The sequence below is a fragment of the Lepidochelys kempii genome, chromosome 2 (assembly GCF_965140285.1).
Source record: "Lepidochelys kempii isolate rLepKem1 chromosome 2, rLepKem1.hap1, whole genome shotgun sequence".
Lineage (NCBI taxonomy): Eukaryota > Metazoa > Chordata > Testudines > Cheloniidae > Lepidochelys > Lepidochelys kempii.
In genome coordinates, this window is record NC_136381.1 from 166,918,825 (window position 1) to 167,436,085 (window position 517,261).

The window sequence follows — 517,261 nt, forward strand, 5'->3', positions numbered from 1 at the left end:
ATACCAGGGCAAGTAGAAGAGCACAGGTAGGCACGCTATGCATCACAGAGGCTTTGAAAACCAGTTTCATGATTGGCCAGGCTACAGTGTGACAGTTGTGTGTGTTTCTCTCTTTGTTGATTTTAATTCCCTGTAAGCTAACCACCCTCCCCCCTTTGATCACAGCTGGCAAAGGAAATAAAGTCACTATTGTTTTTAAACCATGCATTCTTTCTTGATTAATTTAAAAGGGAGATAACTGATAAGGTAGCCTGCCTGGGGTGGGGGAGGAGGGAAGGACAAGGGCACATTGCTGATTGTAGCCACATTACAAATCAAAACTGTTTGAATGACAGCCTTCTGTTGCTTGGGCCATCCTCTGCAGTGGAGTGGCTGGGTGCCCGGAGCCTCCCCCCTGCGTTCTTGGGAGTATGGGTGAGGAGGATATGGAACTTGGGGAGGAGAGCAAACAGTTGTACAGAGGATGCAGTGGTGGTCTGTGCTCTTGTTGGCTTTCCTGCAGCTCCACCAGACACCTGAGCATGTCCGTTTGCTCCCCCATTAGCCTCAGCATTGCATCCTGCCTCTTCTCATCGTGCTCACTTAATCCTTTCCTGGACTCTGCCACTGAATGCCTCCATGCATTCAGCTGTGCCCTATCAGTGCGGAGGACTGCATGAGCTCAGAAAACATGTCATCACAAGTGCATTTTTTCCTCCTTCTAATCTGCAATAACCTCAGGGACGGAGATGATAGGGGGAGCATAGAAACATTTGCACCTACAGGGGGATAAAAAGGGAGAGTAAAATTTAAGATGATACATTTCTGAAAACAAAAGGGACACTCTTTCACAGGGAATCAAGCAATTCACAGCAGACAGCACATGTGCTTTAGGTACAAGATTGCATTTTGCCTTTTATATTGAGCGCCTGCCGGTATGGTGACACATCACACACAGCTGGGCAACAGAATTCGGTTTCCAGGTAAGCCAAATGGTACGTGGGGTTGGCTTCTTCCGCCTTCATAACATGTGGGAATGTTTTCAAACTGCAGAGTCCTCCTTTCCCCTAGCAAGCACTGCTGGTTGGGTTTGCCATTTAAAAGGAGGGGCTTTGGTTTTCGGGTCAATGTGCAGCACACACCTCCTCATACCCCTCCACATGGCTATTTGGGATGATTGATTCACCCCTCCCCCTGCCGCGTGGCTATGGGATGATCCCTTTTTAGCCAAGCGCAAACAGCCCAGCATAAACGGGGTCCTTTTACTGTTCCCTTACAAAAATTCCCCTATTTCAACCAGGTGACCATGAATGATATCACTCTCCTGAAGCTAACACAGAAGGATAAAGACTGAATGTTGCTTGAATGCAACCAAAACCCAGGACCATTTGTTGCCATGCTTTGTGCTGCAATGATTCCAGACCACTTGCTACTGGCTTGGCATGGTAAAGTGTCCTACCATGGAGGACAAAATAAGGCAGCCCTCCCCAGAAACCTTCTGCAAAGGCTTTCAGAGCACCTCCAAGAGAGCTTCATGGAGATGTCCCTGGAGGATTCCTGCTCCATCCCCAGACATGTTAACAGACCTTTCCAGTAGCTGTAATGGTCGCAAATGCATCCCAAGTCTTCAGGGCAAATCAAACATTAAACACTATTGCTTTTAAACCCTGTACTGTAGTTACAAATGTGCACTCACCAGAGGTGCCTTCTCCGCCTTCAGGGTTGGAGATCCTGCCTTGGGAGGGTATTGGCTCCAGGGTGATGAAAAGGTCCTGTCTGCTGGGGAGAACGGATTCACCACTTGCCTGCTGCGCATTCTCCACCTCCTCTTCCTCTTCTTCCTCCTCCACAAAATCCTCCTCCATGTTGCATGAGACTCCCCCCTTGCAGGTGTCCATGGACAGTGGTGGGGTAGTGGTCCCCCCTAGAACACCATGCAGCCACTCATAGAAGCGGCATGTATGGGGCTCTGACCCAGAGCAACCATTTGCCTCCTTTGTCTTTTGGTAGGCTTGCCTGAGTTGCTTGATTTTACGCGGCACTGCTGTGTGTCCCTGTTGTAGCTTCTGTCCATCATGCCCTGTGCAATTTTGGCATATATATTAGCATTTCTTCTTTTTCATTGGAGTTCTGCCTGCATGGATTCTTCTCCCCATACAGCAATCAGATCCAGTGTCTCCCATTCACTCCATGCTGGAGCTCATTTGCGATTCTGTGGGGACTACATGGTCACCTGTGCTGATCAGCTCACCATAGTACCACACAGGAAATGAAATTCAAAAGTTCCTGGGGCTTTTCCTGTGTACCTGGCTCGTGCATTAGAGTTGAAAGCGCTGTCCAGAGTGGTCACATTGGAGCACTCTGGGATAGCTCCCAGAGGCCAATAACATCGATTTGCATCTGCACTACCCCAAATTCGATCCAGCAAGGTCAATTTTAGCGCTATTCCCCTTGCCAGGGAGGAATGTAGAAGTCAACTTTAAGAGCCCTTTAGGTCGATGGAACAGGCTTGCTTGTGTAGACGCATTCATTACCAAATCGAACCAACGTGGCTAAATTCGACTTAACCCTGTAGTGTAGACCAGGGTTAAATGTCTAGAAAACGTGGATTAAAATAACAGTAGCAATATGAAAAAGTATCACCACTGAGATTAAGAGCTGTTCTCTCTTCCTCCTGCTGCATCTGCAAACATCTGCTCACCAAATCGTCTTGCATTCTTTCACTTATAAAACGTGTATGCACATTTCTCCTTGCTTCTCAATGAAGAGATGGAGAATTTGTCAAAGGCATTTCTGTAAGAGTATAAATGTACTAAAAACGACCATATAGGAGTTCAGAGCTGCATCAGGACTGCTGCTCCAAAGCACTTCAAACTTCAATTTTAATAGCTCATAACTCTTATTGGGGATTGCAATACTATGAAAAAAATCCATATAATTTTTGTCACTTTGGTATGATATGCTTGCTTAAATCCAGTGGGTTAGAAAAGACATGCAAAAATCCTCACATCAAGTTTAATTCTCTCTTAATGTTTATTGAGGACATTAAATCATTCTTGACTCTTCACTGAAAGACTTCCATCTGAAGTGCTATGCACTAAAGAACTGGAAAATGAAATAGGAAAAGATAGCTTTTGCTTTTTTCCATCTAAGTATATTCAGAAGAAAAGAAACTTTTGATTATTAAGATGAATCTGTCATTAATACAGACACTTCTATTTCCCCCCTCAAGGCTGCCTGCTTTATGGATGTAATTAGATTACTTAGTGAATAGTGTGTACACAGAAAGACAATAGTAAGGCTTTGAAGGACAGACATGATAATGAAAATTACACAGGGTCATCAAGAGTAGCTATCTGAAATGACATCCAGGTATTCCATTGATGAGGTACATGGATACACAGAACCATTTGTATTTAGAGTGAGCAAAGTCTTCTGGAAGTGATTATAAGGCCCAGTACTGCACACGAGAGTTTCCGTGTTTTATGAACCCTGGCTGCTTGGCTCTTCATGGACTCTGTAGTTATAGAATCACTCTGCACCTAAGGGTAAACATCTTCCTCTGAGAAGACAGTCTACATGATATGGTGTTGCCCATCTCCTTCTTCTCAGGGGTGAGTCCAGAGCCCAGCTCAGTTGGCATATGAAGGATTTATGGAGCTCTGGAACACACCTAGGGAGACACGACAGGGAGATAATGACTTCAGGGCAATCAGTACTAAAGACAAGAGGAGACAGCCCTGCAACTTCCTGGCTCGTTGTACCCTGTAGATCTTATTTTCTAACTTGAATACAATTTGAGTATTGTTATTTTCAAATGATTTTAGAACATATTAACAAATCATTGCCCTGGGCAACAGAAAACCCTGATACAACCTTAGTGCTCCACTGTAATGAAAAGGAGACCTATCCTGATCAGGAGAGCAGAGGTTTTGAGATATAAGTAGGGGCTGTGCAGAGCCAGACAGTTCCTTTAACATGAGTTTCTCACCCTCAAGTGGCTCTGCAAGGCTATCCCTTTCAAGAACTATGATTACTGCATGGAGTGTATAGTGCATTTCCCCCTCCATACCAACCCCCATAAACCAGGCTAACATTTCCTAAAAAGGTTGATATGATAGGCAACTGGCTTTTGGCAGCTTTTTGTAGCTTATGTGCCTCAGAATGCCATGTAACCTGTGATCAAGGCTAGACTGACAGTCCCTTTGGATCTTTTTAAGGGCTTGATTCTGCAAGGTTTTGAATGCCCCCTGGGAGGTAGTGAATGTTCTCAAATCCCAGTGAAATGTAGGGCACTTTGTGATAATTGAGATCAGCCACTAGATCAGTAGCAATAATGTTAACTGCAGTTATGTCCTTTCCATGAAAATACAGTCCTAAATTTGAATTATCATTAGCCCTTTCCTTCTTTGCTGAATCTTGAAGGGGCATCACAGTGACAAGTCTGCTGGGTGAAGACTTTAAACAAAAAATTAGAATTCTAAGCAGATGATCATTTTATTTCTGTCTGATCTTGAAAACTCATTTCCAGCAATACTGTCACTCATAGAACAATTCAATAATTTTTCAGGGCGCAAGATAAACTAGGATAAATCAGTTTATTTCTCAGATACTGTTATTCAAAATTATCCCCTCCTTGAGGGACATGTTTCACTCGTCTTCATAAAGCTTTCTATCTTATCTGTATATGTGTGTGTGTGTGTGTATATATATATATGTCTGTCTGTCTCTCTCTGTGCATGTATGGGTATGTGTATGTGTGTGTGTGTGTGTAATATATATATATATATATATATATATATATATATATATATATATATATATATAACACACAGAGAGACAGACATTAGAGATAAGCCAGAAATCCAGACCTGTATCAAACTTCCTTCCACAAATTTTGTGGGGAAGGTTCAAATTCTGGATTTGACACTGGCTCTGACAAACTGTGCTCAGACTAACCTCCAGTACCTTTCTACTTCAGTTACATAGATTTGATTGTTTTCCCTTTTTCTACATCCTTTAATGGAGGCTAAAGTAGGCAGATCTATTAATGGTACCTCCTTCTTCGTTTAGTGTAAATTAGTTAGCCTTTTTAAGCTTCATGGCCAAGCTTTTCAAAAATAACTAGTGATTTACAGTTCTTCAACTTTTCGAGAGCTCAACTCAAGACCCCTTAAAGGGGCCTGATTTTTAGGTCACTGGTGATCAGCACTTTCTGAAAAACAGGACTCTTCAAGGCTTCTAAAGTTGAGTATTAAAAATCACGAGTTGCTTCTTAAAACTTGGTCCATGTCACCGATGTCCATTTTCTGAAATCCAGCAGACTTCTCTTTCTCCACTGTAGTGTGAAATGCTGGTTTATTTCCCCACATAAATACTCTTCCTTCCCATTGCTCTGTGCCTCTATATGATTTGGATCCTCCTTGAACATATTCATTCCTTTATCACTATATGTCTGGGCTATCACTCAGAATCACTGTGCATAGTTGCCCTGATCTGGATATCAAACCACCCTTGTGATGGAGCTGCTATGGCTGCCTGTGAGACAGTGGTAGCTCCAAAACTCCCGTCATGGGGACACAATCTGATAATTTTGTCTAAATTCCATTAATTCAGTTTGATATTGATCTGAGAGGACCAGTTTCTGATACACTCTTCTGTAACAGCCTCATGCAAGATCCAGAGAGAAGAAAACTGATTTACAAAGAAGACATAATACTACTAATTAAATATAGTATGCATTCGTCACTGGTTAGCCCACTTTAACTGTAAAATATTTCCCAGTAGGATGTAATTATCTCCTGAATGCTTACAATTCAGGTTAAATCAATAAAGAAGGCAAATATTCAAGACTCCAACAATATTTATTAGGATTTATATTTATCATCCATAGATAAGAATGAGGTAAGGATGCATTTATCACCTTTTATAGTAGGTTCAAAAGGTAGAATGCATTATTTATAATAATTCATTTGCACTTTTGGGGCTGTACTCATGCCTGATGTTACTTTGACTTCATGAGGTAACAGCAAGAATAAAGCTCTCCCACTCTGTATAGAGCCTTCCTTCTCAGAACAATTACATATAAACATTACCTGAATTAGTCTTGCAAAAATCTTGTGAGGTTTGAAATAATTATACCCTTTGCAGATGAGTATATTGAAATTTGGAATATTCTTATGCTCGGTGCCTTCCCCACCACCCACGTAATCAAGGCTGAAATCCTTGATCCTATTGATTTCAATGAGGAAAAATCCCATGGACCTCAATAGGGCCAGGATTTCACCCCAAGAGTTTTTTTTTAAAAAGAGAGAATCCTCCTTTTGTTAATTTTTACAGAACTAAAATATCTTATCTGAGGTCCTTCACTTTTGGCAAAAGAAAAGAATTTCCCACCACAAGGGAACTTCAAGTGAGAAATTTTCATGAAGATTCAATTTAGTTTGTGGAATTGTAGGGCAGGGGTCGAAATACGATTTATAATTAAATGCAAGTTACTGCTTTAGTTATGGAGAGATAGCTTGCTCTCCAAAATAATGTAAGGTTGTCCTCCTACCTCTTTTTTTAAAGAAATTACTGGGGTTGGTATGTTTGCTCTTTAAATACATTCAGATATGCCAACTGAATTTAAGGTAATATCATTTTACTGGAACTGTAATTTGCTTATTAAAATTTTGAAGTCAGTTCTATAATAATGTTTTCTTAAATTAATCACTGTCCAGAATCATAGAATATCAGGGTTGGAAGGGACCTCAGGAGGTCATCTAGTCCAACCCCCTGCTCAGAGCAGGACCGATCCCCGACTAAATCATCCCAGACAGGGCTTTGTCAAGCCTGACCTTAAAAATTCTAGGGAGAGGAGATTCTACCACCTCCCTAGGGAACGCATTCCAGTGTTTCACCACCCTCATAGTGAAAAAATTTTTCCTAATATCCAACCTAAATCTCCCCCACTGCAACTTGAGACCATTACTCCTTGTTCTGTCATCTGCTACCACTGAGAACAGTCTAGATCCATCCTCTTTGGAACCCCTTTCAGGTAGTTAAAAGCAGCTATCAAATCCCCCCTCATTCTTCTCTTCCATAGACTAAACATTCCCAGTTCCCTCAGCCTCTCCTCATAAGTCATGTGTTCCAGTCCCCTAATCATTTTTGTTGCCCTCCGCTGGACTCTTTCCAATTTTTCCACATCCTTCTTGTAGTGTGGGGCCCAAAACTGGACACAGTACTCCAGATGAGGCCTCACCAATGTCAAATAGAGGGGAACAATCACGTCCCTCGATCTGCTGGCAATGCCCCTACTTATACATCCCAAAATGCCATTGGCCTTCTTGGCAACAAGGGCACACTGTTGACTCATATCCAGCTTCTCGTACACTGTAACCCCTAGGTCCTTCTCTGCAGAACTGCTGCCGAGCCATTAGGCCCCTAGTCTGTAGCGGTGCATTGGATTCTTCCGTCTTAAGTGCAGGACTCTGCACTTGTCCTTGTTGAACCTCATCAGATTTCTTTTGGCCCAATCCTCCAATTTGTCAAAGTCCCTCTGTATCCTATCCCTAACCTCCTGCGTATCTACCACTCCTCGCAGTTTAGTGTCATCTGCAAACTTGCTGAGGGTGCAAATGGGGGTATAGTCTTGAATACTTATATTTAAAATTTATATTGGAATAAGACAGACATATGCAGCACACAATTAACCTTCATAATGTTAAAAGCTCACAAGGCAAAAGTTTGGAATTAAGAAGTGATGAAAACCAATTTACCTAAAATTTATAATGGTGAAATGATTGCATAGAAAAAATACCATTTGGTAATATGAAATACTAGAACAATCACAAACTCCTAAATAATGTATAAATACACTTGGAAAAATGGTGAATAGCTTTAACAACCCATTTAAAATAACTTAATAAATGAGACAGGTGAAAAGAAGTACAGTTTATTTCCCCCTCAAAAACTGCAGGATTATGTTGTCATGAAGGAGAAGTTTTTGTCATGAAGGAGAAGTGTTTGAAGTCATTCCAAAAGGCTCTGCTGATTGAGAAAACACAGGCCCTGGCTTAAGTATGTACCAGTCTTGATAGTAGGATGGGATGGGAAACGATTTTGCCATCCCACAGAAAATTTTCAGATTTCAAAACTTTTCATGTCCCAGATTGGGACACAAAGTCATAATCTTAAAATATTTTGAGAACCATCAAACTGAGAGGGGGCAGGGGGCAGACAACATTTCATGTGGGTCAATTGAAACTTTGTTTTGATTTTGACCTTTTAAAATCTTTTTTTAGTGTAAATTTACTAAAATTTCAAAACAAACAATTGTTTCAACCCATAAAACCAAAACTTCCCTGTTCAAAAATGTCATAACAAGACATTTTGACAATTAAAAAAAAAATTCAAGAAGTGTTTGAGGAGATTTGTTGAATCCAATCCAGTTTCACAAACAGTTTCAGTTATTGGCTGTTGGGGGTTTAAAACAAACAAACAAAAAAACAGTTCATCAGAAAATTCCCACCTAGGTCTACTTGATTGTTTGACTTACCTCAGCTTCCCTAGAATTTCTGACCTTTCCAATGCTTTCAAAGGTGTCCTGGCTCAGCTTCTCCATTTACAGGCAACTGGCTACTCAGCATATGCTTATTACTCATCTCTGAGATTGTTTTGTTTCTGCTTCTATCAGCCCTACTGTCTGGGATGGCCACACCACTGCCTATCACTAACAAAAATAAAGGCACTAGGATTCTGATAGCAGAAAGTTAACCAGCGGGGGAAGTTGTGACAGCGGAAAGTAGTAAACAAATAGGAGTCAACACAGCCTGAAAACTGAGCAGCACTGGAGGAAGAAATATCAGTACAATTTTGGGGACTATGTGCTGAATCAGTACATTGTACTGCAGCATCTGCTGACAGGGTTCCTGGGGTTCGATGATGGAAGTTTAAAGCTGGCTCCCCTGGCTTTAAGGCGCAATGAGTTCATTAGGTCCTCACGCTCAAAGAATTTACGTGTAAAACACAATGCATAAATATGGGAACCTAATAAAATAATAGAGTAGTGAAATGATAGTGGGTTAATCACATTGTACCCACTGAGCAGCCTGAAAATGTGTCATTTTGGTTTCATCCATCATACAAATTGAGGAATTCCACCATTGATTACAATTGGCAATTTTTAGCTGCTTGCTTTTTGTTTTGAGGGGTGGAGGGGTGTTGATATCACTCAACTTTTTGTTCTGTTAGATGCAATGTTTTGTGTGTTTAGGGCTCAGCAGACATGTGTTATAGCTTGAATTGTTTACTGTAGAATTGAAAATATGTAAGGGGAAAGGTTCACTGGATAAACTGCTTACCCTTCATAGAATGCACTCTCCCATATTCCACAAATGTTCCCTCCAGAAATACACCAATTGCCCACCCCTACCCGAGCACACAAAAATATAATGCAATTGCCTTCTTCTCAGATGAACAGAACTCTCACTTCTGGATAAAGGATAGAGATATGTTGAAATATGTCCTTGAGGTAATAAATGTCATCCTCTCTGAAAAGTAATCTTACCTCAGGATAACTAAATCTTTTTTCCATTTATAAAATATCAGAACGATAACTATCCTTGCTCACTATTTAAATTCCTTCACAGAAATTGAATTCTCAGTTCATGAATAATGATTGTGGCCATTTTTTCTCTCAAATGGTAAGCGCTCAGGTTTAAACAAAAGTAGCTTGGAGCTGCGGAGCTGGATAGTGCAAGATATGAAGTTGAGGGGTTCAGCTGGTGTGTTCACATTCTAAAGACAAAGATGGACCTTAGTCATAAAGTTCAGAGCTGGATTTGAATCCAGACTTATGTTTTAATCTGGGATGCTGGTTTTGCCCACTATTTGAGTTAACAAAGTTTGAAACCCATTCTGAATTTCACTAAAGTCCAAGGATAGTCTGATTTAGGGTATTGGGACAGACTCATTTCATCTAGAGTCTGCATTTTCATGTTGAAAGTGGTTCAGATTTGTTGACACCTCCCCTCCCAATTTCAAAATTGTGTTTTTCATAGAAATTTATCCATCATCATAAAGAAAATACAGAAGGTTTGATTTTTCTATCATTCACACCAGTGCAAATCTAAAGTAACTCCACTAAAATCAATGGAATTACTGAGCCCAATGGGAATTCTGCCTGACTACGGACAAGCCAGTAGGATCCCTCGTCTTATTCCTGAGACAGCTGTTCATAGAGAAAACAGTAAAGGAGTATCTCTAAATTCTTCTGGCATAAATGTGAAAATTATTTAAAAAATATGAAAATTATAAAAAATATACCTTCATTGTCAGACGTGTCAGAGTCTACTTCAGAGTTTTGTGTTCAAAACAAATTTTATTCAACTTATGACAGAGGGAGATATACATTAAATTGAAATAAAAATAGCACATTATACAGTTTCATATTCAGAATAAGCAGACCAGAGGATTATTGTTATAGGTCTTCCATCAGCTCCTGACTATATTTGAATGGCTTTGACAGATTAATGGCCACCAATGTGGTTTTCCCAATAACAATTTAAATAATTTATATAAGCAAAGGATAAAATGTTCAAATAAAACTGACTCTTTTCCTTTTTTGTTTTGTTTTCATTTTCATGATGTTTTAAATCCAAACATTTTATTGAACATTATTGAAACTGTTACTAGAGTGGGTTGCTGAAAACCTAGGTTATGATAGGTTTCATTTTTTTAAAAATCACACACACAAAAATGAAAAACAGGTCCATTTCAAATGCTACAGAACAGAAACCACGGCAACACTGCTGGCATGTGCATTTTTATTTTCAGTAAGCTAGATTGGAGTAATCCTCTGGAGCAGCTACGGTGGGGAAGGAGAGGGACTGTCATCCAGAATCCTTAATGACCACTGAAGGCAGTGGCAGCTGCAAAGGGGCCCCTTTGCAGGGGCCCCGCCCCCTTCTCCCTTCAAGGGGGGAAGGGAAGGACGTTAACCCTGTTGGGCCATTATTTTCTAAATGACTCACAATTCTCTTTCAGAGCTGTCAGTTGGGAAGTGTTTTCAGTCTACTTGGCCCACGTCATCTCTCCCAGGTGGGTCAACGTTTGTCAAGGATGGAGGATGTTAGTAAATGAAATAAACTACCCATAACCCTTTTGACTCTTTGCAGATGAACCAAAGTTCTTATGTTTATTATCCTTTGTATTTAAATGGAACCGAAGCTGAAATGTAGCTGACCCCAGTGCTTTGTGTGAAACCAGTGATCAGGAAAATCAATCAATAGGACTGTACTTAACCATTTTGTTTTTACTCTGACATAGCCCAAATTCCCAAATGTAACTGATCCAGAGCAGGTGTTTTCTGTGATGAATAAGATCAAAAGATGCTTTCATTTATCAATTATGTAAACCAGATAATGTAGAAAGAGCTTCATGGTCAATAGGTCATCTTTTTCTTGGTCTGTCTTCTGTTAACCTCCCATAGTATATAAAGGGATGCCTATTATTATAGATGTGTGTTGTAATGGACAAAATTATGTACTTGACAAACGCACTATAATTAGGGTGACCGGATGTCCCATTTTTATAGGGACAGTCCCTTTGGGGGGACTTTTTCTTATATAGGCACCTATTACCCCCTACCTCCTGTCCCGTTTTTTCACAGTTGTTATCTGGTCACCCTAACTATAATTGATAAAATTAGTTACTGAGAAAATGGACAAGAAATAGCATAGTATAGCAGCTGTGCTGTGTAATCAATGTAACAGCAGACCATTAAGTGATGTGTTGATCAATGTCTAAGTCATTAAGAGCTGAATATTTTTACAGATGTAATTAGCTTATTGATTAGGTTACACTAAGAATATTCAAAGTAAGCAAAATGTCAGTAAATTCAACCCTGGAAAAAAGCATGGGAGAGGACTTTCTCTGTTCTAAACTGGTATACAAAGTGTGGATTTGGGGATGATAGAAGTGAACTGAAGTAAAGTTGCCATCGCTTCTCCAGTTATAGAGAGCTAGTATGTATGTTTCCTTTCTGTATTCTTTAAAGCACTATATTCAGTATTGCTTAATTCTTACTCAAATAAAACTTCCACTGAGTTAGTTATTTGACATCATGTTTTATTAGATACAAACACACCACAAGGGGAAGCACTGTCTCTCCTGAAGTTAGATAGCATTTAGCTTTCTGTATGTTTCTGAACCACCCTATGAGATTTTCTATTCAATTCAATGAGATTGTTTGGAAGAAAAAATCTATCATGAGGTTTCCATAAAAATCTCTAGTGAATGTTTCCATAAGGGATAATCATAGAATATCAGGGTTGGAAGGGACCTCTGGAGGTCATCAGTCCAACCCTCTGCTTAAAGCAGGATCAGTCCCCAACTAAATCATCTCAGACAGGGCTTTGTCAAGCCTGACCTTAAAAACCTCTAAGGAAGGAGATTCCACCACCTCCCTATATAACCCATTCCAGTGCTTCACCATCCTCCTAGTGAAAAAGTTTTCCCTAATATCCAACCTAAACCTCCCCCACTGCAACTTGAGACCATTACTCCTTGTTCTGTCATCTGCTACCACTGAGAACAGTCTAGATCCATCCTCTTTGGAACCCCCTTTCAGGTAGTTGAAAGCAACTATCAAATCCCCACTCATTCTTCTCTTCTGCAGACTAAGTAATCCCAGTTCCCTCAGCCTCTCCTCATAAGTCATGTGTTCCAGTCCCCTAATCATTTTTGTTGCCCTCTGCTGGACTCTTTCCAATTTTTCCACATCCTTCTTGTAGTGTGGGGCCCAAAACTGGACACAGTACTCCAGATGAGGCCTCACCAATGTCGAATAGAGGAGAACGATCACGTCCCTCAATCTGCTGGCAATGCCCCCTATGTATACATCCCAAAATGCCATTGACCTTCTTGGCAACAAGGGTACACTGTTGACTCATATCCAGCTTCTCGTCCACTGTAACCCCTCAGTCCTTTTCTGCAGAACTGCTGCCGAGCCATTCGGTTCCTAGTCTGTAGCAGTGCGTGGGATTCTTCCGTCCTAAGTGCAGGACGCTGCACTTGTCCTTGTTGAACCTCATCAGATTTCTTTTGGCCCAATCCTCTAATTTGTCTAGGTCCCTCTGTATCCTATCCCTACCCTCCAGCATATCTACCTCTCCTCCCAGTTTAGTGTCATAACTTTATCATAACTAGCCATTTTCATACATTCCTAATTTTTCAGAACGTTCATATATATTTGGTGTGACAGGTTTCAGAGTAACAGCCGTGTTAGTCTGTATTCGCAAAAAGAAAAGGAGTACTTGTGGCACCTTAGAGACTAACCAATTTATTTGAGCATAAGCTTTCATGAGCTACAGCTTACTTCATCGGATGCATACTGTGGAAAGTATAGAAGATCTTTTTATACACACAAAGCATGAAAAAATGGGTATTTATCACTACAAAAGGTTTTCTCTCCCCCCACCCCACTCTCCTGCTGGTAATAGCTTATCTAAAGTGATCACTCTCCTTACAATGTGTATGATAATCAAGGTGGGCCATTTCCAGCACAAATCCAGGGTTTAACAAGAACGTCTGAGGAAGGGGTTGGGGGTAGGAAAAAACAAGGGGAAATAGGTTACCTTGCATAATGACTTAGCCACTCCCAGTCTCTATTCAAGCCTAAGTTAATTGTGTCCAATTTGCAAATGAATTCCAATTCAACAGTCTCTCGCTGGAGTCTGGTTTTGAAGTCTTTTTGTTATAATATCGCAACCTTCATGTCTGTAATCGCGTGACCAGAGAGATTGAAGTGTTCTCCGACTGGTTTATGGATGTTATAATTCTTGACATCTGATTTGTGTCCATTTATTCTTTTACGTAGAGACTGTCCAGTTTGACCAATGTACATGGCAGAGGGGCATTGCTGGCACATGATGGCATATATCACATTGGTGGATGTGCAGGTGAACGAGCCTCTGATAGTGTGGCTGATGTTATTAGGCCCTGTGATGGTGTCCCCTGAATAGATATGTGGGCACAATTGGCAACGGGCTTTGTTGCAAGGATAGGTTCCTGGGTTAGTGGTTCTGTTGTGTGGTATGTGGTTGCTGGTGAGTATTTGCTTCAGGTTGGGGGGCTGTCCGAAGGCAAGGACTGGCCTGTCTCCCAAGATTTGTGAGAGTGTTGAGTCATCCTTCAGGATAGGTTGTAGATCCTTAATAATGCATTGGAGGAGTTTTAGTTGGCGGCTGAAGGTGACGGTAAGTGGTGTTCTGTTATTTTCTTTGTTAGGCCTGTCCTGTAGTAGGTGACTTCTGGGAACTCTTCTGGCTCTATCAATCTGTTTCTTCACTTCTGCAGGTGGGTACTGTAGTTGTAAGAATGCTTGATAGAGATCTTGTAGGTGTTTGTCTGAGGGGTTGGAGCAAATGTGGTTGTATCGCAGAGCTTGGCTGTAGACAATGGATCGTGTGGTGTGGTCAGGGTGAAAGCTGGAGGCATGTAGGTAGGAATAGCAGTCAGTAGGTTTCCGGTATAGGGTGGTGTTTATGTGACCATCGTTTATTAGCACTGTAGTGTCCAGGAAGTGGATCTCTTGTGTGGACTGGACCAGGCTGAGATTGTTGGCCCTGCTTTGAGCAGGGGGTTGGACTAGATGACCTCCTGTGGTCCCTTCCAACCCGGATAGTCTGTGATTCTATGATGGTGGGATGGAAATTGTTGAAATCATGGTGGAATTCCTCAAGGGCTTCTTTTCCATGGGTCCAGATGATGAAGATGTCATCAATATAGTGCAAGTAGAGTAGGGGCATTAGGGGACGAGAGCTGAGGAAGCGTTGTTCTAAGTCGGCCATAAAAATGTTGGCATACTGTGGGGCCATGCGGGTACCCGTAGCAGTGCCGCTGATTTGAAGGTATACATTGTCCCCAAATGTAAAATAGTTATGGGTAAGGACAAAGTCACAAAGTTCAGCCACCAGGTTCGTCGTGACATTATCGGGGATAGTGTTCTTGACGGCTTGTAGTCCATCTTTGTGAGGAATGTTGGTGTAGAGGGCTTCTACATCCATAGTGGCCAGGATGGTGTTATCAGGAAGATCACCGATGGATTGTAGTTTCCTCAGGAAGTCAGTGGTGTCTTGAAGGTAGCTGGGAGTGCTGGTAGCGTAGGGCCTGAGGAGGGAGTCTACATAGCCAGACAATCCTGCTGTCAGGGTGCCAATGCCTGAGATGATGGGGAGCCCAGGATTTCCAGGTTTATGGATCTTGGGTAGTAGATAGAATATCCCAGGTCGGGGTTCCAGGGCTGTGTCTGTGAGGATTTGATCTTGTGCTTTTTCAGGGAGTTTCTTGAGCAAATGCTGTAGTTTGTTTTGGTAACTCTCAGTGGGATCAGAGGGTAATGGCTTGTAGAAAGTGGTGTTGGAGAGCTGCCGAGCAGCCTCTTGTTCATATTCCAACCTATTCATAATGACAACAGCATCTCCTTTGTCAGCCTTTTTGATTATGATGTCAAGTTGTTTCTGAGGCTGTGGATGGCATTGTGTTCTGCACGGCTGAGGTTGTGGGGCAAGTGATGCTGCTTTTCCACAATTTCAGCCCGTGCACATCGGCGGAAGCACTCTATGTAGAAGTCCAGTCTGCTGTCTCGACCTTCAGGAGGAGTCCACCTAGAAGCCTTCTTTTTGTAGTGTTGGTAGGAAGGTCTCTGTGGATTAGTATGTTGTTCAGAGGTGTGTTGGAAATATTCCTTGAGTTGGAGACGTCGAAAATAGGATTCTAGGTCACCACAGAACTCTATCATGTTCGTGGGGGTGGAGGGGCAGAAGGAGAGGCCCCGAGATAGGACAGCTGCTTCTGCTGGGCTAAGAGTATAGTTGGATAGGTTAACAATAAGTTTTTCCATCTCCGGTCAATGCCCAAGGAAGATTGCTTTAAAAATGTTTGGACATTTTGAGCAAAATTCCTCAACTATTTTTGATTTATCTGAAAGAATCTATATTCTAATCTCATTAATTCATTGCAAATGACTGACTGACAATTTTTGCAAATTGTCAAGTAAACAAACAAAGATAATACACTGTAAAATGTACCACACTTCATTAATTTATTTTGACAACTGTAATTTGCTTCTGATTATTTATGATCATACCTCACAGCATCCATGTAAAGGTACTGTAGGATAATGTGTAAAACTAATGAAGCCTTAGAAATGGGATATGTCACTACTCCTTTGAAGTTAAATCTTTGCTGAGTGACAGCCAGCCTTTTATGCAGATTAAGTGTGTGGACCAATGGAATGTTTATCCTCCCTCCACTGTATATATTTTTCCCACTGGAAACACAATTAGATCAAAACAGATAAAGTTTGAAATATGAAAATTTGGATGTGCAGCACCCTTCCTGAGAGACAGTGCCTTGTTTTGAAGGGAAACATTAAAAAATAAATAGGTATAAGCAATTGAAAAGCAAATGAAAATTGAAAAGCATGCTCAGTGAACATAGAATTTGTTTTTTACATCAGTCTGTACCTTGTCCCTGCCTAGCCTGACAGGCACAGGAATTGCTGTTTGTGGACAGCTGTTGGGACACTTTGCATAAGGGGGACTCGAAGTGACTCAGCGAAACACATGTAGCAAAATTCTCCTCCATCAAAATCCACCCACAAACAAACAAACCCATGCCTCAGCAGTAGGGTTAATCAGGAGAGAATATCAGGCATGGTGGGGGGAGGAGGGGACACAGATCCCATAATTTGAAGGACTCCTTGCAATGTTTTCTGTATTCATAAAGTGTAATCCACACCCCATTTTAAGGAGGTCAAACTCCCTTTCATTTCAGTACAGCCAGGATTTTTAAGGACAGAAGGAATAACTATGATTTAGTCTGATCTTCTGCATAATGCATTCTTCAAGTGATAGGATTTTATTATTATGTAAACAATTCTTTCTATACAGATACACTACTTATTAATCCAGTTTGGCCATAACATTTTCAAACAAACAAAAATAACAGCTGCAGCCAAGGTTATAGTCCATCTAAAATGGTATGACTGTCACATCCTAATTGGGCCCATTTAAATGATAGTAGTATTATGTAGAAGCAATATATTTTCATTTTAAAATCAAATGTTATTGATTTTATTTTATTGACATTTACATGACATATCCAGATATTTCCTAGTACCCTCATATTTGAATGGTTAGTGAGGGTAGCATTGTATGTTTTCCCTTTTATTCATTTGTATAAAGAACATGAAGTGCAAAAAGCTAAATTATTTCAGCATTAAGCTTGTGCATTTTAAATTATTCAAAGTTGAGTTTCTAGTAGCAAAATCCAATAGAATAACTCTGATGCACTGGAGAGACAAGATGAATATCTTTACATATCTTTTGTTTTATTTGAATAACTCCGCGTAAATGCAAAAGCATGTCTCTGTCACCAACAGAAGTTTGTCCAATAAAAGATGCTATCCCACCCACCTTGTCTCTCTAGTATCCTGGGTCCAAAATGGCTACATTGTACATTTGCAGAATTTTTCTAGTTAAATATGTAGCTCAGCATTTTATCTGCACTCAAACTTATGCCATAACACATTTCAATTATACCATGTGGTTCAGCTAGTCTTTTTGTTGAAACTTTAATATTTTTAGCTGTATACATTAGTGCTGCGTTAATATTTTTTGCATTCACTTTTATATAATCTTAACATTTTAAAATTATTTCTCTGGGCTCATTTGACTCTCATCAAAATGACTATTTAATCATTGCTGTTTAGTTCATTATTTTCATATCGCTGTGACGTCTCCTTAAGTATGTAGACATCGGTCAGATGTTCACTCTTCTAATGCATATCTGTGTAATATTAGAAACATTAATTTCAAGATAGAACAAATATATTTAATCTCAATGTTCTGCTCTGTAAGCACAAGACTGAATCTAAAGTTCCTGCATCACTATAGCTAATTGCTGTTATATGTAAGCAGCTCTATTGCTCCATCACAGGGCAGTAGTGCACACACACCCACACCCACATACCTTCTTATTTATTATCTCTTCTGCTCATATGTTTCAAACCAGGAAGGCCCCAGACAGGCTTCCAGGTGCATCTTACAGGCGCTAAGAGTGAGAGTGCTCACCTACATCAAGCCCAATTTTGATGTTCTGCTGGGTGACCTTGGGCAAGTTACTTCTCTCTGAGACTCAGCTTCCCCATCTGTAAAATGGGGATAATGACACTGACCTGCTTTGTGAAGTGCTTTGAGATCTACCAAGGAAAAGTGCTAAATGAGAGCTGGGTATTATGATTATTATTTATTTATTTTATTTTGCGGGACAAAAAAAGTCACACAGGAAACTAAAAATTATGAGGAATTTATTCCTCTGTGTAAATATCTCTGTATAACCTTATTTTCATTATACCTCTACTTCTGATATTTATATGATTCAACACTAAAAGGAAGGGTGGAATGTAGAAAACTTTGGGACTAAAATGAGTGTTGCTGGAAATCAGCAACATTTTCAGAGCTCTGTTTCCTCTACCTAATTGTGTGTTTAAGGATGCAGAGAAATGAAGTGACAATGAAATGAAATCTCTAGCAGAACTCTTGAACATATAGTACAAATATCCAAGACCAATATTTCTAACAGTTAGTCTTCCTATCCCATATATTGGATATTATAATAAATGTATTGTAAAAGAAGAAACTGTTAAGAGTGATCTCAGTAATTCCAATTGTAGGAAGATCAATCTACTAAAAGGAAAGAATTCAAGAAATGTGGGATTGAGGTATTGTGCTATTAGTTCATTATCCAGTGGCCTCAATCTGGTATTGCACAGCAAGAAATAATTGACCCTCTTTCTATTTGGAGGCCAGTATCAGGTCCAAATGGAGCAATATTGAGGGTCATAACCAAAGTAAGGAAAGGGTATGTGTGATGATAAAATGTAGTATTTGCATAACAGTTTATGTACTCAGAATGGTGTACTGTAATTAAATGCTGAATTCTTAAAACATCCCTATGATCTACTGTAACTATGTCAATATGCTTATACCGAAGACGACCGAAGAAGATACTGAGCTAGGAGGAGAACTCCAGGGAGAGTTCTGTGTTCAGTCTAGTAGGTCATGCTTCTTCCAGTGTATGTTATGAGGCAGTGCAGTAGGGATTGTTGGCTGTGAGGTGGCCATGTTTAGTTGTCTATCCCTCATCATATGAGGCAGTTGGGAGAGGATTTGTGGTGAATTTTCTTGGAAGAAGCAAGAAAACTGTAGTAAGATGACCTGGGCTTCTGTCATCAGTTTCACATCACATGTTACTAGAGCCCTACAATTATGCCCAGAAGGACCATGCAGCCTCCTCCCTCCCTTCCTTACTGAAGAGGTTGAACCGCTCACCTGCATTTGTGCTCAGATGTGGTTCTAATGATATGCAGAAGATACGCAGAATATGTGAACTGTCCTGGACCAGCTCTGCACTTGATATAGGTAACACTATTAAGCCTTCCACCTACACTGAAACAAGCTCTATTCCCCTGCTGTGTGAATTATTGCCAAAGGCTGGCAAGGCAATGGGCTCTGTGATAAAGAATGCCATAAGACACTCTTCTTCAGGTTATACAAGTCCCTCTCTCCTCCAGCTCAGGATATAGGTGTAAGAAAGCCACCACTCATGGCTTCTCTCTCCCCATGGATAGGAGAGGCCTCCCCCTGCCCTTCTCTCCCACAATGTGGGAGAGGCTGAAGAAAAGGCTACCTATGATGACAAGGAAGCAGGGGCTTTTAAAAAAGCCCACCTCTTAGCTGTACTCTTCTCCTTTCCTCACAAGGAGGACTTAAACAGAGAAAGAGACCTCTCATATGGAGGGGTGAGCAAGAGATCTCCCTGCTGGTTCTCCTTTCCTCATAGATGACAGAGGGTGGAGAGTGGATTTCAGACAGGGTAGAAGAATGAGAAATTGGAGCTACAGCAGCAGAACCCATGTTATGAGGGGGTGGGTGGGGGTGTTTTCTAGCGCTGGGTCTCTAGGTGCTTCATGGGAGCTGTGGGAAGCAGCCAGGCCACCGCTTTCTGTAGCTTCCATTGGCCGGGAATGGCAAACAGCAGCCACTGGGAGCTGCGAGCGGCCATACCTACGGATGCTCAGGTAAACAAAGCGTCTCGTGGCCCGCCAGGGCTTATGCTGAACAAGCCACAAACCAAGTTTGGGAACCCCTGCTGCTAGTTCAAAATCTCCAAGGGAAAGAATCCCAGGGACCTCTGTTTCTATTTGTTGTTTTTCCCCATCAATTCACAGCGGGGGTAAATCACCAGTACTCCATTTAAATCAGTTACACCAGCTAGAACCCTGGCCTGGTTTTTCCATCTTAGTCAAGTCTAAAGAGGGTGTGGGTGTGTGTGTGTGTGTGTGTGTGTGAGAGAGAGAGAGAGAGAGAGAGAGAGAGAGAGAGACAGAGTGAATGGGGGTGGAGCACTGGGAATACGTACCTGGTTTTCCCCCCAGTTCCACTGGATATTATTACACAGGGACACACTTTTCTTCTTGGCTGGCAAAAGGACCTGAGTTTTGACTAGTGTAGATAAGAAAATTTTCAGAAGCGCCTATGTCCCAGTTTCAACAGAGTCTTTGGAGCTGAAGCCCCTTTCACTTTCAATAAGAGTTAGGGCTTGTCTATATTTACAGAGCTACAGCTGCACCACTGGAGTGCTTACTGAAGATGGTATAGGTACTCCACTGCCCCAAGAGGTAGTAGCTATATTGACAGGAGAAGCCCTGTCTTGCCCTGTCCTGTCAACATAAGTGCTGTCTACACCATGGATTAGGTAGATATAACTGTGTCACTAAGGGGTGTGGATTTTCCTCACCCCTCAGTGACATAGTTATACTGATGTAAGTTTGTACTGTAGACCAGAGCTTAGGCTTCTAAATGGCTATGCCCCTTTTGAAAATGGGATGTAGGTGCTGAAGTGACTTAGGTACTTTGGAAAATTTTACAAGAGATAAACACCTGGATCGCTGTGTGTTTATATTTAATCTGACCTTTTTAACGCTTGCCCATCATTGGGTTTGATCAAGTATTTTATTTATGGAATTATGTCACTTTAACAATCACATTTGCCCAACCCCGTTCCCTGCAAAAATGGATAATTGAAAAAATATTTAGCATTTACTGTTGTGATACTACAGCTTCTTCACTAGCACAGTGTGAGCTTGAACATGATGGCAAAGCTAGTTCATCTAGTTGATAAGAGAATGGAGGGGAAACTCAGGTTTTTTTCATTTCCGGGCCCCAACGGACTAAGTCATTTGTTGAGTGGAGTTTTCTCTTGTGTTCTGACAATTAGTTTTACTCAAATATTATCATTGTTTGAATCTGCACTGAGGGAAACATGCTATCTACATTAGCAGAGGAATAATGCAGTGTTGGCAGATAAACTAATCTCATTAGCGGTGCACCTCATATTTCACGGATTTTTTTTAATAGCAAAACAATGCACTCAATCTCAAGTAATCAAGCTCAGTAAAAGTAGATTAATTAGATCCAAGACAAAGTTCAAAATTATAACTCCTTTAGGGAACGTCTGTTCAGAAAATGACAGGTTTCAGAGTAACAGCCGTGTTAGTCTGTATTCGCAAAAAGAAAAGGAGTACTTGTGGCACCTTAGAGACTAACCAATTTATTTGAGCATGAGCTTTCGTGAGCTACAGCTCACTTCATCAGATGCATATCGTGGAAACTGCAGCAGACTTTATATATACACAGAGAATATGAACCAATACCTCCTCCCACCCCACTGTCCTGCTGGTAATAGCTTATCTAAAGTGATCATCAGGTGGGCCATTTCCAGCACAAATCCAGGTTTTCTCACCCTCCACCCCCCCACACAATTTCACTCTCCTGCTGGTGATAGCCCATCCAAAGTGACAACTCTTTACACAATGTGCATGACAATCAAGTTGGGCTATTTCCTGCACAAATCCAGGTTTTCTCACATCCCCCCCCACCCCCATACACACACAAACTCACTCTCCTGCTGGTAATAGCTCATCCAAACTGACCACTCTTCAAGTTTAAATCCAAGTTAAACCAGAACATCTGGGGGGGGGGGGTAGGAAAAAACAAGAGGAAACAGGCTACCTTGCATAATGACTTAGCCACTCCAAGTCTCTATTTAAGCCTAAATTAGTAGTATCCAATTTGCAAATGAATTCCAATTCAGCAGTTTCTCGCTGGAGTCTGGATTTGAAGTTTTTTTTGTTTTAAGATAGCGACCTTCATGTCTGTGATTGCGTGACCAGAGAGATTGAAGTGTTCTCCGACTGGTTTATGAATGTTATAATTCTTGACATCTGATTTGTGTCCATTTATTCTTTTACGTAGAGACTGTCCAGTTTGACCAATGTACATGGCAGAGGGGCATTGCTGGCACATGATGGCATATATCACATTGGTGGATGTGCAGGTGAACGAGCCTCTGATAGTGTGGCTGATGTTATTAGGCCCTGTGATGGTGTCCCCTGAATAGATATGTGGGCACAATTGGCAACGGGCTTTGTTGCAAGGATAAGTTCCTGGGTTAGTGGTTCTGTTGTGTGGTATGTGGTTGTTGGTGAGTATTTGCTTCAGGTTGCGGGGCTGTCTGTAGGCAAGGACTGGCCTGTCTCCCAAGATTTGTGAGAGTGTTGGGTCATCCTTTAGGATAGGTTGTAGATCCTTAATAATGTGTTGGAGGGGTTTTAGTTGGGGGCTGAAGGTGACGGCTACTGGCGTTCTGTTATTTTCTTTGTTAGGCCTGTCCTGTAGTAGGTAACTTCTGGGAACTCTTCTGGCTCTATCAATCTGTTTCTTTACTTCTGCAGGTGGGTATTGTAGTTGTAAGAAAGCTTGACAGAGATCTTGTAGGTGTTTGTCTCTGTCTGAGGTGGGATGGAAATTGTTGAAATCATGGTGGAATTCCTCAAGGGCTTCTTTTCCATGGGTCCAGATGATGAAGATGTCATCAATATAGCGCAAGTAGAGTAGAGGCTTTAGGGGACGAGAGCTGAGGAAGCGTTGTTCTAAATCAGCCATAAAAATGTTGGCATACTGTGGGGCCATGCGGGTACCCATAGCAGTGCCGCTGATCTGAAGGTATACATTGTCCCCAAATGTGAAGTAGTTATGGGTAAGGACAAAGTCACAAAGTTCAGCCACCGGGTTAGCCGTGACATTATCGGGGATAGTGTTCTTGATGGCTTCTAGTCCCACCACCAACCTCAGCCTGGTCCAGTCCACACAAGAGATCCACTTCCTGGACACTACAGTGCTAATAAACAATGGTCACATAAACACCACCCTATACCGGAAACCTACTGACCGCTATTCCTACCTGCATGCCTCCAGCTTTCACCCTGACCACACCACACGATCCATCGTCTACAGCCAAGCTCTGCGATACAACCGCATTTGCTCAAACCCCTCAGACAGAGACAAACACCTACAAAATCTCTGTCAAGCTTTCTTACAACTACAATACCCACCTGCAGAAGTAAAGAAACAGATTGATAGAGCCAGAAGAGTTCCCAGAAGTCACCTACTACAGGACAGGCCTAACAAAGAAAATAACAGAACGCCAGTAGCCGTCACCTTCAGCCCCCAACTAAAACCCCTCCAACGCATTATTAAGGATCTACAACCTATCCTAAAGGATGACCCAACACTCTCACAAATCTTGGGAGACAGGCCAGTCCTTGCCTACAGACAGCCCCGCAACCTGAAGCAAATACTCACCAACAACCACATACCACACAACAGAACCACTAACCCAGGAACTTATCCTTGCAACAAAGCCCGTTGCCAATTGTGCCCACATATCTATTCAGGGGACACCATCACAGGGCCTAATAACATCAGTCACACTATCAGAGGCTCGTTCACCTGCACATCCACCAATGTGATATATGCCATCATGTGCCAGCAATGCCCCTCTGCCATGTACATTGGTCAAACTGGACAGTCTCTACGTAAAAGAATAAATGGACACAAATCAGATGTCAAGAATTATAACATTCATAAACCAGTTGGAGAACACTTCAATCTCTCTGGTCATGCAATCACAGACATGAAGGTCGCTATCTTAAAACAAAAAAACTTCAAATCCAGACTCCAGCGAGAAACTGCTGAATTGGAATTCATTTGCAAATTGGATACTACTAATTTAGGCTTAAATAGAGACTTGGAGTGGCTAAGTCATTATGCAAGGTAGCCTGTTTCCTCTTGTTTTTTCCTACCCCCCCCCCCCAGATGTTCTGGTTTAACTTGGATTTAAACTTGAAGAGTGGTCAGTTTGGATGAGCTATTACCAGCAGGAGAGTGAGTTTGTGTGTGTATGGGGGTGGGGGGGGGGATGTGAGAAAACCTGGATTTGTGCAGGAAATAGCCCAACTTGATTGTCATGCACATTGTGTAAAGAGTTGTCACTTTGGATGGGCTATCACCAGCAGGAGAGTGAATTTTTGTGTGGGGGTGGAGGGTGAGAAAACCTGGATTTGTGCTGGAAATGGCCCACCTGATGATCACTTTAGATAAGCTATTACCAGCAGGACAGTGGGGTGGGAGGAGGTATTGGTTCATATTCTCTGTGTATATATAAAGTCTGCTGCAGTTTCCACGATATGCATCTGATGAAGTGAGCTGTAGCTCACGAAAGCTTATGCTCTAATAAATTGGTTAGTCTCTAAGGTGCCACAAGTACTCCTTTTCTTTTTGTTCAGAAAATGATGCTCTGTTTCAGCATTTCTAACCATAAGAGATTGGAATAAAAGAGTTTGAATAAAGGTTGGACTTAACTTGTCTCTTAGTTCAGTAAGAATTTAAACTTCAGAAAAACATTCTACTATCTCTAATTGGAATCCTGCTCTAAAAGACTGCACCACATTGGGATTAGAAAAATGGATAGGAAGGATTAGTGGTACAGCAAGATAGTGACATTACCTTCATTTCTGGAGATACGGTTTTATGAGCCATATCAACCATAAGTTTGATAGTTGCTCTTGGGAAGTTATGTATATCCTAAAATCATTACAACTGCACTCAGGCACAAATTTTAACAAGAAGGGAGTGTGACAGGGAGTACTTGGCCCTTTGCAGTCCCCTGCTGGAGGCCTCATGACCCTACTACACCCTACATCAGGAGAGCAGCAGCAAATGTGGGTTCTCCAGGCCTTTCTAGAGGCTGCATAAGAAGCAACCAATCAGATCCCAGTAGGCTTAGTGAAAAGGAGCTGCTGGGGCTTTATAGGTCAGTTCCTGGCTGGGATCTGAGTGATGAAGAAGGATGCTCTGCTCTGGCCACAGGAGCCTGAGAGATAACTACAAGTTGAGTTCTGGCTGCATTTTGCTTTCTGCAAGGAGACAGTGGGCATGAGAACTGTAACCCTAAGGTAACAGGTAGAAGGAAAGGAACCGGGTGGGAAGAAGCTCAGGGAAAACAGTAGCAGCTAATTGAAGAAGTTAAAGGGAGCAGTGTGTGACTTCTGTTCATAGACACCTGGGTCTCCCCAACAGTCAGTGCTGGAGTGGCTTAAGCCCTGCAAAGGGGACACAGATAGTTTAAAACCCAAGAAAAGGGATAAGATTTAAAAGGGCCCAGAGACAGGGCTGAAGTCCTGGTGAGGGTGCACCGACCATTCCAGTAGGACTCTATAGTAAGCCCTGAGACCGGGATATGTTTCCTTTAGAAGCCTGAACAAAGGGCTGAATTTAATGGAGCCCAAGAGGGGCTGAAGAGAGAAGGTGCCCTCAAGAGTAGGGGGCTGAGTTCATGTTGAGCCAGGGACTGGAAAACTGGTTTGGATTTGAATACCACAGAAGGGATTGTTCATCCATTTTAGACTATATGACTTGGCCAGAGGACTGAGCCACAAAAGACCTACCTACTAAGGTCAACAACCTATATGGGGCACCAGGAGCTGAAGAAATTGCAGCACCAAACCCATGCAACAGGAGTCACTGATGAGAGATGAGTGTCCCCCACCACAGGGAGATTGTTCCAGTTGTTAATCTACCAAGGGTGGATTCTCAGACCTTTGCTGTCTTCAGATCAAGACTGGATGCCTTTCTGGAGGATATGCTTCAGCCAAACACAAGTTAATGGTTTCAATGCAGGGGTAACTGTGAAATTTAAGGGCCTATGATTTACAGGTCAAACGAGATAACATAATGGTCCCTTCTAGCTTTAAACTCTATGAATCAGGCACCAGTAAAGAGAAACTGTAAATAGGTTATCCTTCATTTTTATTATTTGCTAGGTACTCTACAGACAATAAATATGCATATAAGCCCAATCCAGCAAAGCACTTAACCTGTTCTTAACTTTTAGCTTGTGCAAGTGCTTTGAATAGGGATGGATTTCAGTACATCCTCAGGCTAACCTGTGCTTAAGTGCTTTGCTGAACTGGGGTCACCGTTTACACATCCCTTTATTACTTTTACTTATGTTAAGTAACAACCCTGAACCATAATTGTACCAGTGATTTCTGGGACATATTACTCCTAGGGAAATTCTGTGCCAAAAAATAAAATCTGCACACAATATTCTAAAATTCTGCATATTTTATTTGTCAAAATAACATTATATAATCATGCCAGTTTGAATTATTTATGGTAATTTATTTCAAAATACCTATCAGCAACTATGTAACAGTACAGACACACACACAAATTCCTCCAGGAGTAGAGAGTTAAGGAAAGCGCTATTACAACCTGTGATGGTGCCCCCCATAAGGCTTTATGGAAATATATGACATATGCCATATAACATCTCTGTAAAGGTTATGAACAACTGAATCTATTATTCCTATTTGTATGCATGTATCATTTTTGTATTCAAAGTTATGAATATTGGCTGTGTACTAGCTTGATTTCTAAATAACCTTAGTGTAGAGTATTTGGTCAATTCCTTGAGAAAGGAATGTGCAAATTAGGTACCCAATCAAGAAACACTTAAAGGACAATGGATCTTGGAATGCTCCAGTCCACATAAGAAGTCTACCTGAGGACATTCAAGGAAGCATGTGAACTATGGATTCTACCAGTAAGTTCTGAGTCATGCATAGACATGTGACTCCAGAACTCCATCTTGGAGCTGGACTTTTCATAGGAGAGAGGAGGAGGGTCTCCACCCACAAGAGAAAGTCTATTTAAGCCCATGGGAGACCCCTCCATTTTGTCCTCAGCTGGCTAAGGAGATAGCCTCTCCACTCCAAGGATACCTGAAAGAAACTGGAACAAAGGACAGTAACTACAGGAGGTGTGAGTGACTGATGGACCCAGACTAGAAGGAGACTAGTCTGTAAAAGGAAACTTACTGGGTGAAGTTTTTATCTGTATTCAGTTTTCTTAGATATAGACGTGCATGTTCTATTTTATTTTGCTTGGTAATTCACTTTGTTTTGTCTGTTACTTGGAACCACTTAAATCCTGCTTTCTGTATTTAATAAAATCACTTTTTACTTATTAATTAACCCAGAGTATGTATTAATACGGGGGAGGGGAGCAAACAGCTGTGTTTCTCTCTATCAGTGTTATAGAGGGTGAACAATTTATGAGTTTATCCTGTATAAGCTTTATACAGGGTAAAACAGATTTATTTGGGGTTTGGACCCCATTGGGAGTTGGGCATCTGAGTGTTAAAGACAGGAACACTTCTTAAGCTGCTTTCAGTTAAGCCTGCAGTTTTGGGGCACATGGTTCAGACCCTGGGTCTGTGATGGAGCAGACTGGCGTGTCTGGCTCAGCAAGACAGGGTGCTGGAGTCCCAAGCTGGCAGGGAAAACAGGGGCAGAAGTAGTCTTGGCACATCAGTTGGCAGCCCCAAGTGGGTTTCTGTGATCTAATCTGTCACACAACCCAGTTCCTGTTTCTCTGCCTCCATTTCCAACCCCCCGGCCCAGCCCAGACACTCACGTGCACCGCCTCCCCACCAGAGCCCAGCTGCATGCCCACCCCCAGTCCAGACACTCACAGCCCCTCCGCACCAGAGCCCAGCTGTGGGCCACTCACACCCCAGACACTCGCACCCCCAGGGATCCAGAGCGTGAAACAGCCTGATGCTGGGGCTTGTGTGGAGATTCCTGCACACCACCTTCAGCACCTGCTGAGAACTGCAGCTCCAGCAGGGAACCCTCCAGCTCCCTCCTCCTCCTCCCACAAGCAGTGTCTTCTACTTGCAAGCTGTGTTCTGCCAGATCCAGCAGCCCCAAGTGGTGGCAAGCAGCTCTGCATCCCATTTCTGTGAAGGGAAAGAAAATTTTGCACAAAAACCTGTTAATTTCTGCACACATTCTCCATGTGCAGTGGCACAGAATTCTGATGGGGTAACATATGTACTTTTCAGGCATTCATAGGGCCAAGCTAGTAGAGGGAGTAATGTATTTTGCAGAGGTGTATGAAAAATTCCAAATTCAGAAACCTCAGATTTGTGTCCAATTTCATGTAAACCCTACCATATTTTGCTCAGAACACTTGCTCTGAGTGGTCCATATTTGTTATTCATATTAAAGTGGGGCCTCTGAGTACTCGTTGCGATTGGTGCTGCAAAGCTGCCGTGTCCTAGAAAGTTTATAATCTAATCTGAAACAAAATGCAACACGAGTGTAACAACAGAAGGGGAAATGGAATGAGGGAGAGATTATGCTATTGCACAACTTAATGGTTTTAAAGAATCCAAAAGCTTTTTCCTAAGATAAACAAATAAATAAAATCAGCTATCTGAGTGCCACACAATGAGTCATTTGGATGCCTCTCTCTGATTCAGGTAGGCAAGAGAAGGGAAGAGAGGAGCAGGTGCTCACAGCTGCTTAAGGAAGATTGTTTTCATCTGCCCCTATCAACCACTTGCTGCTTCCTGTTTTGGTGTATATAAAACTGTGTTAAAATTATAAGGTATCACTTTAAATGTTCAGGAGGTTTCCTAGTCCTCTTTGCAGGCTGGTGGGCTCTGAAGGGAAGCATGTGATCTGGGTCCAACAGCATTATTAGCATATCCTTCATCTAAACCCAGGATTTTCAAAAATAGGATCCTAAAGTTACGCTCATAAATCCATATTTAGGCACCCAAATGACTAGCCTGATTTTTCAAAAGTGCTAAACACCCACTGAGATCTTAGGAGAGCTACAGGGTGCTCAGCCCTTTTGGCTCATTCTAACTTTATGTGCCTGTTTGAAAATCTTGGTCCAAAGCATTTTATGAAGCTAAGTAACTATCCCTGTCTCTATCTCACAGATGGAGGAACCTTAAGTATGGATGTTGAAGGTGAAATCCTGGCTCTATTGAAGTCAATGGCAAAACTCCCATGCACTCGAACAGGGCCAGGATTTTACCCATAGGTCAAACTCAAGATCATACAGCAAGTTTTTAACAACACCAAGAATAGAATCCAGATCTCCTGCCTCCCAATTCTGGGCCAAAGTACTATGTTGTGTTTCAACTGTGTGTTCAAACGTTTTGACGGAGGTGTTGGACTGGCGAAATAATTGTAAATTTATTTTTATATAAAAAAAGTACGTAATCATTGGGAAATCTGGCTAACTCCTATTTTTAATCTATAATCTCCTTTGAACAAACTAGTTGGATGCTTTAAAAAAATGACTAACTTGGTGATTGAAAAACCTTCTTTGCATCTTGAAAATGAGATTTAGACATCATTTGGTAGATTGGTGCTCCACTGCCCTTCCAAAGTTTGCAATGTATTCCTCAAACTCAAAAGCGCTTATAAAATGAGCTAGCAAACAGTATTAGAGAGGCAGTAAATTTTAGTACTAACTCCTACACAACACAATGTTACTTTTTTTTTTGGCGGGGGGGGGGGGAACTGTACTCATGCTTGGGGCGGTGGAAGGAAATTTTTTTTTATTTATATATTGTGACAGGGCAAGGCCAGATGGCTATAGTAAAGTAATGGGAGACAAATATATTAGCCACAGGCTAAACAAATACCTGTTACCAGAATAAGCAAATGGCAGCTGCTCCAGGTCAATTAAGACACCTGGGACCAATTAAGATCTTTCCAGAAGGCAGGGAGGACAGCTAGATTGATTGGGATAGCTGAAGCCAATCATGGGCTGGCTGAAACTAGTTAAAAGCCTCCCAGTTAGTCAGGTGGGCGGGCATTTCAGGAGCTGTAGGAGGAAGTTGCACCGTTGGAGAGACTGAGCAGTACACACCATATCAGGCACAAGGAAGGAGGCCCTGAGGTAAGGGTGAAGTGGAACTTGAGGAAGTGGGGGCTGCTGTGGGGAAATAGCCCAGGGAATTGTACGTATCCTGTTTCTAAAAATTCAGCTACCATAGCTGATACTATTAAGGTCCCTGGGCTGGAGCCCGGAGTAGAGGGCAGGCTCGGGCTCCCCACTTTGCCCTCTGATGAATCACTGAGACTGGGAGTCAACAGAGATGGTGCAAGGGAGGATAACCTCTCCTTACCTCCCTCGCTGGCTTATGATGAAAATGGCTCAGTAGGCTGTGACCCTTGCCTCTAGAGAGAGAAGGGCTACGTGGAGGGTCTCTAAGGTGCCACAAGTACTCCTTTTCTTTTAGTGAGCCTCTGAGGCTATCGAAATCCGTCAGGAAACAAGGGACCCACGAAGACAAGGACAGACCTTTCTCACTATACATACACACACTCTAGAATTAAAACTGATGAAGGTCTATTCATATGAGGGCAGCGTTTGTAACCCTTATTCATATAGTGTAGCATTTGCTCACACTTGAGTAGGACTACTTGCATGACTAACTTCCATTCAATATGAGTGAGGGCTGCAGAATTTCACCTGTGGTATTTTTAGCTCTCATATACATGCTGTGATATCATCCTCTTTAAGAGGGTTCATTTCAGTGCTGAGACAAGTAGATAAAGTACATCTGCATCTTCAAAAGAACTCAAAAATATCTATTTTCAGGCATGCTTTTTGATACAAACAAGAGTAATTGTGATTCTTAGCTGGCCTATTCCCAGCATGTATGCAGGGTGCACAGTTGCAAAAGCCAGTAACTAAAGGGGAAGAAGTTTTGTAGCTTTTCCAGACCAATATCCAAGATACTGAACCTCAAAATGGTTCGTGCAGCTTGTCCTCATTGGAGGACAACAAACAAATTCATACTCAGAAGTGAAGGAACAGCAACACCTACCCATAGTAGAAACCCTCTTCCTGGAAAGGCCTGTACAGGAGTGTCAACTGGCAATTAATCACAGATCCCTTTATTCACAGAGCACCTAACACCAGAGGGCCAAAAGTGTAGTCACTTTCAGGGCTGTTGCTTCAGTGAAGGGGTTCAAAGCATCTATAGGACAACTGTATAATTGGTATTCACCTTGTTGTGTCATTAGGTCTGTAACCATGCTTCTCTAGCTATAAGAGGAGTATTGGTAGATGCTGGCAGCCAATGAACTTCCTGTGATTGGTTAGCTATATTTCACTTTCACAGGGAGTTTGCCATTCCCACCAGTTATAAAACTCTACCCTCACATTTTTAACTCATTAAACCTATATACTGCCTCCTTTGAAGGCTATGGGCTCTAGAGAATCTTCCTTTCTGAAGTGTGAAGCCTCAACTTGAGCACAATCAAATAACTTCTTGTAGTAGATATTGAAGCAAAACTAATGCAAGTAACTTTTCACCAAGGATGTCCATAGTAACTGCACCACTGAATGAAAGAATAGAAATATTGGACTAGATCCTCAGCTGATGAGTGGAGTGCCCCAAGGGTCGGTCCTGGGGCCGGTTTTATTCAATATCTTCATAAATGATCTGGAGGATGGTGTGGATTGCACTCTCAGCAAATTTGCGGATGATACTAAACTGGGAGGAGTGGTAGATACGCTGGAGGGGAGGGATAGGATACAGAAGGACCTAGACCAATTGGAAGATTGGGCCAAAAGGAATCTGATGAGGTTCAATAAGGATAAGTGCAGGGTCCTGCACTTAGGACGGAAGAACCCAATGCACAGCTACAGACTAGGGACCGAATGGCTAGGCAGCAGTTCTGCGGAAAAGGACCTAGGGGTGACAGTGGACGAGAAGCTGGATATGAGTCAGCAGTGTGCCCTTGTTGCCAAGAAGGCCAATGGCATTTTGGGATGTATAAGTAGGGGCATAGCGAGCAGATCGAGGGACGTGATCGTTCCCCTCTATTCGACATTGGTGAGGCCTCATCTGGAGTACTGTGTCCAGTTTTGGGCCCCACACTTCAAGAAGGATGTGGATAAATTGGAGAGAGTCCAGCGAAGGGCAACAAAAATGATTAGGGGACTGGAACACATGAGTTATGAGGAGAGGCTGAGGGAGCTGGGATTGTTTAGCCTGCAGAAGAGAAGAATGAGGGGGGATTTGATAGCTGCTTTCAACTACCTGAAAGGGGGTTCCAAAGAGGATGGCTCTAGACTGTTCTCAATGGTAGCAGATGACAGAACGAGGAGTAATGGTCTCAAGTTGCAGTGGGGGAGGTTTAGATTGGATATTAGGAAAAACTTTTTCACTAAGAGGGTGGTGAAACACTGGAATGCGTTACCTAGGGAGGTGGTAGAATCTCCTTCCTTAGAGGTTTTTAAGGTCAGGCTTGACAAAGCCCTGGCTGGGATTATTTAACTGGGAATTGGTCCTGCTTTGAGCAGGGGGTTGGACTAGATGACCTTCTGGGGTCCCTTCCAACCCTGATATTCTATGATTCTATGATTCTATGATGTAAACTGGCATGACTCCATTGACTTCAATGGAGGCTCTTGTCTATTGTCTACATGTGTATACACACTCTGTATGGCATATTTAGGTGGTGTGAATAGGGTCAAATCTTGTTTGTTTTCCTCACATGAATAATACCTTTGACTTCAAAGGGATTACTCACTTAAGAAAGGTTTCAGAGTAGCAGCCATGTTAGTCTGTATGCTCAAAAAGAAAAGCTAGTCTCTAAGGTGCCACAAGTACTCCTTTTCTTTTCACTTAAGAAAGGCATGCAGGGTTGGGCCTACCATTTCATCATGATTTTCTGTATGCTCATTTAAGTCCTCTAAAACAATTAATAAGTATTTCATTCTACTTAATCCTAGCATGGTACAAGATATCAGGTCAGAAATCTTAAAGAAAAATTTCCACAAATCAATGTCTTTGTTCTATTAGGTTTATCTATAGTTAATAATCAAAACCCATAGGTAACTGTATGTTTTGATTAATGATACTATTTTGTTCATTCTCTAAAATCAGCCTGAAGCTCTCCGTCTAACGTTAATTGTTCTGTTACATTTTCTTCATTAGTTTCTTCATGTTCACTAATGTCTTGATCCAATAAAACACTCTGTTCCCTTAACACTCTGATTCAGTATCTGATTCAGTTTTCAGTATTTGATCTGTAGAGGAAGTATCAGGGTATGTCTACACTACAAAATTAGGTCAAATTTATAGAAGTCGGTTTTTTAGAAATCGGTTTTCTATATTCAAGTGTGTGTGTCCCCACAGAAAATGCTCTAAGTGCATTAACTCGGCAGACTGCTTCCACAGTACCGAGGCTAGAGTCGACTTCCGGAGCGTTGCACTGTGGGTAGCTATCCCACAGTTCCCACAGTCTCCGCTGCCCATTGGAATTCTGGGTTGAGATACCAATGCCTGATGGGGCTAAAACATTGTCTGGGTGGTTCTGGGTACATATCGTCAGGCCCCCGTTCCCTCCCTCCCTCTGTGAAAGCAAGGGCAGACAATCGTTTCGCGCCTTTTTTCCTGAGTTACCTGTGCAGATGCCATACCACGGCAAGCATGGAGCCCGCTCAGCTCACTGTCACCGTATGTCTTCTGGGTGCTGGCAGACGTGGTACTGCATTGCTACACAGCAGCAGCAACCCATTGCCTTGTGGCAGCAGACGGTGCAATAGGACTGGTAGCCGTCATCGTCAGGTCCGAAGTGCTCCTGGTCGCCTCTGTGAGGTCGATCAGGAGCGCCTGGGCAGACATGGGCACAGGAACTAAATTTGGAGTGACTTGATCAGGTCATTCTCTTTAGTCCTGCAGTCAGTCCTATTGAACCATCTTATGGTAAGCAGGCAGGTGATACGGATTGCTAGCAGTCCTATTGTACCATCTTCTGCTGAGCAGCCATGAGATGTGGATGGCATGCAGTCCTTCTGCACCGTCTGCTGCCAGCCAAAGATGTAAAAGATAGATGGAGTGGATCAAAACAAGAAATAGACCAGATTTGTTTTGTACTCATTTGCAAACCCCCCCACCCCCCCATCCCCCCGTCTAGGGGACTCATTCCTCTAGGTCACACTGCAGTCACTCACAGAGAAGGTGCAGCGAGGTAAATCTAGCCATGTATCAATCAGAGGCCAGGCTAACCTCCTTGTTCCAATAAGAACAATAACTTAGGTGCACCATTTCTTATTGGAACCCTCCGTGAAGTCCTGCCTGAAATACTCCTTGATGTAAAGCCCCCCCTTTGTTGGTTTTAGCTCCCTGTAAGCCAGTCCTGTAAGCCGTGTCATCAGTCGCCCCTCCCTGCATCAGAGCAATGGCAAACAATCGTGCATCTGAGTTGAGAGTGCTGTCCAGAGCAGTCACAATGGAGCACTCTGGGATAGCTCCCGGAGGCCAATACCATCGAATTGTGTCCACATTACCCCAAATTCGACCTGGCAAGGCCGATTTAAGCGCTAATCCACTTGTCATGGGTGGAGTAAGGAAATCGATTTTAAGAGCCCTTTAAGTCGAAATAAAGGACTTCATTGTGTGGACGGGTGCAGGTTTACATTGATTTAACACTGCTAAATTTGACCTAAAGTCCTAGTATAGACCAGGGCTCAGAATCATTCCCAGTTCTTTGAACAAGGGCTGGCAGCTCTACTTCTGGTACAGGTTAGCTACTTGCTTCTTTTTTACCGGATGACTTCATATTTGAATTAAGCAAGAAGTTGCTTGATGTGTAATTGTTTCCTCTTGCTGAATAATACAGATTAACTGTTAGATCGTGTCGTTTCTAATAACTTTTTGGAATGCCCAATGTTGACACTGATTTTATAAGTAAAAAAACTAATTGTAGCCATCTTTAAAAATATTCTTGTTGTTAGCTGAGAGGTAACACATTGTGTCTGCTCTGTGTTTACTGATTTCACCTTAATCACCTTGATTGATTGGTCCTTCAGCCCCTATATAGATTGCGCTGATCACAGCACGTCTTCCATTCTTCTTGTATCCTGGCCTTCCTTCTCCATGTGCAGCCATGTCTTTTCACAATAAAATCTTCTCATTTCCTTGGAGGTTGGCCGAGTGGTCATTTCAGTTCCCGTGGGTACCACTTGGCGACAGCTGTAGTCCATCTATCGTCAGTGAGCCTCGCTATTTGCCCGGCCCATCACTTTTTACTATGCCTGCTCTCAACGATGGCATCCTGATCTCCACTCTGCTGTCTGATCACTTCATTGGGAACTTGGTCATGGATTGAAATTCCCAGAATTCTTCTTTCCATTGCCCTCTGTGTGACAGACAGTTGCTGCTCCTCTGTCTTCATCAGTGCCCATGTTTCGCTGCTGTACAACATTACTGGCAACACTGTTGAGTTGAAGAGGCTGGCATGTGTTGTCTTGTTGATTTTTTTTTTCTTAGAGGACATCCTTGATGGAATTGAATGCACACCAACCTGCTTTCTTTCTTCGTGAGAGTTCACCTTCCTGATCATGGTGCATGTTAATTTCTTGGCCCAAATAGAAGAAGTTGAGCAATATGTCTATTTGTTCTCCCTTGATTATTATTTGGGCTTTTGGCAAGGTGTCAGACCATATAAATTTTGTTTTTGGAGCTGCAAAATCCTACCTCAATGCCTCCAAGTGGTGCATCGGTGACTGTGGCTTGTCTGACAGTGAGAATAGAGGAGTGTATTTTTCAGTAGGTTCAACCATACTATTAAGGTGTCAGACTACCAACCCAGGGAGAGGACAGCCATCCTCCTCCTTGAGGTGCTAGCTAACTTGAGGAGGTAAATGCGCCACTGACAGCATAACCAGAGGGTGGATGAAGAAATGGCTAAAACAACACAAATAAATGGGCCCCAACTCCTTGTTTGCTACTCAATCCATTCTATGATGGTGGTGGAGAGCTCAACTGATGAGAGGCTATTAAGAATCTCAGGGGCCAGAAAAAGGACTGCCCTCTCAGTGTGCACCTATAACTGGAGGACACTGATGAGAGACAATTTGATCAACCATCTAATGGAGGAGAAGGCAAGAGCAGCCTGCAACATCCTTGGTCTCTGTGAAACACAATGAAAAAAGGAGATGGAAGTGAAGCTTATTGATTTACATTTATTAAAATTCTCTTTTGTGGTAAACTTAACTTTTTTATTTGAAGAACGAACCAATCAAATTAGAAAACCCAGTGCTTGCTTTTCGGTGTGGCTAGCAGTAACATGAAAACTGGATTCTCTATCAGTCACAGCTGGCTTTATCACTCCTGTCACTTTGGATTCTTCCAATAGTAAGTTGACAGCAGTTGGATGATTTCTGCAGTGTCAAACATTTGTTTTCCTGGCATTTTTGCTTCATTGTTTTGTGTGGGAAAAACATACAAGACTGGACCCTAAATGAACTAAGGGTTAGACTGTGAGACCCCTAATCATATTAGTAGCATGTTACTCTTCAAATAGTCCCATTGGGCCAAATCCTTAACTGGTGGAAAATGTTATGTTTCTAATGATGTCAAAGGCTCTATGCCCATTTACACCAGCCAAGGACCTGATTCATTGACTTCTGTGGGACTTTATATGGAATGAACTAAGGTAGTACTCAATGGCTAGAGCGTCAGTGGCCAGGTCTACCCCTCCCTGTTGGAATATATTTTCTTATCAGGGTTTATTCATGCCTCACAGAGTTTCTGTTTCAGGTTGCAGAAAGTTAGACTGTCTCTTTTTAGTGCAGCTGTCTTTCCAAAAACAAATCCCCTAATAGTCTGTTAGCAACAACAATCACAACAAATGACTCTTGTAGGCTAAAAACAAGATAGGTACACAACATAACCATCATATCACTACCTTTATGCAAGTAAAAAGTTACACTGTCAGCACACTATATAATCAACTATTGGGCAATTCCAAAGCAGAAATTATGTAGGCAGTCTCTTAGGGAAACGCCCCCTCCGCGCCCCCCCCAACCATGCAGCCCTTTTTACTATTTGAATTGTCCCAGTGCACAGGCATGGATGCTCCATATCTTTTTCAACATTGAATACAAATTGCTCCCTCCCTGAGTGGATGTATATCAGCTTCCATTAGTGCAGAAACTCACTGGTCCCTGGTCTTGTACAGTGTGAGTAAATCTTTCTTGCAACCCTTATCTCTGCCCCCTTATGCAGGGACATTCAAGCCCATAGTTATCTGATGGCCTTCAGATTAGCCTGACTCACCTGTGCTCCTGTACAGTGTAGCTTCTTCCAACAGCAAATCTGTAAGGGCTTAGGGGGGAAAAATTACACTCAAAAGAGAAAAGTGGTTTCTCTCTCTCATTAGAAAGCTGCATTGGTAAACTGGATTCAGGAAATGAAGGTTTAAAGTAAATTAAAATAACCTGAATCCCAATTCAACATCTGCTGCTTCCTCTGAAATTAAAAGGTGGGTATTTTAGAAGGTTGTGGGGTTTTATTTGACTTTTTTTGTTTGTTTGTGTCAAGGTTCCTTCCCCACTCTGAACTCTGGGGTACAGATGTGGGGACCCGCATGAAAGACCCTCTAAGCTTATTTCTACCAGCTTAGGTTAAAACTTCCCCAAGGCACAAAATCTTTGCCCTTGGACTAGGGTATGCTGCCACCACCAAACGCTTTAACAAAGAACCAGGGAAAAGGACCACTTGGAGTTCCTCTTCCCCCAGCTATCTCCCCAAGCCCTTACACCCCCTTTCCTCGGGAGGCTTGAGAATAAACAAGTTGAGCACAAACCAGCTTGGGTTTCTTAGGACCCTAAAAACCCAATCAGATTCTTAAAAAAACAGAACTTTATTAGAAGAAGAAAACAAAAATAAAAGAAACACTCTAAGATTAGAATGGAAGATAATCTCACAGGCAGTCAGATCCAAAACACAGAGAATCCCTCTAGGCAAAACCTTAAGTTACAAAAAGACACAAAAACAGGAATACACATTCCCTCCAGCACAGCGAATTTACAAGCCAAAACAAAGAAAACCTAACGCATTTTCTAGCTAGATTACTTACTAACTTTACAGGAGTTGGAAGCTTGCATCCATGATGTGTTCCCAGCAAAGGTATCACACAGACAGACAAAAACCTTTTTCCACCCCCCTCCAGATTTGAAAGTATCTTGTCCCCTTATTAGTCATTTTGGGTCAGGTGCCAGTGAGGTTACCTTAGTTTCTTAACCCTTTACAGGTGAAAGGATTTTGCCTCTGGCCAGGAGGGATTTTATAGCACTATATAAAGAAAGGTGGTTACCCTTCCCTTTATATTTGACTGTTTGTTTGTTTTGCAGGAGTGGATGAGAGTAGAAAGATTGGAGAAGGTTTTTATGTAATTTTCTATTGCTTTCTAATGTCATTGAAATTTAGCAGATTAGGATGGTATAGTGGCTAGACACTCTATCACAGCTCCATAAAATAATGGGACACAGCTGCCTATGCTCTGTGAAGGCAAGGCATGGAAAATAATACTATGTGATGAAAGCACATTGAGCTGTTTATCATTTTCTAATATTCAGTGTACAGAAATATTCTTCTAATATCTGAAATTAGACAGAAAAGGCAGAAGAAGGTTTATTTCTGAATAGCTATGTGATAACAGTGGCCATCAACTTCTTTAGCATAGAAATTGGTGCTCTTCAATTTGCAATGGGAAACGTAGCCAGTCTTTGCCCTTCCAGTACATCCATGAAATCCATAATTTCCATTAATGTTCCCAGATGAGCAAGGCCCAAATGTTTCAGAGGATAATGAATCAGATGCACCAGGATATTCAATGATGACACTGATAACTTGGAGAGATATAAAGTAACATTTGAGAGGTGAAACAAATGTTCTGAAAAGGCTGCAAAAATGACTATAGAGATAAAATCAAAACCCGTTTTTCTTCCAGAATCAAGATGCTTTCTGGGGATATGATACAGATCCAAAGGATATCTTTAAAGACCGAGGATAGATCCTTGGAGTGACTGTAGCTCACCCTGAAATGTTTAAGCTGAGGTCTTTTCCACCACTGTTACATTTTAGAGTGGATCCTCCATAATAGTTTATCAACATTAATCAACCCAGTGTCTGCATTGAGAAAGAAAGAATGTGAAATGGGTTTGGACAGAGAGAGAGAACAAAGCTTTGAGGAAGCTATCTCAAAACATAGTCATTCCAATGGACTGGTATATTTGAAAGCAGCATTTCCCCGACTGTTGGCCTACAAACTCATTCCAGAAAGGGTGGGAGCTCTGATAGATGACCATCAGGTGAGAGGAAGCAATGTTCATGGTACTTGTTCAGTGCTTCATGATAAAACTCATTCAGGATGTCAGGTTACTAGGGGAAAAAAATTCTCCACTGTGAGAAATATGTACATGTTGCTTTTGAGTCACCAACTCCACCACTGGTTTTTAATGATGTACTTTTGGTTTTTGCATTACTAATTCATGACTCTTCAAAAAAAAATCACCACAAACGGACCTTGGTGTTTTGATTCTGAAAACTTGTTCACCTGAAATGTAAAGTTTGAATCAAAACCCTGCATACCCAAACAAATTTGGGGAAGGGGAATTCCAGTTCAAACTTGATAGCATCTCTTGTCTGAGAGTAGTAGTGCATTTCATCAGATTATTAAACCCTTTTAGGAGCTAACTCAGGATCTAGTCAAACAGCTTGCTACCATCACCTAATTCCCATTATTGGTAAATTACATCTGTCATGTTATCGACTCTAGGGATGAATGGGTGGACCAGATGAATCCCAATGCTTTGTACCTTTTCTCTTACTGCAGTTTCAGGCGTCTGCTTCACTTGGCCTTTCAGCATGGGAGAGTTCTACAGAATTGAATAGAAAATGACAATTTTTCTATATTTTATTATATAATAAATTTACATATGCACACTGAAAAATATTCAAATATATTTGTAATATACTGTTGGAAATTCAGATTGTATTGGTCAGTTACCAAGCTAATCTAATAAAGGCATCATAAAAAAATCACATGAATTACATGACTAACTAGCCCAGTTCATATTGCATATTTGACTTGTATTTAAGATTTTCAGTTGCAAGCCATAACTCATGATTTGTGGATGATCATGTCTGACTTATGAAAATAGACAACAGACCACCTGTTGTGAATTTTCTCAAATGCATAATCCAAAATTTGATTTTGACAAATTCTTGAGCATTAAAGTTTGATTTGAAAAATTAAATATTTGTGGAAAATGAGTGTGGAAGTGTAATACAGTCAAATTTAAAACTAGTATTGAATTTAAATGTATATTCTCAGACAATTCTCCTATATGGTTCTCTATATATGAGCTCTGACATATGATATGGAAGACAAAAATTTATATAAATTAATTTTCATAGAAATCTATGTAACTGATCCCCACCACCACCAACACAAAAGTCATTCTGAGCTAAGTGGAGGGCAAATGCCCATGATCAGTGTTGCTGGCCCTTATTCTAAGGAATTGGACCAGAACTTCTCTAGGTTTCACCAGTAATTGCCTCCAAAGTTGAATGTGCCCTGGACATTCATTCCCAATAATATTTGTCAGAGATATTTCTCTAATGCTACTAAATGGTATGTGAGTCAGAGATACAGTGTGTAAGAACTATATCTAGTAATTTAATAAGTATTGTAAATGCATACAATTAGATGAAAGGCATTTATGGTATGCATTTCTTTGTCTGTTATAACATTTCAAAACTGCTTGGAAAAATTATCACCATCAGCATGAAAGGAAAACAATTCTTGAGAAGCCTGTAGACCTATATTTTCCTGTGTTCCCCTTTCCGGAGCGTAACTTTGCACTTCCACATTTCATGTTTCTTTCCATCTCTGAGTTTTCCACCTAGTAAAACTGATTCCAATGCTTCTGTCCACACCAGATGACTGATTTGAAGACCCTCATGAGACCTTCAGAAGCCTTATCACCTAAATTCAGTTTGAGTCACAAACAGTTTTCATTTTCTCTTCTGAAATAGTTTGCAACAGTGACTGGTGTTATGTGCTGCTGTTAAGCTGTGATTCAAAATGATTTGGTGCCACTGGAGGTCTCAGCAAGGAAACAAACCATTGTTTTTGAGTGTGCATGAGAATTTACCGTGGAAGATGAGCCAGGATATCTCCTACGGTGTAATGCAAGAAACTGAAGTCAAAGGTGTTGTTTATACTTAGTGCAGAAATCTTTAAATAACTTCTTATTTATTTATTTATTTATTTGTTTATTTTTGTGTGCCATCTTTGGTCTTTAATAGGCTGAAAGATATACTTCTATTCTTACTGCCCCATTTCTTTTTTCTTTGTGAGCATAGACTGATTCCAATTCCTAGGATTGCTTTGCCAACAGAAACTTAAAGTAACTATCACCTGGGAGAGAGTGTTTGATTTTTTTTTTTAAGTCTGTGTCCATTTACTGTTGTTCCACATGAAAAATTAAGTCTAGTTTTACTCCTAAAAAACATGGCTATGCAGAATAGTTTCCTTCTTACTAAGCAGAGCAGATCTGCCCCTTGTATGTAAGTTCACTGCATGAGGCCACTCTCTATTCACTGTGTGGGAACCTGTTCCTGTTCTACCCCATGTTTAATATCTATTGGGAAAGATAGCATAGGATCCACTCTTCCTTTCAAGGTACATGTACCACTGCATTTGGACATTTTGTATTCAAGCAGTTCTTTATGACATTAACATAGTGATACTTTGTTACTATACCAGAGGATGTCTGTATGATTTTTAATTTTATATAGTTTTAAGATCCCAAAGTAATGTTAATTAGAAGGCCTTTCCTTTTTCCTTTCTCTGTGAGCAGTATGCAAGGCCAAACTGCTCAGCACACCCTAGGACAGAGAGTCTGTTCTCAGAAGAGATAAGACTTTGCAAAAACAACTGTTCCTCAGAGCAGCAGACAGAGATTCCCACCCTTCTCGCATTCTTTATCTTGCTTGTTATGTATGTTATATGGTAAGGAGGTTAAGCAGTTTCATTACACCCTTAGAGTTGTTAAAGTCAGAAGAGATAAATGTTGAAATAAAGCTTGAGAATGCATGTGAATGAAAGTTGTGTGTAAATGGAAGATGAATGGTTAGGAGTACCAGCTTAAGAGTTACCACTTCAGTATCGATTGGCCGAAGATTGCACTAAGTGGTGATAACTGGATGACCCCCAAGGGCAGACTGGAATCCATCCAACAGCCTCAAGGATGGGAGAGCCAAAGAACAAGATAACATCTGGCAGCACGGAGCCACCAGAGATGTGCCATCTGCTGATTGATTCAGGAACAGCATGATGAAGCCATCTCCATAGACTGGCATAGGAATAAACTCCTATAAAAACAGACCCTAAAGGCTAAGGACTTTGAATCTGGTTCTGCAACCACCTTCCAGGAGCATCGGATGTGCATCTGACAAAGACTCGGCTCCACCCTCATGCCCAGGTTACCTGGCCAGTAACTTGGCACGAGCAACCTCTAGGCTGGTAACTATAACAACTTTGCAGAACTTGTATGTGTATGTGTGTGGGAGTGAATGGAATGTAACTATGACTGTTCACTTGCTTTGCCTCTTTTGATATTTTGTGTGAGTACCTGGGATAGAATGTTTATGACTACCTATTTACTGTGCCTCTTTTTGTATTCACAATAAACGTGGCATTTTTCTTATCCCCTTTCAAAAGATCCTGTTGGGTTTTATTTTATTGGTATAACACCTTCAGGACGGTGCAGTAGCAAATCCAGGTTTTGAGCAGTGCCAGAGCCATGGAGTCACTGGTAGTGCCACCTTCAGTTATACCTGTTGGCTTGAAAAGGTGCCATGCATACACCTAAAGGCCACTGTGGAGGCTGTCCTCTCTCCTGCACCCATTACCTCTGCTGCTGATGCAGATTTCAAACAGATCCCAGGAGAAAGACTTGCCCTAAGTAACTGTTTGTTAGAAAACACTTGCCATGAACTATGAAAAATTGCAGGCAGTTAATACAAACCAAAAAGAACGCACCATTTCAGCACCATGTCAAGGTGAACAGGACCCACGAAACCAAACCTGTGTATTTTTCAGGGACTGTTCAAAACGTTAATGGACATTAATCCAGAATTTGATCGAGAAGTTCAAGCCAGCCAAACAAAACTCTGCTAGACCAGGTCCAAGCGGGCCTTGTAGATAGAGCAGAGTGAACAGTTGTGCACTGGAAATGTATTTGCAATTTAGCCCCTTTTTTGAGAATTGATTGTGAACAGACTACAATTTTATGATGATTTTTCATTATTCAAAGTTATTCAGCTAATGTTTTGTGCAAACTTCAACCTAAGGATTGCCCAGAATCTCTCCTCTGAGCATTCCTTCAAGTATGGGGTATGCATGATTCCATATATGAACTGCGTGATTGGTCACTGTAGTCACATGACATTAATCCTATTCTGGGTGAACTATCCTTTATAAATCACTTCCACTTTTGCCCAAAACAAATTTTAATTTCATCACCAAATGAATTTTGGTGCATGTTTGTTAAATGAAACTCAGTTACCCAAAATTAAGTTTCCACAAACATGCATAATAAAGAAAACTTTGTTCACACAATTGTTCACAAAAAGTCAATAAAATGGGCAGCGGGTTATACACGGTTGAAGCAAATTTCTGTTTAAAAGACCCCAAAACATTTGGGAATAATTTTGCTAGCTATTCACTCAGCTGTCAACGGTTGAAGTTAAAAATTACAGGGGAAAAATAAAAAAAGAAAAGGAGTACTTGTGGCACCTTAGAGACTAACAAATTTATTATATATATATATATATATATATATATATATATATATATATATATATATATATATATATGTGGGGGGGGGGGTATATATTAGTCTCTAAGGTGCCACAAGAACTCCTTTTCTTTTTGTGGATACAGACTAACACGGCTGCTACTCTGAAACCTGTCATTATCCAGGGGGAAAATAAAGTACTTTGTTGGGGGAGATTTTCTGCCCCTCCTATACTTGAAATTCACTGGTGACTTAGTGGGTGCACAGCCCCACACCCAGAGTAAAGTTTTAATTAAATAGTTAGGGATTTTTTAAATTTCCTAATTCATTAAATAGGAGGACCTTGTATTGTTTTGTCTCACACATCAAAGTTGCATCTCATACCTTCAGTTCCTTTGGCCAGTGCATCTGCCTAAGACAAAGTATACTATACTTCCCAGGCAGATATGAATGGAATGAATTTTTTTTACAAAATACGTTGCACATGACCATTATTATAGGTGGCACAGGTAGTGATGCCTAAGTTAAGGCTGACCAACATCTCCCATTATAAAACTCTCTGTTTTCAGTTGCTTATACATTTGCTGAACTTAAAATATTTGATCTGAAATTTTCCATGCTGGGTCTCTGCCTCAGGCTTAATTCAGTCCTCTGATGCATCTGCATTTATTTACATAATCACATACTGTGTTTACCACGGGGTGCCTGCCCTCATGAAGTGCACAAGATGGACTGTGTTGTAGGATAAATCAGGGCTGTGTACTGAACGAGGCTGTTGTCTGTAGGACCCATGCTCCATTTGCAGAAGTTAGGAGGGTGTGTGATGAATGAGGCAGAAAGTTTCAGGAAGGATGGTCTCATGGGTAAGGCACTTGAGTGCTTCCCTAGAGAATTGGATTCTATCCTTGTCTCTGCCACAGAATTCCTATGTGTGATAGGCAAGTCATTTAAACCAAATTTTCACAGGTGGCCACTGTGAGTTCCTCATTTTCTGGGTGCCCAGCTTGAAAGTCTAGGGTCTGATTTGTAGGAGTGCTGAACACTCAGAGATCCAACTGAAGTCAGTGGGAGCTTTGGACACAAGGGCTATAAAATGCCAAGTATTCTGCAAAATCAGGCCCCAGCTTCTCAGATTGGACACCCAAAATTAGTTGATACTTTTGCCTTTAATTTCTGTGCCTTAGTCTTCCAAGTGCAAAATGGAGATACCACCTATTTTTATAGGAAAGTTATGAAGAATAATTCATTAATCATTGTAAAGTGCTAAGTTACCACAATGAGAGCACCATGGAAAAGCCCATGAGGAGATTTTATAATTCTGCATTCAGTGCAAGGTTTGGATGGGTATGCAGTAAGTAATGCATGGGACTACCCACTGAATGATGACAGAAACAAATATTGACTATCTCCCCATGCAGGGTCAAATTAATATTGCACAGGCAACCTTAAGTCTGCCATGTCCTAACTTTTTAGTGTTTGACTTTGCAATCTTGACTTTCTTTTAACATAGGTTTGTTGTTTTGGTTCTGTTTTGTTATGTAATTATATACTTAATAAACATCCAAAGGAAAACTATTCTCAGTGTTGGACTTCCAGACAGCTGTCATTTCTATATTTGTATTGGATAGTGCCTGGAGCTAAGAGAGCAGTAAAAGCATCATGGTTCACTGAGCTGCATTTCATGACAACTCTGCTTATTAATTCCATGACAAAAAACGTGGAGAGCATGATAAAAAGAGGCACATGGAGGGGCACAGGTAGCACTGCAGTAGGCATTGTGTCCATCACACTGAAGCCAGGCTGACAACATCCTTTGTAAGGCAGCCTTTTCCAGAACACTGGGAGACGGGCCTGAACCATAAAATTGGTATCTCTAGATTTAAAATTGCCCAAAGTTCTCAGACGTTTGGAGCTGTGGTTTATATTTTTCCCATTTGGAGGTGTGAGCTGACTCTGAAATTTAGGTCCAAGATTCTGGTTTAGATATATTTTGAGCACGAAAATGTCATCCATGAGCTGGGAGCAAGCAGTGTTTATGCAAATGAATGGATTCATAGTCAAGCTTTGCCCCTTACTCTGGATAGAGGAATCAAGACCATACCAGTAAGCACTGGCTGTATGAAGCAGCTGGTAAGATGACATGAGTAACAACAAGGATTGTTCGGCCAGCTCTGGGAGAAAATAAAACAGCATTTCTGAAAGTTTGTGGGAAATAAATCTTTGTGGAAACTTTGTATCTGCAAGAAAGTGGGGGTGGGGTTGTCTGTTAAGGAGAGGACAAGCATTGTCACAGCAGAAACGGTTAAAAATTTTCACTGATGAAATCCATGCTCCTGTTAAAGTCAATGGGAGTGTAGCCAAGAATAAAAGCTATCAAGTATAATTAGGATATAGAGGTGAAATAAAAGTTAGTTAATGTTGTAACATAGGGTCTATGAGCTTCAGGCCTGAAAGATATTTATCTAAGTCAAATTAGGCCTTAGGTATTAGAATAAGTTAGTTATATTATAATAAATTTGCTAAGCGTGTGTCTGTTTGTGATGTACTGATGTTTTGAAAATAACTGCTGAATTTGGATAGTAATGTCTACAAGAGACCAGTGGGTATCCATGTAACTCATTATAAAAGCTATATCCTGGCCTAGGTGCCTTGCTGGGGAGACCGCCAGGGTGATGACGATTGATGGTGAGAATGAGGAAGATGATGACTAACACTTTGGGTTTTCAGCAAGGCATGGTGTGAGTAGTGAAAATACTATGTGTACCGTATTGGTCTCCCACTCCTTTAGCAGAGTGCAGTGTGTGTATACTTGTTTGGTTGGCTAATAAAAGTAATTATTATAGAAAAAGGACTATGTAGCCTCTGTTGTGCACCATGGAGTCCTCCTTCCATTGATAACCTCTCTATTGTGGTGGATCTTGGGGGCTGAACTCCTACAGATTAAAGTACATGTAAACTTCCACCTTAGGGTGGGCAACTGGTTAAAGTAATCCATAAATATAGATAAGGCTACAGGAGCCATTGACATCAATGGGGCCAAGATTTCACTTTTTTACTTCTGACAGAATTTTTTTCCCGCACAAAAATAGGGGAACTTTTTCCACAACTTTCCCCCTTCCCCTGTCCCTCGTTGTGTAACAGATTTAGATCTTCTAAATAATTTTTTTTAAAAAATGGGTCCATCTTCCAATTCCCATTGATGGGTCAGTATGAGGGTTTGTTCTCTATCTGAATTACAGTAGAATCTCAAAGTTATGAACTGACCAGCCAACCATACACCTCATTTGGAACCTGAAGTATGCAATCAAGCAAAGGCAGAGACCAAAAAAAAAAGTGAATACAGTACAGTACCGTGTTAAAAATAATTACATTTTTTTTAAAAAAGGGAAAGCAGCATTTTTCTTCTGCATAGTAAAGTTTCAAAGCTGTTTTAAGTCAATTTTCAGATGTAAACTTTTGAAAGAACCACCATAACATTTTTTTCAGAGTTACAAACATTTCAGAGTTATGAACAACCTCCATTCCCAAAATGTTCATAGCTCTGAGGTTCTGCTGTATCTGTATCCAGCAGATTTATACCATGTGAGCACATTTTGTGATCTTGATAAAGTTCATCCCCTTTATATTTCTTCACTCAGCCAGGTCCCTTCCAGTCCCTCTGAGTTATTTGCTAAATTTATTGTATTCATTGTCATTTGACATCTTCAGGAAAGGTAGGCTTGCATTTTAATAGATATTATGTTAGCTTAGGATATAAAATAGTGATCATTAGAATTAGCAAACTTTAATTTTTTACACTATGTTATCACATATTGGACTGTGTAGGAGTAGATAATTTATAGACTCTTTCCATGAAAAGCTAAAGGATATGATGCTGTTCTATGGAAATCAAAGGCAAAACTTCAATTGACTCCACTGGAAGCAGAAGAAAGTACCAGATTGTGTGTGTCTGTCTGTCTAACATTTAGCCCTGAATCTCATTTACACTTAGGCCCCTTTTATACTCCACTAGTAGTGTGAAAGAGCATTAAAATTGACATAAATTAAATCTACAGTCATTAAAAGCCCTTTTACAATGCAAGAGGGGTATAAAGGAGTCAAAGTGTAAATGAGCATCAGATCCACTGTGTTTACTTTAATGGCCACCAATGTGTCTTACATTTAGAAAATACATAGATAAACACAGGACCTCCATTCTGTATCATTGAAATTGCTGCGAGTTTTGCCACAGACTTCAATGGTAGCAGTTTTGAGACTGTACTTTATTTCCTGAACCACAGTGTCCAGTTATCACACATTTCTTAGGGAGTTGGAAGAAAAAAAAATAATCCAACAAAACAATAAATTACTTTAGTATAAATATCACTTTTATGTCATTAAACACAGTCCAAAATATAATATAATATAATATAATACAATATAAAATAAAATAATATATCTAGGATCATATATTAAAAGTAGTTCTGGTTTGGAAAATGTTTGGATTTTTTCCCCCACACAGACCATACTGATGTGAAGTGGGAGTGAATCCCTTGAAATCTTCCACAGAAAATTTGACCTTTCTGGAAAAAACAAAAACCAAATATTTTCAACTGAAAACTGAACTATTTTGATTAGGAAATGCCTTCATGATATCTCATGGAAGTTGTCTTATACCCCATTCTCTTTTATAGGCTGGGTTCCCTGATTGGACTACAGCTTCCCATCACGCACGATGGTCTCACCTTTTGGTGACGGAAGACAGTGCACCATGGGAGTGGGCCAAAATATATTGAGCTATGAAGTCCTGCTGGGGAGCCCAGTCCACAGAGAAGAATGGGGACCCTAGAGAAGCAACTGAACTAAATCTCCTAGAAAGCATTGGGTTGGTATTTCCAAATCAAAATATTTCAATTTTCTGGTAGACACTTTTTGCAATAAAATTCAGTGAGTTGAAAACTCAATTTTCCATTTAAAAAGTTTTTTTAATGGAATGTTTTTTGACCACGACTAAACAAAAGTCTTATTTAATACACTGAAAATATTTGCAATTATCACAGACATAAAAAAATTCTATCCAATAAATATGCAAAATATGTTCAAAATTAGCAGGAAGGAAAGACTATTAATAAACTACCCCTACAGAACCAATGTTAGTTTTTAAAAGGACCTACAAAATATTTTCAATAGAGAAAATAAGAATTATGTTAAAAATGTATCTGGTGAAAAGTGCAATAATGGTCTCTTGTGATTAGGTCTGGAGACAATAGTTATTTCCTGACTCTGCCATTGAATTATGGTCTGACCTGAAGCAAGTCATTGTGGGTTTGAGCCAATATCAACTGAAGGTCCACGTGTAACACCGACAGACCCCAGTTGTCAGCAGGTGCAGTCTGGAGTTCTAGGATCGAACCTGGGACCTCGGGAGCATAGTGCATGAGCCTCTACAGCATGAGCTAAAAGCGAAGTGGCTGTTAGTGAAGGCTGTAGAGCAGACTCATTTAGCTGTGTCTTTAAGTGGTCTTGGTGTCACTAGATGGAACAGAACACCACATCCAGGTGGTGCGTGGGTTACACATGGAATGACACCTGCTGATTTTTATGACTGCTCGATCAAATACTTAATCTTCATGCCTCATCATAGCACTTCTCTACCTCATAGGGTTGGTTTACACATACAACAGTGTTGTGGGCCATATAAGGAGCTACACTCAGTCCCAATCTTCCGGAGCTAGTCACTGATGAGGAGTATAATTAATATTGTTCTCTAATCATACCATTGCAAATGTTGGCTTTTTTCTCATCAAATAATTATTTGGAAATAAAATGTTTCATTTTTTTTTTTGGCCAGCTCTCCATACTAATAAGGATACACTGAAGATGTAAATATGCATGATCTAAACTTCCTTGGTCCTGTGAGCACAGACTATGCTTATAATTATCTTGGCCTTGTCCATCTACAGCATCATCTGATCATGTAAGCCTGTCGTGCAGCTCACTTTAGGTTTTTTTCTTCCACTTCGCTTATTCCTATCTCTCCCCTCTAAAGGTGTTCAGATGGAGAATGAATGACCACAGCCATAAACTATATAGGAAGAATAAAACATAAAGCTTTGAACTGCTGCAGTCCAGAGTTCTGCTTTATCTTTCTATCACTCCACAACATCAGCCTAATAATATACCATACAAACTCACAGCCATTAGCACCGTATCCCGCTGTCATTCCAGGTAGAGACACCACAGATACATATCCTTTACAACTTCATTGCTGTTCGGGGAACCAGATGTGATTTTCTGTATTATTCTGTGGGTTTTTTTTTTGGGGGGGAGAGTATTTTTTCCTTCTTCCCCCCCTTAATTTTATGTAACATATTGTATTGAAACATATGTCACTGGGGATATAAAAAATACTCTTACCACCTACTTAAATAAATTTGCAGTTTCAAGTTCTAATGGGGAAGATCAGCTCATGCATTTATACTGCTCTGCCAAGCTAATTGAAAGTGTGTTGTCAGTTTTATAAAATTAAAACTTCATGAATATGTAAAGAAATGATGCTGGGCATTTGTCAAGTGGGGTTTTCCCAGGGTGGCTGAGAGGTTCCCAAACTCCGGACTGCACCTGGGACTGTCCCCTTTGTCCCTAGTTGAGCCCCAGCCCCTCTCAGAGAGGCAGGAATTAATCCCAAAACCAGAAGCTGTTCTCAACATAAAGCAATGCTTATTTAAGCTAGGGAAGCCCTTAGTCAATATCAGGGGCAGTTCCAGGAGGAGACTCTTATAGGGATTACACATACATGTCCCCAGCAGTAGTAAAATATGCCTAATCCCCCAACATCTAAATGTACAGATTAATGCTTTCTAAACTGATTGAGTCCAAGCAGCTCAACACAGCCTTCTATCCCATTCTGGATCCCAAACAACCTTATACTGAAGTCATGCATATTGGAATGTGTTTTACAATTGGGGTGCTGAATCTTGTTCCTTGGACTTCCCAAGTGGCTCTTGCTGCCCCTAGGTCTGACCCCTCACAACAGCTTTTAGCTGCCCCCTTTTCTGCTGTCTTTTTCTCCCAGCCTACAATAAAACTTCCCATTACCCTGTCCTATGCAACCTGTGTCCTTGTGACAGATGATTGGCTCAGAGCCAATCAGGTGACCCACAGCCAATTCTCTTTCTCTCTTTCACCCCTAGAGTGACATTCCTTCCTTCCAATAGGAACCATGTGGAGCTGACGTGAATTGCTTGTCTTTGTTCTGGAGTGATAATCCATCCCCTCAAACTGACTGATCCCTATTGATCTCCTGCAACTGGTCTGCTCAAATGGAAAATGTGTGGTGCTGGGCAGCAAGGAGTGCATCACCCCACCTTTGTGGAGACTCTCCACAGCTCTGCAGCATTTGAGTTGGTTTAGTTGTAACATGAACTACTGGTAGGCCAGAGGTTCTTGTGCCATGATACTGAATTCCAAAAATGCAGTTTTTAGCTGTTTATTTGGTTAGTTTAGTTTACTTTAGTTTTGTTTTTGCTCTATTGTATGGGACCTATCATACCATGGATTATTAAGCAGAACACTAATTCCAATGGGAATTGCTGTTTAATAATCTCTGTTTGTTTTATTTCTGACTGCGACCTCAGTGTATCACCACCCTTTGACTTTCAAGCCACTGGACCAGCACATCAAATTCTTCAGCTTAATGTCAAGGGCCTGTCAGCAGCTAAGCACAGCATCATTAGTGCCTTAGAGTCTCATCCCAATATTGACTCAATCCTTTTGCAAGAAACACAAGTTGTAATTAATGTAGCAGGACGTTACAGCACTGACAGCTTTGATCTCATTTCACACACCACTGATGCTAAATATGGCCATGCAATATGCATGTATTCCAATACATCTGATGTTATTCCACTCCCCTTCTCCAGTTTTTGTGAAGTGATCCAGGTTGGCGGCCTTAGGATTGCCAACGTATATAAGACTCTCAGGGTGCACTGTGACCAGTAGGTCCTCCCAACGCTTGACCATCTAGAAATCTTTGTTGGAGATGCAGGCGCTGACTCCATGGCTGCTCTGGGGCTCTCACATGAGGCTCATGGATGTTGAGCTTAACAAAGCTGTGTATTGTTACTGGGACTTTACATGCAACTCCATTGCCAATACTTTAGTAACATAGCACTGCCTCATATTCACCATGAGGAGGTTTCCATCACATTGCTGGCCAAGATCCATGAGAACAGTGACCTGCTTTTGTACACAGATCTCTTCAACCACTCGCCAGCTCGTCCATTTACTAGACGCCCTATATGGTCATTTATGTCGCCATGGGACGTAACAGTGGAATCTGGTTAGCACAATGAGTGGTCAGAGAAGACTGTCATTAATCACTCTCTTGTCACCTACCCAACCATCTGTCCACCAGAGTTTGATCTGCCAAAGCACCTGCGATCATCTTTGAACTAGCTTTGAATAGGCCAGGCCAGTTGTATAGCTAATCTCTTCAAATGGGATTCTTCTAACAACCCATGATGCAGCTGCGGTCAACTTGCCTCATATCCTTCATGAATGCCTGCTGGCTTATTTTGACGGCAGGCTGCCAATTTTCCATCTGGCTGAGGATGACACCATCAAATGGCTGGGTACATTGCTAAGAGAGAAATTTCGTCTTCAGTTTCTGCTCTTATGTGGCATATATTTAGGCATAGCAGGACAATGTACCTCTGTTAGACCTTTCCCTTCATCAGAGAGAGAGAAATAAATCCAAAGTTTATTTCACTTCCTTCACAGTTTTACCTCTGCACAAAGCCATGGGACCATATTATATCTCCTGCCTCTGAAACTCAGTCTACATGGATGGATCCATCTGCCTATATGGAGCCCCACTGAGTTCTGTACAGACCACATGGGCAGATGAACTGTCTGAGCAGATCCAAGTGCAGCCTTTTACCAAATTAAACCCATGGAGCCAAATTCTGGAGTCGCTTACACCTCATGTAATCCAAATGCAATAAGTCAGCACTGATTGTTTTGCCCTGTCAACTAAAGGTTGAATTTAGACTGAAACTACCTGCTGGACCAGAGGCAGTGCAGAGTACACGCTGTCAAGTTAAACATAAGTCTTCATAGTCTCCAACAGACTCAGACCCTTTCATGTCCTCAATCTAAGCTTGCCATTAAGAAGATATTACTCTCCACTGAGCTAAGTGCACAGAGACATCATGCCTTTTTCTTTTTAGAATTCATCTGCCTCTCGTTCTGGATTTCTGTGACTGACTTCATGTTCACCTCCCAGGACTTATTCTCTGCAGGCAGGTCTGCTTTGTCAGACCATTCATCAATATACCTCATTTGTCCCTAGTGCGCAGTCTGGCCTTCCTGACTTTAACCTGCAGTGTGTCACCTTTGATAAAAGAACACCAAGAAGCTCCTGAAATACCATTGTGTTCCATAAATGTCATCAGCAATCTTCCATGGATTCAACAACCTGCAATGACATTACACCTGCTGCCTGACAAATAATTGATGTATAGCTGATACAGGAAATGGGACAGCTGGATTTCTGTTGCTTTGCTTTGCTGGGTGCTGCTTTTTTACTTGGCTTTTGGCAATGCTTCACTGGTTAAGGAGTGTGATTGCACTACAAGTTCAATCAAGCCATACACTCTCCATACGAAAGAATAATTGTGTCCAAAAATTACACGACATAAAGGCCTAATAAAACAGCACAAGTCATATGGTTTAGAACAGCCTAGAGTCTATAAAAACTTCAGTGGCACGTTTGATTCTTACAAACATTCACCCAGGCTTTTCTTTTCATTAACTATAATGAATAAATAATAATAAAATAAATACATAATAAAATAATAGTTGCAAGAATTAGCATGTAAAATTAGAAACATCAGTTTGGAAGCCACATGAATATATTTGTATTCTTCATCCAGTAACAAAGGTAAAGTTAGTTCCTTCTTCCATTGTTTCCAAATACTTTTCTTGTGAAATTGGGAGACCCAATGGAATACGGCATCAACACAGGCTTAGTAGTGATTCCTCCTTCAAAGATCCTGCTATTGCTATTTCTTACATAGAAGATTTAAAAGGCGCTACAGTGGCAGTAGTCTTATGCAGTTTCACACAGTTTCTCTTATTTCCTCTTTTTTTAAGAATATGCTGTCCAAATGAAAACCTACAATGTAGTAAATGTTATATACAGTACAATGCAGTGTTATTGTGGCCCTGCTGGTCCCAGGATATTAGAGAGACAAGGTGAGTGAGATGATATCTTTTATTGGACCAGCTTCTGCTGGTGAGAGACAAGCTTTTGAGTTTACACAGAAAAGCTGTCTATTAAAAGATACTACCTCACTGTATTGTCTCGCTAATACACAACATCTTTATTTCAATGCATGGAAATCCCACACGCATCACTATTGGAATATTCAGAGACCAAAAGTTAAACAGGGTGAAAAAACTTTAAATGGTCTGTGTATCAAAAATTAAAACAATAAGTGTTTGTGTGTATAGAAAGGGTTATAATCTGGTAAAAGCGCAGGACCAAGAATCTGAATAGTTGGGTTGTATTCCCAGCTTTGTCCCCCTTGCCATGCGACCTTGGCCGAGTTATTGACCCTTACTGTGCTTTTCCCTCCCCATCATTATATAATTATGATAATCATAATCATAAACTTCCCAACCACAAAGAGGATGTTGAGACTTAATATTTGAAGCACTTTGAGATCCTCAAACTGAAGGTGCCCGACTGATGCTGCAGGTCACTCTCTTAGCACTGACCCCCCCCGCTGAAATATTAGCTTGAGCGGTCCCCTTGGCTCCCTGGCCTGTGGGGGGGTCACATTGTCCAAACTAAGGCAAATGTATCCGTGAACAATACCTTCACTGAGCTGCAGACAAGGGCAACTATTAAAAAGAGCTTTGTAAACATTAATTGAGATCTAGATGGGCCAAATCCTGAGGTCCTTTTCCCATTTTTACATCCTTTTCATTCTGTCTCAGTCTTTCCTCAGGTAAACTCCCCATCAACAGAAGTAAGCACATCAGGATGCGTCCCTGTAGACTTTAAAACCATGGCCAAATTCATTTCTTGGTTACTCTGGATTTACACAGATGTAACTCAAAATTAAAAGACAGTTTAACAAGGCAAATCAGAGAGTCTGGATTTACACTAGTGTGGCTGGGGGATAAATGTATCCAAAACTATTAAGCAGAGCTAAACCCTGTAGTCCTTACTCAAACTCCCATTGATGATCAGTGGAAATCATTAAGACAGATATCTGTCTGAACAAAGTAACAAGATAATTATATATCCATAATTAATTCCTTCCCTTCTTGGTACATTATAGCCTCACTAGTCTTTCATGTAGGCCCTAATCCTGCAGTCACATTCTTATCTTTACAAAGATGAGTAGCCCTATTAAGTCAAATATACAAATTAAGATGAATGCTATGATGGCAAATTTCATATGTCATCCAATCAAGTAACAATACCATGTGACTTATAGAATTAAACAAGGTAAATTTTGATTTGTACATCTGAAATTCATGCTGTATTGATCATTTGTGTTTATGTAGTATTGTTTTTCTCCAATGAACTGATTACTTATATAATAACTGAGGCAGAACAAATTTTGAACTGCAAATGATAAAATCAATATACTAAGGTTTAAAAAAAAGCTATTATAGCAGGGCCAGAACTTCAGTTGATGTAAATCATTGTATCTCTATTAAGATGAGGATGTGGCTTTTAGAATTAAAATTTGTGTTTACTATTTAGACATTCATCCAGTCTTAAAATTCACTATCCCACTGTATTTGCACTAATAAAGGTCAAGGATATGAATATTCTCAAAAAGCGAACAGCAAAAAGTTGCAACCGTGGTTGAATCAAAATTTGCTTTAGAATTTGAACTACCATTCGTGTCAAATCTTTTCTGCTGTTCATTCATCTTTAGCAGATAGATATACATAGTTCTCTGATAAAGTGGTAGGCAGTAGGTATTCTCCTGCATTGCCTGGTATGTATAAACTTTATCCAGAATTTGTACAGAGATAATGCAGATGTTTAAGGAACATAACTATACTTGAAAGACAAAGTGTTTCTTATATTATCTTTAAGTATCTTGCATTAGAGATCCATAGGGTCAGAGTATGGGAAATCCAGAAAAGGCTGACACTTGTGTAAGTTTGAGGAGCTCTGGTCCTTTATTTTTTTATCATCTTAGAGAATATATATACAAAAATCTTCAAATAGTTTAACCAGCGAAATCTTTATATATTTACTGAGAGTGCTAAACTGCCCTTTTCTCTGTGTAGATATGAAAAGATATGGTTTTGCTGCTGGTGATATTTGCTCTGCAGGAGAGAAGCTGAAATAACATTCTAAACACAAATAGACTACAGATGACTCAGGCCTTTGCAAAATAATTCTCTCTGTATTGATTCACTTCAGGGATAAAAGCCTATTGGAGTGATTGAAAGCCGGCCCTAAGCACACACAGACGAGCCACAGTAGAGTTCTGCACAAGTGGCATGAGGATTCTAATAAATGTCAGCTGTGGATGGCAGGTAACGAGAATTACCCAGTGGCGATGTATTCCCCAATTTTGTTCCAGCCTCTGAAAAGACATTCAATTTAGTTTAAATACACCTGCTTCCATTCACAGCTGAGGAATTTGAAAAGGAGGATGAAATCATTATTTAATAAAGCAGTGGCCATCCTACCAAGATGAAAAGAGAGAGATCCCAAGCAAAGCAACAAAACTTTTACTAGTGCTGCAGGATGGACACAGTTTCTGCATTTCTACTTCTCCACTGAGTGGGGGGGAAGGGGTTCGAACTAAGATGCTTGCTGAAGTCGAAGTATCTTAGTTCGACTTACCTGGCCATCCTCACAGCGGTGAGTCAACCGCGGCGGCTCCCCCGTTCACTCCGCTTACTCCTCCTGCCAAAGTGGAGTACAGGCATAGATTCAGATCGATTTATCGTGTCTAGACGAGATGCGATAAATCGATCCCTGATAGATCGATTTCTACCTGCCATCTAGTGGATAGTGAAGACTCAGATGCAGCCAATCAATTGTATGTTTTTGGTTCTTTACACACATTTCCAGTAGATGACAGATAAAAATATCTGAGTTGAAATCTAATTATAACATCTAGCACTTAAAGGGAGCACTGTAAGGCTTTAAAGCTTTTTGTAAACACCATTTCATCTTTGCAACACACTATGAAGTACAAGAGGTAAATATTAGTATCCTAAGTTTACACATGTAAAAGCTGGGGCACAAAGGTATAAGTGATTTGCCCATAGAGTGAGTCCTTGACTGAGCTGGTCTTAGATTTGGGAGCTCTTGGCTGGCTGTGTTCAGATTACCATGTGCTTCTCTCCCACATGCAGCATTTATGGTTAAGTATGGTTTAATGCAGAAAAACATGCACATTAGTACAATGAAATACTTTTTAAAAGTTTGCAATAACAAATAGAAGCAGACGAAAAAAACTTGAATATGAAATCCACAGTTTCATGAAGGCACTTTCCCTTCGAAATTTTAGTCAACTGCAATTGCAACTGATTCACACTTTAAAAATGTTGAATGTATGTCATACTATATTTTTCTAAAAGTAGTAGGGCATCACATGTTCCCTCTTCAATGCACTGTGCTAATAATCCACCCAAAACCACTGATATTATCATTCACATTTCACAGATGCAGAAACTGAGATCCAGAGTGTATCAAAGTCTCATGATTTTCATCACCTTATCAAATGATTGAGTGCAAGAGCCAAGATAAGGACTTGAGAGTTCCTGGCTTCTAGTTTGGTGCTCAGTCTTATAGACCACACTGTTTCAATGACTTAAACAAACAACACCACTTTAATTCTCTAAGCAGAATTCAGCATGATGTCATGTATCATAGTAATGGGGCTCTGGGGACTCCCCCTGCTCATCCTGCTGCTGGGCATCCAGGAAACTCAGCACCAAGCTGAGCCCCTCAAGCCCTAGCTACCCATGTACGCCTCTCAAACCCTTCCCATCCACAGTGTCTCCCAGGGCAACGGAGGAACCGGTGCTTTGGGGAGGAGCATGAGCCTCATGGGAGCCAATTGGCGAGGGACACAGGGGAGAGGGAAATTCTTAAGTGCCAGAGCATCCTCCTTCCTGCGTTTCAGGTGCCCAAGCAATGCTCTGGATCACTCTGTGAGCACTGCTGGAAAGTGGTCAGGCCCTGGCTCGGGTGGCCTTCTTGGCTGCACGGCCTATCAATAACATTGTCCAAACTAAGCCAAATCCTTCAAACATATTATTTTGAAAACAATGCCCCAGAGTTCAACCAAAAGTTAACTAAGGCAGCTGGAGAATCTAAAAAAACTGAGATGGTTTTCTTGGTGCATGCAATGCATGCACACCAGAAAATCATCTTTGTATCCAAGAAGGCAACGCTTCCACTAAAATACCACCCTGAATTGGTTCAAAGTCAGTTCTGTCAGTGCTGCTTGTTCCCACCCATCTGTGTCCTTGTGACCCATCTGACTTATCTCCAAAAGCTTTGTGCTCTGAAGCTGTAGGCTGGTCTCCCTCAAACTCACAGCATAGTTCGATCCACTGCCCAGCCCCATTCTTAAAGGGACAGCTCGATCCTTACACAATAAATACCTCTTCTATCACATATACAAAGAACACAACAACAAAGAAATATTCAAACTGTTCCAAATCATTTCGGAATTCATAGTTTTAATGATATAAAATCATTTCTATAACATACACTTCTGCATTGTTGTAGCATACAGGCACAACAATCTGAGGCAGTTTGTACTATTGCTTCCTCTTTTACATTTAGTCATGGGGTGAGAGACAAAATATTGTCATGGATCAAAAACTGTCTGGGAGACAGACAAGAGTAGGAATAAATGGACAGTTTTTGTTATAGCAAAAGGTAAACAGCAGGGTGCCTCAAAGATCTGTATTAGGTGCCATGTTGTTTAATATATTTATTAGCTATTTGGACCCTGGGTTAAGCAGTGACACAGCAAAATCTGCACCTGAAACAAAGGTTAGTCAAGTCCAGAAAATCCTGTGAGGAACTTCAGAGACACTTAAGCATGCTAGGTGATTGGGCAAAACAATGGCAGATTATGTACAAATGTTGTTAAATGCAAAGAAAAATTTGTAACTACTCATACACCATACAGTATTTTAAATAAACTATTTCAACTTAAGAAAGGGACCTAAGTGTCATTGTAGGCCACACTGTGAAGACCTCTTCTCAGAGTGCAGATGCAGGTCAAAAAAGCAAACAAAATGTTAAGTTGCATAAGGAATGGGATGAAAAATAATATGCAAAAGAAATCATAATGACATTATATAAATCAATGGGGCAGCCTTATCTGGAATATGTCTGTAGTACTGGTCACCCCATCTAAAAAGATATTACAGAATGGGAGGGGTTCAGAGAAGAGCTATGGCAATGATTAAGAGCATGAAAAAAACTCTCATACTTAAGAGAGTTTGAAAAAAAAAGGGATAGTTCATCAAGGAGCTGAATAAGAGTAGATGTTAAAATCTGTAAAATAATGAATTGTATATGAGAGCTAGATCAAAAGTTTCTGTTCTCCCAGTCTCACAGCACAGGAAGTCAAAAGGAAATTCAAAACTGATCCAAAGAAATACTGTTTCCACTCAACGCATGACTAGACTGTGAAACCCTTTGCCACAGGGTGTTGTTGAAGCCAGTAACTCCACCAGATTCAAAGAGGGAATGGTTGTTTGCATGGACCTCAAGAATATTGAGAGTAGTAATAGCTATTTCTTTTTTAAAAAAAAGTATTAGAAGGGTCATAAAGCCTCATGTTTCAGATTTTAATCAAATCTCTAATAACTTCTAGGAATTAGGATGAGACTATCATGCTGTGTAGATTATGTCACATCTCCCTACGGTCGGGTTTCTTATACCTTAGAAGCATCAGATGCTGGCCACTGCTGGTGATATGATACTGGATTAGATGGGCCACAGGTCTGATATGGTATGGTAATTCCTATGTTCCTGTGGATTTACAGAGGACTCATTCAGCATCTCTTATGAGCAGTAAATAAAGGTAAAAAATAAATCACATGCACACATGCTTTATTAGAAAGATCCACCTTGCACTGTGCCCTGAAGGTTGGCAAATACAGGGCAGATGGACCTTGAGAGCAAGCAATATCCAAGTGAGTCAGCATCATTATTTGTCAGGTTCAAAAGAGATGCAAATAGACTAGAGCATAACCCACGTTTCAGGTGAAGGGTTATATATGAAAGGTCCTACTGAAAGGTGAACTGTCAAGTTGGAGGGAGGTTACCAGTGGAGTTCCTCAAGGATCAGTTTTGGGACCAATCTTATTTAATCTTTTTATTACTGACCTGGGCACAAAAAGTGGGAGTGTGCTAATAAAGTTTGCAGATGATACAAAGCTGGGAGGTATTGCTAATTTAGAGAAGGACAGGGATACCCTACAGGAGGATCTGGATGACCTTGTAAACTGGAGTAATAGGAATAGGATGAAATTTAATAGTGAGACGTGTAAGGTCATGCATTTAGGGATTAATAACAAGAATTTTAGTTATAAGCTAGGGATGCATCAACTAGAAGTAACGGAGGAGGAAAAGGACCTTGGAGTATTGGTTGATCATAGGATGACTATGAGCTGCCAATGTGATATGGCTGTGAAAAAAGCTAATGTCGTCTTGGGATGCATCAGGAGAGGTATTTCCAGTAGGGATAAGGAGGTTTTAGTACCGTTATATAAGGCACTGGTGAGACCTCACCTGGAATACTGTGTGCAGTTCTGGTCTCCCATGTTTAAGAAGGATGAATTCAAACTGGAACAGGTACAGAGAAGGGCTACTAGAATGATCCGAGGAATGGAAAACTTGTCTTATGAAAGGAGACTCAGGGAGCTTGGCTTGTTTAGCCTAACTAAAAGAAGGTTGAGGGGAGATATGATTGCTCTCTATAAATATATCAGAGGGATAAATACCAGAGAGGGAGAGGAATTATTTAAACTCAGTACCAATGTGGACACAAGAACAAATGGATATAAACTGGCCACTAGGAAATTTAGATTAGAAATTAGACGAAGGTTTCTAACCATCAGAGGAGTGAAGTTTTGGAATAGCCTTCCGAGGGAAGTAGTGGGGGCAAAAGATCTATCTTGCTTTAAGATTAAACTCGATAAGTTTATGGAGGAGATGGTATGATGGGATAACATGGTTTTGGTAATTAAATATTCATGGTAAATAGGCCCAATGGCCTGTGATGGGTTTTTAGATGGGGTAAGATCCAAGTTACCCGGGAAAGAATTTTCTGTAGTATCTGGCTGATGAATCTTGCCCATATGCTCAGGGTTTAGCTGATCGCCATATTTGGGGTCGGGAAGGAATTTTCCTCCAGGGCAGATTGGAAGGCCCTGGAGGTTTTTCGCCTTCCTCTGTAGCATGGGGCACGGGTCACTTGCTGGAGGATTCTCTGCTCCTTGAGGTCTTCAAACTACAATTTGAGGACTTCAATAGCACAGATATAGGTGTGAGGTCTTTTTTAGGAGTGGTGGGTGAAATTCTGTGGCCTGCATTGTGCAGGAGGTCAGACTAGATGATCATAATGGTCCCTTCTGACCTAAATATCTATGAATCTATATTCCAGCCTCTCTCTTGCATTTGAGAAAAGAATCATCATCCATGCATTATTTGTTGTGTCATTTTTGGCAAAAAAACATTTAGGATTATGTTTGTAATAATTCAGTGAGTGTGTGACATTTATTTTTTTACAAGAAATCTTAAAAGAGCCCGCAGAGACGTTTTTTTTCCTGACAAGCTCTGACAATATAAATTAAATACCTTCTGATCTATGGCATTTTACAATTATAACAAGGATGAGTTGCTCTTGTACAATTTCCTCTTCCCGTTATTGGTTTTGTCAGAAAAAATGAGGAATCCACATTTGGATACTGGTATGTTCTGTGAAAGATAATGGTAAATAGCACAAATATTTTTCTGATGTTCTCATATTTGAGTCCCAGAAAATTGCTACCTGAGGACCCATTAAAAAGGATGGATGTGCAGAAAGTATTGCACACCCATCTTCTAAAAATTAGGCCCCTGTAAGGCATCTTAAATGTAACACCCCAAAATTGAGACATCTACAACATTAGATTCTTTTGAAAATTTTGGTTTGGCCGTTTTCTTAGTGTCAAGCCTTCTGTCTACTTTCTCACCTGCCTTGTCTATTCCACAACTAGCCCCTCTCACCAGGCACAGCCATCAGCCTCCACATTTGCATTTTTTAAAATATGAAATTGCCACAATGAAGACTGCAGTTATTTAGGTCAAAATTTGCTCATGTGCGGGTTCCTCACAACGCAAACATTAAAAAACAAGTCGAACACAAGTGGTGACACCATTCATGGTCCACATGGCAGGTGGGATTTTCACAAGTGTTCCACAATTGCATAAAACTGCTCCTATTACCACTGATTACAAAAGGAACAGAACTAGGTCAATGCTGAAAGCTTTTGAAAAATCCCAGCCAAAATCTGTCCCTGTCAGGGGTGAAACAGGCTAATGGTCAATTAATTATGGCACAGGTTCAGTAGATGTACCCAGTTAGTTGTTTCTCATCCAAAGGACTGGGAAGCATCAGGTGATAACTTAATGGACACCTGAGCCCCATGAAACATGAGCGGGGTCAGTCTGAGGCGGGGAATCACAGTAAGGGACTTGTGTGAAGGGGCCTGTGCCAGAGTCTGCAAGCAAGCAGAGACTTCTGAGAGATTCATTCTGAGGGTCTAGTGCCTAGTGCTGAAGGAGGGAAGAGGACTCCAGTGTAGTTTAAGAAGGAAATTAAAAATGGAGCCCAGAGAATGGTAGATCTGTTGAGAGAAACTGATTGCAAGTTGTAGCTTTTGTTACCCTCAGCCAGAGGACTGAATTGCTCACAGAGAAAGATGACCTGCAGGTGGTGCTAGAGATGTAGTTCTCTGCAACATCAGACCCTGAGACAAGTGGGGGCTCTAATGGTGAGTGCGCACCAGAACACGCCACTGAGTTTGAAACATCCAACCACACTACTTCACGAACACTCTTGCACATTTTTGAAACTCACTGTCAGTGCACACATCAAAGAACTGAAATCTACTTGGCAACACTACCTTCAATTCTCCAATTCTACATTATCTAATAATTTGACAACTGTCATTTTAAAATTACAACCTTGGCATCTTCAGACACTCAGAAAGAGAAAAAAATGCACAGTTGATTGATAAAGTGAGTAATGTTGAGCATGAAAAAACCCCAAAATTCTACATACTTACATTATGATATTCAAGAGAGATCAGATCAAGAATACAATGCACACTATTAAACAAAGACATATATAGTATTTTATGTGGAAGTCAATGTGTGTGCCAAGCACTCTTTCAGACTCAGAGGGAAAAGGAATTAAGCCTCTTTAGATAGTAGAGACAGCTACCAACAATGTAGAGACTGCCTCAGGCACGTGGCAGGTCAAAGCTGTGGCGTGTGGACCAATGGGTTTCCCTCACTGTAAACACAGAGGCTAGGATATTGATTTTTGCAGCCCTTGTGTCTTAGAGAGGAAAACATGGACATGCAGTTGTGAGGGTGTTCCTGGGAAGAAGCAGAGAAACAAAGCTTCTTGGGCACAGAACTCACTGGAATGACAGGCTTGGAGATCTCTGAGCAAGGGAAAGTCCACCTGTTCATTTCTACTTTGTTTGGGAAAACAGCACTGTTGTATTTTTTGTAAATATGCAAGATTACACCAAAGCATATACCTGACTCATATAATCAATTTCTAATATAAATAACACTGCAATGCCCTGAGTAGGGATTAATCACTTGGGCCCAAATGGGCAATAATATGATTGAAACTTACACAATTCACAGTTTCATATGAATAGTCATAGTGGGGCCGACTGACGTTCTTTTATTTACAGAAAGTAGCACCTAACTCCATAAGAAGTCCCATTGCATGGTTATCACCGAATAAGGCACTGCCAAATGGGAGTAAGCATACTACAGCCTGGCCCAAGATGTTATACTGAAATAATGAATGAAGAATGTAGAATTAAAGTGATACATTGCAGTGTGACTTTTTCAGTGGTTATTTGGTGGCATTTTATAACCACGTTGCACATGTGTAAGTTACTAAACAAGGTAAAGGGCACAGGAGAATCAGGTTCCAATGTATGCTGGCAGCATCTTGTGTTCCCTAATGTGGAAGAAACCATTCAAAAACACCTGAAACTAATTGATGAGTCTGGAACATTATCCATTTGTAAAAGAAAGGTAATAAATCTGAAATTCTCCCAATATAGAAATTCTAAAGCCAGAAGGGACTACTGTGATAATCTCGTCTGACCTCCTGTATAGCACAGGCCATAAAACTTCCCCAAAATAATTCCTAGCACATCATTCCTAGATTTTCGAAAAGCATCCAATCCAGTCTGAATTTATCTAGCTTCAACTTCCAGCCGTTGGATAGTGTCATATCTTTCTCTGGTTGATCGAAGAGCCCATTTTCAAAGATTTGTTCCCCATGTAGGGGACCGTAATCAAGTCACCCCTTACACTTTTCTTTGTTCAGCTACATAGATTGAGCTTCTTGAGTCTATCATTATATGGCATGTTTCCTAATCCTTTAATCATTCTTGTGGCTCTTCCCTGAACCCTCTCCAATTTATCAGTCTCCTTCTTGAACTGCAGACACCAGAACTGGATGTGGAATTGCAGCAGTGGTTGCAGCAATGCCACTTATAGAGGTAAAATAACCTCTCTACTCTTAGTTGAGTTTAGACATCCCAGGATCGCATTCGCTCTTTTGGCCACAGTGTTGCATTGAGAACTCATGTTAAGCTGCTTATGCACCATGACCCCTGAATCTTTTTCAGAGTCACTGCTGCCCAGGATAGAGTCTCCTCCCCCCATCCTGTAAGTATGGCCTTCATTTTTTGTTGCTAACTGTATATATTTACATATGACCATATTGAAATGTTTGCTTGTGCCCAGTTTACAAAGTGATCCAGGTCACTAGGAATCAGTGACCTTCCTCTTTATTATTTACCACTTCCCCAATTTTTGTCATCTGCAAACTTTATCACTGGTAATTTTGTTATCCTCCAGATCAGTAATAAAGAGGTTAAATAGTGTAGAGCCAAGAACCCGATCCCTGTGGGACCCCACTGGAAAAGGACTCACCCAATGATACCCCATTTAGAGTTACATTTTGAGACTTATCAGTTAGCCAGTTTCTAATCCATTAAATGTGTGCCACATTAATCATATATGGGTCTAGTTTTTTAAACAAAATACCATTCAGTACCAAGTCAAATACCTTACAGAAGTCTAAGTATGTTACGGGAACACAATTACTTTTATCAACTAAACTGGTAATCTCATCAAAAAAGATATCAAGCTAGACTGACAGGATCTATTTTCCATAAACCCATGCTGATTCACATTAATTACATTAGCTTCCTTTAGCTCTTAATCGAGTCTCATATCTGCTGCTCCATTATCTTGCCAGGGATCAATGTCAGACTGACAGGCCTATGATTGCCTAGGTTATGCTGTTTACCCTTTTTAAAAATTGGCACAGATTGGCTTCCTTCCAGTGTCCTGGAACTTCTTCAGTGCTCCAAGACTTGTTGAAAACATTGATGGTCCAGTGAGCTCCTCAAACAGCTCTTTACAATTCTTAGATGCAAATTATCTGGATCTGTTAAGTTATCTGGACCTGCTGATTTAACATATCTAACTTTAGTAACTTCTGTTAAACGTTCTCCAGAGATACTAGTGGAATGGAGAGAGCGTTATCATATGATAAGACTATATCACAGGAGTGACCAAACCATGGCTCCCAAGCTGCATGCAGCATTTTTACAGTTAGAGTGCAGCTCACAGAGCTTCCACCCCACCCCCATTCTCTGCATACCAGACTGGAAACTGAGGTTTGGGGCTTATGCCCTGTGGTGGGGCTAGGGGCTTCTGCCCAGTGGGGACATGGGCCTCTGGGCTTCATGCCTCCCAGCTCTCAAACTTTTAGTTCTGTGATCAGTTCCTCTTTATCTGATAGGCCAAGTCTCATATAGAATTCCCGTGTGTCGGCTGCAACAGTTTTTGAGTCAGGAAATCATCATCTATAATGTTTAGAAATTCCAAGGATGTTTTAGTATTGATAGCGTGAGACCTTCAGCACGTTTCTCAGATTGAAGTTCCCCATGATCACAAACAGGTTTTTTACCGACACATTATAGTTGGGTGCATAATGAGGCAGTTGTCCTGTTCCCTAGGGTGATTTGGTGGTCTTTAACAGACACCAACTAATACCCTATCCTGTGCTTTATCTATTAGGACATTAATCCATATAACAGATGCTAATTTGAAGATTGGAATTGAAAATGGGTCCTGGAACAAGATTTAATTATGTTAAAAGAAATCAAATTAACTACAGATTCACTGTAAATAAAATCAAAGTTGAGCTTGGAAGAATAGAACAATTAATTTTTTTTCCTGTGGGAGGCAAAACAAAATTCACTAGCAAAACTATATTTACAATGTAACGATAAAGAATCAGAGCAAGTGTCGCTTTCTTCTGACACTGACCAAAGAACACTACTAGGACAAGGAACATCTTTATTCTTATCCTTCCATAGTCTTCAGTGGGCTTGGGTGTTCAGAGCCTGATCCAAAGCTAATGGCAGTAAAGGGAAAGATTTCCATTGACTTGAATGGACTTTGGAACAGGTCCTTAATGAGTAATTTCATTGTAACTAGCTCTCTTTTCTGTATATTTATCAAATGAACATTTTGCTTATGTTCATCATGTTGTAAGTTATGAAATAAAAAGGTAAATAAAATAATACATAATTTCCATGTATGTTTCTAAGGTTTTTAACAGAAGCTAATCCTCAGGCTGGTCTGACAGAACAACTCAAAATCATTAGTTTGTTTTTAAAGTCTTTAATATTTTTTTTGCATACCAGAATGAAATACTATACAGAGTTTTGGGGCCAGGTTCACCGCTGCATTACAGCAACTTTGTGTATTGAAATCCAATGGATTTGTATTTATTTATTTATTTATTTCAGTTGAGTTCTACCAACATAAAACTGGTGTAATGTAGGGGTGGGTGAGGCTGAGAGAACATTGGGACTGTTTAAGCCACCACCAAAATGCATCAGTTTCTGAGGAATGATGTGGCAATTGTTATGATGGCACAGTCATGCTGCCCAACATATTTTAGAACAGACAACAAGGAAAAATACTTTAGGGAGTTGAAGAGACAAAGGAATTTAAGCCATAATCTTGTATGTAAATTTGAGCATGTGCATAAATGTTTGCAGGACTGGGGCCCTAAATTGTAAAGATGCAATTACTGCAATTGGGATTTCGCCAGGATAACTGGGTTGATATTCTTATTTTTCCAAGAAATTCCATGAGATCATAAGACCATAAGAATGGCCAAACTGGGTCAGACCAAATGTCCATCCAGCCCAGTATCCTGTCTTCTGACAGTGGCCAATGCCAGGTGCCCCAGAGGGAGTGAACCTAACAGGTAATGGTAGTGATCTCTCTCCTGCCATCCACCTCTACTCTCTGACAAACAGAGGCTAGGGATACCATTCCTTACCCATCCTGGCTAATAGCCATTCATGGACGTAAACTCCATGAATTTATCCAGTTCTCTTTTAAACCCTGTTATAGTCCTAGCCTTCACAACCTCCTCAGGCAAGGAGTTCCACAGGTTGACTGTGCGCTGAGCAAAGAAGAATTTCCTTTTATTTGTTTTAAACCTGCTTCCCATTAATTTCATTTGATGGCCCCTAGTTCTTATATTATGGGAACAAGCAAATACCTTTTCCTTATTCACTTTCTCCACACCACTCACGATTTTATATACCTCTATCATATCCCTCCTTAGTCTCCTCTTTTCCAAGATGAAAAGTCCTAGTCTCTTTAATCTTTCCTCACATGGTACCCATTCCAAACCCCTAATCATTTTAGTTGCCCTTCTCTGAAACTTTTCTAATGTCCGTATATCTTTTTTGAGATGAGGGGACCACATCTGTACGCAGTATTCAAGATGTGGGCGTACCGTAGATTTATATAAGGGCAATAAGATATTCTCTGTCTTAGTCTCTATTCCTTTTTTAATGATTCGTAACATCCTGTTTGCTTTTTTGACTGCCACTGCACACTGCGTGGACGTCTTCAGAGAACTATCCACGATGACTCCAAGATCTTTCTCCTGATTAGTTGTAGCTAAATTAGCCCCAACATATTGTATATATAGTTGGGGTTATTTTTTCCAATGTGCATTACTTTACATTTATCCATATTAAATTTCATTTGCCATTTTGTTGTGCAATCACTTAGTTTTGTGAGATCTTTTTGAAGTTCTTCACAGTCTGCTTTGGTCTTAACTATCTTGAGCAGTTTAGTATCATCTGCAAACTTTGCCACCTCGCTGTTTACCCCTTTCTCCAGATCATTTATGAACAGGATTGGTCGTAGGACTGACCCTTGGGGAACACCACTAGTTACCCCTCTCTATTCTGAAAATTTAATATTTATTCCTACCCTTTGTTCCCTGTCTTTTAACCAGTTATCATTCCATGAAAGGATCTTCCCTCTTATCTCATGACAACTTAATTTACATGAGAGCCTTTGGTGAGGTACCTTGTCAAAGGCTTTCTGAAATCCTAAGTACACTATGTCCACTGGATCCCCCTTGTCCACATGTTTGTTGACCCCTTCAAAGAATTCTAATAGATTAGTAAAACATGATCTCCCTTTACAGAAACCATGTTGACTTTTGCTCAACAACATATGTTCTTCTATGTGTCTGACAATTTTCTTCTTTGCTATTGTTTCAACTAATTTGCCTGGTACTGACATTAAACTTACTGGTCTGTAATTGCCAGGATCACCTCTAGAGCCCTTCTTAAATATTGGCGTTACGTTAGCTATCTTCCAGTCATTGGGTACAGTAGCTGATTTAAAGGACAGGTTACAAACCATAGTTAATAGTTCTGCAATTTCACATTTGAGTTCTTTCAGAACTCTTGGGTGAATGCCATCTGTTCCTGGTGATTTGTTACTGTTAAGTTTATCAATTAATTCCAAAACCTCCTCTGGTGACACTTCAATCTATGACAATTCTTCAGATTTGTCACCTACAAAAGACGGTTCAGGTTTGGGAATCTCCCTAAGATCCTGAGCCATGAAGACTGAAGCAAAGAATTCATTTAGTTTCTCCGCAATGACTTTATTGTCTTTGAGTGCTCCTTTTGTATCTCGATCGTCCAGGGGCTCCACTGGTTGTTTAGCAGGCTTCTTGCTTTTGATGTACTTAAAAAAACATTTTGTTATTCCCTTTGATTTTTGAGGGGCTTACCAGTTGTGCTCATTAGGTTTCTTCATATCTTCCAAAAGTGGCACATCCCACAGCCAAATTCCCTTTTAACATGCTGACATCACCAACATAATTTGTGCATCTCAATTCTGTGTTTATACAGTTTTCCTAATTCCTAGCCATTCACATGTTTGAGGTTCCTGATCCATTTTTCCAGTGACTTCAATGGGCACAGGATCAGGCCCAAAATATATTACTGTATATATAATATTACGTTATTGTATGTTCCATAATTATTTTCGTGAGTATGTTGATTAACTATGAGAATGCAAACATTCATGTTCAGAACAAAACAATTCAACTTCAGTTCTGATAAAATGGAACCTACCAACTTCACTTGAGCAGGAAAGTGTTTGTTCTTCAAGAATGTTCATTAATCAAATGCTGATTGATTCCCAGTTAGTTTCCTATAGTGCTTCTATGATCGCTCTTTGCATTATTACAGACTGTGAAAATACTTAGCGGAGAGAGCGACAATATATTTAATAAGAGGAAAAAATCAAACATCAGAGTCAGACCACCTCATAAAATAGTGCATTTCCTACTCAGACATTGTACAGATTGGCAGCAGTTCCAGACAGAGCTCCTTCTTCAGCAATGAACTTAAGCACATGTTTAAATGTTTTGCCAGTTCAGGGCCCTACTGAATGGCACTTATTTCAATGAGAAGTATTTTTATGTAAGTATCCAAAATTAAGTGATATTTTCATAGCCTAGTACACCACCAAATTAATTACTTAAGTCTTAGTGAGCTAACTCACGAGTCTGTGACTTCCTGTATTTGGGGGAGGCTAAGAGATACCTATGTGTAGAGATGGGCCTCAGCTGTAAAGTCTGAATCTGATCTGGATCTGAAATTCACCATATTAAATTTTTCATGTTCACATAGGGCAATGATATACTTTCAATGAGAATAACTTTTATTTTAGATGAAGAGAGACAAAAGAGAGCAGGTCTTCATGTGAGAGCTGTCTGTTTGTCTCTGTCTGTCTGTCCACTGTACTGGCTACATCTGAACATGGAATGGCTTAGCAGCAGAGATGAGTTTATTTAGCACTTACAGATCTAGTCCATGGGGAAACAAATTGAAAGAGACACAAGCTACAGCAATCACACCACAAAGTTTGCAAAAAGAAAAGGAGTACTTGTGGCACCTTAGAGACTAACCAATTTATTTGAGCATGAGCTTTCGTGAGCTACAGCTCACTTCATCGGATGCATACCGTGGAAACTGCAGCAGACTTTATATATACACAGAGAATATGAAACAATACCTCCTCCCACCCCACTGTCCTCCTGGTAATAGCTTATCTAAAGTGATCATCAGGTGGGCCATTTCCAGCACAAATCCAGGTTTTCTCACCCTCCACCCCCCACACACAAATTCACTCTCCTGCTGGTGATAGCCCATCTAAAGTGACAACTCTTTACACAATGTGCATGATAATCAAGTTGGGCTATTTCCTGCACAAATCCAGGTTTTCTCACATCCCCCCCACCCCCATATGTGAGAAAACCTGGATTTGTGCAGGAAATAGCCCAACTTGATTATCATGCACATTGTGTAAAGAGTTGTCACTTTGGATGGGCTATCACCAGCAGGAGAGTGAATTTGTGTGTGGGGGGGTGGAGGGTGAGAAAACCTGGATTTGTGCTGGAAATGGCCCACCTGATGATCACTTTAGATAAGCTATTACCAGGAGGACAGTGGGGTGGGAGGAGGTATTGTTTCATATTCTCTATGTATATATAAAGTCTGCTGCAGTTTCCATGGTATGCATCCGATGAAGTGAGCTGTAGCTCACGAAAGCTCATGCTCAAATAAATTGGTTAGTCTCTAAGGTGCCACAAGTACTCCTTTTCTTTTTGCGAATACAGACTAACACGGCTGTTACTCTGAAACCACAAAGTTTGGGAGTGTTCCAACACATGGTTTTGCTCCAGATGCATCTCTACTATGCATTTATAGTGCTTTTTCTTCCTCCGCTAAAATAACCTTTCCACAGAAGGGCAAGTCTTGCTTTTTTCACTCAAGCAAGCAATTCCATTGAAGCCAATTGGACCAATATATTAGTAAGGTAAATAGGAGTGGACCCATAATGTTTTTTCCTTTCATCCTGTAATGAATTAGGCAGTGTAATCTATCATAACAAGACTAGCCAGGTCATTCAAACATAACTCCAAAGAGTCAATACTTTCACAAATGACAGCTGGAATAAAAGATTCTGTAACACAGCATCCATTCTCTTCACCCCATACACAGAATTTTGAGCTACTATATGGAAAATATTAGCTCTGCCATGGTAGAGTTCAACATTTGTTGAAATAAGCACTATAATTTGACTTTGCATGTCCATTGTAGCTCTTTCCTCCCGCCCCCTAAGGATACTGATGTGCTGCCATTTTCACTTGAACCTGCCAGAACTTGAGATTTATATGCAGACATTTCTTTACGTGAGGCCCCAAATGACAAACTAAAGTCATTTTTTTTTCTTAAATGACACACAATGCTATTCCAACTTTATTTATTTATTGTTTCCCCTGAAGCAAAGCAGTCTCGCTCAAATTTTGACTTGCTTTCCTTTCCTTTTTTTATTCCAGTAAAAAAAGCTGAAGACCATGAGATAATTGTGACAGCACCACATTCCCATGTTACTACAATGCCTCCAAACTTAACCTTTTCCTTCTTAACTTTAATTTCCTTATAGCACTATCATTGCACTGCATATATGGTGGCTGTGTTGAAACTTCTATTGGGACTACTTGGTGATGGGAAGGAACGTACATGTGCCTGGGACCTGATGCTCCTCTAAAGTAGCAGTCAGAAAATTAGCTTTTATTTTTCACTTAAAAGAAATCCATTATGTTACATAAAAATAGGGGGCCAGATTCAGACCCGGTTATCACATAGCTGCACCACTGAGTGCTGCTCAGTTGAGCATGGAGACTGCTGAACAAAATATATCCCCTGGGTGCCCTAAACATGTCCTTTCCCTGAATGGATCCTCCTGATGGAGAGGGGTAGAGAATCATGCAAAATGAACAGGGGAGGGAGGTGATGGAAAATTCCCACAATTTATTTGAAGGGAAAAAAATCAATCATTTCTTCATGTCCTAATTTGTAAAATGTCTGGGAAGTGGCTCAGGAATCAGATTACTAAACAGTCAGTGACTGATCGTTCTGATATAGTGTTTTCCATGCTCGCTGTAAGGTCTATGAGGTGGGATTGCTTTCTATGTTGGTTGGCTGGCATTCTGAGAAGTTGAGCTGATCTCTAGGGTTCGGAGTTGCAGCTCTGCTGCTTGTGCAGTTTGAAGCGATCTCTCTCCCTAAAAAGTTGTTCATTTTCTAACATGCCCCCATCCTCCTCAATATTATTACTCCACTCAAGGGAATATATTGAAAACAGTAGCATTTTAAATGGTTTAAACCAAAATTAAGGAGTAATTATTATTGCCTTATGTAATTCTCATTCATTATTATGAAGGGGCAATGATAAGTAATTACAAAAAAATGTAAAGATTGGTTATGTATTTGCATCCACGTGCAAAAGGAATGGAAAACTGCAATGATAAATTTTAGCAACTTTGACAGCTAAATAAATATTTGTGTATAGGAGTATGTAGAACTATACAGAATATAGATAATATCCATTAATTTTCAGAACAGTTATATATATTATACTTGTCATTGACTAATTTGGAGTCTGATCCAAAGCCCATTGAAGTCAGTGGAAAGATTCACAGTGGATTCGGTGGTCTTTGGATCAGGCTGTAAACAATAAGCCAGCAGGGTCAGACCTTCAGTTGACAATTGTGGTGTAGATGCTCAGGCTGCAAGGTGGGAGGGTCCCAGAGCTTGGGCTGCAGCTCAAGCCCAAATGTCTGCATCTCATTTACACAGCCTCTTAGCCCAAGCCCTGCGAGCCTGAGTCAGCTGACACAGGCCAGCCATGGGTGTCTAACTACATTGTAGACGTACCCAAAGAGTCAGTCTTGACAGCCTATTGGAGGGGATGTAGTCCTTCTAAAAGGGTTGCAAGAGAACAATCAGTGTTATATAGTCTAAGTGGGGACCATTACAGCCCATGATTGTATGCATTACTTTCATTTGACATCTGATTTTCTTAGTACATTGTCTGAAGAACCTACTGAGTTCGTATCACAATACATCACCAGCATTGTTTAATTGGAACAAACAAACTGGCCATTATAAAAAGAATGTTACTTAAAAAAAATAGCAACAGGCCTTAGTCCACAGTAAAATTCAATTTTCATATGGACTCAGTTCAGCTTCTGCAATACAGAAACTCAGGCCATGTACAGCCTGAAAAACCCTTTGTAAGTTACATGCTGACTTCCTGAACCTAATAGCCAGGTTTGGGTCTGGCTTTTGGAATGAATCTATTCCTGTGATGGCACATGTAAAGGCTGACAGAGAAAGGGCTAAGCCTCTCTCGCTCCCAGTTGCTTGCCTTGCCTTGCCTTGTCTTCGATGCAAAGATTTGCAGGTACAGTGGGGCTAGACCATCTGTGGTGTATTAATTTGCCACACCAGCACACTTCACAAAGCATGTGTCTTTGGGATATGGAACTGAGTCAAGCAGTGACACTCAGGAAGGAGATTTCTCTAGAAAAGGGAGCTCAGAGGAGAGCTGGGAAGGGTGGGTAACCTTCCTCTTCAAAATGTGGGTGAAGAAAGCCTCACTTTAGGCCTCTGCACTAGGTGGGGCTAAATCCAGCTAGACCTAGTACTAGAGAGCTCTCCAATCTGATAGGCAAAATCATGAAAAGATCCAGTGCCTGGAAAATGAAGTCAGGAAACCTAAAAGTTGGAAAAAGACACCATTTTTAACAGTGAGATTAATTAACCACTGTAATAAATTTCCAAGGAATGTAGTAAATACTTCATCACTTGGAATCTTTAAATTAAGACTGGATGTCTTTCTAAAAGATATATTCTAGTTCAACCACTAGTTGTTGGGCTAGATAAAGGAATTACTGGGTAAGTATCTATGGTCTGTATTATGCAGGAGGTCATTTCAGATGTTTATAATCATCCTTTCTGGTCACAGAATCTACAAAAACCTCTACTTTAGCTGAGGGTAGCCTTGTATTTGTGTTTGGTCCATTAAAGGTCAGGAATTCTTCACATTTATTTGTACACTTTTACAATAAAGCTCATTACTGAGGTGTTTAAACTCCATCTAGGTACTCAGAATCCTTTACTACTCTGATCAGGGCTTAATCCATTAAGTTAATCAAAAAGTTCCCGTTTATTTCAAAGTGAGCTTTGGATCAGGCTGTACGAGCCTGTAAAGTGTCTTCACAATGTTAAACCATGATTAAGTTATGGCTGAATCTACCAAACCATATTTGACAATTGCATGGTACAATACTGTTAAAAACAAGGGCAAAGTTATTTAAACAATATTGCAGGGAGAGAACCACATTTCTGGTTCACACCACTTTTAGCTCAGAATGTTCTTGTTTACTTGTAATGGATTTTGAATACACAAGAGTAAACACTAGAGTCATCCATTTATTTTGCCGAGAAAATGATGGAACTGTAATCCCTTTGCAATATAATATCTGTAAGTGAAAGCAGGCAGCCTGCAGCAAGTGTCTTCTTGGCAGCATTCCCTTGTGCCACTGATGGAAGGACATGTTGCACTGGAGAAATGCATCACTCAAATTACAAATTCAGGAAGGAGTCTTGTTTTTAAGATTCATAATCACAATACAGTTCAAATGCCATTCCTAATAACAAGCAGAGAGATTAAGAAAACAGGAGATGTTACTTATCTCCCAGTGCCAATAGAATTTCTGGGAGTTGTGACAAGATCCGTGGGGGATGAAAATTATGAGGTTGAGCTCAGCTTTCATTTTAACACTTTCTAGTCCTTTTCATTGTGGAAATTGCCTTGAAAATGTAAACTGATTGGTAGGATTCAAAAGCATATCCTAGATTTTACCTAATGATCACAGGTTATCCACAGTCATCCAACAGCCTCCCAGGACTGAGATTTTTGGGTACATCAAATCCAAGGCTGCAAGTCAGAGTTTGTTGCTGAGAAGGTCAGCTGACCGCTCAGCAAATGATAACAATGATTTCTGCCATATGGAAAAGCAACTTAATAACAAGAGGCATCATGTTTTAGTGGACTAACAAAGGACTGAGACGAAGGGACTCTTGAAGCTAATCTCAGCTCTAACACTGATTCCCTCTGTGATGTTAATCAAATCACCTAGGGCCAAATTTTCAGAAAAGCCTGCAGTTTTGAGTACCCAGCTTTCAAACACCTATAACATCCTAAATAATGCTTCTTCTCTTTCCCCATCAGTTCTAAAACTAACCCAGAAAATCTGGGAATTATGGGACCAATCCTTCAAGGTTCTGAGCATGCTGACTTGACCCAGCTAAACACTTAAGCATGTGCTTAACTTTAACTGGAAGGAAATATCCAGGAATGTATAATGTGTGTATGCTTTACAGTAAAAGCTAAGTATCAAAGATAGAGGAGACCTGAAGTAACGTTTTGATATTCAGAGGCATAAATGCTCGTTGTAGAAAGGACCCTAATAATTGTCACTTCTGTTTTCCTGTTGGGCATAACTATCAATTTTTAGTAATGATAGTGTTCTGCATTTGACTAGTGTCTTTCCTATGAGGATCTCAAAGCAGTTTACAAAATTAATTGTCTTTAAAACATCAACACCCCTGTGAACAAGGTAGGATTATTGTATGCAGCATTGTTGCAGTCATGGTGGTCCCAGGCTATTAGAGAGACCAGGTGGGTGAGGAAATATCTTTTACAGAACCAACTTTTATTGGTGAGAGAATCAAGCTTTTGAGCTTACACAAAGCTCCTCTTCAGGTCTGGAGACCTTCTTCAGATGCCAAGGAAAAGCTCTGTGTAAACTCAAATTTACCTCACTCACCTTGTCTCTCGGACAGGATTATTGGCATTTTAAAGATGGAAAAACTGAGTGACAGAGAAGTTAGTCTTGTCTACACTACGAAAGGTATCTATTGATCACAGGCCTAGTGGCCTCAATCAGGGATTGGGCCCCACTGTGCTAAGGACTGTATAAACATAAAATTAGTCTCTGTCCCAGAGAATTTACAGACAGAAACAACAATCCTCATCTTCTACATCTGTGCCTTGACAACTAGGCTACATTCTCTCTTCGCCTTCCCATCCTGCTCTGTCCTAGGGCTGCAGAGATCTAATCTACTTTTTTCTTTTATCGCTGTTAGATCCATAATTTCTTGAGCCACTTTTGCAACCTCTCTTGTCATGCTGCTTTGATATAGCCTGCTGGAGATAAAGGCACAAGCAAGGAGCTAAAGATAAAAGGTAAGAACTCACACTGTGTTCATGGATTTTTTGTAGTTTTTTCTGTATCAAATGTAGGAATTAAGAAATAAAATCCTACTCTGGCATAGATCATAGTGCAACTAAAGATCTCATTCTTGGGATAAATCCAACAGAGAGAATGAATTCAGAGAAGGCTTTTGGAGTGGATTTCCACACAGCCAGAACCATCAAATTACTGAAATTTGTCACTAGACTAGCAGACTGTAGCTAGGAAACTGTTAATTAACTGTCCAGAGTGAGAAAGGACTTGGGCGGGGGCGGAAAGGGTGAAAGCAATAGAAGTGGGGGGAAGGAGAGAGTTCAGAAGTCACATACCGTTGAATCTTAAAAGATATTTCTGTTTCCCCTTTGTGTCTTTTAATTTCCCTCTTGCTCTGTTTATGGCCTCATTTCTGACTACTTTAGTTTCTTCACCATGTCCTTGCACCACTTTTCTCTCATGTATTCTGTCCACTGTCTTGTATTCTTTCACAGTGTAAAATTGTTTGCACAAAAAATACTAACAAGCTAGTTATATTTTCAATCTTCCTTTTGTTGATTGGACTGTTTTCCCACACATTATGATCTATAATCTTTTTAGCGTGATTGAATCTTAATGAAGATTGGAACCTGCCTATAAGCAAAATCTCCCCATGCCGGTGGACCCATTGAAGTTAATAGAAAAAAATCCACTGATTTCAGTAGGAGCTGGATTCGGGCCTACAAGCAAAATGAAAAATCAGTGGAGCAATCTGGTACTTCCATGTCACTTCAACATGAGCTTGATCCTTAAAAGTGCTGAGCTAATGAGCATGCAACAATCTCAGCTCCCAATGACCTTAATGAGAGTTGAAGGCACTCAATACTTCATAGGATTGGACCTTATCACAGGAGTTCCAGTGTTTTATTGTATAGGCATTTCCTCTTGTTTCTCTGGTAGCCTTGTGACTAAGATATTGGACTGGGACACAAGAGGATTCAGTTCCCAGCTTTGCTACTGACTTCCTCTGTGATCTTGATCAAATCACTTGATCCCTTTGGGCTTCAATTCTCTATCTGCATTATGGAGCTATAACTTCTTTTGTCCATCTTACCTGCACAGCAAGTTACTGCACAGCAAGCCAGGGGTGGATCTATAGTGTACCAGCTTGCCGTGCAGTAATGTCCTATGTGGATCCTGCTACAGTATGCAGGTTGGGACTTTTTCAGTGCGCTGTAGCAGGATCCATAAAGGACGTTACTGCATGGCAAGTTGGTGCACTGTAGATTTACACCCGGCTTGCTGCACAATAACTTGCCATGTAGACAAGCCTTTCGACTAAGGTCTTCAGGGAAGGGATTGTCTCTTACTACATGAACACACAGTACCTAGAACAGAAGGCCTAGTATCTCAGTTGGGCACTACTGTAGTATGAATAATAATTACACACAAAAAATATATTAGAAGAATGTTGTTTAGGTCAAGCATTCAAAAGCTGGGAAATGTTAGATTTACATTTTCCAGTGCAACCTTAATTCTTCCCAGCCTAGTTCTCTCGCCCCTTCTCCCCCAATTCTGCAGCTATGCCAGCAGCTCCCAGGCCCTCCCTGTGCAATGTGGTCTGCTGGTTTGGAAGTGGTGTGGGCCCAACTCTTTAGGCTATTCCTGCACAATTATTGTTTTGCTACGCTGCCAACATTTTCCTGAGCTGCTCAAGCAAGAGACGAGAAATGGTGATTCTCAACAGTTTATAACATGACTAAACCTGAATAGAAGTTCATGGGACAAGCAACAAGTGTGTCTCTAGCCCCAGAGCTTTGTCTCTTCCAAATTTCAAAGGTGTGTTGGAAACAATGGCGATGTTTAAATTTCTCATAAAAAGTTTGCAAGAATCCTTCATAATGCAAATTTTAGGAGCCCTAGAAGTTGAGGTGGCTATGAGTTTTGCCTATAATAAATTCCATGAAATTCATAATCTTTAGCATATTATTTCACTTATTAATGGCTATCCACTAATAATCCAACACTAGGATAACGAGCCACGGTATTATGCCACAAATTATGAAACATTCCTTTTACACCTAATACACGCTCACTGCAAAAGAGAACACCACTAGGTATGAATGAAACTGCCTGATATTTCTGAGGTACTAACAAAATTCTAGTTCATGCATAGGAAACAGAGAACAGGAAGAAGAGACAAAGATAAAAGATTTGAAAGAATAAATTATTCTGTGTAGCTGTGCTTAGCACACAACAATGCCAGGGAGACATTTAAAAGAACATGGAGAAAAGTGAATTTATTTTGTTCTGCCCTTCTTTTAGAAGACACCTAATTCTTTCAATTAATTGATTTGAATGACAGTTGTAGACAACTAATGAGCTACAGATGTCCAACTCTATAAGCTGCAGTCAGGAAAACATGGCTTATTTATCAGTTCTTTACAAGAAAAAACCATCTTTTTATCTGGTCTGTTTATTTGTGGCTAACATCTGCTATCTTTGCAAAAATCTTTAGCTCCATCTTCAGAGCAATAAAATGTATGCACCTTCAGAGCAAGACGGGTATGTTACATATACCACAGAGCATAGAAGCTGAAACCCTGGAAAAGTACTTGCAAACTAAGTGGGATTATTAGCTCTACAATGCATACGAAGGTGACTCCACATCAATGCTTTGGTGCTACTTGTGTGAATGTCCAGAAATATACTTCAAAGGCCAGGAGAAGTAAAGCTTAGCACAATACAGAAAAGGTCAAAGAGAAAAATGCACACATCATGGCCCTGATACAGGAAGGTACTTAGACCCATGGACCAATGTAAGTAGATTTCAAGGAGAGTACATATGTGTTTGGAAGTATGCTTAAATATCTCCCTGAATGGGTGCTTATATTAACAATATGCATGTGCAAATGCAGTACAGAGCTGTACATGGCATGTTACAGAAAAAGTACAGTGAAAAATTGTGTTGAGTTTCATCTACTAAATCACTGGGTACTGAGCTTGGAGGCTCAAAATTCCTTATGATGGTTGACACACAGCTGTTGATACCAAAGGTGGAATATTTTGGAGCCTACAGTGTTCATAAATGGGAAAGCTATCATTTGGCAGAGTTAAAGGGTGTGTTATCAGTTGTGTGAGACAGCTGGGTTATAGACTGGTAAGGCTAAGGATGTCAGAGTATGGAATAAACTAATTCTCAGCTGAGGGCTCTGGTTGTCTCTAGTGTCAGTACTTCCGAGGCATTTCATCACTTCACTGTGCATGCCAAGTTTGCTTATAGATATGTCAACTTTTTCCTTTCAGCTGGTGCAGCTTCTGTTTGAGATCAGATACAGAAATGACTTGTGGTTTTGAGGCTGCTATCTCCCTGGATAATGTGAGGAACAAAAGTGATATTTTATAGCTCTTTTTGATATTTCACGTATTTTCAGAGTACATCAACTCAATGGTCAGTTTGTGATTTAGGTTTGCCCTAACATCCTGGGAACTGGGAAATATTCATAACAGTCCTCACGGGCTTGATCCAAAGACTCCAACTGGGTTCAGTAGCCTGTGGATCAGGCCCAAATAAATATTTTTACTCACTTTTCAGATTCTGTGTAGACCTACATGCTGTCATTAATGAGCCTCAGAGGCTTATTTTTCCCAGCCACTGATCATGGGTGGTGGGTGAACTCCCGCTTTGGGGAGGCTAGCTCATGCGGCCCCACCCCTTCTGCCCAAGACCCCACCCCCTTCTCGCCGGAGCCCTGAGCTCACCCCACACCCAAGCACAAGCCAGCCCGCCCCAGCCGCACTGGCTTGCCCACTCCAGCTGCTGCAGCCCAAGTACTGGGCCTCTAGCTTGATTCCAGGGCTGGCCTAAGCCGCTGGCCCAACCCCCGAGCTGGTCCAAGTCACTCCTGGCTGTCCCAGCTGCTGGCTGCTGACCTGAGCCCTGAGCCGGCTTCAGGAAAGAGGGTGGGGCTTACCCTCCCCTGGCCTTCGATACCCACTGCCACTGATATTTAAAATCAAGAAAGCTAATTTTGCATAGGTTTTTTCACTAAAAGCTAATTAAAGCAATTTTAAAATTTTATGATAGTTGGGAGAAGATTGGTTAAGACAATTCAAATGATTGCCGGTTGTCCCCGTGTTTGGAAATGAAATTATTCCAGATATACAGTGCCTTGCAGCCTGCTTTAGCATCTCTGCATCTCTCCATGAAATAGTCTGTAAAAATAATAGTCATGATAATAATGAACCTACTCCTACTTCCATTGTTGTCAAGTTTGTTTGCCATTGCCTTCCGTGGAAGCAGGATGAGATCAATTTAAATGTATGCAACAATTTAATCTCCGACCCTGAAAACACTTGGTCCACATTTATTCAGTGAGGCTACTTACAGTTGTGAGGAAAGTCACACACCCGTGACAACATTTGCAGGAGCAGACACTAAAGACCAGATTCAGCATGCTCTTAACTTGAAGCATGTGCATGCTTCAAGTGAAGTTCTTCGGTGCTTAGCTGGATATGGATGACATTATTCACCTGCTTTATGTTACGTGCTTTACCGAATCAGCACCCTAAATGTTTATCCTCAGATTTAGGTGATGCACAGGATCTTGTGTGCATCTGCATAGGACTCAATTTCACCTTTATATTTATTTATGTATATCTCCCCTTTGCTATGATTAACAACAAATGCTAATCAAGACAAAGTTCGTCCAAGAATGGCAATACAGAGTGAGAGAGAGAGAGAGAGATCTTAATCCATAGTGGTTGAACAAACCATTTAGTTAACATAAAAGGTAAAATGGTATTGGTAGAGTGCCCCAAAAGAATATTAACAGCAGCTCTAGCCGCCCTGGTCCTATTCACTCTGGGTGTTTGATTGTACCTGACTCTGATGTGAGTATACTGGCACTGCGGCAGGTAGTAAATTGTACCCCACGAAGTGATGTAGTAGCAGGAGCATGCATGGGAGCCCTGGAAGGCATCCCACAAAGCAGAAGGCCTCTCAGTGCTTCTTTCAGAACAGAGCATCCTCCCTAGCGCCCACGTCCCAAAATGAAAGGCTCAACATAGTCTTAAGCAGGGATTCCTCAAAGTATTGAAGGTCAGATTCTTTCACAGAAAACAGCTGCTCTCCCAGCTCTGCCTTCTCCTGAATCGCAAAGCCAGGGGTGAAAGTAACTTAAAGGATTTACCGGTACACCGGTAAGCCAGAGTCCTGAGTGGGGGCGTGGCTGCAACAGGAAGAGGCGATTTAAAGGCCCCGTGGCTCTGGCTGGGAGTCCTGGGGCCTTTAAGTCACCCCGCTGCGGAGGCAGCTGAGAGCCCTGGGGCTCAGGGGTGAATTAAAGGGCCCAGGGCTCCGGCCGCCACAGAGCTCCAGGCATTTTAAATCCCTGCTGGAGCCCAGCTGCCAGAGCCGGGCTCAGGCGGGGATTTAAAGGGCTCGGTCCTCCAGCCACTGCAGGGAGCCCCTGCCCGAGCCCCGCTGCCGGAGCTCTGGCAGCTCTTTAAAGGGCCTTGGGCTCCCCGCAGTGGCAGGAGCACCGGGCCCTTTAAACCCCCTCCTGAGCCCAGCTCCAGGAGCCGGGCTCTGGCGGTGCTTTAAAACGCCATCCAAGCCCTGCTGCCGGAGCTCCAGAGGTGATTTAAAGAGCCCGGGGCTCCCCGCAGTGGCAGGAGCAATGGGCCCTTTAAATCACCGCCAGGGAAGGCGGTCCGGTCCCGTCTGGCACGGTGTACTGACTCTTGCCGGCACGCCATACCGAACCATACCGGCTTACTTTCACCTCTGCACAAAGCCCAGTCCGCAGGGTGGAACTTTGGAGCCGTTTCCACAAAATCAGATAGAGCAAGGAATTAGAATTCTTTCTTCTTGTTCTTCCCAAGCCAGACGCCAAAATCAACCAATCAGGGTTCTCAGAAGGGAGCCAAATCAGTCCCTAGAAAATTAGCTATAAGCATTCTCCTCTCTTACTGAGTTTCTCTGTACTGTGCTTTAAAACTTATTACAGAAGCCAGTGTGATGATATCAGCTCTTCTGAAAGGAATTAAACACCACAAATTAAAAAAAAAAAAAAAAAAAGATGCACTTATGGAAGAAAGGGAGTGAGAAGACCAGTACCGCAATTAGCTGGGTGTAGTCAAGCTTTCCTTGCATGCTATTTTAAATTTTTAAAAACATTTTTCACTTTTAAGTGAAATGTTTGCCCTAGTTCTTCAGTCATTGCTGGAACTCTTCCCCCCTTCACACGAAAAGAGTCTGGGTATTCTCAGAGTCTTAACTCTGGTTTTAATTTGCTTCACCTCTTTCTGCTAATTGTTGTGAGCAAGCAAACTGATCTTGTCAGTGTAAAGAGTGGTGGATACAAAAATCAGGTCAGCAAACTTGGTGACTAACGAATGCTAATACATGTGCTTAAAGGTATGTGTAAGTCACATTGCTGTGTATAGATGATGTATAGTTGGCCCTGTATTATCAGTACATTTCAAGTACTGTTCCAAAAGCTACCAGTCGAATGTGATATCATGGACTTTAGATGGATTTTTGTGAAACAAGGCAGATTTAGGGGCAAATACTCTTTGAGTCTGGCAGTATTGATGTCATACGTATGCCAAATATGCAAGTCCTGCTTACTTTGGCAAACTTTGAGTGGAATAAATGCAAAATATTCAAGAGAAATAAGAAAGAAGGACTTGGGGCTCAATCACTAATGTAAACAGCATGAGACTGTGAAGATCAGTAAAAGCAGCATGCAAATTTGTGCTCAGCTAAACAAAAGGGGACAAATTCTTCTCTCAGTTATAACACTGCCACTGAGTGCAGAATTAGGCCCAAAGACTCCGAGTTAACCCAGGTAAAACAAACCTATATCAATTATCTGAAGTTTCTAACTGGCCATGAATTTACTGCCAGAAACCCTTTGTAGGATGTGTGGTATTATAAGGCTCCATAGGATTAACCTCATGACTGAGCATATTTACAGTCTAAACACAATGTAACTAATAAGAGTTGGATCTAAAACCACATAAAATATGAAACAAGAGACAATAATCATAATTACTATAGCCTTGTAGCTTAGCAGGTATTATCCTTGACTCTTGAGAGCTTTCCTTAAAAGGAAGATACCTACTGCAAAAGGCATGTAAGGAAAACATAATACAATCGCTAGCCGTGTTATATTTTCTTTGGAATCTCTGTGGGGGTGGAGGGCCAACAATATGTCACCTTGGCTGTGTCTCTTAGCCCACCTACTACTGCCCCATGACCACTCAGTGCGGTCTCTGGCCCCATCTGACCTCCTTAGACCAGCAGCAAGTCCTACACTGGATCTGGGAAAGGAAGATAAGGTAGTCGAGTCCCTGCTTTTCGCTTGGGAAAGTGGGAAATTCACACACTGAGGATCTCTTCTGTGCATGGACCTGGTGGAAGCCAACATCCCACCCCTGGATCATTATCCTTTGAAACGAATAAAACATCTAAACCCAAGCATTCTGAAATTCATCAGGGTGCTGCAGAGCTATACCTAAATCCAGAAGTAAACTGTGGTTTGTTGGGGTAAAGGGCCAAGCCAAATATTTCAGCAGATTTCTTGAACCCTCAAGGGCTTCCAAACTTCTATAAAATTAGTCACTTTCCTAATTACAGATCCCACTTTCTGGTTGTAGCTGTAAAAATGGGCCTTTTGCAAATCTACATGTCAGCACCACATGGTTAATGTGCATCCAACAGCTAGCCCTGTATCTGGGGCTAGATTTAAGTGGTTTTTTTATATTAAAACCATATTTCTCAGTTTATTCATGCTTAGAGGTGAAACTGAAATTTCAGACTACTGCTGTAAGAGCCACAGGAACTATTTTACTTCATCTATATGATGAACGTGCATGAGTAATATCGGAGCAACTGACAACAAAGGGAGAAGGATTGGGCCCTATCTCAGTCATGGAGAAACTACCTCGGTGCATTTGTGTCTCCTTACAATGTATTCATTGCTTTATGCACTCAAAAGCTGCTTTGGAGTTTGTTGATAAATTGTATAGTCAATTGCTTGACCACACTTTGGGTCATTATTTTTTTAGGAAATATATTCAAGGGACCAAATAACTAGTGTGAGTTGGGTATATTAATATGGTAAAGGAAAGAGGTTCTGTACGGTACCAATCAACGAAGAGCAGTACAGTGCAGCGATGTTACGTCCACCTTTGCAGATGGTATGCTCCCCAAGTTACACATTTCAGCTGCTATTATTTATATGATTTTATAAGTTACATATTTCTTTACACATCACTAAAATCCAATCTATCAGTTTTTCAGTTCCCTAATTTGTTGTTCTCTGAGTAGTATTCCCATGGTGCTCCACTCTAGCTGCACTTGCACCCCCTGCGTCTTTGATCAGAGATTTCACATAGCAGTGTCCATTCAGCCCATGAGTGTGTGTTAATCAGTCAATAGTAGTCTTTAGCTTCCTAATTTAAACAAAAAATATATAGATATTTAGTTAGATACTTAGATAAAATAATTTTAGTTCACTGGGAGGTTACGCCCAGTTCTTCCAGTTTCAAACATCGTCTGCCATGCCGGGAGGCAATCCTGGTGATCAATGGACACTCCTGGTACATCCATTGCTACAGGGAATCTGACGTTGCTCAGAAGTGTAACATCTATCTGGCATTGAAATCTAGAGCCAGAAAAAGCAGGGAAATCAAACTTCATCTCCTTATGGTGAAGATCTTTCTGCGCCCAGCTTCTGACCCAGGCCAGGGGACCCACACACACACACACACACTCTGGTTTCCAAGTAAATCTGCTGCTTCCACTGTTTCTGAGCCACATTCCTTGAGAGCATCTAAAAGGAAGACTTCCATCAATTGCCATACAAGTTCTCCAGGTAGAGAATCTACCTCAAAGAAATTGCAGTCTCTGATGACTTCAGTGATTTAGGCACCATCTGCTCTCAAAACTGGTACCCATGAGGCTGCTGGTTCCTCATTTACTAAGAGCACTGCTAAACCAAAAGACTGCAAAGTCTCTGGCCTGGAGAGATCATCAGTACTGTCAGAGGACCAAGGAGGCAAGAAGAGTTCTTCCTCTGCCCACTCAATACTGAAGAAGCCTGCTTGGGGCTCCAACCATGCTTTCCTTGGACCACCCAAGACTCATGGTACCATCTGCTCCCTCAGCCACTATCACTTTCATGCAGGCCATGGATTAGTACAACAGCATGCTTGGTACTGGAGGAGTTTTGTTTTCACTGAGACCTAGCTGTATCTGAAATGCCTGATTCACCACTGCTCAGTTCCAACATATTTTCAGTACTGAGCACGTTGAGATCTCTGGAACTTCACCCTGTACAGATGGTTTCACCTCAGATATCTCTTGATGCTCTACTGTTTCACAGTGATTTGAAGGAAGAGGATTTAGATGAAGACTTTGCCTTGGTCTCCCAAATATCCATAAAGGGCTCTCCTCCTCATTCCTATAAAGGTCCCTTTCCAGAAGTGTCTGAAGAAGCTCTTACCACTCATGACACACAGTCTCAGCCAGCAATTCACTTATTCACCTATAGGTGCCCTCTCATATGCCTTATGCAAGACCTCCTTGGCCATTCTAAGACCCTTGGGCAGCCTATCACCAGCAATTCCCCAGGGCTTCAAGCACCATTCATCTCAGAGGTAGACCAGCCTTCATCCCTCTCCCTCTCTAGGAGGCCCAATCCATAGGATCAATCCTTTGAGGAACAAGAACCTAGAGTTGATGAAGAGTTCTCTCTGCAGGTCAAAATCTCCTCTTCATCTCCAGATGAAGCCGTTATCCCCCCTCTGCAGTCCTTAGTGGATGATTTTAAACAGGTTCCAGGTCTGGTCAAGAGAATTGCTGACTCCTTGCAGATCTCTCTCAAGGTTAAAGAATCACATCATGAACTGCTTGACATCCTGCCTACAGCTTCATCTGCCTGCATAGCCTTGCCTGTCAATGAGGCCCTTCTGGACCCTGCAAAGGTTATTTAGCACACCCCAGCTATCACCAGCAATTCTGCCTACGTGCAAGAGAGCAGATAAGAAATATTCTGTTCTAGTGAAAGACTCAGAGTTTCTATTCTCTCATCCCTCTCCTAGTTCCTTGGTGGTCTATGCAGCTAATGAACATGAAAGGCAGCACCCTGCTAATCTACGCCCCATGACAAAGATCATAAGTGTATAGACCTAACTGGCAGAAGATCTTATTTGTCACCATCTTTGTAATTCAGAATCAATAACAACCAGTGTTAATGACGAAAAACAATCATAAAAATTACACCAAACTGAATTATTTTGTGGAGCAACTATTGGCTGAGCACAGACAGCAATTCTAGGCAATTATTATGGAAGGCCAGCTGCTCACCAGAATATTGCTGCAAGCCTCCCTCAACACTGCTGATACTGTAGCCCGTTCAATCTCTACAGCAGTAGTTATGAGGAGGACGTCCTGGCTCCAGTTTTCGGGTTTTTCTAAGGAGGTACAAGATATAGTTCAGGACCTCTACTTTGATGGTTCTAAACTGTCTAAGTTCTAAACTGTCTGACAGTACAGACAAATCTTTGTGCACCTTAAAGGACTCCAGGGCTACTTTTCGTTCTCTTCAGATCTATATATCTGCCCATAAGAGAAGTTTAGCAAATCCCAGATGGCTCAGAGATCCTGTCCCGCCCAACTCCCAACCACTCAGAGATCATATGAACCACAACACAAAAGACAGATTTTCCAGGGATGGAAACCCCCAAACTCTCAGCCTTCGACCTCAAAGCCTTTCACCTCCAAGCACCAATTCTGATAAGGTGATTGAGACTCTGATTTACCATCTACATCCTTACCAGTTGCACTAATTCAACTTTCTCCCTTCAGTGACCACCTTTACCACTTCAGGCAAACTTGGCTGTCAATAACTATTACAGGGTTTTGAGATTGTCTCCATAGGGTACTCCATCCATTTTACTTCTTTTCCACCAACCAACTCCCCTTCTCCATCCCTCTTCAAGAACCCCTCTCATAAGAGTTTTTTTCATCAAGAAATAGAGTCTCTCCTTCAAGTGGGTGCTATAGAACCATGCAGCACAAAGGAAAAGGATTTTATTCTATGTATTTCCTGGTGCCAAAAAAAGAATGGTGGTTGGAGACCCATCCTAGATTTGAGGCTACTCAACTCACATGTGAAGGCCACAAATGTTTAAAATGGTAACACTTGCAGCAATAATTCCATCACTGGATCTAGCGGATTGATTCTCAGCCCACAACCTTCAGGATGCATATTTTCACACTGCGAATCATCCATCCTACAAACAATTCCTGTTTTACTGTGGGCCAGGACCACTTTCAGTACAGGGTGCTCCCCTTTGGCCTGCCATCTGCCCCACCGGTCTTTTCAAAGATCATGTCAGTAGTAGCCATGCAAATCCACAGGAAAAGAATTTGAGGTTCCCTTACCTGGATGATTGGCTGCTGAAAGGTTGCTGCCTGGAACTAACTTCAGGGGAAACCTTCATAGCCATAGCTCTCTTCCTCAAAATGGGCTTACAATTAAACATTCAAAAATCCACTTTGATCCCTGTGCAAAAGTTGCAATATATAGGATCTCATCTCATTTCAGTAACAGCAAGAGTTTATCTCCCACTGCACATGTTCATGGCCCTTTCTAATTTATCCAATACAATACAATTCAGCCCACAAGCCCTGGTCAAGAACTGTCTCCAGTTGTTGGAGCACATGGCAGCTGGTACTTACATAATCGACTACACAAGAATCCAAATGCACTACCTTCAGGGGTGGCTCAGGACTGTTTATTCACCAAACAGGCACAGTTTAAATACATTACTGTCCAAAATCCCTCAATTGGTGGAAAGACCATTGCAATGTTTGCGCAGGACTTCCTTTTGCACGTCCTTCCCCAATGGTTGTAATAATGACAGATACATCCCTGCTAAGGTGCGGAGCACATCTGGACACTCACACAGCTCAGAGCACACTGTTTATCAACCTCCTGGAACTCAGATACACCTGTTTTCAGTTTCTACCACTAATCTGGGGCAAACAGCTAAAGGTCGTGATGGACAACCTGTCATGCATGTTCTATATCAGCTGATAAGGAAGGGCAAAATCCACCACCTTCTGCGCCGAGGCTGTCAAGCTTTGGAATTGGTGCATATGCAATCACATTGCTATCACAGCAGCCTGTCTTCCAGGAGTTCAGAATATAACAGCATACTCACTCAGCAGGCACATATTCCAAGACCACAAGTGGGAGACAGAGTCTATCATACTCCTCCACATATGCCATCAATGGGGTACCCGCCAAATAGACCTGTTCTCCACAGCAGTGAACAAGAAATATGCCCAGTTCTCCTCTACGAGGTCCATTTCCACCTCTGCAACCTTTCTCAAAAACATTCCTATCAATGAAATATGTAAAGGCACAACTTGGGCTTCCGTACATACGTTTGCTGGACACTATGCATAACTCACGACTCTACTTCCAATGCTATGGTTGGCTTGGCAGTACTTCCTTCCATACTGGATTCAACTCCAAAGCCCTCTCTGCATTAGAGGGAACTGCTCAGTAGTCACCTAGAATGGAGCACTCCTGGGAAAGCTACTTGAAGAAGAAGAAATTGTTACTCACCCTGTGCGCTATCTGTGATTCTTTTAAATGTATATTCACATGGGTGCTCCCAGCCCTCTTTCCCTATGCTTTAGAGGTCTCTGTTATAGGGCTTCAAGGTAGAGAGTTTGTCTGCACAATATTATATAACAACCACACAGGCACAAGACTGAGTAGCACACATGCGTGGGCCGAGCAGACACTACTATGAGAAATCGCTGATTGAAGGTGCAGGAGACACAAGCGTATCTAGAGTGGAGTTCCCACTGCGGGGCACATCTTGAAGAACCATAGTTACCGCACAGGGTGAGTAGCCACCTCTTCTGTTCATTCCTTTATTTTTGTTTTAGATACTATCATTCCAGGTACTGATCTGTGAAGGTACTTCCCCAGCTTGTACTTGGACATAGAACAAATGCATCTTGAGTTTGACAAATTTCCAATCTGCTTGTGCCAAATGCTTACTTCAGCAAATGCAAGATGGTATGCGATACTTAGCGTAAGTGAACAGGATTGTGGAATAAGCCAGTATAGGCTATATCCCTGTTTCAACATATATGCTTAATATTATTGGTGCTTGATGCATATTAATATATACATAAATGGCGCAAATAACACATAATATTCACAGGTGTATTTATATGCTAGCCAGGATATATTAGTCAATAAGTATCAGAAACCTAAGTGATATTTCTGTGTACTACAGTTTGTGTCTATACATAGATTTTATATGGCCAAAGGGCAAAATAATCTAGTGAATAAGATACGGGACTGAGAGTCAAAATACCTGGATTCTGTTCCTGCTCTGACGCTGACCTACTTTGTGACCCTCGCAAGTCACATCTCTTCTATGTGCTTCTGTATCCTCTTCCACCTTTTGTTTGTCTTCCCTATTTAGAGTGTGTGCTTTTTAGGTCAGTGTCTGTCTTTTGCTATTCATTTGTGCAGCACCATGCACAATGGGGCCCTGACCTCAGCTGGAGTCTCTAGGGTCTACTGTAATACCACTAATAACAGACTCCAGTAAAGAGGAAAGGTTACCTATAACCAGACAGCTAGAATAACTTCTTAGCATATTTGAAGTCACTGGGGAGCTAAGGAAAGTATTAAGAACAAACTGTGGAGCTGCAGTTCCTTGTCTACCTTTTGCCGGGTAGCTGCAGTATTATACCCGAAGAGCTAAAATGGATTGTGTAGGCTGCTGTCAGAATCTAAAATGTCTCAATAGTGCCAAATTTCACAAATCTGCATGGCAGATCTGATTAGAATTATATGGGCTTCAGTATGATTTCGGTGATTAAAGACCTGTTTCTCTTGATCTCATACTTTTAGGCCAATGCCTCCTGCAGCCTCAGTTGGCATGCAGTTATAGGTAGTTTCCCAGAGGAAGAATAAATTTTTCTGAGATGTGATGAGACAACACCGCAATTAAGAAGAATGTGCAAATGTGCTGCTGCCTCTAGAAAAAGGGTCAACACACGTATTTTAAAAGATTACGATACTTCAAATTGGGCTCCGTGGCGCACGTCTGTAATCCCAGCCACTTGGAAGGCTAAGGCTGGCAGATAGCTTGAGCTCAGAGGTTCTGGGCTGTAGTGTGCTATGCCAATCAGGTGTCTTGTGCCACTGACAGCCTAGCCAGCAGGTGGCTAAAGGACTGACTAGAACAACATGAATGGCATGTTGTGATTAGCGCTCCCTCTGGGAGGGCTGGTGGCCCGATCGATCATGGTGACTATACTTCAAAGCTAATTCCATGCAGACAAGTCCTGCTGTCATTTCTCAGGTGAAACTCCCATCGACTTCATTGAGAGCTTTGACTGAATTAAGTGGTCTAATCACGTGCATAAGAATACTGTGGTGGTAATCCTGGCTGGGCATGGGGTGTAAGGTGGGGAAGTACTGACTCGTCTGCATTATCATGACCTTCCCTGGGCATCGCAGCTGCCCATGGACTTGGAGATCATGTTCTACAATATTTGGGGAGCTGGGGATGGAAAGCAAAGATCAGCATCATTCTCCCATCCTAAACTAGTGTACAGGCAAGTGCAACTGTATTATCCAGTGCTCCATACCTGTATGCTATCTCACAGGAGAGAGAGTTTTTGTACCAGGCCAGTGGCAGCACATCCCACCTGATCGTGCAGATGCATGAGGAGCCAGAGAATTCACATGGAAGGGGAAGCGAGGGGTTGCCTTTTCCAGCGGAGTCCCCTGCATCTCTTGCATTAAAAGGCTGCCCCTCTGCCTTCCAAATGGAAGATTAGAAGAGAATTTGGGGAATTCAAAATTTTCTGTTTTCTCCATCCCCTTTTGCAAGTATCTTCCAGGTGAAGGTGCAATTTGCTCCAAGGACTGGAAGATAGGGCCCTTTAAAGAACATATGTCAAGGCCTTTGAAGTATTATCAAAGGCTTTTCCATGCCCATTTAACCTCTATACCCATATATATCCAACCTGTATCACTTCTGAATGCCAGGGAAATTTAAAGATAGACATAGATGGCACCATTCACCTCTGGGTTGTTCCAGTTTTATACCACTGTAGTTCCATTACTAGTTCTCATATAGCAATTTTCCTCCCTTGATCTCAAAGCACTTTACAATGGAGATAAATATCATTATCACCAATTTACGGATGGAGAAATGGCGGTGCAGAATGGTGAAAAGACTTGTCCAAGGTCATGCTGCAGCTCAGGGGCAGAGCCAGGAATAGGACACTGATGTTCTGAGTCCCAGTAAAGCGCCCTATCCCTGGAGATTCACTGCCTTCCAATTAAAAATCAATGGAGTTATACTGGTATATAACTGGAGTGATTCAATGGTGAATCTGGCTCAGGAATGTTGCCAACAATAAGTAAGCAAAAACATGACACCATTACCTGTCCACACATGCCAGGAAATTGATCCCATCTTGCTGCATTTCCAGAATTCTTGAGTGGAGGTCTAAACAAGCCATGGACAAATTAAGCCTTCCAGTAACTAAATGAATGAGATAAAATATGTAGTTTGAGTACAGAACCCATTTCCAGCACTTTAACAGTGCGTATGAGAGAGAAAAATCCTTTATTTCCCAGTAGGACATGAAGCTATGACATACATTTCACCAGGGGTTTCATAGATACTTGCTCACATAGAGGAAGCAGAACTCATGGAAAGTGCATAATCACTCCTTATCTTGCTGAATTATTTTTTAGGGATTTTACAAAGCTCAGTCTGCTTGCAACTGCTGAATTCCTCGTGTCATTTTTCCTTGTCCTTGCGTGGTCCAATGCATCATTCGATTAGCCCATGGCTTAGAGCTCATTTAGCTATCATTTTTCTTTTTGCTTAATAATGTTTGCTAATGTTTTTAGCAGAGTTCTTGTACACAACAAATACCTGCCTAGTGACTGTAGCTAACAGATGAAGAAAATAATCATTTCATTGCAAAATAATTTGTTTGCATAGTCATGAACCACTGTTAGTCATAAAATATATAAGATGGAAGAAACCATGAGTGACAATAGAAAATACCCAATAAAGAAACAAATGGCATGCATTCTTAATGTACCACATTAAGTTATTTTCTAATGGGGGATGATAGGATTATTTATTGGAAAATATTTAACTGAGTTTTATGACCTTAATAAGATCACATAAGTCATTTTACTTATCCAATTCTATTTTTGGTTCCATTGTTATTTTCTTTTAAACTGTCAAAGGTGGCTAGCATCTCTTTTCTTCACCATCATCCTTGCCTCCTAAACCATGATCATCATCATCAGCAATATCAAACCATTCTACCCTACGGTGATCTCTGAATGGGATTCTTCCTGCACCATCTGCCATGTATCTTTGTTCACACAGTATTTCCATCCCAGATTGAGACGGATATCTGATTTAGTTTAGCAAACAAACCTTCCCTGGATGATCAAAACCTTCCTTGCCACAGAATTGGAGAAGAAGAAGCCCAAGTGTTTTAAAGACACGCAGGATCTTTTTAGCAAACATTTTAGCACTTTACTAGAATTCTGAGATGTGAACCTAAGCAAGATGTCTGGAAGAGTGACAAGCTGCTACCACCTGCAGTTAAAAGTTAGTAATTTTCAGTTACATAGGGTGTGTCTGCACTTGCACATGTAACTCTGATCAATGGCATTGTTGTGCCTTAACTCCCCTATTGTCCACCTCTGAAGCACATTGCTAAAGGACAGTTTAGTGTGGGAAAGCTAGCATGCCTGAGCAGTGTTGGTGTGTATACGCCTCTACTATGGCATGGCCCGTACCCATTCTATGCTGCAGTGTGAACAGGGGCAGGGGCCACGTACCAGGTCACGGATATCGAAAGTCCTCCAGGGCCATTCCCACAATGCATTGATCCCTTTGCTGCCTGACCCTTAGCCAAAGTTATAAAGGTCCCTCACCTGCCCATTGCTATTAGTAATAGTGACCTATGTTGAGCACTTCAGAACTGTTTTCTTCTGAAATCTATTGATCAGTACAAGTGATCATGGTCTGAGAGCAGGCACCAAGTCTCTGGAGCACACCCAGGTGCTGATCAATGTATGGTCAGAGTACACCATCCTCCAGGAGTTAGCCTGGACCAGCAGGCTCATACACCTGTAGCAGAAGATTTCCCAGAGACTAGAGAAGGTGGCATGCACCAGACTCTGTCCCAGTGCCTGGAGCACATGAAGGTCCTGTGACTCCTGTACCGAAGGATGAAGGACTCCAACAATTGTTCCAGAAGGGGACTTAGCACATGTCCATGCTTTGAGCTGGGCAGGGTATAAGGATCCGGAAACTAGAACCTGGGTCTGCAGAGTCAGGGCAGCTGATGTTCCCACAGTATCACCAAGAGACCAAGCAGAGGTACAGCCACGGAGCACTGTGGAGAGTAAGCACCACAGAAAGTACTGCTCAAGAGATGCTCAGTATGATGGTACCCTGTGGCCCTCTGATTGGCCAAGCTCCCTATTTAACCCCAGTAGTTGTCCCAGGAAGTTGTCTGGGCAGCCACACAGACTTCGGCCCACTGCAATGCCAGACTTGCTTGATCTTCTGATCTCTGGCCTCCAACTCCTGGCTGATTCTGACCCTGATTCCTACCTCTCAATTCTAGCCAGGTACTGCCTTTGATTGCTGGTCTCCAGCCTGACTCTTGCTTATGGGATCTGGCTCTTGCAACTCCTCCAACTACAGCTCTGTGACTGCGGTCCCTGGTGTGCAAACCTCAGCTAGGTTGTGACTGCTAGGCCAGACCACCTACACTCAGTAAACCTGGTTGGTTTACTGGGTGTAGGTGGTAGAGCTGCGTGTACAGAGTCCGAAGTCACTCATGAATTCCTCCTCAATCCTGCTGGCCTCATCGTACGACGGGATATCGATGAGGGGAAAGAGCAAGGAGGCAGCTGTGGGAGAGGAGCATATAATTCTGCACGTCTATCTGGTGAACCCAGTTAAGGAAGTCCTGCCCCAGGAGCCTGAGAACCCAAAACCACTGCAAGAACCAGAACTTGAGGCTGGTACGTTGTTTGTTTGTTTGTTTGTTTATAATGGACCACCACCTTCCCCAACAACATCCTCTCTTACTACACTGTTACATGCCACAGCTGCCCCACCACCACCACACTCCCCCACCACTCCTCTGCAACATGGCTATAAATCAATGATTTTATTTGAATCCTATGAACCACTGTAAAGCATTTAGCGGAGCCTATGACAGATTATTAATGACCAGTCGCTTTGCCCTGCATCTGTGCAGTTCTCAGCCAGCACTGAAAGCAATAGCCCCTGGGCAGTGCAAAACAGGGAGGAAATGGAGGGAGGAAAGGATGAAGGAAGGGAGTGAGTTTTAAAAGGGCCTGGGTGAAGGCACTTTGTGCAAAGACGCAACACCACTCCTCTTCCACTCCATTTTTCCTTCCCATTACAAATGAGAGCTATGCACAAGAGGGATGGGGGTGATTGGTGACTTGTCTGCAGTCCTGTTATGTCTGGGAAAGGAAAGGGAACTGAGGAATGTTTGTCTGAGAAAAGTCAGAGTGGTTTGTTCCCTGTGACCCATAGAAATGCTTATTACCGTTTCCAGTCCTTCATGTGTAGCCTCTCCCAGTATTGAGTCACTCTGCAGAAGAGAGGTGATTGAAGCAGCCACTCCAGCAGTTCCACAAACACAGTGCCATGTCCCTTAGCAGTGGAGAGATAACTGGCTTGCAGTGTTAATCCAAAAGTTCAGGGGAAAAAATACACTTCTGGAGTCACTCTGTTTCTCCCTCTCTTTCAGTGCAGTTCTCTGGACACAGGGGCTGGACTACTGATGGGGGGGAGACTGGGAAGGGAGGTTGGACATTTTCTGTGTTTCTCTCATCTTCTTCTTCCAAGAGAACTCAATCTGCTAACTTAGACTACAGATAATTTCCTCTAGGATTGCCACCCAGTCCTATAAGCGTAATTTAGCAAACTTTTGGTGTAGCAGAAATTCAAGCTAGTTCTTCAGGTGGAACATCAGGACAAATGTGCTTGGTCCACATTCACAGCTCATCAAACAGCTCCACTCAGCACTACATAGAGGGGTGATCATTAGGAGAAACATCTCTCTGGCCTAAGTGGCCTGGTGTCTGCCACAAGTTTGGAAAGCCACTTCTCTTTTCCATTCTGGAACCTGGAAAAGTGCAATGAAAGCATGCAGGATATCCAGCACAACATCCTCTGCAGGCACCCAAAACTCTTGGCAATTGTAGCCTGATCTATAGATTATGAATAAAAATTCTCAGTTATCACTTTGAGGGTTGACAGGTTCTCATCCCAAGATCAGGCCCAGTATTAATACAATTATTATGTAGTTGGGAACCCCAATGTGCAGAGGTGCAACATTCATCCTATAGGAACTCTTCTATATTTACAAATAAATAATTTTATTAATACATTTAGCAAAGTCACACGCACTCTAGCTCAATAAGGTAGATAGAGATAATACAGAAAGTACATCTGAACATCTGTACTCATACCATCCCTTGCAGAATAGCCTGAAATGTTAGCCATTATCTTCCTCATCACCATCACCCTTCTCATCTTCACCAGTGGCCATCATTCTGGCCCCTCCCAAGGGCTACATCTCTCTCCTACTGCCCACAGGCTGGGATGCCACTTTTATAATATGTTACACTGATGTTACCATGTCTAATGCATATTCAATAGGGATTTCTCCCCTCTTCCTTATTTGTATTTCCGTCCCTTACCAATGTTAAGGTGTCCTCCTTCTATAGATTAGTGTATTTATGATTTCACCCCATTTTCATATACATCAATCCATTGCCATGGCACTCTTGCGGTCCGATGTTCCATCCAAAACCTTCCAGAAGCAGGTGTCAGTTCATGTTTTGTGGTTGGCTGATGTCATTATGGACAAATTCCACCCTAAACTTTACTTCCAGTTCCCCAAAACTTATGAGTTACCTAAGTTTATCTATGCCAAAGTTCGTAGGTCTCAAGCCTCATGCTAACTGCTGAAGCCAATCTCTTACAGGATACAAGCCTGTAGGTTCCTTGCATTACTGCTGAATGTAATAAAGCAGAATATAATGCAGAACAGGGAATGTAATAGAGGTAAACTGGCACACTGGACTACACAATGGAATCCTCCAAAGCAACCAAGAGGGGAGTGATGAGCTTAGTACTGTCCCTGTAGCCTAGCCTGTGTTCAGCCCCCAAACCTCATCCAGCAGATGCCCCCATTTGTCCCTCTGCACAACATTCCCAGCCATTCCTGCCTTTTCAGGCTGAGGAGGAGAGGAAGGGTGAGGAGACTTGTTAAAAGACTTTAATGTTTGCCCACTTCTGAGGTAATTTGACTTTTTTTTGGGGGGGGGGGGACTGTGATTTCTGTAATGTGTGGTGCCAAAGAAATGTAATGAATTCTGTCCTTCCCACACCCCTTCACCTTCCCACCAATTTCCTAATGTTAAAACAAGAAAAGGGTTCATTACAGTGAACTAAGTTGTGACATAATTGGTGCTGTGCAAAGCACCAGAATGAAAAACAGAAGGTAAGTTAAATGCAATATCTTAGGGCTTTGTTAACTATGTCATTGATAATACAGACAAAGGAAATGAAATTTAAATTAACAAATTAAATTAACAGTGGTTGTGACGTTCCCCTGGTGTTATCTGGACCATGATCTGCTAGGTCACTCCAATCCTTGACTCTGGGAGCCAGCCTTACCCTGCTCTGCTGTGAGAACCCCACTCCTGGGCTGTCCACGCACAGCCTCTGGCATATAAGCTGCTCCTTAGATTGTGTGATCGAATGACATTAGCCAATATTTCCGGTCCCAGACACAACCCTAGGAACCTCTGTCTTGCAGTGTCCAGTTATGCCTCCTGGATGCTGCAAGCTTATATGAGTTCATCAATTTAACAAAGAAATTGATATGTACCTGGCTTGTTATCCCAAAGGGAGTCTCTGACACACTTCAAACCAAACGCACTGCTTCAGGTAGAATAAACAAACAGATTTATTAACTACAAAGATAGATTTTAAGTGATTATAAGTGATAGGCAAAAAGTCAGAGGGGTGATCAAAAGAAAAGAAAATATAAGCACACAGTCTACACTCTCAACCCTATTAGACTGGGCAACATCTAGATTAAGCAGTTTTTCTCACCCCACTAGATATTGCAGTCCTTAATGTGCAGGTTTGTTCCTTAAACCTTGGCCAATCTCCTCTGTTGGAGACTTGTCTTCTTCTCAGTGTCTTAGTTGCTTGCAGCAAAGGTGGGATCAGGAGAAGGGCCCAGTGTGTGTCCACCCTGTCTGTTTTATACCCTCAGTCCATGTGCTTGGGGAGCACAAGTCCAGGCATGTCTGGCGGGGTATTGCTGAGTCTCTCCAAGCAAGGTTGAGCAATTCCCCTAGTGTGGCCTCATGCAAGAGAGTCATTGCATTGTAGCTCCCTTGCTGGACAATGACTGTTGATGGGTTTTTGAAACCCTTCCTGGGTGTTGGTTACTTTCCTTGCTGATTCCCCAACTTACAGCATGTTTTAGTGACCACCATACAACACAATTCTCATAACTTCATATGCATTAATGATACACATATATGGATAGAGAAATGACTTTCAGCAGATCAGAACCTTTCCTCTAATACCCTACAAGGCATGCTTTATATGTAAGATCATGATAATATGAAAATAAGGAATATGGGGGTTACAGTACGCTCCCCCAAGGTATAGATTGTCACAGTGGTACATTTACAACCCCTCCTCTCCACCCCCACTGGAAACCATAGGTGTACTCATGCAATGGGAGTAATCATACATAGCACCTGATAAGTCGTCTAAGAACTGTGGAAGGAATCTGTGATTTCCCTCCTGAAACCTTACAGAGCTTTTTAAGGTGCTTTAATAATGCTTAAGTGCTCCTCATAAAGCACCCTGAAAACAGCAGTTAACATTTAACAAAAATGCTGTTCAACGATGCCCTTAAACTACCTTAAAACTGCTCTCAGCACAAATCATTGCTAAAGGTTTTTACCTCCCTTAACTGTCTGCTTCCAGTTAGTACATTAACATCATCTGCAGGGAATCAAAATCCACCAAGGTGTCTTGCAACTAGGGTGAGCAGATGTCCTGATTGTATAGGGGCAATCCTGCTATGTGGGGCTTTGTCTTCTATAGGTGCCTATTCATTCCTCCCTCCCCCCCCATCCCGATTTTTCACACTTGGTCTCTAGTCACCCTACTTGCAACAGATATGGAAATGGTTCATTGAGCTTTTCCAGTAGCTCCATAATGTCACGATAATGTGTATCAACACAGTCCTGAGTCACCTTCTGGCTCCCTGCTGGTCCATGACATACAAACATGCAGCATCACAAATTTCCCTGGTCTGCTGGGAACCAAGAGCTGTATGCACATGGGTAGGATCTGGCTGCCTACACAGGCTTTGGAAAACATGTGTCCTGTGCCTATTCACTGTGGAAGTATTACTCTTCAGCCTCACGTCTGCTGTGCAAAGAATGGCACACCATGATAATCCGACCCGCGTTGGCTACATTGGCACCCAAATGCATCTACAGGCACCGCCAATGGGTTTTCAGACTCCCAAAGGACACTCCACCACCATTCTGCATGTACTCCGTCTGTCACTGAATTCCCTTTATCTTAGCTCAGCAATGTTGGGGTACAGCTTCATGAGTCACAGTAGGAGCATGTAGGTGGGTTCCCCCGTATGAATGTCGGCACAGAAACACCATATGTACACATGTCATTTTGGGGGAATAAAGTCCCTTCATCTGCCCCTGAAATAGTAGCACTACCACTGCATACCAAAAAGGGCTAGGGTGGATGTGGGTATATGACTGTGCACAGTATGTACCCAGACACTTGGCACAGGTCTGGGGCCAGAGGCAACATGTCTCCCCCCTTTGCTTACATGGACTAAGCCTGCTCAGTAATATCTGCTGCAGCTGCTGCCCTCACTCTGCCTCCCCCACACTACCAGCGGGTATGGGTCGTCTCTGTCCTGGGCACATGAGTACACAGACAAGTACCCAGGGAAGTGCACATCTATAGATGTAGCCATAGAGGCTCCAGCAAACCAAATATATGACAATCCAGAATTGATGGAAGGTGCAAATAGTTTTTGTGGGGGTTTTCCCTTTTCTTTTCCTTGCAGAGCTAAACAATCAAAATTATTACAGATTAAATGTGCATATGTAACAAACATCAGAGGTCTGGGAACCCACACTCCAGGTTTCATTTCCCAACACTGCAAATGACTTAATGTGAGACATTGAAAAAGTCAGTGAACCTCTCAATAATATTATTTATCAAACTGTGAAATAGGAATAAAACCATGACCTACTGCAGGGTGGTATCAGGAGATTTAATTAATCCACAGTAAAAAACCTTAGAGTGCCTGTTACAAAGGTGCTATACCAGAGCAGGGTATATTGATATAGCTGCTTAGAGGTAGGATTTTCATCTTTAGAGCCTTAATTTCTGTCAATATTTTCATACTCCCTCATTGCAATAAGAGTTTAAAGTGCCATTGATTTGTGGTTGGATAATCCTATCCCTAACTATACATATGCTGAGGGAAAGTGGGACCAGTTGAACTGAAGGGCCAAGCTATCACTGCACATAATGGCTCGAAAGGGGTTAGGGGCCATGCTCTAACACACCGTAATGCACTTTTTAAAAGCGGGCTCCTCTGCCATATTCAAGGGCCATATTACAATGAAATCAGTTTCTGCTGCCCTGTGCCCTCCACTTCTCTAGCATCTCTGTGCAAGACAAGGCAGGAATGTAACCTAAGTATTTAAAATTAAATTATCATTAAGAAACCAACTGGTAAATTGCCCTGATAAGTCAGCATGAAGCTAAAGTTACAAAGTCCCATTTCACAAACAAAAATGGTGCATCTAATGCCTCAGTCTTTAAGCCACCAGTGGTTACTGAATCTCAGTGTGAAATCTAACACAGAGCTTGGTTTGGTATTTTCCACATTCCCTAACCATAATGGAGCTTTGAATCACAAAATTACCAACATCCATTAGACAGGCCTTAGCACTGTGTATTATTTTTTCATACTAGCGATATTGACATCCATTACATTTGATATCCAGCAATGTATCCATGCATCCTTCTTTTCCAGGAATGTCCCTTTCTTTTGATTCCTTGTAGGTGGCATTGTAATGCTACCTCTCCTGACTCCTGTGTCATAGGATGGGGGAACAGTAAGCTGCAACAAATGGAATTATTGGTAACTCATTTTCTTGTCATCACGCAGAGTACTCTGGTGGTTTGGTGATTTACTCCTTCTAAGTGCAGACAAAGTGAGTTGACCCCTGATCAGTGACATCCAACAATATGAGGAATGCAGAGCAGCCTTCCAGTTGTAAAAAACTGGGGGACCCAGAACATGACCCACAAGCTGTGAACTAGTGTCCTAAATATGAATTGTTTATACTTCAAGCAGCTGTAAACACATTGCAAAACCTAGCATTCATATAGCTCTTGACCTGGTGCAGGCCAAAAGGAAGGAATAAGAACAAGTAGTCTTTGATGTGTGAAAGGACATGGAATTAATTTATTTAATGTCACATTTAATCTGCTTTCTCTTTCACAGTTCAACATTTCTGATGTGCACAGTTTACATCAACAACATGGAAGATTCCCAGGTTTGTGTCTAAAATTGGGGGTAGGAGTTGAGAGGCATTGTATGACTACATATGTGCATTACTTGATTGCACATGGTTGTAGACAATTGAGCAAGACATTGCAGACATTTTCCAGACTCTCAACTAAATGAATGCTTTGGAGGATGTACCAGTATAGACTGAACTGCTGCAGCAAACAGTGGTTTCACGCCATTGATCTATGTGCATTTCCCTTATTTAGATCAAAAGACTGAGGAACCAAGAGACTGTTCAGTTATTGCTGCTTTCTGAGTATGGCCAATGCATTTTCACAGGTACAGAGCAACACTGTCTGTAGTGCAGCATCTCTAGTGAAGTGCAACTCTGCAGGGATGGAGCCTCGTTTTGGTCCTGAGCTGCTGGAAAAATGCCATCTAAACTTTTTTTCTTTTTTTTTTAACAAAAACAGGTGGAAAGGAGAGGAGATTGCAATCAAATCCATTGATCTTTTTCACTCTGTTTTTCATTCCATTTGTCTTAAGCATATAGGGCCAGATTGTATCTTTTATGCTACAGTCAAGATATGAGGAGGTATGAGAGGGTCTCACTGTAGCAGGTATCCCCAGGAGATATTGTGGCTGCCTCAACCAGAATTGCTCGTGGAGGCTTCCGGTGAGTACATGCTGCAGGGCCACGCTCTGCCAACATTCCAAGGAGTGCAGTTATGCTCCCGCCAAGCTCTGTCATGGCCCATCTCATGTTAGTTAGTTTCTACGGGGAAAAACAACAAAAAGTAATGGCTGCTTTCAGGAACAAGATTGTGCCCATTCCTTCCACGGGGCGGGGGAAGATCATTGCACCCTAGCCCCTTGCCTAGGAATATTAAAGCTATGGTATTGTTCAGAGCCAACCTGAAAGGATTTTGTACTCCTCTCCAGTCTCTAAAATAACAAGTTAGAATTTCTCCTTTCATTCAGAAAGCAGCTGAGTGGGGAAGAGTTTGCTGTTTGTTGCAAGGGGCTCGTCTTGGCATTCATTGTTGGCCTGATTGTGAGGAGTGCAGAGCCCTAGTCCAAACAGAACTCATGAAGATGGAGATTTTTAAATCAGGAGCCCTTTGGTTAATTTTTAATTTTGTTTTTATGGCCTGCCCCTCTTCTCTACCCTCCATCCCCGGAGATTTTTAGTTTCAGCCAAAATCAAAAGTGGGAAGAGAAGGGAAACGGTAACATCCAGTGGTTTGGTCATCTGACTGGGAGTCCATCATTCTATTCCTTGCTCTGCCAACAACTTGCTTTGTTACTGCAGGTAAGTCCCTGCAGCACTCAGTGCCTTAGTTTCTCACTCTGCAATTTAAATGCTTATCCTCCTTTGTAAAGTGTGTGAGGCCTGCAGGTGGAAACACTATGTAAATGCTAAGGACCTTCACTAGTTATTATCTGAAATATCCTACAGCCTGTTCCTGAACTATTTCCACCCCAGCTGAATCTCAGGAAATCATAAGAGAATATGATCCCTCAAGATTTCTAGGGCAAATGTTTTGGAAACCACATATTCAAACAACTTGAATATAAGCATCCTAACGACATCACTAGACCTTTAAAAAGATTTGCTTATTGTTCACACTAATGCAGTATTATAGACTTGTTCAGGCCCTTAGTCTGTCACTTCAGACAGGATCAACAGAGCGGTTATGGCCCCAGATAACTTTATTATCTGACCCTGAGGAGGGGAAAACAACATCTCCTGTGCTAGGGAAGGAGAAACAGACAGATCAGGATTGGAAGGAGGATCCAGTGACCCGATTTTCTCATACTATCTTGATTTTAAACTAATGCCCTAAATCTTTAGGAGCACTGCACTATTGCTATAGGCTTAAAGCACTCTTTTGCTGTCTTATGCTCTAGAAAACAGGAAACCTTATATTTTCTCTCTAGCTAGGTGTAGCGTGGGGGCGTGGCTTCCCTCAGTGACTGATAGGAAGGAAGCACCACCCACCCCCTGGTGGGCAGAGCTGGGACAGCCACCCTCACACCACTGGAAGCAGAGGGGCACAACAGGAAGTATAAAAGGTAGACCCTGCAGCTCAGTTGGTCTGGAGATACTGAACGAGACATGCCTCCAGCCTGCTCCTGAGGCTTGAAACCAAAGGGGACCGCTACAGCACCAAAGACCCAGAAGGACTGCTGGAGATGCCAGTCGACAAGAATGCTGATGAGCTGCTGATAGCAGTGTACCCTGGGAAGCCGGAAGATACCCATGGGACACAGGTACACAGTGAGGGGGTCACAGGAAGTAGTCTAGGGAGACCAGACTGTAGTCTGGTTGTGTGGTCAGAATCACTGTCAGTGACTGACGGGGAGGGATGGCCACAGCCTCCTCCCTTGAGTAGGCTTTATTCTTTGAGATATTTTTCCTCATTCAAAAGTTCTTCACAGTTATATTTTTTTTATTTCAAATCCTTATTATTCCCATCTTTCAATAGTTATTGTAATGATCGATAACATATAGGGAGCCGCAGAACAAGATAATGTTGACAGTACAGAAGGCTAGTATACAACATGCATGGTGCAATTCACCAAACAAACAAACACAGATGAACAAGTTAATTGGGACAATCTGACATCAATACCTTTTCGAAAGGTCACATCACAACATGTAATTATCTGATTATATTAAGCTTGAAATGCAAGACAGGATGTGTGTGATGCCAGAGGAAGAATTTAGCAAAATACAATAAATCTGGGTGTACAATCTTTCTTAAATTCTCACATGCACAAATGCAGACATTTCTTAGCGCAGTCGTTCCCAAACTTGTTCCACCGCTTGTGCAAGGAAAGCCCCTGGCAGGCCGGGCCGGTTTGTTTACCTGCTGCTTCTGCAAGTTCAGCCGATCTTGGCTCCCAGTGGCCACAGTTCGCTGCTCCAGGCCAACGAGAGCTGCTGGAAACAGCGTGGGCCAAGGAATGTACTGGCCGCCACTTCCAGCAGCTCCCATTGGCCTGGAGCAGTGAACCGCAGCCACTGGGAGCCGCGATCGGCCAAACCTATGGATGCAGCAGGTAAACAAACCATCCCATCTCGTCAGGGGCTTTCCCTGCACAAGCAGAGGAACAAGTTTGGGAACCACTGTCTTAGTGGTTTGGGACAGTCCACTTAGCTTTATAGGTCCACAACAAATTTGCCTGATTTCACCAGAAGAAAAAAAATCGCTGAGGTGATTGAAAGTGGGGACTTTAAGAGTCAGGGTCTTGATCATGGAATGATTTTGAATGACTCCCTCGTGGTGTGTTATTGCTATAGTGATTATCCAGCTGTTTTTAAGTCAACTTCATAAATATCAAGGAAAGATAATTTCTCTGCCTGTAATAGGCATTCTGAGTGGAGGAAAGCAGCCCTTCAGCCTTAGCTCCAATGGAAAGGGCATTTAGGGATGTAATATTCCTAGTGGTTCCAGCAGGCTGCAGACAATGGCAGCAGCCTGTGCTGGGCATATGTTGTGCAGCCAAGCAGACCTAAGCCTGAAGGGTCCCTTCAAGGGCCCCTGAGCAGCTGCAGCAGCTATTCCTTTGCCTCTGGCATCTCTCCCCACTTGAATCTGGGGCCTCGCCCTCTCAAGTAACTGAATCAGTCACCATGGCAAAGGGGGACTTCAGGTTTGATGCAATTGCATGGATTGCATGTGTCTCACCACCCTGGCCATCAGCCCCTATTTTTAAATCGGTACTAAGAGACCCACACCCACCTGTCCTGCAAGGCCCTGGCAAAATATCACTGCATTTGATCATGCCCAGCAATGTCGAGTAGTAGTAGGAGTTTCCTACCCTATCCTGCAGGGGTTACAGCCACTGAGCATGCTCCAGTGCTGACGGGGCTGAAGTTGGGAAATGTAGTTTGTTTCTATAGCCTCCATATCCTCCTCTTGCTGTGGACACTGAAAGGTATGTGTCTGCCTGCTCCAGCCTCTCCCCAGACTAGGGTGACCAGATAGCAAATGTGAAAAATCCGGATGGGGGTGGGTGGTAATAGGAGCGTATATAAGAAAAAGACCCCAAAATCAGGACTGTCCCTATAAAATTGGGACATCTGGTCACCCTACCCCAGTCCCACAGCATTCTCCCCAGCCAGCCCCACTCTAGTTCTGCTAGTAGAATCTAGTAGATTCTGCACAGAAAATCAACATTTTATTTTATCCCACAACTGAAAGATAAATTAAGCAGCAAAAAAATATAATGTATTTAGGCCTATACTTCCAACTTAGTTATTCTCATACCAGAACATATCTGAAAATGAAAACCATAAAAACAACTACCAGTCTAGTTTTAGAAAATGAAAAGAAAAAAGAGATTTTGTTATTATAAACTGCCTCCAAAGATCCAAAGTGCCAGAAATGATCATTTTGTAAACTTCCTGATCAGCCCCTGCAGTGTGAAGCAGAAAGCCAAGTACTGCTCCTCAATTCAACAAGCATGACTCTGTCAGTGTCAAGGTTTAAGTCAGGAAAACAATTCATGCAGTACCATTATAGTAGCAGCTGATATTTCCACAGACATTTTGCTTGAAACCAGCACCAACAGGATGTCTCATCTACAGGGCTCTGCAGCTCAGTGGCGACAGGGAATGGATCACTTGATGATTATCTGTTCTGTTCATTCTCTCTGAAGCTCCTGGCATTGGCCACTGTCAGAAGACAGGATCCTGGGCTAGATGGACCTTTGGTCTGACCCAGTAGGGCCATTCTTATGTTAACCAACAAAGCCAAAGATCCAGTGCTTAATTTGTGCCAGGGCTTACCAGGGCTGAGCACTGGCACCTCTAGGCTTGGCAGTTCATTGTCCCGTCACCTCTGGGCTTTCCACATCAATTATGAAATTAAAAAAATTGCTTGAGCCCAGGCTCCTCTTTCATAACAAACTAAGCACTGCAAAGATCCAATAGATGATCTTAAAACAAAACAAAAGTAAATACATTGTAGGTGAACTTGAAAGGAACAAAACCAAGGCCTTGTAGATGAGCAGGTCAACAATAAAGCAGGTGAAAGCAGTCTTTCTGCTGAAATAAGTCTGATATTCCCATCTGATAAAAGTCACTTTCAAGATTCAGTTTAATCACCTGACCCACGGTGTATGATTGTACAGATTGGTCCTTGCCAGCCCATTGAAAGTGATATGCCAAATGGACAGTTCCTTTTTTTCTTCCTGCAAACCGCTATTTTTCATCTTCATTTTAAAGAATGAAAAATACACTGAAGATTTGCATGTCAAGTGGCCAGAATATTCATATCTTTCAGATTATGCATTGTGTCACATTTTCTGGTTGCTTGGAGATACAGAATCCCCAAAATCAACATAGGTAACAGGTTTCAACGATCGGAAGAGTAAGCTAAAGTCATTGCCCATTCCTGGGAGCAGCAAACAACATTTGCAGTCAAAATGGAAGCGCTACAGTTCACGAATGGTCATAGCATCAATGCGTGTTTTGATAAACAAGCATCTGAAAATATTCATAAACATCAAGAAATAAAAATTTTAGACAGTCAAAACTTTAGCTAGTTTAGGTATCCCCTTCCATGACCACCATGAAGTGCTGAAGAACAGCAACTGTGATATTTACTTGAACATCATTACATAATGCTCAGACATAGTACAACTTTTGCCCAACATATCAGTGACACCATGAGAATCCAATACTTAAGCAAGACAATTACTGATGCATTTATATGTATTTTATAAATAGACATCAGGAGGTACGTATTTAATAGCTGCAAAGAAGCTAAGCTTTTACTGTCATTGCAGATGTAACCATAGATATTAGCCTTGTTGAGCAAATGGCCATTTTGCTTTGCTTTGTTAATATGGGAAAATACTCATCGTTTTCTTTAGTCTTGGTTCACAAGATTGTCTTTCAAGATGTATTATTTTACAAAAGACACAGAGGTTTGTCACCTGGTGTCCAGAGCTACTTGAATTTCATAGCATCAAGTTCTCTTGGTGAAGTTTTACCAGAAATGGAAATGTTGTGTCAACTCTTTTTCGCCATACCAGTTGGAGTGGCTAGTGGTGAACACTGAATGAGCACATTAAGACCTGTCAAAAACTACATGTGTTCAAAATTATCACAGACATGGCTGAGTTACCTTTATCTCCTTGCAGTTGAGAAAGACGAGATAGCAAGGTGGAGAGCTTCACAGAACAATTTGCCAAGGAAAAGTGTAATCATGGTGCAAGGTTCCAATAATTGGAAATACTCAAGCCAACGCAATTTGGGTGAGACTCCACTTTTGTTTAGGCCTGTGATTTTTGTTGTATGGTGGTGTCGTTTTTTAAAATATTTTATATGTTTAAAAAAGCCTAAGGCGATGTGACCATTAGACCCTATGCTGCAAGTTTGCTGACCTTGTGCTGACCCTTACATCTGCCCCTGGGGCCCACCTCACCATGTAAATATAAGTTAGGTGCACACAAATGTACGTGTACAATTGCATAACCTAATTTTGAAATTATGGATATTCTATGTGCATCTTGCCCATTTTCACGGCTGTGGCTCAGAATCCTCTTGGTCTCTAGGAATCAGCTATGGAAGGTAAACTAAAAAAGGTGCTTCTCCAGTTACATCGGCAAGAGCCATGATGAACTCATCTCACATGAAAGGTGCTTTTTGTATACCTCTACCAAGCACAGATTCAAAGGATCAGTAGTCCACATACCAAATTCTATTCTCAGATGCTCAAGAGTGACTCTGCTGACATCAGCGGGGCTGGATGGATGTGTGCAAGCGGGGACTGTGGCCCCATATGTTTCCAGATGCACTGGAACAACACGTTAGCAGAAATCTGTGTGACTTGACAGAAAGCATGAAAGAGTTTGCACAATGGTGCTGTACTTTAAAACATTATTTCCTGTCTATTAATAGTCTATCTATTAAACTTTAAAGAAGAAAACCTAGATTCCAAAGCCATTTCAGAGAGCGGTTGCCTGGGTCTGTCTTGAAGGTACTGTATTCACAACAGATTCTTCATACAACACATTTTCTATCTTCCCTCTGCACTGCATTAATGCATTTTCATTTCCCACTGCCTATCCATTGGCCTTTAATCCATATAACTGAAGAATATAACTGTGATAACATTTTCTTTGTGGTAAAGGACCCCCCCCATAGCTTCATAGCAGGCTTATTGCCCTTTTTTTGACTGCAGTGGCTTGCAATGGCACTTAAAGCTTTTGTCAGGGTTTCTGTTTTCCACATAACCTCCCCCTCCTCCCCCGACCAGCTGTCTGTCCATCACACCCACGTTTTCAACATGATGTTGAAACTGGACATTGAATAACGTTTCCTCAGTGCTCATATGTTTTAGAACAATGAGGCCTATCTAAGGGGGAAAGATATGTCTTTTAAGTCAGCTTTTGCATCCAACTAAGTGTCTATTAAGTCAGGTGTTTAGGCTTTTTTTCTGAAGACTCCACTTACCTACTGTGATAGGGTCAGGCCAGATGGCTATAGGAGAGTAATTTTTTTTTTTTGAAGCAGAAAAGAGTTTTATTTATATAACACTTACAGAGAATCACCAAAAAGGATAAAGCAAAACTATGCAACAAAACAAAAGCAAATGAAAGGTATAACACAGCAGCCTTCAGGAGGGAGAAGTGTTCAGGCTAGCCTGGGCCCAGAGCGGGGGGGCTTCCTCGACACTCGTGGTCTTCCACCCTCCTGAGTTACCTGGTGGCCTAGAGCGGGGGGGGCTTCCTCAACACTCATGGTCTTTCACCCCTCGAGTTACCTAGTGCCACGCCCAGTGTCACCGATTATTCCTCTCCTCAGAGTGCCCGACAAGATGGGCACGGCTGAGGGGTGGGTGGTTTGGGGGTGGGGGAATGTACACACACGTGTAATAGGACCCCTCCTAGGTGACAGTGACGATGGTATCCACAGCGGCAACGGCTGGGGCTGGGGTCTCTCACTCTTCCCCTCAAACAAAGGATCAGACAGAGGGAACCGGACAGGGTCACCGAGCAGAGAACCTCAGACAGCGCCCACCGCTCCTCGAAGGCGTCAAGGGAGTCGGTGGACGCCGCCCAGAGGAACTCCGCCCGGGTACATGGATGTACTGAGGATCGGAAAATGGCCGTACAGTCGCAGGACGCTTCATTGGCCAGCCTCCCCACTCTGGTTTTATAGATGGCTGTTTTAGCTAGGGCTAGGAGGAGGTTAACCAGGAGATGTCGCGATTTTGTGGGGCCACGGATGGGGAGTGTGTAAATAAAAAGGTGAGGGGAAAAGTGGAGCCAAAAGCGTAATAAAATATTTGTGAAGAGCTGGAAAAGGGGCTGCAGCCTGGCACACTCTAAATATATGTGTGCCAGGGTTTCACTCACATTGCAAAAAGGGCAAGTATCTGGGATGGGGGTGAACCACGTCAAAAACATGCCCGTGCTCACAGCTCCGTGAAGGAGCCGCCAACTAATGTCCCCGACAGGCCTCAGGACCAAGGTGGAATACAGGCTGGCCCACCGGGGCTGCTCACCCTCCAAAGGTGGCAGGAGGTCCCGCCACTTTGTATCAGGGCGGGATACCAGGGTGTGGGCATAAAGGGTGTGAAGCGTGAGTGTGTATAGATGTTTCCATGGCGCGATTTGGAAGCTGACCGGCTGCAATTCATGCAGCCAGCTCGCAGTGAAAGGGTGAGCGGTTTGTTGGGATCTACGGGGTAGGGGCCCAATTGAAAGGTCCGGCAGGCCTGGGGTAGAGGGTGGGCGGGGCGTGCCGTTGAGGAGGACCCGATCAAGGTAAGCTCTAGCAGCAGGCAGCAAAGCGGCCTTCACCTTCTGAAGTACGTGCCGGGGGGTACGAGGTCTGGAGAGCCCCATGCGCCGAGCGAGCGTCAGGGGATCCAGCCAGTCTCCCCGGTCGTAGTCCAGGAGGTCTCCGACTCTCATGACTTCCACCAGGACCAAACTTTGGTGCTCCAAGCGGGACTCCGCCACCTGCAGACGAAGCTGGGGGTTGTGTAGCAGGGGCTCCGCGAAGAGATCTGCTCCCACGGTGGCTGCCACGGACCTGGTCATTGAAAACAGTTTCCAGGTCCGGAGGAGGTCCTTGTGGAAGACCGGCAGCCCAGAGAGGTCTCGCGGAAAACCTCTCGGACAGAGATAAAAGAGCTGCCGGTCATATCGGAGCCCTTGGAAGCAGCGCAGGAAGGCGTGCGCCAGTATGCTCCACGTCGAACTGCCTGCGCTATAAAGGAGCCTCTGCAGGGCCTGGAGGAGGAAGACACAGACCTGAGTGTGCAGACACTTCAGGCCCTGCCCTCCTTCCTTCAGGGGTAGATGAAGAACCCCAACAGGGGCCCAGTGCACTCCTGACCAAAAGAACTCTAGAATCGATGTCCAGAGGTTGGTCAGGAAACCTGGGGCCAGGACCAAGGTGTTGAGCCGGTACCAGAGAGTGGACAGGACTAGTTGGTTAAGCACCAGTGCTCTCCCTCGGAGGGAGAGACATCGGAGTAGCCTCGTCCATTTCCGGAGCCACTCTATCACCCCGCCCTCTAAATTTTGCCAGTTCTCCGGCAGAGAAGGGTGCGTGGCAGAAAGATAAACGCCTAGGTAGAGCAGTGGACCCATGCTCCACCGGATGGTCTGAAGTGCAGGTGGGAGGGAGCTCACCTGCCGCCAGTCCCCCACTGCCAAGCCAGAGCTCTTGACCCAGTTGACTCGGGCGGAGGAGGCTGCCGAATAGATGGCCTGGCATGCCTCCACCCGCGCCAAGTCGCCCGGGTCCTGGACCACGAGGAGCACGTCATCGGCGTATGCTGACAGGACCAGCCGCAGCTCCGGCTCCTGCAGCACCAACCCTGTCAACCTCCTACGGAGGAGACAGAGGAAGGGCTCTATCGCCAGAGCTTACAGCTGGCCCAAGAGGGGGCACCCCTGCCATACTCCTTGCCCGAAGCTGACCGGTTCGGTCAGGGTCCAGTTAAGACTAACCAGACACTCCACGGAAGCGTACAGCACCTGGAGAAAACTCACAAACTGAGGTCCGAATCCAAATGCCTGCAGAGTGCCCAGGAGGTACCCATGGTCCACTGTATCGAACGCCTTCTCCTGATCAAGAGACAGGAGGGCGAACGACAGACCGTCTCTACGCCCGAGTTCCAAAAGATCTCAGACTAGAAATAGGTTATCAAAAATGCTGCGGCCCGGCACAGTATAGGTCTGGTCTGGGTGGATCACGTCCGCCATCATGGACCCTAGCCTCAGCGAGATTGCTTTCGCTACAATTTTGTAGTCCATGCTAAGGAGCGAGACGGGACGCCAGTTTCATAAATCGCGGAGGTCCCCCTTCTTCAGCAACAAGGTGAGCACCGCTTGCCTGCACGAAAGAAGGAGGACCCTGCCCTGCAAAAACTCAGCCCAGACAGTGGCTAGGTCTGGGCCAAGGATGTCCCAGAACGCGCAGTAGAACTCCATCGTCAGCCCGTCCATGCCCGGTGATTTATTGATGGGCATGCGACGGAGGGCTTCCAAGAACTCAGCCAGAGCGAGAGGCAGCTCTAGTCGGTCTTGGTCGCCCACGCTTACCGTGGGGAGTTCCTCCCAGAACACCCTGCAAGCGCCAGGATTGGTCGGATCCGGGGAGAAAAGGCTTGTGTAGAAGTCACAGGCCCTCACATACATCTCCACAGGATCCGTGAGGGGGGTGCCATCTGCTGCTAGAAGGCAGGTGACATGTTTCTTGGCTCCCCTCGTTTTCTCCAGGGCATAGAAGAAACGGGAGCCGCAATCCATCTCCCAAAGGAGGCGGATGTGGGATCGAACAAAGGCACCTCGGGCCCGATGGTCCTCGAGGGCCCGGAGCTCCTCCTGCTTCTCCCGGCATGCTCCGCAGAGGAACGGGTCCTCAGGGCTGGCGGCCAGATGCCTCTCCATCTCTAAGACCTCCCGTTCCAACTGCTCTATCGCCGCATTTCGCCGTCGGCTGGTGCCCCGAGTGTAGTCACGGCAGAAGAGCTTGGCGCGCACCTTCCCGAGATCCCACCATTGCCGCGTCGAGGGAAAGGCACGCCACTGCTCTCGCCAGGCCAGCCAAAACTCCCGGAAGGAGGTCACGAAGCCCTCATCCTCCAACAGGCTGTTGTTAAAATGCCAATAGGCCGGCCCCGGCCTCTCTGCAGGGAGGGAGGCTGTTATGGTGGCTAGATGATGGTCGGAAAATGTGGCCGGCCGAATGTTGGAGGAGTGGGCTTGTGAAAGATGGAAACGGGATAAATAAATACGGTCCAAACAAGAGTGGTGTGACCGATGGGCCTCCACCCGGACAAAGGTGAACGTGGAAGTGTCATCTGGGTGGTGGTCACGCCAGACATCCACTAGGGAGTGATGTTCAACTATTCCTCGGAGAATGTTCAGCTCGGCCCCTGAGCGGTCCTGCTCCTCGAGGGTGGTGTTAAAGTCCACTCCCAGGACTAGGCACTCGTGAGAATCTAGGGTGCCGAGGAAGTCAGACACCTGCTGATAGAATTGCGGCCTCTTCGGGCTCATTGTCGGGGCATATATGTTAACGAGGTTGACCACGAGCCCCTCCATACGGACTCGGAGATGCAGCAGGTGGCCCGGCCCAGCCTCAGTGACCCCTAGCACCTCGGGCCGTAGGCTGGGGGAGAACAGGGTCGCCACTCCAGCTTGTCAAAGCGTGAAGTGGCTAAAATAGACCCCGTCCCCCCACTCCAGCTGCCAGCTATCCTCGGCGGTCGGATCCGTATGGGTCTCCTGCAGGAAAACTACAGAGTACCCCCCTTCCCGAAGGTAAGAGAGCACGTGGGACCTTCAGAGAGCCATCCTACAGCCCCTGGTGTTCAAAGTTGCGATAATGAGAGGCGTCATGCGGAGGGTTGGGGGGGGTGGGGGTTCCTTGTTGGTGGGGGTGTTCGCGGCCCCTGGCAGGTCGAGCAACAATCCGTGACCCATCCCGTAAGTGAGTAAATCATCACGGAAGCCACGGGCCCGCCCATAGGCCACAGCACCATGCCTTCCTTTCCCTCTACCCTCCTTTATAAGGGCCCTTGTGGCCTGGAGGAGTTGATCAAAGTCCCCCCATAGCTGGAGAGCCAGCTGTACCCTGTTGCGGGAGCCACGGATGTTTTCTAAAAACTCCCGCAATGCTTTTCGCAGCTCACGGGGGGGGGGGGGTTGCGATTTCCGGGTTATTCCCTGGTGGGGCTCTTGATGCAGCCTCGTGATCTGCTGAGGTGGGCAGGCAGGGTGCGGACCACCGACGGGGCGTCTGACAGGCTAAAGTTATTAGGTCCATCTCACGCCTTGGGGTGGAAGGGGATGGCAGAGGGAAAATTGCAGCTCTTAATGGGTCACGGCAGGAAAATGCAAAGGCTGCTCCCTGGGGGGAATCCGCAAAAAACGGGAAAGAAATAACCCCAGGGGTGGCAATAGCATTTCAGGAGGAGGTGGATTGGGCAGGAACGGGGTGGAGGTGGGGGCAGAGGCAAGGCTCTGGGCTTCGGGAGGCAAGCAGTTGAGAGGTGGTGCCTCCTGAGCAGATTCGAGTGTTGAGGGGTGAGGAAGGGGGCTCCCAGTGATGCTATGCGCAGGCTCTGTGGTGGATTTGGCGGCCATGGCATCAGGTGGTGGATCACCTTCTGTAGGGTGCCCGCCCAAGAAGGTGGTTAGTGAGAGGGAGCATGGGGAAAGGGGAACTGGGGTGAGGTTGCCCATATCGAGGCCAGCCGGCAGTAGGTCATTCTCTCCCTGGGTGACCGGAGTCAAACCTAGGGCCTCGATCTCCTCATACATGGAGGAGAGGTCGTCTTCCACCACCCCGGGGGGTCTCTCCTCTGGCGCCCGCCTCGACGGTCGCTTCGGGGTTCGCGGGGGGGTTCGGGTGGTATCTGGGCAGAAGGGGCTTCCTCAGGGGTCTCGGAGGGGAGGGTCTCCCGTGGAGGGAAGATCCTACCTTCCAATGCTATTCTGTCTTCCCCTCCCGACACCGGCGGATGGATCTCACTTGTGGGCATAACGGAAGGCTCAGTATCAGTGCCTCCCTTCCTGGTCTTCCGGGGGGCCTCCGCATCGGATGGGCGCAGCGGAGCTCAAGCCTTCCACTTGCCTCGCTTCCCCTGGACTAGGGTCTAGCCCTCCATAACATCGTCTGGGGATTGGTTAGCAGGGGTCGTGTCGGGGGGCAGAGGCGATGGTTCAGGGTTTGGGGGGGTAACGGTGAGGCAGCATGAGGGGTTCTCCTTGGGGCGGGCCCTCTCCTATACCCGGTAATATCTTTGCTGCACCCTCCTCCATAGGCTCTGCCGGATTGTTAATAGCAAGGGTGGGACTCCCTTGCTCGTCTGGGCGTTGTAGGGGAGGTGTCTCTTGGGCCCAGATGGGAGCAATGGTGGATCGAGCAGGAGGAGAGGTGGTTTCAGGTGCCGGGCGGCCAGGGGCATCGGCAACGACGGAGTCGATGTCCTACTGGGTCTCGGGGGTCTCGGGTGCCCCTCCCCGCTGGGCCAAAGGGCAGTCTCTTCGGACATGCCCCGCTGATTGGCAGAGGTGGCACCGGGCCTCTCCCGTGGAGTAAAAGACCCGATAGCGGACTCTTTGGTAGGGGACTAGGAATGACCCCTCGAGTGCCTCTCCATCACGCGCCACCGCCGGCGGTAGAAGCTGCACTTGCCAGCGGAACGAAAGGACATGACGGAGGGTGGGGTCCTTGCAGCCCAACGGGAGAGGGCTGATGACAGAAACGAGTTTCCCCAGGGTGGAGAGAGCGGGTAACAGGGCGGCATTGGGTAGAAAGGGAGGGACGGAGGTGAGGACTAGGCGAACGCCCAGGTCCTCTAGTGGCTCCAGGGGGACAAACACCCCCCACCTGCCAGGCCCTTCTCCACCGCCTCCTGGGCGGCAGCCTCCAATGCTAAGAAAAAGACGACCTTCCCGTACATTTTGGAGGCCGCCACAATAGCCGTGGGTCCTACCACCCTCGCCAACGCCTGCACATATGTCTCCACGTGGGGCGAGGCGGGCACCAGGAGGCAACGGATGCCATGCTTCCTGGTCATGGTGGGAAAGGGGCCCCGGCCACTACTGATGGTAGCGGAGGCGGTGGGTGGGCGAGATGACAAGGTGGCAGGCGTGCAGGTGGCTGCCACTGCCCGGGCGTACATCCTGGGGGCCGGGGGAGGGACGCTCGCGAAGCTGGTGGAGGGAACAGCGGGGAGGGACGCCATGGTCGATGATGAGGCCACAGCGGTGGGGGCAGCCCCTGCCATGGAGGGCCTGGTGGTTTTAGAGGGGCCCTTTCCTTTTTTCACACCCTGGCCTTTCCGGCCAACTGGGGGGGTTCCTAGAATCTGGGGGGGCGGTGGGCATAGCAGCGGCGGTAGTCGCCCCAGTGCCTCCTGCTGCCGATGCCCCAGCGGGGGCAGTGGCAGGTGTTTTGGCAGCAGTGGGGGGGGGAGCTTGGGGGTTGGGCAGGGGGGTAGCTGGGGGAGGGGCAACTGAGGTTGTTAGAGGGGCCTCACCCCTCTCATTCCCCGCCATTGTGAGCGGGGAGAGATGGGGAGACACCAGAAGGAGGAGGGGGAGGGGGAAGCAGATTAACCACTCCTCCCCGCTGGGCTGCAGGCCGGGGGGGTTGTGCCAAATGGGTCGGACTGGACAGGGGAGGAAGCAGGAGTTGGGGTCCAGTAATAGGGGCAAACTGTGGGGTAAACAGTCCGGGGGTGGGGGGAGAGACGTGGACCCACACGTGTTTGTCCAAAGAGTCTCATTTGGTCGGCTGTTGTTTCCGGTCCGGACAGTAGAATTCAGGGAAAGCAGCTGAATCCAGAGGTAGATGGCAAATTGCCAGCAGGGACGGAAGGTGTGGGGGGCCGTGACGGTTGTAATAGTGTTGGAGGGGGCACCGATAGATCGGGGGGCGACTCCATGCTACACCTCCTGTGCCCCTACAGTCGCAGTTAAAACACAGTCAAACTCCCCCCACACGAGAGTACAATTCAAAGGTTACTCAGTCTTACGGCCCCCTCCACGATGGTTCGTAGCTTCCCTGGGTGATTTTTTTCAGTCGGCTCTCTTCTCTTCCGGCTTTGTAATGAGGCTTTCAGTAGGCCAGGAATGTTGCAGTGATAAGAAGAATCTTCTTAGCTCGGTACGGGTTCAGAAATAACAGCAAAACGGCTTGGTCTGGGGGCTTCCACTCCCCTCCTCCGGGGAGCGGGTCAGCAGTCCTCCCCCGAAGTGGGTTTCAACTAAAGCAATAGCAGCGTCCGAGGGCAGGCGTGGTGGGAAGGTGGCAGCAAGCTGGCAACCGACCAGCACTCGAACGGCAGCAGAAAAACAGCAAAAAAAAAACCAAAACGAAGAAAAAGCATCTGGCCCGGTCGCCGGGGGGGGGACCTGAAGTAGGGTCAAAAAGTAAGAAAAGCCCAGGCCAGGGGGCTTTAGGAGAGAATAGAAAGCAAATAGCTGAGGAGCAAGCGAGGGAGGTCCCGTTTCCCAGCAGGGAAGGCTCCAGAACAATCAGGAACCTTCTGGAGACAATTAAGACAGGCTGATTAGAACACCTGCAGCCAATCAAGAAGCTGCTAGAATCAATGAAGGCAGGCTAATCAAGGCACCTGGGTTTTAAAAAGGAGCTCACTTCAGTTTGTGGTGTCGTGTGAGGAGCTGGGAGCAAGAGGCACTAGGAGCTGAGAGTGAGAACGCGGACTGTTGGAGGACTGAGGAGTACAAGCATTATCAGACACCAGGAGGAAGGTCCTATAGTGAGGATAAAGAAGGTGTTGGGAGGAGGCCACGGGGAAGTAGCCCAGGGAGTTGTGGCTGTCGCACAGCTGTTCCAGGAGGCACTCTAGACAGCTGCATTCCACAGGGCCCTGGGCTGGAACCTGGAGTAGAGGGCGGGCCCGGGTTCCCTCCAAATCGTCCCAACTCTGGGTCAGACACAGGAGGAGTCGACCTGGACTGTGGGTTCAGAAAAACGGCCAAAGGGCTGCCCTGAAACTCCAAAGCGAGCAAATCTGCCAATAAGCGCAAGACCCACCAAGGTAGAGCAGGAACTTTGTCACACCATGCTTTTTTCTGTTGCACTCAATACAGTCAGCAACATTTTCTAACATTATTAATAATGCATGAGCTATAATAGAGCCTGAAATCATTTTTTATTCATAAAGCCTTTTTGCATGGAAATCCTGAGCTTAGTTTTTATATGGCATGAATAATGCACAATGGGGTGTGCACTATGCAACACCTCAGGTGAATTGTGAGGCACAAAGCTGTGAGCCAGGAGCTAGTAGCAATAGAGAAGAGTATCTATCTCATTATGACCATAGATGTCATCACCCATGAGTCACGAACCCAGTCCCACAATGTTCCTGAAGGTAGTTGTACACCATCCCTCCATCCAGCAGCCTGCTGACAATAGCTTACCTCGAATCCATGAAGCCTAGCCCTAGTGCCTCGCTCTCCCCCAATGCCTAATTGGAGGAGTCCCAGAGCAGATGAATGACCTATAGGCCCTACTTCAGCCAGAACAGGAAGCTGAACATCTGGGTTCCACCTTACTCTGGACTGTGTGCTTCCTGCTCCCATGGCTTGATTTCCTGGCATCCTGACTCAGCTTGACTCCTGGTATCTGACTTGTGGTACCTGACATCCAATTTGCCTCTGGCTTCTGACCTCCTAATATCCTGAACCAGCTGATTCTTGACTTCTGTCTCATGACTGTAGACTCTGGCTCTAACTACTAGGTCTGGCTGACCTGACGTGGCTGTGACAATAGGCCCCTGGAATAGGTGATTGCTCATAGAAAGTGTTTTGTTTTTCATTGCATAGACCATATCAAGAAGTATATGTTCAACACTTCACCTACTGCACCTTAAAGTTTGATAAATTGGTGGAGAATATCCCCCAGATAGAAAATCCATCAATATCACTGCCACTATAAATACATGACTGCCCAGATTTAATAGTCGCTGTAAATTCAGAGGCAGCCTTCCTGGAAAACATATATTGCAGACCCAGGGCCATGTGGGCCTCAATGCCAGGCAGTGTGGCAGACAGCAAACTGTGGGCATATATCCTAAAAACATGAGGGAAGGGGGAGCAGGGCCTCCATATCATGACCTCTCTGGTCACAGGAGCAACAGGAGACATTTCACATGACAGCTATATGGTCAGGGCTGCATGGCTTTGGGCTACATGTGAGAGTGGCATGAGGCAGAACCAGTAAGCAGACATCCCTGGGTAATATGCTTCTTCCCCTATCCCCCATACCAGGTGAATTTCCAATTGGATGTATGTCCAAAAGTTACCATGCTGCTGATGGGGAATCAGGACTATCTACACATCCCATTTTCCTCCTGTGTCTTCTGCCCCATTTGTGAGGGGAGGAAAACCAGACAGGGGAAGCTGATCTTTAGGGATGGCCAAATATTCACAGCCTGTGTGTTCTCCCCTTCACAGATCACATGCCTGTCACCATGTGTACCATGGCTCCTCCCCTTTGAGAAGCAAGTATAATTTATCCTCTGGGAGTTCAAACTGGCTGAGTTTTGCGGAGCATATTTTACCCTCCTGCTAGTTAGTCACTGGAGGGGAACATGTGCCCACCTATCTGTAGAACAGTAGCTTGATAGATGACATCACTGAATTCCTGGCCATGACAAGGAGGAAAACAACAAAACTGTATTGGTTTATTCTCTGTTAAAATGAGGATAGGATTAAGTTTAGAAGTGTGTGCAACAAGAGTGATGTAGTGGTGGGAGTCTGCTATAGACCACCGGACCAGGGGGATGAGGTAGATGAGGCTTTCTTCCGGCAGTTCACGGAAGCTACTAGATCGCATGCCCTGATTCTCATGGGTGACTTTAATTTTCCTGATATCTGCTGGGAGAGCAATACAGCAGTGCATAGACAATCCAGGAAGTTTTTAGAAAGCATAGGGGACAATTTCCTGGCGCAAGTGCTAGAGGAGCCAACTAGGGGGGGAGCTTTTCTTGACCTGCTGCTCACAAACCGGGTAGAATTAGTGGGGGAAGCAAAAGTGGATGGGAATCTGGGAGGCAGTGACCATGAGTTGGTTGAGTTCAGGATCCTGACGCAGGGAAGAAAGGTAAGCAGCAGGATACGGACCCTGGACTTCAGGAAAGCAGACTTCAACTCCCTCAGGGAACGGATGGCCAGGATCCCCTGGGGGACTAACTTGAAGGGGAAAGGAGTCCAGGAGAGCTGGCTGTATTTCAAGGAATCCCTGTTGAGGTTACAGGGACAAACCATCCCAATGAGTCAAAAGAATAGTACATATGGCAGGCGACCAGCTTGGCTTAATGGTGAAATCCTAGCGGATCTTAAACATAAAAAAGAAGCTTACAAGAAGTGGAAGGTTGGACATATGACCAGGGAAGAGTATAAAAATATTGCTCGGGCATGTAGGAATGTTATCAGGAGGGCCAAATCGCACCTGGAGCTGCAGCTAGCAAGAGATGTCAAGAGTAACAAGAAGGGTTTCTTCAGGTATGTTGGCAACAAGAAGAAAGCCAAGGAATGTGTGGGCCCCTTACTGAATGAGGGAGGCAACCTAGTGACAGACAATGTGGAAAAAGCTAATGTACTCAATGCTTTTTTTGCCTCTGTTTTCACTAACAAGGTCAGCTCCCAGACTGCTGCGCTGGGCATCACAAAATGGGGAAGAGATGGCCAGCCCTCTGTGGAGATAGAGGTGGTTAGGGACTATTTAGAAAAGCTGGACGTGCACAAGTCCATGGGGCCGGACGAGTTGCATCCGAGAGTGCTGAAGGAATTGGCGGCTGTGATTGCAGAGCCATTGGCCATTATCTTTGAAAACTCGTGGCGAACCGGGGAAGTCCCGGATGACTGGAAAAAGGCTAATGTAGTGCCAATCTTTAAAAAAGGGAAGAAGGAGGATCCTGGGAACTACAGGCCAGTCAGCCTCACCTCAGTCCCTGGAAAAATCATGGAGCAGGTCCTCAAAGAATCAATCCTGAAGCACTTGCATGAGAGGAAAGTGATCAGGAACAGCCAGCATGGATTCACCAAGGGAAGTTCGTGCCTGACTAATCTAATAGCCTTTTATGATGAGATTACTGGTTCTGTGGATGAAGGGAAAGCAGTGGATGTATTGTTTCTTGACTTTAGCAAAGCTTTTGACACGGTCTCCCACAGTATTCTTGTCAGCAAGTTAAGGAAGTATGGGCTGGATGAATGCACTATAAGGTGGGTAGAAAGCTGGCTAGATTGTCGGGCTCAACGGGTAGTGATCAATGGCTCCATATCTAGTTGGCAGCCGGTATCAAGTGGAGTACCCCAAGGGTCGGTCCTGGGGCCGGTTTTGTTCAATATCTTCATAAATGATCTGGAGGATGGTGTGGATTGCACTCTCAGCCAATTTGCGGATGATACTAAACTGGGAGGAGTGGTAGATACGCTGGAGGGGAGGGATAGGATACAGAAAGACCTAGACAAATTGGAGGATTGGGCCAAAAGAAATCTGATGAGGTTCAATAAGGATAAGTGCAGGGTCCTGCACTTAGGATGGAAGAACCCAATGCACAGCTACAGACTAGGGACTGAATGGCTAGGCAGCAGTTCTGCGGAAAAGGACCTAGGGGTGACAGTGGACGAGAAGCTGGATATGAGTCAGCAGTGTGCCCTTGTTGCCAAGAAGGCCAATGGCATTTTGGGATGTATAAGTAGGGGCATAGCGAGCAGATCGAGGGACGTGATCGTTCCCCTCTATTCGACATTGGTGAGGCCTCATCTGGAGTACTGTGTCCAGTTTTGGGCCCCACACTTCAAGAAGGATGTGGATAAATTGGAGAGAGTCCAGCGAAGGGCAACAAAAATTATTAGGGGACTGGAACACATGAGTTATGAGGAGAGGCTGAGGGAGCTGGGATTGTTTAGCCTGCAGAAGAGAAGAATGAGGGGGGATTTGATAGCTGCTTTCAACTACCTGAAAGGGGGTTCCAAAGAGGATGGCTCTAGACTGTTCTCAATGGTAGCAGATGACAGAACGAGGAGTAATGGTCTCAAGTTGCAGTGGGGGAGGTTTAGATTGGATATTAGGAAAAACTTTTTCACTAAGAGGGTGGTGAAACACTGGAATGCGTTACCTAGGGAGGTGGTAGAATCTCCTTCCTTAGAGGTTTTTAAGGTCAGGCTTGACAAAGCCCTGGCTGGGATGATTTAACTGGGAAGTGGTCCTGCTTCGAGCAGGGGGTTGGACTAGATGACCTTCTGGGGTCCCTTCCAACCCTGATATTCTATGATTCTATGATTCTATGAAAAGGAGTTTGCCAATAGAAACTAACTAAATAAGCAGACTGAAAACCTGACTGGTAAATAATCTGATTTTCTGTAGGAAAATGTAAAATTTTTAATCTGTATTAATATCCTACCATTATGAAGCATGTTCCAAGGCACTATGTTAAAAATTTAGAGTAGAGATACAATCTTAATGAACCTTCCCTGCTATTTTCTTTATCTGTTTAAAATTAATTTCTTTCTACCAGAATACAATTACTGCACACCCCAGGCTTCACAAGCATGGAACTGCTCTAATGCCTACAGCATCAGTGGTCATATTGTACTAATTGTGTTCAGATATAAGTGGGAGGGTGAAGCTGGGTGTTTCAAAAGGTACAAACCAGAGACAAACTGCAGGAATGGAGATCTCACTGTTCGAATCAACAGCCAGACAGCCAGTCTCTTCAGAACCCACAGATGCTAGAATGCCATTTGTCGTGGAAATCTGCAGCAGCAGATGCCAAAAGAAGTCCACACCGTGTCACTCTCTCATTAGAAATTCATACATAATCTGATATCTAGAATTGTATTCACAGAAACAGCTTTTTTTTTCAGACCTCCCTCTGCTGCTAACTCACTAGCAGCCAGGTCACTTGAAGTTCAACTTTAAAATAAATTCAAAATGCCATTAGTTTCTGCTTGGATTCATATTATGAAAAATTTAAAATGTGGCCCCAATAAGGAAAAAGGTGGATATCAACCAACTACAGGCACTATTGCCCTACCTTGCGATAAGCCTTTTCTCTTTGTTGCTCTGTCACAGGAGCAGACATAAGAAGATAAGAACAGCAATACTGGGTCAGACCAAAGGTCCATCAAGCCCAGTATCCTGTCCTCTGACAGTGGCCAATGGCAGGTCCCCCAAAGGTAGTGAACAGACAGGTTATCATCAAGTGATCCATGTCCTGTCACCCAACTCTAGCTTCTGGCAAACAGAGGCCAGGGACACCATTCCTGCCCATCCTGGCTAATAGCCATTGATGGACCTATCTCCCATGAATCTATCTAGCTCCCTTTTGAATGCTGTTATAGTATTGGCCTTCACAACACCCTCTGGCAAGGAGTTCCAGAGGCTGACAGTGCATTGTGTGAAACAATGCTTTCTTGTGTTTGTTTTAAACCTGCTACCTATTAATTTCATGTGGTGGCCCCTTGTTCTTGTATTATGAGACGGACTAAATAACACTTCCTTATTTACTTTCTCTATACCACTCATGATTATATAGACCTCTCTCATATCCCCCCTTAGTCACCTCTTTTACAAACTGAAAAGTCCCAGTCTTATTAATGGTTGGTTTCAGAGTATTAATCTCTCCTCATACGGAAGCCGTTCTATACCTCAATGATTTTTGTTGCCCTTTTCTGAACCTTCCAATATATCTTTTTTGAGATGGGGTGACCACATCTTCACGCAGTATTCAAGGTGTGGGCGTACCATGGATTTATATAGAGGCAATATGATATTTTCTGTCTTATTATCTATCCCTTTCTTGATAATTCCCAAAATTCTGTTAACTTTTTTGACTGCTGCTGGACATTGAGTGGATGATTTCAGAGAACTATCCACAATGACTCCAAGATCTCTTTCTTGAGTGGTAACAGCTAATTTAGACCCCATCATTGTATGTGTATAGTTAGGATTATGTTTTCCAATGTGCATTACTTTGCATTTATCAACATTAAATTTCATCTGCCATTTTGTTGCCCAGTCACCCAGTTTTGTGAGATCCTTTTGTAGCTCTTTGCAGTCTGCCTGAGACTTAACTATCTTGAGTAGTTTTGTATCATCCGCAAATTTTCCACTATTTACCCCTTTTTCCAGATCGTTTATGAATATGTTAAATAGGACTGGGCCCAGTACAGATCCTTGGGGGACACCACTATTTACCTCTCTCCATTCTGAAAACTGACCATTTATTCCTACCCTTTGTTTCTTAGCTTTTAACCAGTTACCAATCCATGACAGAACCTTTCCTCTTATCCCATGACTGCTTATTTTGCTTAAGAGCCTTTAGTGAGGGACCTTGTCAAAGGCTTTCTGAAAATCTAAATACACTATAACCACTGGATCTCCTTTGTCCGCATACTTGTTGACCCCCTGAAAGAATTCTAGTAGATTGATGACGCATGATTTCCCTTTACAAAAACATGTTGAATATTTCCCAACAAATTATGTTCATCTGTGTGTCTGACAATTTTGTTCTTTATGATAGTTTCAACCAATTTGCCCTGTACTGAAGTGAGGCTCACTGGCCTGTAGTTGCCAGGCTCACCTCTGGAGCCCTTTTTAAAAATTGGTGTCACATTAGCTATCCTCCAGTCATTTGGTACAGAAGCTGATTTAAGTGATAGGGTACAGATGACAGTTAGTAGTCCTGCAATTTCACATTTGAGTTCCTTCAGAATTTTTGGGTGAATACCACCAGGTCCTGGAGACTTATTACTGTTTAGTTTATCAATTTGTTCCAAAACCTCCTCTAATGACACCTCAGTTTGGGACAGTTCCTCAGATCTGTCACCCAAAAAGAATGGCTCAGGTTTGGGAATCACCCTCACATTCTCAACAGTGAAGACTGATGCAAAAAATTCATTTAGTTTCTCTGCAACGGCCTTATCATATTTGAGTGCTCCTTTAGCATCTCGATCGTCCAGTGGCCCCGATGGTTATTTAGCAGGCTTTCTGCTTCTGATGTATTTAAAAAAAATTTGCTATTACTTTTGGAGTCTTTGGCTAGCTGTTCTTCAAATTCTTTTTTGGTCTTTCTAATTATATTTTTTACACTTCATTTGCCAGAGTTTATGCTCTTTTCTATTTTCCTCACTGGGATTTATCTTCTACTTTTTAAAGGATGCCTTTTTGCCTTTGACTGCTTCTTTTACTTTGTTGTTTAACCACAGTGGCTGTTTTTGGTTCTCTTATTATGTTTTTAAAATTGGGGTATACATTTAAGTTGAGCCTCTATTATTGTGTCTTTAAAAAGTTTCCACACAGCTTGCAGGGACTTTATTTTTGGTACTGTACCTTTTAATTTCTGTTTCACTAACCTCCTCGTTTTTGTGTAGTTTCCCTTTCTGAAACTAAATGCTACAGTGTTAGGCCACTGTGGAGTTTTCTCTGCCACAGGGATGTTAAATTTAATTATATTATGGTCACTATTACGAAGCGGTCCAGCTATATTCACCTCTTGGACTTGATCCTGTGCTCCACTTAGGACTAAATCAAGAATTGCTCTCCTCTTGTGGGTTCCAGGACCAGCTGCTCCAAGAAGCAGTCATTTAAGGTGTCAAGAAACTTTATCTCAGCATCCCTTCCTAAGGTGATATGTACCCAGTCAGTATGGGGATAGTTGAAATCCCCCATTATTATTATTAAGGTTTTTTTATTTTATTTTAATAGCCTCTCTAATCTCCTTGAGCATTTCAGAGTCACAAACACCATCCTGGTCAGGTGGTCTGTAATGTAGCCCTACTGCTATATTCTTATTTTTCAAGCATGGAATCACTATACATAGAGATTCTATAGTACAATTTAGTTCATTTAAGATTTTTACTTCATTTGATTCTACGCTTTCTTTCACATATAGTGCCACTCCCCCACCAGCACAACCTGTTCTGTCCTTCCAATATAAGGAAGAACAGAACAGGGAAGCGGATTGTGACTCAGATACTCTGTGTCAGAGACACAGGTTCAAAAATGGCTTTATACTCAAGATGTTTGTGAGGGCAACACTTTTGGAGCCAGCTTCTACTAACTCTCACTCGGTCTAATCATACCAAGGTTAATGATGTTGTACAGGCGGCAGATCAGCACAGAATTTGGCTCTCTTTTGTCTCAGGGGATGGTGCAGCCTCCTGTGTACCCAGTGGCCCCTACAGACTCACTTTTTGAATAGTGTTACAAACCCCAAGTCAGCAGTGTACTTAAGAATGTTGTGTCAGAGGGTTTGAGCTTCTGTCCATAATGCATGGTCTGTGATAAAAGAGAAAACTTGCTTATGGGAACACCAGTCTTACTGACATTCTGGCCAGAAGGGGGTCAGAAAGCAGATGGCTTTCATGAGATTTAAGCTATTCTCTCTTCCTATTTTTTCTCTGTAGATAAACTGAGAATGCCCTGTGTAGGTTAGCTTAGGAAAAGTGTTAATCTGGGATCTTAAGCCAATCATTTATTTCATTTTAATTCCAATTTCCCTCTGCTTGTATTAAACTTGTTCCTGTTAAGATTACTGTTGTGTGAGTAATTGCACACTGATGTCGCCAAAGAAAAGAGAATATAGAACCTCTAAGGAGGAGTTTCTGGCTCCTACAGCAACTTCCTAGTCTTGGTCAAGAGGCATGGGCAGTGAGTTGTTACCTTCAGGCCACAATGAGCAAACACAACAAGAGGAAGGGCCTAAAAGAGCAAAACTGACTTGAAAGGAAGGATGGTCTATAGTTAGATCCCTGGCTTAGGCCTAGGGGGATGACGGTTCAAGGCCCTGCTCTGCCATAGGCTTCCTGTGTGACCCTACATAGTTATAGATCCTCAATGGTATCTAAGTGATTTCAGTGGGAGACAGTTTCACTTCCCCATCTCGCAGTGGTGTCATAAATACATTAAATATTGGGAGGTGTTCAGATATCGTGGTAAGGGTACCTAAGTCTACCCCTATACTTACAGCAGTGTGTAGATATAGCCATGTAGATGTGGGAGGCACGCCCCTGTGGCCTGCACTGCTTCCCACAGATCCCATTGGCCAGGAACAGTGAACCGCAGCCACTGGGAGCTGTGGGTAGCTGTGCCTGCAGATGGTAAATGTAAACAAACTGTCTCGTGGTCCGCCAGCAGATTACCCTGACGGGCCGCAGGTTGCCCACCACTGGTATATATCTTAGGGGTCAGGCATGTATGGCACTCTCCTCACCTATGCTGTGCCTCACCATCAACACTGCTATTTATACCCTTGATACCTGGGCAAGCAGTGTCTGTACTCTACATGCTGCCATAAGTGTAGCTCTACTGTTAGATAGAAGCGGTGGAGGTGGTGTTAGTCACCTGTCTGCTTAATCCATCCCTATTCAGTAAAACACTTAAGCATGTGTTCAGGTGCTTTGCAGGTATATAGTGCTGGTCACAGGGTGGAGGATGTGAAGTATATTCTTCTGCCCTGTGAGAAGAAAAAGGAGGGTATATGGAGGGGAAAGGAAATGACCCAGAATATAGAGGATAGGAATCCACACTCAGATCAACATCCATCATATCAGTGTCTCAATTACTCCAACAGGGTAGATTATAGCCCATTTACCATATATTCTTGGGGTCAGGTGGAGCAGGAGAGAGAAGGCCTTACTCTCATACCTGGAACTCGGCACTAGTAAAGAAAAAGAAACTGTTTATACTTTAATCACTACTGCATTGCTCCGGAGCAGAATTGTGTACCTTTAATTGCTGTACTCCTTCCATATTTGACAATGATGTACAACTACTGGGTGAAACCCTTACGTATAATTTTCTAATCTATATTTTTATTGAGCCAGATTATTTATCTTTTTGACAATATTAGTCACCCAAAATTTAATTTTTAAATTAAAGAACTCCATAATATTGTTACCGAGCAATGTCCCATCCAGCTGAGAAGAGAACATTTATCTTTTGTGTTGTTTTTCTAGTAGAACAAAGCTATGATATGATTCACTCGACTATATCTGTACTCATTATGACATATTTTTACTATATTCTTCTCATGTTTCTGTAAGTTAAGTGAAAGGGGTGATTGTCTGGTGATTTTCTCTGTCTTCTGAAATAGTGGCTTTTTGAAGATGAATATTTTACTACAAAATGTTACTGAATACAAATTTTTAAAGCCAATGATGGCTTGCTGAAACTATGAAAAATTATATGATATGAAGAGTGTAGTGTAAAACCAAGGTCCTGACCCCTTATTAAAATTTCTTTTTTAAAGACTAATGGCGTGTAAGGCAGGTGGTCTGCTCAAATTCAACTTTGCATAATTATATTCTGCCCATCTAAATTCCCTCTGCAGTCTCAATTGGATACAGCAGGGCATGATATAAATTGTTCCAGATTGCAGAAGCTAGTGCTACCCTGTGTTTAATTGAATTCATTGCCTTGATATCTGCCACCTAAGCAGGGATGTTTCTGTACTTGACACAGAGAGAGAGAGAGAGAGTTATGATGGGCATATAAACCCCATACTGGACAACAAGGGGTTAAGGAGCTACTCTGGGCTCAGGCAGCTGCACCTCACCACACCTGCAAGACATGCACAGGTTGGAGGAGGAGTTTAAAAGGGAAGCAGAACAGCTCACTTGCTGGCAGCCCAGAGAAGAGACCCGACCCGTCCCGTCCCGTCCCGTCCCGACCCGACCCGACCCGACCCGACCTGACCTGACCCGATGCGACGTGACGGAAAAGGTAATAGTTTCCCCAATGACCACTGCCTAAAGGCCCCTCCCTGAGGGAAGGGAGGGCCAGATTCTGACACATCCTGGGGGGCAGGGCCATTCCCCTCTGTTGCCTATGAACACAGTTTATTTGCACTAATTCCTCTTGTTTTTTGTTCAGGGACTACCCCAGAAAGGGAGAGATTTTTAAGTGACCTGGCTGAAGGGCCAAGTCACAGGAAGAGGCAGGTCATCACAGAGGAGAAGTAGCTGTCAGCAACAGACACACAGTGGGGAAAGAGCTACCCCATACCTGGCCACAAGCAGGTGCCAAGTGTGAGTCCACCCCTTCACTCTGTGTGTGTGTGTTTGTGTGTGTATTACACACACATCATAATCATGGTTCTCAAAGCTATCAAAAACGCAGTGTGGAGAGTACCTTTGATTCTGAAGACAAGATAATAAAGTATAATGATCTATATTCTGCATCAGAGAAATTCCAAACTATCGCTAGACTTCTTGGAAGTCTTTCCCTATAATTTCAAAACACATTTACATTATGCCAAATCAAGGCAAAAACCAAAATTCATTCATCATGGTGAATAATCTGCTGATGTAGTTATCTGATCAGTCAGTCCAAATATTTTATGTAGCAGCACTGTAGCAAACCCTGTTCAACATCAAGTCTCCCAAATTGAAAATTAGATAAGTGAGAAAGTGTGATTCATTTGCAAGTGTCCTTTTTAATTCCTAAGCCTTTTGTGGGATTTTATCTCATCCTTTTTTTTTCATTTTTACAGTAACTTTGAAGAATATCAAAGTCCACCCACCCCCTGAAAAAGTTTGCAAAATGAGATTTATCTTTAGCTTGTACTGTATGTCATACCTATAGGGTAGAAATGAAAATCAGGTACTCTATAAAGTGAAACAAATGTTTTTCATTCTTTTGAAGAGCCAACCTCTTTTCAAATAATTTAGCATTGATATGGCTAAATTGCCTAGATGGCATATGGGAATAAACAATCTGCTTGTAGTTTGTTCTGCATTTGTACATCACCTAGCACAATGGGGTCCTGGGCTATGGTAATAGAAATAAACAAAAACCAGTAATGGTAGACTCTAGAAAACAAATCTCAGAGATCTGGTCCTTCTACATTGCTAACCCATTAGAAATACCATTTAGGGAATGGAGTTGGGATAGAGGAAAGAAGGCTTTAAGAATTGTCTGATCAGATGAGTCATCTAGCCCACCCTGCCCAATGTAAAGACTGTATAGGAGATAGGTGGATGTACAAAATGATATAATCAGAATATCTGATCAAAAGCTGAATGTTTGGCAGGAATGAGGAATCCTTGGTATAGTGAGTGTATAGTTTCTGTATATTTAATGAAAATGGCACATCTATGTTTAGAAAAAAGATTTGTTTAACATCTGATATCAATAGGTATTTTGGGGCTTGTTTTTGTTGCTCTGTCAATGCAAATGTATGACCCAGAGCCTTGGCTCATGTACATCGTACAGGTCCCGTTCATTGAAGTCAATGGAGCTGTACTGATTTATAATAATGCGCATAATCCCCCAATCTGGTGCAGATATCGCTAGTGAAAAGAGGGCCATTTGGTCTCCATCTCCATTCAATCCTCTGCCGTCTCACTGAGGTTGCCAACAATGATACCAATTGTGGTAGGAACAGTTGTCTGGTAGGAACTGAACTAAGACTACCATTTTATCTTTTACAGGCCACCATGCAATTGGTGGGCATTCTTAACTGTCAGCTGCTACTCCCCTGGGCTGGGTTCGGCCTGCTGATCTGGAGGTCCCATTGCCACAGCTTTAGACTATTGACTCCACCTATAATGTTTCAGTAGTCTTTGGCTCGATCCAGTAGCCAGTGAAGTCAATGGATCAGGTTTTAGTGACCAGACAAGACTTTGAAAGATTGTCTTAACAACCAAATTACCAGGAAAATATTTGTAAAGTTATTTGATAAATCATGTATTTTTGCCTTATTTGTCATTTTTATCCTAATACTGAATGACAAACGGGTACACTGTAACAGTTTACCTACATACAATTCAATACTCCATATTAGGCCTGACACGATTAATATATTTTTTTATTTTCTCTCTCCACTTTGGTTTACATTTTCTCTTATCCTGGTGTTTGTTTTTCTTTTTGTACAAGCTGTAGTATTGATCTGTTTCTCAATTCATCAATTTTATACATAGATAATGCTCAATGAGTTCATAATTAATGAATAAACTCATTAGATTATTATTTGTATTTTCTCTCAGAGTGGGAGAAAACTAAAAAGATTTCTAGATTAGTTACATGGTTTTAATATTTGAGACCAGATAATTTGCAGGAAAATCTAGTGCACCATATCTAAAAATCAAAAGTAATTGGTGTCCCACCTTTGTCATTTTTAATCAGTGCAGTTACAATGGGTTTTTATTTTACCACCATAAATAATTTTTAAAAAACAAAACAAAAACAAGAAAAACACCAAACCACCGAGGTCTGCACACATGTAGTTTGAAAGCCATTCCCCATGGAACTCCTGCTGAAGTCGATAGCAAGCCCATACACAGAGAATTTGAAGGATCAAGCTCTATATGATTTTTAAAAATGTGTATAATACAATATGATCAAAATCAAGGTAAACAATATCCCCAAAATGGCAAACTGTGTTGTAGTGATGTAAAAGAAAAACTGAAAATTTGTTTGATAGCCAGACAAAAAAGTTCTCTAAAGAGATGTATTGTAAATCAGACTGTTTATAATCAGTTTCAGTGAATACCTGTGTAACAAGCAGAATAGCTTCTGGTATTGTATGCACTTATAAGTGGGCACTCTAGTCCTCTCTACATCTGCTTGATAATATTTCATTCAGTGGCTTACCTAAACCATAATAAAGGAAATTCCCTGCTTACAAGTAGCTAGTATGGAAAAAAGGCTTTTCGTTTCACATCTCCTTACAGTTATAAAAAATCAGCCTAGAATGGTGATTTTGGGGAATGATGAAGATGTGCACATTGGTAATTCACTGTGTGCCTAAAGCTGAACTCCTTATGCTGGCAAAACTCATACATGCATCTATAGCTCAGAGGTTCTCAAATTAGGGAGATGCATGAACTGTATTCTGGGGGGCATGAGAAGCTTTAGGAAAAAAACAAACTTACTGCACACATTCAGAGCTGGGCAGTCGGAGAGAGGTGGCTGCTGTCTGGGTGCCCCGGGGGGGAGGGTGTAAACTACTACAGAGCCAAAGACACTGGTGCACAACCACTGCTATAGCTAATATATTTACACATGGCTTAAAAGTAAGGCTACTGCTGTAGCCTAAAATTGAACACAACAAAGCTTTGTCTATATTAGCACATCCTGCCTGTTCTCTGAATTAGGTGCAGATGCACTGGTGATGTTTTAAATGTTAGCGTAGACATGGCTAAAATACACTCACCATGATGTCAAGAATACCTGTCCAGAGCAGCGTGCGCTCATGTAGGCAGGGCTGCATTGTCATGAAATACAGTAGTCCTCATGGGCCTGTCAAAGGGTTTCCAGAGAAGTACTTTCAGGCAAGAACTTTTTCTCCAAGGTATTTATTTAAAAAAAAAACATCAGGCAACCATAAAAGACCAAAATCTGTGCTCTGATACAAGGCGTGCAGCCCCATGATACTCAGTAAAAGCAAGGATAGATGGCCGCAGCGCCTCCTTGGCCACACCAGAAATTACTAGGGAATATTTTGTCTCTGCTCAGATAGTAAATCCATTTACAGAGGGAAGAGCAGGATCTTATTACCTAATATTCCCTGCTGTGAGCAAGGAGACAGAGAGAAGCACTGAGTGGGAGCCCTGTCTCCACCTTTACCCAACTCATTGGCCAGAGGTTGCAAAGCCAGCCCAGCACCCATATCTCCTCCCAATCAAGTGTCCTATCCACTAATCCTTGCTGACTCTTGTATACTAGATATTTAGAATATATTAAAAATATAGTTGTATTTCCTTACTTTCAACCTCCCATCTTCTTAATTGCTTTACATATAATATTTTTTTCAAGTTTACACACTCAATCAAAACAGAGCTGATTATAGGGGGAGGGGGGCGGAGGGTGCAAATTACAAACATCCTGGACCTGATTCTCTGTTCATTTACATTAATTTAACTTTAACACCATTGTAATCCCATTCTTTTTCTGTGGGATTATTCCTGATTTTCACAATTTGGAGAGGAGAATCAAGTGTCTGGTTTTAAGTGATCAAATTAAGCGGTAAGGGGGGAAATAGCTTTATTTCTTTATTTTCTACATCCAACACTTCTTTGGAGTCATACAAGCTAGCAAAACAGTTGCAGTTGATCATTCTCATGAGTAGCACTAGCAACTTCCTGCTGCTTCAGCATGAATTACTTGCAGTTTTTAATTGCACAAATAGGTGATTCTAGCAATCTCTACATTCAATACAATGGCCTTGCCACAGTGGACTGATGTCTGTGCTTTTGTGCTTCTCTGCTCTTTCACATACTTGTGTATTATAAGGTATGTTCTCTTCCCTTTAACCTGAGCTTCCTATAAATAGGTTTACCAGACAGCCGGGTTTTCCTGGACATTGCCTCGTTTTGAGGCTCCATCCTCTGTCTGAGTGAATTTTTCAAACGACAGGAAATGTCGGTGATTTTTGCAGAGCAGACATTGCAGCTCAGAAAGAGCCCCAATTGGTCTGGTTCCCAAATGGTCCCTCCCCTGCATGCGCAGTGATTGGTCCATTCCCTTGCAGCCCCAGCAGCCAGATCCCACCCATCCAGACCCTAGCTCCCAGCCCTGGGGAAGGAGTCCTGCAGGGAGGTGCTGGCTGATGGCTGTTGCTGCATCCTAAGCTTGCACCAGACAACCCACCATCGTGACAGGGAGCGACATTGTCCCCCACCTCCAGAGAGTACCCCCGCCACAGACACTGCTGTGGCACTGAACCCCATATTCACCATAGTGGCATGATTATGACATAACTAAGATGCATCTTGTACAAAATATGTCATGTGAGGTGTAAATGGAAAAGTCATGATTTGCTGAATAAGATTATCCTATTTGTATCCATGTCTCATTTTTGTTTCTGGAGTTATAAATATTGACTATGTATCTGTATTTCAAATGTGCTTGCTCCTGGGTAACTCCCAAAAAGCTTTAGATCCAGTCTAGCCAGCACATTGTGAATGGTGTATTCAAGTCAAATGGCCCATCAACAAAGACAATGGGCCATTGGAAAGGCTAATCCTCACCTGTAGACACTTCAGTCAGCATTGGATAAGGCTAAGATTTGTCACAGAGGTCACGGAAGTCACGGAATCCATGACTTCCAGAAACCTCTGTGACAGTCGGGGCCCGCAGCTGACCAGCCACTACTGGCAGCAGGGGACCCTACAGCAGTCCAACCTCCGTGGATGGCAGGAGACCCACCTCCACAACTGGCTGGCCGCCGCCGTCAGCAGCGACTCCTGAGCTGCCCAGCCGCTGCGGCTGGCAGGGGTAGCCAGGCCCCCTGCCGCAGCTGCCAGCTGCCAGTGGCATCTCAAAGCTGCTCACTGGCTGCAGGCCGGGGGAGCTCTCTGCAGCTCCCAGCTGGCAGTGGCAGAAGGACCCTGGAGCTGCTCACTGCTGGCAAGGGGTCCCCCTCCCACCCACAGCTCCTAGCCCCACAGGGCAGCAGGGGGACCGCTCCCAGCCACTGAGCAATGGGGTCCCTGAAGCACCCAGCTGCTGCAGAGGGGAAGGCAGGGTGCTGGACCCTCCTCCCTCTCCATTTTGTCAGGGATGTTTTTAGTAAAAGTCAGGGCAGGTCACAAGGATTCTGTGATTTTTTTTCAATTGTCCGTGACCTGTCCATGACTTTTACTAAAAGTATCCATGACAAAATCATAGCCTTACATAGGGATAATGGCCTCCATGACATATCAAAGCATGCAAGGGCATGTGACTAGGTCATGTGATACTGGACCCCATTTTGGTACCTGTGTTTTTCCACAAACTGTGCTATGGGCTTTGCTTGAAAGAAAGAAAAGTTCCCACCACATGGGAGAAGCTATAAAGGGGGGAAGTGACATCCCGAATGGGCCTCACTCCCCACACAAGAGCACACCTGGAAACACTTGAGGGACAAAGACTTAACTGGGGGAAGTGCTGGTCCCAGGCAGGAAAGAAGGGAGTCTGCCTGTATATGGAAACTTGGTGGACTGTTTGTACTATCTAACAGGTTGAGACGCTGCTTGATTCAAATCCTATCCAGTTTAGAGAACTTAGATTGTGTTTTTGTTTTATATCTTATGGTAATCTACTTTGATCTGTTTGCTATTACTTATAATCAATTAAAATATATCTTTCTATAGTTATTAATTCTATTTTATAGCTTACCTAAAAACAGTGTGATTTGAGTGAAGTGCTTAGGGAAAAATCTCAGATCAGTTAACAAAGGCTTGTGCATTGTCCTCTCTACTTTGAGGGAGGTGTAGACTGGGTAATAACTCATATACTAGTCAGGATTTTGACCAGGGCCGGATGGTACAGCTCCGGGGTTCTGGGCTGTGGAGTATCTTCGTTGTTAATTCTCTCTATTGTTAATTCATGAGTGGCTGAGGAGAAGCATTCATGTAACTGCAGCAGGGTATGTCCCTGCCTGTGTAAATTTTGTGTAAGTGCAGGATCGGGAACAGTCTGCAGCTTGTCACAGCAACACAGTATGAGAGGGGGCCCAGGCTGGTGAAACAGAGGGCTCAGTGGTTCTAGTTCCAGGTTGCGCCCTGGGGGGAAAACAGTCACAATCGCTTCAGCACCCAACTATAACCCACTTTCAGCTCCCCCCCGCCCCCTTTCTAGCTCCCCCCATCCTCTTTTTGGGAACCTGAAATATGGTAACCCTATAAATGTCATCCTCTTTTTGTGGCATAACCATTCCCTTCGGGTTAGAGCTTTCTCAGAGGATTATGGCCTTTCCATTAATAAGATAGAAATAAAGAGGGAAAGAGCTCCCATATCCAAACTTTCATCTTCACTAAATAGCCATTTTAGAGAGAAAACAGCCCACAAATAAATGACTGATCTGAACATGTTTCTGAAATTTGACTTTAAAATATCTTTAAAATATTCATCCTTTTGTCAAAATGGTAATGATGCCATTGGGTTGCTTTTAGAACCTTCAACAAAAAGTGAGGCCTATATAATAGCTTGAGTACTGCATGGGAATGTTGGATTATCTATAGTCCATTAACAACACACTGGCTATCTTCCTAGTTTTACTTAGGTGAAGTCGCCATTATGAATGTATGTTGTGTTTTTTATATGCTTTCAGTGACAAAAGTTGAAGTAAAGATTGATGGATTAAATATCCCAATGCAGTAGAATTTCAGATGATATAAATCAGAATAGCTGAGCAGAGGGTCTAGTCTATTATCTCAAAAATATCCGCCTCTCTCCCCCAGCTATTACCCTTCTCTTTATCCTTTGCCTTACTGCCAAATGCACTACAAATACACTTTGCATCCGACGAAAGCTCATGCTCCAATACGTCTGTTAGTCTATAAGGTGCCACAGGACTCTTTGCCGCTTTTACAGATACACTGACATTCCGATCATTTCCACAGAATATCAATGGAACACTGAGGCACAGCAGGTGATGTAGAGGACCACAAGACAAGCAACTAAGCATTTTTGCTGAGTACCTGCTCTGAATGCTTTCCCAATATTATTTTTTTCCTCTGGAAATAATGGCTCTACTTGCCACAGGGACGTTATGAGATCACAGAGAGAAGGGGAGATGCCCAGTACATCTGCAAACAGGAGGAGATGCATTTACAATAAAATATCTGTGTTAAGATGTGATCCACATTGTGAAAGCTTTTGTGTACTGCTGCCCTTTAACATTTTAACAACTTTTTCAAGAGAATACGGGGATCAAGATCTCCTACATTAAGGAAATGTTAACTTTTCAGTTGCTATATTTATGAGAATTCCATTATTTTCTTGGCAATTTTCATCATCTTTCAGCAAAGTATTGGTTGCAGCAATCTGACGGTGAAAATGGCTTCCTTATTGTCTAGTATCAGACTGTCACCGTGCCTCAGTGGGTCACAGCTGAGGATATCAGATTCAGGAGAAATAGGGCAGACTCACACCAAAATGATGGTTATTCTATTGTAAGATATACCAAGCCAGAAACAAAAGTAAACTTCTCTCACCACACTGGTTACCACAAAGTCCAAACTGCAGTCTCCTTAGGCATTCCAGCCCTTGTTTCACCACACAGAAACTTTATGAGTGGTTATTTAAAACCAGTTTAATCAAACAAAGGGGTCTTCTGATATGATGAGATCAGCCACACAGCCAGGTCAATCTATAACTCAGATCTTACCTAATAATCACGCTATTGTCAGTTCTTTAGTAGCTAATAGCTACACGTTTATAAGAGAAAAGAAAGAGAAGAGAGTTAAAATGGTCAACATTGCATACATGCAATCATTTCAGAGCTCTTGTATCAGGTTTGTAGCAGTGACGGAATAAACTGCTGGCTGCTAAAGTCTCTGGTACCTCCCAAAAGATTGGAAGGTCCTGAGTCTATTGATTGGAATGCTCCTTTTAGTGTAAGTCCATAGTCCAGATATCAGAGCAGGAAAGAGGCAAAATGGAGATTCTTCCAGCCTTTTTTATTCCTTCTCCCATGTGGAGGGAACTTCACTGTCCCAAACAAAAACCCCAGCACAGTTTGTGGAAAAGAACAGACACAAGATGGAGTCCAGGGTCACATGAGCAAGTCACATGCCCTTACATGCTTTCATGACTCCCAGCAGGAGCCATTACCCATATTTTGGCTAAAGTGTACACAGGAAGGCTCACCAGGCGGGGATGAGCTGCTTCTATGGTTCATTGTAAAAGTTAATGTTCCTTAATGGACCATCAACTCAAATAGTTCATTCACAAAGTGCTGGCCAGACTGGATGTAAATTACCTTGTGGGTGTTACTACATGAGCAAAAGCATTTATAGTCAATATTCATAACTTTAGATACAAAGATGATGCATGCGTACAAATAGGATAATCATATTTAGCAAATCATAACTTTTTCCTTGACACCTTACATGACATACTTTGTATGAGATTTGCTGCAATAGTCGAACAGTGGCAATATTAATTATATAAATGGTCATGTTCCAATCATACAGCATCACACGGACATTTTCTCTTTTCTACCGTTGTTCTCAGAGTGTATTCCTCTTTTTTCCCAGAGGAAGAGTGGTGTCATTTTATGCAAGTACCATAGTGTTATGTCTGCAAAAACAAAATAAGATATTTCCTTTGTGTTTACACTGATCACCATTTAAAATATGGCAACATTTGCAGACCAAATTAACTTTAGCATGGAATTTCACAGCTGGTGGATTAGAGCTAGGTGAAAAAGCTTAAAGGTGAAGCAAAACATTTTGTTTCACTCTTCCCAATTCACTAAAAATGTTGTTTTTTTTTTATTTTCAAGTCAACCTAAAACAATTTTTTTTCCAGATTTGCTGTTGAAACAAAAAAATCCATTATTCACACAATTGTAACCCTATACCTAAATTATGTTTAGACTGTAGCCTACCATGAATATCACTGTATTCTTGAATGAACTCACATGGGAAAAAAAAAGGTAAAAGATAAGAACACCCTACTGCCCAGGGGCAAAGACTTTTCACAAAATGATCATTCCATATCTGACCTCTCGGTCTTCCTCCTCAAAAGAAACCTGCACAATACCTTCAGAAGATGAGCCTGGGATCATAACTTTGCTAGATAAAAATCATGGACTCAGTAGAGACATTGGTTTTGTCTCATTACAACAATCTAACCCACTTACCTGCCTTTGTCCTATGACTGCCGATACGTTAATTTCCCTTTCATCTTAAATGGTCACTTGTAATATGCATATGGCAGCTGGCAGATGTTCCCAAATGTTTTGCTGGCACAACCTCATTTTAATGATTTCTTCCTGGGATCTTACATTGCATAGAGGACTCCATTTTGTAGAGCAAAATGGCATCGACAGAACTGCATGATCTCACATGTTTGGTATATGCAGGGTCATACTGTGCAGAGATGTCCTCCCAGCATCATGACCTTGCACACCGTTTTTAGGTGAGGTCATGCTGTATGGAGCAAACTGGCATCCTCTGCAGATTGCTGTGACCCTATCTGTTGATGAGACCCACAGTTTGGGAACCACTGACTTATCCATAACAATTTTTTGCACATTGCATTTAGCTGGGACCCTCTGATTACCTTTCCCAGATCTGAAAAAGACCTCTGTGTAGTTCTAGACTTGTCTCTTTCACCAACACAAACTGGTCCAATAAAAGATAATATCTCACCCACCTTGTCTCTCGTGAATATCTTAGTAATGTTGACATGAATATTACACTAATTGTGAAGTTTTTAATGGCATTCACTCTCATTCGAAGATGAGAATTTCAAATATGCCTAATGGCTTTAGATACCACTAAAGTTAATGGGAACTGGACATCTAGATCCTTGCAGTGTCTGAAAATCTCAGCCCTAAACAACATACTCTTTGGCTTCAGGCCATCTCATCAAAAAGACACGTCTATGGTTAGTATATTTAGTAGGGAAAGTATTGTTCAGCTGTACCACAACAAATTAATATAATTCTTAATTAAAAAGAAGATAGCATTATGTGAACTGTTTTATTGATGTTTTTAAAACATAGCTAGATCTGCCAGTAGATAGCACCAAGATTGCTGTAAGGCTTGTGTTTATGAACGATTTTGCTACTTGTTATACTTGAATGCATCAAGGGGTGAAAACCTGGCCCCATTGTAATCAATTGGAGTTTTGCTATTGATTTCATTGGAGCAAAGATTTCACCTCAAGTGTGTCTGCAAATTCATTCATCCTTAGTCAAGCAGAAACCAAAAGATTATCATGCTCTATATTAAAATGTTTGTTAAAATGGAAGTGTGACATGCTGGATAAAACAATCGCAATGCATTTATAGCCAGGAGGCTTTTAAAATGCATTTATTGAGAAGTAAAGTAGAAATGAAAACCTGTTATTTATACTGAGTGCTCCAGACTGAAGCCCTCAAGAAATCCACATAATGAGAGGACTCTCATTTATTAAAGCTCTGCAAGTCCAAAGGGGCAACTAAAGAGAAAAGGGAGATGAGGAAGAAGAGTGGCCACCCACGGGGTACAGCTGTAGTCTCGCACTGCTCTAAGTAGCCTGGATCTATTAGATGAATCACATTTCTTAGTTATGTAAGCCATGTGGCCTGAATCTCGAGAGAGTAAGGAGCTCTTTGCTCCCATTTGTTGGTGAACAGGGAGAAGAATAACAACAAAGCTGTTCATCTGCATAAAGCTATTTACCCAGAACTCCAGATGGCTCAGACGTTCCAGAGGGAAAGGAGCGTTTTGCCCCCATCTATTGGTAAACAGGGGAAGTATGACTATAAAGAGAGCTTTGTTTGCATAAGTTTGCTACCCAGAATTCCTCCAGTTACATGCTGGGAGACATCCTAAATGTACGGAAACTCAGAATTGGCTGGGTAGTGGAACTAAATAGTGAAAATAAGAGGAAAATTGGCTGATGCTCTTTTATAAGGACTGCGTTTGAGGGCCTTGTGTGCTGCTCGAGATCTTTTATGGTGGATCCTGGTTATTGAGAGGACTTGATGACAGGAGATAACATAGAGATTGCTCTTTGTGAGGGTGAAACAGAGAGAGTTTGTTGCTGAAGCTACTGAAGACAGCAGCAAAACTCTGGTGAGACCGTTCTTACCCAGCCATTATGTATAGCTGAAATGGCTGCAGCTGGGTTACATGGGGGAGCCTCAGGATCCAGCAGCACTTCCCAAGGAATTGGAGAACAGGCCTGCCTCAGGCTACCTCAGGATTCTGGGATTACACTCCACTGACACCAAACTGTGAGTGGGATTTGGCAGATGGAGGGAGGGGAATATAAATTGTAAAGGGCTATTTCCTTAGTGGACAGTCACACCAGTGGGTGGGAAACTGCGTTAATAGACTACTGCCTAAGTTACCATGGGAAGTGTTTCATTAATCATTCATGTAGATGTACTGTTGTGCTTTCCCAAGTTGTTGGTATGTCCCCTTGCCCTCTTATACAGTTCTCCTTGTTTCATACACGGACTCAGTGCCTGTGACTGGGGACGTACTGCCTATTAAAGACACCCTGAGAAGATATTTAGTGATCTCAAAACTGACAGCCACCTGCTCAAGTGCACACCCTACATTTCTAAGAGGCTGACCCTGGCCCTTGTTGCTGCTGATAATACCTTGTAGAAGGACAATCCTTATGAAGAGTGGATCCATCCATCCTGTATGTATCCATCCTGCCACTTCTAGCTCAGTCACTGTCACTTGCACTTTGTGTTCTTGTAAACGAAGATGGTAATCCTCTTTAGTGTTCCTAAGGCTACTGGTAAAAAGAACTTTAAATCAATGTTAGTCAGTTTTCTGTTAGCAAGTAACTGTTCATGGAGGTGGAGTCTTTCAGGTACATACTATGAATGATGGAGGAATATATAGTTGTAGCATCTTTCCTATAAATTTTGAGGACTGCTATCATAGCAAATAATATATTAATATTTTTCTCAACAAGGCTAACAGCTTCAAAATGCCCATCCCAAAAGTCTGTTAAGATTGTAACCTCCTTGATGCATGGACATGAGTTTGATTCTGCTCTCACACCATGTACTCTGTCTTCAGTAGAATCACTCCAGGTTGATACCAAGGTAACAGAAGAACTTGGTCCTCTTTTTTCTGATGAAGTTAATATTCCATGGCAGGGCATGCTGCCTCCGAAACAAAGGCATAGCTAGGAGCATAAGATCAGGGACCAGATCTTTGTATGTGTTTGTATTGTATTTGTTAGCACAATAGGACCCTGATCCTGATTGGGGTCTCTGGCTGCAACTGTCATAAATATTAAGTAACACTGATAATTAATAAAATGTTTTGAGGCATAAATGGCAGGCAGTCCAAGATAGGTTTGAGTAGGTTCTTAGTACAATTTTGTAACCAAGCTGGAATTTCACTGGCACTCAGGTTAAAGTTTTATGAAGAGGCATAGTTCATCCTGGGCTTGACTTTTCATATCCATGAGATTCCGGGTAGGACCGGCTCTAGGCACCAGCAAAGCAAGCACGTGCTTGGGGCGGCAAAAAACCATTTTTTGGTTGGGCAGTTGTGCTCTCGGAGCTTGGGGCGGCAAAAAACCTAGAGCCGGCCCTGATTCTGGGCAGTTGTTTTCTGAGCAAGGTGCAGAACTGCAGACTATCAACAGAAGAATCTTGAAGTTTGTAAATCCAGACATTAACATATTCCAAGCTGGTGTTAACAAAACCAGGGATAAAAATATCCAAAACTGGGGAAGGAGAGATATCAGCCTACTTATGTTCTCCAAATGCTAACAAGCACCTGAAATATAATTGAGGATCTGTGACATAATCCACTTTTCCTGCTCTAGCAGTGGAAGTGAATTATGGTGACTTTTTATCTCAAAAACAGATTGGTAAGGATTTCCTTACAAATAACAAAAAACTCATTACCCATTTCAGCTGTCTTTTGCTTGTTTGGTGGTTGCTAAACCCAGTTATAAACTTAGAGCTAAAGAAATGGGCTACATGGGAAAGTCTTTTGGCATTGTTCATTAAAAACCTGTCAGAGGGTTTCCAGCTGTTTCCCTCTCCCACCTCCCCAACTGGTCTGCACAACAGCCCACTACAGAAATGAGGACTTCTGAGTACCGCTTGCAAATAACAGATTTTTCAAGCAGCTGGCAATTAAAAAAAATAGTTTCAAATTGAACCAAAAATTATTTTTTCTGAAATTTTTGGTGACTCAAAAAGTTGGGCAGAGGGTGGGGGAGGGGAATTGTTTCAGGCTAGATAAAACATTTCATTTTGCCAAAATCAAGAATGTTTTATCTTTGACCAATTTTGAACATTTTCAAATAATTAATAATGTCAAAACAAATTTCAACTTTTTTTAAAAAGTCAAAACTAAATGTTTCAATTTTTTTCAGAATTTTTTTTTACTAAAACAACTTAGCAAACCCAACACAAATGTGTGACACATTTTTCAGTGTTGCCAAATCTGCATTTTTCACTGCAAAATTTCCATTGAAAAATTTCACCCAGCTCCATTTCTGAGCCTTTTGAACATATTTTAGATTCACATACTGTGTGGATCAGTACAAAAGAGCTGGACCATATTGTGAAAATTCTCAGTGCTCAGTTGCCCTCAGTGATTCATTTCTGACTTCCTTTGGCATGGTCTGGAGCCACTGATTCCAAGTCTGAACTATTCTCAATACTATAATAGATATAGCACTAACAATAGCCAAGTTGTAGTGGGGCAGCTGCCCCACTCCCTGGGAAAAAGGGGTAGAACAGGCCAGGGAGGCTGTGCAGACCAGCAGCCAATAAGCAAGGGCCTGTGGAGAGCCAATCAGGGCCGGGCTGGGTCCTACATAAAGGCTGCTTAGCAGAGGAGAGGGCAGTCTGTCCCTGACTAGCAAGGGAGGAGGACTGGTTCCTGAGGTAAGGAGGTAGTACATTGGACAGAGAAGTGCTGGGTAGGCTTGGGGGAGCAGAGGAGAGCTCTAGCCCAGTTACCTGCCAGGCTGCAGCCCATACTACAAAGGGCTGAGAAGGTGCACAGGGCGAAAGGGGAAGTGGTCCAGGGAAGATAGGCGGACAAGAGGGTAGAGAGAGACTGCTGCTAGAGGGTCCCTGGGTCAGGACCCAGAGTAGCGGGTGGGCCTGGGTCCCCCTCTTTCCCCCTCCCCCACCCCTTGCACTGCTCCTGGCCACAGAGGAGTGTGGCTGAGACGGACTGCAACTTGCCCCTGAGGTGAGGGGCTAGACTTTGGGGTTGTGGTTGGCCGCTGAGGCAGGTGCAAGCTGAAGGACTGTTGTTCACCCCCCACCGGAAGGGGGTGAGGATGGAGTAAGGGGTACTGCCATAGGGCAGTGTCCTGAAGAGGATGCTGCCAAGCAGAGAGCAACATGGGTCCCAAACCAGCAGAGCAGGTAGCAGGCTAGACACCATGCGCAGAGGGCACTCTGCAGCAGACAAGAGCTAATTCCTGGAGCAACCAGCAGGAGGCACCAGCAGTGGTGAGTCAGGACACTGTCACCCAAGTACTTGAAACTGAAATTTCCCAGGCTTGGTCTCTGCTAGAAGGTGAATTCTGGTGTTCAAGTTTGAGGGGGAAGGAAATGATTCTGCTGTTTTTGGATATGAGGATAATAAAAACACTTAGATGAGGAGAAAAAATCTTGAGCTTACACATCTAGGTTCTAGAAAACTGAAATTTGGCAAAGTAATAAACCTTAGGCTGAAGAAATGTGATTGAATGGTACACATTTGTTTCACTTGATAAGGTGGTAATAACAAGTGATCCCTTTCTATCTACAACAGCTTCCACCATAGTACTGCCAGTGGATTTGCACAGGTGGCACTAGTGGTGAAATATTGGTCCCAATTTTTGCCACCAGCGAGGAGCAAGGTTTTGCATCCCTGCCCAGCCTGGCTAATATCCTCCATGAACTTATCTAGTTTTGGCCTTCACAACATCCTCTGGCAAAGAGCTCCACAGGTTGACTGTGTGTTGAATATACAATACTAATTCCCTGAGCCAGCCTCTCTTGGTTTTGTTATTTTCTTTGTAACTTTGCGTTACAGTTCTCAGTCTCCATTATCAGCTGCCTGCTGTAGCTTTTTTCATCCGTCTCCCTATTTAGCTGTCTAGTGTTTGCACTCTCGTTTTATTGACTTGGCATCTTATTCTTTGATCTGCTAATTTTCTTTTACCTTCTGATCTGTCTTTTCTCTGATGAAAGCTAATCCTTTCATTACCCAACTACTCCCCAATTTAGACATCTTATTCCCCATTCTCTCTCATTTCCTTGCTTCCCACAAATTGTCTTTTAATGATTTCCCTTCTTATTAACTAACCTTTTAAATTTTTCCCACAGCTCAGAGCACCTTACTGCTAATGCTTTGCTTCTAAACTTGCAATAGTCTTAACTCATTAATTATATTGCAGATGTAAGGTTTTCTGCTACTATTTCTTTTAAAAAAACAAAGAATTTGCCAATATTTGCAAGCCTTCAGGTGTAATGAAAATGCAGCTGTTCTTGCAGATATACAATTTTGTTGATTGTAACACTGTCTTCCTGTATCTTTAAACATTTAAAATCACTTTGCAACTCTTTCCACACAGTACACAACCAGAAAGCAATTGGGCAAAAATAGCAATCATTAACTTTGCAGATGTGCTAAGCATAGCAGGTAGCATATGTGATTCAAATTCAAACTACCACTCCTCAGAAGCAAAGTCTGGGGTTTTACAGTTTCTGCAGTATACGGAGGGATATCACTTGAACACTGGTTAAAAGAAAACATAGAGGCTGGTCCAGCAACACAGTGAAAAAAGTTTTCATTGACATGAGTAAACAAAATTAATGTGAAAAAACTCACCATAAACAGTATTTTTAAAAAAATCCTCTTCTCATACCAAGTTAAGAAAGTGAAAAAAAATTGGAGCACTGAAATTGAAGGAATATTAGATAAAAAAACAAATGCTACAACATCAATAAGATTGAAAACTGGTCTTCATAAGTAAACTTGTGTGAAGAATGAAAATCCTTTAGTGATATTTTGAGGATACTGTATACAAGGAAACACAACTTCCTTGTAAATAGACAGTAGTTATGCCATAGGAGTGTTGTAAGAATTAAATCATGAATGTTAATAAAGTGCTTTCTTAGCTTCCAGTGAAAAGTACTACAGTCTAAGTGCAAAGCAGCATTACAGATATGGTATTGATTACTACAAAGATCTATGGAAGTGGGTGTAGAGTAACCAAGAGTATTTTAATTAGAGCAACTTTACCAAACCACCCATTGTATGAAGGCCACGTTTTGAACCTCTGTGCAAAGCCCTATGTCACTGGCCCTGCTTAAAAATTTCCTTGGGGTTGCATGGGTGTCAAGGAGACCATTTCCCTAACAGAGGGCACAGCACCAGTGCACCTGCTCCAAAACTGCTAGTAGTCATATCCCACCTAGGAGGTTCGACAATTGGTTCCATATAGTCACAGATTCAGCGGTCCCAACCCACCTCACATTGTCACAACCAGTGCCCACACAGCTGACCGATCTGCTAGGCACAGGAGAAGTAGACTTTCCAGAACAATGGACTTTCTTTCCAGCATGTCCCATGCACTACTCTGCACTTAGAGCCCTCCATGACCCAGAGGGCAAAAGGCGGTCTGGATTTGGCCCTATCCTTATCTTTGGTAAACTAAATATGCAGGTTAGTTAAAACATACATATTATGACACTCTTATAGTAGTATGTCCTACTGAAATTACCACTGCTAATGAGGGTGAGCCATAACATCTGATAAACCAAACACTGGATTTAAATAAGCATGTACACCATTAATCAGAAGGACTAATGAGAGGCATGGTTTTTAAAAAAAAAAAAAAAAAAAAAAACGTGCTCAAGGATAGGAATCTTTAACATAGACTCTGTGAGCTCTGTACAAAAGCTGCAGTGAAGTCTTCAATGACGGGAATTCATAATTCCATGTCATGCAAAAAAAATGGGCTCCTCAAAATTGCCTCAAATAATAAGATGCAATAATGAAAAAAACTATTCCAAAGCTGTCTAGAGTTAAAAATCTGTCTGTAGACTATTAGTAACTGGAAGTCGGTTTATGGTCTACTGTATATATGTGAAATGAGTTGCACGTCTCAATCTGTTTCTTTAGCTTCCACAAAAACCATCATTGCAACTGACATCTTTCTTGTCAGTCTCAACAAAGATGTCAAGAAGTCAATTGGCATAGCATCTGAATTAACCTTCAACCTGTAAGAGGGGTCTGTCTAGGGAAGGGTTGAGGAACATTGGAAAGGCAGCACGGAGAAGCTTACACTGCTGCTTGATAACTCTCCTGGGGATTAGGGCAGAGTTTCAATTTCCAGGGATGTCAAGCCTGCATCTTTCATGAGCAGCACATTTCACTTTAAAGTTATTTTTTATAAATATCTACATGTAGTCACTATACAGTTATCTCCTCCAAGCCAACTCATTCCATCTGTAGCAATTGGTATGGTATCCTTCAAAGTCAAAAGGAAAAATGCATTAGGCAACATGATGGCAACTGTAACCCTTCAGGATATATTGCCCCATAAATACTAAAAACCCACTGCAGTGTAGCTTTTATCAAATGCTGTCGGAATGCAAGAGATTGTGGCTTTCACAAATCAGAAAAATGAAAATATAAATTACAGTCCCTGATCTGATATTATTTGGAACTGCCATCCCAGAAGAACACAGAGGATGGTCAATAATTGGTATAACAAATGGTATAGCCAGCATTATAGCTTTGAGACATATATGTTCATCTCAGGTTAATCAAATGTAAAGGAAATAAAATATCTAACTCTTTGATATTGCTGTTGAAGACCCTGGTTCAGCAAAGTACTTACGTACGTGCCCGACTTTCAGCATAGCTGTATTCTCATTGGCAACAGTGGGACTACTCATGCTTAAAGTTAGGTACATGCTTAAGCAACTTGCTGAATTTGGGTTTAAAATGGGAAACATGGTAATAAAGATTTAAGAACTGGAGCTAGTGAACAGAACAGGTCTGAATTCAGACAGAAATACCGCTGTTCATGTTTGCATGATGGGATATACAAGGACTTAGGTAGCAAATCATCAAACAGGTGCAAGGGACACTGGAGACAAATATGAATTGATAGCAGCAGCAGGCCTGTGGCCAGGAGAAAAAGCCAGTGGCTACTTGATATTGGTCCCCTTTCAAATCCTGTGAGGCTATGGTTCCTTGGGTCCTCCATAACAAGAGAGATACAAATTTATCATTGGGCATAGTGGAGGGCTCAGGGACATGATCTGCATGTTTCCTTTTGAACCTGTAATGGGCTTTACATGCATAGGTTATTCCTAACCTTAAAAATAGTTTGCCCAAGGGGTTGTGTAGGGGATGTTCACAAATTTGCACAAAGGTGCAAATTATCATTTCTGTTATCCTTACCCCACACCCACAGGATGCAGTGAATGTGTAGGCATATGTATTGGAGTCAGGCTTTCAAGCTGTCCCAAAAATGCTGTGAACATCAGATATGGTGGCGACTGAGGCCATACACAGATGAGTTAAGGCCCATTTAAAGGGGGAACCACAGCACAGCAGAGGAGCCTTGTGCACAGCTTTGAAAGTTTGCCCCTTGGTCTTGTCATGTGTTTATGCAAACCTGTGTGAGAACAATTACGAAGAAGAGTTGAGCTGAGAAAGGGGGCTTTTCTGGGAGCTTGCATATAGTTCCTGTTGCTACGGTTACCACTCACTTTGTCTCTGTGTTCAGCCTGGTTCTTTGATAATAGTCTAGCTATTAAGGAGAGTACATAATGATGTAGGACTGGCAGAAAATGGGTGGAGGGAATGTAATAATCCCTAGCAATTTACTTCTTCAAAACACTTGGAAAACATTAAAGATTTGATAGCAACCAGTCCCTGCATAAATGCACAAGTCCAGGGTGGCTGGGCACCAAAAACTCTCCTATAATGCCTTGCACAAGCAATGGGCACAACTATAGTGTTTGAGCTTCCACGAGTTCAATGATTGCTCAAATCCACCATAATAGACTCTCCTGAGGAGACCAGGAGAGGGAAGGGTCATAGTCCTACCTCACCTCCATGCAGGCCAGCAGAGTTGGTCCTATATGTGAGGCATGGGTGCAAGTGCACAATATATCCTTTTCCAGGATTGCTCAGCATCCCTTCTCCCTTCGTGCTCCAGAAGGCATTGTTTCTGCCTGATGCACAATTCTTCTTGCACAGAGGTGGTGGAAATTTTTCAACACAAAGTGTTCCTGCTGAACTACTGGATTTTGCTGGAAGCAAATTTTGGGTGAGAAAAATTATCAGCTTTGATGGGGGGGGGGGGAAATCAATCAGAAATTTGGAAACAATATTCATTTGAATTTTCTTTTTCTTTTTTTTTTTTTCAAAAAATGGAAAGCTCTTGAATTTTTTGGTTTGTGGTTTTTTTTGTTTTTGTTTTTCTTTCTGTCACACTCCCCCTTTGCCTATGAAAGCAATAGAATGTCGACAGTTCATGGTTCTCTCTCTCACTCTCTCACACACTTTTTTTCCCTTATAACCCTCTCCTTCTGTATCTTTTCAAAACAACTTAGGAAAAGTTGTTCCTTTTTTATACGGTTGGTAACTCCCCCCACCATCCTTCCTTAACAGAAGTGTTTTGTTTTTGTTTTGTTTTTTCAGTCAGATAATGCCATTTCATCAAAACCAAAACTTCCCATGAGAATCTCAATTTCAACAACATTTCGTGGGGTGGGGAGGGGGAGAAGAGGACACAAAGCATCAGCAAGGTGAAAACTTTCTTTTCTGACGCTTTCAGAAAGAAGCTTTTGATTTTTGTTTGTTTTCAAAACAACTTTGTTTTGAATTGTTTCAATATTGATTTTTATATTAAAACATTTTGATTATCAGAACGAAGTGTTTCAACTGACCCAAAACAATTCAAGTTCCCTGGAAATTCCAAAATACTTTTGGAACGAAAACAAATGCAAAATTACAAAATTTCCTGCAAAATATAAATTCTGGCTCCTGCGTGGCTCTATTTTTTAAATCAATCTTACAAACAAGCTTTGACTTTTTAAAAAAATTGCAGTTTCCCTTTAGGAACCGTGTATTCTAAAGACTTTGCATGTAGTTTTTAAAACCATATCTCAGTGAAGCATTGAGTCAGATTCATATGATCAGTCACACATTCACGTTCAGAAGAACTTACCTTTCTCTGTGTTTCTGCGTACTCTATTTATTGATGCTTCTATCTCATCAGACTTTCTTTTAATTTATTCTTGTGATAAATTCACACCAATATTCAGTGCCTGATAGAGGATTCACGTAGGGAAGCCAGATATGAAGAAGTGGATTTTCAGTCTTTCATCTGTCAAACATTGCTCTATAATCTCATTTTACAAGTGTGTACACAGTTTTTCTCCCTCCGGGTGAGCAATATATTTCATATTTCTCCATTGCAGGCTTGGCACTTATCATTTCCTTTCCCTCTGAAAGAATAAGAGTCCTGCATTTTTAGCAGCTGCTCAGATCCTGTGACTGTCTGTAATAATGCAATTGTATGTTCATGCCATAGTGGATGCCATATTTGCTCTACAAATCCTTATGCAGAAATTTAGAGAAAAGAGACAGTGACTCGGCATGATCCTGTAACAAGAGAATTAGTTTGGTGGCCTTTGCAATGGAAAGGTGGGCTGGGAGGCTTTTTCCATCTTGTCCAGGATATGTATGACAGAAACCTGCACAACACTTCCAAAAGATGAGCTTGGGAGCTTGGGAGTCAAGAGACACTGGATTTATGGTTTAGTACAACAATCTGTAACCCCTTCTGTAAGCGCAGGCTGCCCACCGCTGCATTATATATACCTACGCATTACACAAGCAAACACTGAATCTAGTTACAAATTATTTGGTTATCTTTTTTGTGTGTCCCTTCTGTGTTGTGTATATAAGGCATGTTAACCCCAGTCTCCTGCCAGCTTATATAAAGCTATGTAAACTGTCCTGGTAAGATTGTGGACCTGATCCTACAATCCTGACTTGGCCAAAACTGTCACATACTTCAAAAGGGTATTTTATTTGCTCGCAGACTGCAGGATCAGACCCTGTGTATTTAATTTGCTCTGTCTACAGGCTTTGAATTGTGCTACCTTAACTATGTTCCTTAAAAATGATGGACTCTAATTGTAATCTGGAATCTGCAATTGTAATTTATAATTATCCTTTATTTTTATATTTGTTTTATTATTCATTATTTTGTCTTTCAAATCCCTAAGGCCCTAGTCAGATTGTCTGATTACTTAAGGACTTGATCCTAACTACAAGGAAGTGCAAATAGTTTCAATTAACATAAACAGCTCCCCCCACACACACACCACTAACAATGTTACCACTTTTTCAAAGTATTTGATTGTTTCTCTTCACAGGATAACATTGTGCATTTTTTAAAAGCTGCCAGCAAATTAAGTGAGTCTAGATGAATGAGATACCTCCTTGCAATCAGTCCTTGTACAAAAGCCTTTCAATACTTGTTGTATTGATGATAAACCTTTTTTTGTTGAGCAAGCCATCGAGTATTGCCAGATGAAACACATCTGAGAACTTAATTAGATTATTTTTTGTTCTTGCAGACCACCATCTACTAAACTTAAAAGTGGGCAGGCAGTGACACCCAGTGGCTTGACAGCTGCTGCTTCAAATTCCATCATACAGAAATCTCATCATTATCCAACCCCTTTTTTATTCCTTATATTTCTTTGTTACTTTAACTGAACACCCTATTTCCCAATTAATGTTACATGTTTTATAGAGTAATTAGCAGAAAATATTTTAAACCCTTCTGCCGTCACTTTGGACCTCATCTGTATTAATGTTCCAACAAAGTGAGGAGACCTGTTTACAACCTAGTTTCAAAAAGAAAAGGAGTACTTGTGGCACCTTAGAGACTAACCAATTTATTTGAGCATGAGCTTTTGTGAGCTACAGCTCACTTCATCGGATGCATGCCGTGGAAACTGCAGCAGACTTTATTTATACACAGAGAATATGAAAAAATACCTCCTCCCACCCCACTGTCCCCCTGGTAATAGCTTATCTAAAGTGATCATCAGGTGGGCCATTTCCAGCACAAATCCAGGTTTTCTCACCCTCCACCCCCCCCCCACACACACACAAATTCACTCTCCTGCTGGTGATAGTCCATCCAAAGTGACAACTCTTTACACAATGTGCATGATAATAAAGTTGGGCCATTTCCTGCACAAATCCAGGTTCTCTCACCCCCTCACCCCCCTCCCAAAAACCACACACACAAACTCACTATCCTGCTGGTAGTAGCTCATCCAAAGTGACATACACACACACAAACTCACTCTCCTGCTGTATGGGGGTGGGGGGGATGTGAGAACCTGGATTTGTTCTGGAAATGGCCCACCTTAATTATGCACATTGTAGGGAGAATGGTCACTTTGGATGAGCTATTACCAGCAGGATAGTGAGTTTGTGTGTGTGGTTTTTGTGAGGGGGTGAGAGAACCTGGATTTGTGCAGGAAATGGCCCAACTTTATTATCATGTACATTGTGTAAAGAGTTGTCACTTTGGATGGGCTATCACCAGCAGGAGAGTGAATTTGTGGGGGGGGGGGTGGAGGGTGAGAAAACCTGGATTTGTGCTGGAAATGGCCCACCTGATGATCACTTTAGATAAGCTATTACCAGCAGGACAGTGGGGTGGGAGGAGGTATTTTTTCATATTCTCTGTGTATAAATAAAGTCTGCTGCAGTTTCCACGGCATGCATCCGATGAAGTGAGCTGTAGCTCACGAAAGCTCATGCTCAAATAAATTGGTTAGTCTCTAAGGTGCCACAAGTACTCCTTTTCTTTTTGCGAATACAGACTAACACGGCTGTTACTCTGAAACCTAGTTTCACTTTTCAATGTTCCAGGCTGTATCTTGGTTAGGGAACAACTCAAAAGCTATCTGCATTACCAAACTGGAGCTATGCTGTATCTGGGTGCTCTGATCGTGTTTTAATTGTGCTGTAAATCAGACTTGTTTGTTTCATCCTGTGCCTGATATGACACGGAGGGAATCTCTACAGAATACCATCCGAATACGAATCATAGAACTGGAAGGGACTTCAAGAGGTCATCTAGTCTAGTCCTCAGTACTCAAGGTAGGACTAAGTATTATCTAGACTTGTGATGGGCAACCTGCGGCCCACGGCCTGCATGCAGCCCGTCAGCGTAATCCACTGGCAGGCCACGAGACAGTTTGTTTACATCAACCATCTGCAGGCACTGCCACCCGCAGCTCCCAGTAGCCACAGTTGGCCATTCCTGGCCAATGGGAGCTATGGGAAGCGGTGGTCAGCACGTTTCTGGGGTCCATGCTGCTTCCCCCAGCTCCCACTGGCCAGGAACAGTGAACCATTGCCAGTGGAAGCTGCAGGCAGCCATTCCTGTGGATGGTCAAAGTAAACAAACTGTCTCACAGCCTGCCAGCGGATTACCCTGATGGGCCGCAGGTTGCCCACCACTGATCTAGACCATCCCTGAGAGGTGTTTGTATATCTGCTCTTAAAAATCTCCAACATCCATTCCAGTTTAGGCAATTTATGCCAGTGCTTAACTACCTTGACAGTAGGGATGCCAACCAGCCAGGATTGTCCCAGAGTCTCCAGGAGTTAGTTTTTAATGAAAGATTAATCTTTATCTCATGTGATGCAGGGGCGACAGAAGCTCCATAAACGTGGGGATGCCACTGGCACCAGAACTATGGCATCACCCTTCCATTCCACTCCTTCCCTGAGGCCCCATTCTCATTTCACCCCTGCTCCCCAAGTCCCACACCACCTCTTGCTCCCCAAAGACCCCGCTCCCTCCTCTCAGCCCACTCACCCCATTGCTCGCCCTTATGGCTGGTAAAAACTGGTGGGGCCATAGCCTCCCTTGGTGTGATGAAACTAACAGGAATATGTCCAATCAAAATTGGCAACATGACTTGATAGTTAAGAAGCTTTTGCCTAATGTCCAACCTAAAGCGCCCTTGCTGCAATTTTAAACCCATTGCTTCTTGTCCTATCCTCAGAGGGAGAATTTTTTTTTTTTGTTAACCTCTTCCTTGTAACAACCTGTTATGTACTTGAAAACCGTTATGTCCCCTCTCAGTCTTCTCTTCTCCATATTAAACAAACCCAATTTTTTTCAACCCCACAGATCATGTTTTCTTGACCTTTAATCATTTTGTTGCTCTCCTCTTGACTTTCTCCAATTTGTCCACATCTTTCCTGAAATCTGGTGCCCAGAACTGGACACAATACTCCAGTTGAGGCCTAATCAACACAGAATAGAGTGGAAGAATTACTTCTCGTGTCTTGCTTACAGCACTCCTGCTAATACAGCCCAGAATAATGTGGTGGGTTTTTGCCACAGTATTACACTGTTGACTCATATTTAGCTTGTGATCCATTATGACCCCCAGATCCCTTTCTGCAGCCTTTCCTAGGCAGTCATTTCCCATTTTATATGTGTGAAACTGATTGTTCCTTCTTCAGTGGAGTACTTTTCACTAGTTCTTATTGAATTTCATCCTGTTTACTTCAGACCATTTCTCCAGTTTGTCCAGATCATTCTGAATTTTAATCCTCTCCTCTCCTTCAAAGCGCTTGCAACCCCTTCCAGCTTAATATCATCTGCAAACTTTGTAAGTGTACGCTCTATTAAATCATTCATGGAGATACTGAACAGAACTGGACCCAGAACTGATCCCTGTGGGACCCCATTTGTTATGTCCTTCCACCTTGACTGTGAACCAATTATTACTCTCTGGGAATGGTTTTCTAACCAGTTAGGCACCCACTGAATAGTAGCTCTATCTGGGTTTTATTTCCCTTGTTGGCTTTTGAGCCTTACTCAAAAGCCTTACTAAAGTCAAAATATACCACATCTACTGCTTCCCCCTATACACACGGGTTCTTTGTGCTTGTACCTCTCTGAACACATTTTAAGTAATTTATGATTGTCTTCCACAGTCTAGCAGTAATTAAAATTAGTTTATCAAAAGAACAGGTTGTCTGGTCTCAAAATGTAGGCAATTCAAAATGGTAAATCATCTCCTTTAAGGGACACTAAGTTGTCTAGAGGTTAGAGCAGTGGTTCTTAACCAGAAGTCAGGGGGCCTATGGGAGGCCACAAGCAGATTTCACGGGGGCTGCCAAACAGGGCCAGCATTAGACTAACTGGGGCCCAGGGCAGAAATCCAAAGCCCCACTGCATGGGGCTGAAGCTCGACGTACAAAGTTAAGCACACAAATGAGTCTTTAAGGCCTTGATTCTATAATCTCTTTGTGCCTCAAGTACTTTGCCTGTCCAATGGAAAGAATACTTAATCACGTTTGCAAAGTCCTTTGAGACTCTAAGTGAATAGCATGTCAGTGCAAAATATTATTCTTTTATAATATTGGTGAAAATAAATGTCAAGAAATAAATGTGTTAATACAGAAGTTTAGGATGACAGCCTGACATTTAGAAGTCACCTGGGTCTTTAACTGAAAACTAAACACAGAAATTCTGCCAATACAAGTTGTATATTAAACCTGACTGAATCATAATTTCCACAGAGGCATAATTTATATCAAGGTATCTGCCAAAAATGTGGGAGTAAATATATATATATATTTAATTACTGTGCCATGGAGATAAACAAACATGATTTTCTTTTTCAAGGGAATAGTTTTAACACAATGAGTAGAATATTCAACTCAGGTACCATTGGCTGGCATGTTAGCAAATTGTTAGATTGCTTTTTAAATGTAAATTGGATCCAAGAGTTTGTTGCCACATGATCAGTGACTTGTGACTCAGAGAATCATAGAAATGCAGGGTTGGAAGGGACCTCGAGAGGTCATCTAGTCCAATCTCCTGCACTGAGGCAGGACTAAGTATTATCTAGTGTTTATAGTGACAGGTGTTTGTTTAACCTGTTCTTTAAAACTTCCAGTGTTGGAGATTCCATAGCCTCACTTGGTAATTTGTTGCACTGTTTAACTTTTCAACTAGGAAGTTTTTCCTAATGTCTAACCTAAATCTCCCTTGCTGCAATTTAAGCTCATTACTTCTTGTCATGTTCTCAGTGGTTAAGGAGGATGCTTTATTACTTATAACAATCATTTACATACTTGAAATCTGTTATGTCCCCTTTCACCCTTCTTTTCCAGATTAAACAAACACTTTTTTCAACCTTTCTTCATAGGTCATTTTTCAAGACCTTTAATCATTATTCATTGCTCTTATCTGGATTTTCTCCAATCTATCCACATCTTTCCTGAAGTGTGGTACCCAAAACTGGACATAGTACTCCAGCTGACACCTTATCAGTACTGAGTAGAGTGGAAGAATAATTTCTCGTGTCTGTCTTACAACTCTCCTGATAATACATCCCAGAATGATATCTGTTGTTTGTTTTTGTTTGCAACAGTATTACATTGATTCATATTTATTTTGTGATCCACTATAATCCCCAGATCCTTTTCTGCAATACTCCTTCCTAGGAAGTCCATTTCCCATTTTGTATGTGTGCAATTTGATTATTCCTTCCTAAGTGTTGTACTTTGCATTTGTCCTTATTGCATTTCATCCTATTTATTTTAGACCATTTCTTCACTTTGTTTAGATCATTTTGAATCCTAATCCTCTCCCTCAAAGCACTTGCAATCCCTCCCAGCTTGGTATCCTCCACAAACTTTATAAATGTATTGTCTATGCCACTATCCAAATCATAGACATTGAATAGAACTAGACTCAGTACAGATCCCTGTGGGACGCCACTAGATATGCCCTTGTAGCTTTACTGTGAACCACTAATAACTACTCTCTAAGGCCTGGTCCACACTTGGGGGTGGGAGTGAGGGGATTGATCTAAGTTACGCAACTTCATCTATGTGAATAATGTAGCTGAAGTCAACATACTTGGAACTACTTACCGCAGTGTCTTCACTTCATTAAATCGACTGCTGACGCTCCCCCTTCGACTCTGCCTGCGCATCTCGCTCCAGTGGAGTACTGGAGAAAACAGGAGAGTGCTCGGAGGATTTATCTAGTCTAGACTAGACGTGATAAATCGACCCCCCCCCCCTCACTGGATTGATCGCTCCGGAAGTAAGTGTAGACATGCCCTTAGTAGGGTTTTCCAACCAGTTGTGTGCCCACTTTATAGTAGGTTGGGTTTATATAGTTGGCTTTATTTCCCTAGTTTGTTTATGAAAAGTCATGTGAGCCAGTATCAAAAGTTGAGATATATCTCGTCTACTGTTTCCTCCCTATCCACAAGGCTGTATCATACCAATACAACCCAGCATGGACAAGTTCTCTTCTTAACTGTCGTATTGTCTGTCCTATATGAGGTATAAAATGAAAGCATACATATCCGTCACAAGACTGATTGAGGTTGGAGTTCTCTCCCTCCTCGATGGGTGATCATAGGTGTTACTGATGACAGTAGTCCAATGCATGCTGGGGCATCTTAGTGGGATAGCAATGTAGTGGAGCTGACAAATTGAATTATGCCTGGCTACTCCAGATGTGCATAAAAGTAAGTTAAGCAAAGGAAGCCTCCCCATTCGTATGCCCTTTATGCAGAGGTGAGATACAATTACAGTGCCTGAACACTCATTTGCACAATGATTGCTCCCTCATAATATCCCCTGGTGTGCCAGACATCCCAAAATAGTGTGGGGATCAGAAAGAAGCATACTGCACTCTCTGAACACCCCCAAGACAAGAGTCTGAGGTGCAGGGGCATATATAAAAGGCCTTCACATCAGGCAACATTGTTAGTGATTCTACCACCACTTTTAGAAGAAATAAAAAATCTACCTTGTTTCAGCAAGGTAAACCAGCAACTGAAGCTTAAAGCTCAGTAACCATCTGATATTCTGGTGATGGTGTTTTCCCTCCAATCTACAGTAGGAAATCTGACTTCACTGATATCCAAAAACTAAAGAATATTCTTCCACATATTAATCAGATCTACATCAATACCCCCCAGCACACATAGATTTATGCTGGGATTCAGATGGAGTAAGGTGCCCGGATACTGAGTGAATTTTCAAATCCAAATCTTAGTTTCTTGGCTGTCCTCAGCCAAGAACAAGGCCAGAATGAGTGAGTTAGAATACTGGATGGTTACTTTCTTCAAAACTTTCCACAAGTTCTTGCTATCAGAAGGATTGCTAGACAGGCATACAGGAATATTCTCTATCAAGAATGGGAAAAGCATGCTTTGCACCCTGGATTCTTCTTGGTACTGAACCATTCATCTCTGGCTCACGCAGAAGAGATTTGTTCCCACCCACAGAAGACATGAATCCAATACAGAGGGCACTCATGAAGAATTAATAGACAGAGAGACTCAAACTGTCTCCTACCAAGGAAGGAACAGAAGGCTGCAGACATGAATAATGAGGATAGTACCAGTGATTTTCAAACTACACCATACTCCTACAGCACTCATACAGAACTGTAGGTGATGAGCTGCTATGTATCATTACTGTGATATTTGTTAGGTTTCAAGATAGAGAATATGGAGGATGAACAGTATAATGTCAGTTGGGATAGCAAAACAGTTTGTTTTTTGTAGCCAATCTCAGCATGTATTCTGAGAAGACATGGGAAATGGTGCTGCTATAGAGACCAACTGATTAAAAATTATATTAAGACAAGGTATGGGCATTTTGCAAAAACCTTACCTTTTATGTTTGATGGTATAGTAAAACCACTTCTTCAGCTAACCCCAGGATCTGCAGGGCTTTATGGATACTCACTCTGAATTATTGATCTTGGTGAATCAAACTTCCCTCAGCTGAGGAGTACACTTGAAAAGACTTGAAACGTGTAGTTATTACAAGATAAATCCACTGCTTAAAAGAAATTTTACTGCTCTAATAATCTGTGTTAACATTTAGATTTCAAGTTCCCAGAATTATTCCTTCATGCCTGTAAACCTCACTAAGCTGATGTTCCTTTTCTGAGCAATGATGTTGATTAGAAATAAATGAAACTCTACCTGTGCCAACATCTTCTCTTTCTGGCTGCTAAATCGAGCCATTTGCTGCTGGCTGCCAGTGTTGCTTTTGCGTCAGGCCTCTTGCTGACCTGCGGATGCAAACCTGGTACAGTGGGCTGCATGTTAAAAAGGAAAGGATGGTTCTGACCCACAACAACATTTATAATTCTACACGTCAACACAGGTGCAATCACATAAAAGCACATCTAGGGCTACAGCGTAACCTTACAATATCTCCTGAGCAGATACATAGCTGCTCTGCCCCAGGAGGAGAACAGAGGATGAACTGTGATTGACTCTCCTGGCTCTGAGGAGAGAGGGTGTTATTTCAGCCTTCGTCTGGGGCATCTTACCCCCTCCTTTGCACCCCAGCTAGTCACTCTCTGTAGAAAAACTCCAACCACTGAGTGGAGCAGGGTTGGGGGGACTCAAACCAAGACTCCTCTCACTCCCTGCCTGTCACTGAGAAAGTGGATGGTGACAGGGTTGTCTTGCCCATTGTTGGAGTCCTAATCTGAGCAGGGGTGTAAGAGGTGGCCTTACTACCCCATATAGTTGAGTAGGGTTGTGACAACCTGCCATAAAAATAAAGGGAAGGCTAACCACCTTTAAATCCCTCCTGGCCAGAGGAAAAACCCTTTCACCTGTAAAGGGTTTATTACTTTACTTAGGTCTGTGCTCACCTATGCAAATTGGTGAGGATTTTTGTCAAGGTTCCTTCCCCACTCTGAACTGTAGGGTACAGATGAGGGGACCTGCATGAAAAACCCTTTTAAGCTTATTTTTACCAGCTTAGGTTAAAGCTTCCCCAAGGTACAATCTATTTTTCCTCTTGTCCCTGGACTTTATTGCTGCCACCACCAAGCGTCTAACCAAATATAACCGAGAAAGAGCCCACTTGGAAACGTCTTGCCCCACAAAATTCCCCCAAACCCTACACCCCTTTCCTGAGGAAGGCTTGATAAAAATCCTCACCCATTTGCCTAGGTGAACACAGACCCAAACCCTTGGATCTTAAGAAAGAGGAAAAAGCAATCAGGTTCTTAAAAGAAGAATTTTAATGGAAGAAAAAGTAAAAGAATCACCTGTGTAAAATCAGGATGGTAAATACCTTACAGGGTAATTAGATTCAAAACATAGAGAATCCCTCTAGGCAAAACCTTAAGTTACAAAAAGACACACAAACTGGAATATACATTCTGTTCAGCACAACTTACTTTATTATCCATTTAAACAAAGCAATCTCTAGCATATCTAGCTAAATTGCTTATTAACGCTTTACAGGAGTTCTAACCTGCATTCCTGCTCTGGTCCCGGCAAAAAACACACACACAGATAGAGAGAACCCTTTGCTTTCCTACCCCTGTCCAGCTTTGAAAGTATCTTGTCTCCTCATTGGTCATTTTGGTTAGGTGCCAGTGAGATTATCTTTAGCTTCTTAACCCTTTACAGGTGAAAGGGTTTTTCCTCTGGCCAGGAGGGATTTAAAGGTGGTTAGCCTTCCCTTTATATTTATGACACAATCAAACACATAGTTTTGGTGACACTAATTGACTTCATAATTTAAAACTGGGGTAACTTACAAGATTTAACCCAAATCTTCTCCTTCATGGAGGAGACACTGAAAATACACTTTCCAGTTTGGCAGTCTGATCCTGTAAACACTCCCATACGAGGCTGGTGATGTCTCTGGCACTGCTCCTGTCATAAATATAAAGGGAAGGGTAAACCCCTTTGAAATCCCTCCTGGCCAGGGGAAAGCTCCTCTCACCTGTAAAGGGTTAAGAAGCTAAAGGTAACCTCGCTGGCACCTGACCAAAATGACCAATGAGGAGACAAGATACTTTCAAAAGCTGGGAGGAGGGAGAGAAACAAAGGCTTTGTGTCTGTCTGTAGTCGTCTTGGCCGGGGATAGACCAGGAATGGAGTCTTAGAACTTTTAGTAAGTAATCTAGCTAGGTATGTGTTAGATTATGATTTCTTTAATTGGCTGAGAAAAGAATTGTGCTGAATAGAATAACTATTTCTGTCTGTGTATCTTTTTTGTAACTTAAGGTTTTGCCTAGAGGGGTTCTCTATGTTTTTGAATCTAATTACCCTGTAAGATATCTACCATCCTGATTTTACAGGGGGGATTTCTTTATTCCTATTTACTTCTATTTTTTATTAAAAGTCTTCTTGTAAAAAACTGAATGCTTTTTCATTGTTCTCAGATCCAAGGGTTTGGGTCTGTGGTCACCTATGCAAATTGGTGAGGCTTTTTATCCAACATTTCCCAGGAAAGGGGGGGTGCAAGTGTTGGGAGGATTATTCATTGTTCTTAAGATCCAAGGGTCTGGGTCTGTAGTCACCTAGGCAAATTGGTGAGGCTTTTTACCAAACCTTGTCCAGGAAGTGGGGTGCAGGGTTTTGGGAAGTATTTTGGGGGGAAGGACGCGTCCAAACAGCTCTTCCCCAGTAACCAGTATTAGTTTGGTGGTGGTAGCGGCCAGTCCAAGGACAACGGGGGGAATATTTTGTACCTTGGGGAAGTTTTGACCTAAGCTGGTAAAGATAAGCTTAGGAGGTTTTTTCATGCAGGTCCCCACATCTGTACCCTAGAGTTCAGAGTGGGGGAGGAACCTTGACAGCTCCTAATGGCAGTTGCGCTGACTCCAGCCTTTGTTCACAGTCATGCACAAATGCCCGATTAGATAAAATGCATACTGAAAGAAACCATTCCCCTTGCCTCAGGAAGGATCCGTGCCCCAAGAGTTAGGCATGTGTCATTAGACACATAAGTAGAATGTCTATACTTGCAAATGTCCCAAGCCCTGATCATTAAATTATAGCACTTACATGAAAAGAGCAAAGGTTATAATGGTGACAAAGCAGTGCATTTAGTACTGGAGACATAGATATATGAAATCAATTAGAAAATTAGTGCTGTGTAGTGTGCATTCTCTGTATTCCATCAACAAGCTGAACAAATGCAGGGCCCAATTCAGGAAAGCGTCCTCACACAGGAAGGCTACTTGAGCACAGACTTACCTTTTGAGCATGTGCTTACCTAAGTTGGGGCCATAACATGTTCTCCAAATTTTAAATTTCTGTAGCTGGCCACTGGGTATTTAAAGCCCTTATAAAGGAGTTGATTGAAAAATAACAGTCCTAAAGAATGAACTCCTCAAACTTGCAAGGGTTTTACACCAGTGTAAATTAATTGTATTTTCTTAACTGTGATATCAAATTTTCTGGTTTCTAATGGTTACTTTTAGGTGTTTATGTAAAATATTTTACCTCTGTTTAGTGATTTGTACTCCCAATCGTAACTCCAGATCAATGAAGTATTTTGTCTAGAAATTATCATTGCCTCCATATTTCTCTTTATGCAGTTAGTTTTCCTCACTTAATGAAAGGTATTTGAGGTAAAGTGAGGCAATATAGGACCAGATAAATAACTTAAAGACCTGAGAAAGAGATCAAAGGGGACACTTTTCTCTGGGATGGCATAATTCAGATGTTTTTCAAGGAGAAGAAACGGGGGGGTGGGAGAGAAATAGGATGGGGAGTTCTGCCAAAAGGTGATCAAAAATGAAATGGCAGCCATTTCATCTCACCTTGTTTCTTTCCTCCCATATGGTATGTTGCATGCACAAGATTTTGATATTCATTTACTAAATAGTGTATAATCAACCACCAGGCTGAGTGTCAATCTATGACCTCCCTTGTTCCATGTTAAAGTGCTTAATTAAGCATAGTATGGCTTATATAAGATTAATTGGTTTCCTACTCTCACCTACAACACACTGCATTTTGTCAAATATCCCAAAAGAGTGGCAAGAAACAAGTGAATCATTGAGTTTAATTTTCAATCCATCTGTCCAACTGAGGTTTATATTGCATCTAATGCGCTTTCAAATAGCGTCACTCAATGTCAAAGATCTGCAGTGCTATCTAAACCATACATGTGGAGGACTCTAAAAAATATTTATCATAACATATTTGACCTTCTAACAGTGTAGGTTCTACATATGCTTTCAGTTCACATACCAGATCAGTAACAGGAATTTTTTCCTCTTCCATGACAAGGTGTTTGACAAGAAAGCTGTCTTTCAATTCATGGCATTTGAAAAGTCATGAAAATACATTCACTAAGCACTGTTTTCTATATCTTGTAACACTTGTTTTTTATATGGAATACAGTGAAAACCTGAGGGAAAAAACAGAATAGATGTGATAAATGGTTAATGGATTACTGCCAATTTGTATAAATGCAGTGCTGCAATGAATAATTTATTTCATTAGAGCTGATACCCACGTATACTAGATCTGAATAGGGCTTCAAAGAGCCTGATCCTCATTTATACTAAGGCTCTTTTACACCACTCTGGCAGTGTAAGGAAATCTTAAAGTGGGCATAAATGTGAGATGTTAAACCTATGATGCAATTATAAATTATAGCTTGGGCCTGCAGGTGTCTTTCAGCTGAATCTTTGTCAGATTTAAATGAAATAACATAAGGCTCAATTACACTACAGTATGCATATGTACCACTGTGTTCTAATAAACAGAACATATAGGCCTGTGCAAATTATTTATATTTTTATAATATATAATATTAGGGCTGTTGATTTAAATGCAGTTAACGCACACAATTAACTGTGTTTAATTGCACTGTTAAACAATAGAACAGGAGTGGGCAAACTATGGCCTGCGGGCTACATTTGGCCCCTCAGGGCTCTGGCTCCAACCCACTGGATTGCCACCCCTGTGGCGCTGTGGGCCCTGCTCCGCTCTAGGAATCAGCTGTCACCATGTCCCTGCAGCTCCTGGGGGGAAGGGAGGCAAGGCAGAGGGCTCCGTGCACTGCCCTTGCCTGTGGGTACCTCCCCTGAAGTTCCCATTGTCCAGGAACAGGGAATCGCGGCCAATGGGAGCTTCGGGGGAGGTACCCACAGGCAAGAGCAGTGCACGGAGCCCTCTGCCGCCCATCCCCCTCCCCCCCCCCGCCCAGGGCCACAGGGACGTGGTGCCGGAGACTTCCCGGAGCAGCGCAGGTCCGGGGACAGGGCAGAGAGCCTTCCCTGGCCCTGGTGCACGGCGCTGCCACCCAGGAAACGCTCCAGGTAAGCAGCACCAGGCCGGAGCCCTCACCCCTCCTGCACCCCATACCCCAGATCCCTGCCCTGCGTCCCCTGCTGCACTCTGAACCCCTCCTGTACCCTAGCCCCCTGCCCTGAGCCCTCTGCTGCACCTTGCACACCCCAACCCCCTGACCTGAGTCCCTGCCCACCCTCCACACCCTTGCCCTGAGCCCCTTTCTGTACACTGCACCCCCTCCCAGACCCTGCACTCCCTCCCATACCCGAACCCCTTGCCCCGGCCCTCCATGCAATTTCCCCACCCAGATGTGGCCCTCAAGCCAAAAACTTTGCCCACCCCTGCAATAGAATATCAGTTGAAATTTATTAAATATTTTTAGATTTTTTCTACATTTTCAAACATATTGATTTATATTACAACACAATACAAAGTGTACAATGCTCACTTTATTATTTGTATTACAAATATTTTCACTGTAAAAATAAGAGTATTTTTCAATTCACCTCATACAAGTACGTAGTGCAATCTCTGTATCATGAAAGTGTAACTTACAAGTGTAAACTTTTTTGTTACATAACTGCACTCAAAAACAAAACAATGTAAAACTTTATAGCCTACAAGTCCACTCAGTCCTACTTCAGCCAATCGCTCAGACATACAAGTTTGGTTACAATTTGCAAGAGACAATGCTGCCCACTTCTTGTTTACAAAGTCACCTGAAGGTGAGAACAGGCGTTCACATGGCACTGTTGTAGCTGGCATCGCAAGATATTTACGTGCCAGATGTGCTGAAAATTCATATGTACCTTCATGCTTCAACCACCATTCCAGAGGACATGCGTCCATGCTGATGATGGGTTCTGCTTGATAATGATCCAAAGCAGCATGGACTGATGCATGTTCATTTTCGTCATCTGAATCAGATGTCACCAGCAGAAGGTTGATTTTCCTTTTTGGTGGTTCGGGTTCTGTAGTTTCCACATTGGAGTGTTGCTCTTTTAAGACTTCTGAAAGCATGTTCCACACCTGGTCCCTCTCAGATTTTGGAAGGCACTTCAGATTCTTAAACCTTGGGTTGAGTGCTCCAGCTATTTTTAGGTTTCAGAGGAACAGCCATGTTAGTCTGTATTCGCAAAAAGAAAAGGAGTACTTGTGGCACCTTAGAGACTAACCAATTTATTTGAGCATGAGCTTTCGTGAGCTACAGCTCACTTCATCAGATGTTTACCGTGGAAACTGCAGCAGACTTTATATACACACAGAAATCATGAAACAATACCTCCTCCCACCCCACTGTCCTGCTGGTAATAGCTTATCTAAAGTGATCAACAGGTGGGCCATTTCCAGCACAAATCCAGGTTTTCTCACCCTCCACCCCCCCACACAAATTCACTCTCCTGCTGGTGCTAGCCCATCCAAAGTGACAACTCTTTACATAATCAAGTCGGGCTATTTCCTGCATAGATCAAGGTTTTCTCACATCCCCCCCACCCCCATACACACACAAACTCACTCTCCTGCTGGTAATAGCTCATCTAAACTGACCATTCTCCAGGTTTAAATCCAAGTTAAACCAGAACATCTGGGGGGGGGGGGGGTAGGAAAAAACAAGAGGAAACAGGCTACCTTGCATAATGACTTAGCCACTCCCAGTCTCTATTTAAGCCTAAATTAATAGTATCCAATTTGCAAATGAATTCCAATTCAGCAGTTTCTCGCTGGAGTCTGGATTTGAAGTTTTTTTGTTTTAAGATAGCGACCTTCATGTCTGTGATTGCGTGACCAGAGAGATTGAAGTGTTCTCCGACTGGTTTATGAATGTTATAATTCTTGACATCTGATTTGTGTCCATTTATTCTTTTACGTAGAGACTGTCCAGTTTGACCAATGTACATGGCAGAGGGGCATTGCTGGCACATGATGGCATAGATCACATTGGTGGATGTGCAGGTGAACGAGCCTCTGATAGTGTGGCTGATGTTATTAGGCCCTGTGATGGTGTCCCCTGAATAGATATGTGGGCACAATTGGCAACGGGCTTTGTTGCAAGGATAAGTTCCTGGGTTAGTGGTTCTGTTGTGTGGTATGTGGTTGTTGGTGAGTATTTGCTTCAGGTTGCGGGGCTGTCTGTAGGCAAGGACTGGCCTGTCTCCCAAGACTTGTGAGAGTGTTGGGTCATCCTTTAGGATAGGTTGTAGATCCTTAATAATCTCACATTGGTACCTTCTTTTCATTTTGTCAAATCTGCTGTGAAAGTGTTCTTAAAACAAACATGTGCTGGGTCATCATCTGAGACTGCCATAACATGAAACTTATGACAGAATGCAAGTACGTAGTGATGCAAGTCCACTCAGTCCTACTTCTTGTTCAGCCAATTGCTAAGACAATCAAGTTTGTTTACACTTATGGGGGAGAATGCTTCCTGCTTCTTATTTACAATGTCACCTGAAAGTGAGAACAGGCATTTGCATGGCACATTTCTAGCTGGTGTTGCAAGATATGCTAAACGTTCATATGCCCCATCATGCTTTGGCCACCATTCTAGAGGACATGCTTCCATGCTGATGATGCTTGTTTAAAAAAGAATGTGTTTAATTAAATTTATGACTGAACTCCTTGGGAGAATTGTATGTCTCCTGTTCTGTTTTACTTGCATTCTGTCATAAGTTTCATGTTATGGCAGTCTCAGATGATGACCCAGCACATGTTTGTTTTAAGAACACTTTCACAGCAGATTTGACAAAATGAAAAGAAGGTACCAATGTGAGATTTCTAAAAATAGCTGGAGCACTCAACCCAAGGTTTAAGAATCTGAAGTGCCTTCCAAAATCTGAGAGGGACCAGGTGTGGAACATGCTTTCAGAAGTCTTAAAAGAGCAACACTCCAATGTGGAAACTACAGAACCCGAACCACCAAAAAGGAAAATCAACCTTCTGCTGGTGACATCTGATTCAGATGACGAAAATGAACATGCATCAGTCCATGCTGCTTTGGATCATTATCAAGCAGAACCCATCATCAGCATGGACGCATGTCCTCTGGAATGGTGGTTGAAGCATGAAGGTACATATGAATTTTCAGCACATCTGGCACGTAAATATCTTGCGATGCCAGCTACAACAGTGCCATGTGAACGCCTGTTCTCACCTTCAGGTGACTTTGTAAACAAGAAGTGGGCAGCATTGTCTCTTGCAAATTGTAACCAAACTTGTATGTCTGAGCGATTGGCTGAAGTAGGACTGAGTGGACTTGTAGGCTATAAAGTTTTACATTGTTTTATTTTTGATTGCAGTTTTTTTTGTACATAATTCTACATTTGTAAGTTCAACTTCATGAGAGATTGCACTACAGTACTTGTATTAGGTGAATTGAAAAATACTATCTTGTTTTTTACAGTGCAAATATTTGTAATAAAAATAAATATAAAGTGAGCACGGTACACGTTGTATTCTGTGTTGTAATATAAATCAATATATTTTAAAATGTAGAAAACATCCAAAATATTTAAATAAATGGTATTTTGTTATTGTTTAACAGTGCAATTAATCATGCAATTGAGATTAAAAATTAATCACGATTAATCACATGATTAAAAAGTTAATTGCTTGTCAGCCCTAAAATACACACACACACACCCCCAACCGGCTAGTTCTGATGCTTTAGCTATCTATTATTTTAGTTGAGTAAGCAAAGGCCTATCGTTTGGGAGATAAAGGCAGGGATGGGAAAATCAATCAAATTATTTGCTGAATAACACACACAACTGCAATATTAAATTGGCCAAATATCTTTAGATATCAATTGGAAAGGATTTGGTAGATGGATATTTAGAAATGTATGTTCTCAAACAAGCTTCAGAGATAGAGATAAGGACAACAGGAAGGTTTCCAGATCTTATGATACTGTGCCATCCTATCAACTGCTGATTTTAGATTTGATCATAGTGACTCAGTCATTTTGCAGGCATTCGTCATTTGCTCCAAATGCTGATTTGAAGAGGAAACTGGCTAAAAAGTGACTCCTTCTTTTATTGGAGAAGCAGCCCTCCTTTTACCAAGGCCTGACAAATGTGCTCATCCAACGTCCTTGGCAAGTGATGTTTGATTTAACACAGCTAAAGTCTCTGGTCAGTGAATGGCATTTATACATCCCCCAAATTCTGGATGGATGGAAGGAAGGAAGGGTGCAATACACGTACATGGAAGTGGGATGTGTTTCAGCTGCTGCTGACTACAGCTTCTCAAAAGCAGTGGTTCCCAACCAGGGGCACATGTATCCTTGAGGGTACAGAGGTCTTCCAGGAGGTACATCAACTTTATCTAGATATTTGCCTAGTTTTACAACAGGATATGCTAAAAAGCACTAGCAAAGTCAATATTAGCTAAACTTTCATACAGACACTGACTTATTTATACTGCTCTATATACTATACACTGAAACGTAAGTACAATATTTATACTCCAATTGATTTATTTTTATATATTAACAATGAGAAAGTAACAGTGTGCTATGACACTTTTGTATTTTCAGGTCTGATTTTGGAAGCAAGTATTTTTAAGTGAGGTGAAACTTGGGGTACACAAGACAAATCAGACTCCTGAAAAGGGCACAGCAGTCTGGAAAAGGTTGAGAGCTACTACTCTTGAGGGTATGCTTCAGGATAGAGAGTGTTAGTTGGGGGAAAGCAGGTCTTCCTGAGATCTTGGAGGAAGAGGGTCCATGCTGATGCAGCTAGCTGAGCCTTAGGGTTGCTCTTAATGCTTTTCCAGCTGCCGTGGGCAAGAACCTTCTGATCAGTATGTGGATATCGTTTGCAGCAAAACGACCTTGGAACCTTGCAACTATTCTAAATTGTGTTGGAGCAAATGGTTCAATAGAAGTTTCCAGTAGACCTATGCTTAACCGTGCCTAACATTTTCTCTCAAAGGGTCATTACTGTTGGAGGGTAAATGGCCACCTGAGTCACAACCAGTACCTTAACTCCACCTGGACCCCAGCTAGAAGCAGAGCAGTTTCCTAAGCTCTGAGGTAAATTTTCAGTCCTTTGCTTGAAGCACCACTTAATAAGTAAACTGTTCTGTTCTGCACCAATTCATGTTTCAAATGTGCACTCCCCTTTAGAGCGCAGCGTATGGACAAGTGTAAGGACACATGCACCTGCAAGCCAAGGTCATACTTTCCATCCTTGGTGCACGAATCAGCCAAGAATTTCTCACTACCCCCTAAGTAAAAACCTAGATAACAAAAGGCAGACTCATTCCCAGATATGAACACTACCATCTCTCTCCGTTTCTTTAGCTGTATGACAATGTTGCCTTAGTCTGTATTGGGTCAATCCTCTGCTAACTGGTTCTTATCAAGTCCCTGATTTAGTGAGTGCGTTCAGTAAGTCACTTCAATGTGCTGGCTGGGTCATACAAGATGGAGAGACGGTTCAGTGCAATCAGCCTGCTGAAAGCTCTGTGGTTCGTAGTCCCTCACTAATTCCTGTAAATATTTATATATACATCTTAAACAAGAGGAGTAACAGGGTAGAACCCTGTGGTCTCCTTCGACACAGAGTTCTCAGTGTAGATGAGCAGTTGCCCAGAACAATCCTCTAGGATCTTTCAAAAATAAAGAAATGCAGCCTCTATTTATACCTTGCTAGGGACTGCAGATATGTCAACGTTACCTTCTTTACATGATACTCTAATTCGGGGTCGGCAACCTTTCAGAAGTGGTTTGCCGAGTCTTCATTTATTCACTGTAATTTAAGGTTTTGCATGCCAGTAATACATTTTAATGTTTTAGAAGGTCTCTTTCTATAAGTCTTTAATACATAACTAAACTATTGTTGTATGTAAAGTAAATAAGGTTTTTAAAATGTTTAAGAAGCTTCATTTAAAATTAAATTAAAAGGCAGAGCCCCCCGGAGTGGTGGCCAGGACCTGAGCAGCGTGAGTGCCACTGAAAATCCGCTCGTGTGCCGCAGGTTGCCTACCCCTGCTCTAATTTATCTACGTATACAGAGAAGACTTGAAAAACAAGATCAGAGAAGTGTACGACTTACATTGTGTGTAAGTAGATGAAAAAATATAGAAAAGTACAGGCCGCTTAATAATTAACAGGAGGTCCTTTAACCCTCAACATCTTGGCTATTTGCATTTTATTATTTTTTTTTTCCCAGAAGCACATTAAATCATAATCAGTGTGTATATGCTGGGACTTGTAGTTTTAAAAAAAAAAAAAAAAAGCAACCTAACTCAACCCCTCGTCCCCCTACCTCCAAAAACTGATTTGCAAATCATTTGAACAAATACCAACATTTACAAGGAATATTATCCATTCATCAATAGAGCTGGGTCAAATAACAAAAACAAATTATATGAAAATAATTATTCAGCCTTCATGTCAATAGGGCATGCTGGGTACTCAGCACTTTTCAAAACCAGCTTGTTATTTGGCTATAATAGCCTAACTTTAGCCTCTGATGTTTGAAACTCTTAGACTCTATTTCTAAGTCTTAAAAAGGTAAAATATTATTTAAACGGAGTAAACAACTTCATAGCTTTTTTTCTCTCTTCTGTTTTGACTTTGCAGAAAAGGTGTTAAAAGAAGAGAACAGTCTCCTCTGGGGGAGCTACTCCATTCTCCCTGAAGTATGGGAAGAATTTTTTAACAAAATACTCTTAAACAAGTTATTAGTTTCTGTGGTGAAATCAGAAGAACATATCACAAAAATGAGATCTGGGAAATTAAAATTTAAAAATCTAAGGTTAAATGTGGACAGGGATATACTTTTCTATTGGAGACTCCGTGTGGAACAGTTGGGTTAGTCTGCCTGAATATCTGCATGATGGATTGAATGGACAAGAGCACCTGGTTTTTAATAATTGGGCTAGATTATTATCTCAGTCAGTAAATCTACAATCACTTCACTGACTAGGTTGGAGTTGCTCCAGATTTACACCAGTGTAACTGAGATCAAAGACTGGCAGTGTCTCTTTTTACAAGTGGAAATTTACACTTGTAAAATTGCACTTCTATTTTTGTGACTGCTCTTCACTGTGGATATAAATATTAGAAGTTAGACACTAAAGATCAAATTTTCAGAGGTCTTTAGTAACCACAGCTCCCAGTCACTTTGGTGAGACCTCCAGTGTCAAGGTTCCTCCCCCACTCTGAACTCTAGGGTACAGATGTGGGGACCTGCATGAAAAACCTCCTAAGCTTATCTTTACCAGCTTAGGTCAAAACTTCCCTAAGGTACAAAATATTACACCCGTTATCCTTGGACTGGCCGCTACCACCACCAAACTAATACTGGTTACTGGGGAAGAGCTGTTTGGACGCGTCCTTCCCCCCAAAATACTTCCCAAAACCTTGCACCCCACTTCCTGGACAAGGTTTGGTAAAAAGCCTCACCAATTTGCCTAGGTGACTACAGACCCAGACCCTTGGATCTTAAGAACAATGAACAATCCTCCCAACACTTGCACCCCCCCTTTCCTGGGAAATGTTGGATAAAAAGCCTCACCAATTTGCATAGGTGACCACAGACCCAAACCCTTGGATCTGAGAACAATGAAAAAGCATTCAGTGTTTTACAAGAAGACTTTTAATAAAAAATAGAAGTAAATAGGAATAAAGAAATCCCCCCTGTAAAATCAGGATGGTAGATATCTTACAGGGTAATTAGATTCAAAAACATAGAGAACCCCTCTAGGCAAAACCTTAAGTTACAAAAAAGATACACAGACAGAAATAGTTATTCTATTCAGCACAATTCTTTTCTCAGCCAATTAAAGAAATCATAATCTAACACATACCTAGCTAGATTACTTACTAAAAGTTCTAAGACTCCATTCCTGTTCTGTCCCTGGCCAAGACGACTACAGACAGACACAGACCCTTTGTTTCTCTCCCTCCTCCCAGCTTTTGAAAGTATCTTGTCTCCTCATTGGTCATTTTGGTCAGGTGCCAGCGAGGTTACCTTTAGCTTCTTAACCCTTTACAGGTGAGAGGAGCTTTCCCCTGGCCAGGAGGGATTTCAAAGGGGTTTACCCTTCCCTTTATATTTATGACATCCAGGGTTCCCAGCATTTCTGAAAATCAGGCCTGTAAAGATGTGTCTGTACATACAAATCAGGTAGTTGGGTGTATAACTCCTAATATTTATGCCCCACCATTCAGTACATGCACTGTTAGTTGCAGGATGAATATCAGACCTTTAATCGCTCTTGTCCAAATTCTGTCCTCCGAGTATGTGCAACTCCAATTGGCTTCTCTGCAAATTACATCTATTTTATTCAAAGGCAAAATTTTGATATTTTTTGTGGCAAGTAAGTACCAAATCCTGTAGTGCTTACACAGGCTAACCTCCCATTAACTTCAAAATATGCTGTGCATGTTTCTGACATTACTTCTGATCCATTAAGTTGTTTCCCCCAGTGTAATCAGAGTTTATATAACAGCAGCAATTATTTTGAAATTATAGATGAATAAAATCAGTTATTAAGAACTATTTAAGTCAGCTTTATAGTTTCTTACAGTACTTTTACAGGCACAAAATGGTTTCATTACCACTGTCTATCATATTTACTACAACTGGTATGCATTTTACAGCATTTTAACTGGCCCTTTTATGTGCTAGGGATGTTTCTTAATAAAAACATTTAATTCATTATTTAAGAGCAGATGATTCTCTGCAGTGTGAGATAAAAAGGCAGGGGGAAAAAAGATTATGGACAGAATCTTCAGGTGGTATAAATCAGTGTAGCTTCAGTCACTTCAATGAATTTACACCAAGTAAGGTCTGGGCTAATGTATGCAGGAGGATACCTGTTTCACGACACTATGGAAATTCTGGCACCTGAGCCCAGGAAATAAAATTTTTATCTGTACTTTTGGATAGTTCTTTCTGATCCTTCCTCAAGCCAGAATTGTGGCTGCTCAATTTTCCTGCTTTTTAATTTCATCGCATTACTCCTAGTTGTTCTCCTTCATTCTGCCCTGGATAATTCCTCTCTCTTCTTGGCACTTACACCACTCAGATGTTTCTAGATGGTTATCCCCATACCTAAGTCATTACTTAATTGGCCTATACATACAGTATGAAGCTCTTCTAATCTTTCCTCAGAATTAGACCCTCCAGTATCTAATCATTTTTGTTGTTGTTTGAACTGCCACCAGTTCATCAATATATTTTTTGGAAATTAGATGCTCAGACCTGAAAGCAATATCCCAGCTAAAGTTGTCCAAAGCCTTATTAATTATTTGTATTTTATTGTGTAGTGAGAGCCTGCTAAATGCTGTGGTGTGATGCTTTAAATTTACAAATAAGTGTTTTCTACTTCCGCTACCTATTTAAAACTATGTGGTATAATACCAACTAGCTCTTACATAGCACTTCTCATCTGTAGATCACAAAGTACTTTACAAAACAGGGCCATCTACACACACCGATTTTTTTTTCTTTTTATATAGAACAAAGTCAAATGCATCTCTTTAGTTTACAAGACTTCAAGAAGTGGAAACACAGTTTTTTTATGAACTTGAGTTTCATCTTGAGTGTGCGAACATCTTAATTATATTTGATTGAAAATAGGCCTATAAGGATAGGGATGTTAAAATGTAAAGAATAATATTCTGTGAAAAGAACTTCTAGATGTAAACATTAGAGATGAAGCATATAGAGCTAGAAAGGATAGGTAGAAAACCTGTTCATCCATTCTGCCACTCATTCCCTAGAATCTCTTGGAAACTCTTCTCACATGTAGAGTCTGCTCAACATAACCCATGACTCGGGGGGGGAAAGGGGATCATCAGTGGATGGTTAGTTCCTTAACATAGCCTTAGCCTTAACAAGAATTTGTCAACGGTACACAAAGTATTATCTCAAAGACTGATGGACATCTTTGTTTTCTCAACCACTCATCATGAATAAGGCAGTGAGTCTGTCATGGAGGTCACGGATTCTGTGACTTTCCGGGACCTCCGTGACTTCTGCAGCAGCACGTGCAACTGACCCCAAGGTGGCCCAAGCAGCTCAGGTGGCTCCAATGCCAGCGGTGGTGTCAGGCTGCCATGCGCCACCCGCTTCCTCCCCCCTTCAGTCTCTGGGCACGTCCTTTCCCCGCTCCGCTCCCCACGGAGCAACAGCAGTACACCTGGAAGCCCCCCTTCAGAACACCCAAGATTTAGCCAGGGGAATATAGTACAAGTCATGGACAGGTAATAGGCTGTGAATTTTTGTTTACTGCCCATGACCTGTCCGTGACTTTTACGAAAAAAACCCATGACTAAATCTTAGCCTTAGTCATGAATTGACTCAATTTACACCCAAATCAGATGCACACTGCTCAATCAACACATGCTTTTGTTTGTGTGTTGTGCAAAGGTATTTGTAAATCACATTCACACTCTGCCATGCTGTCTTGTGAGACAACTTTGTTTTTACAATCTGTAAAAACTCTTTTCAGAAACAGAACCACAACCTCCAGTATCCAGAGCCAGGATCAGATCCCTACACTAAGAATCTGACCTGTAGGCTGCTTTTGCTTTCTCATGGGAAAAAATTTGGACAAAGGAGCAGTGCTTGACTGTAATCACCCAACCTTAACCTTACCTAGAGAGATAGGTATTGTAGTCTAACAGACTGTGCTTGATGGTTGGAAGCCAAATCTTCCTGGTTTGTAATCTCAGTGCTGCTACTGATTTATTGTGAGACCTTGGTTAAATCACTTAATCTCTCTGCACCTCAGTTTACCCACCTGTACAATTTGGGACAATAATTCTTATACACCTAGTCTACTGCTCTCTAGTAGGGTATTGTGAGAATAAGTTAGTTTGTAGTGCTTTCTGAAGATGTTGTAGACTAAGATATTTTCAAAGTTTTGAATGATTCTCCGTGCCCAAATTGGGGCATCTTAAAGGGGCCTGATTACAGAAAAGGATAAGCCCCCAATTTTTTAAATGGTAGGCTCCTTTAATGTGTATCCTGTTCAGCAACTGAAAACTGAGGCATTCAAAATCACTAATCACCTTTGAAAATCTTGATTGTAAAACAGTATATGAACATATTTATTTACTGTTGTTGTTGCTATCCATGCTGAAGACCTCTATATCACATACTCGTTTTTGAGATCTGCTTTTGATTAATCAGTATCTAACCCCATTAGTATTAAGATTTGTATTTCTACCACTTTGCAGTATACCTATAATGTATATATTGAGACAAATCAATCACAACTTCGTTTGTAAAAGAACCATTTATTTCTGATGTGCTAGTTTATTCTTTACTACCGATCTCCTCTCTATTTTATTCTATCGTTCTGTCTTTGGGAGAATTAAATTCTCCTTCCTTCATTAGGTTATTTTACCTACACACTTAATAAACCTCAATGCCCATGAGTGGTTAAGTACAAATGTTTCTATTCATGTTCTCACCTCTATATTAACGTCTCTATAGAAATCATGTACGATAAAATATTACAACCCAATTTATAGAAACAGATCTATATTTTTAGAGCAGTGGGCCAAGCAAATCAGCTTTTCATTAAAAAGAGATTAAAGTCTGAGCACGGTTGCACTGCTCTGAAACATAGGTCTCCAGCTCTCTTGACTACAACTAATCCCTAAGAGCTCTGCAGAGAGCACAGTTATTGAGACACCCTGCCAATGTCCTTGCATTTAAAATAGAAGGTCAGAAAGTCAAAGAACCTCAGTGAAGCCGGGGAGAATGAGATCCTATTTGGATGTGGACACAAGTATAGTGCTGCTGAGTAACAGAGAGAGAGCAGCAGTCCAAACTACAAATCAAATGCTAAAGTACTGCTAATCTGTCACAGGCCATCTCACTGATTTATGGTAATGTATGTGTATTTCACTACAGCAAAGGAGTCAGACAGGATAAAAACTGCACAGTATTAGCACTCAGATGCGGGTAAAGGGAGTTTTATTGGATGGCTCTGCATTTATTGTTCGAATAGTTAGTGATAGCGTTGCAAGACACAGGAAAGCAAAAGTACCCATAATGCAAGGATGACAGTTTAGTACTAACATTAATATTCTGTCTGATGTTCTCTTCAGTTTCTGTTTGTGTTCCTATAGTGTTCATCATTAACTGGTCAATTTTCTTCACAAACGTAGAGCAAAAGCTCAGTCTCCAAAAGGAAAGAAGGATATGTGAGGATTGCAACAAAGCATCAAAACAAAGCCGTCAATCCCAGCAGCAAGAATATCATGCAAGCTACAGTATATTTAATTAAAGTGGATTAAATACAGTTTGAAATCACATTCAAAGGAAACAATGAGGAACATTCTGCACAATCCTCAGCGGGGTGGGATACAATATTGAACAGTTTCTCACCATAATTGAAAGTGATGGTGGTTCAGGGAGGGGTTTTCTGAGAAGTAGCTTATTAATGCATTCCCCCTTGTACGGATTCTTCAGCTTCTCCTGCAAGTTGCCTTTAATTATCTAAAGTAGTCTGTTGTAACTATGTGAATATATTTCATTTTATGTAGTTTATTGTAAAGTCTCACTGAAGCTTTCTTCAAAGCAGTGTGGCCCAGTGCACTATGAATCAGCAGACTTGGGTTCTGCTCCCAGCTCTGCTACTGCCCTTCTGTGTGACATTGGGTAACCACTTTATCTCTCTGGGACCCAATTTCTCCAGCTTCCAAATGGGAGTGTGATATTTACCTGCTTCTTGTAATGTGCCTTGAGATCTATGGAAATATATGCAAACTAAGGACCAGTTTTTCAAAGGCCTTTAGGTGCCTCAAGATGCAGATAGGGACCTAGTGGTATTTTCAAAAGCATTTGGATACCGAACTCCCATTGAAACAAAGGAGAGCTGGACACCGAGGGGCTTTTGAATATCACACTAGGTGCCTAACTGCATCTTTAGGCACCTAATGTCCTCTAAAATCTGTCTCCAAATTATTTATTTTGGTAACCGGTGTGTGTTACTACTTTTTACACTTACCCCTGCTGGAGCAGCACAGTTCTAAGGGAATGAGCTGGCATCCATTTCTCTTTGTGCATAATTGACATACTTGTTTACTGTGTTCCGAGCGCATGATAAAATCGTGGGGTTGCACAGGTGTAACTGGGCCCAAGTAATGCAGAGGCAGGTAGTAACACTACTGAAGCCAATCAGACCAATTTGTTTGTGGTGTAGAAAATGACAGGCTCCAGAACCAATGGTGTCCCATCGGGGATATGAATACTAAATGGAGGCACAAGTAAGCCTCTGAAAACCCATCACTGTCACTTCTGGCTCTTCCTCTCCTCTTTGCTGTGCTAACTGCTGTAGCAAATCCTTTTTAAAAAGCCCATTACAGCAGATAAATAATGCAGTTTTCTGTCTTCAGCAGTAATCTGTTTAACTCCCAGTTGACCAAGGCCTCAGCCTAAGATAACATCTTTAAAAAGTTCTACCAATCCCTCCAAAGAGGAAGGGAGGGCAGAAGAAAGAAAACTGCTAATTGGTATTTTTTTTAAAAAAAAATGAACACAAAGCAAGAAGATGGATATCAGTCACACTTTTTATTATAAACTTCTATTTATAAATAATTTATAAGAGTAATGAATGATCCAATATATGTTTTAATACATGGTTGATCAACTGTAAATCCAGCAAGTCAATAGATTTCATATATCAATGGCTTACAATCATGTATAACACCTCCAGGAATAAATCTATAAAACACACTATTTGTATCAGAACATCCTTGAACAGCTATTAATCACTAATTAACCTTTTACATTAAGGTTCCATTCAGAAATGGTATTTAAAGTATGAAACAAATATAATCCTCAGTATCATAATCAAGCCCAGTTCACAGTCAGACAATTTAAGTTTGCACCTCCCCAGTTCACCAGATACCACCCCTAGGAAACAGAAGTGTTATCTTTATGTTGTCACATTTTCTCCATTGTTGATTGGGGTATTCCTACTCTGGGCTGTCAGTAATCCACATATTCTCAGACCAGGCCAAATTCTGCCTTCATTTAAACCTCATGCAACCTTAAGCTATTTCTACACTCCCATTTATGTCAGCATAACTTATGTTGCTCAGGAGTGTGAATAAGCCACCCCACTGAGCAACGTAAGTTACACCGATCTATGTATGGACAGTGCTATATTGGCGGGAGAGCTTCTCCCACCAACAAAGCTAGCATCGTTCATTGGGAATGGATTAATTAAGCCAATGGGAGAGCTCTCTCCCATCAGCTTAGAGCAGCTACATTACAGAGCTTAACAGCAGCACAGCTGCACAAATGCAGCTGCACTGCTGTACGCTCTCTAGTGTAGCCAAAGCCTTAGTGAGGTTGTGCAGGGTGTAGGTCAAGGAAGAACTAATTTTGTTGGCTTCGCTTCTGGGCCTCTCTCTATCAAAGCTGTTTACAAACTGAAGAAGTTCAGAAGAAATTATTTGGGGGGCTGCAAGGCATGTTTTAGCAGGAAAGATTTTAAAAGTTAAATATGTTGGTAGGGTAAACAATGACTTAGAGGGGTCTATTAGTGTATAAATATTGGAGGGGAAGAGGAGGAGTGATATGTTAATCTGTAAGAAAAATTTGCCTGAGAAGAGAAGTGTTTTAAGTTCCATTGCTTGGCACATTTGAAATGAAACTGGAACTCTAGAAAACATACTGTCCCGAACAATTCTGCATTTGCAGGTAGATGAAGTCGATGCCCTTTCAGATCTCTTCCGTCTCTAGCTTCTATGAGTCTATGGGTCTGATTCTCTCACTTACGCTGATTTAAAACAAGTATAACTCCACTGGTTCCAGTTACTCCAGATTTACACTGATGTGAGATGTAATTCTGACCCTAGGTTTTTATGTCTCCTGCTACAGATGGCTTAGGATATTAATGAACTTGTAGGCAGATATTGGTCACTAGAGGGTGCTGTAGATTTACGTTTTGTTTCGTATAACTCTTCCAGGAAGGTAGTTTGTATTAAATCTACCACAAGCCAGTGGTATAATACAATATAATACCAGTATAATACAATATATACACTGTGGTTGCGAGTCTTCCAGACACTATTTATTTATTTTTTATTTATTTGGCACTGCTGTGAACAATAGGAGAGAGAAACAAAAGGTAGGGAAATGAGTCCAGATCCTCAAAGGTATTTAGGTGCCTAATTCCCATTGATTTCAAGGAGAATCCTTTAGTTTAAAATTAAGATGGGCTGCAGATGACATGCTCTGGTTTTATGAACGCTGATCAATTAAGTTTTGGCTTTTTCTGAAAATTGGCAGTGTTTAAAAAAGCAAAGCCAGTGGGGACTCTGAGCCGGGTTTTTTTTTATCCAAACAATTACAATTTGGAGGGAGCAGGATTTCAAATAACAGGTTCCAGTCTTACCCAATTCCCTGTTTAAAGAATTGACTTTGTTCAGATCTGACCAGCACATACCAGTGGTGTTTGCCAAAAGTCAGACAACACAATGGTCATGTGTACTGTAATTGTGCGCTACAGCTTTTAAATATCTACACACAGTTAATTATTTATAAGAAAGTATTAGTACTTTAGTGTTAAATCAACTGTACCTATATAATAAAGCGTGAAAGTGGGTTAGAAATAAAGTGTCACAAACCAGATTAAATATTTATGGGGTGATAAATTAAGATCTCTAGGTAGACTAGACCAAAATATCACATTGTGGTAGAAAGGCCATGGAATAATATTGAATGTAAGGGAATTACTTGCCCTTGTGACCCAACTTTATTATTATTGTTAGCACGATTATAATAGTGCCTGGACTCTTCAACTGAGATAGGGCCCCCAGTGTGATAGGCCTTCAACTCCTACTGACATTATGAAAATGTCACTTACTAGCTACTGGGTACAGATAGTGACTAAGTCTTCACCCGAGACACAGATGCATGAGGGGAGGGGAAAAGGGGCTGCATATGAATTCGTTATAAATAAGAGCAGTTGTTTAAGATCATTCCATTTGATAATATCTCACTTAATCAATTCCCTGCCATTTCAGGGGCCTTGGGCATTGGCCCACCTCGGTCCCTCCTGTTCCCTGCCTGTGGCATTCAACAGTGTAGTCTCCTGAGGGCTGTAGTGTGTTGGCCTAATTCAGGTTGTTGGCTTGGTGTGGAGGTGTCTGGGTGTTGTTTAGTGGCCTATGATATATAGGAGGTCAGACTAGGTGACCTAACGGTTCCTTCTGGCCTTAAACTCTGATTCTTGACTTTCTTCATTGAATATTGAATAAAGAATAGGCTTTTAGGCCAGATCCAGCCAGGTGCCGAATGCCCTCAATTCCTATTGACTTCAGTGAGAAGTTGAAGATACTTGGCATCTTACAGGAGCTCAGCATCTTGCAGGATTAGGCATGTCAGTTACATCTTCTTTAAAGAGACAGCACTAAATTGTACTCAGGAAACAACCAAATCACTATACAGTCATGGGCTGGGGGATAAATAAGCATGATTGTGAACCACACATCTGGCACAAAATAAAGCTTATAATTCACAACTATGAGGCACATGTTTGGTTTGGGTGTGGAAGAAGTCATCACAGAAGTTCATTTGTCACAGTTTTAGGAGACTATAGATATATGTGATGCTCACAGGGTCCAACAGGAAATCAGAGAGAATTTCAATGGGAACAGAAGCACAGGGATCTTTATTCCACTGGCACGGGTATACTACAATAGAATAGGAATGATAGGCATGGTACTGTGCAACAGAAAATACCCAACTTCCCTTTTCCCTAGAGTGACCACTGGGACCCAGATACAACAACAGCTGAAAAATATGTGGACAGATGATCTGATATACAGGATGTATTTGTTCACTTCAGATTTGCTGCACTCTCATGAAAGGGAACTCCTCAAGAGAAAGGACCTTTTTGGCAAGGTTATGGGCTACCACAAACAGCCCATATCTGCCCAGGATGCAAGGATCTGGTGTGATGGATGCACCATGAACATGATGTGTAGCCAACATAATGGAATTCCTGCAAGGTAGCCTAATATGGGGACTAATGTTAGCTACTTCAGGGAGCATTTGTCAACATCATCAGTCCTCAGGAGGCACAGAGGTAGTTCACTTCCCAGAGTTTACCCAGAAATAATTACATTTTGCAAAGTGGTCTATAGGTTATAGTCAGGCCACCCGTACCTTCTTGTGACTTACATCTAGTACTACATTTGTTTACCACTGTTTCATTTGAACCCTTAAGAAAAATATCCTTTAGGCAGCTTTTACACAGTTCTTTTCCTGGTCACTGTCTGCTTGATAGGCGGCTTGAAGAGCCGCAGGCTCTATCTTGTGAAGGGCCATACTTGATTTTTTCACTAATGCATCTGTATTTCATGCCAAAGATCATAGCATTCTTGTACCTGCATCAAGACATGGCTCTGCTATCCTTCTGTCCCGTCCTACCAACCACAAAGAAACTAGCAGGATAGTGTTCCCTTGCAAGATCCAATCACTAGACCTTGGAGTTCAGGTTTTCTGAGCAATAGTTCATTCCTGATGAGGGTTAAGAACAAGCTCATTGGGGACTTGATGTACACACTATTACATATCAGCCCTGTGTTCTTGGGGAACCAGGGCGCAGAACCCAGCCTGTCTGACTCACAAAAGCCCTCCCCGCCCAGCCTCTGCTTGAACCAAAACTGATCAGAGGAAAGACTTACAAAAAGCAATGAAAAGACAGTGGGAGACACACCTAAACCCCTGGGACAAGGGTGACAGAATTAAGGAAACTCCCCTAGCTTTATTTGCGTTGAAGATGGGACAGGGAGGCATCTTCATTAGCATGCAGAATGGAGAACAGAGATTCCAAAGCAAGAACCGCACAGAACTCTGGGACCAGAAAAGCACTGCGTGATGGGGGATCTCTGCTCCAGATGGGAATGAACTCATGCCTGCACACACCCAGCTCAATAGTTATCAGACCAATTCTAGTAATAAATCCTTTATTGGTATCCAAAATAGTGAAGCTCCCTAATTGCATCGTGAGCTCCTTCCAAGGAACACCACCTATAGCCAGGAATGATCAATTCCTATTGTCTAGCCTGAACAAAACAACTTGGTATACTCCTGTCATAAATATAAAGGGAAGGGTAAACACCTTTAAAATCCCTCCTGGCCAGAGGAAAAACCCTTTCACCTGTAAAGGGTTAAGAAGCTAGGATAACCTTGCTGGCACCTGACCAAAATGACCAATGAGGAGACAAGATACTTTCAAAGCTGGAGGGGGGGGGAGAAACAAAGGTTCTCTCTGTCTGTGTGATGCTTTTGCCGGGAACAGAACAGGAATGGAGTCTTAGAACTTAGTAAGTAATCTAGCTAGATATGCGTTAAATTCTGTTTTGTTTAAATGGCTGATAAAATAGCTGTGCTGAGTGGAATGGATATTCCTGTTTTTGTGTCTTTTTGTAACTTAAGGTTTTGCCTAGAGGGATTCTCTATGTTTTGAATCTGATTACCCTGTAAGGTATTTACCATCCTGATTTTACAGAGGTGATTCTTTTACTTTTTCTTCTATTAAAATTCTTCTTTTAAGAAACTGAATGCTTTTTCATTGTTCTTATGATCCAGGGTTTGGGTCTGTGGTCACCTATGCAAATTGGTGAGGATTTTTATCAAGCCTTCCCCAGGAAAGGGGGTGTAGGGTTTGGGAGGATTTGGAGCGGGAAAGACGTTTCCAAGCGAGTTCTTTCCCTGTTATATATTTGTTAGACGCTTGGTGGTGGCAGCAATAAAGTCCAGGGGCAAAAGGTAAAATAGATTGTACCTTGGGGGAGTTTTAACCTAAGCTGGTAAAAATAAGCTTAGGGGGTTTTCATGCAGCTCCCCACATCTATACCCTAGAGTTCAGAGTGGGGAAGGAACCTTGTCAACTCCCTTGAGCCATCAGTTTACACATAAACAAATCTAGTGTTCTCCCTTGAACCATTGTTGTTTCTCTGCACAAACCCCTGCCCATGCTCAGATAAGTGTTCTGATGCATGGAGCCAAAATCTGCATCAGTTCCATTGGGACTTCATTTTCTCCTGACTGCTCATGCTGGGGGTCGCCTGTCTCCAGCACTCCTGACCCTCTGTTAACACCACCACCTGGGACCCCCGATTGATTCAAGTTTCACGGAGTGGTGAGAACCCAGCTCACACTCTCTCTCTCTCTCTAGGTATAGCCTTCTGACACTGACTTCTGTGATCCGTTATAGTTTTCTAAACCTGACTTTTATAATCAAATTTAAATTAGAGTTAATATTGACAGCTTTGTTTGGCTCCCCTATGGTTAATACCTGGCAATAAATAACTTTCATGGTTAAGCTGGTTGCTTCTCTCTCCCTCTCTCTCGCCGCCCCCCTCGTGGGTGTTTCTTTGGCTTCCTTATTCACTCTGCAGCAATGCTCCTTGTACCTAAGCTAAAGATCCCTTTAGCACCCAAAAATCCTGTGGGATTTGCTCATCAAGTGGGTTACTACCAGAACAATTGCAACGTGAAAGTGGGGATAGAGACATGCTGAACCTGGGAACTATGAGGGTGGCATCTTGGAAGTGCCGCTCGACCCAGCCTGCTAGGTGTGCTCTATTCCAGTACAGTGCCCGTGGCATAGGAGGGTGACAGCTGGGAGGTGCTGTTTGACCCAGCCTGTTGAATCCAAGGGCCTATGAGTGTGACAGCTCGGAAATGCTGCTCAAACCAGCCTACTGAGTCCAGGGACATATAAGGGGTCAGCTTGGGAATGCTGATTAGCCTGGTCCTCTCAGACGTGCTCTGTTAATGTGTGTGAGTTCGTCTGATTCTGGGGTGGAAGAACCCAGCCCTGGGGAACCTAGGTCCTGCAGGATGGCTCCGTTGGGAGAGAACTTGCAGCAAGGAGAAGCAGAGCTCCGTATGAGAACACAAGTGACACAAGCAGTACAGTGATAGAATTACAGAACTCCCGCCCCTCCACTCCCCAGAAGAGTAACCCTAATAAATGAGCATACCCCAAAGTAATGGGCAAATCTGGTAACACCACTAACAACTCCAGCTGTTGTTTCTGGCCTTTCCTTTAAAAAAAAAAACCAAACAAACCTCCCAACACATTCGTTTTCCTTTTCTACAAATCCCAAGTTGATATCGCGTTTCAGTGATTACTCAGTACTGCACTCCATACAGTAATTGGCTAAGTGGTGACCTTGAGTCAGAGTAGATGCTATGTCTCCAGAAGTTTGTTTTCAGCACTTAACAGTAACTTTGTTTGCACTGAGTTAGATCATCAGCTTTCCTCAGTCTAATTTTGATTGCAAGGCTGGCAGCAAGAAACTCCAGAGTTGCCTCAGAGAAGTGTGCTAATATAGCATAAGGCTGAGGGACACGCTTTCTGTGTCAAGAAGAGGTCTGACAGGAGTCATATAAATGATGGGCCCCACCAGGGTTCTCATGAAGTCTTTGGTTGTTGGGAAAAGGGCTAAAAGGCTCTTAACTAGCTAATAGTCAAAGGGCTCTTAGGCTACCAACACTCCCCTTTTTTTCTTTTTTCTTTTTTTTTTTGCAGCTCCCTTCCAATAATTGTACAAAAAGAGTGTGTACCACATTAAGTTCCAGGTTTAGGTCCTGCATACCTAGGAGACTGCCTTTCTTTTTGTGTCAGGGAGGGGTTGGTAGCAGGGTGCTCTTGGTGAAGGCCTCTAGGCTTTGGAACTCATTTCCTGGCTTGATTTATCTGAGCCCAGATTTGGCAAGGTTCAGAACAAACTCCAGGAGCTGCCTGCCTGCCCAGGCTTTTCCTGCTCAGAGGAGCTGATGGGGGGAAGAAGCTGATTGGATTTGCAGGTGGGCTTGGTTTTTTGTTGTTGTTACTGACAAGAAGCAGACCCTGCTGTCAGAAATCCACACTTATGCACTTTGGTCACATCAGGTGTTGAGATGGAAATAATCTTGAGAAAGTTGTCGTGGAAGGCATGGTGGTGGGTTGTCATAGTAGGTGAAGACCAGCGAAGAGATAGATAAATGGTGTATGGCAGATAGCTGGGATATTGGCTGTTGAGTACATGAAGCCAGTGATGGATCAAGAAGGCTTCCAAAAATTCTATTGTGACATCACCAATATTCAGACATTATTTAATGGATTTGACTCACTTAACTTATTTGGGTTTGTGTTGAGGTGGAGCTAGCTTCTGCCCCTGGGAGACACCTGAGAGAGATTTTCCTTAAATATATATACATATATATATACATATATATATTATCTGGGTTTGGTTGTGGCTGGTGTTTAAAGTTTGTAACAGATCTAAGAGAAGGAACTAAATGATATTCTGGAGTGGATATTGTGGAAGAATTTCTTTGATTTATGGGCCAAGGCTGTTGTTAGAGAAGCCTTTCTCTATGGTTTGATGTTTTAGGACAACTGTTCTTGAAATTTATACATTAGAATTGTATTTTTCTGACTCACCTCCCTCCCCCTTACTTCATATTCTTGCAAGTTTGCTAACATGTTGGCTTCAGAAATAATATTTTTGTCTAATGATTTTCATCAGTAGATTTCATAGTGCTTTACAAGTGAGGTCAGTATCATTAGGGACTCTTAGGTCTCTGCCATGCAACCCTGGTTCAAGTTAGTAGTCCGAAACATAGAGTATTAACTAACCAGATCCAACAACGCCATAGGAGGTAAGTAGGTCAGTATTTATAATCCATGTTTTTACAGATGGGGGCGGGGAAATGAGGCTCAGAAATAAGTGATTTGCTTAAGACTGCACATGACTTTCTGGTGTCAGAACTTAGGTGATGGCTGCCATTTTGATTGACATACCAGGGATTAAACTTGGGACCTCCAGAGCTAAAAGCATGAGTTGCAACAGTTTGAACTGACAAGCCAAGGCTCTACACCTGGGCCTATAGCACACTAGTGGGTTATACTGTAACTTATATAACTATGACTATAACTTAACCCCAGACCACGACATCTCCAGTATACAGTGACAGTATTCCACCTGATTTTCACTCTAACACCATTTTGTTCATAAAGATAAGAGCAGAAAATAGGCAAATATGTTATGGCAAATATTCCAGTTGCACAACTATCCTCAGCCAGGTGTACAATCAGACAATCAGTTCCAGCCAGTCTGCTACGGATTTCTTCCACAGCTGGGCGGTGAAAGTGCTCCTCTTTGTAGTTCTAAGTTCCTCTGGACATAGGAATATTTTCATAGACTTGTTGGGTGTTTTTACTTCTTCCATTAGATGTTCCCTCTCAATTGGTGCACTGACTTCATAGTTTTTATTTACAATACAAGGATTTTATTTAAGCTGTGCCCAGTCTCACATTGCAAATGGGATTTCCAGAGTAGGGTTACCTCCAAGCTTAAACAAAAGTGATGTATATTGTCAAGACAACCAATTTCAGGAACACAATTAAAATCTTCTTTTAAATGTGTTCATAATTTTTACTGAAAACATCAAGTATCCATTTTTTCAGTTTTAGATCTGACCGAGCTGTATTTCTATCACAGGATGAGCTTTCACACCCAAAATCAAGGGTTCTCTCCTATGTTTCATTCATGGCATGACTGCTGTCATTCTCTCACAGAAACTGGAGGATGAGCAGTGATAACGGAGATAGAGTTAAGGGTGGTTTGGGAAGTTCACCTATTTCCAGGATTTCAGATTACTTGGTTTCGTAAACAATGGCCACCTTTCAAGTTGGAGCAATGGCCAAAATTAATCCCTGGCATCACTCCACACTGGTTTCAGTAGCATTACACTACAATGAACTTGGCCACCTAAATTTATAGCAGCAACATTTTCATAGCCCCTAATTATGAATCTAAAAACAGAGGGTTGTAGAAAGGAAATGAGGGAAGAGCAACACGAAAAGCAGGATTTACTGTATACGCAGAATTGTTTCTGAGCAGAACTTCCAAAGATTTCTGTGAAGCATCAGTTTGTCTTGAAAATCAAATGAAGTGTTCAGTTTATTTTTAAAAACAATATAGGAGATTATTTTAGAATGAGATTGTCACAAGGTGGGTTGGCCTTTGAAGGGGAGTTGGACTCAGCCCCACCTCAGAATATTTAGCTGCCTCCTGGGTGACTGGTTTCAGGTTGGGGATCAGGTGATAGCATATAGGTCATCTGGCCTTTAGATAAAAAGCCAACAAGATGCTCAGAGAGGAATCTTCAAGGAGCAGCAGTGTCAGGAGACACTGGATCAGGGAAAGGGCCTGGTCTGTCTATGTAATTTATGTTGGATTGTTTTTTTTTTTTTTAACAGAGAAACTTCTACTTGATGATAGGGACTAAAATTTTGCCACTGTTACAGGCTTTATTTTATGAACTGGCCTGTAAGTTGATTCATTGATTCACGAGATGTTCACTCCCAACGGTATATAACAATGACAGGCTTTGAAAATTAGTTTCTTTTATAAAATGAAACAGGTGAACTCCTATTTTCCACAGCTTTGCAAAGTGATGGTGCAATATTGATTCCTCACCATCACCCTGTCATATGAAGGGAAAAAAAAGGTATAAAAACGACTTTGTGTTTAATGTGGGAAGGGAAAGTGTACTTTATAGCATGGAATAGAAGTTAAAGGGTAAATATTTGCAACACTTTTTCTCAGGCTGAATCTTACCCACAGGGTTCAGGTTTAAAGTACGAAGCACTTACAAAAGAAGAGTGCTTAACCTGGTAACTTGGAAGACACTATGTGCAGGAGGAATACAGGGGAGAGGGATTGTTTTATGGTGCAGAGAGAAGGCAAAGTGGAACAGAAAAAACAACCTGCAAGCAAAATGTTTCAGGTGATAGCCATGTGACCATTTGTTTCCTTCCCCCCGTTCAGATACCCAAGCCAATGTGCTGTGATAAGTGATATTGAGTGTCTCCATCTTGGGTTGCCCAATGTGAGATGCCTGTAAGAGGATATAATTTTCAGAAAGTGTTGAAAATCAGGTTTCTTTTATGTTGCTCCAGTTGGACACCCAAAAACTGAAAAAGCAAAGTAAATTGCTCAGGTGTTTGTTTTGTTTAAACTTGGCCCTGATGTTTACTTGCCTATGTACATGGTGAATCTAAGTATTCTGACCTCATTGTGGTATCCAAGTACCTTGCAGAAATTATATCAAGTAAATCCTTAGGTCTCTCCTTTTCCACTAGCTCTTTCAATGGTTTCTCATCTGTTTATTTGCTTCAATTGTTGTGAGAATGCTATGATAAAATGTTGGGTTTTACTTCTTATGTTGAAAGTGGTAAGAGCCATCATCATTCTCAGCTCTGTGGAAGAGAGATCGGTAGCTGGGTACAAGCCACTGAGCAAGCTCTGCCCCTGTTCTCATGAGTCTAAACCTTGTTGTAGTTCTGCTGTCTGATGAGCACACTTGTTGTGACCCTTTGTCTTGGAATGAGAGGAGAAATGTCATCTGCTGGTAACTGAGGCCTCGGCAATTAGACGTTTAAAGATCAGGACTTTGAACTTGATCTGGTGTGTAGTGTCTGGAGCACCATGATACGTTTGTGATGATCTGTGTTGATGGGAAGGTGGGCTGCCATGATTTAAACTAGCTAGAGCAGGAGCAGATGAGTGAAAATTGGAGATGATTCTTAAACACCATGGAGTCCACTTGAGGGAATGTCATTAAAATTGTAGTTACACTTTGACTGTTTTGTGTGCGTCTTTATTTTTGGCAGTAATCCCACCCCATTTATTTTTGTATTGCCAAGGAGAACTGTCATAGATCAAGAGCCCACTGTCTTAGTCTTTGAGCAAAACAGAACAAAAAGATTGTCCAATCCCCAAACAGCATTTCGGTGTATTATTTCTGCAAGTGGTCCTTCGGGTATCTCTGATAAATTTTTCTTTCCTATACAGCACTCCTATCTCTTTTTACAAGTACTCTGTTTGCAAGAGTTCTCTTGACAAGCACAAAAAGCATTTTGCGGCAACCTTTTGTTTTGCTGATGACAGGACACCCATCAACTACGCTCCCTAACAGCTGTTCTGATGTTCTTTCTTTCATTTTCTGAAAAGATATATTATTAGCTGATTAGGCTATCTAGGGCTGTACATCCTATTTTCAGCCAAGTATAATCTACCCAAATCTGCATGGAGAGACCGGGGGGTTCCGAATATTTTGTTTAAACAAGTAACATTACCCCTTTGTATTCGGTCGAGAAATTAAACCAAATAAGAACTGAAATAAAAAGGACAGCTAGAATTTTTTTCACTCTCCATGTAATGTTCGTATACTATATAATATTTTTGTTTGCTTTTTGAGGTGTTCTCCCATTGGCAGCAACTCTGCACTAAAGAAATTATTCCAATCAGAAAGACCTAGAGGCTGAAACAAAATTTTACTGCCATGTTCAGCTCGTAAAAAGAACCGTACCGCAATTAACAATACAGCATTTCTCAAAAGTCTAGCTGCTTATGCATTTAGTTAAACACAACTTCTAAGCCTTTCTGCAATAGCACTATTGGGTGACTCCAAATAATATTACATGGACTCCAAAGCAAAATGCCCTTCTCCCCAGTTGCAAAACCTTGTGATGGCCACATTCGGAAAGCCCAATAGGCTTCACGTGTTCAACTCTTCTCCAGAAGAGTTCAGTGGTGGTGGGCCCTGAGGACAATGAACTGCTGGGCCACTATGCAGTCTCAAAGCATTTGCTGGTGCCCGGTATGAATGGTTTGGGGATGTTAGTCAGCCAAGGAAGATTTTTATTTTTTAAAAAAAGTCAGGATTGCAGTGTTACTAATTCTTGTGATATTTGGTGCTTTCAATAAAGTCACAGCTTCTGGACTCAAGTAATTACATGAGAACCACTTGTTTTTTACATGAAAACTAAAAGTTTCTAGCCCTTCTGATTGCAGAGAAGCTGGAATATGTGAACCCCTAAAAGAAGGCAAATTAAAAGGCCCAAACTTTGACATATGCCTAATTTTTAAGCCCATCTCATGAGTTTTGGGGGCCTGACTCATGATTTTTGAACTCCGTGGTTGGCAACACTGGGGCTGGCCCTACACAAACTAAAAAGCTTCCCAGGAGATGCAGCCTTTCGGCTGAAGCACATGGGGATGGAATTTTTACCTTGGACAAATCTTTATTCTTATACCCCAAGTTTATATAGCAGCTATCAGCCTTCATGCTCTCAAAATAAGTTTATCTAGTTTTATAAATGTTAGTTCTTCAATAACTTCTAGTTTTTAAGTTCCTAGTGGCTTGGTGGTAGATGGTCTGCACTACTCATTGAGGAAACCAGACTTCAGTCTCAGTTCCTGTACCCTCATTCCCAGGTCCAGTAGCATCAAAAGTGTTAGAAGAGTGTTCTACAAAAGAGATGTCCGTGTATATGTAGGTATTTAATAGATAATGTGCCAGTATATGGTGCTCAAGAAGATCCAGTATTGGCCATAGGTTTTTCTAGAACCACTGCAAATAGCTTCTTTTGTGCACCTCTTTACTGGGAGCTCTTAACCACGGGGACAAGATGTTCTGGCTCTGAGAAGAAGCCTGTGTCTCTCGCTGTGTCTCAGAATGTTGACTCCTTCCTTTTGGTTAAGGTGATGTGTTGGTGGGCTCTGAGCTGAAAAAGGCCAGACAAGGTCTTTTCAAAGGACAGGGACAGATCAGGCAATGCTGCCAAACTTATAGCCACATGGGGCATGCAGGTCACTGGGGGATCCATTTCACCAGGTTGAAATGGGAAGCGTATCACTCCTATTTCACTGTCAACTGCTGTGGAGAACAAGTTAACTGATAGCTGTGGAGATAACTTGGATCCTTCTTGGGAAAAATATTGCAGACACAAGGTTTGAACCCATTCTCTACTAGCTCTTGCCTTATAAATCTAAACCCTTCCCATACCTGTCCAACCTTAAAGTTTCTGGCCAAGACTCAAGCTTCTATGGGATTTTTCTGGCCTGCCTGTAAAATTGAAGGTGTTGTAAAAGAAGCACTGAGTAGAATGGAAGAGGACGGGCTAGATCTTTTTAGGCAGGCTACAAAAAGACAGTTCTTGAGATCTACTGTTGTCTAGAGACACCCAGGAATTCTCCTAATTTTAATAAACTCATTTCTTTTATGCTACTGTTTTGGTCTTATGGTAAAGAAAACTCTTAGGGATGAGAGTGATAAATGCACCCATGATAAAAATCTCAGGCTTTCTTGTCAATTTCCTGCCATAAGCAGATATGAACCTGCTCTATCTAGCATGGCAGAGTTACCTGAGGAAAGTTGAGATGGTGGAGAGATCCACATTCCAAATCTTAGGCCTTGCAGATGGAGGCCCAGTTGGTAGCTTCATAGGGGACCCAAGATATGTTTGGAAAGACCATGTCAAAGGATGTTGGCTGTCAGGAATGGCCTTGAAATAACTGGGGTTAAAAGTAGAGGAGAATATGGGCAGGTCTTCAGACCTGTGATATGGACAGAAAGGAGCCTCTTCATTTTTCCTCTTGAAAAATGAGTCAGATCAAATATTTTAAAATAATTATAACCCTAACCTATACTAATCAGCACAAACCCTGACAGTGAGCAAACTTTTAGTTACTACTTTGGAGACTGTTATATCCTATCGCTGTGTGTGTTTTGTGGAAGAAAAGTAGAGCCGTATTAAGAACAGACCTAACCCAGTAGAAAATCTGTAAAGCTAGATCCTGAGTTGCCATGAGCCCTGCATAAGGGGCAGTGCATAGTTGTTCTGCCCCAGAAGCATATCAGAGACCAAATTGTGAATGAGTCACCATTCAGTCCCTGCTTCCCCCTTCACCCCAAATCCTCCCACTTCTCACCCTTGATCACCTGTCTGGTGGGGTGAGGAGGAAGCACTGGCCTCACAACTCTTGCACTCCACGCTGTGCACAAACAGGTAATCTGGGTAACCCATTCTTAGTGATGTTGTGGTGGGAAATTGTCCACTGGGAACTGATCTGAGAGTTTGATGGTGAAACTGTCCAGTCACTGCTGACCCGAGCTTATTTCAAACCAGCAACCTAGAAGTGAAAGGCTTTTTAATTCCTAGGCCCTCTAAGTTTCTGTCATTTGTCAGTCTGTATATTCATCTCATGCATTTATAATGTTTGAATGAACTGTGTCTTATTAAAAATAATAAAACATTAATTCCATCCACTGGTGGGGAAAGCCTGAGTGATAAAATAATCTGTTCAAATTATTTTCTCAGGAGCTCCTTTGAGATAAGTATAATATGAAATAGTTTATTATACACATATGATTAACTTCCATCTATGGAATGAGTCTGACATTGGCTGCAGAACTCTGAAAGTGACTTTGTGGTGCCTTAATTCTGGGGGGCCCAACTCAAGGCATCTTAGAGAGGCCCAGTTACCACGAAGTGCTTATCACATGCCCTGTGAACATTCCCCTTTTTAAGTGTCTCAGGTTGGGCACCCCAAAACTAAAGCATTACAGCAGAGGACAGATTAGATTACCTTGATCGATTACTCTTCTCTTTTAATTATTGCAGATTCTACTTTTATCAAGGCCTCTACGAGTCTTATTTTTGAGGCAGAAGGAATTCTTTTGGTCAGGTTCAGATTCCTGAATATGCTATGGTTTGTATATTTCTCACTTCACATCTTCTCGATAATAGTAACCCAAACACGACTTCGGGGCATATTCTTATGGCTTAATAGTAAAACACAGGATGTGTATCTTTCATTCTTATTATATGTGGTTACAGCTAGATACATGTGTGCCCAGAGTCCCAGCTCCAGCTCCTGAGGGGAAGTTGACACAGAAAGGGAAATCTAGGAGAGCTTATTGAAGCAGTAAGAAAGTAGAGGGGGTGAAGGATTCCAGAATGAACCTGCAATTAGAGCCCTCTCACCTTGTCCAAGATTATATATTTACCTTGAGTTGGAGCATCCTTTCACATCCAGTATTCAAAAAGGGAGTATATAGGTGATGGTCTCCTGCTGGAGATCCAGTACTGTGCCCTTTCCACAGGTTGGTGGAAAAAGAGTTGAAATCTGTCCTGCATGTACATTATGAGGGCAATGCTCTGGACCTTTGCTATCTGTGCCTTGTGACCTATTCCCAAGAGAGTCCCCTTATTATGGAAAAGCTACATGAAGATGGCAGACAAATTATGTGTGGATGGGGAAGGATAAAGTGTGCTCCTCCCTCACAAAACTTACAGTTGCATCAGTAAAAAGAAAAGGAAGACTTGTGGGACCTTAGAAACTAACAAATTTATTTGAGCATAAGCTTTTGTGAGCTACAGCTCACTGCATCGCGTGCATTCAGTGGAAAATACAATGGGATGATTTATATACACAGAGAACATGAAACAATGGGTGTTACCATACACACTGTAACAAGAATGATCAGGTAAGGTGAGCTATTACCAGCAGGAGAGTGAGGAGGGAAGGGGGGGATGGACAAAGGGGAGGGGGGCAGGGATGGACTTTGTCCGTTTCCCCCCCTCTCCCTGCCCCGCTCTCCTGCTGGTAATAGCTCACCTTACCTGATCACTCTTTTTTTTACAGTGTGTATGGTAACACCCATTGTTTCATGTTTTCTGTGTATATAAATCATCCCATTGTATTTTCCACTGAATGCACGCGATGCAGTGAGCTGTAGCTCACAAAAGCTTATGCTCAAATAAATTTGTTAGTCTCTAAGATGCCACAAGTACTCCTTTTTTTTTTGTGGATACAGACTAATACGGCTGCTACTCTGAAACCTGTTGCATCAGTGAGGATTTTCCTGCAGTCTGCATAAATTTGCATCTCATCAAAGCAATTGTTTGCTCTTTTTGAAATTGACTATTGAAAAACCTAGGTGGAAAAGAAGCCAATTTTTATATACTCTGTAGCCATTGCACAAAACACAAAAGTTATGGCACCTTTGGATGTCTTTCTAAACCTCTTCTCTATCACTGATTCTTTGCTATTGTGAGACAGTGTTTCAGCAACACAGAGAGCCAATTTCACTTCTCTTTCTTAATTAAGGTGCAAACCCAATGTGAAGGTAACTGATGCTACAGTGACACTATGCACAAAGTGTAAGCTTAGTTAATAATTCACTCTTTTAATTGAACTCTGGCAGTGCATAACAGAACAGTCTGCAAATAAAGATGGAATAAGAAAAGTTGTCCGTAAACTTTACACATCACAAAGGCTGTGGTGAAATTCTATATTAGAATATTTAATTCTTAAATAAGATCCTTCATATTAAATATCCTCCCCACCAATATTATATGCTGCTATCCTAGGTTTGCCTTCTTTCTCCATTGTGACTGTGATGTTGAAACGTAAAGAAAAACAATAACCTCCATTTCCAGTGATCAAAGCTATCATTGAGATGTCTTGCTCAAACACAACTGGCTAGCTGCTTTATTTGAGGTTGTAGCACCAAATTATATAACAGTGCACTGAGGAGACAAAAGTTTTAGCTGTACACGCAGTGACTATTTGCTAACAATAAAAGAATCTCCTTCTCAAGTGATGTTTCCTAAAATGATCTGAGGCTTGGAGGTCTCATGATTCACTTTCTTTTCGTCATGGTTATTTAGAGATGAACAAAAAAGCTTTTGTTTTTAAATTAACCCAACTTGAACTGTTTTTTTCTTTTCTTCAAGAGCATTTCGTGTTGGTTTCCCTGTTCCCATTGAAGACAATGGGAGTTTTACAGCTGAATTCCATGGAACAGAGGTAGCCCTATGCTGCATGCTTTTGAAAATTCCATGCTGAATCAATCAACTGGTAATGTTGCTAGAGCTCATTCCCATAAAATGCTGAGCCCCCTCAATTTCCATTATCTTCATTGAAAATGAAAGGTGTGCAGCATCTCATAAGGGTTAAACTGTATAGATAAATGTGTTTTAACACAAAATAATAAACATCTTTTTTTTTATGCCCTCCAGTACCTGAGTTCTGCATTCTATTTCTCCTCTAACAGCTGATGAGTCAATGGCATCATAATTAAAACCAAAAAGAAGGCAGATTCTTGCTCAGTTTCAGGCACCTGTGACCTCTTCAGCCCTTAAAGGAAAAACATAGAACCCTGAAATCAGATCCTGGCGGGTGCAAACCTTTTCGGATCATCTCTTAAGTATCTTGTTAACCTCCCAATGACTTTAGACAGTCGATTAAATTAATTCCCTGATATAAATCCATTAATTATAATGAGAGTTGCCGGTGCTCACCACAGCTGAACTTCAGGCCACTGGTGCCTAAATATGAATATAGGTACCTAACGTCAGACACCATGGAAGCATTTTGTTTTCAAACTCTCTGTGACTCCATTTCTCCATTTACAAATGGAAGTAACTCAGGCTCTCTCTACCTCACAAGCATGGCCTGATTTCATTCCTGTTTGTGATGCTCGCTGAAGGCTCAAGGTGCTCAGAGCCTCCTGGGCAATGCAACAAGCCCTTATCTCCCATTCATGTTAGTTGAAGCTGAGGGTTCAAAACACCACCTAGGACTGTGCATCACTCTGCAGGATAGAGTCCTGAGATCCTTGGATGGAACATGCTGTAGAGGTGGTAACCTTTCTGTCTCTTTTACATACAGAAAGTTGAACCAGCCAAAGTCACAACCTTCATGACTTCATATTACAGCAATCAAATGAAATATCATAACTGCATGACTCTGATATCACTTATGAAAGGCAGAAAGATTCAGGTACTCCTTAGCTTTAATCCTGTGTCTGATATTGACACTTGGTGGCCTTGGGCAAGTCACTTAATTTCTCTCTCTCTCTTTCCCTGACTATAAAATGGGCATAATATTACCTACCTTTACTGATACTGACTTTTGTAAAGCACTTTGAGTTCTACCGGTGAAAAGTGCTATATAAGAGCTAGGTATTAATAATACTAATTGTTTATACAACCTTTTGAAGAGTGCTTATTACTCTTTATTAAGAAGAGGAGCAAACTGAATGAGATGAAAACTTAAACAAAGGTCCTGTTGCTATGCATTTGTCTGTAAAACAGTACTTAGGAATTAGAGAAATTCAGAAAGCATTTTCTATAAAACCACAGATTTTTTCACCATAGAATATCTTTCATTGGGTGTCAATAGCTCTTTAAATCTTCCTAGGCTGATATTACAGCAGCTAGCTAAACTGGTAATTGTTCCTGGAATTTGCACATGAAGATAACTACCTATAAGACTGTGAAGATTAGACTTCTGTCTTTGAAATATAACATTTGCATATGTTATATAAGAGTCAGGTGTGTTTGCTTCCCCTGGCTTCTTACTGAAAAGTGATTCTTTTGATCCATGGGAGAGGTAAGCAGCTTCTGTCCAAGATCCAAGTTTTGGTCTGAAACTTCATCTATGCCGATGATCTTGAAAAAGACTGGGGACATGGAATTTTAACATAGACCTTTTAAGTTGTTGCTTTTTCCATTGCCTCCTGCAGTGTTTTGCTTTCTCTTGCACTTAAAAGTCACCATATTTGTTTGAAATATTCATTCTTCTTGCTTAGTATCCTCATGCATCACACAAAAGCTTTATGGAATATTCAGCAGTAGTATCTTTATAGAATGCTCCGCAGTAGAAGGTACTCTGCTTTCATGCTGCTTACTTTAATATGAAATAGCTTTAAGGGTTTCATTTGTAGCTGAAATGCTGTACTTTTACAGCACTGCAATTAAGTTTCACCCAAAAAAATATTGAGGAAATCCCATATATAAAAAGCACAAGTTTCATCCCAAAGGTAGAGCAGCTGCAGGAGAGCCGTAGCCTTTGCTGTTCTAATTCCTTGTGTGTTGTACAGCAATGCATTCGTTAATACCTTATGACCCAATCTTACGTCAGTGGGAGTTTTGTTGTGCTAGAACTCCAAGATCAGAACATAATGCCCACTCATGGCTCATGGAAGAATATTATCTTGAAGAATTTGAAGAATATTATCTTGGGAAATCATACTTCTTCTATATATCATATTTTGTGTAATTTCCTTCCTTTGTTCTTTATTATTGAGGACATTTTCAGGTGAAAATGGTGTCTGTTTTACAAATAATCTATTCCTTCTGCCTAATTCTCATGTGACATCATCAAGCCTTTTTGGAGCCATCACTATCGCCTGCAGTAGATATGATTATGCTGTCACAAAGATAACATGATGATGATGTCAAGTGAGAACTAAGTAGAAAGAACACATGAGCTCTCTTTTTAAAAAAAAAAACAAACCACACCACGGGCAATCCCAGGCCACTCCAGTGCTGTGTCCAGAGCACCTGTGCCTGGGGGCAGGGAGACAAACGTGACTTGATAGCAATTTTATATATCTTTCCAATCCTGTGGCTGACCAACAGTCAGTTTGGGTCACAGCACAACTTACAGTAGCCTCAGGGCTGCTCAGAGTTACATCTGGCTGCAACAAGAAGCCATCACAGCAGGTGGGGACTGCCAGAGTGTAGCAGGGCTTCAGCCACATTCCCTTTCCCCAGCCAAGTTCTTGATACATGCCCTATTCTGGGGGCCAGGAGAAAGGTGGAGAAGAGCCATTGCACTAACTCTTTGCCACATGGGGATTCCCCTTACATGAAAGGGGATTCACTGATAGCTTGTTACAGCAGCATTCAAGCTCCTTTGTGCCACGGGGGAGGAGGGATGAGTATCTAACCCACTATGTCTGGTCATACAAAAGAACTAACAGGAAACCAGAAAATGTATCTAAATAGAACATGATTCATAAGTGTCATAAATATAAAGGGTAGGGTAACCACCTTTCTGTATACAGAACTATAAAATCCCTCCTGGCCAGAGGCAAAACCCCTTAAAGGGTTAAGAAGCTAAGATAACCTCTATGGCTCCTAACCAAAATGACCAATGAGGAGACAAGATACTTTCAAAGCTGGAGGGGGGCAGGGGGGAACAAAGGGTCTGTCCGACTGTGTGATGCTTTTGCCAGGACCAGGTCAGGAATGCTCTTCAGAACTCCTGTAAAAAGTTAGTAAGGAATCTAGCTAGAAATGAGTTAGATTTTCTTTTGTTTAACGGCTGGTAAAATATGTTGTGCTGAATGGAATGTATATTCTTGTTTTTGTGTCTTTTTTGTAACTTAAGGTTTTGCCTAGAGGGATTCTCTATGTTTTGAATCCGATTACCTTGTAAGGTATTTACCATCCTGATTTTACAGAGGTGATTCTTTTACTTTTTTTCTATTAAAATTCTTCTTTTAAGAACCTGATTACTTTTTCATTGTTCTTAACATCCAAGGGTTTGGGTCTGTGTTCACCTATGCAAATTGGTGGGGATTTTTATCAAGCCTTCCCCAGAAAAGGGGGTATAGGGCTTGGGGGGATATTTTTTGGGGAAGACATCTCCAAGTGGGCTCTTTCCCTGTTCTTTGTTTAACAGGCTTGGTGGTGGCAACATAGGGTTCAAGGACAAGGCAAAGTTTGTACCTTGAGGAAGTTTTTAACCTTAGCTGGAAAGAATAAGCTTAGGGGTCTTTCATGCACATCCCCACATCTGTACCCTAGAGTTCAGAGTGGGGAAGGAACCTTGACAATAAGCAACTCCTTAAACACACAAACTAACATCAAAGTCACAATCAACATCACACACAGACACATTCCATACAGTTAAAGAAAGTCCTTCCCTACACTCTGTATTCATATATCTCTTCCTATTTTATTGCTGTTACCCCCATTCTAACATGTTATGGCTCTGTAATATTGAATGAGTTTGTATTGTCCGGTCTTGCAGCTTTGACAAGTTGTAAAATTGTGTAATTGCATAGTTTTGTTAGAGATCCCCTGAAGCCTATGGTAATTGGAAACATACAAGCTGAAAGCCATTTACCTTTCTTTACTTTTTGTTTCTTTCTGTATGAAAATCAATAATGAATTAATCACCATGAATAGGCCAGATCTTCATCTGGTGTAAATCAACAAAGCTTTATGGACATCGATAAAGCTACACCTATTTACATCATCTGAGGATCTGGCCCAAGAATGTGACGATTTACCCCATCTTTGTTAGGAAGTTTCTGCTGGCTTGTTTATAACCCACGCTATCATTCCGGAGTGCAAGCTGCATTATTACAGTAGTCTATTGGGACATGAGCATCTGACATCTTCAGACAGCTCTTGTAGACAAAAAGGCTTTTGTGAACTGGCTGGCAGCCTGTGTGGTATAGCATGCAGCTGCATTCTATGTTCTGTTTCCCTTCCTTGCCCCACAACTTGCAGCTTAGGAGCTGACAGAAAATAAACAAGAGAGAGTGAGGAGTTCTATTGATTAACATTTCAGTCACCAAACCATTCTGAGCAAATTGCCTTTTCTCTCTAGGTGTGAAGGCAAGTGTCCCACATTGGGAAACAGTTATAGTCTCACTGAATTTGACAGTCCATGGTAGCAGCTAATAATGATCATCAATATGTTTCTTTTTTCCATCTGGTCATTCAAAATTTAACAGTACCTCCCTTCTCTTCCTCTTGGTGGAAATATAGCAGTGTCTGTCATAGCCCCTGTGTTTCCTAGCATCTGACCCAGCATCAATAGCTGATCAAACTTTGGTGCCCAACAGAAATAGCATAGGAGGAAACGTATGCAGCTGATTTGACAAGTGAAGCAAAGGTCTGGGAAAATATTTACATATAATACTGGCCCACATGATTGGTGATGAACAACGCTGCCTATTTGTTCTCTTCTTCGTGGCCTGTCACTGTGTGTATGCATTTGTGCAGAAATATTTTTATACAAGGAAGAACAAAGTGAAGCCTTGTCTGAAATATTTGTGCAATAAATCACAAAATATCTTTGTTTGCACATTTTAAGGGACACCTTATGTAACCTGTACTGATGGGAGATTATTGCCATAAGGGAACACTAACTCAACCTAAGTTAGAGAGACTTGGGAAAGGAAGAATTGGTAAATCCTAACAAAGGTAGCCTGTGTGAGAGACACAGGGAAACTTACAGCAACATGAGATCTGACCTGAATAATATATTAATACAGCAGTATTGCCTCCAGATTTGTCTTAGTGCCAGAGTGACACAAACAAGTGTGTAGTTGTCTTTACCTTTTCCAGCTCAGATTTCTTTAGTTATTCTGTAGAATGGTTCCTAGCAAAAAGTCATTTTGCCAGCAGTTACTGCACAGTGGTATCTGAGATAGCTCCCATCCTAAATAGACTGAGGGATGGTGGTGTCTTAAGTGATTGTCCCGTAAGCATTAGCAAATGTCTTTTCATGGCTTACGCTGTGTTACATCCTTCAGAACAATGTATTGCCTCCATAAGTTAAGATCCATCTGCTGCAGTTATCCAGTCCTTGTTGCAAAACATGACTGGCCAAAGAAAAGCTGAGCTATGTTAGGTATAAACAGACAGCAAGGGTCATCCCCCAAAAGAAGTAAAATCTAAGCAGGTTCTCTTATATATCTTTGGTTAACCAGAGGCTACTCTTTAAATTAAAGTTCTCGCTAACATTTAATAGACCTTCCCTCGGATATGTGTAACGTTAGACACCGACAGTGCAGAAGTGTCAAAGACCCAACACACTGACATGCAGACAATTAAACTTTTATCAGATGAGCTCTCTAGCCAAAAGGACTCTAAATTCAAGAGGTTATTTCCATGGTTTAGTCTGAGGCCAAGATGATAACACCCTGTTGTTAGCCCAAGGTCAATGCAGTACCCGTCCAGATGTGTTTTGCCCGGTTGTTTGATTTTCACTGTGCTGTGTTATCAAGCCCTTTCTTCTTTGAAGTCTCCAGCTACTGGATAGTGGTTTTCAAGAATTTATAACTTGCAAAAGTCATTTATGTACTGGAAATTGCAACCTAACAATAGCACGGACGGGTGCTGTTCCTTGCTATATGTATTTTAATGAGGTTTAAAAATTGATTATAAGGTTTTCAAAAGTCTTGCCACAAGGGGAGAAAGTAAAAGCACAGCAAATGGAAATTTAAATGACCTTTTGTGTAATGAAATGCAATGTGTGGCCATTATGCCGAGAGAGAGGAAGGGACGTACGGAGGTTAAGACTCTGATCTGGGACTCAGGAGATCTGAATTCATTCCTGGTTCTGCCACAGACTTCCTGGAAACCTTGGGCAAATCACATGAGGCTTGTCTACATTAGAGAAATTTGCAACACCACAGTTACACTGTGCAAACCCCTAATACAGACATGCTATCCCAATATATAATGGGGCTTGCACTAGTGTGACTTACTCTAGGAGTGATACCAGTGCAAAAAAATCCACAGTACAGACAAGGCCTTCCTCTGCCTGTCTCAGTGTATTCATCTGTATAATGGAGACAATAATGCTTCCCGACTTCAGAGGTGATGTGAAGACAAGTTCATAATTCTTGTGAGGTGCTCAGAAATTGTGGTGATGGGGACCCTAACCATGTGTTCATGTTGGAGTCAGAGGGCTAAAATTATAATGTACACCATCTTCCAGTCCTGCTCCTGGTTTTCAAACCTTGAATGATGAAACGAAAGGGAATGAAGAAAATACTTCCTATGGATTATAACTAACTTGTTTTGGAGACAAAGGACTGTGGCATAAAAACAGTAAAGCCTGAATGTATTTTACAGTGACACATGTCTGTATTAGGGATGGGCTTGAGCCTCAGCCTTCATCATGGGTGTTTGTTCAGCCCATCCTAAAGAGAGAGGTTGACTGAAATCCAGATCTAAACATGGATTCCAAGTCTCCCATCTCCCTCTAAGTTCAAAGGGTTTGGAGTTTTGGTTCAAACTAATTTCTAGTTTAAATTGTGACTGCCTAAGACTTCATATCAGTGTTCTTTCCTGAAGAGGCAAACAAACTCTCTATATTGCTCTGTGAGTAGTTCCCTGGATCAGAGACACTGACTTTCTGGTTTCCCCAGGGGTGCTTGAACCCCAGGCCCTGCCCCCACTCCACCCCTTCCCTCAAGGCCCCACCCCCACCCTGAATCTTCCCACCCCTGCACTGCCCCCCTCTTCCCACTCTGTTCAGCCCCTTCCTCCACTCCACCCTTGCTCCTCCACTTCTTGTCCCCTGCTCCTACCCCTCCCCCCAGCGCCTCCTGCATGCTGCTAACAGCTGATCACCAGCAGGCAGCAGGCACTGGGGAGAGGAGGAGGAGTTGATCGGCGGGGCCACCAGTGGGTGTTGGTGCCTTTGCCCTGGATGGCAGTAGGACTACTCGTGCAGGAAGGTGCTATTCAATGCGAGTAGGATCACCCAATGAAGCCCTTTTATCATTACTTTGGGCCTGATTCTGCCTCTTTCTTTCATGCAGTTGAGTTTCCCCCATTTGGAGAAATCACAGGGGTCAGCATCCCCAGAGTGCAATGGATGAGCCTTACCCTGGGAAAACTACCTTAGGGTTATGATATCTAGTCTGACTGAGATTTTGATATATGTATTGACAATAAGTAACACCTTACCGTGCAAGTAATCCCTTTGAAGCAAGTAGGAGTAAAGGTATTGAAATCTGCCCCATTGACTTCAGTGTGGCTACTTGCATAGTAAGGTACTGTACTAAACATGAGTAAGGGCTGAGTAAATGGGTCCTTTATTTGGAAAAACTAGAATGGAATCCAACAATTAAATATGTTACAAAGAGTAAAATACCACACTGAAGAGATTCTAATAAGGGGTAACTGCCTTGGGAAGATACAAATTCCTCCTTGTCACTTTGTTTGTTTTATATTAATTTGTACAGACTAAGCCATAAATAATCCAAGCAGCTCTCTCTTTTTTGACAGTTGCATAAGAGATGCTGTTTTGTAATAAGTAAATTATAAATGCCAAGTTATAAGGGAACATTACACCTCAACAAATAATGCTTTTGAAGCAATGAAAACATATCCATATTGTACAATTTTGCATACAATATGGACTCAGTTTCATAGAATTATTGGTAAAGTGGATTATGGTTTATAGTTGGAAATGTTCTGTTTACACAGCACTTTTCTTACCGAAGTGCTTTACAAATACAGCCATATACAGCAATGACTTCACCCACTATTGAAATACAGTAGCCTCTGCTAAAAGAAAAGGAGTACTTGTGGCACCTTAGAGACTAACCAATTTATTTGAGCATGAGCTTTCGTGAGCTACAGCTACATGCATCCGATGAAGTGAGCTGTAGCTCACGAAAGCTCATGCTCAAATAAATTGGTTAGTCTCTAAGGTGCCACAAGTACTCCTTTTCTTTTTGCGAATACAGACTAACACGGCTGTTACTCTGAAAGTAGCCTCTGCTGTGGCAACTGTATTATAATGCAGAGCAACACTATGCAGTGTATTAAGACAGTGACTAAAGAATCTGAAACTGTTCAGGGAATTTAGTTAGGTGGAGTGTAATAATTACCTGCACTGGAATTTTGCTATGACACCAAGGTTGACTTCTCCACTCCAGTGTCATGGGTGCTTTAATTACAAGAAGGGGTCAGGACAAGTTTCACAGTTTATCTGAAAGTTAGCACAAAAATGCTGGCCCACTTAACGTCATGACAGGGAATAGTATTACTTTTCTTATTTTACTGCTTTCATTCCTGGAGCCCCAGCCCCAATGTGCTAGGCACCACACAAGCACACACAGATGGTCCCTGCCTCAAAGAACTGACAATCGTTATTAAATACTTTCTAGTAGAATCCAGAGGAGTCTCATTCAGGACCACAGCTCTGTTTTCCTAGGTCTATTCGAACTCAAAAGTATAGTTTTATGCAATCTAAGACGTGGCTCTCTTTCAGAGAAGAATGCCAAGTCCAACACCGCTTCCTGTAATACCTCTCAAAAGACCTCTCTTATTAGCTATTTTCTGGCCTAAAAGATGTACCCAGAACAATTCTGTTCTACATTTATTGGAAAGCCACCTCCACTAAGCAACTGATATTTCGGTAGCCACTGAAGACAGGGTTTCATTGTATGTCCCTTGGAGGTATCTCCTGCACATATTAACAAGGCCCAGTGTTGCTATGGGTAGGTCTATACTAGGATCACTACAACAGCGCAGCTGCAGCGCGTCTGGTGAAGACACTGTATGCCAACTTAGAGTACTCTCCCGTGGGCATAATTACTTCACCTCTGTGAGAGACGAAAGCTATGTTGGTGGGAGAGCAGCTCCAGCCAACATAGCACCAGTGTGGACAGCGCTTAGGTCACTAACTTGCATCGCTCGGGGTGGGGAGTCTTTTTCCCACCCCTGAGAGACGTATGTTCAATCGACTTAAGAGATAGTGTAGACCAGCCCTTACTGTGTAAAATCTGACAGTATCAGAGCATGAAGTGGTAGCATTGCAGGGATTAAAGAAGCCTACCCTCTTCTAAACCATATTTTAAAAAGATTTACATCCTGTTAAGATAACCCTGCAGAGCCAGTTGGAGCCTTCTAGGCTGTACATTCATTCTAATACATTTCATGTCCAGCAGTTTGACCCATTAGCAAATTAGGTGGGCTGCAGAAACTTTTTTTGGCAATGTAAATCAACAACTGTCTTTTCTTTAAGACCAAGAAGTGGAGTGGATTGGGAGATGAGAAGCTGAGGCAAATGATTGCTCTTGCCATTTGAATGTGTGTTGTGGATTCGCTGGAACTTTCTTCCCTCCTCCAAGTCCATAAAAGTATCTTTGGCCTGGGAGTTTAGTCCAGCCCCTGTCTGAAATATCTCTCTTCAGCAGTCTCACATAATTGGCATTCTAAAGGTCTGAGAGGATTGTTTGGCGGGGGAAGAGGGGTGTTTTATTCAGTATTGATATAAGTGACTTTTTGCCAGTGGGGCATTTTCCCTTTCTCTTTCTCAAAGATAATCATTTATTTTCTGTCCAGTTTGGGAATTAGATGCTTTATGGCCTGATACTGTAGGGTCCCAAAAGGTGCTGATCACTTATTAATTAGTGCTGAGTGTGCTCAATTCCCATTAATTTCAGCAGGAGCTGAGGGTACTCAGTACCAGTCTCAGAAGCCATTCAGCGCCTCTCGGGATCAGTCTCTTGAACAGTGTTGTCAAGCACACAGGCCAATCATACAGTAGACATGCCTTTTACTTGCATAGTATTGATGTTCCCTAGGAATTGCTTTCATTCAGTGGCAGGACCCAGTTACTTGACAAAGATGACATGACCATTTTCTTTTAGGCAAGATCAACAGAGTCAGCTGTGAGCTTAAAGCTGCTGCCAGGTCACAGGCATTGTTATAGGATAAGATCACAGTGGACCTTGCCCTCCTACTCCTAGCTAACTGATATCAAATTCATTACATTTCTGCTCCCTTCCCACGCTCGCTATATAGGCAGAGTGAAGGACTTTAAGTTATCTCCTGGACTCTAATCATGCAGCAAGAAATCATATTCTCTAAGGGCTGGTTTGCATTGCATTGCAGTGCGGTAATGTAGTAAGCTTTCAAACAGGACTACGTTAACCCACACTAGGCAACTTTTAGCTCATGCCAGCAGCATCTACACAGGGCAGTTACAGTGCAACACTTTGATGTACTCTGCAATTCATGCTCCCTGTCAAGGTTCCTCCCCCACTCTGAACTCTAGGGTACAGATGTGGGGACCTGCATGAAAACCTCCTAAGCTTATCTTTACCAGTTTAGGTCAAAACTTCCCCAAGGTACAAAATATTCCACCCGTTGTCCTTGGATTGGCCGCTACCACCACCAAACTAATGCTGGTTACTGGGGAAGAGCTGTTTGGATGCGTCTTTCCCCTCAAAATACTTCCCAAAACCTTGCACCCCACTTCCTGGACAAGGTTTGGTAAAAAGCCTCACCAATTTGCCTAGGTGACTACAGACCCAGACCCTTGGATCTTAAGAACAATGAACAATCCTCCCAACACTTGCACCCCCCCCTTTCCTGGGAAATGTTGGATAAAAAGCCTCACCAATTTGCATAGGTGACCACAGACCCAAACCCTTGGATCTGAGAACAATGAAAAAGCATTCAGTTTTCTTACAAGAAGACTTTTAATGAAAATAGAAGTAAATAGAAATAAAGAAATCCCCCCTGTAAAATCAGGATGGTAGATATCTTACAGGGTAATTAGATTAAAAAACATAGAGAACCCCTCTAGGCAAAACCTTAAGTTACAAAAAAGATACACAGACAGAAATAGTTATTCTATTCAGCACAATTCTTTTCTCAGCCATTTAAAGAAATCATAATCTAACACATACCTAGCTAGATTACTTACTAAAAGTTCTAAGACTCCATTCCTGGTCTATCCCCGGTAAAGACCAGCATATAGACAGACACACAGACCCTTTGTTTCTCTCCCTCCTCCCAGCTTTTGAAAGTATCTTGTCTCCTCATTGGTCATTTTGGTCAGGTGCCAGCGAGGTTACCTTTAGCTTCTTAACCCTTTACAGGTGAGAGGAGCTTTCCCCTGGCCAGGAGGGATTTCAAAGGGGTTTACCCTTCCCTTTATATTTATGACACTCCCGTAGTCCACACTATGGTACGGTGTAGACATGGCCTGAATGAGTTTTAATAGGGCTGCAAACTGTAGTTGTGTTCAATCTATTTGGGGTGTTTCTGTCATAAATTCCACATGTACAGATGTAATGAAGGCTGCAAGGGGAATGAAACAGGTGGGAATACTCGGGAAATGCTGCTACTATAAGGGTGATCCAGTCTAGCAAGAGAATGAAAGTAGGGCAATGCTAACTCCACTGTATGACTGTTTCACACCCCTCTTATGTGACTGTAGTGAACCTCGTTTGAGAGTATTATACCTGTGAAGAAAGCAACATTTATCAGCTAGAGAAGTGTGCCTGGCCCAGTTCTGCCCTCTGATACCCTGGTGCAGTTTCTGTTGCTAGAAGGGCAGAGCCAGCTCCATCATTTGACTGGAATATCAGCATTGCCATATAGCAGGGGTAGATATGGCTATTTTGAGGCGTCTCTGTTCTTTGATCTTGGAGAGAGTTGGGGTAGTATTTTAGAAATTTGTCCAGAGGCGCCTCTAATATGGTTTTCCACAAGGTTTCAGCTTATTATCCCTCCAAATTCATGTGTCTATGTTGCCACTGGAAAGATAGCAAGGAACGTGGTTGAAATGTTTTCAATATGTGGATGACATTCAGCTCTCTCTCTCCATTTTTGTTCCGCTCAGAAGTCTGACTACTAGGGAACTGGCAGGAGCTCAATCCAGAGAAGACTGAGATCTTCTTCTTAGATATGTGTACTGTGCCTCAGGTGGCAAGTTACCATGATTTGATCCACTGGTTGGATCATTAGCTTCCCTGGTTTGGGCCGGGTACTGATGGGGAGTGCGATGTGAATGCTGAGGTTGCTAAGTTGGAGGAGGCTAATGGAGGATTTTATTGGTGCTCCTGATTGTGGGTAGTTGTCCACCATTTGTCCCATGAGGGTCTAGTTGGACTCTCAGATGCTGTTAGATGATCATGCAGTAGCAATGACGAGAACAATTATTTCTTTGTTTGTGTGATAGGCATGAGAGAAAAGGGGTTCTAGGAGATGGAATGTTTCTTTCTGATATGGGCCTCATTACTATCATCCCATGTCTTTGTCATTTCAGATTACATTGTTTCATAGTAATTCATAGAGGGTACACGTCTATCAGTTCTGAACCTGGTGCAGAACTTGTTGTACTGGGCATCTTGTTCTGCTGGGCCTCTTACCATGAATACATGATGCTAATGCTTTGTGATCTACACTGGCTGGGTGTTGATTTCTAGGTGACGTTTAAGATGTTGGCTCTGATCTATAAGGCCTTAAATGGTTTGGTACTTGCTGACTTAAGCCTCCCCCTCTTTGCCAGACTACCACAGCTGTGGTACTTGAGCTGGAGCTCCCTTGCAGGTACTTACAATACAAACAATTAGCACTAAAATGAATCCTCAGAATCCACAACTTCAAAATTTCAGGGAAATCCCTCCATTAAAAATACCCTATATAGGTTTTGTTGCACCCTTTTTCTCCTGCAGTTAAAATATTTTATGGTTTCTGTTCCAGGAAGGGAATATCTATTTCTTTTCTTCCCCAGGGAATTAGGATCTGATAGATAATACAGGAGGTAGGGCAGGAAGCCCACTGATCACTTATAAGAGATGCCAGTATCTACGTTTCCCATTTTCATCTCTTTAAGGGTGCAGAAAAGCTTACCTTTCCAGTCTAGACTACAGCCAGAGTAAGAGAGAGTTGTTTCTTCACATTGTGCAGCATTTCTGGGCTCTATGCATTGCTGAAGGAAGAAATTAATAAAGGTCTGTTACAAGGACTCTCAAAATTTCCCCAGCTGACAACTGTGGGAAGCTTGGTCTCATTAGACATTAAAGACTGGATCTCTAGGATTAATTCTTCTGGGCACTTGAGACTTGATACATTGGTCATGGTTTTTTCATTCCTCCATATGGGTTATAGTATAGCTGGCAGGGAGGAGATTTGCCCATAGATATGCCTATCTCTTCGCACAAGCAGGGAAATGGAAAACAATCAGAATCATTTGCCTCAACACAGAGTTCTCTCTGCAGATCCAGGCATGGATGGACTGTCCATATGTAGTCCATATTCAGTAAATATAAAATCTAAATCTAGACTGAAAGTGTGGCTGTGCTCTGAAAAGTGTGTGTAATAATGGCGTAGTCACGTGTTTTATTGTGTTTTGATGGCTTACAGATCTTCTTTTTTTTGCTTGTAAAATACCATCCCAGCAAACTCAGCCTGGATTCTGAAGGTGAAGCTTGGCTTTTTCCTCCTAATTCAGCAACATAGAGTCTGTGAGCAAAATCCTTCATGTCCTTCCACCAGTTCCTGGAACTGGGACTTAGTTAAGAATTCTCATGATGATGCAACCGCATCCAGTTCATACACTTACAGTTGTGCTGCCTCTGCATTACTGACGAGAGGAAAAAGCTGTAGAAGATTAACTTTGTCACTTGTAAGCTCTTTGGAGACTGGCGTTTGCTATATGTTTTTGCAGCCCCTTGCACAATGGGCCTTGACCTGGTTGCCCTCTAGGTGCTACCACCATATAATAATTATTAATAATGTCAGAGAAGATTAGAGTTATAATACACACAAAGATCCGATTTGTTGAGTAAGAAGGTTCCATATTTTACAGTCACTCTTCTAACCAAAACTGTACTTTAAGCAACTATTGTTTGTGCAGAGCACCCTGATCTGGGTGCCATGATCAAACAAGGGCCTTAGTTGTTCTCCAGCTTGAAGGTACACCAGTTATCATCCTAAATGAGATCAACATAACCAGAAACAAATTTATGTTTGTTGGGGGAGACCAGATTTTCAAAAGGAAGTCCAGAAGATCATTCCACAATGAATTATCCCAGATAATGGGCATGAGTTACAGCACCCTTCACCAATATAACTCCACTTAAGTAAATGGAGTTACGCTGGCATACAACTTAATTAATGCAGAGGTACCCATTATTTTCTAAAAATAATACATATCACACAAAGGCTGTTGATCATGTTAGATGGTCCAGCACAGGGATTACAATCAAATCTATTTTACTGTCACCAAGAGGTTTGGTCCAAAAGATGGCATAAAAAGGACTGAAGCATTCTGTGGCATCTCCCAGGGATATCAGTGACAAGCAGAGAACTTGAAATGGTATATAATTGAAATTACATATACCAAAAAGCAGGTGCATAGATACCTTTTGCTCCACTGACACACCTGCAAGGTGCCACAGAATGCTGTAATATCCTCCTGTATTGGAATAGATATTTCCTATTTGTTAGTTAATGTAATTATTCATTTTTATTACAATAGTGACAAGGGACCAACCGTTGTGCGAGGCACCGTACAAACACAAAGTAGTAGAATGTTCCTTCTCTGTCATGCTATCAGACTTGATGTTTAAAAAAGAACAGATTAAAAAAAATTATTAAAGCTAATGTTAAAATGATCTAATACACAAGTTAAGGAAAGAGTGTCTGTACATCTGGGTATAATGCTTAAATTATCCAAAGGTACAAAGTTTGGTTTAAAAGTCATAAAATACTTTTAAACTAGTACAGAATATTCAATATCCCAAATTAAGGTTAATAAATTCAGTGATACAGTTAAAGTATTAGCATTCAGATATTCAGGTACATCATTCATAAAAGGTTATATTAAAATTAGTAGGGGAAAGCAAATATAGCAACGAGTGTAGATTGTCCCTCAGTAATTGAGAATTTAAGATAGGTTGTCCTTCAGTAAGTACAACCCATCAGAGAAGTATTTCTGTTACTTTCCCAGCTTCGCTTCTCAACGGCAATCATTGAAACAGAACACTGTCCATTTAGTTCATCCTAGATGTCTGAAATTAAAAAAAAAATCCCATTGAATTTTCATATACATTTGAGTTTATTCTTGAAGTGAGGTGGTTCTTATCTCTTGACACTTCAGCTTCTTGGTCAAAGCAAAAATGGATAGCATTTCTTTTTAAATGGTATGAAACATATGCCTGGAGGTTGATATCTGTCACAAGATGCCAACATTTTTACAGAGCTAAAAATCTTCCAGAGTGTTTCAAATCCATGTTCTGTTCTTAAGTGCTAATGTTTGCATTAAGAACATTACATTAGCAGATATGCAGTATGTTCCATCCATCTGCCTAGTGAGCCCACATTTCTTGAGGGTGCTGCATTTCAATTATATTTGAATCCCATCTCTGTGTGAGGACTGAAGAATGTGAATTAGCCACAGGCTGGACAAAAAAACCTAAACCTTCTTTTGGCCGCAACTATCCTCTTTTGGGGGAGGTATTTGCCTCATTGTGACAAGGGTGAGCAGCTAACTTGAACCGTTGTTTGGATGACGGAAATATCAAGCTGATCAATATTTCCCCACTGTAGGCAAGATAATCCTTCATTTGAGCTGATTATCTGAAATCTGCCCTGTGGGTTGAAGGGAGGATTTACTCTAAGTAGTTAATTACTGTACTATTGAATTTTTTTTCAAACAAATCCTACAGATTTAGAGAGATTTTATACTTTTTTTTAAAAAAGGGTATTTAGTTGTGCAGTTGAACCTTTGTTATAATTCCTGAGATTTTATGGAGCTGGTCTTTCTTTGATCTTATCTATCTGTTCTTAATTCTAATACATGTCTATGAATCCTCATCTCTTCTGAGCTTCAAACCTGCCTTACTGCACCCTAGTTGGAGAATTCAACGCATTGAGTCTTTGAGACACATCTATAATCATTCATTGTTAGTTGTGGCTCTTGGGGACGGGGTGGGGAGGGGGAGAGGTATAAAAGACAGTTTGGAAACAATACACTGTGATTCACTCACCAGGCTAAATATTTCTGAGGTGTGTGTGAGTTTTACTTTGTTTATTCTAACCGAATTATGCTTCCATTTTAGGTTTCATTTGTGATAGTTATGTTGTTTCCTATGGTGAGCTCATCCAACTGAGTCTTTTGGGGGGCTGAACTGTCGCATTTTCTTTTTCTCTTTTTATAATCTTGATAAAAAATAAAAGATGAATGGCTGACACGTCATGTGATAACAGTAAAGAATTGCACAAAGAGGTATTTTCTTCTAACACTGAACAAGGAATTTTATCAGAATAAGGAAAATAGTATTTGGGCCTGATTTACATCAGGGACTTGTGTACATGGGTAAGTTTTATTAGTGTGACCCTGTGTGGACACTCTTGGGTCTTGTCTGCATTGGAAAGCCTTTTCAGCTTTTTATGTAGCCTGTTGTAAAGCTAAGCAAATATCTAGATGACTTGATCTACCTCTGGAAGACCTCTGCGTAGCCCCAGGGGTTTGTGTACCCCTGGTTGAGCACCACTGCTTTAGATCACACAGAACATGTAGACTTCCCAAGTGTCACTAGAGGTATGGTGGCCTATGCAAATGAAGCTCTCTCTGGCAGCATTTTCTCTTGTCACCAACAGAAGTAGAGAGGGTGTTGCTGGGATTTTTTTTGTTGTTTTTTGTTCTCTGGACCTTCTGGCCAGAAGGTTTACGTTTCAAAATAACAAATTTCCTTTGTGTTACTAGTTGTATCCTAGATATTTTCAAATTATTTCATGTATAATGAACTAACTTTTCCCTATTTATGCTGCTACTTTTTTGCTTTTTCCCTTATCTTGGGCAATTAAAACGTACTAGTCAGTTTCATCTTCGGGTCAAGTTACCTTTTTTAATCACTTCCGCTTTTTGGCTCTTATACACTAGCGCAATCCTGAAATGTTTGTGTGACAGAGACTTTAGGGACCTTTATGACTAGGGCCCTGCCAAATTCACAGCCATGAAAAACACGTCACAGACCGTGAAATCTGGTCTCCCCCCATGAAATTAGGTTTTTTGTGTGCTTTTACCCTACCCTATACAGATTTCATAGGGGAGACCAGTACAATAACCTTGCGGACCGCGCGCACACACACAAACACACAACACAACTCCTTAATGGGTCAGGACCCCTATAATTACAACAATGTGACATTTCAGATTTAAATAGCTGAAAGCATGAAATTTACTATTTTTAAAATTCTATGACCGTGAAGTTGACCAAAATGGACTGTAAATTTGATAGGGCCCTATTTATGACCAAACAAAAACTGCTTTCACTTTCATTAAAACACTTCTGTTATTACAGTTTGTTTACTCACATTATTTTTTAAACCTCTACTTTGGTACTGATCTATCTGACAGTGTCCCTATAAATTAATAACCAGATCAAACCGCAAGTGAAAAGGTTGAATAATCTCCACATTCCTGTGAATTAATGTTTAACAGTAATGTGCCAATACTGAATAAACTGCAACACATTCTTCATAGAGAGTTTATGGGCTAATGCTCAAGAGATCTGAGCAATAAAATATAAAACATTCTTATTTACACTCTGGCCCCGTTATGCTGCTTTGGCATGTATATCCACTTTACTGCCCCTTAACAGAGCAGGGTGAAGGAGGCTCAATGTAAATGAGATCTGACCTTAAAAATTACTTCAAGTACTAATATAGTGTTTTAATTTTGTTTAACCCTTCATTATTTTTAATTTGTTTTAGGTGTTTAAAATGTGCATGTAATGCATATGTTGTTGAAATATTTATGAAACTTCCTTTGTACAAATTTACAAGTTCAGTTCTGGGGCTTGATGCTAAACTAATGAAAAATCAGTGGCAGTTTTGATATTACCTTAAATGAAAACCGAATCTGGCCCTTGATCATATATACACATATGCTAGAGAGTCACACACACTTATGTAAGCCAAGCTGGACACCCAGACAGGCCCTTCACCACCACCCCCCACTCTGGCCTGTTCCAGCAGGGAGGATCCTGGCCAGAATTGGTTGGGGATAGATGAGGGGGCCACTTAAGATGGGCTGGCTAGAGCAGCATAAGTAGCCCTTAGCCATTTCCTTTTCCCCCTCATCCTTATCTGTGACTCTGAGGTCCCTGCCTCACTCCTGTCTCCTGAGCAACCAAATGGTGATTTTAGAGGAAATCAGGCTTTTGACTTTCACTGAAATCAGCAGGATTTCACCCACTGACACCTAGAACATTGCCTGAAGTTTTGGAATTGATCCAATGCAATGTTCCAAAGTTATTGTGTTAACATAGAAATCAAGAAATGCCACTGAGTTGCATGTAGGGCCTCACTTTGCTCAGCTAATAGATATAAAACGCAAAACACTACATTAAAAGAACTTTGTTTTGCAAAGTCAAGCATTCCAAAGTTAGGAAATTCCAGAATTAAGTTGTCCGTGCCCCCTTGTGCATGTGCATTATGAGGGTAACCAACCTTTGGCAAAACAATGAGCCATGAAGGCCCTGATAGTGCATGAGGACTAATAATGATGTGTCATGCTTAACTAAAACAGCAGCCTTCTTCTAATCAAAGGGTTGGGCAGAAATATCTGTTTTGATAAAGGTCTCCAAGGATATCTGGCTGTTTACGAAAACGTCTAAAACTTCCCTCCCCACTCTCTCAAAATGGCTATTGGTAAAAATCAGGGGTGAGGGCTTCCTACCCAACCCTTTCCTATAGCTTCTCTTCTAAGGCAGGATCTTCAATGGGAGTGTCCTTTCCTCTGCTGGCTCTGCCAGATGAGTGTGGAGCAATCAATGAGTTTGGATGGCATCCCTAGTATCTGATGTGACCAGTCAAGGCATAAGGTGGTAGCTGGGGTTTTGACCCACCTAGTGCCAATCTGGTATCGGTATGTGTCAAAATTAACCTGTTAACTGAACTAAAAGATTTCTTCAGCTCAGAGGGAGGCTAACCCTTGCCATAGAGATTGTGAAACCCTCTGCAGGGAGATAGAAACTGGGGCTACCACCCTCTTCCCCACCACATGCCTTTAATCCAGCAGCTTGTGTCTGTTCTCAGCTCTCATCAGGAAGAGGTAACAGTAGGACGCACCACCCAGAGGATTTTTTCAACAAGGGGTTCCTACCAGCTCTGGGTCAGACCCTCTGGAAGGGCGTTGGGGCATTCGGGTCTGGAGTCTGTGCATATTCACCTGGCTTTCACCGCTGCTTCCCTCACCTATTACCCTCAAAACTTGCTCTCTCTGGCATTTTGTAAGACGACAGCAACCCCCACTGCTCCCAGCTATCTAGACTTGGCAGCCAAGGACATACTGGGTGGCCTTGAAGTGACTTAAACTACACTGGGATGCAGGGCAAGTTGGAGCATCAGCACTGGAGGAAACCCCCTCCAGCCACATGGGGAGAGCAGAGGATCAAATGAGTTGGGAAGGGGCTGCCTGCCCTGCTATGCTCCCTGGGCCCCACCACTGGGTTGCCATCCTGCACTCAAAGAGACAATAGAGTCTGTGCCTGACAGCAGGACAAAAGCACAGCCATCCATCCCCTGCCAGCATGGCAACCTAAGCCAGCACACACATCCCCATTAATGATCCTTCAGGTTCCTTTGCTGAAGCATTATGACTTCAACTTCTTTCTGGAGGGTCTGAGGGAATCATAGAATCATAGAATATCAGGGTTGGAAGGGACCTCAGGAGGTCATCTAGTCCAACCCCCTGCTCAAAGTAGGACCGATCCCCAATTAAATCATCCCATCCAGGGCTTTGTCAAGCCTGATCTTAAAAACTTCTAAGGAAGGAGATTCCACCACCTCCCTAGGTAATGCATTCCAGTGTTTCACCACCTTCCTAGTGAAAAAGATTTTCCTAATATCCAACCTAAATCTCCCCCACTGCAACTTGAGACCATTACTCCTTGTTCTGTCATCTGCTACCACTGAGAACAGTCTAGAGCCATCCTCTTTGGAACCCCCTTTCAGGTCGTTGAAAGCAGCTATCAAATCCCCCCTCATTCTTCTCTTCCATAGACTAAACAATCCCAGTTCCCTCAGCCTCTCCTCATAACTCATGTGTTCCAGTCCCCTAATCATTTTTGTTGCCCTCCGCTGGACTCTTTCCAATTTTTCCACATCCTTCTTGTAGTGTGGGACTCAAAATGGGACACAGTACTCCAGATGAGGCCTCACCAATGTCGAATAGAGGGGAATGATCACGTCCCTTGATCTGCTGGCAATGCCCCTACTTATACATCCCAAAATGCCTTTGGTCTTCTTGGCAACAAGGGCACACTGTTGACTCATATCCAGCTTCTCATCCTCTGTAACCCCTAGGTCCTTTTCTGCAGAACTGCTGCCGAGCCATTCGGTCCCTAGTCTGTAGCGGTGCATTGGATTCTTCCGTCCTAAGTGCAGGACTCTGCACTTGTCCTTGTTGAACCTCATCAGATTTCTTTTGGCCCAATCCTCCAATTTGTCTAGGTCCCTCCAGCGTATCTATCTCTCCTCCCAGTTTAGTGTCATCTGCAAACTTGCTGAGGGTGCAATCCACACCATCCTCCAGATCATTTATGAAGATATTGAACAAAACCGGCCCCAGGACCGACCCTTGGGGCACTCCACTTGATACCGGCTGCCAACTAGACATGGAGCCATTGATCACTGCCCGTTGAGCCCAACAATCTAGCCAGCTTTCTATCCACCTTATAGTCCATTCATCCAGCCCATACTTCTTTAACTTGCTGGCAAGAATACTGTGGGAGACCATGTCAAAAGCTTTGCTAAAGTCAAGGAACAACATGTCCACTGCTTTCCCTTCATCCACAGAACCAGTTATCTCATCATAGAAGGCAATTAGATTAGTCAGGCATGACTTGCCCTTGATGAATCCATGCTGACTGTTCCTGATTACTTTCCTCTCCTCTAAGTGCTTCAGAATTCATTACTTGAGGACCTGCTCCATGATTTTTCCAGGGACTGAGGTGAGGCTGACTGGCCTGTAGTTCCCAGGATCCTCCTTCTTCCCTTTTTTAAAGATGGGCACTACATTAGCCTTTTTCCAGTCGTCCAGGACTTCCCCCAATCGCCATGAGTTTTCAAAGATAATGGCCAATGGCTCTGCAATCACATCCGCCAACTCCTTTAGCACTCTCGGATGCAACGCATCCGGCCCCATGGACTTGTGCACGTCCAGCTTTTCTAAATAGTCCCGAACCACTTCTTTCTTCACAGAGGGCTGGTCACCTCCTCCCCATGCTGTGCTGCCCAGTGCAGTAGTCTGGGAGCTGACCTTGTTCGTGAAGAAAGAGGCAAAAAAAGCATTGAGTACATTAGCTTTTTCCAAATCCTCTGTCACTAGGTTGCCTCCTTCATTCAGTAAGGGGCCCACACTTTCCTTGACTTTCTTTTTGTTGCTAACATACCTGAAGAAACCCTACTTGTTACTCTTAACATCTCTTGCTAGATGCAACTCCAGGAGTGATTTGGCCTTCCTGATTTCACTCCTGCATGCCCCGAGCCTTGCTCCTTTTATGTAATATTTCACCAGCACCAGCAGACACTAGGCCTGGCCTCCATATATCTCCACATTTCCCTCAGGATGTAAGGGCCTCTGGATGCCTCAAGCAGCCTTGCCTTTCATGAACTACTTGCTCTGTCCCAGCAGAGACTAGTCCTGACCTCTGGCTGTCCTGCAGCGCCTTGGAGATGTAAGGATCTGCACATCTTGAAGACCCCCCCTCTCTACATCATCCACCTGGTTAGACTAATTTGGGGGCCAAGGAGATCAGAATGGACCTTAAATTGTTCACAATGGCAATTTGAATCTGTTCATAACCCAGCCACAGGGGAACTTACCATCTGCCTAGCCACGACTTTCTGAAGGCAGAAACTTGTGGCCTTCTGTTTGATCTTTTCTCCTGAAAAAGCTGAAAGAATAATTTGATTTAAGTGTGTTAAACTCTTGATTTCTAAACCAGTCCCACGATCTGAGGGTGGAAGAGGAATCATGTGACTCCTGTTTCTTAATGCTTGTAGTTGGCAATACTGCTACAGTGCAATTTCTGTCCCAGGCACAAAACACAGCAATTCAGTCTCACAGTGTGACGTTCTGAGGAGCCTCTGCATTTCCCATCTTGGCCTCCCCCAAGGAAGGGATTAAACCAGGATGGTCTGCAAGTTCAGGAAGCTCTAGTATCCTTCCCCAACAAGAAAACTGGCAGCCAAAAACTCTAGGGGGAAGACTGAGCATGGAGACATATCTGACATTGCATATTGATTTCCCTCTCAAAGGTGAAATTACTTTGGAAATCTCCCCTGACTCATTCCCCCTTCACTCCTCTTCAAATGGATGGCCACTCCCCATCCATTTGTTGTGACTGATTGTACACTGCTGAATATCCTCCATAAGGGGATATGCCCTCTTTTCCCCTTATAGTCACCCTGTTGATACAGTATGGACAGTCATCAGAGCGTAGACTCTGCTGTCTAAAATCAACACAGCAATTAACCCCCGTGAGAAGCCTACACCTGGTACCCTCCTGGAGAATGGGAGGGGATTTTACCCTGTTGAGCTCAGCCATTATCCACTAGTCTTATTTGTGTACTTGTGTGTTGAGGGAACACAGAGTGTGAGTGAATTCAATGCAGTTGGTTACAGATACAAATTATTAATACTAATTTCACTCTCCTTGCTGGATTTGGAGTAGATTTGTTCTGCCATATGTGTGCTGTGAGTTTGGAATTTCCAAGCGTCCATCCCCTGCACTCCCCCAGCTCTATCTGGCAGTCTTGTGGGGACTGGAAATAGCTCTCTTCAGATTGAAAAGTGCCCTAATTTAATTCCTTGTCATCATAGAAAGGGAAGATTGTCCAGTCAGGCTGTAAGATGGAGAAGCCCAGTAGAACGTTAGCAGACTTGATCAATTCTCCAACACAGCCTGCAACAACCTCCCTAAACCATGAATCCACTGCTCCCTCTGCATCAATTCTTCCTCCTAGATGCACATACAGTTTGTACTCTTTCTAATGCAATCTGTCATAGATATAATCCCCCAAGACCCTCAAAGCCTCTATTCTCCCTCTGATCCGAGCAGCGAGAACACCTGTCTCTTTTCTCTATAATCCTTTTCATATTGTTTTTGACCTCCCCTCCACTCCAAAACAATTAGAAATATCCCAGCACTGAGGAAATTCCAGGTTGAGTGGAGCTTTTCATCTCCCCAGCTCTTGCCATTGGAACAAATTTTCATCATTCCATTGATCTAGTGTTTTCCCCTTAGTTTTGTTCCCCTGATTGCAACATTAGCCCTAAACACACCCACAAGTTTTTCACATAAAGAACTTATCTTTATAAGGACTTCACTGGATTTCTCTTCCTTTTCTCCCAGAATGTCTGTTAAATCTCATCTTTGGAGTTTTTAATTTCCTTTTCAAACATAAGAACGGCCACACTGGGTCAGACCAAAGGTCCATCAAGCACAATATCCTGTCTTCCGACAGTGGCCAATGCCACGTGCCCCAGAGGGAATGAAGAGAACAGGTAATCATCAAGTGATCCCTCCCCTGTCACCCATTCCCAGCTTCTGGTAAAACAGAGGTGAGGGACACCATCCCTGTCCATCCTGGCTAATAGCCATTGGTGGACCTATCCTCCATGAACTTATCTAGTTCTTTTTTGAACCCTGTTATAGTCTTGGCCTTCACAACATTCTCTGGCAAGGAGTTCCACACGCTGACTGTGCGTTGTGTGGAAAAAATACTTTCTTTTGTTTGTTTTAAACCTGCTGCCTATTAATTTCTTTTGGTGACCCCTAGTTCTTGTGTTATGAGGAGTAAATAACACTTCCTTATTTACTTTCTCCACATCAATCATGATTTTACAGACCTCTATCATAGATGCCCTTAGTCATCTCTTTTCCAGGCTGAAAAGTCCCAGTCTTATTAATCTCTCCTCATACGGAAGCCATTCCACACCCCTCATCATTTTTGTTGCCCTTTTCTGAACCTTTTCCAATTCCAATATATTGTTTTTGAGATGAGGCAACCACATCTGCACACAGTATTCAAGATGTGGGTGGCCATGGATTTATATAGAGGCAGTATGATATTTTCTGTCTTATTATCTATCCCTTTCTTAATGATTCCCAACATTCTGTTTGCTTTTTTGACTGCCGCTATACATTGAGTGGATGTTTTCAGAGAACTATCCACAATGACTCCAAGATCTCTTTCTTACGTGGTAACAGCTAATTTAGACTCCATCATTTTATATGTATAATTGGGATTATGTTTTCCAATGTGCATTGCTTTGCACTTATCAACATTGAATTCATCTGCATTCTGTTGCTCAGTCACCCAGTTTTGAGAGATCCTCTTGTAGCTCTTCGCAGTCTGCCTGGGACTTAACTATCTTGAGTAGTTTTGTATCATCTGCAAATTTTGCCACCTCACTGTTTACCCCTTTTTCCAGATCACTTATGAATATGTTAAATAGGACTGGATCCAGTACAGATCCCTGGCAGACACCACTATTTACCTCTCTCCATTCTGAAAACTGACCATTTATCCCTACCCTTTGTTTCCTATCTTTTAACCAGTTACCAGTCCATGAGAGAACCTTCCCTCTTATCCCATGACTGTTTACTTGGCTTAAGCCTTTGGTGAGGGACCATGTCAAAGGCTTTCTAAAAATCTAAATACACTATATCCACTGGATCCCCCTTGTCCACATTCCGTGTCTTTCTCTTTCTGAGTTCCTCATATGTGTCCCTGTCAGGGTTCCCTCCCCACTCTGAACTATAGGGTACAGGTGTAGGGACCTGCATGAAAGACACCCTAAGCTTATTTCTACCAGCTTAGGGTAAAACTTCCCCAAGGCACAAACTCTTTGCCTTTGGAGGGTATGCTGCCACCACCAAGTGATTTTAACAAAGAATCAGGGAAAGGACCACTTGGAGTTCCTATTCCCCCAAAATGTCCCCCAAGCCCTTACACCCCCTTTCCTGGGAAGGCTTAAGAATAATATCCTAATCAATTGGTTACAAAGTGATCACAGACCCAAACCTCTGGATCTTAGGACAACAGAGAAATCAGTCAGGCTCTTAAAAGAAACCGAACTTTATTAGAAAGAAAAAAGGTAAAAGAAGCACCACTGTAAAATTAGAAGGGAAGCTAATCTCACGGGGCAATCACAGATTTAAAACAGAGGATTTCCCTCTGGGAAAAAAACTTTAAAGTTACAAAAAGAAAACCAGGAATACACCTTCCTCTCAGCACAGAGAAAATCACATGCCAAAACAAAAGTAAACTAATGTATTTCCTTGCTAGTACTTACTAATTCTAATGGAGTTGGATTGCTTGCTTTCTTGATCTCTCTCAGGCAAGCACACAGAACAGACAGATAAAAGCCTTTCTCCCCTCTCTAGATTTGAAAGTTTCTTGTCCCTTTATTGGTGCTTTTGGTCAGGTGCCAGCCAGGTTACCTGATCTTCTTAACCCTATACAGGTAAAAGGATATTGTGCTTCTGGCCAGGAGGGATTTTATAGTACTGTATACAGGAAGGTTGTTACCCTTCCCTTTATGTTTATGACAGTCCCAATGGCTATGAAACTGGAAACACATCCACACTTTTCCCTTCTTACCAAACTGCTGAGTCTCTTCTGGAAAGTCAGCCTAGCATTCATCTTCCACTCAGGTAAAGCACTGACCTCATCAGTGACATCACAGTGCTGGGCTTTATGCTGACAAGATGACACTGAGCAGCTCTCCTTCCTGTCTCCTTCCTTTCTCCCAGGGCTAGGCAGGATTTTACTCCCTCACTTTTTGATGGAAAGGCTTTTTCTAGCATATAGTGTGAGGAAATCACTTCCACAATTCCCACCTGTCTTAAGCAGGGGAGCAGAAAATGTCTCCAGTGTTCCATCTCTCCTTTATCAACTTCGTTACACAATTACTCATCTCTGGGTTCCCACTGCATTTGGTGTCTCCTGTTTCGTTCTTTCACATCATGATCTCGAGTCTATATATTGCATGGCCTTGCCTGTGGTGCGTAGAAGGATTGAATCAGTATTGTCTGAGTCTCCCCACCCTGCTTGGTTTGAGAATCTATTCTCTGCCTGTGGAATGGGAATTCCACACTAATACTGGCAGCAGCTACTGTGGAAAAGGTTTAACAATAATGTTTTTAGTGCACCCGCTGTACAATTTTCCAGATACATTGTGATATTCCTAAGTGTGTGTGAAGGAAGAAACAGGCTCATATTGTTTGTATTGAAAATCTAGCATTTTCTGGCAGCTGTAGTGCTACACAACCAAACAAATGTGTAGTATAAAGGCACTTTTGTTGCCCATTTATACACAGTTTGGCACAAGCAAGCTAACGTCTCCTGCAGATGTTGATGAGGTGAGCCATGTAATTATAGAGGCCAAATCTTAGGCAAGGGCATGAGATATAGTGATAGCAGTTGCCCTTGCTAATGAGGAGGTTTTATTTCTAAACCTTTCAGAAGTGGAAATGAAGCAGCAGTAAGTGTCTTTTGCTATGTACATGCATATATATATATATATATATATATATATACACACACACACAGATACACACATTCTCTCTCTCTATCTCTCTCTCTCTCTATGTACACACACAAAGTCAAGCACTCAAAAGTTAGGAAATGCCAGAATTAAGGTGCAATTTTAATTCAGCCCCCTTGTGCATATGCATTATGATTCAATCTTTAATTACATGATCCCAAACTATTTTTTCCAGAGAACCCCAGCCTCATTCAGTGTACAGAATGGATGGCGGACACTTAGTGAATCAGTATTTAATATTCTATTTTATCCTCATTGCCCTGTCTTATTTACTGCACACTATTGAAGCCTTGCTGCGAACACAAAATTATTAATTTCCTTGTGGATTTTTCTATGGCACACATCACTATAATATCAGTGTGCTTCACAAACATTCGTTCATGTCTTCACCTAACACCCTATGAGGTGAAGGGGTGATGATATCACTATTTTACAAATGGAGCGTTGAGGCACAGAGAGATGAAGGCCAAAAGTGTCCTCCAATTTTAGGTGCCCAAATTGAGATGCCTAGAACCTGATATTTTAGAGTACTTAGCATGATATAGAGCTTTATATTTTTAAAGCACATTTCCAGTTGCAGCAAACCTCAGTTGCAGCAGTGAGTGTTCGGCACTTCTGCAAAGCAGACCCCAGGCTGGTGAATTGGGCACCCAGAATATCAGGCATCCAGAGTCAGTAAGCACCTGTGAAAAGTTTTGTTTAAGGGTATGTCAACACTGCAACAAAACACCCGTCACTGGCCTGTATCAGCTCACTCAGAGTCATGGGGTTTGGCTGCAGAACTATACATTGTGATGTAGCTGTTCAGGGTCAGGCTAGAGACTGGCTCTAGGACCTTCCCCCACCTCAAAGGGTCCCGGAGCCCGGGCTTCAGCCCAGGCCCTAATGTCTACACTGCAATTTTATAGCCCTGTAGCCTAAGCCTCAAGAGCACAAATCTGCTGACACAGGCCACTCACAGATGTTGTATTGCAGTTTAGACGTACCCTACATGACTTGCCTAGCATCACACAGGAACTCTAACAGAGAAAGGGATAGAATCCAATTATCGAGGGCAGCATTCAACTGCCTTAACAATGAGGCCATCCGTTCTCTTCCTGCTGTCCCCTGCCTCACTCACTACTCACTTTCCACCTTCTGCAACAAATGAGGCAGGGGTCCTACACACAAGAGTCTCTTTCAGTGCACAGGATGGAGGTGTTCTGGAGATGAACCAGGTTTGCATAGTGAATGAGGCAGCTGTCCTGTTGGAAAGTAGTATGTGATCATGTAATTAATGGCTGTATCATGATGTATATGTATGAAGGGCTGAATTAAGTGTGCACAGGCCACCTAACTTTTGAGTGCTTGACATTGCAACTTGAATGACCCTGTACCAAGGGGAGGTTGGGGGACAGGGAGTGGTGAGAGAGAAATCCTGATCAGATTGAAGTCAAAGGCAAAATTCCCATTAACTTCAATGGAGCCAGAATTTCACCCAAACTCTTTACTTGTAAAACTATCTGTGTAATTAAAAATCCCTTCATTACTTCATCTTTGCACCTCTCTCTCACACCAGAACTGAAAACATCATTTAACAGAATTCACGACAGTGTTCTTTATGCTTTCTGTTAGTCTTTTACTTATGTGGAGGTGTTAGCAGGATCTTTCATCGCCCGCCTCCCACAAGGTTCCCTCTCGGGCCAGCGTCATCCTCTGGGACCTGCTCCCATTGAAGTCAAAAACAAAAGGCCAATTGACTTCAGCTGGAGCACAGTGGAGCCCTCTGAGGGTTAAAAACACTGAGATCAGATCTTGGGAATCCCTCCCTTATCCTGTGTTTCAACAGAGCGATGCTGCTGCATGCCCACCCCTTCAGGAAGGGAGGGTGTGAAAAGTTCTGGAACCAGATCTGGGGAATCGGCTCTTCTTGGCTCAGCACTCACAATTCAGCCTCAGGGAGGGCTGCCAGAATTGCATTCTAGTGGAGCATCACAGGTTTTCTACGTACAGACATTTTAAAGCTTGCTTTTGCAATAACACTTCTTTTCTTACTGATTTTTCTCCTTATCACTTTGGCAATCACTGATTCCTTCCCCACCCCTTTATTTGAAATGTTGCTAAGCTTTTGTGTTGGCTTTGTTGTTAGTTCAACAGCATCACTAGTGTAACGATACAGTTCTGGAAATCATGTTTATTATTTGAAGGCCTTTTGATTCTGTGTATTCGGCATCTCCAAGCCCTGCATCTCACATCAATATTACTGCAGTGCTTTCATGTACGACTCTGAGCTACTGTGGTATATCTTAAATAAAGGGTGGCTTGTCAAGTTTGTTGACCAGTATTTTAACTCCTATTTTCTTTTCTCTGAGGAAGTCTGTATAGCAGGGAACTTAGACTCAGGACTCTGAGGTTCTAGTCCTGGTTCTACCTGGGACTTCCTTTGTGGCCCTTAGTAACTCACTTGGGCTCAAATGTTCAAACCTGGGTGCCTCAATTTAAACACCCACATAAGTGGCTTGATTTTCAGAGGTGATGAGCACCTGCAGCTCCCAGTCAAGTCAACATGCCTTGAGATCCTTAGATAAAAAATTCCATGAGTAAAGTATCTAAATATGTTACTTGTATTATATCTGTCTGAAAAATATCAGTGATACACATTGTATCTTAATTAATAGTATGAAGGCAGAAAGAGGCAAGGTAACGAATTTCATTGTCAAGATCCATTGTTATAAACTAACACTGAGGGAATGGAAGCTATTGTACAAATTATTAACCTCCTTTATAATATCCTGAGTCATGATCTGCCTTCAAACACAATGACACAGATGATTCAGAGTTAAGATAGAAAACTGTTCTCTTAAGAGTCATCTTCTTGTGTAAAAGAAGAAGGCACCACATCCTGAATGGAAGATGGTGTGTGCAATTGCCCTTCTGTGCTGTGTCTTCAACTTCTTTTACTAAGTCTTAGCAGAGAGAATAGAAGGATTGTGCTCACAGGATAGCTACCATTGTGTAGCAGCAGGATTGAGCTCCACAAACCTTCCTTGTTGTATTGGGTACTAGCTGAGTTTGGCAAGGACTTTTGCAGGGTTTCCCTATACAGTACACAGAGTGGGTTCAGCTCTAATGAGCTGGGTTTCCTGTTTGAGGAGTTATTAAGGTTTCAGTTTGGCAAATCTTTCATTTAACGTTCCTATAACATACTGGGATATATGGGAGAAAAAGGGCATTTAACAGTAAGGCAGCTTCTGGTGAATAAGCATATAACACATTTTGGGAACTGTATGAGGGAGGACGAACCGGTTAAGTGGGTGAGTAAGCAGCCTCCGTATCCCAGACAACAGCACATATACCTGGAGAGTCTGCTATAGGCTGTACAAGCTGGAAAAGGGGCGGAGAGTGAGTGGGAACAGGGTGTGAGCATCAGAAGAAGTTGCTACTCTGCATTCCATATGCAGCAAGGGCTGAGTAGGGCCTCCAGCATGGGTAGGTCCCTCATGGTACTCCACCTCAAGAGCAGAACAACCATCTGCAAGCACAAGGAGGTAATTGCGTAGTCAGGCCACGATAGTGCACCCAAATATGTTTGCATATGGTGGCCCTGCACACCCCTGAGTGAGGGCAAGACCATCTGATCTATATGAACAATAGCTCTCTCATAGCAGAGTTCAAATCAGCAGACACTTCCGGCAACAGTTTACTTCAAAGTCACTGCAAATGCATGTGGAGAGAGGGCATAGCAATGTCTCCATCAGTGCACTGTCTGTATACATACATTCACTACTCCACAGGTAACCCAGTCACATGCTCTCAGAAAGGGATCACAGTGCTGATCAAACTGTTAAGCAAGTAACTTTCATTCACAGTCTGGCTTGGGCCACAAAGGGGTTGCTTATCCATACAGCAGATCAGCACATGCATATGTCTGTGCTCGCAAATCCTTGATTTCTGCATGGACATGTATGGAACATGCAAAATGTGCGTGCACTTTTGAAAACTTGGGCAGTTTTTTTTAAAGAGAAATGGATGGCAACTCACAGTTTCACTACTAACATCTCATTTGGGGGGGAGGGAGGCATTGAATTAAATATTGGGGTTGATTTTCAAAGATATACATGGGATTTTTGTTCACTGTTTCCCATGAAAATCAATGGGAGTTTTACAGTTCAAACACTGAGAAATACTGAAAACACTCCTATTCATGTTAGACATTCATTTTGAATATATTTGAAGATTGCATTTTCTGTTTTATGCTATAAAAAGAATAAATCAATTGAAGCTGAGTGATTATAGTCTACTCCAGGATGGATTTTAAATTAGTGTTAGTTAGTTACTTACCCATACTGCCAGTAGTGGCTTTGGGGGTGGAGCAATCTCTGCAGAGCTGCTGTATTTCCCCTTGTGATCCTACACAGGTGAGCAGGAGGAGAATGGGTGGAGTCTTGGCTTGCTTCCACCCTAAAACTCTGGCCAGCACAGCTGTGCCAATACGCTGGGGGGTGAACACTGTGTCAGGTATACAGCTGGCACATGGTATGTCTCTGAACCCAGAGTAGAGGAGAAACAGGGAGGCAAATTGTGACTCTGTATCACAATTGCTTCCCAGTGTGCTCCTAGGACAGTGCAAAAATGCAGTGTCCCATTCCCAGGGCTTGGAGCCCTCTCTCTCCCCAGTTAGGTTATCCTACCAAGCATGTCAGCTGGGACTTAATTTCCTTTATTTATAAATTAGAGATGTACAATATTTTGTTTTTCAAAGTAACTCTAAACAATTGCTTTGGGCTGTTAATGAATATGCTGAATGTGCAGTGTTTTTCATTCTGTACATCTCTGAATAAATGCATATCATTCCATATGAAATTACCATCTCCTGTTTCTGATTAACTGTCATAATTTGTTACCACCCCCCTATTACATAACATGGAAGTATAGTGTGAGAATTGTATTATGTCAAAGATGTAATAAAACTGCTGATGGAACAAAAGCCTGAGAAGATGGAAAAAGGATCCCAAAGTTCAAACAGCTCATCCACCTAGCAGAAAGTAGGGATGTTAAAAGGATGTTGGATCTCTTTCTCTCTCTGTCTCTCTCTCTCTCTCTTTTAGTCATTTGCTTCTTGAGCTGGGATGTCTTTCGGTAGGTTATAAATGGTAGGTTTTTATGTATGTTCCTGGTAAGATAAATGCAGTTTTGTGATACTGTGGAACATGCCAGCATGAATGATAACGGCATAATGACCATAATAGGTGAATAATTTCAAAAGCCCCTCAACTCTACAAAACAAGCCTATGGAATCAAGATGTATTTGTGTAAAAAATATGGCCTGTGCGGACTGGACTGGAAGGCGTTGTGGCATCCTAGCCAAAGACAGGGTCTCATGATTACAATGGCCTTTGGATCAGGCCCATGATGCTCTTCTCCTACCATTACTCATTTCCTCCCATCTCCCCAGCTCACCAAGTTACCAGTCCCTTATTTGAATCATTTTTTTCCTCCAGAATTGTCTCCGTTTTTGCCCAATTGTGTACAGTTAAGAGAGGTGCAACAAGTGAGCTGAATCCCTCAAGAAAGAAGCCGGACTCTGGTCTGTTCTTGAGTGAGTGCATCTGTTCCAGTGGTGTGGTGGTGGTGCACCCTTGGATGAAGATCTCCAGGCAACCACCTCCTTAGCCTCTACCTAAGGTCACCCTGATTGGTTCCAGAATGTAACATTTCTGGAAGACTTCCATTTCCCCGACCTCCTCCTATGACCCCCTAGAATAAAATGTATTAACGAATGATACATCTTTTAGAAAAGACGAGATCATCAATGTTTAGGTGTGTTAGCCTATCCTATTGTTGCTTTCTCACTTATTTAATGTTAAGTTCTAAAGCCATTTTAAATACATGTAGAGCTTTTTGAGAGGCAAGACATTTCATTATGCCTAGAAATAAAACCAGACAGGATGATTATGTGCCTTGGTTTTGAATTCCAGACGACTGGCTGGCAAATTAGTGTGGGTGCAATTAAGACTACAATAGCTTGCCCGAATACAAGCTCTGAAAGATCTGGCTCAGGACTTTGAAGAAAAAAATCCCTTGAAAATGTGAACGTGCCAGGTCACACTGATGACTAGAGCCAAGCTCAAAAGCGGGCACTACCATCACTGTCTGTACTTGATGAGGAATCTGGGGTTTTGCCAGTGGAGGCTCCTCAGGGGAGGAAAAGCAGGATCTTCCTCTTCTAGTCTGATATGGAGACAGTATGACCTTAGTCATTGCTGCAAGCTGGCTCTGGGTACAGAACTTTGTGTTAATTTTGTCTGCCAACTTTCAGACATCATGAGCCTTCTCCGGGTATTGCCCTGTCAATAGCAACCATTGAATCTCTTTTCTTTTGAGGCCTGCTTCTTCTCTCACACCAGAATAGCTCTATTGATTTCAGCAGATTTACCCCGACGGAATCAGACCCTTTGTGGGTTTGCACAGATTAAATCATTTAACATCAAAAATATTTTAATGGCTGCTCAGTTTATGGAGTAAGCTATAGATAGCATGACAAAAAATCTTCCTTTTCTTTTTTTTTAATTGAAACAAAATACGCAAAATACATTAAATCTAATTTTAATGAATTTTTGCATTCATTTAGATCTGTGTATGCTTTATCATGCTGTTTAGCATAAGGCCATAATGATGGCAGAATGCAGTTGAAGTGATGCAATTGAAGTGTTGGTATTGGAACAGCAAGTTTAGCTGTATCTGCCTAAATATACATATATACATAATACATATGTATAGTTAGGCAGATACAGCTAAACTTGCTTTTCCAATACCAATACTTATATATATATCAGTAGCATAATAATTTTGATAAGACCGGGGACCTGATTCTGTTTCCATTTACTCTTATGTAAATCATGATTAACTGCATTGAAGTAAGGTTGCTACATCTAGGTAATACCACTGTGAAATCAGAATTGGGCCCATAAATTACAGCTCTGAAGATTGGTATTGCAATTCTTTATCCATCTTAAAATTTCAAAATGGCACCGCAGGATATCAGCAACTAGAGGAGGTTGAAATTTTCTAAATTTTGATGAAAAAATGAGAAATTAGCATAGGAACTCAGTCATTATTCGTGCTCAGGCTGCTGACTTTATGTTGATAGTCTATATAGACAGATGCCTTGTTTTATTTAAGACTCTGTATTAGCAAAAGCAGATTGTGACACCATAAGATTAGATATGGGCCCAGGCTGCAAAGTTCTGAGCTGCCCTCTGATATGAACTGCTCTAACGTTCAGGGAGAGAGGAGGCTTGTGTAGACTTTTATAGATTTAGGGAGAAGCTGGTAAGTTTGGATCTTATCTTCCCTGAAGTTCACGATAATTAGGATTGAGAGGCTTAGTTTGAGCCCATCTCTATACAAACCCAAAGAGACCAAATGGATCCATCACAAAAAGTAAATCTAAGCAAAGACTTGAGGCCAGAACTCTGTACTATGAGGAATTATGCCAGTGAATAATACTGTACTGATAAGGAGGAAACACATCCTTTTAGTCATAATGATCTGCAACGTGAGCAGTTCTCAATCAAGGTAAGGCCTCCCACAACCTACCTACAATCCAGTACATTACTTATAGATTACAACACAGGGATGGAGTAGGGAAGAAGGCAGGTCGCATGGTAAAGCCACATACATAGTCATTATTTGTATAAAGAAAATTTGGTGTGTGCTTTATGTGGATAGTTTGTTTAGCAATGTTCATGGCTTTCCCAGGCAGTAACTGGAATGTCCTTTCTGCACTTTGTACTAGCCTTAGATCTGAAAAGACAGACTTGCCTCAAGTTGAGCAATTGGAAAAGTGCAGCATGGCTCACTGAGCAACATCTTATTAAACCTTTATCCCTGCTCCAGGACAGGTTGACTTCCCAAAACAATGGAGAGCCAGCTAGACAGAAGAGCCATTTAGGATAAAGTTCACTGTGTCCCTTGCAGTCAGATCCCTGTCTGGTTGAATGTTCTGGAAATTGCAGGACACTGAAGGGAATCCTAAGCAAACACTACATAGTGATCAGGCAGTGTTTCTACAAGTTCTCGGGAAATATGTATTTGGGAACAGGTGCTGCTCATGTCTGAAATGCTGCTTAGTGACGGGAAAAGTCTGACAACGATGTGAGTAAGGAGCAAGCAACATTGCCATAAGGAGTGGTTGTAGGTAGGTCTCTATGCTTAGCATTGTGAGAGGTATCAGTTCTTGAAGGGGGCATTGGGGATGATTGTCCATAACTTAGTTTACAGTGGGGTGGGGGAGCTCAGGCTTGAAAAGCATGGGATACGCTCAGGGATTCTTCAGTCCTGTAGTACCAATGCACAGCATCCAAAGAAAGGGAGGTATTTTGGAGTAGATAATTGACACCTTTTACTGCATTCTCTTCACTGCCCATGCCATAAGCAAATGCATAACAGTCATGAATGGGTGGGCATGAGACATACATCTCTCAGCTGCTCATTGTGGGGAGAATCTTATCCCAAAACCATCACTTTTACAGGCACTAAAGGATCTTAACCCTGCAGAACCAGGAAACACAGGAACTGGCGTATTGGATCAGGCCAGTAGTTCATCTAGTCCGGAATCCTGGCAACAGCTGAGGTTTAGCTGCAGAAATGTATGTGTGCGCGGGGGTGGGTGGGGGGAATGTGTGGGAAGAAGGAGAATTCAAAGGAGACCACACAAAGGGCTCATGCTTCAAACAGAGAAAAAGCTGTTGTGATAACTTGGCCTCCAAATTTACCCTAACTGTGAGCTCCACTGTGAAAAGTATGTGAACGTTCCTAAGATTTCGCAATAACCTATCATAAAAAACGTTGCTGGGAAAAGATGCAAAAGCAAGACAGAATGACTGAATCAGCCCAAACAAAATCAGCCCTACGAACATCACTTAACGACTATGTTAAGATTGTGCCAGATAAACAAGAAAAGTGTGGAACCAAAAATCGATGAGCCAAAATTGGTGTGTTGGGAAACTAGGCCTAATTGGTGGGCAAACGAATGAGGGGAGGGACTGTCCCACCCACCATTCCCTTTGTGGGTCCTTAAAAGAAAGAGACGTGGGGGAGAAAAAATTGACTAGTGGAGTGAGCTGCACTGTCATGGCTGCAAAACCCACTATCTCCTGGGACCCCTGGACTTTGTCATCCTGATCCTGAGAGATGATCCAGGCCAGAGAGAGGGACCCAGGCAACACTGCCACCTCTACTGGCTCCAGCTGAATCCCAGCACCACCTGGGATGAAACGGGGATGGACTTTAACAACAACAGCCCCAGCCCATCTCAGCTACTACTTTTCCTTTTTCCAAAAGGACAGTTATTTCTACTTTTGATACCATCGAAGAGGTAGTGAAACAAGGGCGTTTTGCCTTCTAAAAACTCTTTCCAGCTAAAGGGAAAGGGAACAAGAGATGATGTTACAATGAAAGCCTTATTCAGTACTGTACTTTTCAAATGTTTTAACTGTTTTTTCCCTTCTTTTTTTTACCTTTAATGAAAGGTTATAAGAATTTTTAGTGGTGTTTGCCATGGTACTAAGCAGGCTGATGTCTCTGTATACTAAACCCCAGACCTTGTTTAACACTCTTCAATGTTGGACAGTGACTGGGTTGTAACAACACTTTTGGCCCATTTATTCCATTTAAATTAATACAAAGTCACATGTTCCACGTAAGGCATGGAGCTGTGCTCTGTGGTGTCTATGCCACAGCAAAAAGCAGTAATTTGGGAGTGCAGCTGACAGATCTGTGGCTGTGTGGGTCCACTGGTTGGTACCTGCATAGTTTAGGAGCAAGGACTACTGCATCTATATCAGGGTTGTAGCAGTAGTCACAAAGTCGTACTACTGTCCCTGTATAGTCTGGGAGGGGAAGACTCCCAACCTCCCAAGCACACAGTCACTATGCCTCAGTGGGGTCTCTTCTTAAGTTTCTCTAGGGCAGTATGGATCTCCAGCACATCCAGCATGGGCTAATGCACACAAGACACAACTGAGTACAAAATCAATAGGCCAGAGGGAATAATATGATTGGGTATGGAAGGTTCCAGTCCAAAATGCATGGTTTGATATGTTAAACACCCCTCCAATCCATAAATTGGAAGGAAAACAAACAAAAAAAAATCCTTGTAAATAGGTAATTAACATATGGGGTTTTTTTTAAAGTCCTGGGGAGCCTCCAGTTCTTATGATCATAGGACTGTGTCCACACATTATCGAGAAATATCAGCTTCAACCTGAGCTACTCAGTGTCTTCGAGTAACAGCCGTGTTAGTCTGTATTCGCAAAAAGAAAAGGAGTACTTGTGGCACCTTAGAGACTAACCAATTTATTTGAGCATAAGCTTTCGTGAGCTACAGCTCACTTCATCAGATGCATATCGTGGAAAAGAAAGCTTATGCTCAAATAAATTGGTTAGTCTCTAAGGTGCCACAAGTACTCCTTTTCTCAGTGTCTTCGGTGTCTACTTATAACCCATTTTAAAATAAACTGTTTTTACTCTACAGACAGCTGAGTTTACAGAAATTCCTTTCATTTTATTTACAGCCATTTTTTAAAGTTTTCCCTTTAGAGTGCATCAACATAAGACTTCCTGCACTGCAGGCAGGGCCCAATCCTGAAGTCCTTAGTCAGGCAAAACTCCCATCAAAGTCCATGGTAATTTTACCTGAAAGTAGCACAGCTGGATCAAGCCTGCAGTCTCATAAAATGTCTGTCTGTTGTGCCAACTCTGAGTCACAGGACCTCTACTCAGCATGGACTGCACGTTCTAAAATGTGGCATTGTGTCCCTGGTCTATGTTGAGGTATGGAGCCAATGTGTAGTGGTGAAGTGGAGGTTCCTTGAACTGCTCTTCCTTTCAAAGGCAGAGAAATACCATGGATCTGGGGGCAGCATGCTTAACAGCAACCTCTAGCTGCTAGTGCAGAAAGGAATAGTGTGCATTTTCCCCAGCTCCTACTTCCGGCTGTCTTGGAGGCATGGACCACCTCCCAACACAAGCACTAGGTCAACATCCTGGTAGACATCTGCATGGGTTCCAGTGGGATAGGAGAAAGAAGAAGCCCCCTGGTCCTCTCCTACCTTTCACACCAGCATAGATTCAGGTAGAATTTGCCTTTGTGTACTAATAAGCAAACCTATTTGGTTAAACATGTACAGTAATAGTCATTGACAGATCATTGCTAATACAGATTAGGCCATGCTGTAACCATATCATTGCACTCATTGACAAGGCTGTTTGGCATGTTTTAGCATTGGTATTTATTTGTATTACAGCAGTTCCTAGAGATCTCAACTGAAATCAGAGCCCCATTATACTAAACACTGTTAAAACATATAATAACAGAAAATCCCTATCCCAAAGAGATTAGGATCTAAGTAGAATTTACTTAGATTGCAAACTCTTTGGGGGCAGAGGCAGTCTCTTTGTTCTGTGTTTGTACAGCACCTAGCGGCATGGGGTCCTGGTTCATGACTGGGGCTCGTGGGTGCTACCACAATACAAATAAAAAAAACAAACAGTGGAAGGTAAATTTGCCCAAAGTCACATGGCAGATCATTGGCAGAGCTAGGAATAGAACTCAGGTGTCCAAACACCTAGTTGTGTCTTATCTGCTAGACCACACTGCCTCTCTAAAGTAACTTAATCCTCTTTACAGCTTTCTTACAGTTGATATTTGAGACTAATGTGACAGAATTAACTCTGACTTGATATTTTCCAAAAATACAACTTTGCCAAATTCTCAGTTTTGTTTGCTATTTTGATAGGTCTTCCCTAAAATGTATATTATTCCTTTGTGGTTATTATAGGTTCCTGTTAAAATCAATAAGAGTCGTGGACTTAAACTCCCTTACCTCTTGCTGTAAATTTAGAGCAAGGTGAGTCTGGGGCTGAAGCAAACGGTGTAAGTAGAAGTATTGGAAGTGTTATGATCCCTGTGGATTTTTCAGTCCTACTCATTTAAAAAAAAAACTCTGCTTTTTATGGCTTAAGCCTCCACTCATTACTCAGTCAAAACTCTCATTGACACAGAGGTACAGAGCGAAGAAAGCTGCAGTTGTGAACTGAGGTCAGGATCTCATCTGTGTTATGGAATAACATTCAAGGTTGTATACTTTGGATTTGCCTCGAGTAGAAAAAGAGGTTAGGTTGAGATTAGTGAATACAAGGTAGTTCTTAGTCTCTCCTGTGCCACTGACACATTGGGTTGTCCAGTGCCTCCACTGATTATAGTTGCTCCATAGTTGTGATACTTTTTCCCAGGTGATGCCAATGCATTCAATATCCTCTGTCACTATCTTCTGCCAGTTCTTTTTTAGCCGTTCTCACTTTCTTCTTCCTCCCTCCGGTACGTTCAATGCTTGCATAGCCTATTTCCCATCTTCTATACCACCGTTCTTTTGATGATGTTTTCTAACATGTCTGCTCTGTCAGCTCCCTTATTCTCGGATTTATTGTTTTGTCTTTCCATGAAATGTGCGGTATCTTCTTAGCCATCTGTGATGAGAAGCCTCCAATCTTGTTTTGTTGGCCAGGTCTCTGCTCCATATAGTAGTATGCTCAGTACAGTTATGTGGTATAATCTGATCAGTTTGGCATGGAGGCCTCATGTAGTGAGGAGGTGTGACCTCCCTCTGAAATTGACAGAACCCGCTAGACTGCGTTGGTGCTCACCCCTGCCAGAACACCCTAGACTATCTGCTGCCCTGCCCTGAATGAGGGCCTGGGGCTTCAGACTTTGTTGCTCTGCCCTGCCTGCAGGCCAGAGCACCCTACACTATTTGCTACCCTGCCCTTACTGGGGGTTGAGGCTCATAGACTGCTTTACTGCTCCGCCTGGCTTGAGGGCCTGAACACTGGGAGCAGCTAATTCCCCTTTTTATATCACCTTCAGAGGTGCATGCCAGTGGGGAGGCATGGCCTCCCTCAGAGATTAACAGGGAGGGATGGCCACGCACTCTTACACCTCTCTTTGACCAGATGTTGTTCCACCTTCAAAAACGATGTTTGCTTTTCCTAATCTCATATGAATATCTTTATGAAAGCCACATTAAGATGTCATCACACACCCCAGATAGCAGAATGCTTCTACCTATTTGATTTATTTTCCATCCGCATACAACTTTGTATCTGTTGTCCGGTTTCTTACCTTCATAATCTTAGTGTTCTCTGCATTTACTTTCAATCCAACTTTTCTATTTCCTGTTCTACCTTTGAGATAAAGACAATCATTCCACTCCATGTCATATGTAGTAAAGCAATGTCTTTTGCAAAGTCAAGGTTGTGTAGCTCATCTCGCTTAACCCATTTTACTCTGTCCACAATACCTTTTGTTGCTAATGCAAAGAGGAGGTGATAACACACAACCTTGCCTAACTCCAGACACAATACAGAACCACTCACCCAGGCCAGTATCTGATCTTACTGTACTTCCACTTCCATCATATAATCTCCTTATTATTAGCTTGTCTGGCATTCCATAGCTCCTAGTAATATTCCACAGGGTCTCTCTGAGAACGCTACTGAATGTTTTCTTAAAGTCAATAATGCTGAATAAGACAGGGTTTTGCCAAGCAGTAGCTTTTTCAATGATCCTTTGAAGAGTGAATATGTGTTCAAAACATTGTCTACCTGGATAGAACCAAGCCTGCTCTTGTAATATTTCATCCCCTGCTTTCTTCATTTTATTCAGTCAATTTTTTGCCTGTGATTGATAGCAGTATAATACCTCTCCAGTTTATATACTGAATAAGATCACCCTTTTTTCGGCAATGCCACAATGAGGCCATCTTTCCAGTCTTGTGGCACTTGTTTTTTCACCCATATTTCATCACAGAAACAAAGAAACACAGACTAGATTCCAGTGCTTAACAGGACCAGGCTAATGAAAGTATGAAAGACAAATGGTCAAACTGGAAGAAGACAATAGTCGAGATAGCAGAGGAAGTAGTTGGCCACCGAAGAGAGTGGAAGAAAGATGCATGGATTACATCTGGAATGTGGGCAGCAACTGATGAGTGGAAAGCTCTTGAAGGCAAAAATGGAAGAGTGCGAGAAACAGGCAGAATTTTTAGAATCAGATGTAAAATACAGAGAAAAGGACAAAGATTTAAAGAAGAGATTCAGGCAAGATATAAATGTCTGGATTCAGGAGAAGGCTGCAAAGGTAGAAGAAGCAGCATGGAGGGGAGACTTAAGGCAACTCTATAGAATAGTGAAAGGACTCTCAGGAAGAACCAGGCCATCACAGGTTATGCCCGTCAGGGATTCTCCTGGACAGATTTTGAAAATGCATGAACAAGCCAGACAATGGAAGAAACATTTCCATTCTGTATTAAAACTATCCAGAGCCAACACTCATGCAGGTTCCAGAGAAATATGAATGCTAAATTAGAAAAAGAAGAGGGACTAACAACACCTGATAAAATTAAAGCAGCCACCAAAGGCTTCAAATGGAGGAAAGCTCTTAGGGTTGACCAAATTCAAGCAGGGGTATTAAAGGCGGTAGACAAATTCTGACTGAACAGCTACCAAGTTAGTAACATATTCACTAACTGATCTACGTGCAATCTTTCCCTATTGTAGAGGCAGGTTTACATCTTTTACCTTGATTAACTAGACAAGGTCCACCCTGGGTTGAGGTTCTAGGGTGGACCTCAGACAGCTAAATCTAGGTAAACGATGTGTTAACCTGTGTCTACAGTAGGAAAAAGCCCAGGGTTAGCTAACATAGGTTAGTTAATCCTGACCTAATCTTGACCTTTCCTCCTGATCTAGAGAAACCAATTTAGTTGCTGGAAACTATCTCAACTTCTGACCTGTCTGACTAGATTCCTCACATGTTCAGCTAAGTTTGCACTATACACTTCATATTTTCAGTGTTTATAACTTCAATCTATTAAAATTTGCTAAACCCTAAAACATGGTGGACCTGTTTTCTTCCGAGGAGAATGTATTATTAAATAGTTTCAAAGGGTTGATTCAGTAGTATTTTATTTCGTATGAAACAAGATAAAAATATAGAAATTTAACATTTTTTTTTTAAATTTGTGTAACAGGGCATCAACTGACTTTAAAAAGATATTGTACCACCAACCAATCCATAGTAATGTTCTGGTTGCTTATTTTTTCATTTTTTTTTTTAAAGACCTAAGACATTTGACTGAAAGAAGCCATTGCCCAAACATCTTTAATATTTTTTCTAAGGATTTTTATGAAGGATCCTTTCAGTTGAACTGCATGACACTAGAGACTATACAGACAGGGAGAGATTGAAAATTCAGTCTTGGGAGGGGTGAAGCACTCCCAAACTCAAATAATTGTACAGGATTTGCAGCTGCTCACTCAGTCCTTCTGAGAACGACAGCCCAGTGCCTAAAAATGGCCTTGATTAACACCCTGCCATTTGTACTGTGGGAATTACAATGCACACTGGAAATGCTGCACCCTTTGACTTTTCAGAGAATGGGGCCTACTTCAGAGGATCTTACAAAGTTCTAAATGCCCTTTTGGAGCCAATGGGAGTAAAGGGCGCTCCGCACATTTCAGGATCAGGCCCTTATCTACCCATAACCCAGATTCTTCAGTGCATATACAGTAGTAGATTAATCTGTTATTGGTTCCAGCATTTTTGAAGAGACATTAGAATGATAATTCTAGTGTTCTACAGACTTCCATTCTGCTGTGGTATACCTCAGTCCCTCCTATTCTCTGCCTGTGGCACATAATAGTTCACTATCCTGTGGGCTGTAATACTGTGGTCTAATTTTGGTTGTTGGGTTTAGTGTCCGAATGCTGAGTGGTGTTGATGGCTTATGACATACAGGAGGTCTCATTAGATTATGTGGTTGTCCCTTCTGGCCTTAAACTCAATGACTATGACAACAGACCAATATTGTGTGTATAGAACAATACGATTGTGTGTAACGTCTTTCCTATCAATTACATCCCAAAAGTTTTTAAAGAATTATATATTAAAAGACTGAGAATAAGAATAAGGTATAAATCACAGAAAACTCTTATGACAACATTAGGTGGTGAATAAATTAGAATATAAAAGGATAAGGCCAATAATAGAGGGAGAGAAAAAATTAAAGTATCAATTAAGGTATGTTGTAAGACATGTACAATGTAAGGTAGAAATATAGGAAGGCTGCTTCATGGAACAGAAGCTACAGGAGAGAGGCTCTCTCATAGCAGTGGGCTGATTATGCGAGGGGACAGAGAAGGCAGGTGCTAGACAAGCAGGTAGAGTAGAGAGAGAAGAGACAAGATGTGTGGAGCAGACTACTACAAACCATGGAGAGTTTTAAAAATGTGGGGGGATAAATTCTACTCTCATTTACACAGATGCAAATCCCATGAATTGGAACAGAAGTTGCACTTGTGTAACTCTAAGCAGAATTGGGACAAAAGAAAATAATTTTGAACAGGATCGTGAAATGAACACGGGAGCCAGTAAGGTGGATTGTGAATGGTGGAGGGGTGTGTGTGTGTGTGTGAGAGAGAGAGAGAGAGAGAGAGAGCGCAAGCTGCATTCTTTACCTTCTGGAGTCTGGAACATTGGGAGTTAAGAGGAGTGAACTGGAGATGAAATCATGGATGATTATACAGGTACATTATACTAGATTAAGTTATTTGAATTTTATTTGAATTTCATTTTATTTACATTGTAGGTGAAGATTGTGAATGCCTCCCCAAATCCTTGGTACTAATGAAGTACAGTACAGTGCAGTGAAATTCAGTCAAAGGCACTGTTAGCACAGAACAGGGGAGGTGCACAAAAAGGTGCACACCTCTATGTTGGATGTCACCAGCAAATAAATCCATGTCTGAAATGTTTGCCAGAGTTTATCTTATGCCTGGGGAAAGGATGGTAGCTTTCTTGCAAACAGCAATGACATCTTTTCTGTGTTGCTGCTGACTAGGATCTGCCAGGTCTCACTCAGTGCGGGGGGGGGACGGACTCCCCCATTTTGTGCTAGAGCAGTGTCTGGTGAATAATTCTATGCTGGATGCTAACCTGAGCCAGATACACTCTGATAGGTAGGCATGTGTGTGAGAGCTCAATATGGAGAAAACTCTAGTGGCTTCTCCAGGGGGCGGGGGGAGCTCCAGAAAGAGGTGCCCCTGGAGCTGTCAGAGGTGCTGTTGAGTGAAAAAGCAGGGCCAGGGTGAGCTTCATTTCCCTTGTCCCCACTTGTCAGATTCACTTGGTTAAATTTCTTGCTTTAAAGCTAGTGAACCTGCATATTCCTGTTCTCTGGTCCCTGCCCAACTTGGCTGGCTGAGCTGCCCATCAATCCTCCCCAGCCCCTTTTCCTACCATCCCCAGTGATTGAAGGAAGCAAATGGAGTGGGTGGAAGGGAGTGGTGCAGATAAATTCATATCTGAGGGTCCAATAACACCCAAAAGCATAGGAGCAACAGCGACGCACACACAGCGGCAACAAAACCCAGGCTCTCATGTTGGTCTCATAGCAGAGGCAAACACAACTGTTGCTTGCCTAGGCTGCTAGTCTGGGACAATTTGAATGAAGGGAACTATTTTTAAATGAGTGCCACCTTAAGGTGTCATCTACGCAGCAGAAAATACTGTGTTTGGTAACCCAATGAAAACCTAGTTCACCCTGGCAATCTGGAAAGGACAGAACCATTCTAAACAGTTCCAAAACTATCCTACAGTGCTGGAAAGTCCACAGCTGTAGCATGACTTGTGACCATGGTGATCTCAGGAATCTCCTGGTCAAATCTGGATCACTAACCCTACCCAGCACCCCCTTGAGGCACACCAAGTTTCAAAGCAAGCTGAGTATCTGTGAGGATTTAAAATAGGTAAAAGATTTGAGCTGTAAACTGAAAGTTGGTCCTAATCTTTTAACCATTGGAGACCTGGGGCTCCACTATAATCTGTCCTGACAACGCTACTTGACTAAACTATTCCAGGTGAGTTCTGTGTTATACCTTGGATATATTTTCTTCAGGAGAGCTGACACCTTAAAGGCTCTCTATCTAATCTAATCTATCCATAGTCCCCTCTACCTTCAATTAGGGCTGCAAATTCCATTCCCACCACCATAAGGCACATTTATAGAAGCATGTTTTTGTTTGTTCATTTTCAGTAAAAAAATAAATACCCTTCCCCCACCCCGTATGCTTTCCATTGCCATATGGGAGACGAAGAAGGGAGTTTTGCATTTGGAGCAATACATGCAGTGAGGTTCATGGCTCTTTTTAGGGAGTAAATGCCACAGTCTTGGGTCAACCCCCTTGAAAGCCCAGGCTCCTGGCCACAGGTGCTTCCCCTTGAGACTGACAGGTGCCTGCGGTCTGAGCTGTAATAGGATCGGGAATACGCTGCTGTGGCTCGTTCTATAAGGCGCTTTGCTCTGCCCCCTCCTCCCTCTGCGGGCTGCTGTCCTGGGTTGTGTAAGAGGAGTTGGAGTGGCGTTGCCCTTTGAGGGTGATTTATGGGGCGGGCGGGCTGTGCGAGCCGAGCTGCGTGCACGGCAGTGTCACTCTCCCTGCCCCAGAAAAGGCGCCGTCGCTGTGTTTGTATTTGTCCCGAGCAGTCACATGGAAAACGGGTTCGCAGCGCGCCTCCGCCTCCCCTCGCCTAAACTTCAGCACCGGCTGGGATCGAGGAGCAGGAGCCGCGCTCCCAACCGGCTGCCTTTCGCCCGGCAAGGCGCTCCCGCCCTGCAAGGCAGCGGCCATGCCCGTGTGACAGCGCGGAGCCGCCACCAGGCTCGGCCCTCCCAGCCTTCGGGTGAGTGGATCGGAGCCTGGCGCTGCCCAGCGGAGTAACTGGCGGGGTGGGGGGGGGCGGTTTCGCCGCGGGTCATCCCTATGTGAGGCGGGGGCAGGCGCGCGCGGGGCACGCGCTGCCCCAGGTGGATCGTCGCCTCCCGGCTGCCTCCCCGCCCTGCAGCCTGCGGGTCGCTCGCCACCTTGAAGGCTGCGGGCGGGCTGGGCCGGGTGCGGGCGGGGGGCCGCCGGGCGCTGCTGCGTTTCCTTTCCCCTCCTTGCCTGTGCCCCCCTCGCTCGGGCGTGGTGCCTGGCGGAGCGGAGTCGTTCCTGCCAGCTGCCTTATTTGCGCAGCGGGTGCCAGGCAGGGAACAGTAACTTTACTCTCTCCTCTCCCAGACAGCCAGGGGAGGATGGCTCGGCCAGAAGGGAGGAAAGTGTGAATGAAAGGAGGAGGAGAAGAAAGGCATCCGCTCATCATTTTCGCCCGCCTCCCCCTCTCAAACTGGAATTGTATCAAGCCTTTAATTCAGTGGAAAGGAGTGAGCCATCCATGGAGACTCTCGCGCAGCCCGCGGCCAATAAACCTCCCAGCGGGTAAGAGACCTCCTGCCACACACTGGGCAGAGTTAGGAGGCGGGGGAGGGGGGGTTGTGGCTTCAGTGACTAGCCTGGGGTGGGGAGTGCGTTGATTTATTTTGGTAGGCTCCAGGAAGGTTTCCTACAATGCAATTGTACAGCGCCCAGCACAACGGGGCCACTCCTAGCCTGGGGACCCTGGGTGCTATTCTCATAATAATCATTATGAGATTATTTACCTCACCCCAGATCCCTCTCCTCCTACAAACCAAGGGTGACCATCTTCCTCTGTTTGCAGTATTCCCGCAGCCCTCTGGGGCACAGTTCCCTCTAAGCTGCGCACGTGTGCGTGCGCACACAGATCCTAAACCCTGCGCACACGGCAAAACACCGTGCGCACGGAAAATGAAATACTGCATTCAAGCCAGGCCGAAATATCATTTACGGGCAACTTGTGACATTGTTTGCCCGCCATCTATCAACACAGCCAGATTCTACTTGCTGGCGGGGGGGAGGGCGCGAAAGGGAAAGAAGGTTAAATTTCCTTTTTCTAAGTATTTAAAATGACATTTATAAAATAACATGGTGCAAAACTATTATTATCACAAATTGCAAATTAAAACTTTTTAAATGGATAAGCATTTTACTCGCTTGGGTGCATTTGCCTCATGGCACACAAATTTGAACTCTGTTTCAAAAATTTGCACAGAATAATTTTTTTGCACGTACGCCCTGTCAAAAATTAGAGGGAACGTTGCTCTGGGGATGGCAGCAAACAGGGGAAGCAGAGCTTTAGTTGCTCTGGGTGTGTGGTTTCCCTACTGCTTCTGGGGAGGTTTCCCAGGTAACTGGATTGATCTGAGCTAGGGAGCCCAGGCTCATATGTGTCAACAGTCCTGATCTGGCCAAGATTGCCCCCCATCCCCCCACCTCCAGCAGCCCCCTCCAGCCCGCCCCCTCAGCTGTTCACAGCATGGGGAGGAGATGGTGCTTGCTGCTCAGAAGGAGAGGGGTAGGAGAATGAAGCATAGCTGGCAGGGAAAGTGAAGCAAGGGAAGGTGCAGAGCTGCAGCCAGGAGAGGAGCCCCGAGGTTCAGAGGCCAATCCCTGAGGGACTGGCACTAATGGGGAGAGAAGGAAGGCAACCCCAAGGATAGAGTCACAAAGAGGGGGGGAAAAGAAGGGGAAACTGCTCTGGACTTTGACGGGATAAATGAGGAAGTCAGCCTGGAAGGGACGGAAAAAGTTCTGCAAAAGGGAAAAAGAAGGGAAGGAACTATGGGAATGATGTAAGGCTAGAAGAGGGTAAAGTGTAGGAACAGAGGAGGGACAGGAGGCACCATACGGAGAAGAATGATTGTTGAGGAATTTCAAGTAGCTTAAAATACACTAGGACAGGTATATACCCCCTCAGTTGCAGGAGGTTTAACAGCACTGAGCCGCAGCACATTCCTAGCAAAATATTTACAGTTTTGATAACTGTGTCCAGTGTTCCCTAGGGTGGGCCCACAGGCACAAACACAGCACGTGTAGTTATGTTTTGCCTTGTTCCTGTTACCTCCTTTTCCTCCGCCCTGTCCCTGTATGTCACTGCAATGGGGAAGATAACTGCAGGCAGAAGAGCTGGGAGGGAACGTTGTCATTCTGGAATCACAATGCAGGAGGTGCTGGAGTTCTGGAATTGTAATGTAGTTGCCAGGGGAAGAAAGTGTTGACATTTTAGAATCTGAACAGACTGGGATAATGTGATGAGGTTCTAGAATCACAGGTGACGAGGAGAAAGTGCTGGTGTTCTGGAATTAGAGCAGAGAAGGAGGGTGTCATGACTCTAGCTGTTGTGGGAAAATGGCTTATCGCATTTCAGCTTCCATTCTAGGTTAGCATTAGGAGGCTCCTGGGACAGTAATGCTCTTCCCTGCTGCTGCCACCCACTGCTGCTGCAGTCCCCAGGCTTTCAAGTGGCTCTTTTGTGGGGAAAAAAACTTTGTCCCTAAGTAACCACCCCAGCGTAACCCATATAATATAGATGGGGAACCTTAAAGGATAAATTAATGCTGAATGTCAAAGTGGTGACTGGTAAGTCCAGTTGCTAACTAATAAAACCAATATCATGAAGGTGTGGGTCATCATTTATTGGAGTAAAAACTTACCAAGCATTTAAGTCACTCTCTTTTCTCTCATCATACTAGATTGCTCTACTTCACACCATTTTCCAAGACTTGGGAAAGAATGTGATTCTTTCAAAAGTTTGCCATTTTATTATAGTTCAGCATACATAATATTGAAATGCAAAATCAGTAATTCTGGTATTTATACCTTAAATTAAACTAAGAAAACAAGTGTCTGATTTCTCTCCGTTTTAGTTGCAATAAAGCAGAGGATTGAAGTGTAACAGTGCTTTTGTTAATATAATGTTTCACTTTCCTACCTTGTCCACTTGTTTGCATTTGCTAGTTCTTGTAGTGTTATGACTGGTTTTCAGATCTGTGCAAGGAGTGGTGGATGCAGGACAATTGCCTCCAAAGGTATTCCTTAGTGCTGTACTAATAAAAACAATATAGGTACAGTATTTCTTTGGCCTGTAGGATGAAATGTCAGCTTGGTGGTAGTTGCTGATTTGAGGTTTAATTCATGTTAAAGATAGTTTTCTTTTTAACAGTAACCTCTTTGAGTATCTGACCCTATCTGAATAGGATCTCTTAAGATTATAATTTATTTTAAGGAAATAGTAAATCTGACATCTCTCTCCTGTATTTTTAAGGATTTGAGGCATTAACATAAATTAGTTTAAAAAGTGCTGAGGAATGGGAACTAAGGTGTGAATTTGAATATATGTTTTGAAGAATAAGTTTGTGTCTGAATTGTGACTATGATGAAAAGTCTACACCTGGATTGCTCTGTAAGTTTGTCTCTCTCACCAACAGAAGTTTGTGCACTAAAAGATATTACCTCACCCACCTTGTCTCTGTAATGGATACTTTAAGCTGTTTCACAACTTCGTTTTGGGAGGGCATATTATGTGCCTATCTCCAAGATTGCAACTGATAGAATGCCTGCATATATATTTAATTATTATGGATACTTCTAAATAAACCCCAAGTTCTCCATCCAGTTTTCGCTGAGTACAGTAAAACTGGAGTAACCCCACTGGAGTCGATGGACCAGATTCTGATCTCATGTACATGAGTGTAAATCTGGAGTATCTCCATAACCTTCAGTGGAATTATTCCAGATTTACACTAATGTGACAGTAGAATTTGTTTCAAAGGTGAGATGTGCTTAGAATGTGTTATTGTAAAGAATCTAAGTCTCATCCTTCTCCTGGTGAAGTTGGTGACAAAAGTCCCATAAACTTCAGTGAGGCCAGATAATCTATTTCATCAGACTTCAGCTCAGCAGTTGTATACCGTCAACTTGATTTGGATTTTTACACGACCTAATGCTGATGTATGCATGCCATCCACTGAAGATATAGATTAGTACGCTATTGAATTTCTGACTTTAGTATCTGATACTGATGAATATCTAATTTTGGTTCTTTACTACATTTTTCGTTACCATTAAATGAGAAAATAGGCGGTACCAATGAAATATGGGAAGAGGCTTGTTTAAACAGCTTTTTTTGGCTTGCCCGTATCAAGAAAATAAATGGAGAATATATATGGGTCTGTGGAAGGACCTGTTTTTCTCATGAAAGGACAAATAAGCTACCTGTATGAGGAAAAAAAATCCCATTAGACATGTTTCTGATTTCACTAGTAATTGACATAGTTAAATGAGAGCAAGAGGTTAAAATGACCTTTACTTTTAAATTTTTAACAAAATTTAAGCATAACTGTCTTTTGTCTCTGCTTAATCATTAATAGCACTATTACTAACTTCCTTTGTTAAACAGGTGAGCAAAATGAATGCATCATGTGGTCCACAGTAGAACAGTTTTACTATGTATTTCCTCCAGATAAATTTACTATAAGTAAGGCCCTACCAAATTAACAGCCATGAAAAACACATCAAGGACAGTGAAATCTGGTCTCCCCCTGTGAGATCTGGTCTTTTGTGAGTTTTTACCCTATAGTATACAGATTTAATTGGAGAGACCAGTGTGTCTCAAACTGAGGATCCTGACCGTAACGGGGTTGGCGGGGGGAAAGCGCAAGGTTATTTTAGGGGTGGTCGTGGTATTGCCACCTTTTCTTCTGCACTGCCTTCAGAGCTGGGCGGCCAGAGGGCAGTGGCTGTTGGCTGGGTGCCCAGCTCTAAAGGCAGCAGCACAGAAGTAAGGGTGGCAATACCATACCATGCCACCCTTCTGTACTGCCGCCTTCAGTGCTGGGCGGCCAGAGAGTGGTGGCTGCTGAATGAGGGTCCAGCTTTGCAGGTAGCAGCACAGAAGTAAGGGTGGCAATACTATACCATGCCACCCTTCTGAGCTGCTGCTGGCAGTGGCTCTGCCTTCAGGGCTGGGCTCACGGCCAGCAGCTGCCACTCTCTGGCTGCCTAGCTCTGAAGGTAGCACCGCCACCAGCAGCAGCGCAGAATTAGGGGTAGCAGTACCGCAACCCCCTACAATAACCTTGCAACTCGCCACAACTCCTTTTTGGGTCAGGACCCCTACAGTTACAACACTGTAAAATTTCATATTTAAATAGCTGAAATCATGCCATTTATGATTTTTAAAATCCTATGACCATGAAATTGACCAAAATCTACTGTGAATTTGGTAGGGCCCTAACTATAAGTAATACATGACACAGTTTCTGGGAGAATTACCCACTTAGGAGTGTGATAGAGTGTTGTTGTTTTTAAAAGTGAAATAACAATCTGACTAGAGTCTTGCAGTCTGCCCTCCCCCCAACACCAAGTATTTGTCAGTTTTGGATAATATTTTTAGAATTTATGATCTATGAAATATTATAATTACCAGTTCCTGGATGGATGTTCTATATAACAATTAGTAATGCTATATTAAAATACACATTTTCAGATGAGGAAGCTGATTTTTAAACTATGTAGTAGTGCCAACATGGGTGAAATTCACTTCTTTGCAGTGGGCCAGCACAAAGCATGTGCTTTACTTATGTCCCACTGAAGCCCTGATGGGAGGATCTTGGTGGGACTTAATTTGTCCATGGTCCCTGTGTAGGACCAAGTCCTAAAAAAAGTTTTAGTTGCACCTCACCTTGAACATGTGCATTTGAAAGGAAGAGAATCTCTCTGACTGTGTTATCTTCTTAGATAATGTAATAACAAATAGAAGCAAACATAACTTAAACTCTGCATTGCGGGCTAAATTCTGTCATTGGTTGTACAGATTCAGTTCTCATTGACATAAATGGGAGATGGAGATAAACAACAAGGAGTAGAACTTAGTTCATAGCAGATGTTATAATCAAGAAATACACTAGTTTAAAACATTGTTCACTAGCAGCATAGGGCCTGCTGCTCTTCCTAGTGGTTTCAATGGGAGTAGGGGCATGTCTCTGCTCTTGCATTTCAGGGGGAGTTCTGGATGCTCAAGGAATTCAGCACTGAGTCCTAGGTGAAAGGATAGTCATATAGTTAAAGCACTGAACTGAGGGCTCATGAGATCTGGGCTCAATTCCTACTTTTCATGGGCTCAGTCTTGCAAGGTGCTGAGCATCCTCACTTCTGATTGTAGCCATTGGGAGTTGCAGATGTTCAGCGTCTTGCCAGGTCAAGCCCCTGTGGACTTCCTGTGTGACCTTGTACAAGACCCTTTGGCTCTAATTCAGAAAATATCCTTATTCAGCAGGGCACTTAAGTGCTTTCTTGAATCAGAGCCTTAAGGTCTGTGCCTCAGTTCCCCCTGTGTAAAGCAGGATAATATTTCCCTACCTCACAGGGGCATTGTGAAGGTAAATACATATATACATTTTGGGAGGTACTTAAACACTACACTGAAGGGACCCTATGAGTACCTAGACAGATAAAAATAATATATCATTATTAGCAGTTACATTCAGACCTCAGGAAAACAAGCCTCTGAGTAAAGAATAGGCCAAGTTTTTAAGTCTTGTTTTGATTTTCAGTATAATTCTACTTAGGCTCCTTGTCTGTGTAGTTAATGTTAAATTACGTACCTCATGGAATTGCACAGCTAACTTTTTAAAATATTTTACTGTGTATTTATCTATCTTTACCATTTAACTCCCTAAGCCATGCATTTTAAAGGGCCAAGAAGACCTTCTGTATATAGAACATTACTCTGCACTATTTCTTTGCCTCCACTTGGACACTTCATTGAATCATAATATTCAGGCCTCAAAAGATTTGATATATACGAAAACCCTGAAGTGTTTTTATCTTTAAATCAAAAACTAGAACAACTGGAAAGCTTGACACTCTGCCTAACAGCACCTTCGTTATACTTTTATATAAGACTCTTGTCTAATGTGTAGAATAACTGATGTGCAAGGATGATGAGGACAGAGTGTGATTAGAAATGCAAACAAATATTACAGTAAATCTTTTAAACATTCTCTGCCTCCGCAAACATGCCTACTAATGCAAACATGCCTACTCTGGGCATCATCCCTCATATTACAAATAGTAATAACCACCTGGAGCCAAATTCCACCCTCCTGTACACACAACTCCCATAGAATTCAGTGGGAGTTGTGTATATAAGGGGGAGGGATAGCTCAGTGGTTTGAGCATTGGCCTGCTAAACCCAGGGTTGTGAGTTCAATCCTTGAGGAGGCCATTTAGGGATCTGGGGCAAAAAATGGGGGATTGGTCCTGCTTTGAGCAGGGGGTTGGACTAGATGACCTCCTTGAGGTCCCTTCCAACCCTGACATTCTATGATATGTATCTTAGAGCTGAAATTTCCCCATAAAATATGTCCTAGCATCCTTGCAGACATAAGGCTTGATTCAAGGGTCTAGATCAGAGGTAATTCCATTGATGTTGACCGAGTTACATCAACATAAGACTGTGGGAAGAGAATCAAGCCCATTGCTTGCAACAAAAATAATCCCATTACAGTTTACATTTTGTATGAATACTGACATAAAATGAAAATAATTTTTCAGTTCATTATGACTGATACATCAACATTGTTAAAGACCATTGTAAAAATAAGCTATTTATTATATACTTATTTAAAAATAAGTTGGTTATACAACAGAATTGTCAGAAAAATGTAGTAGAACTTTCTTATTCTCTCAACCATTTTCCAAAGCCTCCGTTTCTGATTTTTCATGCTCTCATTCCATTCTCCCTTATTCTTTCACTATCTTTCTCTCTCTCCCCCTCATCATCCTCTTTCCCCCTTGTATATTTTGCATTCCCTTTCCTCTCATTCTGCTGTGCCTCCTGGGATCCTGTTAGTCCTAGTTAACCCTGCTATGCCATCTCCTACAGTGGTCTATATCCTTGTTTGTCCTCCATATCCTTTCCATGTAGTTTCTGTTTGATTTTTGCTGGCTTTTGTTCCTGTATCTTCAGAGCTGCTTCAATTCAGTTGGTTTTAGGAAAGCATTTGATTGCACAGGGATTAGTTACACTGGCATTCTGCTTTGATCTGGTTTACCTTTTTCCCCACCCAGGAAAGCAGCACCAATGGGATAGTCCAACAGCCTGGAAATAACATTTAAAAATACTTGTAATTTAAAATAGTCTATGAGGTATGAATTGACATAGCATGCATCATGGGACATAATGAAAATACATATTTTTGAAGCAGGAATCCATTACATTACTGTACTAGAAAGACAGCAAATTCAGATTTGGGGCTAGCAACTCCTTGACATCCAGACATGGGGAGTATGGACCCAGACTACCACGGGCACTTAGGGGTTACAAGCAGGTTAGCTATCTCTCCAGCTGTGACTATTTACTGGGTCAGAAACAGCTGAGGGATAAGAAGTCTGCAGATCAGAAGAGATAGGTGGCTGCTAGAGAAACTGAGGATCTACAGAGAGAAGATTCCTTCAGCTGCTCAGACTGGCTGGAAGTCACTCCAGAGTTTGGACTTCCAGAGAGGGAGAACCACTGTACGTGAGTCTGGAGAAGGCCTACAAGAGAGGCAAGGTAAGAAGCAGCAAGAGATTGTGAGGAACTGGTCGCAGATACTAAAGTAGGCTCCCTGGGCTGGTAGTCAGAGGAGCGGGTGAGCCTGGGTTTCCCTGCCATCACCAGCAAAGGGGGCAATAAAAAGGACTAATATGATCCTTGGAATAACAAGTAAGAGTTGAGAGGTTATTTTTGCCTTTGTATCTGGCTCTGTTGTGACTGCTCCTGGAACACTGTGTCCAGTTCTGGTGTCAACAGTTCAACAAGGATGTTGATAGATGGAGAGGGTTCAGAGAGGAGCCATGAGAATGATTAAAGGATTGGAAAACCTGTCTGATGGTGATAGATTGAGCTCCTTGAGCCTATTTAATTTATCAAAGAGAAGGTTAAGGAGTGACATGAACACAGTCTAGCAGTTCCTAGATGGGTGTAAGAGTCAGCTGTCTCCCTTGTAACCCTTCATGGCAAGGGGTTTCATGCTAACAATTTTTCCCTCAAAGGGCTTCTTAAACCAACTTCACGCAGGCTTTTCTTGTCCACTCACCATCCCTTCTTGGGGGTCGGAGCTTTGAGGTTTATTTTTGAGTTTATTCACATAAATAAAGTCCCAAAACAGAGTCCAAGGTTTTTACCCTCCTATCAGGTCACTCCCAGCACCTACCTGGCTGAAGCCTTGGGGTTCTGGCTTTGGCTTCCAAACAGCCTGGTATCAAGGTCTTCCTTGCAGAAGCCTTTCTTACATCCTGACATTTTCTGAACTTCCCTTTTCCCTACAGACATCTGCTGCTCTTTGTAGGGAATTATCTGATCCAATCGAATATTTAGTAATCCGCACTGGCTAGTCCTACCCCTAAAGGGGCAAGCCACCCTATTGCAATGGGGAACAAATATTTATTAAAGGGCTCTTTGACCTGGTAGAGAGAGGTATAACACAGTGGCTGGAAGCTGAAGCTGGACAAATTCAGACTGGAAATTAGGTGTACATTTTTAGCAGTGAGCGTAATTAACTGTTCACAACAGTTTTTACCAAGGTTTGTTATGGGTTCCCTATCCATGGCAATTTTAAAATCAAGATTGGATGTCTTGTTAAAAGATATGATCTACTTCAAAAGAAATAATGTTGGGGAAAATTCTATGGCTTGTGTAATACAGGAGGTCAGACTTAATGATCACAGTGGTCCCTTCTGGCCTTGGAATCTAAAAATTATGAAAACCCCTCAGAGCAAAAGGGGCAGGACTTTGTGGAGGCTGTTCTAAGTGACAATTGCTGGAGTCATTGGACTTCTAGTCTGTCAGACTCTTTGTCATGAAAGGTTAGAGACTATCAACAATCCAACCAGAGGGCTGTAGCAGTTTAATTTTTAATGAAAAGGGTGCCAGGACTCAAGCAATTTCTTTTTTTTTCTTTTTTAAACATTCATAACTGATGCAGCAAGCCCAGAGGTGCTGGGGCTATGAACAGCCAAGTCTACAGGTGCTGGGGCTCAACCCTGTGAAGCCCTGGCCCAAATTAAGCACTGGGATGGAGTCATAAGAGGACAGCCACCCGGCATAGGGTCAAACAACTGTAGGTGGAGAGGTGGGGAAACTGATGCAGACGTGCTGTGACACCAGCCACAGCCATGAGAGGTGCTGGTGGGCAAATGCATCCTCAGACTCATCCCTTAATGGCTTTCCATTTCTTAACAGAGATGTGTGGTGCTTCTTGTGGCATGGAATGGCAAAGATCGCAGTGTATTAGTAATTATGACTAGAGTTATTGCCCTCACATGAGTTGCAGTTATCTGAATGCTTGTACACAATCTTCCCAACATTTCTGGCATTTTCGGAAGGTCTTTATCTAGGTATTTAAAAGGTTCCTATTATCGCAGTGCCAGAGCACCTCTTAAAAATTAATGATTGCCTCCACAGAGCACCTCTGTGAGGCAGGGAAGTGATAACCCCATCTACAGATGGGAAACTGAACAGATTAAATGATTTGCCCAAAGTTGCGCAGGATGTCTGTGTCTAAGGTAGGAGGGGAATCCAGATTTCCTGACTCCCAGTTCAGTGCCCTAGCAAAGCTTCCCCTGAGCTAGATTTTTAACACTCTCTCGTTGATTCCAGCAAACTTATTTTTTGACACATCTGATGCCATGCTGTGGTGCAATTTTCTCCATTGGTCTGCCATTTAGATCTCTCTGAAAATGGACAGCTTTTACATTTTAACCCCCTGTGCTGGGACATCCAGAAGGTTCCAGAAGATTATTTTCTATCTTGGTGGGTGAAGCCAGCTGGCAGATTAGAATTACAAAGAGATTTAAAATCCACATTTCTAGACAATTTCAGGATTTTAAGGCGCTCTTCAAAGTAGTCTGATCTCCAGATAATGGAAATTCAAGCTACTATCAAATGTCTTCTCCTGACTTACAGTATGCATGCTCCTACAGTAAATAACATGAATAGTTTCATTGATCTTTCAATGAATAACATTAACTTTCTTAATGTAAATATGTTTCCAGAGATGTGAGGTAGGTGACCAGTGAGCCAGACTGCTTATCACTAAGTAAGTGATCCTGTGAATAGTATATTGTTGTCATAGTTTCAGCATTACGGTGGCAGAATTTAGCCAGATATTTAGCACATGCCAAAAAATGAGTGAGAAAGATTGCGTGTCGGGGGAGTGCTGAGATATCTCTGACCCACAGTATCGGATACCCACATTTAGTACTTGTGCACCAGAAATAAGGTTGTCTTTTCAATGGATTAATGTTGCATTATTCAACTCTTTAATGTACTTTGGTTTTCTGTGTGTACTTGCAGTCTGAAAATGACTGCAAAAAAATCACTCTGTGACAGTTCCCTATTTCGTCTCTCTTTCTCTCAATAACTTCCAGACTAACACTGTTCTGTTTACATGTGAACAAAAAATAAAAATTTTCTAACTGCCAACCTTGTTTGTTCAACCTGGGATCAGAACGTCAAACTGTTGCATCACCAGCCATAGCAAATATTCAACAATCAGGCTTGAGATGATAATTTTACTAATGATGTATGAGGTTGAAGAGAATCTAGCCTGGTCTTTCTAAGTTGTAATAGCTCTGTTATGCTAATCAGAGTAGGAACTTGTTTTTCTCAGTAAATAGATAAGACTTAAAGTCACACAGGGGGCACAGATGTTGAATTAGAATGGGGTGGGCAAACTTTTTGGCCCGAGGGCCACATTGGGGTTGCAAAACTATATGGAGGGCCAGGTAGGGAAGGCTGTGCCTCCCCAAACAGCCTGTCCCTGCCCCCTCACACTTCCTGTCCCTGACTGCCCCTCTCAGAACCTCCAACTCCCCCTGCTCCTTGTCCCCTGACTGCCCCCCTTCTGGGCCCCCGGGACTCCCATGCCCTATCCAAACCCCAACCCGACCCCCCGACCCCTTACCATGCCGGAGCCAGCCACACCACCGAGCTGCCCGGCAAGAGCGACGGGCCAGAGCGCTGGCGGTGCTGTGCGCTCAGGCTGTGGGGGAGGGAGGACAGTGGGGGAGGGGCCAGGCGAGCCTCCTGGGCCGGATCTCAGGGGCCGGGCAGGATGGTCCCGCAGGCCGGATGTGGCCTGCAGGCCATAGTTTGCCTACCTCTGAATTACAAGGTGACTTGGTCACATGGTCAGTTTTATAACTATAATCACCTGTAAAGTTCAGCAGGAGTGACCAACATCATAACATTCAGTCAGTCCAATAAGTGAGCCTTTATCTGTAAGCTAAGGACTGCTAACAATCCGCTTAGAATGCTGCATTCTCCATACTTTTATTTCTTCAGTTGTGTATTAATCAGTAGTCTGTTATGATTAATATATACTGTAAATACTTGTTATTAAATCACCCCTTATTGTAATATGGTTGTGAATCTGAATTAGAAAGGTAGGTGCTATGTATGGTACTCTTTCTTGCAGTAATCACAGTTAAATCTTGCCTTAGGAAGAACAAGTAAATACCAGGGCACATTTCCACAATGCATAGGGATTTTGTCTGCACAGTATTCACTGGTGGCTGGTGAGGTTTCCTGTCCCAATCACTAAGCATTGCTTTAATAAATGTACCTGGTACTGTAATTAATTTTCTATTTATATAATTAATGCAACTGCATCTGAAAAATCAGCATACAGAGTCTTTGAGACAAATGCTCAGGCAACAACAGGCATACAACAGAACTTTCTTTTTGAGGTTTTGCTATCAACATACATTCATAATTCATTGACCTCCATTTTCACTATAGGCCTCTATGATTCCCTCTTTCCTCTCCGTGTCTGGAGTCACCCTTACTTTTTGAGTTCCTGGGATTGTTTTTAATTCTTGGGTGACCTGACATGGGGAAGGAGGGCCAATGGCAGGAATTTGACTTCCTCAAATGGAGCAGGGAAGCTGGATGGAGCTCCCACGCATGAAACTCTCAAAATATTGGAACCAGCGGTAGTCATAGCATTGGTGTGACTGGGAAAAAATGCAGACTGATCATCTAGTTTAGACTACCTATCTGCATTGGCCTTTGTTTCAACCCCCGTGCCCCCCTGCCCCCACACACACCACCACCACCCACAATGCACACAGTGGTGAGCTGCTAAAATCTTAACAACCGGTTCTCTCCTCATCCCAAGAGGGGATCGTGCCCTGCCTCTGCCCCCTGTCCCCGACTGCCCCTGGAACTGGGCAGGAGGGTCTCGTGGGCCACCATAGTAGGTGCCCACCCCACCCTGACACGCCCCTAAGAGCCAGAGGGACCTGCTGGGGGGCGAGGTGGGGAGTCCCAGCGGTGTTTACCTGGGGTGGCTCCCTGGAAGCATCCAGCAGGTCCCTCTGGCTCCTAGGGGCAGGGTAGCATAGCTAAGGGGGGAGGAGGGGGAGCGGCTGCTCCCCCCACTGATCACATCAGAAGTGGCACCTTAGGCACTGACTCCATGGGTGCTCCGGGGCTTGAGCACCCACGGGGAGAATTTGTTGGGCGCAGAGCCCCGCGCCTGGCCCCAGCTCACCTTCATTCCACCTCCTCCCCTGAATGCGCCGCCCCGCTCTGCTTCTCCGCCCCCCCCCCCCCCCGCTTCCTGGGAATCAGCTGTTTGTGCGGGAAGCCCGGGAGGGCTGAGAAGCAAGCGGCGGCTTCCTGCCCAGGCTCAGGGAGGCGGAGGTGAGCTGGGGCGTGAGGAGGGCCACCCACACCGCAGCAGGTAACCCGAGGGGCGCACAGGGGAACTGTTCCCCGTCCCAGCTCACCTCCGCCACCCTGGTCCTGAGCGCAAAGCTGCCACCTGCTTCTCAGCCCTCCCCAGCTTCCCGCACGAACAGCTGATTCGCAGGAAACCAGGGTGGGGGGTGGAGAAGCAGAGCGGGGCCAGGTGTTCAGAGCATGAGGCGGAGCAGAGGTGAGTGAGCTGGGGCTGAGCAGGGAGCTGCCGGTGGGTGCTCTGCACCCACAAAAATTTTCCCGTGGGTGCTCCAGCCCCGGAGCACCCACAGAGTCGGCAGCTAAGGCACCACTTTTGGCTGGTTGTTAAATTTAGAAGCCCTTTTAGAACCGGTTGTCCCTTTTAGAACCGGTTGAGGGACAACCGGTTCTAAAAGGGCTTCTAAATTTAACAACTGGTTCCAGCAAACCGGTGCAAACTGGCTCCAGCTCACCACTGCACACATCCCATGACGTGAGCTTCATATAACTTCTCAGCATAGCTGGAGGCCATTACAACCTGTTCATGGCAGAAAATACGAAGGCAAATCCTATTCAAAGGTCTTTAAAAGCAATCTCAAATCATTTTTTTTTTTTTTTTTACTGTCTGTCTTTTAGTGAAGTTTTAAATGTAAAAGTTTTTGAACTGTCTCTTGAGAGTTTGTTGAAGTTATGTTTGGGGGTACAGTAAGTACTTGTTCTCATTCTCCTCTCCCATCCTTCTCTACCCTCCTGGGAGAAGTGAGAAACACACACACACAAAAGTTGTTTAATTTTTGCTCTTGCTCTTACTTCTGCACTTAGTTGGTTTTACTGACTACATTTTTGATTGCGGGGGGATTATTGCGCACATGCAGCAAAAACACTAACTAAATAGAGCAAGGATTGAATGCATAAGTGTAGTTTGACTTCTGTATTTGGGGGGGCAGCTCTAGTCAGGCCAATGGGGCCATGCATGGGGTGTGTGTGCAAATTTCATGCCTATGGCTTGCAGTTGTTGGAGGGTGGGGCAACATCCCATCAACCCTCCCTCCCCAACTATGCCTATGACTGAATGACACATTCTGTATTTACTGTGGACCTGACATATACTTTCCTTTTCATTATGGCTCTCACAGCTTTGTGAAATTAGTCTGCAAAGTCAGTAATTAACTGCTGTCCAATGTAAAGAAGAAATGGTTTTACTTTGTTCTCTCTGTTGTCCTCTTTTCTCTTTTCACCTTGTTTGAGTGCTTTACAGCTACATGAAATGGCAGAGGCTCTGAATGCTGAGGAAAAAATATCTTGGTACAACTGTGGACAATTTTTTTTTGAGTAACTTCTTTTGGCACTTGATACCCAGCCTATGCCTTTATGGGTACAAGAGAAATTACTCCTTGGTCCCTTGGAGCATAGCTCATATTTCAACATCATCCTAGCTCTCTCAGCGCTAACTGATCTTGTCTTGCTGTTGCTGTTGCCATTTGCTTCTCCAAAACACACTGTGCTGTTCTGACAAATATAATAAGACTTTCTGCTAGATAAGGCTACCAAACTTTCGGATCCATCATCACAAAAACCAAGGTACAAATATGCCTACAGGTAAGTATGATCCTTAAGATGGATACTTCTAATCAGGATTTGTTGTACAAATATTGTAAACAGATCAAACCTGGTCACCCTGCTACCAGAGGTTTAGTTCGCAGAAAGGATTTTGCTAATTATCCTTCTCCATCTATTGCTCTGCAGTCTACTAGTTGAAGGTAGTGGTCCTGAAGCCATCTCTTTTTCAGGCTATATTTTTACTTTGATTTGTTCCCTAAATTCCTGGTGATTTTACTTGCTATCAGTGGTACTAGAGCTCGATGAGCTGGGGAGCTCCTTGGTCATCCAATGGCATTGCAGAAAGCCATAACGCATTGCTCTAATATCATACCTGAATACCAACTGTGGATAATATTGTGACCCCCTGGCCATATATAGTCTTCGCTTTCTCTCTCCTGCTCTGTCTGCACACGTGCCTCTGCTGGTATGCTTGTGTGTGTGTGTGTGTTCTTCCATTCTCGCTCCTTAGAAGGAAGTAAATATCGCTCTTACCTCTCTTCTGGCCCATAACTCCCATAGAGGTGGATGTTCCTTGATGCAAGAGCATCCACCCTAAACCTCTTTCTCCTCATGCTCAGTGGTACAGGTAGCCTTCATGTAGTGGTGGATTAACACATAAGCCCCTGTGCCCATGGGCCCTGAACAATTTGGGGGGTCCTGCAGGAGTGCGGGAACCTGTGTAGAAGAGAGGGGCCTGTGTCCTCACCCCCAGTGCACACCATCCAGGACAGGTGGAGGGTCCGGGGCTTCCCCGAGGCTCCCTGGGCCACTCTTCTCCTGGCCTGGCTCTGACGCCTGGCCTGGCCAAGGGTGGAGGACTCAGTGGGAAGAGAAGGAGCAGGAGGTGGGGCCCTGGGGGTCGGGGGTGCTAAGGCTCACTTCAGCCCCCCACTGGGAAGAGGCTGGAGCTGCTAACAGGGGCTGCGCTTCGCAGTGGGGGAGCTGACCAGCTCCCCCGCTGCGAAGTGCAGCCCCTGCCGGCACTCCCCACTTCCATGAATCTGGTTTGTGCTGTGCAGGGCTTGAGAGAGGTTCTATGACCTGAGGGCGCACTGTGCCTGTCTGCAGAGGAGGAGCCAGATTTTCCCAAACAACACACATTTTAATTATTTAATATGGTTTTTAGTTTTTAAAAACCAGAAAATATACCTACTGCACATGCATGAATGCAAAATTAGTAACTTAAAATTGATACATGAAGGTTGAGTTCAAATTGAACCCAGATATATCCAATTAGACATCAATCACATAGCTGTCTGGTCCTGCATGCTTTACTCAGGCTTATTAGAAAAATAAGATGAAAGCTACACATTGCCTTTCCTATGGTTAAATGCTGACAATCTTAAAAGGGGATCTTAAATTAAGATTTCTGGATCTTAGGAGTCAACCGTCATGCATTTAGGAATAAATTTGATAGCAATCCTAGTGATCTGAATTATAACCCCTTCCCACCCCCAATTTCAAGCATTTCTAGACCATCTGATAAATCATACTCATAATATTTGGAATAGCAAAATTAAACACCGTATTAGAACTACATAATACATTGGTAGACTAACTGTTGCATAGTTGAGACAAAGTTGCTTCTTTCCTTATCCTTCCAATAAACGTAGTAAGTAAAATCTCTTTCCAGCTCTTCGACTGATTTGCATGTGACTTTAAGAAAACCACTTAAACTAGTCCTGCTTCAGTTTCCCCATCTATAAAATAAATTAAAAAAATGGACTTCATAAAATGTTTTAAGATCCAGGGATGAGAGTTGCATACATGCAAAGTATTATACTTTATTTTTATTTAATTAATAAAGTAGATTTCTCTTGTAACTGACAAGACAATATCAGAAGGCCAGATTCTGGTGCTGGAATGATTGAAAGGTTAAAAATGAGTAATTTTCTTCAGCTATGCTCTCTCCCTTTTTTGTCAAAGCTCTTTTTTGTCATCCTTAAATATATGATCAACAAGAGCCTCAGCATTTTTTGTTGGTTTGTTTTGGTTAGACACTCCGGAATTCTTAGGGAAGAGATCCGCAATTCTAACTAAGTAGCGATTCTAATGTAACACTGTGCTGAGAGACTAAGGGCAGGCAGGATGGTCTCGGGTGCTGTCTGTTCCTGTAGTTTATTGGGCTCTGTTGAGACAGAGACTGTATGAATCTGCTTGCACTTGTGAGAAAATGAAAGGGTGACTCACATAAAACACACTGACTGATAGTTGGTGGAGAATGATAAAATGGGCTTTGATCAGTTGCTCTGAGGCAATTTGTGTTTAAGAACTTTATTCTGTCCTTTGAGCATTAAGGGAAATAAGCAAGCTATTGCTACCTTCCCATCCCCACCTGCACCCATATTACTGCGCCTTGCTTGCAACACAGGAGTCTGATGCTGGAGTTATTCCACTGACTGCAGTAATATTTGTTAGGATATGGATATTCAGGCCTGTCTGTAAAAGCCTATACTTTAAGAATTTAGGTATATGTTTATCATTTAGCTAGTTATAGAGGTATAAAAGAAAGAATCAAACTAAATTTCCTTTTACATCTTCTAGGTTCCTCCCTTTATCTGGAGGTGATAGATCAGATCACCTTTCTAACAGCCCCAGATTGCCTTATTTCACGGGTGGGCAAACTTTTTGGCCCAAGGGCCACATTGGGGTGCGAAACTGTATGGAGGGTCAGGTAGGGAAGGCTGTGCCCCCCCATCTGCCCCCGCCCCCTGACTTCCCCCCTCAGAACTCCCGACCCATCCAACCCCCCCTGCTCCTTGTCCCTTGACCGCCCCCTCCCAGGACACGCTATCCAACCCCCACTTTCTCCGTGTCCCCTGACTGCTCCCTGGCCCCTATCCAACCCCCCCTGTTTCCCATCCCTAACCACCTCAGAACCACCACCCCATCCAACTGCTCCCTGTCCCCTGACTACCCCCCGGGACTCCCTACCCAACCCCTTCACTGCTGCTGCCCCCTTACCATGCTGCTCAGAGCTGCCCACACGGCGGTGTGGCTGGGGGGAGGGGGCACAGTGGGGAAGGGACGGGGGCTAGCCTCCCTGGCCAGGAGCTCAAGGAATGGGCAGGATGGTCCAGTGGGCTGGATGTGGCCCGCGGGCCATAGTTTGCCCACTTCTGCCTTATTTCAGTATGACTGGTTTGGAATGTGAGGATGTGACCATATGCTTCCCATCTTATGGCTGCTCCCACTGCTTAGACAAAGGCCTTAACTTAAGAACAGGGCCTCAGACTGTTACAGTGAGAGAAGGCCCTTACACAGGCAGACAGTGATTTTGATTCTTTCTTTTATACCTCTATAATTCGCTAAATGATAAATGTACAGTAACGCCTCACTTAACGTCCTCCCCCTTAGCGTTGTTTCAAAGTTACATCGCTGCTCAATTAGGGAACATGCTTGTTTAAAGTTGTGCAGTGGTCCCTTATAACGTTGTTTGGCTGCCTGCTCTGTCCACTGCTTGTAAGATTTTAGTGGAAGAGCAGCAACTTTACAAGGGAGCATTCATAGATTCATAGATATTTAGGTCAGAAGGGACCATTATGATCATCAGGTCTGACCTCCTGCACAATGCAGGCCACAGAATTTCACCCACCACTCCTACAAAAAAAACCTCACACCTGTGCTATTGAAGTCTTCAAATCGTAGTTTAAAGACTTCAAGGAGCAGAGAATCCTCCAGCAAGTGCCCTGTGCTCTATGCTACAGAGGAAGGCGAAAAACCTCCAGGGCCTCTTCCAATCTGCCCTGGAGGAAAATTCCTTCCCGACCCCAAATATGGCGATCAGCTAAACCCTGAGCATATGGGCAAGATTCATCAGCCAGATACTACAGAAAATTCTTTCCTGGGTAACTAGGATCTCACCCCATCTAATAGCCCATCACAGGCAATTGCGCCTATTTATGAATATTTAATTACCAAAACCATGTTATCCCATCATACCATCTCCTCCATAAACTTATCGAGTTTAATCTTAAAGCCAGATAGATCTTTTGCCCCCACTGCTTCCCATGGAAGGCTATTTCAAAACTTCACTCCTCTGATGGTTAAAAACCTTCGTCTAATTTCTAGTCTAAATTTCCTAGTGGCCAGTTTATATCCATTTGTTCTTGTGTCCACGTTGGTACTGAGCTTAAATAATTCCTCTCCCTCTCTGGTATTTATCCCTCTGATATATTCATAGAGAGCAATAATATCTTGTGCATTGCACAAGTTCCTCTTCTCTGCCTCCTCCCCCTCTCTCCCAGCACTTCCCCCACTGCCAAACAGCTGTTTGGCGGTGCTTAGGACTTTCTTGGAGAGAGGGGGAGGAGCGGGAAAGCACTGCATCTCTGCTCCTCCCCCCCCCCCCGCCTACCAGAAAGTCCTAAGTGCGAAGCACTGGGAGGGCGGGGGGAGGAGTGGGGAAGCGCCATGTCTCCACTTTTTCCCCCTCCCTTCCAGAAAATCCTAAGTGCCGCCAAATAGCTGTTTGGCAGCGCTTAGGACTTTCTGGGTGGGGGCGGGAAGGAGCGGGGATGCGGCGTGCTCCGGAGAGGAGGTGGAGTGGGGGTGGGAAGAGGTGGGCCTGGAGTGGAGCGGGGATGGGAAGAGGTGGGCCTGGAGCATCCCCTGGCAAAGTCGGCGCCTGTTCTTCTCTGAGTAAGCTGCTGCTGCGGGGAAGGTGCTTCCTAGCGTCCTTGTCTGCAGCGGGCTGTGCCTGTGTGGGGTAAGCCGGGGCACTTCCCAACCACAGTATAGTACAGTAGTGTACAGTATATAATGCCTTTTGTCTGTCCCCAAAACATTTCCATGGAAGCTAACCTCCCCGCATTTAAATTAAATCTTATGGGAAAATTGGATTAGTTTAACATAGTTTCACCTAAAGTTGCATTTTTCAGGAACATAACTCCTCACTTAACGTTGTAGTTATTGTATATCTAAATTCTTAAAGTATAGGCCTTTACAGACAGGTCTGAATATCTATATCTTAACAGTGTTACTCCTGATTTACAGTGTTGTAAGACTGAAGGAGCAGAAATTATACAAACAAACAAATGGGACCAGAGTCAGGACCTCTTTCATGTACTGTGTGTTAATACTGGTGGTTTAAACCACATGCACACCTCTCCTAATCATCCAAATTAATTTGGCCCCCTGCTTCTAGATGTTATCTGATGCCATCTTCACTCACAGAAAAGATGTTTTTTTGCTAAGGCTGTCAAGCGATTTAAAAAAAAAATTAATCACGATTAATCGTGCGATTAAAATAGGGTGACCAGATGTCCCCATTTTGGGGTCTTTTTCTCACGTAGGCACCTCCTGTCCTGATATTTGACACTTGCTATCTGGTCAGCCTAAATTTAAAAAATTAATCATGATTCATCTCACTGTTAAGCAATAGTAGAATGCCATTTATTTAAATATTTCGGATGTTTTCTGTATTTTCAAATCTATTGATTTCAATTACAACACAGAATACAAAGAGTACAATGCTCACTTTATATTTATTTGTGATTACAAGTATTTGCACTGTAAAAATTTTTTTTCAATTCACCTAATAAAAGTCCTGTAGTACAATCTCTTTATCATGAAAGTTGAACTTACAAATGTAGAACTAGGTACAAAAAAACCTGGATTCAAAAGTAAAACAATGTAAAGTTTTAGCGTCTGCAAGTCCACTCAGTTCTACTTCTTGTTCAGCCAATCGCCCAGACAAACTAGTTTGTTTACATTTGCAGGAGATAATGCTGCCTGCTTCTTGCTTACAGTGTCACCTGAAAATGAGAACAGGCGTTCTCATGGCACTGTTGTAGTCAGCGTCACAAGATATTTACGTGCCAGATGTGCTAAGGATTCATATGTCCCTACATGCTTCAACTACCATTCCAGGGGACATGCATCCGTGCTGATAACGAGTTCTGCTCGATAACCATCCAAAACAGTGCGGACCAACACCTGTTCATTTTCATTATTTGAGTCAGATGCCACCAGCAGAAGGTTGATTTTCTTTTTTGGTAGTTCGGGTTCTGTGGTTTCTGCATCAGAGTGTTGCTCTTTTAAGACTTCTGAAAGCATGCTCCACACCTCATCCCTCTGAGATTTTGGAAGGCACTTCAGAGTCTTAAACCTTGAGTCGAGTGCTGTAGAAATCTCACATCAGTACCTTCTTTGCATTTTGTGAAATCTGCAGTGAAAGTGTTCTTAAAATGAACAACATGTTCTGGGTCATCATCCGAAACTGCTATGATATGAAACATATGACAGAATGCAGGTGAAACAGAGTAGGGGACAAACAATTCTCCCCCAAGGAGTTCAGTCACAAATTTAATTAATGCATTATATTTTTAAATGAGCACCATCAGCATGGAAGCATGGCCTCCAGAATGGTGGCCAAAGCATGAAGGGGTGTATGGATGTTTAGCATATCTTGCAATGCCGGCTATACAAGTGCCATGCAAATGCTTCTTTTAACTTTCTGGTGACATTGTAAATAAGAAGCAGGCAGCATTATCTCCTGTAAATATAAACAAACTTGTTTGTCTTTGTGATTGGCTGAACAAGAAGTAGGACTAGGTGGACTTGTAGGTGCTGAAGTTTTACATTGTTTCGGTTTTGAGTGCAGGTATGTAACACGAATGAAGGGGTTTTTTTTAAGTTGCACTTTCACAACAACAAGATTGCACTACAGTACTTGTATGAGGTGATTTGAAAAATACTGTTTGTTTTGTTTATCATTTTTTTCAGTGCAAATATTTGTAATAAAAATAATATACACTTTCATTTCAATTACAACACAAAATACAATATATTAGAAAAACATCCAAAATGTTTAATAAATTTCAGTTGGCATTCTATTGTTTAAATGTATGATTAAAACTGTGATTAATCGCGATTAACTCTTTAAATCATGGTTACTTTTTTTTAGTTAATTGCGTGAGTCAACTGCAACTAATCGAAAGCCTATTTTTTTTACAGAGAGAGAGCTAATGTGCATGCATTAGTTGGCTCACTGTTAAATGCTATTGGAGACAAGGCACAGACGGTTCTTACTGCAATGTCAGACTCAGAACTATACCCCCACCTGTGGTTGACCTCACGTTAACTACATCATGGTAAAACTACAGTGCCTTGCCTCCATTACCATTTACCTGTGAGATAGTTGAATGTGGATTAGTTGCCTTGCTGTAAAAGCACATCTTTTTCGGCAGTGAAGACATAATCTTTGTTTGAGAAAGAAGGGTAGGTTGTTCCTTCTCTTGGCGCTGTTAGCCTCATGACCAGAAACCAATAATATTTTTTAAAAGCATGCAAATTGTTTTGTGACTTTAGGCCACCTGGAATTGAAAACCCTGCCCGTTTTTATCACTGTTTATGGTAATGAATTCTCAAATTACCCATAACTGTTTTGGAATGAAATGTTACTCCTTGAACTCTGGTGGTTAGATATTTTTAATAGGAGAAAATGTGAGCCATGCCTACTGGGAAGTAGTTTACAAATATAAAACTGCCTTGAGTACAAAATTTGTTTACACATATACCTTGGGTTTCTTGCTATGAAAAGTACTGTAAATTCCCCATGTTGTTTGTTTTTCATAAAGAGTAACTTAGAATGAAAAGGTGCTTACAAAGTATTGCCAATTATTTGTATTCTAACTTGCTACACAAGAGGATTTTCTGATTTAAAAATTTGTCTGTCTTTTTCCCCAACCATTTACAAAATCTGTAGGGTAGTCTGAGAGTTCTCTGTTCCAGAAAGTTAAAGCATTAGGGACATCTACAATATGGGGCCTGATCCTGCAACCTTTACTTCCATAATTAGTCTCTTTGACATCAACGGGACTGCACATATGCTTAAAATTCATCATGTGCTTAAGCATTCTGTTAGATCAGGACCTAATTGCATAGAATTTGCAGGATGGGCCCATGTAAATAGATCAACCTGGAGATAAGAAAGGTGTATATGACAATATATTTCTCTTAAAGTTTCTTATCTTTTCACTTTTGTCTTTGCTAGAGATAGACCTGAGCCATGAAGTTCAGGATCTGGATCTGAGCTTTTCTAAGCTGGGGTGCTCTTGTCCAGAGAGCTGATTCATCCCAGTACAGAGGCAGTGGAAAGCAGTCATGAAATTTGTATTCAGGGTCTTGGTTTGGTCCAAGCTCTCATGACAAATGGCATATGGTGGAAAGTGAAAGTGCTTCTAAATTTCAATATAGTGTGTGAAAAACAACTTGACGTTGATCTGCTTTTCCCATTTCCTTCCCCCCCCCCCCAGCTTTCAGATTCACTAGAAATAACTAGTATTACTAAAACTGACCAAAAAATGGAATTTCCATCCCAAATTAGGACAAAGCCTTGAAATATCAAATTTTTTCCTGGGACAGAAATGTTTTTAGTTTTGGCATGTTCATCAAAACAAAACGTTTTGACATTCCCAGACTGAAACATATTTTCATTCAGTTCAACAACCTAAAATATTTTGAGTCAGGTTGAGTCAACCCCAACCAAACAATTTTATTTTGATTTTCCCAACAGGAAACCCAAAACGTCAGCAAAATTGAAATTTTCCCACAGAAAATTTTGATTTGGTTGAAACTGTGTTGTCTATTGAAAAATCATTTTGAGGGAAAATTCCTGACAAGCTCTTATTATTACATTATAGATAACTTAATACTGCATATTTTAAAAAGTGCTTATGAGCAGAAGACTGGATGGGGGATTGGTTAGGACATATGGAGCCTTTCATCCTAAAATTAATGGTTCCAATCTGCCCAGGTCAATACTGACACAAAGCTGCTGATACTTAATGGCTCATATGAAATTAGTTAATGATTTTGATTTAGCAAGGCACCATCAGAACTGACACCTTAGTTGGCCGTCCTAGAAGACAGGCAACTGACTGAACAGGCTATGGAGAACTAACTACCCTTTTGCACATGGTCTGGCATGAATGTACGTGCTTCAAAGCATTGAGGGAGGATTTTGCCCATCCCCTAATAACTGTGGAGAATATGTGTTTGAGGCCCATTTACTCAGGCTTTGCATGTGGGTCAGGATTGGTCCTATATAAATTATTGTATAGAGGCCTACACAAGGCTTCACAGATAAAATGTGTCTTACTACTTAAAGTGAGACAAGCTTTGTTCTTTCATTCTAATTTAGCACCAACATTGGGGAATATAAATTCTGTGACCATGAACGGAAAACAAATGTAAGCATTTTAGAGCTGAAAATCTGCAAAGAAAATAGGAAACGAATACTTGAAATTAAAAGTTGGGAATTCTACTGTAAGAGTCCTCAGCAACTTGGATACAGTGATTCCTAAATGTGATGTATGTGGGGTGGTCAGGGGGATTCTGCCTGGTCCTTCTGCAGGTGCCCAGTGGGCTGAGGATGCAAGAAGCTGCCTACCCCTGCACACAGTTTGCTTGGCCTGTGTAAAGACGAGCAGATTGCACTGAGGGAAGCATAGAGACCAATTTTTTCCTATTTCTCTGCGCAATGCATAGTGCCCAGCATGCAGGTAAATCCCGCTGCTTATGATGCACATAAAGGGGTGTATCGGCACCCATGGTGTCTGTGAGGGATACTCCAGGAAATATTCCCTATCCATTCATCCATTTTAGGTACGTATATGACCTCTATTACCATAGTGTATGAGGACCTCATAATCTCTAATATATTTATCCTCACAATACCTCTGTGAGTTAGGGAAGTTCTATTATCTTCCAACCCTAATCTTCTATGATTCTATCATTATCCCTATTACTGGTGGGGGAACTCAGATGGAGGGAGACCGTGGTTATATACCTACACTGCAATTTAGAAACCTGCAGATGCTCCATGCCACCTGACTTGGGCTCATCGGGCTCAGGCTGCAGGGCTGTTTAATTGTGATGTAGACATGAGAGATCAGGCTGCAGCCCGAGCTCTGGGATCCTCCCACCTCACAAGGTCCTGGAGCCTAGGCACCAGCCCAAGCTCGGATGTATATACCCCAGTTAAATAGCCCCTTGGCCCAAGCCCTGTGAGCCCAATTCAGCTGGCGTGGGCCTGCTGTAGGTTTTTAATTGCAGTATAGATATGCCCAAGTATTCTGCTTCCCAAAGACAGATTGTCTTCTATTGCTTCCCTGTTGTAGAGTGGTTCTATACTACTCATTCTGAACTGGGCTTAAAAGAGACAATCTAGCACATACTTACTCTAAAACAGTGGTGGGCAACTTGTGGCCCACAGGCCCCATACGGCCCATCAGGGTAATCTGATTGCAGGCCATGAGACTGTCTGCAGGCACAGCCCCCCGCAGCTCCCAGTGGCTGCAGTTCGCCTTTCCCAGCCAATGGGAGCTGCGGGAAGCAGCGGGTCGTAGGGACATGCTGGCTGCCGCTTCCCGCAGCTCCAATTGGCCAGGAACAGAGAACCGCAGCCATTAGGAGCTGCGGGGGGGCATGTCTGCGGATGGTCAACATCAGCAAAATGTCTCACGGCCTGCAATGGGCCGCAGGTTGCCCACCACTACTGTAAAACATTTCCATCTCTGAACAGATGGTAATCAACATGGAGACTGAATTTTGTCATCATCTCGGTCAGAAAGTGGTTTCATCAGGGTATGGCAGAGTTACTTTGAAAAACAAACTGCACAAGGTCAGATTGCAGACAGTCCCCTCAGGCTGTGTTTAGCACCTGGCTAGATGTGCACTACAATATCTGAGTGGTTATAAATCCTTCATATATATTGTTCATATAAAGACAAAAACCCAAGTGATTTCAATCAGCAACAGGGGTTTTCCTGGATTAAATTTCTTTCTCTAAGAATTATTTAAGAATGAAGCAAAATTATAAAGGGATGTTTTCTCTCAGTTCTCTGTGCTCTTTCCCTCCCCCCCCCCCCCCCCCGAAAAAATGTTGCCATGCACGTATGTAGAAAGAAAACCGTAAATGGTAGAGCTACTATTTTGATGCCTTTTAAAAAAAATAATTAACATTAATCTTCTTTTTAAACACCCAAAGGTGTACGTTCCAAAATTTGTATTAGGAGGAGATTTACACAAGGGAGTTAGGTCCCCAAGTTCTATTTGTCTTTTTAAGATCTCTCCCTTAATCTATTCAGTCATTTTCTATAGCACCCATCAGTAGCAGTAATATATAAGCAGTTTTTAGATTAAATATCTGGGCATAGAGTCTCCCTAATGGACTTGCTTGGTGTTCTGTGCTCTCCCTCTCATGGTTGCAAGATAGGAGGCATTGCTTTAGAATATAATATGTGTTGTGTGTATGCCTAGCTAAAGAGGTCAGGATGCAGACAGTTCATGAGCTGGACTGTAGACTCCTTACATGCTCTCCAGCTCTGCAGCAGGTTTTTTTTTACAACGTTGGAAGGGAGGTTGGAAAGAAAAGTGGAGATGTGAACAGTAAGTCTGTAACTGTGCAGCTCTACCAGCCAAAACCCTGCACCTGGTGTAGAATATACAACACTAGCTGTAGAAAGGTTGATCTGTTGATTTTTGACCTGAAAGATTTTTTTTCCCCTTGATTCCCACTATATCCCCTGTGCCTTCCTGGGTTCTGTGCTCAGGACCAAGATTTGGTGTCTAGATCTTGGTACAAAAGCAAAACTTCGTAAACAAACCTGGAGAGCTTGTGTGGCCTAGTGGACAACACACGAGCATATGTCTAGGAAGAGCTGGGATCTGTTCTCTGGCACTGCCATGGGCCTGCTGGGTGACCTTGGGCAAGTTGCTTGCCCTCTCTGCACCTTGGTTTCCGCATCTGTAAAATGAGGGTGATGATAATACTGACCTCCTTTGTGAAGCACTTTGAAATCTACTGATGAAAAGTGCTAGATAAGACCTAGGTGATTTTATTATGATGGTGGTCTGTCACTTTGCTGTCTTGGGGGTTGGACTAGATGACCTCCTGAGGTCTCTTCCAACCCTAATCTTCTATGATTCTTTATGCTTCATCCAACAGTGTGGTCTGCCATGGAGCTGCCTTCAGTGTTCCTGTGGGTTTTATGGTTAAGATTTTCAAAGGCACTGAAGGGACTTAGGTCCCCCAATCCTGTTGAAATTCAAAGGGAGATGGGTGTTCTATTCCTTTTGGAGCCTTTGAAAAATCCCAGCCCATGCTGGGGGGAAAAACAGGTGTGTATTAAAATTCCAGGCACAAAGCTGCTAATGCAAAGTTGAGGTTACACCGTTAGGCATACAAAAGTCAGGAAATATATATAAAGAAACATGCAGATACCTTAGGGGACTTTACTTATGAAGCCAGAGTTTCCATCATGTCATAATACATACTAGTCTGCCCCTCCTTCCAGAAGTATTTTTGGGCTCCAGTTACATCTGCCAGCAAGTGGCTGAGTGGGACAGGAACACATGGAGAGGATCATTTGACAGATGCTGTACAATGCTGATTGTGATATTTGCAGTGTACACATCTAAATGCCAACGGACTCCACCTACCTTATACATGAACCTTAGCAATGTTTGTCAAGTGCAGGTCTATTCCTCAGAACACATGCAGAGGACATATAGTGAGGGAGATCTACATGTACTGCTGACCGGTAGAACGCAGCTATGTAGACATTTGGTGCAGACTCCCAATCACCTGAAATGCTATGTAGGCTTGTCTGGCGCAATGCTTATGGCACACAGCTTATGTTGCTGTGATTTGGCAGTGGTGTCTGCCAATCTCTCATATGCTATTATTCAGGCCTTTATCTTTTTATTAAAGCTATGTGAAAATATAGCACCCATAACCAAGTATAAACATAATTCATTCAAGAAAAGATTATTGGGATAAAATATAAGTAACTCTAGGTAGGAGTGGTTATACTTCATTCAGTTTCTATTTGCTCTTATAAGTTTCAGATTTGTGGCACGGCAATAGAGAAGGAGAATGTATTTATTTGCTCGTTCTACTTTGGAGGGAGGGGAAAATTATTGCCTCTCAGGGGTTGGATATGAACTAGTTTAAAGTGGTTGACGGTACCAGCATTTCTCTTTTGATCCCATCACTATTTGCAGAGTTTAAGGGCTTGTCTACGCTACAAAATTAAGTCAACTTAAATCGACCTACAACCACCACAATAATTAAAGTGGTGGTTCACGTCCACACTGTGCTTCTTCTGTCAGCAGTGCGTGTCCTCACCAGGAGTGTTTCCACCCACTGAAATGGGGTATTGAGTGGCAGTGACAGTTGGAGCTTGGGAGCTCTAGGGCTGACAACCTCAGCTGTACACACAGAACTCACAGCTGGAGCCCTCACCCCACCCCCAAGGCCGACAGCCAACATGCTGATGTGAGTAATGCAGTGTCTACCCAGACACTGTGTCATCCTAACTACATTGACCAAAGTGCTATGCTTCTCGTGGAGGTGAAATTAAGCCCATTTAGTGGGCTATGTACATCAGTAGGAGCAGTGTTAGGTTGACCTAAGCTGCCTTATGTTGACCTAACTCTGTAGTCGAGACCAGGCCCAAGTTTTCAAAGTTTATTTCTAATCATCATCTTTGCAAAACTTTCATTCTGAACACAACTGAATGCAATGCTGGGTCTGCAAATATATTGCAATATTCGCTTGAAGGCCTCAATGCTGTCCCACTGCAGCTATGGCCATGGAAAGTCCTAAGCCCAATAGAACCACAATGATTCCTTTGTGCTAGGGAATCTGTGCAGAGAGGGAGTTCAAGGTCCGGAAAGGGCAGTGCAGAATGGTGGGCTTATAAGTGCACTGCTATGCAAATCCAATAGCCTAAACTCCCAGAATCCCTAGTTGCAGCTATGCAGCTGCTTCATGCCATCCTACTTAACCAATGGTGCATAACTTTTCCCTCAACCCCTCATTGGTTCTCTGTACAAAGCCTTTTTACATGGGTTTTGCATGGCATCAAGAGGGAATTAGATATTTGCTCACAATCAAATAAATTACCCTATTCATCCCAGGGCTTGTCTACATGAACATTTAGTTTCCGACTAACCGGGCGTGAATCTACCCTGTCATGGACTAACTATCAGTATGGATCCTGCTGATGACCATTAACAGTTTATTAATGTGCTTTGATATAATCCCATTTCAAAGAGGACTAAATCAAAGCACATTAACAAACTGTTGATGCGTGTCATCAGGGTCCACATGGACAGTTAGTTGTGGCAGGCTAGTGCAGGGTAGATTCATACCTCAACTTGTTGCAAACTAAATGTTCATGTTAGGTAGGCCCTAAGTGTACTAATGATTTGTCTCACAATCTATAGTATCTGGATGTTTCTATTAAAACTGCTAATGTAAACACTGTAAAGCTGCATTTTGCAATTGTGGATAGAACTTGCATAGACTATCACTATGTTTTTCCTCATTCAATTTGACTCCTGTTCTTCTTAATCTAAACCATTTACATGTACCCAGTGATGTATGCCTTATATATATTTGTTATGACTAATTATAAACTATGGTTTGGCTTCTTGTTAGTTATAGTTCTGATCTTCACTAAGAGGGCTATGCTGGCATTGGCACCAGTTCATTCATTATGTCTAGGTATGTGTGTATATTTATATCTGTTTGTAGTACATAATGCACACAACATAAATGGTCATGTTTATATATAGCTATTACAGTTGCATGTAAATTTTTATTTATATATATATATATATATATATATATATATATATATATATATATATATATATATATATATATATATATATATATATATATATATATAAAAACAGTAGAATATAATATATTTGGGGTCGGGAAGGAATTTTCCTCCAGGGCAGATTGGAAGAGGCCCTGGAAGTTTTTCGCCTTCCTCTGTAGCATGGGGCATGGGTCACTTGCTGGAGGATTCTCTGCTCCTTGAAGTCTTTAAATCATGATTTGAGGACTTCAATAGCTCAGACATAGGTGAGAGGTTTATCGCAGGAGTGGGTGGGTGAGATTCTGTGGCCTGCATTTACAGGAGGTCAGACTAGATGATCATAATGGTCCCTTCTGGCCTTAATATCTATGAATCTATATGGTACAGGTTAAATTCCTTGAGACATCTGAATAAGTATCAAAGCACTGAGTTTTTTTAATAGTAAAAATGAATTTTTTCCTTTAAAACTATGATGTATTGTAAACACATGCCAATGAACTAAGCTACACAATTTTAGGAAGTCAGTGCATTAGATAATTGTTAAATTTGAGACCACGTAAAAATAAAGTTTGACTAATGAAAGTCAATTAGCTATACACTGTTAGATCAGTCATGACTGAAGTTCAGTCATAGTCACTCAAAAAAACCCCAACACCGCAGAATAGACTAGAAAACAAAGAACCTTTTCATCTGCAAAACTGCCATTGTTTTTAGGGAAAGAAGGGTCAGGCCTTTTATTTATCAGAGGCAGTTCTTTTTGAAGAAGTACATATTTTAATAGGCTGGTCCAGTCTTAATAAAGTATATACTTGTGAAAATCTTATATATTTTCTTTTTATAAAAAGGAAATTCTAGTTTAAGTATACTATAGCAAGTCATTTAAAAAAGTCTTTAAAAAGAAAAATTGAATTTCCTAAAGCAAAGTGTAATTTAAAAAGTACTCCTTTTTATAGGAAGAAGCTGTCTCTGTCCCCCTGCCCCTTTCCATAATCCTTCTTGAAGTTACCAGATCAAGAAGAGTTGTTTATTTGGCATCTATGTTTTTTCATTAGGCTGACTTTATTTATCTGAAGACTTTCAATTAATCTGAAATATTCACCACCATAAAGTGGTGTACTCATTCTAAATATATCAGTGTATTTTAAAGAGGCAAACATTTGCGTGAGTACTACCCATTCAGAGCCAGGTTGCTACATAGGGAGGGGACTTGTTGGTAACTTGAGAAGAAGAGCAGATGCTAAATTAGCAGCTGGATCGTTAGTAATAACTCTACAAATGTTTGCTGGGAAATGATCTTCTTTGGACGCATGTTGTGTGGGTGTGTAGGTTATTCAGAATTTTTAGCATGTAGTTGCTCTTTAGCTATGACTCAAAGGAAAGCCATGGGGCTGGTGGGGAGGGGTTATTTGTATCTGGTATTTTCTCTTTCATTGAAAATATAGACTACTTTTATTACTGCATGAACTTTTTCCTCAGTATGTCTTATTAATTGATGAATTTGTGAAAGCAAAGATGAAGATATAATGAATGTGCATTAAATAAGAACATTTGCAGCTCTGTAGTTATAGAATTATGTAAAAACTGAACCACCATGAAAAATCAAAGGAAAATCAAATAAATATTGTAGAGGCATAGCTACTGACCCCAGAGTTAGGATTGTATTTAGATTTTATACTAAAATAAGGTTCAATCCACCACCAGTGAGGTTAATGGGAATTTGGACACTGAAATCAATGGGAGCTGGATCAGGTCCCAAATCTCTTTATTAGCTATACAGTAGAAAACCTTTATGGTCCTAACAAATATTACACCACTTACTCCTACAGTACAGGGTTAATTTTCTGGAAGGTAAAGGGCTTGTTTACACGAGGGATTTTTGCAGTGGTGTAAGTATAAGCTGCAGCGACACAACCTCCTGATGTAGATGCTGTGCACTGGTATAGAAAGTGACTTGGACCAGGATTAGCTGGAGGGGTTTGTGCAACTTTGTAGGTGTGGCTGTGTCAGTCCAAACGTCCCCAGTAAATGTGTTCCATGGCGAAGAAGTAAAACAGGACTTCCTCCTGAGAGGACTTCCTCCTCAGGTCTGGTGTTTAATGTTTTCTTGAACCTATCTTATCAGTGCTTTGTTTTGTTCGTTATTTTAATTAAAAAAAAAAACAAAACCATGAAAATATCAGTAGATGCACCTACCAAAATCTCATGCAGAGGTCAGATTAAGATATTAAAGTTAATGCATTTATTTCTCATTAATCTTTCTGTTTATGCAACAAAAGTTGGTAGTTAATAAAAATGGTCAAAGGCTGTGATCTTAAAATTTAACTCATCAAAACGCCAGTATTTAAAATTGTAGTTGTCAGCTCTTTTATGTGTAGGATTGCCAACCCTCCAGGATTGTCCTGGAGTCTCCAGGAATAAAAGGTTAATCTTTTATTAAAGATTATGCCATGTTATGAAACCTCCAAGAATATTTACAGCCAAAATTGGCCACCCTATTTATCTGGGGGTTTAAAAAAAAAAGTGCCTGGCTGGCAGCCCTCAAAGTTTTGCAGAAGCAGGGCTCCAGCTGACACCATTTAGAAGCTCACTAGGGCAGGCTCTTCGCTGGTTGTTGCCCCTCCCACCATTCACAGGAATAAGATCCTCTCCTGCTGACTGTAGGATGTCCACTGTTTGGGGGTTCCTATCTAGTGCCCCTGATGGGGAGGATTCTGATTCTGTGCATCTCCATAAGCTGTGGAGTAACTGGGGGTGGGATCCGTGATGGGACTTAGGTGCTGTGACGCTCAGTGTTGTGAAGCCTAATTTCTAGGTGCCTACACACAAAAAAAAAAATATCCAAGGAACAACACTGCGATCTGCAAAGCTTGAGTTAGGCATGTAGCCTCCTAAACAATAAATGGGGAGAGGAAAGCACCTTGGCCTGCTATCCACACAGCCAGCTTGCGAGGTGGGGAGTCACCTAAGCTAGCCAGTGAGCGCTGCTGACAACAGTAGTGTGTTCTTAGCCCTACCCTTTCTCAGAGATAGGTGCCTAAGTCTGGGTTGCAGGGAGGCGCTTATCACCGCTCGTGAGTCACAAACTGGGGGAAGATAGGTGCTCCTCTGCCTAAGTGGCAAGCAGGGCTCGAAACAAAATGGTTGGGGAGGGGAAAGGGGAGGCTCCCCTTTATAACCTTTAGCTTAGTGGTTAGGGTACTCATCTGGGATATCGGAGACCCCCAGCTCCAGTCCTCCCTCATCCTGAGTGGGAGAAGGGATTTGAACAAGGACTTGCCACCTCTCAGTACCTTAATGGCTGGCTGTAGAGTCATTTTAATGATTTTTCTTCTCCAATTAATATTTAATTCAATTATTTAATTTAAAGTGGAATAACTTCAACCAGAGAGTCTGAGAGAGCCCCACAACCCAGAGTATCCCATAGCCCAGTGGTTAGGGGCACTCATAAGAAGTGGCAGATGCCTGGTCACATCCCTTTTCCACCACAGGAGGAGGGGGACTTGAACTGAGCTCTCCCATATCCTAGGTAAGTTATCTGAACCACGGGCGAAAGGCTGTATGGGAGGTCCCACCCCGGCTGCTTTGTGAGAACTCACTAGGGGGGCCCGATCCAGTATACAGCTTCTGAGCACGCCTACCAGATCACGCCCCCAGTTGTGGCTAAGGCGGCCAAACACTGTCTTCCCTTGGGTTGTGAATCGCTCTGGGACTTAGCCATGAAACGGGCATCTGGACGCCTAGAGGGAGGTGGCATTGCGCATGTCCAGAGGCAAAAACTTAAGTGCATGGGGACCTTTTACTGAAAAAATTTAGGCACCAAGTGAGGTTAGGTGCCTACAGAGTTCGGTGGCAGCGGAGTGGAGGTTTTGTGGATAATAGTGCTGCCTAGAAACAGGATGTGGGCACCTAAGTATCTTCCTGGATCACACCCAGAGTGTCTTTTCTGCATACTTTAGGAGATGTACAGGAGAAAAACTCCACTACTTTGGACCATTAGAAGCACATGCAGCCTGGGTGAAGTTCACCCCTGTGCAGGCGGCCAAAACAGCCACTTAAGTCTGTGCACCAGGAATGAAAAGCCGTAAACATTTATTTTTGTCACTGGAGTCAGTAAAGACAATTCTGAACACAGAGGGGAATAGATCTGTTTGATAAGCAAGTGCCAATTTTCAGAGTAGGAGCTCATTTTGGCTTGTCACTTCCAGTCTTTCTAATGCATGGATTTTAAATGTTAATGCTGCAGTTATGTATTTTGCATCAGGGTTATAGTAATTGCTTCAGGCACCTTAACTCTAAGTTAATATTGTTTTGTTTGGGAAATAAAAAAAAGAGAGTTTTGATGATGATAGATAGCAAGTATCTATTAACACATATTTTTTTAAAATGTAACAAAAGGGTTAAATTCTGCAGTCAGTGGGAGTTATATGTGCACTTATATAAGGGTAGCATTTAGCCATTAAAGTTCAAATAAAATAACAGCCTTTGCTTAGATGCTGTAGGTTATCATACCTCAACTAGGTTCTGATCCTGCACCCACTGAGGTTGGCAAAATTCACAGCAATGAAGCAGGATCAGGCCCCCATTGATGTGTAATCACGATAATGTGTAATGTGCATGCCCAGTTCTAGAAGCATCAAGAATAAGGCAAGGAAATAAGAAAAGAAAAATAAGTAAGTAAAAGAGCCAGCAGAGGAGTGCTGGCTTGATGGAATTTTAATCTCTCTAAATATTCTTTTTTTTTTTAATTAACTGGAGAAAACCTCTTTCTAAATGTTATTCATTGGCTAACGCAAAGTTCCCTAGGATATTTAGGTCACGTTTTACTCCCCTGTTTTAGCACAAAGCTCTCACTGTCTTCAGTTCACTTCAACACAGGCAACAGTAGTTGACTGTAGCCCTGAAAAAACATCCTCTGTCTTAATACATTACTCCAGACTCTGACATGAGGGCAAGAAGGAATATTTGTGCAGCCTTTAATTAGCATGGAAACCACACTTTCAAGCCAATTAATGCTCAGATATACTCACATGTAAGTCACCTCGTCCCTCTTACGTTGAAACTAAAGAGGATGCACACAGTGGGTTTCAGCATCACTCAGTTGTTGGGAGGGGATGTTTATATTTGTGTGTTTTGGTTTATCCATTGAGCCGTTTTATCAGAATGGAGCACAGCTGCATGAGGCCTAAGATGAACATAGGTGATAATGGTGGATAAATGCTGACTTTTTAATATCAGCCACTGTAATTGTATATCATCACTATTCCATAGTCTCTTCATGATACAACATAATAGTATGCATTTAGAATACCAAAAAAGTCACTACAGAAATGCATATTTGTAATAGTGTGTCAGATCTTACAACCCTGCAGAGAAATGAAAAATGATTCTGCTGATCACCTGGGCAGTCAGACTTGGTTCTCTTACCTCCATCCTAAGAGGAAAACTGAGGTCAAGGGCAAAGGGATCCTGCAGGGAAAAAACAACCAACATCCAAGTCAGAGAAGTTTTGGTTGAGGTTTATATTTTGCTTTGTTTTTTAAATAAACATTAAATATATGGGTGAAATTTAGATCTCCTTCATCATGAACAGGTGCAAAATGCTACCCGATTACTTACATATACATGTTACTTAGTTCTAATCCAATCTTTGTAAAATGGGGATAATGAGTTACGCTGTCAGGCCTTGTCTACACTACAAAGTTTTGTCGGCAAAACTTATGCCGCTTTAATTAAAGCACTTTAATTAAACTGCTGTTGCATGTCCACACTAGCTCTCTGTGGTGGCATAGTGCATCCACACTAACAGCTCTTGCATTCACACAGAGAGCAGTGCACTGTGGTAGCTATCCCAGTGTGCAACTGGCTGCAGGGTGCTTTGGGAAGAGTTTGTGAATGCCTCATGGGGTAGGTACAGTGTAACATGATGTAGGTTTCTCAGTCCCTTCTTTCCAGGGGCATCCTAGTAGACTGTCAGCCCCTTTTTCAACTGAAGTGTGTGGGGTACCCCTGGGGGCATTCTGCACACAATATTTTTAAAATTCTGCAAATTTTATTTGTCAAAATAACACTACATAATCTCGCCAGTTTAAATTATTTTGGTAATTTATTTCAAAATACCTGTAAGCAAGTAGATCTGTAAAAATACAGACACACACAATTTCCTCCAGGAGTAAAGTGTTAAAGAAACCCCTATGACAACTCAGTTCCTGTTTCTCTGCCCCCTCTCCAGAGCCTAGCCGGGGGGGCCAGACACCCACAAGCCCTCCCCACCCAGAGCCCAACCACAGGGGCCCAGATACTCACACTTCCTCCCCCCCAGAGCTCAGCCACGGGGGACCCCCCCCGGCCCAAATACCTGCACCCTCTCTACCCCAGAGCCCACGTGCAGGGCCCCCCATTGCCCAGGGATCCAGAGGGAGAAACAGCCTGATGCTGGGTCCCCGGCTTGCACAAAGTTTCTTGCGCGCGCCACCAGTTCCTTCCTTCATGGTGTGCGAGGAATTGCAGCGGCCAGAAACCCTCTCGCTCTCTCCCCCCGAGCAGTGTCTTCTTTGTGTGAGCTGGGCTCTGCCAGGTCCAGTGGCCCCTAGTGGCTGCGGCAGCTAGCAGCACTGCAGTCCATTTCTGTGGGGGAAAGGACATTCTGTGTGCATAATGTTAATTTCTGCAAAATTCTGCATTGTGCAGTGGTGCAGAATTCCCCCAGGAGTGGGAGTGGGTGGGGGGGAGAGGACAGTGGTATCTCTGGTGCGGGGGAGAGAGCAGGCTGAGTGACCTATCCTGAGGGGAGGGGAGGGGAAAACCTTCCCACATCATCCCCAGGCTCTGCTCGGCACAGCAGTCTCTCCCGAAGCAATCCGCTCTGCCTGTGGTTCTGTGATTCCCTCCGAGTTCTCCCACAGCCTCTTCAGCTGCCAGGAGTGGCATCCTAAGCAGCTCTCTGAGCGCTCCATGTTGAGGAATGTCAAAGCAGCACAGCAGTACCCCCCTCACCTCTGCTCCCTGCAGCAGCAGTCTGCCTACCCCTGTGTTCCTAGCGCAGGGCAGAACAGGAGCATTCCACGTTAGTGATTTGTTCTTTGTTCCCCAAAAGGAGCAGCACAATCAGCTGTCAGATACTTTCCGGAGATTTGAAAGGGGGGGGGGGGGGCACATATGTCACTTCGCCGCAAAAAGTAACTTTGTCACTTTAACTTTGCCGCAAAAAGCTTTATGCCTCTCGTTGAGGTGGTTTTGTTTTGTCAGCAAAACATCAGAGTTTTGCCGCCAAAAGTAGCTTTGTAGTAGTGTGTACGCCTCCTCTGTTTTGTCAGCAAAAGGCAGCTTTTGCGGACAAAACTTCGTAATGTAAACAAGGCTTGAGTTAGTGAGAGTGAGTTTTAAAGTCATGGCTGGAGTATGGTTGAGGTGATTCTCTGAGGGGAATCTCTCTTTCTCTCCACATATGATTTTAATGCACCTTAACTGGAAAAATACAGTAGCAGGGTAATATGCCTCGATCTAATATTCAGACTGAGAAGTGAAGGGTTTCTGCAGCATGGCTAACATGCTGCACATAGACACTCTGAAGCAGGTGGGGTGGAGAAGCAGGAATAATGGACATGAATGCTTATTTAAGTAAGTTACCCTGATTCAGAAGTAAAACACATCAGGTTTTTTTAAGCCACTGTGTTAAATGAAGACTCTCCTCCAACAATTTCAACCTGAGCAGTTGTCACTTGTGCAGCAGGTACCTCAGGCTGATACTGACTGTTCCAGCATTTTGGGGGTATTTCTGAACACTGTCCTACAGTTTAACTATTGTATTAGTTCAGTGTCACTCCTATATATATTCTTGTTTTGACTGTGTCTTTCGTACACATTTCTGTACACTGTGCAAAACAAAATCGGCCTCTGCAGTGCTGCTGGAGTCTCCTCTTCCTCTGCTTTCAACACCTCCAATGATTATTCCAGTATAGTATTAATGCAGTAGTGTTTATTAATGAGACGGATCCTGCACCAGTGATGTGGGTGTCGCTATTTTTTAAGTATTGGATGATTCTAGGAGGAACAAATGTCTGTATTTTTACTTGGAATGTTTAATGTAAAATATAAAAATAAGAGGCATGATCCCTTGGCTTGTGCTATTCAGTGTATTCTTATGATCTCACATGTTGTGAATTTCCATCATGATCAAATTGGTTTCCAGGTAATATCACCTCAAAATCTCCCGTGCAGTTCCTGCTTTCACACTTCTAATGGTTACAACTGTCTTCTCATACGAAGAATTTTATTCAGATGGAGCAATTCAAAGAGCTTCATAATCAGACCAAGATGTGTCTATATTAGGACATATGATTTCTTAGAACTTCCTGTTTTCACAGCCTTTGGTGGGGAAAAAACATGATGGATGAGCTATTAAGTGCAATCACAGACAGAATCAGCCCCACTGACTTGCAGGCAGAATGTTGCCCATATGTTGTCTATATGCACACAAAGTTTCATTCTTCTCTCACTTACACCACTGTAAACCAGTGGTATTTCCATTAAAGTTGATGGCACTACCCCAATGTATGTGACATAGTCATCAGGTTGTTCAATGATATGAATCTTTAATTCAAACCTTATTGTGATCTTCCAACTTTTATATATATTTTACATAGCTGTTTAAATAAATGTTATGTTATTAATATAAATGAAAATGTTATGCATTTCTCATAGCAGAACTCTGCTTTGGAGATTAATGGGAGCAATGGAATGTTTTATGGCTCGATTGTACAGCCTGGCAAATGCCCTCAGCTGCCGTTGTCTTCAATACTAGTTAAGATTGCTCAGTGCTTGCAAAATTAGGCCTTTAAAAGCCACACTTGATGGGAACTTCAAATTCCCCGATAAACAATTAAACCTGGCTTATAAATGCTTATTGGAAAAGTCCTAGCAACTTTGGTGTCATGCGTGGGATCTGTGATTAACTGTTTTCTGATAAAAGAAAAAGAGTACTTGTGGCACCTTAGAGACTAACAAATTTATTTGAGCATAAGCTTTTGTGAGCTACAGCTCACTTCATCAGATATATGCAGTGGAAAATACAGTGAGGAGGTTTATATGCACACAGAACATGAAAAAATGGGTGTTATACACACTGTAAGGAGGGTGATCACTTAAGATGAGCTATTACCAGCAGGAGAGCGGGGCAGGGGGTAGGGAGGAAAACCTTTTGTAGTGATAATCAAGGTGGGCCATTTCCAGTAGTTAACAGGAATGTCTGAGGAACAGTGGGGGGGGGGGAAGGGGAGTAAACATGGGGAAATAGTTTTACTTTGTGTAATGACCCATCCACTCCCAGTCTCTATTCAAGCCTAAGTTAATTGTATCCAGTTTGCAAATTAATTCCAATAGAGACTGCTGCATTGGAATTAATTTGCAAACTGGATACAATTAATTTAGGCTTGAATAGAGACTGGGAGTGGATGGGTCATTACACAAAGTAAAACTATTCCTTCCCCCTGTTAACTGTTGGAAATGGACCACCTTGATTATCACTACAAATGGTTCCCTCCCCCCCGGCTCTCCTGCTGGTAAGAGCTCATCTTAAGTGATCACTCTCCTTACAGTGTGTATGATAACACCGATTTTTTTTCATGTGTGTATATAAACCTCTGTGTTCTGTGTGTATATAAACCTCCTCACTATATTTTCCACTGCATGCATCTGATGAAGTGAGCTGTAGGTCACGAAAGTTTATGCTCAAATAAACTGGTTAGTCTCTAAGGTGCCACAAGTACTCGTTTTCTTTTGCGAATACAGACTAACACGGCTGCTACTCTGAAACCTTTTTTCTGTTTATATTTACCAGCACAACACAATCTTTTTATTAAGTTTGTGCCTGAAGTCGGGCAGTTTAATTCAATGTATACAAATAAATTCCTAAAATAGATCTACAGTAGACTGGTTATTTAATCATTTTGTCAGTGCGAAAATATAAATGGGAGGATTAAAAAGTTTAGATCCGAATTCATTTGTATGCATACAAGTTCAGTGTGGTTTCTTCATGTATAACAGAGAGCAGAAATTTTCACATTTTCTATTACTGATGAAAAGGGTGTGCCATTTAACTGTGTTGCTATTTGCTTCCCTGATCCCAGTTTCTAAACTGGAAGTAACAGAAATCCAGTTGCTATATATGTATATGTAGCTGCCATATCATCCAGACCAGTGGTTCTCAACCAGGGGTCTGGGGCCCCCGGGGGGGCTATGAGCAAGTTTCAGGGGGTCCGCCAAGTGGGGCCAGCATTAGACTTGCTGGGGCCCAGGGTAGAAAGTTGCAGCCTGACCGCCTGGGGCCCTGAGGCCTGCCACCCGGGGCTGAAGCAGAAGCCTGAGCAATGTAGGCCCCAGACAGTAGCCCTGTTTGCTACCCCCTAATGCCAGGCCTGGCTTTTATATGCAGAAAAACAGTTGTTATGGCACAGGTGGGCCATGGAGTTTTATAGCCTGTTGGGGTGGGCCTCAGAAAGAAAAAAAGTTGAAAACCCCTGATCCAGACAAGCATGGTTCATTCTCTGCTAGGCTTTACTTTGTGCACATATGTAATCGTAAGTATGTGAGGAAGAGTATAATTGTCATCTTACAAAGCATTATCTCATGTTTCAGACACAGTTTTCTGCCATTAACCACTATATAATATACACAAAAGGACTACCTCCAACAACAAACTCCCTGTCTTAAGTTGCCATTTGCTTTTGTTCGGTGTTTAATTAAAGACTCGGGGATCGATTCTGTGCTGTGCTTCCTGAGAGATGCTACGCAGAAGGCATAGTTTATAAAGAAGGGTAGCAAAGGGGGCTTGACACCACCTTTGTGCTCTCCAGATTCTGGGCTGCTGCAGGAGCTGAAATGGCCCCGGGTGTAAATCAGAGCTTCTCCCAGGAAAACTCTAATTTATAGTAACCTGTGAGCTGTACCTCCCCCTCCCCCCCCCCCCCCCCCCGGCCAAGAATCCCCATCATGCTGAGCGCTATGGGTATGTCTACACTGTAGTTAAAAACCCACAGCTGGCCTATGCCAGCTGACTCAGACTCGCTGGGCTCAGGCTGCAGGTCTGTTTAATTGTGCTGGAGACATTCAGGCTCAGGCTGCAGCCCGAGCTCTGGGACCATCCACCTTGAGCCCGAATGTATATATCACAATTTAAGAGCCCCTTAGACCAAGTCCTGTGAGCCCAATTCAGCGGACACAGGCCAGCCACAGGGTTTTAATTGCAGTGTAGACATACCCTGTGGCTGCTCCCCCCTCTTGCACCTAGCTCCGCCTTCAGCACTGCCCTGTACTTGGGCCTGTGAAGAGGTGCACAGTATTGCCATCTCTTGCCATTTTTTTCATGAGTATGGGATTTCAGAGGGAGCTGGAGTTCATCTCACAATGAGAGAAGACACTCCAGCCCCCTGGCAAAATTCAGTCCTTCTGAAAGCCGGCAGAATCTCTCCACACCCCTCCATTCTCATGGGGACTGTGGGGGGAGAGCAAAGAGCTCCCTCTTCCTGTCCCAACACTTAGCCTGGGAAAGGACGGGGTGGCGGATGAAGAGCCCATGAAGCTGCCCCCCAGCCTTGAAGGGAGAGAGGGGACTCTGCTGCAGCCTCCCCCATCCCCCCCAACCTGGGAGAGAGAGGTGAAGAATACCTGGAGGAGCAGATGTGAGGTGGGGGCAAGGGGGGGGGCGTGGTGCAGGGGGAGTTCAAAAATCAAAAGACAGACCAAAAAACGCAAAACCCCACAATACAATACTTTTAAAAAATTCTCTTGATTTTTGGAGCAATTATTATTTTGGGGGTCTGATTCATGATCTTTGATCTCTTGAGACAGGCATTATTGGATACAACATAGGGCTACTTATTTCAGCCCTGTGCTGCTCCTGCATTCAGCAAATTGTCCCCTGTCCCCTTCTTATTCCTGTAAGACTGTATGCACTACCAGAGTTGTGTACAGACGCTGAGGTGGGAATTGGAGTCAGATTTCGTGTCTTAAAGGCAAGTGACTTTTGCTGGTGGCTTACAATAGGTGTTACTTTGTATATTTGGATGCCAATCCCATACTGAGAATAGCAGAGTCAGATCCTGGTACCTGAATGGAGCCCCATTGACCAATGGGGGCTCCACATGGATGCAGGGGTTTGACCACATAGTTCTCAGTGCAGTATCAGGTCGTTGTTTGCAAGGGATACATTCAAAGACATGGCAATAATGGACCAAGTTCATTCCTGCAGTAAGCAGCGACACCCTCCACCAGTTAATAGGAGTGTGTCTGCTTACACCAAAGTTGAATTTGCCACATTAAATATTTATTTGGTTCTTTATTTACTCTGTGTATTTTAATAGTGCCCAGAGGCCCCAACCATACATTGTACTTATATAACAAATGAGCAAAGATTTTTGCAGTAAATGGATCCCGCTACTGGAAAGCAGACAGTGCTTTAAAAAGACAAAATTGTAATGTTTATGAAATCTGCACAAATGCAGAGAGCTCAAGATTAAAATAAACCCCCAGAACAGATAAAACATAAGGGAGGCTTTAAACTGGTTATGGGTTGACAGGAGGCACTTGCTGTCATTCTTGAAATGGGGAGCCTGAAGCACTTGAACAATCAAGAGGCATGGCAAGAAAATATTTGTAGAAGTTCCTGCAGCCATCAGCTCGCTACCTAAGCTCCTGAGTGTGATCCCTGCTGCCGGTATGGCAACAATTTACTCCTCTCTCCAAAACAGGTTGTCATTTGCAACACACTTTTGAGCCTGGATCCAGCCTGATGCTGCATTTCTTTTTTCACAGAGCTCCCACTTTCTCCTCTGTTACATTTAAATGACTGAGGATGTGGAAAGTAAAGGTAACAGGGTGATTTGAAACCTCAGGACTCACCTTGTGTGTCAGGCTTTTCCCCTGTCCATTAGACTACTCTGCCTCCTTGCATAATTTTTGCTGAGAAGGGTTTTTACTGTGTCACACCCTCCTAAAGTTTCTGTTTTGACCCTTTAAAATAGGGCCTTACATACTGACTCAAAACAAGTCAGCTACGTGACACGCCACTCTGTGTCCCACAGTCAGGTGTAAAAAAGAGTCTGCTACTGTGTGTTGAGTTATTCTTGGCCAAAGTGTTTCTAAGACAACACAGGTGCTGCAATACATAAATCAACTTTTGAGAGAGGAGGGTGTGAACACACTTCACAAGAAATCACATACTTGTCGAGCTACCTTGGATCGTACATTGCTCTGACTTCAGGATTCTATTAAAGCTGCCCAGAAAAAAGGCAATTTGAACACAGAATGCTGCAGACTGTGTAAATTCAGCCTTAGCTCCGTTAGACGATTCCTTCTGGCAGTTTCTCTTCCATATCCTCACTAACTGCAGACAGAGGGGCTGTTGTTTAGCAACCAAAGATTCATTGAAGATCAACTATGAATATAAATCTAGGATCAAGAAAAACAAAGCAGAACTCCAGTCATGCTAAGGAAATCGGTGTTCTTTCATTGCCTCGCCAGCATGAAATAAGGGGGCATTAGGTTATGCTTCAGCCTTTCAGTTAAGCTTCTGCTATTCGGAGCAGTTTAGGCCAGATTCTCTAGACATATGGCACATGCTTGTGTGTACCATATATAACTTAAAATATAGCATGATATAGAAAAGTGACAGGAATATATAATGCTGTATAATAATAATACTGTGACAGGGTATACCAGGCATTTGTTACCTCCATGGTGGAGCCCCTACTACCTTGATGCACCCCTCCCAAATAAGGTGACCTTTGGATAAAAAGAACAGTGAATTTTTAGACCTGTAAGTGCTGCTCAGAGAGGCCACCCAGGATCAGATGCTGGTGAAACCCATCAGAAGTGGTTCTCCAGCGGCTAAAGGGGCTGGGAGCAGACAGAAGTCAATCAGGACTCAGAGGGCAAGATTAAAAATGCTAGCTTGTTTAGCCACTTTTTTTTTTGTTTTAATATCAATGTATTGAAACTGCTACTGTGTCGACAAACATGAATTAATAGATTTGGACTGTAAAAACAGCTTGCTTGTAACAACACAAAACCTAAAAATTCATAATAAAACGTATTTCTATTTTTAGCTCTGCCACCCTGGTTTGAAGAAGAGAATAAATGTCATCCAATTCCTTTGGCCAAGGAGGTGTAGGGTCTGCAGTACTTAACCTGAACCTTGGCCAAAGAACCTTGACGTTCAAGACATTGAGTCCTACTCTTGACACTTGGACACAGTTAGAGCAGGTTCTCAAAACGCACGACAGATCCTATTTAAGGGCTTTATACTACCTCCATAACTCACGTGGAGCAGTATGTATCTGAGCAGCCACATCCACTTCAGTGGGACTACTCAACACAAGAAAGGGTGGCCAAATCAGGCTCCAGGCATCTTGACTAGTAAGCTTTCAACACATCCATATGCTGCGCTGAGAGTCTTTCAGCGGGATGGAATCATTCAGGGAATCAGTAGGGAAATATGAAGACTTTCATATCAAAGGTTACAGTTGTATCTCCAACTTAGATCAGTAGTTATCTTACTGTGTTCATGTATGATGGTTGATAGCCTATAAAATATATTTGGTAGACTCAGGTCATTTCAAAGTGGACAGATCTCCACGTTGCTAAAGATCACATAACTGATGCCCTTGGTACCAGCCTCAGCAGAGAGGCTGAAGGATTTGAGGGATGCTGAATGGTTTCTGTGAGCTGCTAAACACCCTCCGCTGTCACTATCTCACTGACAGCCGTAAGAGAAGTGGGGTAAGTTCCTGTGCTTGTGATATTTAAAAGTACTAAAGCATTGGGAGGAACATTTCTGTACCGGCCTGGGGACGGGATCTACTAAGCTTTCTCCATTTTTCTTTTCTGTGATGCAGTGAAGGGTATTGCATCAGAGGGAGCTGGTCACTAGAGTCTTGTGGGGTGGCTAAGCCTCAGCCTATACTAGTCACTGTGTAGTGTGTATGGTGTGGCTGCTGAGTTGCAATGTACAGTACCACCTTCTGCCCCTAGGAGGTTCCTGGTGAGGGCAGAGATTCTCCAGCCCACTGTCTGCAATACAATTGGACTAGTTCAATTTAGCTTCCCAAAAGGAAGGGGAATGCTGCCTGCAGCCACAGTCTATCCCGGCTGCCTCTGCTCCTGCTTCTATTGACCCAGCAACAGGTAGAGGATTTGCGAGCTGGCAGGTTGAGTTGGGCAGGTGGGCTTTCAGATAATGGAAGGAAGAGGAAGGGTTTCTGAACTGGAGTTAATGTCAAGAATCTGGGGGACAAAGGTGGGAGCTGGGGACTTGCTGAAGTGGGCAGGAGAGAGGTTCTGGCCTGGAGGAAGGATTTCTGAACCTAGAGTTTGGGGGATGGGGATGAGTTATAAGCCTTGGGGGAATTATCTTGGAGCAAAGAAGGATTTGGAGCTTGGGGGAGGGGAGTTGGTTAGAGGTTCCAGATCCTGCTGGGCTCTGAGCTTGGTGTAGGAAGGGGAAGAGAGGTTTCAGGCTTGGGTATGTGAGTTTTTAAGGTGAAAGGGGTTCTCACCCTATTGAAGTCATCTGGGAGGGGGAATTTTTTCCCTTAAGTTTTTATGAGAGCCTACTGATGATAAATGTATGACACTATGTGGTAAATTTTCAGAAGGGCTGGGGCCTGGCCTGTTTTCTTGTGGACACAACTTGCACTGATACTTTTGCACATGCATTTCAGTTGTGGTCTGAAGTCTGAACACTCGCACCCTTGATTATATAATTTGCATGGCAAGCAGATGGGTAGAAGTAGAAGCATGCTGATTTGTGCTCACAGCTCTGTTGCAGATGCAAAAATGCAAGCCCCATTTATGTCTGCAAATGGAGGGTGCCCCTTTGGAAAATTTACCCATTATGTAAACTATGCCTTGAAGATCCAGAAGGATCTGTATTTGATTTAAAAAACATAGGGTAAGCATATGAACAGGGTGACTGAAGCCATGGACTCTGGAGAGGCTGATATCTGTCATGGTTTCTACTGGTAAGAGGAAAATCCATATAGAAAGTTACCACCAGATATTTTTCAAACTTTGCCACAAAACCGGAAGGGACAATTTGTTGTCCAGTCTATACTGATGATTCTGCAGTATAGTAAGGTTGCCCAATCAGATTGCCCGATGTTGACTTTTTCTTTTGGAAGAAGATAAACAAACCAAGTAAGAAAAAACATTGGATACAAAATTTGACTCAAATGCCCTTTCATTATATTCTAGGTCAGACCATCTCCTTCTCAGAGATTCAGAAAGGAAAATATATATATTTAGGGTATTTGTGGTAGCTGCTGAGAAATGAACTGTCTTCCATCCTTCCTGATGTCATATTTTGGCAGCAAAAGATAGAAGAGATGTGCATTATGGTGAAGATCATGGCTAAATGAGGTTAACGCTCGATAAACATATTTTGAAGTGGTTGCCAGCTCTGGATCTGGTCTTGGGCCAGTCTGTTGATGGAAAGGAGTGAGGAACTCCCAGCTGGGAAGAGATCATCCTGACAGTCTTGAGGTTATCATGCCTGTAGGAGAGGGTCATTGGCTCTTTTGGGGTATATGCACAATGACCTGAAATCAGAAATATTTTAATGGGGGTGCAATTTGGAGGTCAATCTGTTTCGCCGGGATTCTGTAAATTATTGTATTGGTGCAAGTTACTGTGCAGTTGCATGGGATATGCAAGGTGGGAATGGTCTCTGCGCATTTCCCACCCCCCTGTGTTCACTGTCTGGGCACCTGAAAAAGAACCACTTGGTCTGGCTGTTGTTGTTGCAGACTACATTTTTATTTCCTCTTAAAGCAAGTACTGTAGTTTCTGGATAAGGGTCTTTTAATGTTACTGCAGCCACAGATAACATGTTAGCAATGACTTGAAATAAACACATCCCATATTAAAGTGCACCAAATGAACTGGATCACACCATTGCAGCAATCTGTTCAAAACTTATTTCTAGCCATGGACAAAGGTCAAATCTCCATGCTTCTTCTGCTCCATCTTTCAGCGCCTTTGATATTTTAGCTCAAAGCTTCTGCTGAGGGAATGGGTGGAACAGCACTATACTGGGTTCAGTCTGACCTCGTACACAGGCAATCACGATGAGCATGTGTCCACCTTGCTATGTGAAGGCCTTCAGAGTTCATTATTGTCACTCTTCTTTAACACATATATGACTTCAACTGGAGAGATCTGGAAACACCATGAGTCTTCAGTGTCAACCATCTTCTTCACCAATGCAGCCTCTGGCATCTCCAAGATATGCCAGTGCCTAGAAGAAATAAAACAGCTTAGACTTAATCCACCGCAACAAAAGCAGTGATGGTAGGAAGAGAGACACTTCAGGAAACTTGCTGGAATGCTTACCCCAGCCTTCATTGAGGGCATCTGACCACCTGTCATTAAGGTGAAGCCTTGGGATAGCTCTTCAAGAAGATCTGTTTGTAGGATCTCTTGTCCAAGACCAATAACTTGATAAAAAGACTGGTGCAGGAACACAGACATTCTATGTCTAGTTCTGCCTCAAAATATATATTCTTCAGTGCAGATGTGCCTTCTGTTTCGTGACACTGGGATTTATGCAGATCCCCTGTTGTGTGATCATTAACAATCTTTGAAATACATTAATTTTGCATGGTGACCTATAAATTAATCTTCCAACTGTATCTATATATAGAATAAATAGACACAGTATACCAGTAGCTAGCTAGCTTTCTTTTTCTTTTAAATGTGAACACTACTGGATAGTCAGAAAGCAAATATGGTGGGGGGTTGGTTTTTTCACTATAGTCCTTTTTCTTACCATCTGTAGCACTAAATGGGCATTCCCCATAATACATAATCACACTACATTGGTAGTGAGGATTTTCCGCTCCAGTATTGGATACTGCAGAATAGTTAATTTGTGTACAGCAGTAGTACAGATAGTGGTCTTTTCTTGCACACAATGACTTACTTGTGATACTGAAGGGTAGCTTTCAGCAGATTACTAAAAGAAGGAGATACAGTGGGTCTCTTGCAGGTCTCTGCAGATTCTTTTCGCTTTAAAACACGGCATTTTAGCATCATTCAGTTAAGTCTGGATAGAGTGTCACTTCCGTTTTTAAAAAAAAAAAAGTTCAAAATCAATTAAGCAGCATTTTGAGATATGAGACACCAGCTGTATTGCATCAGTGAATGTGATGCACTGCTTTTGCTGGATAATGTTCAAAAAGTTCCTATTGCTGATTCTGCTACAAGAGGAAAGCAGCAAAATCTTGTGGCTTGTGCAAAAGTCTGGGAGCAAAGAAGACAGCTCTGTGACAGACTTAGTGTGGCCTTGCCATATAACTGCCTCCTCCCTGAGGCTCAGTTTCCCTATGTGTAAAATGGGAGTAATACTGATTTACTTGCTTCCCTTGGGGTCTTTGCTGTCATTAACAAGGGACTCCTCAAAGTATTATGATGTATTTGGATTCTTCCTCTCTTCATTTCATAGTTCATTTCAGAAATGTGCTAATGTGAGACAATGCTCCCCCCCCCATAATTTAAAAAAAAAATAGGGGTGAGGGTCAACATTTTAAAGTAAGATTCACATTTGACTATATTTCTACAGCTTGGGTCAGAATTTTCCCTCCCTCAATCCTGCTGCTTCCCAGTACTTGAAAGGTCTGTTCAGTATGCAAAATTTCTTTTCTGTAACTGACAAGAGATTCGGCTTATGGCAGGTCACACATCTCTCTGCCCCTTCTTTTTCTTGTGTGTCTTCTGTTTGTTTTTTCCTCTCCTTCCTTGTAGTCTCTTACCTTCTCTTCTGCCTCTTTCCCTATTCCAGTTCTGCCTTGTAACTCACCTCTCACCCCTATTCTTTCTACTCCTTGTTTCAGCCCCAGTGCATTACGACTGCGAAAGATTCCAAGTGCTTTGATGTTGGATACTTGTAATAGTTTGAGTGTCTAATGCTAGTAGAGCAAGTACTGTGAGACTCTGGAAACACTACTACATTAAAAAGAAAAGGAGTACTTGTGGCACCTTAGAGACTAACAAATTTATATGAGCATAAGCTTTTGTGAGCTACAGCTCACTTCATTGGATGCATATTGTGGAAAATACAGTGGGGAGATTTATATAAGTAGAGAACATGAAACAATGGGTGTTACCATACACACTGTAATGAGAGTGATCCAGCAGGAGAGCGGGGGGGAGGGGAGGAGGAAACCTTTTGTAGTGATAATCAAGGTGGGCCATTTCCAGCAGTTGACAAGAACATCTGAGGAACAGTGTGGGGTGGGGAGGAATAAACATGGGGAAATGGTTTTACTTTGTGTAATGACCCATCCACTCCCAGTCTTTATTCAAGCTTAAATTAATTGTATCCAGTTTGCAAATTAATTCCAGTTTAAAGCCTTTAGGGTGGTGTGTTTTGGTTACAAAAATTAAGTATGCCTGCTTTTGCCTCTGTATGAGAGAGATAACTAAAGTGCCCTTACTCCCTTTGATCCAAGCAAGTAACTTCCCTAAGCATCTATGCAAGTTACACCGCTATATGAAGGTGAGAGGAGACCCCTTTAAGTTTTAATCACTTAAGTTTTATCAGCCTTAATCATGCTGTGTCTAACTAAAATATTTCACTAGCCCTCTTTGGTAGGGGAAACAAAATATAATCAAGTTTTGAATGCTCACAAAGCTTAGGATGAGATAGGGAATCTACATGGTTTCAATGCTGTAGCCCTTAAACTAAATTTGTTTTTGTTATGTTTTTGTTCTTTTCTAGAGCAGTGGTTCTCAATCAGTGTATACCTGGGAGCACTCACAGGTCTTCCAGGGGGTACTCAGCTCATCTAGATCAGTGTTTCTCAACCTGGGGGTTGCAGCCCCCAACGGGGGCGGGGGGGGGGTCACGGGGCGGGGGGGGCGCAAGTGCAGGGCTGACATTAGGATGTGGCAAGCAGGGCAAATGCCTGTGGTTCCATGCCATAGGGGGTCCCGCAAAGCTAAGTTATATGCTTCAGCGCTGCTGCCTGGGGCTCAGGCTTCAGATAAAGCTCAGAAGTGAAAAACAGGCTCAAGTATCACACTGAAATGTAAGTACAATATTTATATTCCAATCAAATTTATTTTATAATTATATGGTAAAAATGAGAAAGTAAGGAATTTCTCAGCAATAGTGTGCTGTGACACTTTTTTGTATTTTTATGTCTGATTTTTGTAAGCAAGTAGTTTTTAAGTGAGGTGAAACGTGGGGTACGCAAGACAAATCAGACTCCTGAAAGGGGTACAGTAGTTTGGAAAGGTTGAGAACCACTGTTCTAAAGGTTGTAGAGGCTCCCCCTGGTGGTTAATATATATATATATTAAAGTTCATGGTTTTGCTTTACCAAAGAACATGTTGATATAAATTCATTTAAAAGACCATGGATGCAAATCTCTTTGGATTGTGCTTTCATGAAAAATACTTCTTAGTGCTAACAAAGCTTTGTGTCCGTGTGATATAAGTGAATGAATTAATAGTCCTTTTATTTTTTAAAACCGAAACAACAGGTGAAATCTAATATTTTTAAAGTCCTAAAAATATTCAAAAGCCACCGGGGTTAATAGTAGTCATTTAAAAAGACAAATAGAATTAGATTATCTCAAGTGTCCCCATGCTTACAAGTGTATAAAGATTTAAAATGGACAAGAATCTCACTCTCTGACTCAAACTGAATTCTGATCCATCACAACCCTCTGCTGGCTCGCAAGATCAAGTTTGTCAGAAAGAAAGTAGGGATAGTGCCTTGTGCCTGTGTCTGTGAGAACAAGAACTCTGGCATTGGGACAGATTCTGATACCCTTACTCATGTTGAGAAGTACCTTGTTTCACAAGTAACCCCATTTTTTTTGGTGAAGTGCTTAGTAAAAGGATCAGAATCTGTCTCTTTGTAGTATTATTGCTGACGGCTTATCCTTGTGAGGAGCTGATATTTTAACACAGTGTTTGTTTTGGAGGCTCACAATCGTCAATGTATTTAGGCTCACAACACTCCTGTGAGGTAGAGAAGTTTCTTGTATCCCCGTTTAGCAGGTGGAGAAGTGAGGCACAGGTTGATTAAGGCCCAGCTCCTCAAATACCTTTGAGGATTTGGCCTAAGTGACTTACACAGGAAGTCTATCTGAGCAGTGAATTGAACTCAGTCTCTTGTAGCACAGGTTAGCACCCTAACCACTGGACCATCGCCCCTCCCCAGCACAATTCAGTGCCTGAAGAAACCTCTGTGAGAGGGTAGTTCAGTCTCTGCCCGGTCAGTCCTTAGCCACCGCAGAGAATGGTGCCAATTAGTGGCAAGAGTGGTTGTGCTTTTGTGAATTGGGTGCTTGTCCATTGGAAATTGGACTTGAGCCCATTAACACATTTCACATAGGACCATTACAGCCATCCGATGGTAACAATTTTTGGTCATGACTGATCTGGACTGAATTTGAAATGGCAATATAGGGATGAAAGCCTTTATCTTGTTAACTCTCTTGATCCATGCAGTGTCCCCCCCCCAGGCACTGTTTATATATTGCAAAGAAAGTCGTATTTTATATTTATTCTGGAAATCTTTCAGTAGGAAAATTGTGGGTACATGGCACTGTGTTTTTCAGATTGACGAAAGTAGAAACTGTGTATCAATTAAACTTTAGTTGGGGTATATAATCTATTTATTATATCACAACACAAAGTGAAACCAAAATCAAATCTTCTCAAACAAAATAACTTATGTGAGCACACCCTTTTGTAGCATCAGAAATAAAGATATTTTATAGAGATGTAGAATTTTGTCATCACTCACATGTATAATTGAAATCCATGGCCTGTTTCCTCTTACTTACACTTATTTTACATAGACTTAAAATAGACTTGTGTGAGTGTAAGTCTATTGATTTCAATGTAGTGACTGCTAATTCACACAGGAGAAAAATGAGATCAGGGTCAGACTTACGTTTCCGTTATCTAGCTATCACACCAAAGTTTATTTATTACATAAATATTTCTATTATGTACAGAGTTACTCCCATTTATAATCGTATCTTGACCCTACCTGCAGCAGAAACTAAAAACGAGCTATGCAAAATGCATATTTTTTCATTTACATCATGAGGGTTAGGCAAATGTTTACAATTTTTCTTTTGTATTTCTTTATTGTTTTACATTTTCCCCCTTTCTTTCAGTGCCATGTATTATAGTTAGCTATGCCGTCGTGGTGCATGAAAAGGATGTGTGGAATTTCTTTCTAAGCCCAGCCCAGATATTTTCAATTGTTCAAGCCCTTCCAAATTTAAAAATAAGTGATTTGATTTGGTATGGGACACCATTCATATATGTTTAATTTGGTTTTCATTTGCCAGTACTATTGGCATGCCAGGATTTCAGTGCAAGATTAAACTTTTAGTTCATTTTTATTTGGGGGCAGTTGTGAAATGAAATTCTTACTTTTTCTTTCCCTTTCTGCTCCCCACCTCAAAAAGGGGCCCAATCCTCAGAAGCCTCTCTCAAGCCACAAAATGCTGGGCCCTCTCCCACATTTGATGAGCAATGCCTATTTAGCTGTATTCTTTCTTATCTGTTAAATATGAATAAGAAGTTGCCACAGTAGTAACTTGAATGGAATCCTAGTCCTTAAGGGCTGCAATTAGACTTCAGGCACAGCTCTGAGCAACAGGGGCTGGTATGAGCTGCACTTTCCCAGAAGCAGCCCTGGTATGACTCAAAGTACCTCTCAGACATAATTCTTCCCCTTCCTCCTGCTTCCTTTTAAGGAGAGGTAAATTCCTGCTAGCCTATACTAGCCTCAATTACTACCCTCTGCCCCACCTTAGTTTGCACTGGTTCAGCTACTCTGGCCAGTGAATGAGGAGTGGAACCAAAGCTCTGCCCATTCTTCCAGGATGGGATGAACTAAATAATTAACCCTGCTTAATCCCACATGGTTGAATCCAAGATCTGGATAATCTGTGTAGGAGCGAAGGGATGAAGAGTTTAGTTCCTTGTGTGGGTGTGAAGTCAAAGTCCCTCTCTTTATTTACTCTCTGAGCAGCCCAGAGCTTGGGCAATAGAAACAAAGGGGGCAGTTTCACTTTTTGTTTTAGTCAGTTTCACTTTGTGGGTTCTCATGCCCTAACTAGCCCAGGACTGTGTGTGTTTGGGTTCATCAAGCTGCAAAATTGTGGATCCTGGTAAGAGCAGATGGAACTGTGTTTTGAGACGTCTCAGAGGGTGAACTGATAGGATGCGGGAGACAGTGTTGTGTGACTGCTCATCTGTCCCAACAGCTGTCTCAAGTGCCATGCCACAGGATTCTGTTTTGTCATCACTCTTGATTAACCTGTACTAGAGCCTGCTGGAGTAGATAGCTCGGGTAGTTTGGGTTTCAGTGTCATCAAAATGTTGTAAACTCAGTTCTGCATCTTGGGTGAAATCCTGGCTCCATCAAAGTAAATGGTAAGACTCCTACTGAATTCAGTGGGGCCAAGATTCCACCCCTTGTGTTTATCAGCCAGGGGAAGGAGGAGACCCATAGCCACCCTCCATCTAGTGTCCCCAGAGGGCAGCTTCCTGTCATGGCAGGCACACTGCTTTGCATTTCATCTGCTAGCAGCATACCCAGCCATGCAGCCACAGAAAGGTTCTGGTCAGCTGTGCTTTTCTTTCATCTCTTCTTGACAACCTCTTCTCTTGGATGCAGGCGTGACCACAGATCTCCATATCATTGTCACTGCTCTGGATGTGGCAGCACCTGAATATCACTCTCAATGCTTCCATGTAATATGGAGCTGCTGTTCTCAGAGTGGTGTCTCGCTTGTAACACGTTTGCAGTCTGCTGCTAATAGTAGTTCAAGCAGGGGTGAAAGTAAGATAAAAGACTTACCGATACGGGGGCTGGCTCTGGGCCCCTGGAAGGGGCGGGGCCTCAGGCAGAAGGGGTGGGGCTGGGGGGGGTCAGCCTCCCCCAGCCAGTCCTTCCACGCTGCCTGGCCTGTGCCGCCCGGGGCTCTGGCAGCAATTTAAAGGGCCTGGGGCTCCAGCTGCTGCCTTTTAAATCGCCGGGCCTGGGGCAGCTACCCTTTTTGCTTCCCCCTCTGCCCCCAAGCAGCAGCCTGGGGGGAGGGGGGGAGGCAAAAGGGGCAGCGACGTTAAAGCACTGCCGTGGCAGCGCTTTAATATCGGCTGTGTATGGGCTAGTACCGGCAGCCACTTCTTAGCGGCCCACTTTCACCTCTGAGTTCAAGGTGTTGGTATTTAATAAATAAAGCCCTATAAGGGGCATCAGGTCCTGGCCAGCTTACAGACTGCCTCTCTCCTTGCATACTTTTGCAGTGGTTCAGATCAAATGACTTGTTCAAGCTAACAGCCCCAGCAGGTAGGATATTGTCCGTGAACGGCCCTTGGCTCAGAAGCTTGCTTCCCCTGTAGGTCTGACAGGATCTGGGTTTGTTGACTTTTTGGGTGGCACTGTTTGTTTAGACAGGTGTTCCATGTAGCATCACTGAGTTTGATTTTCAGGAGGCTGTTAAATGCTTAAGTTGCCAGTGTGTCCCTTTTTGTTTTGTACAATTGAAAACACAATAATTAATACATGGGCCTAGGAGCACAATAAGCATATTCTAGAAACTGAAACTAACTAACTAAAAGATTTTCACTGACTTTTTTTTTTTTGTTTTTTTAAAGCGTGAACATTTCTATTCTTATTGGTCGTGGTGATGGGAAGGGTTTTTATGATCAGTGTCACTTTAATCCACTGTTTTGTGGCCACAGTAAATCTGTGTAAGGGAGGAGATTATATGTCAATATAGCATTTTCTTTGTTTTTCATCAAATTGTAATTTACTGGCCTGATTTTTTTCACTTATTAGTTTACACTGAACTTTAGTGGTTTATTATTTGTAAAAATGCTTTTATTTCAACTGTCTATATCTAATTAAGAAACAATTAATTACTTTGCCATTTATAGTTGTTAAGAATAACCAAGTGAAAGCTAAATATAGATATCTCTTTGCCTTTTTTATACAAACTTTTATTAAGCAAAACAGCACCAAGAAAATACATAAAAATTCAGATGAAATAGGGAATTTCCTACTAGTGGTTCTGGCATCTAATCATTACGGGATCCTGACACAACACCACTATTGTATTAAGGTTGCCCATTTCATTACTGCTTCATTAATATTTTTAAATAATTTGGTCTGTGTGATTTTTAATGTCTGTTTGAATATGAATTATGAATGAATTATGAATGAATTATAAATGCTGATTAAAAGGATGATTAAATAGTAAAGAGAGGCATCTTTATGTCCTGGCACATCTGATTTCATTTGTTGCAGTGGAACATAGAACATACTGCAAAATCACAGTGATGTATCTGCTCTTTAAAAGTCCAATCCAGCTCACTCTGAAGAAGCCTCTGAGCTACAAAGTTCAAACTTACATTTCAAATGACTTAAACTGGAGGGTTGTTTTATGGTTAATGCTTTGCTTCAGCATATTTTAGACACATGGGTCAGCTTTGCAGTTAGGATCCAAACAAATATAGGTTTGTTTAGAGATGGAGTTTTGATTCAGGCCCTTCTCCAATCTCAGGGTAACTGAAAGTTTGCGCAGACACTGGAAGGTCACTGGTGATTCCTCCATGTAAGTCTACCTTGGAGAACTGCAGTGCTCAGTAATTTGCAAAACTGAGATATAAAACTGGCTTCATGCCATCATGAAAGATCAGAGCAGAATTCAGTAGCTGGAATAAAAGTCCTGTGATTGTTGTTTTTTCTTCGTGATGCCCAGTTTAACCTGCTTTTCTTGTGAACAGACATAGCTAAAGAAGATGACAAACAAGCCTCTTCTCTAAAGAGACCATTTTCGTGAAATAAGGTCACTATTTTTTGACATTTAAAAAATAAATTTAGGCATCAGTTTTTCTGAGACCATTCCACCTTATGTTTCTGGTGCTGCATATTGTGCACACTTATGCAGATGTTACAAGAATATAAAGAGTTGAGTAGCTCAAATTGTATTATTTATTTTTAGAGGGCCAGATTGTGAGTCCTTTGATCACCTTCCCAAGCAGTTACTTATGCGAGCACTGTGACTGCAGTAGCATACTCATGTGACTAACTTGCTCACCACAGTGAGTAAAGTAAAAGATTCACATCTGGCCCTTAGATGTTTTTAAGACAGTGTTCTAGAGCAAAAAGAAAAGGAGTACTTGTGGCACCTTAGAGACTAACCAATTTATTTGAGCATAAAGCTTTCGTGAGCTACAGCTCACTTCATCGGATGCATAAAGTGGAAAATGCAGTGAGGATGTTTTATACACCATGAAAAATGGGTGTTTTATCACTTCAAAAGGTTTTCTCTCCCCCCACCCCACTCTCCTGCTGGTAATAGCTTATCTAAAGTGATCACTCTCCTTACAATGTGTATGATAATCAAGGTGGGCCATTTCCAGCACAAATCCAGGGTTTAACAAGAACGTCTGAGGAACGGTGGGGAGGTAGGAAAAAACAAGGGGAAATAGGTTACCTTGCATAATGACTTAGCCACTCCCAGTCTTTATTCAAGCCGAAGTTAATTGTATCCAATTTGCAAATGAATTCCAATTCAGCCGTCTCTCGTTGGAGTCTGTTTTCGAAGTTTTTTTTGTTGAAGGATAGTCACTTTGAGATCAGAAATGGAGTGACCAGAAAGATTGAAGTGTTCTCCGACTGGTTTATGAATGTTATAATTCTTGACATCTGATTTGTGTCCATTTATTCTTTTATGTAGAGACTGTCCAGTTTGACCAATGTACATGGCAGAGGGGCATTGCTTGCACATGGCATATATCACATTGGTAGATGTGCAGATGAGCGAGCCTCTGATAATGTATCTGATGTGATTAGGCCCTGTGATGGTGTCCCCTGAATAGATATGTGGACACAGTTGGCAACGGGCTTTGTTGCAAGGATAGGTTCCTGGGTTAGTGGTTCTGGTGTGTGGTATGTGGTTGCTGGTGAATATTCGCTTCAGGTTGGGGGGTTGTCTGTAGGCAAGGACTGGCCTGTCTCCCAAGATTTGTGAGAGTGTTGGGTCGTCCTTCAGGATAGGTTGTAGGTCCTTGAGGATGCGTTGGAGAGGTTTTAGTTGGGGGCTGAAGGTGACGGCTAGTGGCGTTCTGTTATTTTCTTTGTTAGGTCTGTCCTGTAGTAGGTGTTTCTCAGTGACGGGTCGGTGGATTGGCACCGATCCCTGAGACCTCCCTGACACAGTTTAGGAAGGCAACAAGCTGGTTCCTGGTATCAGAAGGTTGAAAAACACTGCTCTAGAGCCCCATCCAGCAAAGCCCTTAAGCACATGTTAAACTTTAAGAACAGAAGTAACCTTAATGAAGTCTACTTAGTGAGACTATTCACATGCTTAAAATTAATACACATTGAAGTTACCTCTTAGCTATAAATATCAGTTGCAATAACACAGTTCATTAATCAGCACTTTGCGTAGCTACACTGTATTCCTTATATTTACATACTCCTTCCACAAATGATTAATTGGGCTTGAGAAGAGCAGCTGTAAAAGGAAAAACCCTGTGAAAACATATATAGTAATTATTGCTTATGCTGTTTTTTAAAAAAATAGTGTGAACCTTTCTCGGAATGCATCAGTCTTATCTATCCCAGTTCTCAGCCATTGACACCTGTAGAAACTAATTATTTCATTGCTTTATAGTTATTTGCAAGTAATAAAACTAGAAGTTCCTACTGTTCTCATTCTGCGATAATCCTGTCAAAGTTTGCAGTTGATAATATTAATAACTAGCCTGTATTTCCAAATATACAATTTTAGAATCTCTCTCGTATTTTACTGAGCTGAGTTTTCTTTCACAACCAAGGACTAAATTGTGTTACTGAGGTGTACTGGTTGATAAACTAGGTGAGAGAGTGCAATGTGCATGTGGTAGTGGTTAGGGCATATGGACTTCGGTGGTGCTAGGGAGAGTGCACATGAGCAGACATGCCAAACCTGCAAAAAAACCCTGCAGAAATTGGGTTTGTTTTTGACTTAATTGGCTTGTGAGCTGCTTGTTGATTAGTTTTTGGCTTGTTGTAGCTTGTTGCTGCTTTTTTTTGATCGGCTCTCAGCGAGGAAGGGTAAGGGGGGGACAAGCAGGGGGAAGGGGGGAAGAGAGTCTGGGTGCGCAGCGGGCTCACTACAGTCCCATACTGCATGCTGGAGGAATCTAGTCACATAGAGTGTTTGGGGTTCTTAGGGATTGGCTTGTTTTGGCCTTGTTTTGAAATGGGATTCGCTTGATTTTTGGCTTATTGTGAAAGTCGGGGCGCTTATTTACTGTGTGAAAGTTGGCAACTGCACCTGAGATGTGTAATAAAACATTGCAGTGTGCACTTCTCCTCCTGTGTCCAGAACTACTTAATAGTCAGGGGGTCACAACTCCAGCCATGACTACAACCTGCTTAGAGACTCCACTTTGGGTTTGTCTGCACTACAGAAATTTGCTGCAGATGGGCCTAGTTATGTAGAAGCAAATTAGCTGACATCAGACTACCACAACTTTGCGGTAAGTGTAGAAAAATGTCTGTTACCATGTCAGCTAATTGTGATTTAACATTTGGGTTTTTAGGGTTCAATCTTGTGACTTGTCCAGGTCCACACTGACTGCAAAGTTATGGCCAGCATCATGTCAGCTAAACTGATTCTTCCCAGATGTGTGGTAAAATTGTGTAGGGTGGGGCACCCTTTTGGGCTTCGCTAACAGTGCGAGCTGTACTTGCTGTGATCTAACACAATGCAAGTGGCAATGCTGTGGATGTCTTTCATGTGGGTTTGGTATGGATGGGCGTGGGCTTCTTTTCCCTATCCAGCACCCTGTGCACATGTAACATAAGCTACTTGAGCACATCTATGCAGAGACAGCCACAGTTTGACCCTAACTGGAGGGCAGCAGGTAATGCTTCAGGTGTACTGCAGGATTGAATCTTTCACTTGTATTCCCCCATCAGTTTATCTATAGCCATCTATTGTCTCTTCCATTAGACTGTAAACTCTTTGGGACAGGGACAGTCTTTTTGGGGTGTATTTGCACAGCGGCTAGCATAAAGGGGTTCCTGGTCCATGACTGAGGCTGATATTCACTATGATAACATATATAATAATATGTGTACAAACAGTGACATTTCCTCGGAGTTGTGCTTTGTTTATAGTTTCTTTTGTTTGCCTGAAATCAAATTATACCAATGTCTCAGTGCTTGATCACTGCAAGATTAACGTGTGAGGGTGTGAGTGGAAAGCCAGATGGGATGATCAAAGAGGCAAAAGTCGAAACCAGCGGTGGCGTTTGGGGATGGAACTGGATGTGTCAGGGAGACCGGTAATGGGATACTATGCCTTTCACTGCTAGTTCAGTGGCTCAATGCAGTTCACTTTAATTGGTATCAGATAACAATTACTTGGTGTTAGTGTATGTGAAGTAAGTTGGTAGCCTCAATTCAGCTCTTGGGGGTATGTCCAAACTGCAGTTAAAAACCCGCGGCTGGGTCATGCCAGCTAACTCGGGCTTGGGCTGAGTCTGTTTCATTGCGGAGTAGGCATTCGGGCTTATGCTGGAGCTCAGGTGCTAGGACCCTGCGAGGCAGAAGAGTCTCAGAGCTCAAGCCAGAATGTCTGTACTGCAGTTAAACATTCTCTTTCCTGGAGCCAGGAGAGCTCAGGTCAGCTGGCATGGGCCAGCCGCTGGTGTCTAATTACAGTATATATCCTTACTGGCTGGACATCTACATCACAAAACTCACCCTTATAACTGCTGCTAATAGACACCCTTATGAGCAGTTTCAGCCTCTGTCCTATTGAGTCTTCGGGATAGAATCTTACCCCTAAAGTTGGTTCCTGCCGGTGAGGGTTGAAGCATGATAGCCAGACAGTAAGGTGCAAGCTTGCCTTGGCATTGCTTGTGCTCTACCTGTGTTGTGTGGCTAAACAGAAGAGATTGGTCTGCAGGGCTATTAATTCATCAGCTTTCATCAGCACTAAATTAAAAACAAAACAAGCCAGTGAGAGGAAAATAACGCTTCACCGTGTACAATACAATTGCTTTTATGGACAAGAGTGTCTGTATTTGAATGTGCCCTACACGTCTTCAGTAACAAAATAATACAAGAGAAAAAACTGACAAGCAGAAAAGAGGTACAGCTTCAAAATAATATATTGGTGTTGGGAGCTTGGATATGTTATAACTCTGAATACCACATGTAGCGTCTGGAAGGCAAGTAAAATCATATTAGGGTATCATGTCAAAAATGAGCAATTTACCCCCAGTCCCCAAACAATAAGGCTCTGTTTTTTTTTCTTAACATGCACTCAAGCATGTGTTGTAAATAATTAAATAGTATTCACTACTCACCTGCTGTGCACCTCTGCACTAAGGCAAAACCAATCTAATTCCACATAACACCAGCACAAAGTGCGATCTTCACCACATACTGGTGGTGTGAGTGGGAGCTTGCAGTCCTGTCACAGAGCTGTTGGGTATAAACCTACAGAACTTGTTCAGGCAGCACTCTCACAAACTTCAGTGCGTGCTTTCTGAGTCGTGATTTGGCTCACCAAGTATTCTTTAAAAAAGTTATCCTTGATGCGTTTTAGGGCTTGTTTACACACAATTTTGTGTCACTTTAAATATATTAGTTTAGAAACTGATGTAGCTAAAGCGTACAACTCCCCAGTGTAGATGTGGTCCTATTGGTATAAAAGGCGCTTATATGGCATAACTTACTTCTGTAGTCGGTATTAGGATCCCTGATGGTACCAGGCTCACAAATGTCTAGAGCTTCAGCCTCACTGTCATTCAAGTGAGGGCTCAATACAGGAGAAACTGGATGAAATTCTCTAGTCTGTGTTATACAGGAAGTCAGACTGGTCCCTTTTGAGACTGCAGATTCACAGATTTTAAAACTTTACTCTGGATTTTGTGGGAGCTTTTCACAAACCAAAAAAGCAGCTAGGTGCCCAAATCTCATTGGATTTCAATGGGAGTCTCATTTGTGTCTTTTGAGAATATCCCTCATAAGCTTTTGTTGGGTCCTAAGCAGTGATGAGCTGCCAAAATCTTAACAACAGGTTCCCTCTTCACCCCATGAGGCGGTCGTTGCCCATCCCCAGCCCCCAGGACTCCTGCCCCATCCAACCTCCCCGCGTTCCTTGAAGCCCCCCCCAAAACCCCTGCCCCATCCACCCAGTCCCCTGACTGCCCCTAGAACCGGGCAGGAGGGTTTCATGGGCCACCGTAGTGAGTGCCCACCCCACCCCTTAGAGCCAGAGGCACCTGCCGGGGGGCGAGGTGGGGAGTCCCAGCAGTGCTTACCTGGGGCAGCTCCTAGGAAGCATCCGGCAGGTCCCTGTGGCTCCTAGGGGCAGGGAAGCGTAGCTGGGGGGAGAGCATGGGGAGCGGCCGCTCCCCCACTGATCACATCAAAAGTGGCTCCTTAGGCGCCGACTCCCTGGGTGCTCCGGGGCTGGAGCACCCACGGGGAAACTTGGTGGGTGCAGAGCCTGGCCCCACCCCACGCCTGGCCCTAGCTCACCTCTGCTCCGCCTCCTCCCCTGAACGTGCCGCCTCGCTCTGCTTCTCTGTGCCCCCCACCCCCCACCCAGCTTCCTGCGAATCAGCTGTTCGGCGGGAAGCCAGGGAGGACTGAGAAGCAGGCCGCGGCTTCCCGCTCAGGCCAAGGGTGCAAGGGTGGCGGAGATGATCTGGGGCGGAGAGCGGTTCCCCTGCGCCCCTCCACCTGGGTTACCTGCTGCGGCGCGGGCGGCCCTCCTCGCGTCCCCCCCCCCCCAAGCTCACCTGGGCCTGAGTGGGAAGCCGCCACTTGCTTCTCAGCCTGCCCCGGCTTCCCGCACGAACAGCTGATTCGCGGGAAGCCGGGGGTGGGGGGGTCGGTGGAGAAGCAGAGCGGGGCGGCGCGTTCAGGGGAGGAGGCGGAGCGGAGGTGAGCTGGGGCCGGGGGCAGGGTCTGCTGGTGGGTGCTCTACACCCACCAAATTTTCCTCTTGGGTGCTCCAGGGCTGGAGCATCCTTGAGGTCGGCGCCTAAGGTGCTACTTTTGGCCAGTTAAATTTAGAAGCCCTTTTAGAACTGGCTGTCCCCCGTGGAACAACCAGTTCTAAAAGGGCTTCTAAATTTAACAACCGGTTCTAGCAAACTGGTGTGAACCGGCTCCAACTCACCACTGGTTCTAAACCTGTGCTTTGTGATCAGCCTTCTAGCTTTGTCTTTTGTGTGAAAGCATCAGAATAAAGACAGCAATAGAACAAAAAAGGCACCTTGCAAAGATAAGATAGTGTTTTGAAAAGATAAAGGAAATGGTAATGGAAAGAAAATACCTTGGCCATTGAAGCGTGAAAAGGCTTTTAGAGATGAGCTCTCCATTTTGTATTGCCATCTAATTCCATTCAAAATACCACATTGTCTTATGAACAAAGCACTGTGTGTTATCTCATGCAGGAAATACATTTCCTTAACTAGACAAATATTGTTCAGGGGAAGATGGGCAATAGTTTTTGGGGAGGAAAAAGGCACCTGGTTAAGACAAAAGCAGATAGTAGGTCCTGTGAATGTAGAAAGATGGAATCTACCACAAAGAAACTAACACATACTTATGTACAGATAGAAATGAGAGATACAGACTTTCACTTGAAGACTGGCAGATCATTTTTCATACCTGTCAGATGACTGCTTCCTATTCACTCAAGAATGTAGACACAGTGTTGGTGCAGGAGTCTGAGTCCTGGACAAATGAAAAATATTTAGCAATTATGTAGTACTTTATAAACATTGGGCCTGAACCTGCTATGCTTAGAAGTATTTGGAGTATCTTTCCTATAGCAGAATCAGACCCATTAATTAATTCTAATGGCACCCGTGCAATAAATTATTTTTCCCGTTTTGAGACTGGAAAATTGATGCACAGGGAGGTTAAATTATTTGATTACAGTGAATCTGTGAAAGAGTTAGGATTAGAACTATGGAGTTCCAGACATTTGACTAGATATGCTACATCTCAGCTCAAATCCTGAGTAGATTTTTCATATATACCAAGATGACCCTTGTTTTAAGCTTTCGCCCTTGGCAGGCACTGTATATTTTGAAATTTTACAAAAAGAAATCTATTGATATTCACTCATCCCTGCCGCCCCCCTCCCCCCCGCAACATGCTTATCTGTAAATATTTCCAATTTAAATCTTTCTTGCATTAAAACTAATATTTAAAACACACAAAGCTGCATGGTTTTTCCATCAGTAGAATCAAATCAAAGATCAAAAAGTAAGCTGATAATTATCATTGCTACGCCAGAACCAAATTAATTTTTCCCACCCTGTGCAGGAGGACTTGTTCATACCCTTCAGGGAATCATTATCACCATACCTTTGGGAGCTCTCTGTAAAAAATGTGGCAGCATGTAAAAGCTACGCGTGAAAATGCATATCTATAACTTAAAGAAAGAAAGCTTGAAAAAAATGTAGTTTTATAGCCAAAGCAAAACCCAGAAAGCCAGGTAATTCATAGTTATGGGCTGGGTTTTTTATTGTTGTTGTTTGTTGTTTAAAAGTGTGAAAATGAAGAATTAAAATAACTAAAACAAAATTCACTCTTCCCTGGGCCCTCCCTCAATGGGAACCATTCTGTTAATGGAGGTGTAATTAACCGTTGGAACAATTTATTTAGGGTCGTGGTGGATTCTCTATTACTGACCATTTTTAAATCAAGATGGAATGCTTTTCTTAAAGATATACTCTAGCGATTATCTTGGGGAAGTTCTGTGGCCTGTGTTGTACAGGAGGCAAGACTAGTTGATCAGAATGGTCACTTCTGGCTTTGGAATCTATGAATGTGGGTCTGTGATAAGTATTTCAACTGCTTGTCAAATGTTAAAATTATTTTAATGCAGGAGTGGTACATATGTGCTGTTGGGTAAGACCATAAACTATCTATGCTGAAGACACTAGTGGATTATGAAGCATTCTATGTACATCAGATTAAGTTCCAACGACAATACTCTCTGATTATCCTAAAATCACAAAAATTAACCATACTTCCTTTCCAAAATAGCCTGCGAATGCCCTGGTCACCATATACACATCCTTGGCAGTCCCACCATCAACTTAAGTGGGCAGAAATACTATGCTAGCTTTCTGTGCCAAAAGTATATTTTGCTCGTAACCTTTAAAAGACTGGGATTTTCCAAATGAATATTTGGGAGCATGCGTATATACTGCATGGGGAAGGGCGACAGGCACAAATTCTGCTCTTAGTGAGATCAGGCTAGTGAGCTGCTCAGCTCTTCCTGCACGGTGATGAGTGCTCTTAACTTCTGCGGATGTTGGTGGGTCCTCAGCCTAAGAGCCTGGTAGACGGCTCTGAACACTTTGCAAAAGTAAGCCCATTTACCCTCATGCTTGTTAACATGACCTTTGTGCTAGAGAAAAGACAGAACTCTGGGATTCTCTGTTCAGGATGCTGAAATACACAGGGTCACTGCAGTTATCAGGATATCTAGTCCATGCACTGAGGAAAGCAACCTGTGCGGTACAGTGTCACCACACAAGGTGTGTCTAAGTTTAGTGATATTTCAGGTATGCAGACTGTTTGTTTTGTTTTGTTTTTTGTCATGGGAGTTGGAATGCCAAGGCTGCATCATATTGCACTTTTATTAATAAATAACCAAGAGAGGTATAGGTCCAAAGGGCTTTTGGCTTGTTCTCAGTGCACTGCTATGTCTTGGTGGTGTGAAGAGAAACAAGGGACTACTATTCATCATTTCTGCAGTGCTGCTTCCACTTGCTGTACTATGGAAGAGCTGTTTTTGTTTTTCCCTTTGAGGAATCTAATCTCAAGGAGGCAAATCTGAGATTTAGGATAATGCTGCCAGAGGATTTGTTTATATCACCAAGTTATTTCCTTGCCATATCCATTTTCTTCCATTTAGAATATATTGTTATAAGGAATTTCAGCCTTTCGTAAACAGTGCTATATATCTACGGAGAAATGGAGCACTGTATGTAATAATAGCAACCACTTATTTTTATTTTATCTTGTATTGGGGCACAGAGTGAACCATTCTTATATAACTTACAAACAGGTTGAATCATCCAGGCTAGAAGTGTTCTTGACTGTAATTTTATCAGCAGCCTGGTAGCAGGGATTATCAAGAATCTCACGACTGTTCCGGTGTTTCTTGTGAAAACACTCTTTTGATGTGGAGTTCAAATTAGTCTGGAGAATTGCCAGTGGCCAAAGAAAGGTATGTTATTATTTTTAAATGTTAGGTGCATTAAAATGTGCTTATGGTGTGAAATGTGACTATGTAAAAAATACACCACCTTAATCTACAGATCTGCTCTCTCTGAGCATTAGGTTAGCAACAAAACTAAGCTTTTATGACTGTATACTCCAGTTTGTCCTGCCAGAACGTCATAGGTACGAGAGAGTGAGCTGGATCCCAGTCTGGCTCATATACTCTTGCATCAATAGAATTCCTAGCAAAGTTCTGATGTTGGAGAGGATAGAAGTCTGCAGGACTGCTAGCAGAGGTTATTACCCCAGAGGGGTCATATCTGGGCATACTTGGGTCACGACCATGACCTCGTGTGCATCAATAAGTCAAGTGACTGTAGGGCTGCTTTGCGGGAGTGTACGCTGCATGTTTTATACACATTCAGTAATGGTCACCGGTGAGTATGCAGCCCACCCCCAGCTCTTCTCCAGGCATTAGACCTGGTTTTCCACTGCCGCGTTCTTTGTGTAGTCATAAACAACAGTGCAAAAGGTCTGCAAAGTGGGTTAAAAATATGATCAAATCAAAATGATAGCATTTTTCATTCCCCTTGCATTCCAATTTGCACAGGTATAAGTAGGCTTGGTAGAATTTGTTTTTTAGTTTTCTATAATTTTGACAGATAATATCTGGTTTTAAGTGGGATTTTTTCTTAGATTTAAATTTTCACAGTTAAAGGAAATTATCAGGGGTCGGGGGAGGGTCAGACAGTGGGAAGGGTCACAATTATTTATTGACAGCAGACTTTGAGGTTCAAAAAAGTTAAAGCTTTATCAACCGTTAAAATATAAATTTCAAAATCACATATCAAAATATACATAGCAAATATATAATACTTCAAAAGTCTAAATCGTGGCATTTTGCCCATAAAGTCTTACTTTGTATAACTGTAAATTTTTACTGTTTTAATGGAAAAAAAATTCGGCAGTTTGTATGTGTACGGTGAAATCAACATTTACCAATGAAAATCAAATCCACCCAAGTCTAGGTATAAATTACATGAGGCAGTAGGTCATCAGCTCCAGCGTGTCTGTTCCTGTCTTACTGTGCATTGGAAAATAACAGGCAGCTTCATGTTGTTCAGAACTGAATATCCCTTTTACTTTCTCTCTCTCTCAGTTCCATTACCATCTTCTCTCAGCTTTCTGTTCCTAATCGCTTCTTCCTCTTCTTAAATTTCTGACTTTTTCAGTGTCACAGCTTTCTCAGTCTTCCTCTTGCTTTCTATTCAGTCTTCTCTCCACTTCCATTGGTCCCTCATAGAGTTGCAACTGCAAGTAAGTGACAGTAAAAGTCCGAATGTCCCTGGAGTCCAGAAAACTCACCTTGCTCCTTCCTCCCTGCTCCAGTTTCCTTTCTGCATCAGTAATACAGAATGAGAGACTGACCTAACACAGAAGAACAGCTCAAGAAATCAGGACTTGTTTGATTTTTGAGCAGCCACGTCCCTGTGAATCATTGTGTTTGAGCCAGTGTGTAGCTATAAATGTTTGTGCAATTGTCTTACTAGAAAAGGGTTGGCAAACTTTTGGCTGGGTCAGGGGTGCAGGCTTTGGGCAGCACTTACCTCGAGCAGCTCCCGGAAGCAGCAGCATGTCCCCCCTACAGCTCCTATGCAGAGGAGCAGCCAGACAGCTCTGCGCGCCGCCCCATCCGCAAGTGCTTCCCTGCAGCTCCCATTGGCTGTGGTTCCAGGCCAATGGGAGCTGCGGGGGCAGCACTTGGGGCAGGGGCAGCGTACAGAGCCCCCTGGCTGCCCCTACATGTAGTAGCCGGAGGGAGGACATGCCGCCGCTTCTGGGAGTTGTGCGGCGTCATGGCACATACAGAGCGGAGCAAGTCCCCAACCCCTTTCCCTGGCTGGATCGCCAGAGCAGGGCAAGCCCCAGACCCTGCTCCCCGGTGGGAGCTTGAGGGCCAGATTAAAATGTCTGAAGGTCCGGATGTGGCCCCCAGGCTGTAGTTTGCCAACCCTTGTACTAGTATATGGAGCCAGGGCAGGAACTGAATCATTAACAATCATCTGATTTATTTACTTCTCAATTTACTAAGCTGATTTATATTTAAATAGGTTAGTTCTACCTGATCTGCACTGATGCCATTGTACTACTCTTTCTTCCTCTTAAATAGTAGCTGTCTGTGGGCGATATTTATTGCCTGCATAGGCATGGAGTAAAGGAAGCACTGTCCCATAGCTGTATCATGGGTAATATCATAGCATTCTGGTGACCATCTCATCCTATGGGCATTTTCAGGATAAAGAACAATTTTCAGGCATTATATTGGATTTCTCAGACTGAAGCTTGTCATGGGAATTGTCAGTCTAGATGCAGATGGTGTCAGTCAGATTTTTTGCTAGCTTTGGGGTCCCAACTATTAGGTGTGAGGCAGCTGTTCTGCACCGTACCACCAACATACTTCCGCTTCCAAGCCTGTATGTTTGGCCAAGGAAGGATTACTCCAGCATAAGGGTGAGCCAAGATGGTGTACAGCTGATGTAGGGGCTTCTGTGTCATGCACCCTGGTTTAATTTAAATCTTTTATCCTGAATCCAGTTGTGTCCTTGGTTGATCTTCTGGCTCAGGCTCATAGTCCTTTTTTGGCACTCTATCTGTAAGGAGGCTACATCCCTTTGGGATTTGCCATGATGATAAAGGTCAAGGTCTTACTCAGTGTTAAGCTTCCCAGAGTTTGATCTCTCTCCGTCTCTCCCTGCTCCCTTTTCTAACTAATTCACATCTCTATGATATGCCTTTTTTGGTGTGTTCTGGGCCTTTTCTAGGTTTCTGCTCCATATGTATTATGTAGCAGGAGAGCTCACCCAAATCGGGGCGGGGAGAAGAAGAAAAATCCCTGAATCTGGATCACCGTTTTTTGTTGTTTTTTTTTTGTTTGGTTTTTTTTTTGTAAATTAGTGTGATCAACATTGCACTGCTTTCCCATCTATGTTATCTTAAAATCTGATGTAAGCAGGGCATGACTCTAATGAGACTGGGTCATTAGGATACTAGTTATCAGAACCGATTTTCTTAAATATATGCACAGTATGAGGTCAGCTACTCCTATTGCATTAACGTTTATATGGTATTTATCATGTGTCTGCCTGGCTACCTACAAACAAATGAGAAAGTAAAAGTTGACTTTGTGTGGAACTTCCTCTGTTATTAAGGATGTTTGTTGTTTGATGCAAGTTGGTGCAGCTGTATCTCAAAAATCATGTAACCTGTTTCTGGAGAATGATGGGTTGATGTCAGGGTGTATCCACAGAGCTATACTCTCCTGGTGTAAAGAGCCACCATTCACATGATACTGTATGAACCATCTCTTATTTTTCCAAGGTATGCCAGTGTTCAGTGCAACGGCTTCTTGCTCAGCAGAGGAGGAGATGCTGTCTCATGTGTTACAGTTCCTAACCCTCCTTTCTTATGCTTAGAGATGCACTACTCTCCTGTGTAACAAGACACTGTCCTCAAGCAGCTTGCGCTAACGTTTAAATATAAATTGATTTGGGGGGTGATCAAAATCCAGGTCTTGACCTGGATCCATGTTTGGCGGTTTGAGCCCATTTCCCATCGCCCTGCACTATATACAATAGCACGATACCTAGGCTAAATCATTTGAAAATAATTAGGTTCCAATGATGATGCTCAGTGAACACAGTTGAATTTACTTCTGCATCTCTTTTTCTTATTATTATTGTCAGTATGTTCTACTATCCAACTGTATTTTCATATTTATCATTTGAAGCCTAAATTTAATTCAACTGGAGTCTATTGGAAGTTTCATTAAAATTGCTTTTTTTCATCTTTTCTGGTAAATATGACAAAATCAAAAGGAATATGCCTGAGGAAGGAGTGAGAAAGGACTGAAGTACTTGGCTCCATGAATAATGAACAGTTAGTAATGTGTTTTGATGTGGTGTCATTGTGGAATTTGACCATTAGTTTGCCCAAAGATCATTTAGAGCCAAATGATGCTCTCATTGAAGTCCATGCAAGTAGGACCAGGCCCTAAACCCCAAAACTAATAAGATAGCACAGCAGCTGTTATAACAGTCACTGGTATTTCTGTTGAATTAGGGCCTGTTTCCAAGCCTGCCAAAGTAAATAGGAGTCTTCCTACTGGCTTCACTGGGCTTTGGATCCACCTCTTTCATACACAAAATCATAAACATATAATGTTACTGTATGTGGATTATTTAAATGACCCAAAATAACTTTGAGTGAGGTTTTTCCTCCATATTTACCTCACTTATGCCTTTGTATTAGGATTCCAGGTTGATGTGTTTCATGTTACCTGTTTACCATCTCTGTATTTTGTAGGCACACCTTTATCACCCAAAGTGGAAACAATTTACTCCATTTAATGCTCTATTTTATTAAATTTTGTGGATATACAGAGAAGGAAAATAGCTGTGAAGAATGAATAGATATCAGTTCAGAGAGGAGAGAATATATGATACAGGAATGAATAGATCAAATTCTTCAGCCTGCTGGAAGTCAGACTAGATGATCCTGATAGTCCCTTTTGTCCTTTAAAAATCTATGAATGACAAGAGGGGCAAAGTTCAATGAGGGAGAGAGATCAGCTGTTTATCATTCATTGTTACGTTGCATTGTTAAAGGTTAGGTTATGGGTATCGTTGTCTTATTTATTATATTGCATTAATTGTACTAGACATGTCCTTGTTCCGCTCAATTTACTGCACAAATGATGAATGGACAATGGAGTGTTTAGAGAAATTGAAACAGAGACATTGATAGGGAGTATCTCCTCACTTCTGATTCTTTAAGGACTTGATCCTGATGGGGCCTGAGCACCCTCAGCTCTTACTGACTTCCATGGGAATTCACGGTGCTCAGCACCTCACAGATTTGAGACCTTAATAAGTAAGCTTCTCTGGAACTAACGCTTCCCATGTCTTGGGGCACAGTTGTGCTCTGTCCTGCTCAAGTGCACAAGGTGTGGAGGGGAGAAAGTATAGGCCTAACTTTGCTCCCAGCTGTGAAAAAGCTGTGCAGAGCATGGGAATGATCTGCATTTTATATATATATATATATATATATATATGTGGGTTTAATGGATTTGTTTGCTTGTTAAGAGTTAAAATTAGTTCTGCTTAGATTTTGGGTTGCAGAGAAAAAGGTAGTAAGTGCAGAGAAACTTAATTTCCTGGTACTCAAGTGCACAATACTGTGTATCCACTATTGGGAGACCATAGCCAACTCTTTCTGGAGAAATGCATAAATCACTTTGCATCAGCTGCAGGGTTCCAAGTCAGACAAAGGAAGTTTTATCCATTCGAAAGACCCTTTGTTTAAGATTTCAAGGTCTGCTTGCGAGCTGAGGTGGGAGACTTATTGTGGGTGCGTCAGAATGTTAGGGAGGCAGCAGTTAGAGGGGGCAGCCTGTCTCGCCCAGCCCCAGTGCTGGGGGTGTGCCTGGATTAAGTGGAACTTGTCTAAACTGGCAGGGAAAGGCTGGGTTTGAGTAAGAAATACCCATCTAGGTTTTTATTGTTTTAATCCTGTTTCTCTCTACTTGTTAAATTTCTATAGCTCAATAAACCGTACTTGTTCTTGAAGAAGCTCTCATGTGTCACGGTAAGTCATTTTGATGACAAACTCCCAGAGAGAATTCTGTAGCTGGGCCCAACCCCAGCTGGGCTGGCTGAGGTAATCAGGGTGTTGTAGCCTGGTGATCCCATCTATAGAAGTGTGAACCATCAAGTTCCACTCTGGGATAAGTGCAGGCAGAGGCCTATCACTTGGAAAGAGTGGCCAGGGAGAGACAAGGGAAGAGAGATCAAAGGTGCTGTTCACCCGTGAACTGTAAGAGAAGCCAATGGGATTTTTACCATTGACTTCAATGAGAGCAGAGTTAGGCCTATACTGATCGCTTTTGAAAAGCCCACCCTTTGTGATACACTGAATACACAGGAATAACATTTGTGCCATGGAGATGTGTGATGATCAAACAGTGCAGAGCATTTTGGGAGAGGTCAGAAACAGGTGGTGATAATCTTGGGATGATGTGCACAACAGATTCCATGTTATTTTAAAGAAAAAGCTGTAAAAATAAAATAGAACTGTAGATATAAAAAGTTCCATGATAAAGAGAAATAACTTCCACTGTAGGAGCTGTTATAAATGACCTAAGATAAGGGAAATGCTTCCTTTCCCCTGATAACACATGCTTGCACTTCTCATCAAAGGAAGTAAATTTGAAATCACTAACTCTCTACTTCTTTTTATTTCTTAAGGAGAAAAATGAAGGCTCGAGCTCCCCCTCCACCAAGTCAATCTCTTGCTGCAAGTCAAATTCAGGGTGAACAGAAGTCAGTCACAGAGCTGGGAGTAATCCCTGATCAGAGCCTGGTGACCATGAAAGAAAATCTGATAAACAGGACAGTGGACTTCACAGTCGTTTTACCAAGTGGTGTGGAACAGAAGAGCAATGTACATGGGAGGTAAGGCACTAATCAGCTCTGTCATCCTGGAACCTCCCTTCACCAATATCTTGCATTTTTAATAGGTAAACTCACCTTTCTCAGTATTGATGGAGTTTGTCTCTTTTTCACCCTTCCCTGTAGGACTGTTAGTTAGAGAGAAAATTATAACATCAATGGGCTTGATTATGTCCCCTAGAGCTATGCTGATCTCATCCATCCCAAATGGAAGAGGAATTCTGCAGCCATTGTTCCCCCATTTTCCCCAGGACCCCTCAGAGGATCTGTAGAAAGAGGACATGGGTAGTCCTTCCACAGTTCTATGGAGCTGTGGGAGACAAATAATAGTGTCTTAGGCTGTAGCACATTTCTGTAGCCCCCAGCTACAATGGGGATTCCCCTTTACAGGGATCCTGGTGAGAAACACTATCTGTGAGGGCCCCGGCAGTGTGGCTGTATTGGAACCAGTCAGCTAGGGCACAGATGAGCATGTGCCACTGGGAAGCAGAGCCGATGTGGATGTACATGGCCTTTATCTTCACTAAGCCCCAAGAAATGAGTCCATGTATATCTCGGAGATCTGCTGGGTTTCTACGGGGAAGCAGAGAAAGCAGCCTCCTGGTGTGTGAAAGTGGCAAGAGAATAAAGGCAGGGGAATAAGAATCCTGTCACCAATGAATAAAGATTGGGGAGAAACATTTCTGAGGAGACTGCTGAGGTAGTTTCTTCCTCTGGACCCCCTCTAATGGAATTTGCTATGGAAGGAGGGATGTGGCCCATTAATAATACTTTAAAAGCAAAAAGAAAAGGCGTACTTGTGGCACCTTAGAGACTAACCAATTTATTTGAGCATAAGCTTTCGTGAGCTACAGCATCCGATGAAGTGAGCTGTAGCTCACGAAAGCTCATGCTCAAATAAATTGGTTAGTCTCTAAGGTGCCACAAGTACTCCTTTTCTTTTTGAAAATGAAAGAAGAGGCCTAGAAAACGGAACAGATTCAGAAAATGAAGAATCGTTGGCCAAAAAGTGCAGATATTTCATCAGCAAACCCGAACAAGCTCTGAGTGTCATGCAAAGCATACTAGCCATGACAGGCCTAGTGATCAAGGAAATTATTTTCCTTCCAAAAACAAATTTGCAAAAGCACTACAATTATAAAGGGCCCTATTGTGATCTTTTGTAGGGGGGGCAGAAAGGTGAATGAAAAAGGAAACTACATTTAGTAGCTATATGCGCTTGAACAGGGTATTGGAATTTATAGCTGCCTTTGATTTTCATGGATGTTTGTTATCCCTACCATGGCTAGTGCTAATATTTTATATATTGATCCAGTCATTTGATTTGTGTACCCAAGGGTGGCAGGGGATATTGGAAATACACCAAAAGTTGCTAGGTGCTGGATTTAGCCTTTGAAAGTTAGCTGAAAATGTAGCATCATCTATAATCAGACTGTTCCCCATAGGTTAATTATTTATGGAAGCTGAAGTGTATCCCAGCAAGGGTGTGAAATAAATTATGTTCAATGAGCCAAGTAATGCATTGCCATGGATCTGTGTGGAGAACTCCTACTGGTGACTATGAACATAGGGAAGTAACATCACAGGGCTGAGGAAATTGGCTCTAGGTTAGGATTGATCAAACTTTCAAAGATTTGAAGGTTGAAAGTAGTTGAGAGAAATGCCTAAAAGTTCAGCTTCTTTCTGAATTTTATGTGAACTATCTTAACTTCTCAAGTCTGCAAAATTGGGTTGGGAGACTCGCAATAACAATTCCAGTTTTTGCATTTCCATTTCTAGACCTACTTGAAACAAGAAAGTGAAAAGACTTTTAAAAGTAAAAATGTAATGGAGGAAGAAGTTTTATGAAAATTTTTAATTTGGGTTCAGTTATAGTTTGAGACACACATCTGAGCCAGTTCTTATTTTAATCAATCTTATTTTAATCAGTTACATCTGTTTCAAATGGTATCATAAGACTTTGCATGTTGATCAGTACATAACAGCCAATGAGGATAGAATCAAAGATAGATTTTTAAAGCAGCAGGCCGTAACTTCATCAAACTTCAATTTCCCTCCTGCTCTGCCTGACTAGTGCAGGGATAGAGCAGAGATGATGTGTGTCGGGGGGGACGTGCGGTTCATGTGCCTCCCCCCAGATTTCTGCCAGGGTTTGCTTGCTGGGCCGCTTACCTGTGTGACAGCTCCCAGGGCTGGCAAACTGAAAGCTGTGGCCTTGTGAAGAGGCAGCAGCAAATAGGTGGGAGCTGCAGGGAGAGCCACTACTTTCACTGCTGCCTCTCCCTGCGGAGTGAACACCTGGGAGCTGCAAGGAGGGGCTGCTGAGAGTGGGGTGAAGGCGTGACTCAAGCTGTTGGGAGTGGGGCAAACCTTTAAATTGTGCCCCCCTCACGATCAGCAGGTTACAGTCGTCTCTGTCGAAAGAAGAGAGGCCATCCCCATGTTCTTCTTCAAGTAGTGTCCTTATGGGTGCTCCACTTTAGGTGTCTGTGTGCCCCTGCACTTCTAATCGGAGATTTTTGGTAGCAGTGTCCCCTTGAGCCCCCGCAAGTGCTCTCCCTCCCTCCTGGTCTGCCTGGAGGCTATTTAGCACTTCAGGGGTGAACCCCCCTTACTTCCTTCTCTACCAAGTTTGACCCAAGGAGCAGTTGTCGCTTCCTTATCTGTGTCATTAGTGTAACCCTTCTGCCTGTCAGAGTTGGCAGCAACAAGGGCCGGGTTCAATATCTAGGGGATCCATTCCAATAACACAATGCAAACCGGCTCGAGCCCCCACCCAGTGGCCTGGGACAAATATATACCACCCCTGCTGGGCGCCTCCAAGAGGCAATACTTCCCCTCTCGCAAGCACATAGTCTGAGTGTAGCAAAAAGCCTTTTAATAACACAGAGAAACAATGTGGCATTATGTTGGGGAAACACCACCAACAGGATTCATAACACAACCCATGAGCAAAAACCCACCCCAAGCAAATTGGGGCATGCCCCTTTCCCTTTGGTTCTTGACTCCGGCAACCCCAAATCACCCAAAGTCCCAAAAGTCCAATGACCCAAAAGTCTCTGTCCCTGGTCAGGGCAGCCCCAGAGTTCGAAAGCTTATCTGTGGAGCTTTAACTCCCAACCTGGGTGGAGATGGGACGGGGGTAAGAGGCACCTTACATGATCTGAAGCTGACCGCCCCACAGCTCCATAGGCCTCCGCTCCGCTCCACCAGCCGCCCCACGAACTCCTTCGCTCAGCTCCGCTCCGCGGCCCACAAGCAGCTCCCGCCGTCCCACGAACTGCTCCACCAGCCAGTCCACAAACTGCTCCGCGTCCCACCAGCAGCTCCCGCCGTCCTACGCACTGCTCCACCAGCCTGTCCACAAGGCACTCCAGCCGTCCCGCAAACTGCTCCACAATAGATCTTCAGGCTCCCCCACTACTTAACACAACGCTCAGTGATTTCAGCTCTTAGTCAGTTCAGCTCTTTGGTGAATTCAGCTTGTAGTAGGGGAGCCTCAGTGCTGGTGCACTATTAGCCCAAAGTGAGCTCAGCGGCCTGTAACTAGACTCCTAATGGAATCAAAATTGGCTCTGATATTCCACAGTGGAGAGAGGAGGAAGTGCAATTAGCACTCACCAAGGGGCCCATACCACCAAGTATTAATACTTGTCCCCAGCCTCTCTCCATTCACAGAGTTTTAAAACCCATGACCCTTGCCTAGCAAGTGCTACTTAGTTGATGGTGAGTCCCTCCATCATAACAAAAGGCCAAGTACAGTTCCAAGCACAGTTCCCATAATCAGGGTAATAACAATTTATTCTTCCTGCCCCAATAACAGAGACACTGGGGATCCCACAGCAGCCAAAGTGACCATTTGGGCAGCTATGGCCTCATTCTAGGCGGGTGGGTGTGCCTATGCAAATGAGATAGGCCCCTGAAGTTCTTTTCCACAACTTGCCACACCTCACCGCCAGATGTCAGGGTGGAGTTCATCCTGACACTGCTTACATTAGCATAAGTAGTGTTTGGTTTGTTACCTTTGTTCTCCCTAAAAGTACTCAGGCTAGTGTTCTGTTTTATTTTGTTTTATTTTATTCCTTTGGCTTAAAAAGAAAAGAGAAAAAGGAAAAGAACTTCACTTTCCTTCCCTGTCTGGGGGCATCTCTCCCCCCCCGCCCCCGGGCATCTAGTAGACACATAATTATTTTCTTTTTCAGTTTTTTTTAAAAAAAGGCTCTTCTGCATATTCCTCCCTGCTAGAGGATGACACCCCCTGCCCAGGGGCTTGCCTGGCTCTCTCTGCTCCAATCGGTGCCTCTCCTGCCAGGAGTCAGTTCCTGTAATGGCCAGACACTCACTGTGCCTGGGAGACCCTCACAGAAGTGCTTTACCTGCCACACCTAAAACTGCAGCCTCACGGGAGCTGGGAGCTGAAGTAAAAATTCCCCCCTGTAGAGAAAACACTTCAGTCTGCAGGGGACCCCGGATCACCCCCGGAGCCTTCACTTCAAAAGGGGTCGAGTGGTGAAGAGAGAGAGAGAAGAAGAAAAAGAAGCCACCGGCAGACTCCCCCTGGAAAGACTCCTCCGAGCAACTGGCCAGCCAGAGGGGTGTTCCCCAGTGCGGCCATCTCGGCAGGGACCCCCGAGTAGCTGGCCAGCCTGTGGGACGCCCCAGAGCCACCACCTCAGTAGGACAATACCAGCAGAGGAACCTCCTGCTGCGAGCTCAGGGCAGGGAAGCTCTGGAAGCTGAAACCTGAGAAGGGGCTTCCTGCTGTGAGCTCTGCCCTGCTCTGAGCTCTGCTCTCCCCACCCACAAGGGGCTTCTGTGAGCTCTGTGCTGCTCTGAGTTCTACTCTGGGCCCCGAGAGGGCACAGTTACCGTACCAGCCATGCTAAAAGAGCGACCCAGAGAAGCCCTGCTGTCAGCTCTGCTTCAGCACCCAGACACCAGAGGCTTCCACCATCATGCTCTGAGACAAGGGTACAGTCCCCTAAGGAGAGGGGACAGTTACCGTACCATCTCTAAAAGAGCGGCATAGAGAAACCCTTTAGTACCAGATGCAACAAAACTCCCATCTAGGAAGCGTTCTGAACCTTCCCAACCATTGATACCGACTACAGACACTCCTCTGGGGTTCCGGATGAGCCCATGGTAACACAGGTGGTCTGATACTCTGGAGACCTGTTCCCTCAGTACCCAGGGAGAGACAATTACCATACCATCTCTAAAAAAGTGGCATCAACAAACTTTTTGTACTGGGCAAAATTCTCATTTAGAGAGTGCTCTGCCCAACTATCGGTACTGAGAATGTACCACAGACCCTCCTCTATGGTACCAAATGAACCCATGGTACTGCATTAGCTCCGGTACCCTGGAGACCTGGTGATTGGGGAAGAACCACAATCCCCATTACTTGGTACCAGGACCCCAGTATCGAGCACACCTCGGCACCCAGAATCGCTCCTAGCACTGGCCGTATACTGCCAATACCCCAGTCAGTGGCACCCTTACCCACTGATGAATCTGACACTGGCCAGGAGGAAATCATTCCCTGGCTCCTCAAGGTGGCCCACCACCACACTACAAGGGTCATCCCCAATTCCATCACGCCAACAGCCCATGCCTGCCTTCCTGCCTCTCCCTCCCAAGGCCATATTGTAACTCTAGGGGTATTACATACACATGGCGCGACCATCTCCGGTGTCTCTCGGGGAGAGTCCACCAGATGGTTTGCTACAGCCTGGCACCTGAGGGCAGGAGAGCACCTGAGCCAGGACAGGAGAAAGCTTTTTCAGAACAGGAAAGAAGGGGGAAGGGGAAGAAAAAAAAAACACACCTGACGAGGAAGCTACCTCTTTAGCACACTTCTCCTCATCTCTCCCAGATGAGACTGTGCTGCCCACCTCTCATCATTAGGTGAAGATATAAGAACTTTCTGGATCTTACCAAGAGAAGAGAGTGGCAGACAAGCTGCAGATTCCCTTACAGGAGATGGTAGATACACATCACAAGTTGGTGGAAATTCTGCATACTACCTTCTCATCTAGAACTTTCCTCCCAATTAATGAGCTGATTCTAGATCCTACCAAAATCATCTGGCAGAGCCAGCCTCCATTGCACCAACCAGCAACAGAGTGTAAACAAAAACAACCATACATTTCTACCCAAAGAGGCAGACTTTTTCAACATCCGCAACCCAACTCCATCATAGTGGATGTGGTTAATGCATGAAGCAAGCAACATAATGCCAAGTCAACTCCATATGATCAGGCTTTGCAAGTTGGCATATTCATCAACAACATTGCTGTTTAGAGTCTTAAATTACCAAACTGTCATGGTGAAACAATTTTGTTAATCTTGGGGAAACCCAGGATGTTTCTGAAAAATTACTGGAAACACAAAAAGAACAGATTCAGACCATTCATAGAGAAGGTCAGTTAATAGGCAGACCGGTCCTAGAGACCCCACTGGATGTAGCTGTTACAGCTGCCCGCCCAGTCTCCATGTCAGTGGTACTGAGGTGGGTTGTGGGTTTTGTTTTTTTTTTGTTCACTACACCTCTCTAGATTTCCCAAAGAGCTACAGACTTCCAATTTGAACTGCCAAGGTCTTTGTGGAGAAGACAGATTTTCTCTCCACATCCTGAAGGATTCTCGGACTGCACTACACTACTTAAGAATCTACACTGTGGAACAGAAGAGAAGATATACCTCTCAACCACGCCACAGATGACAATCTTCTCAATACTCACCATCTCTTACACTCTGGCTCATAACAGCACAGAGGGACAGGGCTCAAAAGTGAGAACAGTATGCACCCCAGTCCATGACCTCTCAAACTGCCTCTTATAAGCACTTTGATGAGCTGGTTGGAGGCCTGAACAATGATACCTTACAGTATCAGCTGCCATCTATACACCTGTCACGCCACTCAGTAGTCACCTTACCTTACTTCACAGCAGTTAGGACCAGCTCTAGAGGAAAGAGATTGATATCTAGCCCTGAACGTAGAGGGTGCCTACCTCCATATGTCAATACAACCATCGTACAGGCGATTTCCTACTGCTTACCTTTGGGGCAGGATCATCATAGGTACAGATTGTTCCATACAGGGTTGTCTCCAAGGTTCACTTCATTGTAGTGGCATACTAACCCTGGTACAGTGACTGGACTTTATCAGCATCAACGTGATGCAGTACAAGCGAGAGCGCTCCTCTCACTACCCACATTCACCACCCTGGGACACATGTCTCCCTAATATGCTGGGGAGCTTACCTACACAACAATAAGGTTCAGGACAAATGGCCTTCCACAGAAATGGCCTTCCATATCACTCTTTTGGGGTTAGGGGCTGTAAGGAGTGCCTGTGCCAAAGATAAACTCTGTCTTTCATCAAAAACAACACACAAAGGTTATGATGGACTTAATGTGACCTCATCGGATGAAGTGAGCTGTAGCTCACAAAAGCTTATGCTCAAATAAATTGGTTAGTCTCTAAGGTGCCACAAGTACTCCTTTTCTTTTTGCGAATACAGACTAACACGGCTGTTACTCTGAAACCTGTCATTAATGTGACCTGTATGTTTTGTATAAACTGCCAAGGAGCTGCCAGATCTCCCTCCCTCTGCAAGACAGCATTCAAACTTTGGAATTGATGCACCCATCACAATGTGCTCATCTCAGCTGTCTGTCTACAAGGGATACAGAACGGGATAACCAACAGTCTCAGTGGGAATTTTCTCACGACAATGAGTGTATACTGAATTCACAGGTGCTTCAAGATATAGCCACTCTTTGTGGAAACAGTCACTGGCAGTTGCCCTCATCTTCCCAGCGAACAGAGCCCATTTGTATGTCTGTTTTCCCAGTTTCCTACCCTATCCAAGATTCTGTTGAAAATTCAACAAAACAAAGCGAGAGTTATTGTGATTGCCCCTCTTGACTATGACAAGTCTGGCTCCCTTACCTGATGCAGATGGCAGTATGCCCTCCTGTTCCTCTGACATCAGCCCATTCCTCACCCGCTCTCTCAAAACAATGGGCTGACCCTTCACCCCAACCCATGGGTCCTCCGCCTCCAGGCTTGGATCTTTCTTTGTTCCAAGGCTTAGAAGCAGAATGCTCTGACAAGCTGAAACACATGTTGCAACACAACCACAAGTTGACCACTCCACATACCTATCTACAAAATGGAAACGACCCCAAGTTTGTACCATTCCAAACGGACAGCCCCAACCTCATCTTTCCTCCCTCTGATTTTGCACTACATTTTAAACTCTCACTCAGCTCCCTTAAGGTACATCTCATGGTGAAAATGGCTTCTCACTTGGAGTTTGCTCACCACTAATGTGTAGACTCTTTAAGGGCATTGAGACTCTCTTTCCCCATGTGACACCACCCGCTCCAGCCTGGGACTTTAATCTAGTTCTCAGGGCTTGGACTAGACTTCCCTCCAAGTCCAGGGCAACTTGTTCTCTCTTACACCTGTGCGTGACGACAGCATTTTTAATTGCCATCACCTCAGCTAAGCACATACGAGAAATAGCGGCCCTGATGGCACACCCATCATTCACAGCCTTTGTCTTTTAAAAAAACAAAAAACAAAAACAAACAAAAAAAAACTCTAAGGCCATATCCCAAGTTTCTCTCTACTTTTTCTTCACTTTCCATATGAATCAACAGATCCATCTCCCTGTTTTTTTCCAAAACCACATTGTGACAACTGGGAGACAATTGTGCATATGCTAGATATTAGAAGGACATTGGCATTCTACTTGGACAGGACTAAGGACTTCAGAAAATCCCCTAAACTCTTCCTTTCATCCACAGAAAGATCCAAAAGCTCTGAGATACTTCCTCAAAGACTATCCAAATGGGTCTCTAGTTACATTAATCACTTAGCAAGGGCGCAACTTACTTCCGTCCATATGCACTCCATGAGATCAGTTCCTACCTTAATCACATTCCATAGGGATACTCCTATCTCCCCAATCTATAGAGCAATGACTGGGGCCTCTGTCCATACTTTCACAGAACATTATGCGATCACTGAAGATTTGGCCGCTGACACCATCTTCAACTTCACAGTAGTCTCTGTAGTAAAAGACTCCGCTCCGAAGTCCCAGCCTCCAGTGGTGGGTACTACTCCGGCGTCACCTAAAGTGGAGCACCCATAGGGACACTACTCAAAGAAGAGGAAGTTACTCATCTTGTGCAGTAACGATGGTTCTTTGAGATGTGTGTCCCTATGGGTGCTCAACGATCCACCCTCCTCCCCTGTACTTTGGAGTTCTCTACAGGTCTCTGTGGTAGAGAAGGAAGTGAGGGGGGTTCTCCCGTGCAGTGCTAAATAGCCTTGAGGCAGACCACGAGGGAGGGAGAGCACATGCGCGGGCTCAAGGGGACACTGCTACCAAAAATCTCCGATTAGAGGTGCAGGGGCACACAGACACCTAAAGTGGAGCACCCATAGGGGGACACATCTCGAAGAACCATTGTTACTGCACAAGGTGAGTAACTTCCTCTTCCTGCAAGCACGTGCATCTCTTCCCTTCCCCGATTTTTCTTCAGGGGCTGTCTCAATCATCACCAGTCCTATCAAGTTTTCCACCAGTTGAGTCTGGTGGGTGGCATTCTCCTCTGTTACACCAGTGTAAAGCATGAATGACTTCATTGACATTTAATGGAAGTCATTCAGAATTTATATTCATGTATCTGCAAGCAGAATTGGCCTTTATACATTGTGATAAATCTATCTTTTTAGGGTTGTAAAATCACTCCCTCTTTTGAGATCTGCCAGCAGCAAAGTAAGTCATGTGGCTCTGGAAATCAGCATCATGAAAGATGGCTGGGTAACTGAGGAAGCCCAATTTAAAAGGAAACTGTCCACTTGAGAATCACGTTTGTCTCAAAATATTGGACCTCCTATATTTACAAGCAATACCTTAGATTATTATAACTGAAAATAGCTAGAGGGGAATGTTCTCTATTTTTTGTTCACTTTGTGCATTTGACTGTATTTATGTATAGTCAATTTCTCCCTTGCAGAAAAGACCCTTTTAGAAATCAGCAAGAAAGCAGGGAAGTCCTTATAAAATATATTTGAATGATGTTCAAGTAGTACAGCCTGACTTTAATACTTTTTATTAAGGATACTTTATCAGAAATTGGATTTTTTTTAAAGTATAAAAACAATTCACATTGACAGTGTCCCTTTATTGTTGTGGCTACTGGCAGCTCCTCAAACACACAAGTTGTTTCAGATTTTGGAAACGCGACCCTGCAGATTTGAGGGCAGAATGGAGCCCTTGATGAATGGTGTTGTGATATAACAGTATTATACGAAGCATTTTGTCCTTTTAGAATAATTAATCCCTGTGAACTCTAGAATAGTATGTGTTTGCCTCTTGGGAAATCAGACTTCCTGTACCAAAATAGTCATGGAATATCTTTTTTTTAAACAACTAATCAGTTCTTATACTCTTGTGTAACCACTGCATCGTGTCCTGAAACGATAACCTAAATGTGTGATTTTATTGCACCAGATCAGCACAAGCTTCTGGCAGGTCTGAAAGAGGAAGGATGACAAGACATTAAGAAAGCAAATAAATGTGAGCGCTCCTAAAGCAACTGCAGATCTAATATTCTTTTTGTGTGACCAGTTGCTTGAAGTAGACCCTTTGAGTCAGTGAAAGCAAAGGAAGGAATCGCTATCCCCATAGGTCAACTTTTAACTGGATTGATCTGAAGAAAGTCTACCTTGCTGTTCACTCCTCTTCCCAGTATTTCCTATGAGTGAATTGAAAACTGGTTTCATCTTTGCCCATTTCTGGAACTGAACCAAATCTGAACCATTTGTAAGATTCAGGACCTGTTTGGTTAACTCCCCCTCCCAACACTCTGGTCTTCTGCTGCTGGGATCTTACATTCCTGCAGTTCCTTTCTGGGACTTCTCTAGTGTGCCTCAGAGAGCACACTGTGCCTGGGATGCTGTAGGACATCCCAGCTGCACTGTGCACCCTGGGATGTTGCCAACTGGACAAGCCTAGAGTGCATTAATTACAAGTTAGCCTCTTGAGGTCCCTTCCAGTCCTGTGATTTTATTATTATAATACCCGATGATACCTCCATGAAAAGGCCCAGTAAGTGCCCCCTGTGGAGGGCTGTGGTTTTCTATCAACTGGCTTCCTTGGTTCAACAGTAGAGTGTACAGTTGCTTTTTTCTTCTTCCCAGTTTCTCTGCTCTCTCCAACCTTGCCAGCAGCATTGTTATACTCATGAAATACACCAGATACTCTAGAGACAATTTCTATACCAATCCCAATATTTAGCTAATGTGCTGGCCCTCTTTTTGTCACTGCTGGGGTTTGATATCTGCAGCATTAGGAGTAGTTATGCTGGACATTGCATGTAATATTGCCATGTGTTGCAGAAGAATAGCCAGGGAATTTTGAACTATCCTTGACTTTGGAAACCAACCTCCAGGTTTGGATGAGGGAGGGTGAGAGTGATTAATGGGACAGGGAAGGAGAGAAAGTGTTTTTGATCATCTAGGGAGCTAGCTCGGATGATGACTAAGCTTCCACAGTCATGTCTATTATGGTGATTTACAGTAAGCTAGGCACTTCAAAGATAATGCATAAAAGACAGGTCCTTGACCTAAAGAATGTACAAGTTAAAGCCCCAATCCCACACTGGAGGCTTGCAGGACAGAGCTCTCGGCCTATATGGAGCCTTACTGATTTCAGCAGGGCTCTGCACAGGCATATGGGGGGTAGTCTGCTCTCCCAGTTCTCAGTGCAGGATCGAGACCTAAAAGATAACAGCTACAGCTTACAAGTCATCTCACAGAATGGTTTCTAAGGAAGGGCAGCTCTAAAGAGAGAGGGACTGGGGGTGTGTTTGTGTACATACTGGTGGTACTAGGTCCAGGTTAATAGAAGGAAATAGTTACAAATAATAAAGGGCTACCAAGCTAAATGTAGAAGAGGTTTAACAACAAATAATTAGGAAATTTAAAACCACGGAAGGATTAAAACCAAATAACAAGAATTGAAGTACAAAATAGCAAATAGGATGTGAGTCAAAATTAGAGCAGCCAGGCAGGTTCTAAGCCACAATAGGCAGTCAAAAGGCATATGGGCAAAATAGACAAATATAAAGCAAAAGGACATTTTTCTGCATCTGTCACCCGCACTCCACTTTTGGCTGAATATTCCCTGTTTAGTTTGTCGTGTTGTAGTAGCCGTGCAGTCCCAGGATATTAGAAAGACAAGGTGGGTGAGGTAATACCTTTTATTGGATCAACTTTGGTTGGTGAGAAAGACAAGCTTACACAGAGCTCTTCTTCAGGTCTGGGAAACGTACTCCGGTGTGTTGTGAGCGGTGTTGATCATTGTAGCAGTCACACCTCTCAAGATTCATGGCTCCTACGTATGCCTATCACAACATGTAGTGTGCCTCATCCAGTGCATTAAATGCCCCAACAACAACTATGGAAGTAAAACCAGACAATCACTATGCTGTCAAATGAACTGACACAGGAAAATGATAAAAGACAAAAGCACCCTATTACCTATGGGTGAACACTTTTCACTAAGCGATCACTCTATATCTGACCTATCAATCCTCATCCTCAAACGAAACCCGAACAGCACTTTCAAAAGATGAGCCTGGCAGCTTAAATTCATAACCATGCTAGACACTAAAAATCATGGACTGAATAGAGACACTGGATTTATGACTTATTACAACAGTCTATAACTTATTAACACCCCCACCACCACCCAGCCGTTCCCTCCCCGACCCCCACCTTCCTTTCCCCCATGACTGGATGGGTGTTAACGGGCCACTTCACCTTAAATGGTCCCTTGAAATATGTGTTAACTCCTAACACAGCTAAACAATCTATTCCACTTTGTATTTAGCTGTGACACTTTGAGGACATTTCCCAGACCTGAAGAAGAGCTCAGTGTAAGCTTGAAAGCTGGTCTCTCTTACCAACGGAAGTTGGGCCAGTAAAAGCTGTTGCCTCATTCACCTGTTTAGTTTGTAAGTTTCACAGGGCAGGGACCTGTTTTTATTCTGTCAGTAGAGTATCTCCCCTTCCCCCCCAAATGCACTAGTGTATATTTAAACTGACTACTCTTGGTGCTTCTAGTTGAGACTAAGTTGAGGCCACTCCCAGAACAACTCTGTTGTTTACTCTATCTTCAAAGTAATGTGCAACTGTAAATCTCTTCCTTGAGTTTTACAGGGGAACCTTGTGACACAAGGGAGCCAAACACTGTACCTAAGTGGGATGTCAGCCTGATAAGTACTGCTGACATGGCAGTCTCTCTTCTTTACTTTCCAGCCTTGGTTTGCAATATCATACTCTTTAATAATACAAGAGTGATATGGAGCCAAATTACAGTCCCTTGTTAAAAATATCTGCCTGGGCAATCATGTCTGAATCTTAACATGGTTTCTTTCAGCAGTTCGTGGATTCTTTTTGTGCTATAGAGTTTACAGCTCTCTAAAGAGTGTTGGAGGTATTTGAGGGAAGAGTCAGAAAACTAACAAAGTTATATTTCCAAGTTCTGGCTTGAATAAGTAAAGAATGTACATCCTAGCTGGAGAGTCAGTGTAAAAGAGATTAACCTGTGCAGGAGGGGGCAAAGAAAGGAGTTCTCCGCTCTGGAGCTGAAGAAGTCCTGAGACTGGACTTTAAAATCAACGACCTGCTTCACCCAATCATGGTCAGAATGGAGCACCAGGCATCCAGGGGACAAGGTGAAGAGGTAAAGATGGAGGAAGCCCCTTTTGGCCATTCTAGAAGTGACAGTAACAAGCTCCCAAGAAAGCACCAAGGCCCAGATGATGGGGAAGAAGGGTCAGCCTACTTCTGATTCTTAAGGCACTAGGCAGGTGGTAATAAATAAAGAGGAAATAGGGAAGAACCCTGTCACATGGATGCTATTACTTAGAAAGGATTTACCAATACTTTAAAGCAGTGGGGAGCAAATAAGGGGAATCCCTTTCTCTTCATAGTAAGGAAATGTTTCTTCAGGGGTCCCCTGGGACAGGCAAAAAGAGCACATTCTGATTCAATCTTGTGTCATGGAAATTCAATGCAAGTCGTTCCTTTCTCAGAAGCGCGGCCTAAAGATATCCTTAAAGTTCACTTTTCAACAAAGTCCAGCAAGATGGCCCAAATTCAGGTTATAGCAGGGAACAAATAAGAAACCACTGGCTCTAGTGCACATAATCCATTCTATTCACCATGAAAGGAAGTTGAACTTCTGTTTTCCAGGAGTCCCCTGTCCTGACCAGACCCCATAACCTCTCATGGTTTCCTCTTAATGAGCCCCAAACTACTTAAGGGGCCCAGCTGTCAGCTCCTCCCCACAAACCTGGCACTTATGGCAGTCTGTGAGAGAGAGAGGGGGGGAGAGAGATTCTTCCTTTAAACCCAAAGGAGGAGCTTGAACCCTTTACTGTCCAGCCAAAAGCAAGATACACATATCCCATCCTGCATCCCTAATGGGAGAGCTCCAGAAGAGAGTGGCACATCTAAATGGCTGAGGGCAACCCTGACATAGTATTCTGCGAACAGTGTGCACTTCTTCGCTTCCACAGCATGTACAACTCCAGCAGGAAGAAGCAAGAGCTAGAAGAGCTGGTTTTCAACATGAGCCAAAGGGAGACTCCAAAATTAAGATAACTGCCTGAAAGCCAACAATGAAGTGAGGTAGGAACCAATCCACAAGCTACCAATCACAACCAGAAAATAGTGTTTTGAACTTTCACATCCATATAAACAGTATAGTGCCAACCCTCTCTGTGGATGGTGAGTGAGGTATGCATTGTGGATCCTATTTACAGCAAATAAAGAGCTCACTACACCCCTTGTATATTGAAGTACATTGTACAAAGTGCATTTCCAGGGATAGTGAATCTCTGCTTATGGTGAAGTTCTATAGAAAAAAATAACTTTAGTACAAAGGGCTTCCACTTCATTTAGCTTGACTTCTTATCTCTCTGGAAACTTTAGTCTATAAGGGAATCTATTCATTCTGCATTTAGTCCACAGACTTCTTTTAGTTCTGTTTTTATTCTGCTGACATTTTGAGGAAACGTTTCAAGTTTCCGTTTTGATAAAATTGCTCTTTGAAGTTGTTCTAACAGTTTTTATCTTTCAATCTGTGGGCTCCTAAATAGTACAGTTGAAGCTTGGGGATGTTTTCCGTGGCAGTTTTGAGTATTTATAAGCAGGATGAAACAGGATTGGGCGTTGCAGATCTCATTTGAAATACTTACTGTATGTAGTTCCCATCTCCTCTGCACTCAGCAGTTGCTGGAGAATCAGCTTTCTTTTCTCTCTGCTGGGGTTGAATTCATCTCAAATGATTGACCATAATTTGCCTTTTTCATATCATCTGTATGAAGTCTACTACTTTGTTGGAAATATGATTGCTGCTAGAAAAGTGCTGATGAACACAATGCATAGTTTAATGAGATACCACAGCATGAGTATTATAGTTGTGTTCTGGAACTGCAATAATTCAGTGCATGAAGGTCAGTATTTTTTTCAACCTCTATGCTAATTTTTTTTTTTTGAATGAAATAGCTTGCGTGTTTTAAGATGGCATTTTGGTTGTTAGCCAAACTTGTGTGAGTTACTGCTATGCTACGTGTTGCAGAAACACATAATTTTATTTAAATAAAGATGTCTAGTAGAATATAGAATTTATAGTGAGGTGTTATGAATTTAAGTTCTTCCAGATTGTTCTGTTCTCTGAAACAGCAGCAATAAGGCAGAGAAAAACAGCATATGCAAATTCTATTTAAAAAGAGAGCTACTTACCACTGTCTATACACAAAGAGGCAAACTGATATCTATATCGCGATGGATAGATATGCAGCCTCAACCTATGGCTGTTCACTGCTGCACACGTGTGTATGTGGGAATATGCAGTAGTTCTGTACACGTGCATGCATATTTCAATGGATTTGTATATTGCTACATTTGGATAGAGAAATGGTTTCAAAATATAATTATAAGTGCTTGAAAATGTGAAATAGTGCACACATATTAGACAATGGAACTTCCAAATGTATTTTCATATAGATGTACTGCGCAAGGGAGCACAGCTATCTAAAGTGCCTGGTTTTCCTGAAGTGTTTCCCCTTATCATAAAACCACCATGGTTAGATCTTCAGTCTTCTTATTCCCCCTAGTAGTGTTCCTCTTTCATCTATGATCTGATTTTTCAAATTTCCCAGGCTTGTCCATTTTGCACCTGAGAATGCTCTTGGAGCCTGTAACAGATGTTAGAAGAGCAGCTTCTCAGGCTGTGTCTTGGCTCCTACGTCAAGGTTGCTGCTCCCTATGTCCAGTGCATCCTGGTAGGGAAGTTGGGCTCAATCCCTAACTCCTTTGTCTCTCTGGAGAGAGGATTCCTAAGCCGCTCCATGCCTGACTTTTCGGAGCTGCCAAAGCCGTTCTTGCAAATTCCCCAGTGACTCCATTAAGTGCCCGCTCCTGGTCGTGCTTGTGAATGAATGGTGTAATTAAAGTGGAATGGTGTAATTAAAGTGCATAGTGGAAATATGCCTGTTCCTCCAGATGGTGCTGCATCTATGTAGTTTTTCTTCTTTCTTTCTCACTGAAAAACATCACCCATGGAGATTACAGGTCCCAGATCGAAACACTCCTTTTTTTTAGCTGACTGACCAGGATGTTCCCATCAGTGTGGAGCATTTTATATTGGGACATGTAATCTCTGTGTTCTTCAAGCCCATAGTGAGGATGAAGGCCACTGGATTGTAGAACTTTATGGGGGCATTTAGCAGACAAGGTGCACTCTGCCTGCCCTTGGTTTATGCTCTGAGTACTGTTGGATTAGTTCTGGTATTCTGGTGTCTAACAATGTGTAGTTAATTAAAGGCTACAGAGAGTCTTTTTTTTCTTTGCAGTAAAGCAGTGATGGATCTGTTGGTGGATTTGTGCAGCCGGTACCACTTGAATCCAGTTCACCATACTCTTGAGCTGAAGGCTTGTGGGATGCAACCTTTGAGTTATAAGCCTAATACTTTGGTTGGGGCGCTGGATGTACAGACAGTACTTCTGAAGGAGAAAGTTCCTGAAGGGAAGACAAAACGACCTCCACCTAGGATCCCTGAGGTCAGTACTGCCTGCTGCTAGAACAACACTATGGGACCATCATTATAGTAGTATATCTTCAAGCAGCGATGCTGATACTCCCTGTTCCACCCACTTTTTTTTTTTTTTTTAATCTTTAAATCAGGATGGGGGAGGCTTGTGTACAGACTGATGCAGTCATCTGTTAAACTGGTAAAGTTACTATTACTCACTCTGGATACTAGCATTCTGTTGTAGTAATAAAGTTAAATATAGTATTTAGGGCAGATTAAATCATTATGTCAGAATCTGAAGGGACATTTATGAAATAAAGTTTTTAAACTGAAAATAATCACTAAAGTGAATTTTAAGATGTTTCACTTGTTTCCTTTATGTAGTGACTTTGCACATACAGTAAGTATATTGTATAAGTAACGGTTATTTATCAAGAAGACCAGGAACCTTAAAGTAAATGGAAAGTTTCACCATCTGGGAGAGATTTGGAGCCAACCATCTTCCAAAGACTTATTTTTTCTCTGAAATATGAACATTAATGGGAATCAGTGCATCTGATCACATTAAAATATCACAGAGGGAGCTACTTACGCACACTGAAAAATGACATTGTTTTAAATAAGCAGCGCTCTGGCCACAGCTCCTTTCCCCTGGCCACATTTCCTATATAGGCACTATGTGCAGGGGCGTGGTGTAAAAGCTGCTTTTCTCCAACTGGAGAATCCTTACTTGGCAAGATCTCTTGGATTTATGACCCCTTTGGGCAGGTGTATCATGCAAAGGGGCCTTAGTGTAACCCAGAATATGGGCCAAAATTTCTTCCCCCTCTGCTCCTTGAATTAAAATCTTTATTTGCCAGTATCTGGTTTTGGAACAGATTTTTTTCCCCTCCCATTTGATTAACTTTGCTTTTCACTCTTCCTCCAGGTATTTTACTGTCTATGCTTTGAATGTCATTCAAATGTGGTGGTGCTTATTTACAGTAGGATTCCTAATGCATGACTGCCTCTGAGTTTGCTCTTATACACTAGTCCTTGTGAATCACTCCTTGGAGATTTTTTTAAGATCTTGTCCAATAGCAAGTTTCCCCATGTGGGTCACTAAGTTTGCACCGGAAGGATCAAGGCAAAACAAAGTCTTCAGTACCTGCTCTGTGTCACTGGAAAGCATGTAGGGGGTTGGTGTGGAGACACCCACATAAAGCCTGACAGTGTCTGTCTGTTTCCTTTGCTTTCTCAGAAATCCATGAGGTTGGTAGTGAATTACCTGAAGACACACAAGGCTGTGGTACGAGTTAGTCCTGAGGTGCCTCTGCACAGCATAATCCCAGCCATTTGTGAAAAATGCGAGGTCAGTCCAGAGCAGGTCGTCCTCCTGAGGGACAATATCACGGGGGAGGAGCTGGAACTTACAAAGTCCTTGGACGAGTTAGGGATAAAGGAACTGTATGCTTGGGACAGGAAAAGAGGTGAGTCTAGTTTAATTGCATCTGCTATGGCTCTAGTGATCTACCAACGATTACACATGATCTGTATTTACATCTTCGTTGCTTTAAAACCAGACTTAAATAGAAGGGTGACATTCATGTCAGCTTTACAGAGCTACTCGTGTTTTATAATCAAGGCCAGTAGCAACAGCAAGGATAACAGTGCATTCAGCTGCCATCCAGGAGTCCCCAGAATGTAAATAGCGTGACTTGTTCCCAGGCATCATGCCAGTAGAGGCTAACAGCTGTGAAAGAGATGATTGGCTCAGTCTAAACACACAGGGAGGAGCCTCGTTGCCCCGAGGGCTGCTGCCAAAAGGGGCACACAGGGCACTGGTGCTGTATCCAGACAAAGCTGCTCATCCACCTGTGCTGTGACACAGAGAACGAGGGAGAGCTAACGTGCCACCATCATGGCAGCTGATAGAAATGAGAGGAACAGAAATAGACCAGGGCTTATGATAAAAAATTGCTGCTAAATGCCAAAGCAATTCCTCCTATGAACAAAGCTATGTGCTGTTAATGAAGAGGCACCGATGAGGTATTTTTATTTAAAATAATGTTCTTTTGTGTTTTTCTCCTCCTCTAAACAATATTCTAATGCCACCTATCTGGACTTCAGTTTGGTCAGACAGCTCTTTGATCCAGAGAGCATAGATATTAAATGTGCTTTAGACATCCTAGGCTGCCACTGCCGAGTGCTGGGTTTTTTTACTAACAAAAAGTGATCTTCATTTAAAAAAAAATCTTTTATTTTTCTTTCACTGAGTAGTTCTTCCAAAAGAGCTGATGTCATTGTTTATTGTTTAGAAAATGTTGCCACCACATATGGTGCTAGACAGGCTTATTTTTTATTTATACAGTCATTTATTTATGTTGGTGTTGGGTCTCTTCTTTCAAACCTGTCTGTTAAATGACAGTTTTACCCTGGAATGATCAACATTTCAACGAGTTTAGGCTTTTAAGTAAACTAAGTATTTCCTTTCCCTTTGAAATGGCGAGAGGCTCAAAAAAGACACCCACAAATTAAAGTGCCACAACTCAAATGCTACTTCTCTTCTATTTAGACATATTTACAGTGAAACACTTTGGAGCAGCATGTTAAGCATACAGAGTGTTTGTCCTTATAGCATGGCATATTTCAGAGACCTCTCGCTAGAATAATGAGTCTGGGCCTTCTTAAAACATTTTTCTTTTAATTTAATATTTGGACCAGAAAAGTAGCAAAGTGCATTGGCTACAATATTGGCCCTAATCAGGTTCACATTTTGGTACCCATGCAGAGCCCTACTGAACTCCATGTTAGCAGACCCAATTGCAGGATTTGAACCATAGGAGCAGACTGTAATATTACAAATCTTACCCATTGCATAGGTGATTGACACAAGAAATTAACTTCTGTTTCTCAATTAACCATTACATTAGAACGATATTACATCTGATCCCAAAAATGTATTTCTGCAGGATTCATTCTTTTCTGTTATTTTTTCATATCTACCTGCCTGTGTGTCAGTCCTGAGTAATAAAAAGAAATAATTTTAGTGGAGTTTCCCCAGGGTGATCCTGCAAATACAATATTTCTCCCAAGGTTTTGCTGGTATCAAGATTTTCCCTACCCTGCAGTCATTACAGAGGGAAAATTCTCATTAAATTCAGTGGCAGTAACCCATTCATCTGGGCTGCAGAATACAGCCCCATGTCAATTATCAGGTGGACAAAATGGATTGTTCCAACATCTTATCTCATTAGCAGAGGTGCCCCTATAACCCTAAATATGGTATTGGATGTGCTCAAAACACAGACTGTGTGTAAGAGCAAATTCTAGTTGAGTGACTCCTCACTTGAGGCACCAACACTTCGTTCCAAAGTTCTATTAAGTCTTTTGTTAAAAGAGAAACTCTGCTTTCACCTGGTTACATAGTTTCTCTTAGAAGTTGAAGCAGTTTCAATAAAGATTAAGAATTAGAACAACAAACCTCTCTACTCAGGTAAGTGCATTGTTGCTTCTAACAGCAGCCTTGCATGTCCAGTTTCAGGGAAAAAAACCCACCTTTCTTTATGGTGTTTCTGAAGACCAAATATTAAGGGTAATGGATAGTATCTGTGGTTTACTGGGTCATGTGTCAGAAAGTTAATGTGGTTTTTCTTGTCCTTTCATTGCCTGCTTTTTCCAGTTCTTCCATCAAAAACTCAGTCTGAACCTTCTCTGAGCTATAGAGGTACTGTACAACAATGCTTAGGGAAAATCAGTTTCCCCTTCAGGTTGTCTTTTTAGCATGGCTTTGGTAGCATAACAAAATTGCAAGGTCATAGCATAAAATACTACAGGGAACAGAGTTGTTTACATTATCTGTTTTATATCATAGACAGTGATTATTTTCAGTGCAGATGGACTGCTTCACTTGCCTGCATTTCTGGCCAAAGTGGCGGGAGGGAAAATACATTGGTCATGGAATCATTTCCATTAAAATGTCAATATTTTAAAACCTTATCACATACTGATGCATGGAATCCTGGTAGATGCCTATAATCTAAAATGTGATTATCTGAATTTCATCAGATCATCTTAAATTTTGCTTTGTCTCATGAGCAAAATGAGAATGTTTTGATTGCCCCAGAGGCATTTAACTACTTGGGGTTTACCTGTACCTTAGTTTTGAACTGGAAAAAACAGATGCTGAGATATCCATGTGTGTGATGATTGTGGATAAACAATGACATTTTAATTGAGACCACTGTATTAGGGGATGTGTGACGGGTTCCCCCCAGGGTGCCACTTGGAACTGGAGTACCACTGAGGCCCCTGACCCACCAAGGGGTCCCGCATGGGCTCCCTCTCACACCATATTGCTGTGACAAGCTACAAAGTCTTCCAGCCTGCACTTTCACCAGCGTACATACAGGTAGGGACACACCCAGCTGCAGTTAGAAACAGGCTCTCTGACCAGCCCCGGCATGGGAAAGCTACTCCCAGCTCCTCAGGCACATACCCCCTCTGGAGTATAAACCCAAAATTATTCCATCTTGCGTTGCACAGGGAACTGTTCAGCGTAAGCTCATTAAATTTGCCCCTTCCCTCAATGCGTAGAGGAATATGCAGCAGCCTTTTGCCCCATGTTATGATTCCCACACACTGGTTTAGATAAAGCGAAAAACAAGTGTATTAACTACAAAAGATAGATTTTAAGTGATTATAAGGGATAGAAAGCAGATCAAAGCAGATTATCTAGCAAATAAAAAACACAAGCTAAACTTAATATACTAAATAGATAGGGTGAAAATCTGCTATTTATAACCAAAGAGATTATACAAGTAGGCTGCAGATTCTTAAGGGGCAAGCTGCACTTGCTTACAGCTTGGAATCCCCAGGTATTCCATTCACAGGCTAAAAATCCCTTTAGTCTGGGTCCAGCACTTCCCCCAGTTCAGTCTTTGTTCCTCAGGTGTTTCCAGGAGTCTCCTTGGATGGGGAGTGAAGCACACCAGATGATGTCACTTCCTACCTTATATAGCTTTTGCATATGGCAGGAACCCTTAGTTTCAAAGCTTGGCTCCCAGACAGGTCTGTGGAAAAACACTGACATCCCAAGATGGAGTCTAGAGCAGTGGTTCCCCAACTTGTTCTGCTGCTTGTGCAGGGAAAGCCCCTGGTGGCCCGGGCTGGTTTGTTTACCTGCCGGGTCCGCAGGTTCAGCCGATCGCGGCTCCCAGTGGCCACGGTTCGCTTCTCCAGGCCAATGGGAGCTGCTGGAAGTGGCGCAGGCTAAGGGACGTACTGGCCGCCGCTTCCAGCAGCTCCCATTGGCCTGGAGCAACGAACCACGGCCACTGGGAGCGGTGATCGGCCGAACCTGCAGATGCGGCACGTAAACAAACCAGCCCGGCCCGCCAGGGGCTTTCCCTGCACAAGCGGAGGAACAAGTTTGGGAACTACTGGTCTAGAGACATGTGGTCACATCACATCTTTGTAGAGTCATAGCAACAATTAGTCAGAGGCTGTGTGTAGTGTTCTCAAGAATGCTCCCCAGGTGGAAAATAAGCTCCTCCTAAGGCCTATTGTTTTTTATTAATGCCCCATTGTCTTGAATAGGCCCTTCCCTACCCATCTATCTTGACTACAAGCATCTTGTCTAATGGGCATTACCCAGGTGCAACTACATTTGAAATATAGAGTCAATATTCCTAACTTCAGATACCAAATGATACATGCATAGAAATAAGATAATCATATTCAGCAAATCATAACATTTTCAGTGACATCTCACATGATTTATCTTGCATAAAATGCATTATAATTATGTCCTAATCATATCATAATAATATCACTCTGAAGAACATGGGGTGCAGTGTCACAGGATGTCTATATTGCAATCACTGGGTATGACTGAAGCTTTTGTAGACATACCCATAGACATCATTGTGATTGTGAGCTTTTCCAGTACACGTTTTTGCTTGAAAAATGAATGCCAACTTTTTTTTTACAACAACCCTAGGGAAAAGATTTGTAACCAAAACACTTTCAGCAATTGGTTCCTAAACTGTGCCTGCAAAATATGTGTGCAAACATGTACATACTTGGACATTTACCCAGTTAATGTGCATATGGCTGTTTGGTTTACACAAATGTGAATGTTGACACAACACGTGCAGGCACTCATTTTGCAAGTGCATCTAAAATTGCCCAGCTTAGAAAAATAGTCCTCAGTGTTCTTTTGTGTTTCTGTACATGATTCAGAAACAAAAAGTGGGGGTTATTTTCAAATTTCATGAAGAAAATTATAAGCACCATGTTCTGATTCCTATTGAGGACCTTGTGTGAAATCCTGGCCCCACTGAAATCAGTAGCAAAACTGTTGGCTTCAATGGGGCCATGATTTCATCCCTTGACTTCAGCATTCTCTGTCCTTACTTGCATTGTCCTCGTATTCAGAGAGTGTAGTATCAGTCATGATCTTCCATATGGACTTAAGAGGAAAATTTTGCCCTGAATTCTTTGTTGATGTGAAATAATATACACAATGTCTGAAATCCCATCTCCGTGTAAAATTTTAAAGGGATTTATAATAAAGATGTTGACAGTCTGTAAATTCACCATAGAAATTACATACTTTGGAAAGCTGATCCATGTGGGAGCACCTGGGTACAACCACATGGGAGTTCCATTGAAGTCAAGAGGATTTCTCATGGATGCAGAGATCTGCCTGTGTACATGTGATTGCAGGACTGGGACTATAGTGTGTCTTTAGTGCAGGTGTTCCTTAATAAACATGTATTTCCCTTTCAACTTTTGGGGCCAATAGCTCCCATGGGTTTACCTACAGCTCCCATTGACTCCACTTGACGTTCAGTCTTTACTTTTAAGTATTAAGGGATGGCTTGTGAAGCCCTTATTCACAATGAATCACAGTCTAGCCCTAAGCATGGGGATAGCAATTTCAGACCAACGAGTGCAGGCAATGCTTAGTAGTCATACAGGAAGATATTGGTTAGTTTATTGATGGTATTTTTGTTGAGCTGGAGGGGCATTTTCTTCTTCAATAAGGATGGTGTGTGGTTCTGTTTTTAATCTGTTCATCATATTTACTCTTCTACTATGCTTTGATCTGCTGTATGCACTTAACACCTTCTAACAAAAATGTGATACTTTGTATGACATGCAAAAAGTTTTACAAGAGTCTCCTTTGTGAAATGTATCATTTCACGGTTAAAAAATAATTTAAGGTCATTTTGCTTATTTTTCATGTTACAAAACAAAGCAAATATTTTTTAACTTGTGAATTTTCTCCGTTCGTTAAAACTTCCTCAGACATCAAGAACATTACAACTTGCCAAGAGATAGAGGGCGGCATTTAGGGCCTGATCAATTGCCCATTAAAGTCAATGGGAGAACGACTGCATTGGTTTCAGTGAGCATTGGATCAGGCCTTTAAGGTGGCAGAGCAAATGGCTGAGGGGTGGGGAACTATCATTTATGAGAGCTGGGTGGTCAGAGTTGTTCAACTGGTGTACTGAATTCAGCTTCTTGATATCAAAATGGCCTTTCCTACTGGCTGCTGGCCATGTAATGCATCATGCTGTTCATTATACTGCCAGTGAGACAGATGAGTATACAGCAGTGACTTTTAGGATATGCAATTCCCGAGTCAGCTCAAAGCTGATTTCTGTATCTAAGACACAGCAGTCTGGAAGATACGGACTGTCTGGGCTGTGTTTGGCTCATGGACCACACCTATATCACCTTTCCCCTAAAACATTCATAGAAATACCAAGAAAGCGGTTATTAAGTGGCACTACTAGTGTGAGTAAAGGTTGCAAGATCATTCTCTAAAGAGCTACCACTTCTACAGGAAGGTTCAATTTCCTCTTATACGGCTTGGTCCATAACCCTCTGATATCAATGGGAGTCTTTCCATTGGCTTCTGATGGGTTTGAACAATGCCCATGGGTTGTTAAAAATCTATAATCACTTTTTTAAAGGAGCATTGTTGAGAGTGTGGGGGGAGGGTTGACTCCTAATATGTACTTTAAAAGCATTTTCAAAGGCTAAGGCCTGGTCTACACTAGGAATATTAGGTTGAGTTAACTATGTTGGTCCATGGTGTGAAAAATCCACACCCCTGAGCGGTGTTTTTAAGCTGAAGTCTTCTGTTGACCTAGGTACTACCTCTCAGGGAGGTGGATTACCTAATGAATAGGAAAACCCCTCTTGTCAGCGTAGGTAGTGTCTACACTGAAGTGCTACAGTGGTGCAACTGCAACAGTACATCTGTGCCACTGTAGTGTTTTACAAGAACACAAGCCCTAAATTACTGTGGTAGTGTCTTAATGACAACTTCAGGACTGATCTTACAACCCGTTACTCCTGTGTGTAATGCGTAACCCTGAGACTCAGGATTACAATGGGTCTCATCCAAAACCTGTTGAAATCAGTGGAAAGACTCCCATTGGCTTCAGAGAGCTTTGGACCAGGCCCTAAATGAGAGAGGATCAGATCCAAGTGAGGATCCAGAATCTGTTATATTATTTTGCCTCATGATCACCCCTATGCACACACAACTTGTATTTCAGGGACTAAAGGGTTAACTTGGGATCATTGCTTTTAAAACTTCTGGGTTTGTAACTGTGCTTTTGGGAGTGTAAAAAATAACCCAATATAATTGTTTCAGAAACAAGTCAAAATTCTTCAATAAGCAACGATGCAACAGAAAAAGAAAAGAGAGGATTTCTGGGATTTTTCAAAGTTAATAAAAGAAGCAGCAAGGTAAGGGTTCTGCAAACCATGACCTATTTTATATCATGCTAAAGAGAATTGTGTTCTTTCTAGCTTTATTTAGGGTACCTTTTATATTTCTTCTTTCAAGGATTTGTTTATCCACAAATGTATAAACTACATTCAAGTACAATCATTTTAATCAACATGTCCATGGGCAGGAGTGAGCAATATTTAATGGCCATTCCTAAGAGGGTCTGAAAAGTGGAACACCATGTTTCAGATTACAAAAATAATCTCACATGTAAAACCTCAATATCCAAAAATCCGATGTAATTCCCACAGGAATTATATTAATATCAAACTCTGATGCACTGACAGGCTGAAGAAGTTTTCCTTCTGGGAATAAAATTAAAGGTGAGCTGGACAAGAATTTAAAAATGGGTTTATTTTGGTTTTGCTGAAGCCTGAAAGATGTGTTCCTCAATTTTAAAAGGCAGTTTTGCTACCTGCTAGGCTTTTTTACTTTAGAAAAATCAGAATTCTCAAATCCTGTTTTGTTAAGGTCTTTCAGCCCTCAATTGAAGTAGTTGGGTGTGTTGAACTTTTAACAAAACACATTCTCATCTAAATGTTAGGCTTTTGAGCTCAATAGGCATTAACAATGACAAGCAGGTTCAAATAAGTCACTTCCACTCTCAGTAACTCAAGCCTGGTCTTCACTAGAAACTTAGGCCTGGTCTGCACTATGGGGTTAGGTCGAATTTAGCCCCATTAGGTCGATTTAAAAATGACTGCGTCCAGACAACCAACCCCGTTCCATCAACCTAAAGGGCTCTTAAAATTGACTTCTGTACTCCTCCCCCACGAGGGGAGTAGCGCTAAAATCGAGCTTGCCTGGTCAAGTTTGGGGTAGTGTGGACGCAAAATTGACGGTATTGGCCTCCAGGAGCTATCCTAGAGTGTTCCATTGTGACTGCTCTGGAGAGCACTTTGAACTCTGATGCACTAGCCAGGTACACAGGAAAAGCCACGGGAACTTTTGAATTTCATTTCCTGTTTGGTCAGCATGGCGAACTCAGCAGCACAGGTGACTGCAGTCCCCTCAGAATCGTACAGTGTAGAATGTTTCTACGCTCCCCCTATCATCTCCGTCCCTGAGGTTATCGCAGATTAGAAGGCGAAAAAACACTCATGATCACATGTTTTCAGAGTTCATTCAGTCCTCCCGCACTGATGGGGCACAGCTTAATGCATGGAGGCATTCAGTGGGCAGAGGCCAGGAAAGAATTAAGTGAGCGCGAAGAGCGAAGGCAGGATGCGATGCTGAGGCTAATGAGGGATCAAACTGACATGATGAAGTGTCTTTTGGAGCTGCAGGAAAACCAACAAGAGCACAGACCCCTGCTGCATCCACTGTATAATCGCCTACCCTCCTTCCCATGATCCATAGCCTCCTCACCCAGATGCCCAAGAACGTGGGGCAGGGGGGGTGGAGAGGCTCCGGGCACCTAGCCACTCCACTCCAGAGGATGGCCCAAGCAACAGAAGGCTGTGATTCAAACAGTTTGATCTTTAGTGTGGCTACAATAAGCAATGTGGCCTTATCCTTCCCTCCTCCCCCACCCCACCCCACCCGGGCTACCTTGTCCATTATCTCATTTTTTTTAATTAATAAAGAAAGAATGCATGGTTTCAAAACAATAGATACTTCATTTCAAAGGGGGGAGGGTGGTTGGCTTACAGGGAATTAAAATCAACAAAGGGGGTGGGTTTGCATCAAGGAGAATCATGCACAACTGTCACACTGAAGCCTGGCCAGTCATGAAACTGGTTTTCAAAGCCTCTCTGATGTGCAGCGCGCCTTGCTGTGCTCTTCTAATCGCCCTAGTATCTGGCTGCTCAAAATCGGATGCCAGGCGATTTGCGTCAACCTCCCACCCCACCATAAACGTCTCCCCCTTACTCTCTCAGATGATATGGAGCATACAGCAAGCAGCAGTAACAATGGGAATGTTCGCAAAAAGAAAAGGAGTACTTGTGGCACCTTAGAGACTAACCAATTTATTTGAGCATGAGCTTTCGTGAGCTACAGCTCACTTCATCGGATGCAGGGAATGTTGAATGGTAATGTTGGTTGCGCTGAGGTCTGACCTAGTCAGCAAACAGCGCCAGCGAGCTTTTAAACATCCAAAGGCACATTCTACCACCAGTCTGCACTTGCTCAGCCTATAGTTGAACTGCTCCTTACTACTGTCCAGGCTTCATGAACCATGGGAACAAGGGGTAGGCTGGGGTAGGTGTGACCGCGTGGTGCTGCTGGCTGGGAGAGCAGCCTGAAGCAGAAGCCTCCAGCTCGCATGATATTCCAGGCAGGACTGAATCTCCATGAAACGAAACTTAAAGAAGAGAATGACCTGGAGTCTCTGGCTCCATTCGGTGCTCTAAGAGGAGAATAGCCATGTCTATCCAAGTGCCCCGATCGACCTCACCGAGGTCTGCAAGGAGCACCCAGGAGACGTACAACAACTATCAGTCCTCCTGCACAGTCTGCCGCGAAGGCAAGGAGCTGCTGCTGTCTAGCAATGCAGTATCGCATCTGCCAGCAGCACCCAGGAGATGTACGGTGACGGTGAGCTGAGTGGGCTCCATGCTTGCCGTGGTATGGCGTCTGCATGGGTAACCCAGGAAAAAAGGCATGAAACAATTGTTTGCTGTTGCTTTCATGGAAGGAGGGAGGGGGGCCTGATGACATGTACCCAAACCACCCGCGATAATGTTTTTGCCCCATCAGGCATTGGGAGCTTAACCCAGAATTCCAATGGGCAGCGGAGACTGTGGGAACTGTGGGATAGCTACCCACAGTGCACCACTCTGTAAGTCGCTGCTAGCCATGGTAGTGAGGAGGCACTCCGCCACCTTAATGCGCTTAGCGTAGACATACGCAATCGACTGTATGAAATCGGTTTCTAAAAATCGACTTCTGTAAAATCGACCTTATTTCGTAGTGTAGACATACCCTTAAGTCGGTTTAACTATGTCAGTCAGAGTGTGGAAAAATCTACACTCCTGAGCGGTGTTGTTAAAATGACCTAAGTCCTTGTGTAAACAGATGTAGACTGTCTCCCAGAGAGTTGGATTACCTATACTGAAAGGAAAACCCCTCCCGTCAGTGTAGAAGGTGTCTATACTGAAGTGCTGCAGTGGTGCGGCTCAGCTGTGGCACTGTGGCATTTTAAGTATAGACAAGCCTTTAGACTTTTCTTCGTTTGAATCTGTGATGTCCATGAACCTGCTAGTTCTGCAGACATCTCTCCATGCCTCCAGGAAAACCAGAGTGGACAAGATCAGAATTTCTATTAGTGCAACATAAAAAACAAAGGGAGGAAAAGCAACAAACCCCCAATCTTTCTTTATACAGAAAGAAGTAAAAAAAAAAAAAAAAAAAAGGCGGGTGGGGGAGGGGGGTTGGGAGGAAGGCACAAATCCACTATTTGCTTTCTTTTCTAGTTGTTTTTTATAATGAAGGGCCCAGTCCTGCTTCTTTTGAAGTCAGTGGGATTTCAGTTCCTTAGGAGGAAGGATGCACCAAGAATTTGGAGTCTAGTTAAATCCCCTCCAGCAGAGAGTCTTCTCACAACCTCCTCAGGGACTCTTTGATTTTCCTTCCACATAATAAATTCTTTCTTGAAAGACCCCTCCATCTCAATAGCCTCCTGTTTTCTTATTGACTCCCTCAGAGCAAGCATGGATTCCAGGATCCTGCCTTAATCCACTGTAGCATGCAGGGTACTGTATACCGGCGGTGGCCAAACTGTGGCTCATGAGCCATATGTGGCTCTTTTACAATTAAAGTGTGGCTCCCAAGCCCCCTGCCCCCTCCTCCTTTCTCCACCTACTAGACTTCGGGGGGGTGGAGCTCAGGGCCTCTTCTGCCTTGCAGTGGGGTGGTTGGGTAGGGGCTTCTGTTCAGTGGGGAGGGGGGGTCTTGGGGCTTCAGCCCTGTGGGGCACACCTGCCGGGGCTTGGGGCTTCAACAGGAGTGGGGATGAAGCCCTGAGCCCCAGCTCTCTGCAGGTGTTTCCTGGCTCTTAAACTTCTGAAGATTGTTGTATGCAACTCGGAGGGCTAGTAAGTTTGACCACCCCTGCTATATACTAATAGATTAGGAGCAGCTTTAGAAGAGGACTTGACTTGTGCCTGGGCAAACGCTTATGCTCCTGCAGCATCCCATAAAAGTGCAGCAGACTCCTTCTGGCCATAACAGTCCACCTATATGTATCCACTTGCATGTAGTGGACAGCTACCACAATTCCATCTTACGTTAATAGGAGCTGTGACTGTTCAGCCTCTGAAAAACCAGAATCAGAGGTCCCACACTGGCCAACCAAAAATGGAGGCATCCAATATTAATGGGCTCTTTTGAAAATCTCACCCTAGATAAGCATGTAGCCTTCTTATTAACAGACCATTCCATCGTGACGGGGGTAAGGATGGTGATGCAGCATCAGAGCGTAAGTCATTAATAACATACACTGATAAGAGTGCGTTTATGAAAGAACTTGCATATATACAGCTCATTTTTAATAAGTGCAAACTTATACTGGAAAGTTTGTACTGTGCATACACAGCAGCCAATTTTAGAATTTTTTTAACTTTATTAACTTTTGCCTAGCTGCAGTATTGCCAAACCCAAGCATTCCAAAATCACGAGACTGGCTTAAAAATCATGAGATATTTAAAAAATAATAAATTTGGGGACTCATTTTCTTTGCCACCGTGTTTCTGAGCCTTTAGGGTGCACTTGGGTCAAATTTTTAAGCTTTTCTCTACAACTATGAGAGCTGAAACCTTTTGGTATTCCACTTGGTTCTCCTCAAGTTTGACTTGCAACATTTCTGTGATTTACAATCCTGGTTTTATGACACCCACTGGGGATGGGGATGAGATTACTCATGACCTATGCAGGATTCCAAACTACTTTCTCTCTCTAATGTTCATAAACTAGGGACAAAAGAAAAACACCATTCTTGGCTGTGATTTTCAAAGGAGCTTAAAGGAATCCCGGTCCTGATTCTTGTCTTCATTACCTGGGTCAGTGGCTACAGTCTCTGAGAAACCAGACACTTTATAAATCAAGCATGAAAAATATATTTAAAAAATGCAGTTAACAGTTCTTTCCTGTCGCTAACACTGAAGATTTGTGTGTATAAAATTTGTGTGGTTTGTGTGTATAAAAATGTCTTCTGTATTTTCCACAGTATGCATCCGATGAAGTGAGCTGTAGCTCACGAAAGCTTATGCTCAAATTGGTTAGTCTCTAAGGTGCCACAAGTACTCCTTTTCTTTTTGCAAATACATAACACAGTTACTCTGAAAACTGAAGATAATCAATTTCTATCCTTTACAGTGTTCTTTCTCAAATCAGAATTCTCTTACCTTCCATTCTCAAGGTTTCAATCCAAGACTTGATTCGCTGCTTGATTTTCTGCTCCCCATGCACTTAGATTCATTCTGATTTGCACACACTTTACACTTAGGGCTAGATTGTAAGTTTTACACAAAGCCCTACGCAAGGAAGCCGGGACCACAGGGCTGCTTATTGCTTTACTCTGCAGGCTATTGTGAAGGGGTTGTAGGGCCACAGCTCAGTTTCTCCCCATCCCTCTCTTGGCCAGTCTGCTCATTGGAATCAGCAAAGATGAGTGGTACTTACTCACAGAGACAGATGTTGTGCTTGTCCCTTGCAAGCTCCCCTACCCCTGTGCGCCCAGGAGAATCAGTGGCAATGTGATCCTTGTTCTTCAGTATCCATTTTCTACTAGCTCATCTTTTCCTTCCTTGTGCGGTATAATTCCTGCATTTGTTTGTTTTTTCTGCTGTTCCTAGGTCTCTCTGTTCATATGTTTCTCTCGCCTTGGCTATACTAGGGAGATCTTGCAAACTAGTCAATGTTTCTTAAAAAAATAAAAAGTCCAATGCAGCTGTACTAATTGAATGTCCTGGTCTTGCCCAGATTTGGCACTTTGATTTGACACAATTATGCCTTGTTTTGTTTGTTTTCCCATGTTGGTGTAGGCTGCTTGTTTGTATTGCAGACAAAAGATCGTTTGAGAATGGATGGTAACTATGGGGATGAGGATGGTTTTAATTCTGCAACTGCTAGTGAAAGGAGCTCAGATGTAAGTACTAACATGGCTTCTAGATGCTCTTACAGCTTCTGCCTCCTTAGACTGTTCGGATCAGCAGACACTATTCCAGCTGCTTGACTAAAAACAGTAGCAGTAGTGCGCTTGATCGTGTGGTTGCCCCAATACTTGGATGTCTTAACACACAGTTCAGGCTTTTCTGACCACCTGAAATGCAACATGGTGTCTTCAAATAAAACTCGCTCTGACTTCAGCGTAGCCAGGATTTCACCCAAGGACTTTAATGCTGAACTGTGTACAAATAATAAGTTTCATTCGTGGCCTGGTGCACTCCTTTTTGGTGCATCAGTGTGGCTCCAAATACTTTCATAAATGATTTTTTGCTTTTCTTTTTAACATTAGAAATATCAGGTCCTCTTTCTGATGGATGACTGTGGCAAGATTTTTGGAGAACCTAGACACTAACTGATTATACCAGATATCAGACACGATGCTCCCTGCTGTCTTTCTTCACCTTATAATCTATGAACTAATTATTAATCACAATAATTACCTTTTTGTTGGAGCACTTTTCAAAATCTTTGGAAGACCATATTGGTGACATCTCAGGTCACTGAAACATGAGCCTGAGCTCACACAGCCCCTTAGTGAGACAGGAAGGAGTGTCTGGGGAGGTTATGTTGAGGCTGAAACCATGCAGCTCAGTGTCTAAGAGGAAGGGGTGGGAAGAAAATGTCAGATAATTGAGGCAGAAGAAATGATAGAGCAATTCTGAAATGGGGACAGTCGTGAAAAAGAGGCCAAGACTGGAGGAATGGATGGAGCACGTGTGGCAGGAGTGGATGGATGTTAGGTTTGAACACTGTAGTTCAGTAAGTCCAGAGAGAGTTTTCACGATCACAGGGGGCAGGTACAGAAAAGGTAATGATGGTGCTACAGGATAGGTGGGGTATAGGCCATGTCTTCACTTCAAAAAGGGTATGTAAAGTCCTCGTGGAGGCAAGGAATAGATGGGTTTTATGGATGTAACTAGTCAAAGTACACCACTGGTAAGGGTATAGACTTGACTTCAACGAGCTACATCTGGACAACACCTATTTGTGTCTTGTCTACTCAAGAATTTTACATTGAGACCACTATCTGACTATAAAACACACTTTTTTGCAATAAAGACCTAGCCATAGTCCCTTCATTTACACTTTGTGCTGTCCCTTGGCCTACATCCTTACATTTCTTTTTGTAGGTAATGTGACTGATCAAATCACAGTTTATGACACTGGAAGAAAAGAACAGTTTTAAAAATTACCCCAACCACTAACTATTTCTTTTAAAATCACAATATAACTTCACGCACAAACAAATCTTAAAATCAGAGGTAATGTGCCAATGTTCAATAACTGGAACGTTTTTAGATCAAGTGATTGATCCTTTATTGTTTTTCCTCCAAAGAGCAATTAATCTTCAAGTACAACGTGGGTATTGTTCACTGCTTCACGCTTTTGCAGCTAGCTTTCTATGTTACTTGCTATGATTCTTATCCTGATAAAATTTATGCACATGCTTAAAATATAAGTATGAGAGTTGTTTCTCAGAAAGTTCATGTAATGAGAAGCATAAGGAGTCTGCTCAGCAGTATTGCATCTCTATTCTAAGGTACGAATCTGAAACCAGTTGGAAAACCTTCAGAAAAGAGCTGCAATAACTTGTGGTCTGGAAACATGTCCTTTATAGTGTGCCTTCGCTAGATAAAAAAGGTGATAACTAAAACAAGGTAAAATCTTAGTGGAGACAAGGCAGTTTGTAGTTTTAACAAGAGTTAGCAGATTGAGCTATACCCTTTAACTCAAATTGTTCACAGATGAAAGCTACAAACGGTCTCGTCTTCTTTAGGGTGTCACCACTTGAAAGGTAACACAAGTAAAGAACACATCTTTTTACCTGCTGAAGACCTGGCATTATAACCTAAACTCAAATTACTTAACTTGACAAAGAGAAGGTTATGAAATGACTTTACCATGATCTACATGTCCTTACGTGGAGAGAATACTTCCAATAGTAAGGGGATTTTTAATCTAGCATAAAGTCATAACAAAATCTGATTGCTGGAGGCTGAAGTGAGAAAAATTTTCACTAGAAATAGAGTGCGAATGTTTTATACTAAAGATAATTAATCATTGGAACAAGGTATTTAGGGGTTGTGGTGGATTCTCCATAATTTGATATCTTTAAATAGCAATTGGATGCTTTTCTAAAAGATATGCTGTAGCTCAACCAGGGCTTGACACAGGAACTACTTGATGAAACTGTACAGCCTGTGTTATGAAGCAGGTCACACTAGAGATCAAAATGGTCCCTCTGGCAATAATATCTATGAACATCCAACATCAGTAAACTGCAGGTATTTATTTATTTTTTTTTATGTAAAGGAGACAGAATTAGCTATCATCATGTTTAGGCCCGAGAGCTGATGTGTATTGGATCACATTGCATTTTTGTTTATATTATTTTCTATTTTGTGTTCTTGTTAAAAGAAAAGGAGTACTTGTAGCACCTTAGAGACTAACCAATTTATTTGAGCATGAGCTTTCGTGAGCTACAGCTCACTTCATCGGATGCATAAAGTGGAAAATGCAGTGAGGATGTTTTATACACACAGACCATGGAAAAAATGGGTGTTTATCACTTCAAAAGGTTTTCTCTCCCCCCACCCCACTCTCCTGCTGGTAATAGCTTATCTAAAGTGATCACTCTCCTTACATTGTGTATGATAATCAAGGTGGGCCATTTCCAGCACAAATCCAGGGTTTAACAAGAACGTCTGAGGAACAGTGCGTGAGGGGGGGAGTAGGAAAAAACAAGTGGAAATAGGTTACCTTGCATAATGACTTAGCCACTCCCAGTCTCTATTCAAGCCTAAGTTAATTATATCCAATTTGCAAATGAATTCCAATTCAGCAATCTCTCGCTGGAGTCTGGTTTTGAAGTTTTTCTGTTGTAATATCGCAACTTTCATGTCTGTAATCGCGTGACCAGAGAGATTGAAATGTTCTCCGACTGGTTTATGAATGTTACAATTCTTGACATCTGATTTGTGTCCATTTATTCTTTTACGTAGAGACTTTCCAGTTTGACCAATGTACATGGCAGAGGGGCATTGCTGGCACATGATGGCATATATCACATTGGTAGATGTGCAGGTAAACAAGCCTCCGATAGTGTGGCTGATGTAATTAGGCCCTGTGATGGTGTCCCCTGAATAGACATGTGGGCACAGTTGGCAACGGGCTTTGTTGCAAGGATAGGTTCCTGGGTTAGTGGTTCTGTTGTGTGGTATGTAGTTGCTGGTGAGTATTTGCTTCAGGTTGGGGGGCTGTCTGTAGGCAAGGACTGGCCTGTCTCCCAAGATTTGTGAGAGTGTTGGGTCATCCTTCAGGATAGGTTGTAGATCCTTGATAATGCGTTGGAGAGGTTTTAGTTGGGGGCTGAAGGTGACGGCTAGTGGCGTTCTGTTATTTTCTTTGTTAGGTCTGTCCTGTAGTAGGTGATTTTTGGGTACTCTTCTGGATCTGTCAGTCTGTTTCTGCACTTCAGCAGGTGGGTATTGTAGTTGTAAGAATGCTTGATAGAGATCTTGTAAGTGTTTGTCTGAGGGGTTGGAGCAAATGCGGTTGTATCGTAGAGCTTGGCTGTAGACAATGGATCGTGTGGTGTGGTCTGGGTGAAAGCTAGAGGCATGTAGGTAGGAATAGCGGTCAGTAGGTTTCCGGGATAGGGTGGTGTTTATGTGGCCATCGCTTATTAGCACTGTAATGTCCAGGAAGTGGATCTCTTGTGTGGACTGGTCCAGGCTGAGGTTGATGGTGGGATGGAAATTGTTGAAATCATGGTGGAGTTCCTCAAGGGCTTCTTTTCCATCGGTCCAGATGATGATGATGTCATCAGTGTAGCGCAAGTAGAGTAGGGGCATTAGGGGACGAGAGCTGAGGAAGCATTGTTCTAAGTCAGCCATAAAAATGTTGGCATACTGTGGGGCCATGCGGGTACCCATAGCAGTGCTGCTGATTTGAAGGTATACATTGTCCCCAAATGTGAAATAGTTATGGGTGAGGACAAAGTCACAAAGTTCAGCCACCAGGTTTGCCATGACATTATCGCGTATACTGTTCCTAACGGCTTGTAGTCCATCTTTGTGTGGAATGTTGGTGTAGAGGGCTTCTACATCCATAGTGGCCAGGATGGTGTTTTCAGGAAGATCACCGATGGATTGTAGTTTCCTTAGGAAGTCAGTGGTGTCTCGAAGATATCTGGGAGTGCTGGTAGCGTAGGGCCTGAGGAGGGAGTCTACATAGCCAGACAGTCCTGCTGTCAGGGTGCCAATGCCTGAGATGCTGGGGCGCCCAGGATTTCCAGGTTTATGGATCTTGGGTAGTAGATAGAATATCCCAGGTCGGGGTTCCAGGGGTGTGTCTGTGTGGATTTGTTCTTGTGCTTTTTCAGGGAGTTTCTTGAGCAAATGGTGTAGTTTCTTTTGGTAACCCTCAGTGGGATCAGAGAGTAATGGCTTGTAGAAAGTGGTATCGGACAGCTGCCGAGCAGCCTCTTGTTCATATTCCGACCTATTCATGATGACAACAGCACCTCCTTTGTCAGCCTTTTTGATTATGATGTCAGAGTTGTTTCTGAGGCTGTGGATGGCATTGTGTTCTGCACGGCTGAGGTTGTGGTGCAAGTGATGCTGCTTTTCCACAATTTCAGCCCGTGCACGTCGGCGGAAGTACTCTATGTAGAAGTCCTCAGCCATTCTTGTTAAACCCTGGATTTGTGCTGGAAATGGTCCACCTTGATTATCATACACATTGTAAGGAGAGTGATCACTTTAGATAAGCTATTACCAGCAGGAGAGTGGGGTGGGGGAAGAGAAAACCTTTTGAAGTGATAAACACCCATTTTTTCATGGTCTGTGTGTATAAAACATCCTCACTGCATTTTCCACTTTATGCATCCGATGAAGTGAGCTGTAGCTCACGAAAGCTTATGCTCAAATAAATTGGTTAGTCTCTAAGGTGCCACAAGTCCTCCTTTTCTTTTTGCGAATACAGACTAACACGGCTGCTACTCTGAAACGTGTTCTTGTTAGTCACTCATAATTTTTCAAGTATACATACTTGGTGGGAACGGGACTTGATTAATATGTGTTAGTTTTGATTATGATTAATATTGTTTTATCGTAGCTTTTAAACTCTAGATTCCAATAATACATTTATTTCTAACTCAATCGTTGCATAGAATGTAACACCAGACATCTGATAGAAAACTAAATCTCGTCTTGGGATAGTTGAGAGTAGACATATATAGCTTTGCTAAGTATATATGACCACAAACTCTGGTTTCTTTATTTTTTTTAAATTACTCTCCTTTCAAATGAATGATTTATGAAGGAAACAGGATGGCAGGATTAAAAGGCTGTGATAATACACACGTTTAGGAAAAAGTAAGATTTGGTTTTTAAACATTGCGAAAGTCCTCTTAAGTATAGCTTACCTTTTATTTTATAGTAATTATTTTAATTACTATTTGTAAAGAATAATAGTTGAGCATAGTTGGTATTATTTGTGACCTGCAGATGTAAGAAGGGCCACTCCAGATCCGTACATGGCAGAGGAACTGCTAGGTGCTTAAGAAAGTGGAGTTAATGACTCCATACTTGACACTTTTCCCTGTGAGTCAGTGTCCACCCCACCGTGGCACTGAGTAACCATCATCAAAAACAGGGAGGAGGAGGATCCGGGGAACTACAGGCCAATCAGCCTCACTTCAGTCCCTGGAAAAAATCATGGAGCAGGTCTTCAAGGAATCCATTTTGAAGCACTTCGAGGAGACGAAAGTGATCAGGAACAGTTAGCATGGATTCAGAAAGGGCAAGTCATGCCTGACTAACCTAATTGCCTTCTATGATGAGATAACTGTCTCTGTGGATGAGGGGAAAGCAGTGGACATGTTATTCCTTGACTTTAGCAAAGCTTTTGATACGGTCTCCCACAGTATTCTTGCCAGCAAGTTAAAGATGTATGAGCTGGATGAATGGACTATAAGGTGGATAGAAAGCTGGCTAGATTGTCAGGCTCAATGGGTAGTGATCAATGGCTCCATGTCTAGTTGGCAGCCAGTATCAAGCGGAGTGCCCCAAGGGTCAGTCCTGGGGCCTGTTTTGTTCAATACCTTCATTAATGATCTGGAGGATGGTGTGGATTGCACCCTCAGCAAGTTTGCAGATGACACTAAACTGGGAGGAGTGGTAGATATGCTGGAGGATAGGGATAGGCTATAGAGGGCCCTAGACAAATTAGAGGATTGGGCCAAAAGAAATCTGATGAGGTTCAACAAGGACAAGTGCAGAGTCCTGCACTTAGGATGGAAGAATCCCATGCACTGCCACAAACTAGGGACTGAGTGGCTAGGTAGCAGTTCTGTAGAAAAGGACCTAGGGGTTACAGTGGATGAGAAGCTGGATATGAGTCAGCAGTGTGCCCTTGTTGCCAAGAAGGCTAACGGCATTTTGGGCTGTATAATTAGAAGCATTGCCAGCAGTTCAAGGGACGTGATCATTCCCCTCTATTCGACATTGGTGAGGCCTCATCTGGAGTACTGTGTCCCATTTTGAGTCCCACACTACAAGAAGGATGTGGAAAAACTGGAAAAAGCCCAACGGAGGGCAACAAAAATGATAAGGGGGCTGGATCACATGACTTAGGAGGAGCGGCTGAGGGAACTGGGATTGTTTAGTCTGCAGAAGAGAAGAATGAGGGGGGATTTGATAGTTGCTTTCAACTACCTGAAAGGGGGTTCCAAAGAGGATGGATCTAGACTGTTCTCAGTGGTACCAGATGACAGAACAAGGAGTAATGGTCTCACGTTGCAGTGGGAAAGGTTTAGGTTGCATATTAGGAAAAACTTTTTCTGTGGGAGGGTGGTAAAGCACTGGAGTGGGTTATCTAGGGAGGTGGTGGAATCTCCTTCCTTAGAGGTTTTTAAGGTCAGGCTAGACAAAGCCCTGGCTGGGATGATTTAGTTAGGGATTGGTCCTGCTTTGAGCAGGGGGTTGGACTAGATGACCTCCTGAGGTCCCTTCCACCCCTGATATTCTATGATTCAGTTGTAACATAAAACCAAGCTCATGATCACTTGCATTAAAGATTCCATTACGCTCTTTTTGTTTAAGAATAAGAGTATGAATTCTGGTGTCCTAGTCAAATTCCAGCTCAGCCAATTACAATCTACCTATTTACCTACCTACCTAAATTTCTGCATTTTTAATTGCTCTTTTATTTTATGTCCCAATTTACCATGTAGTGATGCCTTGTTGAACAGCTGCTCTTCCACACCACAGAAGTGGATGCATTTCAGTAGTCTGTGAAATGATTATAGCTCTGAAACCCTTATCATATTGAATAACAACTTACTACACGAATGCTCCCATTGAACTAAAGCTCTAGTTGAGATGAGTAAGGACATCAGAGTCGGCCCTAAATTAGAAAGATGTTTGGGATCCTATAGGCTGAGAAGTGTTATATAAATGGAAGATATTAATTTTCTCAAAATGTCCTCTGTTAGATGTTTTCTCTACTATAATTCCCTTTAAGACTCCCTTCAGAGTTATTTGCAATTTTGTGTCGGCCTCAAGGCATTTTGCATTGTCTCAGGGCATGGGTTTCAAATTTGGTGCTGAGCCACGAGGGTGAGCAGGTGCCAGAGCAAAGGCAAGCTGGTATATGCTCTGGATTTGCAAGGAGGGAATATCTTCCATGACTCTTCAGAGATTTCCTTCTGGGTGGCACGAGGAAAAGCAATGGTGTGCCCATGAGGGAGCTTTGTACAGCATTGGCTGCCAAAGAAAAGGTCATGGCAATATCATGCCTTTGAGGGGTGAGTGAGTGGAAAAGAGGGTTTGGAAGCTCCTGGTCAATGCCCTTTGAACAGCAGAACTCTATCTGCAACACTCATATGGTCCCCATTACTATAGTGTCTGAGCACCTCACACTCTTTAATGTGCTGATCCTCAGAATACTCCTGTGAAGTAGGGAAGTGTAATTATTTTACAGAGGGGAACTGAAGCACCGAGAGAGTGAGTGAGTTGGCTGTGGTCAAACAGGAAGTCTCAGGTAGAGCAGGAAATTGAACACAGCTCTCACAAGTCGTGGACCATCCATCCTCTCTCCACGTCAGTGGTCTCCAGTCTCTTTACTATCCTGATCTGTAGAATAAATGATAATTCTAGGGTATGAGAGCCAGGCAATATGGAGAAATGGAAGGCAACTCTACAAAATGAGAGGTAGTGGGAATTTATTCAAGCAAAGATTGTATATTCATTTTAGCAGTCAAACAGTATTCAGTGCCATGTTTATACAAATTTGTTTGGAGCCGTTAATACCACCACCAAGTAGTTAGTCATTGACAGGATAAGGGAAAATTATCTTTTAAACCAATGGGGGGAATCACAGACAAAATAAACAAGAAAGGACATGTATTGCTGGCATTAGTAAAAATAAGGGGAGATAAAGGAGGAGGAAAGTGTAATCTCACAGAGATACTGAATGTATACAAAGTAAGAGAAGAGAATTCTGCTTAATGGTCTACAGCACCCATCAAACACATAAGGCTTCATTATAAAAGTAAAAGATTCTATAGGAATAAAGTAAATATTCTAAATGAAACAGAAATATCTTCCTTAATTTCCTCTTTGTGAGCTGGAACTGTCAGCTCTGTGCAGGACTAAAAATAGACATGCATGGGCCTAATATGATGTTTTGTAAAGTGAACAAAAATTACTGAAAAGTATACACACACACACGCGCGTGCACACACGTATTTACATACAGACAAACACGGTAGTCAAAAGTCACAATACATTTGGAACAGTTTGCTATGCTTCTCTTTCTATTCCAGTGGTTCTCAACCAGGGGTCTGTGTACTCCTGGGGGTACACAGAGATCTTCCAGGGAGTACATCAACTCATCTAAGATAGGTTTCAGAGTAGCAGCCATGTCAGTCTGTATTCGCAAAAAGAAAAGGAGTACTTGTGGCACCTTAAAGACTAACCAATTTATTTGAGCATAAGCTTTCGTGAGCTACAGCTCACTTCATTGGATGCATAAAGTGGAAAATGCAGTGAGGATGTTTTATACACACAGACCATTTCATCTAAGATATTTGCCTAGTTTTACAACAGGCTACATAAAAAGCACTAGTGAAGTCCATACAAACTAAAATGACTTGTTTATACTGCTCTGTATTCTATACACTGAAATGTAAGTACCTTATTTATATTCCAGTTGATTCATGTTATAATTATATGGTAAAAATGAGAAAGTAAGCAATTTTTCAGTAATGGTATGCTGTGACACTTCTGTATTTTTATGTCTGATTTTGTGGGCAAGTGGTTTTTAAGTGAGGTGAAGCTTGGAGGTACACAAGACAAATCAGACTCCTGAAAGGGGTACAGTAGTCTGGAAAGGTTGAGAGCCACTTCTCTATTCAGAAGGATTATTGTCTTTCAATTGGAATTTAGACCAGCCTGACGAAATGGGAGTATAGAGTAATTTTCGCCACATGGTGTCACTATCCTCCAAAGAACAGCTAATCTAAATGAAACCTGATACTCCTACCAGCAAGAGCTAAAATTAGTTATGTTTATTTTGGAGGGTCCTAATAGTTACATAAATCACAAGGAAGAAACGTATCCCAAGTGCTGAATCACATATATCTCTAATGTGCAATTTGTTTATGTTATAAATCAGTTTGGAAAAAAATACTTAATAAAAGTGGAACCAGGCATTTTGTCAGAGGTTTTGAAGCTTCAGCACAAAATCTTATCGCACAACCACACACCTGTGGTTTAGGAAGATGATTTCAGAGAAATAATGTTCAGAGATTTCCTTCAGCACATATAGAGCAAGCTTTTTAAAATCTGGCCTTCCTTTGTATGCCTGAAGTTAGCCATTGTGAATAATCTGAGCCGACTAACCTTGTTATGATGCACAGTCTGATAGTTCTGTGTCTCAAATGACAAACGACATCCGCTAATATGAACTCACAGGTACAAAAAGTGAGGTCAGGTTAAGTCCAATCTGAAAATCAAACATATAATATTACTGATGTGCATTACAATGTTTTATATGTGCCAGTCTGTTGTTGTGTATTTGTATATGGTTATATCAGTATTCATACATTACAGTACAGCTCTAAGATATGAAGTAGGGTTGATTTGTAGTGGGAAAACTATTGCACTGGTGTTTGAAAAAGTAACCAATACTGGTATTTAATAGCTAATGCCACAGTTTGTGGACATTGGTAACCATTAGTGGTCACCTTTTAAAACTCAAGGGATGGAAGTTTTTCCTGTAAACAACAAATTCCAGAACATCTGCCAACCTTTTAAAAATATTTTTTGCTCTTAATACGCTGCAACTTCCGTAACCCTTGCTAAGGATTCTGTTGTTGTTCACTAGGACATGTGATTGTTTCAGCCAATAGCAAAGCTCTTGCAGTAATAATGGTGATCATGTTGTAAATAATTTTTTTTTCAATTTCTGAACCTCCCATTCTCTTTAAATTCTCTTTCTACTTTGACTGTTACTTCCTGATGCCCCCATCAGTGTTTAAACATTTTGTTTACTTTTTTTTGCATCAGTCTTACTTATAGGACATTCCCCTCCCCCCACACACAATTTTTCTTTAACAGAGTTTGTCTAACCAGCAGCAGAAGAGCCAGAAAAATTTTCACCAAAAGCTGCAGGAGATGGGAGTTGTCCCCATTTACCTAATGTTATGAGTGTCTGTATATATGTAAATAGTTAGTTATTTAACGGATAAGGTGCCAGTAGGTGGAGCTCAAGCATATGTACCCTAATTTCTGGGCTTTCCAGGACTAACAGTATGTTTGCACTGGAGCTGGAGGTATAATTTCCAGCTTGGTTAGACATATCAGCTCTAGCTCGGATTGAGGTAGTGTGTCAAAAATAGAAATGTGGCCGTGGTGGTGTGAGCAGCAGAATGGGCTAGCTGCCCAATTACCTACCTAAGATTTCAGATGGGATCGTACTCAGAGCAGATAGCCAATTGGGCCATCATCTCCCAGTCTTTTCCCCCGTGCACACTCAGTTCTGTGTCCCAGCCCCCTGCAAGTCCTGCTGTTGTGCCCTCTACAGCTGAACCGTGCAGCTTTCTCCTTCAGGCTGCCTGGGCCCAGCAAGAGGGCCCTTGAGAGTACGGGAGAGGCAATCTCCCTTCTGTCATTTCAGGTGCCCAGACACCCCACAACAGCTCCAGTTACAGGGAAGGTGCTGCCCAGCTCCAGACTGGAGCACGCCCCGTACACATGGAATCATCTGGGAACGTAGCTGCTGAAATCTAAACATCTCTGCTGAGCACATGCAAACTGTGGTTTTTCAAAGGTTTGTAATTTGGCCAAATTTAGATGGATTTTCATAGGGACAGCAAAAGGCACATCGCCGCAAAAGGCCACCACTCTCCCATTTTAAGTCCTTGCTCCAAAACATGGAGGTGCTACAGCTTTTCTTAGACTAGGTTGCCAGAATTCTTTTAACATGGGCAAAACAACATATTTTTCCGTGGCCCCATTTGCAGAATCAGCTGAATTGTTTTGGCTGAAATTTTCCTAAATAATTCAGCCTGATGGAAAGCCATGGCAAACTTCAACCCCAACAATTAGCTTCACACAGTTTATAAGTGACTGAAAACAGGGTCTTATTTTGGGAAATGTACAGCAAACTTAATAGCAAATGGTACTATCAGCCCTGTCTTTAATGCAGTGTTGCCAATTCCAACCTTCAAAAATAATTTGTCTGGCCTGCCCCCGAAATCAGAAGAATAGCTAAAAAACCATGAGATTTAAAAACAATAATGTAGGGGTTCTTTTTCCTTTACCTTCTGATTTTTGAGCATTACGGTACATTCAGGTCACATTTTCAAGGTTTTCTCTGCAATCATGGCTGCTTGAAGCTTTTTTTTTTTTTAAATGACAGGTGAGATTCCCTTATAGTAATTTGCCTCCAGGAGCTGGCTCTTTAAGTAAAACATCAAATACTGCAATGCTCAGGATAAAATCATGAGAGTTGGCAACACTGTGCATTGGTTTCCTACACAGTAGAATCTGAGTCCACCTGTTCATTGTTCCCTGACTTGTAATTTATGGATGGAATGCCAGATTGCCTCTGGACACTAGGAGATTTAATATCTTTCCATTTAGTTGTTGCTGTTCAAGAAGCATTTCAGCAAAAGCTGCTCCTGCAGTGATTTTTAATTCAAGTGATTTTAAAGTAAAGACCCTGCGGTGGTATTTTCAGGTGAAGAAGAGGAGAAAGGAGGGAAGGGAAATGGAAAAGACTAAGTGTCCGATTCACTATTGTTCCAGCTTTTCACTGAAATCAGTGACGTTGAGTCAGTGCAAAGCTGAAGTAAAGCAGGAGCAAATCAGACCCATGCTTTTTGGCTGAATTTGTGTGTGTCTGGCTATTCTATATTTTATAAAAAAAAAAAACAAAAAAAAACAGAAAGACAAAGTGATTAATTCCATTTGATAGTTTCTGGTGCCATCTCAATCTATTCAAATGCTGCTTCTGTGGTATATGACATATGCCATTAAGGGGTTCCTGGCAAAGAGGCTTGTAATTCACATTTGCTTATAATTAATTCAGCATACAGTGCTCAGTGCAATTGGCCAAAGTATAGTAGTGTTGGAAATAACACATTTAAAGACAAGTGTACTTTAGGGTTAGGGTTTGTGATTGATTTTCTACTATTTAATATATAGTTTCATTAAAAAAGATTTCTTGTATTTCTGTGTATGTAAGATACAGTCTATGTTTGTCTATCTTATATTTTCCTTCTAAGGCTTAAAGTTCCCAAATGTTACTACTGGTAATGAACAAACTTGTGTGTATGTGTGCTCCTGCCCTTTACTGGATGTAGTGAGAACTGTTTAATTGTGTGTCGTAGGCCATGTATTGCTAACATGTAATGGAGAGTCTCCTTTTCTTCAAGTAGTAAGGGCCTGTATCTTTGGAGCAGAAGACTCTGAGTCATAGCCACATGTTTATTATATTAGTGTAAAATAACCATAGGTGCTGGAACTACAAGTGCTGGGTGTGCTGCCGCACCCCCTGTCTTGAAGTGGTTTCCATCATATACAGGGTTTACAGTTTGGTTCAATGACTCTCAGCACCCCCGCTATACAAGTTGTTCCAGCACCCCTGGATAGAATTATGAGTATACAGAATTTAGATAAAATACCGTTTTTTCCTTTGCTGATTATATGAATTCTTTTTCATCCAAAGAGCTATAGCATAATGAAGCTAGAGCAAAAATACCATTTGGTTGTTTTCCAAACACTTGCATGGATAGCCCAGACTCGATTTCATTACAAATACTGGAGAGCAATAACTTATATATTGTACATAAGATGATCTCATGAATTGGGCATAAATTTCACACTGTTCATTGGTAGCACTGAGCTACTTGGTAATGTGTGAAATTACGTGTTTCAGCAAACACAAGGCAGGGGAGAGAGGATTTGCTGACAGGACACAATGTATTTCACTTTGCGGGAGGAAGAAATGTTTGTCCAATTGAGCTTTAGAGCTGTGTTCTCTCTTTGATGCACAGGGGAGTTACGTAATTCTGACTGGGCCATATACTGTCTTCAGTCCTCCCTTTGACATCAATGGGAGCTGTTCACATGGATCAAGGGCAGTGTGACGTTAATGAGAATTATGTGAATACCTCCCATGTACCTCAGTGTGAGACTGGACTTTCTAGCATAAGGTAGCTCACAGCCTAAGTAGCCATTTGACAATTTTTTCTTAGTTTCTTGACCATCACCAAACTAGATTTTGTTGTTATTGTACCTGCAAACCTAACACTGACCTTGCCCTCACAGAGCAGAGTCAATGACTAAGGCTTTCGAAATGATTCAGGACTTTGTTCCTACTCCTAGCATTCTTAATTTAAATGAAGACATCCTGTACAACATTTTGTGAAAGGAAGGAGGAGAAATAGGAAATACTACACTGCCTGGAGGTGAATCTATACACATTTGATAGCATATTCTGATCCACCCAGGCTCACTTCCGTTTTTGAAATGTGCTTTCTCACAATAATTTGTGAGTATTATTTGTAACAATAATTCGTACTTGTATAGAACCTTTCAGCAAAGGATCTCAAAGCACTTCACAAACATCAGATTGCACAATAGTCATGTGAGGGAAGGAAGCATCAATCCCATTTTATAAATGGGGAAGCTGGAGGGGAGATAAGAAAAGTGGTGTGGTCAAGGCAAGTAACATAGGCAGTGGTCCTGGAAAGCACTTAAACAGCATCTTAATTTTAAGCATCTGAGTAGGCCCATTGACATATATTATTATTATTTATGTATGTATTGTGTTAGTGCCTAGGAGCCCGAGTCATGAGCCAGAACCCTATTGTGCTAGTTGCTGTACACAGAACAGAAAGACGGTCCCTGCCCCAAAAAGCTTAGAATCATATTCTTAAAGTTAAGCAGCCGCTTAAGTGCCTTGCTGACTCAGTATCATAATGAGCCAGAAATAGAACTCAGGTACCTGACTCCCAGTCTCCTGCTCTACCCACTTGCCAGCTCTCCCTGTCTTACACCCTGTAAAATTTTGTGTGGAGAGTTTTGTGCAAGATGTTTTTAAAACAATGTAAAATGTAAAGATTTTTCTCCAATTATAACAATTGTTCCTTAGTTTTTGTGCAGCACCACATACTTTCAGATACAGGGTTTGATTTTGATTTCCCTTATACTAGTGTGAACTTGGTGTAACTACACTGAAGTCAGTGGAGTCACTTCTCATTTATAATTGAATTAATTAAATCAGAATCAGGGCCACAGATTGCAACAGAGGTAGGGTGACCAGACAGCAAGTGTGAAAAATTGAGACGGGGTGGGGGGGTAATAGGAGCTTATATAAGAAAAAGACCCAAAAATCGGGACTCGCCCTATAAAACCGGGACATCTGGTCACCCTAAACAGAGGGCTTGCCTTGTAAAAATCTAATGGCAATGTATTTGGCACAAGGGGAAGGGGGGGGGGGGGGGAAAGCAAGAAACATTTCAAACTATTAATCAAGCAGCAAGCTTTTCTTGCCTTCAGTCTGGTAAATGTACAGATGAGAGATACTGTGCAGAGACTGTTTCTGTACAAACAGAGAAAACCCTTCAAATGTAAACATTTGAGCAGCTGGCATGGGAGATTAGCAAGACAGTAGTGGGTGGGGAATAATGGTGGATAGTGGTGCCATCTAAATTTAACTAATGCAAGGTAAGTACCTTGTTCTGGTACAAGGCGTATAGGTCAGAAAGGCTATATTAACTGAACCTAAAATTACTGACGATTACACAAGCCAGCACAAGTAATTAACTTGGCTTTTAAATTAGTATTCAATTAAAATTACCTCTCCTTTCAGAAGTCCCAAAATGGAAAAAAAATAGTAAAAGTCATTATGGGCAACCAGATTAGACTAATGACAAAACCCAGTACTTCTTAAAAATTGTATTTATGATTGTTAATGGTTTTGACATGTTCAATTTCTAATTTTGTCAGGTTGAATATTAAATGAACAGATAGCAACATACTGGAGCACCACACTGGTTAAGATTCAAAGGTTTTGATTACACCAGTTTTCAGTGTTTTCAGGTTTGATCAGTGTTTAAAATAATCCTCCGCTTTATTCTAACAATTGCAGAACCAGATTATGCATATGTGTATCTGGTCACGTTTTTCCTCGCAATTTGATCACATTTTACAAATAGCATTGAGCTGCAAATCAGTGTACAAGCTGTCAAATCCAGCTCAAGATATTTGCATGTGTTAATATTCAGACTCACTTGATCCATTTACAAAAAATGTGTCCCTGTGGCCAAATTCTGCCTTTTTTGTAGATGTACCTGCCTAACCTACTTCTAGATCTCTCTCTAGCTTATATGGGGATTGTTGCCTCACTGCCATTCCAGTGAGTAAAATTTCACACTTCCCTCCTCTGGAAAGGATTTTCTACCTCATATTATGCAGTCAGCCATAGGGAAGCCTTATTTTTTCCCCCATACATAATCATACTGTAGCTTATATCATACGGTTCTAGATCGTGGAGTCACTAGAAGTCCTGAGTAAAGGACTGCACATTGCTGCTCTTCCCCAGGAGCAGATCAGGGACCAAATTGTGAGACAAAGTAATAATTTGGTTCCTGACTCCCTTTCCATGTTGGCTGCAAGGTTCTGCATGAGAGGGAGAGTAGCATGCCCTCATTCAGGGGAATGATGGGGTGCTTTATGCTTCCTCACTCCTCTGGGCGGGTGTAAAAGTAGGCTCACAACTGAGCCCACTTTTTTATATACCATAGATGTTTCCTCACCAGTTATGAAGATACAGTGAGAGTCTCAAATTGGGCCTCCTTGAACAAAGTTAAATTAAAATGAAGGCAGTTGATCACATATAAAAAAGGGAAAGAGGAATATGCCCATTCTCTTGTTAAAGGAAGAGGTTTAACCTTTGTCATGAATTCAACAATGAAAATAGCAATAAAAGTGTTACTGACATAATGACATTCCAGGATTGTCACCTGTGTGTCACTCTGAAGCCTAGAATGTCAGCTGAGTCAGTGTGAAGTGATGGAAACATCTGCAAGAGTGGTTGAGAGCTCATTTTGTTTTAGAATATCGGGTTCAATCATCACTGGTATTCACTGTCTGTTACCATCCAATATTTATGTTCTCAGCCATTTGACTTGACAAAATACACCTGTGCGGTGTACAGCTACAGGAAGGCAGGTATCTCTGCCATACCAAGAGTCCTGCACCATTGTGATATCAGAGGTAACTCAACCAACCATCACCCTTACTATACATCTACTTTGCATGAAACAGTTTTGTTGGTTGTATGTTGACTGCACAGATGGTGGATTGCTTGGTCCAACCACCACATCCATTTGACACTAAGTACCCCAAACACACTTAGGCTTTAACTGCAGCACACATCCTTTATCCACCACCTACACAAATACACACAAAATCTTATAGCACAACACCAGTGACACAACTCACCACTAATCTGCCAGTACAACACAAACAGCAAGCACAAGAACCGCAAAGACAGACAGCCCCTCACACCACAACACACCCCTCTCATTCACCACCTGTAAAATCAGCACAACACACACACACTCTCCCACCCTTGCTCATACTTCACATAATTGGGTCTTCGCAGGGGTACATAAGAGGGGAAGGGCTCAGAAATGTCTCCTTTTCTCCCTGCCACCCCAAAATCTAGTCGTCCAGTCAGAGACTTATCCCTCCTGCACCCACCTCTGGGGCAGGCCATTGCAAAAGGAATGGTTACACACACACTTCTCTCTGTGCAGAGCTGGCTGTGGACAGAGAATTGACCAGCATAACACACCCACTCTTCCTGTAGACACTGGAGCTCCCCCATTGGCGTGGTTCCAAACTACCCCCAACACAGCTCTGTGGCGTAACAAGCCCAATGTGCCTGACCATTTTTAAGAGGTTTCACTATCTCCAGGTGTTTCCTTGGTAGGAATTAAATAGCAAAACCTGAAGTGATTATGTATACTGAAAGAATCAGAGCTTTTTGTTTTCCAGTTATAGGGCTTTTAGGGTTTTGTATTTGGTTTGGCAGTATTCAGTGGCTTACAGTGGAACCGTTGGCACAGTCAATTTACTGTGGCTATTGGAGGCCTGATACAAAGCTCATTGAAGTCAATGGAAAGGCTCCCATTAACTTCAGGGGCTTTGGATTTTAAGGCCCTTTTATCACCTTCCAGGAATTTCTAGAAAATCACCAGTGCTCCCTCCTGTTCAGTTCAGTGTAGTGAAGCCCCTGGCAGTTCTTGGCTTTCTTACCACCATGTTTGAAAACCTCAGGGCTTAATTTCTTGTCGGTGTGCTATTGACGCAGATGTGCCGCTCAGGTTGGTTAATTCTCATAATTTAAAAAGCACATGCAAATATTTTCCCATTGGAAGAACAGTAAACAAGTGGAGACGTGCAGAGGGAGATGAGTTATGTACAAGGGTAAAACAAGGAGTGGCTTTGATTGAAAATAATTTGCTGCAAGAATAAGTTTTTCTTCTATTATCATGGGAACTGCAGGAGAAAATTCCCACTGGTGCTGCCACTGCTTCAGATGCAGTGATGCTAGCACTAGTGGGTTCCCAAATATAGACAAGGATCCATGGACTTCCATGGTTTGTGTCAGTGAAACCCAGGACTGATACTGAAAATATATGTGGCACAGCACTCTGACTGCAAGTGCAAAAAGTGGGTGCAAAATGCTACCATCAGAGATAGGGAGTGGAGAACTGTGACTTGAAAGCATCGCATGCCTACCTTACACATGTGTAACTGACCTCACACGGTGCAAGGCAGCAGAGGATCAAGGCCCAAAAGACTCATGAGTGTGGAGCATTGACAGGTTGGGACTGTCAGTCCTAAAGTGACCATAATAACTTTTAGACCTGGAATGCCCTTTGTGGTTTCAGTAAGATACTGCATATTGGTAAATGCAGAGAGAGATCAGTGTGCAATGGTGTGTGTGTGTGAGATGAGAGAGGACTGAAGTAGGTGGAGCTACAGAAAAGCTGTACTTTGTCACCCAGCAATGTCCTATATTGGGGCAGGGGCTGCCCTTTTGTTTGTACAATGGCTAGAACAATGGGAAATCGATCCCTGATCGAGGCCTCTAGATGCTACCAGAATACAAATAATAAACAATGAGTGATATCCCTGTTTAAACAAAAATCAATATTGAAAGCTGTTTTAAAATAACAATGAGGATCAGGTTTAATCCTAACAGAGGAAGAACATTTGGAGGGAAATATGCTTCTTTACCCTTAACTCACCCTGATGTGCTCAGTTATTGCAGCTCAGATAGTCTTTACCTTCGAGTTTCAGGATATTGGTTTATTTTGTCTGCCAAATGGGATGACATAAGGACAGAGTGGAAGTCTTTGCTCTGAATTTCTTTGCTCTTGTGAGATTGTCATACCCTGAAATTAACATTATCATAGTCTCTTCAGTATTTAAATACACACATTTGCTATCCAAATTTAAAATTCCATTCAAAGGAGAAGTATCTGCCATGGCTGCTGACCCCAGGAATCATAGGTTTTTCCATCTCCCATTTTAAAATACTATTAGATCATGTATTGTGTCCATCTAACAGTGAAGTATTATTCCTTACAGAACATTGCTAGAACTGTGTATGTTCTTATTATGTATTTCTATTGTGGAAGCACCTAAAGAGCTCAGTCAAGGTTCAGGGCCCCATTGTACCAGCCATGACACAAGTAAATAATGCAGAGAAAATCCCTGTGCCAGAGAGCCTGTAATCTGGTTTAAAAGTTTCAATATAAAAAAGATATATTGGAATTGGAAAAGGTACAGAAAAGGGCAACAAAAATAATTAGGGATATGGAAGAGCTTCTATATGAGGGGAGATTAATAAGACTGGGACTGTTCATCTTGGAAAAGAGATGACTAAGGGGGTCTATGATATAGGTCTATAAAATCATGATTGATGTGGAGAAAGTAAATAAGGAAGTGTTATTTACTCCTTCTCATAAAACAAGAACTAGGGGTCACCAAATGAAATGAATAGGCAGCAGGTTTAAAACAAAAGGAAGTATTTTTTCATACAACACACAGTCCACCTGTGGAACTCTTTGCTACAGGATGTTGTGAAAGCCAAGACTATAACAGGGTTCAAAAAAGAGCTAGATAAATTCTTGGAGGATAGGTCCATCAATGGCTATTAGCCAGGATGGGCAGCGATGGTGTCCCTCACCTCTGTTTTCCAGAAGCTGGGAATGGGCAACAGGAGATGGATCACTTGATGATTACCTGTTCTGTTCATTCCTCGGAAGCACCTGGCATTGGCCACTGTCGGAAGACAGGATACTGGGCTAGATGGACCTTTGGTCTGACGTAACATGGCTGGTTTTATGTTCTTATGTTAATCAATATGAGTGCCTCTACTTCCCTGGAAAGACTACTCCACAGCTGCTAGCTAATAGTGTTAAGATGGCTTGGTGGTTGAAGCATCAGGGATAAAATCTTTATACTTCCTGGAATCCTAAATTCAAATCCTGAGGGTGTCCAGTCTAGCCCTTCATCCTTTTGAGGTAAATGAAGTGAACCTTGTGATTTGTTATGTAGGTATCTTTGAAATAAGATCTTAAAAACTGACATCCTGTCTTTTCGTATAATGTTAAAGGTCCTATTGAACTTTCTGATAGACTGCATGTGTTGTGGTTTGGCTGGTCAAAATGTTGTCCTCCATGCTGTGGGCTGAATGGCTGCATCTCACTGATGTCGTACATACATAGTTTTGAAGCCCTTTGGGATATGAAATAATTGTTGTACAGAAATTGCAGCGTCATACAGACTGGGGTATTGTGCCTTTGCACCCGCTCTTCCTAGGAGATCTCCTATCACCCAGCTCTTCCATATCTCTTGCCTGTTTTAGGATTGGAGTCAATCCTCAGTAGCTATAAATGGCCACTGCTCCATTAACTTCACCAGCTGAGGATCTGGCCCCTATGTGGTGACGTTTTTCTTCCACAGCAGGCTGACCTTTCTCCTGAACAGAATGATCTGCTGAGTGCCATTATCCACAGCCTTCTGTAGCTTGCTCATCATGGAAAGGTGCAGATACAGTTCTTTCGGCTGGGTTAAGTGTTTTAGGTGGTTAAAAGTCAACATACAATATTTATTAATTATTTTTTAAAAGTTTAAAAGTGCTAATTGAAGCTGTAAAGTTTCAGGCTATTTTCATCTGAATCTCCACATTAGAATCCTCCTCTTATAGAGGTGTCATTAGCAACTCCATAATTAAAGTTTGTGTTTGAGATCTGCACTTCAAGCAGAATAAAAATCCCTGTTGCACAGTTCAGCAACTGAAGTTAGTCTCCAAGTTTCACATTATACCTGTTCAGAGGACACGTGAATTTTTCATAGTATTTTAGCAAAATATTAGTTAATTGCAAAGGCAATATTTTAAAATGGTCCCTTTTTAAAATTTTTGCCCTGACAATCTCATGGTTTTATTTACCTCCCACGGTTACCACTTAAAAGCAAAATGCTGTTGCACAACCTTTACTCTAAATTAACAGAATTTTTGTATGGGAATGAGACTAGAAACTGGAAGCCATTTCCTCAGCTTTTGTAAATTGGAGTAGCACCCAGAAGAGCTATACTGATTTATACCAGCTGAAGGTCTGGCCCTGGATTCCAGTTAAGATGTTCTCCAGTGGTCTTCTCCATTGGTCTGTAGTTTTTTTGGTAGGAGAATATGCAGGAAACTTTCAGAAGCACAAAGGACAGTTAGGATCCCACCTATCAAAGAAGATTGATGGGAGCTGGTTTCCTGTCTGTCCTTTGTGCCTTTGAAAATCTCCCCCAGGCATTTGTAAAGGAAAATCATATAGTCAAATTGAATAGTTTACCTTTTTAATTAGGTTGGAGTGGAAGTCCCTTCCATCTGCCTCCAAAACCCATGAATGTATTGTTCTTTAAAATAAAAAATAGCTAACGCTAACATTTTTAATACTATTATTTCTTGGGAATCGTTCATATTGATCTTATGCTTTGTGGGTATTATTGTAGGTTTATTTTAAAGTAAACAGCATTGAGATAGAGTGGTGTAAACTGGCATAACTTGACTGAGGACACCTCAGATCTGATCCCCTATGGCAATTCCTATGTTCCTGTAAACTAGAATTATGTACACTTGCTGGGAGTTCTGGCCAATTTGTTTTTTAAAAGCACTTCTAATTGCAAAACCACATGTCTAGCAAAAATGGAAATGCACATCTTCTATGGACCTATCAAACTGATTTTTTTATTTGAGTGAGTTAGCTAGGCTAGAGAAAATGACCTTTTCTTGGCCAAGTCTAAATGGCCTCTTCTCTATCTTCATTCTCTTGACCTTTCTACAGCCTTCAACTCTGTTAATATTTCACTGTCTTTTCTGCCACATCAGCTTTTTCTTGGACTTTGGAGCTTCTCTTAGTTTTCCTTTTGGCTCTCTAACTGCTCCTTCAACCTCTCCATGATTGGCTCCCCCTCCCAACTGGGCTCTGCCAGTATCTCCTAGACCTCTCTTAATTGGTATCACTTACAAGTCCATCACTGGCCTTCTCCTCTTCTTCCTCTGAACTCTTCTGTGTCTCTGGATGAACTCGTTAATTACTGCAAACTCCAGTATCATTTTTACATCAATTAATCACAACTACCAACCCATCCCCAATCTTTTTAGCTTCCATTCGATCAAGAATCTTTGCCTCACTCATTTATAATATGTCAGATGACTTGTCACCACCTTACTTTTAACATCTCTGTCACCATTGAAAGTGCCATCCTTCCTGCCACTCAGACTAGCAACCTTGGAGACATCTTGGCCTTTCCCCTCTCATCCAGGCCATAACCAAATATGGCCATTTCTGTCTCCTCACAATTTCTAAACTCCATCTCTTCCTTTCCAAGATACTAGTCTGTGCTTTTATTTCTCATTTCAGACTGTAGCCTTATCCAATGTGTCTCACCCCATTCTCATCACTCTTCACCCAGCAGAACCCCTCCTCTTCTTGAATCTCTGTAGCAGCTCTCACTCTTCTTCCATATCAAGTGAACACTTAATCCTCCTAATTCTCCATCACTCCTGTTTTTATTTCTTCCCTTTCTTCATCCAGCATCCATTTCTCCTTCTTGTATTGCCCCGACTTCTATCTGTACCACCTTAATTATCTCCTTTGACCACTCCCCATTCTGAGTTTTTTGCCATTAAACCCCATATTATTGAAATAACCTTCCTTTTAATATACATCAGGTTCCCTCAAACTCTTCCATTCCAAACTTGTAAAATTGCTTGTTCCACTCGCCCGCACTTATGTGAAGAATTTAAGCTTCAAGAACCAAGTCCCTTCTTTATATATGATCTGCTCTGTTTTTAGTTTTTTTTTTTCTTTTACAGTGCAGGGAACTTTTATCACTTTGGCACAGGCCCACTACTATACACTGTAGTGCACGTACATGATGTTCTATGAGTGGCTACAAATAATTGAAAATAGAGCAGAAATATGGCATTACGAGTATAAATCAATCTTTAAGTAGTTCACTGGGTTGTTTGGGATTTTTTTCCTTTATTTTTTTCCTTAATATATCAGAGTGGTGATTGTACCCCTTTCCTCCCTTCCCCCCAATTCCTTTATTGATCTAACATATGTGTTTCAAATTCATCAAAACAATACAAAACCTCCCAATAGTTTTCTGTTTCCATAGACTGAAGCATTTTGACAAAGTTATGCAAAAAAGATATTTCTGAAAAGTAAGTTTTTCGCGGACTAGATGGAAAGTGTAGCTAGATCACCACCGTAGTGTTCAATATATACAGATTGATTCTAGTATTTCCTGAAAGCTCAAGCTATTAAAAACTACATTCCAGCAGATGAGACACTGAAACATCTTTGCACACTTCTGCAGCATACTATCAATCATTTCACACTTGTATGAAATGCAAACAACCCTAATTCTAACCGTTTGTTGTCAGTATTCCTAACTGTCACCCACTAATTAGTCTGATTTTGGAATTTGCACTCAGACTTCATTTACAGCCTTCCAGAACACCAGACAATAAAATTTACATTCAACTACTGAGTGGAGTAGAAAATATACAGTGCAGGATAGTTTTCTATGCTACATTTGTGATTGTCTTGTCCATGTTGAGTTAAGAATATTCCAAATAAATTTGAGAATATTTACAGTTAGAGATTTTCATAATCCAAAAATGCATGTCAGTATTTGTACAGGCTGATAGTACAATTGCCTAGCCTTAGTGGGAGTCATTGCAGTTCTGCAAGTGGTAGCATCATACCCATTGATATTTCTATGATTTAGGACATTGCATCAATTTTAATGTGGCATATTATATTGTTTGGAGCTGTATGGAATTTTAGAAAACATGGTGTTTTCATATATTCACACACGAAATTCACAATTGCTTTTATAACACATATATACATGTACATTCCCATCTAGAGACATTCTATAGCAGGTTCCTGTGTGTAGTTATGTTTGTCTTTTAAAAATCGTACTTCTCACAGATTTTGAACTGTTAATAAACTATTTTTATTGGGAATTGAGAAACTTGAGATGATGTATACAGAGTGTTGTGTGGGGAGTACTAGCTCCAAATTTAATTGGCTTGACATTGAAAGAGTTAACAGCACATTGCTGTTTGTTCTTGGAGAACCTACCCGCTTGTTTTGGGAATCATTGCTCTGTAAAGAACCATCATCAACTTTAGTTCCTAGTCTTTGTGGCTAGTCACCTTCAATTTCAGAGAAACCCTTTTTCCACCCTTTGTGACACTTAATGACAGGAAGTGAGCAGATTATGCATAAGAGGGATTAATAGCGATTATATTTTCACTGCATTAAATTGAGAAGGCTTCTTTTTTCTTTTCTGTTAATGCTAAGACCTTTGAATTAAAGGAGATTTATTTCCTTCCATCTCATCAAGCTACCCAGCTCTGTTTCACAAGATTCAGTCGGGTCTACACTTGTTGGCTATCACATAGGACCTGAAATTGGGACCAGAGAATCCAAGTGTTTTATGTGCCTCCTGTCAAGAAAAGCTGGTTTCTAATTGTTCCTATAGAATATTTTGCTTAAACTATAGAATGTGTTAGGGATATGTTGCCACTTAAATAACAGGAGATTACATGAACACAGAGAAGTGTAAATCAAGCTTAGCTTCAATTCCATTGCATTGCTGAAAGTGAAGATTTTGCTCCCAGTTTTCCTTGATATTCTGTTTGCTTTCCTCTTCTGCCAATGAAGAGATTTCCTTGCTATAGGGATGAGATTTTTGCGAAAGAGATCGCTTTACTGTTGGCACTGGCATGCTGTCAGGTAGTAGTGACAGACAAAAGTTTTATAAAATGCCCTGATTTGTTTGACGTGGGAACAGTTTGAGAAGTGAGACTTTAAAACAGGACTGATTGCTTGGAGCAAATGTATTGAATTGTAACATGCCAAGGGCTTGGAGCCAGAGATCTACAGTTTTGAAATTTAGGGCTAGGCAGCTGGTGTTTTGCATTTATATATTTCTATTTTCAATCTGTATTTCAATTAGTTTTTGTCTCATGAAGAATCGCAGAGTCTTGCCTATAGGAAATTCTGTAAAATATATAAATTATCTGGGGATGTATATAATTAAGAATATGTATCTGAGTGTCATATACAGTTCCATAAATTGATAAATCTGTATTCTGATATAATTTATAGCTGCCACAACAATTAATTAATCTTTTGAGACTTAAGATCAAATTTATAATAGACTGTGTTGGTTGAATATTGGAAGGAAAATATTGTGAATAATTACTAGATATTGGGGCTTAGGGTTGGTGTGACTGTATTTGATTTTTTTTTAGTTTTCATGAATTCACAAATGCTGTATCTGTAAGTCAAAACATGTATTCTCCATGAAATACTTTTGTTTGTCCCGCTAATGAAGCTTAAATATTAAGCAACGTTAACATACTTGGATACTTAGCAACCATTAGATACCTCATGAATAATCTATAGACTCATTTGTGGTGTTTGTTATTGTATTATTGTCATTGCCTAGGAGCTCCAGTCATGGACCAGGACCTCATTGTGCTAAGTGTTGTAGAAACACAGAACAAAAAGACAGTCACTGCCCCAAAAATGTTACCGTCTATGCATAAGGCAAATGGATACGGACCAGTGGGGCAGTACAAGTGAACAATGACGCACTATAGTCTAAATAAACAAGACAGACATAGGGTGGGGTAAGGATTATAACACACAAGCAGATCAAACAGTGTCATGGCATCAAACGGAATGCTCGTGCTATGATTTTGGTTCCTTGGGTTTTTTGTTTTTTTGTTTTTATGGGTGGGTTTACTTAGGAGGGGATCTGCTAAATGCCAAGAAAAGGGAAGGGGGCTAAGGAGGAGAGGGTGGAGGGGCAGGTGTGGAAAGAATATGAGGTACAGAGACTGTGGCACAGGGGAGGGTTGGGGCAAACAGCCAGTCACCGAGGACAGAGAAAGTCAGAGAACTTTCTACAGTTTTGACTGGAGTGTCCAGTGGTCCCTGCTTTGTCTGCTTCTGTTCCTGTGGGGCTGGAGTCTGGCTGGCTGCTCTCTAGTTTTTACTCAAGGTAATATGGCAGGAGAAGGGGAGGCAGCACCTGGATCCTACTGCCCATAGAGTGTATGGGGAAGGGGAAGAGAGGTGTCTCTTCTGTACGGTCCCGGATCCAAAAGAGAGTAGGGGTAGAATATAGAAATATATTAAAATACCAGATAGATTTTCAAATAAAAGGATTGACTTATGAATGCTTCTCTCGCTCACTCACACACACACACTTTTTAAATGTAAAAATTTACATCATTTTGTATTTTTCTGTGAATGGGTTAGGATCCCACTCTTAACAGATCACACTTTAAATCCAGACTTACTCCCTTCCTGGGGACTCCACACACAATAGTAGGTTGCAAAAAGGAAAGGAGTACTTGTGGCACCTTAGAGACTAACCAATTTATTTGAGCATAAGCTTTCGTGAGCTACAGCTCACTTCATTTAGAAAAGCTGGACGTGCACAAGTCCATGGGGCCGGATGAGTTGCATCCGAGAGTGCTGAAGGAATTGGCGGCTGTGATTGCAGAGCCATTGGCCATTATCTTTGAAAACTCGTGGCGAACCGGGGAAGTCCCGGATGACTGGAAAAAGGCTAATGTAGTGCCAATCTTTAAAAAAGGGAAGGAGGAGGATCCTGGGAACTACAGGCCAGTCAGCCTCACTTCAGTCCCTGGAAAAATCATGGAGCAGGTCCTCAAAGAATCAATCCTGAAGCACTTGCATGAGAGGAAAGTGATCAGGAACAGCCAGCATGGATTCACCAAGGGAAGGTCATGCCTGACTAATCTAATCGCCTTTTATGATGAGATTACTGGTTCTGTGGATGAAGGGAAAGCAGTGGATGTATTGTTTCTTGACTTTAGCAAAGCTTTTGACACGGTCTCCCACAGTATCCTTGTCAGCAAGTTAAGGAAGTATGGGCTGGATGAATGCACTACAAGGTGGGTAGAAAGCTGGCTAGATTGTCGGGCTCAACGGGTAGTGATCAATGGCTCCATATCTAGTTGGCAGCCGGTATCAAGTGGAGTACCCCAAGGGTCGGTCCTGGGGCCAGTTTTGTTCAATATCTTCATAAATGATCTGGACGATGGTGTGGATTGCACTCTCAGCAAATTTGCGGATGATACTAAACTGGGAGGAGTGGTAGATACGCTGGAGGGGAGGGATAGAATACAGAAAGACCTAGACAAATTGGAGGATTGGGCCAAAAGAAATCTGATGAGGTTCAACAAGGACAAGTGCAGGGTCCTGCACTTAGGACGGAAGAACCCAATGCACAGCTACAGACTAGGGACCGAATGGCTAGGCAGCAGTTCTGCGGAAAAGGACCTAGGGGTGACAGTGGACGAGAAGCTGGATATGAGTCAGCAGTGTGCCCTTGTTGCCAAGAAGGCCAATGGCATTTTGGGATGTATAAGTAGGGGCATAGCGAGCAGATCGAGGGACGTGATCGTTCCCCTCTATTCGACATTGGTGAGGCCTCATCTGGAGTACTGTGTCCAGTTTTGGGCCCCCCACTTCAAGAAGGATGTGGATAAATTGGAGAGAGCCCAGCGAAGGGCAACAAAAATGATTAGGGGACTGGAACACATGAGTTATGAGGAGAGGCTGAGGGAGCTGGGATTGTTTAGCCTGCAGAAGAGAAGAATGAGGGGGGATTTGATAGCTGCTTTCAACTACCTGAAAGGGGGTTCCAAAGAGGATGGCTCTAGACTGTTCTCAATGGTAGCAGATGACAGAACGAGGAGTAATGGTCTCAAGTTGCAGTGGGGGAGGTTTAGATTGGATATTAGGAAAAACTTTTTCACTAAGAGAGTGGTGAAACACTGGAATGCGTTACCTAGGGAGGTGGTAGAATCTCCTTCCTTAGAGGTTTTTAAGGTCAGGCTTGACAAAGCCCTGGCTGGGATGATTTAACTGGGAATTGGTCCTGCTTTGAGCAGGGGGTTGGACTAGATGACCTTCTGGGGTCCCTTCCAACCCTGATATTCTATGATTCTATGATTCATCAGATGCATTCTGTGGAAAATACAGAAGATGTTTGTTTTTATACACACAAATCATGAAAAAAATGGGTGTTTATCACTACAAAAGGTTTTCTCTCCCCCCACCCCACTCTCCTGCTGGTAATAGCTTATCTAAAGTGACCACTCTTCTTACAATGCGTATGATAATCGAGGTGGGCCATTTCCTGCACAAATCCAGGGTTTAACAAGAACATCTGAAGAGGGGTGCGGGGTTAGGAAAACAAGGGGAAATAGGTTATAAACCTCAACCTAAGCTGTCTCTCTGAGATTGACTGTCTCTAGGTTTTGCTTCCAGGACCTCCTGTGTTCACAGAAGGGTGTTCCTACCTTTCATATATCCAGTTAATGAGTGGCACCTGCCACATAGAGCCTGTGGGACGTCAGCAGTTTGATAGATGGTCTTAATATCTGCTGATAGGATAGGTCAGCAGAGGAGTCTATCCATTCTGTTACACTGGGAAATACTGTTCAACCAGGTCACCAGTTAAATGTGATGTCAGCCTGGTCCATAGCACTCTTTTTGCACATCACAGAAAAACATCCAAATTTAGGATGCTTGATTTCTGCTCCTCTGCAAACCAGAACTAAAAGAGGAGGAATGTACTAGGTCAATATGAAAGAGAATTAGCAGAGCTAAGCAAGAGAGCCTGCCCTCCTTATCTCTGTGTGTTCTCGGCATCCAGTTCTCGCATTTCTAATTCTAGTTGTACAAGTTCTGGTATTCACCAAATAAATTCTTAGAACATAACTATAGTATTGCCAGCTAAGAACCAAAATGACAGCACAGGAGGCTGGGAATTTGGCTTATAGTCTCCAAAGGATTAATTCAAAACCTTGAAAACATGGATGTCAAAGTGTATTCAATAAGATAGTGTTTGTATAAAATGAAAAGTGTTACAGCCTATAGCTGGTACTATTATGGAAACTATATAGTTGCCTTTGTACTGTTAATTTTGTACTAGATGGGTGTACTATTTCTTTCCAAAGTTGGAGGGAGTGAGCTAACATGGAAATCAAGAAAAAAAGTTAAAGGAATGCGATTGTTCCTCTTAAGCCTCTGATTGTGAGGAGGGTGTGCACATCACAGTTAAGTCATTAGGGAATTTCAATGATTAGAAAAAGCAAACTGTATTTAAGATGACCCACTTTAAAAAAATTCAGTCATCTCAGTGAGTACGTTTTTGTATGTGTCCCCCTCCAGGCGGTCTGGAGACCACACTACTATGCCTTGGTTATGAAGGGTGTGTTTGAATTGATTCAGTTTCTTTGTTGTTACATTTAATGCTAATGTATGGAGTAATATTATCATTTCTAGGAGAGCATCATCCAACTTTAAATTTTACCACAGTCTCTGACTTAACCTGTCTGGCATTCTAAATGGTTACTAGTAATCAGCTGTAATGACATTCAGCCAATCAATGTGAGTTTGTGTTAATAGGGTTTACATTTCCCACTATGATAAATACTCCCGTTGTCACCAGGCTGATGGATTTGTCTGTCCCTTCCAGGTCTTTCAGTTCACGTTAATTCTCAGTACGATCACACAAAAATGCATCCCTCATACAGAGGGTTTTTTTTTTTTCCCCTTTGTCTCTGATTGGGTTTTGTTTTTGTTTGTTTTTTGTTTGTTTTTTAAAAAGGCTGTTACTGTTATATCTAGTAATTCCAACTCTTAAAACAACCCAATTGATAGGTTTTTGATATAAAAGCTATTCAGGAGGAAATTGTGTAACAAAATAGGTAGCTGGAATCTGGGGTTTGGCACAGAGCTGCAGAAGAAAAGCTTGGCTGTAACACCCCCACAAGAAAAAAAACTTGACATTTTGGAAAAAAAATTATTGACCAGTGTGGACAGAGAACAGGAAGCCAAATTGCTTGTTGCAGGCAAGCAGCATTCAGTCTCTTGCTGACCTTTAAATGCCACTTTGTGTCATGAGAAAGCCAAGGAAACTCTAATAAAGGGTGGTGGTGAGGGAAGCCGTTTGGGGAAAAAAAACCTCATTGACTTTCAGCTTTATAGTCTAACTATATGTATCTCATATAGTTTTACTCTTAATATTTTTTAAAGCACCTAAATGACTTAAGAACCTAATTCCTATTTTCAAAAGTGACTTAGGGCTAGATTTATAAAAGTGTTTAGGCCCCTAGTGAGATATTCAGAAGCTTCTAGGCACCTAACTCCCACTGATCTCAACTGAAGTTAGGCACCTAGGGCTAGATTCACAAAGGGGACTTAAACTCAGGATTGCAACACATTACATTTAGGTGCCCTGCTGCCTAGTGCAATAAACTGTCCCGAGTTAAGTGCCTAGGCTCCCTGTACAATGCATGGGAAGAGTCAGCTGCCAAAGAATGGGATTCACAGAAGCCAGCAGGCTGAGAAGGGAGCTGCCTGAGCTAGCCAGCCCATAAAATATGCTGAGGAGAGGGATGGAGCCTAAGCCTAAACCCAAACCCCACCCTTCAAAGGTCAGACATTTCTTCCAAAAAAAAAAAAAGGAGGTGATGGACCACAATTAGAGTTTGGTTGGTGAGCCAAAAAATCATCTGCTTAGAACTGTAGAAACCTGTGAGGTACATCAGAGAGTGATGGAAAAACTAAGGGAAAGATTTGTGACAGACACTGGCCTACACCTTCTCTGGTTGTTAATAAACTAAATTAAATGTCCACAGAAGAGTGTGTGTGTGTTTATCACAAGTTCCTATGGCAGCGCTCACTTAAAAGAATAGTAAGTATTGCAGCTGACAGTGGTTTAACTTTCAGTATGTGCTTAAGTGTTTTGCTGAATAGGAATGGATGTAAGTACATCCTTAAAGTTCACCATATGCTTAAGGACTTTGCTGAATTGGGGCCTAAATTCACTGCTGACATAAGCTGGCACAACTCTTTCAGGGCATTTGTGTCTGCTTGTGCCAACAGTAAGTGTTCCCTGGCTGTATTCAGAACAAAAATAAAATTTGGGCTAATACAAATGTAAGATTTCTTTTCCTTTAATATATTCTGTTGTTTTGAACAATGAGCAAAAGCTCTATAACAGCCCCACACTTGCACAGTCTGTGACTATAAAAGTTGGAAGATGTTTTAAAATGTCTTCATTGATATCTGATGCTCTACTGGCTTTTATAATGAAGAGAAATACAAAGGTTGAAGGGACTAAATTTGATAGTCTTTTCACAGCATGTTCACAATCAAAAATGTATTATTCAATGGAATAAAAATCAAGGATAAAGGGCTTGATTTTTTCTGACAACCTCGGCAGACAGTTGCAATTATGAAGATTGATTCTGCTTTACACTGGTGAAAATCAAGAATAATTCATGTGAAGTCAATGTAGTGACAATAGCATAACATAATAGTAAGTGTGAGGTAATTTGGGCAAAAAGTGTGTGCAAATAAAGTAATTGTATTTGCACATAGTTAATTTTATGTGTGTGTGTGTGTGTGTGTGCGCGCACGCGTACACGTTCTCAATAACTGCATACCTACACTGTCTGAAAATCAAGCCCCCAATCTATTGTTTCTAAAGGAAGTCAACACAGAGCCTGATCCTATTCCCATTGAAATCAATGGAAAGACGCCTGATTAATGGGAAATAGATCAGATCCAGAGTAAGAGTCTGGTCTTGGCACAGCCCTTCTCATGTGGTTAGTCCTCCGCATACAAGGGTATATGTTCTACAGAAGCTAAAGAATATGACTTGCCTGTGTGAGGAGTACTTGAGTGAGTAGAGGTCTACAAGATCAACCCCTAGATTATCTTTCTATCCAGATTTGTGTAAAGTTCTTTTGACAAAGGGTGGGATTTTCAAAAGTCCCCAGTATTTGCCATACTCTGCTCCCCATGAAGACAATGAAAGTTTGACTTCAATCTGAGCAGAGTTAGGCCAGCAGTGAATGCTTTTGAAAATCACACTCAAGCATCAATTGGACTTATTCTTAGACTTGGCTCTCAGAAACACACAGAAATGAATTGGGCTAGTTCCTTACTTATTTTTTTCTTACTGTTTTCTTTTAGCTTAATTCTGTGTTGGTACATGTTAATGTTGTGGTTTTTCCCCCCTGACTTCTCTTCAGAAATATTAACTAGTTTAAAACAAAATCCAGCCTAAAAAATATTTTTTCATGTATTTTCTTTCCAGAGTGCTCTGTTCAACAAAAAGATTCTGGTGGTTGTTTACCAAGAGTATGACCTTGGATCAAATGCAGTGCCAGTTTAATATTGGATAAGTCCTCTGTTGCTGATAATATTCTGTACTTGCAGAGGAGATAGAGCTGAAGATCTGAATTGTCATTTTAGTCTCTAACTTCTGTGAACCTATTAGCAAGATTCTCCAACCTTTTGACACATTCAGCAAAAACTTAGAAAACATAAAGTAGGGCTAAAACTGGTTTTCTTCAGTCTTCCTCTAAGAGTGCAAAAAAGGAAACTTCTTTATATTCTACTGTCTGTAGGGTAGCATATACTTAGGAGTAAACATACTCAATTATATAGAGCCAGACACAACAGACACAGTATCCAAGGACACAGAGACGCTGCAGGTTATGGATGAGATCGGTCTATCCGCTGTTGCCTAGCAGATACAGCCAACAATAGAGTATATTCACCTGTAAGGCTATGTCCTCACTACAGTGTCACTACAGCTGTGGCACTAAAAGTTGTGCAGTGTAGCCACTGTTTGTTGGCTCTCCTGCCGACAAAAAACTTCCACCCCCAATGAGCAGCATTTGCGTTGTCAGCAGGAGAGTGCTCCTGCGGACAACTCGCTGTTCACACTGGCACTTGTCGTGGCAAAACTTCTGTCTTTCGAGGGGGGGTTAACAACTCTGAAAGACAAAAGTTTTGTTGTTCAATTGCTAGTGTAGACATAACCTAGAAGATGGCTTTGCTGCATATTTATTAAAAGCCCATGCTATAGGCTGCGTGTTTGTTGAATAGGTACAAAGGTTGAGAAACCCTATTAAAAAATTCAGAGAAATCAGCATGAAAAAGATAGATGATGATCTAACCCCCCTGTAAACGCAGGTTATAGTCCATGAGAGAAGACTTATATAGTATACTAGTACCAGGGACTTCCTGTGCCAGCTATATTTGTCCAGCCTGGAGGTCGACTGTATAGCAAACAATCTACATAGTAATAAAGTGGCCTGCAGCCAGTCCACCCAGAATTCCTATTTAAGTCCATGCTAGGTCCATGTGAATAGTAGATGCAGAATCAGACCCAAATTAATCCTGTACAAATAGCATCTGAGTTCTCTTTCATAGCGTATTATGGTGTCTGAAACACACAGAACTTTATTGAGCAGTCAAAAACATGTGTGCCATGTTTCCTCTTGTATTGTTTTTTTCCTATCTGATCCAGCTCTTCATTTCAGTGGAGGTCTCCTTAAAACTTCACAGACTAGCACTGGGCTGTTGCAGTTTCCATATCTTGAAGAGGAATTCTGCTCTCCACACAGACCGATAGTGCTATGGCAACCAAGTTTCACTTATTTTCACCAGTGATGAATCTGACCTGTGATGTTTACACATAGACTCTTGGCTGAAAGTATGGATGGCCTAATTAGGGAACCAAGAAACTGAGATAAAACCTTTTCCGAATCAGCTACCACCACATGCCAGTATTTTGTTTGATGTGATTTCTGCTCAGAACCTGCTGTGTGTATTTATTCTTCCTTTTTTGTGCTCTCTTCTCTGAGCTATCCCAACTGTTGTGGAAGAAGATGTGCTGTCAAGCCAAGCAATTAAAAATAGTGTAAGTGTAGTGCTGGTGAAAGGTGCCAGAATGATGACCCCCTCCGCCCCCCCAAAAAAGAGTAGTTCTCTATCCACAGAATAGATACAGCATGGGCAGCAACATTGCAAGCTTCCCCAGGTTGCTAATGTGTATGAGTCGTGAGCTGGAGGGTGCCATCATTTATGTGAGAAGATAGTTCGTTATCTCTGCATCCTTGACCTTGTTGCTTAGATTGTCAGCTTGTGATAACCATTGTGTTGTCGACATATGTCTAGTAGGAAATGGATTCTGTTTTATTCTATGTAGGTTCTTTACCACCCTCATCAATGTAATATCGAAGCAGCCTTCCAGTACTGTGTTAAAGAATGTGACTAATATATATCATGTGGTATTCATTTTCTCTCTTATCTTTTCCCCAGGGAGGAAATTGTGTGTTCAGTGCTGTGCTTTGGTAGTTTGCTTTTTCAGAAAACATAGTATGTCCGTGATGTTATGTATGTGTTTGAGTTTGAGAGGGGAAGGTTGAAGAAGTGTGCCTTGAACTTGGAGTAGAGGGTGGTGAGATTTGTGATGGTCCTTAGTCTCTATTGGTGTTTGTTCCATGACCTCAGACCAGCCCCCAAAAAAGCTCTGTCTCCTGCACAAATGATTTATACTTATGGTAGAAATTTCCATAGTGCTGAGGAGTGGAGTTGCTGACTATGATCCTCGTTCTGGAATTTTAGGTGATATTTCAATACTCTCGGTGACACCATAAGGGATTGACATGTTAACATGCTGCATGCAGTTCATGGTGGAAAAGAGATGGTCAAAAACATTTTCTTTTAATTTTGTGCATTTTTCCTCACTATTTACCATCAAAACTTCTGTAGATGAAAACAGAAAAAAATGATTGTCAAGTTTTGGAAAATATGTTTTCCAAGCAGCATTACAGCTGGTTAGAAAGTGGATGAAATGAAATTTCATGCATCAAAACTCATGAACATTTTCAAGAATTTTTGTTTTAATGACCAGTTGTGTGCATTTGTGTGTGTGTACAGCCCCCATTTCCAAATATAGAAATAGAGTCCTGATCCACAACCCAGTAGGAATTTTTCCATTGACTTCACTGAGCTTTGGATCCATCCCTAAGAAAAGCCATCTTACATCTAAACATTTTCACGCTATGCATTTAGAAACGGGCCCCAGTGCTGCTCTGATCTAAACCTGTGTAAATCTAGTCAGCGGCGCTACTCTGGATCTGATTTGGTTCTTGCCTACACCTATGTAAATCAGAAATAACTCCATTCAAGTCAAAGGGAGTTATACTAGTGTAAAAGATGCATAGATGAGTAGAGAATCAGGCCTTCTGGATTTACACTGACAGCAAAATTTGGCCCAAGATATAATTTGCAGCATGATATATGGGCAGTTAAATATTTAATTCTGATTTAGAATAAAATATGTTCTCAGGAATCCTAAAGATTCCTTATTTATATTTTAAATGTGGCTTAAAATATATTTGCCTGACCACAAAGATACAGAATTCATTTTCCAAGTATAAAAAGAAAGTCTTTTTAATTAAGTGGGAGCCTCCTGCTTTGATAAAGTTCCCAACTACGGTTCTATAAATTGTATCGGGGTTGACTGTTTCTTTCTAAATATTAATATAAGTTTAGTCTGTTGCAACTTTCACCCCCTTCTGAATGGGCTTACTATATGTCAGTTGATCTTTGAAAAATGGCCTTATATTGTACAGTTTGCAATGTGGCAAGTTTAGCAGGGGATTATACACAATCACTCAGAGCATTGTCTCAATTTAAGGGTAATTGGGTGTAATGGGTTTTTTTCTGCTTCTTCCTCATAGTCTTTAAAAAGTGATTGTGACCCAGTTATACATCTACTTACAGGGCTTTGCAACAGCTCCAAATTCCCCTTCAGTGAATTCACGTTCCATTACGCTGGGTCCATCTCTATCTCTTGGCAACATTTCAGGAATGACTGCCAACCCAGAAATTAAAAAACGCAGAGCACCTCCTCCACCAGTGGCAACACCCCTTTTGCAAACTACGGAGACAAGTGGAGTGGCAAAGACAGCAATGCAGGTAAGAATGACGTAAGGAAATGCAGAGTTGCTAAATGCACTGACTAGAGCCAATCCGTAAATGGAGTTAGAAATGAATCCCCTTGATTGGATGCTCTGGTCAGCCAGTGAAACTTTTCAATAACTCCAGTGAGGACTCTTGTTGAATGCTGTTGGAGCTTTGAATGTACTCACTCACCTCAATTGCTAGAACTGCCCCCCCTTCCTAAAGCTCCATTCTAACTCTGTCAGCACCCTTCTAATTAAGCTATTTTTGTTGAGCTAAATCCTAAAAGGCCAAGGGCTGCTTTTCCGTAATAGAATTATCCAGAACTGATGTTATCCAGAGCCTTGGTTCCGCCTTCAGTGCACAGGCCAGCACTGGTGTGCTAGAAGACGTATGCTGTTCTAGGTTATGTCCCCAACAAAATGGGAGGCAGATTGTCTGTCTGAATAATAATCTGTTTTCCGGTTTGCTTCCAGGACAGCACAGGTGCCTGTTGCCCCATTTGTGACGCTTGTGGCAAAGCCACAAGTGACCCCTGAATAGAGAATAAATACCTGGAAGAGGAAATTTTGCAACATAAAAACAATGGGACTGAACAGTGAATTATTATGCTGATGTTGTTGCTGTTTTTATTTCTTAGGTTAATTTTAATGATAAGAATGAGCTGATGTGAGTAGTTATTGCAGGAGTTTACCCATCAGGTGATCAGAAAATAACAGTATTGTACTTTAAATGCCTTATCAGATACAAGGCTGTATAGACAGGGTTGCTATACCAAGGTCCTGTTTACGCAGCAGAAGCTGTGCCCAGGCTAGCCTGCCTGAACTAGCTTAAATCTAGCTAGCGCCAGTAACAACAGCAGCGAAACCAGTGCAGCCTGGGCTTCAGTGCGAGTAGTACAAGCACAGCACTCACTGTGGGTACATAATTGGCTCCCTGTCCTTCTGCAAAGCTCTCACTGCACTGTCTTCACGTGCTGTTTCTACCTGTGTGAGGTAGATTCAGGTTAATGCGGGTAGACTAGCCCATGCACACACACATATCACTTTCATTTGGTTCTCTTCCCCTTCCACACACACACACACACACACACACACACACACCCCTGACATTCCATGATTGATACCTATGATTGACCGTACCAAATTTCCCATTGTTATAGCTTTTCTGGTAAAAATGTGATAGGTATGACATAATATTAAGATTTCCTCTAGAACGTGGATAGGTGCTTTTTACTAACATCCCTTCCCATGCATTTTACAGCAGCAACATACCTTGTGTTGCAGTATTTGGTGCATTGTGTATTTTTTTTAATTTCTTTTGGCTTCCATGTTAATAAATAATTTGATGCCCCTAAAATTAAACATTCATTATGTTCATGAAACATGGATATTTCTGAATGAATGTTATGGCATTTTATAAGAAGTTTACACAAGTATAATCACAATATAAAGGCTACACTGTTTCAAGCTTATCTTCATTTAATATGTCATTTACATTTTTTTATTTTGGAACACAGAAACCTTTTCAGCATGCTAACATTCCCAGTTTCAGTATTGTTTTCACATCACTAAAAGTACTGTTTTCTGGATTGTCTGGGAACTAATATTTCTGTTTGTTGAAAGTGGACATACAATACATCAAGTTTGTTATAATTTTTTTCTTTAAAAGAAAAAAAATGGTAGAAGGAAAACAGATGCTTGATTGAATACGGATCATATATTTTCCATATAATAGTGGTAATGTGGGACACTAGAAATGTCTTTCGTAGTTTACAAAGTCAATAAAGTTGAAGTACTGTAGATTATCAGATCAATTGTTTGAGTTCATCTGAGTGATTCTTTGTCCTATTTTTGATGGGGAAAGGACATCCCTATGAAAACAATTGTGCAGTTCAAGACCGCAAACATGGGTAATGTGCTTCTGAAGTGCCTTGTTTGGCAAGCTGTTCACAACCTGTACTGTAGAAGATGATCCAACATAACTGTAAGGAATCCAGCAGAAATGAACCAACAATTCCATGAAGCAGTTGAAACCTGAGAAAAAAGATTAGTTATTTGATGTTGCATGGTAAGGTAGCAACAAGAGCATTGTTTATACAGAAACGCAAACAGTGCTAACCTTATCTACGTGCAGATTATCCAGTTTGCTGTGAAAATAGAATAAAAAATCTCAGGGTGTTAGTTTATTTCTATAGTTTATGGGAAAGAATTAACAAATGTATTTTTTTTTTAGGGAAGAACGTCAATTCCTTATTAATGGACTTCCTTCCATAAAAAGATAAGATGTTTGTTTAGAAATCTTTATTTATGTGCAACTGTTACTAACAGGAAGATCCTGCAAAAGGAGAACATGTTTATTTCCAGTGAAGCTAGCAGATTATTAGAAAATGAGAATGGTAGTGTTCTGAACTTGAAAAGGATTTTTATCTTTAAACTGAATCCGTTTCCCTAAAAGCGGTATAGAAAAATGGTACTGGAGGCACAGCAAATAAACTTACCCTGACCCCCTTACCCACTATTTTTACCCACTATTAAGCTCTACGACATTTCATTTTTATAACAGTGTAGATAAATTAAGTGATGCATTTCTCATGTCTGTGCCTAGTGATTGCAATCTATAACAGCCATATGCAATGAGATTGAAATATACCTCATTAATTCTTTAGATTTTCTTCAATCATTTTTTCCAGATAGTCAGATAACTGCTTGCTATGTAATGTAATCATATCTTGACTGCTGTCTCCGTGGGTCTTACAATAATAGTTGACCTCTATGAGGGAAAGACCGCTGGAATGACCTGCCAAACATTTGCCTTCCAAGACTGGCTCACAGGTAGTATTTTCTCCTCATCCCGTTTTAAAAACCCCTACCAGAAAGTATTCATTTATATTCAGAGCACAATTAAGCAGTGTTCCAGACTGTGCAGAGCTTCCACTCAGTAATTTACAGCGGGGGTGGGGAGGGGAGGATAAAGCCCAAGAAGGGAATCCAGTTGTCTCTTCCCTCAGGACATTTTTTTGAAAGCATCTGCCATTTGATGCAATTTATTATAATGCAAAGTCCACAAAAACATATTCTTCATAAGTATCGTCGTGAGCCAGGGATAAAATAGCAGTCCCAGCAGGGAATATAGAGGGTAGGATAGGCTGCCTCAGAAGCAGGGGAATCTTCCCCATCTTCAGTTCTGATATTGAGTTCACAGACCATTGAGATTAGTTTGCCAATTCATGCAAAGACATTCTGTGAGGGCTCAGCAAAAGGTGAACCCCTTTTTCTAGCAGTCCTGTACACCCTCCAGAAACTTTAGTGATCCTGTTAATAGGGATGGTGGAAGCGTTCAATGGTGGAATTTTTGAAATTTCAGGAACAAATATTCAAGCCTTTTTGTTTTGACCAGCTCTACCAATTAGGAAATATTATTTTATTTGTTATTGACTCAGAGCCCAAAATGTTCTAAGTGCTGAGCTAAATGCAAAATGAAAAATATCCATGCCCCAGAGAGCTTATGGTAGAAGAGAAGTGGGGAAAACTGGACACACAGGGAAATCCAGAGGAGCCAGCTATGACTGGGGTTCCCTTATGCTAAGCACTCTGCAAATACAGTCCCCGCCCCAAAGACTGTGCAGTCTAAATAGACAAGAAAAACAAATTATGGGAGAAAGGCAGTACTATTACCCCACTGTATAGATGGTGAACTAAAGCACAGAGAGACTTGAGGGTATGTCTGTACTACAGCTGGGAGATGTAATTCCCAGCACGGGTAGATGTACAGGCACTAGCTTTGTTTGAGCTAATGCACTGCAGGGTAGCCGCCCATGCACAGTCCCACCCGACCCCCAGAAGTAAGTACTTGAGTGGTTAGCCTCAGCCTCTGGCCCAACCACGTTGTTATTTTAGGTGCTAGCTCAAGCAGAACTAGCATGTACCTGTACACACATTCTGGGAAGCCTGGGAAACAAGCAGGGAGAACTGGAGGTCCTGGCACAGTCAAGGAATTATGATGTGATTGGAATAACAGAGACTTGGTGGGATAACTCACATGACTGGAGTACTGTCATGGATGGATATAAACTGTTCAGGAAGGACAAGCAGGGCAGAAAAGGTGGGGGAGTTGCATTGTATGTAAGAGAGCAGTATGACTGCTCAGAGCTCCGGTATGAAACTGCAGAAAAACCTGAGGGTCTCTGGATTAAGGTTATAAGCATGAGCAACAAGGGTGATGTCGTGGTGGGAGTCTGCTATAGATCACCAGATCGGGGGATGAGGTGGACAAGGCTTTCTTCCGGCAACTAACGGAAGTTACTAGATCGTAGGCTCTGGTTCTTTTGGGAGACCTCAATCACCCTGATATCTGCTGGGAGAGCAATACAGCAGTGCACGGACAATCCAGGAAGTTTTTGGAAAGCGTAAGGGACAATTTCCTGGTGCAAGTGCTGGAGGAACCAACTAGGGGCAGAGCTCTTTTTGATCTGCTGCTCACAAACCAGGAAGAATGAGTAGGGGAAGCAAAAGTGGATGGGAACCTGGGAGACAGTGACCATGAGATGGTCGAGTTCAGGATCCTGACACAGGGAAGACAGGAGAGCAGCAGAATACAGACCCTGGACTTCAGAAAAGCAGACTTTGACAACCTCAGGGAACTGATGGGCAGGATCCCTTGGGAGAACAACATGAGGGGGAAAGGAGTCCAGGAGAGCTGGCTGTATTTTAAAGAATCTTATTGAGGTTACAGGCATAAACCATCCCGATGTGTAGAAAGAATAGTAAATATGGCAAGCGACCAGCTTGGCTTAACAGTGAAATCCTTGCTGATCTTAAACACAAAAAAGAAGCTTACAAGAAGTGGAAGATAGGACAAATGACCAGGGAGGAGTATAAAAATATTGCTCGGGCATGCAGGAGTGAAATCAGGAAGGCCAAATCACACCTGGAGTTGCAGCTAGCAAAAGATGTTAAGAGTAACAAGAAGGATTTATACAGGTATGTTAGCAACAAGAAGAAGGTCAATGAAAGTGTGGGCCCCTTACTGAATGGGGGAGGCAACCTAGTGACAGAGGATGTGGAAAAAGTTAATGTACTCAATGCTTTTTTTGCCTCTGTCTTCACTAACAAGGTCAGCTCCCAGACTACTGCACTGGGCAGCACAGCATGGGGAGGAGGTGACCAGCCCTCTGTGAAGAAAGAAGTGGTTCGGGACTATTTAGAAAAGCTGGACGAGCACAAGTCCATGGGGCCAGATGCGTTACATCCGAGAGTGCTAAAGGAATTGGTGGATGTGATTGCACAGCCATTGGCCGTTATCTTTGAAAACTCATGGCGATTGGGGGAGGTCCCGGACGACTGGAAAAAGGCTAATGTAGTGCCCATCTTTAAAAAAGGGAAGAAGGAGGATCCTGGGAACTACAGGCCAGTCAGCCTCACCTCAGTCCCTGGAAAAATCATGGAGCAGGTCCTCAAGTAATGAATTCTGAAGCACTTAGAGGAGAGGAAAGTGATCAGGAACAGTCAGCATGGATTCACCAAGGGCAAGTTATGCCTGACTAATCTAATTGCCTTCTATGATGAGATAACTGGCTCTGTGGATGAGGGGAAAGCAGAGGACATGTTGTTCCTTGACTTTAGCAAAGCTTTTGACACTGTCTCCCACAATATTCTTGCCAGTAAGTTAAAGTAGTATTGGCTGGATGAATGAACTATAAGGTGGATAGAAAGCTGGCTAGATTGTCAGGCTCAGTGGGTAGTGATCAGTGGCTCCATGTCTAGCTGGCAGCCCGTATCAAGTGGAGTGCCCCAAGGGTTGGTCCTCGGGCCGGTTTTGTTTAATATCTTCATTAATGATCTGGAGGATGGTGTGGAGAGCACCCTCAGCAAGTTTGCAGATGACACTAAACTGGGAGGAGAGGTAGATACGCTGGAGAGTAGGGATAGGATACAGAGGCTTAGAAAAATTAGAGGCTTGGGCCAAAAGAAATCTGATGAGGTTCAACAAGGACAAGTGCAGAGTCCTGCACTTAAGACGGAAGAATCCCATGCACTGCTACAGACTAGGGACCGAATGGCTAGGCAGCAGTTCTGCAGAAAAGGACCGAGGGGTTACAGTGGACGAGAAGCTGGATATGAGTCAACAGTGTGCCCTTGTTGCCAAGAAGGCCAATGGCATTTTGGGATGTATAAGTAGGGGCATTGCCAGCAGATCGAGGGACATGATCATTCCCCTCTATTCGACGTTGGTGAGTCCTCATCTGGAGTATTGTGTCCAGATTTGGGCCCCACGCTACAAGAAGGATGTGGAAAAATTGGAAAGAGTCCAGCGGAGGGCAACAAAAATGATTAGGGGACTGGAACACATGACTTATGAGGCAAGGCTGAGGGAGCTGGGATTGTTTAGCCTGCAGAAGAGAAGAATGAGGGGGGATTTGATAGCTGCTTTCAACTACCTGAAAGGGCATTCCAAAGAGGATGGATCTAGACTGTTCTCAGTGGTACCAGATGACAGAACAAGGAGTAATGGTCTCAAGTTGCAGTCGGGGAGGTTTAGGTTGGATATTAGGAAAAACTTTTTCACTAGGAGGGTGGTGAAATACTGGAATGCGTTACCTAGGGAGGTGGTGGAATCTCCTTCCTTAGAAGTTTTGAAGGTCAGGCTTGACAAAGCCCTGGCTGGGATGATTTAGTTGGGGATTGGTCCTGCTTTGAGCAGGGGGTTGGACTAGATGACCTCCTTTACTCCCTTTCAAGCTTGATATTCTATGATTCTATGATCTGCCCATGCTGGGGATTACACTTTCCAGCTGCTGTGTTAGATGTACCCTGAGTGACTTGCTGAGGAAGTCTGGCAGAACTGGGTATTTAACCCAGAGCTCCTGCCTCTCTGTCCAGAGTCTTAGTCACAAGATCTGTTTTTTAAAAAAAAAATTTGGTGCAGTTCATTTCATGTGGGCATTGCAGAAGAAATGAGTCTTTAGGAGGGACTTGAAGGCAGAGAGTATAGTGAACTGGCAAACTAAGGTAAGAGGAGCATTCTGTGTGTCAGGGGGTGGGAAAAATACAGAGGTGGAAGCAGGAAAAGACCGTAAACAAGGCACTGAGGGCTTTGGGTAAGAGCCTTTTTACAGTATGTAGATAGTTTATTCAACATGAAGTCTTAAGGTTTCAGGAAATAACAGCAAAAACAAAAAGGGACCCTTCAGCCACCTAATGTCAACCCCAAAAGCCACAAATGCAGTTTCTGTGGAATGTGCTATAGGCACCACATGCTGTTCTCTTGCTGTGGATGTTTAAAAACATGTTGTTGTTTTTTCCTTTTTTTTTTTTAAATCTGTTGTAGCTTGGTATCTGAGGTTTGTTGTTAGCTAGTTATGGCTCCCTTAAGGAGAGAGACAAATGAGGCAATATAACAGAGCAATTGGAAGTTCCAGTGTTCATTTCAGAGCATCTTTAATTTTATTCTAAATGAGGGTCAGCTCTTGCGTTGATGTATATTGGTATAGCACCGTTGACTCCATATTCCACAGTGTTCCCTTGATTTAAAGGGATTTTGCCATTTTTCCTATGTTCCCAGGAATGTTTTGAGATTGCTACTGTTAGAGGTGAATTGGTGCGAGTTTTGCCTTACTACTTCAGTTCCTTGCAGGCATCTCACTTAGGGCTTAATCGGGCAATACTGAAGTCAATGGGAGTTTTACTTCTGAATTATATGGGAGCAGGATCAGATCCTTAGGGGCAGAATATTAGGTCCCACTCCCTCAGACACTTAAGTGCATACTTAACATTACCTACATGAGTAGTCCTGTTGATTGCAGTGGAAGTAAAGTTGGATATTTGTAAGTGTTTGGAGGATCCAGGTCATAGAGAATCAATTTATTCACAGTATTGGTAGAAAGTTTTATTTTCCCCTGTTTTTATGCCCTAAAGGAAAGGTTAGTCCTGAGATTAGTGTTGTGTAAACAAATATAAATCAGACTGTGACAGGTTTCAGTTGGTCCTCCAAGCCCCTAGGGGCTGATGGAGAGCTATGGTCCCACTGGCAGGCCTTAGTCACACCTTTCAGGCGCTGGGGAATTAGCGGAGAAGGTGCGCTGGCCGGAGTCCGCAGCGCGCCCCTCAGGCGGGGGAGCACCGGCACGAGTCCGCGGCGCGCGATTCTGCTACCCAAGGCGGGTTGGCCGGGGTAGGGGAACTCGGGCCCACCCAACTCCTCTGCGTTCCAGCCCAGGGCCCTGACAGCGGCGGGAGGAGAGGGTCCCGCCGCTGGGTCAGCGGGGAACCATCTGCGCCCGCTGACCAAACACACCCACCCCCCGGTGCAGTTCTGCCCCTGGGCTACTTCCTACCTGGTCTCTCCAGCGGGTCTCTCCGGTCCCTCCAGCTCGTCCGGGTATTCCGCTGCTGGCAGCTCCAGCTCCCCCTCTGTGTCAGGCTCACGCTGGCCCGGGTTACAGCCTGGCCCCTCCAGGTCCTCCGGGTGCTCAGCGGCTGGCAGCCCTGGTTGCCACAGGCCTTCCTCCCGGTCAGGTTCCTCCTGGGCCAGGGCCTCCCCTGGGTCGGCAGCAGGGTTTGGAGGCAACAGCCAGCAGCCTGTATCTGTCGTCCCCCCTGGTGCTGCCCTCACTGGGCAAAGGGCCCCGCCCTTTGTACTTCCTGTCCCACCCCTCCCCTTCCGGGGATTGGCGTAAGCTTGGTCTGGCCCCGCCCACTCAGGCTGAGAGGGTGGCTCTTTACCCTCTGTTTCGGAGGGAAGCCATCCTGGCTCCCTACACAGACCTTTGTAAAAATCTTTTCACGAGGAAGTAAAGTGGCTGCATTTTTTTTTAAGTGCCAGTTTTCTCCTAGAGACCTAGATAAGTGTACCTCAATATTTACTGTCCACCTTTCAATAAATAGTGGGAAGTAGAAGTGCAAAAATACTGGAAATACTGAGGGAACACTATTTAGTTATCTAAGCCAATTGGCAAGTTCCTAACACTGACTTCTGTGATGTTTTTTTTAAAGCTTTTGGATGATGCTGTTGGAGACAGATGGCTTTTTAAGTATATGGTATTTCCAGCCCATTTTCTACTATCAGAAGTTCCACTCTTATCACTGTTGTGGGATACCAATGCTGCTGAGATAGCGAGTTGCATGGTTAAACAGTCAGTGCTTGGTGGCCTTATCATTCCATTCATGGGGTGCCCTAACTTGTAAAAAGCCAGTTGATCCACAACAGAAGCATCCATTTTCTGTTTTTAAAAAAATCAGTACAAATAAATACCAGTGCATGGGGCCAGATCTTTGGCCACCCTCTGGTGTCCAGCCTTGTGGGCATGACTAAAAACAGAGGTGATTGTCTGCTGCCAGAATGGTACCTTGGGGGCCAAAGAAGATGGGTCCAAGTTAGAGCTTCTCTGAGGATGCTTTACTGTACGTTAAAAATGGCCAGCCTTGGATTAGGGGACTTAAAGTCCCCTTTGTCTCTTCCGACTTGGGGCCCTGGTCTGATGGGAGATAGATGAGACCCGAGGGATAAGACCATGTTCTTTATTTTTATATGTACAATCCAGGGAAAGGGCTAAGATTCTCTGAGGACATCAGTGACTATTCTGCACACATATCTAGGACAGCTATGGCACAAAATGAAGTACCACCACAGCTGGCCCAAGGAATTTCCCAAGCCCTACACTTGTGGGGTCCAGTCCCTATTGGTACTCCTTCTAGGTATCCCCTTCCTGTACTGGAGACAGTAGGCCAAATTCATCCCATTCTATGACCCTGAAGAAGTCCAGCTGCTGGACTGGGTTCCAGGACCAGCACAGCGGCAGGGCCAGAGGAGGGCCCTGAGTTGGAAGGACACATCAACCACCTCAGCAGCGCCATACAGATTGCTAAGGAAACATAGCTCCAGGCTTTATTTCCTCTACTATAGATATCCACATCACAGGGGATCCCGACTGCAGCTGTGGCCAGAGGAGGCACTGGTAGCACAGCTCCACTGGAGCCAAGCTGCTGGGGGCAGAGCTGGGACCCTAGAGTCAGTCGATGCACAGGGCCTCTGGATGAGCCTCATCTTTTATGGGATCCTCTGAATTCTGAAAGTGCCAATGGTTGTGGGACCAGAACAATTTGGGGGAAGGGAAAAAGCAAATGTTTCCTCCCTCATTAGGCCACCTTAAACAAATATTACTGTGGTAGGGGATACTCTGGGCCAGTGAGTGTTTTTGCTTTTTGTATTCTGTCTTGTTGTTTAATAGTGCACTTAAATGGCTACAATTAGGACTTGGAAGTTACTGCCCTCTCAAGTGAATATGGGACAATTACCCTAGCGTTGGGTGCATGCTCAGCAAGCCAGCTGCATGCTATTCACACAACAAAGTCAATTTTGTCAACCACAGAACACATTAAGGTTCAAGTGTTTTGTTTTAAATATTTTAATGTTAAAAGAAGGAGAAGAAATGGGATGGGAGAGACGTGGGTGTGAATAAGGTATGCTAGCAGTGAGAGCTAGCATATGTAAGACAGAACCATTGGAAGTATTAATGTCTTATACATTGAACCAGATTTTCAGAAATGGACTCTAAATTTGCATTCCCCAGATAGACATACCATTAGAGCACCTTCTGCTATTCCCCACAGGTATTCTTAGAGCACCAGGTGCTATCTTGCTCCAGCCCCTGCTGAGGTTCTCAACTGTTTTTCAAAAGGTTCAGCAAAAGCCTTGCTTGCTGAGCAACAGCAGAGCATTGATCCTAGCTTCTCTTTGGAGATGGGGACTGGGTTGCAGGATTTGACCTCTTTCTCCACAATTTTCTTGGACTCCCAGAAGCCACTGCTTCAGGAAGATGTATGGGAAATACCCAGAGGGAGGTGCAGATGCAGTGTCATAGAACCGGACAAGTGTGGACACGGGGCAAAATTGCAACTGAATGGGAATGGCTAGTATAGATACATGGCACAGTTGGCATTTGTTATGCACCAGTGCTATCCCACCTGTTCAGTTAACATCTGTTCTGTTCACTAATGTAGACACTGCAAGAATGTAGGGTAAAATGCAGTCTGTTTTCTGCTGTATCCAACACACCGTGTCATAAGTTTCCCTTGGACAATCTTTAGAACCATATTTAGCAAGAGGGAATTTCCACTCTCTTTAGGATCAAGCTGATGGTCAATTTTACGTTTCCTCAAATGACAACAGTGATGATATTTGTTTAGTCTTTGTTTTGCTGTGCTATGGGAGTGAAGGGTTTATGTCGTGAGTGTTTTTTTCCCTTAATTTTCTACCTTATTCTGTATAATTTTCTGCTTTGGATCAAGGTCATGAATAGTTCAGTGTTGGAAACAGATTCCAGTTGTATCCCATGTTACCAAGGAGCCCTTAATTCAACAAAAGGGATGGGTGGATTCCAATCAATTATCTTCCTTTTGTAGGTTACACCTAAGTCAAAAACATCATCACAGTTATCAAAGTGCAGGCATATGTTTTTATCTCCCTTGAGGAAGGGAGGTTTCTTTTGACTCAAAGTTTTTGTGGGTCAGGTCTTCTCAACCTTTGTCTCATGACACATTTCCTTTCTTCTTTCAGCATGTTGTGATTGTTTTTTTTCTGTGGAGCATCCAGAAGACATTTCATTTTCTGAGTCAGGATGCAGTGAATCAGGTTCTGCAATAGGAAAAAACTGTTTTTCAGAATACGTCTTTCCCTGCATCTTCTAGATTAGTTTCCAGCTTTTATCCATTTCCCAGGGACAGAAAAACAAAACTGATTCCCAAAGAGAGAAGAGCACTTTTCGTAAATGTGACTTTCAAAGAAAGTTAAAAATCTGGTTCCTGTCTTTTCTTGTTTTCTTCTTCTCTATGGTGTATAAAGAAGTGGGTTTGTTTTCTTTTTAGAAGTTCTTTTGCCTTTATTCATTACTTTAGGAATATCAGGAATATCACCCTTTGGTGTTCCCTGATTTTACTGTAGGACTTGTTGGAGCTCTCAGAGAATCGATATTGCTAACTCACATTTTAAATATATTAACCAAAAGTACAGAGCTGTTGAAACTCTAACAAAGACACCCTTTCTCCAAAATGTTCATTAGCCATTGAAATTAAGTCATTAGCATCAAACAGAAAAAAACCCCATACTCTTGGAAAAATAAATAAATAAAAAGTGCCACTGTACTCTTATTGAAAGACTGAGGACTGGGTCTCAACCAAAACATGACACTTTTGACAACACTGTAACTTTGAGGAATGTATTCCAATACTTATTCTTTGAGTACCATCTAATCATCAACACTATTTGTAACACCTTGAATTTTCTTGGTAATCTCCCCAGTAGTCGTAGTTGTAACCCTGTTTTAAAATGGTTTTGGGTAATATGGATATGTTTTTAGGGTCTAAATGCTTATAAGGTCCATCCCTGGGGGCCAAAGACATATCACCTTTTAGAGCTCCTGGGAGGGCAGGAAGAACAAAGCCACTGAGCCACCCTGTTACAAGATACACCACTCTGTTCTCAATCTGCCTTCTGCCACTGGGCTCCTTGGCACTAGCCTCATGGGTATGTCTACACTGCAACTGGGAGAGTGTGCCTCCCAGCCCAGGTAGGCAGACATTCCAGCTTGGCTTGAGCTGGCACTAAGATTAGCAATGTGAATGTTGCGGCACCAGCAGGGACTCAGGCTAGACGCTTGCACTCAGGCCCACAAGATATTCCAGAATAGGCCCATAATGGAGATTCCCCACATTCAACCTGTCATTCCTAGTTAGACATTTGCGCTACTTTTTCTGCTTGTTTTGTCAGGGAGGGAGTTTGGTCTCTTGTCCCGAGTCCTTGTGGGGCGTGCAGCAAGATTGGGGATGGGGGAGGGCTGTTGCACTCCTCTACAAGTCTGAGTTGAGGCTCTTAGGAGCAAGTTAAGTGAAGCACACAGTGGTAGTAAGTTTCAAGCCCCCATTCTCCTGTCTGACTGCAAGTTAGAATAAAAATAGGTTGAATGCTGTTGGAGAATGCTACGGAGGCACTTATCTACACATTCCTCTCCTAGGATCTGAACCCACACCCACTGGCTCTGTCCAGTAGCACCATTCCCACTGACTTCACTGGAGTGACCCATTAGTTCTTTGTTTCACTAGGCAGGAGCAGCTTGGCAGCCATGCAGCAAGACTTTCATTAATACAATATCAGATACCTTTGCATTCCTAGTCCTGCTCATCAGGGATTTTTTTTGTTTTGCTTTTGTCCTCTGCTCATAAGTATAAAACTCCACACTTGCACACTGCGGGCTGAAGCTCTGTTACATGTAAATGGTCCTTTACGGAATAACTGCATCCCCAATGTGAATTTTTACACCAAACAATTTAAAGCAACTTTGATAGGTGTGCAGCTGTAAATCTCCTGGCATTAGAACTGCATTATTCAGGACACGATGAACTTGTACAGTGCAGATCTAATTGCTGGTGCTTAGAAAATAAGAGTGATGTTTCTAACCTGTCGGAATACACTGGGGCAAATTCATCCCTGGTAAAACTCCACTGGCTTCAATGGAGTTATACCAGAGATGAGTTTAGACTTAATTAAACCAGTTCTGTGAGAGTGTTGGACAGTGGTTTATTCTAGAAAATCTAAATGACCAGGTGAGAAATGATTTTGCAACAGAAAATTGTAATATAAACTCAAAATTGTAACTATCTAGGGTTTTTAAAATTTTGCTATTCATAATCGTATGCTATAAAAGCCAGTCTTAAACTTGTTTTCCTCATCAGTCATTAAACTGTGGGAAGAAATAAATCAACTGAATTTTGCAACAGTTACCAATCATAAATCTGCGTGTTTTATCTACCTAATGTTTCTGCTGGATTTGTACCGGACTATAATGACCTCATTACACAATCCATTATCAAAATGTACTAGAACTCATTTGTAGAAAACAATAGCATGAAGTAAAGGAGGACTGAGGTCCTTACAATGACGTCTTTTGGGCATTCTCCTAAGGTAATGGCTATGGAATTAGAACACAGAATAATTAATTTCTAATTTGAAACTTTTGTTCCTCTCTCCTTAAAGAGCTTTAAGTACACCATTCAGATAGCTGAATGAGAAGTATCCAAAGATACAAGCTTGTTCTATTCATGTCTGAGAAGATAATGTTCATGTGGTAAATATGAAGTCAACTGATAGCACTTAATATTTGCTACACACTCATAAAGCATAATTTAACTAGACAGCTATGCTGTGATTCTGCTAATGATGCAAGCACCAAATTAAAATAAAAGGGAGAAAAATGCCATGACAGATAAAGACATGTAATGCACTTCTGAGAGTGGTCGCATTTAGACTGGGAAGCATATGGAGGGCTGACGGGACTGTTAGCAGAGGGAGAGATTTGGCCCAATTTTGTAAAAAAAAAAAAAAAAATTATCCCTAAGTATAATGAATTCTGGGCCTTTACATACATATTCAATCATAAACTAAAATGTATAAGCTCTTTAAAATAAAAGTTATCAAAGGCTACTAGCATAATGATTTATATTAAATCTCTCTAGCGCTTGTGAATATATTTTCTTAACATCTTCTGAGAGTGCCAGTTATGTACTATTCAAGTGGAATATGTACTTATGACATAATTCTCTTCTCTGTAAATCTAAGGAGTTTCCATAGTGTGAATCCAAATTTCCACCCATCCTTTCCTGATCTCCTGCTGTTACAGAGTAATTTGCTAGCAGCGAGTGTCCAATTTATAAAAGCAAAATTGCAGAAAGTGTTCTAATAATATTTTCCATTTTATTCAAGCAGCTTCTTCCCTAGTAACTTTTGTATCCCCTTTTTTGGTCTCGTTTGTCCCATCGTTTTAAATAGATTAAAATGTCCAAGTATGAAGAGCCAATTAAAAAATCCCAACTTCCTCAGTCCCAAGGCAATTAAGGGTCATTGATTTGCTTCTGAAATTTGGCACGGATGAATTCGGATGTTATTGTGAGAGTTCAAGTGAAGATTTAGGGCTAGATTATGGCCCAAGCTGCATCGCTGCATAAAGGTGCAAAAGGGAGTAAAACTTCCTCTGTGCTGGCCCTGTGTGGATATGTCTTGCAACCCTGTCTCAGTCCAAACTCCCATTCAGTGTATTGGGAAATGAACACAGGTACTTACCTTTTGAACGCTCCCTTCCAAATGATTGGTTATGTCAACTGTGTTCCACTTCATAGCTTTAGATTTTAAAGAAGTAGTCAGACATTTATGATAAAAAACGAAAGGAAGAAAGTCCTTCCTTCCTGTGGTTTTTACAGCATTTCACTATACAAATGTTTACTTTTGAAATTAAGAGTTCAGTGCAATTGGCAAAATATGCCCAGGAAAAAAAAAACATTAATCTACCCAGGGGAGAAAAATGTGGGCAACGTCAGCTGAATTCAGTGGTGGCTTAGGTTCAACAGCGGGTGTAAATTAGGGCTTGATTGTGCAAAATGCTGTGTGCCCTGCCCTCATCTCACATAAAGTTGATGAGCATTGAAGGCCCTGCAGCTTTCCTATTGGCTTCTGCAAGCTGGGTTATGTAAGACTCATACCCTGTCAATCACATAGTTCCAGAACACCCATCCACTCACCCATTATACCTGCCCAGTCCTGGAATGTGGTAGGAGCTCTCAACTCCCACTGAAGTCAGTGGAAGTTGGGGGCTTTCAATATATCACAGAAGCACATGCAGTTTTAATTTACATAAAAAGACTATGGCCTAATTAATAGAGCACTGGATTGGGGCTCAGGATATCTGGGTTCCAGTGGCCTACAGAGTGACCTTGGGCAAGTCATTTCACTTCCCTGTGCCTCCGTTTTCACATTATGTAAAATGGGGATAATAATAGTGACCTCTTTTGTTCAGTGCTTTGAGATGCACTGATGAAAAGCGCTATTTAAGATGTAGTTACTGTTGTTTTATTATTTGGACGCCTCAAGTGGAGAATTCACCCCATGTCATCAAAAATCATGTGTGAATACAGGATTTGTTAAGGGTGAGGTTTGAAAGGAAGGACTCTGATTTGAAATAGGAGTTAATAAAACAGCACTTTTATTTATTTACTAGAAAACATACAGATTGGAAGCTTAGAATTCAAATTATTTGTACGAAGTCTCTTTGGGAATTACCCCACCCTCCTCCCATTGACAGCATTCCTAGTCTTTCACAATTGTGAAACTCTTCTGGCTGAGCGTTCACGGAGCAACTACCAACTGTTTCAAAACAAACTATGCTACCTGTCTTGGGAATAATACCATAATTTACCATCTGGTGATATCATGATAGAATCACTTGACCTCCACATGTGGTCTCCGTCAAGTACTTCCTTAAAAGCTGGCAAGACAGTCAGCACCCGAACATACTGTTCTGTGCAAGCCTGCAATTTGGCAAGGTTGCAACATTTAGTAAATAAAGTAAATTTCATCTGGCTTGCCTGTCACACAGACAAATGGCATATGCTGATGTCATGATCAGTTTAAACTCTCATTAGAAAGAAAATTTATCAAATTATTATTAATCTCTGTTGGGCAAAGTATTTGTGGACATTAGATAGACAACTATAAAATAAATAATTTTAAGCAGCAAAAGCTCTTAAGAAGTGGCAACCAGTCAATGGGGGGAAATGATTATGTCCTTGCTCTGTTTTATAAAATATAAGCTTATTTCTATAAGAGACCCCATTTTCTCTCTAATTTTCATCCTTCGCTCCACTGATGTAAATATTTTGATTTTTAAAAGGAAAGAAATATACCAAAGAGTGATTTTTCTGGACGACTAAACTAGATAGGGGTGTGCTTGTAATTTAGATAGTGGCTTTGCATACAGGTTATTTTTTAACCAAATAAGTAAGCAGGAAGAATATCCCAGAATGAATGCAGTCCAATAGTCAGAGTTCTCAAGCTGGTTAGAACTCTGAATTGTTTCTCGTTTAAATTAATCCACATTCTTCTCTTTAAAATAAAGTCCCCACTTCAGGCTCTTTGGGTGATTACTGCATTAGTCTTTCACCTCTGTGAAGATTTCTTCATTTAGGTTCCAGGAGAAAATAAGCTGGTCTCCTCCTAGTTGCAGTTCGCGCACACCATTCAAACACATTGCATCTTGACAAAGAAACACTGCAGAATTATGCCTAAGAGTACACTGTTGGAAGTCTAAGACATGTCCAAGGTCGGAATAGCAATAGTAGGATACACGAGCAAAGCAGTGTGGAAAAGTGTCATTTTAGAAAAGGCTACCCTTATACTACTGGTATGCACTGTACACTAGAGACTTATCGAACTATATTTTGTAATAAGTCACAACTTTCTGATGGGATTTCATTGTGGTGTGTTAACCCTTTCTTATTTTCCAAAGACTTTGTAAGGAGGGACTTGTTGCTTTCCTTCATTTTGTACTCGGGGAAGGAAACTATGTTATGGAAATAGCCAGGGAATAATGGAGGAGGTGGTTTAGCTTCATTGCAGGCTCGCTCTCAGTTCCAAGCCAGCTCCTTCATAAACATTCTGTGCAGCTGTAGCTCACCCCGGGCTGGGAAGGGAAGTTTCAGGGGTAGGGTGTGATGGAGCTGGTGTGGGGCCAGGCGTGTTCTCTTCTAAACCTGGCAGACTTCTGAGAAGAAATCCCATCTGGGTCTTAGTGATGTTCCAAGCAATAGTAACTCATTTTGTCTTCCCAGTGGGAGAGGAAGGGCTGACGCACAAGGGGGCTGAAGGAGGCATGGATAGCGTAGCGCCAGGGTGACCTCTACTGCCAAGGTCAGGAACTGAGGAGCACCAGGAAAGAGCTGCTCCCAGTACTACTGCCCCAAGCTTCACAGGATTGCAGTCTGGTGTCCCCCTAGAACCTAGGATTTACAGGCCATACTCCTTTTCTCCAGCACAAGTTTGAAAACATTCTCCCTCAGAGGACCAACAAGAGAGAAAACTATGAGATGAATCTCCTGGATTTTCCAAGTGGTTTTCCCCTCCTTCGGGTTCTTCTGTGGAAAAGTGGAGATAGTCCTTCCCAGGGAGAATGGAATCTGCCAAATTAACGTCTTTTCCCCAACAATCTCCTGTTCTTAAAAAAAAAAAAAAAAAAGTCATAATCCAAAATCTAACACTAAAAAGGAAATATAATCCTTATGCCCATATCTTCCACTCTGACCTTGCACATCTGACCTGTAGCACTATGTGCCTAGATCAAGCCAAAACAATTAGCCCTTACTCAATTTATTCACAATGTATTAGAAGAAAAAATAAGTCACAGTCCTTCACATTATGTACTTGTCTGATCACAGAATCAAAGTTTTTTAGTTTAAAAAAACATGTTTTTGTTTTCCAAAGTATTGTCCACACAAACTAATCAAATGACTGCAAATGTAAAATGCCCAACTGAAAAATTGTATACACTGTTTTGAGGGTTTTTTGTAATAATCAATCCCCTCCCCCATACCCAATCTAACATATTACAGGAAGAGTGCACCTTAGTAGCAAATCAAACTTTTTTTTGTTTGTTTTTTTTAAAGAGATGATCTGTGAGTGTTTGGGGTTTCTTCCTCTTTCTAAATGAAGACAGCAATGAAGAGGATTACATTGTATTCAGAGAAACAGAGGAAATTCAATTCTCTTGCCAAAACAAACATCCGTGGACTTGTGTAGTCTACACATTTCAGTGCATGTGAAAATATTTGGTGTTGTAGAGTGACTTCCTTGAGTGGAAATAATACCAAAGCTAATAATGAAATTTTTCAGAGGGAGGAAACTGCAGCTATTTTAGTAATTTAACATCTCAGATTTGTTTATGGATAGCTTCCTGTCTGACACATTCAGCTGAACAAGTTAATGTTTGAAGATGATTAGACATATTAATTTTAACTGCCTCTGACCGTGACATTGGGTGAGTTCATTAAAAATGGACAGAAAAATGAGCTTGCCCCGTCACCCTCAGTTGGCTTTTTTATGTTGTTGCGATAAACAATTATTGGTTTATAGTCTCTCTTCATTTCAGTATCAAAGGCCATCTTTGACTTTTGTTGTCTAAATTTTTATCAAATTATCAAGGTAGTGTAAACATTTTTTATCCTTTTCATCAGTCTGTATAATACTAAGCTCCACTTCTGTTACTGTAGCTAATTGAGAGATTGGTGTAACCATATCTGTATTGACTTCACTTTACATTTGGTATTTCCGGTAACTTGCGGGATGCATTTCAGTATCAGAGGAGAGAGAGAGTGTGTTTTGGATTTTCAATAAAATAGCCAGAATTCTAAAATATTTTGTGAGTTGTACTTAAAATAATATTAAATAAGGGTGAGATTTCGAAAGAGCCTAATGGGAGTAGGTATTTTAATCCCATTACATTTCAATAAGATTTGAGCCTAACTAGTGTGGCCCCATTTGCACTGTGGCCCCATTTCCATAGCATCAGCTAACAATGTTTAATGAATTTATACTCATGACACTTCTATCTGGGGGAGAAGAATTATCCCCATTTTAGAGATTGGGAACTGAGGCACATAGAACATAAGTGCTATACCCAAGCTCACCCAGGAATTCTGTGCCATAGCAAGGAATTGAATCAATATCTTCCAAGTGCCCGAGTAGCGCCCTAATCAATAGGGTAGCCTTCTCTTAACTCTGTTAGGCTTCTTTTAAAATCCCAGCCTGAGTTTATTAGAAATTGTATTACTTTAAAACATTTTTCATAGCCTATTATACTTAGGTTTAAAAATTAGCAGAGAATTTCTATTTAGACCTGCGCGCACAATGGATATTTTGTTCTGGTTACAAAAAAAAAAAAAGGTCAAACCAAAAATGAAGTTTTTAGACATTTTTGGCAAATCAAAAAGGTCAGAACACGTTTTGGCACAAATGTTTCATTCGGCCCAACTTGAAATTGTTCATTTTGATTCCAGCATTAAACAAAAGCAAAAGAGGACTAGATTCACAAAACCAACGAGGGGGGAGGAGGAGGTGCCACTCTTCTTCTAACTTTTAGCACACTGAGCTAATGCACACCAGGTTCGAGTCGTCCTCTGCGTGATGCGGAGAAGGGGAATTGAACCTAGGTCTCCCACATCTCAGGCAAGCGCTTTAAAGATTGGACTAAAGTTGTAAGAAGGGTAGCACCACTATGGCCACTTGGACCTTCTCCAGCCATTTTGTGACTTCAGCCCAAAACAATGGTACGTTTTGGCATTGCCAACACATTTTGATGTTTCAGTTCTATCAAAACTATTCAACAAACTTGACATGAATTTGTGAATAGTTTTAGATCAACCAAAACTGCATTTTCTGCCCAGCTCTACTTTTAATACTTTAGCCTCGTTAAGCATAGTCCAGTTAGTTTAGAGTGTGTCATGTGGCCTAAAGTAAGCCTGCAGTATTGTCTTTTGATAGCCTTTACTTACCTAATATGCATTCTTTTAACATATTTATTTTCCTATTGGGATTACAAAATCCAAAAGTGAAGAATCGGGAAGTAATAGATTCACAGATTCCATGGCCAAAAGGGACTATTGCGATCATCTTGTCTGACCTGCTGTATAACCCAGGCCATGGAATAGCCCCCAAATAATTCCTAAAGCCAATCTTTTAGAGTAACATCCAATCTTGATTTTAAAAATTGTCAGTGATGGAGACTCAATCATGACCCTTGGTAAATTGTTTCAATGGTTAATGACACAGTCAAAGATTATGCTTTATTTCCAGTCTGAATTTGTCCAGCTTCAACTTCCAGCCACTGGATAGTGTTATACCTTTCTCTGCTAGATTGAAGAAGCCATTATTAAATATTAGTTCCCCATGTAGATACTTAGACTGTAATCAAGTCACCCCTTAACTTTCTGTGTATTAAGCTAAATATATGGAGCTCTATCACTATATGGGCAGCTTTCTAATCCATTAATCATTCTCATGGCTCCTTTCTGAATCCTCTTCAATTTATCAACATCCTTCTTGAATCATGGACTAACAATGTCCAGAAATGGACACAGTATTCCAGCAGTAGTGACACCAGTGCTAAATATAGAGGTAAAATAATGCCTGTACTCCTACTTGAGATTCACTTGTTTAAGACCAAGGACAGAGTAGGCCCGTTACTCATTGAGGGGGGAAAGACAATAACAGAAAATGTGGAAATGGCAGAAGTGCTTAATGACTTCTTTGTATCAGTTTTTACCAAGAAGGTTGGTAGTGATGGGACGTCTAAAATAGTGAATGGCAGTGAAAGTGAGGTAGGATCGGAGTCTAAATAGGGAAAGAACAAGTCAAAAATTACTTAGACAAATTAGATGTCTTCAAATCACCAGGGCCTGATTAAATGCATCCTAGAATACTCAAGGAGCTGACTGAGGGGATATCTGAGCCATTAGCAATTATCTTTGAAAAGTCATGGAAGACGGCAGACATTCCGGAAGACTGGAAAAAGGCAAATATAGTGCCCATCTATAAAAAGGGAACTAAGGACAACACGGGGAATTACAAACTAGTCAGCTTAACTTCTGTACCCGGAAAGATAATGGAGCAAATAATTGAGCAATCAATTTGCAAACACCTAGAAGATAATGAGGTGATAAATAACAGTCAGCATGGATTTGTCAAGAACGAATCATGTCAGACCAACCTGATAGGTTTCTTTGACAGGGTAACAAGCCTTCTGCATAGGGAGGGAAGCGGTAGATGTGGTATATCTTGACTTTAGTAAGGCTTTTGATACTATCTTGCATGACCTTCTCATAAACAAACTAAGGAAATGCAACCTAGATGGAGCTACTATAAGGTGGATGCATAACTGGTTGGAAAATCGTTCCCAGAGAGTAGTTGTCAGTGGTTCACAGTCATGCTCAAAGGGCATAATGAGTGGGGTCCCTCAGAGATCAGTTTTGGGCCCGGTGCTGTTCAATATTTTCATCAGTGATTTAGATAATGGCATAGAGAGTACACTTATAAAGTTTGCGGACGATACCAAGCTGGGAGGGGTTGCAAATGCTTTGGAACATATGATTAAAATTCAAAATGATCTGGACAAACTGGAGAAATGTTCTGAAATAATTAGGATGAAATTCAATAAGAACAAATGCAAAGTACTCCACTTAGGAAGGAACAATCAGTTGCACACATACAAAATGGGAAATGACTGCCTAGGAAGTAATACTGTGGAAAGGGATCTGGGGGTCATAGTGGATCGCAAGCTAAATATGAGTCAACAATGTAACATTGTTGCAAAAAAAGCAGACATCATTCTGGGATGTATTAGCAGGAGTATTGTAAGCAAGCACAAGAAGTAATTCTTCCACTCTACTCCATGCTGATTAGGCTTCAACTGGAGTATTGTGTCCAGTTCTGGATACCACATTTCAGGAAAGATGTGGACAAATTGGAGAAAGTCCAGAAAAGAGCAACAAAATTATTAAAGGTCTAGAAAACATGACCTACAAGGGAAGATTGAAAAAATTGGGTTTGTATATTCTGGAGACGAGAAGACTGAGAGGGGACATACCAGTTTTCAAGTACATAAAAGGTTGTTACAAGGAGGAGGAAAAAAATTGTTCTTAACCTCTGACGATAGGACAAGACACAATGGGCTTAAATTGCAGCAAAGGCAGTTTAGGTTGGACATTAGGAAAAACTTCCTAACTGCTGGAGTGATTAAGCACTGGAATAAATTGCCTAGGGAGCTGGTGGATCTCCATCACTGAGGATTTTTAAAATCAGGTTGGACAAACACCTGTCAGGGATGGTCTAGATAATACTTAGTCCTGCCTTGAGTGCAAGGGACTGGACTAGGTGACCTCTCGAGGTCCCTTCCAGTCCTACGATTCTGTGCATCCCAGAATCACATTAATTCTTTTGGCCCCAGTATCTCCCTAAGAGCTCATGTTCAGCTGATTATCCACTACAACTTCCAAATCTTTTCAGAGTCACTGCTTCCCAGGATAGTGTCCTTTGTTTTGTAAGCATGACCTATAGTCCTTATTCCTAAATGTATACATCTAGCTGTGTTAAAACATAAAGCATATTGTTTGCTTGCACCCAGTTTAACGAGCAATCCAGATCACTCTGAATCAGTGAACTGCCCTCTTCATTATTTACCACTCTCCCAAATTTTATGTCATCTGTACATTTTATCAGTGATTTTTTTTCTTCCAGGTCATTGATAAAAATGTTAAATAGCATTAGGCTAAGAACTGATCCCTGTTGGACCCCACTAGAAACACACCTAGTTGATTATGATGCTCCATTTTACCTTAAATATTGTGACCTACTATTTAGTCAGTTTTTATTCTATTTAATGTGTGCCCTGTTAGTTTTACATTGGCCTAGTTTTTTAATCAAAATGTGCAGTACCAAGTCAAATGCCTTATAGAAGTCTATTGCGTATTACATCAAGACTATTATCTTTATCTTCTAAACTTGTAATTTCATCCAAAAATATCATTTTAGTTTGACAGGATCTATTTTCCATAACCCATGTTGATTTGCATTAATTACATTACGTATGACTGGCTTGACATGAGTAATTGGACATGGGTGAGGCCGGCTTCATTCAGGACTAGGAAGGTAAATTAATCAGCCGGTTTGAAACAGAAAGTCTGTACTAACTAAGATAGGCAAATGTGTCCGTAAGCTCAGAGACAGAATGTTTGTACTAGCTAAGATAAGAGGGAACACCCCAGGAACTATTTACAGTGGACAAAATAAGCCTGAAACGTATGATGAGGTTAAAAAGTAACTTGTGCGTGGACAGTGCATGGACAAAGCATGCTGTACAGCTGTTGGTTCCTATAAAGTAACCAAGCCAGTCCCAAAATGTGTAATGCAATGTACAGTAAATTCAGTGTAATGTTTAAATATGTCTATAAAAAAGTTTGATGTATAAATGTAGATGTGTGGTTCCCACCCCCTACACTTGAGTCTGATCAAGTGAGTTCTTGGGAAGCCAAGTAAGAAAAAGGTCTTGGAGAGAATCCCAATACATTAACATCCTTTAATTTTTAATTAACGGAGTCCCATATTAACTGCTCCATTATCTTGCATAGGATTGATGTCAGGCTGACAGGCCTATAATTACATGGGTCATCACGTTTACCCTTGTAAAAAATTGGCACAACATGAGATTTCTTCCAATCTTCTAGAACCTCCCCAGCACTCCAAGAGTTATTGAAAATCAGTATGACGGTACAGTCAGCTCCTCAGCCAACTCTTTTTAAACTCTTGGATGCAAGTTATCTTGTCCTGCTATTTAAAAATGTCTAATTTTAGTAGCTTCTATTTAACATGCTCGAAAGTTACTAGTTGAATGAAAAGACTGTTATCATCATATGATGAGACTATATCATTTTTTCCACAAATACAGAAAATTGAATTTATGCTCATAAATAAGCAATTCAATTTGTTACCTAGGCTCCTAGCATTAGTATACAGGCAATTAAATAATTTCTTCTTTTCGTGTCCTATGGTTCCTTGATTTTGTTCTCAAAATGTCCTGATTTTGTGCTGAATGCTCAGTCTTCCTTATTTTTATCCTCTCATTGTGCTATTTGTTTGAATCTCTCCTGACTACTTTAGTCAGCCTGTCCATGAGGATATTGGTCCTCCATCTACTGAGGTGGAGGCCATCTAAACTATACATGCCCCTCTCCTCATAGAAGTGGACCGATGTTCCAAAAAAACACCGCCCTCCACCCCACACCACTTACCTAGCCAGTGGTTCACTTCCAGAATCTTCTGCCTTCTGTCTTCCTTCACTCCTGGGACAAGAAGGATCTCAGCACACTTTCGAATTCTGTGAAGTCATCTATTGTCTCTAAGTGTCATTAGAGCTGATATGAACCATCACCAGTGGATCCTTGCCCATTGACTTCAGAACCCTATCCAGACTTAGAGGATGTTCTTAGAATGTTCTTTCAAGTATCTATCTTCCTTGGATGGCTGGAGAAGTCTTCGCAGGCAAGCTTGATTTTCTTACATGTTCATTCGAGCTGCCATCCACATACGAGTCCCCCACCCTGTAAATAAGACCTACATTTTTTTGTTCTGAGATGTATACATTTCCATTAACTCATCTCATTTGCTTGGGCCCTGTTTACCCAGAGATCCAGATAGCTCTGTATCAATGACCTGTCCTTTTTGTTATTTACCAGTCCCCCAGTTTTTGGGTCATCTGCAAACTGTTTCAGTGATTATTTTGTATTTTCTTCCAGATCATTCATTAAAATGTTAAGTAGTGTAGGGCCAAGAGAATTAACAGTGCCCATTCAAAGGGACTGTACTGGCATCGATCAGAGTAGAATCCACATTAAATCTATGGATAATTTTCCATGGTAAATTACAACTACTTTATAGAATATCGTGTTCAAAGGTCAGCCTAAAACTGTTTCCATGTACCATGTTTCTGAATATCTCAATAGAGCCACAAAGTAATGATTTTTGTTGTGTTACATTAGGGATCAGAGAACACTACTAAAATGTCCCACCACTGAAATGATCTCCTGTAACACAATGACCATATTTTGGGAGCTACTCAAAGAAATATCAGACTATACTGACTTTATGCATGCAGTACATGTGGAATTCAGTCACATAAATTCAATTTCTAGTCACATTATTCTATGGGGTGTGAAGGGAGGAATTCAGTATTTGCCAGAAACACTACACAGTACAACTTAGTGTGATCAGCCCTCATAAAATTACTCAGTGCTGTTTCTTTGAGAGGTTCCCAAAATCTGGTTTCTCAGTCATTGTATGCCAAAGGAAAATCTAATAATGCATGACTTGTCCTGGATGTATTAGACATGTGAATAAATAGTGTGAAGGATATATTAAAGTCAAACTGGGACTTCCTAAGGCTGTTAGATTTAGGCAGAGTGAAGGGTCTGCTGTTCTGTGAAAATGCAAGCTCAGCTGGGTGGAGCAGCTTCTATATCACCAAGCTGAACAGACAGATTTATGTCTCCTTTCTGCAGCTTAAAGATTTATCTCTGTGCTGTTGATTTCTTTAAAATGGCTCCTGCTTGGTTCAAAACATTTTCTTCTCATAGGCAGTAAGTGGTATACAAAATCACAGTGAAAACCTTACAAAGAAGAAAAACCCCACCATTCTACCATTTAACTTTCACACAATGCTATAGAAGCATCAGTAGAGTTATTGTTATGCCAAGAGTTTGAACCTAATTAACAAGGCAAATAAAGCATATCTTTTATGAGCAGGGCTTGCTATAAATTCATTCTTCCTATTTCAAGATTTGCTTGTGTTCCTTGTGGAAGAAAAGAAAGACAGGATGGTCTGATATGTATTCCCTGAATGTACAATTGTTTGCCCAGTTAGAATATTAACTAGGAAGGTTTTCACCGGGCTAGGATTTGCCTCTCCTCCTTACACTGTGTAGGATCTTACTCCCTGTAATGCCCCCCGCTGGCTGCCTCGGAGTCTCCTAAGAATTCCACATGGTCCAAAAGGGTGTAAAACAAAATTCCCCTGTTTGGATTTTACTTTATTAAATGTAAATAAATTAGATATAAAAAATCTCTCCCCTGAATTCTGAAGTTTCATGCCCCTCTTCCTGGGGGCCTGAGTTTCTTAGTCGCGGCCCCTCTTAGCAAGGCTGAAGGGTGCACAGCCTTCCTCGTTGGGGCCTGCAGTTGTCTGTTCCAGTTCAATCTCTACCTTAATCCACGGCAGCCCTCAGCTGTAGCCACTTTTCTCCAGCCAGCTGCAGTCCCTTGGTTTCTGTCCTGCTGCTGTTGCTGTCCTCTCTAGAGAGCTGCTCTCTCTGGGAGCACAGCATCCCGGCTCCTTGCTCTAATGAGCTCTCTTGGGGGCTGCTCTCTTCAGACACTTCCTCTCTCCTTGAGCCTGGCTGTGTCCTAGTAATCTTTTATTGAAGTCATTAGCTAAACAACTGCCAATCAATTATGTAAGGATTGAGTTGCCTCCAGGTAGGGATGAGCTGGCTCATTCTCCCTTACAGGAGCCTGTCACAGGTAGGCTGGCTCCTGACTTTACTTAAAAGGCCACTCCCACTGTCCCAAGTAGGCTGATAGAAATACATGCAAGTAAGAGTATCAAAGTCTGGCTGGCTGAAATCAGAGAATATGGCTACTCTGTCAGGTACAGCTCAGCATAAGTAAGGGTGGCAGAATGTGGCCAATAGTCAGTACATGATTTAGTAAATGTGCATTCTCCTTTATGTCCAGGTACATGAATCTGTAAAATACAAAAAATAGTTGTCTATCAAACACCCGCTGGACCTTCTCCAGTATGGTGGGTCGTGCACCACACAAACAATTAAAAACTGGAAAAACAGCAAAGATGAGAGCAGTCAATAAAATAAAGAATAAAGGAGGAAACATTACAGAAAAGAGGGAAAGGAGAGGGAGTGAGAGCTGGAAGGCAAACACATCTCACCAGCGATAACTTGTCCTGCAAGTTAACAAGGTCTTAGTCACTCATTCACCTAAATAGGATAACCTGTATGTGTGGCCACGTCTACACTACCCGTCGGATCAGCAGGCAGTGATCGATCTATCGGGGATCGATTTATCGTGTCTAGTGTAGACGTGGTAAATCGATCCCCAATCGCTCTGCTGTCGACTCTGGAACTTCACCAGGATGAGAGGCGGAAGCGGAGTCGACTGGGGAGCGACGGCCGTCGATCCCACGCCACAAGGACGCGAAGTAGGTGATTCTAAGTCGATCTAAGGTACATCTACTTCAGCTATGCTATTCTAGTAGCTGAAGTTGAGTATCTTAGATCTATCTCCCCGCTTCCCCCCCCCCTCCCCCAGCATAGAGCAGGCCTGTGTGTTAGGAGTACAAGTGGCGTTCAGAAAGTTTCTAGCCTGACAAAGAAAAAAGCATCATTTGCATTCAGTTATTTGTTTTTTTTTCAATAAGTCTCCCTTGATATCAGTGCACTTGGTCCAATACAGCTGCAGCTTGACTATGTCTATCTTGTAGAAGTCCTTGTCCTGTATGTCTAGAAACCCATGGACTGCTTCAGTCATCTCATTGTCACTGAAACTCTTCCCACAAAGGTCTTCCTTCAACTTAGGGAGCAGGTAGAAAACTGAGGGCTTGTCTACATTACCCGCTGGATCGACGGGCAGCAATCAATCCAGCGGGGGTCAACCGCCAAGCGCTCTCCTGTTGACTCTAGTACTCCAACGGAGCGAGAGGCGCAGGCAGAGTTGATGGGGGAGCATCAGCCGTCAACTTACTGCAGTGAAGACATCGCGGTAAGTAGATCTAAGTACGTCGACTTCAGCTGTGTTATTCACGTAGCTGACGTTGTGTAACTTAGATCGATCCCTCCCCTGGTGTAGACTTGGCCTGAGGGAGCCAAATCTGGTGAATAGGCTGGATGGGAAATCCATGTCTCATCCTGAGTTGCAATCCCACTCAAGAATTTTTCTGGGTTTACTTGAAAGCACTCCAGAAGTTGCCTGGAAATGTCAGGTTGTGTTCTGTTCTGATCAGTACTCCATGTTCTGGGCACCCATCTTGCCGACACCTTTCTCATGCTCAGGTGTTCACTGAGGATCGGTTTGGAGAGAGTTAGGTCTTTGGCCTGTGAATATGGAGTGGCTGGCATTCGGCAGACCAGCATAGTGAGTGTTGGCAGGAATATTGGGGATGTATTGGAAAGGGTGACGGTGAAAATTGGACAAGCACAATGGGAGTACCTGGCCTGTAGGCAGAGCACGGGCAAAATTTAAGGGATAGAGCTAATGCTCGAGTTGAAAGCTTACTTGATGATCTTCTGACTTTTGAACTTTTTGTTGTTGTTGTTTTGTTTCGTGTGAGAAAGTTCATTATCCCTTTCGGGTTGTGTTCTATCTGGATATGTCCCTCTGTACCATATCTACATAACCTGTTCCTGTCAATTGCTGATGTCCATAATGTGCCCACTAGAATGCTATTGAATGAAACTCTCAGGTTTTAGCCAGATAGGACTCCCTTTCCCAACCACTTTGATACAAATAATGGCAAGAAAAAATGATGTAATACACTTCTAGTTTTTAGTATCTACCGAAATCTCGTCTCTAGGCCAAAAATGTAATTCAAGTTTGAACTCTCACAAAAGTAAAATGCACTCACCATGTTCCTCAAATGCTTTGTCTGTAATACTGTAAACTTTTTCCAAAGTAATACATGAGCCAGTGACATGAATTTAATAGAAAATCGCCTTTTGCATCTTGTGTGGTCTCACCAATAAAGGACACGGAAGGGGTGAACAGTATTTGTCAGATTTAGGTCACAAAGGACTATTTTAGTTCAGTTTTATGGTAGCAGCCTGTACTCAAAGAACATTTTAAAAACATGTCCTGAAGTTAACATTGCTCTTTATTTATTTGTTGCATAACCAGAAACTCACCTAATCATCTCATCAAGCTTTCTTAAAAATGCCGCAAAAGTGAAACACAAGTGCTGAGAACAGCAAAATAAGCTGTTGCACTCGGTAAGGGGCTCTTATAACAAAGTTTGGATGGGAAATTACTTCAGATAATATTGTTAAGGCTTGATTTCTTTATAAAAGAAGCAGCCAGCCATAACAAATGATTTTCAAGTTCTATTGTTTTGGTATATACGATTGCAAAAAAGAAACACAATGTTCTTTGTGTTTTTTGCCATTTATGTTTAGCCTCCTAGATAGAAGTGGTTCTTTAATGTCAGCCTTGGTAAATCTAACAATTTTTATGACCCAGTCTTGAACTAGACACTCTTTATATATGTATAGCATTGCTAGTTTTAAACAAGCTTTTCATCTTCTTTATGGTGTGTTTGTGAATTCATTGCACTTAGCCAACAGGATAAGAGAAGCAATATTTTTGCGTAGTTGACTAAGCCTTCATTATTGAAATGGTTGGTGCATTTGCTTTTTTTTTTTTTTCCTTTTTCTGTAACATTCAGGTTGTTTGTGTTTCTACACATCTATCTAAGTTCAGACCTGAAAGCAAGTGTCACTGGTAAATAAGTATGCAAGCTGAAAATAAGCTGCTATCTGCAGAGGATTCTTTCCTCTTGGTAGAGTAGGAAGTAATACATCTTTGAGGAATGCGATGCATCAAGCTAATGCCTTTCACATGCGAGTTCTTCACCAAGTGCCAAAGGATCTTTATCATTTACAGAGGAAAATTCTGTTATCCTACTCTCCCGTTTGGTTCTCAAGGCTTCTATTATTATTTTATCTCTCTTCCACCAGTCTGCCCAGTTTTCTTCATAGCAGTAGAAATGGCTGCTTTGCCTGCGGGAACACAGAGTGAACATGAAAGCTGCTACATTCTGGTAGAACATCCTGTGGAATAGGTGATGATTAAAAATGATCCCAAACAGAAACCCTGCATCCAGCCACCCTCAGATGTTGAGAAAGTTCAAATCCGTATCCTGCCTTCCTGGATTTCTCCATAATGCCCAAGCCAAATCCTCAGATCCAAACCTTACTGAATTTTGGGGACATTTCAGATTCAGATTTGAATTTCAGGTCTCAGCCCCACCTTTAATTTTGGCCCTTTTTTGTAAGATAGTATCCTGAAAGATGGAGTTACAGAGGTCATTTATTTTCTCTTAGCAGTGATCTAAAATGCCATTATAAAATACAGTAACTTATTTCTGTCTAAATGCCTGATTTGCGTTTGTGGCGGAATCAAGCAGCATAGACGTGGACAAGAAAATATAATATTAGTGGTCCTCAGTCTAGCTCCTCCTTCAGGAAAACAAAAAGTATGTTGAGCACGCTAGAGTGGACACAGAGTTTCCCACATTCAGTTAAAGATTGGACTGTCTGCTGTACGTTAGCCCCTTCAAAACCATCAGATATATTGGCTGATAGGACTTTCCTTGGGATTGGCCTTTTATTGAATTTCTCTCAATTGCAGTCAGTTCATGACAAAGGAGATAGAACCTGTCTCTAAAGAGCTCATTTTTTAACTGTGTAAATCTGGAATAACTCTATTGATTTTCAAAAGTGACAAATGAATTTTGTTGCCTCCGTTTTTGGATGCCCAACTTGACACCTCTAAGTGCTGAGTGTCTCTGTAAATCAGACCATTTTAGAGTGTCCAGCATTAGGCACCCAAAAATTGAGTCCTCAAAATGACTAGTCACTTTTGAAAATCTTGGCCTCTAATTATAGCTAACTTCACCCTACCTTAAACTTTAGACAGAAGTGTATATATGCACATATATTTACTATATGTAATATAATGGAGTTACTGGTAAATAGATGTCCCAGGCGATGTATGTTTCAAATTTACCACTTTTTCTTATGGTTATGTTCTTTCTTACGATGATACAGCTATAACTTGAAGTCTGAACGTTTGCTTTATAAAAATGTCAACCATCTGCTCAGCACTTTGAGATTGTTGGATGAAAAATGGTAAATGTAACTCAGTGGACATTAGAATAAAGAGATGGTAAATTTGCCACTGTAAGTGCAAGAATTTATTTTTAATTTATTTATTTATTTTTTATCTTGATGCATTGTCACTTTTCTGTTTTGATGATGGAAATTGCCTTGCATAAGGAGATGCCATGTTGGACACTCTGAATTTTAGGACTGCAGAATAGCAGATGTTGAAAAAGATACGGGAGCCACTTTAGCAGTAACACCAGTTAGTTTAGGGCTTTCTTATTCCACCAAAATTCCAACCTATATTTTCAAATCTAGGGTACATTTACTGTGATGCCTCACAGCCACTCATTACAACTCTTCTAGATCCTGTCTGTTTCTATTTGTCATGAAACAGCTATTTGTCAACTGAATGCAAGTCAGGCACACTGTGCATACAGGGTATAATACTTTCCAAATAAAGGACCACTGCACACAGTCATGTGCCCTCACATCCACACAGTGCAATAGTTATTAACTCCATTTCTTATTTTGTGTAGAATTAAAAGGTACATGTTCAAAGCTCAAAATAGCTTCTTCAATTGTAAATGAATTTCTTATGAATACAGAATAGGTGCCTGCTGCCCCTAAGTATTCATTCAGCAAATTACCTTGGTGGCATACTTGCATTTGAAACCAGTTTCAAGCTTCAGCAACAGTTTTACATTCAAATGCTGAGTTGACAGAGCACAGAATTTTCTCTAAACTATTTATACCTTTTGCTTATTTGCAATACTTAATTATTTTAAAAGTTATTATTCATTTACCTCCCAGGTGGGAAGAAATTTCTGCCTCTGTTTTATTAATAATGTAGTATTGGTAGACAGAGCCCTTTGTAAGCTAGGCCTTCACTACTTCTGTGATAACCAGTCACTAGCTGGCAGTAATGAAGGAGTAGGGTGGTCTGTCGCTGCCCAGGTTCAGTTAGTTGGAACCAAGGACAGGAGTTCTCTGGCTCAGGATCTTTGGTGGTGGTGATTTCTTTATGCAGTGGTAGCATTCTAGATGGAACTGTACAAACTTTCAGGAAAACATCGTGCCTCTCTGAAATAGTTCACAATATAAAAAGACTAAAAGAGATTGAAGGTGGGACATGGAGATAAAACACATGTGCAAAGTGATCAGTGAGTTGACAGGCAAACTGCAAACTTATCAGTTCCAAGTTTAAAATTTTTGTATGTCAATTAATCAGTCAATCTAATTTATATCTAATATATCTAATTTATATAACAATGTAGTTTGTATCTAATGTATCTATATGTATGGTATCTATTTGTTATTTTAATGTTTTGGATTTATTTGTATGGCTCATCACTTAACTGCTACTTAGTAGGCAATTTATTACTAATTTTCTCATAAAAATGTACCATTTAATAAATGCATGGCTTCCAGATATTTCCTTGCTGAAATTATCTATACTATCAAATTGTGAACAAAACCCCCAGCAGTTTATCTCTCAGCAGGGCTTATGGCAATCATCCAAAAACTGGGGTTGTGTGCAGAACACTGGTGAAATAAAAATGACACCCTCTCTCACTTGTTCAATAGATGTGCCTAAGCGATGGTTCATACATCATCATCAGAACAGTTAGTTCAATTCTAAGTGAAGAACCTTCATTTTTGCTGATTTCCAAGCAGCGAGAGCCCAGCACCATTTTCACAGTTTAGGCTGAGTTGAGGCCCCAGCAGTTAGGAAAACTGGGCCCTATTCATCATTGCCCTATGGCCCTTTTAACATCTCCTGGCATGTCTTTCATTACACCCAGATGTAGAACTTGCTTTGTCAGCACCTCCTCCACCACAGCCCCAGTCACAAAGAGTGCTCCAGGAAAAGTTCCTTTTTACTTTAATGTATTGTCTTCCCCTCCCTCTCCCCTTCCCCTCCCATCCCCCTGGGGAAAAAAGAAGAGTAGGAACTAAGGTCCCAGTTCAACAAAGCACTTAACTACGTGCTTAACTTTAAACACGCGCTCGGGTGCTTTGCTGAATTGGGCCCTAAGGTCTGCAGGGTTTGGCTCACAGATTTTTACATATAGTTTTAAAAAAACCACTCTGATTCCCATTGCATAATAGTTTGCTTAGAGAGTCAAAATGGAAGACATATAACAGCCTAACCCATTTCCAGTAAATTTTTCAGGGTCATGAATAACATAGAGCCATGCGCACACACAACTGTATTCCAATACGCTGCAGAAACTGTTGTGCCATCCAACAACACTCTAGTCACTTGTGTTAATTGTTTTTTTGTAAAAGGATCTAATAAGCTTTTAAGTCATGACTGACCAACTTCATTCAGCATGTTGCCTTTATTTTGAAGCCTCAGCACCTCATACAGCCAAATCTTCAAAAGCTCGCTTGAAAAGTGCAACAGTCCAACATAGGCACTTGGCCACATAATGTAGGACTTGCAGGTCTGATTCCTCTCCCACGTATACCAGTGTAACTCCATTGGCTTCACTGGGATTGCTCCCAATTTACGTAAGTGTGAGAAGAAAATTAGGGAAAATGAGAGGTAATCAGGCCTTGCATGAACGACTTTGAGTAGTTAACCATAATCCAAAGGCTATAGACGCCAATAGACAGATATCAATGAGCTTTGGATTGGGTATTTTATGCACATCTCTTTCAGGAGCATGCATCTCGGAATATTTGTCCCACTAATTCCCAAGATCAATAAATACACATGCTTGTACACCCGCATTTCACTTTTGCAGGCTGGAACTCCTTCTCCCACTGAGCCGCTGTATCATCCCTTCTCTCCCAATTTTACCTTATAATGTCCCTTTTTAGTTTTGGACTGACTTTCATTACAAAGTATCATGGTGATATTCTGAGCTGAAGTACATTTATGTAAGAAACAAATTCTGTGAACTGCTGTGCATTTCTGTTACTGATAATGCAGAAAACCTAAAATTACATTCCTCACCATGTGGATTTTTCAATTCGTTTTTTGCTAGACTCCACAAGGGGCATCACAGAATGATTTTCAGAAAAAAAAGAGGCGTGCCCCTCCACCACCAACTCCTCCTGCTCCTGTCATGCCAAACAGAACAGAAGAAAAGGAAGACAAGAGGAAGAGCACAATGGGTAAGCGCTTCTCTTCTCTTCTGCCTCGAATCCAATGCATGTGCTTTATATGGCTCTGCTTGCTGTTTGAAGATTCCCTAAAATGGCCCCTTGCATTGGAAACTATGTAATCTGGAAAAATATTTATCCCAAAGAATGAAAGTCTGGAAATTAAGTGTTTGAGGTTCACAAAGTTTTAAAAGGTGAATTATACCACTTGGGTGAGTAGAATGTTTTCACATGGCACTTAAGGGTGCTTTGGAAAATCCTGCTCCGCTTTTGCTCAGCTCTCCTCCCATTGAAGTCAGTTTCATCATTGAGTTCAGTGGAAACAGAGTTAGGCTAACACTGTGCCCTTCTGAAGATGCCCTCCCTGTCATTCCCCTGCCCCAGTTGAATGGAGTTTGGACCGAAGGGGTGACTTCTATGGACAGAGGGAGATTCTCAGGTGATGTAAATTGACATAGCACCACACGCTTTTTTCTTTTGCCAGAAGCTATGAATGGGTGACAGGGTGCCAGAAGCTATGAATGGGCGACAGGGGATGGATCACTCGATGATTACCTGTTCTGTTCATTCCCTCTGGCATTGGCCACTGTCGGAAGACAGGATACTGGGCTAGATGGATCTTTGGTCTGACCCAGAATGGCTGTTCTTATGGTCTTACACTTCAGTTGTTATAGCTACATTCCCTTCAATGGAGCGATGACAAATTTACACCAGATTAAGGTCTTCCCCATTGTTTTCAAAGCCATCACCCCTGCTACTGTTGAATACACTTTTTCCTGTGTCCCATGATGGTTTTACATCAGTGGAGTATGTTTTGTTCTTATCATCGGTCCTGTTTGAGATGAATCTGCATTAATAGAGTCTTTAGCTAATTAGTGCAAGAAAAGAACTGATAGGTTCCGAAATAAATTTTGTATATACCTCAAACTAAAGAAAATTATAGTTTTCAGTTTTATGTGATATAGCCCAGTCACTCTCACACAGATAGAGAGACTGAGAAAAAGCCCTCCAGATATTTCAGGTCACTGGGAGTTTTGTCTGTGTGAGGACTCCAAGATTATTCCCTTAAATAAGAAACTGATTTCTGAAAGATATGAGTTAATAACCCCACGCATTGGAACTCATTATCCAGTATATTAAGGGAATCTTTTAAAATGTGCTACAATACACTTGGTACACTCCAGGTTGTGCCTTCAACCTCTGCATTTTCACATAGCACTGAAGACATGCATATATGATACCATAAATGAACAGCCTGTCATGTATAATTGATAATGTTACAAATGCTTCACACTTTAGAAAGAAACCTCTTGGCTTTGTTTCAACATTTATTTTCAGTAAATGCCTCACATTTAATGCATCACCATTTGTGTAGCAGCAGGAGTCCATTATCCTGTAACACGTTTGACTCCATTGACATCTCTTATTTAAACTCTCAAAGGAGAATGCTATCACTGTGCAATATAACACAATCGTTTTCAGAAAATTGGCTGCCTGTTAACTATTGCAGATGTCACAATCTGTCGTTCCCAATGCCTCCCCTTGAAAAACACAAGTCATTACTGATAACATTTGGTGTTTTAACTTTGTTAATGTTAATTTTATTTTATGTCACTGCTTGAAAGGTTACAGATGAAAGAAAACAGAACAGAATTGCTCATTTCTATCCACAGCTATATAGATAGGTGTCTGTTGGCCAGACCCTTAGTTGATGTAAATCGGCATAGCTCCAATGGAGCTTTGCTGATTTAAGGATATATCGCATAATAATCTCCTATATATTTTTCATTTTCTGCTGCAGTCTTAGATTAATATAATTGTTGACACACAAACAATGTTACAATAAGCGAAGCTTGGTAAAACAGTTTCCCTTTAGGACGCTAACTATAAAACCATGAGACAGCACAGCTGTGTCAGGAAGCAAAAAGGAAGGAGCGAACAAAGCAAGACTGTAGAGAGAGAAATTGCTACAGGAAATAGACAGCAGCATGATGGGGCAGATTAAAATACCTCCTCCCACCCTGACCATACTAATCAGAATTTAAAAATCATGGAAAAAACACTCAAACTGGCAAGTTAGGTCAGATTAAATATTTAACACCAAATCACTTATACTGGCCCCAAAGTGCTGTGCCTAATTTTCTTAAAGCAGCCAAAAACATCACTGGAGTTTAGCATTTTATGACCATTAAATTGTTCCTTGCACCTTTATAGGTGGATGTAGCCTATGAAAACCCTGTTCAGTTAAATCTTTTCCAACCTTCTTGCTCCCACTACACACTGCTGCACTAATGCATGCAACACGACACTTTGAAGGCCTTGTAAGAAGAAGTCTAAAGGTTTATCCATCCCACAGTGCCAAAATTAAATCCTTTGGGGAGGCTTGGGTGAAGTTGGCTGATTGATAGCTCAGAGCTATTCCAGTGGTTCAATAATTCCACTTAAGGTTTGGTTAGGCTGGAGCCTTCCCATAAACACAGAAGAAAGTTTGAGATACGGTCAGAAGGCACAGGGCCCTGTTGGATTTCAAGAGAATGTCAGTGGTAGCCTAGTATGACTCCAGCACTATCACAAATGGAGAGCATGTTCTTCAGACGTATGAATTATCACGTGTCTTTTTGTCTCACTCCAAAAGAAGAGAGAGATCTGGCTTCTATCAAGACCAAACATTTCCAGGGTTTACCCACCACCAACTGCATGCAGGGTGTGACACTGCTGATATCTATTGACATGTCTAATAATTTAAAGGACACTCATTTACTCCATTTGGTATGCATGATACTAAATTAAGTATGGTTCTGAGGCTCTCAGCATTTCTGACACAGGTTGAAAACTCCGTCATACAAACAGCAACAAAACCAGCAGCCTCTGCACACTGTCAAAGCCAAAAAGAAAAAAACTACAAAAAGAAAATGAAAGCCCAAATAGCACATCCACTCAGAAATACCAACCTTCACCATTCCCCTACCTCCTCAAGGAGTTATGGAAATAGTTTTGCATAGTATCCTATAAGTCAACAGCTGTGGGCTGTGTCAGACCAAGAGACCCTGGGGATTTTCGCCTTCCTCTTCAGCATGGGTCACTTGCAGGTTTAAACTAGTGTAAATGGTGGATTCTCTGTAACTTGAAGTCTTTAAATCATGATTTGAGGAGTTCAGTAACTCAGCCAGAGGTTAGGGGTCTGTTACAGAAGTGGGTGGTTGAGGCTCTGGGGCCTGCAATGTGCAGGAGGTCAGACTAGATGATCATGATGGTCCCTTCTGACCTTAAAGTCTATGTGTCTAAGGGAGAAACAAATTTAAAAAAAAAACCACCTTCATGAAGATATTTTCTGTATAGTGTTTTTAAATTAGTGTGTTTTATTATCTCTCAAAACCGCAATTGAGATTTATGCTGATTGATGTGTATAGACTGTGATATACATGTATATATTGGGCCTGATTCTTCTCTCATGTACCTAAATTTAACACCACATATCTCTGTCGACTTTCTCATGGTTTACATTGGTGTGATTGAGAGCAGAATCAGACCCAGACAGAGTGGATGGTTTGGGGGAGCAGGTGAACACACACACGTGTGTGTGTTTTAAAAGAAACTTAAAAATAATTGACTTGACGATAAAGTAACTAGCTAATTGATCCTCCTGTAGGTAATGGACGACAGGTGCCACAAAAGCCTCCTAGAGGCAACACACGTGGTCCACCCCAGTTAGTGATTCCCCCACCCCCACCTTACCCTCCTCCTGACACAGACATTATGGATCCAACTGACTATTACAGTGAAGCACCCGATGTTACAGCACCAACAAACCTGGTACCTCAACGTATGTTTAAATATCTATGTATTTGCTTTTCAATTCTTTTAGCGATTACTGTCAAGGATAGCTTTTCCAGACTTTCCTCTCTGTTCTCCAGACATACATGTTTTTCTTTTCCAGCCTCTCTTCTTTAGAAATGCTCAATGCATTATATTCATATGATTGATTAATATGAGGCAAATGAAATATTTGCTTATAGAAAATATTGCTACAGCGGCTTAGCTCTTATTTGGAGATGTGTAAATATGACTGTCAAAACATGCAGTTTCATTCATTTCAGACAAAAATGTGTGGTTTAGTATTTGATTTGTTTCTGCATGCGCGTTCTCCCCCTCCCTCCAAAGACATACAGGTGCAATAAACTATTGAGCAGCCACTGTAATCTATCAGACTAGCATTTCCCAAGCTTTTGCAAGCTGAAGCCCCCTTTCAAGAAAATCAGTCACACCCACCATGTACTGTTAAAGGTTTACTCCCCTTAATATGTATATGTATCGACATGGCTCCAATAACTTCACTGGAGCTTTGCTGATTTAAGGATATGTCGCCTAATATATAGTGTATCTTCCATGCCCACCTGGCTAGCCCTGGGTGCACGCTCTACCTTGCGAAATCTTCTTATCAGACAATGCGGTGTGATAGTTGTGGCATTCTTCCTTATTTGTGTGAAACATGGTTGTATTTTCAGAGTTATCATATAGACTTGACTGTTTTCAAATCTTGGTTCATGATCTAAGACTCAGATCCTGAAAATGACTCCGCATAGGTAATCCCCCCTGCGCGCGCGCGCACGCACACACACACACACACACCCACACACACCACCCCATGAAAGTCAGCAGGGCTCTACACAGGTGCAGGGTCTTCTCAGGTGCAATAACTTGCAGGATCAGAGCCTATTTGATACGCTACCATTCATGTGGTTATCTCTGCTAATCCCATTGAGATCCTTCTCTGGGAAGCTTTCATTGCAAAGATTATACTCTAAGTAGCTCTCGACCTCGGGTTGCCAATTTTGGTTGGTCGTATTCCTGGAGATTTAATCACATGGCATAATCTTTAATTAAAGATTAACCTTTAATTCCTGGAGGGCCAGTCCTGGAGGGCTGGCAACCCTATCTACACCTAATGTATAAATGTTGGGGGAGGGGGTTTGTTGCCCACTAGCTAAACCCAATGTATTATTGTTCAATCTTAAGTAAAGAGAAGTAGAATGTCAAGTTTTATAAAGTGGGGGGGGGAGAAAAGTCTCTATGTCAAGGATTCTGCTACTAGAAAACACAACTATTAATGTGGATTAACCTATTTTATTCCTACCAATGTATGAACAAAATTCTTGTTGTCATTCGATTTTTGGTTCGATACATTGGCTTGTACACAGTGGTTCTCTTCTTAAAGATCTGTTCTGGACTTGTTTTAATCAATATTTGTGCTTCAACTGACTTTCTATCGTTACAATATTTTGCAATGCTCCTCTGCTCCACTCTGGCAATCAAATGCATTTTAATCAATTCTCCTCTGATTTTTATCATGTTTTCTGCTCTTTAATCTTATTGTCATTAACTGAGCTTTCTTGTTAATATTTGCACCCCTAGACACAGATACATGTTTTGTATGCATGTCTAAAATGATATATTTGTAGGATCCTTTTTCCTCCCTTAACTTATTAATCGGGTTGTTATGTGACCTGTTATTCTGAGTTTGGTTGAGTTTTGACTGTAGTTCACGAATGGAGACTCTATTACATCTGTTGCATGGGGTTTGATTTTTGCCCCGTGATTTGGTATGTTCTTAATGAATGAGCTGTTAACAAGCTATCTATTACGCCATGTAGAGGATGCTGTACTTAGAGCTGAAACTACAGTATGCTTTCTTAAAATGGTTTGAAACAGGCCATTTGAATAGCAGCCTTACCCATGTGTCCTTTATATGGTACCTTTTTATTTTGTCATGTTATGGACCACAAAATAAAAATACGATAGGGAACTAAAAAGTTAGTTTAAAAAGGATAAATATTTCAACTTCTTATTGGGTCAGATCCTGAAATCCATTCTTGCCTCTTACGCAGGCTGGATTACCAGAGAAGTCAAAAAGAGTTTTTACTCAGTAAGGATGAATAATTGATGTAGTTGTAACCCTTCTGCCAGGTGGAGCAAGCAGCAACAAGGGCCGGGTTCAGTATGAGATCTCTAAAATGTAACTATGGGCACCTAGCCCATAAACTGAAATCCTAATTTGACTCAAAACTTGCACTGTATGCAAAAATCAAGTACAATAGTCAAATATCCTCCATTACCATAACATTTGGGTTTCTTTTCGCAAGCCTATTTTCCAATTTTATTAGATGGATAACATACCGAGATGTATATTTCTAGCTGACTAGTAATGCAATTCTATTTGAGGAGAACAGGGAGTTGATAAGGTGCCTGCTTCCTCCCATCCCATGTGCTGTTTTTTTTTTTAATGAAAACCTTGAGTGGCATAGCTCATATAACCATAAATGACAACACATGTGAGCGTGAACAGTTCTACAAACACCTTTCAGTAACTTAAAGCACCTCCATTCAGTAACTTAAGGTGGAGGTATCTGGTATTATCAGCCCTTTAAGGACGGTTTCTAAAGACTGAAGTTTGTTAATTTAAGAAGAAACAACAGGAGACATCCATCGTGTGGAAGCAATCTTTTCATAGATGTAAAGATTTGCATACATATAAATTAGCTCGAAATGAATGGGCTACTCCGTGGGCTGTTTTGCTAGGTGTTGATATCACAAATACACCAAAACAGTTGCAATTAATCAGTGTCCCAGTTTTTATTCTCAGCATAGATGCTAAGATTTAAATGAGCATAGAGAATGAGCTGCCCTCTCACTTCCTAGAGGTGGTCCCTAGAACATAGTTAAGGTGCATTGAAAGGGTAATGTAGGGAAGCTTGTCTGGCCACTCCTCCTGCCATGTCTGTCCTGTGAGTAAATAAATAATTTTGAACTCCCAGACTGTCAGCCTAGCACCTTCCATGGGCATTAAAATTCACTCCATGAAAATAGAGGTCCCGTGCACCTTGAGCATCTATGCATGTTATTACATTGACTACAGAGGAATTGAGCCTGCTTTTTCAGGGATGAATTTGGCCCCAGGAATCCAGGTAGGATTTTCAAAGGAGCCTATGGGAGTTACATACCCAAATACCATTTGATGTCAATTGGATTTGACTCTTTTAAAAATCTAATCCTGAAGGTTAGTTTGCATGCTAGCCATTCTTTCATTTTGGCCTTCGCTTATGTTTATATGTTTTATCATTTACTTTTTTCCCAACAGTTTATTGTTGTGCATCATTCCCTTCACACACCAAGCACGTCTGACAGAACTTGCCTCATCCTGTGACCTTCATACCTCTGACGCCTTCCGTTGCCTCTGCTACCCTGACTCTTCCATTGCCTTTCTTCCTTCCCTGCTAGAAGAGCTCCTTTTATCTGACTGAAACCTTGGCTTTCTTTCTTTTTGAACTTGCACACCTTCATTTAATTATTATTGATTATGTTTGGCTTTGTTTCACACTCATTTGTTAAGTGTATTTTCCAGAACTGAACCCTCTGTTATACAAATATGTATCCCCATCAAAAAGATTCCCCATTCATCTGTCTGTTTCTTTACAAATTATTCTTGTTGCTTTGGGTCAGTATTTAATTTGATTCAGTGTTTCAGACTTTTTTTTTTTCTTACATGCAACCCTGTTTTACGAATTTATGGAAAAGGTTCTAGTACAATTGCTCATTTTTCTACCAGGCTAAGCCTTGCATTTTGCATTTTATGTTTTCCCTTTATTGAAGCTATTTTGTGCCACCTGGATAGACCTGAAAGTGAGCGTGGCCTAAAGTCCAAGATTCCTTTCATATCTTGGCCACTTATCAAGTTACTGAGTTAAAAATAGAAACCTTAAAGGTCTGTCGGACCTATAACCGGCCTAAACAGAAAACTGAGGATAAGTACCAAGTACATTAATTCTTAGCCTCTACTTTTACTTTTCATACTAATGCTTACTTTGATTAATTTCTCCTTTATTCTATAATCACACTATGGAAACTAAAGTATTTGTCATATTTCTGTAACAAGATTCAAAACATCGTTTGCTCAAGATAAATCAAATTCTGCAGGTCTTCATTTTTCATTTCCAAAAGGAATATGCGCAGAGGATTATCGTTAAAATATGAATTGTTGGTAGGCTCGCACGCACCTAAAACTCTTTGCACTGAGGACACTTGTTCATGCAAAGGGCCCCCCAGCACATTTTTTATCTCATTCTGGATCGCAACTATGGGTTTTATGAGCTGAAACAACACACACACACAACACCCTATTCTGTCTTCATTGGTAACAGGTGTTTAAGATGTTTGTTATTTAAATGAGTGTGATGCAGAATGTGACTCTTACTTACATCACACAACATTCTTATTCTACCCTAAGCAAAATCATATGCCTTTTGGATCCTTTCCAGGTATGCAAAAAGAGGAGAAAGAAAGCAGAGTATTCGTACAAAGAGGGTGGAATATGATGAGAGAGAGTTTTGACAGGCCTTAAGGATAAAGTGAATATTATATGTGCAGTTGTACCTGTTTTAGGAGCCCACTCAAGGAAGCAACACATACTGCAGAGTCTTCTAAAAAAAAATATAGAGCGCAATTTTACTCAATATATTGTGAGGTACTTTGGGGCAGTCTCTTAAGAAAAGAGGCTTTTGTGCAGGTTTCATTGTAATTCTCCTTTCTTCAAAACTTTGTAAATGTTCCCAAAACATTGAGCTAATGTCTCTATTACTGCAGTTTTACACTGCTTGTAACTAGATTAAAATCCCTGGAGTTCCACTGGTATAAAACCAGAGTAATGCAGTTGTGAGTTGGGCCTGGTATGTTTTAAGTAGGGTTGGTCAAAAACTTTGCATCAACATTTTTGTTCAATTGAAAATTAGGTTTTCAACTAAAGAAAAATTTTCCTGGAAAGTGTCTGCATTCTTCAGAAAAAATCAGGGTTTTTTTGGGTTAGAAATTGGACCCCTGAAAAACAAAAATCTCCAGTGGAAGACTTTTGGTTTTTTGACTAAAAGCTTTTCTGTTTCCAGACAAACTTCCAAAAACAAAAAAGTTTTCAACAGTAAACCAAAAAAGTTTTGGCTAAAAACAAGAATTTAGCCCAGTGTCTTTGAAACATATGACAGCTATTTTGGCTTTTATCTTGAATCATTGATGTTAATGGGAGCTTGGCAACTGACTTCACTGGGAGGAGGAGCAGGCCCTTTATGCACTAGGGTAGCGTCTTAGGTTAGCATTGATGGAAGTATACATTGGTTGGTTTTGCTGCCCATATTATTCCATGAGGACTGTAGAAACATAATGAGAATTACATGGGCAAGCTAATACCAAATTGACTGCAAGGACTATTGAATTCCAACAAAGTGTGTTTGTCAGCTCATACTAAGCTGAAAAATGAATGGGAAATGGTATTCAGCATTTTGCTTCTCCACCAAATAGAGTTGGCCAGATACTTTCCTTCAGCGCCAAATAATTTGGGATGGTCAAAAGAACTGTGTTTGAAAATGTAAGGACTCATTTGACGAAGGGAGGGGAGAAATATGTGGATCGTTTATAAATCAAAATACAAGTCTATGATTTGAATTCCAATACATAGTCTTGAGATATGCTAAGTGCCATTCGACTTTGCATTCAATAGAGTTGTAGGCATTCATTACTACTCCAGATTAGGCTTTGGTGAAACACCATAGGAATCGTCAGGTGTTACTGTAACCAGAGGGAGCCCATGTTGTCCCTTGGATGCAATAGGCCCCTAGTGAAACTAGTAAAAAGTTAATTTTAAAAAATGAATATTGAGTTATAACACAGTTTCCATGTTTTCAAAGTTCCATAACAATCAGAAATAGTTTAGTGTGTGGGGGGGGTTCTTTTGCAAAGGTAAAGGAAAGAGACTCTTTCTAGATATTGTCTATAAATTCTTATAAATAGAGAAACTATGAGAAATACATTTTGTATGCGATGTTACTGTAATGACTATGTCCTGGCACAAACCCAGATTGCTATCAAGTCTCTCATAGTTTTGTTTGTGTGTGTATGTGTGTTACCTATATGACAGGTTTCAGAGTAGCAGCCGTGTTAGTCTGTATTCGCAAAAAGAAAAGGAGGACTTGTGGCACCTTAGAGACTAACCAATTTATTTGAGCATAAGCTTTCGTGAGCTACAGCTCACTTCATCGGATGCATTCAGTAGAAAATATAGTGAGGACATTTATATACACACAGAACATGAAAAAATGGGTGTTATCATACACACTGTAAGGAGAGTGATCACTTAAGATGAGCTAATACCAGCAGGAGAGCGGGGGCCGGGGGGGGGGGGGAGGGTAGAAAACCTTTTGTAGTGATAATCAAGGTGGGCCATTTCCAGCAGTTAACAAGAACATCTGAGGAACAGTGGGGCATGGGGGGGGGGAATAGTTTTACTTTGTGTAATGACCCATCCACTCCCAGTCTCTATTCAAGCCTAAGTTAATTGTATCCAGTTTGCAAATTCCAATTCAGCCGTCTCTTGCTGGAATCTGTTTTTGAAGTCTTTTTGTTGTAATATTGCGACTTTTAGGTCAGAGATCGAGTGACCAGAGAGATTGAAGTGTTCTCCGACTGGTTTTTGAATATTATAAGTCTTGACATCTGATTTGTGTCCATTTATTCTTTACGTAGAGACTGTCCAGTTTGACCAATGTACATGGCAGAGGGGCATTGCTGGCACATGATGCATATATCACATTGGTAATGCGCAGGTGAATGAGCCTCCGATAGTGTGGCTGATGTGATTAGGCCCCATGATGGTGTCCCCTGGGTAGATATGTGGACACAGTTGGCAACGGGCTTTATTGCAAGGATAGGTTCCTGGGTAAGTGGTTCTGTTGTGTGGTGTGTGGTTGCTGGTGAGTATTTGCTTCACATTGGGGGGCTGTCTGTAGGCAAAGACTGGCCTGTCTCCCAAGATTTGTGAGAGTGATGGGTCATCCTTCAGGATAGGTTGTAGATCCTTGATGATGCATTGGAGAGGTTTTAGTTGGGGGCTGAAGGTGATGGCTGGTGGCATTCTGTTATTTTCTTTGTTGGGCCTGTCCTGTAGTAGGTGACTTCTGGGTATTCTTGACAGGTTTCAGAGTAACAGCCGTGTTAGTCTGTATTCACAAAAAGAAAAGGAGTACTTGTGGCACCTTAGAGACTAACCAATTTATTTGAGCATAAGCTTTCGTGAGCTACAGCTCACTTCATCGGATGCAGTGAGCTGTAGCTCACGAAAGCTTATGCTCAAATAAATTGGTTAGTCTCTAAGGTGCCACAAGTACTCCTTTTCTTTTCTGGGTATTCTTCTGGCCGTGTCAATTTGTTTCTTCACTTCAACAGGTGGGTACTGTAGTTGTAAGAATGCTTGATAGAGCTCTTGTAGGTGTTTGTCTCTGTCTGAGGGGTTGGAGCAAATGCGGTTGTATCGTAGAGCTTGGCTGTAGACGATGGATCGTGTGATGTGGTCTGGGTGAAAGCTGGAGGCATGTAGGTAGGAATAGCGGTCAGTAGGTTTCCGGTATAGGGTCGTGTTTACGGCGCTAATAAGCGATGGTCACATAGTGTCCAGGACATGGATCTCTTGTGTGGACTGGTCCAGGCTGAGGTTGATGTTGGGATGGAAATTGTTGAAATCATGGTGGAATTCCTCAAGGGCTTCTTTTCCATGGGTCCAGATGATGAAGACGTCATCAATATAGTGCAAGTAGAGTAGGGGCGTTAGGGGACGAGAGCTGAGGAAGCGTTGTTCTAAGTCAGCCATAAAAATGTTGGCATACTCTGGGGCCATGCGGGTACCCATAGCAGTGCTGCTGATTTGAAGGTATACATTGTCCCCAAATGTGAAATAGTTATGGGTGAGGACAAAGTCACAAAGTACTATACATATGATAGCTAACCAAATTCTGCACTGCCCTGTACTCTAAGTATAGGAGAGGGTGGAGAGAGCTTCCCTGTGATCCGCAAGCACAACTGCACAGGAACAGGACAGGTTTTCAGCTGAGTGTTCAGGAGAGTTGTGATACATGATAAAAATCTTTCCACCACAGCACATCATCAGCATGAGTTTTACTTTTCAAATGTCTTTAGGGACAATTTTAGTATCCCTCCACTTGTAAAAGTTAGAACAATTACCAAAGGTTGTGGTGGGTTCTCCATCACTGTCCATTTTTAATTTTTAAATTAAATTGATTGGTTTTTTTTCCCTTAAAGATAGACTCTGATTCAAAGAGGAATTAATTCAGGGAAATTCTTATGGCCTGTGTTGTGCAGGTCAGACAAGATGATCACAGTGGTCCCATCTGGCTTTATATTCTATGAATCTGTGAACCGTCAGTTCATTTGCTCAAGGATCAAAGGAAGAGAAAAAAGTAACAGGTTTTGTAAACCACTAAAATATATTTTATACATAATAATGTCACAGTGTTAAGGTCCAGTCTTTCAGGCCTTTCTAAAGATTGAAATGATAGCTGTGTTTCCCTTTGAAAAGCTAGAAATTATCCCTTTTCAGTGGTAGGGCTACAAGATACCAATCCTTACATTCATTATATTATTATGTGTAGAAAATCTGTCTCCAGCCCAGAACTGAATCTTACTCATCCTGGGCCTCAAGCAGATCTCATTTGGGGAGAAAATTCCAATTTAGTATTTGTGAGGAGGAGGAGGAAACAGCTCTTTGGTAGATTGATACTTGATTTATTTATTTTGGCAACTGTTTGAAGCTCATCATGGGGTTTGGAAAGTTAGAATAAGTACCAGAGGAGGTGGATTACTGGGTCTGTGATCCAGTCCTAGTTTGTGATAAATTGCACAGGCATATGATATATTTATTTATGTAACATATGCCTGTCGCCTCTCCATATATGGGGAGGGCGGTGACAATGTAAAATGAAATCTGTGGGCCTGATTCTGATGTGCCCATTAATTACATTGATACCTTCATAGATTCCAAGGTCAGAAGGAACCATTGTAATCATCTAGTCTGACCTCCTGTATTTAACACAGGCCATAGAACCTCCCCACAATAATTCCTAGAGCATATATTTTAGAAAAACTGGCAGTCTTGATTTAAAAATTACTAGTGATTGAGAATCCACCATGACCTTTGGTAAATGGTTCCAGTGGTTAATTTATCCTCACTGTCAAAAATATACACCTTATTTCCAGTCTGAATTTGTCTAGCTTCAGTTTCCAGCCATTGAATCATGGTATGCCTTTCTCTGCTAGATTGAAGAGCTCATTAAGGACCTTTTGCACTTCCAGAGCAGTATAAAAGGGCCTTAGTGTAAATGAGAATCAGTTCTTGTGTGTGTATATATGACAGTAGTGCTCTCTTTCTAACTTGGCTTCAGATCACTGCCATGACTCTCAACATATATTTAGTACATGCAATAGGTACCATATAACTTCCATACTAAAATACATGTTATTTTAAAAGATAGAACATAACTTATTCCATGTTGTTACTACTGTTTTCTAAGCTTATCACAAAGCTGTGAACTCCCCGCTCCAGGACAGAGAGCCAAACCTACTGCCACTGATTACACATTTCTTAGGCAAATGTCTCATATAGCAGAGCAAGAACACCTGTCTGGCTACATAAATCCACCATTGAAAATTACAACTAGTGACATAATTTGGTACTGGAGAAATACTATACAAGAAAATATGCACAATACCCTTCCTATTCCAGTAACCCCTCTAAAAACTGGGGTTAGTGTACACATCGCCCACTCACTGTTTGGAAGATATTGTCCTCTGTCTTTATATCCACAACCCAGAAAGAGATTGCTTTACCACTTGCTTTCAGTATACTATGCTGATATAATAAGGGAAATGATCCTGCAATGTCAGTGGGTGTTGAGAGTGCTTAGCATAAGGCCCATAACAATTCTTAAGTCCATACAGAATGTTAAGTCTTCAAAGTATGTACAAACACTAATGAATCCCCTATAGCACTCTGATGCGCCTTGAATGTAAAAGATGACATCATAAACCTATTCCTGTTGTACATACTCTAAATCCAGTCAGCAGTTCCTAAAATTTGATCACAAATCCTTTCACTTGCCCACAGTTTAAGAAAATTCTGCAGAAAATGAAACTGGCTTAGGAAAAAACAGCCACCCTTCATAATGGCCCCTGTATATTCCATTATTTGTACATCTGTTCCACTACTGTGGCATTAAAGAGAATATATGACTCTGGAGGATCTGGGTCAAAATCAGCCCTGGCATAAGAGGGCATAATTCCGTTGTACTCTATGAAATTTTGAATGCTTTTGCCAAAGCTGAATTTGGTTCTTTGACTCTGGCTGTGTGATTAATTTATGAAGTGTGGAACAAACTTACATTTCACACTTTCCAGCCTAACTGGAAGCAGGAAGTACTAGAACTCTTTCATGGAACTCTGTTCGTGTGAGATTTTCAGCCCAGTCCCATGCACACAAGGGCAAGGTGGCTGAAGTTGTATGAGTGCTTGTCCTATGTGAAACTGAACTCTATATTTTTAAGGGTTGCCCCCCTTCTCAAAATAAGGAAAATGTACCCCTACCTGCCTCCTTAGCAAAGCCTTACTGATTGGAAAGCACTGAAAACATGCCCAATTGACATTTGAATTTGGAGGCTCTCCTACACACCCAAATATAGACACTCCTGTACTCAATCACTAGCAGCGCTGCACTGAGCACGCCTCCCATGTTATCTGTGTATGTGTGTTCTTTTGGAATCTCAACCTGGATCTGAATTTCAGGATAGGCCTCCTATATCTATAATGGGCCGAACCAAAACCTTGAAGGCTGACGTTTGAAATACAAATCTGAAATTTATAGCTCAGGCCCATCATGATTTAAAAGGGATCTTGGCAGTGAGGGCTCCCAATAGTGAGTGGTTAGGAGTTTTCTGATTCTCTGCCTCATGTATCTCATAATGCCCATAGCCTAGCGCTTGCCCCTCCTCAGATGCTCACTTCTTAGCTTTTCCCACTTCAGCTTATCTATCTGTAAATACCAGCTAAAATGCTCTCTTTCTGCATTCTGTCTTTTTTTTTTTTTTTTCTAAAAACTAGAGAATTTTGCCTATGTACATTCACTTCTGGGTTTAGAGTATTGGGGAGCAAAGGACTGAGGGCAGAGGCAGAGACTGTTGTGTCAGCTCCTTTTGGGAATGCAGTAACTGGTTCTTGGCTTGTATTAAGGACATACTTCCCAACCTATTGTACCCATAAGCTAAAGGTGGGACATAGTGGAAGGCAAGACCTCAGATGAGGGGTGGATGGACACAACACAGAGATGGTCATGAGGAGCAGGACGGCTATGGCTGGCACAGTCATTTTCCCTTTCATGGTTGCCAGAATAGCTCATTATGAATAGAATTGGTAGAAAAATGGTTTGTGAGAAAACTAAGAAATTGAAAATTTTGGAAAAAAAAATTCCACGGCTTTCTAAAAACAATCATTTTTATTTGAAATATTTGATTGAAAAAGTTTGGTTTTGAAAGTGTTTAAGTTTTAAGATTTTTTTTCCTTCTTTCCTTCCTTTTATTCCTTTCCCCCCTTTTTCCATTTTGCCACCAAAAAAAGGATAAAAAGGGGGAGAGGGAAAAAATCATTTTGGGATTATAGAAAAATGGAAAAATTTGGCAAAAAAATATTTTTTCTTATAAAGACGTTTTTAACCAAAAAAAATTTTTGTTGAGGGGAAAACATATTCAACCAACTCTACTTATGAGATATGTGTGTCACAATCAGGACATGAGTGTAGCGAATGAAACAGGTAGTCATCTAATGACATAATTTTAAATCCAAAACCAATATTTTCTTTGAGTTTAGTTTGTGTATGCTCGATGAAATAAAGAGTATGGCCCCTTTGAGAGAGAGAGAGAGAGAGAATTCTGGGAGTTTTACTGAATATAAAAGCTAGTAGAATTGCCCAAGGTACAGAGATGCTCTCTGCACCAACATGGTTTATTGAAGCCTCTGAAAAGACCAGCCTGTGTCACTTCAAGGCCTTATTGAAGGTAGGAACTGGTAGCTTTGGGACGAAATGCAAGAACATGTTGACTATTTTGAGTGAGATATGTTAGACTTATGTTTAAACCCCTTTGGTTTTGGTTCACTAACAGTCCTGCAGCTATGTTAAATCAACCATCTGGAGCCATACAATTTCCTTTTAACAGGATACTGGTAAAACCTGTCCTACTTCCCTCTCAAAAGAGAAAAGCTGCAAGTGTGTTTTCGGAGAAAAACTTAATCCATTGATGATGAGAGTCTGTGAAGGACTAGAGCAATCTGCTGATTAAGCATTGGCCATATGCGTAAAAGAAGCTTGGGGGTAGCTTTCATTTAAGTACCCAAGTTTTCCAGATGAAAACATTTGATTAAAAGAAATGCATACACTGTAATTTGCTTGTTTGCTCCACTCCCTTGTGGACATGCCCAGCTTCTTCTGTACTTGGCAACTTTCCTGTGCTATGTACACCAAACTAAAAAATGTGATTCAGATATTCCTCAAATGAAATCACCAATCACATTCACTTTCCCACACTCTCAAAATACTCTCCAGAAAAAGAAATAAAGTAACTTCTCTTCACTTTCATTGTGCATGAAATAAAAATCTGTTTGTAATACACATCTTTGACAATACGATGTCAATAGCATACATACAGTACACATGCCTATGATGTGTTTTCATTCTGAGTGAATTTAGTACCTGTAAAAAAGTTACCGTATTGATTGTACTGGCGACTAAAGCCCTGCCTCTCACTAAGTACAGCACATACACCGGTAACTAATCACCATCCCGCCAGCATAACTAAATCTTCTTCTGAAGAGGTCACTCTTATTCAGTGCATGGCCTCTTTGCTGAAACTGTAAGCAAGATTTCCAGTCATGAGGGTGCATTTTATCAGGATCAGTGGATCTATGTGTTCTCCCTGGAGCTCATAGAGAATTTTCCAACCAATGGAAAGAAAATAGCTTTTTGTCTGGGGAAAAAAAGGGTTTGTAAGAAAAACAGAACCAAAAAATGGCATTTGAACGGAGAAGGGGAAAGGAAAAATGGGGGTGGTGGGAGAGAAGGGGATGGGGGAAAAACACTGAAAATTAAATCTTTTTGTTTAAAAAAAAAAACGCAACTAAATGGGTTGGGGATTTGGTATTTTCCCCCTTTCTCTCCCTTTTTTGTTCCTCTGTCCTTGCTCCCCTTTGTCAAACATTTTTCACCAAAATCTTTTTGAAATTCTCTGTGAGGTGGGGGAAATGATTTTTCTCAGCCATCCCTAACCTGGTCTAAGACCACTAGCTCAGTTGCAAGGCTTCATTGCACTAAACCATTTCCTTGAGCCATCCTGTCTTTTATGGGGAAACGTGTATACAAAAACCTCAAACTCCAGATATGGCCTTGATCCAGCAAAGCATTCATGAATGCTAAATTGGGTGCCCCACTGTGTAGCACATATGTGATTGTTGGTTGTTGTTTGAATTACAGTAGAACCTAGGAGCCCCAGTCATGGACCAGACTCCGCTGTGCTAGGTGCTGTACAAACACAACACAAAGACAGACCCTGCCCCAAAGAGCCAACTGTCTAAACATATGACTACTGCAGGATCAGACCCTTATAATGTATACTATGCATGAAGGTCTACAAGGATCTCACACACACGCTCAATAAAAAGAATTGCCTTCCCCATATTTAAAATATCCTTATAAATATAATAGCTGAAAATAAACCACTAGCCAAACTATACCTGAAAGTCTGTGGTGCATTGTTCTTTGAACAGGAAAACAAACAGGCCTGTTCTATCACCCAGAAGGTCCAAGAGGAAAAGAAGGTCAATTCACATAAATCAAAAGAGACTAGAGTAGAGCTCGAAGTCTTTAGACATGGAAATGTCTGAAAGGATGCATAAAATAGATCTATATTTAAGTTAGCTGTTGAAAATCTTCTATGAGCATATTTGTTATTGGTGGTTTTAGCTGAGGTGTATGTTTCTGGCCAATAAAGTGAAGTTATTTTGGGTCACCTACCTAATTAGACACAGAGGTTCTGTGTGAAACGTTTAGTTTTCTGGATGTTCTAACTGTTACTTTGGGTGATTATCGATGGTATTCTATATGTGTATAGAAATAAAGAGGTAAGGGGAAACAATGGATGAGCTGACTGTGGAGCTAGAGAATGATGTCACAATTTATAATGGCCTGTGTCTGTATGAGAACGGATAAATAGAAAGTTTGACGCACAAAACTGGACAGAGTGATAAAATTCCTTCCCGTTAGGCACAGCCCCAGTCTGATTTTTACTTTCAGCCAATAGCATAATAAAAATATTAGTGATGGCTTATCATGGGCTGATGGCAACTTCTGGACTCCCTGTAATTATAATTACCCATAAAATGATTCACATTGCTGACTGGAGGCTAAATACTATTTGCTTTATTCAGGCAGCAGTCCCATTTGCTGCAAGAATACTATTTATGGGGATAAGGCGAACAGGATTTGACCACATAAATACAAAACTGATGTCCAAAACCTGTCCTCAGACAGTTGAGTGCAAGTCCCACTGACTTCAATAGGAGTTAAGCATAAGTGAGTCTGTTTCTTACAATTAGATCAGTGCAAATCAGTAATAACTCTGTTTTTAAGTGAATGGAGTTACACCATTGTAATAGGAGAATCAGGCCCATGAGAAGAGAATTTGCCCCTAACTTACAAAACATTTGTCTCCTCTTGCTGACTTTGCTGGCAGCTAGTCCATTCGGAAGGAAGGCATAAGTACAGCATGAATGTGTTTTATGTTCTTACTCTGGATTGTCCTAGAAATATGAATCTGTCTTAGGGATTTTAGGGAATTCTTAGCAATGGAAAACATCAGTAAGAAAAAGATGAATTGAATAAACCAGAATGCACAGGGGATCTCATGGTGAAGTTTAAAAGAGAAAGGTTTAGAAAATGGGCTCTTTTCTGTGGTTTTTAAAATCACCTAATAAAATGTTGGTTTGTAACAGAGATGCATTAATCATTTTTACTTTTAACCATGATACTGCATGTGTTTTTCATGCAATTTTATCCATGCTTAAGTCTTTGTTCTCCAAGGTGGCTACTGAAAATCACCTTCACAGTCCATTTGTTCAGATCTTGAAGCATGCTTGGATTGCAGCAGACCACCTCTGTAAAGGATGCAGTTTGCCAAAAACTACCATTTAAGACTAACAGTTGCCAGCAAAATGTGGCTAGCAGCATATTTCTCAACCAACCCTTATTATATAGGGAAGTTTCTGTTTTTAGATCTTCTGTCTCACTGAGACTTGCTGGAATCCCCTTTATCAATCACTGCATATTACTAGAACTACATGGAATAATATATGAAGTGGAAGTCTGAAGAAATCTGTTAAATATTCTTCACTGTATTCCCATGTTATCCTGATCTGTGTTGTCTCCTTCCTTTTCATAATCTGTTGAACATTATAGCTTAAACCCTATCCTACATAGGGCCAGGTAAGGCAGGCAGGGTACCCAGTGTGAGTGGCTACTCCATATACTTCTCAGTCCCAGGGTATCCCCTACCTATTACTGTCCACAGAGCAGGAGAGATGGAGTGGGGTTTCTGAGTACAGAGAGAGCCCTCAAGTCAGAGCTACTCTGCACTGAGGGTGAAGTCAAGGAACTTCATCTCGATGCAATAAAAGCCAAGGAACCAGCAAAGGGACTCAGAGTCACAGGTATGGGTAGTGAGTGACAGAGAAAAAATGACATTTTAGATCAGCTGAACTCTGGAAAGGTGGGAGATCAGAGAGAAAGAGGCTACAGTAGTTGAGGTGAGAGAGGATCAAAGCAAGGGAAAGGGTGATTTTGCTCATGTAGATTAATTCTCCATTCCCTGTTAAATCTGCCTTTTTTCTGTTTGATAGCTTGTGGTGAAAATAAGTATCAGAAATGGGAAGGAATAACAGCTATATTGTTTCCTCTAAGACTCCTCAAAGACTTGGTAAATAAATTTTAGAGTACCATTTTATAGTGGAAATTTAGCCATATAATAATAATTTCCACTAGGACTGTCGATTAATCGCAGTTAACTCATGCGATTAACTCAAAAAATATTAATCGCGATTCATCGCAGTTTTAATCGCACTGTTAAACAATAGAATACCAACTGTAATTTATTAAATATTTTGGATGTTTTTCTACATTTTCAAATATATTGATTTAAATTACACCACAGAATACAAAGTGTACAGTGCTCACTTTATATTATTTTTATTACAAATATTTGCACTGTACAAATGACAAACAAAAGAAACAGTATTTTTCAATTCACCTCAAACAAGAACTGTAGTGCAGTTTCTTTATTGTGTAAGAACAACTTACAAATGTAGATTTTTTTTTGTTACATAAGTGCACTCAAAAACAAAACAATGTAGAACTTCAGAGCCTACAAGTCCACTCAGTCCTACTTCTTGTTCAGCCAGTCGCTAAGACAAACAAGTTTGTTTACATTTAGGGGAGATGATGCTGCCCACTTCTTATTTACAATATCACCTGAAAGTGAGAACAGCCAGAAACTTGATTCTCCAACACTTGATTCTCCATTATACTGTAATTTATGTAAGCTATGCTGTGAGAGTGGAGGTGTAACCTGCAAAATGGGTATGGTTCATGAAATAAATCTACACTGCACTGATTCTCCTGTTTGAGGACAGTTGCTCCAAGCAGCTGGAACAAATTAAAGCAACCTTGAGACTACAGTAATCACAAGCACAAAGCATGTGTACAAGGAGAGCATCCAATGATTTAATACTCCATGTCTGCCTTTCTGCTGATGTCCCAGGTAAGACTTGTCCCTTTTTCATGTTTTCCTGGCACAGAGATGGTAGATTTCTGGTAGGTTTGCTTTTGTGCAATGTGGAAAGATTGTCTTCGTAGAACCTATTTGCATAGGAAATGTACGTGTGTAGTGTCCAAAAGCCATTGAGGATTTGTGCAGACAGGAGATGTAGGAAAGGGGGAAAAGTGGCTAAAGCATCTGAAGCAGATTATTGTTTATTAAAGTGAGCTCCTCCAATATTCAGCCAGTAATGTTTGGAGTGGGAAAGGATCATTTTGCAGGTGAATGCTGAGTCTTGCACTACCATGGATTTGGAGGAATTTCACAGTAGCTTGTGTCATGGAAGTGAGAATTTTTTTCCCTAAGTGCCATTTTTCTCTGCCAATTTATTCTGCACGTTAGTTAGGAACTGCTTGTATCTATTTTCCACAAAGCCAGCTGACTTTCTTCATCTCATGCTGCTCTCCAGATTCCCTGAATAGCAGTGATGAGATCTGTTCAGGGACTACTATATCTCTGGGCTGGTGTAGACACAAGGGAATGAAGAGAGGGTTGGGAATTGGGTTATGGTTGGAGGGTCTTTCTCCCATTACCTATGTATCTGCATTTGTGGCTATCTGACACACACCACCATTGAATCAGAATGGTGTAACTGATTTCATTACACTGTAAAACTGTCGCTGCAGTATTCACTTTATACATGCACCCCAGGATTAAGCCCTGTGGACGTTCCCTGCACGTGCTACATCTGGGGCAAAGATAGACCCCATTCCTTATCCCACAAAACCAACTGAGGCTCAGCACTATAAACCCACTTGTTTCCTGGGACAGAGCTGTAATGGAAGGCTAAACTGTATTATCCTGTTCAGCCACTAGGTGGCACAATGTGAAAACTACGTTATTTAAACTAACCTCAGTCATACCAGGCAGAGCATTAAAGGATTTTATGATGAACACATTTGGTATGATAAGTAAGCTTTGTAGCCAGTCCATGTCTGGCACAGAAGTACATGACATGATGTCAGGAGTAAACTAATGACAGAAACATAAGGAAAACACCAATAAAGGTTGCAGACGGAAGGAACAAAGCAACGAAGGTTCGAGGGTCTCATCAACTTGCCACTCTTGAATGCCCCAGAGAACTTCACCTTTGACAAACCTTCACAATGGACAGACTGGAAGTAGAATTCTGCAAGATTTCAAATTGCAAACAAACTCCACAAAGAAAACTGAGATTATACAGGTATCTTCTTTAATGTATGCTCTGGAAAAACAAGAAGAGCAATATCTTTAAATCCTTTGACTGTACTGAAGACAGTCACAAAGATGACTATGAAAGGATTCTGGCTATGTTTGATACATACTGTATACCTCAGAGAATTATGGTTTATGAAAGAGTATGTTTCCACCCGAGAATTCAAGAACCAGGAGAAAATGCTGAATGTTTTATAAGAGTTCTGCATATATTGGCTGAAAACTATGATTTTGGGAATGCAAAATATGAAAATATAAGACTGAGGCTGGATATTGGATTAACAAATAAAAACCTTTCTCAGAAGCTGTAACTGAAGAGAGATTAATCCTAGCCACAGCTATATAGAGAGCAAGGCAGTCTGAGCTGATGAGACAGCAAAACCTAGAGTAACTTGACAAACTTGAAAAACCTGAAAGTAGCTTAGAAACTGTAAAGAGACACTTGAATGTTAAAAGTCATTATCATAAAATCCCCGAGGCAAGCAGAAATAACTTAAAAGCTAACAGGGATAAATTCCAGCCTACATGCACAACGTGTGGAAAAAGTCATATCCCAGGAGATAATACATGTCCAACTAGAGGCATAGAGTATAATAAATGCATGAAATATGGACAATTTTCATCTGTTTGCTGCACCAAAGCAGTCAGGGAGTTTACTCATATTATAGACATTCAAGAGCCATAGTTTCTGGGATCTGTCTCTTGTGATGACATAGAGCCTGGCTGGAGAGTGAAACTGAATATTCATGGCAAGACTATCGACTTTAAAAATGACTCCGGAGCTGATGTCACAGTCATCTCAGAAGGGACTTACAATCACCTTCAGTCCCTCACAGAGCTGAAGTCACCTGACATAGCTCTGACTAACCCTGGAGGTATTCTGAACTGCATGGGCCAGTTCACCACACAAACCGCTTACAAAGACAAAAGCTATGCATTCAGAGTGTATGTGATCAAATGGCCACAGACCAACAGCCTTCTCAGCCTCAGTGAGGCAGCCATGATGGGCCTAGTGAAAAAGGTAGAAGAACTCGATAGGGAATATTTGGTAATATTGGACTTTTGAAAGGCAAGCCAGAACAAATAATCTTAAGAAACAATGCTGAACCTTACAGGTGCACACACCTTGCAGGATTCCTATGCCATTACCTCATAAAATGGAAACTGAGTTAAAGAGAATGGAGCAGATTGGCATAAGTGAGAAAATCTCTGAGCCAACAGCATGGTGTGCCCTAGTGTAATCAGTTATAAAGAAAAATTGAAAAATATGAATCTGTGTGGATCTTAAGACTTAATGAAGCAATTTAGAGAGAAAAATATTTCCTCCTCAGAGTGAAAGGCACTACTGTATTATCCAAGCTGGATGCCTTGAGTGGATTCTGGCAAATTCCTTTAGCCAAAGACACTGCTAACCAGACTAAATTTATCACATCCTTTGGGAGGCTTTGCTTTCAAAGATTACTTTTTGGAATTATCAATGCACCTGAAATTTTCCAAAGAAAGATAGCAGAACTGTTAACAAACACAAATGGAGTTGTAGTTTTCATGGGCAATCTTAGATGAAAGAAAACGAGAAGACCCTCAATGAAGTCCTAAGCCTAATCAGACCATCTGGACTAAAGCTAAACAATGAAAAACACATTTTCCACTTACCCCAAATTGAGTTTTTGGGGAAAACAATAAATAAAGATGGGAACGTAACCCTGAGAACGTAAAAGCAATTTGAGAATTGAATGCGCCAACTAATGTACCAGAATAGAGACATATACTGAGAATGGTAAATTACCTTGGTCAATACCTACAAGACAAAACCACTGAAAGAACTGTTAAATTCCAACATTTCTTGACTATGAGGGCCAAATCGAGAAATTGCCTTCCAAAAGGTAAAATAAATGATCTCAACAGCTCCAGTTCTCAAGTACTGTGATGTGAACAAACCCACAAGGTCAGTGCAGATGCAAGCAGCTATGGCGTAGGTGGTGTTTTGTTGCAACAACATGGCTCTGAGTGGAAGCCAATTGCATTTTGTTCTTGCACACTCACGGTAGCAGAAAAACCAATATGCACAGATTGAAAAGGTGTGCGCAGTAAGAGTATGGGCCTGTGAGAACCTTTACAGATATCTGTGTGAACAGGATTAGTTTTCACTGATAACAGACCATAAACTGCTTGTAACCCTCACCAATGGAAAAGTCCTTGATCAAGCACCACTGAGATGCCAACGTCCATTGCTATGGTTAATGCCATTTAACTCGATTGTTAAATATGTCCCTAGGGAAAATCTGATAGTAGCAGACACTCACACAGAGCCCAACATCACACTCAGTTACCTGTGAACTCTAAGATGACATAAAAGTGTTCATGGAGGGCCTGGGTGCATGCAGAGCATTGTCAGAAAAGACACCACACCACCTTCAAAAAGCAACCTCACAGACACTCAACTTCAAGGAGTTCTAAATTACATTGGGGTGGCTGGCCCAAGTATCTAAAGGACACTAAGAAAGTGACAAGAGACTACTTTGTGGTATGTGGACAATTAAGCAAGTCAAATGGACTCATGATTAAAGGCAATTACCTTGCAATTCCAAACGAAATCAGAGGAGAAATCTTAAACCTCATTCATGAAGAACATCAAGGATTAACTAGATGGCCCAACCAGTAAATGGCCCAACCAGTCAGTGTGGTGGCTGGGCATCAGCAAGGACATAAAGAATAAGTATCTGTATGTGAACATTGAAGAACTAACAGACCAACACAACACAAAGAACCTTTAATAAAAATGCCTCTATGAGACAGATGTTGGAAGAGACTAGCTGCAGATTTCTGCAAATTCGTTGGGCATCATTACCTCATCATCATGGACTATTTTCTCATATATATAAAAATAATGTACTTGAAAGACATCACATGTTTCAGTGTTATTGAGAAACTGAAGTGCACTTTTCCTCATTTTGGTATTCCAGAACAATGACAGTGGTAGACAATGGATCCCAATTCACTACAGTAGAATTTAAATTCTTCGGAAGAAAATATGATTTTGATCATATTACTAGCACCCCACATTACCCATAAGCAAATGGAGAGGCGGAGAGAGCTGTACAGACAGCCAAAAAAATCCTATAGCAGGAAGATCCATTCCTTGCCCTTCTAAGATACAAATCAATACCAGTAGCGACTACTGCGTATAGTCCAGCACAACTGCTGATGGGAAGACAATTCAGAACTACTGTTCCAACTTTGGAAAAGAATCTTTCTCCAAAGTGGCTAGACATGAAGAGAGTAGCCAAATTGGACAAAAAGACTAAAAAAGCTTATGGACACTTTTACAACAGACATCACTGAGAGAACTGACAGATCTAGAATCTGGTGACTGTGTTCATGTCAAATTGGGTGGAGAAAAAGGATGAACCACTCCAGCTGTCAAAAAGAAAAAGAATCCAGGGCCCAGGTCATGTGTGGTTGAGTGTTCAACAGAAACCGTCAACATCAACAGAACAAACAGTTCAGATGGTAGATGCAGAACAAGAAGACTCAAGGATTCCAAACTGATGACCACAGCCAGCTGTTGCAACTAATGGACAGCCAAATGACCAAGTTGTTACATGTTGGGGTTGTGTAATAAGAAAGCCAGTACAATTCAGAGATGCTTAACGGATTAAACTTCAAAGACTGCGTGATAGTGTACATATTGTAAATGGTAGGATTGTCGAACTTAAAGGGAAAGATGTAATGGAATGCTAAACTGTATTGTACTGTTCAGCCACTACGTTGCAATGTGTAAAATACTTTATTTAAATGAACCTCAGCCATACCTGGCATAGCATCAAAGGATCTTAAGATGAACACATCTGGTGCATGTAAGCAAACTCTGTAACTAGTCCATTTCTGGTACAGAAGTATATGACACTCTGGAGAAGTTAAAGCCTTTCATGTGGAGGCCTCCAGATCATAATGGCAGCTGCAGAAGCTGCACTCCCATGGGCTCTGATTCTGGCTGGTGTCCCTGAGCCCCCGCTCTCAAAGTGTGTGGAGTTGATCGTGCCCACATGCAGACTAATCCTGAGTATGCCAGCATTATGCTACACTAGGATGCTCTGGAGTAGGAAGGGGGACTGCACTGCAAAGAGCAACCATGTTTATCTGCTCCTGGCCCATGGACCCCAGTCCTTGCAGAGCAACCACAAGGAGAGGTAAAGCCTCAGAACTGGATCTGGGTTCCCTCCGCTGATGCCCATATGAGAAGACATACCTATGCTATCTCTGACTGAGTTAGCATGTTAAAAATAGAGCACAGCTCTGGCAGCAAGAGTGGTGTGAGGGGCTTGCTCACCCCCCAGTATGTGCCTAGCATCTCAGATAGGTACATATTCAGAGCAGCTAGCCCCTTCTACCGTTCACATCAGAGCTATTGTGGGTATGTCTCCTCAAGCTGGGAATCACATCTGTCACTCAAAGAGTAGACAGACCCATCAGCTGAATTCTCCCCTCAGTTACATTAGGAAACCTGACTAAAGTAAATGGGCCTGTACTGGCATAACTCAAGGGAGAATTTGGTCCATCTTGTCTTATATTTTTTTTTTTTTTTGCTAATTCTGCTTAGTGAGAGCTATTGGTTTCCCACTTATATTCACATTAAGTTTCTAGTCCATTGTTAAAAACAAAATAATTTTTCTAGAAAATGTCTATCTTGTATGAAAATTGCTACAGTGATCTTTGTGTTACCCATTTTCATAATCTCTTGTAATATTATAAAAGTGAATTGTAGACAATATTTTTGATGTCACCTGCCTTACATTTTCTTTCTTGACAATATACTACTGAAATTTTTCCAAATATTGCTTTTTTGTGTGACCCATGTCCAACTTTTTATGACTATTGCTAATAATTAGAGTAACTGTTTTTCAACAATGTAAATATCTTACTCAAAGTTTTGAGCACTGTCACTAAAATAAGTACTGTATTGCTCACAAAAATACTATAATGAACCATTTGCAGTACAGCAAAACGATTTCACCCTGTGAAAAGAGAAAATTTGGCAGTGAAACAAGCAGTTGAAAGAAATCTGAAAATAATGGTTGCCCTGTTAGCACAGAGAGCAAGTACTGAGAAGAATTAAAGGAACGTTTCATTTGTAAATCCATTACAGAGCCCTGATTATTCACTAGATTGGTTAAAGCAACTATTTCCTCTTTAAAAATGCATTTTGATTTGCTGTTTCTATCATTGCTGGATATGGCAGTAAACCAGCAGTGTCATAAAAACAGAAGACGTAATTTAGAAAATAAAGCAGCTTAACCTGAATCCATTGAGAGAGTTTTGTGATTGGCTTCAGTGAGTGCAGGCTCATACGCCTAGGATATGCTTGTTTTAAAGTCTTGGCGCCTCAGTCTGACCTCATTTGAATGCAGTGGAGATACTCCAGGCTTACACCAATGTAACTAGGAAGAGGATATCTCCCCTGTCACTCATAAAATATTATATTTAATAATCAGTTTGAAATTGTTGAAAATGTAAATCAGGCAGGATAGAACTGAAAATGATGTCTGTACCATATGTAGACACTGTATATATTTTATATATTGTATGTGTGTATAATGTGTATGTGTATATATACATGGAATATCAAAATACATGCATTTGTGTGTATACAATCGGATTCTTCTCAGCTCAGGGTTTAGTGTTATCTTAATTACTTACAGTGTATGAGATTAGACTGACAAGGTTCCTTTTGTGTTAAGCAAGAGCTCACATTCCTGAGTGATGAGCTACTCTCCTCTTTGCCTCTAGATGATCACAGGAAACATTCTTAAAAACAAAAAAAGTTTGTAACTTGTGACTGACCTAATTGTGCAGTGGCAGGGCATTTTATTGCTCGGCAGGGCAGATCTGTGTTACAAGACACAATTGGGCTTTCCAGGCTCCATAACCTGGTAGGTGAGAAAGCGTGCTGTGTATTGCTGAGCACCATGTAACTCCAGTTAGAAAAGACATGGCACACAGTATGAAATGTTAACACTTATTTATCAACTGCAGGCCTAACTCTACACTATGTTACACTGGTACAACCCAAATGAAGTTCATGGAGAAGCCTGGATGTCACTGAGAGCGGAGTTTGGCCCCGTTGTATATTTATTAGCATAGACAGCCTTCCAGAGTACAGCAGTGTTTCAGCAATGTTAATTTATCTGTAGTAATTATTATCTGTGTACCAAATCCTGAAGCCCTTACTCAGTCTTTAATTGTGACCTGAGTGACAGATTCCACTGAGTAAGGATGTCAGGATGTGGCCATATATTTGCTGTTGTGTTGGGAGTGGTGTGATAAGAGGTAGAAAGGAACAAATGTCTGGGTTTTTTCTTTTAGAAGCAATTTCAATCATATCCTTACTCCTTCCTTGTTGAATAGGAAGGTGCCATTTTACATTGTCACTTTTCAGAGTAGAACTGCAGTTTAATGACCATGGGGAAGTCCTCACATTGAATCGTGTGCCTGCAGGAGTCAAAGGCTGAGACACTTGTTTCAATTCTCACTTGGGCCTAAGGGCTTGGGTGAGAGTTATTTATTTTGTTTTGCATGGTATGGGGTGGGAACTTTGGGGATCTCAAGACATTTTCTGAAACTGGGCAACTTGCTGGATGATATTGACAAGTGGAGGGCTCAGACCCATTTCTCCACATCAGGAGACATTTGCTGGGAAGGGGGGAAAGGTGGGGCTGCTGGGAGACACAGAGGAGGAAGGGGAGAATTCCACAGGCAGACACACATTGCAGGGTGGGATGGGATCACTCCAGCCAGCTGTGCTAGAACAGCAATCTGAGCATGCACAGCTCTGGCAGCAGCAGACGGACTTATTTATGGCATGTTCGTGACAATAGATGTAGCCATTTTATTGTCACATACAGAACTTCATGTATCAAGATATATTGCATTGTGCATTGCTTCTAAACCAAAGGCCACTCTGTTTGCTTCATTCTTTAAATTGCTTTCTTACTTCACTATAACATATTCCACTGTGATCTGTTCTTCTCTTACTATAGCTTTAATACATGTATTTTTCAATGTAATTGAAAAACAAGCAGCACAAACAGTATGGTGGTGTTTGTATATTGTGTATTTTCTGGTCATGTTATCCTTTTTCAGTGTTGGTGATTATATACTATGGTTATTCTCAGATCTGTGCATGTGTTGTTGCTCTTCTATACACTTTCCTGTACCTTGACCATAACATAATCAATTTACTGCCTCATTTATTTTTTAAGAATATTTTAATGGGATTTTTAAATAGGATAAAATCTTTGATTAAATGTGAAAAAACAAGAGCTAGCATCATAGAAAATAAGGTCAACAAAATTGAGTAATATCCCCTCCAAACTTGCAGTGGAGTTTTTGCAGTAGCCTCAGACATAAATATGTTTTTACAGCACTTATAGCTTTAATCAGGATTTGTAACCCTATGGATTTTATTGCTTCTGCTGTCAGAAATCAATTTCAGTATTTAATGGCATTGGGTAACTCAGCCAAGGAGAATTTTGGTTTGATTTGATTTAAATGTTATTTGAAGCTTCATTGCTAAGATACATCTTCTAAAAATAATTATTTTATTTAAAGCTCCATTTCTATGATACATCTCTTTTTTGTTTTCTCACACAGAGTGGTCCTCAGTTGATTTAAAAGATTTTTTTAAAATCCTCAGGAATAATATACTACAGCTCAAAATGTAACAAAACAGATGAAATAGTTGTTTGTCTGCATTCCTCCTCTGATTTGTGGATTCATGTATTATTTCTAAGTCTTGGGCCCTGATCCTGCAAACACTTAAGCGTGTGCTTGATCTTACCCATCATTGTAGACCCATTGGCACCAGTGGGAGTAGTCACATAATTAAAGTTCACCACAATCATAAATGTTTGTAGAATCAGGTCATAGCAGACATTTTTATCTAATCTCTGTAAATATAATGTTAATTCCTTTTGTTGAAAGAAATCTGTTTGGGACTCGAATCTGCCTCCAATCCATCATCAAAACTGTTGACATCAGTGGGAGTTCCCTGTACATGAATAAATTGCAGGATGGAGCCCAAATTCGTATATACCTTTGGGGGAATCAAAAATTGTATATTTCACTTAAAGAAGGGGGGAAAGCATAGAAAGTTAATTGAAGTACTGAGTTAACAATTATACTGTGTCTGTTAAAAGTCTCATCACTTCCATCTTTTTACAAGGTTAAAGATTGACTTGCAAAAGGAAAAATATTGTGTGTGTTCCCTGTTGTTGCTTCTTTATAAAATTGAAATGTTGGGGTTTTCTGTTCTTAATAATAATAATAATTAATTAATAATACTTAGGTCTTATATAATTCTCTTTGTTAAAGATTAACATAACTCTGCCCCTTTGTTTGAAGGAGCAGAAAGCTTCCACTCCTAAAATCCTCCAAGAAGTTTTTCAAAGTAAACAGAGACAGACTTGAGTTTGCTGACATTTATAAAGGAAAAATGGTAAGGAAAGAAATGTGCAAGGGGATATGCAAGAGGAGAACCTCACCTTTCAGGAAGTAAAGATAGGCAAAGCCCCCATTTTTTTTCCTTTTGCAGGTCATCTTTATCAAATGTCTGCTGTTTCTGGTGGCATTTCCAGTCAAACAAGTATTTATATCAAGGGTGAAAACCAGGACCCATTGAAGTCAATGGCAAAACTCCCATTAACTTCAGTGGATCCAGGATTTCACCCTATGTTCTTTCAGTTATCTAAGCATGAGCAGTGATTTTTAGCTAACTATCTTTACTACATCTCATTCAGAGAGCCTGCAGCTCACACATGATAATATTTATGTTGTGGATGTTACGGTTTTGGAACTATCAGAGTTAGAGGAGACAACATCAGTAAGCAGCTGTTTTGCATCAGAAGACACCACTGAAGACTCAGGTGTTGTGAGCTCTCCATCTGATGTCATATCTTTGGATTCACAAAATGACAATATGAAATTGAAAGACAAACCAGTGAATGGTCAGGAGGACTCGGCTGAAAGGGATGGAATTTGCGCAGCAGAGTTGTGCTCTGTGAGGAATACCTCCTGTGATAGCAACGATTCTGGAAATGCTCACCAGAGGTAAGTCCCACTTGTAAAACAATCTAAAAAAATCTCATTTGCCTTTCTTCTAGGAAAGCATTTAGCAAAGCCAGCTTCTACTTTTTGTTGCTATTTCATAACCCAATGCCAAATAAACACCTAAGGGTTCATCCTAATGAAAATGTTTCGTGCCAAAACGCCCTAAGATCACGTGCTTGTAACAACTGGCAGAAGTAACTTTTTTGTTTTAATTTGTAATTTCTTGCAAAATTCTGCTGCTCTTCAAAGCTGATTTCTCCATGAAGGCTAAAATAATTCTGTGTCATAGTTTGGTTAATTCTGCAGCAGTGATAATGTATGGGGGAAGGGCTGTAATTTTATTGCAGATCAGCATATCCACAACAACACTGCCAAGCAAGGAAACAGTGTTTTTTAGACAAATCAATATTTTCCTGCAGTTTCTTCAGCCCAAATATCGCAGCATTCAGCTAGTACATGAGAACCTGGAAACTGATTACAAACACAAGGGAAACTGACTTTTCTATTTATTTGCCAAAAGTCACATAGTGAGTCAATGGCAGAACTGAAGGAAAACTCAGTTCTTAGTGCTCTGCAGATGCAAACCAGAAATCAAGGGCAGCTATGCCACCAGCAAGGAAGGTGGTCCCAGACAACATACAGAAGGGCACCTGCTCTGTGTGATACTGCAAGATTCGAGGGGGAAAAAAGCCTGTTACTTTTTGTTTGACACAAAGCCAGTGCTCCCTCTGTTTAGTATCTAATCTATTGTACCTTCAAAAGAGCATGGAGCATTGGCCTAATTATCTCCTTCCACACATTTCTGGGGGAAAACTTGAAATAAGGGATAAATTGGCTTGCAGTCAATATTTAATCCCTAAATTTGATGATGGGCCTGATCCTATTCCCATTATTGTCAACAGGTACAGGGTCAAGACCCTATGGATGTCTTTTTGACTCTGTCTTCCATGTGTCTTGTCCTTGCTGTACAATCCATTATATATCCCCTGATAATTTCTTTATGGAGGATGACATAGACTAGCATAATAAGTATGATTAGCACTAACCACTTGATCCAAAACCCATTGAAGTCAGTGGAAAGACTCCCATTGATTTCAATAGGCTTTGTATCAGGCCCCATGAGAGGAATAAGCAATCTTCACCTGAAACAGCAAGGCCCAAACTGATTAGTTAAAATATGCATGTTCAGGCTGTTGTATACACTGCCCAAAAGTAACTACAATCTTTACTACCACAAACACTCCTTACTCATCCCCAAATTTCATATCCTAATTGTGACTTTGAAGCACAAAATACACCACAGCATAGTCCAGTAATATAGCATTCCTAATCAGTGCAAAATATTTTGCAGCATTTGGTGGCATGTTTCATGCTTCCCAATAAAATGAAAGACCTATTGCATGCCAATAAAATGTCACATACCACAGCTTAAAAGTCAACATCTGCCTTAATTTTCACTTCACAGTGAGGCAAAAACATCTCTCGTTTTGGATTCAGCTTTGCCTCTCATCCACACAAAGGTGACAAAGTTATGATTATAGAAAATGTTAGGAAATGTTACATGAAAGCAAGAGATCTAAGTTATGGATCATGTGGGAAATATCACTTTAAATTAGCTAACTTCTGTCCATGTAAAAATCTCAGTCCTCATGTTGAATTAGCAGATTCTGGGTGGTTTTTGCATGTATTACCTTTTTTTTTTTTTTTTTTAATTCACTTCTGTGAGTATGAAATCTCTTCAGATCAACATTAGGGCCCTGTGGGACCCTAAAATCTGTAACTGGTTTTAGTACTACGGCAACAGCAGCTGGTGCTGCAGTACCAGAGATGCTGACAGAAAAATCTTTGAAACTGCTGTGTTCTCTCCTACAGTGTGTGAATTCCAACTCTGCTCCTAACCTGTCTGCAAACAAACTAGTATTGAAAACAATGCCATTTTTACTGCCCTTGAGGTCAATTTCTTAAGTCTTCAAAAAAACACTTCTTAAGAAAGAAAATAAATCCATTTGTTTATTTTTTAAAAACCTGTTTGTATGAAAATCTTAGATTCATTATCTGGATTTGTGTCAGTTTTGAGCACTGCAGGAAAATTTGGAGTATGTTATTTTCAAAGCTCCTGTGTCATAGCAGATCCACTGTCTATGTAGTGAAGTCAGCTGAAGACTTTGGGATTTTATGTACTTCCTTAGATGAACAGGGACTGTAGAAATGGGCCTTCTATGCCATCCCATCTCCTCCATCTGGAAGCTGAACTCCCAGTGAAGTTAAAGTCCAGTTTTGTATGAACAGTTGATAGTAAGTTATACTTTCTTATATTTCTGTTCCTTAGCGATTGGAGCTCCTGTAGACAGCTATGCATGAAGTTCATGGAGTCTTGCTAATTTCTACCAGTTCCAGATATTAGGATCTAGCTCAACTTTAAAATTAAATTAAATTAAATTAAAATTAAATAAACTGGAAAGCATGTAATTGCTCTAAAGGACAAGTAATATGTGATGTAAAATGCCATTGTCTTGATTCACTTTAATAAACCAGGAGCCAATTAGTTTTGGGGTATATGAAAGTGCACCAATTAACAAGAATGGGATAGAGTCATCTATGGTTCTGAACTCCATTGAGCCCAGTGCAGTTACACCAGGGACTAGTTTGGCTTAGTATTTGAAAACTGATTGTAAAGGCGATTACAGAAGATTCTAAACATTTGTATTATTTTTACTAATCAATATAAAGTTGACTAAACGCCAGGCTTTATTTACCTTACAAAATAAGTATTTTCTAGGAAAACAGACCTATTACAGAAAGAAAAGGTCTGAGTTTCATTTGCACTGAAGTCACTTTACACTGGTCTGGCTGTGGGAGTAAATTACATTCACTCACTTTAAGGCCCTACTGCACTGCCCATGCTGTAAAGAGCCTATGACTAAATGAAAATCAGGTCCAAAGTGTTTACATAAGCTAATGAGTCCCACATAATGCTTAGCTCATGCTCCAGGAGGTATTCTGCAATGTTGCCTACTTTTGGCAAATTATATTTTTTAATTCATTTTGTTAAGGCTTCCAGGGGCCTTCAGGCATGGGTGGCTTTAAAAATTAAAAGATTATTTATTACTAATTATCGTAAGGGATGTGTGACTAAACTCTGAGAAAGTGCAACTGAAATGCATGCCAGCCTTTGAAATCACAGGAGAGAATTACAATCCGAGTCTGCCCATTTGATGCAAGTCAGACAAAACCATGTGTGCATTCAAAGGCAAAATCTGGCTCTTAGCATGCAGTAGACTTGTATGTGTTTGCAAGCATAAATCTATGCTCAGATATGAAATAACATGTACAACTATCTTCACACTTTCAGAAATAACAATGATTATAGCATTTGTATTTCCAACAAAGTTTTGTCAAGTAGAAGGCCTTATAGGGTGCTTACTATCCATAATACGCAGGGCAGAGAGATTTCAAAGTAAGACCCCAAATCCTGCGAGCTGCTCCAGCAGGTGACCCAAGTGCTTGAGCTGTGCAAATAATGGATTTTTTGTTTCATGGGCAATTCCAAAAAATTGGCCGCGGGAGGGGGGGGAGAGATTTTTGGATCAACCCAAAAATGAAGTATTTTTAAGTTTCTGGTGAATGAGGGGGAAAAAAGATATAGGGTCAAACAAAACATTTTGGTTTGATTTCAAGCATTTTAATGTGTTTTAAATAAAATTAAAGGACGTTTCTGAACAAAAAGTGGTTTTGAACCAAAACATCAAAACATTTATTTTCAAAAATGTCTGAACAAAATGTTTTTTGGTTTTTTTTATCAGCTTTGTTCCTTTTTCAAAAGGAATAGCTCACTGATACCGACACACATTTGTGAAATGTTTTGATGTCGCCGAATCTGCATTTTTGGCAGGAAAAAGTTTTGGACACAGAATTGCACCCAGCTTTGCCAGGTACTCATGCTGGAGTCCTGTTGCCTTCATGGGGCGTTGCCCATGCACACTGAACAGCTTGCCGGGTCACTAATTTTCAAAAATATAATTTCGTGTCTGTTTTGGGGTTAAGTAGTCTAGTGGACTGGACTGGGAATCCCATCTATTCTGGCCTCTGCCATCAACCTGCTGGGTGACTTTGGGCAAGTCACTTCACCTTTCTGTGCCTCTGGTTTCCCTCTTGCCATTTGTCTGTTTTAATTGTAAGCTTTTTGGGGCAGAAGTTGTTTCTTGCTATGGGTACGGCTACACTGAAGCTGGGAGGTGTGATTCCCAGCTCACGGAGACATACCCTTGCTAGCTCTGCTTGAGCTAGTATACTTAAAATAGGAGTGCAGCTGGTGTAGCATGAGTGCCAGCTCGGGCTAGCCGACCGAGTACATATCCATAGGGAGTCGGGGCAGTTATACGCAATTGGCTAGCCCAAGCTGCCGCCGTGCTACCCTGGCCTCACTGCTCTTTTTAGGTGGCATCTCAAGCAGAGCTAGCAGGGTACATCTACACTGGGATCAGCAACCTTTGGCATGCGGCCCATCAGGGAAATCCGCTGGCAGGCTGGGACAGTTTGTTTATCTGCAGCGTCCGCAAGTTTGACCGATCGCAGCTCCCACTGGCTGCGGTTCGTCGTTCCAAGCCAATGGGGGCTGCGGGAAGCGGCATGGGCCGAGGGATGTGCTGGCCTCCACTTCCCAAACCAAGGCCAGTGGGAGCTGCTATTGGCCGAACCTGCAGACGCTGCAGGTAAACAAACCGGCCCGGCCCGCCAGCGGATTTCCTGATGGGCTGTGTGCCAAAGGTTGTCAATCCCTGATCTACGCCAAAGTGTTTTCACAATGCTTAGCAAGTGGACTCCAATCTCAGTTGGGGGCCTTAGGATCTACCATAATAGAAAAAATTATTATAAGCATCATTAAGCATTGACCCTGAACACCCTTTCAATCTAACTCTCTTCCTTAAAATTCCTCTTTGCAACTGACTTCTTTTGATTAGCATCTCATCATGTACCTGCTCACAAAATTTTAATATATAGTATTAAATGAATAATAAGCAAACCACAGAGAAGTTAAAATGTTGCATACATAGCAATAAACACATCTCATGATCTCTTACAGTTGTAACTCCTGTCCTCCCATACCCCCTCTTTTCCCATCGTTTTGTTTGGTGTCAGCATGCTAGCTCCTTGGGGCAAGGATCGGTCAGTGTTATATGCCTGCAAAGCATCATGCACACCTACTGTGTGGAACTATATAAACAAACATTATTCAGGTTGTAAAATTAAGCAGTCAAAAGTTAGGCTATGCCAATGCAACCTTCATTTGGCCCCTTTGTGCGTATGTATTATGACATAGTCTTTAATCACACGATCACATATTATTTTTTCTGCAGGACCCTGGCCTCATTCTGTGCACAGGATGGGTAGTGCTCACTTAATGAGCAGCTATTCAATATTTTTGTTTTATCCTCTTTGCTCAGTTTGGGGCCCCATGCCTTATTTACTGCACACTATTCAAACCCCTCTCTGAAGTCAGAATTATTAATTTCCTCATGAGTTTATCTATGTTGCTTATCACTCTTGTATCCAAGTACTTCCTGAATACTAATTAATTTAGTTTCACAGCCCCCCTTTGAGATGTGGGGTTGGCATTACTCCCATTTTATACATGGGAAATTGAGACACAGAGAGATTAAGGTCAAAAGTGTCCACTAATTTTGGGTTCCCATTTCAGACTCCTAGGAACTGATTTTTTCAGAGTATTTAGCAGTATATAGCCCATAACATGTTCAAATATAGCTCCTGCTGACCTTGAAGTTGCAATTCTCAGTGCTCAGCACTAGAGCTGGGTGAAATGTTTTTAGCAAATAACGTTTTTGCTGAAAAATGCTTTTGGGGGGGCTCCAAAACCATTTGCAGATTAGGGTCAAATTTGACTAATAGTTTCAGCCAAAAAAATATGGGAAAAAGCTCAAAAAAGTCCAAACATTTTTCTTTGACTGTTTTGAAACATTTCATTTTGGCTTTTTCATCTTGAAATGGCATTCTATTTTGAAATCTGACCAATTCTTTAAGACACACACACACACAAAGGTGAAAACCACCCAAAAATGTCCAAATTGAACCAAAAACATGAAAAAAAATTGGTTTCAGTTGACCAAAATATTTTTGGTCTATTCAAAAGCAATATTTTTCAAGTTTTCAATCTGACAAAAAAAAATCCAAAAAATTGATATGGGTTCGAATCAAGCCCATTTTTTTCTAGATATTTTGGTTCAGCCCCCAGATTGAAAAATCATTTATTTTCCCTGCTCTATTCAGCACTTCTGCAAATCAGGCCCCAGAGCCACAAGTTGGGCACCCAGAAAATGAGGAACACACCAATTAGTGATTGTCTATGACAAGTTTGATTTAAGTGACTTGTTTAGCATCACTCAGGAACCCTGCCATGCAGGCAAGAATAGAGTTCAGTTCTCCAAGGCCACATTAACCATGAGACCCCCTATTTCTCTTCCTGCAGGCTCCTGACTTATTCACTACACATCTTCCAGTTTCACCAACAAATGAGGTAGGGGTCCTACAGGCAACAGCCTCCTTAATTACAAAACCCTGCTCCAGATCTAGAACTGGACCATCCTATGCACTAAATGAGGTGGAGCGCTGTAGAAAAGATAGTATGTGATCATGTAATTAAAGACTATCATAATGCATATGCACAAGGGAGCTGAATTAAGGTTGTCTGGACAACTTTAATTCTGACATTTCCTCACATTTGAGTGAGTGACTTAGCAACCTTAATAAACTTCTTTAACATAGATTTGTGTGTGTAATTTCCTAGTTTTTAAAAAAGCAAAATGAAAAAAGAGAATTTCCATCTTGTGACATCATATTGATCCCCACATGGGTCATTAGAGGGTTGGAACCTTAAGATCCACCACACAGACCTTTGCAACTTGAGCTAACAAAGTAAATGATAGCACTAGAGGGTTGCCATCCTGTATGTGAACAAGCACTAGCAGGTAATGAGAGACACGCTTTCCCGGTGAGTTTCACTTTCACACATATTTGCTGACAGCAAAGAAAAGGGGAGACTCTGGAATCTTGGCTTCCATTCCAGGCTCTTGAGGTCCATGTGTCTAGTGGGGACATACTGTTCTGCCCATTTCCTGTAAGCCTAACCCTTTCTGCCCCACCCTCTCCAACCTGTCCCTGCCTTGTCTCTTTTGCAACTCTTTTCTGTGCAAGAGAAGTGGTATACTGTGGGTTAATTCATTAATGTTTGTATATAAAGCACTCGGATAATGTTAGATGGAAGGCCTTTAGAAATGCAAAGCAGTAATATATATTAAGCAGCAACATTTTTATTTTCAGTATAGTGTTTTTTGACTAGTGAACAGGAAAGAGACCTATAGCAGGAATGTAAATTATTTTTGCTACAAAGAAACAACCCAGTTTTTCTCTCAAATATACTCATGCAGTTCCCATTACAATCATTTGGTGGTAATGCTTATATATCTGAGGACAGAACTGGGCCCACATATCCTAGTCTTGACAAGCCAGTTTCTCTTCGAGATGGGAAATAGATGCATTCAACCTTTGTGCACACTTTTACCCTCCTATAAATATAATACACTCCAATAAACCTGATAACCAAACTCTCCTGTGTCCAAAAAGGGAGTGCTGCTTGCCTTTTATTCTCCTTTAACAACACGAAAAGCAGGGATATGTGGCATTAAGACAATGGCAGAATACAGACCGAATGTTTTTTCTTTTCTTTATTTGCCTGTCACTTTCAGAAACCTTGCATTAAAGACAAATGATGACTTTGTTATCTAACCGCTCCCAAATGGAATGTACTTTCCAGTACATTAACAGCATACAATTTGGCACTGTTTGCAGGTTTTGGTCATATGAAGCTGGAACATTAAAAGTTTTCACACTGAAGTTCACTTGCACCTCAGAAAGGCGGGAGTAGGCTTAGGGGCAAAGGAGATCATTTTCTAATGTTTTGGCGGGGGGGGGGGGTCAGAACTGGAGGTGTCAGACTGTAGGCTGCCCTCTGGGATTGTGGTTGCCTAACTGTGCTGTTTTTCAGCCTTCACATTCTCTCTCAAATGGCAAATCAAAAAGCCCCTTCACCTCTGACAAGATGAAGAGGAAAACAAATGCTTTCAAAGGTTTTGGAGGACTGTTGGCTAATTTGGAAAACAGCTACTTCCACTATTAAAAAGCATTTAGCTACATTAATCACAAAAGCCAGTCCAAATGGCAATACAATACATGGAGATTGTCTGGGGTCCCCACTGTGACTTAGTTTAAATAGAAAGCCTTATTCACGAGGATGCTCTTTCAAAACCATGTTCTCAGGGCAGCCTAAACTCATTCAATATCTGTCTGCTTATGTAGCTCCCATTCCCATAGTACTACCTGTGTGTCCTCCAAGCATTTCTCCTCACGTCACTTCTCTGAGCTAGGGAAGGATCATTAGTCCCATTTTACAGATGAACAATTGAGGCATAGAGAAAGTGTTTTGCCCAAGACCACACAAGAAAGTCTGTGGCAGAAAAGGGAATTGAAGCTAGGTCTCTTGAGTCCCTGCCCGTTGTTTTTAATCATAGGATCATCCTGCTACATCAAATGTCAGGCTGGTTTCTGCAAGCTACTGAGTGCCTCTTGTGAGGTGCCAAGTGCTCTCAACACCCATTCAAGTAGCCCCCCTAAGTGGAAGTCATCAGTTCTCAGCACTTTTCAAGATAGGGCCCACGATTATTTAGCATTAATGAGCCTTGTGCCAAGATCGGACATTCTGGGAACCGCTAACCTGGGTCTTTTGATATTACTGGATGAGGGTAGAAAATCAGCATGACTGTTCTGTCTCCTTAAGGCAGTTCACATAGCCCTGCGTTACCCATTGTGTTTTTCAGCAACACTGTTCTTGTTTTGCAGCCATCCGCATCTGATACTCTATATCAAGCTTTCCAATGCTCTAAGTTCACAATTGGGTTAAATTGATCATGTGCTAAAACCCAAAAGAAGTTGCTCTAAATATAATGGCAGCGTATCTGACTGCAATTATAGTGCCTTTAACTTTTAAAAAGAAAAGCAGTATTTATGACTAGATGTATCTGAGCTTTTTCTCTTCCCCCTTTGAATTAAACTTTCTCAGAGAAGTCCTTCTTCTGTGGTGCTAATTTGACAAAATGCTGCTGTAACTTTCATTTTGTCTCCAGCTGAGAGAGTGACTGTGGAGAAATAATCACATGTTGTGGCCTCAGCTCAGTGGAGCATTGAAGTCGGTAGGTGAGCAGTTGCTGCGCTCCATCCTTTGCTCTTGCATGGATCTCTGCTAATCTGCCTAAGGAATATAGTGAGCAGCGTCCTGGAGCTATGCACATTTGCTCTTTCTAGCTTAGCTAAAAACTCAGCAGTGCTGTAATTTTCAGCACCTTGTATTGTATGAGAAAAGCAACCTAAAGTTTATCATGTTCTTTCCCAAATGAAAAAAAGTGTGTGAGAAAATGCCATTGCTAATGTTTATCCAGCATGTAAAACACAATATCAGAATAAATCTTATGTTTGTCTTGGATTCTAGCCAAAACAGAACTGTCAACAAAAGAAAAGGCTAAAGGGTCGGGAGGGAGGGTTTAAAAAGAAATTAAAGGCTCTTTTGTTTTCTTTTGCTAAATACTGTCGTGTGAAAAGTTTGTTTTAAGCATATTTATATGTCATGTGAGCTACTGGAAACCCCTAGACCTTCCCCCTCACCCAAGACACACACACATGTATTTTAAAACCATGATAATTTCGAGAAGATCCCTAATATTTTTATATGGACACTGGAGGGTTTTGTGGGCGAGAAGAATTAATCTTGTTAGAATTAAGAAATGCACAAAAAATTGCACCTTCCCTAAAGCCTTATGCTTAAGAGAAAAATAATAATAGTACAGTACTTTCATTTTCAAAGCACTGTACAAGCAACTAATTATCTTCATAACACTCCTATGAGTTAGGTTTTGTTATCTCAGTTTTACAGCTAGGGAAACTGAGGCACAGAGGTTAGGAAGCAGACAATACTCTGTCACTGCACAAGTGCACAGAGAAATTGGGAAGAAATCCCTGGTTCCCCGGCCCATTCTGTGCCTATTAAGGGGAAGTAATAATTTAGCTGTAAGGGCCAAATCCAGCATCTTGGAAAGGCTCTTACTGATTTCAATGAGAGATGGATTAGATTCTACACAATGTCCCTGAGACCACACAGTGAGTCCATACTACAGCTAGAATTGGAACTCATGACTTTCTGGTTCCTAGCCCTAGAGCACAATCCGCTAGACTTTCTGTCTGTAATGCCACTTTCCTATGTATTTTAGGAGACTGAATGAACACTGTCAGAATAAAGCATAATAAATTACTCCTGGGGGCATTCTGCAACAAAAAATTAAAAATTCTGTGCCAAAAAAATAAAAATTGTGTGTACAATATTTTAAAATTCTGTAAATTTTATTTGTCAAAATAGCACTACATAATCACGCCAGTTTCAATTATTTTGTATTTAGTTTCAATACCTGTCAGCAAGTATGTCAGTAACAATACAGACACACACAAAAATTCCCCCAGGAATAGAGAGTTAAAGAAACCCCTATGACAACCCAGTTCCTGTTTCTCTGTCCCCTTCTCCCCCACCGTCCCCCCCCCAGCCTAGCCAGGAGGTCCAGAAACCTGCACCCCTACCCCCACAGAGCCCAACCTAGACACCCGCCTCTCTCTTTCCCCTCACCCCCAGAGCACAGGGATCCAGAAGGAGAAACAGTCTGATGCTCGGTCCCAGGCTTGCACAGAGTTTCCTGCGCACCGCCCTCTCCTTCCCTCAGGGCGTGCTAGGACCTGCAGCTGCCAGGAACCCTTTTGCTCCCTCCCCCTCCCCCTCCCCCCAGCAGTGTCTCTTAGGTGTGAACTGGGCTCTGTCGGGTCCAGCAACCCCTAATGGCAGCCAGCAGCACTGCAGCCCATTTCTGTGTAGGAAAGGAAATTCTGCCTGCACAACATTAATTTCTGCAAAATTCTGCATTGCGCAGTGGCATAGAATTCCCCCAGGAGTAATACTTTTTTGGGGCAGGGGCGAGGAGTTACACATAAAACGGGAAGAAATAGTTCGGACTCTGGGGTCAAGAGGATGAGAGAACAAACAGCACATGACATTAATCATGAGGTTTAGTGCACTACTGGAATTTGCTTAGATACTACAGTGATGAGCACAGTATGAGAACCTACTCATAATAGAGCTCTGCACTGTATCTGGATAACCAAGCTCCTTGCTTAGGCCTGGTCCTACAAAGAGCTTAGATAGTTTGGTAATTTTTCTCAAATAATTAATTCCATTTACTTCATGTTTTTTTGTAAGATTGGGGTCTTGCATCCTCTGGCTTCTCCACTGGAGCCTTCAGTTCTTCAGCCTATAGATCAGATGAGGAGGAACCTGTCTTTTCTTGCTCCCTTGCCTTTCCCTGGGTCTGTTGACAAGAAAACCCAGGTTAACATAAGCATTGCAATGTGACTGGTGGTTAACACAGGTAGGGCCCGATCCAAAGTCGTGTGGAGCATCTTCAACTTCCCTTGACTTCGGTGGATGATCAGCACTTCCTAAGATCTGGCCCATTGTGTTGTTGAAGCAATGTGTATATATACTGTTCGCAGTCTGTTTCCTATATAACATTTTGGTTTGTCAGTGCTTTCTCTCTGTATTTAAACAATGGATTTTGGTTACTGGATTTGATCCCAATTCAGCACAGCACTTAAACATTGCTTTCAGAGGGACTTACATGCCTGCTTGCTTAAAGTTAAGCAGGTGTTAAAGTGCTGTGTTTTAATTCGATTATTATTCAGCACATGGTCAAATGCTTTGCTGAGCTGGTGTCTTTGGCAATGGCAAACATCTGAAAAATGTTCTGGAGCTTATTTATTTATTTGGCATATACTGGGGGCTTGATTCTGATCTCACTTACACCAATTTATATAACTTCAGGGGAGTTACTTCTGATGTACGCTGGTGTAAGTGAGAGGAGAATTGGGCTCAAGGAATTTATCTGTGCATTTAAGCACAGAGCTGCACGAATGCTGACACAGTAAAGCAAGAAAGTAGAGGTGAACTTTAAAAGACATTGATTCTGTTCATTCTGCTGTTCATCATTCAGTTCATTCTCCTATCAGTAGGAGACACTTATATAACAACAAAATGGCATAAAAAGTAAATGTGTTGAAAGAGGTTAATTAAGTCAACAACAGAAACAGGAGAGACAACCCAAAAATTGAATTCAGATGTCTATTACAAAGGGCAATAGCAAAAGGACTTTTTGCAGCCCAAGCTCAATAAACAAAAACAAAATGGCTTCTGGTAGATTCTCATAAGGACATAAGAGCTGCCATACTGGGTCAGACCATGATCCATCTTGCCCAGTATCCTGTCTCCAACGGTGGCCCATACCAGAGCTTCATGGAGAATATACAGAATAAGGCAATTATGGAGTGATCAACCCCTGTCTTTCACTCCCAAATTCTGGTAGTCAGAGATTTAGGGTCACCCCAAACATGGGGTTGCATCCCTGACCATCTTGGCTAGTAGCCATTGATGGACCTACCCTCCATGAACTTATCTAGTTCTTTTTAAAAACTCAGTTATACTTTTGGCCTTCACAATGTCACATGGCAATGAGTTCCACAAGTTAGTTGAGGAAACACTTTTTCACAATTGTTTGTATTAAACCTGCTAGCTGTTAATTTAATTGGGTGACTCTTGGCTTTTGTATTGTATAAAAGGGTAAATAACACTTCTCTATTCACTTTTCCCGCACCATTTTTGATTTTATAGACCTCTATCATATCCCCCTCCTTAGTTGTCTCTTTTCTAAACTGAAGAGTCCTAATTGTTTTAGTCTCTTGTCGTATGGAAGCAGTTCCATACCCTTAATCTTCTTTGTTGCCCTTCTCCCTTTTCCATTTCCACTGTATTCTTTTTTTGTGTCTCATTTTATGTCTCATTTTCTGAATGGTTCCTAACATGCTGTTAGCCTTTTTGACCACAGCTTCACACTGAACTGAAGTTTTCAGAGAACTATCTACGGTGACTCCCAGATCTCTTTCTTGGGTGATAACAGCTAATTTAGAACCCACTGAAACTCAGGCCTATTTTGGGGAAGTGCTGAGTGCCTATTAATTATAACTGCAGTTGAGGATTCTTGGCACTCAGCAGTACCCTGCAGTCTGACTCAAACACAGACAGCCAAATTCAGGCTTATATGATTTGCTGAACAGTTTTACTTGAAGCAGGACATTTTATTGTATTTTTAAAATAAGAGGGCCTCCCAGAAGGTAGCATTTTTCAAGGATGGATTTGAGTGAGAAGGATGACACCATTAGGGGCAGAAGGAAAGGGAAAGAGTTTCAAGAGTTTAGGGGCATGGAAGATGGCACAAAGGTGGAAGAGGAGAAGAGTATAAATTGAACATACAGGAAAGAGGCTTGGGAGGAGTGTAGGTAGTGGGTGAGGGAGTAAATGGAAACAGGGCAGATGTGGACAAGAACTAGTTGTACAGTGCCTGGGTGAGGATAAGAAGTTTGACAGGCAAAGGGAAGCCAGTGAAAGGATTTGAGAGTGGCTGGAGCAGGAAATTATTTTGTTGGTAATCTAAGCATAAGGACAAATTATTACTGGGATGTCACAGACCAGCAAATTGTGACTTAAAGTGAGGAATAAGGAGAAGGAATAAACAAACTCCTAGGGTGAAATCCTGGGTCCACTGATGTCAATGGCAAAATTCCCACTGACTTCAATGCGGTCAGGATTCCACCTCTAAGGAACAAAGATCTTGTTGTCACACAAATATCATTGGTATTTATATAGAAAAAAAAAAAAAGAAAAGAAGACGACAAGTGGAGAAAATATGAGGCCTGATTCTGATTTCACACTGATTTTAAACCATTGCATAACTTCATTAAAACCAGGGGCATTACTGTTGATTACACTGTTATATTTGAGAGAAAAATCAGGCTTACAATAAATACAATTAGAAATGTCTCCAAAGAGATTAGTTACCCCTTTTTCCTCCCCTCAGAATGAAAAATGGATGTTTAATAGAGCTTCATTGTATTTACCTTTAATTTCAATTCATATGTGTATACATTGTGTGCACAATACAGCCTGCTTTAAAATGACGCAGATATTCAAACGATTTCCATTTGGGCTCTCTCCTTTGTACAGACTTCACAGTGAAACCGAGCCATTTCTTTGTGACAAGCTTTATTAATCCTAATCTTTTGATCACCAGCACACTGAGACCCCACAGTGCAAAGATACTTTAATAAGAGACGTGGTTGTACCAGTCTGGTGCGTGGCTGTAGCTCTGCATGGGTTTTGTTCTTTTGGGGGTATGTGCTGCCCATCTACAATGAAACCAAAGGGGTTGAAATGAGAATGGATTTCAGAGTGACAATGCAAAAATAACCCCACCATTTTTCTCTTTCAATTAGTAGCAGAGATGAAGAAACGACTGCAGCTAAGAATGACAATGAGGACGTATTCATTGCTGCACGACTCCGACAGACTTTGACTGAACTGGATGAAGATTTAGAAGGTAGGGAACTGTGTAAGCTACAAAAGTAGTAAGGCACGACAAAAATATACAGAGTCAGTTTCTGCCCTGTGCATGTGCAGGGTTCTCATGGAAGTCACTGGGAGCTACACGTATATCTGTGAGCAAAATTTGGCCCACACTATACATTTCTGCTACTCCAACCCATATTGTTTTGCTGCTAGATCAAATCAGTATCCTTAGGCTGCTATTATCTATTTATCCAGATATTTATATGGACATCACTGTATATGAGTGCCTGCTACCAGAAAGGTAGTACTTTATGGGCCATATTTTCTGCTGGCATATTTTCACTGACTTCACTGGAAGTAGAGAATTTGGCACTATGTTTGTGATCAATGTGCTTTGTAGCAGGATCCTATCGTTTTACACCATACAAACTCCTTATATTTTGTCAGGATCAAATGGAGAAGGGAGGATGTTTTCTGTGTGATATTTCAACTGCATTACTACATGTAGTTTAAAGTTATAACTCTAAAATCCTGACCAGAATAGATTAAAAGAGACTAAATGTCATCGCAAAGAAATACCCTGCTTCCTAACCACCTGTGATTAATCAAAATATCACACCGTTTTGTTTGATGCAAAATTATGTGAACCTTTTTTTAAATCTCATAATTTTGCAGCATCTTAGAATGCAGTGGGCCTGATTAGGATCTCATTTATGGGAGTTTTATACCATTTCAAGTCCATTAAGTTGAGTGTAATCACTCTTGATTTACACCAAAGCAATTGAAAGAAGAAATAAACCCAATAGCTCCTTTCACAGTGAAATTGTTACATTCCTGGATGATGATGGGAGGTGGGATGGTAGAAAAGGAAATGTAAGTTCTGTGTCTTTGTTGGCTTGCTTGAGGTAGTCCCTCAGACAGATTGTTTTATTAACCAGGTTTGAAAATCATAATTGAGAGATGTTTGCCATTTTTCTGAAATGCTTCTCCTTTGGAGTATTGCAGTGAAGTGTTTGTCACTGAGACGTTAGTGACAGTTAAGGTATAAACAGTAGACTAAATTCTACCCTCAACTACACATATACGATTCCCATTGACCACATCCGGAGGTGTGCACGCACAATAGGCTGATGGTAATCATCAACCAGACAGTAAAATGTATGCAGATACTGCTTTTTCTTACAACAGGAACACGTATGGAAACTTGTGAACAGGTATGTCGTTAAGTTATGTAAGTGTGATCAAAATCCTGATTTGCTGATTTTTCTAAACCATCTTTGAGTAACTGACAGTGATGTTGCACATATCTGACCAATTTGTGAAAGTTTTTGTTTACATTTTTGCAGCAATGGAAGGTATACATTACGAAGCAGATAACGACTCTGTATCAAACCACACAAATGGGGCGTCCAGCCCGCATTTCAGCGATGCAGACACTGCTCAGGATGCTGCCTTTGGTGTTCCAGTAACAATCATAGATGAGATTCTGAATATTAACGCAGTAGGTCCAGCTGAAGATGAAGAGAATGCATTACTCCCTAATGCAGATGATGAAGATATCTCAGCTGATTCCATTAATTTAGGGAACTTTACAAATAATAACAGTGCAGGGTCTTTTGATAAGAAACATGTAGATGGTGGATCTCTGAATATATCCATGGACTTAATTCACCAGCAGTCCTCTGACGATGTATTTAAACCCCTGCCCATAGAACAGAGGCGAGAGATGTTTGAGTCTCTTACATCCTCGTTTGAAAAGAGAAATGAAAACAACCTGGGACTGGAAAACAGCTATAAACATGGTGTTAGTTCTGAGGAATGCAAACCCATGCTGATTTCTTCTCATCTCAAGCCTAAGACTCAAATCCACATAGCAAGAGAGAAAACAAATCAATATAATGAACAAAATAGTCAGGAGAGATTCCTGAACAAAGTGCACACAGAATTGGAATTCAAGCCCCCATCAACCAAAACAACTGAGGAGAAAGAAGATATCCTGTCACCACCTCTGTGGAGTCATCGTGCCCCTACTTCCATAACAAGCTTTAAACCTAAAGTAGGTCTGACAACCTTTAAAGTTGTCCCTCCCAAACCTGAAATAAAATACTTCGATAGAGATAATTCCTTCTCCACTGGTGCCATTAAGATAGATGACCTAGGCAACCTGATGACTCCAAATGCTGGTAAGAAGAACACATCAGATATTTCTTCCAATGAAACTGATGAACCTCTTATTAGGAGAGTAAAGGAATTCTGGAGGTCAAACTCTACAGGAATACAATCTGACAAGTCTATAGAACGTAATTCTAAAAAGTCAATAGTCACTGTGAGCTCCAAACCCTTTAATTCAAAATCTGAAAGCAAACCTATCTCTCTAACAGATGCAAAACCAATACCGTCTCAACCAGTAACTTCAAATATGGCTGAAAGGCATTTTGAGCTCGAAAGAATCAATCCACCTGTGCCAGCCTCACAGTCTCAGGTAAACACATCAGTGTCCCCAACAATTAACAAGGACAAGACAGAGTTCCCATTTCTAAAGCCTTATAAAAGAACTTCAAGCCATTATGTTGCCTCTGCTATTGCAAAACGCCTCGATCCACTTATGTTTAAGACTGATTTGATAGAGAAGCATGATAAAGAGGAGAATAATCATGAAGAAAAATTGATAAAAATTGGAACAGAACCTCTCCCCAAAGGGTGCATTATTATGACCAAAAACAGCCCTATGGAAATAAAACCAGCAGAAAAGAGAGACTCTTATTCAAATATTTTTACTTGCAGTCACAAAGCATCAAATAGCAGGTTGACGCTTGGTGATAATTCTGCTGTGGAAAACAAAGCAGTGAACATCGGGTTACTGAATCAGACAACCCCTGTAGGTTTCTATAAACGGAGTATCAGTGTACCACTTACTAAATCCTCTTCAAAGGATAACAACACTACAGAAGGTAATCACAGTTTTAACAGCAAACACAGCATAGTTGATAAAAACACACATCCTTTGTCTGATCAGAAATGTGAGAAGATGGACCATACTAATTCTTCCTCATCGTTCACATCACCTGATCTCCCAACACCTACATCCTCTTCCAGCTCATTGTTGAGGCCCACTAAATGGCATCCTGCTAACAATATACAAACTAATTCTTCAAAAGCATTGTCAGAGCTAAATATTATGCCTGTAAATAACCACGTCATTTCTCAAAAGGATGAGAAGCCTGACAGTATAAATAAATCTGATGTCACTGTACAGACAGATATCTTTGGGCCAAAGAAGAAGTTTAAACCCATTGTCCAGAAACCAATTCCAAAAGATGCATCTCTGCACAGCACTTTAATGGAAGCCATTCAGACTGCAGGAGGAAAGGAAAAACTCCGAAAGGTAAAGTGGAGACTTCATTTAGGCCTTTGAAACTGGAGAAAGCCTGCATTCATTGGAGTAGACACCAGCCTGTTTTATAACTGGTACTCTTGTTCATGAGCTGTAGTACATGTAATATTTAAAACATTTATAATAGCAAAATTCAGAACCAGGCCACTGGTTATTCCGCACATACTGTATATTGTTATGGAATAGCATAGCCACTTGCACTAGTTAGAATAACCAGAGGAATACAGATATACAGTATAAAGAGAGAAGCAATTGAGGTTAACCTAAAATCCTAACCTGTATTCCTGAAAGTTATATAAACATCGGAATGTGCAGTATATAGGAAACATTTAGCTACACATCCATGAAAGATATACAGTTACTTTATATCATCAAGATTTATTATTTGTTAACTGCTAATACTGTGCTTGGCATTCTGCACAATACACAAAGCGCTTGATTCTGCATTCCTGAGCAAAATTTAACTCAGTGGGACCATTTGCTTAAGTAAGTAGTATGCATTATGAATATGGACTGCAGAATCAGGCCCAAAGGAAGCCAAGCTGCCTGGCCAACAGAACTTAAAGTATAGATATGTGCTTCGAACAATTTTAATAAAGTGTTTTCATACTATCTTGAAGTAAATATCTAGTAACAACTTGATGGTGTCTATTTTGTTCATACTCTAGAGTTCAGACAGCATGATAAATGGAAGTCAGAAGAAATCCTCATATGCCGAGCCAGAGAATGAGCATTCAGCCCTGCTGGCAGCAATCAGAGGCCACAGTGGCACGTCAGGACTAAAAAAGGTGAAATAGATAAATAGGATCAGTGCTCTTCTCATTGGTTGTTCCTACTGAATGTGCTGGATGCACGGTGACCTAGAGTGATGCAAAGTAATGCAAAGTAATTTGTATTGCAACAAGAAGACCTTAGAAAAAATTATGACAACACAGGACATGTAATGTTTACGTTATGGGTCAAATTCTGCACACAGCTATGGAACTTCATTGACTTCACTAGAGTTGTACACTGGTAGCTGAGGGCTATGTGATGGTTACATTAAATCAAGGTAAACCCAAATTAGTTAAATATGGGACTGCACGCTCCAGATACTTAACCCAACAATCTTCAGCTCAGCATTTTCACAGGCTTAGGCATTATGGATAAGCTTTTCATTGTAGGAAAATGCAGTTTGCACCCCACCTAACTTATGGATCAACATACCCCAAGAATCTACCTACTGGACATATGTGCATGTAAATACTTGATTTCCACATGCACACTGTATTTATGGTCATTAGTTAGGTGCAATGAAAGTATACATGGAATTGTATGCGACTAACTAAAAATCTGACTTGTGTCCCCACAGCTAGATGACTCCTTCTGTTGGAAGAATTTATCTAACCATTAAGGCATCTCTTATTTTTAATAGCCAGAGTCTGAATTGCTCTAACACGAACCTTCACTCAGTTCACTGACCCAGCCAAGGAAGTGTATTGGGCAAGAATTGTCCCATCTCCCTGATGCAGTGACTCAAACCATTACCAACTATCCACACAGCTGGGGATCACTGGATGTCTACCAACCACATAACGTCCCTGTTCTTCCCTATGTTACTCCATTATCCTCAAAGCAACCGTAAATGCCTCATTACTCGTGGGGCAAATAGAATAGACAGCTTCCTCTGAGACTGACACCCCACAACACAGTATGTTACCAGAGGCAGTGAAAGAGCAGCCTGGCACACAGCCATTCCAGGACTGAGGAAGGCAAAGGCCACATCTGTGCACGCACACACTATTGAATTGCCCTGTGTACTGCTTGGGCATAGCTGAGAATCCATGTGAAGGAAGTTCTGAAAATAAATTGTTGTTGTATCATCAGAGAGATTCTTTCAAATTATTTTCTCCAGTAAACAAGCGTGGCTTTTTGCATTATTTTTAAGGATATTTTTAGGAACCATCCATCACTTTTTCACACAATGTGGCCTGTACTAATTAATGCAGTGCATATGTATTGTAGCGGACAGAGTACAGAAATGGAGTACAAGTGCTCCCAAGGTCTTGTTCTTCTATTGTCTCCCTCTTTGGACTTAGATAATTCACATGCCACTCTCTGCCTCAATTTCCCCATCTATGAAATGGGGATAATAATATTTACTTTGTAGTCCCACATTTGTCCTGTGATGATAAATTTGTTAATGTTTGCCAAACACTTTGAGGATAAATAAATTCTTGACATTTATGACATTATCGTTCTTATTAATAGATATTAGGCATATTGTTAAAGACAAAAGGCTGTTGAAAAAAGCACAAGCAAGCCCCCCACCAGGTTGTTTATATTAGAACAGGCTTCTGCACATATAAATTCATGCAGCAATTTTAGGTTATGGAATTCCAAAGTAACTCTATTGGAAAAGCAGTCAGTCCATTTGCCCCATTTAGTTTCAAATAGTTTTCTCTGGTTTTATTTCTTTTTAATTTGGATGGAAACTGTATGTTTAAGAACAATTCTAAAGCGAAGGTAGGTTTAAGAGTGAAGATCCAAAGTTCTCTCTCTCCCTCTCTCTCTCTCTCTCTGTTGTCCATTATTACCACCACACGGCACAAATTACTATAAGTAAATGAGATTCCCTAGTGCCTACAGCTGCCCTAATACATTTTTTTGATTCCAAAATCCTTACAGTCATTCCCAAACTCACACCAAGTCCAACTGTCAGCCTTTTACCTTAAACACCAAGAAGAGTTACAGGATGCTAGAGTTCACAGAAAGTAAAGATTGAGTTTCTGAGACACAGTCAATGCCAAGTCCTTGGTCCTGGTAATCAGCCCAGTTGAGTGATGCGAGAGAGTAGTAACAGATGTTTAAACCAATGAGCAAACAAAAGTTTTATGTGTTTTATATCAGTTGAGCAAACTGAAATTGGGAGTGGTGAAATAAAAGTGTGCATTAAGTGTCAAGTAATTACAATTTAGTGTTATGCCAGATATTCACTAATCACATTCAACTGTCTCATTGGTAGATCTCATCATCGGCCTCTAAAGAGCTGCAGAGCTTTAGAAATGCGGAACTGTCCTTGCAAAATAAAGAAGCCTCTCAGGCAGAGCATCTTTGGATCCCCCCTCCACCTGTCCTGCCGCCACTACCACCACCTCCTTCCAGCCACAAGTTAATGACAGCTCCTAAACTTCCTGTCACTGCTACAAGTAACCCTGGGGAGGCAAGGGAGGCCCTAATGGAGGCCATTCGCTCTGGCACTGGAGCAGCAAGGTTAAGAAAGGTAAACGTGCTCGCCTATATTTTTAGCCTTTTCGCTGAAACAAGCTGAAGTTCAGTGCTGCCCTGGGAGCAGTTTGCAGGTTGTGCTACCTATGGGGTTTTTTTTTTTTCCGTTTTGCCAACTTAAAGAGATACGTACCATGTTTTCTTTAACTGCAGTGGAAAGATTCGTGCTGCATCTCAAGTCTTTGGACAGCTATTAGAGCACATCGCCTCACGTGTGGTTTTCTTCTTATAAGAATAAAATGTGCATACATAGTTTTCTTTTGAAGAGGAGTGTTAAGAGCGTTAATTTGAAAAAATCACAGAATTTGGATGACCTCTTCCATTATAGTCTGACAAATTAATTATAATTCCAGTTGACCTCTGAACAAACGGGACCTAGGTTAGCCAGAATTAGGCCCATCTACCTTTCCTCTAGCCCTTTCCAAAAAACTTGCACCTAATCAATTTTGGGATAAATGTTCACCTTTAATTCCAATAGCATATCATAGGTTTTGGGGCCCATGCTTTCGCTCAGTCAGCCACCCTTAAGGCTGACTGTGGATCAAATTGTGAGGCCTAATATTCTTGGCAGTGTCTCTTTATTGGTATGCCGATTTCTACTAATTCATTCCATATCTCTCCTAAATTGTGGTTCTACATAAACCTTGTGAAGAAAATGAAACTGAACCACCCAGTATATAACACAGCAATGCCACACAGCACACATGGTGATTTCCAGACTTTCATACTCTGGTATGAGTCAGGAATAACTCCTCTGAAGTCAATAGAATTATACCAGTACAAAGTTCATTTGAGATCAGTTTCTGGACCTGTGGGTTTCATTCTGTTTTTAGTTGTATGGATGCAACTCCCAATGGGCTAAATATTGCTCTGACTTACACTGGTGTATTTTGGAGTCACTTTATTAAACTCTTTGAGCCAGATTCTACTGTCAAACTGAGTTACTCCTGATTTACACAAATGATGGTGAGAACAGATTCAGGCCCATTGGCTTCAGTGGCTTTATTCCAGAATTCACTCAGTAACTGAGAATGGACTTTAGCCCATGGACTTTCGGGTATTTGCAAGCACAGATGGGGTTTTCCCACCTTGTGAGTCCACTGATGCAAACCATAAACACATAAATATGATTTAGCCTTGTCCATTTGCCCTTTATAAAACAAACTGAACAAATATTCTCAACCAATTGATACTATAGCTATAAAACATCTCATTTCTTATAAAGTACAACTCTTATAGAGTTATTACTCATTAAACAAACAAATAGTGTTTCAGGGAAAGTCTAAGGGTCCAACTTCAGCATGCTAAAATAAATCAATTTGTGCAGTTATTTTGCATGTGTAAAATTACATATAATATGCTCTCTTGAGTATGTATAAGGCACCTATCACTTTGGTGCAAACCATCTAACAACGTTATAAAGAAGCAAAAGACTTCAGAACAAATGGTGCTTTCTCTCTACATTCCACCAGGTTACAGAAAACTGTTGATTTAGATCTTCAAGTATATTTTATGTATTATTGTTTGTTTGTTTATCCATGCTATTCCTGAAGAAATGCTTTCTAGCAACAGTGAGTTTTACACATTGATGCAATCAGGATTGGGAGCAGTCTAAACTCTTCCAGCAGGGACTTCCACAGCCATGGTCCTGCTTCTGAATCCCAGCTCTTCCCAACATGTCTGATAGTCTAAACATAGATCCCTCCAGCTACATTATCCCTGTGGAGGTTAGCTGTCTTGCGGGGTGCAAGGGCTGTGGTGATCTCAGAAATAGTCAGGCCCCCATCCACTAAAGCTTTATAGATCAGGATCAGGACTTTGAAACCTGTTCTGAAGTGAATAGAGAGCCAGTGGAGTCCATGAAGGCAGACGCGATAAATTCATGTTGGCCCTTGTTGTTTAGAAGGCATGTAGCTAAGTACTATGGCAATTTCATCTTTGTCCTTGTGGTTGCATTCTGAGGGTAGAATGAGTTTCCTGTAGTTCTAACATGGAGGAGACCAAAGAGGACCTCGCCTATGGCTTTTGCCAAGATAAAAAAGGAGCAATTCCTTGTCCAATCAAAGATGGAAATAAGACATTCCTCACTGCTGTGACAGTCTTCATGACTGAGAATAATGATAAGTCCTGTGTGGCCCCAGAGCTCCACATCAGTTTGACAGTCTGACACCCAGTGCCCTTGATCATTGGCAACATTAGAGTATTGATAAATTCCTCATAGTGTTCCCCTGGTTTCTATAAATATTACTCCTGCCTTTCCTGGGTTAAGCTAGAGCCAGATGCTCATCTCTTTCTGGCATTAGGACACCTAAGCAGAGGCCGCATTGGTGGAGCGGGACACATGTTCTCTGCATATTGGTGGTAGATGAATCTGGGGCACCTCATAATTTCTCCAGACAGTCCCCTGTACAAATTAAAGTGGCGGAGAAAGGAATAGTGAGCCTTGCAGGGCTCTGCATCACAGCTCTCTTAGTTTTGTCTACTAGGAGTGAGTGCGTCCAACCGAATGCTGCTGCATTTGCCCTTACAGCTTCTGACACACATATCGTTAGCACTGTATGAATGATGATGTCAGAGGTCAGAGAGAGATCTAACAGTATTAGCAGAGAGGTTTGTTTTCAGTCCAGTGCCAGAAGGTTATACATCAACATTAGCCAGATTGTCTTCTGTTGTGCCCTCCTCTGGATCTAGAAGGTGAGGCACCCAGGATGTAAGCTGAGGATGAGTACTGCCGAAGGTGGGATGCCACCACCCATTCAATGTCCTCCAGAAAAAGGAAGGGCTGGAAAGTGGTCAGTAGTTGGATAGCACGAAGTGTAGATTTCTTCAGGATTCTGTTTGCTGATACTGTATCGTTTAGGGCACCTGGTGGCTTGCTGACTTTGAAGGAGACATTGATAATCCCAGTTATCATGGTGGGGCCAGGTGTTCGTCACTAGACTTGTATGAGGAGTAGGGGGTTCAGATTTATAGCAGGTGGGCTGGAGCTTCTTTGAAGTGTCCAGGGCTTCTATTTGGGAGAATGGTTAAAATTCCATTAAGGCAGATGGGATGGGAGATGTTTCCTAGGTGGTATGCCTGTCTCAGTGAAACCCATTCTAATTTGGTTGACGTTATTTGCAAAGCAAGATGAGAATTATTCAGAATAGATAGGATTTAGGCTTTTGTGTTTATATATCTCTACATTGCATGGAGATAGGCACTCTGGCTTGATTAGCAGGTTCATAGCATGGAATAGTTCTGTTGGCCATTATTTGGCTGATTGTATGTTTGAGGGAGAGTCATGTTTTGCTTCCTTTATGGCTGCAGCATGAGCCTTGCTGGTGAGCCTTGAGTTGTTCATGGACAGCGGCTGTGAGCAGATTTTGTGCCTCAGGCACTACAAACTTCTGTTTTGCTTCATTTTGCATCATTCATCAGAGAACCACAGTGGCATGTGTGGAAGGCATGAGGGCAGGGCTCATTTTCGAACTCCTTTGTCAATGTTTTCTATTCGCTGTCGGTTACAGATTGTCAACAAGTAGTCTTTCAGTTGTGTGGATTTCTCTTCCATTGTCCTCTTGAAGTTTTCTGGAACCAAAAGTTTCTGATGCTGAAGTAATTTGGTTAGTGCATAGTTGGGAGAACCAGGAAATATCTCTATTATTTTTATGAATAACGTGCATGCATTTGTATTTTAATTTGTGATGGATTACTTGCCATGATGTTACACCAGATGGAGCTGTCTCAGGAACCAGGCAGGAAAGGCAACACAATGGCCCAGATAAGGAACATCCCAACAAACACTCAAACAATGGCCAAATAATTACCTGTGAAGAGGCAACTCCTTGGCCCCAACCTGGGTTACACGGCTGTTTGCCAGGGCTGAGTTCCAACAGATCAAAAGACACTGATCATCTAAAAGAACTGCCCTATGGAAAGAGAGAGGGGAAATTATCAGCTGCTGCAGGTTGATACAGACTGACAGACAGTCGGGAGTCTGTCATAAGTAAGCTAGAACTTGGCCCCGAAGAGAAGAGGGGCACTAAGGCTGTCTTGAATACCTTGGGGCTTGAGGGGACAGCCAGTTGTAGGCAAGACATGTTGTTGTTTTTAATCCATTTATCTGAATGCTCTGCACCTCTTGGCAAATAAATCATACTTTGTTTTGAAGTGGCATTTGTGTCACTGCATACTGTTACTGTCCACAGACTCTCAAAGAGAAAAACTTTCAGGGGCCAGGTTTGTTGGGCCTGCTCTATATCATAGTTGGCAGCCAGGGGGATGTAACACAAAGACCCATTTTAAGAGTGGTTGGATCACAGGATCCCATCCCAGCGAGAAGTGGTGGCATGTGCCTATCACTTGAAAGGGGTGGGGACCAGGAACATAAAGAGAAGGTCGTTAGTTTCAGTATTAATGAAATAGTGGCCTATCCAGGAACATGGAGTGGTGTTCACACTTCCAAGGTCTGAGGCAAGCCATAGATAAGGCCTATCATGTATCCAGCTGCAGGTATGTTGCTGTGAGAAGTGCATGGTCACTATATTAGATAGTATATGTGAGTATGTAAGGGGGTTTTATGGGTTACCATAGCCTAGGGGCAATTAATCATCAACAGGAGCCCTTATCTGGTCTCCCTTTGCTTTGGCTGCAGTGGGTTTCAATGTCCTGGGTTCTTCACTACTAACAGACTGTGGACAAGAGCACATGAGCTATTTTAATTCCTGGCTTTCACCGAAAGCAGTGGTGCCTGGATAGTATTAGACAGAGCACTAAGGCAAGAGGCTGAATGAGATGATATAGGGAAGAATAAAAGATTTACTGCCTGTCTAGGCCCAAATTCTCTGGTGATATTAAGGGACAAAACTCTACTAATGGAGCTGCATCCATTTAGCTCTTAGTTTCAATAGTGATATAATATATTGAAAATATTGTATCAAGTGGCTTTTATATCAGTTTGGCTGTATTCATTTCCTTTATGTTTACTTTCATTTCCTTTTATCTCAGAAATAGTATGAGAATATATGGGTCAGATTTCTGAAATTATGTAAACCTCTGCATCTGTATATATGTGTAATTTCCACATGGATTTACCATCATTATACAAGGAATCACAGTTATTCCATATGCGAATGACCAGTTATACATCTAGCTGCAGGAACAATTGCAGCCAATGTCTGCCCTATAAAATGGAAATATAGGATGGACCCGATTCTCCTTTCAGTTACACAGTTGCAACTACCACTGGGCAAATTTTATTCTAACATCTATACAAATCACATTGTTTTAGTGGGAGTTACACCCATGCATTTTATATTAGCTAGTGCTGGGGGGGCGGGGGTGAATTGCATATCTGGAGAGTGGAGTTTTATCAAATGGGACAAATTAAATTCTTAATAGTGTGCTGGCTCTTTAGCACAGAAGTGGGGCAGAAGTTTCCCTCAAAAGCATTTGGCCGAGCTCTGGTACACAGGTGGTTAAATGAGCCAGACAGTGATCAGACCATCCCCTTCATACTTAGAAGCATTCAGTTGCACACTGTTACTTTGTGTGAATGTGAAGAGACAAAAATAAATTTCAACTCCTCTTCTAGCTAATAAATCATGCAGACTACTCAGCCTAATTTTTCAAGGAACCATGCTTCTGCCATGGCCTTTATGGTCAAGAAAGCAAAAGGTTTAAAACGATCAAAAATTTGCTGATCTTTCATGTGATCCTAAAATCCTCTCCCCTCCTGAGTGAGTCAAAGCCCAGTGGCTTTTCAAGTTCTTCTTCTCATTCTGGCCTTGACTCAGGAAAGCATCCCTATTTTGGAAGGACACTTAAGCATGTGCACTTAAGCACGTGTTTAAAGTTAAGCTTAAATTAAGCACATGTTTAGGTGTTTTCATGAATGGGGGTGAAGTTAAGTATGTGTTTAAGTGCTTTCCTGAATCCGGGCCTTTGGGTTTCCCCCTCCTCTCACCAGGGAACACGCACACAAAAACAAACCACCAGGTAATTTATATGTCCAATCACATAATAGAGAGAAATTTTGATCTGTCTGTCCATAGACAGTCTGCAAGGAGGAAAAGACACTAAATTCACTGATTTCAGAGTAGCAGCCGTGTTAGTCCGTATCCGCAAAAAGAAAAGGAGGACTTGTGGCACCTTAGAGATTAACAAATCTATTTGAGCATAAGTTTTCGTGAGCTACAGTGCAAATTATTCTCTAATAAAGACTGGTGATATAAAAATAACAATAAAATGACCCACAAGAGAATGTTTGGCTCGTAATGTCAGCAGTTGAAGGGTTAACAACATATTGAATGATCATGTGCTTTTCTTTTATTATAGGTCCCTCTCCTAGTTTGAATCAGGTCTAAAGAACAGGTAATTGGAAAATCTAACTTCACACACACACATAATCATGATTCAAGGACTGAAGTGGCAAAGAACATCAAGAAGTTTAGTTTATTCTCCTGTCTACAGGCCAAAATAAGTTGCAATTGAATGTACCTGCATAATGGTTCTAAGGGGAAAATATGATGCTTTGCTGCACAGTTTCCGTGCCAAGGACCCTGTGTTTTGCCTCTAAATATTTAAGATTGCCAGTAAACTATTGTTGGCAGGTTAATAAAAATATAAACACTGTGTGATCCTGCATTAACACTTAATTGTGTATACGGGGAAAATTAAGATTTTTGCTATCTGTGTGAACAATAACATTCATTCAGTCTTAAGTTATTTAAAATATGCAAATGTTTCAGACAATTTACTTGTTTCTTACTCTTTGATTTGGACAAAATAACTAGAACCAATAAGGAAAAAAGCAAGTAGAATAAAGATCCATCAATATTAATCACAAGAAAAAAGTTATGGCAGATTCTGAAATGCCTAAATTGCCATATGCTGTTATGTTATATACTTAGGTGAGTTTTATATCTCTAGAATTCTCACTAAGCAGGTAATCAACAGTGAACATGAGATATACTGAACCCATTCATGACACTGTGAAAGTGTTGTGAGATGTGAAATAAAAGGGACCTTTACTTACTTAAAGCCTTCACAGTCTCTGTTGTAACGTTTCAAAACACTGCTTAATCTTTCAGGATCTAGGACTCATTCCTGCCCTCTGAAATGAAGGTGTGTCCGCTCACATACGTCAGAGCTGGACCAAGTCTATAGGTCAGATCCTGAGCTGGTGTAAATTTCACATAATCTGGCCCCTTGTTTCTAATTCATCCGGGCTGTAGCATTGTCTCACAATTATTTATAGCAGCTTATTTTACAAATATTAACTACTTTGGTAGTTGACATATATTTTAAAAATATTTCATTAAATTGAAATGATAACTTAAGAAGGACAGATCAGTCAACAGTTTTTCATATTTACTATATTGTAATGAATCTGAGGAAGTGAGAGTTCGTATATTTTAATTTTTTTAAGAATCATTTTAGCACTATACGCAGCCCAGAATGGAAATATTTGTGGGGGGGAGGTCAGAGCTGGAATTTAAAAACATAGCTGTGTAATGTTGCTAATGTTAAAAAAGAGAAGAACTGTTTAGCCATCTGTACTTAATATGACTGTATATTATATATTGTAAAATATTCATCTGTTAGTGCCACAATTAAAAAATTTGTACAAGATTTGCAAGAATCTTTGCCTTGCTCTTTACAGTTACAGAACAAACTGGGAACTCGAGAGGGATGAAAAGGTAATACGGCAGTATGTCGTGTTTCAGTTCTCAGAGTCTTCAAGTAAACTGTTTCAAACCAGAAAAAGGCTCATGACTGATCTGATGGGAAACTGACAAATGGAACCAAGGAACCAAATTGATATAAATCCTGATATTAATGCAACACTTATGGAGAAAGATTATCTCCTCATTATGGAATTATGTATAGTCACAAAGCCACATGCTGTTTTATAACCCATGATAATCAGTTAAGATCACCGTTTCGTGTGAGCTGGTTGGCCTACTTACATAGTGGTCATCTTGGCCCTAGAATCTTATCAATTTATCCTACAGCAGAAAACTAGAGGTACCACCATAAAAATGGATTTACACACATAGGACCTAATCCTGACAATTGTTACTCAAAGTAGTAATTCTTACCCGTATGAAGACTTACTGAAGACAAGTGAAGCTCCTATAGATAAGGACAGGTTTCAGAGTAACAGCCGTGTTAGTCTGTATTCGCAAAAAGAAAAGGAGGACTTGTGGCACCTTAGAGACTAACCAATTTATTTGAGCATAAGCTTTCGTGAGCTACAGCATCCGATGAAGTGAGCTGTAGCTCACGAAAGCTTATGCTCAAATAAATTGGTTAGTCTCTAAGGTGCCACAAGTACTCCTTTTCTTTTTATAGATAAGGAGTTGCAAGACTGGGCTCATAGGAATATATTGTTCTCTTGATAATGAGAATGAAACTCCTTAGCGCTCACCGATTCTGTACCACTTGGTGCTTATGTGACTAGTCCTACTGAATTCAATGAGACTACATGCATGAGTAGATTCTACTCTGCGGAGTAAGGGCTGCAAAATTGGATCCCAGGAGGATGATATACTGTATATTATGTCTTAAGATTCAAGCCATACAACTGTTCTCAGCCATGAGACTGGCACTAATGACACAGAGCTAAATTTTTTAAAAGGTACCCTTGGAAAAACCTCCAATTATCAAAATCCAAAGCATAAAGCAATTATAAAAGTAAGAACATCTGTGGTACAAAGTGTCAAATTCACTGTGACACAGAAAAGATGATCAGAAGTCCACTTCAGGGGTCACAGAGCAAGGTAAAGCTGCCTTGAGGCCAATGGGAAGGCCAAGTTTTTCCACCATCATTGCTGGAAAATGAGTACACTATTTCTGTTCCCCTCTTCACTACAACCACAGCTTCTACTTACATGAGGAGTCAAATTCTGGTGGCTGCCTGGAAATAGGCCATAATGAACCCAACAAATGGGAGAGTTAATTTGCACTTATATTCCAGCCAATACTAACTAAATGTGTAGCCCCCTTTTACAATCTCTTCCCACTAAAAGTAGGATTAATATCTGTGGGGCACTGTCCCTAGATACCATGACCAGATAAGGGAGCATACACGCATAACCCTGTGGAAGATACCCACTTACCTCTACGTTAGTCCCTGTAGTGTCACTACATGGCTCCTGTTGTGGAAAGTCAGCAGAGTGGGTGCTCTCCTGGAAGGGCCAAAATACGAACCATCAACTTCTCCATCATACATCTGCTGGCCAAGGTTTTTCTAGCATGCGCTTAACCAGAATTTGGCCTAAGGAGAGGAGCAGCACGTGGCCGGTGGTGAAGAAAAGAACATGAAAAATATTCATTGCTAGCAAGGAATTTATTTTGAATATGCATACTTAATGTGTATGATCAGGGAGGCAGGAAGGTTTTTCATCAACTGATTCTTCCACCTCTCATTGAACTGTGTACAGACTTATTCACCTCATATCAATTTTACAAGACAATTCCATGGGGCCTGATTACTACCCCTCCCACTCTCTGCATCCCCTGCCCTGCCGTCATCACTTATACCTGTTCAAAGAGGGAGTGAAAACGCTACCACCAGCATAAGGGAATGGAGAATTCAGATACGATAGTGTCTACACTTTGCATAGGTGTAAGTGACGACACCAGGTGTAAAGTAGGAGAGAATCGGATCCCAAGTCTACAACAGAGAATGTGCTGGTTTCATTCACTTTTTATATGGTTTTATAACTATTTCTTCAGCTCAGAATATCACTTGATCATGAAAACAGTTCTTAATGGTGATTTTCCATTTTTAATTTTAAATGATACTGGTTAGATGCACAAGATATTTGACTTAGGTAATATAGCTTTGTTTTTTCTGGGATTCTTTTTTTCCATGTTCAGCAGCAGGCTGCAAATATTGGCTACACAGCATTGGACAAATATATCTTTTGAAGTGCACATCAATCGCCTGGGTTTCAAGCAGGGAAGAAGAATTCACCTTCCTCACCCCACAGATGTGATTTGCACACTTTACACCACATTGATCAAAGGCAAAAATGTGGCCAGCATCAGCTTGTCACCGCAACACAGATGAATTTTCAAGCATAGGAAATAGAAGCACCTACCACAGGCAGTTCATGTGCTAATCTTTCTAGAACAGAATGAAATATGCCCCTAACTCCTTTAGAGTTAAACACATGCTTATCAATTGAATGCAAAAAATAACAAAAATAATTAATAATCGGGACAACATTTTGCCTGCAGTGGATGTTCGTCTGAATGACTGTATAAAGAGTAAGACCTCAGGGTTTGCCCCTTTAAGAATGGGTTTCTGCAACAACATTAAGTTAAACAAATTGCATGTGCATAGGTTATTTATTAATATAATAAGGACCAAAACTTGCTCACCTTACTCACAGAAAAATATCCATTGATTTTTTCAATACGTGATTATTTGCACCAGGATGATTTGCCTCTCATGCTTTAAGGTTTTTAACAGCATAATATACAATTAATTTTTATTCCTATTGTTCTTGGTTAATATATTTTTGTTATATATGTGTGTATGTTGCTAAGTGTAGACCATCACATATACGTGTACAATGTGCTTAAATTGACGTTGCTATTAGCAGCCTTAATTTTTGCATTTCTTGATTTTAAAAAAACCCACTGTATAACACTAATGTTGCCTTAACAATGTTTGCATTTAATATCTTCTTTTTAAAAGAAAACTGAAGAAAAAGAGAATGGTTAGGGTCCGACTGTGAATGATCACAACTAGGCTCAGAAGTTCTCACTTCACTGCAGTAAATAGAATTGTGAATACCCATCACTGCTGCAGTCTTCATTTGGCTGGAGAAGGTTACTGTGTGTCTCACTTCTCAGCAAAGTGCATCCGTTTACGCTGGCATGACCGTACCTTCCTAAAGAGGAAAAAAAGGTATTATTTTTTATCAACTGAATATTATTTACTATTTATTTAAGCACTGACAAGGTACTGGATGCTGTTTATGTCACAGAAGTTATGCTCCCTATATCCATCTACCAATTTTTATGGTTTCACAACAACATTTTCCTCCTATTTTAAATATTTTTCTCACCAATTGCAATGTGAAAGACTGGCAAAAACAAAGAGAATTGCCTGTTTATAAAGAGAAAACCGTGAAACTCTTTATTCATAAAAGTCGTTTGTGAAGCTACAAAAATTGGCAGGGAAACACAGGAGCAGACATAATACCTGAAACTTCTTTTCCCTCCTAACTGACTAGATTTCAAGTTGATGGTGTCACTTTAAGGAAGTCGTTGTTGTTTGGAACGGTTTTTCTGTGCGTACTGCAATGGGAAATTGTACGATGAGCCTCATGCAAATTGTTGCTGCCGCAGCTACTATACCTATCAGGCTGGCAGGCAGCAATATGGGTGTCAGAAAAGAAATCTTACCAGAGGCTTTTACTGAGCATGTTCAGCAAAACATCAATTGCTTATACCATCTTTTATCTTGTGTTTTGTTGTTAACCTTCGCTTATTACAAAACCTAGCAAAAGGCCTCATTAAGGATATTTAGAAGCAAATTTTCAAGTTTGAAACTTTAGCTAAGTCTAACTCTTTTTGAGCAAAAAAGAGTGGTTACAAATATTTAATGGCGAAAGTGTGTATTTTTCGCTCAAGAAATTCAAGAAAAGCCTTCAGCCACGGACAAATCACAGGATGTTTCATCCCCCAAAGAAAACGTTTCATGAAGTTATGTATAGCTAAGAACAGGAGATTATCATGGAAACCTTTTTGCAAATTTAACTGTAGCTTCTGAACCTGGCAAAATAGGAACCAGTAAGAAATCAGGGCATATGTACTCACAATGATTACTGAAACACTGGTAGAGGCAGAGTCAAATCCAGCTCCAGAAATTGCCATAGTCTTCAGCCAAATCTGAAGGCAGCAGGTTGCCTCGAAATTCCAGCTTCTTTTTTCTCCTGGCCTCTGTTTGATTTGTATGGGTTGAATTAAAAAGCTTACATATGCCACATCTCTTTTCTGACCTTTTTATGCTTCTGATACTGTTATGCCCACAGTCCTGAAAAGTTTCTATTTGGACAAACTATGATGCTGGTGCTGTTGCACGTGATTGGGGGAAATGGACGCTGTTCAGGTGCCAACAACTGCTAGGTGCTTTAAGACCCAGGAGCTGTGAGAGAGAAAAACCTAGCAAAAGAACAAGATTGTGGGACATCATCTTATTCACCATTGTCACCCACACTTCCTGTAATATGAATGCAGTGGACACAGGGCAAATATGAATGGGATTTGTTTTACATTGGTCATAATGTGCCAAGTCAAAGAAAAAGGAGTCTTCCAAAAAGCAGGTTTGGGTCTGCGCTTTCCTGAGATTCGAGTCCAGGACTGGGAGTCAAGACTCTTGGCTTCTGTTCTTGGCATCACCACGGACTTTGTTGTATCACTTGTTTTCCCTCTCACTTGTCAGCCATTTTGAATCCGTATACGTGGTATGATTCAGACAGCCACTGTACATGCAGAGAGCAAGTATGTACACTGTGACTGGGAACAGCGGCCCATATAGCCAAAGCAGGGGGAGGGATTACTGAGGATGATTCTGACGTTGGGGTATGACAGAGGAAGTGAACTAGGTGGCTTGGGGGGCTCAGCAGTCTGCACTTTGCTTAGGAGGTGGAGAGAAGGATAATGGTAGAGGTCAGGGGAGGGAAGGATGTTTCTGTCCACACGTGAGGCTATATCTGCCCTTTTACAAATGCTGATGCTGACATTCATAAGAACCAGGAAACAGGGAAAACTCTTCTCCCCGCCCGCCAGCCTGTAAAATGAACCTCCATTAGTACATGTTACACTGCAAAGTTCTATGCAGAGGATTCCTCCTGCCTAACCAGTTTGGCTACCAACTCTGCAGCTACATCTGGATCCAGGGATTCCTCCGAGAGATCCAGAGACTCCAGAAAGATGCCAAGCATCTCCCTGGTTAGTACGTCATCCTTCTGATCTGCCTGATTCATGGAGTGGTGTCCTCCGTAACCCTGACCTCAGCAGTGCATGTGCCTCTAGGCTGGCCAGTACTGGGTTTCCTGCACATGCCAGTTCGGAGGTTTCAGTCCATTTTGTCAAAGGACAGTCACGTTTTTCCTCCTGGCACCAGACCCATTCTTATTGTCCCAAGCCTTCAGATGAGAATTCAAGTGGGCAATTGTCCATGGCAGTGTTCAGATGGAAGGTGCTATAGAAAGTCATCATTTTTATTTCTGTATTAATCTTTTAGCAACAGTTATGCCACCCCGTGTAAGAGCACTGCTTTGCTGCTGCTCCGGTCAGTGTTCATGTGCAATTTCTTTCTAAGCCCCAGATCTATAAGTTAAAGCTTCCTACCTGTGGTATTTCATAGAATTTCTCAAGGTGTCATTCATGAACCAGAGCTGTTCTCTCATTCCTGGAGCTTTTGATTCTCTTTTCTCACTCTGCTTTTCCTTAATGGTCCTGTCTATTATCCAAGTAGCCAGTTTTGCCCTGAGAAACACCTGTTGATCAATGCTGCTTTTGTGAACAGAGAAGGATGTGGTATGTGATTTCCCCCCCCCACCCCCATCCCCTACTAAAGACCATTAAAATGAGCCATCTTAAATAAAGACCTATTTTATATTAAGGGGACAAGCCATTGCCTCACAACCATGTTTAGCAGCCATAGGTTTCATTCCCCCACTGTGAGGATCTCTCTCTCCTGTGCACTTGTTTGGGCAAGGAACAGGCAGTTTGGCCAGAAGGATGTATCCATTTTTGGTTTCCGGTTGAAAAAATGTCCCTTTGAGACTCTATATTTTCTGTGATCCAACTAGGATTAAAAGATTAGGGAATGAAAACCAATAGCAGTATTATTCCCACTAGAAAGCATACTTATAGGGGAAGAGAGAGGTTGAAACTTTATTGTAATTCAACACCAGGACACATCTAGAAATGGAGCAATTAACAGGTTGTAGGGCTCTGGGTCTCAGCTGCTGCTGCTAAGTGTTGCCAAGAGATGCTAAGCTGAAAATGCAAATATCTTCAAGGCTGAAGGATCAAAGAGCAATTAAATTAAAAACTGCTGACAAGTCAATCTTAGCAGCCATTTCCATGCTGAACTAGGTCAATAAATCTTGGCCTGCTGTAAATCTTACCACATAAAGGTGGGCTTGCATAACATGAAAATGCAGTAAAATATAGCAATATATTTTATGTAAATACTTTTAAAAGTAGTGAATAGCATGTTTTATCCTGCCATCCAAGCAGTCAAGAAGAGATTAGACTTCTGGAATGGGTTAATTCTTTATTCAGTGAGAGAGCTGAGTTGACAAAAAGTCAAGAGCCCTCTTTCCTTGTCTTTTTTCATGTATATTATTATTATTAATTTGTCTTACAGTAAGTTGTGCCTATAGTACCCATTTGAGATCAGGGCCTCCTTGTGCGAGGTGCTGTACAAACACATTGACAGTCCCTGCCCTGAAGACACTTACAACAAAATAGACTAAAGGTACGGGAGGAAACAGAAGCACAGAGGCTTGCCCAAGGTATCACAGTAAGTCAGTGGCAGAGACAGGACTGGAAGCCAAATCTCTTGATTTATAATTAGTCCCCTATCCGCTGAATCATGCTGCTTCCCAGCGTGCACATTGTTCATGTGAGAACTTCGAACACAGACAGATTGTGCAGCAGCAAAACTTACAATCCCCAGGTGTGGCTTCTGTTTCAGAACTCCAGCGAAAGCAGCTGTTCAGCTAGCCAGCCGTTCTCCAGCCAAACTGTACCAAAATGCTGCGTCCAACTTCGTTTTTTAAATCCTCTCAAACAGATATTATGTATTTCTTTCATCTTTTTAGGTAAATGCATTTCCAGCATCAAGTATCTAAACTAGACACATTCCCAGCAGAACCAGAAAAATTTACAAATCCGAAGACAGCTGCTACATTTAAAGCAGGCTTTCAACAGAGTAACACCTTCCTAATTATAAATACACGTCTCCATTATGGCATCCAGCTTGGCCTCCCCAAGCCCTACTCACTCTTCTCCCTCAGAGAAAGTCTCGGCAAAAAGGTTAGAGTTACCATAGTGCCTAAGGGTGTGTCTACGCAGCCCACAGCAGCAAGCCCCGCCAGCCTGGACCGGCAGACTTGGACTAGAAGGGCGAACACCCAGCACTCTGAAAAGTAGCTGTGTAGACAGCACTTTGAAGTTGAAGTGAGTGTGCTCTGTAGTCTTGGAGGTGGGGGGGGGGGGGTTTCAGAGCCTGAGCCACGACGACAAAGCACTATCTGCACGGCTACTTTTCGAGCGCTATCACGCTCCTTGCAAACCCAAGTCTGTGCCTCGGGGCTAGGAAGTTTGCTGCCGTAGACCGTGCAGACGTGCCCTTGATGTCCCAACAAAGATCTGTTGAGCTTGATGCTGTACAAGCACAGCGTAACAGGGAGTCCCTGCCCTAAGAGTGTACAATCTAAGGTATTGATCCTGGAGTTAACTCTGACGCAAAGCCAAGATCCGAACCCACCCCACCTGAGTCCCTGTCCGCTGCTTTAATCACAAGACCATCTTGCCTCCAAAGTGCAAGTCTGACGCTGTGTCCTGGAAACCATCTAGTCCAGGCTTATGCGACTCAAGATGAGAAGTGAATTCCAGGGCCCATCGCTGAGCTGCTCAGATGCTACCCCTGCCGCCAATCAGAGGGCTGTTGGATCGAATGCCTCAGATCAACTGTCCCAGTATTACAGCTAATTACTCAAGGAAGAAGGCCTGAAACACTTATAGGAAAAAAACAGCACCGTTAAAAAGCCTTTTGTAATCAGATGGGATTAGACTGCCACTCAAAAACCTCTTCGATTTGGAGTTGTGTGGGTCTGATCCTGCAAAAAGCAGCCAGAGCATATTGGTGAATCTGGCCCATTATTTCTTCATGACAGGATAGCTTGTTGTCAAGTGTCCATGCTTCAAAAGACATCTACGTTCTCAGAGGAAAAAACGGCATAGGGTAGATTTCTTGGTGAATATTTGCATCGATTTATCTAGATCTCCTTTTCCTCTTCTTGTCGATGATAGGATGAGATGGCTGGGAGCTAAATTGGCACCCGGGGGAATTATTAGAATCTGAATGTTTGAGATATGGACTTAAACCATGATGAAGCGAGGAGTTTTATGGTGTATTGACCTGACTAATATGTACATATTCCATTATTCTTTAGCGGATGGAATCAGAAGTACTCAGTATGTCCTGATCCCTGTACTACTCGCAGCTAATGGAGAGTATCAAAAGAAGGTGTCTTTTAAAGTTTTGGAGAAAAAGAATCTTGACGTTGCTGTGGCCATAATGTGTAGTATAATATTAACCATAAAGTTCCCAAAATGGGTGTCCACAGGTTTGTTACAAAATGCAAGGAGGAGATGGAACCGCATTCATAAAAAGTAGGTATTCAGTGTCATGTTTTTCTTGAGCTATTTTCTTGATAGGACACAGACGATTTTTAATTATTCAAATGTTTAAATGATCTACATCACTGAGGCTCTTTCTATAAAAAGCAGATCCTGTGTTACAGGCTTTTGCTTTGGATGTGATGAGGACTATTTCAGACTAGCAAAGCTCCTGTCAACTGACCCAGTACAAATCCTGTTCTCAAGGAAAATATTTATGTCAACACAAGGTTAAAAACTATTTTTACAAAAAAATTCAGAATGGAGAGACTGGATTTTAATCCTGATTCTATAACAAGTGAAAACCTGGTGAGCACACAGCAAATGCAAAAGCTCTGAAATGGTTTGGGGACAGCCTGTTCTTTCTTTCTTTTCTTTCTTTTTTTTCTTTTCTTTTCTTTTCTGCATTGAATCAGAACCATTCTTAGGTTTGTGTGGTCTCCAGCAAGATGCAGGACCTCACTCTGTGTAGTTAGCAGATTTGTGCTGGCTCTAAATACATTTCACAAACTCCAACCCAAGATAGCAACGTGCTGGATGTTCCCAAATTGGGAACAAAGGGTGAGGATTTCTTGTTTTTCCTCAGGAGGCTGATCTCATGTTTCATTACTCAGGGCCCACTTTCAATAGGGCTTGCAAAGTAATTTAAACCAGATCCTTTGCTGTATGTTTTCCTGGAGGGAACTCGTTTTTCTTTAACCAAAGGGAAGCCTGGAACAAGGGACAAAACTACATAAAATAATGCATCTCAAGGGACAAAACTACATAAAATAATTTCTGCACATACATTGTATGGAAGGAAACAAATTCTTTATAATCGAAGGTAAGGCGAAGAGAACCCAGTTCCTAGAAGGGCAAGATAACTTTTCAGCTGAGAGTCTCCCAATGCTGTCTCACATTCTTTTCCACAGCTGCAATCCAGCTGAAACTCCAGCAACAGAATCTGCCAGCAAGACAACTAAAGAAATCAGTAAACCTGGATTTAATATATATATAAGGTGTATTGAAATGATCCAATTGTATAATACAGTTTATTTGCCTCATCTGTTTCGTGAAAAAATCTGTTCTTTGACCCAAACAGGTCCAGATGCCAAGTTTTTATATACATAATATCTGTTTGGGAGGATTTATATATATATAAAAACTTGGCATCTGGACCTGTTTGGGTCAAAGAACAGATTTTTTCACGAAACAGATGAGGCAAATAAACTGTATTATACAATTGGATCATTTCAATACACCTTATTGCAATGGGATATTTCCTGTCTCAAACTGTTGCAAAGGGGTATTGTTCACACTTAGGGCTTGACCCAATGCCCGTGTGGAGCAGCTGTTCTGTGAAGATATTGGGTACAGCTGTGGAGGTCAAAGGAGGGTGCCCTCCATTTTGGAAAGCAGGGCCCTGGACTGCAAGGACAGACAGTGAGTTGCAGGCTTCAGAGAGTAGCAGACTGGTTTCTGTTGTGTTAGAGTTATGTAACTGTACAGTTGTTACCTACATGCTCTCATTGCTTTAATGAGACGGGGGGCTAAATGTCCATTGCAGCCAATGGGAGCTTTCTAAAGACTCCAGTGGGCACTGGATCAGGCCTTTAAATATCTGCTGTGTTCTACAATGCTGGTGGCTGTGCTTTAGTGGTGAAGGAAGACTTGCTCTATATGTGACTCTACTTGTTCTTGTATGGGCTGGGGGAACTGTAGAAGGGGCAAAGTAAGCAGGAAATTCCATGAGAATCACCTCACTGAGATTTCTTGGCTTCCTCCCTTCAAAGGGCTTGGAGATTCTTTGGAGGGGGTGTGGCACCAGAGTGCACAGACCAATGCTTGGAAATCCTAAGAAGCTGTAACCTTCATGGAGAAATTATGCTCCATCCCAGCTGACACTGAGCCAGGCTTCAGATAAAGGTTATTGTTGTTTCTGTTTTTAAATACTTGAATGGCATTCAGCTACCAGAGGGAGGGGGTCATGTAAGAACCAAGGGAGAGATTAGATTAGCGGGTCAGCCCCTCCACACAAAGCTTCCTGGCCTCCTCCTGGCACCGTGGCTCCCTCGCTAGCCCCTTGTGTGCCTACACTTTGTTCCTCAGAAGCCATGGAGAGGAATTAATGCTGGTTTAACCAGAGTTTACTACCACATGCATTCGCCCTGGGATTTATTTTGATGGCTGAAGGAGACATAGTTGTGCAGAACAAATGCTCTGGCCCTTCCCAGCCCCATGGAGTCCCAACTCTGCAGAATGGAGGTTTCGGGGCCCTGCGGAGGGATAGGGTATTCCCATAGAACTCCTCTATGAGTTCTGAGGCCTTCTTATTCTTTCTTGAATCCCCTCTCCCCACCCCACCCCTATTCCCCTTTGTGGTGCAGAATGGAGGGAAGCATGGGGCCCCAAAATTGCACAACACATTGGAATCTTTTAGGATGAAGGTCACAAATGCATTAGTGTTATGGTTAATGCAGCTGGCTAACAGAAGAAGCAGTGTGTGCAGTATAGGAAATGGGGGGAAACATGGTGCTCCAGCTTCTGGCATTTGTTCTGTTGTTTAGACAAGGCTGCATCTGGAAAAGGACAATCTGCCAGCAGTTATATTAAAGAGGTTTTTTTCCCCCGCTTGGAAAATGAAAAGGTTGATACCATCAGGTTACTGCATAATCAATCTGAGCACATGTGAACTCCAAAATTGCTTTCTAATCTTTGTGTGTTTCACTATCAGCATGTTTCACTGTTCTTTAACCATTTTAATCATTTCAACAGGGAAGAAAACGAAAAAAAAAAGAGTACCAGCAAGAAGACCCATGTTGTGTGTAGCTAAGTAACTGTAATGATTTTGCTTTCTGCATTCTGCGCTTCTAAACTTTTGAGATTTTGCTGCCTCCAAAGGCCGCTGCCATTTTCTGAGACAGTTGAAATATGTGTTACAAACGAGGCACCCAAACTGTGCACTATCATGGAGACTTGACATTTGTTCTTTTTTTGTTTAATTTCTTTCTCTCACTCATTCATTGAGACTGAAGGGATCTGATCACTCTTTATGTGTAGGAAAACATAACAAGCCCCACTAAAGTAGGTGGAAACGACATTAGCTGTTTTTTTTCCTTCAGAAAAATTTTCTTATGTAAAATGGAGCCTCTGCCAGCCAATCAGATTACTGGATGTTTGACCCTTATTTACTGATTCATGTTGAAAATAATTCCAGCCAGTCAGAAACCAGCTTTCTCATTAAAATACTGTAAAGCAGTATTTAGGAAAAATGGGCCTGAATTTGCAACCCACACTCAAGCCTTCTGTACACATGGGTTTCATACCAGTATAACTACTTCAGTGAAGGGTGTGACTTTTAACCAAAATAGTTATACCTGTACATCCCCTAGTGGGAACACAGTTATGCTGGTATAAAGGTGCCTCATACTCAAATAGCTTATTTCATTTCTTGGGTAGGAATAGCTATACCACAATAAATAAGCACCAGTATAACTACTATAAGGCTTCCTGAGAATACCCCGGATTCTGACACATCTCACTATCACCTGGAGGAAGCCTTGTCTGTGTCCGCCAGGAACCAGCTCCCGAACTCCACCAGCCACAAACAACACAAGCACTTCCTTCTAGGCTTATGCAGGCCCTGCTTTCTCTCAGCAGGTTAGCAATAGAGATGCTCCAACCCCCAAGTGCTCCAAGTGTCACCCTGGAGTTCTGAGCCCCTGGTCCACTGGTCCCTTGCAGTATTCACAGATTAGCTGTGCCCAAAGTTTACCAGTTACACCTCAGATCACTGCTGCACTTAACACACAGCACTTAGATAGATTGATAGTTTAAACAAGTAAAAGTCTATTTAACAAAATATAGAGACTTGACTGATAGCCCGTAAAAGTACTGGAAACAAATGGGTACATATAAAATAAAATCATAACACACATTCTAGAACCTAGACTTAATTAACAAGATACTCTCATGTCTAAAGTATTGCTCATCAGCACTTTCCAGACGCTTTCCTTTTTCATGAGACAAGCATGCTGTCAGCTTGTTTCCTAGGTGAAGGATAAAATCTTGTCCCCACTCCTTTTTTTTTATGCAGTTACGGACTATTGTCAGTTCCTCAGAAGGTCCCTTCTTCAGAGACTTATCTTAGGGTTCCTTTGTCTTTATAACCCAACACCAGCCAAAGCTGATCACTTGGAGCTACACAACTCCTGTCTGCGAGACCCTACACAGAGTAGGTGTGTTCATGAAAAGACAGTTTGCTCCTGAAGTCCCTCCCCATCCTGAACTAGCTCTCAGGGCTAGTTCATTCAGACCCTGCTTACGCACACACACATAAACCAAACCAATCAACCAGTGCTTTTCATTTTGAGCCAGAATCTGCCCGTCTAAATCACGTTGAATAGTATTTTACTGCTCAAATAGTCCCACATAGGCTTCTCAGCCTATGTGGCTAAGATCAAGTTTAGTCTCTGTTCTTCTCAGTTTAATCTTATCTGTTCTGAGGCAGAAACTACACCTTCTAGAACACTCGTCTTGCTTTCTTGAAAAAGACTACTGCTTTGAAGATGGATTCTACTGTTACTGCTTCAAAAGAAAATCTTTGTGTTGCTTCAGAGACTCCAGGACAGACCGAGGATATGATCGCACCCTTGCCGATTCCACAGAAACCTTCAACTTCTGCTTGGACCACTGCTGCTCCATGGAACGCCCATGGGAGAACTGCCTCTTAGAAGACCCTCTAATACCCAGATGTACAGACATTCTTTTCTCAACTTATGTATGATATAATTTTTTAATATTAGCTTTAATAAAAGTTTTAAATCTGTTCTTATCAGTTTAATTACTGAGGAAGAAACTACACCTTCTAGGAGATTTGACCTGCTATCCTGTAGAAGATTTTGAAGATGGATTCTACTGCTGCTCCTTCAAAGCAAGATCTTCATGCTGCTTTGGAGGCACCAGGACAGACCAAGAAGATGATCGCTCCCTCGCAGATTTCACAGAAATCTTCAACTGCTGCTAGGACCACTGCTGCTTCATGGAACACCCATCGGGAAACAGCCTCTAAGAAGACCCTCAGGGCTTCCAGGCCATTGCAGATGATCAGCATCAATGGGACAAGCAGCGCTTCCTTGAAGAAAATGCATGGAGATGTTGCTGCAAGGGATCTTGCACCTCAAGGACGACCTTCTAGGACATCAGAGCAAGGACAAACATCAGCTCGCCCTCTCTTCAGGAGAAGGATGCTACAAGGAGAACTTCTTCCACCTTCCTACTGCCCAGGATCCTGATTCTGGTGGTTGTCCTGCTGTACAAGAAGGTACCTCAGCTGGTAGGACCAGCCTCTCCTCAGAGACCAGCTACTCCTCAGAAACCACCCAGCAGGACCTCAACACCTCACTAGATGCCTGCCTAGCCAAACCTCTTCAAACTACTCTCCCTGATCAAGAAGAACCATCTGTTGAGTCCACTGATACAACTGAAGCCCATCCAACGGAGGGAGAAGAAAAAGAGAAGAATTGTATCTACCTCCGGTATTCTCTTGCTATGGACATCCTCCTCTGCCCCTTCTGCTGTCTGGTCCGAGGATTCCAGTAGCTTGGTGGTCTCAGCAGACACCTCAAGAAAATCCATAGCAAGTGGACCACTTTCCGGTGTGCCCTCTGTGACCTGCCTTTGAGACGCAGAAGAAATGTAAGTTGCATCAAGTCCCCTGCAAAAGACATCTCACACTGGAAGAGTCGAACTCTGCCAGTCTATGTTGCCGACACCCCATCTCTCCTCCGAATGCAGAAACATCACATGCTCAAGCTCTGGCTTCTAACTGACCAAATACTCTGGCTACGAAATAGATGAGGCAAATAAACTGTATTATACAACTGGATCATTGGATCAACACAGCCCCAGGAAAAGATGGCATTCACTATAACATCTTGAAAAAATAAGACCTGGCCTGGTATTAATTGCACTTTTCAACAAATGCAAACAATTCTGCCATGCCCCCAGCTCCTGGAAGAAGTCTAAGATGTCACAGGAATCAGGACAAGCAATGTAGGAAGTGCGGCTATGCCAATGAGACACTACCCCACGTCCCATGTAGCTGCAAGCCCCATTCTAGAGCCTGGCAGCTGCGACACAACGCCACCCAAGTTTGCCTGGTCAGAGCCATCCCGCCACCTGTAGGGAAGTTTGCCCTGAACTCCACTATCCCAGGAACTGACATCCAACTGCGACCGGACATCATCATCACCAACGAGGACTGGAAGAAGATGATGATGGTGGACGTCACAGTGCCCTTCAAGAACAAAACCCCAGCCTTCCATGATGCCCAAGCTTGAAAGGTGGAGAAATATTCCCCTCTGGCTGACACCTTGAGAGATAGGGGTTACCAGGTTCAGACACACAGGCTGATTGTTGGAGCCTTGGGCGCATGGGACCCCATTACAAGCTAGCATTGAGAGAATGTGGAATCAGTCAACACTACAGTCGGCTGATGCAGCAACTCATGGTGTCAGACACCATCAGGTGGTTGAGGGACATCTACATAAAACACATCACCGGACTTTGGCAATACCAGGAGGGATGAGCTGGAGTGCTGATGAGAAGTGCAGTAAGGAAAGTAACTGAAATATTTCCCTGATAGATTGTATTTTCTAAATGGACAACCTACCTAATTCTCAATTACTGAGGGACAATCTCCACTCATTTATATATTTTGCTTTCCACAACCAACTCTCTGTACAACTCTTCATGAGAGATATACCCGAGTATTTGGATTCTGATATCTAAACTGTATTGTTAAATTTATTCACCTAAATTTGGGTTTTTGCTGATTATGTAATATATGTATCATATGACTTTTAAAAACAAACTCTGTATTTGTGGATAATCTAAGCACCATGGCCGGATCTACAGACACTCTTTTATCAACCTGTGCATTATATAATTTTAACATTAGCTTTAATAAAAATTTTAAATCTGTTCTTATCAGTTTAATTACTGAGGCAGAAACTGCACCTCCCAGAAGACTCAACCTGCTATCCTGAAGAAGACTTTGAAGATGGATTCTACTGCTGCTCCTTCAAAACAAGATCTTCGTCCTGCTTCGGAGACTCCAGGACAGACCGAGAAGATGATCGCTCCCTTGCTGATTCCACAGAAATCTTCATCTGCCGCTGGGATCACTGATGTCTCCACAAAATGCTCATTGGGAAACAGCCTCTAAGAAGACTTTTAGCGCTTCCAGGACTTCACAGATGAACAGCCTCAATGGGAAAACCAGTGATTCCTTGAAGAAAACCCATGGAGCTGCTGCTGCAGGAGACCTTGCACCTCAAGGACAGCCTTCTGGGACATCACAGCCAGGACAAACATCATCTCCCCAGCTCTTCAGGTGAAGGATACTACAAGGAAAACTACTTCCACCTCCTCTTCTGCCCAAGATCTTGATGCTGGTGGTTGTCCTGCTGTACAAGAAGGTACCTCAGCCGGTGTGACCAGCCTCTCCTCTGAAACCGCCCAGTGGGACCTCAACATCTCACTAAATGCCTGCATAGCCAAACCTCTCTATATTACTCTCCCAGAGCAACGATAACCATCTAGTGAGTCCACTGATACAACTGAAGCCCATCCAATGGAGGGAGAATGAAGGGAGAATGATTGCATCTGGAAGGGAAGATATTGCCCTCGTTCTGGAGATCATGCCTCAAGATCCAGCCGAACAAAATACTCAATACAGGGAAGAGAATCGGCTACAGGCTAATTGCACAGCAAATTTCCAGCCTGAGCCTGCCGAGATTGAGCACCCAGAAGAGCAGCAGCCTTCAGTGAGGGCCACCACGCCATGGCAAGCCGCTTGCATAGAGGAGTTGGCACCGACAGCCTCCTTCAATGACTTTGACCTCCTTGTAGATAGACTCACTAAAGACCCAGCTGCAGAAATCATATCTGGGAGGAAGGGAACTCAGGAGAACACACCAACTGCTCACAGAACTCCTGCATAGAGACATAACAAGAACAACATGAGGGAAGCCAGGAGAAGGAACATCAGTTGTCACTATGACCCAGCAGCAACATCCAGGATCCAGAAGCTCTATCAGTCAAACCGCCCTAAGGCTATGAGAGAGATTCTTGATGGGCCCTCATCTTACTGCGCAGTCCCATCCAAGAGACTGTTCTCGTACTTCAAGGATTCATTTGACCTCTTAGCACAGAACGACATGCAGCGTCCAGGGTGCCTTCATCCTCTACCCCACGTTGAGTGTGTAGGAGACCTGGAACAAAACTTTACATCATGGGAAGTTGTCAAGGTTCCTCGCCCACTCTGAACTCTAGGGTACAGATGTGGGGACCTGCATGAAAACCTCCTAAGCTTACTTTTACCAGCTTAGGTTAAAACTTCCCCAAGGTACAAATTAATTTTATCCTTTGTCCTTGGAATATCCACTGCCACCACCAAACTCTAACTGGGTTTACTGGGAAACTTAGTTTGGACACGTCTTTCCCCCCAAAATCCTCCCAACCCTTGCACCCCACTTCCTGGGAAAGGTTTGGTAAAAATCCTCACCAATTTGCATAGGTGACCACAGACCCAAACCCTTGGATCTGAGAACAATGAAAAAGCATTCAGTTTTCTTACAAGAAGACTTTTAATAGAAATAGAAGTAAATAGGAGTAAAGGAATCACCCCTGTAAAATCAGGATGGTAGATACCTTACAGGGTAATTAGATTCAAAACACAGAGAATCCCTCTAGGCAAAACCTTAAGTTACAAAAAAGACAGACAGACAGAAATAGTCATTCTATTCAGCACAATTCTTTTCTCAGCCATTTAAAGAAATCATAATCTAACACATACTAGCTAGATTACTTACTAAAAGTTCTAAGACTCCATTCCTGGTCTATCCCCGGCAAAAGCAGCATACCGACAGACACAGACCCTTTGTTTCTCTTCCTCCTCCCAGCTTTTGAAAGTATCTTGTCTCCTCATTGGTCATTTTGGTCAGGTGCCAGCGAGGTTACCTTTAGCTTCTTAACCCTTTACAGGTGAGAGGATTTTTCCTCTGGCCAGGAGGGATTTTAAAGGGGTTTACCCTTCCCTTTATATTTATGACAGAAGTAATGACCAGATTTACAAAACACAGCCGTGGGGAAAGACTGCATTTGCTACAACATCCTGAAAAAATGAGATCATGGCTACCTGATATTAACTGCCATTTTCAACAAATGCAAACAATTCTGCCGTACTCCCAGCTCCTGGAAGAAATCTCTGATGGTCCTCGCCTACAAGAAAGGCACGCGAGACGACTCCAGTAACTGGAGACCTATCTCTCTCTGCTCCACCATGTACAAACTGTATGCCAGCTGCCTCGTGGTTAGGATAACAGACTGGCCTGTGAACAGAGGAACCATCAGCTCCATCCAGAAAGGCTTCATGTCATGTGAAGGCTGTTATGAACACAACTTTTTCCTTCAGACTACCAGCCATGTGGCCAGGAGGACACGGAGGCAATGTGTCCTAGCATGGGTCAACCTGGCTAATGCTTTTGGAGCGATGCCCCACCAGCACATTTTTGACATGCTGTGAGAGTTCAAGATGCCTGAAAACTTTCTCCAGCTGATCCTTGAACTGTATGAAGGCTGCACCACCACCATCTACTACACAGAAGAAGAGATGCCAGAAATTCCTATCCATAGCAGCATAAAGCAAGGATGTCCCCTCAGCCACCATCATATACAATTTAGCCATGGAGTCACTCATTCGAGCCATCTCCAGCGGGCTAAGCAGTTTTGACCTGTATGGCAACAGCGTGCATATCCTGGCCTACGTAGATGATCTGGTCCTGATCGCAGACAACCCCGAGTGTCTCCAACAAATACTTGACATCATCAGCCAGGCTGCCAACTGGATGAGACTCTGCTTCAATGCCAGGAAGTGTGCGTCCCTGGATATTGATGGCAGTAGAAGGGATTCGGTCCAGGTGACACCTTTTCAGATCCAAGGTGAACCTATTATCTTCCTCGAGGATGGGCAAGCATACCAGCATCTCGACAAGCTCAAGGGTTTCCATGTCCAGCAGACATCTGAGGATCGATCGTGGAGATCCTACAAGATGTGGCCAGGATCGACTCCTCCCTACTGGCACTGTAGCAGAAGATCTATGCCTTGAACACCTTCCTAATCACCTATATCTCATTCATCCTGAGGGGATCTGCCGTGGCAAAGGTACCTCTGAACAAGGCAGAGAACACCGTCAGGAAGCTAATGAAGAAGTGGATGTTTCTTCCCCAGACAGCCAGCAATGAACCAGGGTACATTTCGTACAGGCAGGGCAGCACCAACGTCCTTTGTATGGATGATCTGTGCAATGTTGCAGTGATCACTCACACCTTATGCTTTCTGACGTGCCTGGACACCTTACTGAGGAATATCGCAGAAAGTGCTATGCGGGATGTCATCAAGAAGCGAATCGCCAGGACCCCCTCCAGCCAAGATGTCATCACCTACCTGAACAGCTCACTTAGGCAAATTTGGAAGAAAGTGGAGAGACTTTGCTTTGCTCTGAACTCATGCCCGCAATGCTACGCCATGACTGGAGAAGTGCACTGACTGTCACTGGATGTGGTGCAAGGAAAGCCAGGAGCTGGGAGTCCTGGTGTGGCACACAGACCACACAATCCTCATTCCAAAAGCTATAACCGTGCTGGAGAGGACCCTGAATGATGCCATCCACTGCCAATAAATGGAAAACCTGAAGCAGAAGCTGGACCAGGGCAAGGCATTCGAGGTGACATGCAAGTGGGATGCCAGCAATCACTTCCTCCACAGGGGCACCTTTACCCGATTTGCCGACTGGAGGTTCATCCAGAGGGCCCGAATCAACTGCGTTCCACTGAACAGAGCTGTCCTCCACAGGAATCAGAACAAGTGATGTAAGAAGTGTGGCTATTCCAACGAGACACTAACCCATGTCCTGTGTAGCTGCAAACCCCATTCCAGAGCCTGGCAGCTGTGACACACCATCCAAGATCACCTAGTCAGAGCCATCCCGCCACACGTAACGAAGGTGGCCATGAACTCTGCCGTGACCAGACATTGCCATCACCAACAAAGACCAGAAGAAGTTCTTGATGGTGGATGTTACAGTGCCGTTCAAGAACAGGACCCTGGCCTTCCGCGACACCCGAGCTTGAAATGTGGAGAAATATGCCCCTCTGGCTGACACCTTGAGAGATAGGGGTTACCAGGTTCAGACACCTATGCTGATTGTCAGAGCCCTGGACGCAGGGGACGCCAATAACGAGCGAGCATTGAGAGAATGTGGAATCCGTCAGTCCTACACTCGGCTGATGTGGCAACTCATGGTGTCAAACACCATCACGTGGTCGAGGGACATCTATCTAGAACGCATCACCGGACATCAGCAATACCAGGAGGGATGAGCTGGAGTTCCGATGAGAAGCGCAGTAAGGAAAGTACTTCCCTGATGGACTGTATTTTCTAAATGGACAACCTACCCTAAATTCTCCGTTAATGAGGGACAATCTTCTCTCATTGATATATTTTGGTTTCCACAACCAAATCTCTTTATACCTTTTTATGAGTGATGTACCCGAATTCTTGAATGCTAATATCTAAACTGTATTGTTAAATTTATTCAACTAAATTTGGGTTATTGCTGATTGTGCCATATGTATCATATGACTTTTAAAATCAAACTTTGTTATTTGTGGCTAATCTAAGCACTATACCCAGATGTACAGACACTCTTTTCTCAGCCTGTGTATTATATCATTTTAACATTAGTTTTAATGAAATTTTAAAATATTGAATGCAGGGGTTGTGTAATGTTGTTATCTTCATTGTATGACTAAAGGGGAGCAAAACTGTGCTGAGCTTGCCCTGATTAAGGGGTCACCCTCAGCTGAAAGGACCTCACAAAGCCAGGGGCTCAAATGCCAGAGCCCTGTGAAAGTAAGAGGGTGGGTACAGGTGTTCTAGCCAGGAGGTGTGGACTCTCCCCAAGAGTCCCGGGTCTGGCTTAACCTGTTCCTCCCCATTGTTCAAAGATAGAGCTAAATAGGCTTCATTAGAAGACTTTTGTTAAACTCCTCAAATGAGAGCTGGAATCACTTGTAGTGGGGCAGTGTTTCTGCCCAGCCCGCAAAGAGCTGAAAATTACTAAGAGACTGATGTACAGAGGCCACAGCAGAGAGGCAGGTGGCAGCAGAAGGTGACTGACAGTCAACTGGTAAACGAGCAGCTGGTGAGGTGGCGAGCAGAGAGGAACTGTGGCTGGCTGGGTGGCCAGCAAAGAGGAACTGTGGCTGGTGGGGCGGCCAGCCAGATCAAGTGTACAGATGGCAGAGCAAGCAAGGTGCCTTTTTCCCTGGGTGGGAGGTGAACTCAAATAGATGCACCTCTGAATTCTGGATCCCCACTGAACAAGGACAACCACTGTGAGTGGGGTCTGGTGAGGGAGCAGAGTGCGGGGGTGGGGGGAGGGCCATAGAAAAGGAACTGTTGGTTGTAGAACTCAAGAACATGAGGCAGAAGGCACTGCCCCATGCACTCTGGGGTGGGTATCCTGCTCATAGTTTTATGATTATGAATCCTGCTTGTGACATTTTCCCTAATTGTTAGGTGACTTCCCTCCTTTCATTAAAAGACTCTGTGCTTGTAAGTGGGGAAGTATTGCCTCTCAGAGGCACGCAGAAGTGGTGTGTAATTGTCCCAGGTCACTGGGTGGGGGCTCGAGCCGGTTCTGTGTTGTACTATTGAAAAGGAACCCCTAGATACTGAACCCGGCCCTGGTTGCTGCCGGCTTCACCTGGCAGAAGGGTTACGTATAAATTGATCTCTGACCACAGGTTTTATGGGTACCTAGATACAATAGAGAGAGTAGGTAGATTGGAATAGATTTTCTAATATATTATAATGAGCAAGTGCCACCCTTCATATATCTACAGCTATGAGATATAAAATGACTAAATCTACATCCGTTTATTTTTTACAATAAGAATAAAGCTGCTGTGATGGAACATTGTCACTGAATCAATGTTTTCTGCTTTGAAAATGAGCATCTTTCCTTTGCCTCAACAGTGATTTTCCATAAATGCCTCCAGTCTGCCTTAGCACTTCTGTAGCAGCAGGGAACCGTTACCTTGTGAGAGCATTCTGGTCTGTTGACATCGTCTCTTACATTTATGATAGGATAAGGAAAAATAGAATTTTAATAATCATGATACTCCGTATGTATACAAAGCTTTTCATCTTAAAATGCTTTCCAAACATAAATTAGATTTAAATTGATGCCACTATAGAAAGTATGTGTGTGAGAGAGTATCTTTATGGGTGTTCTGTCTCTTTTTATATGTACTGTATATTAAGTTAATGAGGAGAGTAGACAGAATTCACTAAATGGATAGATGCAGCAGGAAAATGGGAGTTTTGTGCATAGCAGTGGTTGGAAAATAGTCGCACAACTCATATGTGGTAAGAAAAGGAAGGATATTGTCTGGTGACCTTTAGTTACACTGAAAATGGAATCAGGCTCTTGGTTTTTGAGTTAAAAGGGGTAACAATCTTTGAAAATAGGGTCCAAATGCCTTTTAAACACATGCCCCTGACACGACCATCTTTTGCTATTCTTTGATAATGAACCATCTCCTGAAGAATATAGTGTTATTGATAACAGCATCCAGATTCCTGACCCCGTCTCTTCCAGTTGTATAAGAACGTCTAGCTTTTGTCTCTTTATCTTTAATAATTCAAAGGTCATTTTGGCACTCAGAAGAGGGATTAATTCATCTCCTCTCCTGATGGCTATTGTGGGGAAATCACAATGTTAGAACAGAAGCCTGCTTTTTATGGCTCAAGTCTTCCACAGACATGAGTCTATTATTCAGCCGCAAAGCTCTGTGGCCCTTGAAGCTGAGTTACTGGGGTGAAGGTCACCACTCTGCCAAAAACCAGGTTGCCATTATATTCAGTTTTAATTGACAACTACAGGGCAGATTCATCCCTGGTGTAACCTACTAAATGTAATGGAGTTTACACACAGGTGGATATAGCTCAGTGTTGCTAAATCAGCTCTACATATTCAGTTATAATTTATACATGTGAAATGTGCCATAATCCTGCTCTTCTCAGATCAGAGGCTTAAAGGAACCTTTTTTCCTGTAGCAGTTCATTAAAACTACTAATAACATTTCATTTCTCTCACATATCAAAATTCAAGGCAATCATTCACTCATTCCACATCATAAATAATGCATGCACCCAACCAAACACAAAAGGCTGTACTTCTGTCTGCTTTGCCTCCATCTTTCATTTCAAGATAAAAAGTGCAGTCTCATATTTTAATCATTATGTTCCAGCATGGTATTTCATCTCGTTTTTATAAGGTAATGGGTGGGCAATGTGGCAAGGGAAAAAAGCATTTAAGAGGTTCATATCAGCTGAACAAGTTCAACTGATTCATGTCAAAAGGGAGACAAGTCAGTGACAGGGACTAAAGAATTTCCCAAGGTTTTTCAGGGGTCTGCCACAGCAGTAGTTCTAAACCACAGGGATGTGTACCTGTGCTGGTGCTTCCCTGTATGTGACTGGCACTCTAGGCCCACCTTTCTACGTTAAATTTGGCAATGGTTAGGCTGCTAGTGTGCAGAGAGTACTGCCTGTCATGCTGTGTGATGGAGTGTCCACCTCAGACAAGCCCTGGAAGGGTTAAGGTGGCTAACTGGGCCAATTAACTCCCCAGGCTGCACCTCGAGGAGGAACCAAGGAGCAGGGACTGATTAAATGAGGCTCTGTTGAACAGAACACAAGGGGCCTGTTTAAAACTCAGTAACTGAGCACAGCTGTGTGCTGCAGAGGTAGTCCGTAGTTACTCCCTGGGAGAAGGGAGGTATGTTTGAGGCTACAGAGGCAAGTAGCTTATAGTTACTCCTTGGAAGGAGGGTGTTGTGCAGCTAGCAAACCGAGGGAGGTGGAAAGAGCCAGATGGTAAGGAAAGGGCTCAGGGAAAGACTGTAAGGTCCAGGAGGGAACAGACTTTGCCTGCTGACTAGAGGGTCCTTGACCTGGAACCTGGAGTCCTGGCTTTCCATGACAACTACTGAGGGAGTGGCACTATGGGGCAGTGAATGGGAAGACTGCTTGAGACATAGAGAGGAAAGACTTTGATACCCCCAAAGGGTATTAAACTCATGCAGTGGCCTGGCCGCAGGGCTAAGTCACAAAGATGGAGTCACAGAGAGAGAATGGCAATGGCACCTCCAGTGAGAAGCAGAGGGAGGCCTTTTACCGGGTAAAAACTGATTCCCCAGACTGACCAGAAGGAGGCTCCACTGTCATACTGACCAATATTATCCCATTGTTTCCTTGTACTCCCCTGTCAGTCTGTATGTAGGTGTTGTCTCTTATCTTATACTTGTATTGTAAGGTCTTTGGGCCAGGTATTCTCTTTTGTTCTGTGTTTGTACAGTGCCTAGCAGAATGAGGTCCTGGTGCATAACTGGCCTCCTAGGGGGCTACAGTAAGACTAATAATAGATGCACTGGTGTGCTGAGCCCCAGTGTACAGTTACTGTCTGCTGTTTGTTCAATTTTTATGTATTGCAATCCACAATGGAGTTTCTCCCTTCAATCAAGAGGAGTACCCCAGGTTCTAACATGGGTTAGGGTAATGGCCGGTAAACAGGAATGGTTTCCCAAAGGAAGCAAATTCTTGTGATCGGAACATGGGATTGGAACCTAAAAAGTCCCAAAGCAATTCCTGACATGGATTCCCTCTGATCTTGTGGTTAAGAAGTTGTCCTGGGACTCGGGAGTTCTCGGTTATATTCTTGGCACTGCCACAGACTTAATGTGTGATGTGGGGCAAGTTATTTAATTTCTATGTGCCTCAGTTCCCAATCTTCTGCTTATACATTGTACCCCTTTCTCTTACCTTTCACCTTCCGTATATTTGGACTGTAAATTGTTTGAGGCAGAGACTGTGTCTATACTGCTGAATTTTGGACAGTACTTAGCACAATGATGCCCTAATGCTGCTTCAGGCTTTTAGATGCTACTGTAATACACATAAATAACATTTGGGCAACTCATTGAACCTCACTGCCTTAGATTTCCTAGCTGTAAAATTGGAGATAATAGTAGTTACTTAATCATCAAGAGGTTGTGAGGATTAATTAGTAATGTTTGAAATGTGCCGAAGTATTATTGCATGAACATCTTGGAAACCATTACTTTAGGTATACATGTTTGGATCTGATGCTGCCCTTGTCTAGTTCAATGGTAGACTCTGACTTTACCTGGAGCAGGATGAGGCTCTTAATCAGGGAGTGGTTTCTGAAAGAGATGTTCACAAATTTGGCAGGCAAAATTCAATACACACTAGTGTCATCTTGGTATTTTCATTCTGGCCAAAAGACAAGTTCGCCTATAAATCCACAAATAAGCCTACATGATGCAGGCATACAGCTGTGCTAGAAAAACATGTTCCAGCACACCAGGCCAAATCCTGTATCTCTCTTAAATAGGATTAATGGGTGTATTTCTGGCTGATTCCATAGTGCTACTGCAATGGCCTCACCAGTTCTGAGGATGGTCAGTCTGATGCCAACGTGGGCCCAGAGTATGCAGAGCTGCATGGTGAGAACTTGCAGAATTGCTGAAGTTAGCAGAGGGCTCATAGAAATTAACCAACTGGCTCCTTATCTCCCAGATTTGCCCACATGAGATTCTGTCCAGCTCCTCTGTGGAGATTAGGGCTACAGACAGTCACACAGAGCTTCTATGAGATTAAGAGGAGACTGGAGATGAGGTGAGGGGCCAAAAGCATCCTCAGTGAGTGCAGAGGAGCTCTGGGAGAAGCTCTGTAGGCTGTGCCTCCCCTCCCTGCCCTTTGCTTGCCAATTGCCCTGGGAAGATGTCTCCAACTCCGATAGGCTCATTGTCCCTCAATAACAGCTTAGTTTGGAACTGTCCTCTGGCTCCAGTGTCTCTGCAGGTCACTCTACCCCTTCACCATCTCCCCTCCTGTCATTCAACTGAAGGGCCCCCTCCTCACAATGCAGGGACCTTGGAGGATGTGCCTCATCCCCAGCATCATTCTCTATCAGCCCCAATACCACATGTGGGGGCAAGATGAAGAGTGAGGCCCGGTGACTGTGAAGCAGCCATGGAGCCACTGCTTGGAGGTGAGCTGGGGGCCTTTCAGATTTTGATTTCTCATCTAAGACCACAAGCAGTAGGCAGATCACAGCAATCCTCGGGGCCACATGCCACAGAGACTCCAGAAGATTATTCATGATGGAAATAGGGTTTCCCTTCCTCCCCCTCACCTCTGATATATTGTTACTGTTGCAAGTAACAAAGAAACAATGCAACCTTTAATAAACAAGAGTTTGGAGTCCATGGGCTTGAATAAAGTTAGCACACAGGCTAACAAAAATGATTTCCATAGAGGGAGAAGTTAAGCACAGAGTTCTATTGATTCAAGATATTGCATTCTCTCTTTGTGTTCCCATTGTTTTTCTCTATTTATGGGCAGGTGTTTGTTTATGTGGTGATTAATTTATGGAATAGACCCACACAGTTTTATTCTAGAAACTTAAATAAACTCTGGTGTATCTGGTATCTAAATTAACCACAGTGAAGAGACCATGAAACTTCTCTCTCACACACGCATCCCTCCCATGGATGAGAGGAAGCAAGGGTTATGCTCCCTGAAGAGGTCAAAAGGGAGAAGAGACCTGTCATGCCGCCCATGGGGGTGGGGCAGACTTGTTATCCTACCCTGAACATGCTGGATGAGAGGGACATGCCTTAGGGCCTGTTCTGAAGATGTGTTGAGCTGCAGCCCACCGGGCCTCCTCCCAGACAAATACAGCTGCGGGTAATGGGAGTCAGTTGAGGAAGGAGGGGTTGTTTAGGGGCTGAAGAATAAGAGACCTCCACAGGTTCACCTAAGGGCTCTATAGGCTCAAACTTTGGGATGCTTACCTGAACCCCCAACCTTTAGAGGCCTGCATAATTAAGAGTCATAGCCAAAGATAATCTGTCATTCTCCAGAACGCAGATATAGCCCCTCGTCGGTTGGGAGCCTGCTGTCCCCAGTACCAAGGCTAATGGAGAGCTGTCTTTAGAAACATTTAAAAAATGCTGGCAACTGCGTCCACTCTCACATGCTGCCCTTCCCAGCATATAACATTCCACAGCTCCCCCTCTCGCCTGCAAATGTCACTCAAGCATCGGTAAATATCTCCCTGTCAGCTAGACCTTGAATCTCAATTACCCTCCCAGCCCAACCTCATCACTGCTTTCCAGCACTGTTGCCTCGCCCCACCCTTCTTGAGCCAACAATCTGCTAAGAAGCTAGGTTTTCCTTGGGAGCTTCCTTCCCACTTTCCCCCGCTGTTCTTGGCAATCAATCAGGTCAGCTGCCATGGCAGCACTGGCTCCACAGTCCCTTCTGCAAAATGACTGGTCTTGGCCTTCTTCCTCCTAAGGGTGCCTGGGTTTGCCAGCTGGCTGTGTGGCCCAGGCTTTCTGGAGATGTTTCCTGATGCTTGAGTGAAGCCTGGAGTGGGGAGCCAACAGAATATTTTATACTGGGAGGATGGGGTTGGCTTGGTTGGGGTATGGGCAGGATATGAGACACTCAGGTTTGGTTTGGTTTTTTCCCCTGTCACAGCTAATGGCAGCCTCTCCAAGCAACAACCAAGTTTTACCTTTCCGGAAAAATGCTCCCATCATTGGTTTTGATATAAGCCAAGATGACTTTCAAATTAAAACCACCCAAGTGGAGTTTCCCTTTCAGAGAAATCAGATCCATGTAGTATATTCCTTAGTGCATATGTCTGGGGCCTCTTTCGTAACTCAGGCTCCAATCTTGGGCTTCAAATGAGCTGCTTTTGGCATAGCTCAGAAAGAAGGTTGATCAGTAATGGCTCTAAGCCACATTTACACTCACAATCCTGGGACCTGGGCTAGTCTTTGGAGTAATTACTCCCTACTGTGTGTGGCCATATGAGGTAATTTTAGCATCTGACAACCAATGGGGAATAGCGATGTCCAGGTCACATGTCCTTTCATCTGGACACAGCCCCAGGGTTAACACGGGAGCACTAATCAACCCAGGGATTCCCCCTGCACTGAGTAGATCCCCCCTGCTTTCTCCTGACTGACTAAACACCCAGTATAGTTGATTTGCACTGCAGAGCAGGTGTAGTGGGATTCACAATTTGTCTTGCCGATCTTAGAAGAAGGCTTGTCAAAAAAGAACCTTGCATCATGCTTTATCTGTAAATAAACTGTACATAAATTGCTATTGTGAGTTCCCTGTCCCCTGATCATGGTCTACCTGTTTGCACTAGACCAGTACCAGGTTTACAATGACGCCATGGCACCAGGCCCATCCTCAGTCCCCAGACTGTGGCCCCACTCTGCCTCCATTCCACCCCTAGGCCCTGCCCCTGTTCAGCCTCTTCCCCACTGGGGTCTCACCCCCCACTGCCTCCCTCCCCTCTGTTTGCTCCTCTCCGCACCCTCTTCTCTCTTGGGGCAAGCTGTGGGCAGAGCCTCAGCGTGGGGGCAGAGCCACAGTCCAGGTACCATGGCCCACAAAATATTAATCGAGCCCTGCATCAGACTCTGAGCTCCTCAGAGCAGAGACTGCCCTATTTCAGTGTTTGGGAAGAGTCTCACCTATAGTGGGTGCTACTGAAAATAAATAATAAGGCTGTAGAGGTGGCAAGACTCTGGTTCATCTTTCTCCTCAGCTGCCATAAATTTCACAGCCGAGGACCTGCCACTAAGATAACTCTGCCCCCATAAAGTTTGAAGCATTAGCCTCAATGTCCCCATCCGAACCAACTGATGGATTGGGGATGTCGAATAAGAGGTGGCCTCACTGACCCCTATGCCTTAGCCCAGACTGAGGCTCACAAGCCACAAATGGCTCTTTAATATGTCTCCTGCGGCTCTTTACAGCACTTGGTATTAAAACACTGGTTTAATTATTAACCAATTTAAGTTATTAGCAAATCAGGATGCTTTTATTAACCAATTGTAGTTGATCAAATACTTGGACAGTCATTGTGTTGTGTGTGTGTGTATATATATATGTGTGTGTGTAATTAGTAAAAGAAACAATGAATCCTGACGACTGTGGCTCTTGTGTAACATTGATCGCTAATTTGGCTCCTGGACCACTAAGGTCTGAGTAGCACTGCCTTAGCCCCTTTTCAGCAATGAAGCCAAGTGCCTGAAATGGACCTGAAACTGGCTAGGAAGCGACTGCAGAGTGTGGAGCGTGGGTGTGAAATGCACTTGTTGATTTGCCCAATCTTGCCGGTGAGCAGCTCCATGCTGAATAAGCAGTGGTTTCTAGGTAGACTTCTGGATCTGATCAAAAAATTGTATTACATTTAGTCCAGTCTCAGAGCTGTGATGTCTGCAGTCAAGAGTTGAAGCTGAAAGTTTTTTTTAGAAAGTTAGCTTTGTGCCCTTTTTGATTTTTTTTTTAAATGTTTGAAAAAGGCTTGAGCAATTTAGTTTTATTCTTTTTTCAAAAAAAAAATTGTGTGGTGGGGAGGAGTTGCTGTCTACTGTTTTTTTGTTTAGGAAAATTGGGAATGTTTTATTATCCCTCCTTTTAGTTGAGGATTTAGTTGAGGGATAATTCAGAGATGTGGATTGGGAGTTTTCTCAATCCTTTATCAAAGGAGCAGGGTGTCTTAAGAAGCTATTTTCCCAACAGTTTGAGTCAAATAGATATAAACAAAACAAGTCTGAATAAGAAACTGTTCCTCTTCCTGTTTAATCAGGTTTCACTTGCCTGATGGTTTCTGTGATGATTTTAAGTGTCCCAGTTCCCCAGTAGTCCATACAGTGTGAGATTTTTCAAAAGCGCTCGTGCTGACATTGATTTCAGTGGAAGCAGAGTTAGGCCAGCACTGAGCACTCTTGAAAAGCCAAGTCAGAGTCATTCAACTAAAAACAAAATAGAGAAGACCTGAATTTCTAAGGTAAAACAAGTACAAAAAACTTTTTTTAAGGGGGTAGAGTGCAGGGAGAGGTAGTGACCCTCTTTCACACTTTATTTATAGACCTTAAAGAAGCAAAACTGGGCACTAATCTATTTTTTCCTTTGTAGGTCACCTTAAAATATACTGATTTAGATAGCATTCTTATCTGATTAGGCAGAAGCAAAGTCCTGAGAGAAGGAGAAAGGATACATCATTTTCTAAAACAGTCCCTGCTGTTTTCTGTAGAATTAGTACCAGGCTGTAAGCCTTTGGCCATGATAAACTCTGTGACCTCCTCAGGGGAATTAAATAAGTTTTTTGTTTCCCCCTCTTTCCGCACTCATAGTTCCAAGTGATATGAAGGTTGGCTGGGATATTAAGATATTGAATGCCTTAGTTTTTGAGGGACTTCTTTGCTTCACAGACGTGGTGCCTTTCCTTTTCTTGCTGTTGTTAACTTGTTGCTACTACCTAGGAAAAGATTGATCTTACACTCATTATAGAACATCTCTTTTGGCTGTCTGGATAGTCTCTGAACTAGAGATGGGCCTCTAGTAACCCTTCTAGTACCTAATATTGATTCTTATACCATGCTCATCATGGTATTATCTGAACTCCTTCCTGTAGTGCACTAATCATCATGACTAACATCTGTCATGTGTTTCTAGAGATTTCAGCTGAGACAGACCCTGTAGTTCTTCCTCTCTAGCTTCCAGAATAAACATGGCCTCTGTCACCACACAGAGCCTCCCTGAGCCTGGCCTGACCACACTACAGGCCTGAAACCCTTCCTGTACTACATGTCATGATGTGTTTGGCATTGCCCATAAAGACTTAATTTACCCAGAGAGACTCATGTGACGATCACAAAGAGAGCCACTATCTTCTAACACTGAACAAGAAACTTTATAAGACTAAGGCATACAGTATTATGGCCAAAGCTGTTCCGTCTTTCTTCTTTACTTTAAAGCTTCTGCCTAGAACTTTCCCAAGTCCCCTCCTCCTTGGTTTCCTGCTATTCTTTTTTAAAAGAAAAAGATAAGTACCCATTACCACAAAGTCCTCTCCAAAACAGGTCTCGAGTATTCATTCAAGTTTGCTAGCAGACATCTAGCTAGCGTGGGTGAAAATAGCAATGCAGAGGTGGTGGCACAGGCTTCTGCGTGAGCTAGCTCCCCAGTTCAAGCGTGCCAGGGACCGTGGGTATGTACACAAGTGGCTAGCCTGCACAAAGGCCTATGCCATCATGTCCTCACTGCTATTGTTACCTGTGCTAGCTAGAATCAAGCTAGAGCTGGTATGCCAACCCACACTACAATCACACTGTAATTTACAGTGTACGTGTACCCACAGGCTATGTTTACACTGCAATGAAACACCTGTGGCTGGCCCATGTCAGCTGACTTGGGCCTAGGTTGCAGGGCTATAAAATTGCAGGGTAGATGTTCAGGCTCCGGCTGGATTCTGGGGCCCTCCCCCTTTGTAGCGTCTCAAAGCCCTGTCTCCAGCCTGAGCCTGAATGTCTACACTGCAATTCTATGGCCCTGCAACCCAAGCCCCACGAGCTAGAGCCAGCTGACATAGGCCAGTCATGGCTGTTTTAATCCAATGTAGACATACCCTAAGTGAGAGCTCAAGGTATACCCAACATTGCCAGACCATGGCATTTAAAAATGGAGTTTGACTTAAAAACCATGACAGTTTTTAAAAAATACTTTTTGTTGTTTTTTGCCTTCTAGCTTAAGTCTTTAAGGTGCACACAGTTCACATTTTCAGATTTTTCTCCATCGCCATGAGGGATAGAACTTTACTTTTCCTGAAATGAAAACTAAGATTCAAACATCATCACTTGACTCCAGGAACTGGGGTTTGAGAGCCACCAAATACTGAGATTCAAAATAGCATCATGGGACTTGGCAACAAATACCTCAGACTACTTAGTATCCCAGACACATCTCTAAGCCAGTATCCCTGGATGTTTTCTGTTTACCAAAGGGGTATAGTGTTTTATGTTAAAGTGGCTGCATACCCACAAAACGAATACAGATTTTTAAAAATCATTTGGTGAATCGTAGTGCTCCTGAAAGTGCAAATCTAATCATACTCAAAAGCAGTCAGGAATCATGAAGGATGGGGATGCTTCCACCCACTCCACCCTGTCTGTAATACCAATCGTTTCCAACAAAGAGGTGGTGTGATCACAGAACTGGGAGCCAGGAACTCCTGCTCCACTGACATACTCTGACTTTGGGCAAGTCACATTAGGCCAAGCTTTTTCAAACCTGAGTGTCAAAGGTGAGGCCCCTAAAGCCACACCTATCTAAAAGTGGTGTGATCTTTTAATTTTATTTTTTTCAATGGTGCTGACTATCAACCTGCCAACACTGACTCCCCTTGACCTCAATGGCACTGCACATGTTGTAAATCAGGACAAAATTTGGCCCATTTAGTAGCAAGCGCCTAAACTGGTGCAGCTTTATAGTGCTAAACAATGTTTGCTGTACTGTAATATTAAGCATAGCTGATATATTGTAGAGGACTGTTTGGTTGGACTGGAATTGCTCAATTCAGAGAGGCAGCAGTACACTTAGTTACCACTAGGGTACTCCTGGTGGACTGGAACTGATGCATATAGACTGTAAGCAGCAGAGGGAAGAGACAAAGAGCAGGGAGTATAGGCTTCTGTCGCATAATTCACAGTACAGCACTCTCTGTAACCATAGTCCTTCCCGGCTCTTACTTCTTCAGGCACAGCAACAGGAAGGGTAATGTTGTGAGATGGGTGGGGCAGCTGCTTAGCTTGGTGATGGCGAACGTTAACCCGGAAAGGGAAGAGTACTGAGGCTGAGGGTGGGTTTTCTGACGCTGGAAGGGTGTGTGTATAGAGGTGTGTGTGGCGGGGGTTTCTGTGCACACAGGTGTTGGTCTGGGAAGAGCTGAGGAGGCTTGATGAAGCTCTGAAATTGGAGAGGATGGTTTGGATTGGCAGCGCTGAGGGCCGGAGAGAATGTAGTCAGTTGGGCTTGAGGATGGAATAGAGTGGGCGAAGAGTCACTAGAGGACTCTGGTAGGATAAGAAGAGTTAGACTGGATGGGTAGAGCTTGGGCCTAGCAGAGGACAGTGAAGGGGTCACTGGGATAAATACCCTTTTCTTCCCCCTGCCCTTTACTGTAAAGTGTCCCCATATTTCCTTCTGAAAGGGGAAGAGGATGCTGCTTTCTTCTTCTGACCCCACAAGTCTCCCATCTATCTCCCACCCAAATAATTCCCCATCAGTGATACCCTGAGAGTGTTCTCATTTTTCCAATTTGAAAATCTGATCAACCTGAAGAGGCGGGTAGGAGAGTGGGATGGAAGGAGATAGCTTATGTCCAGTCATTTTGGGCAGCAGCCATCACAGCAGTCAGGTCTTGAGGGCAGGGAGGAGGCGTTCTGTGGCTGAGTGGGGCTGGGAGAAGTAGAAAAGAAGGGAGCAGCAGCTGGGATGGAAACTGAGCTCCTGCTACAGCATGTGGGAAGGAGAGGAATCTGAAGACAAATACTATTTTTGTTAAGTATGGTCAGGGATAATCCACGGTGGAACAATATATTTTCCCGTCATGACAGCTCTGGTAGACAGTGCTGGAGAAGAGAGCCATGAGCTGGCTGTATATATATTCTCTTCCTAACTAGGGTCCGTAACTTTTATTGTTGTTTATCAAAACCTTGCATTCACCCTAATGATCTTCCTTGCTTGGATGAGGCATTTTTGTAACATAGATGTCGTCACTAACAAATGACAGACAAAGGCTAGTGAATAAAGTACCTCTGGTACTAATGTTCAGATTAGAACATATGTACATATAGGAAGAGAAGAAAACAAATATAAGGCCATTCTTCAGAGAGGAGAAAAATAAGTGATGACATGACAGAAAGAGATAAACAATGAAGAGTTTAGAAAAGGTAGATTGGGAGTGCCTGTTTGTTCTTTTTCATAATATAAGAACAAGGAGACATGCAATTAAATTAAAAGACAAAATACATAAAACTGATCAAAGGAAATGCTTTATTAATAACTGTAATGGGATATACTGGCTCTTTAAGACGAAAATGGGACAGAAGACCCTGTTCCAGGGAAGCTGGAATAAAGAGAGGCCACAGAAATGGCCTTGGAGGAAGAGAGAAAGCAGTCTGGCGGAATTAATAGTTGGCTGTGACAACCAGGAGTGAGCTGTAACTCACGAAAGCTTATGCTCTAATAAATGTGTTAGTCTCTAAGGTGCCACAAGTCCTCCTTTTCTTTTTACAGATACAGACTAGCATGGCTGCTACTCTGAAACCAGGATAGTATGTCTTTGAAGGCCTGGGACCAGGAGCCCTGTAGGGTAGAATGGGGCAGGGATTGGGGGAAACCAATACGGGGGAAAGCTCTCCCCAAGGAGGGCAGTATAGATGCTGCCTTCACCCTCAGAACAGGGAGCTGGATGACCGGGAGAAGGAAGACAGAGTGCTGAGCTTCTGCTGGGAAAGACAGAACTGGTGGCTTTGTGAAGCAGAGTCTGGGGCAGAATGAGAGCTCTGTGTGTGGCAGAAGAGCCGCAGATGAGTATAAACGATTGTGTAGCTATGATGGGTTTTTATGTTTGTGACATTGAGGACTATTCTGCACTGCTTTCAACTGCTAACCCAGCCCCAGGCAATGATGGTGGTGATCCTGAGAAACACTATGCGGAGTTCCTAAGGGGCCCGGAAGAGGGGGAGCAAAGGGAGGGTTCTGCAGAAGTATCTCTACCGATGAGCTCAGTAAATGACAACCCCATAACAATAACTTATATCTAAGCTGTGGAATTCACTGCCCCAATATATTATTGAGGCCAAGCATTTAGCAGGATTCCAAAAAGCAGTAACACATGAATAATAAGAACATCCCTAGTTACAGTGGATGGGATAACAAACTTATAAGGGATATAAACCTTCATGCTTTGGGTCATAACTAACAACTAATGGTCCAGGGGTACAGAAGCAATTTTCTCTATAGGCAGATAATTCCAAATTGTCCTCTCTAGGATTTCTTGAACCTTGATCTGAAGCATCTAGTATTGGTCACTGTTGGAGCCAGGACACTGGATTTCAATGGACCTTTGGTTTGATACAGTATGGCATTTCTTATGTACAGTATATAATCTTCAGTCGTTCAAAAGTGTTTCGTGATAGTCATCCAAGGGGCGTCTCTCTTAAAAACACTACAACAGTGGCTGAAAACCCTGCTGTAATGCTAGTGTTTAGGATTGTTATTTTAGTATTTATACAATGGTTAAATTGCCTGCTGGATGTGGGATTTTTTAATTTTTTTATTTTTATTTTTGTATATCAGGCTGATATTCTCAAGACAAACTCTGTGCTAAGATTATTGTATTTGTGTTGTTCCTATGTTGTTCACTCCATCTGACCAATTGATGTATAGCTTGGATAAATATATGTTGCTTTATTGGACACATGAGAACGTTTAAGTTCAAGCTGGCTAGACCCTGTGATAAATGAAAGCTCCCTTTTATGAACACCCAGCGAGCCAACCAGTTAGCTACAAAATCCCTTTTAGTAGCTGTTCTCTACTTACTTTGTGGATTCCTCTGTGCTAACCTCAGCTGCTTTTGTTTTGTTTGTAACCTTTAAGCTGGACCTCAAGAAAGTAATTTTGATGTTTAATCCTTATAAGTGGTTAGCTACAAAATCCCTTTTAGTAGCTGTTCTCTACTTATAGATTAATAGATACTAAGGTCAGAAGGGACCATTATGATCATCTAGTCTGTCCTCCTGCACAACGCAGGCCACAGAATCTCACCCACCCACTCCTGCAAAAAACCTCTCACCTATGTCAGAGCTATTGAAGTCCTCAAATGGTGGTTTAAAGACTTCAAGGAGCAGAGAATCCTCCAGCAAGTGACCCGTGCCCCATGCAGAGGAAGGCGAAAAACCTCCAGGGCCTCTCCCAATCTGCCCTGGAGGAAAATTCCTTCCCGACCCCAAATATGGTGATCAGCTAAACCCTGAGCATATGGGCAAGGTTCACCAGCCACACACCCAGGAAAGAATTTTCTGTAGTAACTCAAATCCCACCCCATCTAACATCTTACTTTATAAAGGGTTAAAAAGTCCATAGGTAAAAGGAAGGGAGTGGACACCTGACCAAAAGAGCCACTGGAAGGGCTAGAACTTTTTAAAATGGGGAAAAAACTTCCCCTTTGTCTGTCTGTGTTGTTCTCCTGGAGAGGAGCGATGGGGCTGGAACTATGCTGTAAAAAGTTTTGAGCCAGGTATGAAAAATCACCAGATCATACCTAGAATCTACTCATTTGAAACCTCAGATATGTGAGTAGATCAGGAAATGTCTAGGAAGACGTGATTAGGTTTATCTCTTTTATTTCTTTATGGCTTGTGGACTCCTCTGTGCTAACCCTAGGTGCTTTTGTTTTGTTTGTAATCTTTAAGCTGGAACTCAAGAAAATAATTTTGATGTTTAATCCTTATAAGTGGGTCTTTTTAAAATCTAGCAATAGTCTGAGTTTTTAGATGTATTTTCTTTTTGTTTTTAATAAAATTTACCTTTTTTTAAGAACAGGATTAGATTGTTGTGTCCTAAGAGGTTTGTGCATATGTTGTTTAATTAGCTGGTGGCAACAGCTGATTTCCTTTCTTTTCTTTCTCAGCTCTTCCCCCAGGGGAAGGAGAGGTGAAAGGGCTTGAGGGTACCCCACAGGAAGGAATTCCAAAGTGCGCCTTCCTGGGTTCTCAAAGGGGGTTTTTTTTGCACTTGGGTGGTGGCAGCATCTACCCATCCAAGGTCAGAGAAAAGCTGTAACCCTGGGCGTTTAATACAAGCCTGGAGTGGCCAGTATTAATTGTTAGAATCCTTGCGGGACCCCACCTTCTGCGCTCGAAGTGCCAGGGTGACCTTGACAGACCTTTGCTCACAGTTCACTGGGTTAACATTTAATTTCTGGCCTGCCAAGAGGGAATAATTTGAACCAGCTAAGGGTATATCTGCATTGCAATATAAGCCCATCATTAGTGGGACTCGAGTCAGCTGATCCTGGGTTAGAGAATCCAGGGCTTGAGCCTGTATACTGATAAACCCTACATTAAGAATTTTCTAACCCCAGGCTTGAGCCTCGGGCTCTATCATCCACACTCCAACACATAGCTCCAAGTCAAACCAGCCATATCCCAGACTCTCTGGTGTCCTCCCAAAATGTGGCCGCTCTAGCCTTTTACTGTGGTGTGCTGTGGGAAAACTTGACTGTCCACCTTGCATGTTTCAGGAAGTTTTAACAGCTCACCAACACAACCTGCTGAGCAATCATTTTGTTCTGTGTGCTCCCGCTACCAGAGCCAACAACATGCAGGAGGCAAAAGAATTTCTCTTGCTTGCACTTTCACTCCTGTGTCAGGAAACAGGCAGAGCTTCTGAGAGACGCTGGTGGACGTTTTGGGATTGGCAGCATTTTCTGACCTCCAAAAGTACAGATTTCATGATGGAGGAGGAGGACACAGGCGTAGCAGGCTCAAACTGGTTGATAGTGCTCATGACACTCAGTACAGTCGCTGATGCCCCCTACATAGACTGGTGCTTCTGGAGCAGGGCCACAAGCCAGACACCATCATGAAGACTTGGGATGACCAGCAGTGGGTACAGAACCTTAGCATGAAGAAAGCTACATTTCAGGAGCTCTCTGAGCATCTTGCTCCAACCCTCCACATAAAGACACATGTAGGAAGGCAGCCATCCCAGTCCAGAAGCAGGTTATTATAACCAACTGGAAGCTGGCTATCCCAGACTACTACAGGTCCTTTGGGGTTGGGAAGTTGACTGTGGGTAAAGTAGCGGTGGCAGTTTCTGAGGCAATCAGATAGGCATAAAAGATATTCCTAAAGTAATTGCTGGCTTTGAGAGAATGGGGGTTTCTAAACTGCACCGGGGCCATTGATGGGACTAGTGTGTGCCCATAGTTTGCCCTCCTCAAGGAGCACAAGAGCACATAAACCTCAAAGGGCACTACTCCATTGTTATGCAGGCCTTCATGGACCACAGAGTCGATCTGTGAATGTCAACATGGGCTGCACTGGGAAAGTTCATGATGCCAGGGTTTTTCACTGATCAGGCATCTGTATTCACAGACAGGCTGGGACACTGTTCCCAACAAATGACATTAACATAAATGGAATTACTGTCCCCACCTTTATTCTGGAAGACCTCACATACCCCCTTTTGCCTTGGATTATGAAACTGTACCCTGATTTAAGAGGCCCTGGCAAAAGATGGCTTGATTTCACTGTCAGCAGGTGTAAAACGGGTGTTGGATTTGCATTTGGCAGATTGAAATTTTGTTGGAGATGTCTACAGACCCATATGGATGTCAGTGTCATCTGTGCTGTCTGCCTGCGTCACTGTGGCTTGCTGTGCTCTTCACAGTGTTTGTGAAGCCAGAGTTGAGCCCTTCTGCCCTCGCCCCCCCCCCCCCGAATAGTCCTATGACAGAGAGGGGCCACTGAATTCCCCTTACCACAGCTGGTGTTGGATGCACCTGGGCAACAGGAGTCAGGGATGCTTTGAGCTCCCACATTATGGACTTGCATGACCCAATGGAAGAAGGTGAATAGTACCTCTATGAATGTGCTTGTGAGGAGTGGGGATAGGGCTGATTAAGTGGGGAGGAAAACAGGGGTTCAGTGCTTGGGGATGGGTATGAAAAGGGGTGGGGGTTCACAGTATGGATTGATGTAGATAACTATATTGAGGAAGAGTGTTTGCTTACTAATTCATAATTGTCCCTGATCATGTGTTTACCTTTTTTATTTTAAATACACATTGTATGATGTGATGTAGTGATAGCAGTAAACTTACTTGATGAAATAAAAAGCTTTATTTATAAACATGTCTTAGAAAAGTTTCACCTATTGCCAGGCATGCTAGCTGTTACTACCACACCAGAACACCAGTAACAGAAGCTCAAAATAAAAAACACAAAACCTAAAGTGCAAACAGTGAAACCATGTACAAGACAGAAACTCCCTACCATTGCAGATCTCTGGCCCCTCATTCTTCTCTCCCCATTTGCCATGTACTTGGTACAGAGGCATCCACAATGGGAGAGGGTCAATATGGAGGACTGCATGGAGCTAAGTTGCCCTGCTCAGCCGCTCATGGGGCCTGATTGCATGGGCACCCAACCATGGAGTATTCCGAACTGTTTCTGGACTGCATGATTGGGTACCATAGAGGGGACCTATGTCATGGGGTGAGTGATTCAGCAGAAACTGGTACTTTTATGGCCTTTAGTGATGTCAGCTGCTCAAACAAATCTGTCCTCCTCCCTCAGCTGCTGTTCCTGTTCCAGTAACTGCAAAGCCGGTGCCTGCTCCTGTGCTGAAAACCTCTCCTCACACTGTACTGCCCACCTCAGCCTTTCCTCTAGCTGTAACATAGGCACCGACCCTGTGGGTGCTGCGGGGCTGGAGCACCTACGGGGAAAAATTAGCAGGTGCTCCACACCCACCGACAGCCAAGCTCCCCCCACCGCCTCCTTCTCCCCCGAGGGCAGGGTCCCCACTCCCCCCTCCACCTAACAGCTATTTGGCAGGGCTTAGGACTTTCCGGGAGGGAGAGGGCAGAATGGGGACATGGTGCACTCAGGAGAGGAGGCAGTAAAGAGGCAGGGCAGGGGTGGGGGCTTGGGGGAAGGGAGTGGAATTGGGGTGGGCTGAGGGTGGCGCAGGAGCGGGGCGGGGGTCGAGCACCCACAGGCCAGAAGGGACGTCAGTGCCAGTGAGCTGTAAATCCATCTGTTTTGGTGACTGGACCTGCTTGTTGGCCCTATCCAGAACCTCAACCATAAGTTCACCACCAAAACATTCCTCTTGGGACGGTCCAAGAAGGTATGCTGGCCCAGGCTTCTGCTGCAGTGTGTGCGAGCTGTGGAGGTTCTGCAGCCAGTAAGGGTTGAGGAGCCTGGAATAGGACAAGACACGGAGGGTTATTGTCTCAAGTAGCTCAGTTCAAGAGCGTAGACAAAATCCTTGTCCTTGAAATTCCACATAAAATGTTTCTTTTCCAAACTGAACTTCAGTACATTGTGAGAGGGATGCTTCAGACCACAGAAGCTCCCGGGACACAGCCTGGTTAATCCCAGTGAAAGAATGTAGACACAACAGTAAGTTAAAATTCAAAGTTATGGGATTTTCGTTTTCTAAAATTTGCAGAACTTTGCAATGATTTGGCAGGTGGGTGGGAGAGGCATCAGTAGCTGTGCTACAAAAGCTTTTTCTATCGCTTCAGGCCTTCCACATTTTGGAGGACATAAGAGTTCTTGTGGTGCCTGATTGCCAAAGGGGGATGTCATTCTAAGTTGCGAGTGGGGAAACATGCAGCGTATGCAACAGAAGCATCCAAACGTATAGCGACTGAACATCGCATCCATGAGTGGAGTGGGTTGGTCAGCTATCCAGGTGGCCCTGAAAAATACACCCTTCCCTGAAATGTGACTACCTGCCTGGAGTTCCTGCTTCAGGAAAAGGTTGCAGCTCTCAGCAGCCAGAATTGAGTTGGAATTCATGAGGAAATCGACAGGATGAGGCGTTCGCTTCCACATGGCTTAGCTTATCATGGCTGCATAAAAACACACAGAATTCCACAGCCATTTTCCTTACCCCCTCTGCCCTACTGCCACATTGCTGGACAAAATGTCAAACCCCAGCCAAATTTGGCACAAATGATTTTGTCGCCTCTGGACTGCTTGGATCTTTAACTGAAATTAATTAATCTATAAATGGAAAACTTTTCCACCCCATGCCCCAAGTTCAGTGTTTCTAGGCAGCTTGTTACACTGTTGGGTAGTTACAGAGCAGCATACTTACAGGCATGGCGATGTAGAGTTGTTATTTTCAAGAAACAGGAATGGCCCTAATAAAAATAGTCACCGTCTCAAATAAAAATACACTGTCAAGGTGTTTTTACTGTTTGCATTTCCTGGTTGCCCGTCTGAATGCCATGCAGTGGGAAGAAGGGGGGTAGGGGAGACACCTAGGGGCTAGCATACAATCTGCCATTAGTGGATACACACTACTAGCCATGGCTGCTAATAACTTTTGCATTGGCTCATAGAACAGAAATTCTTCCCATTCCTGTATTAATAAACATTAAAATGGATCCAGAAACTTATCAGGCTTTTGTGTCTGCTTCAGGCTCTGCAGCAGGCTGCTCCTCAGGAGGTCAACCTGCAAGTTGTGAGCCCAGGTAGGGGGGCTGCTGCTGCTCCTGCAGCAAAGCCTCCTCTGGGGTCAGTTGCAGCAACAGTCACTTCGCCATCCTTGTTCGACACCTGCTGCTGGTTGCCATCACTCCCCAGGCTGGATTTTGGGGCCAGCATGGTCATCATGCACCACAGTTGACTCCATATGCAGCACCCGGTCAAAATTCTCATAAAACAGGCATGATGTTTGCGAGTTGCCTGAGATGTGGATCTGGTCCCTGCTTTTCCTGTACACAGTCTTGAGCCACTTAATCCACTCCCTGCACTGTTCACCAGCCAGGTAAATTTTCAGTGCTGCCAACTTAATCACTATTTGCAGCTGTGTGATCATTCCTGGTACTTTTTACTGAAGTCCACTGTTCTGCTGGCCTCGCCCTAGAGAGTCACCAAATTCGAGCTGTGCTCGCGTGACCATAAAGCGGCATACTTTGCAAAAGGCTTGCTCTGGTCAGTCTCCATTGCAAACACAGAAAGCTCTCTGATGGGACGCTTCCAGCTTGGTGTTCAGAAGACAATAGAAGGGTTAATGCGGACATACAGCTGACCACCAAGCTGCTGCTGTATGCCAAGCAGGATTGGAGTTGACTGGAGTCGACAGGAGATTCTTGGGATAGAGAGGACAAGGAAGATGGCTCATGCAATTGTGGGAATGGGATTGTGGGATACTTTTGGCAGACTCTCGGGATCCAAGTCAGGGGGCTCTGTATCTGCCCAGCAAAGCAATAGGGCTCGAACCCTGGGTCTTGGCTTCACTTTGGCTTGAACCCTCCAGACCTGCAGGGTCCTAGGACTGTGTCCAAGTCTGAGACATTTGTGAGTAGACAGAAGTGGGGTTTGGCTCAAGCTTGAGTCTGAGCCCAGACTTTCATGGCAGTGTAGACATACCCTTAGAGACAGGGTTAGAGTTGAGATGGATATAAATTGAATCAAGGCTTTCAGATTTACTCTCTCTAAAGAATTTTCTTCTCTGCCTCTCTGGCAGGCTTCCTAGTAGAGCACAAACTAACATTATGGCACAGAGGGAGCTCTACAAGGACATTTTGTTTTTTCCAATGCTAAGGCTTAACCTTATCCGTACTCAGTAATGGAGAGAAGCCTAGACTGCAACTTTGTGTCCAACTAATCTTTCCCTTTGGGAATATGCAAATCGAAATCCAGATCTGAAACTTTGTATCCATATAATGGGCTGCACCAAAACACTTAATCTAAGCACCTTTCTCCGGAGAGTCAAATCTGAAACTCCATAGCTTGGGCCCATTGCTACTCATTAGTATTTATCTGACTTTGTGTCCCCCCACCCCACTTTGCCACTAGAGAGACATAGGGTGCAAAAAGCCATACACCAGTGTTAGAAGGGCTCTCTCTAAGCGTTCATTATTGGCTTCATGTTGTTTTTCTTCTAAAAGATTCTACCTGAGCAACAATTATGTCTCCTCTCACCCTCCCCACCCCACCCCACCCCATCCCCCACAACCCTCCTCTTCCTCACTAATGTTCATTCTTTCCTCAAGTTCCCCTTTCCACCAGGCCCTGTGTTGCAGTGAGCAATTTCCAGCCCAGGAAGACTGAAGCCAGCTTATCAATGCACTTGAAACTGGCTTCCAAGTTAAGACAAATACATGTTTCTTCATGGGCCCCTCCTTATACTTCCAGCCCTGTTATTCCCATCATGAAAGCCCAGTGCCAGGCACTGAAGCAAAGTCTTTCCCCCTGCAGTGCGGCTGCTCTACCACCCAGCTCCTGAGCATGCCTCTTGAAATCACATTTGATTCACATGGTTCAGGGGAGGTTCATTTTATTTTCTTTGGACTCAGTCCTGACTTGTCCCTGGGATACCATCTGGGTAAGGATGGAGGGTGTGCTACTGGATTTGGCCCTAGAATTTGAATGCTTTTCAGGCCACAGGATCAATATCTGTGTTATAGCACGAGGGAATGGATGCTGTGGACAAAGGAGGCTAGAAACAACATGCCAGGCAGTACTTCTCCCTTCTTACTAGTTTTAACATGGTCACCTCTCTGTGTATAGGTTTCAGAGTAACAGCCGTGTTAGTCTGTATTCGCAAAAAGAAAAGGAGGACTTGTGGCACCTTAGAGACTAACCAATTTATTTGAGCATGAGCTTTCATGCTCAAATAAATTGGTTAGTCTCTAAGGTGCCACAAGTACTCCTTTTCTCTGTGTATAGACCATTTATCTTTCCCTTGCAGAACAACCAAATTATTGAATATCTAAAGTTTTTACTTCCATTTAAGGCTGCATCTGACAGGTCCTGGACAGGTTGAGCAGCCCTACCCCAGAGAGAGATTTAATTCAGTCTTACTGCGTCTTTTAAAGAACATAAGACCACTAATACTGTCTACACTGGC

General features: G+C 42.1%; 1 protein-coding gene and 1 pseudogene across 14 annotated transcripts; both read left to right on the forward strand.

Annotated features, from left to right (window-relative positions):
- Nucleotides 1–240,035: 240,035 nt before the first annotated feature.
- COBL (cordon-bleu WH2 repeat protein) lies at nucleotides 240,036–473,782 on the forward strand. Of its 14 annotated transcripts, none has more exons than XM_073332702.1 (15): nucleotides 240,036–240,140; nucleotides 311,149–311,355; nucleotides 328,302–328,509; nucleotides 329,722–329,950; nucleotides 337,135–337,229; nucleotides 343,277–343,360; nucleotides 379,256–379,450; nucleotides 413,739–413,868; nucleotides 417,506–417,679; nucleotides 444,641–444,950; nucleotides 459,438–459,538; nucleotides 460,854–462,892; nucleotides 463,570–463,689; nucleotides 465,906–466,163; nucleotides 472,487–473,782. In XM_073332702.1, the coding sequence occupies exons 1-15, from the start codon at nucleotides 240,097–240,099 to the stop codon at nucleotides 472,502–472,504; spliced, it is 4,212 nt and encodes a 1,403-aa protein (XP_073188803.1). In that variant the 5' UTR covers nucleotides 240,036–240,096; the 3' UTR covers nucleotides 472,505–473,782. The 14 variants fall into 14 exon arrangements, 13 of the variants coding, with proteins under 13 accessions (XP_073188803.1, XP_073188806.1, XP_073188805.1 ...); XM_073332703.1 differs by lacking the exon at nucleotides 240,036–240,140 and adding an exon at nucleotides 304,344–304,853 and having other exon boundaries at nucleotides 459,435–459,538; XM_073332705.1 differs by lacking the exon at nucleotides 417,506–417,679 and having other exon boundaries at nucleotides 459,435–459,538.
- A 13,219-nt stretch (nucleotides 473,783–487,001) lies between these two features.
- On the forward strand, nucleotides 487,002–487,173 carry LOC140908048 (U2 spliceosomal RNA; annotated as a pseudogene).
- Nucleotides 487,174–517,261: the final 30,088 nt, after the last annotated feature.

Coding starts and splice junctions, on each gene's coding strand:
- COBL (XM_073332702.1), top strand. CDS start 240,097: ATGGAGACTCTCGCGCAGCCCGCGGCCAATAAACCTCCCAGCGG. Junction 311,356..328,301: donor AAGAGCAATGTACATGGGAG/GTAAGGCACTAA, acceptor TTTTCTTTGCAG/TAAAGCAGTGATGGATCTGT. Junction 417,680..444,640: donor AACAAACCTGGTACCTCAAC/GTATGTTTAAAT, acceptor CATCTCATTCAG/AGAGCCTGCAGCTCACACAT.